Below are 576,716 nucleotides of genomic sequence, written 5' to 3'. Positions count from 1 at the left end.
TGTTTTTATGCCAAGTGATCTTACCCAGTTGGCTATCTGTCCGTGATAATATAGTCTCATATTGCAATCAGATAGTAGATGGTTTTAATAAATGATTGAAAGAAGAATACTTTTATGAGACATGATGCCTGAAAATAACCCTTTTATTAGCATATTTCAAAATAGATGGTACCAAATATTTCAGGGATCTTTTTCATATATATGAGAAGATAATTTGGGCTAGTACAAGGACTGAATGGGGAACAGTACTTGCTATGAAAGCTTAGTGTCCTCAATCCAACCCTAGAACCAAGATAAAAGTAAAAGGAAAGAGCCAACTTCACAAAATTGACCTCTACACAGGCATCCCCATAGAAAGGAAAACTAGTAATACTTTTAAAATATGAAACATTTACATAATATTATTGTTCCTTAGATGAAATATACACCAATAGGTAAGGATCCGAATAAGGTAATTAATTCAATTGAGTCAGAAGAATTATACATTCAACAAAGAATGTCTCTTTTCAAGGAGCAATAGAACATTATTTGAATAGTTTTAGCACAAAATTGAAAAGGAGAAAAAAAAATCTACCCAGAGTGAGTAAGTAGAAAATAGATGCTACCCAGTGTCTATAACCTAATTGATGAGAAAACGTCCATGTTAGTATACTTCTTATTCTTAATTATTTCACTGAATTACGATGTGAATGCCTTAAAAAACAGGACAACTTACCTGGCCCTGTAGACTTCATGTCTGTAATTGTTTAAAGTGAAGCATTTAAACAGGATTTTTTCCATTCAAGGAGACTGAAAATACTTGTGTCCCTGTTTCAGATTCTGGGAAGCAGCATGGTATGTCAGAGACAGATGAGCTAGTTGTTCCCATAGAATTCCATTTTATGATAGCATCTCAGGAATGTTAACTGTGGTGGCAGTTTCTCCAGATCAAAAACCTGTTAATTCATTGAGGACATAAGTGCTGAGCAATGGGTTCTGGCTCTGTCGTTTTGATGCTATTTTTCCATTCACAGATCAATCCCTCATACACCACTGTCACATTTAAAAAAAAAAGTCATGTGGTCACACTGTACAATTTGTCGTGATTGCCTAAGAGGCTCAGATTGAACCGGCTTTAATTAGCTATGCCACGCTATTATTCATTCTGAGTGAATTTGCTTTTGCTTGCTTTCCAGCTAAGCAATGAATCCACCAGCAGAGCAGTGGGCAGAAACAATGTGCGATCAACTCGCTGATGTTTGGATGAGTGTTCCCTACACAGAAAAGTCAGTGCTGTAGAATTTAAAGCCTTCCAGTTTTTACTCCCATCCTTTTCAGAACAAATGAATCACACACTAAGAGACAGTCCTGGCTTAAAGCTGTAAGCGCATCTCAGTACTTTCTTTTCTCCAGAAGAGCCCTGCATTGTTCACTTTACACATTTCTTCCTTTAACTAGCATGCCCCTGTGTCTTTCATAGGACTGAATTATTAAATTTAAATGTCCGAGTTTGTCATCTTTCTATACATAATTTGTATACATATGTATACTTGTAATATAGACCAGGATTTCTAATTTATCTTGATTTGAGAGATCCTGTGGTGGAGCGTATTTAGTTCATGATTATGCCTTTACTTGAATATGTGAATCTAATTATATAGGAGGTCAAGGAATGATCATAGCTGGGATGTGGGTACTATCCCATGTAATATTGTTAATCACATTAAGGCATTGTGGGGCATCTGCTTCTTATCAGAAACAGAACCTTTATTCTATTTTTTAAACTTGTCTATGTACCAACAAGAACAAAGAATAGAGACTGTATAATTTTGTAGTAAAGAACCAAAGTAGGCCTACAGAACATATACATTATATGACTTGAAAGTGTCATTGAACAGCTCTGTTATAGGCTTATTCATTGAAATTCTGTGAAGCATAGTAGACAGGAGAAGAGAAACTGACACTGTGGTAGTTGTTCAACCCAAACTAATAAAGCTACAATAGAAGTCTTAAACCCAGGGTTCAAGGAACCTTTGCACATAACAGAACATAAGAGTGTAAGAGCCATTAGACCAGGAAATAGACAAAGAACAATGGATGTCCATGTAATGCTGAGAGTGGATGAGAAAGTTTTCCCTAGAGATGAGTTCCTAATTAATTCTAATACCAAGTTACAGTACTGAAATCAAAACCATACACATAACATTTTAGAGCCTGATCAAGTTTTGTTTATATGTAGGAGTGTGTGTGGGTGTATGTGTGTGTGTGTGTTGCAGTACATATGTAGCAATGATTATTATTAAAGAAATATAATTAATTTAAAAATTATTAATTAAATATTTAAATAATTTGACTATGACCAAAAAGATACATTGGAGGGACTGGAGCAAAGAAAATAAAGGGGAAATGATTTAATTATGTTTTCATTACAATTATCAAGAACTGAAGACAGATGATTTAATAGATATTTAATAAGATGTTTAATGAGATTTAGATTATCACTTGGAAAAGACCGATAAGATTCATGCAAATAATCATGGGCCAGACCCCCCCCCCCTAAAAGTCATTCCTATTATGAAAGTGCCATATTTCTCAGACTGGTGTGTATATTGATAGGAGGTGGCAAAGAGATTTAGAATAAAGACAACAAATCCATAGTATTTATGTGGATATGTTTCTCATGTTTTAATTTAGATGAGGACAAAGGAAGAGCCACGTCTCCACTCCATTGTTAGGGTCACAGTCCAGACAATACTGCTCCATTTTTATTCACTTGAGTCGTTGATGTCTATTCTCAGCCAACACCTACTATTCCAGGTCTTTGGAATTTATCAATAAATTCCAAGGAAGGATAGTGAAGATATCTCTTCTCAAGGAGCTTAAACAGGAAATGTTAAAAGAGAAAACAAAATTGAGGAGAAAATGTACAAATAAGACATACAAAATGATAAATATAATAAACAATAAGTAGTTTTTTAGAAACCTGTGATCCTAATGTGAAAACGGAGAAGAAAATGTTAGGAAAGGTGATGATGGGGCTTGAGAAAGTAAGTAGGAAGCAGTTTTCAATAGCTCAATTGCTATATATCCTATTGAAGAGAAGCTTGGGAAAAGACCTCTTGGTGTCTTTCTTCCAATAATTTAAAAATGTTCTGAATGAATAGGTCGAGTAATAATCATGGGCATTCTTATGTTAAAGACACTATTGTGAAATGAGAATTCTATTTCTACCCTAAATTCTTTGGGGGAATATGGACAAAATACGTTTACACAGCCATCAATCTCATATTTATCTGCGGTCTATTGTTGGGGGCCGACTTTTAGCAGAAAGCGGCTATCAGCTTTGCAGCCATCTACTCAGTTGTTGTAGGCTATTGTAATCCAAGTCTCATGTCAGGGTATATGGCTCAAGATGGCTGCAAAGTCTTTCTTCCAATAATTTAAAAATGGGCCTGGGAAGAAGAGGATTGTGGGATAATGAAGGATTGAAAAGGAAATATTTTACCAGCTCTGCCAATGGAGAGATTTTAATGATCAAATCTACTGATCAAAGGTATGAAAAAAATGCTTTATTCATCAAGATGTCATCTAAAATACACATTGATTTGTTTAATGTAAAATATAGAAAGTACTATCCTTAAGTATAACTACGATCAATGTCTATTTTTTTTTATTTCTTTTGATATCTCTGTTTATCTAGTCCCTTAGATACCTAATGCAATTGTCATCTAGGTCACAGTGGTCAGTTTTTCTTCATGTAATGCATTTGTATCACATTATTTTTATTTCCTTCAACTCCTTCCAGACTTTTCCTGCCATATTGCAATACAAATAAGCAAAGTATATAATAATGAGGACACACTAGTCAGTTTAAAAAGTAGCAAACACCTCAGTACAATATACAAAGGCAGTGCATATCTCTCATTCCTAGAACTCTGATTCTCAGAAACTGATTGAAGGGACAAAGAAGCTCAGATACACAAGAACATTTTGTAACACCATAATACTCATCTACTGAATTTAAATTATAAATGGTGTTGCTTTTAAACTAAAGTTATTAGTATATCTCATAGATATTTTTTAGAAATATGTGTGAAAGAAAGTGACATATATTTTATATAGATGGTGGAATTGGTGAGCATAAGCAAACATTTCAAACATGCCTCAATGTAAAAAATGAAATCTCCCAGCTACTCTGTCCTGAATAATAACGGCGGACTTACACAGAAGTCCTAGAGCAATGAAATTGACATCAAAAGTTAAAAGAGGAAGGAATACCCTCCAGATAACAGCATAGAATGAATGACGCTGAGAAGAAATTCTGGCTGCATGAGACAAACAGGAGAGGGTGAGGCAAGGGTAGAATATACGATCAATTTCTAACATGAACATGAGTATCTTTGCTCATGCATCAGCACAGCAACTTTTATTCTGCACAAAGAACAAATTCAACATACAAATGAAAGTTGGAAACAAGATCCAAACACAATGGCTTTCACCATTGAGGCAAACTCTGTTTGCTGTAAAGTAAAAGACACCAAAGTCCTGTTCTGACATCAAATTTAGCCAAGTCCTTAGTGTGTGTGTTAAACGCTATATAAAAAAATGAGATCACAAGCTTGACTCTTCCAGAATCCCAGTCTATTTGTAAAATACTATGGACCACTATTGCTGTTATTCACAGCAGTGTTAATATGTATTTGTCAAGTATTATTATTTCAGAAGGTTAGGAAGACTAGTGTACAAAAAAATAAAAAGCTTGGGTAACCCGAGAGTATGATAAGATAATTAGCTGCAGGTTTTTAAATTAAGAATGACTTTCTTATATATCTGCTCTTTGCCCTATAATTTCATCTTCCCTTTCTGAGCTCACTCCAAGCTAGTCGATGACTCCCTTTGTTAAATAAAATGATACAGGAGTCAGGACGTACACATACAAACCTAAATCCCAAAGGTAGTGCATGTTCTCTTAGTCTTTTTTCTCTGGATGTTGCTACCCATGCAAAAATAAACCTCAATGAACTACTAGAAGATTACCTTGAGTAATATAGTCCAGACCGTTCATTCAGGGTTGTTGGATCACTCTATAACAAGAAGGCCCCAAACATATCAAGCAGTCCATACTACAATGTGAATCTCTGCTTATTTTAACTGGTATTCTATATATAATTGGACATTGTTGAAACAAAAATAGTTTCCCAGCTCACACGTAGATTCAGGAATACTAAAAATAATTGTTATTTTAAGCTATTACATTTCAGAATGGTTTGTTGTACAACAATGGTCCCCTGGTATTGATGATTTCATTGAGTGCTTTTTATAATGCTTTGTGTTAAGAATCCAAACAAACAAACAGAAGCCTATACTACTCTAGCTTCTCAGGAACTGGTGGTTCTGAATGTATTGCTAGACCATATTCTTAATATAGATTCTGGCAAATCTATCAAGCAGATGAGAACATCACCAACAGAAAAGCTCTTTCATGCGGCTTAAAGGTCAGAAGACATCTGCTAAGGGAAGCTATCAGAAAAGAACTCAGCATATCCTATTGGAAATATTAGCAGACAGATTGACTTGCTAGGGTCCCTGACTCACCCTTTTGGACTACCCAGATGATAAAATTTTCTTTTAGTTGAACTTCTGGAAAATGAATCATGATAATTTGGAATTAAAAACAAATCTGATAAAATTTTGGATGTTTAAAAGTATAAATCCTTTGGCCTACCAGTTACAAAAGCAAAGCTCTCTTTCCATGCAATTAATCATGCCTGTCTTGGGTAGTTCAAATGAAGCCAGAAAATTTTGTCCAAAAGACATTTTGGAATCATTTTCCACCCATAAATCCATAATTTTAATCATGGGAGGAAATTGTTACCAAAGGATTTGCTTATTCTACACAGAACCCTCTTATTCCTTATTGATACTTAACAGTCTTGTGTAAGTTAACTTCAGTATTTTAGGAATCCTAGTAAATCTCCAAAGCAATTGGCATGCAATAAACCTTGAAGCCATCTTCAAAGAAAGAGAAGGTTTAAGTGGGAGGATCTAAAGGTTGGGAATTACAACAATCAAATTTTGTGGCTTGTAGACATTAGACATTGCTGTGAGGTCTTTGGAATATAAACATGGCTGAACCCACACAGAATGAGTAGCTGACATCAACAGATTTTGTACCATATCCTACACAAACACATTGGGTGGGAAGAGAGAGCTTCCAAAATTAAATTAGTTCATCATTTCCAGACATCTTCTTAGAGCTTCACCACCATCCCAACAAAGGAGGATGTGAAGAAGGAAATACTGAAACCCAGATAAATCATCTTCTAACCACTTAAATTTCAACCTCATTGGTTTTGAATTAAATAGACTTGGCTTACCCATCCAGGAATGTTTCTCTGGTAAACCTACAAGAATAAGCCATTGGCTAATGATTTAGTGAATTCGTTACTTGTCATTACCCTTTATAGAATTGTTTGAGAACAAGAATGATGCAGTTAGCTCATAAAAACTTTCTGTGACTTCCATGTATATTCAATCGGTAATACAATACAATCCCTCTACAACAAGCATTCCAATATTTACATTTTTTGTACAGAGAAAGCATACCAGAGTTCTAATTATTAAGTCATTTATTTCATTCATAAATAATTCAAAAAGATCAATTCATGTCACAAGGAACAGAAATCTCTCCCTTTCTCCAATCTTATTTTAATAAAAATATCATCTGAATAGATGAGAGAAACATGATGCAGTCTATGATTGGGAAGTGAGTCACTATGGGTATGGCCCAGAGTGCCTGATCTTAGGAAGCATATAAACACAAGTCACAGCCTTGTCGACGGCTAAGCTGGAAGTTGAGCCATGAACTTCATCCCACCCTCAAATGCACTTTTCACTATTCACAGTACAAAGTACTATTTAAAATCCCATTTTAAATATTTATATTAACTATGATTCTGTATGCTAACCAATCACAAATGGCTCTTATCTCTTCCTACTAATAATTCACACCCTTTAAAAATTACAAGTGAAAATAAAATAAACAAAAATCCACAATGCTTTTACTTATTTAACTTGTATTCATTAAATGACCCCCCCCAAAACACATGCACACACATACAGACACACACACATACACACATGTTATTTTACAAATCAGAAGACAGTGCTCATAATATATAAAACACATAAAGTACTAACAATTAAAATATAAAAGAAACTAACAAACAAACAGGCCCCAAATGAAAAGTTTTATAGATGAAGAACTCTGGGTTATGAACAGTCCTGGCAACATGAAATAAGAAGTTGATGTAAATATGACCACACTCACTTTTAATCAAATCTCTTACAGACTGCCAGGCAACACAATATACAACTTAGAGGCTTTAAACAGAAACAACTTATTCTATGCCTCACTGGTAACGGCAGCATGTGATTCATTTGGCTGCACTTACCTTGAACTTTTTCCAGATTGTCATAGCTGTCTGATCTCAGAAGTCTGAAATCTCAGTTATATTTGAATAGAGAACTACAAGCTGTGCACACATTTCTCTTTTTGTCCTATCTCCATCTACTTTTGTGACTTACTTTTGCAGATAGGGACATCAATGAACAAAAGCAGATGCTCCATTTGGCATAACCTCATTCCTCTCATAACTGATCGAGTAAATAAGTCACAAAACCATATTAGGGGAGAAGAAGTTTCAGTTTCTTGGTCTGAGGAAGGGTCAAGAACTTGCAATTATTTCACGGTAACATCAGCTAAAAACTAAAATAACAGAAGATATTTTATGCCTATCATAGGCAAAAATCTTCAATTCGTGAAGATTTGTGAAGATGTGAGATGGAAGAAATATGAAAGAAGATAGAAAGGTAAGTAGATAGACAGACATATATAAAAGTGATTTGGGGCATGAATTACTTTGATTTGATTATAACACACTATAGACATGTATGAAATTATCTATGCAAAAAATCTATGCAAAAATCTCAATCATCTAATTATCTTGATTTAAAAATAATATTTGAGTTTTAAAATCTTTTCTAAGAATTCTAAGTAAATGTCTTAATTGCATCAAATTAAAATTGTATTCATGAATAAATTGAACTTTTAAACAATACATTTTCAAATATGAAAATAAAAATAGCATTAACATCCAAAAAGTCCCTTATTTTCTTGACTGCATAGTTGTCTTTTAGGTTTTGAGTCATTCATGTGATGGTGATTAGGTCAAATTTTATTTGCTAAGTTTCATCTATTAAATATAATCTATAAATAAAAATAAATAAGTATAAATATTAAACGTGGTATTTATACATGTAAACCATTCACTTGAAAAACTTTTCGATGCAACTATTAATATTTCAAATGTTGTTTGTATCTTTAATGAATAAGTAATGCATGAGCCACAGTTTCTTGAGAATATAATGTAAAATAGTTCATATATATGAGCTATTTTATATTTATTTATATATAATGTATATTTATATATATATATTATATGTACAGGATATTTATATATGTTATATACACGTACACACACACATGCTTTCTTTACCTCAAAAGATAATTACGTTGAATTAGAACTAGGTTTTATTGGTCACATTACTAATTTCAGAACAACCACTTTGATAGAGTTCTATTTTGTTTTATTATGTTGTCTTCAGTATAACAACTCCTAGATCCAAATACAAATCATTAAACATTTAGTCAAAGTGGTTTCATAAAAATCAAGGAGGAGGCCACAAACATTTCTTAATGTTGAGAGTGATCTAAAACTAGCAGTGAGGCTGTGCTGACCCTGAAGATGCCTGCTGAGTCTCTTCAACCATCAGACAGTATTGCCATCTTTGAACCTGGTGTGTACAAAGGTGACTAATTTCATGTTATAGAATTTACTCTCAAACTTATTTCTAAGCCATCTAGTTATGAGGTTATAAGAGGAAACTGTTTTTAATTTTAAGTAGAAAATGGATTATGAACTAATCCATAAAAACCTTATTTTTTTTCTATGCTTCGCCTTAGCTATTCGATTACACATTTTGAGTGTAGGAATGGATCTTTCTGGCCATCCCAGCCATTTTTCTTACATTTTCCCTGAAGAATAGGACAACAGGCAAGATGGATGAGCTGTCACTTTTCCACATAAGGATGCCAGTGAGAGACACGCATTCCTGATGTAGATTTTGGCACTGGGTCCAGATTGGCATCACAGTCCTCAAAGTTTCCTTAAATAACAGTGATTAAAGTTTTCTACTCTGCAGTGATGCCAATCCGAACTCCCGAAGAGAGAACTTTTTTATATTGGTTCTGGATGAATTTTAAATTCAATTTTGACATTGTAGCTTTATTCAACTGAAGAACAAAGAGGAGTTTGTTGCTTGTTTATTTGTCCGTTCTTGTTTTCTTGCCATCACAAACATGTTTTGGGGGGTTTAAAAAAATTTTTTTTTGTATTTGTTCTTTTGTTGTTTTTGTTTTGTTTTGTTTTGTTTTGTTTTTGTTTGCAAGTTACCCCATCCTCAAACCTCAGGAGATGTGGCTAGCTTGGGTAGCAATCAAATCCCTAAAGCAAATCTCTTTAAAAACTAAAAATCAATTCTTCACAGTTATTCAAAAATGCATAATAATTGGGATCTTGTCTACCAGGAAGTATTACTTTCTTAGCCGTGAATTCCTTCCATCTTACTAAGTCTCCTTTTAAGGAAACAGTGTCTGTAAGCCTTAGGTGGACAAGGTGTTATCATGATTCCCTCTACAGAGATCACATAGTCTCTCTCTGGCCTGGAGCTGTTGCTCTATGTTCCTTTGGGAGGCTGCCTTTCTTTGTCCTTTCTTCTAAAATGCTTGAAAGCTTGATAATCTGATAGATCTTTTAATTGTAAGCTGCGCATCATCAAGTTCTTTTAGGTTTGGTGTTAACAATGTGAGCTCTGTTTCCAAAGAGCACACCAAAATGATTAGCTAGAGAATTCCCTGTTTAAAGGCTGGCCTATGGACTCTCTTTTTGTATCATCTTCTAGAAGTAGACAAATGATGTAGATGTTTGACTTTTCTTATATGAAGAGTAATGAGCTCAAAGTTTCCCATCTAGTTAGAAATGATGAAGGACTTTGTTTCTTTCCTTGACACTGAGGTTTTTCTTCAATTCTGAGTTGCCTCTCTAGATTGTCTTGTTTATATTTCTGAGCAAGTTCCCTCTTCATTTGTTTATAAGAGCAACCAAGACACCAGAAATACCCACCTCCCACCTTTGCCTTTATTGTTAAAATAAGATTCTAGGTTTGGTAATTGTAGAAGATTGAACCACTATACTATACATAAATTAAATAAAAAATTCAAACTAAGGATTCTGTAGAATCTACTCGATAATAACAATATATAAAAACATTTTTCAGCTGTTTGCATTATCAAAACAGGGCACAATAATTAGTCCAATTATTCCCGAAAGAGACCAAGAGGTATTAAATCTTCTTGGAGAATCTCAGAGAGCAGCACGAGTTATAACATGGGTAAAGAGAAAAGGTGTCTGAAGAATATAAGAGATATTATCATTTGATTTCTTAAAGGGCTTGATACTGTGGCATAGAAGCACCAAGTGTAAGTCAAAATGATTCAATTTTCAATAATTATTTTGAATATTAATTCTTCATATGAGTATAGACATTTATTCCAAGTGTCGTCACATTTCATCTAGTAACAAACACGTGCTATGATGAACTCAGATGGCTGGTGCTAAGTGTGGGAATAAAGGAAAAAAGGAGGAGAATATTTGAACAAAGTCAATGTGGACATAATGAATGCAAGAGTATGCATGTGAAAAATATGACATTTTGTATAGTTGGCTGATGGTGACATCTGTTTTTCTGGGGAACAGTGACCCAGAAGCAATGAGGAACATGAGAAGCCTCCCAAATGCAAAGACTTGCTCTCTAATCATTCAGACTCTTCTGTGACAACACAATTTTCCTCTCAAAATCATGATGTCCCCCTTCTCATTAACATTCAGACCCCTCTCAAGGCTTCCTAAATGAGTTACGATTTTACATTTATGTCCCAATGCAATGTGCTATTGCACAAGGTCCTCTGTACAGGAAGGAACTCATGTCTAATATAAATCTGGCCAAGAATCCATGGCTGGGGTGGGGGTGATAGGCCCTACTAATATTTTGTTAGCGGGACATAGTATAAAACTGTCTTCTAAAGACTTATCCTCAAACAGCATACCTTACCCTTCATCAGAGAAAGTTGTCTATGCATTGGTTCTTAGTTAACAGGGAGGCTGACACTAGCAACTCTTGAAATACAGAGAGCAAATGACTGAAGAGTGCTTAGCCTGTAATGGAACATCTAATATCCTTTTTTCAAAAGGCTCCAGCAACAGAATGGAAGAAGAAAGAAAATATATGTCAAATGATATATTCTGGACATGACAGGTCCAATGGATACATGAACTCATAGGCTGTTATTGCCAGATCATGGATGTACAAGATGACGCCAGTCAAAACTCAGTATGTTGATGGAATGATCTCAGGAGATCTTAAGACTAGCAGAGGAGATTTGCCCTATTGATGCCACTCAGGGAAAGGAGAGTATTTTCTTCAACAGTGTGGCACATGTTTGGTTTCCTGCACTCCTAGTGGACAGTATTCTGGACACAAACAAGACAAAAGAGACAAAAGATCACATAAAACTTCAGCAAAATGATGATCACTAAGGAACATTTCTCTAAAAATTCTAAATTTGAGGGCTATGAGGTTAACATTTTCTCTTCTCACAGAAGATCTAAGTTTGGTCTCAGTGGGCACACCCACATATTAGATGTATACATTTTCAGACACACAGACATTCACAGATACATATAGGAAAATAAGTCTAAAGTTAAAAAAAATATTCAGATAGGCCATATTTTGTATTGTGTCTTGAACTATTATTTTATAACTTAGGTATTTTTTGCCATCTTAGATATGATATGATAAGGTTTAATACTCAATTCTAATATTTTGTATTATCAGAAATTGTTGTAGCACTCTATTATTTTATAAATAACAATGTTTCTTTAAAAAAATCAGACATTAAACACCATTAGCTAAATGCCAAGTTGGTTTTCTCTCAAGGTAATTTAACCAATAAGTAAAATTAGTCTATTTTAATATAAGCTGTTTTAACCTTTATCATGGGCTAATAAATAAGTAGTAAATTTCAGACCTTGAAGTACTATTTAAAAGATGTAATCATATGTGAGTATAAAACAAATGCAATGAAGTCTGCACAGTACCACATTTAATAAGAAAGCAAGAAAATTAAACGTATGTCCTTGTTTGAACTAACGACCAATTGTCCTTGTGAAAGATCTTAGTTCTCTCCCAGTCCTCTCAATTCTCATACAATAGCTGATAAACAGGAGTTAACTGAGCTCTTTCTGTGAGAAGCTCTGCGACAAAATCCTGTCTGTATTCATTGTGCTGGAGTGCTATAATTAGAACTTGCTAGAAAGAAAATTGCAGTGATAAATAATTATATTTTCTCTACTAACAGCACATGTGGGAATACAATAGAGATAAACACAATGAGAGAGGGAGAAAGAGACAAAGAGTCCCTTCTGTCTAATGGTTCTGATAGAAACTGCATCAGAGACAGGCAAGAAACTTAGTATGCAACTAGGAACCCATTCCCAGGGACCCAGAACTGCCCAGTTTTACCAATGACCAGGAGGAAAGAGTCACTGGTATTGTTAGGAAACGGATGATCTTGCTGTGTTACATGCTCCTCCATGGGTTACTACAGGTCAGTCTCCAAATCCCTGTACCCTCATTTTTGCCCATCACTTTTCTATTTTCTTCACCAGTTTTTAGTTTCCTTTGTTGATACAGCATGGTTAAACAAATATCAGCACTGCCAAAAAAAAAAAAAAAAAAAAAAATACAGGTGGATTAGCTGTGCAAACATGAATAACACCCAAACCTACAAAATGTATGGAGAATGTGTTATAGAGGATATGTAACACAGACTGTTGGGGTCCACACTAGCCCCACGTTGGGCGGCCAAAATAATGTTGGGGTCCACACTAGCCCCACATTGGGGCGGCCAAAAACGTCGCAGCCCAGGCAAAATGTTGAGGCCCGGGCCGACCCACGTTTGGGCAGCCACTATATCCCGGCCCAAGCTGCCGCTCCGGTCTGCGGGTCGGGGTTCAGCAAGAGCGAGGGTGAGGGCAGACTCGAAGAATGGAGACCAGACAGGGTGTGATTCAATCCCGTTTATTCTTCAGTCTCTCTTCCTCTAAGTGTCTTCTTCTCTGTCTCCTCTGTCTGCTGTGTCTGATTCTGTCTGGAGCCAAGTGTCTTCTACCTAATGTTTGATGTGTCTGATTCTCTGATCTCAGTCTGATTCTCTCCGGCTGCCTCTGCCTTTTATATGTCTCACTTCTAAGCCACGCCTCTAAGTTACACCTTTAATCATGCCCTTAGGTCTTGTCTCTAACTCTGATCTCTATACTTCTAAGTCATACTCTTAAATCACACACCTTTAATCTCACACACCTTTAATCTCACGCACCTTTACTCTCAAGGTATCTAAACCAAGATTATCAGAGTGTGCTCAGCTGTTGTAGGCTATTGTAATCCAAATCTCATGTCAGGATATATGGCTCAAGATGGCTGCAAAGCTGATAGCCGCTTTCTGCTAAAAGTCGGCCCCCAACAATAGACCGCAGATAAATATGAGATTGATGGCTGTGTAAACGTATTTTGTCCATATTCCCCCAAAGAATTTAGGGTAGAAATGGAATTCTCATTTCACAATAGTGTCTTTAACATAAGAATGCCCATGATTATTACTCGACCTATTCATTCAGAACATTCTTTTCCTCTTCATTGTGTAATTGTATAAACTAAATACCCAGAAAGCCTATTTAACCTTGGATTCCCTGGATCAGACTTATACAGCCACATTGGTATAGTTGAAGTAATAGCCTCAGAGTAGATCTAACACCTTGAATACAGATCCTTGAACAGCAACAACAAAAACAAAAGTAAATGTTCTAATATATGTTTTGGTGGATATTAAATCCTGATGTCTCTAGGCTGATTGAGAAATATCCTCACAAAAATGTGAGTGCTCTCTCCTAAAATAAATGTCTATTTAGTAATGAATATTGGTAACTATGAATGATGAAAAATCAAGAAGTCTCATACTACAATTCTCATTTCTTTTCAAGAGAAGGAATGTATGAAGTATATTTGTGTTTGCTTGTTTGTGTTTATGTGTGTGTGAGTATGTGTGTGTATGTGTGTGTGTAAGGTAAGCAATACAGGGGTAGCAGATGTATGAGTAGACTATCCAATAATATAAGTTCAGTCACTAGAGTATTTTTCTATAAATCTAAAAGAAGCAGCATTATGTGATCAGTAACACAAAATCATTGTGCACATTCTCTAATCATCAGAGAAACTTGGTGAGTTTAATTGCTAATAGGTCAATACTCTCATAATCAGCAATAAGCCCCTGTAGAAATGACCTAGTACCTCTTCTCCTTCTATTACCTGGAGACAAGATGAGACGCAGCTTCTCTAATCAGACACAGAATCTCTTAGTGTCTTAATTTCATATCTCCCAATTGTATCAGTTACTTTTCTGTTGCCAGGATAAAACATCATGGTCAAAGACACATTATAGAAGAAAGGATTGATTGGGAATTATAGTTCTAGTCCACTGTGGTATGGAAACTTGGAAGCAAGCAGCAGATGTGGTGGTAGCTGAGGAAGATGCTGAAACTCATACTCTCAGCCACTACTATGAGGTAAAGAAGTGGAAAAAGGCATTAAGCTCACAAACCCCACCCCAATGATATGTGTCATGTGGAAAGGTTATATCACTACACATCCCCAAGTCTTGACCATGTATTAAAATATCTGTAGTTACAGAGGAACTCTCATTTAAACCATTATACCAGCCTATATAAATACAAGAAAAAAATTTCTGTTCCTTGAATATCACCCACTAATTTCTTTTCTTTTTTCTTTTCTTTTCCTTTCCTTTTCATTTTTTCCTTTCTTTTCTTGCAGCTGTATAGATGGATGGTTTCAGATAATCTAAATACTATGGATTTCACTACTTGAACAATTGCTTCTAACCACCCCCAGACTTTCCAGCTATTAAAGTGTTGTACTTTTCTATTATGAAAATTATAGTCTAAGTTATATAATTTTCTCAGTGATATAAGAAACAATGTTATCACTTGAGAGTTCTGATGAGAAAGAAGCTTGAGCAGTTAAGGAATTAGATAGAGAATCATCTTCCATCGCAATATGGGCATGCGGGCTAGGAACTGCCATTGCTTGGTGGAAGTGAGAGGTCTTCACAATCCCTGTTGCTGGTTTTACACTAATTTCCATATTTTATACTGCTTTTTAGACACATTCAGTTGCATGGATGTCAATGTGGCACTGAGAGAGTGGGATTTAAATATATGCCCCAGATGAACTATAATGCCTCCAAACCTTCCTTCTTTGTTTCTCTGTCTCTCTCTCCCCTTCTCTGTCTCTCAAAGGTATTATTTGATCTTACTCTCTTCTTCACCTTGATTCTCCCTCCCCTCCTTTATACATTGTCAAACAAAACATGTACTTTTGAAATAATCAGGGTGTTTTTGCTTTTGCTTTGTGTCTTAAATTGTATGTCTGAACATTAGGGCACATTCTGTCCCCACCCCATTCTCAGTGCCTAACACGGACTCTACAACATAGCAGATATTCAAAACCATGTATATGGGATGAGAGAGAAAATGAAGAAATGAATACTAGAAAATAGGCAAAGAAAAATGTTCTATCAAAATGTAATGTCTATGAAAATTCTCAGTGATATTATTACAGAATAAAAAACTAATATATATGTTTATATACATATATGTATATATATGTATACACACACACACACACACACACACACACACACATATATATATATATATATATATATATATACAAAAAAAAAAGCAACAAATGTAGCCAAAGCAATTCTATCCAGAAAATAAAACAGCCAGAGATAATTTATTACCTGAATTAAAACTAATCTGTTTCCACAGTGATAAATATACCATGATACTGGCACATAAACAGACAAGTGGACAAATGGAACAAATGAGAAAACACTAAAATGCACACTACTATAGATACCCAAGTTTTACAAAAGTATCAAAAACCTACACTAGAGGAATGGTAGCTTTCTAATAAATGGGTCTAGCAAAAGTGGGTATTAACATTCATAAGAATGAAGTTACAGTGCATATATCACTGTTCACAAAAAATCAATTTAAATCGGATTAAAGACCTTATTCAAAGCTAGCAAGAATAAAACTGCTAAGGGAATTGTGGGTAAGTATTCCAGGACGTACTTGTAAAGAAAAACCTCTAAGTAGAACCTACAACACAAGAAACAGCCCTAAGGATTGACAAACAATATTGCTTGAAATTAGAAGGCACTTGGATAGCAAAAGAAAGAGTCAGCAGACTGAACAGCCTACAGAAAGGAAGACATCTTTGCCAGATTTATGTCAGATAAGGGGTTAAAGTCAAAGCTAAATAAGTACCACAAAAAATAAACTCCAGGAAAAAAAAAGTGAAGTCAGTTAGTGGGCTGAAGATCTGAACAGAGAAACACAAGGGAAGAAACAGAAATGGCCAGGAAATACTTTTTAAACTGTTTGATATCTTTAACTAATGGAGAAATGCAAATTTAGATTACATCTCAACCCAGACAATGGCTACCATCAAGAACACAAATGATGACAAATGCTTGAGAGAATGTGAGGAGGAAAGAGAAATACTAATTCCCTGATGAAGAGAAAGCAAATTTGTACAGAAATGGTGGAAATAAATATACAAGTGACTCAAAGAGCTAAAACTATAACTACATGAAATAGATATATATACAATAAATTTCTACATACAGCCTACATACACACCATAAGAAACAACCCAATTGTAAGACTCCTAAGCTTCCACCCAAAAGCTTTTGCCCCCTATAGCTGATATATGACATTCATGGTCATCACTAATTTATTTACTATATATTCATTAGTAAAGAAAGATAAATCAGTTTATGTGCTCCTCAACATATAAAGAACTGATGAAAATTTGCTACATATACACAATGGAATTTCATTTAGCTGTGAGAAACAATGAAATTATGGAATTTGGGTGAAAGTTGATGAAAATAACAGCAATGAGTTCCTGAGCGTTATATTAAATGAGATAAACCCATGCTTAGGAAGATAAATTGAATATGATTTTTCTTATTTGCAAACAGTAGCTTCTAATTATTAAATATGGGTATTCAGGTGGATATAAATATGGACAAGGGCTAGAAAACTGGCAAAGTGGCCATGAAACTAAAAAAAAAAAGTAAATAAAATAAAAGAAGTTTTAAGGGAGGAAGGGAGGAGACAATAGAGCAACCACAGAATGTAGACCAAAGAATGTAGACTACTGGTGGCAAAAAAAGTATATTTATAAAGAAAGACTAGAAAGATGGAAGATAGAATCTCTCAAAATGAAGTAACTTTTAAAATCTCATATAGGAATTTTATACATTGTAAGCTACTATTAAAATAAAATAATATATTGTTGAGGAAATTTTGTCAGTATTAGCTACAAACTTGCTATTCCGTGCCTCTTGGTTTGGGCAGGAATTAGGAGCAGAGTCAGTTTTATCTGTTCTGTGTCAAGCTCTTTATTAACTGTTATCCAAATGTACAGAGAACCAATCATTGCTGTAATCTAAATCATCACCAATCACAGAGTACACACTCTTCCAGTACATGAACATGTCAGTTTACTTTCATTGGCATGGGGACTTGGGGTTTAACAGTTCTATCCTATTTCATCTCCACTCACAGTGGGTTAGGCAAACTTTCTCAACTGCTGTTTTTGGCAGGAATCCTGGGTTAAATCTAGGTGACGTTTCCAAATTGGCTATTTCTTTTGATGGCGAATACTCATAACCCAAGGAAACAGATTTTTACACATTCTCATGTTCAGAGACTACTAATTTTTATTTATTATCCTCAATCCTGCTCCTGTTACCTCGTTTCCTTTCTCCTCTATTTGCTAATCATACTGTTTAGTTGCTCACATAAGGGCCACCTTCTCTTAGTTCAAATTCCCTCTTTTCTCAGATGCTACAATCGTCAGTTCTTTTACCTAGGCTTGTTTATGATCACCCACAAAGTCATTATTTTAAAAATATATATTAAATGTATTCTGCGGAGTGTGAGGATGACAACTTGACAAGCATAATTGGAGCTTTTTTTTTTTTTGTCTGAAGAGTAAGATATCATCCATTTTTTTCTTTCAATTTCTGTTTAACCTAAATTCTAAACCATTTTTCATATAGATCTTGCCGTATCAGACAGATCCAGTTTACAGATTTGCATCAGTACATGAACTATACATCCAGTCTGCTTATGATTCTGGAGGTTCAAGTTCAAGAATTGGTGACCTCATTTGTATGAGTTTATGAAGAGAATAGGACAGCTCTGTGAGATCATGTTAGAGCCAAAGCTCTTTCTTACCAAGTGGTATCTTACCGGGCAGCATTTCTCCACACATTTTGAGAGCTATGTCTGCAGCCTTTCTGCTAGCCTTAAATGTTAGTTACATTCTCATCACAAACATCAACTTATCTGAAATATTGGATATTTATTTTAGGGACGGCTGTGCATCATATCTAGGAGTGTATTCTAGAGCAGAAAAATTCATAACATGACTGTTGGAAAGTAAGCTAAAAAGGGGGACAAGAAGATAACAGAGAAAACTGCAGGTCCGGTGACATGGTCCAGTAGTCCCTCCAATATAGATAGCAGCGTCTCCCATCTCTTACCAACAGCTATATCACATGAGTGGACCAAGGAATCAGTCTATTGACTACTCTATCTAAACTATGTCATAGTCTTCATGATCTAATAATCTTTAAAAATACAAACACACACACATCACATGAACACTCTAGTCATAACCTAGCTATTGTTCAATTTGTTCAAGCTGATAATTAATATAAGTATCATAAAAATCTAATAAAAGTAAAAAGTTAAAATATAACTATCACTTGATTGATACTTAACAGTTTTTAATATTGAATAATACAATTACTGTATGTATAAAACCCTCACATGTCAACCTTGAAGAATGCTTACATTATCCCAGATCCTATCAAATGATCAAATTCAAGTTTTATTGGTAACAAAACAGTTGGTGACATTGTTATGGACACTAGGACTAATAATTTCTCTGCATTTAAATTACATGATTAGGAAATAAAGCATATTAAATTTATCTAATTTTTCTACTAGATATCATCATGATATGAGTTTTATTTCTTCAGATTTCCACTTTCTTCTGTAGGTGAAAGCAAAACTGTTTTCAACAGTCTAGTCCGTAAGTCTTAGAACACATGACTCCTGAAGTCCATTTTGTCTAAGTTGTCCATAGTGAGTCAAGCAAGAGAAATTTTAAAAACCAAAAACATCAAGATAATTGCCCTAAATTTCTATTTCTCTTGAGTATGTGGACACAGCCTATAACTGTTTCAGAAGAGATTATTTATTTCATTTTAAGCATAAGATTCCCAGGATAAATTTAATAAGACTGCTTTGTCATCACCATTGATTCATGATAAGTGGCTGCTCTAAAAGTTGGCACTGATTGCTGGATTTCAAAATTCAGCAAAATGTAGAATTATTAACTCTTGGAAATTGATCATTGAACTATACAACAGGACAAGAAACTTCTGGACATCAGATGGAAGATTCAACAACAGAAATGGTTTATGCAACATATTTGGAGACTTTTGCCAGACATGGAGAAGAGTGTACCTGAATCATATCCTCATGAGAATATTCTATAGATTATGTCTATAATAAAAATATGTGTGAAGCCAACCATATTTGGTTATATAACGCAAACAGTTTAGAGTTATATTCTGATAAAGTACATGTAAGCTTGGCTAAATTTTGTCTTTAAATTTTAATTCTGGGAGAATTTTAATTAAATGTCCTGCATTTGATTGTGCTTAATCTCTATTTATTAAATAATTACACATAATAAATCACACATCAGAGCCTACTAGTAGAATTTTGTATAGACTTTCTACAGAACACAGGCTTAGAGATCATTGGAGGGTTTGAAGTATCTACAACGAAGAATCTCTAGAACAGTGAGAGTCCTGTAGCTTATCAGACATTAGTAAATTTCACAGGCTATAAAAAGAAAATTTTCTCTACTAGCTTTCTCCCCTCAGAAATAAGAATGGATAGATTATTCTGTACCCCATCTATTTCACAGATTTTATCAAGCATTGTAGCAAGAACAGCATGGCTGCCTCTATGTAAACACTGGGAGCTGCACTGTGGCAAAAGTATCTCCTGCAGGAGGACCTAATTGAATACTGCCTGAGAAACCAAGAATTGCTGGCACAGACAATGCCAGTCCATCTGGAACTGCTGTTTAGAAGAGACACTTTCTTGGGATCAATGGGGCGTGGGTGGAGGGTATTAAAGGAGTTTGCAGCAGCGTTCAGATGAAATTGCTGCGGGATTTCTCACCTGCTTCTGTAGTCTGTGTTGTTGACTCTCTGGCACTTCACTTCCAACCCCCAAGGGCAGGTCAGGGGACAAGTAGTCCAGGACACAAGCAGCAAATCATCTTCATTTTTTTTTCCTGAAAATCAAAAAGGAATTACTTCTTAACTCATTTTATGAAGACTCTGTTACCCTAATACCATAGCCAAAGAAGACACAACAAAGGAAACTAGCCCAATAGATTTTTCAATCCCATCCCTTTCCAGGCTTAGGTCCTCCTACATATCCTCTTCAAACCCTCCAGTGACCCCTGACTCTCATATTGACAGCCTCTTTTTCATTAATTATTACATGTTACATCTATGAATCAAGGATGATGTGGAAGAGGAGGTAGAGTGATTATAAGATACAAGGAAATCTGTTGTGAAACAGTCTCTTCTAGAAATGACTATATAAACAATATTGGAACAATGGCAATATCAACAGATATGATGATATACAAGGGGGAAATTTTCCTGTGCCAGCTCTAGACAAGAAACTTCGAGCAACTAATGACTACTGGGAAAAGGAGAATCAGGCTCTCCCAGGGATCAGCCACCCTGTTGGTACTCCACTACAAAGTGGTCAGTTCTGAAACTGGTTGTATTTAAACCTCAGCAAAACACTATTAAATGGAATACACTAGCATTTAATGAATTACATTAAGGCCTCAGCATATGAAAATTGATCACACATAATTCTGAAGTCATAAATTTCTTATCTAGACAAGAAAATTATATTAAAGTCATCTGAATTGAAAAGGAAAAAATTTGTCTCTTTGCATTTTATAAATTTTTTTTCTGTACAATTTCTAAAGATTCTAGGCAAAGCTAGTAAGACTCAATCCTTTGGCAGAATAAACATAACAACTTTGTGCACAAATCACTTGTATTTCTTTATAATAGTAATAATACTGATGATGATGATGATGATGATGATGATGATGATGATGATATACTCCATTTCTAGCAGCTACAAATGAATTAAATACTGAAACACTGTCCCATATGGGCAGGTAAAACTCATACAGAGTGAACACTATGAAAGATTGTTAAAGAAATGAAGGAAAACAAATATGCATAAGATACCCCACATCAATCATCTGAGAGACGTGACATCTACTGAGGTATTGATCCTACTCAATAGTCATCATATTTGTTATACCTTTCAAAGTTGCAATAAGAGTATGAAAATATATTAAAAACCACTAAACATAGAACAAAAATAACAATAAAGCAGCACTGTCATAAATTCATTGTAAAAGCTAATAGCTCTGTTTTCCCCAAAATAAATAGCGTGTGCTATGTAAAGTTGTGGAGAAATTGATATACCTTTGTAATGATGGGGATATAAGATGGTACAGTTAGCACTTTATGGCTGCTCTTTGAAAAGTGTAAGTAGGGTGGCCACATTATCTCCCAATCTTTCTGTGGATATATGCCTAAAGTGTTAAGGTCAGAATTTGAGGAAGATATTTGAATTTACATGTTCACAATATTTTTCAAAATGTAAAGATATCCCAAATCTTGATAATCAGATGAATGAATAGTAAAAATATGGTATGTAATTCAGACAGAGATTTCACAAAAAAGGTACACAAATAGGCCAAGGAATATAAGATAAAATGTAAGATGAAACATGTTTGAAATAACTAATCTCTAAAGAATACAAATTTTAAAATAGAAATGATATGTCATCTCACTATATTTGAAAGAAAAATTGTGATTTTGGTGAAGATGTTGTGAAGGTTTCTACAACCCTGGGAAAAGCTGTGTAGAAATTTCTCAAAATATTAAAAATAAAACTACTGCAGGTTCCAGTTCTCTTAGTATTAAGCCTATATGAAAATTAAGTAAAGTCAGCTTGTCGAGCAATCCATGCACTCTCATATTCTATATTCACATTCATATTCATATTAGTCACAATATCTAAAGGTGGAACTAACTAAGTTTTTCATTGGTAAATAGGCAATATTGTATTTTTCATTCTTTAGAGAAATACGTAGGAGAAATAATTTGAAATCAGAGATAAACCAAAAAAACACAATAGTTGATAGAAGAATATTTTGGAGTAAAACTTTTTACATCATGGTTTGGTTTTTTGGATACAATATGTGTGCGTGTTTTTGTGTGTGTGTATTTGTATATATACATACATAAATGTATGCTTATAAATGCATAAAATTATAAAATGATTCCCTATAAATTGCTTCAACTAAATTAAAACAGAAGCAAAATGAAGGTCCTCGGAGACTAGAGAAGGGGAGGCCCCTGATGACAGCTTTTGGTATGAGATGGTAGCAACAGAAGCAGAATTAGATATATGTACTTAACAGCAATAATGTATACATACAAATAATATTAGTTACAAATTTAGGATTTTTTTCTTTTCCTTTTTTCTTTCTTTTTTTTTTTTTTTTTTTTTTTTTTGTTTTTCGAGACAGGGTTTCTCTGTGTAGCCCTGGCTGTCCTGGAACTCACTCTGTAGACCAGGCTGGCCTCAAACTCAGAAATCCGCCTGCCTCTGCCTCCCAAGTGCTGGGATTAAAGGCGTGCGCCACCACTGCCCGGTGATTTTTTTCTTCTAATGAATAGTCTTGGTTTGTTACTGTTTTATTTTGTATGAGAAGCCTTGGGTGGCTTGGAGATCACTATGTAGATTAGTCCCACCTCAAACTCATATAGACCCACTTGACTACACAATGTTGGCATTAATGGCATGTGCCTCCATGCCTAGTCTCAGTTGCACGTTAAAGAAAAGTGTTCCCTTAGACCATATACTTTTATGACAAAAATACTATTAGACGTTTATATCTGCCACTGTATTGCACATGTGATTGGCTCACCTTTCTGTTTCTTGTATGATTTTCTTTCATATATTCTTGAACATTCTAGTGTCCAATTATCTGAAAGATATTGACATCAATATGATTTTTTCAAGTATTTTCATCAGTACTCTTTAGAATATACACTTCTACAAAATTTATTACTGATACTATATTGGATTCAAGATTTTGAAGTGAAATCATATACTTATCATGACTAAAACTGACTTATACTAGGTTGAATGATAGAGACTATAAAGAAGTCCAGGATCAATGTTTCCACTGACTGCAAAGAGCAAGGAATGTGCTTCCATGGTGGTATTATGACTGCAGATGGTGGTATTATGACTGTGCAGACTCAGTTGAGAAAGAGGGTCAGAAAATTTTTCTATGACACCCTTACCTGCACCTCACTCTACCTCAACAAATGTAGCAGCCTAGACAGAAAGCCCTGGAAGAAAACTCTTAAAAATTCTAATAAAGATGCTGAAGTATAGCTCTCTACAATTCACGGTTTCTAGCAGGTTGCATGTGGCATGTGGAAAAGAACTAAGTTTTCATTAAGAGGCTGGTCACTGAGGGTTTGATTATGCTCCTGTGTGTATAACTTGGATCCAAGTCGTTGTCTTTGTTGCCTTCTTCTTCTTCTTCTTCTTCTTCTTCTTCTTCTTCTTCTTCTTCTTCTTCTTCTTCTTCTTCTTCTTCTTCTTCTTCTTCCTCTTCCTCTTCCTCTTCCTCTTCCTCTCCCTCTCCTTCTTCTTCTCCTTCTTCTCCTCCTCCTCCTCCTTCATCCTCCTCTTTCTATTTCCTCATCTGTTTTTCTTCTCCTCCTCCTCCTTTGTCCTCCTCTTTCTATTTCCTCATCTGTTTTTCTTCTTCTCCTCCTCCTTCCCTTCTTCCTGCTCTTCTATCTTCCTTCTCCTCCTTCTTCTCCTCCCTGCATCCTCCTACTCCTTTTTCTTCTTCTGTTTTGTGGAAGGGAGATTACAAAGTTTAGGAGTGTGCTTAGGAGAACTAGAAGGTCAATATGATTGGGGTGTATGATGTGAAATTCACAAATCCCAATAAGAAATATGCAATTTTAAAACATCAGAAAAGTCTGACATATTGTTTTAGATACCAGTAACATATATTGCCACAGTGAATACTGTAAACACATCTCAAGTTACAGGTATATTAAACCCATTTTACAGATTATAGCATCTGTCAGTTAAATAGACATGCTATTCCAAAATGTATCCTAAATATTCTAAATCTTTTTTCTAAAATGCTAAAGTTTTATTCTGTCTTCATATTCACCCCATTTTACCACACTAGTTGTTGAAAGCTTCTAAAATATAATTTAAAGAAAATTTGTTTGGTCTCATTTCATAATTATTAATGTTACATCTTCCTCACAGTGTCCTTTAGATATGAACAGGATCAGCTCTTCTCTTTACTCACATCTGGCTGCATGGTATCTCTGGGAACTCTTGAAAAAAAAGTTCTCTTCTACAAGGCCATGCACCTCTCCTGTAATTTTCTTCTTTTATTTCTTCTTATTAGATAAAATTCATGGGCATCAAAGTATATTGTCATCATTTATTTTCTGTCTTCTAATTAAAGCTGAAACATCAAGAGTGGGAACTGTGCTCTGTGTACTTTCTGTCTTATACCAAAAGATCTAGAGCTCAAAAGCATTTTATTGGCTAAAATGATTGCATATAGGGTATTCTGACAAGACCGGATGCCGTCTCTATTGGCTATCAAAATTTAAGGGAAAAAGAATACGTCCATTTTATGTGTTATTTTGTTCTTAAAAAATAACACAAACATTGATTAAAGTTTAAAATCTTAAACCAATCTTAAGATGAAATAGTGGCATTTATAGCCCAGTAATTACTAACAGTTGTCTAATATTTGACTTGCTCAAAAACAGTTAAACATCTGGTACTGGGACCCAATTACTTAAAAGGTTAGAGAGGTTATAGATCTTAGAGACAAACCTATTACTTTCACTTTATTAAATTAATATAGTTCCTATCTATCTATCTATCTATCTATCTATCTATCTATCTATCCTAAGTACCTATCCTTATACCACAACAAAACTTCTCATTGCATATAGAGACCATTACAGAATGCCAAAACTTGTCAAAATACATTATATGAATCATGGGTTACCCATCCCCAATTGATACATCAACAATACAACCTGAGGCACAGCTAAAATCAAGAAAGAGGAGGCAGAGAAATTGTAAGAGCCAGAAAACTAGGGAATCCCCCAGAATTTTGTCTCCTAGAAGTGGCAAAGAGGAATATCCAGAATGTCTCAACAATACGGCTGCCTAAACAAGACTTAAACCACAATGGTGCCAATAAACCTGATAATGTGAATAGGAAAATCTTATGGGTTCCCATCTCTGAATAAGGAGCTATAGGAAATTAATGACCACTGAAGGAAAAAGTAGTCTCCCCAGGGATGAGAACCCTAATTGTGTATCCAATACCATTGCTTGGTCTTAAAAATATACAAATCTAATCAACATTAAATGGGCTCAACAGGTTGTATTTATATATTTATTCATATACACTACATATATGGTATATATCTGTATAAAAGTGTGTGTAAACGTTATATTTAATGACAAAGAAACCATGAATTTGAGAGAGGCATGAGTGAAGCCAGGGGAATTGGTGGGAAGACAGGGGAAGCAATGAATCATAAGAACACACTAGGTATGTACTCTCTGATAAGTGGAAATTAGCCACAAAAAAAAAGGCTCCTAATATTCACAATACAACCCAGAGACCATATGAAACCCAAGAAAGGAGACCAAAGTCTGGATGCTTTAGTCTTACTCAGAAGGGGGAAGAAAATAATCAAGGGAGGTAGATGGAGGGAGGGATCTGAGAGGGAGAGAAGAGGGGGAGGCTAAAACTGGGACAGGATCGGTTGTGGGAAGAGACACAGGAGAAGTACAGAGGGTCAGAAATTGAATGGAGGTGTGGAGCAGGGGTGGCAGCCACTAGAAAGTCCCAGATGCCAGGAACCCAAAAGGTTCCTAAGACCCAACAAAGATGGCATTAGCTGAAATACCCAATAAAGGGGAGAGAGAACCTGTAGAGATTATATTCATTGGAAAAGCATGGTCCCTGGTTGAGGGATGGGACCACTCACCCATCTCAAAAATATTAATCCAGAATTGCTACTGTCAAAAGGAAATGCAGGAACAAAGAGTGGTGCAGAGACTGAAGGAAAGGCCATCCAGAGACTGCCCAACCTAGGGATACATACCATCTGCTGATACCAACCCCAGACAATATTGTTGATACCAAGAAGCTCTTGATGACAGGAGCCTGGTATAACTGTCACCTGAGAGGTTGTGCCAGAGTCTGACCAATACAAATGTATACACATGTAGTCAACCATTGGACTAAGCATGGGGACCCCAATGGAGGAGTTAGGGGAAGGACTGAAAAAACTGAGGGGACTGCAACTCTATAGGAAGAAAAGCAATATCAACCAACCAGACCCCCAAAGCTCCCAGGGACTAAACCACCAAAGGGTACATATGGAGGGATCCATCACTCTAGCTGCATTTGTAGCAGAGGATTACCTTATTTGGCATCAGTAGGAGGGGAGCCCCTTAGTCCTGTGGAGGCTTGATGTCCCAGCTTAGGGGACTGCTAGGGCGCTGAAGCAGGAGGAGAAAGGTGGGTGAGTGGGTAAGTATCCTCATAGAAGCAGAGGGGGAGGAGATAGGAGGTTTATCTGGGAAAGGGGGATAACATTTGAGATAGAAATAAATAAAATTAACCAATAAATAAAATTAAAATGATATTATAAATAATTAACTTTAAAAATTCCACGATATGTGAGATATGAGAGTCTGCATTATCAGGTAGTTTTAAGAAGAATTGGAAATCACAATGCTTACACATAAACCCTGCTAAGATCAATCAGAGATCATCAAAGTTCTTACTATTCAAATTCTTTATTTCTAGCTGGTGTACTGGGATTGATTCGGATGTACATATTCACGTAGTATTGTCTTATATCAATCTTCCTGAATAGAAAAGAAAAAAGAGAAATTGAATTTTTTAAAAAAGATGTCTAAGCCTCTGGCCAGTTTTACATAAGCTCTTAATTCCTGGTTTGTTTTTACATAGATGGTAAAAATAGTATATCTCATAAAAAATGGTCCAAAAAATCTAGCAGAATCCTGACATGGATCCTATCTTTCTAGTGCATCATTCCCGGCCGGTGGATTCTTTAGCCAGGAGATTGGCCACATATACAACCAGGATACTTGTTTTCCAATGTGATGCGAACATCCCACAAAAATGTTAGTAAATCCACCGAATTAGTTAAAATGAAAAGTCACAAAAGGCTACTCCAGGCTTATTAAATACATCTTAAAGCATGCAACTCTACAGTCATTTGATACCGTGATACAGGTTCAAGGCATCCTATTAAGCACCATTGTGCTGATTGGACTGCCGTTCTTTCTTTCAGAAGTAAAACGTTGTCCATTCTGTGTTTTCTATAGCTTCCAGTATCAACTTCTTTACAATGATAATTGTAAGACTCCAATTGACAGTCTGAATTGGGAATTTAAATATAGATGGAAAAATATTATCAGGAGAGAGTTTTCCTGTTGGGGGCCGACTTTTAGCAGAAAGCGGCTATCAGCTTTGCAGCCATCTTGAGCCATATACCCTGACATGAGACTTGGATTACAATAGCCTACAACAGCTGAGCACACTCCAATAATCTTGGTTTAGATACCTTGGGTGCGTGTGATTAAAGGTGTGTGAGATTAAAGGTGTGTGACTTAAGAGTATGACTTAGAAGTATAGAGATCAGAGTTAGAGACAAGACCTAAGGGCATGATTAAAGGTGTAACTTAGAGGCGTGGCTTAGAAGTGAGATATATAAAAGGCAGAGACAGAACAGATCAGAATTCAGACTATAGAAGACAGAACCAGAAATCAGATTATAGAGGGAGAATCAGATAGGAGACACTTAGAGGAAGAGAGACTGAAGAATAAATGGGATTGAATCACACCCTGTCTGGTCTCCATTCTTTGAGTCTGCCCTCACCCTCGATCTTGCTGATCCCCGACCTGCAGACCGGAGCAGCAGCTTGGGCTGGGATACAGTGGCCGCCCAAACGTGGGTTGGCCCAGGCCTCAACATTTTGCCTGGGTTGCAACATTTATTTTGGCCGCCCCAACGTGGGGCTAGTGTGGACCCCAACATTATTTTGGCCGCCCCAACGTGGGGCTAGTGTGGACCCCAACATTATTTTGGCTGCCCCATCGTGGGGCTAGTGTGGACCCCAATATTTTCCTGTATTTCTATAGCTTTTGTCATGGCTCTGTAAAAAACCACCTCACATCTCACCTGACTTCCCTCTGTTAAATCTTTTTGAAATAGTAAATTCCTTTCTATATTTGTAAGAGGGAAAAAAAAAGTGAGCTCAAATGGAAGGAAGCTCCTTCTGGACTACGTGTGGTATCTTTTAGAGCTCAACCAGGGCGTTACAATTTTAATGACTGACAGTATTCCAGATGAAGCCTTTGCATGAGACAGTGAAGGAAACAGAATCAACTGAAATAAGCTAGCTCATTTGCAGTTGCTTGTTTTCATAAAACATACCCATCAATCACCCGATACCAGCTGCTCAATTTTCACAAGCTATGGGTGAAATTCTTTACTGAAAAAGATAATAAACCCAAGACAAAAATACATATGAGTCTGTAATTCAGAATTGCCCTGCTAGGTTTTTATTAAATGTACACAGAATAAAAATTATTTTGGTATTTTACTTTTTTTTGATACAGGGTTTTAATAACCTACAAGGCTCAGAGGAAAAAAAAAATTGGTTTCATGCAGATTTCATATTCTGTTCCTGCCATATGAGTGCATTTGAGGTAATGCTGAAGGGAATATTTTTATCAATTCAAAAACAAAATTTAAATCATAGGAACACATGTCAATTACTACTCTCCAGTTTCATTGAGCATGGTGGGGAGTTACTGAAAGCTGTAACGTTTACAGCCCACACAACTCCAACGCATTTATATTCTCTCAGTGACTGCCAGCTACGTGAGTAGTCTTTCCCTATAACTTATCATCACTCCCTCTATTTCTCAGACATAGAGCAGTTTTAATGCATATTTTTGCATGAATGATTATTCTACGCAATACAGCCAAGTTTTGTTTTATGTTACTTAGAGAATTCAGGTCAAATTTGTATTTTTTTGATCATGATTTTGACTCTAAGGCATATCCATATCTCTGTACTTATCCACAGGAGCTGTGAAGTGAAATTACCATGTCAGCTCTGTGCCTCCCTTATTATTTATAAGCTATATTTTGTGCATATGCAAATGTATTCAGAAAATAAGATTATTTCTTTCTCTCTCTTCATTTTCTTGTTTGCTAGTTTCATAATTTAGGTAATGAATTTCAGTAATTTTCACCCTTTTCTTCCTCTCCGTCCTGCTCCTCTCTCTCTCACACGTTGTAACTCTTTTCTCAACAGTCCTTCTCCCAGTTTGATGCCCTCTTTTTTGTGAGTGGCTCTCAGAGTTAACATGATCTGGATGTGGGTGGGAGGAGATCTGATGCAAGAATGACAACATATCCATGGCTATGCCACAGAAGAAAAGGATGCCTTTCGGCTAAGTAACCAGCAATTGCCAATAATTCTTCATGTGGGTGAAGCCTTTGGCTCCTTATGAAATATTGGCATGGCCAATCTTGTCCCAGTCTTCTGTAGATAACCATAGCTGTTATAAATTAAAGATTGCCTAGGCTATGCCATAGCCAGACGACTTTTTGTTTTTCATTTTATATCTACTCAACCTTGGTGTTTGTTGTGGCCCGAGATGCCCCACATTTGGGGCCCCAAGTGTCTCGGACCATTCTGTCAGTGTTAGAACCCGCACTGCCAAAAGCCTTGGGGGCTAAATTGTTAGAGCCTGCACTGCCCCAAGCTGCTCTGGTCCACTGGTTGGGGTTCAGCAAGAGAGAGAGTGAGGACATACGTAAGACAGAATGGAGACCAGACAGAGTGTGATTTAATCCCGTTTATTCTTCAGTCTCTCTTCCTAGTCCAAGTCCCAAGTCTTGAGTTCCTAGTCCCTAGTTCCTAGTCCATAGTATCTCCAAGTTCCAAGCTTCTTTCCAAGCTCCCTTCCAAGTGCCCCTTCCAAGTTGTACTCTAAGTTGTATTCTCTAACCTAATTCCTAGTTCCAAGTTGTACTCTCCTAATGCCTAATTCCTACTCCAAGTTGTATTCATAGTTGTACTCTTCTGAGTGCCTAATAATCTGTTACTCCAAATTGTTCTGCTGAAACTCCAAATTGTTCTGAACTCTCCTGTCTGCCTCTCCCCTTTTATATGTCTCACTTCTAAGCCACACCTTTAAGTCACGCCTTTAATCATGCCCTTAAGTCTTGTCTCTAAATCTGATCTCTAAGTCACACCCTTAAGTCACACACCTTTAAGTCTCACACACCCAAGGGAAACTCCTGGGTATCTAAAGCAAGATGTTATCAGAGTGTGCTTAGCTGTTGTAGGATAATGCAATCAAGTCTCTTATTAGGGTATAAGGCTCAAGATGGCTGCAAGGATGATAGCCGCCTTCTGTCGGCTCCCCACAGGTGTTTACACTCTCAGATGGAGGGCTAAAGCTATTCATTAACAACCCAGCACTCTACTATTACTTGTTCTCTGCACTTGGACCAGTTTTGGGTTTCTTCATTTATCCCCATCATGTACCCTAAGAAGTTTCTCTGTTGAAAAAAACCTACACTATTAATATACGACTATGAACATTAGGAGTTAGAAGGCAGTGTGATTATGTGACTATTTAGTCGAGTATGAGAACAGGTCAATTTCTTGTGCCTATACTTGAATTCCATATTCATTAGCCACCTTTTCTTGTTTCACACCAATCTCGACAATCTGAAGACAAGTTAGTAACATCTAGCCTTCTAGATTTGCATTTTCCTTAAACAAATTTACTGTGCAATGCTAATGGCTCTTGATCTAAAACTGGACACAGTATGTTCGTTTCAAGGCAAAAGCTACAGATGCCCTGTCTATCTAAATTATTTTAGGAAAGATTCAATTTTGCAAGAAAATGACTCTACTAAATTTAGATTAGAATTTCTTCAGCAAGATTTTTTTGTATGCAAAGCTATTTTGCATTAAAGATTTGAACTGCATTGTATTTCTCTATTAGCTTAAAATCTCCAACAGGACAAAATAAGATATAAAATGCAATGCCTTTCTGTCATTCAAGGGAAAACTCTGGAATGATATATATATATATATATATATATATATATATATATATATATATTAAATAAAATATACAGAGACATAAAGATAAATAAATAGGTATCATAGGGGAAATATGATTATCACAAGCTGTAACTTGTAGCTCATGTAATAGTAATGTAACATTAAATAGTTTGTGCAAGAGAGAAGAGAAAAGAAAGATGAGAATACACAGAAGTGCATAGATTAGTTTTTAAGAATGGATGGCCTTGTGGGAAATCATTGGGAGGAGAGACCCTTGGTTCTGTTATGGCTCAATGCCCCAGTGTAGGTGAATGCCAGAGCAGGGAGGTGGGAGTGAGTGGGTAGGTGGGGAATCACCCTCATAGAAACAGGGGGAAAATGGATGGGATTTGGGGGGCTCTGGAGGGGAAACAGGGAAAAGGGACAACATTTGAAATGTAAATAAATAAAGTATCCAATAAAAAAATTTAAAAAATTAAAAAAGAAATTAAACAAATTAAAAAAGAATAGAAGATGGTTCCTTCTGCTCTATTTATTATCCAGGGACACTAAGATATCTTAAGTAGAACTGCCTGGATACCAGTTAAAAACCACTCTCATAGGGCAGAGATCTTACTGGTCCTGTCTACTTTTCTCAAACATCATTGCACCTAAGAGTAGCAATAGAGTCTGTCAAAGGTTTATTTGGAGATTAATAAACAGAAGTTCTGGATCACTAGGTCTACAGTAAAGTAAGAATTATACATATTTGGCTCAGAAATAGTGTGTTTTCCTAGATGCCTAAAGTTGTAAACAAGATATCCTTGAGATTGGTTTTTTTTTTTTTTTTTTTAAAACCCTGTCATGGAACTCAAAGGGTTTCATGGTGACCCATCCCTCTCTAGGATTTATATACAGATGAAAGTTAATCTGTTGGTAACATACACTTTCTTTAGCGATAAAGCTACTGATAGAATTGTTCCTTGACCTCCAAGCAAAGGTCCAATTAACCATCACAATGAAACTCCTTGAGTCAAAGAAGATGTCAAATAGAGAGGTGTTAATTGGGAAGGGGAAGGATACTAAGAGGAATGGAAAGGGGGCAAGAAACGATTAAGGTAATGAATATTATCAAAAATATATTATGTACATATGTGAAAACACCATAATGAAATTATTTTTGTGTATAATTAACAGATGTCAATTAAAGTTCTTGAAAAGAATGTACAATCATGATGAAATATAGAAGAGTGAGTAATTCTGCTTGAATTTTTCTTTAAATTAACCCATGAGAGTTTTGAATAAGCATATATTCATTTATCCATCCATTCAATATTTGTGACAACAAATATGAGAATAAGTGACAATGAGTTGTCATAAAGCCTTTGAAATAAGTATTATTTGAAAGTCTATGTATACAGAGTGACTTTAATTTCAAATACAATGAATATAGTAAGGTGTTTTAATCCCTAGGCTTCTACATTGTGTGTTGTGACTACATAAAATACTGCCACTAGCTTGCATTGGCATCTCATTTATATATATATATATATATATATATATATATATATATATATATATCATTTGGATATATATATATATATATATAAATGATATATATATATATATCATTTGTATATATATATATGTAATGTGTATGATGTTCTGGTTGAGACATATTCAAAACAAAGACAGTTTACATAGAAATCTGTCTTTAAACTTCAGTTTTTAGTTAACCCTTCATGATAAGAACAGAGACTCAGTGGTCAGTAGCATTCTCAATGGTCTCAGGATTATCAATGAAATATTTGTCACAGAGAGAAAAATCTTTGCTGTTTTATTCCATTATACTTCAAAGAATAACACAGAACACTCCAATCATTAACAAAAACTAGGTATGAACTTATGTAAAAATAGTTCCTTAGACCTCTAAAGATAGTTAATCTGTTCACCTTAGAACACTGCTGCACACTTTGAGACACTGCAGTTTAGAGCAGTGACTTAATGATTATACTCTATTGAGTGTCTCTTTACATCTGGTAGGGAAATTCTCCTTTAATTATGAGTTTTATTACTCTCTTTAAATCACAGATTGACATTCTCCCAAATAAGATAAAAAATTCAAAGGGCAACCATAAACCATAAAAAGACTAAAAACTCACTTCTAAAGATATGATTTTCCATCGGTATTTTTTAATATTTTATATTAAACACATATTAGGTACCTATAATACAAAATAGGCAAATATCAGATATTCATAATTAAAAACTGCTATCATATTTTATGATGTATCTATAATAAATCATATAAAATCACACTATGCATATTTCATGTAGACTCAGAAATTCCATGAGCAAGCTTCTCAATGGTTGTAACATTAAACCAGAGGGAATGCTCAATAGTCAAGAAGTTACATAGTCCTGCAGAGGGCTTAGGTTCAGTTCTAGCACCCAGGTTGGGTTCCTCATGACTGCTTGTAACTACAGTGTCTGGGAATCATGTGACCTCTGAAGACACTACACCCACAAGTACATATACATACTCAGACACATGTCACAAAAAAATGTTTTTTTAAGAGGTATGATTGTGACAAAAAATATCTAATGCCCTAATAAATTCTAGGACAGTGGAGAAATGCATATACATGAAATTGCATACTGTCTTTAATACACAATAGTCTAGTCTCTACAATATATTTTTTCAAATTTCAATCTATAAAACATCCACTACTAAATGTATTGTAATATTAAAAGAGAAACTGAACACAAATCATCAATTATCAAAAGTATACACAGTTATATAAGAATGAATTCTTAGTATGTATATATTATAAATAATGCATTAATTTTATCATATAACATATAGATTATATTTATAGCGGGAAATAGTTTATTATTTGAAATACATATTCTGATACGTTGTAAGATTTCAGAGTATTAATTAAAAATTTTTTCTCTTAACCATAAATGAAGCCTACTGTGTCCTCTGACTATTGAGCAGAAGTTTTTCTAGTAGTACTAAATGCGGGGCTGAGCTGATCCTTTGTTTTTCTCGTTTTTTTAAGTGTAGAATTTCAGTTTGTTCTGTTTTAACCGAAAGTTCTTCTTTTTCTTCTTTCTTTCTTCTCTTTTTTTTTAAAGTTATATAGCCTCTGTGAAAAGTGGAAGACTCCGTAACTACATAATGGCTTCATCAACAAATAAGAGTCTGCTTCCTGAAGTGAAGCCACAAGTATGTTGAAAGGCCCTGGCTTTCGGCAGGATGTACAAAGATCTCCATTCCAGTCTCTTTTGGACCATTTCCCCTTCTTTGTGGTGGCAGTGGTTGTCTGGCTGTGTGGGTGTACATTTAAAACATATCTTACAGATTTTTTAATAATGCATTCTTTGGGAAAAAGAGAAACCATTTTTTTCTATGCTGTGAGCACTCCAAACACTTCTCTTATGATTTATCGGGGTTTTTTCCCCTTCAATAGTACATGATTGATTAACTGGTGGTAAATAGAGATTTTTAAAGTAGAAAAAAATACCTTAAGTGTATTATTGGTAGGCACTAAACTATTTTGTATTCATTTATTGTGACTGTCATAAAATACTTGATGGACGAACTAATATCTCAAGTGGAATTATTCAAGGCAGGTTAAAAGAATCCAATCTCATTTACTGTATAGGTGTTTCTTCTGGTTATATTAGGTACTTAATATTAACGTGTTCATTCACTCTCAACCTCCATTTGATATACTCAGCAGTGGGGGGCTCTGGCTCTGAAACCATTACCATCCCCAGCACACACACAAAAGGATTCTTCTAGGTCAGATATTACAGAGGGCAAGTATCCTGAGGACTGTTGTGACCTACTTATACTGCTGATATGATTAGATGATGAGTGGGGACGTTTCCCTGGGGAGTCTGCTCTCATCTGTGTCTTTCACAGCAATCGGGTCTTCAGCAGAACCAGCCTCCACTCTTCCTGATTTTTTTGTTTATTTTTTTCAAAAGGCAGTTTTGTAATCTTTTGTAAAAAAAATTTTTTAAGGCTAATATTGACATATTAAGAGATGTTTTCTGTGGCTGCTTCATTCTATGTCTAAGAGGTAGATTTAAATAAATCATTGTTATTTTCAATTTTCATACATCTACCATGAATTATTATGTCCTTATCTTGTAAATATGATCTTTCTCTCTCTGTTTTTACGTCTCTCGGTCTCCTCCCTCTCTTTGTGTGAGTGTGTATGCATTTGTGTTTGTGTGTGCCCTGTATGTAGGTAGTTTGCTGAAGAAGCCAAAAGAACACATCAGATCCCTTGAGCTAGATTCATAGGGAGTTATAAGCCACATGATTTGGGTGCTGAAACTGTGGGAGTATAGGAAGTACCCTCACTAATGGAGACATTTCTCCAGTTCAGCTTCTTCTTATATGTATTCTGTGGTTTTAGGCAGCCTAGCAGGTCAAGGTTTTTTTTGTTTGTTTGTTTGTTTTGTTTTTTTTTTTTTTTTTTTTAATCAAAATTCAATTCTCACCACTCACACGGTAGAACGTGAGAATCAACTCCGGCAAATTTCTACCCCCTCTCTCTGTCTATCTCTCTGTCTCTGTCTGTCTTTCTTTCTTTCTGTCTGTCTGTCTGTCTGTATCTCTCTCTCTCTCTCTCTCTCTAACACACACACACACACACACACACACACACACACACACACACACACCAAAAATACAAATATCAAAGCCTTTAAGTGAAGTGCCCTTATCACTCTCATTGGTGTTTCTCAATGAAAAATCTCTACAGTTAGGGGAGTTACTCCTTGTTCATTTAAATTACTCCACTTCGTGTATAGCACTGTTTTGTTCCATTTTACCAAATATGAAAAAAATAAACTTTACTTTTTCTAAGATTATAGAAATAATCTAAATAATTATAATCTATCAGTTTCCCAGCATTTAGATTGCTAGCAGAGTGTTCTTACACATGCCAGTTTTGTTTTTTCTTTTATTTCATTTTTATTTGTAAACTTCAGTTCTTCATGAATGTCAGCCTCCTGTTTTCATTACTAAAATTCCCATCATTCCAATTTAGGTGTGGCAAACACTTCCATACAATCTTTGGCTCACTTGGTTTTTTTTTTTTTTTAATTGGATATTTTATTTGTATTTCAGATGTAATCCCCTTTCCCCTCTACCCAGGAACCCCCTATCCCATCCCTCCTCCTCCTGCTTTTATGAGGATATGCCCCCACCCACTCTCCCACTCCCACCTCCCCACCCATGATTTTCCCCACACTGGGGCATCCAGCCTTCACTGAACCAAAGACTTCCTCACCCACCTTTGCCTGACACTGTCATCCTCCCCTACATATACAGCTGGAGCTACTAGTTTTAAGATGTCACATTCATTATCCTAAAACTTCTTGCTAAAGAAACAGGCAAAGCATTCCCATTCGCCTAAGGAGCTTTTAAAACTTTACAGAGAAATGATATCATAAATATGATCCTTTACAGTTTTCCAGATAAACTCTTATAAGGACTTCACACTTATTGCTAAGTGTGTATATTCATTGCTAACATAAGGGACTTAAAGGTCCTGGAGGTGGTCTTTGATTCTGGAGCTGGCTATAATGCACACATCCTGCCAACAGAGGTATTCTTCTCTGTCGGACTTCAGTCACAGCTATGGTAACATTGTAGAAAGTAGACACCATGATGATCCAACTGCTGGATACTGTTGTTTTAAACTTCAGCCTATATTTGCAGAGCTCTGTCATATGTGAATCATGTATATACATTAGTTCAGGAAACATTCCTCTCATCTTTGAAATTTGTGCCCTGTCATGATCTCCATAGATCCACACATCACAGGGGACATTGAAAGGAGCTGTAGCTGGACATCCACAGAAGCAGGAGATGGAGTTGGAACTCAAGCCCTGGCAGGTTTAATGGACATGACAGTATCTTCCCTATGTTTTCTGCCCTTGTCTTACACTGTTAGTCTGTCATGTCATGTTTGTCCCTTTCATAGTACGTTTCAACCATTAGCCAATGTGACAGTTCCAAAAAACATACAATTCAGTTTTTCCCTTTCTTCTGAACATAATATAGCTTATTTAAGAATAAACTAAAAAAATACAATTACAACAGCATTTTAAGTAACTTCAATGGTTTAAAATGTGCAGGAATTTGCATCTGGAATAGAATTGTGCTGACATACATTACTAACACACACAGACACACACAGACACACACACACACACACACACACACATACATACACACACACCTCTGTTAAAACAAAAAAAAAATGAGTGAGTGCCAATTTCTGGGTACAGTGCATTCCAACTTCTAGGTAGGTCTTCCTTACCTGGGAAGTGTAAGTTGGGCTTCAACACTGTTAGTGAAATTAAGCATTTTCTTTTATAGATACATGCTTTAAATTGGTGCTTTCACAGACAGAGCTGTTAATATTTCAAAGATCGTGTCTTGATATCATAAACCAGATTTAGGGCTTCTGTATACTGCAAAAAATTACCCAAAAACTTAAATCTACCTAGACATCATAACAGTGTCATAAGGCTCTATCTTCTCCATTCCATGCTATTTAAAATTAAGAATCAAAAATTAATCAATTATCTCACCATAAAAGATACATTGTGCATTCCTCTAAAAAGCATCTTCATTTCCAAAAATGTATGGCTTTAAAAACCTTCTCAGTTTTCTTGATGAATTTCACCAATTGACCAGTAATCCAAAGAGTAAAACTAGCTCAAGTAACTTTGCAATGCTGCTCACTCAGGGGAATTACAAAATATTTCCCCTTGGATGCCAGCTTGTCTTTGTTTTAGGAGTGTTACCCAGCTCCCAGTTAAAGAATTCTGCTTTTTCTTTGAAAAGTACTTATTTGCCTCCTGACTGCGATCATGTGCTTTCAATTTCTTTTGCGTTTCCCCACTTACTTTCTACAGCATTCTTTTATGGCTGAGCGACTGCCTGGCAAAGTAGGAACTGAACCACAGTATGTAATTAAGTTCTTTGCACAATAGAAGTTAGTCACCATCGACAGAATTACACCACTGAGTCTAGATGCTGCAAGGGTGGGGAGTGTGGGGGAAGAACAGTACAGAGAGCTCTCCTATAGCCAGTGTTCTGAAGCATAACAGTGGGTCCTCCGTTCTGTCCTAACACCATGACAGGAATTCTCCAATAAATTGTTCTTCTGATTGAAAACAAATCCATGTGATTGAGCATCTTATTCTTTTTCCATTTTTATAGGTATTTTACCTGGTAACAAGTCTGAGTAGCTACTAAAAAGTATCAGGAGTAGAGCTTGTGTTATTGTTCATAACTTAGAAAAATCATCATAAAACATAAAAGTAGTTTTAAAGACAATGAAACAAATGCATTTTCCCTTAATGTAAAATAAACCTAGCAGTAAATGTAACAGAATATAGTATGGTGTAGCTTAATATCTTTAAATATAGTTCAGTTTTTAAAAATATGATGTGTGTGTTTTGTAGTGATTTTAAGACTGTTCTAAAGAGGCTTGTGAGATGGTTCAGCAGGTAAAGACACCCTTCATCCAGTCTGAGAAACTAAGTACAGTCCTCAGTTTCTAAAAGGTTGAAGGATGAAATTCAATTTTAAGTTGTTTTCTGCACTAGCACCTCAACATGTGTACACCTCCTCTCAACCCCACCCTCACAACCCAAATGCAAACAAAATAAAAGAAAATGTAATAGACAAACAATACAGTCGATCTGTTTTAATGTATGGTACAAAATTCAATTTCAACTTCCTGGTCAGATATGTCTCTAGAATGAAAAAATAAAATGAAAAACCATTGTGTTCTTGAAAAAATAATAAAAGGATGGGCTGGGACAATAATGCAGTCAAATGCTTGCTATGAAAGTAAGGATATTTATATTTCATCATCAGTACACCCACACAAAGGCCATGAGGTACCCTCAATGCTGGAGAGGTAGAGATAGAAAGATCCCTGAAATTATGTTACTGAGCAGCCCATGACCCCAGGTAACGCTGAGCAATCCCATCTCAAAACAAACAAGCAAACAAACAAATAAACAAACTAAACTAAATATAAAAACCAACCAACCATCTAACCAACTAACTAACCAACCAACCAATCAAAAACCAAAAACCAACCAACCATTCAAACAAACAAAAACAAAACAATAAAAAAAATAGATGGATGGATCTTGAGCTTAACCTCTGACTTATACACACATGCACCCACTCATGCACACTCATACATACATGCAACCCCACACATGCAAAAATAATGAAATAAGAAAACATGTAAAGTCTGGCTTACTTAACATTTTTTTTCAAGAAGAAATGCAGTTAATATTTTTGAAAGAAAAAAAATCATTAGTATTGTCAAAATGCTACAAAGTGCTTCTGAGAATGATTAAAATAATGATAAGAGTCTCTAGATGAGGGACAGGTAATGACAAATAATAACCCACAATGTAGGGTCTCACAAGAAAACAAACTTGAAAGTCATAATGAAATTCAGTGTTTTGGTGTCTGAGGTTGTTTGTGATAAAGTGAGAATGAGACTTGTAAAAAGCTCTCTGCTCTGCAACTCCTATTCAGACCTAGACCAGAAAGCACCCCACCTATGCTTCGCTCTAGTGATGTTAAAATTCTAGTTCTTAGATTGGGTGCTGCCATGCATTCTCACCTGAGTTTTGTATAGTTACAGACACGGTTCTTCTATCAATGCCCTGTGTGTGGCTCCCAGCTTTCCAGACAGCATTTGTTAGCACTGTATTTTAGTATCGTGCCCTTTTGACCTCTTGGTTTAGAATCAGATGACTGTGGCTGTATGAGATTATTTCTGGAACTTTTATTCTATTTTACTGGTCTATATGTTTGCTTTGGTACCAGCAAAATGTTGTTTTTATTACTACAGTTCTGTGATATAATTTATTGTCCTTTCTTCACAACAAAAGATATGATTGTTGTATTGGAGACATCCTAAAATGTTTGGTGTTTATTTATCCAACAGTGGATCCAGAATACATTAGTAATTCAAAACACTTAACACCAAAATGAGACATGATTTCATCAGTAAATGGGCAAGTGAAATGAGCAAACACTTCTAAAAATTAAGGGAATATAGCCAACAAATACATAAAACATGTTTAATATTTTTAGCCATGAACAAAAATTATAAATCAAAACTAGAGTGAGATTCCATCAAAACCCAGCCATAACTGTTATTTTTATCAATAAAAAAAAGAACAACAAAATCAATCAAACTAACCAACGAACCAAATGAAAACTAGCAAAGGGCCAGAGAAAAGAAATTGTATACACTATTATTAGGAAGATAAATTAGCACAATTAGAATGAAAATAGTCTTAAAATAATCAAAAATAGAAGTACCAAATAATCTAGCTCTACCACTCTTCAGTGCATACCCCTAATAATCAAAGTGAGAATACATTATAAACCTTTTCATACATTTTATCATGACATATTCACATTAGACAAAATATGGAATCATTATAGCTGCATATAAATGTGAGGTTAGCATATATTATATATGTGTGTGTGTTTTAATATGTATGAATTTTTGTAGTAGTAACAGTAATGTAATTTTTCAGGAATGTGTATATAAGCAGAGATCATCATGTTTAAAAATGATGTAAAATTAAAGGGCCCTGATAGAGAAGAGGAACAGATCAGAGAAACTATGTCAGGGAAATTGAAGATCGTTGGAAATGAAGGTGATCAATTCAGATTTTATTAATGTATAAAAATGTTATAGTGAAGCCATTATTCTATACACTTAATATACACTAACAAAAATAACAGGTAATATATGATCTTATAATTTTTAAATTGCCAGGAAAACTTCATCCTTGTTATTTTTGCTGTAAAATTTTTATTAAAACCACAGTCATGTAAGAATCCTGATCACAGGGAACCCAGCAGAAGATGGACATGCACTGTTATCAGTATTTGCACTGTAGAAATCAAACATGGTGAGAAAGCATGGAGACCATGGATACACAGAACCTTCAGGGTAACATGCTCATGAATCCGGTCATATTTGGAACTTGGTGGAAAAGTGAGGCTGGGGTAGCCCTCATGGGAACCTGTAGGCTTTTGAGATGGATGTACAGAGCAAGTATTATTGTCATGCCCAGAGAGATGCTGGAAATCCTCAAAATGCCATGGGCCAGGCCAAGCTCTAAGAACCTTAATCATCTGTCTGATGTTCATGATCCAAGATGTCTTGAGAGGGCACAAAGCTTGTCCTTCATGACTAATGCAACTCACCTGCTTACCAGCTTCACCGGCATAGCCTGCTCCTGAGCCTCTTCTCCCTAAGTTGTCTTCACAATCAGTCACAAAGACCTTGAACTACGGCTATTAGTAGACTGAGATCTGTGATCTTTGTTGTCTTTGCTATCCATCTGGGTAGTAACTAATGCTCCTGAACTTGGCTGTGTACAAGTTTGTGTCTGTAATTATGAGAGCAGGGACATGTTGACCATACTGTAATCACCATAATGGGGAAGAGTCTTCATCAGTCTCAACAATGGGAAAAGTCATGGGCATAGCCATGATGACAACAGCTAGCAACAGGACAATCTCAGTGAATGAGATGCCCTCATACTTGTGGTTGGAGACCTTGTGCAGAATGTGGGCATCACAGTCAAAGCCTGTATCCTATATCTCAATCCTGTGTACAAGTATGTGGATCTCATCTATACCTTTATCCTTTATATCCTTATCTTGAAAGACATGTTAATTGTCCTGAGAGATGCGATCTTGGTGCTTATTTAAGGAAAAGACACTTGAACTCTTCTCCTCCAACAGATGAAGAATCTGCTGCTGTCTGTGAATGTCATGCTCTTGACAGTGGCACGGGCAATCTGTCCACATAATCATTACTCAGAATGCCAAAGTGCAGGCTGCACTGAAGATAGCTAGGGACCTTCCCTAAAAGAAATTCTATTTCCACACCATGACCATCTAAATTGAGAGCACTCTGAGGACAGGGAGGACTGTTGGGAGTGCCAAGAGTTGCTCTCTGAGCAACTCTTCAGGCAGGTGTGATAAAGCACATTGCCTGGATCTGTGGGTTGCATAACTAAGTGTCTATTCAGTACTCTGAATGTTCTCCAGGGTCAAAGCATAACCTGGTCTAAAGGATAGTGGCTCTTTTCTCCTTTTCCTTTCAAGAGACCACATCAAGCCAGGGGATGGGCATGAGGCAAATATAAAATCAGAATGGTCCTATTTCTCTTCTTGTCAGCTCCTGTCAAGGCTATGCTTGAGCTGGATACTCAGCTGATGTCATCTTAACACCACAGCTGAGAAGGCGCTGAAGTTTCCAGTGAAGATCAGACATTTCCAGAAGGGGAATCCAGGCTTTCTTGTACCACCCGGAGTCATTGTGTCTTGAACAAAGAATTGAGCAAGGTACATGCTCCTGGGAAATTGAAACTCTTTTCCAAGTAATTAGTCTCATTGATAACATAATTTTCAACCAAGTGTGTAAAATTATAGATATTCAAAGATAGGCTGTAACTAGTATTTCTAAAACTACTTTTTGGAACATAAATTCATATTTTCCTACACAAAGACTTGGAGGCAATCACAGATGCTACATGGAACATAGAGCAAGAGGCTTTTGGGTTTTCAGGAAGAGAAGGCTGCTCTTCAGCAATGGTAGCCAGTGGAGAATTGGTTAAGCAAGGTCAACATGTATCAGTTAGGGGACAAGCAAGGAGGATGGAGAGGAGTCTGTACTGTAGTGTTTTTATTTATACACAATGCTCATAAAAAACAGCTAACAGAAACCTAGGTGGTGTTTACTGTAACACACATGAAATATTACTTCAATTTTAAGCATTAGTGAACCATTCAAGTGTAAACAGAGAAAGAGAAAAGTTTAAGTTATCTTTGAAAGAAATCATTCTGGACACAGTAAATACAATTACTTGGAAGACAGCCAGAGTAAAGGCAGGAAAAAGTTAAGCAATTATGAGAATTATCAGGGGAATCTCCGGGATGTGTTTCTTTTAGAGGAGTGATCGTGACAAGCAAGCTTGCCCAAATCCCTCCCATTTATTTAAATATCACTGTAATACATCCCAGGATCGTTTGTTCTCTTTTAATGCTAAGAAATTTTGATTTATCCTTTTTCTTTCTTTCAAATGGCCTCTCAATGTCTGGATCATGTCAGAGATAAATAAACATTATTGAACAGATGTTATCTGTAACATCAAGGTCTCTATGCTATTTAAATAGGCATTCAGAAATGAAGTAGTAGATGTTAAGAATTCCGTACAGTGGTACAGTGAGCTTACAAATGAGACGTTGTAGGAAAATTTCCCTCTAAGTAGGGGATCACCAAGCATGTGAATGACACCTAGGCAGCATTCCACAGTTATAAGCATGTTATTATATGAGCTAAAATATCAGTTTTCCCCATCATACGTTTATTTGTGATGAATAGGTGTGTGTGCATGTGCGTGTGCGTGTGCGTGTGTTTGTGGGAGGAGGTGATCATGCCATAGCACATGTGTACAGATAACAGGGCAAATTTCAGTGTCGCTCCTTGCCTTTTTATCTTATTTATGTCAGGATCTCCTTGCCACTGTGTAGGCCAATTTTGTTGGCCTACACTTTTGAGAGCAGTGGTTTTCAACCTTCCTCTCAGGGTAGACCTTTAATGCAGTGCCTTATGTCGTGGTGACACTCAAGCATAAAATTATATCATGGCTACTTCATAACCATAATTTTGCTACTGCTATGAACCATAATGTAAATATCTCATATGTTACCCTTAATGGGGGGAGGGGGGTTGAGATCCATAGTTAGAGAAACACTGTTCTAGAGATTCACCGGTTTTGACTCATATTTCAAATTTGTGTAATGAAATAACAAACACATATGCTACTGTGCGCATTTTTTTCATTTTTATTGGTTATTTTATTTATTTACATTTCAAACGTTACCCCTTCCCAGTTTCCCCGCCACAAACCCCTATCTTTCCTACCCTTGCCTCTATGAGAGTGCCCCACAACCCACTCACTCCTGCCTCAGTGCCCTAGCATTCCCCTAAGTTGGGTCATCAAGCCTCCACAGGCCCAAAGGTCTCCCCTGCCATTGATACCTGGTAAGACAATCCTCTGCTACATTTGTAGCTGAAGCCATGGGTCCCTCTATGTGTATACAGAGCTAAACAAAGAATTCTCAACCAAGGAATATCAAATAGCTGAGAAACACTTAAAGAAATGTTCAACATCCTTGGTCATCAGTGAAATGCAAATCAAAACCACCCTGAGATTTCACCTCACACCAGACAGAATGGTTAAGATAAAAAACTCAGGTGACAGCAGATGCTGGCAAGGATGTAGAGAAAAAGGAACACTACTCAATTGCTGGTGGGATTGCAAGCTGGTACAACCACCCTAGAAAACAGTCTGGCAGTTCTTCAGAAAATGGAAATAGTTCTACCTGAGGACCCAGATATACCACAACTGGACATATACCCAAAAGATGCTCCAACATATTGCAAAGACACATGCTCCACTATGTTCATAGCAGCCTTATTTATAATAGCCAGAAGCTGGAAACAACCCAGATGTCCCTGTGTACATTTTTTTTATTGGGTCTGGAGATCTGAATTCAGATCATTAAGCTTTGTGCTTTATTCACTAAGGCATCTTTTCAATCTTTAGTAGACTTTTCCCTCATAAAAGTTGATAAAATTAAACCATTTATAAAAGAAGAAAAATGGCATTGATGCAAATACTTATAAAATGATTACAGTAACAAAATCTGCCAGTGTTTTAATACAAAATCAACTGTTGCTCCTAGTGGCTACTTGGAATTCTATCTTCAGTTAAATTATTTAATACTAAAACAAATAACTATAAATTTTTATATTACACACTGGCTATATATGCTGACTAATAGACCTTTTCATGAAATTAAAACACATGGGTTTGAGTTTTAGTTTCCTGTGCTGATTGATTGTATGTTATCATTTGCTCTATTTGGGAATGTAAGATAGAATAAGCTGTATATGCAATGTTTTTTTCATTGTAGATAACTGTCAGGGAATCCTAGTCATGTATAAATTTATATATGTACATGTATATGTATATACATATTAAATATATGCATACATATTTGTAAGCATGCAGTAAGAAATGAAAAATCCAAAATTGATATATTATCAATGGTCAGTTTTATTTTTAGACACAACGTTCTAAAGTTTTCTAGTGTTTTCTTTTATACAATGCAAATTTAGTTCTTTCTTGTATATGCCTAATCATCATGTATAGTCATCTTTACTTAATTGTACATAAAATATAGGATACATATGCTAATAGATCTAAAAGCTTAATTTGAAATTATAATGAAATAAAACAGAACTATGTCTTCAAATTCTTGGAGGAATGATTTGGGCAAACAACTGAAGTAATTATCTCAAATATATACATGAAGTCTGAGAACATCAGGTTGAGATAAAGTTCAGAGCATGGAAAAGACCTTTAAACACTTTTATAAACAGGAGCTAGCACAATTCCTAAAAGTCCTTAAACCTGAGAGGCACAAATTGTTTACTGGCATTCAAACTTCAGTTTCTAAATGTTATTTCAAGTGTGAGTAGTCTGCTATCCAAGGAAATGTTCTATCATAATGTGATAACACGATGCCTATTGAATTTAACATTATTCTCAAATCTATAAGTTTTCTTAAGTTACTTTGATATAAGTACACCAAAAATATAAGTTATTTTTCATATTTCAAATTTTTATGTGTGTGAGGGCAACATAAATTTTGATGACTTTGTTTAGAATCACAATTTGAAGGTGCAGATACCTTTTAGATATCAAGTTTTTTTTTCAAGATGCTCACTGTGTATCTTAAGCTTTTTATAAGTGTTATGGATGCATGGAGATATTCTGTCCATTACCTCAAGATGTCCCCAGTAGCAGAGCAATTTGCATGTTTCAGTAACACTACAATAAAGCCTTTGAGAGTCTGTGACAGCTAGGATCACAGTCAAGATAAATTAAGCTTTTCTTGTGATCCTTTGAGCCAAAGATTGATGGGCATTTGAAAACTATAAATGCATGTTGGCAAGGTCATATTTTATTTTATGAAAATAGGATCATTTTGATACTCTATACTATATTAAACACTTCATCTGTACTTTCTTTGACTTCCCCACTTCAGTAAAAGAATGGTTTCCATTTTTGCTTCTACTAAATATTATGATTACTATTTTCCTCAAGTTTAGACAATACAGTATAGTTGATAGTGATACATGAAGTACAGATATGAAAGTTAAGATGTACATTTTTTAAAAATTAATTTTCTTAATGTATATATTGAAATATTTCAGCATTGACTAAAGTACCTAAATTTTTGACATAGTAGGGTTCCATTTTACCTAAGTTGGTCTCTCTCTCTCTGTCACTCTTCATCTGTGTTTATGTGTGTATGTATGTGTGTGTGTTTCTCTCTCTCTCTTTCTCTCTCTCTCTCTCTCTCTCTCTCTCTCTCTCTCTCTCTCTCTGTGTATGTGTGTGTGATGTGTCATTATCAGTAGTGGGAATACAGATTCCAATCACAGATGTTTATATTTTTTAATAAAAAATTATTTTTATTTATTTTTAAGTAATAAATTTTTATTCTTATTTAGACAGTGTTAAGGGCCTGATATTTTTGTACACTTGAAAAATCAAGAATGAGATGTTGACAGGGAATGTCTTTGGTTTACTAGTTATTGATACTCAATTGTGATTTATGAATATTTGAGTTTGAATAAGAATCTTTCTGCATTAGAAAAGGTATTAAAGATAAGTGATGACGTTGGATATATTCAAGTGAAAAAAAGCAAAAAGTTTTAATTTCAGTGGTTTCTGTATACATTCCTGACATTTCTTGCTTGCTATCAGAGACAGTTTCTAAAATCAGATATTCTTTATGAATTCATCAGTGTAAAGACTATATTTTCCTATTAAAAACCTAAAAAATCAAAATATACCCTCTGAACTACAGGTATCTCAATTATTTTCTCAATTATACAAAGTTTATCATAGTATTCATTATTTAAGAAAGATACTTTCAGTAATTTTTGCATATAATGAAGCTATTAAGGGAGTTAAATACCTCTGTGCACTTAAAGTATATCTTTGTTATAACAATAAAAATATCACAGAAAAGGAAAATGGAGCAATGAAGAAAGTCTTTGGGGACATCATACTGAGCCATGCCAACAATTCTTTACAGGTAAGTTCAATGTTATCACAAGAAAAGAATCTGACAATAGATTTCTAAGTAACCATTTGGGACACAAGAGTTTTAGAGTAGTCAATAATCATTCTGGGAATTTGAACTTGAAGGAAAACACAAACTGAACCACTCAAAATCTTTCAACAACCATCTGAACTACCCTCATGTGCTGATGTAAATCCTGGTAAGTGAACATCATGTTTTTGTTGTACCCATCTAACCATAGGAAAGGTTTTGGAATTAAATTATTCATTTATGTTTCATAGATAGGAAATACAAGGTAATAAGAGATTAAAGTATTAATACATGCCTATAAGCATTAAAAGCAATAACTTACCTTCATCCTTCCACTTTTCTCTTTTTTTTATATCATCCTCTCTCAGGCTCTCCGTCTCTCCCTTCTTTACTTTTTCTCCCAACTCTTTTTCTCTCTCTTCCTTCCCTTAATTCCTTTAGTGTACATAATATGCATAAACATATATTGTATAAATACCATTTTAAGACTACAAAGAAATAGAAAATACATAATATATTTGTAACACAAATATGAAATCATATTTGTTTGTTTCTCTGAAGTTTGCATTTAAGAATAATAGGGATTAAACACTCACACACATGTTTAATATAGACAGTATTTCATTGTCAGCTTTAACATAATAATAGGAAACATATTTTTTGTGAGTCAGAGTCTGCTTGACTTTAATCCTTTTAGACATTGCAACCATCTGATTAAGTGCTTTATGAGCTCTCTCTCCCAACACTCTTAAAGTGTCATCTGTCATACCCTTTCTGTCACAGCTATAATATATGACTGTCTAATGATATTAGAACCAAGAAATATGATGCTGGGTTTGTCATTTCAGATCGCAATGTTTCTTTACTGTAAACCACGTACAATGGTCCCTGTGCATACAATTTTAAAAAATGATATCAACTGATTTGTGATAAACACTGTAGATTTGTGGGAAAATAGACTAAATTGGTGATGTTATTTGGTTTTCTTCAATATGAAGTGCAGAATATCCAGGAAATAGATTGTCTCATAATCTTGACTTAAAAAATTCTATAATTATATGCTGAATTGTGAGAAGTGATGTTTTTAAGTTAAATGGCCTGATCACCATTTTAGAATGGCTAGGGTTGTCTGAATTAATACAGTAAGACTTTCTGGAGTCTACATGAATTCTTACATGTTGTTGTTGCTTAAATTGTTTTACCAAATATGGCACACATTCTTATAGGCTTTGGGATAAAACAAAGCGTTAACTTTTTTTCCTATTTTCCTCTTTTTATATAAAACTACATCTATTAGATGACTGCTAGATCAAACTAGGTGAAAGGAAATCAAATATGAAGAACTTAGCAAGAGGCTTAAGATGTAGTTAATAAGACATAGTAAGATGGAAATAACACTGAATGTGTTTGGATAGTAAATCTTACAATTCTCTCATAGGTTTACATCTATTATTTGAAAGTTTAGGTCACTGTCATTAATAAATAAATGAAAATAAGTAAATATATGAGATTTCTAAACAATCCAAGCAAATATGCTATAATTCATTGAGAATTATTTTTAAAAATTTTTGTTCTTGTATATGTAGGATTATATAAATAGGGGAAAAAACATGGAAAGAAGAAACAGCCCACAGCACAGGAAAGATGGCATAAAGGGAAAGTGTAATTTGTAAAATGGGAGAGACTTAGCTAAAATGCTAAATATGGAGAACATAGTGTATATATAATTTTTTAAACAAATAACCCTTTTAAAAAGTATACAAAACTCAGAGCCATTAGAGCTGCCTTCCAAAAACATGCATGCAAGTAGACAACCTGGAAAATACATGAAGGCTCTATGAGAAACATGCCAAACTGAACAAAATGTACAGAGGGCAAGAAACACTCGTGGAATCATGGTGGGACCATTTCCTTGGACCTTTTTTACAAAATAAAACAACCGTGACTTCCAGCAAAACAACCATAACTTATGAAAATTATAAAAAGCAACTTCTTAAGTCTCTGGAAAATGTCCTAAAGGCATGCATCTAATGTAGAAACATGCATTCAAGAATGTCTGCAGTCTCATTCTCTATAAGTTCATCCATGACTGGCTCCTGTTCTCCAGCACATCAGTGTGACAAGGGTACGACACAGTCAGGTGTAGTCACAAAGAGAATGGCTGTTCATTTTGCTGCTTCCAGTTTAATGTGATGAATTCCCACAGAAAAAGGAAGACTTTTTTAACATTGCTTATCCTTTCTCCCTAAGCTCTCTTGTTGCAAAATCTATTTTTTTCCAGGAACGAATGACAAAAGGTCTTAGGTTTATTTTTTTTTCCTTCTGTCTACCATGGATAGAATGGAAACTCAAACACAAGTATGGAGGGGCAAATCATAGTGGAGCTCAGTTGTCCTATACATATCTTTCTTATATACTAGGATCTCTCAGCTAGTAAAAGCAGATGATATCGCCATGCAAAACACCACCATTCTTATTCTAGGATATGGGTATGATTCCAAGAAAAATGTGCCATTTATTTTGTATGTCTTCCATCTTAAATTAGCAGCAAAATGACTAAACAGTGGGCAATGTTGGCTAAAAAAAGAGTTGTTAAGGTTGTTATGATTTTCTTTAAAGGCATTGACTTTATGAAGCATAAAAGAAGCATCATGCCCTACAGCAGTGTTTGAATCAATGGAGATCTTGTCGAGCAGTTAGGAGATAGCTCCACAGTATGAACAAGTTGTTCATACTTAAGTTTAACAAAAAAGATTTAGGAAAAGAAAAAGAAGAACCAAACCTCAAAGGATGTTACAAAACAAGTTATTTGTTCTTCCCCTATGAATGGGGCTATGCTTATTTTGGAAAAGACTGTGGAAAAACTCAAACCCCAGAGCATTGTTGTAACAATAAACCAATCAGTTACCAATTAGTGAGCAGTAACTGGATGTGATGCCACCAGAGGCAGACCCCCCAAAGCTTAGAAGGGATATATAGACAGAGCTGAAAAACCTGAACATTCATTCTGAAGGTTGTATCCTCTAAAAAACAATAGCAGAAGCTTTGTCTTACGAGAATGTAGACTTCACTAACACAGTCCGGAACACTCACAAAACATAGACACAAGCAAACAATGAAACCAGTAGAGGCAGATTTCTGTAGAACCAGACTGACTACAAGCTGGTACGTAAAAGTTACACTTTTCAAAAAAGAAAGTATTAGTTTCGATAAGGAAGCAAAAAGTACGAAACAAGCTCACATCAAGATGTCACTGAATAGTCTCAGTCATTTGGGAGGTAAAGGCAGAAGCATAACTTAAGCCAATGATTTCAAGTCTAACATGATGAGTGAAATCAAGTTCACAAAAAGCAAAGAACAGAAAGAAAGGCGAGTATAGAAAAAAAGAAAGGAAGATGGATGAACAATGTAAAACAATATTTACAAAGGGCAAAACAAATGTCAGTTGAAGATGCACAGATGAATCAGAGCAGATAGTCTCTCCATTTGCTTCCATAAAGATTCAAACACCACTAAACCTGCATAATGAAGGATGATTCAGAATCACATCATTAACTAGTGTCAATAACAACATTGGAATAATAAAAAAAAGAAATTTCTAGAATTATCCGCTATTACATTGGAGTGAAGAATTTAATGGAAGGTACTCAAAAATAGATTTGACCAGTCATTTAGAAAGTCATGGATTCGATTATAGTGAAAATGGCAATCTTACCAAAAGTAATCTGGTGATAAGGTCATAAAAATGCTGAAACATGAGCCAATCAAAAGGGAACCTGGGTAACAATTGAATTGATATATAAATAAAACACTGAGCTTTGGTCTTCTAGAGAGATCTACCAGGAAAGGACTGCTTGGAGAACTAACATAGTTTTCTTAGAATTTTGCTAGCAGGATTTCTAACCAAAGTCAGAAAACCCAAGAGTTCTTACAGCTGTCGTAGAATTTGACTAGCATATTTTCTGACTTTGGTCAGAAAACTCAGGAGTAAGTCACAGAGTTTTATATATATATATATATATATATACATATGTATATATATATATATGTGTGTGTGTGTGTAATTATTATTATTACTACAAACAGCTACATAAGAAGATATAAACAAATACTGCATATTAAAAACAACATTAGCTACTAATTTAGGCCCACACAAACAAAAATAAAGAGCACTAGCAACATAAAATTATTTGTGCTCTTTCCCAACTGATTATCTGAGGGCAGTGTTATGTTTAGATCCTAACAAAGCAAAGGCATAGGAAAATAAAAAAATAAAGCCTAAAAAAACCCTACAGATCAAAATCTTCCAGTTTTAGAGCTGTAAACACTTTAGCAAAACATTATTTAAAATTCTAGCAGCATATGAAAACTACTGTACTCTATGGAAAGTGAAGTATGTGTCAAGAATAACTAAGTAAGCTGATTAAGAGTATTCATGGTACAAAGGTCATTAGCAATATGTCTTAGTTTTCTTTCCTGATGTGATTAAAAATACTCTATAAAACCAACTTATAGAATAAATGGATTTGAGCTCTAAGATACATTTCATAATAGTGGGAATATTAAGGTGTCAAGAGCATAAAACAGGTGATCACATAATGTCCACCATTCACAAATAGGCCAATTTATATATGCATACTAAAACTCATCTCTTTTTCTCCCTCTTTTTAATCTAAGACCCCAAGTATAAGAAATCGCCTTGTCCCTGTATGCTAATGCAAACAAGAAAATACAACCGGCATGTTCAGGGACACATCACTCAGGTAATTTTAGATTACATCAAGTTGACAAGCCAGGCAATAATTACATCACACGATTATTTTCATGAACACAATAATTATATTTAAAACTTCTAACAGAAATTAAAAATATAAGCATAATAAGGCAATCAATATTCAGAAAATAGAGATCAGAGAATTCTTCAGGAAACCATATTTGGACATTATTGGCAAGCATATTTCTGAAATTTTCTTTACTTCAGATGCTTCCTGTGAGGAGAATAATAGTTTATATCTGTTTGTTAGTAGTTTGTTTCACCTTATATGACATTTCAGCATTTGCTTATTTATTTATTTAGAATGTACAATTTCTTTCTTTTTGAATACTGGTTAATATCACAAAATAAGTATAGTCTATGCTTTCTTTTTTTTGCAATTTATTCATCAACATATCTATGGATTTCTTCTACCTCATGATTATTTCAAATAATATTTCCATAAGAAAAAATGTGTACATTTCTCCGTAAATGTCTTCTTTGAATACCCAGAACGAGTATTCACAGATTGTGCATTATTCCTGTTTTTAACTATGTGGAGAACATCCACGGTATTTTTATTTTATAGCAGCAGCATTTCAGTTTACCACTAATGGTACATGCCAGTTTTGTCAGGATTTGCTGTCTGCTTCTTTAGTAGGGTCATAACTATCTTAATTGGGTAGGTGATATTTCATTATTGCCTTTATCTCCATTTCTCTAATGATTAATTGTATTTAAAACCCTTCAGTGTATTTTCTAGCTACCTCTGCATCATCTTTGGAGAACTTTCTATTCATATCTTTTGCACATGTTATAACAGGCAGATTTTATGCCGAGTTGTAGGAATTCCTTACATAGTCTAATATTTTTAACTTGTATGTGATTTTATAATGGTCTCTTCTGCTATGTAGGTTTTATTTGTTATGTTCCTGTTTTCATTGACAAGGAAAAATGTTAAATGTGTTGAAAGATTAATATTTATTTATATAAGTGCATTACATACAAAAGAACATTACCTTTAAAAAAAACAGCAAATCAATTAAAATTCAGGAATGTTTCCCCCTGATGCTGTCTCTAGGAACAGACATCACAACACATTCTGTCATCTCCACCTCTGATTGCTGGACTCTGAATATCAATGTTATTATCAATGACACAGATGAGTCTAGAAGCTTGATGTAGATGCTGCTCTCAACACAAGTCTCAGTAAAATACAGCTTACTGGCTTCAAAATGACCACAAACTTCATGCTCTTGAGCAAGCTCTGAGCATAAAAAATTATGTACACAAGAACATAAAAGACTGAGCATGTGACATTTTCAGGATATTACATGAGAGATAGTCTATGAAACAGAGGTAAAAGTTCTAAGGTAGTAAAAAAATAAAGTACTGTGGGAGATGAGAATTAATTAATTTAATGAAGGGTGTATAAGAAATCCAGAAGTGAATATACTATTTTGTATCCATTCAAACTCTATTGGCAAAAAATGAAATAGAAGGAAGAATACCTGCTTAACAAACAAAAATATCGATACTTTTTGTGTGGCATGCCTGTATGAGTTGTAATTTAAGGAGGCCACAGATACACACATAATAAAGCACTGGTTCCCTGTCAGAACTAGATGATAAGGTTCTATTATGGAAGACACCATATACCTTCATCACAAGATGAAGAGAAAACAAACTGAAACATAGCTGGAAGCTTCTTTTCTGAGACACAAATTTGATAGTTAGAGATGTTACTGACATTAAAAAAGAAAAAAAAAAAAAAGAGAACAATAGTCTTACCCAGCTGTGAACCCTATGGACTTCAACACCAACTTACCAGTTAATATACGCTCATTTGTACATAGTGACATAGCTATAATTGTGGTGATCCACTCTCCTCTGTTTTGAACTCAGTTTCACATAAAAGACCCCATGTATCATCCCAGAGAAACATATACAGCTGGAGAAATCATTGGTTCTAGAATCAAACATATTACTGTTGCTTAGTTAAATTAACACAGCATCAAACTGTCATCTAAATATCCATGTTTGCATCCATAGAAAAATGGTACTCTCACCCAAAATTAGACAAGTATCTTTTTGATTTATATTAAAGAGACACATGGCTGTTCAAGAGGCTGACAATAATCTATGGATGAGTACTCAACAGTAAACAAGACTATTCACCTTAAAGGTGCAGGGAATATCCTAGAGAAGGGTAAAGAAATGGTGTTAGAACTGGAAAAGAAGAAATGCTATGAAATGCCATGACACAACATTTATAATATTGAGCTCAGGGCAACTGCAGTTCCCTCTACAGGGAACGCGTATAGGACCAGCCTGTCAACAATCAGTTATGGAAGAGCTCATAGGTTTTTTTCCCTGTCTGCTTAACTCTTGATGACTGAATGATTTGGTGAGAGAACTTTTAAGTTGTCTATTCACTGGAGATGCCCAATTTCTAATAGATAATTACAAACTCATGTTCATAGCATTTGCCCCGATCAAACTGAGTAAGCCATAGAGTACATGAATGTGGGGGAAAGTATTGTAAACATTGGTCTTAGTATGTGTGTAGTATAGATGAAAGCAAGAGTAAGAGAAAACAAACAAGAGCATAGCTGGAATACTGCAGAAAAGGGGGTTGACAGTGATAGACGGAGAGCAGAATCACAATGCTCATTTCATATCCTTACACATGTGTCAAAATACTGAAGATCAAATTTAATTAATTAAAAATAAACACATAAAAAGTCATTCTCAATACATGATTAGAACAGAAAGTTACTTTGCTGTGAGTGGTGAGTTGACACGATTATTCCGTGTAGCCACACTCTAAATGAGCCATGACAAAGCTATTTGCTTATATGCAGTCGTAAAATGAGGTAACCTTTAAGCCCCAAGGTGCATTTATTTAGTTGATATTATTGAGTATATACCCTGTTCTCAAGATAATATTTTTAAATAAATAAATATGACATACTATATTTAAATAGAATATGCATGGTATCTGTCTGTCATAGTTAGAGTTTCATTGCTGTGAAGGGATAAACATGACCAAGACAACTCTTATAAAAGACAATGTTGTTTGCTGCTATTGAAGGGTTGATGCCCCAGTGTGGGAGAATTTGTGGGTGGGGATGTGAGAGTGGGTGAGTGGGTGGGGGCACAACCTCATAGAAACAGGAGGAGGGGGGATGGGATAGGGGGTTTCTGGGTGGGGGGGAATGAGGAAAGGGGATATGTCTTTACATCTGGAATGTAAATAAAATATCCAATAAAAATTAATATCAAAAAATAAAAATAAAATAAAAAATAAATAAATTTTTAAAAGCACAAAATTTGCTTTTGAGGATGGCTTGGCTTACACATTCAGAGGGTCAGTTCATTATCATCATAGTGGAAAGCATGGCATCTTGCAGGCCAATTTGGTGCTGGAAGAGCTGAGAGCTCTTTATGTTGATCTGAAGGCAGCCAGGAATTGACTTTCTTCCACCCTGGGCAGAATTTAAACATAGGACCTCAAAGCCCACTCCCACAGTGATGAACTTCTTCCAATAAGTCCATACCTACTCCAAAAAAGACCACACCTTCTAATTAGTGGTACTTCCCAAGTGGGTCAAGCATATTCAAACCACCACACTACCAAAACAAGGGTGGGACAATATACAGTAAGGTCATCTACATCTATGTCTGATGTATATGATCTTAGAAATTACAATAAATTCCATCAAGTCCTAGGGTACAGACAAAAAACAGCCAGCAGATGTTGGCTGAGACAGTATTTTCTCATCAAAGGTTAAAGAAACAGATTCCTTCTATGACATTTCTATTAGGAATAGAGATGGTATAACTATACATTTTTATGAGATAAATATGTACAGTATTCTTCACTTATGATACTGTTTCTTGTCTCAAAATTTTATTGAATGAAACTTCATTGAACTCTATGAGACAGGTTTTATTATGATAATGAAAGGGTTTTAATTTACAAATCTCTTACCATAGCTTATTTTCATAATCTCATCAAGTTTCTACTATGGTCTCAAGCTTTTTTTTTTTTCCATCTGAAAATGCATGTGGCATGTGTTCTTGCCCTAAACATCTGTAATACCCAAAAATACAGCTCTTAGGCTTAATTATTACAGTTACTACAGAATTTTCACTTATAATGTCAGGCACATAGATGAAATGACAAAACTAGTCAAATCTATTATCTTTTTTTTTTTTTTTAAAGCAAACAATAAGAAACCATGTCATTGAATTCAGTAATGCCTTTGTTCTAATCTCATGAGGCTAAGGCTGTAATTTTCAAAGGAATGTTATCCAACAAGTAAGGGGGATATTCAACTGAAAAGATGCTTTAATTTTAGGATAAACTGCTGCTTTTCCAGTGATGTCCACACACATGAAACAAACCAGATCCCCACTGAGCACCTCCTGTCTCCAGTGTATTCCTATCTATTCCTGGGCTAACTGAGGATAAACTTCCCAGATTAAAAAATGATGCATTATTGGGGTTTAGCAATGGGCGTATTAGTTTTGCAGGCTCTTTACCCTGAGCCAGTGACAAGGGCAGATTTATGTTAATCCCCAAATTGGCTGAAGAACCACAGTTTAACATGGGAAGGCAAATGAAATGTGAGTCACAACCAAGGAACGTCTCCTTTCATGTGAACCTGGTGAGAGGGAGAACTTCAAATGGTACTGACAAGAGTGGGGATTTTCTTTTTTGAGAGCTCCACCTGCCTAAAAGTGGAAGCTGCCCATGCTTCTGTCAGGCTGTCCTCGCTTGAGGGATAAACCGAAGCCTCTCCAAAAGCCTGTCAATCCAGCATTTTGCTCAGGCACCGAATTCATTTGAAAGTGAAAAAAGAAAAGCGCTAAATGAATACATTGTCAAACCAAAAATAATTTTATTTTTTTTGAAAAGAAATGTGGCATACCAATTATCCTGAATAATTATCTTTACAGTGTGTAGCTTTGTGTTACCTGTTCCTGTGATAGTGAGAAGTACAATGTCACACCTGTGACTCTAGTCAGTGGTTTCTATTCACAGCACAGCTAGCACAAAATGCTGCCAAACTGACTTATACAAATACGAAAAGAGGTGACGCTAATATCTTTCAGTATCCATTACTGGGAAAAGTGTGGATCACATTTACGATGATTAGCTTTTATTCTCTAACATTATTTACAAGCTGTATTAAGAAGACTCTGGTATTTGAAGCCAAATCATTATTTTATTGTTTCTTGATAGCTTGACACAAATTTGATTCACATAAAAACTTTATTAAAGTGTCCACTTGCTTTTGGGGATTTTCATTTTTCACTTTTTTTCTTTCTTTCTTTCACTTATTTCTTTCGTGTATGTGTGTGTGTGTGTGTGTGTGTGTGTGTGTAAAAAATTATTGTCAAGAGATTTTATTATGATTCTTCAGGTTCTTCCTCTATTATTCCAGGTTAGAGATTATTGTATTTCATTCATTCTTCTTTGGGCAATAATGGGAATATGTATAATGCCTTTGATTCTAATGCATCTCTGTCTTTCACTTTCCAATAATCAAATTCCAAGTGTTCCTTTCAAGTCCTGCTCTTTAATTTCAATTCATCAGTGGGCACACAGGGCCTGATCAAAGGTGAGATCTAGTTAATACCCCTGTTTCATTGTGCTCACAACAGCTTCCTCTGTGCTACTGTGATCTTGGGCAGGGAACAATAGGACGCATTATTGTCCTTATTGCACATAATTATTAAGGTGTGACAGAAGCATGGGGGAATTGCAGAGGCGATCAGTTCATCTATCTGGGCAGTCTGAGGACTCTTCAGAGCAGCAGAGTGTTAATTTCCTGAGCATCCTGTGATAAGTGTAAGGCTTCTCTGACAAGAAGGTTTCCATCAAACATGCCTGCGTGCTCAGTTTACTCTCCCTTGTGATAAAAACCTCCGTAAGTAAGAGGGTTCATTCTCATAAGTAAAGATCTAGTTTCTTTAAGCAGTTCACACACTCCAGGCAAGGAAAAATCAAAAAGGCACAGTTTTGAAAGCTATTGATTCCCCCAACTCACAACAATCACTATGGCAATGAGAGAAAATATAACTTTATATTACTTTTAATAATATGAAAGTTCACTTCTCTCTGAACAGATTATAAAACACTCTTACTTTGCAGAAATATAGTTTACAGGCTTATATTTTAAATTTATTTATACATTTTGGTTCAGATAACAATGAAACTCATTAAATAAGCTTTAATTGCTAAATTATATATTACACAATAGAATTATCAACATGAAAGATTTTATATAAAATGGTTTTGTTTGAATATGATAAATTAGAAAATAAATTCTAGGCACTTTGCAGGGGCAGACTAACTTTTTTGAAGTAAATCCTCTCTTCTGAAAAAGCATATGAACTAGTAATTTCCCATTTAACTTATTTGAGAAAGAGAAATATAATAATAATAATAATAATAATAATTCAAAATACAAGCATTCATAAGTAAAAACTCATCTTTTTTCAACTACCTGCTAGGTTTTACACAAAAATAACCTAGAAAATATTATTTTATGCCTCCTTGAGAGAGTCAGAAATTATCCTGAAAGCTAAAATCAATAGTCTTCTGTGTCAGCCTTTTGAAATTTGGGAGGGATGGAGGGGGAAGCAAGAGAGGGGAGAGAAGAGGAGAGAAGGAAGGGAGGAAAAGAAGGAGGGAGAGAGGGATACAGGGAGGATGAAATAAAGAGCCTATTTGATGTTGGCTTTCTCTTAATCCACTTGGGTTTGACTGCTTTATTATAGCCTAGAGCCAAGAGTGTGCATCTTAGCTTTGGGTGAGTGATTTTTTTTTCTGTCTTGTCTAGTCACTTAAAGCTAGTTGCCAATGTATTTTGTCTACTAGATGAGTAAAAAGTCAAGTGGGTTCAGATCAGAAGTAAATCAGTCAAAGGGGTAGTAGAAAACTAAAACAGAGATGCATCACATAAGAGAGGGAGTTGGGTGAGAATAGGGTAAGGAGAGGAGCAGAGCAGGGAGGGATTAGGTATTGAGAGAGAAGGGGGAGAGAATGGAAATCAGTGGTGGGTAGGGAGGGGGACATCTCAAGGACATGCTAGAGATCTGGAACAATGGGAGGTCCCAGGGTATCTATGGGGGCTACTCTACCTTAGACTCCCAGGAGTATGAGATATGGATCCTGAAGTGGCCTCTTCCTGTAGCCCCACAGAACTTCCAGTGGAAGATTAAGTACAGCAACCCATCCACAAAATATTTAACCCAAAATGTGTCCTGCCAACATGATGTGCAGGGACAAAGATAGAGTAAAGCCTGAGAGAATGGCCAACCAATGAGTGGGCTAAATTGAGAACCATTCCATGGTCAAAAACTAATCTCTGATGCTATTTGTGGTACTCTGTTATGCTTGCAGTCATGAGCCTAGTATAATGGTCCTCTGAGTAGCATGACCCCACAGTCATTGGAAACAAATGCAGAGACCCACAGCCAAACATTAGATGGAGCATGGGAAGTCTTGTGGAAGAGTTGGAAGAAGGATTGAGAGACCAGAAGAGTACAGGGACTCCACAGGAAGACCAACAGAGTCAACTAACCTAGATCTTTGAGGGCTTTTAGAGGCTAAACCACAAACCAAAGAATGAGCATAGGTTGGACCTAGGGCCCTCACCCACAAGTGGGAGAAGTGAATCATACATTTTCTCCAACAACTGGAATAGAGGCTGTCCCTGGATCTGTTGCATGTCTATAGATCCTAATCTTCTAACTGGGCTCCTTGTCTGGCCTCAGTGGAAGAGGATGAACCTGGTCCTGCAGTGCATGGGTTAAAAAGATATCTGTATGTGGGGATACTGGAGAAAAAGGGGTATCTGAAATTGAATATAAATAGAATAAATAAATATATAGAAAAAACAAATAAAATTTTTTATCTGAATCGTCATGTTATAACTACAAATTAAAATAAAATATTGGTTGCAAAGCCCTTGGGTTTTCATGTCCCCCTTCTTCACACTGATTCCTAATGCCAACCTCATTCTTCTTAAGTTCATACCAGCGCTCCCATCAAACCCTCCCTGACTTTTCTTGGGCATGCTTTCCCTCATTGACTCATCCAATCTTATTCCATTCATATATAAAATTCTTAGGCTCCTGATTAAAGAGACAAATTAGCTTACAATTTTATAGTTATAATGAATCTGTTTCAAATGATAAGCATTCTATTGCTTTACTATGAGCAATCTATTACTTTTCCCTCAACAAATAACTTTTGGATATCTTTTATTAGAAAGATATCCCTTAAGGAAAGATAGCTTATGTTTTATCTGAGATCATTAATAGTAAGTTAATAATCTTTAAAGGGTTATGTGTAAGTAGTATTATATAAACTGAATAAGTTTTATTTAGGAGTATATATGTATATTCACACATAATTATGTATGCAGTAACAATTAGTGAAAAAAGAGGTCATGAATCAGAAGGGGAAAAGGGGGGTACTAGGGTGTTTAGACAGAGTAAAGGAAATGAATGATGTTGTAATTGTATTGTAATGTCAAAGAAGTGATTAAAGAGATATTAAAGAATCTGAGCACAAATCTGCACAATAGATTGTGTGGGATATATAAAAATAAGTGTTTAATAAAATCTTGTTCACCAACAGAGTTCATTGGTGTGACCCCAAAAGCAGTGAAATGTGACAAATGAAAACCTGAAAGTTTTCAGTTAAAAGAATGCAATTCCATAGACTATTTGTAAAAAGCTCATGTTCCACTCTCCATCCACAATCTCAAATGTGTATATGTATGTTTTGAAAAAGGTATCAGTACACAAATAGATACAAAGATGCTCATATTAAACATCATACTAAAAGGCAGAGGCTTTTAGTGAACAAGATCCATTCTCTACCTGTCAAAAGAATTTGACACTGTGTTCATTACAAGTTTATAGATAATGTTCTAAATAAGTGTGTGTGTGTTTGTGTGCATTGGTGTATCAGAGAGAGAGAGAGAGAGAGAGAGAGAGAGAGAGAGAGAGAGAGAGAGAGAGAGAGAGTTCAGTCCATAATGCTTCTTCAGTAGAAGCATTTGTAGGTATAGAACTTCTTTCAGTTTTTTTTTTCAACCAAAAGTTTCGTTTGAGTTTTTGAAACTCTTTTCTGACAAGTAACTAGAGCTCCCTTTCCACAGAGTTCACTACAAAGGATATTATCCATGGGATCATGTGAGGACATACATATCTGAGATCACTACTGCAAGAGACTTTCACAATGAAAATACTACCATATAGGAGGCTTATCACCAGAGTACCCTTGGCCAAAAAGTGATGGATTTATCTCTAATTTGAGATTTTAAAATGTAAAACCATCTAAGAATAATTTTCGTGAAGTACATAATAAATAAAATCAAGAATGGTATTTTGAGAAAATATATCTTTAAAGATTTTTTTCAAAGTGAAAATAATATAGAGCTGATTACAGTCCACATTACTGCTTTCACTGTCAGACATTTCTTTTCTCTTTTTCACGGGGCTTAGCTTAGAAATCTGTATATATATATATATATATATATATATATATATATATATATATATATATATATTGCCTTGAGAAATTTTAGTTCAAATTTTGCAGTTCAGATATGGTGTTAGTTTTGTTTTCTGTTGACAAAATGCTCCAGCAAAAGCAACTTTGCAAAGTAAGTGCTTGTTTTAGCTCACAATTCAAGACTCAGTTGATATGGCAAGGCTGCCAGGTAGTAGTGAAGCACTTACATGGTCTTCACAATAAAAAGAAAAACAAAACAAAATAAAACAAATAAAAAAAAAAACCAGAGATGGGAGACTGCAGTGTTAATACTCAGTTTTCTTTCTTAATTAATACAGTCTAGTATTTTAGTCATGGAACATTCCCACACATGGTGGGAGGGTCCTCCAACCTCAGTTAATACAGCCAAGGTAGTAGCTTATAGACATGCCTAATTGATTATCTCACAGATGCTTCTATATTCTGAAATGTGACACCACTAGGTGCCACAAATACTCTATGCAGTGTGATAAACTTTTAAAAATAATCGTACAGTGGTTTAATAATAGGATTTTGTCAGTGCTAAATTTTGACAATCATTATTTTGTGTATTTCCAATGTCAGAGTAACTAAGATTTACTTAGTCACCCCAGTAAAGGTGGTAGGGTCTTCCTTCTCTTAAATTAATACTAGGTTTGGTGATGGTGTTACGAACTCACCAAGAGGTTATAAAAAGGTTTATTGCTTCCATTCTCACAGCATCTAAAGAAAAAGAAAAGCAATTTCATAGCAGGTTTATGGATGACATAAAAAACAGAGGAGAAAGGATGTATAGGGTCTGTATAGTTGAGAGACAGTTGGAATAGGGTTGGTTAGCTTCTGTAGCTCAAATTCTTACCAGCACTAGTGAGGCAATCACCAGGCTCTTAACTGTCTCATTGATATGTAGAGCAGAAAGGAAAATGGAGATGTTGGGACTCTAATCTGATCATAGAAATTGTGAATCAAATCCATTCTTCAAAGTAGTAAAGCTCTGATTTTGACTAGAGGCAGAAGTGAGGATTATCTCATTGAACTTAATTTGAACTTGCCTTAAAAAGACAGAAGTGTGCTTCATAAGAACTTTTGTTGGAGGCTGCAAAAAAGTTATTCTTCACCTAACTCTATTTTTCAGGACTTCAATGTTGTGTAGCTGTGGAGGTGAAATGGATATTTTGAGATACTATCAATAGAACCTAAAATTATGAATGTAGCGTTCTGTGTTTAATATCACCTGGAATTGTCACTTTAGCATGTTTAGAATTTGCTGAGTTTTTGAGTCATGTCTTTATACATCATATGCTGAAGGAGGCAAGCTTAGATATGTAATTCCTCATTATTGACAGTCATCTGGGCAAATCATTGGCCATGGCTAAGAATATGTTAAATGGGCAGATGAGGCCAGTATTCACCTCTATAATCCACACTAAGATGCTGTCACGAAGCCCAGCCTATTGTTAGAGTCCTTAACCCTCATTATTGATGAAGGGTTTTCTGATAAAAATGAACAAAAGCAATACTACTCCAGTAGAGAGCCTTCACATGTGATGATGGACCAGATGTTCCTGAAGTATATAAACTTTACTTTTCTGGTTTTTTACTTTCATTTCTCAAATTGAGAGCAAGGGATTTAGGGAAGAGTCCTTGTGCTATAATGTTGGAAAGTAACACTCACTATGTGGGGATAGAAAGGACATTCTTCTAAAAGATGACCTATACCAGAGCAATCATTTTAGATTCTATGTTCTAAAATAACATTCTGAACCTGTGGACTGCACTCTCTATGATCCAAGACATCTTTTGTATATGGAGAGCAATGTGCTTTGGGCTTGCAAGATTTTATATTTCAAGAAGAGGCAAGAATATAGCCCACACTCTAGGTAAGACTACGTTCTTTGGGCTCACAAAGGGAACATACTCAAACAAGAGGTTCATGGGATACTTACGGCCATTTTTTTTCACATCTCAGAAGCCAGGACAGAAGGATGATAGACCTTGAACATCTGAGTTTCTGGAGTCCACTTAAAAGAAATATCTTTTAAAAAATCTTGATCCTGCATTCTAATATATCTAGAATGATCCAGTCATAGTGAGTTGACATGTAACAGAATAAAATTCTTTGGTAGCACTTTAACCAATGGGTCCATTGCCTCTATAATTAATACAAAACATAATAGTTACTGTTGATAATTTGGGGTATTTAAAATGACAATAGCTATGTTCTGACAATGTTGAGAATACAGCTGTTCTATGTTTGCTAAATAATTTTCAGGAATTTAGCTAAGGTTTTATGTCTTATAACCTTTTGAGGAACTAGTCATCCTATTCTCTGCTTGTGAGCATTATTGTATCTGTATGTCCTGAGTGAGGATACCCAGTGTATCACTTTGGAAGAAGTCATTAGCATCAATTTACACTTGCATATTTGGAGAAAGTTGGATTGGTTGATGAAGTTAAAATTTCTGCTTTCTTGCAGACTCAGTTGTGTCATGTAATGTTTTTCTGAAAGCTGTTTTATGTGCTTTGTTGAGCAGGCACATGACAGGATGTTTTACTGAGGTAGACACTTGAGGCAATGCATGATTTTTTGAATGAGTATAAATAAAATACAACAGAAAGTGGATGAAAATGAACTTGCATTGGTTCACCTTGTAACACTTTGCTGGTCCTTGTTGATCTTCACTTTTCATGACTTGGTAGAAAGAAATGCACATGTTATTCCAGTTGCTTCTTGCAGTTTCTGTGGACTTGGTGGAACCTCAATTTCTTTTAGACTCCACTGCTACTGATTCACGTTTTGTGTTTGCTGATTGGACTGGACTGATGATATTCTGGCAACAAAGATTGGTATTCCCCTGAAGAACTACTTCTAAAAAGGTCTACATCCCTCTTGTCCTAGAAACCATCTTTCTCCCCTACCTTTGGCCATGAGCTAGAAGGGAGGTTGAAGTGTTTAAGAATGATTATTAAAGTAGGTTTTGAAAAATCAAAGCCTATAGGTTGAGAAGTTGCCTTCATGCACTATGTGAAGGCCAGGCTCACTGTTACTTGTGTAATCAGATAAAAAGTGTAGTGGGATCTGCCAAGGTGAAAGTAAACTGGCTTAGAGTGTTGAAAGAGAAACAAATGAACTGGCCAAATCTGGAATTACAAGCAATAAAAGAGTGGCTGGCTGACTGGAATCAGCAATAATAATACTGGTGGGTATCCAGGCTTTGATCGATATGATGGTATGAAGTACGGATTCATGCATCATAATTTTCATGTGTCCTTTTAAAATAAGAGGACAGATTACTCTGCTAAATGTAGAAGCACTGGAGATAACCATATGTTTTCTTAATAGTTATTCCATAATATTTTTCCATTCTTGAAGGCTTTAATTTACTTAATGTTATGATACATCAACCATTGTAACTAATTTTTAAAAGGTATACAGAATGATATTTGTTCTGCCTATTTTTAAGTGGAAAAAAATTAATTTTAATTTTTTGATTGTTTATTAAGATTATGACTATGGTGGAGTATTTTAGGACAATGAGCATTCTGACAATGTGAAAAAGTCAATGTCCCTATGGTAGAAGCATAATATTCTGTTTTTATACTCAGGAAAATATAGGAGGTGCCTTGGCTAAATATAGTGTAATTCCAGAATTAGATATAATTTTATTCCAGTAACACTGTAATCCTGATCTCTTGTATTCTAGTTGGTGAAGTTTAGCAGCGGTTAAAGTTGATTCATAACCTATGCTATTCAGGAACAAAAGTCAGTCAGTAACTTTTACAGAATGTATTTCTTTCATAAAATTTAGAATTTCAATAGAATTATAGAGATACGCATTATTTTCTATTTAGTTTTTCTCTTGATATACATTCTCTCTCTTAGTCTGCTACTTGTTTATGAAATTGTTTATGAACACACACCAGAGAAGTCTCTCTATGCTGAAAATCGATGTTTTGTATTGTTTAAAGTGTGAGGACTTAAGTTGGGTTTGACTTTATCACCTCAGTGCACTAACAACAATCATCTATTATCTTAAAATCCAGAATCTTTGTTGGAGGATAAGACAGTGCTTCTCAGCTTATGGTCCAGGACCCCTTTGTGGGTTGCATATCAGATATCTTGCATATGAGGTATATACATTGCAATTCAAAACAGCAGCAAAATTAAAGTTATGAAAAAGCAATACAATAATTTTATGGTACAGTCACCACAACATGAGGATCTGTATTAAAGGGTGGCATCATTAAGAAGGGAGAGAACTACTGGCTAAGGCACTAATAGCCCAAAGGTAACTTCTTGGATCCTAATAAAACTAGCTGCACCATGTAGCACTTAGTATGTCTATAGAAGCTACTACTCCATGGGCCTTTTTCCTCTACAAGAAGGGATTACTATCAATGTCTGGCTGGTCAGAAAAGTAGGGCAGAGATTGTTCTTCTGAGCCTGTGTCTGAATATCTTTCCCCACAATATGTGTGACTCAGTCTGAAATGCACAGAGATCTGGACGGAACTACAAGGAGTGTTTATAAATGAGCCTCAATGATTCAATGCACTTGTCTGTATCGATGGTTGAAACATGGTGCTTTTGTTACTTGAATCTGTAAAAAGTTCAGTCTGATTCTATAATAGCCACAAAGCAGCACACCTAAAATCACAATTGTAACAGCCAGTCCAGTGAGCAAGTCAAGGTAAATGAGGAAAGTATCCCCAGAGCACAGTCACATTCATTGGTAGAAATATGGTAGGGAGCCCCATCCAGAGATGAATAAACCCCAGATTTACTTCTGGTATCAGACAGTATTTTATCAGGGAGAATAGAGGTTTGAAAAGGTTTTTATACAATGGTGTTTTCTGGACACAGCAAGATGGATTAGCAATGCTGAATGTTAAGTTAGAATGTTAAAAATGGCCTTTGAGAGTAAACAGAGATTAGCTTGGAAGACTGGCAGTAGTTAGGGAGTAGAGTTGGAATGAAAAGTTCTCCACTCTCTAACTCCTTGATTGGGAACCCCTTGATCAGATAAATGGTTAGCTGTGAGTTAGAGAGAAGACTAAAGGAGCTGAAAGGGTTTGTGGCCCCATGAGGAGAGCAACAATACCAACCAACCAGAGCTTTCCAGGGTCTAAACCACCACCCTGGGAGCACATAGGGAGGGACCCATGACTCCATCTGTACATGAAGGGGAGGATGGCCTTGTCGGGCATAGGTTGGAGAGGAGATCCTTGGTCCCATGAAGGCTGAACATCTCCATTATACTATTACTGATTTGTGACTCTCAGTGAATGCATTTACACTTACCACTTCTTAGGGACCACGAGAGAAAGGGGGCAAATGTAAGAGCAGATGAGTCCTGAGCCATCATTGCTAGCATGAGGACAGTATCAATGCTAGTTTGTTCCCTTTCCTGTCTTTCATTCAGTAACTTCTATTCAGTTATGAATGAAGACACAGACTCAGTCTGCAGTGGTAGGATTTTCCTGGGCAGCCAATTCCTGGTTGTTCACAAGTGAACTGCACTCTGTGTGGAAGACAAGACGCCATGCTGTGAGCGTTTCTTGGCTGGCATTTGGTCTGGCCCTGTGCTCTTTATCCTGGGGTAAAGGCTGAGTCACACCAGTTAATTTAGTCATGTACTAAATTGGATTATACAAGGTTGTTTTCTCTATTGTGTGCCTTTAAACCATAAAAAGGCATATTTGAACCTTCATATTTAATCCTTATGAATCAATTATCTTTCCAACTTTGAATTTCAGAATGCTTATTATAAACAATTTTATCATTATATTCTTACTTTCAACAAAGATGTATTATATACACTGTGGTACACATTATGGCTATATGTATGGGGATACAGAAAGAAAAAAAACAAGTTAAAGTATATGTTTGCAGCAATGCAAAATAGTGCTTGTTAGTAGACATATTTGGTACTCTCTTAATCTATACCTTTACCCTAGTCAGCATCACATAAAAGCAGCTCCACAACTGTGAACACTTTTACATTGCTGATATCATTTGATAACAGCCAGAGTTGTCTCTGTAATTCGTGACTCAGATATATTGATTTGATTTTATACTGAGTGCATAGGCTCATCCTGCTTCCACTAGTATGTGTAGTAGATTTATCCAAAGTTAATGATCATTCCTCCCATATACCAGGCAGCCTGCAAAAGGAATACTCAATATCCATTAGGAATAATTCCCAAACAGTGATTGACAGAAGCTGATAGCTAAGTTCTCGGACATCTTTATTTCTTAGACAAAATAACAATGGATCAAGTGCTTTGCTTAGACTTCCAGAAAACTTGACAATTGCCTTAAACTCTATTCATTCATAGGAGATACTAGTATTAACCTCTTACCCATAACTGAGTCCATATTTGTTCATTTATCTGCTCAGCTAATGCTCTTTCTTGCTAATTTCAATGCTTTTAATTACTCACTTTCAGTACATTCATTTAGAATTGGTGCATACAAAAATCTCCATTAAAATATACAGATCCTCCTGTATCTGTTTATACCTGTGAAAATCTTCAGTTTTCTTTTGTATATGTGAGATTAGAAATTAGTCTATTTCATCTTTCATGGTTACTAAAAGAATATAGAGGCTTTGTGGAATAAAGACAAAGGCATACACTATGCAGAACAAACAGACATTTCTGATCTTAGCATTTATCACCAAACAAAAGTCTAAGAACAATCATATACATGGGTCCAGGTGAATGCTGGCTACTCTTGTGTTTGGGTCAAAATCAAGGAATTTCCCCACTTTTATATTGGTGGGTATGCAAGTCCATCATACCAAGTAATCACCCACTTGACATCCAGAGCCTATAGTAAAATACCTCTCTCATACATGTCCACATCTGGTTTATATTAATTTTTCTGTATTTTCCTATAAATAAAAAAAAAATGAAGGAGAAACAACCTAAATAAATCAGAGTCATCATTTCCAGTCATTCTAATGCAGAATGCATCTTTGAGTCTTGGCCTCATTCACACCTACCATAAGACACTTTGTTGCAATATTTTCCTGAAGCCAAAGGTACCAATGTCAACTATAGAAAATAAAATAAAGCAAGGACTAGAAAAGAGGTGCAGACAGAATGATGGAATTCTATACCTGCCAAGAGTCAGATTGTGGAGGGCTTCTCAATTTTCCTCATGGCATTTACACTGCCATGACAAATGAGGGGCTCTGCAAAGACCGAAAGGATGAAGCGAAAACACAGAGAAATAGAGACAGGAGTCATTAAGAGGCAGAGCATGGTGTATTTGGGGGAAGGTCAGGAGGCAGCAAAAAAAGCATAAGGGATGGGAGAGGTGAGTAAAGCGGGCTTGATAAGAACAATAGTCACTAGATACTAAGAGAGTCTGGAGTCAGTTAATTCTTTCTTAACAAATATGAAGTACACTTTTAATTTAATGTGGTTATCAAGTTAAATGGGGTCTTTATGTGATATTCTTCTCTTTGCCAACATTCCTAAGGGGGTAGAGTCATAGCTTGGGGCACATTAGGGAGTGATCAAACCAGTCACTTATTACTTCTTTACCCAGAAGAAGGTACCCCAAGCACTATGTAAAGTTCTCCATTGGAATAACCCCAGTCTTCATCATAGACAACAATGCATTGTCTCAAGGACTTCTCTATTTCACTAGCAGAGTTGAGAAAACATATGAATATTATAGGAATGTACGGTGCACGCACTAATATACTGACCTCAGGATTTAAACTCTCAACTCTCCATGCCCATGGGCAAATTCACTGCCTACAAGATTCTTCACACTTGTGTTACCTCCCCAGGTCATGGTCTCTACCTCTGTAAGCTAGGGCTGAAGAGTTTGTATTCATTATGCCTCATGTTTTTATGGCTTAAGGAGAACATATTTATGTAAAGAACATGGTGAGGAACCTGGGACACATTCATGGCCAAATGCAAACTCATATAGAGTTGGAAAGGGCTGATATTTGGCAGAACAGTGCATGTAAAATCAACTCACTGAATGCTTATTTGGCAACTATTAAAATATTTAAGTAGTTTTCAAACAGGATGTAGTCATCATGTTTATTAGAATATTCTTGGCCACCTGTGGCCAAGGCAGAACATGGCAAGTCATATCTTGGGGGTATTGGCAGGGAAGTAGACAAGAAAGCTAAAAGGGTTGATATCTGTCCAGCTCTAGTGCTATTTAAGGATTATTAAATGTATAAATGGTTTGTGCTTTTATCTGGAAACTAAATGATCCAAAGCAGGGTAGAAACCCCCAATTAATGTTAATTGTTAATTACAACAGCTATCTTTGAGCATTTGTATTTTTTTATGAGCTTTTAAATTACCTGATCTATTAAATATATACTAAACTAGATGTTGTTTGAGGTAACATTTATTTCATATATCAGTAGGATGATAACTATTATTGAATCATTATAGAATATTTACATGTACTGTTACCTTGTTTAGGTTTTCGAATTCACAAATATATTGTTTTCTCTAGTGAGCTCTATGTGTTCTTATTAGGCAATATTCACACAAATACAAAATGTATGTGTTTTCATAATTATCTTACAAACATGAAAGAAATAAAATTAATTTTAAGATATTTGATTCATATCCAGAAAGCCTGAGACCCTATTGACACTGATATTTCTCTGATGCTTTTACATATTCTACTGGTATAAAATTATGTCAATAGCAAATAATGATCCCTTTACTGCTTATTCAAAAATACTGACTAATTCTTTTTTTGTCTTGTCTTTTTTCACATGTACAATATTTCATTTCTAGCACAATGAATAATAGCTATAAATATTAACAACTTACAGATCTTTATGGTATCAAATAAGAAGGGTTTTAGCATATTTTTCATTTTGTCTTGTTTTGTTTATTTTGAGACAGGGTCTCATGTACTTCATGTAGCCAAGGCTAGCCTTGACATTACTATGTAGCTGAGGATGACATTGAATTCCAAATTCTGTCTCCCCCTCATTATGGGATAACAGGTGTTCACTATCATGTGTGTCTCTACTGAAATGTTTCATATTTTACAATGGAAACTTAAGGGTTCTTTGGAAAGTCAGTTAGATAATGTTTTGCTGGGACAAACATATGAAGGAATGTTTAGCTGAAGTAGACACAGGTGAAAGGATGTTCTGCTAAAGCAAGCACATGAACAGACCCGTGATAAAAGATTATTTGCTAACAACATGCATGTATTGGTCCACCTTACATTGTATAGTTAAGCTGCATTTACTGGGACACCATAGAGAGAAATGCACCAAAAAACTTCTGGTGTTGTGCCTCAGCCTTTTTGCCTTTTCTATGGACTTGAGCTGATTGGCAGAGTGATGTCAGCTGAGACAGATTCACAAGCTGAAGCAAGACACAAGGAAGACACATGATGTTTGGAGGGTATAAATAGGACTTGACTGACAATGATGGAGGCTGAACTTTTCTTCTCTGAGAAAGGCACAGTGGAGAACTTTTACTGGCTTTCCTCCTGGTCTTTCCTGCTGACTTGAGCCGAGACCTGGCTGAGGCCTCGGCCTGGCTGTCTCTGCTAGGCAGTGCCACCACTGCTAATTTGTGTTTGCTATCTTGACACTAAAAAACTGGACTTCTGGTCTATCTGTGAAGTGTCTGAGAGTGGATCAAGCTGCCACTGCTAACCTGTGAACTCAACTGCTGATTTCTAGACAACACAGATGTAAGTTGTTGCTCCAAAGAACCTTTCTAAACACGTCCACCCCCCAGTATCCTTTCTTTTCCACTACCTCTGGTGGGTTGTGGGCTAAAGGGAGGTTAAATCATTTAAGAACCTTCAGTAAAAATAGGTGTTGAAAAGGAAAAAAAAGACTATTCTTGTTCATCCCCAAATCTGCTCAATATAACACATCAAAATCTGGCTCTTACCTGGTAAACTCGGCCAAACAATTTCGGAGGTAAAATCTTTTACTTTCATGAGTTATGAAAAAATGCAAAGCTCATTGTTCTTCTTGTTTATCTTTGCTTTGCTTCTGTATTAGTACTGAATATATGCATACATTTTTAATTGATAGTGAAAGTGTAAAGTCTAAAGTGGAGTTGCACAGCTTTAGGATGGCTACTCTAATTACATAAACCTGGAGATAGATAGATAGATGGATAGATGGATAGATGGAGAGAGAGAGAGAAAGAGAGAGAGAGAGAGAGAAACAGACAGATAGATAAATTTGTGGTTTAAAATTTCTTTATAGTAAAGTTTTAATATTAAAAAAATCTCAGATAGTGTTAAGAGATCAATATGTGGTTCACTTAAAAGAAATTCTCATGTATTTATGAATAAGGACTGATGCACTGACTTTATACATATTACTTCCACATGCCATAATTCGCTCAGAGTTAACATACTACCCAAGCAATGCTGAGGGTGGATAAACAAATTTTCAACTGGAACTAGACAATGTAATAGCTAAGAAATAGGCAACATGGAATACTCAGTTTAATACCTAAGGTTTCCCCCTCCCCCAATATTCTTTGCTTTAATTGGAAATGAAAAAGGGTGAGTATGAGTCACCCAATATTATAGATATCTGTACCCTGATATCCCCTGGCCATATCACAAGCCAGAAGTCACCAATTGTGATAAATGTAGGGCTTCCTGACTTGTACACATGCTGACCCAAGTCACAAACAAGGCTTGTGCCAGCTATTGCACACCGTGCTTTGTAGCCTTATCAGTGCTGCCTCTTTCTCCCTGAGGCACATTTATCCATCGTTCACTTATCTTGTTTCCTTTTGCTGTTTTATTTTACTGGGTCCTGTAAGCACTGCCACCCAAGTTCTGTAGCACAGAGTTCACTCCATGCAAATTCAACCCAAAACTCTAAACAGGGCAAGAGATTTTTTTTTCACCAAAACCCTCTCTTGTCCCTTTGCCATTCCTAACTGCTAGAAGCTTTTCTATGTCTCCCTGTTGCTCATCTTTGGGATAGGAACTACATAATTTCTCGGAATGATATAAGTGATTATGTATTCCAACCCCTTACATTACAGAGGATAAACCAATCTCATTGCATTTCCTTCTAGATTACATTTCTCATGGGAATTTTATAAAAATTGTTATAAATCACTGCAATTGAGAGGCTAATTTTTGGAAGGTTTCCACCATTGACTAATCTGTTCTTCTGACTTATATAGAGTTCTAATAGTTTCATTCATCAGATACAATTACTATTATTTCCCCTGAGAAGAGACTTTACTGATAGTCAGTGAGTATGAGTTGAGTATTGATTACAGTTACTGATTGTACCTGCATCTGAAATAATTATATAAAAGATCAATTAAACTCATTCTGGAATTTATTTCCCTCTTTCTTTATTTTTATGAAATTTACACCTCTATATTTTTAATGCTTTGAAGTATTTTATTATGTTCTATCTTATTCTACTATTACTAACAAGAAAAATGGTGTTGGATGAAGAAATAAATGCCTTAAAATGAGCAAAGCATGTGTTATTTTATAACTGATCAGATTATACTATTGAGGAAAAGTAAGTTATGAAAATATCTGACAAACTGATAAGAATAGAATGTTGATATACTTAAGATGACCAAATTTATTAATTTATCCACCCCAACAGTCAAGAGTTTCAAGTACTCACAGATGGTGAAAATATTCAAAGTTCTGTCTCATTGTATGCCATTTTTAGGATGTGCCAAGGAGCAAGCCTGTAGACATTTAGGAGCTAAGCCATTATGTTGGGGTCATTTTAAAGTAAATCTTCATTGCTCAATTAACATTGTTCTAAAGTCAAAGTGCTCATATTTGCCTCTGAAATTAATGTGTGTGGCAGCCAAGTAGCTTTGAATTTTAAATATTTTTATATAAATAGATAAACCAACATATCAAATGTATGATAACATGGTGGGATGCCTGTCAAAATATATCACAACCCATGAGAAATACATCTTTCAATGTTCTCTGAAAGGAGATTTGAAAAGAGCTAGAAGCTAATGCCGTGTCTCAATTTCCGCTCTGTCCAATTGGTACATCCTTATTTGAAAACTTGAGTACTTCAACGACGAATGGTCATCTTAAACAATGAAAACGTTTCCATTAAAATTCACTTTTCTGCAGTAGAGGACTACACTTTAATCTTTCTTCATCTAGACGATAGGCGTTTCCTCAGAAATTCTCAAAGAACAACACCCAAACTAATCCATCAACACTTCCCTTGCCCCCTCAACATTACTGCTTTCACCTTATTTCAAGAAATTCTATAAAAGAATCCCTTCCCCTTTAAAATGTCAAGTTTTACTGCTTAAAATATATGTGTCGCTATACTTCTCTTAGTGTCAAAGAATGAATTGGATCCTGCTTAAGAAAGCAGCCTCAGTCACTCAGCTTTATTGGCATCCTATTAACACCAGGTCTCTAATTCTTCACTTTGCATAACTATCTGTTTGGAAATAAATCAAAATTTATTTAATATCACCAGAAGTCAGTTGACATTTGTGATTACATTTCTGATCTAATCTTTCCACTAATGCTATCAGCAAATCTTGCATAATAAGGCAAAAAAGCATGCATTGTTAGGGTGTGGCTGTGAAGAATTTATCAATAACTATTTATTATTTAAGTAACAGAACTAGCAAAAAAATTACTTAAGAGTTTTTTCCGTTACAGTTGTTATTCACCAAAATAGTCTAATTTAAATACCTTAAGCATGTCTTAATACCCAACTCTGAGTAAATACTGACTCATGAGTAAAAGAAATACACAAGACAAGAGGGTCTTAGGTATCATCTGCCCTTTTCCACAGTAATTAGATGAATTAGTGGCTGGCTAAATATAAAAAGATAATAGATAGATAGATAGATAGATAGATAGATAGATAGATAGATAGACAGATAGATAGATAGATATAGATAGATAGATTGACAAATATGTCATATGTACTTACAGACCAATAGACATGTAAGTAAAGATGTGTATGTGTGTTGTGTGTGTTGATAATATATACATAAGCATATGGTGATGATGGACAAGCACAGAGCCTTTATAACTAAACTTATGAAAAGTGTCTGATTTCTGTAGGTATTTGATTGCCTGTCCTTTGTTATAGTGGCAGAGGATTCTGCTTTACCACAAGAGGTCTTTTCATGGTTGGAATGAGGCAAAGATGATACATATGTGCAGATATTACTGAAGCATAGAGTTAACAGAGCATAGAAACATTTGGCACATAAGTAAGCCTTTGTGTCTTTCCAAAAAGGCCATTAGGAAAAGTGTCTGATTACAATTTACAAATGGAAACATATATGTTGATCTTTAGTTTCCAAGATTCACTAGCAATGTGTTTCAACTGATTTAAACTTCAAATTTATTTGCCAATTTAAATAAAAGGAAATTGATATATTGATAAGAAAAACTTCGTTTCTTGACAAATCCAAGGACTCAAACCTTATTTAATGTCACTAAACACAAAGAAATTTGTGCACATCCCATACACATACACACAGTTCATACTCATTTATTTTATTTATTCATTGCATCAAGTTAATTTCTTAGAAGTGATTTTTATTAAATTTACCACAGTGCTACATGCATCCAACTTTTTAACTCTCATCCATTATTCCCCAGATGTGGCTTTTTTAAACAGATGTCCACCTCACCTGAGAGTGATGAAGATCAAAGTGAGTTTAAATTATGTCATTGAGTGAAGAAGAGTACAAACTCAGATTAATGTCTTCAGTGCTGGAAAAACCAATTGATTTCCCTAAACAACAAATGTAGAAATAACACATGCTTTGTACACATGTGCGCGCGCACACACACACACACACACCCCACACACACATACACACTTACACACAAATGCAATAGCTTCCCATATATGACAGTCTGCTCAGGATACAATAGATATTTGAAATACATTTAATGAAGTGGTGTTTTGCACCATCAATTTTAGATGTGTCCATGTTAACATAAATTCGTGTCACATTTTTTTGTATTCTACATGGCTTTGGCTCACTAGTAGGTAGGCATAAGTTCTCCAAAATGTTTCCAAACATTATGTGAAATGCAAGAAAAAACAATAACAGAAAAAAATCAAACAGTATTTTGATAAGAAAAATCTAAAGTATCTCCCAACAAACAAAAACAGATAGGTCAGACATCTTTGAAGGCATTGTATCACAATTGTCCTCCGACTTCTTCATCACTGGTGCTCATGAATCATGCTAGAGATCATCATAGTTGTATTGAGTTGTTATTTGATATCAACTGTACTTTTTGTCTCACATTGAAAGAGGTTGGTAGTCACCTAGGATCACCAAGAATAGCATTAAATACATAATATATAGACACCTGAGGCTGAATCCAAGTTGGAATTATACAATCATGTATTTTTTAAAATTATTTAAAATATTTTATATTAAGACGAATGTTAGTGTCCAGCTAATTTATTTGTATTCTTAGAAAAAATAAAGATTTGTTTGATAAAGACAAATTATTTGGAGGGATATATATTTTCAAAATGTATTTATTGAATATCTAATATGTGCCTTTATTAGTCACTGAACATAGAAAAATAAACAGATCACAAGACTCCACATATTAGATCTCCTATGTTGATAGAAGTAGACTGAAAAATCCCCAAATCTTACATTGGAGTCTGAAATATAAATACTCTCAAGAGTTGTTTGCCTTCTTTCAGATCAGTTTACCTTTGGTTAATTATAAATATTAATTTCACAATATTGCTGTGAATCACAAACATAATCTGAGTGCTCTATAGTATTTTACAATATTAATGGAAGTATTTGCAAAACAAGACAATGCTATTATATTATAATTTTGCATTATCAAGGAGTATAAATGACAACACAGAAGCCTAAATGTATAAAACATCCCTGGGACTTACAACAGGATAGTGATGCACCTCTGTATGTGATGTGTATCATTTTATGATGAAGACCTTGACCTCTCTGGACATGTTCTTACTTAACATTTTCCAAACACATCTACCCTCAGAATGTGGTTTATTGGAGCCCTAGGTAGCACAATGTTGTAGCATGTACCCTATATGAAATATGATAATTCAATAAGGATTCTAGAAAAAGCCACTGAGAAAATAAATACAGAGCGTTCTTATAGCCCTTTCTAAAAATCAATAATAATTTCCTAACAGAGAAGGAGAAATGGATCTGCTTCTTAAGATTTCTGATTAATTTTTATTTTAGATTTAAATGTTAAATTGAATAAATAATTTTAATTTTTATCACATTCACTTTCACAAGGTTGTCTCTAGGTCTAGACTTAGAATTAGCATTAAGGAAAATGCATTTTTCTTGAGATCTAGAGCAGCTACAGATGTGATATTGTCACAAGAACCAAAGACAATGGTCCAATGTACAAAACATTGTCCTTCCCAGACACCAAAATGAATATTGTGGGCAATATGTTAGTTCTGCATGTTAAATGACAACTACTTATCTTTCCATTGAATTGAGTCTACGTTGGAGAAAGAAAAAACAGAAAGAAGACCAAGCATAATGGTCAATTATAGAAACAATCTTATTCTAAAAATCTGTGTTTGGTTCTCACAAGCAAATGCTGACTTTAGAGATTTTTGTCAATTTCATAAATAGTAAGTTGGAAAGAAAAATGAGATAAAAACATGTTAGAACAATTCTCAATTTGCCTAGCTGTCACTTTGAGAATGTGTTTTTACTCCTAATTAACTTGCCTTCCTTCATTTATTGTTCAACATGAACAAAAATTAGACAAAATTTCTCTTTTACCTAAAATATTAGATATTTTTACAATTGTCTAAAGAAATATTGATATAAAATGAATAGAATGAAATCAAAGAAAAGGGAAAAGTAGAAATAAATATTAATGTGAGAAAGAGCTGAGGGAAATATATTTGATAATAAAGCACAGGTTCTTGGAGGTCTCAGTAATGAATCTTTGGATTTAAGAATCTCTCAGATGCACCTAGCCATGAAAAGACATGATGGGGAAGGGTGGAGGTATAACCAGGGGGAGGACGCACTCTCTCAGAGGAGAAGGGTAGGAAGTATAGGGGCAGGGATTGTGGGAGGGGATGACCAGGAGGGGGGCAGTGAACAGGAAGTAAATTGAATAAGTAAAAGTAAATAAATAAATAAATAAATAATAAATAAATGATATTTTAAAAGAGAAAGAACTTTGTCTCTGTCTCTATATATTTGTCTCTGTTTCTCTCTTCTCTCTCTCTCTCTCTCTCTCTCTCTCTCTCTCTCTCTCTGTGTGTGTGTGTGTGTGTGTGTGCACTCAGAATACACATGCACATTCAATTCCATGGGATAATAATTTGGTTTTGTGATTTTATTTCTCGACATGTTGATGCAGAAACAACATACAATTGAAGGACAGCATATGGAGGTATATTTTGCTTTTGTAATAATGAATTTAAAGGAAGAGAGAATAGCAGAAGGGAATAATGGTTTTGATTAAGGATTTCAGTTGCCTTATACATGTCAGGAGCTTTTTGTTCTCTTCCTAAGTTTTAAAATGTTCAAGAGCAGTTTGTGTGTTTTTATTTTCAGGTGGGGGATTCCCTAGATGCTCTCTTGGGTTCATAGAGTCTTTACTCGGTAAGATGGGGTTTGGGGGGCTGCTCTAAATTTGAAAACCAATAGAAAACTTGAATTAAGGATACAGAAACTGGATCTATGTAGAGTGGTAACAGAACACAGAAGATTTTGCTTTTGGAATACATAAATAAAAGATACAATGACTCTGTCAGCAGCATTAAGTGCAGTTGCACTCAGCACTTGTTTGGGTGTTCCCCATCTTCCTGGAGGAAGAGAAAGGAACCTTCTGAGCAACTCCATGCTCAGTTTTTTAAGCTTGATGATATTTGTGTGCATTTTGTTGTAAGAATTTCAAATTAGACTCTGGTATCAATTCAGATACAGTCTTACATGAGTAGAAAAAAAAAAAGTCTAAGAAGCCTGTAGAATACTGTCTTTAAATTTTATTCTGTAAACTGACGTTTACATGGATGTTTTTCTTCACTTAGTTTAAACTATCTTATGAGATGCTTTTGGGGAGTTTCCCCAAACTAAAATTTCTTCTCCATTAACCCCCCCCCCACATTCATTCCCAATCATTTATTTTATGATACTAGCTGTTGAAGTGCACAGGGCACTCAGAGTAATCTGGATGCTCTTTTTTCTGCATGAGATGAAAAACAGCATTTGGAAAAGCTTATGCTTAGATTTCTAAGATCCTAAAATAGAAACCTCATTGAGAATAGATTTACAAATGGAAAGCACACACAGTGCACACACACACACACACACACACACACACACACACACACACTAATAAATACAATAAAGACACCAGTGTATTCAAAGTACCACTTTAATTATAATTGAGAATTGTACATTCTTTATTTCACAATAGCAAGCAAACTTGATTAATTTCAAGCATGGCAAGCTGTGTTTTGAAATTGTGTTCTCCAGAAGCACAGAATAAATGAACAGAACAAAGAAAAAGATGGTATAAAAACCTGATGACCTCTCAAAATATGTCTTAGAAATATTTATTTCCTAAAAGAAAGTCTATCTTGTTTTCAAAGGTTAGTAACCAATTTCAATTGAACTTGTAAAATGTGATGCTCTTTTTCTTTGCCTCCTCAAAGTAAGTTTTAATTATCCCCTTTCCACTCTTGTTAAAGATGCTACATCTTTTGTTTTAATGTAGGGTCTAACTATATAGCCTAGGACAGCTTTGAATTCACAATATTCCTGTCTGGACCTCTTGAGAATCTCTGGGAGATCAATGACAAAGGAACAGAGATATTATCTCAAACAAGATAGAAGATGAAGACTGGTATCCAGGTGTTTCTCCACAAAAGCATCAAGAAGGTTAGAAGTAGATACCACACTATATCTGGAAGAAGACTATTACTGATGAACAAAAATTTGATTTAAAAACTATATCTGTGTATCTTATGTTTTAGCATATGATTCCTGGCAGCAACGATTGTCTCCACTTCCTGTTTTTTTTTTCTTGCTATGTCTTTTACATTTGTGGATGTGTAGGTGGAGGTATGGTTGCATTCATATGCTAATGCTTCTGTGTGAATGAATGAGGGTGTGCACTTGATGCCTTTGTGGAGGCTAGAGAAACACCTGGTGTACCAGTCCTCATCTTCTATCTTGTTTGAGATAATACCTCTGTCCCTTTGTCACTGATCTCCCAGAGATTCTCCTGTCTCTGCCTGTCAATAATTCCATAAAGGCACACCTGTAACAAATGTGTGCTAATTCTTTTCAGCTTTTATGTGGGATCTCGAGATTCACCCTCAGGAACTGACATGTTCATAGCAAGTACATTCTCAGCTGCACTGTGCCTCCTCTCTATCTATCTTCTTTATATAGATTGTTTTTAGTGGAAAGCAATGTAGCAGATGCTCCTGTTTCTCAGCTTTCTTTCAGTCAGAAATATCCATGTGTAGCACCTCTGGCCTGTGAGTTATGGGAAGATAATGTAGAGAGTTCATCAAAAAGCTTTCTGTGGTTCCTTCCTTCAGCTGCCAAATTAGATGTGGTAGTTAGGGTTGAAACAACCATATTGTCTCAATATTTATTTTTCTTGTGTATAACTGTGTGGAGAAGGTCTGTCAAATATGCTCATGCCCACAGGGGCTGAGAGACAATGTTCAGATCCCACAAAATAGGAATTACAGGCAATATGGCTGTCAGGAACCGAATTCAGGCCTTCTCCAAAAGTTGCAATTGCTTTTCACTACTGATCCATCTCTCCACTGTGAAGCAACCATCCCTTGATAACGTGGCAGAAATATCTAAAAACAATATTTCTGAAGAGCAGTCAATACTGGAAATAAGAACTCTGATGATATTAGGGAACTATGAATTATCCATTTGACTGTTTCTAAGTACCGTGAGAATCATGTTATATATATTTAAAATATTTCAATATTAGTGCTTCAGTGATTCAGGATTTGTGCAAATAGATCAAAAGGTCTATGCTGCTACTGCTAATTTTCTTCATAGGCCACTATTTTCTTTTTTAAAAAATCTGTTATGTTAACATATTAAAAGAGGAATTGAAACCAGACTGTACGTTGTTCAATAAAAATTGAGGCAAATGGTTTTATACTTTAAGTACTATATACTCAGTTGAATTAATAAGCAATCTTATTATGAAGAATTTTAAAATGTTACAAAATATTTAAGAATGTGTAAGACAGACTTAACAGTGTAAAAATCAGAGGAGGTTATAGAAAAAGTGGTTTTTAAAATTTGAGCGCACGGTTTTGATTTTTCTCTGATATTTACAGAAAGTCCAAAATATAATTTGAGTTACTTCCATATTATTTAAATTTTATTGCACTTCATGGTCAGTAGCTATAGTTGTCTTTGATAACACTATAACACCTTTAGATACATGGACACAGTGAAAAATTCTGAACACTGTACAGGCAATGTCTTAAGTCGGAGAACACTGATTGACAGACATTCGCGTTCTCATGGATCATCTCTGAATCTCCTCTCTTCCATCTTACTGTGTTTGAACAATGAGCTTGTTCATTAATGGTTTCTTTACTTTTAGTTTCAAACTTAGAAAAGAGTGAATTCTTCTCTTGTCCTCACTCTGTAAAATGCTCGGTGATGGGAGATGGATTCAAAGCAGTCTCCGTTAATCAAACCCATTCTTTTTGAAACAATCACAAATTTAACCAGATGGAAATGAGTTTTGAGTAAAAAATTGATAAGAATGAGTAAGCAGCTAAAACAAGTTCCCAATCATTCTCATTATGTAGCACAAAATCCCTCCAACTCTATTCTCTAATGAACAGAGGAAAAGCAGGCCTTCGACATAGGGAGTCGGCTCCCATGATCCTTAGATGTCTTTTCTTACAAATAAACAAAGACACCAGTTCTTTCCTCGTCTCTCCCCCTTGTGCTCACTGTCTTTATAATGTACATCTGACATGCTAACAATCAAGTGCGTGTTCTGTCACTGTTGTCTGATCTCAGCTGTCGGATAACGGCTTAAGACGAACGATGAGTGGAATTGCACACCCAGGGTCCCTTTTGCTGACAGTCTAACCAGGGTGCATTTCCAATTTGCAGTTTGGTGCTGTGGATTTGGAAGTGCCAGGTTTATTTGAAATCTGCTTGATGCTGTGCCATTAATCTACCAAACTAAGGGGTCAACTGGCCTGACAACGTGTGAATGGGAAATCAAAGATAAGGGCTTTGTGGAAGTTTGTGAAAAAAAAATCAAAGAAATAGTTTGTTTTCCAGGTTTCTGGAATCTGTAGATATAAAACAATAAGTAAAACATGCCTCTGAAAAAAACTGGAAATATGATATGTACATGCATTCTACACTATCTATAGATTTGCCCTAAAAAAATGTTTGGGTTTTTTTTTTTTTTTTTTTTTTTTTTTTCCATAATGAATAAAGAGTCAATCTGTTCTGTGTTTTACCATTTGGAGTTAGTCCAAGGCCAATTACATTCCAGATTAACTTCACAAATTTACTGCATCATCTTCTTTAGGGGAAAATACAGTTTTCCAATGTTTTAAACATTTTGCTCTGTTCCTGTATGTTACTTGGGCAATAATAAGAATTATAAGAGTTATAAAAATTAAAACTGTGTGACCTAGTTGCACCTTCAAAAAGAGCTTTATTACAAATATATATATATATATATATATATATATATTACAAATATATAATATATATTACAAATATATATATAATACATATATTACAAATATATATAATACATATATATTACAAATATATATATATATGTTTGACAACAACTTGCAGTTGTCAGTTCTCTCTTCTCAGGGTCTCAGCAATGGAGCTCAGGTTGTATGATATGGGGACAATCACCTTTCCACACATTGACCTGATTAGCTGAAAGACATTGCATTACAAATACACTCTTAGCCTTGTGCACATTAATGCTGATCAATTCTTTTCTGAGATTGAAACTGTATTTACAATGAAGAGACATCATTTATCATAAAATATTTTTGAGAACACATACATATATATTTATATTTGTAAACGTACATAAATATTTGTTATCTCCTCTTAGGCTTTTTACTATGAATAAGTTAAAAAAAAGCTTACAGTCCTTTTGCACAGAAATTTTATCTTTGCAGTATTGATAGTCTTCTCTGCAGACACTGGCAAACAGATGCATACTCCAACTGCCTCCCTGTAATTCTATGGATGTATAGGATAATATATGCTGTGTGCCTGGATTAAAATATGCATAGGTTATGGTAAAATTATTTTGTTCATAACAACTCATTATTTGTCTCTTGTGACCTTCTGTGTATAAAATAAGGAACAAAATTACTCTGCATAAATTTAGTATATGATATTTAAATCCTCACCCTCTTTCATGAGAACTAGCTTTCTTGGTACCAGAAGGTGCTATGCAAGCTTGCATAGTAGGGAGGCAACAAATAATCCTACACACTCATGACATATATGAAGCGTATCAATGACCAGCACCCCACAAAGACCCTAAGGGTTCAATAGTGACACCCATACTTTGGTAATAACCTTTATAATTGGACTCTATAATTGGACGTAAGACCTGTTCAAAAGAGGAGGACCATGTCTAGTACTGGAAACATAGTTAACTACTTCTTGTAGTGATTGGATCATAATCTACAACCACTAATTTACTAAACTAGCATAATCCCTAACAACAGTCTATAAATGTTTGTCCTTATACCCACAGATAAGTGTAGTTTAACACCTCACTCGGGGACAGGAGACCACTACATAAAACCATTTGAATTAATACTGCACTTTATGGTCACTAGCTATGCTTGTCTTTGATACTACCATGAAAATATTCTACATATATCATTGAAAAATTGTCAGTAGGTAATGTCTCAAGACTGAGAACAAGATTAAATAGACTTCCAGAAACTGAACAAGGACCTGTTAACTAAGTATGTCACAATATTATGTGCTAATAAACTTCTGTACTATGAATTGATCTCGGCTGACTTGATGAAGTTGCTTCTTTAATGAACATTTGCTTACAAAACAAACATATTACTTGAATACTATTATTTTATACAACCTCTAAGTGCCTGAAAAGTCTTTAAGTATTCAGTTCAATGGCACTTTTTATTAATCTAAGATTTTTCTATCCAATGAAAATTACATTTTAACCCTTAGCTTTTCAATGAACAACTTAAAGAAAAGAACTCTTTAAAACATAATAGCCGGGTGGTGGCGGCGCACACCTTTAATCCCAGCACTTGAGAGGCAGAGGCAGGTGGATTTCTGAATTTGAGGCTAGCCTGCTCTACAGAGTGAGTTCCAGGACAGCCAGGGCTACACAGAGAAACCCTGTCTCGAAAAAAGCAAAAAAACAAAAAAAACCAAAAAAAAAAAAAAACAAAAAAAAAAAAAAAAAAAGAAAGAAAGAAAGAAAGAAAGCCAAAGCTTTATGAAAAAAATTAATAGAAATTAATACTGTATCATTTTTATTTAACTCTCTTTGGACACCAAAATATAAAAGATTTTTTGGCCAGAAATCTAATCTTTCACAGTTTTCTTTTCCTGAACTATACTTTCAAGGAAGAGTCTAGTTGCAGAAAATGTTTATCAGTGGGCATTTAAAATTGTCTTTGGAAAAAAATGGATATCTATTTTCTCATAGAAACAATGAGGGTTAGGAATGATACAGGATCACTGTGAATAGAAACTATGGGGAAGAATTGAAATAATTCTAATACATTCATTAAAATGTGAGCATTAAAAAAGTTGCTAATTTATTCTCAATTATCAGAAAACAGAATCTGCTAAAAATGAGAAACAAATTTCTTATCTAAAAATATTTGAGTATAAACTGAGTAACATGGTACATACCTGAAATTACAATTCCAAATGCTGGGACAGAGAAACCAGGAACTTCTAGCCAGCTGAGCAACATAAGAAAATTTTAACTCATTTATAAATCACATATTATATATCACATGTAGGTTTATATGTCATATATATCATCTATAAGCACATTTTTGTTTAAGATTATGTTTCATTAAATTTTTTAATTTATTCAAATTTCCTTTGCTGTGGTGATTTTATTAACTCATTCCCTAAAGGTAAATGCTCTTTCTGATTTTTCTTCATCACATTGTATCTTCCAGATATGTATTTTCGAATGATAAAGAGGGACTGTAAAGCAATAAAGTAGTCTTTGCATATGGAATCCTGTTATCTTTCCATGGCATGGGTTTTATTTGCAGGTATCTATAGAAATATAATTTAATTTAATGGAAAGACATTAAGTTTGAGTGCGAGAATATAACTCTATTGGTAGAGTTTTTGCCTAGCTTGTAAAAAACTCTATATTTGCATAAACTAGATACTATGTCTTATTTTTGTAAATCTAAGACTCAGGAGGCAGAACAGGAAGATCAGAAGTTCAAATCTATTTAGTTGCATGAGACCCTGCCTTTCAAAATAAATAAATAAATAAATAAATAAATAAATAAATAAATAAATAAATGATAGATGATAGATGAATGGATAGATAGAAGATAGATAGATAGATAGATAGATAGATAGATAGATAGATAGATAGATAGATAGATAGATAGATAAGAAAAAACTCAGTTTGGCTCCTCTGGCTTTCTACTTACAACATCAAAAAAGTTAAGTAAAAATTCTTGTCCTTTCAAAAACTTTGATTTTGTAAACATATTTTTGAATGCAATAACAGAAATATGAATCATTGTTTTTATTCCATTTGCAGCAAACTTAGTCTTTTTTATTAAATTTCTCCCTGTGAGATTAATGAAAAAACATTGGTATTGATTAAATTACAGAAAGAGAACAAAAAATAATCTGTTTTCAATCTTTAACATATTTAAAAATTGACTGTTAAAAAGTAAGGGTAATTTCATTGTAAAAATAACTTTAAACAAAATAAAATCTTAACAATGGTCTCATAAGTAAACTATTTATTTTATGATTTTGTTGCTAAAAATACTTTTATTGAATCTTCATGAAGTCTAATTACTGTTCTATGCATTGGAAATGTATAATCAAAAATGAAAAAAATATTCTGCCTCATAAACAGTATTTTCTAAAAGACAACACAGCTATTGCTACAGTTATTTTTTCCATATCTTTAAGTAACACAAATACACACACACACACCTGTACACACTCATAATAAGTTAGGATCTACTTCATAAATGAGTATTTACAGAATATTTATGCGTAGTTATGAGGGTATTTTTACTAATCATAGATAGCAAAAGAGTATAAAATAGAGAGATGAGGCAAAGAAGTAACTGCCAAATTTCTCTCTTAGACTAGAGCATCAAAGAACAGAAACAATCATTCATGTCTTGTAGAGATAAGTTAGATACGTTTAAACTCTGAAATGACTGGCAGATTCATAGATGGTATTCTGCAAGTTCTGGTAGATACCATGTAATATACAGCAAAGAGGAATAAACGGGGAAATACTCTGAGTCTCAATCATTTTATCTTGCTGTCTTCACTAGTGCCTTCCATTGGTTAAAAACCATAAAACTTGGCCAGTATTGCCTTCCCACTGGTGATGCATAGCAGAAAAGGGAAACATGAGTAGATCTAAGAACACCAGGGACAGCTTGGCACATTCTTCAAACTCCTGTGTCCTATCACTTTCCTCCTGAACTTCAAAAATTTATTTAAGTACTTATGTGACATTTCATGAATGTGAAACTGCACATTATATCAGCTATGTGAAACATCAAACCTGATTGCTGTCATGCATTTGTATACATTAACAAAAACTAAAAGACAAAAGAGTAAATGTCTCTATATTTTTTGAAACAGTAACAATGATCAACCAATTATTTTAGTTGCTCAAGCACTAAACTTAGGGATTTGTCTTTCATTTTTCTTTTCCTTGACCTTCTCACATTTCCAGCCCAGTGCATGCAAGAGTTTTTGTTTAAGTTTGTTGTATTTTTCTTATTATTTTGGATTTTTTATTTGTTTTCTTTGGAGATCTTATTACATTGACCTGGCTGATTTTAACTCTTGGACTCAAGTCTGTTCCTAGCTAAACCTCTGGATAAGGTTAGATTTTACCACCTATTATATCACTTATATATGAAAGTCTTATTTTTAAAACTACCTACATTTCCATTGTTCCAACAAGGAGAACCCTACTCTGATGTCACAGCATATATATACCATGTGCATTTGTATGTGCATTTGTGTGTGTGTGTGTGTGTGTGTGTGTGTGTGTTGTTTTGCTTTGTTTCAGAGCATAACTCATGGTGATTCTTCTGCTTCACCTTCCTAAGTGCTGAGAATAAAGGTATGAACTACTATACAGGCTTATTTATTTTGAGATTTACTCCTTTATTTTTTTAGATGTCTTATAGTCACAGAAGAAAAATGAATCAACTCTACAAAGTTTTCACATTTATCTGTTGAAGATACCAATGGAGCGGTCTTCTCCTTTATCAATGTCTCCACTGGAAGACATGTATGTGCCTCCTTTGGACAAAGTAGACCAGTGTTATTTAGGCTTACTCTTGGTATATTGTATAATTTAAAGGTCCAGATAAATCCATCATGCCACATACTCACTCTTAATGGTTTATGACACTATATTTAACTCCCTAGAATCTCTGTGTGTTCTACTACTCAGTTTTCCTTCTAACTTCTTTCTATCATTAAATCTTTTCACTGAATATGTTTTTAAAACACCATATATATTAAACATAACATGTATAGGCTTTTCAGATTGGTGAAAGAAAACATGGTATATATCTCTCTTTCCCATTGCTTTATAGCTCCATTTTTGTCAATACCAAACAAAATCCACGTGTCATGAAAAATAAGAATAAACATCTTACCAGGAGAAATTATTTAGCCCATGGTTTTAAGGGCTTTAGTTCATGGTCACTTGGACACATTTTTCTCATATGTCATCACATAGAGAATTATAGCAAAACGATATTTACGGACATGACAAACATAAGGCAAATGGATGGACAGGAGAAAGTTATCCTTCAAAATTGTATTTCCTCAAAAACCTACTCCTACTAGCTAGGCCCTTCCACCTAAAATTTCCACTACATTCCAATAATACCATGTACTTATGAATCCATCAGCAAATAGATTGTTTCTTTATCCGATTATTTCCAAAGCTTCTCCTCTGAATAATACAGTAAGTGAATGAAGACTTCAACACAGTAGCCTGTCAGTACACATTCCATTTGTGAACCACAATGTCTTCTGAATTTCCCACTTTGATTGTATTGTTCAAAGATGGCCAAAGCAGACAGAATGAGGATATAAAACATAGATCGGAATTTCCTATAAGATTGTGTGTGTGTGTGTGTGTGTGTGTGTGTACTCCCATGTATATGCATATTTGGGGGAAATGAGTGGGAAAAATAAGAAGGCACTAAATAACCAAAGGTCCCTCTTTGTGGATGATGCCAATTCTCTAAAATTAGATCAAAGCAATGCTTTAATGAACTGGTTAATATACTAAAACTATTGATAAGTATATTATAAAATGGATGAGTATATGCAGATTTTATACTGAAGTAACTGATAAAGAGATCAGTATCAATTTATCAGTCCTGACTTAAAGGAAGAAATTAGTAGTTCTCACTAAAAACGCTTCTCTGACTTCACATTCTACTAGGATAGAGTCCAGACTTTTTTTAACTAGGCTTTTAATCCTAAAACTAAACTATGAAGTTACAACCTGTACCTCTGCCAGGCAGAGCAGATCTTTTTCAGCTTCCTCCAAGAACCCTTTTTCAACACTTTGAAGCTCTTATTGTTTCATATTGTCTGAGTTTGATATCTGTGTGATATCAGCATCAGACCCAAATCTGTATCCAAAGAAACTTCCTACATGTCTTTCCATATTTCCATAATCCTCACCCTTCAGGAATCAGCTTAGAAACTCATATTTGAGCAAAGATCACTCAATTATATTGACCCCTTATCACTGATTTATCCAACACCTTATTTTGACTTTACCATATTTCCAATACTTAAAATCATCCCTTGAAGTTTTTTTTTATTTATTTTCTTGTGATATCATTTTTCTCCATTAGGATTTAAGCTTGACAAGAATCCATATCTAATCATTTGATCACTATTTTTCAACACTTGAAGTGTGCACAGAATACATGCTTAGTAAATATTTATTCAATGAAGAGTTATTTACTGAATTAGCTTCTTACATATATCCCAGAACAAATAATAGGCTTTTAAACATATCTCCCAAACCTCCTTCTCACTCTCCTCTGCTCAATGTTGAATAAACTCCATGCTGTATTTATTAGAGACTAGACTTAAACAGAGTAGAAACATCATCTGGTTCCTACCAGACTGCTTTGCAATCGATTTCCCTGACATTCTTATGACTATAGAAATTTTGAATATAATTTACAAACTTTTTTCGAAGTAGTTACCATTTGTGTGTTGTATATGATGATTAAATAGACATACAGTAGAAAATCTGAACACTGTATATCTTGCCTTGTTTTCTAAATGGTATAAAATCAGTCAACTAAGTTAGAATAAATACCCAACCTTATTGTCTAGGCAACTCCCTCCTGTGCTGTAGGCTTTCAAGAGGCTCTAAAAAGTTCTTGGTATAGATCTCAGTGGTGTATTTCAGTGCTGAGGCTGTACCTCAGGACTCCCTGAGTACCTCCATAATTTGGATGGAATTGATGTAGGAGAGAGCATTTTGTTAATGTCACATCATGTACTCCTTACCTTCTTCAAGGAATAACTCATCATTGCCATGGGGAACACTTCAGTATTGACTTAACAGATCTGACAAGAGACACTATGCAATGTATGTGGAGAACAGAATGCTCCAACCTTATCACCCTTGCATAACTTTATATTAGTTAACAATTAGTGGTTTACCCCTTGGCCTCTCTTTAAGAACATGAGCATATCCCACTTTATGTCATTGCATTTTAATCTCAATCTGGAATAAGTGCAGAGAATATGTAAATGTGATGAATACCACACTCTATGCTATCCTCCTCCCCAATAGCTCCATGAAGTATGTGCTATTTTTTTCTCCATACTACACATGAGAAAACAAAGATCTAGAAAGAATAAATCATTCACACATAGAGTTCACAGGGGATAGGCATTTATATACATACTAACTCCATAATTATTAAAGTGCAAATTTGATTGTAATTTCAGAATGAATTAATACATATATTCACTAGTACTTAATTCGAAGAACTCAGAGAATCTTTGACTGCTAACATCAATAATAGATAAACATATCATGTATGTTATCTTACTTTCTGCAATGGTTTTTATCTTTCTTGTTTGCTTATAGATAAGTAACTCAACATCTACTATTAGAATTAATGAGTTGAATTACATAAGTATATCACATTTTAAGGGCAAATACCCTATTATTAACATCCATTTAAAGATGTGTGATCAAAAGCTATGCTCTACTTTACAAATTAGTTTATTCAATGTTAAAAACAAACACATCAATTGCTTAAAATAAGAATTTTTATTTCATATTCAATATACAAGTTCATCACTGTGTTGGATTTAATGTAATTAAAGCTGATACAATTTCTTACTAAATATGTTATTATTATGCATCATCAAGGGAAGAGAAATAATAAAGAATTATAGAATACATTTTAAATATCAGTATTTCAAAAGTTACATATTATTTCTCTACACATATCTGAATCAGTGAATTGAACATAACTGTTCAATCAAGGAGTTGGTCATGATTCTACCATGCATTTTGTCCATGAAAGCATAAGTTATTATTAATAGTTATAGTATTTTCATAGACTTGAAATTTTGTTTTGTTGTGACTATTGTTTTGTTGTTGTTTCTTTCTTTTTTGTTTTCTAACAGGCTTTTATTTTTTTTAAATTTCAATTTCTGAAATTGATTTTAGAAAATCAATTTTTAAATTGTTTAAAAAACTACAATTACAAAATAAGATGAAAGTTTACATATTCATGTAAGGCAGCTATCAATATTTTAATTAATTAATTAATTTCCATCTCAAGTGCTACCCCACTCCCTGGCTACCCCTCACTGAGAATAGCCATTAGTCCATCCCTCCTCCCCTTCTCCTCTGAGAGGGTGAACACTCCCTATAAGTATTCCTCCACCCTGGAATATCAAGTCTCTCTCAGATTAGGTGCATTCTTTCACTGAAGCCAGATCAGGCAGACCTATTGGTGAACAGATACCACAGTCAGGTTATAGCTTTAGGGAAAACCTCTGCTCAAGTTGTTGGGTGATCAACTTGGAGACCGCACTACACATCTGCAGTACATGTGCTAGGGACCTCTAGCTTGTGTGTGTTCTTTGTTTGGTTCCTCAGTTTCTAAGAGCTACCAGAGGTCCAGGTTAGTTGACCCTGTTGATTGTCCTGTGGGGTTTCCATCACTTTCAGGGTTTTTATTACTTCCCCTAACTCTTCAGCGTGAGGCTGAGACCTTCCTCCAATATTTGGCTGTGGGTATTTGCATGACTATCCTATTTAAACTCTAGTTAAGAGTATACGCTGGCTGGGTGCTAGTCATACATTCCCTTCGTACCAGCAGTCAAGAGGCAAATGCGGGCAGATGACTTTGAATTTGAGATCCTCCTGGACTATAGAGCTAGTTACAGGACAGACAGGTGTACATGAAAAGAAACCTTGTCTAGAAAAGACAACAACAGTAATAGTAACCACCCAAACAACAAACAAAAAGAAATATGTACTCTGTTGAGTTAAAGTTTGAATGAAGTTTTTAGTCACTCTGTGTATGAGGAAAAATGATTAGTGAAAACAAGAGTTGCAATGCTTCTAATTTTATTATGGAATGATGAAGACTTATAGTTATAAATTTCATACTGGTTACATAAAAGATCCTTTTTAGAAACAAAATAAGGTAAAGTCATAGAAAATACTGCAATAAACTCTATCTGAATAACTAAAAACATACCTTCACAAAACATATCTTATAAAAGCAGATCAAGCAGTGAATGTGTACTGGAGAAAGATAGAAAAAATATGAAAGTATCAATCTGCCAGAAGTGGGGTTTCTGATAGAAGCAGGGCTTGAGAGTAGTGAAAAAAAAGACTTGAAGTAAAATTCTGGGGTACAAGCTGATGGGCTGTGTTCTGATATCCAGAGAGCCCTTGGCTTAGTGTAGCTCTTTCTCATTTTTTTCTGAGAACCCACTAAAAGTTTGTTCTCCCCACTAAGGCATTATTCTTAAGATGAAAATTCATTATTATCTCTTCTAAGATGATACCTTGTTTGTGCCATGCTCTTCTTTTTCCCCTCAATCTGCTTTTATACCATTTTAATTACATGCAAGTATTAAGGTCAGTTCTAGGTTGAGGAACTAGCAACACAATAGATGCAAATAGTAAAGAAAGAAGCAAAACAATAAATATAAACAGTCAAAGAACAAGTAAGTCAATAAACAAAATCTCATGATCACTTCATTGATCACTAAGAGTGACCAAAATATCTGAGCTTACTTCCCTGTCCTAGCCCAAAGTCATTTCATGCCTGAAGCCTATTTCTTTGTTCTAACCTAAGAGTTAGATTCCTGCTGAAAATTATTTCTTTTTTCTAGCTTAAGATTTAGATCTTGCCTGAAATTACTTCTTTGTTCTAGTCTAAGATTTAGATTCCTGCCTGAAATTACTTTATGTTCTAGTCTAATGTCAGATTCTTGCCTGAATCCCATTTTCTTGTCCTTGGCCAATGTCAGATTCCTGCCAAGCAGACCCAAAAGCTTTCCACATCTCCCACTTTTTATTTCATAAACAAGACTGAGCCTGTCTTAGGTTATCCCTACAAGGATGCCTTCCTTACCCATCTTGGAATATGCATTATCAAAAGCAATGCAGTTTTGTCTTAAGTTTATAAGGCTCTTTGAAGAATCTTACCTGCCTTTGGCTTGCCAGCCTGTTAAATTAATAACTTTGTCTGGGCGTTCCATTTTTAGTTTTAATCCATGTACTTTGGCTACCAACATGTTGCTGTTGTTAAAGACAAGCTCTTACAAGTTGGGCAGGAATAAAAGTATTTTCAGGACAAAATGGGCTAACATGATCCTGCTATATATGCCATTCTTGAAGCTTGATCAAAATGGAAGTATTGAACTCAGGCCATGGATAATTTTGTGAGCACTATCTATAGCATCAAAGCTCAGCAGAGCAGCATTCTTTAAATTCATAATCTCACTATGCAAAGTTAAAACATCAAGAGAGGTGTTAGAATTATGCCAAATACCTTGCAAGGGTCTTTAAACTTTTTCCTAATCATAATGACTATCATTTTTGTTTGCAGCTGTTTAACAGTTTTTGAATTGTTGGGGTCTGAGAATCACAGCACAAATCACTCAGATGGGTATCACAGTCAAAGGGTCTTGTTTGTTGAATGCATACCCCAAGACTGATCAATCATGGACATAATCCAAACTCTGGAACTGAACTGATACTACCAGCCAGAATCTTATGAATCTTTTAAGCCTGAAATCTACAAACATCTGTACCAAGGTATTCTACCAATCAGGATTTAGGAACAGAGGATTTCCTTAGGAATATGTCTTTGTTGTACATTTATCCTGTTCTCATTGGTTTGGGTAGTTAACTGTGGTGGAAGACTTGCCTTGCCTAACATCCATGGCTTAAATTCCCAACCAGGATATAACTGTCTTTTTCTATCAAGTAAGATGTAAATTTTCATAGAGGGTTTGGGAACTTAAAACTTTACATGACCCCTACTCAAAATGAAAGTCTTATTTCCAATGGCTTCTTATGCTAAGGTCCATCTCAGGGGAAATTATCATACACATGTGCAGAAAGTGCTGCTGGGCAGTTGGTTCACGTTCAAGGTTCAAGGTTATTATGGCTAACTATACAAAGCAGTTCTAACTGACTTCTATTGTGATTGGTTTCCAAGAACACCAAAACACAGAACATAACAAAATATGCAATCAACTCAGGTATAAGAAAGTTTCCTAGTAACAGTAGTTACAGCATATCATAAAGTTTCCTTTTAACATTAGTAAAAATTAAAAATGGCTGTCTATACAGGCAGTAATTACCTAGACCTTAATATGTATGTATGCCACATTTTCTTTTTTTTAATTTAAATTTGACTGAAAATGAATGGATTTAGAAGGCACAATATTAAGCAATGTCATCCAAACTCAGATAATAATTGCATGTCAATCATACACACACACACACACACACACACAATTGCACATGCATAAACAAACACATGTGAATGCACACACACATGGGCTTGTACACACACACATATGCAGCTATAAGTGCGGATATAATATAATATAATATAATATAATATAATATAATATAAAATTTAGAAAAGAGCCCAAGAGAGAGAATAGTATTAGGTAACAATAAAGGATAGGATGCAGGCAAAAAAACACATGGGTTGTGGAGGAGGACATAGGTAATTGTTTTTCTAGCTTCTACTCTGTCTCAGGTTTTCTTTTGTTGTGGTGGATAAGTGATCAAGCATGTAGCTACTGATAGTGAATCAAGTGTAAAACCCTCATTGAATCTCGTGCTGCAGAATTGCTATTCTAACACTACAGAAGTCCACTGAGATGTATAGTTTGGGACATAGCAAATGTTTGAGTGGTTTCCTTAACCTAGCATTGTGATGTTATTATTTTTGAATTCATTATAATAAAGTGATTAAAAATAAAAAATGCCTATCATTGTAAATTTTAGGAGTAACATAAATCCATTTGTTTTTGACATGACACTCGAGAGGCTTCTTACTCTTAAACTCTGAACCTCCTTCCAATAATTTGAATAAAAAAAGAAAATCTAAAATCTCTCTGGGTGGCTCATCTTTTGTGGATGAAAATTCTAGTCTTTTAATTACATATCAATTCAGTCATTTACTCCAGGTTTCCTTTTAATTATCCTATAAATCAGTATTCCATGACCCCAGCCCCTTGATTTTAAAAGCCAGCAAGAACATTTTTTAACATTACATATGAATTGAGAGATCTATCTGTCTTTGTAAACCCAGACATTAAGCTAGCTGAGTGGGAGGTCAAACTAGTGCCAACCCAGCTGACCTTGAACTCAGGAATCTGCCTACCTTTGTATCTATATGCCTGCCTTTGCATCTTTCTGGGAAACTAGCTCATAGTGCAGCTGCCTCTACTCTTTTAGGTTGTGAAGTCCCTCATATAATTTATATTGCATCCTTATATTTTGCATAGTTGAGAAACTATGTTTTTTAATTCATGTTTTCATAGTTCTTTCCCACAGCCTTAAGGGCTGTCCTGATGATCATAGTTTTACCATTTTTGCTAAGGACAGAGACATACCCTCACCTCCCAGACTTGCACTGTCTCTGATTATCAGGAGGTCATTAACCTTAGCAGGGGGACTATTCCCTGAAGGAGGAACATGATATATGTACATTATTACAGAAACGAACCTTATGCCCACAGCAACCCTCAAAACAAATAGAAGTCTTTGACTTGCTGGCTCTGTTCCAGGGGCAGAGACCATGTCATGCCATTCCTTGCATGGTTAAGCTGTATTTGGCATCAATCGAATGAAGATGCAAAGAGAAAAACACCAAACAGCACAGAAGGGCATCAATCCCTGAGTTCACTTCACCCTGTGATATAGAATCTTTGGAAGATCAGACTTGACCATTTCAAACAGTCAATCACAGAGTAAGGATAAGATTTAATGCTATCTGAACTGAAGAAACAATTTTTATCAGAGGCACAGGTGATAACATTTCTTTTAAAAATATTTTAGATATGAATATCTGATTGTGATTTTTTTCCTCAAAGGAGCACAGAACTGATTTTTATCAAAAAACATGACTTAGCAAGTTGTAATTAAAAAGGAGAGATCACAGAGGTAAATTTAAAATATAGCTTAATGATAAACCATATAAGGATGCTATTTAGTAGAGTTTAATTATTAATAGGACTGAAACACAGTAAATAGGATATAAGATATAACAGTTAGTAATATCAATTGAGGGCCATACAACAACAGCACAAACAACAAAATGTTCAGTAAAAAAAAAAAAAAGGCTTGAATTTCCAAATTTGACTTGGAGAAGAATATGAAAGTTTCACATGGATGTGTTTGATAATGAGATAGATACTGGCATATAGATATTACTGTGAAGAGAATGATGAAACACAAAGTCAGACATTGTTTGCATACAGACTTGGATGGGTAATTGAGCAAATATCTGAGCCACAAGGCAATTAGAAAACCTGTGTGGATTTTCTCACTGTTTGCTTATAACTTTTAGTTAAACAAAATGGACGGAAACTATCTAATGGTACAAATAAAATTAGATAAGTAAATTGAGGATCCTGAAATAGATTATAGATTCAAAAAATGAAAGAAAGGAGATATAATACTTTCTTGCCCTGTAGTGTCTATTCACATCTCATCTCCTGTGAATAAAATACGGAGTTTAGATCACAGGCTGGGAGCATCAGTTTCACTGTGGTATCTCTGGTCTAGTCCAGCAAACTCGTTCACAACTCTCCACTCCCCATTGTTAACACTGCTATACCATAAGAGTATCCTTGTCACATTGGACAAAATATACATGGTTTTCCATTTGCAAGTTCTGAAACATCACCAATGTAGTCACTTGGCACTCTGGTACTTCTTCATAGCCACTTGATTTAAATAGTGTGGTGGTTTGAATGAGAATGGCCCCAACATATGTTTACATACTTTGTCTCCAGTTGCTGGAACTCTTTGAGAAGAATTAGGAGATGCAGCCTTGTTGGAGGAGATGTGTAACTGGAGGAAGGATTTGATCATTCGAAAGACTCTTGTCATTTCCAATGTGCTCTTTCTGTCCTCTGTTTCCCAATTAAGATGTGAGCTTTCAACTTTTCCAGCCACCATGACTTTTCTAACCCATCATTAACTCTAATCTTTTGAAACTTAAATTCCAAACAACAAAACCAAAAAACTTGGTTTTATGATTTTTCTTGTACATGTTGTTTGTCACTGCAATAAAAAAGTAACTAATAAAAATAACCTGCCCCTATCATGTACATATTGTGAAATTTTAACACTTATTACAACATGATAAAAAGGCAAAATTTTCCATAGCATTTACCTCAGAATGTGTGATCCAGTAGAGGATGGATTTCCTGCATTGTTATCTGTGCTGTGTACAAAGTCTTGGGAATAATACTAAGAGTAGAAGCTATGTAATAAGGATTGATTAAGTATATTAATAATAGAGTGTTTCTATGGTGCTATATTGGCAATAAAGAAGCAGTTATAGAAAAAAATATTTTAGTTTAAGACCCTCAGGAGGCTGTGATGCCCCCCTTGGGAAGAGTAAAAGGACAAACACAGATGGGAGAACCTTTCTGGATATGGGAAAGCATTGGGTCAAGTCAGCATTTCTGGGATAAATCTCAAAAAAGACTAGAACTTCTGCATCTCAAAGTTAAGAGGAAATAGTGACAGATTGAAATTAAATCTGTGATGGAATTCAGAATCACCATTTTTAAAAAAAGATATCAGCTTGAATTCAAGAATATCAGGGCAGAATAGAATGAAAAGTAAGTCAAGTGCTTGGGAAGAGATAAGGGAAGGAACTTTGGCTATGCTTTGTCCTTTGGGGGTCGGGGGGGGGACCTTCTGTTTTCTGAAAATCAGTTTACGGCAGGAACATCACACTTCACTGTGACTGCTGTGCATTTATGAATATCCTCACTCAAAATATGATTGTGTGTGTGTGTGTGTGTGTGTGTGTGTGTATTCCAGAGAATTATCAGTCCATCATAGCAGACATAGTAGGACACAGTAGTTCCATCAGTGGTGATTAGAAGGCACACGATGTCTTATTTAAATGGATGCTGCCAGATAAGAGTCAGAGACAGGTGTAGCCTTCAAAGGCCTATTCCTTGTAATCATCTTCTGCCAGATTTCTTCTCCTAATGGCTCCATGGCAACTGAAACAGTTGCCACAAGCTACAGATTAAGCATTTGAAACATGCGGTATTACAGATACCTACAGCTGTAACAGACCCGTATTGTACCAACATATGGATGCTGCACCCCTTCGATTAAATCCTGCAGTATCTGCATATGACCAACACGCACAGTATTATATACTTTAAACCACCTCTAGTTATAATAAATAGCAAAATGTAAATGCAATGTAAGTAGTTATTCTACCGTCATTTAAAAAAATAATAACATAAAAGTTTGCTTTCTTGTCATTTATTTTCAGTTTTGATACAATTACATTTTGAAGTGATTTCCATGTATTTTTGGTTTGTGTCTGGATACAAAAACTTCAAGTATACACAAATACATTTTGACTGTATATTTATAATTCACATACATATGTAAATTTATACATATTTAAATACATCAAATGAAATTACTTGGGTTTGGTATTCTTATAATTGTCTCATGGACTTACAAATATCTAGAAGTTTTCTCTCTTGAGACTGTTATTTTTGGTTGATTCCTGGCAAAAATCATCATCATTTGCTGAGAATAATCACTGATATTTAAGTTTTAATGGGAAAGACCGCAGAATATTTAACCTTCGATGATGATCCATCTGCTTTACTGTATATTGCTATTTTTCTTAAGGATTCTGCCATTAGAAACCAAATGATGACTTTTTAAAAATCTGTAATGTATTAGAATATAAAAATATCAGAATTAAAAGTGAAGGATATGCGACAATGATCATTAAAATTCCTCCTGATTTCCTTGCTCATCATAATCATCTGTTATTTATTGTGCTTGTTTCTTTCTAGTTTATTTCTCTGCATGTACTTAATTATAACATCTAATAAGGTGTTTAATTCCACAATTTGCTTTTTCACACTTTCTTTCGATAAAAAAAAACAATACATTAAAGTTTCCCCCACAGATTTTGTATTTCCTAGTATCCTTTGAAGCACTTTCTTTATTTCTATTTAAAACTATCTCTTAAAACTATTTCTAAAGCTTTCTTTTTAAGCTAATATTGCAGGGAGAAAATATTAGCAATTCTGTGCTCATACACTGATGTCAACACCCAAGTGGTTTGGTTTCTTTTACTTGGGAAATGCGGGACCTCATGTTCTAAGACAAATGCTGCTGTGTGCTTGCTAAACTTAGTTGCACTGTGGGAATTTAGTACACTACATGTAATATTAACCATACTAAATTAGACAAAATACTAATAGAGGCCAGAAAGATGGTCCTGTGGGCAAATGAATTGGACAAGCAGAAAAGCCTCAGTTTGGATCCCCAGGGCCTATAAAAATACAGACTGAGTGGTAAGTGCCAGTAAGTTTGAGTAATAGCTAAAAATATAAAATGGATAAAGCTTAGGGAAAGACAGGCAACTTTGACTTCAGGCCTCGAAATGCATGTCCATAGACATACAATCTGATATATACACGTGCACATAAACATGAGCACAGATTCCACAGAAAAATATACATAAGAAAAAGCACTATTTGTATCACATTTTATGACTTTCACAGAAAACGGTGCAATTGTAGGCTCTTTGCAAAGGTCAATATGAATATTTGAATATTGAGAGCCACTTTGGAAATTGTTTTATTTAGGCATAAGTAGGATTTTCTTCCAAACTATTCTCTGGTAGCATTAAAGACAACATTATAAGTCCACCAGCATACACCTTATAAATGACACACAGCTATGCGATGGTTTTCTTTTTCCCTGAGCAGAAATATTCTTCCCTGATGCATTTCAAGTGCTCTCTCTTCTTTTTGTGTTTGTTCCAGGAACATAAGTGCCCCTGAGTGAATGGATAATGTTGGCTGAGAAAAGAGCGTAAAGGAGGATAAATCTCACATGTTCCTATTTGGGATTCATCAATGGCATCCGCTGATGTTCGAGGCAGACAAAGTTGCTTAAAATGCAGACTTTTTGCTGTTCCCACCACAATCGATACAACACATCTTTCATACTTTAAAAGCTGATTTTACTGTAACTCTTCCTACATTCCTTAGGTGATAAATGGCCAGCTTTTAGGGACTGGACCATTTCAACGAACATGGCAACTGTATTTCTAAGATTACGATCTGTGTAAAACAAACTGGACTTTGTTTCTAATATAGCAGCCAGAAATAAAAGGGATGTGCAGATCCCTCTTACCAGCTCAGCTGCAGAGTCACAGGAGATGCCACAGGCAGAGTTGCCTTCTACTGCTTTGTATGTTTCTTATAGGAACGTAAAATGCTTTCTTTTTCTTTATTTTTTTAAAGTGTCCTGGGGAATGCCAAGAAGTCTTTAAAAATATATATGGCCCTTTGATCATATATATACTTGCTGAAGGCCCATGAAGAAAGTTTACTAAGTCCTATCATTTTCTTCCAAGGACATCATTCCTGAAAACCTAACATCTCCCAAAGGCAAAATATTATCTCCGTGATAAAATATGGAAACAGTTGGTGAAGTTTGAAGATGGCCTGGAATAAACTCCCCCCTCACAGCTGAGCCCAAGTCTTGGAGACAGTGTGAGGGTAACGAAAAAGCAGCATGCAGTGTGAATCAGGAAAACTACAATTTGGTGTATGTGTACTGAGGGCAACAAATTCCAGATGTTCCAGACACTATCAGTTTAAGAAAGAAAGAGAGAAAGAAAGAGAGAGAGAGAGAGAAAGAGAGAGAGAGGAAGGAAGGAAGGAAGGAAGGAAGGAAGGAAGGAAGGAAGGAAGGAAGGAAAGACAGAAAAGAAAATATTTATCTTGAAAGCTGTTTACATATTTTTTTACTTTCTCAGTTTCTTTAAAAATATATTAAAATCCTACTTTTACATAAGTGAATAGATCATTTTTGGATTATAGTTGAGAGAATATAATGCCAGCCAATGTCTTAACTGATTTGATCAAATAAATACAACAAAGAAGCAAAGAAGCAAATGTCCATAATTTAGGAAAAGGTGTCAAGACAAGAAAATGAGGAAAGGCTGTCCTTTTCAGAAAAGACTGCTACAGTAGACACTTACAAGGGAATTAAGACAGATGCTTAATATTTATGTTCTCTTAGGTATGGAATATCATATTAAATTTAAAAGCTGTAAAACAAAATGAATGGTAATTTGGAATTAATATTTTAGTTGATTTACTACTAATGACATAATAAAAAATGAAAAAAAAAAACCCTGTGGTAATGATCAGTGTTCATAATATGTAGCACTTAATAGTACTTAAAAACAAAAATGTTAGCAATTCACCTAAAAGTGAACAGCAGCTTTTAATATCTCTGTCACAGAATATATTCGAGGGAATTACAAGCACGTGGAAAGATGTTCTACCCCATTAACTCTTGGTTTTATAGCAATTGCCTGCAAGTTGAAATATTCCATCTTGGAGAGAAGCTCATAACACTCAGAAAATATACCAACTTACAAACTAGAACGAGTTAGAACATGACTCATGCCTGCCCCCACTCCTCTATACTCCAAGTTATAGAAGCATCGAACAGCTTTCTGCAGGGAGAGAAGACTCCAAATAGTCAAGCAGCCCATATGCATTGCTTTGATTGGCTAAGTTTCAAGTCATTCCATCAGAGAGTATCAGGGTTTTAGTTTTTAGGAGTTGTCACCTGTGGGATGAACTTTTGGTGATGCAGTTGCCTCTTCATCACTCGTGCACCTGTAAGTAACCACTCTTATGTACTTAGACCTGGAACCCAATGTACTCATCCATTCACCAAATTTTATTTCAATTGTATCAGTATTTGGTCCTTCAGTCTGTCTTGATTTTTCATATGAGGTGAGTACAAGTTTTTTCTTGTCTACCCGGGAATAACATCATACAACATTATTTAAAAAAATCATTACTCAAACTCACAATGAAATATTTTCTCACATGCACTGTGATAGCTAGAATAAAAATATGAACAATATTAGGCCCCAAGAAAAATGTGAGAAAGTCAAATGGTACTGCTAGTGAGGGGCAGAATAGAATAAGCTCTTAATAAATGTGCTTCAATTCCTTTATAAAGTCAACCATAGAGTTTCTGTAGGGCCTTGTAATTTTATTTCTATTTTAGTATTCAAGAAAAGGAAAAGACATATACATGCAAACGCTGGATGCAAATGCATGCAAAGTTTTGTTTCTGTACTGTCCATACTTGCCATAATTATAAGCAAGTAAAGAAAAATGGTACACACCTATGATATTAGCATTCAGGAAGGGCTGGATGGGCAAAGAGAATATAGACAGCCTATGATACACAGAAAGATTTTGTCCAAAGGGAAGATGGGGAAAGAAGAATGGATAGGAGAGAGAAAACAGCAATATATTAAATAAATCCAATAGATTATAGCCATGCAATGAATATTATTTGCCAATTGAAAAAGAAGTATCTGTGTTTTATAATATGGATGAGTAACAAAATTGTTACATTGAATGAAAGAAGCTTCCCACAAAAGGCCATTCATTGTGTGATTTTATTTTATGTGATTTTTCAGAATATGAAAATATACAGAGAAAACATACCAGTGGTTGGATGGAACTGAATTGAGTCAGTGCAGAAAGTATAACTCAGTATTGACTGGGTAAAACATGGGTTTTGAGGTTGTTAAAGTGTTCTATAATTAAGATTATAGTGACAGTTGTTCAACTCTGTGAATATGCTAAATAAACTGAATTTTGAGCTATGTTTAATATAAGTATTTAATTTCTCAATAATTTTGTTTATAAATTTGAATTTATTAATTGTAAAATAAGGTGTCTAAGAGAAATAGCCTGAACTTCCTAAATACAGCTCAAGCCCAATTGAGCATGAAGTTCTACTTTCAATTCCAAGTGACCTTGTAGCCTCAATATGGAATTGTTTGCCATTTTGATTAGGTTGGCAGTGAAAGCCTTCAGAGCTTGAGGATCCAATCCCATGCCTATTATACAAAGGCTGGATTCTTTGAGGATTTCAGTAAAATGATAGTCATTGTCCAGGCATTTTCTTAGGAAAAATATATAAAGAAAGAATACACCCTCTTCCTCCCAGGAAGCATGATCACATGCATGTCCCGATAGAGAGAAAAGATACAGCTTATTAGGGCTTATTTTCTTGTGTTCATAAGTAAATTAGAAAGTATCTGAAGCCAAAACCCAGCCGTACACATTCAAATATCATGATAATAACATGCATATTTATGTGAGCCTATGAACAGCAAAGCATTTTCTGAGTAACTTGTTGAATTTTTTTTTAATACTGTAGTCTAAGAAGGTTGTGGTTCGTCAGATGAAAATGGCTCCCGTAGGTCCACAAGGACTGACATTACTAGGAAATACGGCCTTGTTAGAGGCTATGCATCACTTGGGGTAAGCTTGAGGTTTCAAATGCTCAAGCCATGACAATATGGACTAAACCTCAAAAACTGTAAGCCAGCCACAATTAAATGCTCTCCATATTAAGAGTTGTAAGCATATTATTATTGTTCACTGTGTAAAGATTATCCTTGTATTTTTCAAATGCTGATTTCTCTGCCCCCACATCTGGTTGCAATCTGGACAAGGAATTGTCATGCTTATCCAAAGAATCTCCTGACTCAATGTTGTTATAAACATCACTCCTCATTTATTCTCTTATTTGTCAATAAAGATGACCAGCCAGTGACTGACCAGAGGAGAGAATAGAGCTAAACCTGTAGTCTTAGCCAGGGGAAGGGGAGAGAGAGAGAGACAAAGGAAGAGAGGTTTCAGCATGAGGAGAGGGTCCAGGAGCCACCAAGAGAACAGTCCTGAAGCAGAGAAAGCCAGGTAAGTACTAAAATGCAAATATCTCAAGGGATTGTTACAGGGAGGGATCCAGGTTAGTTTAGAGGATTAAAATAGATTAATACTGCTCAGATATTGTAGCATAAAGCTTAATTAAATAAATCTTATGGTCTCTGTCTCATTTATTGGGAGCTAGTCAGAATAAATAATTTAAAAAATATATCACTATAAATTTCACTAATAAGAGATGCCTTAGTCATAGTGTCTCTTCAGAGCCATAGGAACCCTAAGATGTATTTGGAGTTGGCTTCAAATGCAACGTGTACACGTAATTGATGTCTTTCCCAATGTTTATCACCATCCATGTATAAAGAAAGCTCTATGTGCATGTTAGTGTTTCACTGAGAAAACTTGGTACCTCATAGTGACTATGAATGTTCCCTCTGGATTCTCATTAAGTTTGTCCTTGTAACAATGAAGAGTGATCCAACTGTTCAGGTCATGAGAGCTCTTCTCTTGGATGGGGATTAATCTCACTCTCAGGGTGGTACACTACTGACAAACTGGTTTTGAGTTCCTCTTTCTCTGTCTCAGATACTCTAATGAGTTTCCCAAAAGCAAGGCTAACGAAAAGCTTTCTCTGGAAGCTGATGCTAGATTCATGGACGTGCCACCTTCTAATACCACAAGCCATAAATAAAAGTTTGATATTTTAATAAAACTTTAGAAAAGTTTATGTAAAAAAAACTTGCAAATCTCCTTTTTTGGTTACTAAATATTTTGTGATTATATTTGTGATCTACTAACTTATAGAATGATAGAAATGATAATAAAACTGTCGTAAAATATTGCTATTCACATTGGGTAAATTTTGAAAATGTTCATAAAAGTCATACAAGGAAAGTGGCTTTTAGGGATTTTTTAAACCTGATAAAGCCATTAGAAATTTCTCAGTGGAGCATGCTATAAAATGTTAACAGCTCTAATAAGTTTGAAAAGAAATACTTCAGAAAAATTATTGCTGCTCGAAGACTAACAATGTGTACAATAAATTCTAATATGTGTGTGTGTGTGTGTGTGTGTGTGTGTGTGTGGTGTCAGTGGATATGTCAAGAATTTATGTGAAATAGACATATTTTAAATTTGTTTTAGAATGTGAACAAAATAATGGTTAAAGTATAAATAGAAAATTTGAAGTGACACTTTGTAATTAACACAAAAACAAGAGATAATTGAAATAAGAATTTAAAAATACTGCTGAGAGGGATCAACTAAATACTAAAGAAATGTCAGGCATGATGGATGGAGCTCGCCTTTAATCCAGCACTTGGGAGTCAGAGGCAGGCAGATCTTTATGGGGCTAGTGGAGTCAATATAGAAAGTTTCAGGTCAGCTGGGGATACAGACTAAAATCCTCTTTCAAAACTAACTAAATAAAATACAACATAATGGGAATAAAATAAAATGAAAAGTAGGCAATTCTATAAACATGATTTCTTCTTCAAAATTTACCCAGAAAGAAGTTTTGGAGGCAAATATTTACTTGATCAAACCTGCTAAACCTTCATCATATTATATATTAGCATTATTAAAAGAGAAAGAGTTCATTTGATTGTCTTAACATCTATTGAATAACCTTAAACAGAAATTATAAAAACAGTGTCGGTATGATTCAGACTGTATAAATAGGAGTCAATATAAAACATTAGCAAGTGGAATCCAAAGCTGTATTAAAAATAATAGACCATGACCATGCTGAGATTTTAACATTAAAAATCAATTAGGCTAATTCATATTGGAATAAGGGATGGAAATCATGTAATTGTTTCAAGAGAAGAAAAAGCATATGACAACTTTCAACATTCATTCACAGTAAAACCATTTCCCTTTCAGGAGTAAAAAAAGTAATTTGATCTGAAGAAAGGTAACCACAAAGGTGTCCAGTTAACATCATTATTAGTAGTTTAGAAAATAATTTTATTTATTAAATCAGTTAGGCAAGAAGGTATTCAGCTGTGTTACAGCTCTGTGGTATTTAGGAAGAGATTAACATTTAAATTGGTAGATATTGAGTAAAGCTAATTCCTTTCCACATGGATTATCTAGTAGAAGGACTGAATAAAAAACAAATACCAGCCCTTTCCCATCAAGCAGAAAAGGATTCAGCAGAAAAATCTTGAGACTCCATCTTCAGTATCATCTCTCTCTTGCTCCACTACAGACTGCCTTTGAAGTCCAGCAAATAAGTTTTCCTGGATCTGCAGAAGTCCAGCTTCAAGCAGGAACTTCTTACTACTTTACCACATATCTGTAAGAGGGCTCCAGGTGAGTAGTAGAGTCTCACAGTTTCAGTCAGACAGCCTTCATTATCTTTTCAGGGTCTCTTTAGTCAATGTATTATATGTCTGCATAGTCACTTCATTAATATTATTATGCAAATTATACATTTTATAAATTATATAATCATATAGGGAAGATTTATATTTTGTTCATTACCACCTGTGTGTGTGCATGTGTGTACACATGAACATGAAAGCACACATGTATGTTATTTATTTCTTCTATTTCTTTGGAAAACTCTCTTTATTAAGTCTTTTCCTTGAAACATAAATAACTAAGAACAAATTGAACACTTTCATTAATTCTGTTCCACATTATTCTAGAGTTTGTAGTCATAGCATCAAGAAGATTAAGAATAAACACAGCACAACTGAAAAGGAAAGCAAAACAACTCTCTTGACAGATAATAGTCTGTGTACACAGAAAATCATAAGAAGCATACAAAACTACTTGAACCAGTTAATAAATTTTTCAAGGCTGAAAGATACAAAGTGAATAGAAACAAATAGTTAAGTCTTTATATAAGTTGAAAAGAAGATGTATATATTAGCACTAGAAACCAAAATTACCAAAAGAAACTTGGCAAAAGATGGGAAAGTTATTTACATGGATGTTGATAAGAACAGCATTGGTGGACATTACAGAGGACACCAGTCAGGAATTCCACGTTCATAGATTAGAAGAGGGAACATCACAAAGAAGCAACTCTTCTGTCACTATAATTGCAATAAAATTCCATGAATGTAGTTTTCTGAAAATATTAATATAATATAAATAATTTATATAACCACAAGTGATTTAGAGTCACCAACTTTTAAATGGAAGTTAAAAGTTTGAAAATAACCTGATATGAAGATTTTTATTAAGATGGAGTAGTATTGGTGAAACTATAGATCTGAAGATCCTGCCTTCCAAAAAAAACAAAAATTGAAAAATTATGTTGTAGAGATTTTGTTACAACAATTACACGATAATTAAGTGAATACAGAAATGCAGTTTAACAATTGTCGTGAAATTGGATATCAATCAGAAAGTATAATCTAAATGCTTTCTCATACCATATACATATACATGTAGCTAGTAGCTATCAATCAATGAAGTACCTGCCAATCAGACTTTCACCAAAACCAAAATGTTCCAGTTATATTCTTCCCATTCTATGCTGAAATGTTTCATATTTATTGTAAAATGTAGTTAATTTGTTGAATATCTGTGCTTCTTTGATGAGTATAACCTGTGGTAATATAAAACTGCAAGCTAGACCTTGTAGGCATTAAAATAATTTTATGAAGTCATTTCTAGAACTAGTTGAGGCTCACAGCAAGACTAAGAAGAATGCACAGAGATTTCTCACCCATTTCTTGCTTTCACACATTCCTAGCCCATCTCCCATCCACGTCTGTAAAAGAAGGGTACACTGGTCACCATTGGTGGATCCCACTGTCTGATGTGATCACTCAGTGTCAACAGTTTGTAGTCCTTTATTGGTGTCGTATGCTATTTCCCCTGACACACATGTGTCCTTTAACTACCATATCCTACAGAGGAGTTTCTGACTCACAGAAACCTTGTACTGTTCTTAGTCTTTTTTCCCCCATTCCTATTAAATTTTTAAAGAAAGTCAAAAGTTGAAATTAGATGATGTAATGATTATGCCTGCATATATTTAGCATATACATACATAATAGTTAGCCTCTTATTATTTACATGTGGCCTAGAATTCTCTGTCTGAGGTCGGACTTGGTTGATAGAAGCTTAACTATACAAGATGCTCTTCATTCTGTTTGGGAAGAGATTATAAATTATTGCTTTCAAAGATTTAAAAAAAAAGTCCTAGAACAATAGCAAGTGGAAAATATTTGCATACTTTTGTTAAATGGCAATTTTGCTTCCTACATATGAAAAATCAATGTGTCATAAATGATAACACATTAGCATAAAGAATGTTGAGTAAATTAAATGCATATACAGAAACATTATCTGTGTTTTTAAAGGAGAGATATAAATTTACTGACTTAAAGTTTTCATAGTTGAAGTAATTTGTTCATTTACTCAAATACTATGGAATAAGATTAAATTTCTTATGGCTATACTATTGTCTTCTTTTGCCTACATTTCTGGACTATGTTAAAGCATTTAAAAAAGAAAACTAAAAGCTAAGCAAATAAGTGCAGGACTGAAGTCAAGCATTAAATGAATTCTCAAAGTAACAAAACCCAGGGCTGGAGAGATGGCTCAGTGAATAAGAATGTTTGCTGTTCCTGCCTGGGTCCAGAGTTTGCGTCTCAGAACTCACATCACATGGCTCACAACCATCTATAGCTCCAGGTCCAGGGAATCCAACACCTTCTTCTAGCTTCTGCAGATATTGTGCTCATATACACAAAACCAAAAGCAGACACTTGCATAGATACCTAATTTAAAAATAAAATACTCTGGGAAGCGACAAAACAGTACAAATATACTTTAAATATATTATCATGAATTTGAATTATACATTCACTTGCTCTTGAAAACTGGATTGTCGATTGACTATGTGTCAGACACTGCTGTGGAGGCTGTGAGGAAAATGGTAAACATAACCAGACTGAACTTTTTTTTTGTTTTTTTGGCACATGTGCTTCACTTCCTTAATTGTATGGTGTCCTAGATGAAGTATTTTTTTTTTTTTTGGCAGAAATTTTGGTCACAGGTGATCAGGGAATTTCCTTTTTACTCCTGTGAGGCTCTTATATTTCTAACAGTAAAGAACTCTGGACTTCACTAGGTTTATCTTAACACAATACGATATATGTGAAGTTTGGCATAGTACTTCATATGTAAAGAATAACACCCCATCAAACAAAATCTTGGGTTAGAATACTGCTAAACAAAAACTCTTAAATATCATGGACCATGTGCTAACATGTTATTTGAAGGTCTAAAGGATAGATAAAGGCAGAATTCTATAATAAATTGAAATAGTTTCACATGTTTTATCAATTAATTGATTTAAATTAGTCACTAATATTCTTAGCTGGCTTGTTTCTCTTTAAAATCATTCTTAAAAGGACTTTTCTAGATCTACCCAATCTATGCTCCATGTCGTGGTTGAAAAGCATGCCAGAATAATTTTTTTTTTTAATTGATGGAACCAAGTCACAAGAATGGCAAGCATGCTTCTACTTGGGTTTTTTGTTTGTTTGTTTGTTTTGTTTTGTTTTGTTTTGTTTCTTCCTTCTGAAAGATGTCTGTACCACTGTAACATAAAGGACTACAGTAAGATTCTGTAACATCTTGACCGCTGTTGCTTCCGAGGAGAAGGTCTCTGTGAGTGCCACAGTCCTCCTGTTGTCTCTCCATGGAAAGAACTTAAGCAATGACTCCTTTGGGTTTGTACTTATTTCGTCCTTAGCTTTATCGAATTTTCTCCCCTTTTACCAAAAACCACATTTTTATTTTGATGCTAATTTTAGTAGACTGCAAATTTACATTCATGTCATTCTGATTAAATGTTTTAGTGGAAAAACATTATCTCTCAAGGAAATTGAGAACAGAGACAATGTACCACCCGTTTAGGCGCTTTTTAGTGCAGAAAGCATTAGATTTCCCTGGACCAAGACTCAAATGTGACTTTGACTTTCTTAATTCTGTAACCAAGATGATATCAAACTAGTATCTAGGCCAGAGAAGAACAAGATTAGATGATTAGACAGAACTCATAGATTTGCATTGATATTTGGAAACTTTTAAAATTTTTACGTAACTCAAAATTAGTAAAACTGAACCAACAAATAAATCTTTGCTGTTTTCTCCAATAGCCTCTCAGTGATCTCTGATTTTGTATGGGTCCGAACACCTGAGGCTTCAGTGGCAGTGGATACTGCCTCTCCGTCGCCCTCTAGTGGAGGCCGTGCTTCCCCTCAGTTTCCCAAGTTAAGGCTTTAACAATAAAAATCTTGGAGGAAGTGGTTGAGTATGGTACTGCTCTTTCATTTGGTTAACTGGAACCTTTAATGGACAGACTGCCTGGGTGAGTGTTTAGTTTGTAGAGGTAGTCTAGTTTCTGAACACTAGAATGATAAATTTAAAGTCGAAGCAGAACTTAAAGGTCATCTTCTTGGGGCTTTACTCAAGCATGTACTTGAAAATGACAGACTATCTGAAATGTATAAATTAAATAAATAATATAAACATCAAGTCCTATGCAGCTGAAATGCTAAAAGTATAACATCCACATTTCCAATTCTTTCACTACTATCATTAAAATGTGAAAGGCATACTAATATTTTTCTAAAAACAAATACTTTCAGTTATTTGTACATCAACAGGTTTTTCAATTTCAGGTTCTTTAAATTACAATAATCTCTGAAAAATATATATTTTTTATTAAGGGTGTATAAAATGTTAGAGGTATAAACACCTCTATCTGAAGCAAAAGTAACTCTTCCTTCAGTTGGGGAAATAGTGCCTGGGATGATTGACATTCAGATGTGGATTTCCTGTCACATATTCAATTATTTATCATCATTTAGCCACTGTATTGACATGACATAATAGGGATCAGTGACCCAGAGTATAGTCCAGGAGACAAATTGGAAAAGCAGGTGAGGTTGCATGGACACTTGTGGAAACCGGAGCATCCGTGAAAAATCACATACGTTTAATGCAGTTGAAATGAGAGCTTTTTAGCTAGCTATGGATTGCTTCTCTGGTTCCCAGATGAATTAATGGCTGTGGTTAGACAAGCACATAATCGGTTAATTATTCTGTATTGAGTAATACTATTTTATGTTCAGGCTTACCAGGTACTTAGAAGACAAAATTGAAGGAATGTATTTTTCACATGTAGAGCAATTTCTCTGTACCACTATGGAGCATTTCACAAGTCTGCCTTCCCATATTTGATGAGAGAAAATTCTTTGAATGCACCTTGATTTTTACCTGGGTCATTAATGTATCCCCTTTTGTAGCACTCAGAAACAAATTACTATTATTTCTTTACTGAATAGGAATACAGTATGGAGAAAATGGAAATGCCATTGTGTACCTAAAATAAATTGATAAGACATACTGGTTGGTTTGCTTGTATGTCTGTTTGTTTGGGATTTTTTGTTTTTTGGGTTTTTTTTTTTTCTTTTTAGCTTTACAAAAACATTCTGTTACTTGAAAATTCAATGTCATTTTGTCTTGGCTCTCAGCTTCTTTTAATAATGGTGTTCTCACGTTTACTAACCCTGAAAACCTCCTTGTATCATTGAAATTTGACCACTTAATACATGTGTAGGTGTTTTAAAAGAAATTGTCAAACATTTATGAGCACATGTTAATTATATCTGCAATAAAATAAAATAGATTTTCATGTGTAACTATGCAAGGTAGTGTTTTTTTCTCTTATAAAAGGTAGGTATTTATGTTCTCCTTAAAGGACATGTGATACTCAAAAGATGATTCATACATTAAAAATCAGAAACAATCATGATAATTCAGTTTAGTAAGTGAGAAAGTATATAGAATGATTTTGTCAATAATAATACCAGCTCACAATAAAGATGGTGTGGTCCTAGTTACATACCTTCAAAACAAGAGGATTATGGGAGAGCATTGTTTTTTTTTTTTTTTTTTTTACTGCAACAACAGGTTGATCTCCAGGCTTATGTGGAGATAGGTTTTTAATTTATCAAGCCATATTTTATCTTTTCCCCCATTTTTTGTCATGTCGGTGTTACTTGCCTGTAAATATAACAAGAAATAAGCTAGAACTTTGTCAACGTTGTCATGGTTGTTGCAGACACCACAAGGAGCTTGTGAGCAAAGCAGGATTACAAATCCTGCTGTATCTGGTACAGCCAATCCTGCCCTTGCACAGATGTTCCCTGGAGAGGCCTAATGGATAGCATCCCATCCAATACATGTAAGATCTCTGTGAATGACAAGTGACTGTATATGGATGCATATGTCTGTTTTCATGGATCACTTCCCACATACAGGCCTGCATGGAGACTGTACATAAGCTCCACGCCAACCCCTTTTCCTCTCTCACCACATGCTAGCTCATAGTTTCCTTTGAGGCTTTATATTTTCTTGGGTTTTTACAATGAACTACTGTTTGTTTGTTTGTTTGATTGTTTGTTTGTTTGGTTGGTTTTGGTGGTATTTTGGCCAGAGAAACTGAAGACCAAGCAGTAACTGAAAATAAAGCTTGTTAGCTTGCTTCAAACGGTGAAAGCGTATTTCAGAGGTAATTTAAAAAGCAAATGAATGTAAGAATACGTGTGACTCCTACCAAGAAAATCATAGTTATATTTTTTTTACACTCCTGTTTTGAGAGTTTTACAATTGTGTGAAACAGTTTTAATTTATATTTGCATTTGTTCTTTCAATTAATCCAGACAGATTAATTTTTTTGACTAATAACTTTAATGTTTACATTCAAGATACACTAATCTGATGGATATTAAGGTTACAATAAAGTGAATTAATTTGTACCACATATGCTGACATCCTAAAAACCAAACCGAACCCCACATCTTTCTGAAAGAAAAAGATCCACAAAACATTGTCTCTCAGGAAGCATTCTCCCATCAAGCCTTTCTTCCAAAGCTTCTTGTAAAGGTTGCAGCAAGTATCATTTTCTATATTTTACTTGCAAAACGGCACATTCTTTGAGATCCTTTCTCTACATTTGCTTTTCACCCTTTAAGCATAATGGAGACCCCACAACATAATGGAGTCCCTGGTGTCTTATCCTTCTTTAAGAAAACATAGTCTGTGAGGTGTTTTGCATCTCAAAACCTAGTCTAGGAAGAGATTCTTGGTCTTCTGTCCATTAACTACAAAAGCGATTTTCCTTTCAGCCTAGAGGAACCTTCCCCTTACTTTTGGTTGGTTGCTCCCTTCCTGGAGTTTGCATCTCTCTTGACTCCTCTGACTCACTCTCCTTACCATTCCTTTATGATATATATTCCAGTTTACCCTAATAAATTCAGCCTCCTTTAGCATTTTGAGTAATTTTATTTTATCAGAATTCCATTCAGAGGCCTCATTTCCCCTCACTGTATGTGATCTGCTGGGGAAATTAAATTTCTTTCTCGAAATTAAGCTATTCATAATTACCACTCACCTTCTAAGTTTCAGTTCATGCTCTTGCTTCCCTCAAAACTTCTGACTCAATCTTAACATGCCCTAAATCGAACCCATGGTTCCCAATGCTTTAGTCCACTGTACTGTCCATCAGTTTGTTGCAGTCCTGGTCGGGTAAGCTCATAACACTGCTTCTCCTGCCTCACCTTCTAGTCACTGCCTTATTGAGATCCAACATGCAAAGTTTGCACTTAACAACATCTCTACTGCCACCATCAGCAACCTTGGTGCCACTCAACCATCCTATTACTAGGTATGCATTGGAAGGAAATGAATCTCTATGTCAAAGGCTATCTGCACGTGCATGCTTAGTACAGAACTATTCGTAGTAGCCAAGACGTAGACTAAATTGAGATGTTATATAATGAATGAGTGCATTTTTTTAAAAAATGTGTGAAATATGCACAATAGGATAATATTCAGATCCAAAAAGGCTTAAACCGTGTTATTTGTGATGATGTGGATAGAAAAAGAAAACATCGTGCTAAGTGAAATGAGACAGAAATGCACCACTGCAGGTTGTTAACGTTTTGTGGCAACAATAAGTTTGTTACATAGGAGCTGAAAGTCAGGAGGCTGGCATAGGAAGGCAGTAATAAGAAAGAGTGAGAAGAAATATAAGGGAAACTGGAAGATCAAAGGTTAAAGGAATTTCAATATACAATGTTGTAAGTACAGCACATCCCACTAATTGTCTCTTTCAAAGTGACCAGAAAGAGGATGAATATTTCCAACCCAGAACTGAAGATATATGACAAGAGAGAAATTATAAATGGCATATATTGATTATGTACATATGTTGAATATAATATTGTAGTCCCCAATATGTGTGTGCATGTGTGTTTGTGTGTATGTGCACTTGTGTGTGTCTGTGTGTCATCTGTGCATGTGTGTGAATGTGTGTGCCTGTGTGCACGCACGTGTACGTGCATGTGTGTGTCTCTCTGTGTGTGAACACTAAGAGCAAATGAAATATTTAAGATCATTAAAAAGTGAGAAAAGACGCGATGTGTGTCTGGACAATGTCACAAATATCAAGATGAGTAAAAAGCAGTACAAGCCCTGGAATCAGAACATGCCCAGTGCAGAGTTTCTCAACTGTCCATCTGTTAGGTTAGGTGTCTTCAGCCAATATGAGTCACCATACTCGGGATTGTTTTGCATATATCTAGAAAAGAGAAGGCCAATAGTCAAAGGAGGACGGTGACTTTGGCCACAGTAGCAAAGTACAGGACAGAAGCAAGGGTTTATCATAAAATTTGTCACAGCCAGTAGTCACTCATTTCTCAGAATCGCGCACGTCTGTGAAACCTTTCAATCGTCTAGTCTTCTAATGAGTTTATCTCTTCTAGCTCCGTGTTCCCATTTCTGCTTTGAGATCTTGAAGATTGGTCTTTGCTACAGCTTATCTTCAGCCGACTGATCCCCCTGACTAACCTTCCCTTACACATATATACCTGAATATCTTTAGATACCCATAATTGCTAAGAGAATAATCCAGGTAAGGTCTCTATCCCCTGATAGTTCACTTCCCTTGACTTGCTCTCAGGTTATTCCAATTAAGCTTAGCATTAACGGTCTCCACCATTTTCTCTCCTCAAATCTTTTTTTTTTTATATTCACATAAGAATTTAAAAGGCTGCATAGACACCAGTATCTCTCATTTCTTAAAATAAAACTATTGTGAAGTTTTGCCAGATTTTTTTTTTCACTTATGTTTGTGTGGCTTAAAGTTCTGTTACTGCTCAGGATCATACAGTTTAAACTGCACTTTGGCTAGTGATTTGATCGTTTTTATAAAGTGTACTAAATGTTTTAATATGTCAGCCAAAAGGGTAACCCTTTCTTTCGAACATCCTAACTACCATGTAACACTTACACTATCCCTAAATGATAGCCTGTATTAGTGTCAAAATCTCACCCAAAGACTGCAGAACCAAGCCAATGCTTGTAGACCGGCTTGAATGAGAAGCTCTTCATGTGACTTGCAGTGTCAATCAACTATGTCATCCACAAGGAGTGCTGGTGTATCACCGCCTCTTGCTGTGCCTATTTCTGTTACAATCTTCCAGTTTTTAAAGTGCAGACAAAGACTTTTCTAGCACAAATCACCCCACAGTCCAAGCTACCTAGCATTCTTAGAATCGATGACAGGATTTTTCCAAGCTGTCCCCTCTCTTCTCTCCCAGATCTCTGACATCAGTTCATCTGTTCTAATAACAGAAGTCTGTTTCCTCTAGGAAGCTTGTTTTTCATGGTAACTCCATGTCTGAAGCACATTTTATTGTTAACCCACTGATAATTCCATTCTGAGATATAGCTCAATTGCTGTCTCCTTCAGGAATGTTCCTCCAACTGCTAAATTGGGTGGCTAACTCTGTTTTTCTTGGGAAAAAAAAAAGTAGTTTCTTCCCCAACTAGGATAGGTCTTCATTCTTCTGATAGATCCTAGTCCCATCCTGTCCTCAGCTTTATATGTTACTTCTGATGTAAGTTCCTGTCTTGGGGTTTTCTGGCTTCTCACCCAGCAGTGGGTTCAAGTCACAAATTTCTGGGTTACAATGTCCCTGATTCAGATTCACTATCTGTGATGGAAAGAAGAGGTGGCTTTCAGTGGGGATTCTCAGCCCTTCCACACCACGTGACACAGCCCTGGCTTATCCTGAGACTGTAATAACTTCCTAAACCACAGACATGATCAGTTTATTTCTCTGATTTTTGTTTTACTTTTTCTCTTTAGCCTAGAATAGGTTGCAAACACGTTGACTTGTGGCATGGAAACTTCTGTACCATTTTAAGTCTGCCTTATGGATAATATTTCAGCCACTGTCCACTCTGGCTTTCCTTGTGTCCTCTGATGCTATCACTCTTCCTGACTAAAATACGCTGTGCTCCATGCATGTCAGGATTTTAACAGTATTTCCTCCTCAACTGGACATCATTCTGATTTTGCTTATGCTCCTTCGGCCTACTCACAGTGTCTTCTGAACTCTCCTTAAGTATTAAACTTTTACACTCACCACCTTTCAACACCCCTAGAGCAAGAATCCACTGTCATGACTGTGTTAAGCCAGGGATGTGTCATGTGGTGTGGGAGAGCTAAGCATTCTCATTCACCACAGATGGTAAATTTGAACCATGGACATCATCACAACCCTGAAATGTGCAACTGAGCCCACTGCTAGTGAGAAGCCAGAGAAGCCCAAGAGAGGACACTCCCATCTTACTTATTCTTCTATTCTTCTGTCTGTTGACCTGCATTTTTTTCCACATCTATCTAAAATAGTCCTGAAATTATAGATCTATCTTTCTTTCTTTCTTTCTTTCTTTCTTTCTTTCTTTCTTTCTTTCTGTCTTGCTTCCTTCCTTCCTTCCTTCCTTTCTTGCTTCCTTTCTTTCATCTATTCATTCCTTTTTTGTTTTAGAGGCAGGGTTTCATGCAGCCCAGGATGCCATCTAATTCATTGTGTAATGAGAAGTTAAACTGTTTTTTCTTCCTCCATCCACCAAGTGCTGTGCTATGCACCCTGCTTCTGTAATGATGGGGATAGAACCCAGGTCCTCATGCAAGCACTCCACCAACTGTGCTACAGTCTCAGTTCTAGAACTTCTCTTTTTCTGATGTCTTTTGGATTAGAGTCTACAACTGAGAAATCCTAGGTAGCTTACATCATGTGCCTGGCCCAGGTGTTGCTTTAAATTCCGTTTTTACCCACTTGTAACATTGTTCAAACATGGATGCCCTTTTTGCCATCAGAAGAGGTTGTTAGACTTTAGATGTGAAAGAGAAATAATGGGATAGCGAGAGGAAAGGAAGTTCCTGTTCATAAAGACCCACGCATCATCATGACCTTTCCCAATGCTTTTACATTGCAATCTGAAATAAATGCCATTTCTTTCAAATGCCCGGGAAACAAACATCATATCCAGTTGTGAAGCAATGTAACTATTTTGGTGGAACTGCAAACATTGTGAGCAGATTCCAGCTATCCCTGTTTTCTTGTCAGTAACCCTTATTTTCAGTGGAGACAGGTTTAGCACAGGTGGGTTCAACAGCCTCTGGTGGCCTAATGTGAGAAGGAGTTAGAGAGACAAATAAGTAAGTCTCTCATGGAAGAGTAAGCAGGATCAGTCTCTTCCATCGGGCTTCTTCAACCCAAACTTTCTTCACCAGTCAACAAACAGTATCAGAAGCCATTAGCCTAAATTCAAGTGTCATTGAAAGTGTAGTGCTTGTGGAATAAATATCTTATTATCAGGACCCTTAAAACCTTAGTCTCCCTTCTCAGAGCTCTAACATTGATCACTGGCTTTAATGTTGTCGATCTAGTTTACTCTTTTGAAGCTCTGTAAGGAAATCATCTTGTTTCTTTTTAGCATAGGCTGACATGGATGGGCGGAGAGAGCGTTGATGAGGAATCACTTTCTGGGACCTATTTCAAAGATAATTCAAAAGAGATCTTAAAGTATAAACTGCAAAAACTGCATAGCTGAAGTAGAATGCAGTTAGGTTGTTCAGCGTGAGACTGTTTCTAAGCATAGCACAAAGTAAATTTAGAGAAGTCCAAGAACATTATTCTCTAGCAGCCACTGGATTTTCAACGTTAAAAGAGCAGTCTCCACATATTCCCAGATTAGTGGCAGCCGGAAGGCTGAACAGGGAGCTGTGACTTACGCTTTGAGTCTCAAAGAACAGAAAAGTCCGATTGCTAGCTGGTTGTAGGCAGGGACATTGATTGTTCAGCACTCAAACTTGGATTTATATTACTAACCCAGCACCCGATGGAATGGGTGGTGCTCTCAAGCTACTGCTTTGGCTAGGATGCTACTGTCCTGGGAGGGTAATGGTTATTTGCCACTGTTGGGAACCTGACTGTGCACTCTCTGTTTGAGCTGAAATTGCTGTCTCAAATGCCTTTAACAGCCCGATACCATGTGGTGGACTAAACAGACTTTCTGATCTAGGATGGCTACTTTTGTCTTGCTGAATCATTAAGAGAATTGTGATCACATTCAACACAGTAAAGCGATAATTGTAATTAATGGCCCTTGTAATTCTACAATAATTAAACGAATGTCTCCCACTTACTTTTTTTTTTTGAACGTTAGTTTCTTTTCAACTCACAGTACCTCTAATAGGGAATCTTTCAGAAGTAGACAACTGATCAAGAATAGCAAACAAATAGCCGCCTTTCAGTGAAAACGGGATGGTTCCCAAGACTCTTCGTCACTGTCCCAGCACAACTTCTGGCTTTCCTACCCCACTGGCAACACCTTCGACCTCCACCCCACTGCGTTCTTCCTCAGCTCCCTGGAACGGAGCTGGCTGCCAGCCACCGGCTGCCCTGCTCCTCTTCAGCGCCCGCTGGCGACGGCACTAGGACCCAGCGAAGTCCCCGAGCGGGGTTCGCAGAAAGGCAGCCAGACTCCTCCTTATCTCCAGTGTCAAACTTGACATCAGACTGCGAGCGGAGCATGGTAACTTCTCCAGCAATCAGAGCGCTCCCCCTCACATCAGTGGCATGCTTCGTAGAGATATGCTCCTCTCACTGCCGGGTGCACCAGCAACATGGATTGTCACCTCTCCATCCTCGTCCTGCTCGGCTGCTGCGTCCTCAGCTGCTCCGGGGAACTGAGCCCACAGCCTTCCAACGAAGGTAAGCCAGGTACCGCGCCGCTCCGGAGCGGAGCCCGCAGCCCCAGGACCCGCGCGGTTCTCCCGGAGATGCCCAGAAAGGAGTGGCAGGGAAAAGATTGTCTTTGCCCAGTAGCAATCCCAAAACACTTTTGAGAGATGATTTGGGATTGTAGAAACCTTCAAAAAAAATCTGTTTTTAATCTGATAGCGATTCCAGTGATTACCACATTTGCCAATTTGAAGCAGAAAGAAAGAAAACCCTCCGGTTTTTTACAACCCAGACTGTTAATTGCCAAATAGCCAAGGCAGTATTTTATTTTCTAATTATGACCATGTGGTTCTTTGAGAAGTTTCAAAGAAAAGGCTAGCCTCTCTTGAGATCCCGCGGTGTGTTTTAAAGATAATGACAGGTTGTTCTTGCTTAGACCCTTTGGCATTTATGAATGGACTAGAGGGAGCGGGGCTCGTTGCATCCGATGTGTTTGAGTGAGCGCGTGTGTGCTTATGTTTATGTTACAACCGCCTTATTGAAGTGCTCTGGATCCCGCCGGGCGATGCTGTGCTCAGCGATACTGGTTCTCATGGGCAGCATATGCATGCCACATTAACAGCAGTGATGTTTGAAGGGATATACAGTGAGCTTAAGTTGGGTTCTGTTTTAAAAAGGCCTTTCATACAAATAGGAGAATGCATTTAATGATTGATTGATGAATAGCTCCTGGGTAGTAAATAATACAGTAAATAACAGAATAGCAAATTAGAAAGAACACTCATGAGTAGCTAACAGCATTTCCTTGACGCTGGATTAATTATTGTCCGTGCAACGGGCATCCCTGGATTCTCAATGGATCAAAGTGTAAACCTAATTTTAAGAATATTTGTTTTCATGTGTACTGAGCAGACTCATCATCCTTTTTTTTTTTTTTTTTTTTTTGCAGACTTTTCATTGTCTAGTTCTAATGATTTGTGAATACAAACTCTTAAGGCAACTTCTCTGAATAATTGATTGCCTTGCAGCAACACTTACAACTTTTATTTCCTCTTAATGATTTTGAACATTTAGAATTGGATCGGGCAAGTCAACAATAGAGAGCAGCTGATGCACAGGGAAGACAGTAACTGTGCAACTCCCAATTAAAAATATTTTGTAGAGCCAGTGTTGTATACATTATGCTTATGCCCTTGTGAAAAAAAATGTATGTAAACCCATTAGTACAAAGACTGCTTCACATGTTTGGTGACCCACTTTCATGCTAATGGGACAGTTTAATTTTCTTTCCTTAGTGCCTTGGCTGCCTTTATCAGTCTGCAGTCTGGCTGGATTTATTAATTTTTGTTTGTTTTCCAATAGAGAAATAGATTTTTGTTTTCATCGTGGAGATGGGAAAACTCATCTTTTCCACAAATCACTTCGTAGTAATACAAATTAAAATGTTCACTTTAAAATGATCGTCAGTCATTCTCCTTGAAAGAACGGTCATCTTGAATGGTCAGCTGTGCAAGAATAACACAGCAGTATGATAAATTGTTTGAAAATATTTTCTCAATATATTAAAATACTAACAATAACTAGAATATAATATAATATAACTGGCACTTTTTTTTTGCTGAGTTGTCTTTTTCCAAATAGAATGTGTATGGACTATCCAGACAGTGATCTCACTGAATTAGTGGTGTGCAGGATAGAGATGAAATTACATTTGTGCTCAACTTACTCACACTTTAAATTATAATTATAATTATAATACCCTTAATCTTATTCATACTCTTATAAAAGCAATGCATATTAATTTAATGCAATAAGTATAATTAAATCTTAATTGCTATTAAACCACTTTATATGTGTGTTATTGAATATTGTATGTAAATAGTCATGTATAAATTAACCTCATAGAGCTATAATGGTAAAAATACTTATAAAACTAATATAGTATTTAATTTGCTTAGATGAAAGATTTACGTATCTATTGTTCATAGGAGTAGTCTTTCCAGACATTATCATATGGCTAACTGTCTCACTATCTTTACCAGGCTAAAACAAAAGTTAAAATGATTAGTTTAAGTTAGATAATACTTTAATGATACTTTAAACATTTATCAAACATCATGGCACTAAGCAGTTGAGTTGAGTCATATGGGAAGTGAAAATTCCTGATCTGTGCCACAATTTCCATGCATTTCCTCTAATTAAGTAAGCTGGACTCATAGATAGAGTTAGGATAAAGCAGACCAGTTAACATAGCTTTCCTATAGAGGTAAGATAACGTGAACCAGTTAATGCAGCTTTCTTTTTTTTATCAGTATTTTGAAAACTGAAGCTATATAAGAAGCTATATAGAAAACTATATAAGCAACTCTCTCTATATAAGAAAATAAATTATACTTAAAATATTATGCCTAACATGTTTTAAAACAACAGAAAACCTGCAACAACGTATTTACTAAAGCGCATTATCCTATCTATCATAGGATAGACAGTGACAAAATTGGAAGAACAAAACCAGGCCATTGAGCTGATTGTTAAGAAACTTGTCTTTATGAGAGTTTTAACAAAAATTGAGTTGAATAAGTGAAACTATTGAAATTTCATGAGTCCAATAAGGAAAAATAACTTAAGAGTTTGATGTAAATTTTCCAGTTCATCAATTAATTATGTGACTTTCTAATGTGATTTTGATAAAGTGATTCCAACTGCTACATTGTCTCCATGGTTTGGATAATATAGAGATGCATCATTCTGAGGATCACTGAAAACCTTGCCTGAAGACCCACACAGAAGGCAGGAAAGACTTTGTTAACAATAATCAGTTCTTTCCACTCACATGGCACAAGAAGAAAATTCCATTGGGAAATCAGTTACTCCTCAAAGTAAAATTAGTGCTGCACAGTTCTATCAGGAACAGCCTTATGCTCATTCTGCTTCTTTCTTTCAGGGACTCAGATAATGGCAAACAGTAAGTTTTGAAAGAGGTTAAAGCTTGATACAGAGTGAAGTGATCAACCTTCATTAGTTCAGCCAACTTTAGAACTGCATGAAGTACTCTCTATACATACTAAATACTCGTGGCTGTCTGGACTGCGTATTCAGTATTATATGCAATTTATTCCCTCGAATAGACTTCACAAATTCGATTAACATTTACCCTTCGCATTATTTACACTAAAAATGAGAGTTTTGAAAATAGAGTTTAGTAAAACTCAGTCTACCGACTTACATACTTCTTACTGAGACACTCTTTTCCTGTAGTGTCTGAGACACTGTCTCTGAAATGGTCTCCCTTTAACATAAATCTCTGCTAAGTACAAGAAAGATTACATGATTTCTTTTTGATGGTTAAAAGTAAAACTTGCATATGTGTGCTATATACTTCTCGTGGAGCAGTAGGCAAATTTTGACACGATAAATATTTAAATCACAAATTTACTCTTTGAAAATTTGTTCTGAATTGACATCACCTTCAATGTATATACACTCTCACTCTCAAATAAAATCTCCCTGTGATTGAAACATTAACAGAGAGCTAAGCTATCATGTCATCTTTATAGGCTTTTTTAAAAAAAAGAGCTTACATTTGCTTTTAATAGCATTTCTTCATGCTAGACTAAATAATTGAATGCATTATACATTTCTGTAATTTAATAGTTCTCCTAATAGCTTGCCCCTCCACCCACCCCCAACGGTTATAACTGTGCTGTTTGCCTGAAGGTAGAAGAAACCTTAATTTCACTGCTTTATAACCCACAACAGTTAACACTTGACCTAGGTCATTAACAGGATTATCAGCAAATTTGTTTAAGCTTTTACTGACAATCTGAATTGCTATGATAACATTTTGATTGTGCCAAAAAAGAAACTTCTTGTAACTTCTCAAAATTGATCATGAAATTAATTCATTTTGAATTTATATCTTCCTAAAGAATAATATTGATATCATTAAATTCAAGTGAGGAAATATTCACTTTAAGACTCCACTCACCTCATTTTTTACATCAGTTCTTGTCAGAAGTAAAAAAAAAAAAAAAAAAAAAAAGGTAATCCCTTTAAAATATAAGTATTCTAGCAAGTACAGTGAATTTGGACAGACTAAGCAGCCCTGCTATAGCTATGAACATTTTTAGCTGTATGCTTTTGTATACTGAGTCTGTGATGGATACAATGTTTTTTTTTTTCTCCCCTTAAAGTAAAAAGTTATGTGTGTAAGTCAGGAGTGACTGTACCTATAAAATGAAGACTACACAAAACACCACAGCCAGATGTTAAGTCACGTTATACTGTACAGAAATTTATCTTCTCCATATATTAATAAAAACTGAAAGTTTCCATGAAAATTAAAACTAATATATGCTCAAAGTATTAGGTAATCATATTTTTAAAGTACTTGTCAGTGTTTACTAACTTACCAGTGTTTACTAACTTGAGAAAGTTTCACATAAAGTTTTCTGTTACTTGAATCTAATCAAGCAGCTTGCTAATCTAATCAAGTTCCTTGCTCGTATAAAATGTGGTAGTTTAAACGTGATCTTTATATAAATTTAAAGAAATTATTCCGTGAAATTCTTTATCTTGAATGTGTATTACCCCAATTTGAACATTCAAATTCCTGTATTTTCTTTAATGGTCAAAATACTTTTAATACTATTTCAAAATACTTCTTCCTTAAAAAATATCTCTAAATGTTCAATTTTTTAGGGGAACTTTTTAGATTTTTTTTCCTAAACTAAAATATACAAAATGTTTAAATATCAAATAATTAGTTACATATGCAAAGGATTTTAAGGCAAAGCATATTTTTACAATATATTTGATTTAGTGACTTCAATAGAAATGGAAGCAGCAAGAAATGTTCTCGAAAGTTACATTTTCCAAGCCATAAAATCTTCAAGCAAGTATTAATAAAACTTTCCACAAATCACCAGAACTCGATAAGTTCTTACAGACAGTACTTACTTAGAATTCTGTGATGTGGGCTACCTTTGATTTGAGTCATTTTCCACTGGTTTTGTTTGGCATAAATACTAGATGTACAGACAAATGTACATTTCTTGGAAGAGTACTAACTTTTAAGAGTTTCTTTTTTTTTTTTTTTGTCAAGTTATCCAACGTTAGTTTTAACGTGCACATTTTTCTGTAAATTAGTCAATAACTACTAAACCTTGCTGTTTAGTTCTTGCTTCAGAGAGCTTGAGAGCAGATTTGGGTGTCTCTCTTTGGTTGTTTTAAGAGATCTGGATTTTATCACCACTGAGGGTCAGTAAGGGGCTTTTACCAAGTGTGCAAGTAGTTTTTCACACATTTTTCAAATAAAGGGTTGATTGGTGTGAAAGGTTTGTTATATTATTCTTCTAGGTATATAGAAAGCTGGGATTAAATATTTACTCTTCCAAAAAAAAAAAAAAAAAAAAAAAAAAAAAAAAAAAGAAGGAAAGAATTCTGCTGTAATGATTTCAAGAATAAAAAACAGTATTGTGATATTAATAAAACACAACAGTTTCCAAACCATTAATCTATCACTCTTGGAAGCCATTGCTCATGTGTTCAAAGGACTGGATAGTTGTGTGCCTTTGATTTCAAACTCTGCAGGTCTGTTTGTGGCTGTCTACTGTCAGGTAGTTGTTTGAACACACACACACACACACACACACACACACACACACACGAACACCAGGAAGTTTTATTTTCTCTTACGAGTTTTCTTTGGAAAGCATTTTAAAACGTAGTTCACCATGAAGGATGCTCATGCAAGCAAATAAAATGAGTTGATTACAAAAATGGAGAGGAACACAGAGATTCTAAAGCCAATGATAATGTAACAATATAGAATATATTTATCACTTAAATCACCTGGGTAAATTTTTATTAAATCCTTAAAAGCTACAGTTTAAAAAATGGTGTGTACCTTTGTTTATTTCTCCTCTTAAGTTTACAGACTTTTTTTTTTTTTTTTTTTTTTTGTCTAGTAGGGAAAGCCTTGCCCAGGAAAGTTTTAAGAGTGTGAGCCAAAGCTTACTTTTCCCCCTTTGAAAGCCTGGGCTCATGCACGTGGAGGGTGGATGGAATCAAAACCAGTTCAGCAAATAAAGCTTCAAACTTGAAGTGACGTTATTAAACTGGAAGCCCTGAATGCGCACAGCGCCCCCCTCCCCTCTCTTCATTTTCTAAACCACGTCCTGCTGTTCTAGTCAAAGCAGAGGGTGAAAATCCACATAATCCAAACCAACATGGCGAACTGAGAATAATAGGTGAGGAAGGAGTCGGGAAACAAATCGCAGCACTGTACAAACAAACTGCTGTGCGCAGTGTTCCTCCGGGACAGGGACAGGGGTGGCCAAGGGAGGAGGTGAGTGCGCCTCTTCTTCGCGTCCTACTGCCCGCATTTGAAAAGACACTGCCGATTAAGTTGTAAAAGTGTGTGCCCTAGTAAAATTTTAGCATGATGGCTCTTTACAGGGAGTATCTGTAAGGTGGCCACAAAGGAATCAGGCACCCTTGCTGCCATCACACGCACGCCAGGGTGTCTTAACCCCAATCTACTTGAAGAGGGACTAGTAGAGCCAAGAAAGCATGGCGCTTCGCTCCCCAGCCTCATTCACTGTTTTCTCATTAAAACCCAGCCGGTGAGGGAAGCGGCCAGCCGTAAACCCTCCAGGGCCAGGGAGCTCTTCCAGCAGTTTTCCCTCAATCGGGTACTGAAGTCAGTGCCTGGAGCGCGGCTCGGAGCCCCGAAAGCCATGACACGATGGAGGGATTCTGGCTGCTCTAGGAACCTGGCATCTCGTGACTTGCACGGTGCCCGCTCCTTTGGAGGACTGCGCCCACAGCGGCTGAAGAACTCCTGGAAGCTGAACTCTTTTCCTAGGAAGTAAGCTTGCATCATGCAACGAACGCGCGCCCTCTGCCTGCAGCCTCTGAGCTACCGCCGCCGCGCCGCGCCACCCCACCTGGCCGCCACCTGCACCGGATGATGCCCAGAGAGAACTCGACTCACCCCCCACCTCCTCACTCCCTGCACCCCAACAAGTCCTGATCTTCGCAGGAGACCACAGATCTCAGATTTCCTCTCGGATTTCTCCGGTGGTTGTCAACCGGACCTTTCAATCTGGCGTCTGGAGGTGGCGCGCAGTAGTGTCTTTCCATCTAACTTCCTCTACCCACCAGGTGACCTAGGGGAGCTGGAGGGTAAGGGTCCAGCAGAGTTTCCTGCAATGTTGGAAAAGCATTTCCTCATTTCATGAAAGCAAAGACCTATGATTAGCCGGCTGTCCTGTTGGCTGCTGTCTGTCCCTCCTTGCTATTTCTTGCTCTCTCCACAATGTGTTCTTCCCCCCTCCCATTCCTAAATAAAGGAATTGGTTTTCTTTTCCAGTGTTCTTTAAAGTTACTTGCAGATGACACCCACCTGTTACTCCCTTCCTCATCACTAAAGAAGTGTTTCATAAGCCTTCTTCCTCCTAAACAGAGTGTCTTGGTGGCCCCTCCCCCAAACCACCCCACTCTCAGATTGGTACCATTTCCCCCCACCTTCGGAGTTTGAAAATAAATTTGAAATGGGCCACAGAGGGTTTCTTTAAAGTGGGGTAATCTGAGTGGATTCATGGTTTACTGCTGCTTATATCTTTGTGACTATGTATGTGCCCTCAGTGTTCCTGTTAAATAATGGCTGAATCCAGTAGTTACATGTGTTTTAAATGTCCTGTCCTCCACTGGGGTTGCAACCTCACTGCCCCGATGAACTTTTTCTTTCTCATTCATCTCTTACTGAAGCCTTACATCAACCACACCTAACATAAGTATTAGGGCATTTCTTAGGTACAACTGAGGAAACCTTCCAGCAACATACCACTGGATCCGGGTTCCATCTTGTCTCTAGGTCTTCACGTTGACTAATAATTTCTCCTCTCCACAAATCCTGGGTATCTGTGAAGTGTCCTTTCATTCCAGAACAGTACTAGATCGGCAGCCTTGCTCTCTGTGACTGAACTGATTTGTTTTGTGACTTGGCAAAATTAACTTCAAAATGCTGAGAATTTTTTTTGGCAGGAGAAATTAAGTTAAATCAGTAAGAGGACTTTGAACTTCCAAAGAGGGGACACACACAGATCATGATTATCTGTTATTAGTTATGCTTATGAATATCTGTAAGTTAAGAGAAGTTGATGCAGACAGTAGTCCATAAGACCTATAGAGCCTTTTCTTCCCTTATCTTGGTCTCTGCTTTCTTTACATTCAAATACCACACGACTCACCCCAAAATCAAGATTTCCCTAGACTCCACAGACAAAAACAAAACATAAAAGAAAGGAAAAATGTGAGAAAATTGTCACCATAACCAGTGTGTGTTTATTGAAGATTTTTAGTTTTTGTCATAAGAGTGAAGTGTGGCTTGACTCCGGGAATTGCCACAGAAAATCAAGAAGAGGGAAAATGAGCATGTAGGAAATGTAGGTGCTGCTCCCTGTGGAAAAACCCTCTCATTTCAGAGATTGTGTTTTAAAAAAAAAATAATACTTACGATGAAAAAAATAAAATTAAAGTGATGGATCTTTGTTTACATTAAAAATACTTGTAGCTTGTTTAAGGGAGTTAAAATGGTAGCTCTAAGAACACTTTGTAAAGCAGCAAATCAAGTACCGAGCAATTCTTCTTTTCATGGGGAATTTCAACACACATGTTTAGTATTAATTGTCGCAATAAATTCCCTTTACCTGCCAAAGAGCAAAACTAGCACACTGATGACATCAGGCTTCCAAGTAAGAGAGCGAGCTGCCCTGAAGTGTCTTTCATCTGTTGCTGAATGTCAATGTTTAACTTTTAAAAATGTTATTTATTGATGTTTTTTTGAAACATGGTCTCATGTAGCCCAGGCTGGCTTTGAACTCTTGACCTTTTTTTTTTTTTTTTTTTTTTTCATGTGCTGGAATTGTAGAAGTGGGTCACTACCTCTGGCTTTAACTTAAAATTTCTAATGTGTTGTCTGTTATACACTGTGTTCTTGCAGAGGGTCCAGTCACTCAGCCACTGGCAAATGAGGAAGCCTTAGCAGATAGCTCTCTTCTCCACCCTTACATCAGGGAAATAAGGCAGCATTTTTTTTTTTCCTCAAATGTGGTTTTTAAAATTTATGTATGGATTTGGATAACATCTCCAAATCAAAGGAAATGTAAACTTGACTTAAAAACACAGTCCTGAATGTGAGTTTATCAGACCCTTGCATTTTGTTATTAAGTATTTAATAACACGTGAAATCAATACCTGTGGAAATCTGGCCTTTATAATACCGCTGCAGTGTATGTGTTTTTAAAGGTCTAAAACCTCAGAATAAATTATTAAACAAGATGAAGTACATGAAAATTCCCAAGCTGAGTTTTGTCATTTTATTTGCTCTCAAAACAACAATCTTGACCAATTATGTAGTCGAACCTTAAAAAGTACCTGAGGTAACTTGGAAAAAGTTAAGAATGATAGACAAATAAGCCCCACTAGGCCTTAGTGACAATGAAACTTCCCGTTTCTTAAATACATAAAGTTCCCAATTTGTACTTTTTTGCTGACAAAGTTGGTTGATTTCTAGTCCCTAGAAAACTTAACATTTCAAGTCTCCCTCAGAATACATACCGGTTAGTAGTGAATGCACTTTCTGATTTGCAAAGCTGGTTTAGCTCTTGGCACTATCTTTTGAGTAGTAAAGTTATGACATATTCTTTTATAAAGATAGATCTGAATGCAAAAGTTAGTGGGCAGTGTTCACACTGAGAAGTTAGGCTGGGAAACTAATTTGCAATGGCTTCCATGTGGTTCATTTTACTAATCCTTAGGATTAGGACAACACTGCTCTGAGGAAAAGTCTGTTTGCAGCATAAGTTCTGTGTGTGTGTGTGTGTATGATGTGTGTGTAGTGTATGTGTGTATGTGTGGTGTGTGTGCGTTGTGTGTGTGTGGTGTGTATGTGGTGTGTGTTTGTGTGTATGATGTGTGTGGTGTGTATGTGTGTGTGTGATTTGTGTATGTGTGTGGTATGTGTGTGGTGTATGTGTGTATGTGTGGTGTGTGTATGATGTATGTGTGTGTGGTGTATGTATGTGTGGTGTGTAGTGTATGTGTGTATGTGTGGTATGTATGTGTTGTGTGTGTGTTCTGTGTGTTGTGTGTGTGGTGTGTGTGTGTGTGTGGTGTGTGTGTGGTGTGTGTGTGGTGTGTGGTATATGTGTATGTGTGTGGTATGTGTGTGTGTGGTGTATGTGTGTATGTGTGTATGTGTGTGTGTGTGTGTGGTGTGTGTATGGTGTATGTGTGTGTGGTGTATGTGTGTATGTGTGTATGATGTGTGTGTGTGGTGTATGTGTGTATGTGTCGTGTGTGTGGTGTGTGTGTATGTGTGTGGTGTGTATGTGGTGTATGTGTGTGTGGTGTATGTGTGTATGTGTGTGTGTGGTGTGTGTGTAGTGTATGTGTGGTGTGTGGTGTGTGTGTGTGGTGTATGTGTGTATGTGTGGTGTGTGTGGTGTGTGTGTGGTGTGTGTATGTGTGTGGTGTGTGTTTGTGTGTATGATGTGTGTGTATGTGTTGCCAATCATAGGGTTCTCTTACCAAACTTAGCTGTCCCCACAGCATGACTAAAATGTTATAGATGAGTATGTTCGTTATGGACACAAGATGCTGTAAATTTTACCCTGAAAAACAAATTGCCAGTAAGATTAAAAATTAAAAGAATTGTTATTTATCATAGTCTAATCTTGATCTTTCCCCTTTACTGTCTGTAATAATGACATTTTCCCCACAAATATGCCAAAGCAATTTAAGCTAGGTTTTGTTTTTTAAGACTGAAAAGAACTAAATTTATTACCCAAAGTATAACAACAAACTAAAATTCTGCCCCTTTACTAAGTATAAAAATCCTATTAAATTTAACTACTGTGAAATACTAGAAATACTTTTTAAAGCCTACTATTTTTCTCTGTTTACTTTCTCTGTCTGTGTTACCATAGATAAGACTCATTTACATTTGGTAACTCACAGAAAAAGCTCAGAGCTTTAACTCTGTGTTATCAACATTTCTGGCCTAGACTAGAACCTTCTAATGTCCTTGTTTTACGAACAACAATTCTTCCATAGGTAATGATGTGTATTCAGGTGACTGAGCTGGTCAGTTTAATCTATAATGACGATAATAGTTTCCCTATATTCTGAGGTACCATTGCCCTTCTTAAACATTTGTACATTGTAAACAATAGCATTTTCTCACCTTTGAAAAGTGATATTTAAAATCATTTCAAGTGTAAAAACACTTTTACAACACACAAAAAGAAGCAAAAAGGTATAAAATTTCTAGTATTTAAATTTTTTCTCTGCAAACAATCAGCTTTGGAAGTTATGAATAGTTTGTTACATGACCAGGCTTGTATTTATTGTAGATTTTTTATACTTAATGTTAATCATGAAAAGTTCGGAGTCCTTGGACTGGAGAGATACCTCAGTGGTTGAGAAAGATTGACTTTCTTGCAGAGGACCAAAGTTCTGTTCTCAACACACTCAGGGTGGCTCACAATCACACTGTATGTGACTCTAGTTCCAAGGAATCTGATCTTCTCTTCCAGAATACTTCAGCCCCTGCATACATGCAGTACACATATGATCACACAGACACACAAAAACATAAGTAAAAATAAATAAGTAAGTTAATAAAAGTATTGAATCATAAACTCAATTTCAAACTTGTAGTTTTGGAAGCTGTTGAGAGAGGGGAGTGAAGAAAAGTGAGATACACTGAATTTCTTATTATACAAGAACTCATCTTTCATAGTTACAATGCCTTGTTTAGGTCTATTTACCAGGAGTACGCAGATGGTGGTTGGTTTCAGGCTAGATTTTGGAAAATATTATAAGCTTTACCATCATCCATGCGTGTGGAAATATCAGTTCTGGTGGGAAAGATGAGCCTGGAATGATTTTCTTAGATAAAAATTATGCAGTGACATATGGAATACAAAACAGTGACAATCGTGACACAGATACTCAGAGGGTGTATTACTGTTGCAAATTCAGCCTCTAGAAAAGATGAATTATTTGCTGCATGTCACTTGACAGAGATGAGTATAACTAAGACATTTTAGATTCTATTACACGTTTCTAGACTTTAATAATTTAAACAAATTCGAAGTCCATTGGAAAAGCTGAACATTGAGACGAATTCCCAGCAAGCACAGATGTAAGGTGAACGTAAGTTCTGTGTTGGATATGCATGCATGCATGTGTTCATGTGAGAATATTGGAAACACATGGGACCGACACAAAAGGACCATCCCAAACTAGAAGCTTCTGCAGGCCCTCTTCACAATGTAATTACACTACCAAGAAAAACCACACTCAAATCCGTTTGAACTCTACCTTCTCTTTCATCAGTAAATTAAATGTTTTCTGACTGTCCCCAGCAGTCAGTTTGATATATTCCATTGACACCGTAATCCCCAAATTTGAAGAAAATGGCTGGAGTTTTGAAATAGATGGATCTTCTGTAGACTATTACAAATATCCAAACGTATTCTATATCAACAACAACAAAAAAATAAAACTCCTGATTATTTCTGTGTCTATAGCTATCACTCAAATTTGTATCGTCTTTAGCTAAAATCCATAACACATGACTTTTAAATACTTTCCCGAATATCAAGAAGTCAAAGCTGTACTTGCTTCTAGTTTTTCCAGATATTTAAAACACTTTATTCATAATGAAATTAACTTCTTTTGCTAAAAAAATTTGTATGGAAATATTACAATGTTCAGAAGTTATTCCTAAGTTGAAATGTAATTTCTTACTTCACTGCAGTTTCATTTCTGTTGCTAAAGTTTAGATTCCTTACGTCCAAGCAATTTCTGTGAACTTTTTATTATTTCTAAAAAGTGTTCTATTAGAAGTAGTTCTATCCTAGTCTCACAGCCAGCTGTCAGACTCTGATTCAACAGAACTTTGATTTCGCATCCAAAGGTGAAAAATTGAGATTTTGATACTTTGATTAAAACATACCAAGGTAGCCTGATTTTATAAGATAAAGATAATATATTCATTTAGGTATTTAAAAATGCTACTTGCCTTAATTACTGTTTTTATAGCATGATTGAATCACGTTTCTATTTTTTTTTTATATTCTAATCTTTCAAATTCCTTTTCTGACTTCAGAGTAAATAAGTTGTTTTGTTTCTAGAACATTTCAAAAGAAAGTGTGAACTGAAAATATGCCATTTCTACTTAAGGATTGAAATTGGATTGTTAGAAGTATTTTAGAAAATAGGTCTAAACTTCAAAATGTATCGAAATTACTCATACTTACTTACAGAACAGTTGCCAGTGTGCAGAAAGAGAGACCTAATATTTTGTGAAGGTTTCAACAGTTGGGGTTGTTCATTTATTGCAACTTCATGGACAAAAGGTTCCAATTGTTTATAGGAAAATATGATTTGCTAGAACGGATTGCACCAAATGAGTTCTTTATAGCTTCATGGTCATACATTAGCATTGTCAGTGTGAATTGTCCTTTGCAACTTTTTCTTTTTGATTAGGAGAGGGAAATAGGAGAAAGTCCTTTATGCATAAAAATAGTATAGTTTACACCTGTGTAAGTATCTGTTGCAAGTGCATTGTGGGCTGTTATCTCCTAGGACTCTGTAATCAGGTAAACAGGAAGTCTTGTGGTGAGACTGTGTGTTTTCATTTACAGGCATCGTCTCTGCTCTTTGTAAAGTTTTAGACGAGGCACATAATTGCAGTTCCTTTAACAATTAAACTCTGTATAGAGGTAAACCCAGAATTTTTCCTTAAGAGGAAAATTCCCTAAGAACAATAAATTTCTACTATACTGCCTTGTCTAGAATTCTGTGTTACAGACAAAAATGCACAAAGATAACATGTAATGAAAGTTAATTTAAGAAAACACAAAAGAAAGAAAAACCAGAAATGTTAAGAATTGTTAAATTTTTGAATAAATATTTTATCTAGAAATCTGAGAATTAGTCTTAGCTAAATCTTTGTATGACAATATATACATTAAGTTTAACATAAGTTTCTGAGAAGTTTTCATGCAAAATATTTGATATACAATAATTAAATTTTTTATAGTGTTACTAACATATTAGCAGTTGTTAGTTGAAGCACAGGGTCTCTATTAAAATAGTCTGTTATGTTTAGAAAGATATAAAATTACTACCAAGTATCTCAAGAAAGCATTTAAATTAAGTAGATGTAAAAATAATAGATGAATTCAGGCTGAGGTATATCAAAACAGACTTTTCTAAATTTTTTCTAAATGGACTGTTGCAAAATTTACTAGACAAAAACACTGAACTATAGTTAACTTTTGCTCAAAATATAAATCATGAATTCTTAATTCCATAGCATTTATGAGAGAGAGCTACATAGAGATTTACAACACCAAGAATTAAATGTGTCCCTTTCTGTGTCTTTTTCTTCTGTTTGGGCTGCTTAACTATCATTTAGAAGCAGATTATAGGGTCCTTCTGGTCTCTGTAACCTAAACCAAACGTATGTTCTTTATCATAAAAGAAAGTGATGAAAACGATAAAGATAAGTGTGTAAGAAATGTGGCTTGTGTAACCGATGTGTTGATGTGAACAGAGAGAAAGTCATTATTCTTTAATCAAAGCAAAAGGGAATGAAAGGATGGTCTTGTCTTTGGTTGTCGTGATTTTGTAGGTATTTGTATTGGCTATAAAGGCTGCTTATAAAGTGAAGGCTTTATAAGAAAATGCCTATTATTATAAGGATCCGAAATCCTTTAGCTATTATAGCTGGATGTCCACTTTGAAATAATTATTTGATAATTATAAATAACTCAATATTTTCATGCAATGAATCCCTTATGTCACCACAAAGTGTATTGATGCACTTAATAGACAATTGGAAAGATCTGCCTCAGGAAGAGAGTGTGTTATTAATTTTTACAATTTTTAACAGTGTTTGCACATAGCAGCACTCATTGTGCCCAGTTGTGAATATTAGGTTAACTCTCGATCTTTGAAAGTGGGCAAGAAGCCATTCTGAATCAGACGTTAGATTGTCCTTGAAAAAAAGTTAATGTATTCATGGATTCTTAAGAGTAGAAACTCCAGAGATTTATGTCAAAAGATTTTAATCTTCCACATATCTGACATTTTCTGTTTTAACTTTTGACTCTAGTACCTGCATTTTTGAGCCCAGAAATGCTTCCTTAGCTTGTATGAGGAAGCAAAAAGTCTACAAAACAAAAAGAAAAAAGCCAATAAACTGAAGTCTTCCATTTCTATTAAGAGAAGAAAGGGCCAAGTCTTTGTGATGTCATAAATGAACTTATCTATGATGCTAAGGATCAAATCTTGTGTCTCATGGAACCACCATGGAGAAGAAACATCTCTGGCCAGGAAGAAAATTTGGATTGACACTTTTCTTTGTGACAGAGAATAGGAAAAGGAAAAGAATGGTGGCCACCAGGAGTTCCAAGTCGACTGTGCAGTGCAGTGGACATGTGACAGTAAGATTAGAAGCAGGAGTGACAGGTGGTTCCTCCCCTTTCCAGAATTTCTTACAATGAACTTGAGTTCATTAACTCTGGATTAATTCCTTACTAATTTAGTCAATTCTAACATGAAAATTTCCATTAAATACTACACTTTCCTGGCTCTACCTGGTCTCACATTAGTGCCAAACAGTTATGTCCAAGTGAAGATGGCCTCCACATCTTAGGAATGTAACCCCTTGCCTATCCATGCACCTGTATTTAAAAGTGGTAAAACTACAGTCAGCAAATATGTTAAAATACAAAAGCATGAACTGCTAAACTTAGAAGAGAGACTTCCAAATAAAACTTTATTGCTAAACCCCACTAAAAATAGAATCTTAATATCAAGACATGTTTCCAACTTAAAAATAGCTTAAAAAGTTAATATGGACCACATAGTTCCTTGAGTAGAAAATATTTTAATGCTACTAATAATGCATTTCCATATTACACACCAATATTATTTAGAAATCCATTCATTAGAATTTGAAATATGCCAAAGAGTAACTTACATCTCTTGTGAGTAACTGGCATGAGGCAGATATTAGAGTTAAGCAATTCACAGGAGCCTAACAACTTTCAGGAACAATTCCCTAATTTTTCATTAGAATTCAATTTGGGATTTGACTTTTCTAGAAATGAAAAAATATCCCTTCCAATTAACAACTTGGGTTCAAAGCTCAGACCACAGTATTTAGATATTTAGACAATTTAGATAGTTAACTCCTCCCCCCTTGGCATTTGAACAGTGGTTACACTGGAGAAGAAATTATAGAATCTTCATATATTTTGAGAGGAAAAAAGCACAAATACCTAACATTCTTACCTAAAGCAATATGAGAATTCAAACAATGTGTTTCGTTTCATCTACAATTTAGTCAAGATGTGCTAGAGAACTCACACTCAGGTTCACTCTCAAATCTACCCAACTTTATTTACTTATCTCAGGAAGACTGTGTTCTGCACACAGAGAATATTCACTATAAAAAAGACCACTAGCATGTAACTAGAGATTTGTTATGAAATTAAAAACTGCAATTAACTTTAAAGTGTTTACGATTCTTAGACTGTGTTGTTCTCATTTGGATACAAACAAAGGGCACCTTATAAACTTAAATTAAGAACTTTAAAAAAGATTTTTGATGTCAGCTGTTTTCCACCATTAGATCATGTGTTGACAGTTGATTATAAATACAATTCAGTGGAACTGTTGTTCCATGGAGTAGTTTTACAAGAACACTGGTTCCATAGCTTGATACAAGCTCGAGGAGGTTCAAAGTATATTTATATGATTGGATTAGTACGATAATACTATATGATCATCATGCTTGGCAAAATTAAATGTCTGATAAATGACAGCATCAAAATAGTGAATAATAGTGTTATTTCCTTTACTGACCATAACTTAAGCAGACTAAAAAATGTGACTTATGTGTTATTATTATGTATTCTGGATTAGTTGTTCATGGAGCAGAATCCAAATTCAAATGTGATTAGTCTGGTCTTTTTTCTTCCTCATTAACACCAGAAACTATCCTTGAGCCTTCAGTGCAAGGGTTGTTTTGCGGATTTATAAGCTGAGGTTGGACTTCATGACTCTGTATTTTGAGTGGCTGCGGTTTTGGTAACTGTATCTGTGTTTTGCTGAGTTGTTTCCCTGATGAGGAGTGAAGACTACACTTATCTGTGGTTAGGAGGACAGATATTTAGAATGTTGTTATAAATCGTACTGGTTTAATAAATGGCAGTAGATTCTTCTCCAAAACCCATGAGTTCACTAGCCCTGGATAGTTGGCTAGGTTCCCTGTACCAGATACATTTTTTTTTCTGTTTGTTGAGTGAAATTCAATTGGAGAGCTGGTGGTTACCACCAAGGTATGCATGCTGCTACCACACCCTTAGGGGTATTGTGCTGTGCTTCATCAATGGTTTTCATCGGGTCGCAGCTGGGTAGGATTGTTGGTTGTTTCCCTCTTTTAGAATCTTGCATGTCTCCATTTGCTACTAAAAGACAGTCCTGAAGAGGAGGCTTTCATGTCAGGTCTAACTCAGGGCATCTGGACACTGTTTCTTAAGTATGGCATTTTAGAGTTTCATTGCTGTGAAGAGACACTGTGACCAAAGCAACTCTTATAAAGATAAATATTTAATTGGGGCTGGCTTACAGTTTTAGAGGTTCAGTCCATTATCATAATGGTGGGAAACATGGCAGTGCAGAAAGACATGCTGATAGAGAGGCCAAGAGTTCTACATCTTGATATAAAGGCAGCCTGGAGGAGGCTCTCCTTTCACACACAGGAGGAAACCTCAAAGCCTGCCCCCCACGGTGAAACACTATTCCAATAAGACCATACATTTTAATAGTGCCACACCCTGTGATCCAAGCATCCAAACACATGAGTCTTTGGAGGCCAAACCTATTTAAGCATGGAATCTTCAGCAATAGGGATTACTATTCACCTTTGAGGGGCAACAAACAGCAATACCCATAGCCTATAATATTTTAGGAGTTTCTTGGGCAACTCTGACCAACAACTCCAAAGATGGCTTCTCATGCCTGTTGTTGGAGGTTTTCTTTGGTGGTCTATGTTTTCTGAGGGGGTACATTGACATCTCAGAGGGAAAAATTCAATTTAAACTTTATTTGTACTATTTCACACCAACTTGCATAATATTCAAGACATTGAATATTAGTAATAGTATGTAATAGACATGAATAGTAATTAATAGTAATAGTATAGTAATAGACATGAATAGTAGACAGTAATAAATTATGACTTATTCAGACACTCATATTTTTAACTATTACAATTTTCAAAGCAAAATAGATTGAATTTATATTTTTCCTCAAAGCAAAGGAGATAATTCAATTTCAAGTTCTATAATTTTAGTTCAAATTTAGGTCAACTGGTTTAGACCCATTTAATATACTTATTGTTCAACAAGCCAAGCAAAAAAATTTTGATATTTAAGAATTTATCACATGTTTTATTTCTAAGCATATTATACTATTTTAGATTCCTTGAAAAAAGTTAATTTGAATTGCTGTATTTAAATATAAATATTTATATAGAGTACAGTAATTTTCTCAGATCTGCAGCCACAAGTAAGTGTGGTATACAGTCTGAGTATTACCATTCTCTTTTGACATGGGAATATTTAGGTTTTTTTTTAATGAAATTCTCATTGTATTGATTGCTTACTCTGGTTCACATGAATAATAGATGCTTAGTTTATGTAATCTTCCTTTACACCTTCCATTAGTCAACCATAAGGTTGTTTTCTAATGTAGAAGAATGAGGTAAAACCATACTCTCCATTATTTAACAGGTCAGACTGACAACAGTAATATATCATATCCACAAAGTGAGCTTTTCTTGGTGATTATATTCAAAACACTCTTCAACACTTTAATTTTTAATTTGTAACAAAGTAAAAGAAATTGGTGTTGACAAAAATGATTTTCATTTATACTTAATGCAGCTGCATGTATATTACCTCTTACTTTATAAATATGTTTTAGAAGTCACAGTAGTGTGTAACAAATGATATGAGAAAAATTACTTGTGCTTTATAATAATCAATATTTTATAAGTGGTGGTCTAAAACACTGCCTTCTTTGCTTTGATTTCCCCTCAGATGCATAGCTAACCACTTTGTTTATTTTATATGCTAATAATTTAAACATTATGAACATAATTGTATAGTATGTTTGATAGTCTCACGTGCCAATAAGAAGATGAGCTATAGAACAAGGAATATTAATTATATAACATATATTTGAGACAACTCCTAGGGGAATCATATGATAATTCAATTTAGTTGTCTTTATAGTTATTTTATGTTAGAATTAATATCATACCTATTTTGCATTTTTATTATTTCCATTGTAAGAGTATCACTCTGTCTGAATGTATAATTATGTGATAGTTAATGTGTCCTTCACAAATATAAAATAACACTAATATAAAAGACCATAACAACTTATGATCCACTAACGTTCTCTCCAGCTATTTGTGGCTTTCTTGTTGTACTTAGCATGTATTTATAATAAAAAAGAACAGCACTGTTTATTAAACAGCAATATCCAAAGCAGACATTGTTAAAAGAAGCAAATAGAAATAGCTCATTGTACTTACTGTTCTTTGTATACTTTTGTTTTCTTGCAGTTAATCTACTAGATTCTAAAACGATTCAAGGAGAGCTGGGCTGGATCTCCTACCCATCCCACGGGGTGAGTTCAATAGAACCCTGAAATGAATGTGACAATGTATATTGCCTCTCTCAGTAAAGAATGGTCAATATATTTTCTGGGAAAAGCTCTGTAATTATGATGAAAGGTTATATTGATGACTGTGTCAGTCCATGTACAAGGACAATTCAGTGTTGATGTCCTGTGCAGCCTCGGAACATTTCAGAATTCTTTACTCCTGAAGCCTTAATTGCTGCACTGGGATGCTTAAATATTTTAATTGTCATTGACATTTTATAGGTAATCTAAATTTGATAGGATCAACATAAATATCTTGATATGACTTCACAATTGCACATTATATTCAAAGTATATTTTTGGTAAAGTTTTTTTTCCAAGTTATAGCCTTAAAATCAACCCTTATGAAAAGCTCAGGTAAACAGAATTTAATATTCAAATATGGAAGCATATGTTACCTTCATTTATTTTGAATATCTTTCACTTCTCTAGATTATTTTAAAACTGGATTTTATTTAGATGCTAAAACTAATACTGCTTTAACTTTTGAACTTTTTATATAAACTTTAGATGTTGCCAATTCAGGCACAGTCAAATAAGCTACATGGCACTTTGGTGCTTTGCATTTTTAAATGAATTTTTTATTTATAAAATTGTATTTATTTATTTATTTCCTTATTTATTTGAAAAAAAAGGATCATTTGGAAAAAGTCTCATATGTCTTAAAATTGTAATAATTATTTAACCATAGTTTATTTGTGAGCATAGCATGAATGAAATTTGAAAAGTATGAAATATTTCTCATAGGAACACCTTTATGTACTCTTTTTCTTTCTGTGGTTGTATGCTTTTCAAAGTGATTTTAATTACTATAATTTTCTGTTGGTATCCATTTTTAGATTTGGATGCTGAAACATCCTGACTTACTCACACAGAACTATCAACTATTCCTTCACAGAGGGATGTTTTCTGTCAAGGGTACTTCATCTATCTGTCATCCTTGTCTCTGCTTTTCTTTCTGGCACACCTTGACGTTGACAAAATGCCAAAAACCATCATCGGGGCCTCCATGTTGCTTTGGAACAGAGAATAAAATAAGCCAGGATTTGGCTTCCCCATAGGTGTAAAAGAATTAAACAATTGGGATAAAATGCAGCTTGTATTGTCAGAAAAATATATCCAAACTCAGGCTTGAACTGAAAAACTCACATACTCCTACTTAGCCAAAAGACAGGCCTATATTTGCTTTTATATCTTTGAGCTTTTGTATCTTTTTATCTTTTTCATTTATATCTTTTTCATTATTTCACTGATAATGTATTATGGGAACCTATTATTTAAGTATATGAGAAATGTGAATTCCATGCTGACAACTTAGCTGACACATGTATGCACATATGTGGTTATTTTTTAACCACAGAAAATTAATTTGTATACCAAAATAACAGTTTATCATATGTTTTTCTTCTATAAAGACATAAAGAAAAGAATTTCTCACATATTAAGATATAGGGTAAACAGATTTTTTTTCATTCTTTGCACAATTTAAGAATTTCTCATTGTTATCTCAACGACTTTATCATAACATAAGTTAACTGTGTCTATATTCAGACATAAGTTAGGCATTGAGGGTAGAGTGAATACAATCTTCTGATAAAAAGTGTGGCATATATGTCAATCAACAGTATCAGCAAATAAGAATAATTGAAAATAGAAATTGTCAGTGTTGCCTCAGACTTCCTGAGCCAGAAACTGCATCTCAGCATGCTTTCTCCTCATTTGATTGTTAAGTACAAACATGGGCAAAAGTCTCTGTGCCAGGTGTGCTTCCGTTTGGCCTACCTGTCTTCCTGTTTTCCTCAATGTACAGTTTTCAGTTATTTCTTTATCTTAGTGTGGGAGATGACAGCTTCCCTCAGTGATTTTTTTTTCTTCCCTTTGCTTCCCTCTGTTGATCTTGTAAACATAATTTCACATTTTCAGATGTTTAATTGACTTGAAATTTATCATATAATTTTCAGGCAAAAGGAAAAAAATTGTTGTGTTCTTGTTGCTGTTTGTGTTTTTATGGTGTGTGTGTGTGTGTATGCCAGAGTTCAGTGTTAAGTGTCTAACTTTATTCTGCTCAATGTTATATTTGAGACAGAGTCTCACTGAATCTGAAGCTCAGTTTTAGCCCATTTTTTGTTCTACTATTGTTTTAAGAGAAGGTCCCACTATGAATCTGGCACCAGTCTGCTACTCACTGTCTAGCCCAGTTTGATCCTGAACTCAAAATCTTCTTGTTCCATCTTCCAGAGTAGATATGACTGTTATTTGGCACTATGCCTGGATCCATTTATTTGTGTTCCTTAATCTTTTCCATTCTTCTCCAATACCATAAAGATAGGATCATTTTGTGTTTATAATTTTGTATTCAGAAAATAGTTTTCAAAAACTATTGAAAACCTTTGTATAAAATACAGCATTGAGTAACTGAACTTAAAACAACTTATAATGTCTTATTTTAACTGAGTAACTCTTCTAAAAAGGGGTGAGTGTCATCGTAATGTTTAGATTAACTAAAATGTGAGTTTAACCTTTAAAGAAAAATAAAAAATCATTGCAAACCATTCTTTATTAATTTAAAGCAATGGGTGAAGAGATGAGGAGGTGGTAAATTTGGTTTTCACTCATAGGATCGTTTGGCAATATTTGCAGATACTGCCATTTTGGAAGTAAGGAACAGCAGTACTGGCGCATGTGGAAGAAGCCAGGAGTCCTGTGGTACATCTTACAATGAACATGGTAGCCCTCACATCATACAGTGAACATGGTAGCCCTCATAACAAAAAACGACAGCTCCAAAACTGGGAAGTCCATGTTTAGGGGATTAGTGGTTACATTCTCTCTACAGCTTTATGTGGTTACTAAAAAGATGAGAGAGAGGAAACCAGCTGTTCCTTACATTCAACTGCATGACAAACACAGACTCCAAATATTCTGAAATGTAAAATTTAAAAAGCAAATAATTCATTTTAAACTTGAAATTACTTTTATTTATTTATTAAATTTTTGTGGTATATGTCTATCACTAGAGCTCTCTAAAGTCTGTTTAAAATTTTCTGGGAGAGCATCCATATTCAGTTCATGACTTTATGAATTTTATTTTGGTTTCTGGCCTTTCATTTTACCAAAGATGTCATCGTGCTAAAACTTTGACATCAACTTCTATCATCATTTTTAGAAATGTTATTTACAACAGAGAAGATTGGGGCTTGATAAAAGGCTCAAGTGGTTAAGAATGCATGTTATTCTTCTGGGGGATCCAAGTTGGAGTTCCAGTACCTAAGCCAGGAAGCACACAATTGTCTGAGATGCCAGCTATAGGGGATCTAATGCCTCTTGCCTCTACCTATAGCCACACATGTATCATACATTCATACACACACAGAGACTTACACACACACACACACACACACACACACACACACACACCCCTCATTAAAAACAAAATAAATATTTAAAAACACAAAAATAAATGGTATCTATATTATTAGGTTTTGGAATAATTTTTCAAAGACCAATATGGGACCATACTAAAGCATACTCTACATAAAATTCATGAAATTAGTTATGAAGTAGATTTTTGTAATTATTTGCAAGGTTATAAATTATAATTGACTTTTCAATGAAATGTTTTGCTTGACATAGTGCTTGACACTATATCTGTTTAGTTTTATAAACTAGATACAAGCAATTACCTTTCTTAGATCTTTAGTCCATGAACTATAATATTTGAATCCTGAGTTTTAATCATAGGTAGAACCTTCAAAAACTAGTTCTATAGTTTTATAAGTCTGTGCATTAGAGAGATCTTAACACACATCAACACACATATATGAGTATACATTAACATATGTATATATGTATGTATATGTATTTTACAAGATCTAAAGCTTTCCCTATACCTGCGAATCCATAGACTAAAGCAAAAGGCAGTCTACTCAGCAAACATGCTTAGTTTCTATATCAAAATAGGGCGAAATTCTCAGGCAAGTGAATCTCCATTGTTTTCTCTTAGTATTGACTCTATGCACTGATAATCAGGAAGAAACCATGACCTGTGCCTGAAAGCAACGCACATGAGTAGATAATGGACACTGTCAGGGTCTAGGCAGATAGCAAGGGCATAATCTGGAAACAAGTGAGGTGTGGTTTGCAGTAATGAAGAACTATCAATGGTGGTAATTACAGAATGAAGATTTTCTTAGATTTTTATCAGTGATTTCGTGACAGTGTCATACCACTTAAATAAATGAATCTTTGGCAAATAGACCTGTCTGTTGACCACCTGGTACCTATTCCTTGATTTCTTCTGGTCTGGAGAACATAGCTGTCATAGAGCTTCCATACTCTCATATGCTACTAGAAACTGGCCATGCCATAGTTTCATGACATCCTATCTGAGAGCTTTTCATGGCAATTATAATCATCTTGATAGGCTGATTTAAAGAGGAAGAATTAAGGTCAATGGTACTGGAGCATCCTCTGTTTAGGCTCCCTATAAATCTAGGGAGGAGATTTAGAGTCAAAAGAGATTCACATAACCAGCCTGGAAACCAATATCCTAGACCTACTGAATTTCAAAGAGATATCTTTGTGTAAGCTGTTTTCTTAGTACTTCTCTTCCTTTCAAATCAAAGGCATTCTAAATGCAGAGATACCTTTATCTCTCATCAAACATCCTGCTCTCCATAATGTTTGTATCATCTCAGTTTATTATATCTGCCTTAGTTACAATAACTTCTTTACTGGAAGATATATTTAATTAAGCAATGCAAGCCTATGTATTGCAAGACAATTGGAAACAAAACTAGATAAAGTTGGCCTTATATTGCTGTTCATAATGATTATTCTCTAGTGATAAAAAATTAGAATGCTGCAAGTAAATTACTTTTGGCAAAAGAAATGGACATGTTTAAATAAAAAAGAGACTGTGAAGAATAGAAAACAAGTATGAGTAAGACAAACAATTGTTCTCCTGCCTTCCCCCTGCCCCCTGCACTGGGGAAATAAGTTTTATTTGGGGTATTATGGTATCTGTGAATTTGTGAACTCAGAATAACTAAAAGTCTTCTATATTTCTTACTTTCACATTGTGTATGAGGTTTGAATTGCAGAAAAAATATTTTGACAATGGAGTGTCAGTAGCAACCACCTGGGAGTTGCCTTCATGAATCACAGTTCAAGAGTTGATCCAGGAAAATCATATTTGTGACATATATGATACAGGATTGTTGGTCATTGGAAGACTTCTGTGCTGCCTCCTCTTCAGATCTATCATTTTCACCTTATGCTCTGATCAAATTAAAACCACGACAGAGTTCCCTAGCTTGAAAAGCTTTCTGTGAAACAAAAGGCATGTTGAAATAAGGGAGACTATAGACAATGTTAGTAATGATCAAAGCTGCACTCTAGAGACATTTAATCTTGAAAATTAAAATATCCTATTTATAGTACTTACAGGATAAAATGACTTCTTCCACCTTTTGCTAAAACTGTACATTTCAACATGAATCTTCCTCCCTGTATCAAAGCCATTTACATCTGGGGAGACTAGATTAGAATTTTTAAGACATAACTTGTTTTAACATGTAACAGTTTGGTGAGTGTTTTTCTATGTTGATATACAGAATTAGGGTTTCACATAAAGAAAACCTGTAACTAATTTGCATGGTATTTATTTAATCTTACTTAAAATATAATTTGTGTTGCAAGATTCTGGCCTATATTCATTAATAATAATGTTCAAATCCCAAATGAATTTGAATATTTCTCAATCTATTTTTAATATTTAAATGTTTTATGAACTCATTGTAATCATTCCATAGAGTTTTAAGTGGCCTAAAAATTTATGTAAGGGACAGATTTTTGCTTTTCTAGTTCCTCCGATTGATAACTTTTGTCTTTAACAGCAGTAACTATTTTGACTTCAAGCTTTGTCACCATGTAAAAAATCAAGTATATGTTATGTTCACAGAGATAAGAACTTCATTATGAACACACGCACACAGTCACACCACAGTCTCTCTCTCTCTCTCTCTCTCTCTCTCTCTCTCTCTCTCTCTCTCTCTCTCTGTCTCTGTCTGTCTGTCTCTCTTTGTCCTAAAATTAGTTTAAAAACCATGTGTGTGTGGCTCTGAAATGTTTGGCAGGTAATGCCCTGGTTTCCAAGCCTGGCAACCCAAGTTCAATCTCTGAAACTCAAATGATGTAGGTGGAAACCTGCTTTTTATTCATGCTGTCTTCTGGCCTTTACTCAAGTACTTTGGCACACATAATTCACACACACACACACACACACACACACACACACACACACACACCATAAAACAAATATAATTAAATAAAATTAAAATATTCATATTTGATTTTTAAAAATTTAATTTCTTAAAAACCCTCCAATTTCGATTTGTTGAAATACAGGTAAGAGCATTGTATTCTAGTAAATGTGTTGCCTTACTATTTAATAATGATATTTTCCTTTGCTATTTTATAGATCATATATATATATATATATATATATATATATATATATATATAAAGTAATTAGTGTTTTCAAGTTTTCAGTATTCATCTACATAGGTGACAAAAATATCATACAGATACATTATACACACAGAAAAAATAGAGGCTTCAATTCAATTGTCACACTGAATTTTAAAAGAGAATTTTGAATATTTATAAAAATTAATTCATCCTAAAATATTATGCATTGAAATTTTTTAATTTTTATGATTTTTACCATTAGGTTTAATAATCCCATTTGTTAATTTATTTTGAAATATATTAAAAGTAATTAAAATTTTCTTGTAGAAAATAATGTGAAACAGTTTTAATATAAATTTATGTCTCAAATGATGGTCTCTGAAACTGAAAAAATTTAGGGCCATTATGCCTACAGAGCATCTCATGTGTTTGTATAGCCCATTAACATCCATTGTTTTTCTATGACTGTTCATGTTTCAGCCATGATATAGGTACATGATCCATATAAGAGCTGAGTAATTGCAGCAGTATTTCCATTGCATGATATGTAAGAGAAGAGTCAACAAGACATAGTATAAAAGGCTTTATGAAAAATACCACATATTTCATAGTAATTGTTTTGTGCTATACCGTAATTTGTTTTTTATTTATTTTGTCTCATTATTTTATGGGTGCTTTGTCTGTGTATGTCTGTGCACTGGGTATATGCAGTGCCTACAGATGCCAGAAGAAAACATTGGATCCTGTGTACCTGGAGGCAAACGTGGTTCTGAGCTTTCATGTGGGTGCTGGGAATAGAACTCAGGAGTTCTGCAAGAGCAGTCAGTGCCTTTATCTGCTGAACTATTTCTCTACCCTCTACATTTCCTCATAATCTTTGTTGTATTGAAAATGGATGTTTATACAATATATTCTGATAATTATTTCTCCTTCCACAACCCCTTCTAGATCCTGTAAACCTGCCCATATCCTTACCTTTCCTTTGCTCTCTATCATAAGAATACAAACAGATATCTTCAAATATAATAATACAATAAAATGAGATAACCTTACATTTATTTGTAGTCAGTAATTGCTAGAACTGCACAAGTGGCCCAGCCAAACTTACTGCCTTAAAAAGTTAGGGGTTGTAGTGCAGCAGTTGGATTTGGATTTTGCTTTTACTGTGATTCTGCTGTTGCCGACATTTTGGAATTCCAGTGCTGGGATATCATTATCCAGCATGGTGTGGTCCACCCGCACTCTACTAAGTCTTCCATCAGGTTTTTCATTTGAGCTCTAGTTGACCAATAATTTAATTTCTAAATGAAATTTAGCACAATACACAATTAATCATTCACTTACATATTAATCTCTCTCTTTATATGTATATACTATATATAATTATAAACAATACATTAGGTAGTATGTGCTATATTGATATATATTATATAAAATGTTATATAATATGTAATATATTTATGAATATATGATCATATGCTGGGTGAGGTTGGTGTACAACTTAATTTCCAGTACTTGGAATGCAGAAGCAGACTGACCTCTGATTTCTAGGCCAGACTGCTCTACAGAGTGAGTTACAGAAGTGCCAGAGTTACACAGAAAATCCTGACTCAAAAAATAAAAAACACAAACAAACTAAAAACTAAAAAACAAACTATATATGTGTGTGTAATAATAATGCATATATATACTACACATACTATATATATACATATATATATATATATATATATATATATATATAGAGAGAGAGAGAGAGAGAGAGAGAGAGAGAGAGAGATACATAGGTAACTTTATAACAAACACTCCACAAGAGGAAGAAGTGTTTCATGAGTAACTTGTGGAGTATATTTGCAATTTAAGACAGAGTTTGCTTTTAGAATCATAAATAGTCTTAGGTAATCATGGAATTCAGTTTAAGCAGTATGAGCAGTGCGAACTGTAGTATCTTCAGTACTTATGAATATTTATAAGGTGTACATCTTGCATTCATTGTTCATGACAATATAAGTGGAATTAAAAATCAAAATTAAAAGTTAAAAATATGTTTCTGGGTTCCCTGAGGGAAAAGCCTTACTGCATAGGGGTTGATGCCAAAAGTATCTCCTCTCCAGGAAAAAGACATCGGAATGGGTATGGCCCTCATGCCTCACTGGATAACGACAAGAAGACCAGAGTCATTACAAGGTCCCCTTTAATTACTGGAGGTCAGGCCTCTATCCCCGCCTTGGCAAGATTAGAATTGCCATGGCCCTTCTATACTTGGAGAAGGGAGGAGATGTTAGGGACAACCCTGCTTATACACTGAAGGCCTAAAATCAGCCATAAGCCTAAAATCAGCAATAGGTATGTCATATATACCTGCTAACACAAAGTCTTAGGTCTCTGTGGGAAAACACTGAAGCAGATGGCTATAAGCTATTGTAAACGGGAAACTTTTGTGGAAATTTACCAGCCTGAGTAGTCATAGACCTTGTAAATACGCAGCCTTAGTGGATAGTACCAACTTAGATAAGGACAAGTGAATCATAGGCAGAGTCATAGTGAACTGTCCCCTGAACCTTCACCCAGCTGATACCCTGTTCTGAAAGATATCTGTACTCTCCCTGAACACCTATGCTCCTGTGTCATCCCCTTCCCCACATCCTGCATTTTTGTGTTTATAACCCCTGTGTTAAAAAGTAAAAATTATGATTTGATAATTTAAAAAAACCAATTTAAAAAAAGAAGGAAAAAAATCAAAAGGCAAGAAATGCCACAAACCAATGACAGGGAATCGGAATAGAAAACAACTATGGGATCCTCCATTAGTGACTAAAGTACCAGCTTGCCTGGGGACGGCTTATGAGATATTCCTAGATAAGATTAGAGTGGACTTTACTTGGTGTGTAACACATTAGCCAAAGATGCTCTAAATAGGTGATTATAGAGTAGTTGAAGAAGGGTTATGAATCATTCTAATGCTGTGAAATGTACTCAGGTGTGTTTCCTAATTAAATAGAACATGTCCTGCATTTGAGCCATCATAGATCTCAGTGAATTTGGTATAAAATGAAATTCTATATATGGTTTTGAGGAATATCCTTAAATTTCCAAACTTTTTTTTATTCTTCCAGTTGCTCATTTCCTCTCTCCCCCTCTTTTTTTCAACCAAGTTGATTTTATAATAAAGATGTAAAACAACGAGAATTCAGATTTGAAAACTAAAGAAGAAAGACCTTTACTAGGGTCAGTAGAAACAAATATCATCTAATAAACGAAGACAGGTAAACTGTAAGTTGCTGTAAGAATAACTTTCCCTTCCTTATAAGAATATTACAATGTTATTTTCATCCTAATTTAAGAATAAACTTGATTTCAAATGAATGTCACTGTCGCTTTCATCACAGCATTAATGGCAATATCATGAAGCTACTACTAGGAGACAAGAAAATGCATGTGGCATGGAAATACAATAGATGGCATAAAAGCAGTATTTCCTCTTGTTCCTCCTCCTCTTCTTTCTCTTGTTCTTCTTCTCCTCCCTCCTCCTCCCCTTTCTTTACCCTCTCCACCATCCATCACCACTTCCCCTCCCGCTCCTCATCCTTCTTCTTCTTCCTCTTCTCATTCTACTCTTGCTATTCCTCTTCCTCCTCTTCTTTTTAAATAGAAATATGTCACTTTATTACAACAAGTCTCACTGAAAAAAAATCTCAGAAAATAAACTAGACTAACAACCTTCTCATTGAGAATTAGTGGAAGACAAGAAAATGTAAGTCTTTTGGTTTCCCTTAGTCCACTGAGAAGGTATAAACAATATTGTTAAAATGACTGGTGTTACTTAAGCACAAAAAGAGTATGGGGAGACAAAAAATTCCCAGTCACAGTTTCTGGAAAGTTTAAGACAGGTGTTTACTGTGCCCTGGACAGCTCTCCTTCTAACCCTACCTGCTCTTGGCAGTTGGAGGTGAGTTGGCACAGAGTCAAAGACACAGACTCCAGGAGCAGGTGAGAAACACTGCAGCAAGCTCTCTGAACACTGCTGCAAGCTCCTTTAATACCCTCAACCCACTCCCCCTCCCATTGGTCCCAAGAAAGCATCTTTTCTAAACAGCAGTTCCTGATTGGCTAGCACTGTTTACATCAGCAATCTTTGTTCTCTCAAGCAGTCCTCAATTAGGTCCCTTTGCAGGAGATGCTTTGGTAGCTGCACTACCCCCAATGTTTACATAGAGGTGGCCCCTCCATTCCTGCTACAGATAGGCATTCTAAAGTTCTCCCCAAGTCTTCAAGACTCTCATCACTTTTCTCCTAATTGCACATTTAATTTTTTCTGCCCCTCTGTGTATTTACATAAAAAATATATTAAGTACAATATTCTAAGAGAGTTGAGAGGAGCCAGAAACCAGAGCCCAAGACAGTGGTACTAGAAGACTCTTCCCAAAGTAACCATGCTCATACTTCTGAAGGACTTAATTTAAGACCAATTTTCTCCCAAATTTCTATTTGTTATCTCAATAAAACCGACAGTGACAAACAACACGGACTTACTCAGAGTCAAATGTATTAACATTTGACATCTTGTAGGTATTGTGAATTGCCTTGGTAAATATTCCTCATTCATAGATTCCTGCATTGTGTTATTACAAGATCCCTGGTGTATTGGTTGGTGACTTGTTACAGCAGAACGGGCATTAAACTGATAAAGAATACCCCAGTCTCCTGAGTGTTGTAAAGTCAGGAAAGCTATACAGTGAAAAGTATAGAAACCCTATCTTAGTAACTTGTGATAAAGTTCATTGACAAAGATGCTGCATGTTATTAAATCCAGCATAATTTTACTATATTTCAAAGGAGAATATGTTTGAGTGAGGAATCCATTCCAAAGGCAACAGAAGCAGAAGACTAAAGCATGTGTATCTATTCTCTAGTTACATTATCATAGAACAGTGGAGCTGTGGGTGGCAGAGTGACTTTCCTTGTGTCATATACTGCTTTCTTAGTCAAGTTCTATACTCCTCATTTTCCTGTGCTTCCTACTGTGAACAGTTTTTTAAAGGAAGAATTTAAGACTGTGAGACTTAAGTTCAGGAAGATTACACTTCTTAGAATCCCTAAGTTCCATGTCTTTTTTGTTGTTGTTGTTGTTGTTTTTTGTTTGTTTGTTTTCGAGACAGGGATTCTCTGTGTAGCCCTGGCTGTCCTGGAACTCACTCTATAGACCAGGCTGGCCTCGAACTCAGAAATCCTCCTGCCTCTGCCTCCCAAATGCTGGGATTAAAGGCGTGTGCCACCACCTCCCGGCAGTTCCATGTCTTATATCACCCAAAATAGTAGCCACTCTTAGGGATACAGCAGTCATCAGGAGCCATTTACTCTAGGTATTAAAAATGCTGATATTTCATTAGCCAAGCCTATGAGGAAGAATCCTGCACAGAGCTCTGTATTCTTCTGCTTATATTTCTTATCCTTACAACTGAATTTATATAGCATAGATGAAGTTTTCAATTGGTAGCAAAGATGCTTAACTTGTTCTCTGAGAATTAGAAATTGATTTTAGCTTAGATCGAGTAGAACTATCTATCAATCAATGTAAATATGTTCGCTCAATTGCCAAAAGAAATTTTATGTATTTTTGATTCTTATGAACATCAATAAATAATTTTAGATATATAGTCTTTAAAAATTGCATGTCCATTTATTGTGACTGTAATTAAAATAAGATTAGTACAAACTGTAACAACTTATGCATCTGCTGCTGCTCATGCTATAGGGCAGGTACTATCAGAGGCATTAGATGCCAGTAACAGCAAGATTTCTACCGTGTGTCATATACTGTTCCTAGTATTTTCAATGTATCTACTGTTTAATTTCATAAAAATACCTTACAATTTTGCTCTCAATCTGAAGAAGAAAAAAAGGGAAGCATCCCGAATTTAATGACTCAAATATTATATGTATATAGTAGGTAAAATGGCCAAAAATAGCAAATAGGCAATCTGATCTTTCCATCAAACCAATCACTATTGCACCACAGTAATTTTAGGAAGATACATAACCTATTTCTTGGAAAATTTAGGTTTGGTGGAAGAAACCACTAGGTATGGCAGTAACTGCAGTGTAAAATAGCAATTCACTCAGCTCTGGTATAGGTACAGTACTATTACATTGATGGGGTTGTCAATTCTGCTTGATTGGAGCCAAGGAAAATTGTATTAGCAGTTATGAAACTTTGAAGAAGCATGAGGATTTATCAGGGTCACATAAAATGCATACGATAAAATAACACTGTACATTGACAGAAGAAACAGCCCAGGTCATTCAAATATAGGGAAAGAGATAAGTGGTAACAATTCTGATGGAAAAAGGTAGAAAGGGAGAGACAGACATGGGAGGACTGAAAGGAGGGGAAAGGAAGGGGGAGAGAGAGAGGGTGGGACGGAGGGAGGGTCGGAGTGAGAGGGAAAGGGAGGGAGGGAGGGAGAGGGAAAGAGAGGGAAGAGAGAGAGAGACAGACAGAGACAGAGAGAGAGAGAGACTTCCTCAGAATCAGTCAGAGCCTTGGATATCAAAGGTGGGTTTTAAGTGTTCAGTTCTCTGGACTCTGAGATAAGAGTCCAACTGCAGTGCATGAGAACCATGGCGTGTCAGCCTTATGTATGGCATGCATTGGCAGTGGTACTTGTCTTTGAAACATATTTGGAATGAAAACACAAGACCAATATTTAGAGAACTGATCTTGAAAATCTATTTGAAAACTTTGATTTTAAGAAACATAAAGGGTACAAATTAAATGACCCTAAACAAATGATAAACTGCTGAATCACAGATAGTCAAGAAAGTTAGAGAATAGTGTATGAAACACACACACACACACACACACACACCACACATATACACATACACACACATACACATCTATCTGCCAATATACACATATCTGCATCTGTAACTCATAACACAAACACATAACTAGTTAAATGCTATTTCAATATTTGTTAATATGTTGTTAATATTTTATAGATAATTTTTTATGTTTTATTGATTTTGAATTTCCCATCAGACACTTTAATTCTATTCATCTCCCTCTCCCTACCTGCCCTCTTCTCTTGCAACCTCCATTCCCAAAGAAAAAAAATAATTTAATTGTGGAAACTGTAGTATGTGACAGTGTGTCTCATAGAAACACACTATCCTTTTGTCCACACTTCTTTTTCTGCAAATGTTCATTGCAATGAGTCATTGGTCTGGTTCAAGGCCTTTGGCTTCTGCTACACTATCAGTACTGGATTGTCACCGGGACTCTCCTTGGATATCCTGGTGTCTGGAGTTTCTGCAGCTTTTGTGTTTGTAGGACCTGTACCTTTATGCACTCCAGGAGGGTAGAGGTTGAGGTGGGCTAACTCAAAGCCCGGAGCCTGGGTGGTAGTTGAGCTAGTTAGCTCACCAGCTCTTCCATGTCTCCAGAGTGAGCTCTCTAGCCCTGCCCTGGCTAGCTCACTCAATGTCACCCACAAGCATGGGGCCAAGCCAGCTCTTGCTCATTGGCTCACCCACAAGACCTGCAATCAGGGCCATCACTATTCTGCTACCCAGGCAAGGTGCAGGGCCTGCTCTCAAGAATGCTGCAGCTGGTGAGGAGCAGGACCTCCTGCTCTTATGCCTCCAGAGCCAACTCTTTTGTTCTCATTCCTCCAGAGCTAGCTCTCCTACTTGCCACAGGTGGCAAAGGGAAAGGGGTGGGAAAGCATCTTTCCCTGGCTTTCAAAAGCAAGTACAGCAGACAAAAAAGTGATAGGGTCATCTCTCCTGGGCTTACATCTTCACTGTAGGCTCACCTGCAAGCTCCCTGAAACCAGGGCCAGCATTATTGTGCTTCCTGAATGAGGTACGGGCCATTCACCCTACACTGCAGCTGTAGAGGGGTGAGGCCAATTGTCCCATGATACCCAGGCAAAAGGTGGCGTAGCTTTACATAGTTTTCAGATACCACCACGGCCCCAGGCAGTAGCCCAGACCAGGAAAGACTGGACTTTGGTGGTAACAGACTCTTGTTCCTGCAGATCAGGAACCCAGTCTTGACCCTCAGTGGTAGCAAGGACTAGTACCTCACCATAGCTGTAGTTGGCATTGTGACTATTCACATCAGGCTGTTCCTCACTACCCTTGAGTCTCCAGTTCTACCACTCTTCATTGTGCACACATTCTCCTTTTTCTCTGTCATCTTTCTACCAATTACTTGCTAATCTTAGTGGTGCCTGAGGCATCTGGGTGTCTGGAGTGGTCTTAGCCAGCCGTGCTATCCTTCTCCAGTGTGTGGCCCCAAGCAGGGGTTATCTCAGGCATAGTCTGTCTACTCAGACCACATGGTTGTGGACTGGAGGTCATTTGTATCAGGCTTGCTCTGATAGCTAGAGTTCATCTCTCATCTACAATGTATAATACCTACACATGCCTGTGTGGCACCAGTCTGGGGGTCATCCTGGACATGGTCTGATCATTTGGGCTGCATGAGCCTGGGCTACAGATAATTCTTAAGATCCAGAGTAACATAGATACTCTTCAGACTATGGTTTTATACATATGGTTACAGGAATTTGAATATTGTCATGAAGTAAACAAACAAAGTCAGTAAATCAAACCATGAGTATTTTGGCAGCAGAGTATATATAGAAACTAAGAGTTAAACATTTTCTTCCAATGTTGATTTTATGTTGTAGTTACATTGTAGTTCCTTTAAAAGTATGCAAAAAACAGAGTCATGAATTGTAGACAAATCATCAATTAGAAAATGAGTGGTTAAATGTTGAGAACTGCCCTTGTGATATGTGTTCCTCCACTCCATGTTCACCATGTTGCTATTTCCAATGTCTTCCTCCCTTTGAAAGACACAGGAACGTTAGCTATAACATTTGGAGAAACTATGATCCATGATGGAAATATAAGTATATTTGTAACAGTATTTGCAGGAGATGAGCGATTGTTTATCTTAGTCATGTGCAGGGAGGATTCCATAGGTGGTGTGTCTGAACATAGAGAGCAGGGGCCTTATTAAAGCACTAATGACTAAGTGAATTAATTATTGTGATACTTGGCCTGTTTTCTTGTTTTTCCTTGTTTCTCTCCTGAGTTCTAATACTCATTTTATCTAAAAATTTTTTACAATGAAATAAAGGTGTGTTTGGATTTTATATTGAGCTTTTACTTAACACTGAAACTGATTTGTTACTTGTGTCATGTTCCTTAGACTGTACTTTTTAGGAACAACACATACATCTGCACTATCATCCTGGAAGAGCAGCATGAGCATCTCTCAATAAATTTAATGAAAAGGAAAACTGACTCACTAAAATGTCCATAAATTATTTTTATTCTCTTAATTACTTGTGATGATCACTGATCCAAAAAGTTATCGTGTGACCCTCCCACCCACCCCATCCAAAATTCCATTTAAGTATTTTTTTAATAGAGGGTAGACCTAGGATAATGATCAATAAATGTTGCATTCAGAAATTATAGCAATAAAGAGTTAATCATCTATAAATTGTCTAAGTATAAAATGTGTGTTTTTTATACAAGCTTTAATTAATCAGCAAGTGTTTAAATATATAAGTGTTACTTGCAAAATTTTAAGACAATGTAATTAAAAATGAAAAACCTAATTATACAGAATCAGGAGTGCTAGATTAAGTAGTGGGTGATGAAGAATGTGTCTTGCATACAGGGGGTTCCCTAAATTTGATCTCTATACTGGTAAAACATAAACAAACAAACAAAAGTAGAAAAGAAACATTGACATTACCTGGCATTTTGTTTAAAAAATATTCATTAATTCCATGGGATTTCTACATAATTTGAAAAGAAAAATATTTCTGTTTTATGTTGCATAATTGGTGTGTTCTTTTTTTACTTTGTTTTTAGAAGTAGTAGGTTTAGAATTTTGCATCACTCCATCCAGCTCAATTATTGTTTACATTTTTTTCCTACTGGTTATCACCCAGATTTAACTCTTTCCAAGTCTCCCTGACCCTCTCTCAAATTTATTAATTTTTTACTATTCTTACACCCACACAAACACACAAAGTATGTTTTATTGTTGACCATCTTCTCTTGAACATAAGGTCTGCCCTTGATTTTGATTAATATGCATAGTGTGACTCTACTGAAGAAAAATGATTTTTCTTCTCTGAGCTGGTGTCAATTGCAAATAGCTTCTTGGATCGGGGTGGAAATTCATGCCCACTTCCTCTTTTCTGTGTTGAGATTTTTTTCTTTTTGAACTTATGAAGGTTTTGTGCATACTGTCAGAATCTCTGTGAGTTCATATGTACACCAACTATGTTGCATCTGGTCTTTGGAGCTACCTACTGCCACTGATTCTTATAATCCATCTGCTTCCTCTTCTGTGTAGACCCTTGAATCTTGAGAGTAGAAGGTATGATAAAGGTGATGCAGCACTCCATGGATATAGTAATGTGTCATTAGCAATCATTTTATTCATTTTGTAGAATAATTGTAGTAGAGTCTATGTTCTATATAGTCTCAGCTTTTTGTCCTCATTAACAGAATCAGGAGTGGGTTCCATTTCATGGAGCTAAACTTGAAGCCAATTTTAAAAAGTGGCTGGTTACTCCTATAACCCTTGTTCTACTATTGTACCTGTGGGTATATCTTGTAGGCTGGTCACTATTGTAGCTTTTGGGATTTCTAATTGGGTGGGATTAACTATTACTTTTTTTTCTTGTATGTTTCTAGCACTCTGGGTACTGGCAAATACAGGTGTATCTTATAGTTAATTACCAGCTTGAATTTTCAATATTCAGAGATATAATATATAGTTTATTTAACAATAGGGTCTTATAGTTGGATTGTCGAAATGTAATGAATAGTGTTTGCAACAGCCTGTAATTAGGGGGCGTCTGTGAAACATTTTTGGCCAATAATTCATAAAGATGTAACTTTTTCTTAGTACCAGAGGTTTTATTTGGTAGAATATGATGTCAAATGTGAACAAGTGTCTCCGTCACTCTATGATAAGCCCATGTAAATTTCTTTTACATATGAAAGTATTTTAGAAACTTATATGTTAGTAGGCTTTGGTATAAATTTTCAGAAACAAAAACCCCTTTAATGTTATTTATTCCTTTCCATCTTCCCCCCTTTTCTGTGCCCTCTCATTCATTGCCCTCATTTTATCTTTCTATTCGAATTTCTCCTTTATCCCCTTTTTTCTTTTTCTTAATTTTTCTTTCTTTATTGGATATTTTATTTATTTACATTTCAGATGTCATTCCCTTTCTCCATTTCTCCTCCCTAGAATGCCCCTATCCTATACTTCCTCATCCTTTTTGTCTTCATAAAATTTTAATTACATGCAGGTATTAAGGTCAATTCTAGGTTGAGGAACTAGTGATACAATAGATGCAAATAGTCAAGGAAAAAGCAAGACAATAAACACAAATAGTCAGAGAACAAGCAAGGCAATAAACAAAATTCTGTGAACACTCCCATGATCACTGTTCCTAAGGGCTTCTCAGGATGACCAAAATATCTGAGCCAACTTCCCTGTCCTAGCTCAAAGTCATTTTCATGTCTGAAGCCTACTTTCTTGTTCTAGCCTAAAATTTATATTCCTGTCTGAAATTACTTCTTTGTTCTAGCCTAATGTCAGATTTCTGCCTGAAGCCTACTTCCTTGTCCTTGGCCAATGTCATACTATTGTCAAACAGCCCTTTTCCTTGTCCTTGGCCCACGTCAAATTCTTGCCAAACAGCCCCAAAAGCTTTCTGCCTCTCCTCCTTTTTGTTTCATTAACAATACTGAGCCAGTCTTAGGTTGTTCTGACAGGAATGCCTTCCTTACCTGTGATGGAATATGCATTATCAAAAGCAATATACTTATGTCTTAGGTTGGTAAGGCTCTGTGCAGAATCTTATCCATCCTTGTCTTGCCAGCCTATTAATTTAATAACTCTGTCTGGGGGTCCATTTTCATGTTCAAGCCATGTACTTTGTCAACATGTTGATATTGTTAAAGAAAGCCTTAACATAATTGGCAGGAGTATAGGTAAGCAATGATGGGTCAAGAAAATATCCTCTTATAACACTATTTTCGTTTGTTTGTTTTTTGTTTTTTGTTTGTTTGTTTGTTTGTTTTTTGAGACGGGTTTCTCTGTGTAGCTCTGGCTGTCCTGGAACTCACTCTGTAGACGAGGCTGGCCTCGAACTCAGAAATTTGCCTGCCTCTGCCTCCCAAGTGTTGGGATTAAAGGCATGTGCCACCACTGCCTATCATAACACTATTTTCTATTTTCCTTTTCTTGAAGGATTACCATCCCATCACTCTCTACTCAACCTCTGAATATTTTGGATGAAATATACATATCTAAAGTGAAGTGTAAGAACTAACATGCATATGTAAAAGCAAATGTTAGTTCTTAAAAGAGAGTATTTGCTACCATTTAGCTTGACCATATGAACAATTACCACTATGCTATGGACACTGTGATCTAGAGAGAGAGAGAAGAAAACAGGTTCATCCAAAGATGTAAATAAAAAAATTCATTAGCATGAAAATGTATTATAAAGAAACTGTCATAAAGGAATCAATATCAAGAGCTGAAGGTACTGAGTTAGAGTGGTAGCAGATTATAATATTAATTGTGAATTTAGTAGACAGCAATCAAAGATCATGGTCCTTTGAAAGATACACACACATTTGGTGGCAAGGCAAATGCTATTTCAAGAGTCTATTGAAACATCTAGGAATTTCATGGAATATTGATTTTGTTTGAAACTGAGAATGTCTGGTGTGATTTGGAACATTCAAATGAAAAGGCTATGCGGTTCTGTTTTCAAAGCTCTTAGTTCATTTTATAAACATTTACTTAAAGTCTCTGTATACTGAAGGAGAGCTAGGCATTGAGATCTACTGCCTGAGCATAGAACAATCAATCCCTTTGAACATGACTCATTTTATGGAGTTTCTTCTCTGAAATATAAAACATTTACAAACTCACTTTTAAATCAGACACAAAGAAGTGGTATGTAATTGATCAGAATCTAGGTACTAATTTTGCATGCTTGACATGCATTTATTTATAAACTGCCTACATTAATTGCATAGAAAACTATGAAAATGAACTACATAATGCCCTGAAAAAAACATATAGATCTTCATAAATCTATAATTACCTTAGTAGGAATATAAATTCATATTAAGAAATACTTTAAGGTACTTTATATGTAAAGCAGATTTACCTGTGTGAAACATACATTAAGCAAAAATGTTTGTTATATTAAGTAGCCGCAAACATTAGGTATTTTTATTTATTATTAATTTTTATGTCTGTGTATATCCTTGTATATATTGTCCCACATGTAGAGTCTGAAAAAGGGCATCACATTCACTCAATCAATCTCTCCTTAGTGTTTGTAAGTCCTGACATGGGTGCTAACCTAATACTCTGTAAGAGCAGCAAGTGTTCTTAACCTCTGAATCTTTTTTCCAAACCTAGATTTCTTTCTATCATTTTTCTCTTACAGTAAAATAATTAACATTGTAGAGGATTTTGTGAGAACAAACTTGACCTGAGGCATTACTGCTACCTGTCATTTACCAGAAATAGTCTCAGAAGTCCTGTGGTTGCTGGCTACATATCCATTTTATTATAAATGTTTGGGTGTTTTCAGTGATACAATTGACATGGTGAAGGTGATTTTTAAGACATTATTGGCATGCTAATGTTTCAGTGATCAATTATTTAAGTTTCCACTTTGTCAAATTATAGTCAGTCACACAACAGATGCTACAGATGTGTATGTCAAAGCAAGAACAAACAGTTGGAGGCTTCTGCAGAGTATATGTTTGTAACTAATGCTTTGAACTTTAAACTAGATATAAAAGAATTAGTGTTTTTCAGCAAAATGTGATTGAAATTCTAGGATATATACTATATTTATGTATAATATATGAAGCAAAGCATACTGAGTATTGAAAAAAATAGAAATTAAAGAGTCTAAACTAGGTATTTAGCTAGTTTAATATAAATTAAAGAGATAAGATAGAAAAGTTCTATGTACTTCATTTTGTAAATATATACCATATATATACCATATATATATATATATATATATATATATATATACCATATATATGTGTGTGTATATATATATATACATATATATATGAATGAAAGTTTTACTGCAAATGATCAGTCTCAGAATTTGAACTTCATTTGTAATTGAGAGAAAAAGATCTCCTTTATACCAATTATATTCATAATTTTATGTTACTGATACATAGTAAATATGAATTTGAATTTAATTTTTTTTTCCTCTTAGAGGTACTCACTTCATATGACACTCAAATGATAGAGTAATACAAAGAAACCAGAACATTATTTGTGTCTGAACCAATATAAATTTGGCATTTTTGGTTTTTAATTACATTTTCAAGAATTTGGATGAGTTCTGACACTTTTCCTTGTGTTATTCAGGAGCAGACCCTGTCTACATGTGCCTGGTGCTTTAGATTTTGTCAATGTGAGATGGACTGTCAGTAATCCAAATGCACTAAGAGTATTTAATGATTCCTGAGAGCAGAAGAGATGAGAACTAGTTTTCTGTTGCTTTCTACATTATGGAAGCAATCATCAGGGCTATGGTATTTTAGGGAATCTTATCGTATGTGTTCTCCATTTATCTATTCCCAACACCACCTTCATGTACAACCCACAAGTTATGGGAGGCCAAATGATGATGAGAGTTCCAGCATGTGGAATTCTCACCTAGACATCCGAATAATGGAAATGCTTTCAGCTGTCTACTCTGGCAAACCTCAGACACCCTCCTTCTGCTGTTGCTGGTTATGATGAAAGGCTCCCAACTGTACAAGCCTTCCTCCTCTGTCCTCAGTCCCTTCCCCACATGGATGTTTTAACTTGGGGTCACGACCATTAGGGGTGTCAAGGTGATTGTAATCATCTGTTTTTATTAATAACTCTCAGGCTTGGCATGCTCTCAGTTTGAAATGTCAGGAAAGACTAATAAAATGCACACCATTGTATAGTCCTAAAAATTCTGCAACTTACCCCACTCTCCTCTGATGGATCTTCAACTCTCAGAGCCACATTTGTATTTGAAGGATCATATGCGTACATTTACTATTCAGTATTTTTTCCCATAATGAAAGGTAATGTGTTATGAAAATTTAAAAATTTTCATAGTTATAGAAATATACCAATATGAGACTCACATGTTTGTTATATTTTAATACATATGATATATTTATGGGTTCTAGTAACTAGACAGTGATTAAACCTTAGTATACATGGTATGAGAAAGTGCATTCAAGTAAGCAGAGCTTTAGTAAAACACCGTGCTACATGTTAACTACTACATGACTAATAATTGGTGTGTACAAGAGAAGATACCTACATTAGAACATAAACAAACTTATGAAACTGAATGATTAAATCATAAAGGACTTGAGGGGTGTATATGGGTGTGAGAGGTGAGACTGTAGCCTAGCTACTCCTCATGTTCTTATGACACTACAATCTCATATTATTGCACTGGCTTCTTTCCTAGGGACTGTGTTGTCTCTTAGCTCTATGTTTGTAGATGCAACCAGAAGACAGACAAAATCCTCACAATCTCATATTCTCAAGTTTGTGCCATGAAATATACTTTTCTTATAGCCTTCCTCTTATACGTGCCCACCTCTCTCCAAGAGGTTTGGGCAAAAATCTCTAATGCTTCATTTAACTTTTAATACTCTCCCATTTTACCTTCATAGTAGAAACCTCTTGCTGTTTTGATTTTCTAGATATATATCTAAAAGTTAATAATTTTTTATCATCCTATTTTCCCCTAAATATTTGCAAAAAAAAAATCCAGCCTCACCCCTCTGCACTGGTCTCGGTATAGTGAAAATCTGTATTCAATAAAAACTGATCTCCCGGTAAACTACTAAGTCAGGGAGAGATGAAGAGGATTCAGTAGGTAAAGTGTTTAAGACTGAGTTCTGGTCCCCAGATTCCACAACAAGCTTGGCGCAGTCACGAACATCTACACACATAGTTCTCCTATGGTAAAATAAGAGGGACAAAGAGGAGAATGCCCAGAGACTTGGGGACCAGAAGTAAAGATGGCCTGTCACAAATGATGTGGCAAGGTAGATGGCAAGAAACAACACATGAGAGAGTCCTCAGACCTCTGTACCAGTGCCTTGTCACATGAACATACCCAGCCACAAAAAATACACACAGAGACATATACAGGCACACAGACTTTTTTATTATTATTATTATTAATTAAGTCGACTTCTGCTCCTCCTTCAGATATGATTTTTAGTGATCTTCTACAGTTTCTCTGGGTAAAAACCAAAGTTTTCAGAATCACCAATAGGGCCCAGCCTCTTCTCTTTGCGGAACTGTGATATTGTCTTATCTCAATCCTTACACAGTTCAATCCTAGCTACCCTCCATCTTGACCTTGAAGGAACCAGTTCTTTTATGTCTGAGCTTTAGTGTTATTTGTGTCTCTCCCTGCAAATGCATCCCCCACTGTCTTTCAGCCTTGAGACACCTCCCCACCCCCAACCTTCATTTCAGTGCCTCTTGAACACCAGCCTCTGAGTGGGCATGTGCTGATCACTGTGATCCAGGCTGCATTTAGTTCCTCAGCATTGCCTGCACCACTGACTGCTGTTGTCTCATTAACACTTATCATTTCATAATATTCCCTGTAGTGTATTTAATTTATTATTGCATAGCCCTTTCCACACTTTTCTGTTTTATGTCCTGACTTATCCCAAAGGCACAGAAGAAAGAGAGTGCTCAATAGATATTTGTTAAATACACGAATAATTAAATAATCCAATATGTCCGCATATGTAAAAAGTTTCAATGACTGTGTATTACTTACATCTAGTGAGCATGAGACAACACAGCACAGAAAAACACATTAGAACATTACTTTTGAAAGCACTGATTGGGACTGGGCTCCTCCAATTCTTTGTTTAATATTGATTAAAAATATTTTAAATTATCTGATCCACCTGAGTCAATTCTATAAATTATGTGAATTTTTTTCAAGGCAAAGTTTTCAGAATCAGATAGAACATAAGTCGGAGAACTGGTATTATGAAATGAAGGCAGCACTTTATTTGATATACTTACCAATTTTCCATTTATTTGCCCCTATATAGGTTACAGACTCAGCCAACTTCTTTAAATCATATCTCATATCCAAGGGCTCACACATACAATGATTGTGATAGGGGAGTCATGGAAATTGTAAGATGGGCCTTTATTTATCTACACCCCATTTGTGTAAGCTTGAAGCCCTCTAGAGCTTCAGAAGAGCTCGATTACACACTTAGGTTCTGTTTATTGCTAAGAAGAAAAGTTATTTCTTAAAATCTTGTATCATAAATCATCTTACACTTTTATTTCAGTTCTTAAGATATTTTTGATTTGAAATTTAATCAAAATAAGTAAAATTACATCTTGAAAATTAAAGCAAACTCACTAACAGAGCAAAACAAAGAATAAGTGTGTCTCTGATCACTCCCTTATACAAAGAGCTAAGTATAATTTTCATCAGTTTATGGTTGTTCTTAGATCTATCTAGCATGAGACAGGGAATTTTCCAATAGGAAAAATTGTATTAAATTGCATAAAATGTGTGTTAAATCATGTTTAAATGTTGGGAAGGTATTTGTGGTTTCAAAAATATATTAACTATAATCAAAGTCAGTTTAAAATAGCATACATTAATCACTTACTGTATATATGACTCATTGTGGTGTATGTTAAACAATGAAAAGTTAGTACATGCCTTGAGCATCAAACTGGAGGCCATTCAGAGACTATAAAGTTAAAGTATGTGTACTGTTCGAAGGTATGGTTTGTCATCTTGTGCCTCTTTTAACTGTAATATTTTAGGAATATTTCTTAAGTGTGACTGTTATTTTTAAAGCAAATATAATGTGTTATTTAAAGCAAAATCTTTGAAGTTTAGGAAACATCTAAATTATTATTTCCTAATTGTGAATGGTTATTATGTAGCATTTAGTGAATGTTTACTGTGTGTCATGTACCAGCTAATATATGGATTTATTTAATTTTCCCAGAGTTAAATTAATATTATTTTTTTTTTGCATAACAGTTGTAAAAGTAACTTATATTCCCCTGATGGAATTGGTGACTCTGAGACTTACTGCTGAATAAGCTTACTCTTTCCAGTTCTTTGTGAACTCTTACTGGCTGGTTCAGCTCAGCTGCTCTGGCCTAAAGTTCTCTCCAAACTGACTGGTTCAATCTGACTTCTCTCAGCTTCTCACTGAATCACCATGCTTGACATGAAACAATTTGTTCTAATCTTCTGGCTCCCTGGCTCCTTCTCATTTTCTAGCTCTATCTTGCAACTTGTATTTGTAAAACTGTCTTAGTAAAACCTCTCTCTCTCTCTCTCTCTCTCTCTCTCTCTCTCTCTCTCTCTCTCTCTCTCTCTCTGTGTGTGTGTGTGTGTGTGTTTCTCTCTCTCTCTCTCTCTCTCTCTCTCTCTCTCTCTCTCTCTCTCTCTCACTCCTCTTAAGTAGCCCCTCCTTTCTGTGTTATTCTCATGAGTGTTGGGACATCCTACCTCTGACTAATTCTGTCAAATCTTTCTTTCATTTGCCACTCTGTCTACCCTTCCATTAGACTTCACTTACAAAAATGGCTGCCTTCTTCTACAAACTACCAAACTAATTTTACTTTCATCATTTCAGATTAAAAGTGTGTAGTAAGGGTGCTTCCGTATTCTAGCCAGATCATACTGTAACATAGTACCTGTCTGCATTCCACCTGGATCATATAGATCTAGAAGGTCTTTGGATGTGACCCTTGCCAGAGCAGCCATGTTGCTGGATTAAAATTCCTCTACAGGAAATATATGTATGCTGTTATAAAAGAGAGAGGAAAAACACTTAAAATGAATATTTTATATTACACTATTACTGCAATCTGCTTTGGTATTACTCAGGGTTTAAACTGGAGGGGAAAAGATAGAATGACTAGAGAGATGGCTCAGACATTAAAGATTTTGTAGAAGATCTGAGTTTAGTTCTCAGCACACACAGTGGTGCCTCAAAACCATCTATAAATCTAACTTTCAGAAGACCCAAGGCCTTTTACAAGCACATGTACCCATATCTACATATACGACAAATAATTAAAAATAATACAAAATTTAAATACATTAAATGTCCAATTCAAAAGGCTTTACAGATATTATAAAACCTAAAGTAATAACAATAATAAATAAAGCCAAACAAACTTAGCTCTGTTTTCTAGTTTATATTTCTGCACTGTTGATAGGTTTAAAGAAATCTCACATACTTGTGAGCTAAGTACTGCATTTTCTTGAAACAGTAAAATATGGTTTCCATGGTCTCTTTTATGAGATTGCCCTTCTCATCTTTGAAAACATTGAGCAGATTCATGCCCTCCGTAGTGTGCATGTTGGGAATGAGTCTACAGCAGTGGTAGGAGTAATTACAGCTGTCAGTTCTTTCAACATGACAAAACAACCTCGTTTCCATGTTACAAGAAACAGATTGTAAGAATCCAAAGGCAAAGAAATAACAGTCCACAGGCTGAACAGCATGGTGATTGTTAACTGGTAAACTTGGCCTTTTAGAGCATGATGTTTACACTCCGAGGGAAGACGACAGAGTTTATATGCGAGTGTTCAGAGTGTTTTATGAATGCAAAGCATAAATATGAAGAAGAATCTTATCAAGAAGAAGCCAGTGGCTAGAGAGCTTTCCAGGCAAGAGAGAAGCTCCATATATATATATAAACTTGGAGCAAATTCTTTCATGTGGGTTTATTTCTTTGAAAGCACTTACTTCCTGGGTAAGTGGGTGTTCCTCACATCTGGTTTATTTGGATGTTAAAGATCCAGGACTTCCTCATACTAAACAAGAAGAAAATAGATGAAACTGGAAAAGGTTGAAAACACATTACAAAATGAGGAGCACGTAACCAGTCTCCAGTAAGTTGTTTATTTTTTTTTAAAAGTAATTTGTTTAGTGTATCATGATGCTTCTCACATTACGTGTGTGGAGGGAGATTTGGTATGCTTTGGGCAAAATGAGGCCTAAGTGCCAGGTTCAGATATCTGGAAAACAGGCAGAAAACATCCAGCATTTTTGGGTTTTGTTCAACTGTGATATAAGGCTTTAAGATCTGGATTGCCAGTATCTGCACTTTTCCTATTTTTCTTAGTGGAAAAAAAAATGCAATTGTTTTTCTTATGAGAGTAAAGGGGGGAGCAATAATAGTTGGTAAATGAATCACAAATTATTGAAGCAAGTCATTCAGTAAATCTAAAATTAGCTCATGGTGATGGGTGGTAAAGGGCATCTTCTTTTCAGAGCTCAGCAGAGCTGCATTCATCTGCATATGTTCCTCTGTTTATAAACATTCCTGTCCTTTTCTCTCCGTACTGACTCACGTCTACTACATAGTCTTTTTTCCTGAACAAATTGTAACCAAGGCAGCCAGATGGTCCAGGACAGAAAGCAGAACACCTCTTGTTGCTTGGATGCATTTCAAAATTGACACCACACCGATTCCCACATAACAGGGGTAGTATGGCAGAAGCAGTGTCAAACTCTGAAGGTGTAGAGGCTGAAGCTGAGGGAGGAGCATAAACTTTCATGGACAGCTCTAGTTTGCAGAAACAAGAGTGAAATAATGGTGAAGTGAAAGATTTAATAAATAAATAAATAAATTTAAAAACAGGACATAAGTAAACCAATATTCTACTAGTTTAGTCTAAATACCTATCTTTTCTGTGGGAGATTTTGTTCAGAAATGTTAAAACTAAAATATATGCTTTCAAAATATTTGTCAGATAATCTATAATAGCTTTTATGTAATTGTCTAAGAGTTATGAATGAAAACAAATTTCATTCAACCTGTATTACCAGGTTGCCTTAGTTGCTGTCTGCAACACCTGTGGCAAGTTCTATTAGTGTTCTGTCACAAAACCAGATCTTCTGAAAAAAAAAAATGTCGAGAAAAGGAGAAGAACAAGAGGCTGTCACACTTCTTGCGGGTGATTTTCCTGATTTCCTTTGTGTTCTGGAAAATGTGTTTAAATGTATAGTTATCTCAGCAACCAGGCTATTCCTCACAGATGACTGTCGTAAAGAATAATCTTGGGGGGATAAAAAACAGGGCCAGGAACCAAGCCATAGCGATGAAACCCTCTGGGGCTCATAATGTACTTATATTGATTTCACAAGTATCCTGCAGGTATTAATTCCAGGACTTTGTCTTTACATGTCTCTCGAGATATGGTGATGAATAAAAAAACAAATTATCCTTTAGGCTGAATGAGATAGACAATACACAATATTAATAATATATATTATGTTATTTTGTTGGTTATGTACATGGCCCTTTTTGCTCCTTTCTCAATTAGGCTATAACTATATATTGATACATTGATACTGTTTCCTTTTTGTTAGCAAACAAAGGTGGATAAGAAAACCTGCCAATTGCTTATAGTTAAACATTTCAAGAAATCTACAACTTCTCCAACATGAGGCTCTGTGTATATTACTCTTAAAACTGTTAATGTTAATTTTTCAAACAAGGCAAAATGAATTCATGAGATCCTATTTACTATGTCCCTTCTTTTACATCAACGATAAATGATAAATGATTTTAGTATTTTATAGCACTTTAGAACTGTTGCTTAAATTCCAGCAAATATATCCTATCCTGAGCAATTAACATCCCAGATAGCTCCGTCTGATTATCAGCTAAGAAATTGAAATAAAGTGCTCTGTTTGAAACAGTTTTATTTGAAAGGAGTGAAAATCTAGGGGGCATTGCAAATGGAAAAACGTGAATGCATTTGTTCTTGTTAATTTTTAACATAAAAAACTTCCAGGCATGTAATATGGAATGAAAGAAGAAAATAACATTTTTTTGTGATTGAACTAAATAATTTATTCTAATAACTATACCATGAATAATCTTACCCATGTCTCAACAGAAGTACATGCATTATTTATTTATTTTTTGATGTATTAATTCATTTTGTACGATTGCGACTTGTATGTGTTCAAGTATTCCTAATGTGCCTTGTGAGCTTAAGAAGCAACATTTATCCAATTTTTATCAGATATTGTGAGGATGTAAATTTTAGTGTCACTTTTATTGCTCTGGCTATGCCATATCATGTTATATACCAAAATCAATATATGACTTTAAGAATTAGAATAATTAGTGTCATGCATTGGAAACCCATTGACTTCTGGTTTAATCAGGAAAGGAATTTCACTAAATGAACATAAATAATATGTAGGAAAATGAAAGAAGTAAAATTGAGAAGGACCAGATTATATGCCAGCAGTCTCTATTGCTCAAATCCTTATGACTCCTATCCCTGCCTGTGATCACCTGACAAAGCTGTTGTCAAACCTAACTGGCAAAGATGAATCTTGTACATCCATGGAAACTACCCACTGATTATTTTTTCCCATGAAAAAACTAGAGGCAGGAGTATTTAACAAGCAGTAGTCCTAAATGCCTAAAGCAATCATAAAGGCCAGTAGAGAAACATGTCATGATTGGGGTGTGCAAAACAGAAAAGTAGTGATTAAGTACCTCGATTATGATTAAGTAGGCATAGTCTTTAAATCTATTAATTACTTACTGTCAATGTTTTTGTCATGGTTGCACTGGAGTATACAGAAATGAACCATCACCGTCACGTGGTGATTTGTGGAATTCAGTGCTTATGTATTGAAGGAAGAGTGTGACTACCTAGGAAAGAAGAGAACTGCAAGGACTATACAGGCTTTGAAGTCCCCTCGTACTCCTTCCTATTGTCTTTTTGTCTTTCTTCCCTTTTTCCTCTCTCTCCTTCTTCTTTCCCCATCTATTCCTTCTTCCTTCTTGCCTTCCTCCTTTCTCTCTCCTTTCAGTCTCCCTTCCTTTTTCTCTTCCTTCCTACCTTCCCTTTCCCTTCCTTTTTTCTTCTCTCTTTCTATCAGTCCTTCCCTTCCTCCCTCCCTTCCTCCCTTGATTCCTTCTTTTCTTCCTCCCTCCCTTCCTTTCTCTTTCTTTCCATCCCTTGCTTGCTTCCTCTCTTTCCACCCCCTCCCTTCTGACTAGTTATATCATTTCTTCCACTTCCTTGTATTTCTTTCTTCTCTCTCTACTTTTATATTTTGCTTCTTCCTAAAAAGCAAAAAGAAAAGACCTTAAACCAAATGTAAATATATTGGTAAATAGCAAAGTCACTCTTATATCATAAGCTAAGACTGCAGATTAGTTGGAATAGGGCCTATGTAGCAGCCAAGAAGCCCTGGCTTCAGTCCCTAGCCCTATATTAACTGGGTTTGATGATACAGGCCTACATTTTCCATAATAAGGAAATAAATAGGAGAATGAGAAGATCAAAGACATATTCAGCTCCATCTGTACTATAAGCAGAACTTGTCTCAAAACATTCTTATCTAAGAATTGTATACTACAGAATTTTGAACCGAAAAAAAATATTCACAATCAACTTTGTAATCTATCAGATAAAGATGGTACATTACAAACTGACAATTTTATGGAGCCACAATTGTGGAAATTAAAATTTTAGGGGTTTCTACTCTTATACAACTATGAGATCTTAACTTTCAACATTATTATATAAATAATTAAATTTTGTAGTATGTTAAAGTTTAATAAGTTGTATAAAAAAATAGGAAAAGGAAAGGCCAGTTAGTTATATCATGGAGTAACTCCCCAAGTCATTAAGAGTATGAAGAAGTCAGTAAAGGTTTTTAAAAATTATCAATGTCTATAAATAAATAATTCTAAAATGTTCATTAATAAATAATAACTCTGTGTATTACCAGTCATACAAAAGCAACATTAATTCTGGATCCATATTTTTTCCTTTCCTTACATTCATCATAACATAGTTGGAATCATGTTATACAGGCAAAATTTCATGAATCTATGTTGAATAAAACCTTTCTTTAGTCTGAATACAAATTTAGTTCCCCTTGCTCAACTGTTTAACTGGGGGACTTTGTGTGTGTGTGAAAAGAGTAAAGAGCTTTTTTTTTTTTTTTTTGCTGTTGCCTCACAAGATTTTAGTATAGTTTTCACTTCAATCCAATAGCTGTTTCTACATTTAAAATGTTATAAAAAGAAAAAAATTCCTTTTACTTGGTTTTCTAAAGTCTTGGTCTGAGGGTTATGTTCTTAGACAGTGTTTTTACTGCTGGGTACATCCATGAACTATATCTATGGGAGTGCTTTTTAAATCCATCAAACACTTTCCATTCTCTGAGCTGCCCTATCCAGACACCCTTTTCGTTTGCCCACTGCATGCAATCAAAGCATCTCTGGTCTTCTGCTTCCTCTTCAGTATTCACAGGTTGGAGTGTAGACATAGATTTCAATGTCACACTTAGGGTTAATCTTCCACTTCTGTTTTAATGCTATTACTACTCAAAAAAGGCAATATTAATATCCCAATATTCTCCCTAGAATCTCTTCTTGAAATTTTATCTACAAATTGTTCAAAGGAAGACACCAACTTTTGCACCCCAGTGAAAATTTGTATTCCATTCTAATGCTTCATAAGCCTCGAATAATAAAGCTCTCATATTTTCACCTCATATCTGCCCTATTGGGTTATTGCTATACTTGACAATTATAATTTTGTTGAATGTTTTCAGTGTTTCTATTTCTTATAAATAGTAAATATTTTTTTGCTCTAGGAAGAACATTTATCATAGACGTAACAAGAGGAGGGGCAAACAGAGAAAAGATAAGACACAGCCAGGTATGAATGTAGGCTTCGACAGAGTCACTTTAGTGTCTTCACAATAGGCCTATACATGGTTTCAGTGAATTCTGAACTTCCATTTCACAAGTTGCTAAGGAATGTAAATGGAATCACAGGGGATTTCCTGAGGTGTGTAGGTGGGACTTCAGATGACAATGAAAAATGCTAGGGTCCCAGGATAGCAGAGAAGTTAATTGTTATAGTAAACAGACATTTATAGTCTTCTTCATGAGAAATTTTTGTAAATTCCAAATTTATTTCTACCAAAGGAATAAGGCAAAATTTAAAGATCAGATATGCATATGCCAGAAGAACCCCTCATGATTATATTAACATTTTTATTTGAAAAAAAATGATCTCTATGAAAGAAATAGTACCTTTATCTCAGTAGTATTCACAGTCAGTATGGCTCATGAGTCAGTTCTAGCAAAAGAAGACCTCAAGACACTGGAATAAAAGACACATTTTCCTTTCTATCTCTATTTGACTCATGCTTTTCTCTCAATTTCTTGTCTTCTGGAATCACCATATCACAATTCTCTTTTTTTATGCAAAAATATCTCTTCTACATATATGTACACACCCCTGTGTATGTGGGTATACATAAAAAAGAAAACTTTATTTATTTATTTATTTATTTATTTTTATTTTAGATGATGTCTCACAATTGTCTGAAGCTCACAAATCAGACCAGACTAACAAAGGCCAAGTATCTTTCTAATCCCTGTTTTCTCAAGTGTGTAACAATGAGACCAGATAGATGTTCTTTTCTTGTTGTTTTTAACATGGGATCTGAGGAGTGAACTCAGGACTTCAGCCCTTCAAGGCAAGCACTTTACCAACCATGCCATCTTCCTCTAGCCTTTGTCTTGCTGTCTAAGTCTCTGACTCATTCTTTATTCATATACTTTTTTTTCTGACCATCTCCCTTTAACTAGCTCCCTAAGTGAACTTTCATCAGAAATTTCACACTTTGAAAACTTTTTGTGGTGGTATTGATGGAGGACTGACACAGCAAAACCTTTAGGTGAATCTAGAGGACAGGATTGCCCAGATGTTTGGCATGAAAGAGTCTCCAAGGCCATCAGTTAAGAAACAGCCTTAAAGAATGTGCTCAAAAACACAGCAAGTATAACATTTAAATGGAGAAGAGTAAAAGCATTCATATGACATGCCATAGCCAGAAAAAACATTCTTATTTATTGGTCCATTTCTCTTTGAAATGTGTCTGCTGTGCAATGGGGCATCCTGTGCTTCATACAAAGAAAATAACTCAAGAGAATGACAGCTTTCTGTTATATCTTCATGATTCAAAAGCTGAGCACCTGAATAAAGGTGAAAAATATATGTTAACTTGGAAACTTGAAGGCAAGATAATTTTAAGTAACATGTTTGTATAGATTTTGATCACACAGTATATCCTAATTATAGTTTTCCCTCCCATAACTCTTCCAAGATCCTCTCCCTTCCCTTTTGAATCGCCACTCTTTCTCTCCCTCCTTTGAAAACAAACAGACATCTAAATAAAAGCATAAGGTACAATAAAACTTATCTTGAACAAACTTGAATAGGACAAAACAAAAAACAGCATGTTTATATTACCTTTAACGGTGTTTTCCTCTTGTAAAATGAGATGAGATATGGCAACATGCAGCGTGACTAAGGGTGGATGACGGAATGGATGATAACGGAGGGCAGCTTTAACATTCCCAGATGTGAATAAAAAAATATTATGAAGAATGACTAGAAATTAAAATCTACCATTTTTAATTGACAGTTGAATTTAGTGCCTGATTTGAAATTGGTAGCTCTTTGAGATTTTGATGCCAGTGGTAAACTTCACGAGTTTTCTCACCAGTTGTCTTAAATGAAGGACAGAGAAGAATTCCCGAGCTTCACAATGAATAGCAGAATGTGGGGAAAGTCTTCCTTTAGAAGGTGTAGGGACTACCTAAGAACTAATTTCATGCAGAATACAAACATTTGCAGATTGCTTAAGCCTATATTTTATACAACTGGAACACAAGATAATTCCCAGTTACATTATCACTGTATCTTGAATGCTAATATCACATATGTTATAACCAAGTTATAAACTTGGTTAACAATCACAAAGGTATTAAGTAACTCCACTAACTGCTATCCCCTCATTCAATGTATGGATGCATATGCCGCATATTATTTATGTACAAAAAAAAATTAACAGGTATTTTATTAAAGAAAGTTCAACCTAAATGAAAATCACTAAAGAGAGTCCTGTGGTTGGCACTGGCAGAAAAGACAGCCTTGAACTAATTTTAAAGTTTGCAATTAGCACAGATCACAGAGTGGCAACTAAAAGTTTTAATGATAGACTGGCCCAGGCCTTGAGCTAAATTATGCATAATTATTCATAACTGCTATTTTTGGCTTGCCTGATTTGTCCTAGACCTCTGGCTGAGGAAACGATTTGACATAATTAGTGTATGAGTTCATTGACAATGATGAATGAAGTGAGCGCTTCTTGTGGCAAACATAGGTCTTGATGGGAAGCAGATAACTTTGGCGATGGTAGTATTTTGTGATTGGACCTCTGAAAGTGTAAAGGTCTTGTTGGTTTTTTTTGTGTTTGTTTGTTTGTTTGTTTGTTTGTGAAAGGTTGTTTCTTAATTAATTTTCTAAAACCATAAAAAGTAGTATAATTTTAAACAACTGAAAAAAGTATTTGTTGGCTTAAATCTTTTAAATTCCTTATCTCCTTGGACTTAAGTTTTCTACAATTTAATATTGACTTGGAGCTCCGGTGTACCAAATATAACTTCATAGTAATGAAAAAAAAAATCCCCTTATACTTCAGTTTCACAGAAAGTTTTTCATAGCATAATCAATCAGATCAAAATTGTATTTAAAATATTATAATAAACTAAATTCAATTTTTAAAGATTTTAGGTAATATATGCATTGTACATTACACATAAGTAATATAGTAACACTTATTTGAGAATATTAAATACATTTATGAGCATTTGTCTCCTAAATAATGAACACAAGACATCTATATATAGAGAGAGATGTTGAATTCTTAGTTCTAACACCTTACATTTAAATCTATTATTCTATGAAATAATTGTTAACACATTTTATGAAGAATTGAAAAATAATAATGATAAAATTCTAACACACCATCCATGATCAAACTAAAAAGAAAAAAAAAACTTGTGAAAACACTCCTAGAGATGTCTTTATAATTCAATGTCAACAAGTTGTATGAAGTTCATTTCTTAATTACATAAGTAGTCAGAGACACAATGTATTCTCATTTCTCAGCTGAATAAACACCAACAATGGTGTCTGTCTACATTCAGTTGTGTCTTGGCTGGAGTTTAGGACAACCCGTCTTTGTTTTGTGAATTCCAGCCCTCCTTTTAGGTCACCTGACTAGAAATTAAACTTTCTTTTATTAAAAAAATCAATTAATATGAAGACGTAAGTTTGGACATTTCAGACAAGCTTTGAAATATACACTAGGAAAATATTATCATATTATTAATTCTATTTTTAATCGCTTGTTAAGGTATCCGGATTCTCTTAGGAATAAATAATATAAATTATGTAACATAGATAATATATAGCTTATATGACACAAATATCATATAATATATAATATAAATAGATATGTCACTTAATATAATTTAACATAATTATCTTATACTTGTGGACAATATTTGGGTTTAGTTTTGTTTTTGAAATATGGTACCTAACCTGATTTTAAATAACTTTCTTCAATAATTTCAACCATAATTATTTTTTAAATGATGTTTGTTTTTCAGTTTTATGCTAACATATAATTTTAAGCTGGCTTTGGAAATGTAACATTAATAAAGTTAATCTTAGAGATCCTTGGCTACACTTGAAATAGCTTCTCAGTTCATTTCACAGCGACTTGTCATATCAGATTATAATTAGACTCAGCCCATCAAGAACACTTCTTCCCATCCTCTGTCCACACTAAAATGGAATAAAACTTCTGGAGGTTTTACTGGTCTCTAACATGAACACAGTTTTGATGTAAAGGGGATTCAAAGAGTTGACATATGAACTGATGTTTTCTATGATTTTCTTCTGTGAAAAATTGAAAACAGAACAAGAAATATGTACCCCCAATAAGTAATACTGAATTCTAAATAAAAATTATAATAAAAGATGACTTTCTACCTAGTGTCATAGTAATAAACACTTGGCAGTATTGACACCTTTATATAAGAAATCAAAAAAAATTTACCTAAATATTGTAAATTATAAAAGTATTTATGAAGAACATTATGTGTATTCATTATTGCCTAAGGTTAAGTTCTATGGTTGGCTTCTTGTCTTCAGAGTCATTTAAATTAAGCACATTTTTGGGATTTCATGATGTTGGCATTTTGAAAAGCAAGTTTTTTACTTTTTATAATATTTTTTCAACCAGTATGTTCTAATTTTTACTCAGCCTTTATATGAGAATGATATTTTGGAGACATTTAAAATGAAAGAAATGTATCATGCCAAGAGCATGCATCTGCATATTGGTCCATATTTGCCTTGATAATACTCGGAATCTTTGAAGTGCTAATGCTATGAAATTTGCTTCAAAAGCATTGCGAAGCAAGAGAATGAAGCAAACTTAATTCTGGAAAGTTTACCTACTTCAGTGGTAAACCCTCTTTTCCTTTTAGTAACATATAAAATTTGTACATGTTTTGTAAATTTCTCTTTCCATTGGAAGTCAATCTTTGCAGTTCTGGAGCAAGAGTCCAGTATTGATAGCCACAGTACAAATTAGTCCTCAAATGGTCTAAGTATCACTAGACAGCACTGAAGTCTGAGCTGTTCTCAGCAGCGAAGTGTTCTGATGAACAGTGAGAGAGGCAGTGAGTGAGACAGGTTTCTTCCTATGATGACATAAATCAATGCTTAATTTTGATCTTCATGTTAGTGAATACGGTGGGAGATAATATGGCACACTCAGTTTTCAATTGGCATAATTTTTAAGGAATTAATGAATAAGATATGAATGAAGAGGTAAGACTTTCGACAGCTCAGTGGGGTTTGTTTATTCCCGTACAAATTACTTCAGAATATATCCCTGGATCATGTTTTCTAAATGCTTTATTTATTTATTTATTTATTTATTTATTTATTTATTTATTTTTATTTTTTAGAACGTGCATTTTTTCCCCAACTACCATTCTTTAGAATGTCTGTTATTAGGGCTGGGTTCCTAGGGTCTGTCTGGGCTTCAAGGGGAATCCTTTTGTAGGAGAAGAATGAATGAAAACCACCAAATAACCACAAAAACAAAGGTTTTTCTGACTTTAGAATCCACCTTAGGATAGTAGGCTCCGGTTTAAATGCACACCTCGTAGGAAGAGGGTTGTTATTGATAAGTTTTTCCATGGGTATCATGTACATCTGACAATATAATCTTGCTATGTCTGAGTGGAATGTTTGAAAAAGTAGTATTCTCCCAGATAAACTTCAGTTTTGTCCGCTTGCTATTTGTGTCTTCCTCCTTCTAATCAAATGCCCCCTCCTTTCTCCTCTCTCCCCACCTCCTTCAAGTCTAAAGCCATCAATCCATGTATTTAAATATCCTTGGAAACTGAAAGTAATCTAGAAGGTTATTAGCATATTGTTATAAATGTTAATGGCCTGACACCAAGGATGGGCCTTTTCTTTTATGGGTGTTGTTGTGAACATTATGAGTTTAAATGGGGAAAATCTTCCCCATTCAGCACGCAGCCCCAGCCCTTCATTCAAGTGTCAGGAGCCCATTGTGTGTCCAAACCTTGTCAGAGGCTGGGAGCTGTTTAGTGGCAGCAGCTTGCCATTGAGCTCTGGGAAGAAAGCTGTTGGGATGAGGGAAAGACTGGATCAGGCAGCCAGGTGGTGGCCAACTGGCCAGTAACTGACAGACAATTTAACCTAACTAGCCTGTACAGTCAGGCTTGTGTTACAAAAGACCCACATGTGTCCTTAGCAAGCTTCATTAATTCTTTTGGCTGGAGCTGTACTCCTCTGACATATTAATTAGTTGCAATGCTTTCTCTTGCTCCAACTTCACCTTTCCATTGGTCACTCAATTCAAGTGGATCCATTGAGAATTATTAGAATAATATGTATGCAAAATTCTGGAAAAAAATATGGTTACGAAGAGGAAGAAAATGATCCCTCACTGAAATGATTTCATATGAAACTAATGATAAAAAGGAAGTAAGTGGTTTCTCATCATTGACACAATGGTAATTTTTCCTATATTGCTAATAAAAGTAGAACATTCCAAGTGGGTGGATAGCCAGGAGAAGCGGCTCTCTCTCCTTATGCTACATTGACAATACAGAAAAATACTTCAGGACATACTTTTAAACTTTTCAGATTCTCTCCATGGAACAGAACGGCCTAATATTGGAATTCGAAATTGATTCATCATTTTGAGTAAATTTTAGAAGTTAAAATATGCTAAAGATGGGATATTATCCATACTTTTAAAAGCAAAGGAAGTGCAAAATATTAAGAATGTATGTTTCTTAAATGCAGAATTTGTATTAAAGTTTTAAATTTGTATTTAAGATTTTTATGTTTGTGCACTGACTAAAGTTATGATAAGATTTTTAAAACTCTTTATTATTTCATATTTAATAATGAAGAGTTGTATCATGTAGACTATGACTCTAGATATAGCAAGTACTGAGTTTAATGATGGATAAACCCAGCTTAGATCTTTTGCTTATAAAATATTCCTTGGCAGAAGTTGTCCTGAGAAGACAGTAGTTTAGAAAACGCTAAAGGGCAAAAACAAAGCATTGTATGTGTCCTCTGTCAGTAGTTAAATAGATTCAGAGATATTACTTTCCTACTTTCCACCTTTCTCCAGACCACTCAGATGCCATGTCCATTATGACAGTTGCTTCAGTCTTAATTTATTATCTTATATCTAGTGATATGTGTACTAAAACAGTTTTATTTTCTAGCCATATTGGCTCAGTGTTGTAAAAGACAAAGTTTGTAAGATGAGCATCTTAGTTGTGTAGTTGTAAAACATGAATTATACTCACCTTAAAATAAATAGTTTTTAAATTAAATTCTTAATCTTTTATAAATTCATTGCAAGAGAGAAAAATATCTTTGCAGATCTTGCGACTGGGCTCTGTTTCTATTTCTCTTTATTTTTAAAATTAGCATACAAGGTAGTATATATCGTTATTCCAGGTTGGGACCTGGTGTGTTTTACTAGATTCCTCTGTGTCCTCCCTCCCCATCACTTTGCTTTCCCTTTGTAGAAAATTTAATCACTGTGTAGTTATTATTGGCACTGCAATCATTTTATATCAAATTATGTTTTATTTGCTTAAGTATTCAAGAATTATATGAATATTTCATTGAAGAAACTATACAATAAATTTCAGTGGATCTCAGGCTCTGATAAACTAGATGTTCTCAGATATGGCTGTTTTCAAATGTGCACAGCATTTCAAGAAATATAGCAATATTTGTCCAGAGGTATATGGGTCTTTCTCCTGATTGATAAGCAGCCAGAGTAATGCTGGTCGAGGAAAAATATGTGGGCAAGTGTGTTGTAAGTATCACATTATGATATTTAATAATAAAGTGAGATCATTCAGAGCTCCATGGTAGGAGCTTGTGATCTGTTGTCAGGCTGAGTATAAGTCCAGTTTTTTAAAACAATGTTTAAAGAAAATATGCATCTAAATAACTTGAATACCATCTTAGATAGTAAAATTGCATTAAGATTGAGTGATTCCAGTCCATCATTCTTCAACAACAAAAAAAATTCCTGCCTTGAATGTGAATCAGAATTATTACCTTCAATTATATGTTTATAAGTAAAAGATACTCATGTGTTTATGGAATGCTTTTTGCTCTACTTTTATTACATATCAAGTTAAATTATAAACATCAAATGAGATGTCAGCAGTGGTAAATCATGATGAAAACAAGGTATTTGGAAAATCAGACTAGTTAATTTTATTAAGTACCTATAATTATAGAAATTTATGGATTTTGATATATTTATTTGTTTATTTTGACCTCTCTCTCTCTCTCTCTCTCTCTCTCTCTCTCTCTCTCTCTCTGTGTGTGTGTGTGTGTGTGTGTGTGTGTGTGTGTGTGTGGTATATTTGTGCAATGATGCCTCGATACACAGGAAGATGTCAGAGGACAATTGTAGGACTCCAACCTCTCCTCAATCATGTGGATGTTTCAGACAGACTTATGTTATTAGTCTTGGCCTCCTAACATGAAGGATTTCATTATCATGTACAGTTTCAATATGTATCTTAATTAGGACTCATTGTTGTAGATGCAACCCAATGACTAAAAGAACCTTGGAGATGAAAGGACTTCTTTCACTTCCACTTCCATATCGCTCTCTATATTTGAAGGAAATCAAGGCAGGGATCTGGAGACAGGAGCTGATACAGAAGCCATGGAGGGATGCTGCTTAGTGGCTTGCTCTCAACATTCTTATTTTCAAGTTTCCAAAGAACATCCCGTTATTAAGCCCTGAGTACTCTCAATGGCTTTTCCAGACCAAAGTTTAAATGTCACCACAATTCTTTCCAAAACCTATGGCTGTTATAACAAGAAGGCCACTGGAGCAAAAGTCATGGATAAACCTCTTTCTGAAATAGACCCTTTTATCTGGGCTCTCATCCAAATGTGCCGCCCACATTTTGATGTGTTAGGGACCTCCCACAACTATCAGGACAATTCTTTAGGGATGCTCCCAAATCAGGAGCTACTAATGTTTAAACCAACACTAATATTATATCAATTAGATTAGAGGTGTGTATAAATAACATTACCTGCTCATGCATTATCAAAAAAGTTTTATGCTTAAATGGAATGTGGTGTGTAGATATGTGTATATTTGTATATTTACTTTTACTTGTGTATATTTACTTTTTACATGAGTAAAAAGTCAAAGGAAGATAACAGTTATCTTCTGTTGCTCTTCCAAGTTATTCCCTGAACCAGGGTTTCACCGAACCTGAAGCTTGGTGTTTAAGACAGCACATCACCCACAGTGCAGGGGTTTGCAAGTCAGGTCCCATGATTGTCCAGCAGGTGTTTTTCCTTATGAAAACTTTTCCACATCTCCCTCAAATAGTTTTAAATTAAGTCAAGCTCCAAAAATTTGATGGCATAAGGTTTTATAAGGAAGAAACCATGGTTTTTCCCCCAGTTTGGCCCTGAACCTTTCACCTGAGGAAATAAACATGTGTTGGTTATGTTTGGCAGTAGAATGTTGTCTTTGAAAATATACTCCTTTTCTTGATGGGATATAGAATAATACTTGAACAAATTGGGTTTCACGTGCCAATGCTGTGTAATTTAAAGTGTAAAAATAATTGGTGTTTACAAGTATAATTTGCTCCAGGAAAATTTGGAAGTACTTGAAGTTGGAAAAATGTCAGTGTTTAGGTATGTATTTTATATCAGCCATCTAGGTTGCAAGGTCCTTTCTGTGCTAGTCCATTTTGCTCTTCGAGTATAGTTTCAGTATGAATGTGTAATATAAAAGCATTCTCTTATTTATAAGAACTGATAAACATTTTAGTGTGTGAGTCACTTTGAACTTTGTTGATAGGTTAGAATATTTAGATTTTTTAACTGAATTAATAAAACTCTGTTTTCATTGTGTAAGCTTTTTAGACAAGTATTCCTAAATAGTAGTTAACAAAGCTATTCAATTTTCAATACTTGATTTATATAAGTAAATAAATATAATTCTAGGGAATATCTTTCATGTAACATTTCTCTTGGTTTCTGAAGGTTTTCTAGTATTCATATTGTCTTATAGTCTTAATCTAAAGAAGAAAAAAAGGAAGGAAGGAAAGAAGAAAGGAAGAAAAGGAAAAGAGATATAAGGGAGAGATTAAAGGAAAAATGTCCTTTTAATTCTAGAATTTTATTTCCCTCTTCTGATTAGAATGATTTTGCTTAGTTGGAAGCTGCTTTAATAACACAAATTTCAATTCTATCCTGATTAGCTACATCAATGGCAGAGCAGAAGTGAAACATACTGAAATACAGTCCTTGACTTGAGCACATCACTTTTCTATTTGCTGTTATTCATATGTGTTTAACATAACATCTCTAACACTGTGAGCCCATCTGAAGATTGAGTGTAGTGATATAACTTTAGCAGAATTGTTTACAACTATACCTTACAGTATGTTATGAATATTAGCTGTCTTAAATCAAGCCTATCCACTGTACATATTTAATGAATATCTGATAAAATACCCATCGCTCTCAGCAAGTGTTGGGTAAAGTACTTGCGATGCATATGGAACATACTCTAGGAAAGTCAGTCCAGGGAGATGAACAAACATTTCCAATTAACTTTTAGAGAATTAAGTATATTAAGATAATTTCCTATAGGTTTCAGACAGTTATGCGGCAAGAAATACATAAACCAACATGTACAACTTGCAGAACACATAGGCACTCATAATGTTCTTCTCTATATGGAAGAATGACCAATTTGAAAAATTAGACTATTGGATGACAAATATCATAGACTAACGGAATATGTGTGTGGTGCATGTGTGTGTGTATGTGTGTGTGTGTGTGTGTGTGTGTGTGTGTGTGTGAGAGAGAGAGAGAGAGAGAGAGAGAGAGAGAGAGAGAGAGAGACTACTCAAAGCATTCATTTTTTCTCTAAATACTTTTATTTATTTATATTTATTTTTTATCTTCAAGCATGTGCACAATTCTGGCCAGCTACCTGCCAGAAGCTCTATGCAGCAAGTCTGCAAAAGACACTTGTCAGGGTGTTGCTCATTCCTTGGAGTGCACTGACAACTGAGTGTTGAAACCTCTAGGGGCTTCTAGCAGCAACCTCGGCCGGATGCCCTGGCTTGCCTGTCCACATTTGGATCTCTAGCAATAAAAAAAGATTTATCTTCCCTACATCTGCCTTCTCTCTTCTGATTTGACGCTCTCCCACCCCCATGGTAAGGCTGCAGTAAACAACCTCAAAGACTGACACAATCTGACAGCAATCGGAGATGTGAAGGGTTGGTTTTCTCCTCTCTTATAGATTTTTTTTTTATCTTTTATCAGACACTTTGTTTCAAATGATCAATTATGCCTAATATTCAGTTTGCTGTAAATGAATTTTGAAAACCTATTCAGGCTGACAGTACTAGAAAGTAAAACAACAAATATTTCTGAGCAATTGCTAATTAAATGGGCTGTTTTATCAGCTGGCATCACCACAGGCATCGGACAATCCTATGTGCTGGTTCTTGCTCTCTTCCTCTTCTCCCACCTCCCACTCCCGGACTTAAAGACATCTTTTATGTAGATTACATTCTACTTAAATGGTTGTAAAATTTACCACACCTAGAATTTTCCACAAAACAAAGATGTAAAGCCATAGAGACTGAAAATAATACTTCTAAGGAACCAAAATTAAATACCTAAGGAGATCATATATATATATATTTCAGGTTTTTAAACTTTCCACCAAAATTTCATGTCTCCTTTGTGAGCTTTCTCAAAATACTGAGTGTCATCATTATCCTAAATCACTGCAGGTACAGTCCATCTACCACTATGAGTCATAAACTATTACAAATAATAAGAAACTATATTTTAAGGATTATAATTAAGATAGACAAAGTTTATATAACATATTAGCATGTATACAATGATATGGTATTTGTGAATATATATACACACTATATGTTCATATTTGGCTGCATTAAAATTAAATTCATATTAGTATGGCTCTAAATTTTTAACAGACAGTTGACTGATGTAGATGAATAATATTGGAGAACCTATAATAACACATACACTATAGAAATCAAGGAATTAGAAATGGATGTCTGGCCATGGAGTCATACATCATTGTAAAGAGGTACCAAATTTTTTTTTAAAAGAAATTCTTGTTCTGAACTTTCAACCCTGGGAATAGTTGCTCCTCAGAGCCACTATTTATTACTAGAGATGTAACATTATCTGTGAGGTATCAGGTGATAGAACATTATTCTGTGAAGACACAGCTTCCTTTTGGTTTCTTTGGGAAATATAAGCTCTTATCTGACAGCATGAATGCTAGTACATATTGTTGTTATTTAGAGTCATATATTTTCAAAGCATACCGATGACTTGCTGGCTTGTCTTCAATCTTTTGATATAGATAACAGTTAGTATTTTAATAGATAAATAAAAAATAAATCATTTAATATTGATGGCTGTCTTTATATATAGCCACTCATTTTTTTACTGTTTAGTTAATGTCATAGCCTTGTGCTTTAACCCATGATAGATTATATCCAACAAGATAATCAAATTCTGCAAATTTTTACAGCACAAAGCCTAGACAACACAATATCTTACTAATCGTGAAGTCTATCTCACAGCAATGAATGGCACCATATATTTTGTTATAAACATTGTTTTTTTTTAAAAAAAAAATAATGAGATGACTGTTTTTATTGCACCTAGCCATTTTAGAAATGATACTTATAAATCCATGCAGTGTTGGATTTTCCTAGGAGCACTGTGGTACTTTAAGAAAGACCCATACAATATAATATTGGAAATGGAACTGCTTTGGAAGTTTAATTAACACACTTCCTCTGAGTGTCTTTTTTACTGTAACAGTGACCTCCAAGCGTTCTGATCTGTCCCAGTTATCACACAATAAATAGACTGATGAGAAACAGCATAGAAAGGGTTTTAAATATGTCTAATACACATACACACAAACATGTACACACATCACACACACACACACACACACACACACACACACACACACGAGCTTAAGGAACAAAGTACCACAATCTGACTTTATTTCAAATATCAGAGAATAGATCCCTATCCCCAACCCTAACACTCTCTGTCATATAAGCTGAAATGCTAAATGAGCCACACTGTAGTTCCATACTAGTCCCAAATAAAACTTGAATCTTCTCTCCGTTTTGCTAAGACAGAGATAAATGGCAGGCACAGTAGAGAGCTATATTGAAAATGTCCATGAAGACAGCCCTTGAGCCTATGCTAAATATTATGCTCAGATGTAACCTGTATTTTTAAGCTCTACCTATAAAATGTTAAAAGTTCTTGAAAAATGTGGACAATGAAATCTTTGTCCAGCTCCTTGGACACTTGTTCCCATTATTGCAGAGGCACAGATGCATGAGATCAAGCCAAACACACACATGTAGCCACATGTTCCCAGCAGGGTTCATTTGTGCTTAGTGCTCTGGTTTGCTGCGAATCTCTCTCATGTGTGTAGTTGGTTTCATTTTTGAGCTTGTCACAGCATGAAATCGGTGTCTCACTGAGATGTAGAAGCTAAGTAATTTAAATGTCTGCTTATGCAGAAAGAAATATAGTTCGAGTGGTATGTTCTGATCAATTCAGGTTATCAAAGAATTGAAAACTAGAAAAGTTACAGTAAAATGATGTCTGTGGTCTTCTCTGAGGGGTATTTGTAAAACCTGTTTGTTTTCATACTCTACTATTACATAAAAAATTATTCCTTTATTAAAAAAACATAGACACATATTTGACCAATAATTATTGTAAGGAAACCCACTGTATTTAAGAAAAGATATACATTATGATGTATATATAACTAAGCTATTTTAGATAGGATTGGAGTGAATGTGAAAATGTTTATACTTTCTTGTTTTTACATTTTATGATTCCAATATATATATATATACATATATACACATACATATATACATAATACATACATATATATATATATGTATATTCCTTCTACACAGTACTCACTATACTATAAACAGAGGCAGAAGTCACTTTTTCTTTAGTTTTTAATCTGTGTTCATGCTATCAATTCTCCCAAGCAAAGGAAAGATGAGACCACCGTCTTAGATTTATGGTGTGCACGTTTACTGACTGGCATGTGATGGAAGCATTGGTCAGAAAGCCACAGCTTTGTGATGCTTTGGGTCAAGTGTTGTTTTGACTTGAAGCTTATTCTACAGTCATCAGCATATTAAACTAAGCAGTGGTTTTCATATATGCACAACACAGTTTGAATGCCGCAGCTTAGTTGGGTTTTAGGGCCAAGTGAGGTGAAGCTCTGCTTGCCTTGCACTGCAGCTGATCAAACAATTGAACAGTTTCCAAGATTCCTCAGCTCCAGCTTTGTCATTTATTTTTTTTGTCATTTTTTTCCCAGTGAGAGAAAAACTATTTTCATAAAATTGTAATGTGGGAAGCCTGTACTTTGCATGAAAATAAAAAATTTGTAACTGAATTGCATGTGAAAATAACTCTAACAAGTAGTAGGAATAAAATGTAAGGCACATTTAGATTATAGAAGTTAAAATAATTTCCAGAGAATTGAGAAAAATAAGATAAAAGAGACATTTCTCATAGGCTTTGACCAGGAGGTTAAAAACTACATAAAGGAGTAAATACTTTCAAAAAATATTTTCTATATTTCATTAAAATTTGTTAAAATGCTTTAGAAAGGCCTTTTTTTTTTATAACTCTTTCTACATTGCATATAGGCGATTAATGTGTGGCAGATTTATAATAAACACTGGCTCTTATTATTTAAATAAATTTTCATTTTTCTTTCCAAAGATTTTAGTGAATGTTCAAGCATTAGCTATTTATGTTGTTCTCAAAAAATTTAGTAGATGTTTTAACAACTGTGAAAAAATGCCTGAGTTTGCCATTGTCTTGAATAATTATAACACACACATAGCAGGTAGCTATGTAATAACAAACATTTTGAATCTCAATATCTGAATTAAATAAAATATTTGATAGAAAAGACATCCAAGCTTCTATATTTGGTAGGTAACCAATTGTGACTTCAGAAAATGTCATATCCATGTAAACACAGCAAATAAATGAATGTCAGTATAGAAGATGTGTTATTGGAGAGAATGGCAAAATTGTTAGTGCTTTTATATTTAAAGCCTGTGTGCTTCTCAGTTTTTAGAAACATAATGCCTGAGTCATTCCCCTAGTATGATATGTTGCCAACATCAGCTGTACATAATGTGTTGGCACATGGATAAAATAGAAATTGATCTTGTTCAAATTTAGAAATTTCAAAATGGAAAGTACAAAATAGTATACAAATTTAGTCCTTTTCAAGAAGATATTTCTGTGGAACAAAGACCCCTGTGGGACAGCCTCAACATTCAAGACCCTATGTGAGCTGTTTGTGGAGAAAAACCCTTCAAAGTAGAAGTCGTTTTCAGTTGTTTCAATTATTATTGCATGTCAAATTGGAGGACATTGTCTAAGAGATGCTGTGAAAATCAGCATATCCATGCGTGTAGATTGTTCAGGCAGTGGTGTGTCCTTTAAAGTCCACGGACACATGGTAATTATGTCCAACCTCACCTGTCCACTGGAATTCTAAAGTGAGGTTCTTCTCACATTTACTGTATTATGTATTATGTATCACAGTATTATGATTTTCTTGTCTTTTTCCTTTTCCAGTCTTTTCCCTTCCACTGAAGAGCAAACATGGATCTCTTCCCCCCTCCTCTCTATTTCTTTAACCAGAACATGCCAAACTCTGTGGTGACTATTTGCTGTCCCAAACATATCTCCGCAATCCTGAACACTTTTTTTTCCATCAGCTCTTCTTGACATCTGCGAATGATCAACCTGGGAATGTTTAATTCTTAGAGATGCACACTATGTTTTGCAAAAGATGTGGCTGTTCACTGTGAAGAATGGCCAGGTCACTGCAGCTTAAAGTGCACGACTGTCATTTTAAATGAAAACCAAGAACCCATGTACTGTTTGGTGCAGCAAGTTTTAGAGTTTGAATAGGTGTTCCACTGACTCCATACACTCCACAGGCACGACTACTTGCGGAAAGAGTTCTAGTTTGCATTATATCATCAGGAAGAAATTAAAGCTCCTTGAATAGAATCTATACATACAAGACCTTTGTACACAGAATGAACAGCTTAAGCAAAAGCATGTTTTTTCCTTAATTGTTAAATTTCTTTGTAAATTATAATGAGCTTATGAGCCTTTTGTTTTATCTCACAAAGAATATGTGTGCTAAGATTGAGATAGTATGAACACAAATTAATGCAAATCCAGGCTTGAAAATGACAGAGAACTAGTACTTTCACTACTCTAAGAAATGTAAGAAAACCATAACTTTTTTATGTAATATGTGAAGTCATGTATTACTGATTTATAGGATACACACACATATGATAGTATACTTAAATACATAAATTATACTGTATACATATATAAAAATAGAAATATAGTTCAAAAATGAGATACAAATAAATGGCTGAACATTCAATGAAATCTTTAAAAAGAAAAATAGAATAGGAATTTGTTTAGATAAGAGTAAGTATTGATTATAAGTCTGTCACACATAATTTAATATATACTGTTATATATAATAGCATACATTATATATAACATAATAATATATAAGATTTCTAATGTTGATATAAATAATAATTTCATGTCAGTAGTACATTTTATTTATATTATAATACATGAAGACAGAAATTAACCTTGTAGAAATATCATAAATTTTGAGTCCTGAAGAGCAAAGTTATTACAAATGTAATTTCAATTTAAGGAATCTTAAAGTCAGAATCCTAACTTGGTGGTTTCAAACCATCTAAAATCATCCCCACTTGTTGATGACATACAATGATAATTGAATAATTAAAGGTAATTATTATTTTATTTTTCTGTGTCTACTGATAAATTTAATCATTAAATACGTTCTTGTGCATTTTTATTTATAGAACACAAAATTGAAACTTAACATAAATTTAAAATACGATCATATAAACATTTTTAAAATTTCTAATATAGACTGCCTCCCTAAAGTCTACTGAAATCTAAAAATGTCTTGACCCCATTTTAAACATCCCTAAGTATAGATCTGGATGAACTAGGAAAGATTTGGTCAATTCTTTTTTTGAAACTATTTTTTTATGGCCATTTATCAAATATTGTTGTTATTAACTGATAAGCATGGTAAGCTGAAAATGTTAAGACTTCAATATTTTCATTTTTTTTAGCCTTTCTGCTTGCATCTTAGGTCATTAGTAAACTGGTAACTGTCTAAAGTTCTTAAATACTTGCTACACACACACACACACACACACACACACACACACACCATATTTTTTCACCCTTTGGTCAATTAATGTACTTTTTCCTAATTCATAATTGTTTTTCCTGAAACGTGTTAAATTCAGGCCTTTTCTATTAAATTGATTATTTTTTTACAAGATATTTGTTCTTTCTAGTTTATGAAAAGAAACTTAAATTTGTATTTTTAACAATTGAAGAAATAGGAATGTGGAAATAGGTTCATTTTTTCCCGGTGTTTGGTCAGAAATTCCCTTGCCAACCTCTAGGTTTTGTATAATTACCATACAGTCTTTTTCGATTATTTACAGGATAAATACATTTGATAGGATTTAAGTGAGAAACTAAAAGTTCTCTTGGTTTACAATGTACCAAGTTTACTATTTTCATAAATTTTTTGCTTTCCTTTCCAGTAGTTAAAGGTCATACCTTTCTATGAACATATGCAGTTCCTTCACAGTAGTATTTTAAACTGTGTATGTTGGTATTTTACAAGTGTTTCAGGGGCCCAGTAGTTATTGACATCACTGACAACAGGTAATAGTAATTTCTGCTTAACTTAGCATTTGTCAGAAACTGAAAAGAAACATTCCCCTATGGGAAAATAATGTTTTCCCTTGTACTAGTGAAGGGAACATGAGGTCACGCTTGGAGAAGTAGGTGAGTGCCTGGTTGATTTGTGTGGGTGACTTCATCAAGCTGGAGGTATGCAATGGCATCTTATAGGAAGTTCCAGGCAGCAAAGATTTTTTTTTTTTTTTTTTTTTTTTTTTTTTTTTTTTTTTTTTTTTGGCATCAAAACCACTGCATTGTGTTTGTGCTTAAAAGACCTCCATTCATGGAGTTGGTAGTTTACATTGGCATTAATCTAATTACACCCCGGTTGTTTTGAATTTAGTTTAGATACGCCATAAGTGATTCTATTTTCAATAATCACAGGCAGAGATCGCAAAGCAGCAGTCAACGGAGGACTTTTCAAATAAACAAGCTCAGGAACAACCAAACCCTTGTATTTTTCAGGAGTATAATCCAGAATATAAACACATGCTGAAATGCTTTTTTAAAAATCAGTGTAAGATACAGTACAAATGTTTTCATGCCAGCATTCCCAGTAGCCTTTGTGAGTGCTAAGACCAAATGAAACAAAACTATTAAAAGGCAGCAGTCTTACTAATTTTTTCTGCTTCTAGTCATGATGCATGTGTTTCAGGGAAATGGTGATGATTCAGAATTTGGCATATGGATAGAGGTCTAAGGGAAAGGAACCACTGCGGAGACACAAAAATGTCAATCTCAAAACTGTCCCAGTGGCACCCGCTCACCTATGAACTCTCAAGCCTTTGTCTATTCCCAAGAAACAGATGAACAAGCATAGCTTGGAAAGTGTGTCCTTAGTTTCTCTAAGTCTGAAATAGCAAAGTTAATCGTACTGGGTTTCTCTCCTCTTCTCTAGATTGTTCCTCTGATATGTCTCATGCTTTCTCTGCCTATATATTCATAAAGACAGCATGTAACTGTTTATTTAAAATAGAATTGTGATTGGAAAGCAAACTTGATGTTGGCCTTGGTGGCCAACATCGTCATCCTTTAGATGTGTACCAAGGTACCTGACAGGGAAAGGAGGATTCAGAACGTGAAGAATGAGTTTTGCCCATAATTTTTCATTCCACATGGGTCTCCCAATCTCTTCTCCACCCTCCCCTTCCTTCATGCCAACTGTCAGAGCATTCTTAGTTCCTGTATCAACACTTACGCAAATGATGGTTCAGATTTCTTCTAAGATTACATTCAGGAATGGGATCCCAGTGTTGAAAAAAAAGCACAATTTAGAAAAAATGGTGTCTCAGTTGCAGAATGTCCATTGTCTCGTAAAAAGGAGCCACATTGAGGAAGGCCATCATTTTGCCTATTGTTGAAGTATTAAGATTATTTTAACAACTCTTCCTTCACTCACTCTTTCCCCCTTCCTTCTCCTTTCTTCCTTCCCTCCTTTCCTATTCAGTAACAAGTACTATGTGTCTACACTTAATATTTAGAAGTGAAAACTAGATCCCAATATTGCATCACAGTGGTCAGTGTACCTCACTACTGATTAGGTCTTACTTCTTCCAGAAACCTATGTTGGTAAATTCTGCCACATTTTCACAAATGAGTAAACTTGCCTGACACAAGATTATGACTTTGTCAAGGTTCTTACCTCTTCCCCTTGTCTAAACTTACTACATGCCTCTGTTCTACATATGCTGTAAGGGTTACCTGTCAATACCTACTTCTGGCTCAACAAAAAGAAGACCAAATGGTAAATGTACAATTCACCTACAGCTTAGTGCACCTCTCCTTCTCTAAAAAAAACTGGTTTTTTTTATTTCAAAAGCAAAACTGTTCAAATCATTTTTTCCACTGTCACAAATTCAATTATGAGAAATGAGAATAAGTCGAACTTCACAAAGCACTGCATTTTCTGATATTTGTGAGTTGTGCATATCTAGTACTGCCAATTACATTTATTGGCCTTGAGTATTAAACAGCTGGCAGGATTCCACTGTATATAAATAAGACATTTGAGACCTGGACAAGTGCCATTTTGAATACGGCCAGCTGGTGCTTTTTACAGTTTCATTCAACCTAGCATCGTGATTCCACAGAGCAGTCAGTGTTTAGGTACATGGCAAGAGAAAAACATGGTGTTGGTTGGGAATCATACAGGCAATTCCATTGTGTAGAATAGAACATTTCAAGGGCTTGTTAAAGCAAGGCACCAGCAGGCTGTGCACCTGTCTAAGGAGATGACTTGGTGAAATTTATTGTTACCTGAGATACGTTTTTAATTGCTAAATATTTGTACACTTGTGTTTAGGAGTATTGCTTACATTGTGTGAAGCAAATTTCTGCTTTGTTTAGTTTCTGACCTATAATAAAACATTTATATAATGTAATAATAATAATAAATATATAATAAAACATTTATTCTATAATAAAACATTTATTCTTTTTCTCATTTGCATGTTGTTCCTAACAATGCATTTAGTCTGATGTGATGTTTATTTTCTCACTTTATATGAGAATTTACTATGGAGACAGTTTAGAACTTCTGTTCTCTTCTATATAATTCTATATAATTGTATGCTATTTCTTTTGTAAGTTAATACTCACAAGCACTTGTCATTGTGTCAAATTTTTTCCCGAAGGTCAAGTATTTATATTATACTTAATTTCCTTATAATAAGTATACTTATGTTTCATTTAATTGATAAGATAGAAAACTAAATGCATATGAATTTAAGTCTACATTTGCTAATACAATAAATGATGACTTATTAATTTAAATTAAATGATGTATCTACTCAGATAAATATCACTCTAAACCTAAAAGTATTTCTCATTGTTACATTTTTGTGTGTGTACATGTGTGTTTTCAAAAGAACCAGTGTTTGGATGTTAGTGGTTACACCCAAGTTAGGGAAATTATGTTCAACTCACAGCATCCTTGTCTGCTGAGAAATCTCACTGTCCTGAGTATTCGTTTATTTTAATTCACTGAGTACTATTCTAAAATTAATTGCTAGCTGGAATGCAAAATACTTCTTGATATTTCTAGTATGTGTGTATGTGTATGGTGATGCATATGTCTTTCCCATCATTTGTGTATGTGTGTGTATGTGTGTGTGTGCATTCTGTTTGTGTATAGCAGCCTAAAGTAAGCAGTATCCAGATAAGTGCCTGCAGTAATAACACACTGTCATTCTTTTGCCTTCCTTGTGGTTTTCTTTGTAAACTTTTTTAGCATGTTCCCTACTTGTTTTAGCAAGTAGGGGTAGGTTTTACTTGCCTTCTGGTGGATGAACATTATCCCTCCCACTTCTTTGATCTCTCTCTACAGTTGGGTTCTAGCCAACATCACCCATGTTGACACTTCTTACATTAAAAATCTTGACTTGTTGTTTCTTATTCTAAGACTCTGGGTAACACGTGTTTATCATAGAAGTAGATTCTATAAAGCTGAGGAATTCCTTCTTTGTTTCTCACTGGTTTTCTCTCCAATTTAACTAATGTTAATTCATAGGATATGTTCAGTAAGTTCTTCTGATTTAGTTATGTACAAAGTTAGTGTTTTCCTTTGTTTCCTACTCAGATCATATTATCATACCAACAGTGTTTTTTTCACAAGGATTCTTGTGTTCTTTAAAAGTGTTAATAACAATTCGAGCATTAGGAAGAGAAGCAACAGAGCATGCTAGAGCTAAATCATAGGAAGAAGTGCTATGAAGTACCACCTTCTTAAGACAAAGCCAGTGCATTTGTGAACTCACATAGTCTATAGAGCCCTATAGTGGGTACAAAAGAGTAGGGCCCACAGTAGTAGAGCACAGATCGAAGAGGGAGCTCACAGGCCCTAGTCACCGTTGAACTTCTTAGTACTGTCAGTTTCACGAAAAGTGAAAACTCTTGTCTTAGGTTATGCATGAGTCGATAACCTTGTAACTGATGACTACAATAGATGCTATGGCTGCAGGGACTGTACTAGTTACCTAAACAGTTTATAAAGCAAAAGGCATGAGTTTTGGATAAATATCAATAGGGAAAGGAGATAAGAGTTGAATGTAAATAAGTAAAATAGCCAATTTTTTTTTTTTAAAGATTGCTAGGGAATAAGTAGGGGTAGGTTATCATTAGAGTTAGGAACTGACATAAAGTGAAAATGTTTCATTTATTTCTAACTTTTAAGCAATATTATAAATGCTCATTTCTTAGACAATATAGTCTTGAAAAATAAAGGACGTGATAGTGACAGGAGCATATGCCTGACATCCCAGCGCAGGCAGAGGCAGGAAGAGCCCTTGGTATTCAAGGCTATTCTGGTCTAAATAGTGGGTTCCAGGTCAGACAGGCTTCATAGTAAGAGCCTGTTAGAAAGGCCACCTGCCCCTCCACCAATATAACAAAGGAACAAAGAGTGTCCTCCAGCTGAGCTAAGCTTCTTTTTTAGAAAAGAGTTGTTCAACATGTTTCATCAAGATTTTCATTTCTTAATGGCTATTTCACTTTGCCTGAAACATTCCTTTCACTCCTAAAAGCAATCCTGGATTTCTTTTGCAATATTTTTTCTCTCAACATTCTTTTTTAAAAAAATCACTGTGAGTGTTCTGGTTTTATTTATTTTTAAATGGAATGGTAAAAAGGCAAAAAGATCTCTGCAGTATACTTTATAATTTATTATTAATGTGTCTTCTTTTGTGATTAGTCATTTTCCACTCAGATTTAATAATAGGAAACAAATTTTAAACTTAGTTATTCATATTCAAAAGCATAACTTCAATCATATATTTGAGCAGAAAACAGCTATCTCATCGTCTAGAAACTTGGACCCTCAGTCAGGTCCCATCCAGCAATAGTCATGGTCTACACCTGTAGCCATTTCAGGTTCTACTGCTTAATTTTCATCATTTTGTGAGACAAAACCTGAAAGCTCATTGCATTTCTCAACTTAAAATTTTCATTGGAAAAAAAAAACTGTCATAATGTAGTTATCTTCCTACTCTTATCAGAAGTTACCCATCAATAAAAATTGTTATGTTTCTCTGGACATATATGATCATGATGAATTAAGTTTCTTTTTTCCCCTGTTCTCTTAAAAACTATCCTCTGCCCTTTCACACACTGATCACACAGTGCCTGATTTTGTTCTGCCATGTACTCCTACTGAAATATATATGGGGCCTCTCTGTGGACCAAAATAATAGAGCTGCCCAAACATGTAATAGATGCTCCAAAACTGTGAGCCAAATAAAATCTTCTTCTTTATCAGTTGATTATTTTGAGTATTCTGTGACAATGCCAAGAATCGAACTCATTTATCAAAACAGTTCTAAACACTGTATACAATGGTAGCATTGTTTAGAATGCAGTGACATCACATGACTGGGGAGCAATTGATGGCCATCTGTGGAGGGAGGAAAACCTTAGAAAAGCAATTTGAATGGCATTCGCTTACTGAGTAGGCATCAGGAAGAGGCAGAGCTCAGAAAAGAGAAATTTAGGTGCTATATGAGCAGAATAAAGAAAAATATATGTAAGAACTTCAAAAAATGAATAAGCTAATGAGAAATAAAAGAAAAAAATGAAATGTCAAGCCAACATTATCGGAAAGCACAAGTTTAGTCTGCAAACAAACTTTGCTCAGTCCTTAGTATGACAGCAGATACTCTTCAATCTTTTGGCAACTCATGTTGCACTTTTGTTAGTTATACATTAGGGATATTTTTATTATTAACTTAAGAATACCATTTGGTCTTTCATATTGACAAAACATTATACTGATATTAAGCAAAATGAGGCCTTTTCTCATAACTTTTCTTTCTTATTCTGTTGTTTCCAAACATAAAACTTCCCTCATCTGTCGAATTAGTTAATAATAGTGGTAACCACTGAGCATTTTTCAAAGATAAAGTATTTAGTACTGGCAAAGCCTATTTTCTAGAACTACAGTGGTATTCTCAAATATTAGCTTATATCCCAAGGGTTATTGTTAGGCTTTCAGTGTTTTCAAATTAGATATCAACTTCCAAGTCTTAGTCACACTTCTGAAATGTTTTCACTCAAGAGTTAAACCATTTTGCATTTGGATTGTTGGTGGTTTTATGTAGTTGTCTCCATCTGTTCCCAATAGGCATTTCCCAATGCACCAAATTGTTGTACAGTGCCACTCAGATCAAGCCTGAAGGCATGCATACTGGTAGCATTATACAAAACAAGCAGGATATAGTTAGGAATATATATGTCTGTGCACATACAGGGATGCAATTACAACTAGTGAACAAAGAGGTCATGGATTTGAAGAAGAGCAAGGATGGGTTTATGGGAAAGTTTGGAGGGAGAAAGGGAAGGAAGAAATGTTGCAATTAAATTATATTAAAAATAAAACAAATACATTTTTAAAAGTTAGTTAAATTATCTTGTCTGAGATAGTTGAGGAGACATTGCTTTTGCTTTTGGGTTCCTGTAAGGGTTAAAATGACAATGTTCTGATTATTTCTCCATAAGATGAAGACAATAACTCCATCTTCATTGTTCTTTTGGTCCTCTCTAACAGTTTCAGCATAATGTCCCAAGTTCTGTATTTGCTCTCCATCTCTTGCATGAGGAGAAAATCCTCATGTTCTAAACCATCCACACAAACACTTCTCAGTTCTCCATCTTTTCACTGCTTTTTAACTAGCATCTGTAATGACCATATAGAAAAGGGAGCCATTGTCAGTCATCTGCTCAGAAATCAGCATTGGACACAAATCTTCTGTTGCCTTTCTCCTTCTTTCTAGTGACACTCACATGCTGCTTAGCTCAGGATTTCTTCTCTTCTGTCCTTTTTCTTATACCCATGACCCTTTATCAAAATACTTTGCAAGTACTTGTCCATTGCCTTGAGTTGTCTTTTCAGTTCTGTACTCATATAACATCTTTTGACTAAATCTTTCTCTACAACTAAAACACCAAACCAAACAAACACAAAGCTTCCCACCTCTCAAAAACCATATTATGATCCCTACCAACTTCATCACTTCCTGGCCTGTTCTAGGAAAGTGCTGTGTTCTGCATGTTGCTTCAACATCTCTCCATATAGCAGTCAGCCTATGAGTTACATATGCCATGGACTTAGGACATACTATTCCTCTGTCCCAAACCTTTACTCAATTCCAGGGTGAAAAATATTTCAAAAATTCTTGTATATAGGTTAAAAGGATTTCCACATTTGTATTAATATCTATTTCTCCTCTAGTTCACCATTGCTACATGTGCTTGCCCCCTCACCCAGACTGAGTACCTGACCTAACAGTCTCCTGTTTATACTCCCCAGGATCTCTGTTACTTCAATCCAGGATGCTTTATTCACAAACATACATTTAGCCCAGGTTCAAATTTCATTCAAGTATCTGCAGAAGTAAATAGGTATAATGTATTTAAATGTATGTATGTAAATTTCTATTCAACTTTGTTTGCTTATTTTTATCTTTGTTTTACTTTTTCATACAAATATCCTTATCTCGTATAAGGTAGGTATGCAGTGTGTGTGTGTGTGTGTGTGTGTGTGTGTGTCTGGGTGTGTGTTGTAAATAATCAATCAAATGCCTCATATTGAACATTAACTCCATGAAAATTGTACTGAGGTGGGATTTTTCAGAGTATAGCAGACATTCTGGCCTACAGTAAATTTTTTTTGAATAGATAAACAACTAACATCTACTTTCTATTCTTCTAAGTTTAAAAATTCAGAAGTTAAGGGTTTTTTTTTTTTTTTTTTTTTGCATCTTTACCATAATTATATTGTCAGAATATTTGGGAGAATTCAGGTTGAGTGTGGGGTACCTAAAAAGGTACCTTTCCTTAGGTAACCAATGATCCTTATGTACTTTTCGTTTGGTAAAACCAAAGTTCTAAATAAGCATGTGCTTAGTCAGCGTATGATAATAATCTAAGTATTTACTCTTAGGTTAGTAAAATACAAATACTTAATAATTATTTCTTTAGCTAGCAGATGATTACATCTAAGAACTCACTCTCAATTGTTAATTAATTAATTAATTAATTAATTGGTTTTTTTGGGACAAGATTTCTCTGTATAGGCCTGGCTGTCCTGTAACTCACTCTGTAGACCAGAATGGCCTTGAACTCAGAAATCTGCCTGCCTCTGCCTCCCAAGTACTGGGATTAAAGGTGTGTACCACCACTGCCTGGCTCAATTTCCTATTTTAACATAAAATATTCCTACAAAATATTTACTATTATTATCTCTGTTTTAGACACAAGACTACTAGTCAGTACAAAATAACTGAAAAATAAAATTTACTTTTTAATTTCACTAAACTACAGAATAAATTCATCATCATTCTATATTGACTATATCATCTCATTTTTTTAAAGTGATTTGTTGTTATGGTGAAATAATTGTCTAATGATACTGTAATATCTTGGAGCGTGGTACAATGTGGAATAGTGCTAGCACTGGTTTTGCTATACTTAGAAGTAGAGCAAATTCTTATAAAAGAAATGATGACAGACTCATTTATAATAAAATGCAAAGTAACCAAAGATGCCCTTACCTTTTAGTATGAATTATGCTCATTGAGTCTCAAGACAATAGGATAGGCTTACGTTTGTCATGAAATTTACTGGCCTTAAGTTAAATTAAAGCAACTCTAGATAAGTTTTAAAAAGGAACTGTAGAAGGCTTAAATTAAAAGTACATTCATCTTATAAGAAAATTGATGAGTGTGTTGTTTTTATTATAAAGAATGTTATGGGGACTAAGTCAGCTTTAGCAGAATAACAATGTAGCCTGCTTACTCTGTATGACACAGCTACAGTCATGTTAAAGATACATATTTACTTTGTGCCAGGATATATCTAAAAGTTTTACTATAGTCTTTTTCATGTTTCTGATGCAAAAATCAAATCATTGCTTTTCAAATATCCTAATTATTAAACAGCAAAACTCAATTTCAACAATATTATCTTTATCTACAGAGCTTAAAGCCTGTAAGTCTGGAGTCCACAGGGTATTCAAGAATAGGAGCCTGTGAGCTTTTCCATGCAGCAAGACTGCTCCAGTCTTCCAAAAGTATGTCTCAGGAAAGTGTCTGCAGTTTCAGCCTTGCCCTGTAAAGCAGCTTTCGATGGCAGAAACATGTTCTCAATAGTAACACATACTCAGTTAAACCCTAAACTTCCTATCAGAAGGTCCATAAAACCTAGTGCAGGGTCCATGTCACACAAGTTAATTTCATTTCCGTCACTGTGAGTGCTGTACAGGTATATTGCAAATTGCTAAGAATTGTGGCGGCTGTGACCTATTATCAGAGCAGGAAATTACATGGGTCTCACAGCTCATGTGCAGGGTGCTGCTGTCACTGCTCTGCATTAATTTCTAAGTCGTTGGCCATTTGGAATAATTCTGTAAATGCTCATCTTAGCAGTTTTCAGTCTAGACACGTTAAGCCCATATGCACAGAATTTTCTTCCCATCATTTCAAGCAGTTACACTCAATTCTAAAATTACCTTCTTTTATTGGACAATTTCACCTTGAACATTCTTCTAAGGGTTGGAAATATGATAGCCTCATTGTCCTGTTCCCTAATATTAAGGGGAAATTTATTCTCCAGAAATTACAGCTGCTTAGCAATATATGAAAAGAAAGGTAGAGAAAATCTCTGATAAATGGCTACATTGGGTTATTTTTCTCTTTTCAGTTCTGATAGGTTACATGATGATTCATTACCCAACATATTTGATCTTTTTCCAGGTGTGATTATTGAATAATAGAAACCTTTATATTGTTGACTGTGGTGGCACACGCCTCCAATTCCAGCAATACGAGTCAAAGGCAGATTGCTATCTGTGAGTTTGAGGCCAGCCTGATCTACAAAGCAAGTCCAAGAAGCTAGGGCTACACAAACGGGGAAAAAGAGAAAATTTTTTATTTATAGTTTTAAAGTAAATATAGAAACATTGCATTGTGTATATGAAGCCTCTATACTGAAAAAATTCTTATCCTTCCTTTCATATCGACATTTAAAAGAAAACTAAATTCAAATTGAAGATGGAGTTGAAAATATTTAATGTTGTTCCATCTTAGCATGATACCTTAAGTTATATCTTATAATTCACTGAATATTTCATTTTTATGTATGTAGGTATTTTGCCTGCATGTATGATTTTCCTTCATGTATGTGTATGCATCATGTGCATGCAGTCTACAGAGGACATAAAGGGCATTGGATCCTCTGAATTTGTAGAGGATGTTCTTAGCCACAAAGTTGATCCTGGGAACTCAACCTAGGTCCTCTATAAGAACAAATGCTCTCTAACCCTTGTGTCCTATTTCTTGAATATCAATTCCTCTGGCTAGGAGTTCTGTTATATTAGCCTGTATTCAAAGTGCTTTTCTCATAGTTTAAAATGTAGCCTTCTTTTCTCTAATACTGCATCCCTCATTTTTAAGTGCATTTTCTTGGAAAATTCACATCCATCATCAATTGTAAAAATCCTTACTATAAATTTGTTGACACTCAGTTTCTAAAGATTTCTTTCTCACTGTGTCCCTTCTGAAATAAACTTGTCATAGGTCTGGTATTCAGTCAGTTAAGGACAATATCTGATATAACTAAAGCACTGATTGCTTTTAATCCAATGCCTTATGGAACCAAGTCTCCACTTTTGTACTTTGTTAATTGCAATATGTTTGGCACTTGACACATCATATGCCATTTAATTTTAGTTATTCTCTATGGGGTAGTAACTTTGTTTTTGGCACAAATGCTTCAGAATGGAAATTTATCCAAGTAAGAGACCCTCCATAAATCAGCACTGTGGGGATGGAAATAGAAAAAAAATCATTGTTGTGATAACCTCTTTCTATATTGGTGAGGAATATCCCTCTCAAAGGAAAAAGCCCAAAGGTGATAGATTAGGGCATCCAACATCCTCCTTCTCTGACCTCCACATGTGGGGATGCACATGTTTCCAAATACCATAGAGACACCACAGTTGCACACACACACACACACACACGTGTGTGTGTGTGTGTGTGTGTGATTTATATATAATAGTAAGGAATACAATTGGAAGGCACTGCTTCTTTAATGATAGGTAGTCTGTCTCCTCTATTGCTAAATGTTGTTGTAGTGTATGGCGCATTATGGTTAGTCAATATTAGCTGCTAGTGAAAGGACACAGTTTTGAACAAGAATTCCTTTCCACTTCCAGCTCTTCTTTTCTTCTGATACTGCAACTCTCAAGATGAAGTGTCTTCCTGAAATTTGTTTTAATATGAGGTTTACTCTCGGCATTTAGAGCAGGTATTAAAAGAGCTCTTCATATTATTTTAGGAGCAATGAGCAAGCACTAACTCAGCAGAGGCACCACTGAAACTGTTATCTAGACCTTTGCAGTCCTCCCTCTAAACATCTCCTCTTGCCTTGCCTCAGAAGTCCCTGCCTCTCTTCCAGATCTCCCCATGTGCCCCTCTTTAGATGTTTTGCACCAAAGCAAATGAAGTATACAGGCCAATTCAGGTTCACTGGTGACACCAGGCCCTCCTGCTCTGTTGGCTACTGTCTCCGATCACTGCCCTCCACCACTGCAACTCAGCTGAGTAAACAGATTCTGCTCTTGACTATTGCCTGGCTGCATCTCCTTTCTCCTGTTTGTACCCCACACCAGCACTATGAACAGGTTAGCCACCACCTCTTTAATGCTTTCTTTTCATTAGTTATCCTACTTTCCCAAAATGCCTTTGCATCCCTCAAACAAGTGTAACTTCATTTATTTGCCAGCTCTGCATCATCCATTATCAACTTCCAGTTAACAGCAACAACAAAATTATCACAAATCGTTTCTCTTCATAATCCCCAAAGGTTTCTGGGCCAGGCTTTACTTCTAGAAATATTTCATTCATGTGTTTAAAGTTGATTAAAATGTCTACTAAGAAGGTATTTTAGAAATCACCACCAAATATCATCTTATGAGCATACTATAAAATATCATATCTAAAATCAATTGTATTTCATTCATAGCAGAGCAAAAATATATTGGGGAACATAGCCTATCTTCTTCTTGTTTGCTACTGAAGTTTATGATGCTGCATGGTTCACATTTATACCACGTAGAAACACAACCCTGTGATTAGATTTACTCAGTTTTCTGTAATAGGATCTTATGACTCCTTGTGGGAGGAGAAAACGCTATCCAAGTGGGCTTCTGTATAAGACATGCATATGTCTTGGTACATTTGGGGTACAAAATGAATTTGGTGTACATGTTTAGCTGAATACTAAACAAGCCTGTTAGATAGTTTCACTGTGACCCAGAAGTTATAAAAGCTGGTATTGGAGCATGCTGTCAAGCCATGCTAAGATGCTGAACTTGTTAAGACCAAGGAACAAACAGAATGCTTCTTTTCTCAAACAAATATATGTTACATTCAGCTAAGTCCTTGAGCATCAGAACAAAAGAAGAACAAATGGGAGAGGGAGCTACCAAGCAATATGTTTTAGAAGTTGTCTGGTTAACAGCTGGCTAGGATCAAGAATCACTGAAACAAGAGAGTTATACACATCAGAGTTAGAGACAAGGCTCAGAGTATGGTAACAGTTCTAAGATCTCCACATAGTTCTGCTTATTCCCAGCTGGTAGGAGAGATCTGAAATGGCAGACAGAGGTATGGTAGAACTGAGCCATCTGTGGTTCTAGTGTGAGTTTTGGGATTTTATAAAACTAAAGGACTGAGAAGGAAAATGGACCTGTGAATCTAGCTCAGATGTGCCGTAAAACGTAAAGACAGAGCCCAAGACAGGTGCTCACGGTGTACCCAAGGATCCCATCCACTCCAGCCTTCTGGGAACCTGGTGTCTTTAACAACGTCCAGTTATAAGTGCAAACATAACCATGACCTACACAATATCCTGCGAATCCTAGATAGAGACATTATGTCACTCATTCCTGACTGCTGTGCTCACTTGGGAAGTTTTGCTGCCTTTTCTCAACAGCAATCCCTAGTCTTCTCACCTTCTTACTGGCTTTTCATCTCTATATCTTACCTAAAAGAGGCTGCTGTGTTTACTAAATTCAGTTAGATTGTTCTCATATCATTATCAAATGTCTAGAGGTTAAAGTGGGTTAAGAGTTGTATATATAAAACTTGTCACCTGGATTCCCAGCTGTAACTCCAGAGCCATGGCCCTGTTGACATTTCTCTCCTTGACATTGGTCCAAGTCTTGTCTTCAGTGTTGATTTCCTCTCTTCTCCCCTCCTAATCCATTGAACCCAAGCACAATACTATATACACTCACGTGCTCAAAAAAGTATCTTTTATAATTCTATGCATTTGCTTCAACTCTTACATTAAACTCTTAGAAATATATCCCTGACTGTATGGCCAAACACGTGTACATGTTTTTGTGATGAGAGGGAGCTAAACAAAAGAATGTATAAATAGAAATGCAATGATTCTGTTGACGTAGCTCTGTTGTCAGCTTAGCAGTGGCATCTTTAAAGTAGAAGGTGCCTGCCCATTCGCATATCAAGTGCTGCTTCAGGGAGAGTGCTCAAATATCTCTAGGACAAATATTGAGGATTTTGCACTGGGTATAGCTGTACAAATGAAAAAAAATATATGGCTAAGAGGCATGGATGGAGAAAAGAAAAACTCAAAACCACCTAATATCACAATTAACCATTAGCATATTAAGAAAACCATAGGACTATGGCTTCCTGTGCACCATTGGAACCGACAAGCAATTTTAAGCAGAATAATACTTTTAGTGACATTTTAATTTTAGTCACATGAAAATTCTTCAGAAACCAGTATTGTACTTTTAGATGTAAAGTTACTTTTCTTATTAATTTCCACCAACATAGTTGTTTCTTGTATGTGCTAAATAATTGAATATTTCCCTCCTTAGAAAAAAAGTATTCCTACTTTTATTGTTCTTACTCCCTTTTCACAACTCCTGAAAAAGTTTCTCCATGAGAGGAATTAATATAAACCTAAATAAATCTTTAATTAATATAATTGAGGTATATATGAAAGGCAGTTATTTGGTTAAATGTCAATTAATTATTAAAGGTATTTGTTTTTCTGAAAAGTACATTGACCTCAGTAGAATTTCAGGAACTTTACTTTCTAGAGAATATTAATGAAATCTCCTGGGAAGAAGCTGCAGAATGATTTCTCAAGCACATAGAATGTGAAGAGTGTTGTAGTTACAGTAATCTCGACCATGAAAAATAAAGAATTCAATCTGAGCTTTTTGACTAAATAATACAGATTTTGAATATGGTTCTGGAAAGCAGGTTAAACATCTCAATAGATAATTTAGAAAATGTAAGAAAATATTATAATTTTTCATGCTTTCTTCTGAATAAGGCAAGGTGATTTACTCCCTTCTTTAGATTTTTTTAAAGATAATGAAGAGATGAAAAATATGCCCACTACTGCAAATTCTAGGTATCACTTCAGTGTTTTACTTGTTTACTTCCTTCATGTTTGCCTTAGGACAATTACTATATGGTATAGTATTTTAACTATTTCTGGGTAAGCACATTAGTTCTGAGGGCAGAGGGATGTGGTAAAGCTGGACATTGTTTACATTGATAAAGTACATACTTCCAAAAAGAGCTCTAGCTGATGATGCTAGCATTGCAGACTTTAAGAAAGAAATATTACTTTAGAGGTTATATTCCTACCATTGCTTTTCCTCAATTGCCTGAGAGACTCTGGCTTTGTATATGGAGATGGCAGCCCACCATCACTTACAAGCAATTAGGTCTTCATTACAAATTAATGAAGTGGTAATTGCTCCCTGCAACCTTCCCAGTGAAAAGCATGCTGGTGTTGTTTGCATTATCTTCAGGCAATTCATAATTCTGTATTCAAGAACTTGTGATGGCTTGCCAAATTAAACTACAATAAGATTTTCATAATTAAAGTCATATTTTACATCAAATTATGAAAATCTCTACAGAATATGCTGTTTGAAGTTTAGCCACATATGGCTTATCATAAAAGAAAATTGCAAAAAACTCATTGATCAAAGTAAACATTCCTTTATTGTTATGAGGAACATTAGATTTAAAAATGTGTCAATTGATTTTTCTAATTCACAATGGCATAATCTAACTGTCTATAAAGCACAGGATGCATTCAGAGTGACATTACTGTTCAGTGTAGAACACTTCCATAAAAAAATTGATATCTGACACCGGAAAATTTTGAAACACCTACTGCAGGCATTTTCCATTCTAAAATTGATGTGATGCTTTAAGTTTCTTTTAACTGTGACTTTATAGCTATAGATACTTTGGCATGAAATCCTTTAACCAAGAATTCTCTTGTATGAATAGGTTCCTATACAATCAATAATACAATGAATGTTTGAAAATGCTCTTGGAGATTACTTGTAGTTACAGTAAGGGTTTGAGGCTGATTTGGCATTTATGTTTCCTCTCTGGCATCATGCAGATAATTTTTCTGTACCAAACAATAGGAGGTAGGGGTAAATGCTCTATGTGGGTACCACCTCAACTCCTTTTTCCATGAGTTGTGTAGGTGTTATCATCAGCAATGCAGCTTTGCCATCAGTATTTGGAAATCAGCCTGTAGTCTTGACAATAAAGCGTTTTTTTTTTTTTTTTTTTTTTTTTTTTTTTTTTTTTTTTTTTTTTTTTTTTTTTTTTTCAGGTGTTTTATAGGGGGCCCCTTTAAACAACAACTCAATTAGATGAAATCAGGACCCTGTATTGGAAGCTTTCTTTGGTGACCAACTGGGGCTCTAATCTCCCCTATTTGGTGACTTCATTTAGATTGCTCTCATTTATGTCTATGTATTAGGAATTTTCTACTGTTCTAGGTTTGATACTACCCCTCAAACAACCCTTAATTGGAGCTGTTCTCCCATGTTCATTACTTGATCCCCTTTTCCCTTCCCTTCTCCATTATATCTTTTTATTTCAGACTTCCTTCAGGCCATCCACAAATATATGGTCAATTTTCCTTTCCTGGGAGATTTGCCTACCTCCAGACATTTATACCTAACTTCTGTGGTGCTACAGACTGTGGCTTGATTATTATTGACTTACCAGCTAATATCCACAAGTAAGCAAATACATACCATATTTGTCTTCCTAGGTCCAGGTTACCTCACCCAGGATGATTTTTCTCTAGTTTTATCCATTTACCTTCAAATTTCAAGATTTTAAATTTTTAAATGCCTGAGTGCAAATTACCCAGTTTTCTTCATTCATTTTTTTTTTCTTTTGAGGGAAAACTAGGGTGTTTCCAATTCTAGGTTCTTATGAATAGAGCAGTAGGGATCATACTTGAGCAAGAGTCCTTGTAGTAGTATATATATATATTCTTCTACATGTAGCCATTCAGTCTGAGCAAAACCATTTGTTGTAGATGCTATCTTCTTTATGGTGTGTGTTTCAGGCTTCCATCAGTCAATATATGTCTGAGTCTTCAGTTTGATTCCATTGATCAAAATGTCTTTGGGCAAATACTATGTTTTCACATTTTTACTTAGAGTTATCCAAAGATATTTTATAATATTTGAGGTCATTATGAATTATGAATGGTGCTGTTTCCCTGATTTAGTTCTCACTTTATTTGTCATTTTTATATAAGAGAACTAGTGAATGTTGTGAGTTAATTTTGTATCCAGCTACGTTGTTGAAAGTGTTTTTCAGCTGTAGGAGTTGAATTTTTTGGGTCACCTATTAATACAATCTTATACTTTTACTTCTTCCTTTGTATCCTCTTTTCAGGTTTTATGTGTTTGTTTGTTTGTTTGTTGTATTGTGTATGTGTGTGTGTGTCTTTGAAAGAGAAATTTAAGAACACGTTATAATGAACACCATTAGAATTCATCTCCAAAATTTACAAAGTCTTTAATTTTTTTTTTGTTCTGAGACTCAAATAAGGGACTTTGCACATTATCAACAAGACTCTGTCACAGAGCCACATGACTAGCACTAATAAGAATTTCTATGGTTTCATTCTCATAAGTGATATCTTTATATATTACATGAAAATTAATGTTTAATTCATTTTTCAGTAGTTTTTAATATAGTATTGCAAATATGAATAGCTCAAAATTTAGTAATTCTATTTTAGAACAAAAATCTAGTTTTCCTTTCATCAGGAACAATTCATCAATTATACTTACAAATAAATTGTGACAAAACTATGATTAAATCACTGGTCATCCTTCTTTCCAAGTTTTAATGTTGAAATGTTCTACTTTACATAATGACTTGTCTCATGGCCCTTTTCTAAAATTCTAAAACCTTTCAGTACAATGCAAATGTATTTACTAAACTATGAACTATTTTGTGTCACTAATTTTACCAAATCTCAACAATAATAAACACACCTTAGAAGGTTAGAAGTGGTGCTATAGATCCCTACATGCATAGTATAGAAATCCCTTCTTGTTTATGCTGTATCTCTTGTGATTTCTTGACTCTCATCCTGTGTTGGGTATCATGCCACTTACATCACTAATTTTGTCTCTCTCTTTTTGCTTTGACACTTCAGTGGGAAGAGATCAGTGGCGTTGATGAACATTACACACCAATCAGGACTTACCAGGTGTGCAATGTCATGGATCACAGCCAAAATAATTGGCTGAGGACAAACTGGGTACCCAGAAACTCAGCTCAGAAGATCTATGTGGAGCTAAAGTTCACACTGCGGGATTGTAACAGCATTCCATTGGTTTTGGGGACTTGCAAGGAGACCTTTAACCTGTACTACATGGAGTCTGATGATGATCATGGTGTCAAATTCCGAGAGCATCAGTTCACGAAGATTGACACCATTGCCGCTGATGAAAGTTTCACTCAGATGGATCTTGGAGACCGCATTCTAAAACTCAACACTGAGATTAGAGAAGTGGGACCAGTCAATAAAAAGGGATTTTATTTGGCCTTTCAAGATGTTGGTGCTTGTGTTGCCTTGGTGTCTGTGAGAGTATACTTCAAAAAGTGCCCATTTACAGTGAAGAATCTGGCTATGTTTCCAGACACAGTGCCCATGGACTCCCAGTCTTTGGTGGAGGTTAGGGGCTCTTGTGTCAATAATTCCAAGGAGGAGGATCCTCCCAGGATGTACTGCAGCACAGAGGGTGAATGGCTGGTCCCCATTGGCAAATGCACTTGCAATGCTGGGTATGAAGAACGAGGGTTTATATGCCAAGGTAAGAGTGTTCTCCTTTCTTTATAGTTGAATTTGTCTCCTGTGAGCCTATTAATTGTAAAGTAACTGAAATAAATTAACCTGATCTGATCTCATTTGACAGCACAACATGTCTTTGAATGAGTAGTCAATTCATATGCTAAATTATTCCACTGATGTGTTGATTCATGATCAGTTGTGAAATATTAATGGTATCACTCTAGAGTTCTAGGCTACACCCTGTAGAAGTGTCATATGAGGTTTTTTTTCATTGTATTTTAATATATTTATTTAGTTTGGAGGATGGACACATACCATGGTACATTAATGTTAAATGTATTAAGACAGTTTAAGGAAGTCAGATCTCCTGTTAAAATTTGGATCCTGGGTGTCAATCTCAGGTTACCAGGCTTTAACAACAGTCAACTTTATAGGCTGAGCCATTTTTCTACCATGAGGTGTTATTTTTGAGGTTTGCCTGTAAGCTAATGATTGATGGTGCTCTAACTGCAGCAATTGAAGTAGAATACACCTGCCTTTCCTTTTTTTTTTAATATAGAGGGTGGAAGCATATTTGCACTCAGCTAATCAAATTTAACAGAATTAAATATTATGATGACTATAACTGGTTTCATTTATCTCAATAATATTTTCTAAATATTTATAAAGTATGATCTGTTCTTCAATAAAAGTTGGCTACTAAGAGAATGCTAAACACTTTAAAAAAACCATTTTATTTAAAATTCCAGGGCTAATGTATTTGTATTTGCTTTTTTGTTGTTATTGCTTGCTGTTGTTTGGTGTGGAGAAAATATGAAGTTCTATATGTAGGAAGGCAGGAAGAATCTGGGGAGTAGCTGAGGGAAGGAAAACATAATCAGTAAATATTTTATGAAAAATATTAAGGAAAGACTTTTTAAAAAATTTTACACTGTAAAAATCTTATCTGTTCCCAATAATTTACTTTTCTATTACCTAAGACATTACACCTATTTCCCCTGACATTATATAATACGTATTTTATGCTTTAAATAATATTAGAAAACCTGAATTTTGTCATCAGTTTGAATTTTTAAAAAAATGTGTATTTGATATAAAAATAACTAATATAACTAAATAACTAAAATATTTTATATAAATTTTTATATAAAATTAATATTTTATATAAAATTATATATATTAGAAATGTAAGATTATAATCTTGTTACATTCAAAATTTCAATGTGAAAATAGGTAAGGTTTTAAATACCTGAATATGCTGAAAGGATTAATTATATTGATTGCAACAAATATATAGGAAAATATTAGTGAACAATCACATGGTATTTGATCATTTTCACACTTTCATTGCTAGTAGGCTGTGTATATAGAAAAGTCTAGGTATTTAGCAATCACTGTTCAGAAGTCTATGTACCGAAATGATGCACCCAGGTCTCAGGAAGACTAACCGGTGTTAGAACTATCCTTCTAGCCCCTGTTTTCATTTTGAAATTCACATCTTATTTTTAAACCTAATGTACCCTTCTAACCTATATTTTTGTTTTGAAATTCATAGCTTCTCTTTAAATGTTAGTGCAGTTGTTTTAAAATTAAGATAGGTGTTCAAAGTGATTGGACCCAAAGACTAAGTTCTCAATTTTAGCCACACTGCTTTCCTTTTTGACTAATGATGACAAAAGAAGAAATAAAAGTGCATGTATTTTATGGGTGTAATTGAAGAAAAAAAGGTCCAAAGCGTTTGCACAAAGCAATAAGGAATCTCAACAAGCCTAATATGCATTGTTTATTTCTGATGTCATTTTCTGTTCTCAGAATTTTAAGAAAGAATTGTTACTTAAAAGATTATTTCTGAGTTCACTAAGTTATGTCTGGGTGGCAACTAATAAAATCTGGGTTTATATATTGTCAAGAACCTTACACTTGTGAAATTGTGAAATGAAATTCATTAAGTGTTCCTCACTTTAATTTATCTTATATTTTAGTTATTAGTGCAAAGTATTAATATGCCAGACAAAGTAGAAATGTAGATAAATAAGTCATCAGATCTACATTCCAGGAGCTCAGAGTCTACTCAGATTTACAGATGCAAAAGTTAATGATATTACTAGAAGACAGACAAGTAAGTCTGTCCTGAATACAATGAGTCTTGACAAGAGAGTAGAGGAAGAAAATCATATTAAAGATTTTAGAACTAAACATAAAAATTGCTAATTGTGGCTTTGTGTTGTTTTTAGACTCATTTGTATCTGCTTACAAATTTGTGAATCTTACATATTCCAGATGCACGAGTTCCCATTGGCTACCGTGTCATTGTACTGCAATCCCCAAAATGTACAGAAGATACACGAGAATGGTTTTATGTTAGGGACGATCACAGAATGCTTTCACAAAGATTCAAATTTCAATTCTAGGCCATTTCCTAACGTAACTAATGTAGTATGCCCATTATTTATTCTGATCTAGACAGTTAATTAGGATACTTAATGTTAAGTGATCTGAATGACAAGAGTGCAGCAGGGCAATTGCACCAATATAAAGGCTTTGTTTTCAACAATCACATCCATTAATTTTGAATAGAAACAAAATAGCAATCTCTAGAGGCAAATTCTGAGTATGGGATTTTTAGCATACATAGATTTTTTTTATGACAATACAATACAGTTTTATGTACTATTAAACATTATTAGACAGTATCATTTTGACCATGGATTTAAATCAACCTTTATTGAGTCATTAAGACGTGCCAACTTGCAGGTTGAACATTAGAAATCAAATGACAAATATCATCATTGATAAAATAATCTATTTTGTACCTCAAAAGTGTATATGTTGGAGCTGGAGTGATGGCTCAATACCTTAGAGTGCTTGCTGCTCTTGCACAGTTTGGTTTCTAGTACACATGATGAGTTTCTTAGAACCACTTGTCTGCAATACCAGGGTGTTCGTTCCTCATCTAGTCTCTGCATGCACATGTGTGGCAAAGACACACACACACACACACACACACACACACACACACACACGCACAAAGAGAGAGACAAACTCTCAAAATTAAAAGAAAATATATATGCATTTGTCTTGTCTTTAAAAATGTTCATCACTGCCTATGAGAGACAATAGAGTATAAACACATTGTAATGTTTTTAAACATATATATAGTTCAATACAGTGCTCTGGAGCTTCGGGTAGGTTAGTTGTTATGAGGTATGTATGTATGTATGTATGTATGTATGTATGTATGTATGCGGTTAAAGTATGAGGTCAGCCAGAGTAAATCTGTGAGTTTCAGGTTATGCTGGGCTGTGGGATGAGATCCTGTCTCAAACTTTAAAAAAGACAATAAAAAAATAAAAAATAAAAAACTCTGGAAAGTTCTCTATTGGTGCTACTCTAGAAAGAGGTGTTGTTGAAGGAGAAAAGTTACAACATATTAAAACTCTCTGCAATAAGATGCAATGTTATGTTGCTGATCCTCCTTTATTCCCATTTTTTTTGAAAATTTGAAAAAAAAATTCTTCTCTCATACAATATATCCTGATTATAATTATCCCTCTCTCTACTTTTCCCACTCCCCCCCCATTCCATCTCCTCTTTGAATCAGATTTCTTTTTTCTCTCACTAGAAAATAACTTTCTTGCTTCATATCTTGTGCTTGTTCCTTTGCGAGGGTCCAAAAGGCTAAGTCCTGGAAAGCTGAGGAAATCATGCACCTTTATACTTGATCACTCAGAGGCAGAATAAGATAGGAAGAAAATATTGGCAGTAAAAGAAAATTGTCAATAGTCACTTGCCAGTCAAAGTATGAAAACGGGAAATTTGTACTCCAGAGAATAACAGACACCTAATGCATTTAATGAGGAGAAGAAAATACTGTACGAAGGACCAGCCTCAGCATAAACCGATGAGGAGTGAGAGAGGATGACTAATAATTCATGCATCAACCAGCTGCCCAGAAACTCTTGTAGAGAATCTGCTCTGTTTAAATAGGCCAGGGCTCACATTTAACAGAAGAAATTGTTACATTTTTTTTCATTTGAATTGTTGCATCTCTTTTCATTTGCAATGGATGAACTTTAAGTCTTGTATGGTCTACATTCTAGTATGTAAAATAAATTACTACCTCAATACTAGAATGTTATCCTACTTTGTACAAGGCTTGGCTTTAACGCCAGCACTACAAACTAATAAAAAATAAATGAATAAATAAAAATTGAAATTAATGAATTTAAATACCCTAAATATAAAATAATTTTGTAAGGGAATATCTTTTTCTTGCAGCATTTACTTACCCATTACAATTATATATCAGCATATATCTTCACCAGGTTTTGGGCAATTTTGCAATTTTGTATTGAATCCAAGGAAACACTACTGTCCCTTCACCTGTCTACTTTTTAAATCTCTGCTAGTGAATTGTATTATCTGCTTCTGCTTTATTTTGAAAAAAGAAAACAGAATGCTGATGGATTTTTATACGGTCAATAATTGCATTTGAGGCAGATACCAGGAGGTTACTATAAATACTCCTGCTCATACAAAACTTGTTTAGACTTGGTGTACCAAATACCTTGCTAATGTCACTGAAGCATCTATTACTCTGTGCTTTATCTGCAAGCTCATTGTAGAATGCTAGCCCTGTTCCAGGATCTGTTACAATAGATGCTTAGTAGAAAAGTGTGTTTGATATAATATTCCAAGGCAGCTAGTCTTTTTTTTTTTTTTTTGGACTGTTCAAAATTATTTTCTTTACTGATGACCTAAGATACAAATTTTCACTCTCAACTCTTTCCTATGCCAGCTTAGGAACTCTTAGAGCAGCTGTCAGGCTTCAAGTCACTGGGTGATTTAAGGATTCATTTTGCTGATTAGAGGAAACAAGAAAGTAAAGACTTTACTGGAATATTTTTAGTGATTTTTGAGTCTATGCACACAGCCATAGGCACCATCTAGAACTTAAAAATGCTTTGATACTTAAAAAATTATGAAAAAAATGCCTTTCTATAATTTCCAGAGAGGAATATCCTTGAGGAGAAAGGCTATAAATATCTTTTTTGACACTGTGTTCTCAGAATCTAGCAGAAACTGAGTAGATTCTCGACTGCAAACTGATAGGATTAAAATATCTGTGTTTTCTGACAACTAAACAGTGTTACCATGCAAGTCCTCAAGAGAACTTAGTTCATATCAATTATCTTGAATCTTCTAGGATATTCCTAAACTTATACAAATAAAACCATGGATTTTATGTAGTTTGAAGTTAGCACTTTCTCTATTAGACCAGATAGATGGACAATTAGTAAAATGTAGAGTCATCTAAGCCTCAAAAAATAACAGATAGATGGTATGAAGGAATAATGGTATTTGAATATTTTTCTCTTTTGTATATGTTGATGAGTGTTTTATTCTCTACAAAATTAATCACTGCTAAATTTATGTTTATAAACTAGCTCTTCAATGAAGAACTAGTATCTTTTGAAAACTCTTAATATTTGAAACTTGTATTCATTTCGAACAGATCCCACTTACAACACTAATTCTTCTTCTATTTAATTCTTAACATGGAAATTACCTTATTTAGAACTAAAGGTTTTAATTTAGATTATTTAGATTATTCCTTTGTTTAAGATGATGAGTCCCTACTTTTACTTTGTCTTTAATATTTACATAATCATAATTTTTTAAGTCAGCGAATTTATTTTTGCTATTAGTATATAATAATATAAATAAGTTTTCAATAAATAATGAATTAAACAAATGTGTTATAACAGCTCAGTAATAGCTATAGCTTGATTTTATTTAGGATCATATGTCTTCTTAAATAAGTTATCAGAACATTACCTTGAAGCTTAAACTTCAGTGAGCCACTCCTTAGGTTCGGCTTGTATTTAAGTGTTCCAGTTACTAAGAGGTTCTTGTCACCAGCACATGTGTGAGAAATGTGACTTGTGAATTTTGTTACAAAACAGTTTGATAATATGATTCTTCATCCACAAATGGAAAGACCATGATATGACTAATAAAGATCTTGATTTTCTCACTATATAACATCCAGCAGTATGTTGAAACTACACGTCATTACTATCTCCTATCAGCATCTCTGAAATACAGTAGCCTTCCCCTCTTCCTTCCTTGTTTCATGACTTGAACAAGATGACCCCCCACTTGCTATTTTTTTGTTAGCACTTAGTGGTTTTGGCAAGATAAATATTATCAACGGCTTCATTTATTTAGGCATTCATTATCATCCCATAATTATCTAGTTTCTATCAAAGGGCCTGATTTTCCTTTCTGAAGAGATTTCATTTATGCCTGGGGATGAAGCTTAATAGTATAATTCATGAGTAGCATAGGATACTGCTGGAATCAAAGGGTCTTGAGTTCATCCTAGAGAAAAGGAGAAGAAAGAGAGAGAGAGAGAGAGAGAGAGAGAGAGAGAGAGAGAGAGAGAGAGAGAGAGAGAAAAGAAATGAGAGCTTATTTTTAGTCTTATAAAGATGAGTCTACTTAATCCAGGATAATTTTTTTCTGCTTTAATTTTTAAAGGTATTTTTGAATTTATTCCCTAAAATTTCATATATACATACAATGTATCTAAATCATCTCCACTTTCCTAACTCTTCCATCCCACTCCTCATATGTCTTTACCATCTTCATATTGGTTTTGTTAGTTTTCCTCCTTTTTGTAAACATCAATCACTTTGAAATTTACCCATGTATTATTTGACCCACTGGCATTTTCACGTAGCATGAGCCTTTTCAAGGAATTATTTAAAATATTCCATAAATTTATAGGTGGACATTTTTATTGTCCATTCAGAAACAGAGCCTTGAAATGATATAAGACAATACAATTTTAAAAAATAAGCCAGTAAATATAAAAAAGTTATTGAGATTATGTTATAATGAGTAAGATAGTTAATGTCCACAAACACTAATTCTATTTTTAAAGCATGCTTCTCTTATAACTTGTGCTTTTAAAAGGGTTGGTTGGACATAATATCCTTGGTTTGAAGGAGTCATACAACTCGGAAATCAAGAAAGAAAGGACATATACGTTGAAGAAATTGACTTGATTGCGGGAGAAAGCCTTGCCTTGTTTTGTATACTCTCCATGCATAGTCAGAATCTCTCAAATACTGTAAAAATAATGGAGAAACTGAAAGTTATGGGAAGTATGTGTCTGATGATCTCACATGAATAACCTCTGTGATATTACAGGAAATATTTAATCAAATTATGTCACAATGCTACCTAGAAAGTAATTAAGGTAAAAACTTATCCAATAGAGAATATTAGCAGAAAGGAGTTTATTTGATTTATGATTTCTTATGGTATCATGATTTATTTTTTGAGTCTGGCTAAAGACAAACAATATAAATTTCACCCATATAGGTGTATGCTTAAGATATTAGAAAGATCTGTGCGTTCTTTCTTCTTTATAGGCTACAAATCATAGTTTTAAAGTAGTCAGAGATAATTTAATTGCAAACATATGTAGGAGGTATACAACCATGATTATACTTGGGTAAGTGAATCTTGATCTAGCTATTCAAATATTCCAAAGATTATTATTCAAATAATCAGGGATTAGTAATGTACACTAAAAATAATCTTAAAATTTGCTAGGAGTTCTAAAAATGTTAGGAACATTAAATATTGCTTTTAAAACATTTTCATTTAGTTCTGTAATCTGTCTCATTCTCTCTGTTTGTCTCTCTGTATCTGTGTCTGTTTCTGTGTCTGTCTGTCTGTCTCTCTATTTCTCTCTGTCTCTGTCTCTGTCTCTGTCTCTGTCTCTCTCTCTCTCTCTCTCTCTCTCTCTCTGTGTGTGTGTGTGTGTGTGCTTGTGTGTGAGTGTGCAAGTTATAGCCATGGACGTCAGAGAAAAATTGCCCAAGTTTCTTCTCTCTGATCACTATGTGTGTTGCAGCAACAGTGCTTGGTTCATGAGGGTTGGCAGCAATTACTTTCTCTCTGAGCTGTCTCTTAAGGGCTGCTATCAAACACATTCTAACTCACAATAAAAACTAAATATTTTAGGCAAATATGGATTTTTGACTGTGTATGAATTAGCTTTAACTTTACAATGTTATAAACTCAAAGATAAAAGTGATAATGTAACTCTTCTTTATTCTAGCCTGAAAATGATTTTAAAGGTCTCTAAATAAGTATTTTGCTGATATCTAACATAAAACACACATATCTCTTATGAAATAAGTGTAGGGCAATATCTCTTTGAAGAAACCAAGTTTCCATTTTTTTTTGTCATCATTGTCTTCTTATCTTTTATTATTTTAAATCACTGCTACTAAGGTTACTATTACTAATATGCAAAATTCTCAGTGCTTTCAGATGCTTTTTCTGTTCCAGGATTCAAAGGAACAAATAGTATGGAAGTCTCCAATGCTTTCTTTCTTCCTTGTCCTCTGTGGTTTTCCTTCACAATTTTGCATGCATTTAGAGTTTTGACAATCCCTCATTAGTTACAGGGTACAACCTATAAGAGCTAATGAGGGTTAACCTTACAGCTGTGGCAGCTGGCTCTGAACATTAATAAAGAACAATTGTCACTAGAAGGATAACTGTTGATAACAGTTGGTAAGGATGTTTTTCAAGTCAGAGCCACTTGGAAGGAATGAGGACCTAATAGTTAGTGTGCATCCTCCTCTGTTGTAATGATTCATCTTCCAGGAAGTAGACAAAACATCTTGTTTGCAGGCACCACTGTATTCAATGATGGATGCATGACTTAGGGACATATTTGAAAATAAAATTTGATCATACTTTTATTGCCAGCAGTGCAGTGTGGAGCTGTTGATCTTCCAGCAGAAACACAATCAAGTATTCTGTTTCTAATCAGACATATCTGTGAGAGAGGACCGGGGCATCTCAATAAAGAGTAACCATGGAACTCAGAACCGCTGCAACATCAGATACAGACTTTTGTATCATAAAAGTAGTCAAGGAATATGAAGATGGTTTAGTGTGTAAGAGTGCTTGTTATGAATATATGGGGTCCTGGCTGTAAATGCCAACACCCACTTGTAAATCCTGACCTAGTCAAATGCACCTGTAACCTTAGTGTTATGGGAATGAAGGGAGATCAGAGCTCAAGAGACTGTCCCAAAGGGATAAGAAGGAGATGGGAAAAAACAACTTTCTTAATCAGTATTCTCTTGCTGTAAAAAGTCACCATGACCATGGCAACTCTTATAAAAAGAAAGCATTTAATTCTGGCTTGCTTACAGTTTTAGAGGTGTAGTTCATAATCCTCAAGGCAGGGAGCTTAGTGGGGAGCGTGACGGCACACAGTCAGACCTGATTACTAAGAGTTCAGCATCAGTATGTGAAGGTAGCAGGAAGAGAGAGACCCTGTCCTAGAATGAGCTTTTGAAACCTCAAAGACCAGCTTCCAGTGACATACTTCCTCCAAGGCTGGAAATACCAGTCTCTTCCAGTGGTGCCATTCAGTGATGACTAACAGTGTATGCTCCTATGGGGGCCATTCTTATTCAAACTACCAAAATAACAAATGTTTTCCTTTGTCTTCCAAATTTGCATGTCCAGACACTTGTGTTACACATGTCCCATACACTACATATTCTTTATAAACTACATATGCTCATATACATATACTCATACATATACTCAATGTAAATATATATAAGTATAATATATATATATATATATATATATATATATATATATATATATAGTGAAAGAAAGTAGTGAGCTCAGCAGTACATCAGACTACCACCTAATTTTTTACTTCAAATATTCCATTTACTCTTCAACTTTTAAAATATATTTTATAGTAATATATCCCATCCTGTACTGTGGGAAGCGTGTCTTATAAATGAAAAGTATAACAACATAAAAATGTCCATTTGGATGTACCTATCACTAATACAAATGCCATTGATCCTCAACAAAAAAGCCTTATAAGGTAAACATCATTGAACATAATTTGTCAGAGTAAGACTTAGAGGATGTGTTAATTTGTCTTGTGTCACAGTGGATATTTATATATGGCTCTGAAATCCGACACTTTCATTTCATAAGTATTTTTTTTATTTAATGAAGTTTAATCAAGTCACCATAGTGTGAAAAAGTCCAAGTTTTTGCTATCTAAAAGCTTAGTAGCTAATTTGACTGCCAAGAATTGAGAAAGAAAAATACATTGCTAATGGTTTGTTAAGGAGGCCAGAGCTTCACAGTCATTAACACTAACCCCTTTCTTTAATATGTAATTAGGTAAGACAACAACACAGAAAGATTTCACAGGGTATAGTCTGGCTTTCGGTTTCTGGGCATGTGGAACTGAGTCACGCCTCTAATTACCTCTGCTTCTGTTTCCATTGCCCCTGCTGTTGCCGAGGACATGATTGATGGAAGATGATGCTGAATGGGGAACCAGCCTTCAGTAAGACACTTGCTATGTGCCCAGTGTTTATGCCTGCACAATATGCCTCATTATGAGCTTGACAGATCTCCAAGTGGCAGATTGGGAATGGGTTCTGGAGATGGCTGACATATCTGTTACAGTCTCTGTTTGTATTGTTGGTGTTTGTTAAGCTCATAAAAACCATTTTATGGAAGATATCTATATGCACGTAGGTATATGCACATGTGCACATGGGTATATATTTAAATACACATTTAATATGTATATTAACAAAGTATATGTATGGTTTTATGTCTTATGCTTACATATTAAATATGTTCCATACATATAAACACTTATCACAGTATGGTTAGTACATATTCATATTAGGTCATTAAATGTGTTCTTATTAACATACTTTACATTCTTTGACAAATTGCTGAAATCTATACTAAAGTATCAAAGTGAACTTCATATGAGATTATGCTAAATCTTCCATATTTACATTGTTTTGTATTGGTTTTTGGTGTGGCATCATACAAACCCTAGTTAAATTAATGCATATAGCTTCCAAAATTTATTGGGATAGCATGTGCTAATAATTATCCCAGGTTTTAGGTATTGAAAAAGCACTGCTATTCAACACACACGTACTTCTCAAGTTACTAGTGGGGATGTTCACCAGAAGCATCATGTGTAGGTACATTTCTTTGAAAATAGGATGGATCACCATCTTCTAAGTTGCTATGAAAACTGTCCTCAACTTTTCAGCTCACCAGAAGTTGAAGGCAGATTCATCGACAATCTTTTTGTGATACTTGTGAAATTCCTTTAAATGTTGGTATTCAAGAAAGCATGTTATTGTCAGGAATTTCACTCTATACGGCTATTGTTTGCTGATGAGGTGCATACTGCTTCAAATGCAACTCTGGGTAAGGATGGCAGGTGGCTTAAGGTGTTTGTGCTTCAGTGGAGACCTGTTTAGAAAATGAAACTGGAAAGAAAAGCTGACTCTGCTGCTGTTCATAAGCTTGACAGTTATTAGTGATGAAAGGGAAATGAAAACATTCGTTGACTTGCTCTTTATTAAGCACAGTAGGTAAAGCAGATGAACACTTGAAAGCACATTGAGACGCCATCACGAAATTTAAACATCCTTCTTACTGGCTAGTGGCCAAGGTGGTGCTACAAACTCTATGTGAGGGTCACAATTTCACAGGAATTGTCAGAACTGGTGGGGAAAGGCACCTGTTTTGCCTTCTCCAGTAAAAGACTTAAAACTTACCCAGCAGGGTCCATGGTATTACAGTTGTTTGTGGCACTAAGCATATATTTGAATGAAACACAGGGCAATCTAAAGATTCCTTAGCACAGAATAATGGTATCCTTAATTTAAATCTTGCTATACAGTTTATAATAAATAATTAAAATACTTTATACCTACAGATATATTTGTTGTGCTGGTTATTGCATTTCTTTACATAGACTATATTATAACAGTAAGAGTCCAAGGGAAACTATTAAATACGATAACATATGGTTATTAAATATGGTTCTAAATATGAATGCATTTAGAGATAAAAACACAATCTGTTATTGTTACAGATGTCAGTGTTTCTAAGATAAGAGCCTGCTATATCTATTACATGCTACATTTTTAAAAACCTAACTAAAACTATATATATAATCGGAGAATATCTCATGTGAATATTTATAGATCTTTTTATTATATATATGTTATTATGTAATTTATATACTATATGAATTATGAGTATCATTTCTATGGAAGCATGCTCTTGCGATAGACAGTCCTATTACTGGTTACAGCCTCACCTTTAGAAATTTCAGAAACATAGCATTGTTCCTTCCCGTAGAAATCATTTCCCCTCAAATTTAGTAAAAATCTAACTTCAGAAAATAAACAAATAATCTGCTACAAGATTCATTCATCTTTTACAGAAATTTAAACTCTTGAGACCTTCAAACCAGATATTTTGAAGTAACAAAAAAAGACTAAGTAATTTCTACAAAATTATTGAAAGCTTTGTGTCACAGGAGGAGTTCGTCTTTTTAAAATAAAAAGTCTATACAGAGAAATTAATGGAATGATGAGATGAGGGATTACCTTTGTATTCATTTCTGAAAACAATGAGAGTGGTGGTACTATTCATTGGTACCAACACCATCATTAAACAAGGTATGTTATTGCTGTTTTATTGTTGAGACAATGTTTCATATGGGCTTCTATGTCTGAGTGAACCAAAAGTATCCCACAATTGCAAAGTAGACAAAGTAAAGTAAGATAAATTAGTGTGATCTTGATTTATTATTGCATGCTTAAGAATATCTGGCTTGCTTAACAAAATTTTATTATATGCTTAATATGCTTAACATTATATGCTTAAGGTTGATATACTTAACATATTATTATATGCTGTACTCTACAATATTTTCGTCACAGAAAACAAAGATGAATTATTTCAGTGTTGTAATCCAATCAGTTTGGTAAATCCAAGAAACACCATTTTGTTATGAGTCTAAACTTTTTCTAACAGCTTACAAATTAAATATCCTTCTGAGTTAAATTTCTCACACATAAATTGGAGAACACTAAAAATTCTGTCTGCTGCATGCCCACCCCCCCAAGGGGGATGTCAAAAACAAGATGCATACAAGGTGTACAACACATCCTGGCACATTGGCAGTGCTTAATAAGGATTGACTTGCAACAAGAATAAATTCTCTGATAGGGAAAAGTCAGCTGTCTGAAAACATCCTTTTTCCTAGATTTTCCAGAAATAAACAGTCAAGGATTTAGACCCTCCAATATTAAACTAAATTACATTTAACTAAACTGTACACAATTTGTCTTATACACTATTTCTGTAAGTATAAATTGAGAGATTTTCAGTTTAAACGTATTTAAAGCTTCTACTGACCCACGGTTGAAGTTTTTTTGCAAAATCAAATCACTCTACTTGGTATGGTCATTGCTTTTGATGGTCTGTCTACCATGGTTCGGTGTTGTTTGTTTTAAACGTTGCAAATCATACCATTCTGAATTCTTCATACATTCAGAACTACTTTTCTGTGCTCTGACTTTTAAGTAACATAGAAAAATATCAGTTTATATTCATTACCAGATAACTCATATTTTACAAATATCAATAAACTTGAAACTTATGCATAATAGCCGAGAGGCAGTCACATTTAAATTCTCCTCCCCATGCATTCTATTGTATAAGACTGTAAGTATATTGGGAAGTGTGTGGGGTGTGTGTGTGTGTGTGTGTGTGCTTGTGTGTGTGTTTGTATGTATTTGAAAATGTGCACATGTGTAGGTCAAGAAGCAATTAGTAAGGCAAGTAATCACAGAAGATTATAACTATATATATATATAATAATTATATGTTATATAATTATAATTATATATGTAATATGACATAATAGCTTGGTTCAAAATAGTTTAAAAATCTACTACTATACTCAGGAATCTATGATATTTTTATGTCAGTCTTCTGTCTGTTCTATAATGTAATTTTTGCATATCAAGTTATTCATACTTGCAGCACTTTAAACATTATTTCTAAGTATTCTTATTTGCATTGAAAAATATCAGTTCTCACATTAGGAAACACAGGGTGGCTACTAATGTTAAATTCGTTTTAAATAAATTGTTTCAAATTGTTCTTGATAAAATAGTCATAGCCTCTTCCAGTAATTCTTAAAATGACCTTAGCTTTAGAGGTAGGCTGGCCTCGAGAGTAATGATATAAACTTCAGGGATCAATTCCAGGTCTCTGATTCCTCATTTATCAGTCATAATTTCTTTCATATGTGTTTCTTAAGTAAATATTAAGTTGTAGTTAGGAACTTATACATCACTAAATACTGACTGTTAAGTCACTGTTCAGTATGAAAAGTTATCACACTGATTTAAACCTGGAATTCAGAACAAAAGTTTTTCTCAGGTCTAGAGACCATTCATGAGTAAGTCGTGAATCTTATTTGTGTAGGAAAAATTGATTCATTCCTTTCCCTGTGATTTCAAGAAGCCTAATGTTATTCTTATTTATTTTAACTCTTCAGGAAAATTTACTATAGGAATTCATAGTGGTGATATCCCAGAACATGACGGCTATTATTTGGGGCAGTTTATTTTTAATGTCCCATGTCCAAGAATGACTAACTCTTGTTTAAGCTAAAAAGGTCAAATGACTTAAGCTTCCAACAATTTATTTAGCAACTTTCACATTTGCTTTCAGTACTATGGTTCCTTTCACAAAGTATGAATATGTTCGGTCTGGAAGCAAAGTGGATTTACAAGGTTAATCATAGTGTATTCTGCATAGCACAGTCATTTTGCTCAAAGTTCAATATTATGTTTGGCGTATGTGATAGCATTGCAAAGTGGATTTTCTGTGACTTTGACTTTGCTATTCTTAGTTAGAAATGACTGTTCTTTTACACATATTCCCCAGATAAAATCTCCATTGAGAGTTACTTAAATAATAAAAACAAAGAAATTACTGCTGAGAATAGTTTCAGTGGTTGGTTGACATGCAGGGACAGAGCGTGTATATATGTACATGTGTATTTAGTGGTATACTGTATTAGAAAAGAAAGCAGAGCATTGAAGGTGCAAACTTGCCTGGAATGTTTTGAAAACAAATTCAGAATACAGGAATTTAAAAGCCTGCCAATACAATTAGCATGTACAATGCACGTGCCACTCATCATGTTAAGGAAGAAGTGGTTAAAAGCAAAACAATGTTACGTTGATTTAAGTGTAAAATTGTATGCAAAATAATGACACATTACACTGACAAGTTAAATACTTTCTGTGATCATAAAGATTAGCAATCTTGTTTTTTATATAGTATTTAATATCTACTAAGTTTAATTCACTAAATAGAGTATTGTTTATAATGCAATGCTTGTGGACAGTGGTTTGGATTCTCAAGATACTTAAAATCTAGTGGAAGATTAGTTTATAATGGTCTGTGCTAGAGACACTGACCAGTTATTCATGACCATGATGGCACTACTAATCAGACTAGATGAGTCACTCACGAAAAGAAAATATGAACGTAGGGCAGTGATAAATTTGGAAGATGGTGGGTTTGGATGGAAGAGAGAGGTAGCTACTCAAAATAATGGGGGAAGAAGTCTAAAATTCATCATTCTCAGACTAGCTGTCATTTGAGACTCTTCACAGGAAAGGAGAAGACTTTCATATCACCATCAGAAAGAGGCAAATAAGTTAGAAAGGCCCTTCTATCCATACCAAAATGATGTATTTCAGTTGATAGTTCAAGTACCATCAGCCACTTGCTTTAATAGGATTTTAGAGAATAAAGTGATACATTTTCATATGTTTCTTTAAGAATTATATGTTAAAAATGAAAATAAAGTACTTGGAAGTTGGACAAAGAAGATCTATTTTTAGCCTAATTTAAAAATTGGCAAACTTTTGTACTTGGAGAGGAGGAGTCCAGGCATGCCCTACGTACCTAAGAATTTGGGTATCAGGTATATGTTAAATAGGATATGCAAGAGTATTTATATTAAAAATAAAAGTAAGATAACAAGTGCTTCAAATAAATTTAATGGAAAGAATAGAATGTTTAGTTTGGTAATTTTCATATGAGAGAGAGAGAGAGAGAGAGAGAGAGAGAGAGAGAGAGAGAGAGAGAGAGATTGATTGTTTGGTGATTGCTGTTCTTCAAGTATGAAGTCTTACCACCAGAAGAGTCAAGTGCTGGGCTCTGTTCTCAGGTGAAAGCTTTAATAGTCATCTGACTGTAGGTTGAGCATGAGAACTGTGAGAGAGTCAGTGCATGAATCCACTGATGGGTTCAGAATATGAGACCATCTTTAGAATGCGAGAGAACAAGGAAGAAGGAGCCTGGTTGAAGGAACTGCATCCACATGTACAAGCTGATGAAAGATGTGTCTTGTCCCTTTCTATCCCTTTCTCTTTGCTTCCTGTCCATATGAGGTGAGCTGATTTTCTTTAGTGTATATTCCCAATCCTGCTGCTCAGTCTTTCTCACATCCACAGCGGTCAAACAAGATGAAGTTGAACAGAGCATTGGAACCCCGAGGCGGAACAAACTTTCCTTCCCCTTAAGGAAGGGGAAGGTATCACTCATGTCAGGTGTTTTGTCCAATGCTAAGCAACAGCATTATTTTCATAAGCCTAAAGAGAATATTACAAATATTATCTTTTTCCACTACCACTTGCTTAATTCGCCATTTCCTAAATTGATGCCAGATCAATAATGGAAGGTACCAAACATCAGAATGTTATTACAATCTGCCCTCCCCAACTTGAGAGTAGGAAAAGAAAAGAAAAGAAAAGAAAAGAAAAGAAAAGAAAAGAAAAGAAAAGACCCAAGAAATTGTTTAAGTAATTTATAAAGAAATGATATATATGTTAAATATTCAAACTCTAGTACCCAAAAGATTTAGCTGTATGCAAATGTTGCCATGTATTAAGTCCCCCTGTTATCAGAATTAGATACAATGTAATGCACCAGCTCTTTCCAGTATATGCAGTATCTGAATCTACTATGTATAAGGCACCCTGTCTTTAAAGGTGTGAAAGAATTATGTATACTTTATATCTACATGTGATCAAGTTGTGACGCTAATTCTGCAACTTGTATAATATGAAAGATCATGGGCTTTCCACGTGTAAATGCTGACCTTTGGCTCTAGATACGGCTCAGGATGAGCATATCCCCCAAGATGGCAAAGGAAAGAAGAAAAAAAATATTTATCATACATCAATATAGTCATACCTAATATTACAAAAAAAATACTGGAATTTTGGAGCAGAATAAACTCTGACCAGTAGTATTTATCCTCTATTTTTCTTTGAGTCTAATATATGAAATGAACTATTTATAAAACAAAATTGAGAATGGAGAAAGCAGAAAGCCTTTCTTACTGGCAGCATTTTCAGGACATAAATACAGTGATCATGCTGTCTAATTAAGTGTATCTTTCCAGAGGTCTGCAGTGTCCCTCCACTTTTCTGCCTTTGGCATTGAAGTATCATGTATAAATGAGGTTGTCTGCTCTGTTTGCCCCCGCTGTTAGGGTAGGGACAGCAGGCCCCGCCTTTAGCACTAACACTATTCACAAGATCAAAGCATTCTAAAATAATTCCATTGTTATTGCATTTGACAGGACTCTTTGCTTCTGTCTCCCTGCTGAGCCAGACCCTAAGAACTCCACACCAGGATTGTTTTATTCTCATGTCTTGAATTGCTGCCTGCTTGCAGACTGAAGTAGGAGAGGAAAAAAAAGGCACAGATTCCCAGTTACAGTTGGCAAAAGAAGACTAACAGTTACAGACTAGAATGTAGTCCTCCTTCCCTCTCTGGGGAAAACAGGATTTGGCATGGCTATTGATAAGTGCATTTAGAACTTTATTTGCTCTAGGAAGTAAAAGGTAAATTCAAAGCATTTTTTTCATTGACCTTGAGTTACCTTTTTGCTCATGCAAAGGTGATACTAGGATTGCTTGAGATTGCTGAGGATTGAAATAATAATAATACTTCCTGCTTTGTTTGTTTGATTTGTTTATGTATCTTTAGCTGATTAGATCATCAATACTTTGAAGCATGCATGCACAGTGACTTATTCCTACATCCAATACATGCTGCAATGTAAGAGAAACTAAAACAGTATTGCTGGTATGTCTATAACATTGCCTTTGAACTGTGAGTCCATTTCTAACTCTGGAGTAACTTGGGTCAGAGACCACAGGTTTTAGGAGTTCAATATTCATGTGTCCAGATTAATGCAAGATAATGATACATATATGTCTTACATCATACAAACATTAAAAAATAATGGTTGGGCCAGGTTCTCAATCTCCTGTTAGTCTTTGGAAGTTTAATAAAGACATCTGTGTTTTTACAGATGCATTCCTATAGGAAGCCTTGTGGTATAGAACACTTGAAAATTTTGATGACTTACAATTTTTAAAGGGAGGGCACCTATAGAAAGTGAAACCATTTTTTTAGTTCAAATTAATTGCTATAATCAAGAGATTAAGACCTTTTTGTATTTTATAAAAGTAAAAAAATAAATACAGGAATATTTTGGTCCTCAGTTAAAGTACAGAACGCTGGCAGGGCAATTATAGAAAGAAAGATTTTAACTGACAGCAGGAGTCTAAATGGAAAATTTCCATAGTTATAACACTGAATTCCCCTGCTCAGATAAACTAAAGGCACTCGATGTTAGATAGGTATTCAACAAGTAATTTCTTGAAGAACAAAAGAAAGTAATAACACTTTCAAATGGCAATAAAGATCAAGATAGTATAATTTTGTAGAGTAATAATGATGTTCTATAAATAGAAAACAAAGAAGAATTTCATTAGTACCATAATTATATAAAATCTCAATATAGATAAAAAAAAGTGAAAATCTTTATACTGGAGTTTATATTAAATTTAGTGTTAATATGTTCCATATGACAGCTGTTTTAATAATTATAATCAATGAAATTGTACAATGTTCTGTAAAGCCGAATTGAAAAGTAAGTGTTTAAGTATGATAAATGCCAATTCAACCTAGATAAAAAATGTACTTGTTTGTTTTCTGTTAATTCTGACTGGGTAAAATACTTTGGTGTGTTATGATTTAGATCAGGAAGAACCAATAAAACTTGCATTTCCTTCACTGGTAATAAACTTGAGTTACTAATCAGTGAGACTTCAATGTGGGTATTCATCCCTGAAGATGAATATTAAAGAGAAAAACTGTTTTTCATTATATATGGATAGTTAAGAATAATTGCAAATATATTCACTTTCTCAGAGGCGAAGGGGATAGGGTGACGAAGTCTCTGAGGGGATAGGGAGGGAGAAACAACATTTGGAATTTAAATAAAGACATAATTAATTAATAATTGAAAACAAAAATGATAGAAAAGTTAAAAATATAACATTTACTTCCTATTTTGTCAATATTTCACACTAAAATTTATATGTCATTTATATTTAAGTGACAAGACTCTACTTTTTGCTCTTAAAATTTCTGAAAATTTTTGCTTTCATCATTCACCTACATTTAAGAATCATGTTATGAATTCTGAGAACACTGAAAATTTTTATTGGAAGTTTTCAATGTGAAGGTAAAGGTGGTAAAGGAATATGTTTTCAAAATGTTGTCCTTGTCTGTGGACATAGTATATATCTGTTAAAATTACTTCTGTTACTTTTTGAAGTCATATTTTCTTTCCTTTTGAGAGCCTGATTAAATTTTAATGGTAAAAATCATAACACATTTTTACATAATATGTAATATATACAGTTTACATAATACATTTTTAATGATTGAAAATCAAATATTTCTTATCAAGTATAATAAAAATGTATGCAATAGTAACATAAATAATGTGTACATAATAATACATAATGAAAAATGACCAAAAAACACAAATTGACATTTTTCAAATAGTAAACAAATATACTGTCAATAAATTTCCAAAAATAAATTCAATATCATTAATGAGTAGTGAAATACAGCTAAGAAGACAATTAGGAACTAATTTTAACTACTTACTTGGAGATTTATGTGTTCTTGTTTATAAATCAAATATGTGGATATTTAGAAAAGTTTGAATCTTCTAATATAAATTTAATATAATAATTTTGAAAATTTAAATGTTTTAATTTACTTGGGAACAAAAGTGTCAATAAAACCTGGATTAAAAGTTACTCTATTACCAGGTATGTGTGTACATGTGTGTGTGTGTGTATGTATGTATGTGTGCATGTGTGACTTGGAAAGAGAGGGTGTGTTCTGGTTAAAAGAATATAATTATGATGGTGAATTTACAGATACATATTTCAGTTCTGACTCCTTGAACTATCCTGGTTTTGGGGACTGATGCTAGGCCGTTGAGCTGGTGAGACCAAAACTTCTCTAGCATTCACATCTCCAATGCTGTTCTTATTTCAGATGATGGTTGGATAGATGCTTATTGAACTATTATCAGAGAATCATAGAAATAAGTAGACAAATAGATGATCAAGTTAAAGAAAAATTAAAATAAAGGCACAGATGCACAAACACTGAAAATATCTGCTCTAATTAGTTAAAATTTTGACATAAAAAATTCAGTCACCCTTATTTGTAAACTAAGTTCCAAAACCAATAAAATAATTACTATAATGTAATAACATTTCATATTTTTCATATCTTTTTTGAAAGCATTATTATCTGTGATTATAGTTGACTTCTATGAGAAATTCACAGCAATGAAAAGTTAGTTATTGAGAAGATATTTATAAAATAGAAAGACTTGAATCTATGAGACTAAATCATAACCAACATTCTAGTGTTCTGTATGATAATATAACAAAGATGAAATGATTGTATTAAACTCTATGAGAAGAAAAGCTTAATTAATTTACTTATATCCCAAAATATATGGACAGTACATATTTTGCTTGATTAAAAACAGAGAGAAAACAAAGTTTTCATTATCCTAATCATTTAAATTTCTGGCAATAGATTTGTAATTTTGGACTTCAAGAGTATGTTTCTCTAAAGATTTATGTCCTATGCCCTCAGCCAGTGGGGTAGTTAAGTACATCACAGAATCAAGAATATACACTGTTTTTTAAAAATATATGTAGCCAAAAAAATCTCTATAAATTAAACAGTTCTTGCATAGGGAAGCATTCCACGCTATTGCTTGTTAATATACAGATGGTTCTCACCTAAGGCAATAGCATTACAAGCAATCTACCATTGTAGAAATAGTAACCTCCAGCAAATGTCATAACATAGTGGATAACACGAAATTGATCTTCCTTTCTTTACCACATTGTAAGCATGCTGTAAACAAATAAACCAACAAATCTCTTACTTTTATTTTACATCTTTAACTACACACACTTCTAAAGTCATTGCAAAAAATTAAAGAACCAATTTATGAAGATTTATATAATAAGTTACACCAGAAGAAGATTATGTTGTTTTAGGGGAAAAAAAAACTTTCTTGAGAGGTTTTTTTGTTTTTTTTTGTTGTTGTTGTTGTTGTTTTGTTTTTTGACATGAATCTATTCTTTATTTTATTTATATTTATTTTACATTTTTAATTTATTTTAAATTATTTTATTTACTATATTTATTTTACATTTAAAAAATTCATACCTAGCACGCAATATATATGATATATATATATGTCTATGTCTATGTTTATATCTATATCTCTGTCTGTCTCTGTCTCTGTCTCTATCTCTATATATAAAATCTTAAATGTGACCACATTTCTTTCTTCAAGAATATGATGTAAAAAGTTATACAGTATCCAGAATGATTAAATATCTTTAATCTTTGAGCTTTCCAGACATTGTAGGGAAAAATGAATTAGGAATTCTATCTACCATGTCTATAACTGTGCGCGTTAAAGTACTGACAATGAAAGTCATTGTACTCACTCACGAAGCTTTGTTGTGATCAGTAACCTTGCTGTCATCTGAGTTCAGTCCTGATACTATCCCAGGTATGGACATCAAAGAATGATATTTTTCAAATGATTTTGTTGTGTTTCATATTTCATAACTTCAGTTGTCTAAATTCATGACTCTACATTGCAATCATACATACATACATACATACATATATACATCCACAAATACACACAAACATACATACACACATACATACATACACATACATACATACATACATGCATGCATGCATACACACACACACACACACACATATATATATTAATGTCTTCTAACAATGCTGCTACAAAGAAAGTGCAGCCGAGCAAGCAAAATTATGATTTCAATAGTAATACTAACAGTAATGGTTGTGATTTCACAATGTCAGAATATGATGAAGTTACTGCTCGTCCTGACAATCTTAAACTGCAGTTATTTGTATAGTCTGTAATTAACAGCAAAATAACCCATTAGTCTCATGTAAGATAGGCAAAAATTCAAAGGAGCATTTTAAAAAATAACTTTATTTTTTCTGAATGTATTACTTTTGTTCATAGACCTAAACCCAGTGAAGACATTTATCACCAGTCCTCATTTTAGTAGCCTTTTGAAAGGATCATCATTCATCAAACATGCATTTTTCAATAATTTTTGTACAGAACAGTTTGCCTTTTTCTGATCTTCAAGATGACAGATTGCAGAGGTGGAGCCTTTGTGACTTAAACCACAGACAGGCTCGGGTTTCAGGTGCTTTCCTGTCTTCTGGCTGACTTGATTTATAATACTGGAGGTAGTGCAAAATTAAAAATTAATTAATTTGAATGACCTAGTAATAAAAGAAACTGAGGGGCTGTATTGAGATGCTAATAAGTCTGTTCCAGACCTATTCTGGCCATCTGATCCTCTGGAATATCCAACAGCTGTGTGTGGTGGGCAAAACTGACAACTGAGCACATTCAGAAGAAAGAGTCAAGGTCAAGGGTTTGTCTTCTGCATCCAGTGCCGCCAAAGCAGGGGCTACTTTCCCCAGCTTCTTGTTGGGGATGAAAAGAGGGAGAGCTAGTTGAAATACCTTGTTTGTATGACTGTATGAGATACTCTCTGTACATAAATAGTGAGGTGGTCTTACAGTGTAATTTAGTAAAAAAATTTACATTTTTTTCATTTTGTATAAAAAGATGTCCAAAGCAAATCTTGAAAAGCTTTCAAAAACTATAATGCTCAACTCACTGTTTTATTTGTAAAATGTGTGATTAAAGCAATTAATATTTGTGGATAAGCAAAATATAACAATTGCTATTTTGAAACATATGTACAGAATAAGTGGCATTCTGCAATTCACATGTAACTGAAGCAAAATATGTTCAAATCTTTTAGGAAGTAGCATTACTGCTGCATAAGTAATTATATTTATGACACATAAAATAATGCTTCTTGATCATAGTAGTTGAATATATAAGCTATTCAATTTGCAATGTAATGGTAAAGGATGTGTTTATATCTATTAAAAATACATGCATCTAACTATATATTCTCTAATTATATAGATTCATCAAGTGTTGCTTATTTAATATTTTATTAATTTAAATTAAAAATTTCATGTGATGTATTTTGAACTTTTTCACTCCTATACTTCCTCTGGCCTCTCCCCCATCCACACCCTAACACAATAGAGTTGTGTACTGTGAGGTGTTTTCTTCTGCATTTTAGAATAATATAAAATATAAAATGTATTATATTTTATTTAGTTAGTATTCTCATCTCAATCATTGTCTGTACAAGCATCTAATCAAATGATAAATAGTGCTAAGGTAATAAATACGGGTAACTTATAGATAGAGGCAACCTAATGTCACACTTGTCTATTAGAGAGAGTGAAATGCTGATTTAATAAAATTACATCAGTGATATAAAATAAGTTCAGACAAATAAAACATGAAATTTAGAAATGCCTAATCATAAAGCTTCGTAAAAATTAAGCATGTAAATAAGAAATCTTTTTAAAGTCAATTTTTCTACAAAAAAATCAATTCTCCTTTAAAAATAATTGCTTAGTTTTTGAAGTAAATTTTATAAATCTTTTAGCTTTCTATACATACTATAGTCAGGCTGTTACTAAAGAAGTCTAATCTAATATAAACATCAAAACCAAAAATAAATTAAAACATTCCCCAGATAGCATCCCTTACTTGGCTTTCTTCTCACTTTCCTATGGGATTGGAAGAAAAGGGTGATTAGCTTTTCCACTGGAAACCAATTGACTCAATGTCTCTAGTGGGACTGTTTACACCATATGCTAATCACCAAATCAGACAGTCACTGCTGACATCCTGTAGCTAAATGTCAGCTAATTGAAAATCAATGGGAATTTTCCCCTAATTCATGCATTGAATAAAATTTATTCTGTGGGGATCATTTTCACATATTTAACAATCCTGAAATACCTGGTATTGTTATGTATTTCCACAACAATAATAAGCATATGATCACTCTCAGTTAGAATTTTATTGAAATCCTGATTAATAACAGCTTGCACTTGTTTTCTTCCTTATGATAGACATTATTTTACTACAACCACATAACATAAATACATATGTATATGCATATATACAAGCCATATTCATTTATTCATTATTAAAAGTCTGAGGAACCACGAAACTTGAGATTTAAAGGTCACCTCTTTTTCAGTTTTTCCCTATGTATTCCTGACTAAGTACTTTGCACATTGTTTTTCTTTTTCATTTTAAATGGGTATGTCACCCCTATATTAGAATACAACAAGAAAAAATATAATAATGTATTTCATTATTGGTTGTATTCAATAGACATGTGCAAGAGCAAATTTATTCCAACGAACTAGCTAAATATTTTCTACAATCCTTGAATATTTCATTTTATTTCTTCCCCAGAGATAAACTAAGGAGATCAGTAAGCAGATTTATGAGCCTGAAGCCTTGGTCACTTATTGATATGTCAGTAAATAAAATAACACTTGTCCACTGCAGAAAACAAGATGAAGCTGTCCTTCAGTGCTATAGAAGGCTGATTTTCAACATGGGTTCATTTTCTGAAGGTGCTCTCCAATCAATGAGGATGTGAAAGAAAATGCACAGTTGGCAGAGCTGGTAACCTAACTCAAAGACTTAAAAGGACTGCCTTTGTCTAATTGCTACAAATGCTGTAACCTGAGCTGATGGTCGTCAAAGCAATTGCAAGCCAAGGATTGTAATTCTACTGAGACTGACATTCCCGCTACAGGGCAAAATCTATACAGGATTCCTGTTAAATGCAATAGTAGTACCATAGCAATGGCAATGCTTCTAAGAATGTATGAGTTGCTAAATAGGCTTGAAATTTCAATGTGAAGTTGTGCACTGTAAGATGTTTTGATGTTTCTATTACAACTTCTATTTTGTGCATAATTGATCTGAGTGTAGTTTTCAAATCATTTTATTTGAATATACTAAGGTACAGATAGTAGGGGAACCACTTGTTTTCTTTCTTGTTTTCTTTATTCTATGGTCTTTACACATTTCTACCTGTTTCATTTAGTAAGCATAAAATATTTCCAGACAAGGCAAAATAAAAATAGAGAGGTTCCGTCTTTAATTTTTCTCATTATGTAATTCAACAGTTTTGTGGGGAAGCTTGCCTCTTAAGAATGCTGTAGTTTTGAATTTGAAAACATGAAAATATTATTACCTCATGATATTTTTCATTTTCAATAGTAAGTTTAGGTTTTATTTTGGACTAATGAGCTTTAATTCAGAAAACAAAACAAAACAAAACAAACCCATACTGTGAGAAAGTTGGAGCTTAACAAAATATTCTAAGTGGTATATAGCAGGACTATATGTCAATAAAGCTACACTTTCATGTGTGTCCATTTTTTTAAAAAAAATCCCAAAATATATGAGCTTTATTGCATTTTATATTTTTATTGATGTATCTACATTTTATTCATATAGACTGGAATATATCTTCATGTCTTCAATCATATAATACACTATAAGTCAATATTCCTACATGGATCACAAATTTTTATAAATTTCATGTATTTAAAAGAAAAGATTTTTAAAATATTTTTATATAAACCAATAATTCTTTAAACAATTATGGTTTTTATTTCATTTAACAAAGGTGCTTCTTTACTAATGACAATGTTACAATGTTTCCACAGGACCTATAAAATAGAAAAAGTACAGAAAATATTTTAAATTGTCTTCATCTTGTATATTTATTATAAACAGTAATGGCATATGATAGCAATGTTTCTTTATCTGAATAATGAACACTTAGTAATGACATTAGAAGTCATGACTTAAACTTGTCCAAACACTGTCTTTTGTGTTAAACATTCTTTTGGTAGATCATGGCACTTTTTGTAGCTCAGCAGATTACTTGTAGGCACAGCTCAACTGCAGGTAGCCCTCTTGCTAAACACTTCTGCTCCTCTCTCCATGTCCTTTGGACCAGTCTGAATTATAAACAAGGAATGCAGAAAGGATGGGCATGGTTGCCATTCTTAAACATGAAATATGATGAGTAATTAAGCAAAAATACCCACCTACACAACAGTTGTTATTCACATCTGGATCACTTCTTTAAAATATATATATATATATATATATATATATATATATATATATATATATATATATATCATGATGTATATTATATGTCTCATGGAGCATGCACACTGTGTGCCACGGAGTGTGTATTTGAACCTCGTAGACAAGTTTATACACACCAGTGCACACCTCTCTTGTGTCTTCCTTCTTAAACAATGCAACTTAATGCTTTAGTGATAATAAAATTTTGAGTAATAGGTACAATTATTTGAAGAACATTGGGGAAGAAAGTTCAAACAGAAGGAATAAATGCAATGCTTTGTAATTTTGATGTGGATATGTGTAACTTGTAATTGGCTGCTATCATAAATTTGGAAAAAAATTAGTCTTTATTCCCATAGGGGTTATTTTTACCTTCCTTTTATGAAAGAGAAAGTAGGCTTTATATTGACCGCTCCGATTAAATGATTAAATGGAACAAATATAAAAACATCACTCACATAATTGTGAGGAATCCTACTGCAAGAGGCAAGATTAGTCATTCACACCTTCTCTGAAGTGTGAATTAAACTTGATGTCTTCAAATCATCCGGACCAGAAGTAGAAGCTTTGAACATCACAGGCCTGGCCACCCTGCTGAGAGCTGTTGTTTTCAGTGTGCTAGCTCAAGTTAGTCAAATAGATTTCGCTTCACCTTAAAAAGGCCTTTAGGGAAGTTGCTCAAATTGTATAAGTACAGCTTTTCTAATTCCGTGAATAATACATAAAAGAAGCAGTGTAATAAGGTTGCTTAAAATCTTGAAATAGTGAAGATCATTTGGCAACACTGCCATAGAGAGTCTCAGGAGAATCAATCATATCCACAGTTGTGCACTGGCAAGCCTTTCCCTGAATATTGGTATCTCCCTTTTTCTCATATTGTACCACACTGATAAGCTCACCCTATCCACAGACTCGCTGACTGTTCAAAGACAAATCCATGGAGACAATGGCATGCATTTCTCATAAGATGTGAGGTTCTCTTGCTGCTGCCTTCTGGATTTAAACCCTGCACATCTAACTATTGTCGCACGAATGAAAATCATCCCTACCTCCGATGCTCTAATATGTTTATATTTATTTTTAATGGATATATATGTAGTATTAAGTAACTCTAAAATAATAATTTCAGTCAAGTACAAAGCTTTCTACACATCATTGAATTATATTAGAAATTGCTTATTTGGTATACTTTAATTTTTAGAGAAATAAGTGAAAAAATTTACTTTCAAATGAAACAAAGTTTATATAGCTGTCTTTTGGAAAGTCAGCATGACATTTGATGCCTCTAACAACACTTTAATGTGACATTGGACATATTTGTCCAGACCCTATAAAACACATCTGGTCTCCTGTTGGTTTAGTTCTTTGACTCTCTGAAAAAGCTGTATCAAAGAGCACACAAAAAACACAATGAGGTTGCCATCAAGTCCTTAGGCAATGGCAGTTCAATTATTTTATGTATGAATCTGCAGGGTGACAGGTACCTCTTTGAGCTGTGTTTGATACACTAGACATGCTTTCAATCACTGCTCTTGACAGAATTTTGTATGGCAGTTAAGAAAGTGAGTAAGAAAAGCTGGTATGAAAAGTCCAGGCTTATTTAGAAATTAATTCAAAATATCTGTCACTTAAATCTAATGCTCCCTCTACTTTATATTACATTTGAAGCAATCGGAATTGATGTTTTAATGTTCTTTGGATTTTTAATTTCTTCCTCCACAATGTCAATCTAAATTCTAATCCCAGTAGATCATATTGATTTCTGCAGATACTTGGTATAAGAGTTTGTGTGTGTGTGTGTGTGTGTGTGTGTGTGTGTGTGCATGTACACATGTGTGTGCTGTGCATGTATATGTATCATGTACAAATCCATAGTACATCAACAATAATGCAATAATGTAGGTCAGTATATATTCCGTTGGACTGGTAAGCACTGACAAAGCCTCTCCATAGAAATCATTAAGTATCAAATCATTTAAAACACACAGAGTTCTAACTCTATGACAATACTTATTCAGCTAATCAGAAGTATTGCAAATGTTCATGAGAACAAAGATGTCCAGGCTAAGTTCAAGAACAGAGAGCAAACATGTAATGGAAAGAATTTCATCATCAACATCATTGTCTGAGACTGCAGAAAACACAATCTATTCAGGGTACATAAAAGATAAGTTTGGAAGTTGATGGACCTGTTCATCCGGGAGAGTTATCCAGTAAAATTTATAAGACATCCCAGTATTCAGTTGTGGCATACTTTTAGGTAGCTACTTTATCCCAGGTTTACAGTGAGGACTGGGAGCAAAAAGCACATCAGAAGAATCTTATGTTTAGTTAGAAAGGATGGTGTATATAGGGATAAAAGAAGTAATAATTAACAGTAATATGAAACCAAACATTTTGCATTAGGCAATACAAAAAAAACCTTTGTAGGCTGTGCTGGAACTAGCTAGACACCCATCAGTTGCAAGGGAAAGGAAGGGTAAAATAATCTGGAACACGTTTATCTCTGTAGTACTCTGTTCTCATAGGGACACCTCGGGAGTTGTTTCCATGATACTTGTTTATACAAAGGCTGCTCCCAGCATAGACATGCCAATTGTTATAGAGTCAGAAAAGCTTCCAAACATTTTTCAAGAAAAGCTAGATGATCAAGCAGTGTGCTATACAGGCATATCAGTCAGTCTATGTCCACACCCTCTAAGAAGATGGCGTATAAAATCATGCTGCAGTCAAATCCCCAGGGTGTTGAAGATGTCACAAACATCGAATTTCTTCCATCTCTTCAGAAAAGCAGTCAATACAGGCAGCCCTAAACAGAGACACTATAGATTTTAATGTTTAAAGTTGTAGGGTAAGGCTTCAGAAATCCTCAAGAGTAACAGATCAAGTCATCTTTTGCTTTGAATTTGAGACATGGTGCTAAAGTAGTCAATGTTTTCCCTGTGCTCATTCTATGCCTTATTTCTTTTTTCTTTTTCTAATTTAAATAGTTATTTATTTGTGTTATGTAAGTACAATGTCACTTGTCCTTAGACACACCAGAATAGGGCACCAGATTTTATTACAGATGGTTGCAAGCCACCATATTGTTGCTAGGAATTGAACTCAGGACTTCTGGAAGAACAGTCAGTGCTCTTAACCACTGAGTCATCTCCCCAGCCCTCTATGCCTTATTTCAACACCACCCTTCCTTGTATAGAATGAGAACACTTCATCTTTGCCCTTACATATTAGAATTATATAAATTGCTTTTTAAATTTTGACAGGGGCTCACAGATAAGTATGTGTCTTCTGTTTCAGAAGAGACTTTTGCTTGGATTTTTACAACACTATTGGAAATTTTTAAGGGGTAGTCTTAGAAATGGCAATTTTGACTGCCCACTTTACTAGGTTGATGGATCCCTAGGATATTGGTAACACATACTCTTCGGTGTCTGTGAGCATATTTTCAGAGAGGATTAACTTGGACTGAAAGACCTCTGAGTATGCATGGTTCCATTGCACAGTCCGGGTCTCTGGATGTCAAGGAGAAAAGAATGCAGAATAGAACCATTGATTATCTTTCTTTCTGTTTCCTGGCCACTGTGATGCGATCTACTTTTTTTCCATCACATACCCCATACAACGATGGAATAATACCTCTGAAACCGCAGACTAAATATTTCTTCACTTTCTTAAGTTTTTATCTCAAGTATTTGGCCAGAATAATGAAAATGGATTCAAGCAGTCATTTTTCTGCTTTAAGTACTGAACTATGGTATTCCGTTTTGTGCTATGCACAAGATTATTTTATTAGTTTAAATACCTCTAAAATGACAAAAATTGGGCAATCTTTTGATGCAGGCTTCATTTTATATTATGATGATATATCATAACTCTCATAGATTATCTATGGTTCAAACATCTTTGAAAATATGATGAAGCCTGGTAATATAGTTCACTGCTAAGAGTCCTGTTCTGACATCTGCAATGCAATGGGTTTAACATGCTAATTAATTAATTAATTAATTAAGTTCATGTACAAAATATTGTCACTGCTGTCTCAGAAACTGGGGGATTTAGGCAACACTCATTATATCTGAGACTACATTTCTGTTAGATATGCATTTAGTATCCATAGAATATGAGTCAAATTAATTATCAGCATGATAGTCAGGAATACCTGAGTCTTTGTAATCTATGCTGAAGCCATGCACCAAGGCAGTTTTCAGTGATTTAAACTGAAATTCCACTTTCTTAAACACATTCTTGGGAAAAGAATGGGCAACTTGGTTTTAAAAAATGTAAGTACGAGCAGAAATTCACTAAAACCAAAGTTAGCAACCTTCCAATTCATTAGCTTTGACAGGCAATGTTTCCAACTTTTAAGTACTGGACTATGGGATTCTGTTTTGTGCTATGCACAAGATTATTTTATTAGTTTAAAAACCTCTAAAATGACAAAATGGATAATCTTTTGATGCAGGCTTCATTTTATATTATGATGATATATCCTAACTCTCATAGGCAATCTATGGTTTAAAAGTGTTTGAAAATATGATTAGCAGAAGCTCATTTCTTCTTAACCAGAATTACTGGAGCTTTATAATCACTACATCCTCAAGTTCGGCTAATTGCTCCCTGCTATCATAATGTTGTCACCACTCTCATGTATCATCAAATGCTCCAGAATAAGTTGTCATGCTTTAGTAGGACCTCTTGCATGTAATACCAAAGTATTACTATCTAAAATGTTTTTGTCTCTTGTATTTCACTGTCTCTATTCAGGAAAACTACAAAAGTCATATATCTTAAATAAACAACAATGATAGATTTATGTTTTTTCCTAAAACAAGTTGTCCTAGCTGAAACAGTTTTGTATTTAGTTCTTTTATATTTCCTGTTACAGACAGACACACACACACTCACACACATACTCACACACACACACACACACACACACACACACACACACATTAATCGTTACATAGAATTTGAGGATCTGTACTCAGTCACCTTCTTCTTTTATCCCCAAAGTAATTCTCTCCTATCCTAAATTTGCATGATGTTTGTTTTAGGTTTCATCTATACACCAAAATATGTTGGTGCTCAAGTTCCTTAAATATAATGGTCCAGTATTCACATAAAGTTTATGCTCATCCCCCCATATACTTTGAATCATTTATAGGTTATATATAAAACCCAGAACACTGCAACTATTTACTATGTAAATAAGTGTTCTGCTGTATGGCCTAGGGAATGTAAAAAAAACTGTATTTGCACACTGAAGATGTAACATGCTTATTGATTGTTTTCAATCCCAGGAAACAAAACCTATAGATATAGATTCAACAGATACAGAGTACTGCTGAGTATAAACTGAACTACAGGCATTTCTGCATTTGTCAAACTAGATACTTCAGTTAGATTAGACTTTACATCACCACTGTTCATCAGTTTACCCTGTACCATCTTTGGGATGGCTTCATGTTAAGTTCCTGACATATAATTTCAATACCTTAATGCCACTGTTACATGAAGACCCCACTGACTTCACACTCTTGTAGCTAAGCAAAACTTTCTTTCAGTAGTTGGTTGGTAATGTCATTTGCTCCAGTTCTGCTTGTGTGAGGCTCACAGAGGACGTAATTCATGGAGATCTTTCTCAGAGATGCTAAGAACATGAGATGGAGAATTGATTGTGTGGTGTCATGACACTGAGTGTTTACCCTCGAACCTAAGCATCTACACAGAGAGAAACATGATTTTGTACCTTGAAAATCCTTTGTGATATCAAGAAGCAAATTCTTGGTTATCTTCCTGTCAAATTGTTTTTCACTTGATTTAGAACCTTCCAAAGTAAAAATATAGGAAAACAAGACAAAATTATTCAAGTCTTCTTGATTAAAATCGATGAGAATTACTTTTGAAAAGTTACAAAAAACAAAGTTTTCCAATTCAATATGGTTTTTTTTTTTTGTTTAGAGAAGGTGATTTATATAACAGGTCATAGATAGTGATAAATGTTTTCAATCAACAGCAAACAAATTAATGTATCATACATAAACACTGAGATGATATATGAGGAAGTCTCTGAAAATGTATGAAGGCATATTATGTATTAGATGCATGGCATATAATATCTCAGCAATAAAAGGAGGCAGGATGAATCCCATTAATAAGGATAAAAAGCATAATTCAGAGATGTTAATATGTCTACGTCAGCAAAATCAGGATGATGCACAACTTTGATTTAAACAGTATCAGTCTAATTACTGAGCCTATTCTCATTCTGGCATCACATGCCTGTGGTGATAAAGTAGCTACTGTAATCAAGTGAGACTGACAACAAAACCCAAAAGCTCTTTTTATTTTTAAGCAATTGAATTTGTGCTAATTTGGGAGCACCCTCATAAGTACTAGGGGTAGGTATGATGGGATAGGAGGTTTCTGGAAGCGAAACCAGGAAAAGGGATAAAATTTGAAATGTAAATAAAATATCCAATAAAAAAATCCTGAATCTCTTTATCATCGATTATCACTTACAATAGCACCCCAATGAGTAGTGGAATGTGTGCCCTCCTTCATCCCTTCACAGTAACAACAAAAAAGAGGTACAGATAAAAAGTACAAATTAAATAATGTTACAGACATATATTCTATTTAAAAACAATAATGAGGCATTTTATCATTTCTAATATCTCCGGGTATAGAACTCTTCCTTGTGTGGATGATATATTTAGTTTTTGGGTTGACATTTAATGGAACATATATGAGTAAAATTAATTATGGTGTATATATAGCCTAAGAATAAGAAAATCATAAATTATATTGCAGTCACAGGTTATATAGATCTCCTTTTCAGGAATAATAAATTCTGGAGGAAAAACATGTCATAGTTATAGGAACATTTCTTTTCAAAAGGAATAGGAAATATTTGAGGAGTAAATGTGTTTCCATATATTTCTCATACTGTAAGCCATTTCCAAATTTCCACATATGCTTGCCAAGAACAATGATAATTAATGTTTCATTGAATTCTTTGAGAAATGCTGAATTCCAGAACTGGTTAGTACCATATTTAAACATACATTACGCTAGAGTAAATTTTTAAAAAAGACAGAATATTTTATATTTTTGACTATTTATTTTAGAAAAATACTTAAATGGAGTACAGATGCAAAATACATTTGGTTAAAAAATAACATATGGCACTTACAAGTTACTTTTTCAGGAACACACACACACACAGATGTGCCAGTTTCGATACTTTTTAAAAAATATCCAGTTTGTTTCTATTTTTTATTAATTATTTTATTTGTTTACATTTCAAATGATATATCCCTTCCCAGTTTCCCCTCCATTAACCCCATCCTTTTTCCCCCCTCACTCCTCCCTTTTCCCCTATGAGGGTGCTCTTCCACCCACCCACTCCCACCTCACTTCCCTGGCATTCAACTACACTGGGGCATTGAGCCCCCACAGGACCAAGGGCCTCCCCTTCCATTGATGCCAGATAAGGCCATCCTCTGCTACATATTAACTGGAGCCATGGATCCCTCCATGTATACTCTTTGGTTGATGGTTTAGTCCCTGGGAGCTCTGCATAGTCTGGATAGTTGACTTCACAACTGGAAAACACTGAATTGTTTATTCAATCATATTTTTATTAATATTGTTCACTTTTGCCACCTTATCTTTTTTTGAAATGACATATTTATATAATCAATTGTGAGAGAGAAAGATAGAGTACAAAATTTATATAGGCATAAAATATTTCTAATATGACTTTGGTATGACCAAGGAACATTGATGGGATAATGAGTGTATAATTGCATAACAGTGAACATTAAACATTTATAAATCAGTTTTTCTCAAATTATGTAAAGCCTATACTTCTTCACGATAGTATGCTCAAGCATTTATTTGTTTTGCTTATTTCTTTTTATATTTTATTTCTTAAATGGTCTTAAATGCACATGTTTATGAGGTAGTGTGATGTTCTGACATGTCAACTCTACTGTACAATAGGACACTAGAACTTTTCCTCCTGTCCTACCGTAACACAGTTTGTGACCAACATAATGAAAAGTATATAATGGGACTAAGGAGGGCATTCTCAATTGATCATTAACTTTGTGTACATAAGAGAGAGAGTGGGGAGAGAAAAAGGAGAAGAGAGAAAGAGGAGAGAGAAGGGAGGAGAAAATGAGAACATAGAAAAAAGGAGTAAGTATTTGGGTAAGGAGGTAGGTAGGACATGGGAAGTATTATAGGAGGGAAAATTGTGATCGAACCATACAATATGAAAACCTTTAAATAAATGTTTTTAAAACATGTAAATAAAAGGTTTTAATAACTTAAAATTTTTTAGATGTATGTGTATATGCAACAATTTATTTACACATTTACGTGAATACACGAAAGAACTTTTGTTTAATATAATGCTGTACACAATCAGTTAAAAAAAATCTTGATTGAATTTAGCTCTTCTAAAGAAACCTAACTCTACTTTCTTCTGCCCCCAACTTAGTCATTCCTCATTGCCAGATGTCAGTTAGTTATTCCAAGCAATGGAAAAAGATTTATGCATTGACAAGTGGAGAGGTGAAGCACTGGTTAAAAGAACCGTGCAGACGATACTTTTGATCCCAGCAGGAGTTATAGACTTACATTAAAAAACGGGAGAGCAGAGTTTTCCCTGTTAATAACTGTAAATTATATGCCATAGCATTTGATCCCTTTACTCTTTTCCCTACAAGTATTGATACATTACTTCAAGGGTAAGATCAGTCCCTTGAGTGCACAGAAAAGATGGATACATGTAAGGCATTTGGATGTGGTGAGCTCTTGAGATTTTCTTTGAAGGAATCTGAAGTATCATATTAAAATATACACAAAATCCACAACCTGATCATGCCTTTCTTTCCACCTCAATGTGACAATTCTGTAAAAGACAAATTTTTAAAGTTCTGAAAATATTGCTTGGTTTAGAGCATCTACCATTCTTTTGGCTCCTGTGAACATGTATATTCTGTAACTTTTATATATTTGTATATGTATACTAGAAAGAAATACCTGCATAAGAGGTAGAAATGTTCATTTCTCAATCACAAAAGAACACACATGGTATGCACTCACTGATAAGTGGATATTAACCCAAAATCTTGTAATACCAAAGATACAATTCACAGACTACATGAAGCTCAAAAAGACCAAAGTATAAATACTTTGGTCCTTCTTAGAAGGGGGAGCAAAATACTCATGGGAGCAAATACGGAGACAAACTGTGGAGCAGGGACTGAAGAAAAGGCCATCCAGAGCCTGCCTCACCTGGAGATCCATCCTATATACAGTCACCAAATGCAAACACTGTTGCAGATGCCAAGAAGTGCATGCTGACAGGAGCCTGATATAGCTGTTTCCTGAGAGGCTTTTCCAGAGCTTGACCAATACAGATGCTGATGCTAACAGCAAGCATTGGACTGAGAACAGAGTCCTCAGAAAGGAGTCAGGGGAAGGACTGAAGGAGCTGAAGGCGATTGCAACCCCATAAGAAGAACAATATCAACCAACCAGATCCACCAAAGCTCTCAGGGACTAAACCACCAACCAAACAGTACACATATAGGGACCAATGGCTCCAGCTGCATACATAGCAGAGGATGGCCTTGTCTGGCATCAATGGGAGGAGAGACCCTTGGTCTTGTGATGTTCCAGTGTAGGGGAATGAGAGGGTGGGAGGTGAGAGTGGGTAGGTAGGTGGGGGAGCACCCTCATAGAAGCAGTGGAAGAGGGAATAAAATTTGAAATGTAAATAAAGAAAATTAATAGAGAAATTTGTAGTTAAAGAAGAATTCAAACCTTAAGAATTAAACATGTTTTGCAGTTGTAATAAGTTGTTAGTTTATCTAAAATAGAAAGCACAAGAGAATATTCATGACACCAGAAGAATAGACATTGTGATGCTATATCATCTCATTTTAATGACCATTGAGGCCAAAGCACTTGCTTCCTTTCTGTATTTCAAATATACTATGAATCTTCTGGGCCAAACCATGGAAATAAAAAGATGTTTGATGTTTTAAATTTTGAGCTCTCACAAATAATAACAAATATTGCCCCTTTCTTGGACATTACTGACTATGATTTAATAAAAACATTCTTTAAAAGGATTAAATTTTCACTTTTTTTATATTTGAATTTATATGCTTTTCCCTTTTAAAACTTTCTGACTAATTAATATTTAGGCCACCATACTGGAGAAAAAAAAATGCACAAGGCCCTATCAACACTTATTGAACTGTTTTGGAAGTGAATTTTGGAATTCTACTGCTATCCTAGCCTGTAATACTGTGTGCCTCATTTTCCTTTTCAGCATTCTTGCCAAACACAGAACATCTTTATTATTTAATTTTATGATTAAATACTTAATTTTGCCAATAGTATCACTTCAACATCACTGTTTTTTGCATTTACTCTTAGCAAGATGAGGAGTTATGAAATGATTATTTTATATTTCCAGTGAATCATTGGCTTCTTATCCATGAATTAAAAGTTTTATTTTTTTATTCCTCATTTCTATAAATGCAAAGTAAGTCATTTCTAAGATCTGCATACTGATGCTATTTAATCTGCTAAGGGACAAAGGTATTCAGCCCATTTATTCTTGCCCCTTAATTACTCATGGCCTGAACACTGGAGGTTTTGATCCCTAACATTTTCAGAAAGGTTAACTTCAGCACTGATAAAGGGCATCTTGTAGAGATGCATATCTTAAATATCAATCATAATATCAGTGAACTAGTTTCCCTAGGGTGAAAAATATGGCCTGTGATGGGGGGGGGGTTAAGGGAAGGAGGCAACTTCCTTATCTCATTTTATACATTATATTCATATATTCGTAAGATTTATTCCACAAAAATTTGATTCAGTTCTTCAAGCTGACTAAAGATGCACAGTGTTCATACATATGTTGGAGCAACGCAAGTGTTGAACATAGATTTGTCTATATGGAAAGAGTAGCCCCGGTATAGCAATTTTTTTGTACAAAAGAGTTTGAAAATTTCATATATAGTAGATATTTTAGAAATTAATTTTGACAATTCTTTCCCTTAAGAGACTGATGGTATATATAGGTTTATATGTTTTGCTATATAAAAGAAGCTAACAAATATATGTAAAAGAACATTTTGATATTCTTGCCACAACTGTGCTCTCATATACCAGGGCCTTATGAAGGACAAAGCAGCATATGGAGGCCATTCTTACTCAAACCAGCACAAACCTGCAACACAGCTTGACCATCCTTACCTTTTCCCCTGTAAATTCTATCATCCTAAATGCTTATCTCTAAAACTAGAGGCATCTTTGCTTTTCTCTATCTCTTAGACTCCACATGCAATTTATTATGAGCCTATCTTTGTGGTATAATGAGCTGTTCTCCATTTGCACCATATGGATTTATCCTGTTCTTAAGCTGAGGGTTTGTGCTTCTGCTATATGAAATTATGAATAAGACGTCTCCCAACTCCTCCCAACGGCTTTCTCCTGTGCACCACTTCTTCAAATGACTTCTTAAACAGTGATCAAGTGTTCTTACAGCTCCCTACCTAAAACAACTAGGAGCTCCCTGAGAACTGGTTGATTCCCTATTTGAACCATGGAATATCTAAAATGATCATTAAGTACTCCATTATTCTAAAGCCAGAAAGCATTCAATGACTAGTGAATATAAAGCCAGGGTACATAGGTTTGAATGAGTTCATGTTGGCCAAATTTCAATTAACATGATAAACTTACGTAATTATTAACAATATTGATTGATAAAACTGAGAAACACAGTAGGGAATAGTAAAATTAACATCAACATGAAAATACATTTAAAATTCATAATGAGTCTAATCACATGCCAATGAAGGTAACATGAGAGAATGCACACCTCTATCAAGTATTAATTGAAAATGGACTTGTTACGTCTTACCAATCTTCTCAATATTTAATATGATAAGAACCATGCAAAAAACTAGGTCCCATGCAGTCATGCAAAAACTAGGTTGAGATAAAATATTCACATGTGCAGATTACTGTGCAGATTAGGAATGAGCAACAAAGGGAAGAATTATGTAAAACAAAGATCTGATTAACAATAATCTATTTGTCAACGGTAATGGCAATCCTGCGACAAACCTCTACCAGTGTCTGGTGATATAATACTAGCAAGTGCACTGCACTGCTTGGGTTTTCTTGTCAACTTAGAAAGAGGGAACAGTTAAGGAGCTATGAAAACAAAACTGGCCTGTGGCCATGCCCATGATAGATTGTTCTGATTGCTCACAGAAAGTAAAAAAAAATAATAATAATTAATGAATGAAAAAAGACAAACATTAAAAACTACTCAATATGTAGAAAAAGAACTTCATAAAGATAGGATCTGCCAAAAGGAGAAGGAGGGGGAAGGAGGAGGTAAAGAAGGAAGAACAAGAAGAAAAAGGAGAAGAAGAAAAAGAAGAAGAAAAGGAAGGGGAAGCATGGGGAGAATTTTAAAGGGAAACGGAAAAAGGAAGAGAAGAGAAAAGGGAAAGGGGAAGAGGAAAAAGAAAAAGAAGGGGAAGAAGAAAGTAGCTGGTGAGAGGACCCAGCCCACTGTGGTTGGTACTATATCTAGGAAGGTGGGCCTCTTGATTTAGAAATCTTTCCAGAGTATTCTAAGAGAAAAACAACTAGTGCTGCATGTAATGGATAAGATAACGTCTATATTGAATTATTTATGTTTGGTCATGTATTCACAAGAAGTATGACTTAGTCCGTGAATTAAAGATGCATTAGTTGATACTGTCACTATATATGCAAATTATCTTCAAACAATTTGTGCAAAAATCCCCAGCACATTTATAGAATCTAAATATAAAACTACAAAATAAACACAATAAAGACACACACACATGTATGTATGTATATATGTATGTGTATATGTATGTATATAAATACATGCTCAGTTTGTTATTTCAACTTCCTATAAATTTGAAATTAATTTTGTAATGCTGTAAGTTGAACTCAGATCCTTATGAATGGAAAATAAGTGTGCTGTTGCTGGAAAACACTCCCATGTTAACTTTCAATGTTTGAAAATATTTACATATATACCTAATTCAATAAAATTAAGTGTTATTTTTGTAATACATGTTAAATTCATGTAAGTAGAGATATTGAACATCAATACACTAATATAGTCTCACCTTGCATATTACATACAATAATATATTCATAAAACAAAAGTTATGCCATTTTCATTTGTTAAAAATTCTCCCAAGAAGCTCCACCTCAAAATTAAGGGCTGTTAGCCTTTGTGTTGGGTGCTCAACATAGGTTAGAGATACTGATGAGACAATAAAGGGAGAGACTTCTTGGAGAACTACAGGAGAATTCTGGACTGATGATGGCCACTTTTATTTATATATCAGCAGACTTACATCTCAAACAATTTTGTATGCCAAGTAATAATAAAAAGCAAACATATGTGAAGTCTCCTAAAATTTTAATGTCTCTTAATCTTGCAATCTGGTGTACTGCATTATGATGATAACAAGTACTTTGGTCTTGTTAATGACTGTGGTTACATAATATAAAAGCCAAAGGATGTGTACAGGCACATTTTATTCCTACATTCTGTCAGGAATTTGTTCTTTATCTCTGGTCCCCACAAAGGTGAGATAAAGTAATATTTTCTTATGTGATTATTCTCTATAATTCAGTCTCGAGATTCATCTATAATATTACAATAGTTAGGATTTTTCTATAATTGAGGTAGAATAATATTCTATTATTATACTCAGGTGTATTTAATAACAGGGTTTTTTTTTGTTGTTGTTATTTAGACTTTCCATATTGTCTTCAACAATGGCTATACTTACATCTAAATTCTTACCAAAGGTATATTTCTGGACCTTCACTGAAATTGTTCTTTTGTCTTTTTATAGTAGCCATCATAACAGTTGTGAAGTAAAAGCACTATGTGATTTGTATTTATAGAGAGTTTCATACCTGCTGGATATTTTTATGTTTCATTGGTTGATATTATTCATATGCTTTGCCCTTTTAAATTGGGCTTATGTCTTTAAAATTGTATTTTAGACATTGTTCTTCAGTGACATGAAATTTGCCTATGTGATTTTTTTTCTAGTACAAAATGAGGGTTCTTTTTTTAATTTGTTGATCATTTTTTCCTTGCTGTATGAAAGTTTTTTAGTGAATTTGATTGAGTTCGAACTCTGAAAAGAACAGATAAATACGTAGACATTTTTCTTCAGCTTATTGCTCTAGAAACTACTGACAGCACATAATATTTCTTCTTCTTTTGCCCTTTTTCATCACACACAGTGGAAACCTCCATGTGCTCTGTTGCCAATGCAGGGCCCTTCATGAAAGGCAGGTGCTTCTTACTGTTTCTGGTCTGAGCCTTCGCCCAGCCACAGCATCGCACTGTCTTTGAGGCTTTCTTACTATTTCCAATGCCTGCAGTTGCTAAGGTGTCCTGCCAGCCTTCATTCTCTTTGTGCTTACTTCCCCATAGTTATAGTCCAATAAAGGATATTGGTGTGCTGGGGAGCTTCCTGTTATCATGGCATTTAATTGTCAAGTTTACTACTGGAAAGTGTGATGGTGAGGCAAGCTGGGTACAGTGTTAGCCACCAGATACAGTCCAAACGCAAGTACAGGGTAATTCTTTATGAAGGTTGAAGCAGTTTGAAAGATCGTTTCACTTAGTACACTTTTAGACTTATTTTAACACTAGTATACCATCTGTCCTTGGAATATTTAAAAATGTGATTCATGGCTCAACTGTCTTTCTACCTATAAAATATTTTCTTTTATTCAAATACTAATCTCCTGCCTTGTTCTTGCCTTAGGATAATTCATCTTTCAGTTAAAAACAATCCGTAGAGTGTGTTGATCTCTATATTCTAAACTGAAAATACACTCTTCCCTAGTCTTCCCCATAACTTCCCTTTGTATATAGGGTATTATTTTAAGCTTTCCTTAAACTGTGGAGATTGTTTAGTTGATTAACCTTTTATCTAGTTCTGAAGTGCATCCTGGCAACTGCCATTAAGTGTGTATATGGTATATACTCAAATAATTGCTTTGCACATAAATAGATATTTTAAAACAGTTATTCCCTCATGTTAAAATAGTGTAGTCTGTGTAAACGTAATGATACAAATAAAAAGTAATGACATCTATCAGCTAATGGCTCATTCATAACTCTAGAGTAATGTATTTTATAATTTTTGAAAGTTGTCAGTAATTTTACATTTTCATTGTAATATCATGAATACATATTGATAGTATGTGATTTGTTTACTCTATTAAATATATGCTAAGTGATAATACTTTGAGTACATGCCATGCAAAATATACAGTTTTAATTTTGAATTGAATCAAAGTAACTAACCTGAAAAATCAACTTGTCAGTTTACCACATATGGCTCATATAATTAAGGAAGAGAACAAACACTAAGTGGCTACAATACCTGTAATAGTGTCTGCACTAATTGCACCCAGATTACTTTAATTACTTGTCCTAAGACAGTATTAGTTTCCCAGGAATGCTGAGGAATAACTACACAGTTCACCAGTGTTTTGAGTCTAAATGTTTAAAATCAAAGTCCAAGAGTCCAGGGATCCTCAGAAGTTATTAAAAATCTTTGACTGCCTCTTCCTACCCGTACCTGTGGTTACTGACACTCCTTAGAGTTTTTTAACTTCTAGTACAAAAATCATAGTTTTATTTGTTGGTCTGTCTCCCTAGTATGTAGCAATGGACATTACCATGCTACGAGAATATCTATCATTAGATTAAATGCCTATCTAACCTGACATGAACCTAACCTATCCTAACCTAACCTAACCTAACCTAACTAACTTAACATTGTGGCACTGGGACAGCAACAGGGTAAGGCAATCCCGCTCTCCTGGAAAGAAAATAGAAGGCATAAAGCATTTATTTTCCCCAAGCAATCTGAACTCCAGCAGAGGAATCTTATAGTGGTGCAAAGTCTGAGCGTAATACTCAGCGAGTCCTTGTTTAAGCCCATGAGCCTTTGCGAGTCAGGTCAAGCCATCCAGTTTAAACCTATCGGTACACAGGGACCTAGCCAGCCATGCTACAGCTGCTTCGTCACCACATTTGCCCTCACATGACTCCTTAGTGAAATCCTTTTCATTTCAGTGCAAGTGTGACAGTTATCACTTATGTATTATGAGGCAGGTAAGTTCCCATGGACATAAGCTCTCTCACACACACGATCTTTGTGCTTTGCGTTTTAAGAGTATACTTGTTAAATTGAGAATCAACAGTCAACTCTAGTGCAGTATATGAATCAGTGAACTTTAGTCGGTGGGTTTTAACTGAAAGAATTCATGTGTTTGCTTACAAATGTTTTGAAAAAATATCTTGGTATTATTACAATAACAGTGCGATATTTCTTAAATATCACATTGATCATTGTGGATGAATTGAATTCTTTCTCTATATTTAAAAATCTCCTGGCTGGACAGTGGTGGTGCATGCCTTTAATCCCAGCACTTGGGAGACAGAGGCAGATGGATTTCTGAGTTTGAGGCCAGCCTGGTCTACAGAGTGAGTTCCAGGACAGCCAGGGCTATATAGAGAAACACTATCTCCAAACCCCCCTCCCCACCAAAAAAAAAATAAACTCCATGACTCTTGTTTTATGACTGTTCTGGCTACAAATAAACTGTTATATTAAAAAAACAATCATTTAAGATAAATTAATTCATTAAACAAGAAGGGATAACTAAAGTTATATGAACAATGAAGAAAGGATTATTCAAGTACAAACTACTCTTCTTGAAATTGACTTCATGCTCTTTAACACATCTTTCTTTAGAACTGGAGATTTACCCATTTCACAGTCATGTATCTGAGATTGTTGGAAGTAAAAGATGTATAAGAATGTATGAAAAGAGCATCTCTTTTGAAAATGAAAATATCTAATGCTTCCTACAATCTGTTGTATCTCTGTGGGTCTATTTGATTCTTAGAGGCCATGTAGAGCATAGAATCAAAGTGCTTTGTAAAGCAAAAGTGATTCTTCAATAGGACAAAAAATAATGGAAGGTGAGTGAAAATAAATTCAGCAAGCAAAATAATTGTTTTGCCAAAGGCTATATTTAAAAAGTATAGTAAATCAGGATAGAAACTTCAAGGTTGGTAAGCATCCTTATGACTTTTGCATATTTGACTTTAAAATGAATGAATGTTGTCTCAAAGCATACAATTAATTATCCCTGGTTATGTTACACTGTGGCTAATTTAGATGTTACTCTCTCAGGAAGACAAGAAGAAACTTGATTTATTTAGTCTGGTGTCCTATTCTCATTAGGGAAGAATTGGTCTGACACCTCCTGACTGACACTTAACAAGTCACAGCTTGTCTCTAGAACATAGGGAAGCTGAATAGTAAAGCAGGAAATCCCAACATGTTGGGGGAGATTTATTAAAGAGAGTTCTGAGAGGGAAACATAACGGATTGGCAGATCAGCGTTATTAGCATAGTATTAAAAAGCATGCCTCATGTCTCCATCATTGTTTTTAGTGCAAATTTTCTGGTTTTGTTATCCCTTTGTTTTGAGACAGGGTTTCCCTGTGTAGAAGATGCTCCTTATCTGAATGTGGCTGTAATACATAAATTAAATAAACAAACACTGGAAATATAAATGTTTGTGAATAAATAGGGACAAAGCATGACTTAAAATTCTACTAGGATCCATAGATCCTAGTTTCTCAGATATTTATCACTTGAAGTTCAAAAACAGAATACTGAAAATACCTAGGATAAGTATTTAGTATAAGTATAGCCATAGTGCTGGAAAGATCAGTGTGATCCCCAATGTCGGGATGTGATTACAGGGGTGGGTTAGAATGGATTGCGAAGTTAATTGGTTGTGTTGGCTAACGTGTCAATACTTAGATTTGCCGATGCATTCATTTAGATGCCAGAAGAAATAATTCACTTGTCTCCCGCACACAAGTCTCTAACATGTGTTGGTGTTAGAGAAAGATTTTTAAAAAATTCACAACTATGACTCCTATAATTCAAAACCAAATCAGTTCAAAGGGTCCCTTGTTGATAACTATTTCCATTTTGAAAATGTGTGCTTCCTATCACTGTTTCTGAGATAAAATGATTCTGGTCTTGGGGATAGTGTTTATTGTGCTAAATGAAAGAATAAGAAAGGGTTGGGGGTCAATGAACCTTAAGGAGTTCAGAGATTCCCTAAATTTAAAGAAAAACCTTGTTTTTATAAATTCCCATTTTCTTTTCATTTTTCTTTGCCTTTTCTTATTACTTCATGTGTGTGATCTATCTGGATTTTCTGTGCTGTTTTTTTTTTTTTTTTAATTTTTAAAACTTTTTAAAATTGTTAAAATTGAGTGTGTTTTCTACATTGTAGATGATTAGACTATTATAAGCTATTTTTTATGACACATTAAAAGAGAAAACCTAAGGGCTGATTTTTCATAAAAAGAAATCTCTCAATACTTTTAGCACTTTAGCTATAGCAATAAATCATCCAGTGTATTAGAAGTTTACAATGTTCCTTGAGAAAGGGGAAATTTATTATTAGCTTTTATAAACTCCATTATTTTCACAAAGTGCTATTAAATAATTTTACAAGATTTTTTTCACCTTCCCGTGTTGTGGCAAACGATGTCATTCTTCCTATATTTAAGTTAGAAAAAAAGAAAGCCATGGTGAGGTCAAAGTAAGAATGCTTTGCTTACACAGTGTTACAGGAGAAACCCATGAGCACTAGAATGTTTTATAAATAACAAGGGCTTGTAGGATGAGGATCTAGTTTTCTACTGTTGTAATCATCATACTATAATTAAAAGAGGGCTTTTGTGAGTCTACCAGATCCAATACTAAAAGTCTCTTAGGTGTTTAAACCATCATGTGGTAGATGCAGTGTTAAATGCCTTTCACAGGTTTACCTATTCCACAAAACAATACTATAAGAAGATTTATTTTATTCCTTTGACAAAGAAAATTGGAGGCACAGAGAATGCATGTGATATAATCATAGAAAATACTAGAGAGAGGTAATTTGGAGCCTTTGTTTCACTGGTGTCATATGGGAATACATCAGAGATGCATATGCTTGGCTGTCACCTTCTACTATCTGAGACATTTAAAACATATGGCCAGGCAGTATGTGTTTTAACACATGATCTTTGTGTGCTTCGATCTAAGAACTACTTAGCAACAGGGAATAGGAGATCCTGGGAGACACAAGGAGTGCGATGACTTCTAGTCACTGGCTCAGCATCTTCTCAACATCAGAGCATGATTTCTGAGGGTCTAAATAAGGACCTAAAGAAAAAATTTTGTTACACAGAGAAGGTAGGAGTTCTACTTCTCCTCAAAGTGAGTTCGGCTTCTAGCTTTTTTGGGAACTATATTTTATGGTCATGGCAATGAAGGAGAGGTTGAAAAATGAAGCGAATGAGGGTAGCATCTATCCCCTTTTCTGTCCTGCCAAGATTTTATATACATAATGTATTAAACCATTATGTGAATATAGAATGTTTTGCTGCTAATGATATACTGATGGCATTACAATAAAGCAGAGGATGATTAGAGATCACCTTTGTGGGGTATGTTGCTTCTGGGTAGTTTGGGGTCATCTCAATTATCACCAAATGTTCAAACTACTGTCATGATGTCTTGAAACTGCTGTGACAGCACATTTCAGTTACTACGTGGGTTTGTTGTTCCCTGTAATCCTGTCTGCCTCTGTGCTGTGGATTTAGAACATCCATACTAAACATACACTTACCAGGTTAAAGTCATAGGACTCTTGTCTATCAAGTGGATGATTAAAGTCATCGACATTTCCCAAAGTGTATGCTGGATTCTGGGGTGTGGCTGCCAATTAATAGAAAGTGTTTGATAGCGCTGTCAGGAGGAACCTCATTAATTGGTTGAATTCAAGCACCCGCTTGCTGCCTATCAGTAAGAGGCCGATAATTGAAATGTTATAAATATTGTTGCTAATGAGATTGTTATTCATCATTTTCAGTACCCGTCATGATTTGACTTGTGCAAGATTAGATTATAAGTTTACCTAAAATCTTATCCTTAGAAATCCCTTGCCAATCTCCTGATACCTGCTCATCTGTGTCAGTGTGGTTCAGGTTGTTGGTCTACCTGTTCTTAGAATAGTATTAACCACAGATAAAACTTCTCTGGCATTATAGTCGGCGTGATAATCATGTCTTTTTGAGTTCCTCAAGAAGACATATTATAATGTGTTAAATTATTTACTTCGAGAAGGAATTCAGCATGATATAAGCATATAACCCTTCTTGTTAGAAGTCTTTTAGGTTAAGTGAATAAAACAAAGAATATTGATATGACCAAAATAAATTTGTTTAACATTGTTTTAATAGTTTTATCAATTCTCCACTATTTCTGAAAAAGATTTTTTGAATGTCATTGTTTTGGTTATTTTTCAAAAAACTTATGTGTTAATTGAAAGTTAGAAATAATGTCTCAGACACTGGCATGATTCAGTATATTAATATTTCCCTTGTTGAACGAGTATAAAAAGTAATGGAAAAAGTTAGGTTCTTCCTCTATATTTTCTAGTTGTTTTGCACATAAAATATTCATTATATTTATTTAATACTTCTTATTTGTTGACATCTATTCATGTTTGGGGCTACTGAGTAAAAAACAAAACACAAACAGACAAAATAAAAAAAAAACAAACAAACACTAGCACTATCCCACAAACAGTAACCAAATCTGTGTATTTCCTTTATTTTTTTAAGGATAAATTTAAGTCTTATAACAGTGAGAAAGTTTTATTGTTAACTCATTCTGACACCTTTGGTGTCTCCAAGTGAGCATACGGTAAGTTTAAAAAAGATGCATAGTTAGAAGTAGTAAACCCCATACAGTGTTCTACAGACGTCTAGAGAAAGAGTATTCATGTCAGGCAACAAAAAGAGCTTTGTTCTTGTATGATTTTTGTAGAAAATTCCTTTTTAAATTTTTTTATTGTGAAAAGCTACAAAACATGACTTTTCTTGTAGGAGCCCAGATCCATGTGCAAGCTTAGCAACACCTTGTCTTCAGTGTTAATTAATGTGATTATTTAAAAAAATGCTTCAGATCTCTGAATTTATGATTTAATCTTTTAGTCAGCTGGTAACATAGTAAAACCAAACTGTATTCTGTTTTATCTTCTCCCATGTTTCTTCATTTATCTTGATAGATGATAGTTGACTGCACCATGTTGAAATAAAAGAAAAATAAAAGAAAAACAGAAAGAGAAGGAGATAGGGAGAAAGGAAGAAAGAAAAATGAGAGAGCAGCCAAAATAAATACCCAGAAAAATCATAAACTGCCAGAAATAATATAAGGAAAGAAAGGCCATTGAGTTAGTTTTGTTGTACTTAGTATTAAGAATTTCATGTACTATCTTTCAAAATAAATTTCTATGGTTTTAGTGAAAATGAAAATAAAATATTTAATCACTCATACGGCTTAACTAATATACCTCACATCTGTGGTTCTATTGATAGATCATACAAAATATCATGACCTTTAACCTAAGACTCATTGTTACAAATTAAAAAAAAAATCTATGAATTTTCCTGGTTGGAAGTATCAAGTAATATCTGTTAACATCTGCTATAATAAATGTAAAATATGTAGAAGAGTGCTTGCCTAACATGCAGTAAAGCCTGGAATCTGTACCTAGGAACATAGAATAAATACATTAAGTTTTAAAAATGACAGGAAGCCACACACTGTGCCAGGCTAGCCATTGTATAGAATGTAATGTTAAGAAAATGACTCTCTATCATTTGTCTAGTTGTCTGTGGGACTCACACATCAAACACCTTAAAGTCTAATGGGTCTTGGATTCCATATCTGATTGATATTTGTATTTGCTGCGTTTCCCTTTGTTCAAGCTCTGATTATTCAGACTGCTTTATGTTTAAGGTAACCATTGGATCCTTGGAAGTTGGAACACGCTTACAGGAATGAAAGAACTTACCTTTTATATCTCAGAGGCACAAAGAGGTTTTTAAGTAAACATGCAAATCTGGGAGGTATTTTATAGAATTAATGTTCTCTGATGGTCACTATAAAAGTTCTAACTTCCAAAGTATCTCCATCTCTGTCCTGAAATACAGTCTGACTTTATTACTCCTTATAAAACCATACTCTCTATGATCGTGGTTATGCTTTCATTAAAAGAAGTGGGTGTTTTATTTATCCAGCTAGTCATTTATAGATCAAAAATGGCATGGTTTCATGGTTGGATAAATTTCCAAGTAATTTGTAAATGTTTGTAAATACTGGAAGCCAAAAGATTTGGTTCTTCATTCCAACTCCTCTAGCTCTACCCAAGTTCTTTTAAAGATATTATTTTATCTTTGGAAGCTTCTCTCTCTCTCTCTCTCTCTCTCTCTCTCTCTCTCTCTCTCTCTCTCTCTCTGTTGTTGTTGTTAATTGAAGATACCAATCATATAAATACCAAAGAAAGGTTCAAATGAGTTAAAACAAGACAGAGGCCTAGGACTGACACAAAACTCCTGGTACTTTCCTCTAACCTAGACGTTTCTGTGGCCCACATAGCGCCACTCATATTAAATAAGACTTACTATTACCAATGCCATAGGCATCTTCTTCTTGTTTTTCTCATCAAAAAAATTATCACTAGCACTCTAATTTAGAACAAAGCTTCTGTCAGTGCAACAGATACAAATGTGTACTTCATGAATAAAGGTAGAATATCAACCAAATTATGGAGAGTTTGAAATGATTGTTGATTGCCAACAGACAGCTGATTGCCATTATTTCTTGAAATAACTTAATCTAAAACAATTTACATAAGTAATAAGATGAAGTTCATGAAGACACATTTTTTATTAAATTAAATTCATTGTTTCTCCCCCATCTATGTATTCTCTCTCTCTCTCTCTCTGTCTCTCCATCTCTCTCTCTCTGTCTCTCTGTCTCTCTTTGTATATATGTATGCTATATCACTACACACTACCTGTAAACCATGGCATGATTACCACTCTCAAATACTTGTCCTTCTTTCTGTAGACATTATTGATATAGACGTACATACACACATATAACACATACATACATACTTACTTACTTATATACACAATAAATATATAAATGTAACAATGTAACATACTGATGCTGTTTAGTGTTGTTTGGATATGATTTTTTTAGGGCTCAAAGCTTAGCATTAAGTTACCAATTAGGATTATTTTTCCTGGAGTAAACAAATTCTCCCTCTCTCACCAGCCATTAATTACCTGTAGCTCTTCATTTACGGTTGGGGGCCCTGTGAAATTTCTGCCATTCTCATTGACATCTTAATTAGCATCATCATTGTACACATCTTGTTTAATTAGTCATATTGTTGAGATTTTTTTATCCCATTCAGTATATAACTTGGATTATTGTATGTTTCTGTCCAAACAGTTTTTATAATAAATAATTGATTCCTTAATATTAAACTATATTATAATTCATATATTAAAAAAATCACTCCCAAAGAAAACTTGTCTCAAAATGAAATTTAAACTATTTTTAAACTTTTTAAATTTAAAAAATTACTTTAAAATTTTATCTTTACATTAAACACAAATACTTGGTGCAATTTATGTTTTGTGTACTTATTCCACGTTTGTCTGTATTGCTTAAATCAGATTACATGTAACTGTTCTTCATTCTGAAGGCATCCAAGAGTCTCCTTTTTCTTTGGAGTTGTACAGTACATTCCTGTTAGCTGTAGCCCCATGCTGTTCACTAGCTCACCAGATCCTCTCTGCCCACTAAATGTAAGTTAACCTTGTTCCACCCTCCCTTTAACATCCAAAAGTGTGATGTTTCTGATACACATGTTTCCCCATAAGCTTTCTTTTTGTTGTTGCATTCAAGACCACTACTTTACACTTCAGCTGTAAATATTGGGGCCATTTGTACAAGGAAACCACTAAAAATAGCATGAAATTTAAATACTGTGGCATTAAATAGGCAGCTACTTAGAAACTTGAAAGAAAGGAAGTTGCCCTTGCTTAATGTCAGCTGCCAATGTGTATGACACATGTCACCAAGTGGAAGCAATATGGCATATGGAATTTGGGGTCATAAACCAATGTTAGGGAGAAGATGAGTTTCTAAATACAGAATCTACAAGATAACTGCATCTTGTTTATCATGTCCTATTTATTTGCTTTCATCTATGCCTCAAGTAACAACATTTCTTCTTCCTCTGAATCTTTTCAGATGCATTTCAAGTCAGACAAGTTTCATTATTAGGTCCAGACTGGCTGAGATTATAGGATTTTGTATCCCATTGAGAGTTAATGATGTGTTTTAAAATATGTTTTTCTTTAAAACCCTTGAGAAGAACCATCTTTATCAGGCAGAGGTTCTATTATCTTGTTTTGTTTGAATGTTATGTAGTAGCATGTGAATACCGCAGGTACTTAAGCATTGACTTTTCAGTTATTTCTGGTTCATACTTAGGTAAATATAGGAGAAAGAAAAGTAAGGTTAACTATTTCAGTAGAATCATCAAGCGTTTTGTCTAAGATTTTACACCAAATTCTATGAGTTTTTATTGAATAAAGAATATAAGATAATACAGAATATACTAGTCAGAAAACTATACTTTCTATGAATTAATAGAGAAGAGATTTCTGTATTTTAACTCGAAAATGCTTATGCACTGGTCAAAGTCATTATATGTGTAAAAGCTATCCTTTTGCATAGCTATTTAAATATCTTTCTGGTATTTCCATATAACAATATTTTCTGCAAGTTTTAAGACTGAATAATGACTTACAGTGATGACCAGGGAAAGGTAGACTAGATTATTTTAAAATAATAGAGGCTGATAAAAACACAATATTTTTCAAGACATTTATACCCCAAAAGAATAATAAATGAATCATAATATAATCATCCCTCTTCCCACGTGTCAACCAGATTTAATGCTATGTGTTCTAACTTCATGTATGTCTAGGAAATTTAAATTTACATTATTTTTCTAGTTCTCTTGACTTCTTGTCCTAAGACAGTTAGTACCTATAGAGTCTAACTATGGGTAAACCAAATGTAAGAGAAATTACACCTTATTAGGTCAAATAGCAAATAAGGGATTCAATTAAAATTGGATGACTCCAGTTTATTTATTTTCCCTTATGTCAGCTTTATGTGAATAAAAATAAAGTTTTTACTGTTGAGTCTCCTACCAGGAAGTTTCCAAGGAGCAAGATCAATTCTATGGACTCCTGGAGATATATATCATCCAAAAGTCACTAGTAGGCTGTGTTCAAGATACCAGCAGATAAACTGCCTTGTCTGGTCTCAGTGGGAGAGGAAGCACCTAGCCTCACAAAGACTTGAAGTCCCAAGGTGGGGAGAATACCTAGGGGGACTCCATGTGTTCAGAGGAGAAGAGGAGAGGAGATGAGGGTAGGATTGTTGGAGGGGTTGGCCGAGAGGGGGCCAGTGAGAAGAATGTAAGGTAAAGAAGTAAAAAAAAAAAAAAAAAAATTAAATTAAAAACAATACCAGCCGAAAAAAAGGGAGATATTACCTGTGCTGTGCTCTTCCCTTATGGGGAGACGAAAGAAGGCTGCTATCATCCTTGCAGCCATATTGAGCCATATACCCTGAAAACAGATTTGATTACATTAGCCTACAACAGCTGAGCACACTCTGATAACATCTTGCTTTAGATACCCAGGATTTTCCCTTGGGTGTGTGAGACTTAAAGGTATGTGACTTAAGGGTGTGACTTAGAGATCAGATTTAGAGACAAGACCTAAGGGCATGATTAAAGGCATGACTTAGAGGCGTGGCTTAGAAATGAGACATATAAAAGGCCAGAGGCAAACAGGAGAGTTCAGAACAATTTGGAGATCAGAGAATCAGACACTTCAGAGAGACACTAGGAACAGAGGAATTGGACACCTTCGAACAGTACAACTTAGATGAAGAACAGATTATAAGGCATTTGGGAGTACAACTTGGAACTAGGAATTACGTTAGAGAGTACAACTTAGAGTACAACTTGGAGTAGGAATTAGGCATTGAGGAAGAAGACACTTGGACTAGAGAACTCAGAAGAATAATTATTAGACATTAGGCACTTAGCACTTGGAAGAAGTAACTTGGAACTTGGAGGCACTAGGGACTAGGAACTAGGGACTAGGAACTCAAGACTTGGGACTTGGACTAGAAAGAGAGACTGAAGAATAAATGGGATTGAATCACACTCTGTCTGGTCTCCATTCCTCGTGTCCGTCCTCACTCTCTCTCTTGCTGAATCCGGACCTGCAGACCGGAGCTGCTTGGGGCAGTTCGGACTAACAAGTTAGTCCCCAAGGCTTTTGGCAGTGCAGGTCCAAGACATTTTGACCCCCAAACATGGGGTAGTGCAATTCTCAACATTTCTGGCCCCCAAGTGTGGGGCAGCTCAGGCCACAACATACCCTAACAGTAAACATTCTCATGCTAGGAAAGAACAGCTTTTCTCCTGTGAGATGACACTTTGTCTTCAGTGTTTGTGCAATGGGAAAGGGAGGACTAGTAGTCACCATAAAGCATTTTTTTCACTTGTGAGAACATCAGACTTTCATGTATAAAATATAAGTTGAGGGTTCTTCTTCTCTCTGTTAGATGCACGGAGCTCAAATGAGACAAAATAAGTGAAAATGACTTCTAAATATAAGTTCTCAACCTGGTTACAAACATGGTCACTTTTACCAAGGTTTTCTCAGTTGTCAATTTTTCTCATGAACATGTTAAAGTCTTCACGGTTTTTTTGTCCCCAAATTGGTAGCGGGCGTGATAAAATATTCCATTTGTGTACTCAACATTTATATATTTATAAGTATGTGGAAACTGTATTATTGAATAATATGTTATGAGGTATATACGGAGTCATGAATTTTGCTGAAAAATGGCTTTGTGATGATGAGTTGGGCAAGTCTCTTCTTTCCATTAAAATGAACGTGTGACCCAGTGCAATGGAAGCCAAGAGTTATTTCTATTCATAGACCAGAAAAAACACTCCTGTGCATGTTATAAGGAATCTGAACTTGAACTCTTAGGGTGACTAACCACCAGTGGGCCCTAGAACAGGGTACAAAATAAAGGTAGCATGGACCAAATTCAGGATACCCATAAACTGGCAGCCTCAGAAACTCTGAAATGGTTGCATTTTCATTATAAAACAGGTATCCAAATGTTCATGAACCTTCTACCTGTCCTCTCAAACTACAGCTAGGAAATCTCTATTTCAGAGACTGCTGTTACTGATTTATCAGTGGGATAGATATTTTTGAGGACTATGTAAAAAATAAAAAGGCTCCCAACACCCTTTCCTGTTGTCCTTCCCCCAGTAGAGCACTGTTAGTGCCTTCAGTGTCTCTGCCTGGGTGCTTAAATTACTGAGCAACCTGTCTGTACCAAATACCTAAACTGGGTGTGTTCTGACTGAGTATGAGGAAATGTTCAAATGGATGAGTGAATCAGAGGAGAAATTTTCTACTGTGTTCCTATAGAAAATTCTGATACTACAAGATTATTTGCTCTCTTTTGTGTTTAATACTTTGATTTTAAAATGTGCATGAAAATTAGGACCTCAGGAGTCAAAAGTACACAGCATTCCTGATAGTCTTTTCCTTCTCCTTAGATGCTATCTGAAGGAAAACATGTATTGGGTTTGACTGAATGAGACAGTAATTCTTTAGCAGGCTTTCCTTACTCAGGAGAAAGATTTATGATTCTAATCGAACTGGGCCTCTCAGGAAGCCCAGGTTCCCACAGAATACAGGAAATGATACATTTTTCCTACAGCTCTAACGGACACATTATGTATTAAAGAGGATAACTAAAAGTCAGTCCAGTTTGAAGCTACCCAGCTGCACTTTTAGCCTAAAAAGATCATAGCAACTTTTATGCTTTCAAGGTTTTATATATCAATTTAACACTTTTGAGCAAGTACATGCTTTTTCAGGATCTCATCATATGAAGCTTAGGATTCCTCCTACACATATGAAATGCAAGCACCTGTCAGATTAGACACCTCCTCAAGCAAAAAAGGGAAATGCGTGAAGAGTCACCAAACTTCGCAGGAGAAACTTTCCCTGTTTGATACTCTACTGCCAACTTTGCATGTAGCGAGGGGTCCTGTTGGAAGATAATCTCAAAATGCAGTTTCTGTAACAATTACTGGAGATGACTTTTAAAATAATAGATGCCTCTCTCTCAAGTAATACTATATTAAACACATTTTACTTTTGAATTTTTAAGCGAAATAATCGCTCGTACATTTAAAGGAGTAGCAATATCCAACATCTAACTATAGAATGTAATAAACTGAATGGAATGAGACTTCAAGTGTTTAAGCACATGTGTGGTCAACACCATAATGTGCCTATCACTTATCCAAATATTATTATATCTGCATAGTTGACTAATTGATTAGATATGTTAAATTTTTAAATTCCAAACGAGCAAGGCAATCAGGAAGTCAACACCCATAAATTTCCACCATGAAAGTTAGTTGAGAACCACATGGTAAAACTTTCCTGAATCACCAAATTCAACTTGTACTTTTAATAAAGCATGCATTTTTATTTCTGCATTCCAAGACATGTTACTAGGGATGTGGATATGGCACACCACAGAATGCATCCATTTTTATAGTTTCACAAACTTGAAACCACCCATTTCTAAGGGGAAGAATGATTTCAGTTGTAGCCTTCTTTGTTGTCAAAATACGATGGCCAGTGTCCTGTGGCTTTTACTCTAAAATTTCCTAAGTCTTTATTGTACAGACCATTCATTTTCACTTTTATAAAAATTCCCAGCACATTAGCTAATATAGTTTAAAGCATGTTTTTTTTTTCCTTCCCTTTTAAAAGAATCTTTAACACAATGATTCTCTATTGGATCCTCCCTGGATGCTGAATATAGTTTCAATGGGGTGTTTAACTCTTACACCTCGTACCACGGCCAGGACGCTGGCTACAGCTGCTTTTTTGAAAAGGTTCATAAGGTTTGTCTCAAATATATTTTAGTTTTGACAACGAGCTTTGCTTTTACAAGCTTTATGATGGGTTTATACTTTTTACAAGATGCCGTTCTAAAAACATGTATAATTCCCCAGCAGTCCTTTTAAAATGGAGTCAAAATGCTTTCCCTTTGGATGGACTTTACCCCAATGGCTAGTATGTTATATATATTTCCTGCTTTCCTTTTCATTTTAAAAGATTTATTCTTAATCCCACGCATATTGGAACATTATTCAGACAGAGTATCGGATTTGCTGGGCCTCAGTTGCATAGTGGCAGCCAGCATTTTGCCACAAGAGTCTAGAGAGGCAGGTCTCTGCCCTGTAGGTGGTTGAAGCTGGAGAAGCTTGGCTCTTCCAGGTGGGGAAATCAAGCTGTCAGGAAGACTCCTGGAGTATGATTAGTTTACTAACTTCATTAAATGAGAACGTTCGCAGTGCAGAGACCCCCTGTTCTCACTGTCTGCTGCTGTTAAACAAGCCAGTGTTTCATAGGCTGGGTGGAATGCCATGTGCAGGCCCAGCAGGAGGACATTCCAGAAAGCCTCTGGGCTTCCTTACCTTGTCATCTGTGGGGTTTGCTAGCAAAGTCCTATGGGGGGGGGGTGCTCGAAATCCCTCTCCCCATTACTCAATATCCCAAACCTCAGGCATAAAAGCTTCAAACAAAGTGAAGTAGAGGTTTTGCTACTATTTTCGGATCTTGATAAATCTGATTTCAGATTCACTCTATAAGCTGTTAGCTTTGGGGCTAGACTAGAGCGTGTCTGATGACTAGGCCCATTGCCTGAGAGAATTGCCTTAATTTCCCAGGAGAAATGGTCAGAAATGAGTGTGAATTAACGTTTTAAGAAAGGATAGAATTCATTGCTTTTTGTGCCTCGGGCTGGGGAGGAGCACTGCCGCGTTCATAGTTAAGTGTCTTTAGAACCACGTCCATACAACTTGTGGATTCTTATATATGTAGCCAACTTGCTTTGTGGTAGTTTAAACTGTGGAAAATCTGAACCAAATGTGTATATAGTTGGGTTTTTTTTCTTCATTTTTTAAAAAAATGTATTTAAAATAGCAGACTTTGGAATATTTAACCTCTCAGAGAAGGCTTTCATTTTAAAAGTGAATTGCTATGTTAAATGAACAAAAATTGTTTCAAAATTAGCTGATTGTTATTGTTTTGATATTCTTTAAATATTTGTTGCTGTTTTGTTTATTATTATTATTATTATTATTATTATTATTATTACAACAGGTACAAAATCTTATTTTATGAAAAATGAAATATGTTTTCTGGTCCTAAGAATTAATTTTAAAGAAAATATCCTTTATTTATTAACGGCATTGCTATGTGCTGTTGGTCTTCTCAAATGAAGGAACTAGTCTGTAAGAAACACTTGGACTTTAAAATTTACACCTGTTTAATCATATTCATAAGTATTAGCTATATATTGGATTACTGGTTGAGACATGTATTTAAATATTGAAAGTGATATTAAAGTTTCTATGACATTATTCAGTATCTTTCAATGCAATAGACCTGCATAGCATTCAGTGAAGTGATCTAGATCGTGAACCTACTTTAATGGAGGATTTGGGATAAGGGATTTTCTTTTCCCTTCACAAGTAAGTGTTCATTAAGGAGGTCATCTGTTTGAAGACTGGGTGCTTCAGGGCTTATTTGATATCATTGTAAACTAGCTGTAGGGAAGCTGTGTTATATACGTCTACCAGCTTGTCTTATTGCTAGCTTTTTTTTACTAAGGATCAATAAAGGAAAATATCCATAAGCAATGCAATCGCTAAGATCTCCATATTGATAATGTCACAAAGAAATACTGCTCTAAACACCTAATGAGAACACACCTAATTCAATAATAAGATATGAACTTTATTAAACACATTAATAGTGTCTAACAATATATCACGCTCAGTCTAAAAGGTGATATTTATTTACTTCCTTCTTTCTTATTTCAAGAAAAACGTATGTAATTCTTTACCGCTACGTTTAAATAATTCCTGTTTTTCAAGGAATATATGTGTACATGTCATGCAAAATGATACAATATTACATAAAAAATGTAATTCTAAATGATTAATCCTAGACATAGGATCAATATAATGGCATAAATGACTAAAATGTTTTATTATTTATTCATAATGAACTTGTTTCAAACTGATTTTTAAGAACTATTTTATAAAAACTGCCACAATTTCAGGTAGAAAACTAAGAAAGCTTTTAAAATAAGAGTTAAGAAGTTAGTGAAAATAGATTAGCGTGTCATTCAGGTTCTGAGGACAAGTCAGGTGATAGTAACCAATGTACAGCCTCCAGTACCTTAAAACAAGTGAACCTGAGTTGGGCAAAGGCGGCTTCATTACTGTGCTTCTGTCTGTTGAACAGCCATTAAAAATGGAAATATGGCGGGAGAGTCAACCAACATTCCTATTCTTTTTGTTTAGATTAGAGTGATCATTTCTGGAGAAAATTGTCTGTCTTGAGAGTTGAGCATGCTAGATGCGTGCGTCAGTTATGTTGAACAGTAATGTGTCCACATGGTGTCTGCCCTGAATTTGTGTTTTACCTTCTCTGCATAGCTTCACAATAGAGTAAATGTGTATCTCCAGTTATTAAGTATGACATAATCATTTCTATTATGGAATATTAATAATAGTGTCTTGGATAGAGCTTTAATTTGCTATATAAATTTATTTAGATTTTGAATGATTTTCTCAAAGTAGTGATAGTACTGTATTAAAATGTCTGTTTTATAACATAATCAAGGTGCGTGCCATTGACATGCAAATTTTCTTTACAGGAGAAGCTCATAATTATAATAGACAAAAATGGACTTTTAAACTAAACATCTGTCATGATATTTATATGATGTATAACCAAATGAAGAAAGCCTGTATTGATTTTCTTTATTAGGAGTATCTTATTAAAGAAGCACATTCTACTTCAGAAATTTAAACCATGGCAGGAATGCAATTTTCAATGGCATATGAACCAGTCCCACTTCTGTTAGGCTTAAAAATATGTATTTTAATATTTTACTTAAAAAACTCACCTAAATGTTTGACTCACTCACAGGACTAATTGAGTTAATCACTAATATATCCATTACTTCTTTCAACAAATATTTATTCTTAAATAATTATGTAAGTATTAGTACATGAAATGAAATTATTTAAATATTTAAATTTATTTATAAAGTAATTTACTTAAGTAGCTTCACTGAAGATACAGCTATAGTGTATAAACTATGAGAATAAAAGATAATATTTAGAACATATTTATGTAGTATATGCTCTTCACCCTAATTATTATAAATGGAGTGTCTCCTGAAATTCTCCAGTAAAACGTTAAATATTACTGTGCTCAATACTTTAAATTTTGTACCTACTCAGAGAAATGCCCATTTTATAACGTTTCCTGCAGCAAACAAATTAATTTTCAATACCTAACCTTGATGCTTCAGATGAGTTGTAAGTTTCAATTAAGCTGATGAAATTTAAATGATATTAGAAGAACAGATACTGTGTGTTACACATTAGACTTTACATTATTCATTGACTTACCTGTGAGGGCTGTTGTTCAGTCTTTTATTCTACAATTTATCAAGCATTTTCTGATGGGTTGCATTTTATGGCGAATACACTTGGGAATTGTCTTGGCTTTTCTGTTAGTTTTAGTATTCAAGAAAAAAAAAAAAAACGCATTAACAATGTTTCACCCATGGCCATGATGATTGCTACTATAAACTGTTCTCAGAAACGGCAGAAAGCGACATCTAAATTGGCATTCTGCAAGTCTTCAGAGAATCATTTCCCAGCAGACACTGTTTTGGGTGTTGGGAAAGTACAGTAATACTAGATCTTTGTTCTCTAATACAGAAGATACATTTGTGTTCTTTCTTGTGACACATGTGCTACAAACCCTGCTCTAGAGACTTTATTTTGCTATCAGTTTTCTCTCTCCAACCTGTGTTCTTTTTTATCACAAAGGGTAAGCAATTCTCTATTACCAATTCCATGGAAAAATTATAGTGCTTTGCCTTTAATGGCAGGTCATCATTATTTTGCATTACATGTTATGGGTCTACCATAATTTCTATTGACTCTATTGGTATTTTAAGTGTTCCCTAATCAATTGTATGTGCCAATAGTGAACTTAAACATACCACGATAGTCGACCTAGAAAATGAAGAGAGTTAGTAAAAAAAACACACAAGAGGTGGCCAGAAATGTCTTCACTTTGTGGAAAGAACAATCATTTACATCAAAACTGAAAAGTATTTCTAAGTATATCAATACCATTCTTGTGAAGCAGGGTGATTCCTGAGGTCATCAACTGACACATGGATGACAGGAGCCATTGAAAATCTACGGGTTCCTTTCATAAAATGTAAGTTGTACGAATGTCTATGTAACTATCAGTTTAACAATTGGATGTGTGTGTGCTTTCTGTGATACAGAAGTAGCCAGGCAAAACAACTTTGTAGATGCAATAAATAGAAATCACTATGCCTAGTAGGAAGTATTAGGAATTTCAAAGGAAAAAACAGGGTAGTAACATGTTTTAACTAGTCTTTCTCGGTAACAGAAAGCATGGGTTAGAGACACAGTAGATTTGACACCATTACAGAAGTAAATAATGTTTAAATTTGAAAGCTGTATTAGGTCATTAGGCCAGCCAAAGAATTGAACCATTATGTCTGAATGGCTGTGGTGTCTCATTTCAACACATGATGACCCACAAAATATTAAATGTTATATTAAATATTAAAATTATGTAAATATATTCTTACTTAGTATCTATGATACATTCAAAAATTCTTTTCTTTTCATGTAGATGTATGGTTAAATTGGAAAAAAATTATCATAGTTAAAGACATGGAATGTTTAAGGTTCTTAATTCCCTGTCTCTGTCTCTCTGTCATGGTCTCGCCCTCTTTCTCTCTCTCCTGTATTTGTCAGTTAGCAGTGGTGTCATATATGTGTGCATGTTCATGGAGACCAGAAGAACAACTTGGGTACAGTTTCTTAAGCTTCATTCACTTTGCTTACTGATACAAGTTCTCTCACAAGCCTGGAACTGACCAGTAGGTTAGATTGCCTGCCTGGTGAGCCTTTATTTTTACAGTGTGGGGATTACCATTGTTTATTACTCTGCCTTGCTTCAACACACATCCATTAGTGGTTTATCACTGTTATTGTTATTATTGTTCACTTTTTTGTTTGGGGCAGTGTTTCTCCTTTAATCTACAGCCTAGCAAGCCCAAGTCAACCAGTCTCTGCTTTGTTTTCAGATTTTATTCTTATTAGCCATCTCTTGCTTCTTTAATATACTTCAACATGCTTTTTTCTGCTAACCTAAACATTCATGAAATAATTTAACAATATAAATTACTGATGCCATTTCATTCTCTCTGTTTAATAACAGTATCACTCCAGCTACTAAAAGCACTCTCTTCTACATTGCCTGATTCTTTCCTCCCTTTTTTCCTTCCCCAGTCTCTGTCTCTGTCTCACTGTATCTCTGTCTTTCTGCTTCCTTTCTCAAAGCTTTCTTGTTCTATATTCGTGTATTATTTCATGTATGCAATAAAACCTTCAGTAGCATTTGCTTGATAGGCCATTATGTAGTTAAAATTCAGCATAGGGTGACAATAGGAAACTGTGGTAATTTGGAATGTTTATACCATCCCAAATATAGTTGTAAGAAAGAAATCAATGAATCAATGATCAGGTAGTAATAACTTTGGAGAGACAGAGAGAGAGAGAGAGAGAGAGAGAGAGAGAGAGAGAGAGAGAGAGAGAGAGAGAGAGAGAGAAAAATATAAGGATTGTGAATAATGAAATTTAAGAGAAAATATTAACATTGACCATACTAAAAAGATAATATTTGAACAAAACACTCATAAAATTTGGCTGATAAATCATTCTGATAAAAGAAGAACATCCAGACATTTGTAGAGGCCAAATGGCCCTCAGCCTGGCACATTACTGTTGTGTTCTTTTTAAGTTTTAGGGAGGATAGTGTGCTGGGTGCAAAGTAAAGTGGATACAGAAGAGTGGCATGTAGCATATGTTAACAATATGGGGTAGTTCACAGTAGTTATGATGAATCTCCTTTTTTTAATCTGATGAAACAAGAACCGTGGAAACATTGAACATGTTTACATGGGTTGTTAATCCAGATCAATCGATATGTAGAAAAATAAAACAGAAGGACCAATTAGAATAGTTGCTTCAGGAAACATTCAAGAGGTGCCAGAGCACTGCAGCATTGGTATGTGACTAGGAGATACTAAGTATGGATATATTTTGAATGCCGAGTTCATTGTTTTTATAAAACTGGGATGTAAGATGAAAGAGGAATCAGGTTTTTGCTTTTAGAGATGGAAATAACCCAATCGAACCAAACAAGAAAATGCCGCTTTTATTACAAAAGCAGAAACAGCATAACAAGTTTGAGGAACAAAATTAATTATCCATTGAAGTTAATTATAGTCCTGAGTCTAGATGAGGTTAGGAAAATAGTTACACATACAGAGCATAAAAATGTGCAAAAACTGGGCCTGGAATTAGTGTGTTAGGCTGGAGGGAATGATCACTGGTAAAGAGTGTGTACCTGTGTTCAGTTCCCAGGACCTATATCAGACATACGAGAACAGACACAGAACATAGAGAGAGGGGGCGAGGGAAGGAGGGGGAGAGAAAGAGATGGAGGGAGGGAGAGAGGGAGAGAGAGAGGGAGGAATGAAGAGAGGGAGGGAAAGGAAGAGAGTGAGAGGGAGGGAGATGGAGGGAGGGAGGGAAGGAAAGAGGAAGGGAGAGAGGAAAAGGAGGGAGACAGGGAGACAGGGAGAGAGGGAGGGAGATGGAGGGACAGAGAAATTAAAATATGGCTTTTAAAAATTAGTTAATGTATATGAGAAAAAATTAAAAATCTGTCTTTATTTAATAGCAGGCTCATTTATAAGTAAATATAATTATAAGAAGATGATAAAAATTATAACATTTATTCTGTCACATGTAGCTTCCTGTCTTTTAAAATAATAGAGCCATTGAAAATATAAAATAACCTGGAGTGCAAGCTGTGTTATTGTCCTCAATTTATATACAGGGAACCTGAGACTGGGAAATATTAAATATCTTCTAATTTTAAGTGGAGAATAACTTTTTTAAAATACATCAACTTGGTGGCAATTTTTGCAGTTGTGTTGAGACTATTCTATATTAATATTTAACAGAAGAAAGAAATGAGAAAAATGAAGTCAACGGAAGTGTCACGTCTTCAAGGTTTAGAGGAGATTAGAAACCACTGGAATGATGTGCTGTCAAATAAGAAACAATGAAAACAGATTCCACCTTAATTAACTGTATAACGAATCTATTAAACTGTCTTCCAAAACAACCAAGAATAAAGCAGTGTTTAAGTCCAATGGATAGAGTGTTACAGCCTTTTCTGAAGTAGAAAATTGTGTGTGTGTTGTTTGTGTGTGTGTGTGTGTTTCCTCTTCTATAAGCTGAGAAACTGAAGAAATTAAGTCATTCCTGTTTAGACACAAATGGATCTCAAACCCTGTCCTGTTCATTTCCTTTTGTTCTCAAAATGTATCCAGGGTACAATCCTGACCTTGAGTTTTCCATAATAGATGAAAGCACAATAGACTATACTTCTTCCTTCTGACAGTGAATGTCTGAATATGGTAATATAACTTCAGTTGCTATTACAGCTGCACAGAGTTATGTCTACTTGACAGGAAAACATACCAGAGCTGATATTTGGGGAAGAAAATAATATAAAATGGCCAAAGATGTGTCTTTTTTCAAGAAAGGGAATACGGCCAACAGTAACACAAAGGGATAGAAATTAACAACAGCACATTCATGCAATATTTATGTAAAATGTTTGCCACTATACAAAATAATTTTTCCAGACAAAGTAGGTGTTGCATATTCAGGTTAGATGCCCTATGCACTCATTTTTATAATATATTGTTCTATGCGAGAAAAGCATCTCTGTAAATGGATGTGTCGTGCGTGCTATTACTTCATAGGACATGACTGATTACAGCCTTAAATGGGTAAAATTCCCTTCTGACACAAACTTAAGACTATGATGATGTATAATGTTGACATTTATAGCCAATTTTATAGACTTTATCTTCAATCCTTGAAGGGCTACACAGTGTACTATATATCTATTCTAAAGTGCCTGTGTGTGGACAAGAACATGAGATGAAAAGCATTACAAACTTCAATATTCTGTGATGGCAGAATTTTCTTAGAAAATGAAAATACAGACTTGGCCAATGCTTCTGTTTCAGCCACAAATGGGCACTCTGCATAGCTGGGTCTCAGATGACAAACACAACTAAGTATCCCTGTGATTAGTTTTGTAATAAATACTGTTTATGGAAGCCTTTGGACATTATGATTCATATTAAACTTAAGGAAATCACATAGGTTCTACAAAAAATACTCTTTTAAGCATTATGGTAAATTAATACACTATAGTTTACAATATCATCAGCATTAAATAAGAAAACAACTTTTTATTGATATTCACAGAAATGCAGTTTTAAAAGTTTTTAACCATTTATGTGTTCTGTGATCACACACACACACACACACACACACACACACACACACAGTTAGGCCCTCATACATTCTAAATAATGACTCTACCATTGATCTATAAACTTCTCCATGAGGATAAATAGGTATCTCTTACAGATATCTTAATTATTACCTTAAAATTGTACTATTCATCGCTCATGTTACAATAAAAATAACTATGCTATAAACAAGAATCCAAGTGTTTATTTTTATTGCTCAACATAGATCTATTGGGCTCCAGTGCTCATGCTGCTTTTAGTTTCCCAAATAGCTAGTTGGAACCACCGGTGCAAGTCATTACACCTCACCACATTTCTGTGTCTGTATATATGCTCTTTCCATTGGAGCCTATTCATTTTACATAAGAATGTTTTCTTGTGCGCGCGCGCACGTGTGTGTGTGTGTGTGTGTGTGTGTGTGTGTGTGTGTGTGTGTGTGTGATGTAATGGAATTTGACCCCATTTCCCCATCATACCCACTTACACTTTTCCCCCTCTATCCACCTATTCTTCTTAATCCTCTTTGTTTACCTAGAGTTTAATTTCTATGCTTACCTCATATACTACCTTGATTTTTGTGCCTCTAAAATCAGGTATATACAGGAAGGGTAACACACAGTAGTTTTAATTATGAGTCTGACTCAATTTACTCAATATAATCATATCCAATTGCATCCATTTTATTCAAATGTTAGAATTTCATTCTGCCTTATGGCTGAATAAAACTCTGTTGGTTTTATGTAGCATATTTTATTTATTCATTCAATGTTGACAGTCATCCAGGTTGATTTTATAAATTAACCTTTATGCATAGCATCATATACATATACTATATCTTCTTTATATTAAATTCTTTGAATAAATACTGGAAGTGATATTCTTCAGTTATATTACAAATATAGTTTTAGTTTGTATAGGAATGTTCACGCTGATTTTCAGAGTGGCTTAGCTAATTAATATACCTACAAGCTGTGTCTAAGCCTTTCTTTTTCTTTGCATTCTTTAACATAATTTATTGTTTTATAAATTGTGACAATTTTGACTATAGTGAGATATAATCCCATAGCAGTTTTGAGTTCATATCTTTCCCAATGGTTGGTGATTTTGACCAATCTTTTTCTTGTTTATTGGCCATTTTTACTTGTTTTGTGAACTGTCTAAGTATATTTTATCCTGTGTATTGATTTTGTTGCTTGCTTTCTTTATATTTTGTTTTTAAATATTTTCCCTGTATATTTAAATTTTTAAAATGTTTAATCTTATGGAAGATCTGCAGTTAGCACAATTTTCTTCCATTGTGTAAATTTTGTATTTACTGAATAAATGATTTTCTTTCCTCTGAATTAGCATTTTAGTTTCATCTAAGCTTAATTGTCATTTCTGACCATTAATGCCTGAGGGGCTGGAGTCAGTTCTTTCAAAAACAACTCCTTTATTCTCATCTTGAAGTATTATTTTTCCTCTAGCAGTGTCAGAGTTAAGGTCTTTTAATCAAATTGGGATTGTGTTTTCATATTAGTGTGTTTTGCATTTGTATAGTATTGTGAATTATGTGTTTTCCCATGAGACAGTATACATAGATATGTGGATATGTGTACCAATGAGAATACATGGATGTTGGAGGTTGATGTCCAGTATGTCTTTCACAATCCCCGTCTACTTTATTTACCAAGAAATGGTATCTCAACTGAACTCAGAGCTAAAGAATTGGGTTAGTTAGTCTAGATGGATTATTTAGGAAAACCCCTTGGAGCCAATTTATTAAATAAGTTTTCAAATACAGGAATTCATGGTAATTTTAAAAATATAATTTCATAGCATCTCTTAATGACAGAGAATCTCTCTAAAGGTTAAATAGGTGTAAGTGTATACCTTCTCTACAAGGAGAAAATGGAGAGCGGCTTCCCTCACACAAGAATGTGTGGAAAGAACACAAAGCTATGCATCCACCCCTGATTTTCTGCTATTGTTCCTTTCTTTCCACTTATGTTTGACAAACAGAAGCCATCACATTTTAGTGAATGGCATTTCTGGTGACTATTGTGGATAAAATGTGGATTTCTAGGATGGAGACATCAAAGGAAATTCAGCCTGAGGTTACCTGAGGTAGCTCACTTTGATATTATTCTTCCATCCAGCTGACGGCCTATGTGATGATGTCAAATGATACAAATTACCTAGGAAATTAATAGCCTTCAGTCCCTTGTGAGACAATTATGTTTTGTTCTAGAATGTTCTTTGTTTAGGGTAAAAGTACCATTTCTCTCATACTAACTTAACACTTTACCTCTGAAGTTGATTACAGAAATATAACTCAGCAAAGTGTATCTTCATCCACAACCGCACCAAGTAAAGAACATTTAAGTATTTTAACCACTTCTGTCATGAAGTTTCTGATAAATGTGCTTGAATATAATCTTTACTCCTTTTCATGGGTGGCTTGCTGAAAATGTTAAAAATGTGATCTTTGAAGAGCATCATGCTCTGGAAAACATGTTTTTACATATGTAGCATACATGGTATATAACAATAGCCACCCCATGAACCCAAATGCAATAGTACAGCAGTATATTATTGAAAAGGGTATCAGTTATAACTTGTTACCAATGATACCCCACTTGAAACAATTTAAAGAAAACAAAATCATATGCTTGAATCAGAGTAAAACTGTACTACAAAGATTTAAAAAACATAACTTCATTTGAAAACTCAATGTCCAAAGCTTTGGAGTTAAAGAATGAGTTTGTTTTTCTCTGTTAATGTGTGATGAATATGTTATGTAAAACAACTGGACACAATTCATTTAGTGTGAGATTTTTCTTCCTTTCTATATAAATTAGGTGCATTTTATAATTGAAACAAGTAAAATAAAACTCATGGCTTTATACTGTTAAATGTAATGAGTACTTTGTTCATGTACTTTTAAGGGCAGATTAGCTTGAGGGGATAAAAATGGAAACCAAGGGGAGTCGATTGAATTATATGTGGCTTGGTGACTTTCTCTAACAGACTTAGGTCTCTCATGGCTTGACATGTGTTCTTTTGTGTATGTATCCCTTGAAGCTGATATGTGTCTAGATAGTATACTTATTCTTAATAAAATTGCAACTATAGCATTTAATGACTTGATTTAGATAATTTTCTGTGCTTCTCCATCAAATTCTCATGTGCTTTGATTATAAAATTTCTTCTAATAAATCTAATTAATCATAGAGGATAATTCACTTTACATATTTTTTTTTCCTTTCTTCTCCGTTATTGATTTTCATTCAGTCAGGATTCATGTATCCCAGACTGACCTTGAACTTACCATATAATTCAAGATTACTTGATTTTCTGATCTCTCTGCCTCATTGTACCAGTGTTGAATCTGTTACCACCATGTCCAGTCTATTCTATGCTAGGATTTGTACTCTGAACTTGATGCATTCCAGAGGAGTCCTTCACCAAGTTAAACCCCACCCTTTTCTGTGCATGTTTTCATTTTCAGTGTATAATACAAGAAAGACTATACTAGGTTATTCATTACATAAAACTTGTGGGAATTTTTGGATATAAAAGTGTTCTCTAGATTTAGCACAGATGAGATAAAGAACGTTTGTAACTGTTTAATAAATTAATACTTGATTTTTGACCAGCCTTCCATAAAAAAATGTCAACAGATAAAAGTTATTTACAGGAGTCTTGAGTAGTAAAATCAGTAGCTGAGGGCAGATAGAAGAGAACTTATGGTCAATTGAGGGTACTTAAAGTGAAGAGCTATTACTGCATTGCCATCTGCAGACCTTGAAGTGTGATGTTGCATGGGATTATGTGTAAGGATCATTTGCTCCACTTTATGATATTGACACTTAAAAGACTGGGACTTTCCATCCAGTGAGGCTAATGCTGGATCTAGTTTATGGGACATGTGCCAGCCAAGCAGGCTAAATGAAAATATCTGCCTCCTCAACTTGTTATAATCTATGATCCTTAGTCTACAGTTGGAGAAAGATTATTCTGCACAGTACCATTAATAACTAGATCTTTAAACTGCTTACCAATCAAATTAGCATGTAATTAATAAATTACTGTGCTGTGGTACACAGGAGTTCTTGGTTCTCTGAGATTATTATGACTATTTATTTCTACAGCCATTAAAGATTTCAAAAGCAATAATTCTTTCCCGAAATACCTGTAATAGTGTCAAATAAAACAAAAATATCATGTTAGTGAAAAATAAAATAAAGCAATTCTAAGAATTAATTTACACAAGTTTTAATAAAGAAATCAGGAAACATGTCTTTATGTATTATGTGAAATATACTGCATGCTGAAATTATCTATTAACCCAACATCCTGTATCACAATACGTTAAAAATGCCTACAAATACTTGAGTTACATATACTTGGGTGTCTAAGACCATAACTCATAGTGACTCCATCTATACTCTTCAAGGTGCCCAGCTTCTATTATTCTCTTTATTACACACACACACACACACATACACACACACTGCACGTAAAAAATGATTTCTAAAGTTCATTATGAATTTGATAAATATTGAATTTAGTACCCAATTTTAATAGGACTTTCTAAATATTCACCTTTTTTTGCTTTTAAATAGATGCTGGGCAGAATATTTACTGCAACATCATTTCTTTATATCTTTAGATAGTTTAAGCATATTTTCTACCACATTTGGTACATTTTATATTCTACCAGAAATAAGTGTGAGTTCTACTTAGTCTATAGTTTTTATTTTAGGTTTCCACTTTTATATAACATACCCAATCATTCACTAAAGTTTGTTTTTCTGAAATGGCATCTATTCTATATTTAATGTGAATTTCTGTAAACTAAACATATTCAACATTTTTATGTACATACATCTATTTTTTCCCTTTTGGTGAAATTACAACATCTATTGTGTATAATTTTTCAATCATTGCTATTTAAGGATCATTAAATTTTCCATATAAATTCTTTATCAGATTTTGATTTGCAGTTATCCCTCATTTTTTAATGGCCTTTCATTCTCTAAATGACATCTATTTAAGAAAAGAATGTAAGGGACTATCCCAAAACTGTTGCCTATCTGTGGGATATGTTCTTCTAGCTATGATGCCTTGCCCAGCATCAGTGAGAGGAGATGTGCCTAGCTCTACAGAGACTTGATGTGTCAAGGTGGGAGGATGCCTGTGGGGCTCACCCTCTCAGAAGGGGAGAGGGAAGGATTGTGGGAGAGAGTGACCAGGAGGAGGGCAGTGAGCAGGATATAAATTAATAATAATAGTTAATAATAATAATGATAATAATAATAAAAACATTTGAGATGTGGTTGAAACCCATTTCTATCATATTTTTAAAAGTTGATTTTGCCATCATATATTTGCCTACCAAAAATGTTAAGTTTTAAGGGATAGATTATAAATAACTGAAACTTTGAGCCTCACATAAACCTCTCAATGACTTATCCCTGAAGTTGTGGTAGGAAAGCAATTATGAAAAAAATATAAAGGAATGGGCAAATGGGCAATCTGAGAATTATTTATTTGAATTTTAATGTTCATTTTGTTTTCATATTTTTCAAAAATAATTTTTAGTATTTCATATTTTTAGTCATTTAAATATATAAAAATAGTCTTCAATTTAACCCATAGAATCACAGGTGGATGGTCAGATATAGGTTGTGGGACATGGATACCAACGCTTTCCCAACTAAAATAGATACTAGTTTTTTACTATGATATTTTACATAGTTTTAGCATTGTTAAAAAGACTATTGAGCCTTGTGTCCTTGAATTGAAGAATACAATAAAGAAATATCATTTGAGTTAAGCATATATGTTGCAAACAAAGCAGAACAGAGGTAAGAGGGGGTTTCAGGTCATTGCTTAAAGGAATTTAAGAGCCCTTTTATGAATAAGTATGCAGTGAGCAGCTTATTGGTGGGGCAGGATGAGTTCATTTACTTCCCAAACCAAGGCTCCAAGGCATTTGCACTGTATTGAAGCTGAGCTCTTTTAGAATTGAGAGACCACTTCATAGTGTGCATGTGTGAGAAAGACCTCTGGCACACAACACCTTTTAAACCTGCTTTTTAAATTGTCTTACAAAATAGTGAATTACCATAGTACTGCCTCATATATCTTTAATTTGCTCTCCCTTAGGCCTATTACCCACATCTCTTCTTTAACACTAAACCTGAATACTTTCCACAGAACATATACATATATACAGTGTTCTATAATGTCACCTGTGTTCTATTATCTCATCTAATTTCATTTTTAAAATGTTAATTATTTCAAGTTTGCACCGTTTATTTTGAACACACTAATTTCCCCAGATCTTTCCAGATAAAAACCCCTCTCTCCTACCCACCCAGATTTGTGTCTTTTTAAAAACAAATCAAGACCAATTTAGGCTGCCCAAATATCATGTGTGGTCTCACCATGGAGAGTGGTAGACCTACCAGAACCTAAACTCATAGAGAAAATTGTCTCTCTTCCCAACAGTTACAGTTACCAAAACTCATTGGCTATGGGAAGAGTTTCATGCCCAACTACCCCATCCTATGCTACAATATGGTTTGGCTTGGGCTTACACTATAATTATATTTTTTTAAACTTGGGTTGCAAGATCATATGTTTTTATATAGCTACTTACACACCCTTCAATTGAGTTAAGCCTTCCCCATTTCTTAGTTTTCCCATCCATCACCCCTCTCCATGTTTGAGCCTACAACCCTAGGCTCTCTCTCTCATGGTTTTCTTCTGTCTTATTTCAGCTCTCTTATTGGATCCTCCACTAAGAGACTATTTTTAATTATCTGGCTTTTATATGTACTCCAAATTAAACATATTTTTAAAAAAGGAATTAATGGTAGGAAACACAAATAAGAAATAAGATGAAATATCTGAGCGACTTCACTCCATATATTTTTCCCCATCCATTAACCAGTTTATTTAATTTTTCATTAATTTTGTTGCTGCTTGCAACTGTAGTGTTGCCACTGTTATGAATCTTGGTATAAATATCCATGTTTTCTGATCATTTTAGACACTCCCTGTGAAAGTGTCTTTCCACTCCCAAAGAGGTCACGACCGAGAGGGTGAAAAGCACTGTAATACCCTGTAGGCTGTCTTTCAGAGTTCCATTTTCATTGTTTATGTGCATTCTCTACCTAACAACATAATATGACTCACTGTATAAATTTTTATTATGTATTAAGAACTATAACTCTTTTGCAAATGCATATTTATTTTAGAAACTTTTTCAGTTGATTGTCCTTTCCTCACTAAATTATCTTTTTTCTTTTGTGGAAACATATTTGGTCATATACTGCCTCACTGAGTTGAAAACTACAATGAGTATGTTATAGTGATGTAATATATTGACACTTGTGAATTTTCTTTACATTTCATAATTTTTTTTAATTTCAGAAAGCTTTTATTGTTGTGTGTTATAGTTAATGATTAGTTTTCATCATTGTGTTAACTCACTAACAATTTAATTTATTTTCAAACTGCTTATAGTAACTTTTAATCAATTTCACAATACTGGTTCTGTTTTTGTATCTTCTCCATTTATAGTGAAGGAGAGCATTTGGGTCATTGATAAATTAATCGTTCTAAGTGTGTAATCTTTAAACCTCTGCATTTGCAAATTTTCTGTTGATATGATAAAACACTTTGTGTCAACTTAAATAACTAAGGGAAAGTAAATTAATTTTGAATTACAGTTCCAAAGAGAAGTCCATAATGATATCAAGCAGGAAGCTCAGGGTCCTGCTCTTTACCCCAAACACAAGCAGGGAAAACACTAGATGTGGGATGAGCCTGCAACCAGTGATTTACTTCCCTCTTCAAGGTGTACCTCCCAAACAATGTCCAAAGAGTGCTACCACCTGAGTACCAATTACTCACATACCTGCACATATGGGGAACATTTTTCATTCAATCTGCTACCCCTAATATTTACCAAAACTCTGAGCTGACTTCACTTGATCATCCTTTTCTGTCAGAAGTATATTGTGCTGTAGGATGTTATTTTTCATTAGACATTTACCATTTTTAATTTTAGTTTTCAAGTGTTGGACAGTTCTGTATTCCAAGTATTTAGCTTTTCAGTGAGACATCACCAGTTTATTAAGAAACAGTTTTTTCTTGGGAGCTTTTGTTTCTTTAGATTGACTTCATTGGATAAGTGTCATACTTTTCAAGGTCTGATCATTGCTTACTACTTAGGAGACAAATCTCTGTGTACCCAGTACATCATGACTCTTGAGGTTTTCTAATTTAGTTAATGAAACCGTTTTTTGTTGTTGTTTTAAACTATATCCTTCTCACATATAATACATCCTAGTCATTGTTGTCCCTTCCTCCACTCCTCCCAGCCCCCATATCCAAGTTTCCCTCTTCCCTGGAACCATTCTCCTTCTGTCTCCCTTCAGAAATGATGAGGCCTCCAAGAGACAACAACTAAATAGGACAAAACAAAATACAACAAAGACAAGGTAAAAACCCTACACTGAAGCGGGACAAGGCAACACAGTAGGAAGACACGAGTCCAAAGAGCAGGCAAAATTGCAACCTTTTATTTTAATACTAATAATTAAGAAACCTCCTCCAACCCTGATGCTTCTAATAGTTAAGATATTTTCCCTATGATTTTCTTGTGCATGAGTTGACTAATATTCTGATGATATCCAAATAAACAGTTTTTGCAGATATTATGGGTTTTTTTTCTATTTATAGTCTTCTCTTTTTGCTTCTAGTACATGGTCTCTGTCAATTTTCTAAGCTCTAATTTGGTTTCTTGCCCCTGTGGTCCAGACAGAATATTATCTGAGCCATAAAATGTTGTGTGCAAGGTTTTTCCATTGGCATTTACCTTGTTTTAAATTACATTGTTGTTTTCTGATATCCAGTTAGTGAAAAATTGTGTTTAATGTATTTTTGTGTGCCATTTCTGAGTTTCATTTTGTTTTCAACATGATGTTTAATCCAGTTTCTGTTACTTCATCTTAGATGGATTAAGTTTTGATATGAACTAGTAGCTCTTAAAATTAATTGTAATTTGTGATGAAAATCTAATGACTTATAAATTTAAGAAAGTGTGCTATATATAATCTTTAAGGGTGTTAAACTATGCGGGGTTTATCAGTGATTTAGACACAAACCATGTGTGGTAGTAGCACATGTCTTTAATTCAAGTATTCAGGAGGCTGAGACAATAGTATAAAATTGAGGTTCATGTAAGCTATATAATCCATCCTGTTTGGAAAGGAACATATACACACCACAAAACTTAACAAATTGTCAAAAACTTCCAAGTAAATTCTGACTATAAGGGTTTAATAGAATTTACTGAGTGTTCTGCACACTGAAGCTGGTACTGTTGATAAATAACTTTGGCGCTTGGAATGGGATATTTAGTTGCAGTCTTTTTAATGACAAACTATATGTTATAAAGAAATGTTTTGTAAAATGATAAATTGTTCTGGTAAGAAAGCAACACAGGATAATATGTTCAAGAAGTATTTAAATCACCCACTTCAGAAATTTTAAGTTTATATTTTCATACGCAGGTAACGATAAACGTTAACGTTTTGGAATGCTGTCATGTGATGATGTAAGTCATTTTCAAATAAATACCATGAGAGTTCATGACAAGAAATAAGTATGAGGCTAGTATATTACATAAAGACTACTTAACCATGTAAAGCTAAGAGTCGGTACAGGAGATACAAAAAACTGATGGAAGAGTCATGGCATAGTGTAAATTAGCAATAGTTAGGGTTGATGGTGTGCATCAATGAGAAAAAGACACCTCCAACAGTATTAAATTTTTGATGAAAACAATGTTGATACTGACAATTGAAAATGAAACACCCAGAGATCTCAGTTTAAAAGAAAATAAATGAACAAAAGAGAACTGCAATACAGAAACAGTAATTGAAAAGATAATAAGTTTACAATAAATAAAATGAAGGCTTTTCATTTATTGCATCAAACAAGAACTGTTATGAGATTTTCCTCTTGCTTTGTGTTCACACATAAGGACGCTGGTAAGATTCTTCTACTCAGTGACAGAAAGTGCTAAGCGTGACATTTATATATTGTATATGTAACGCTAGAGCCTGGTTTCTCATTACAAATTATTACACTCTTATGAGAAGGGGACATTACTAACAAAAATTGTTGAAAAAAGATTCTAATGTTGTATAAGAAATGGAAAAATAAAATGAATATCTGTTATATAACCTTAAGGAACATATTATAATGGTTTCAAGCAGCCGCTTCTCCCATAGTCGGTCATTTCCCATCTAAACTGCCATTTACCAGGCGAATTGCTATTTCTGTGTCTATTACACCAGTTTCTCTGTTGGGTTTAAGCAAAAGGTTTTTATCCAACCCTATGTATCATGGTTGTATTCCTAGTTCAAATTCAAACAAGTATTTTAAACTATTAATATTAAATATGATCCAGATAAAATTATGTCATCACCTACTGTGGGTTGCTTCGCCTTTGTTCATAATACAGCCACACGGTAAATCTTTTACGTTCAAGCCTAAATCTTATAAAGTCTTTCCCCCTAACTATCATATTTTTCTATCAGAAAAAATAATATGTTACACAAATGAGTTTCTTTCATAACAAGTTATAGTTAACATGAATGTAATTTATTTTTAAGAATCTCTACAGCATTGTCGTTAATTTCAAAGTTCCATATATTGAAAATACAACCCAGAGCAGGGTGGGGAGACAGAGAACAGAAACAGAAAAAGAGAAGTGTGTGTTACGTGGTGGTAAATTACTATGTTCCTGGCACCACAAGAAGCATTTCTATTTATAGATGACACACTTAATACTTTCAACAGTTATGTTCATTGTCTGACAGCTGCCCAATATAAATCAGATAATACGTTGCCAACCAGTTTTCACCCATCAGTGTCTCACTTCAAGGTTCAAGTTCTTGACCACAATGTTTAACTCCTTTGTACTAAGATATACTGAGTCAATTTGATCAGCCATTTATTTTAATTAAGGAAATCCTATGCAGTGCAGCCAGTTTCTTAAGAAGGAAATATACCCAGTAATGTATGCAATCCACGTCTCCACATACACAGCGATTCCATCACATTTCTCTCTGTCACGACTCTCCATTAGGAGTTTGGTTATTTACCTGAGACTCATGTGTCCATGATGGTACTGCAGTATGTCTCAGGACCTATAGACAAGTGCAAATAAATAAAATACAAACATTTTCTTCCCAAAGGAAATTTTAATTTTTATGATAATTAAGTATTTTCTTTACTCAACCGTGAAAAAATTCCAGTGAGTCACCAAATGAAGTATCACATACAGTTTTGGTTTTAAATGAGCCACAAATGTAAAGCCTCACGGGAAATGTTTTCGTGTGATTTATAAAATGTTTCTCACGGTATGTGAAAATATTTTAAAATATGTTCTTATAGTTGCAATTTATATAATAAAGGTAGAGACTCCTCTTGCTTCAACTTCCTCTGTTAATGTGCCCCAGTAATTTAGAATTATATGACAAAAGGATTTTGATATAAAAATCTGATTATGAAATGTTGCTGTAATTTTATATTTGTTGATAAAAGGGAGATTTATTGTGCTCACATGAACAGTGACTCATACAATCCTACATCGATGGCTGAGAAATGAACCTTTTAACAATAAAATTGACTCATATTACCTAAGCCACGTGATTGATTCTTCAGTATACATACTGATAGATGTAAAATAGCTCCAGTAAACATAATCACAGGATAATTTGAGTTGTCTGGATCCTAATATAAACAGTTAAATGAGTGGAAGGCTGTAAATTCAGTGAACTAAAAAATGTATCACATACTTCATCCTAGAAACATGGTTCAGCAGTTAAGAGTACATACTTCACTTGGAGATGTTACAAGGTTGGTATTCCAACATACACGTTGAATAAACTACTACTGCCTGTAACTGCAGCTCCAGAGGATCTTACACCTTTGGACAACACAGTAGAAGCATAGCAAAATGAAACAACAGTTGCACCACACATATAAAATTGGAATCATTTCTTGACTCCATATATAGTCAAATAAGTTATACTGTAACTAAATCCCTCTATGTGTCAATGAGGGTTTTTACACACATTTCTTTACCTGCATTGATAACCTTTTATCTTTTGATAGCTGTCTCGTTTTATGTTTATGCTTTATAGTCAATCCAGAGAACCAAAAGTGGGCTTAACATGTAGCTTTTTCAAGAGCATTGCAAAAATTAATTTAATGTTGTTCGAGGAGTTTGACATGATCCCAACTCACGAAAAGCTGCGAAGGAAAAACTGAATAGGTGGAAATGATTAGAGAATTACAGTCGGGGCAAAGTGGTGAAAGATACTGCATGTGGGTGCCGAGCAGCATCTGGTATTCATTGCACATGTAGACCGTGACTGCTTATTTTTTCTAATGGCCTTCTCTCCACATGTTTTTAGATATTGGGAAAAATATTCACTAAGTTATGTTTCAGAACCTGGAGATGTAGATAGAACCAAAGAATGTGTCTTTGTCGCTAAAGCTCTTCTCAGCCCATTTTTTCTCCAGTTTACTTAGCTCTTTTGTTTTGTGTGCCCTTCATATTTCATAACTACGCTCATGCATGCTCTAATCATAATAGCCGTTTAGTAAGAGTTGGGTATGGCATCAGCTGAACTGATGTTCTTTTCTTCTTTTCATTGAAACTGCTTTCTGAATGGTCACATACTTTATTACAGGCGTTTGCTCTCCAGCTCCTTCTCTGTATCACCATTGCTGGAACTGTTCTTTCTGTCCGGTGTTCATGCTTCTCCTCAAAACACTATCAGGAGACAGTTTCTGGATATATTTTTTTCTCTGTGACTGAAAAGTGTGATTTTGAGAACTATGCCGTGGTACCTGGCAAAAATAGAGGAGAGAAAGAGAAGGCTGAGAGGGGAAGAAAGAAAAGAGGATCAATGAATAATGAAAGAAAAGAGATAGTATGTTACATTATAATAAGTTTTCACAATTCGTATATCTCAGCCGATAGCTATTAGTTCTTTATTCCAAAACATTTCAGGAACAACTGAGCCCACATTTAAAGGATATTTTGGAAAATATTTGAATTCCTCAGGAACATTTTCGCAAATAAGTACAAAATATTGCTCTTACTATTTTAATTGTAAGGAAAAAAGTAATATTCATTACATATACAAACACACACACATAATTATCATCTCTTCCTATCATGTCTAGCTTTTCATCTTTTAGTAAATATTTGTGTCATATTATTTTGTACTGTGATATAATGTGTTTAGCACAGCACTTAAAAATTATTCTCATTTCATGAAAAATCATGTAACCAAGAAACATATTATTTTATACCTTGAACTATGCCATAAGAGAGTCTGCATAAGCTTTAACTCTTGTTGTACTCTATTAATACATTTTACTTTGAAGTATAAAAGAACAGGTATTACTATTTTTCTGCATCTATGACGTACAGGAAATACAGGAAAGACAAATAGATTGCTATTTAAGAAACCATAGATAAATACACCCAGTGTTACCGTTACCACTTTTGTATCCTATAAAATGAATGGCTTACCTCAGATCTCTGAAAGATATCCCCAATATTCTTTCTTCTTAAAATAAAGCCCTTCTACTCTATATTTGGGTTTCTTGTATGTTAAAAGAAAACCACCACTATACCTACTGTGATTTTGCTTCCATTCATGTCAACCTCTTTCCTTGGCTGTTACTCAAGACTCCTCACTGGTATGTTTATTCAAATCAGGTGACATTATCTTCCACCACAAAGAAGAATATTGGAGAAAAAGAACCTACTTGGCTATTTCCTAAAAAAATCAGCAACAATATATTAGGCAACATATTATATAGGCCAAAAGTGAATTTTTAGGGAAAGGTTCATTTTCTAAGACAGAGTTGTGTAGAAAAGAAAAAGTCAACTATGATTCAATGTATACAATAGTGAAGGGTTGAACAAGTTTATCTTGTAGACCAAACTCTGACAAAAATTTTTCTATTGTCGTCAGCGTTGTGGCCAGGGATTGGTTTCTCACCGTATTCTAGAACTCTATGTTTAATAATGATTACTATCTACAGTCAGGTTATGAGGGTATTAGCATGTTAATCCTATTTCACAGATAAGAAATTTGAGAGATATCATAATTTTTCTGTAGGTGCAGACTGTATAACTAATGATCCACAAGTCCAACTTTAGTGCCCAGATTTGTCATTCATTTTGTTAATGACTACTCAGTTTTGGGTTGCTCTTAGTCACTAAATTATATAAATACAATGGACATCATAATAAGACAGGATCACTAACTCTTAAAGTTTCCTGTGAGAGCCAAGAAGAGGGCGTTCAGTGACTCCATAAATATTTCTTTGTGGTCAGAATGGGCTTCATGTTAACAATGGCTTTCAGAAAATTAAATTTTACCATATTACCCACCTTAAGAAAGTATCCCCCAAAGTACTTAGTGAACATATTAAAGCTTGGAATGACAAATTATTGTTGAATTTTGGGTCAGACCTTTGGGAAACAAAGATACAAGCTATATAATGGTAGTAAAATTAATGATATAAAATTTGGGTTTGATATATCATCAGACACCCTGGCTTTTCCTGGCTGACTTGCCTAAGCTCAGTCTAGCCATGCATTCACAGCAGAATTGTAAATAATACTCAGAAAAGCCTTGTGGGTTTGGATCTATTTGATCAGAACACTACTGTGGTTTTGGCTAGCCTGAAGACTGTGTCTTCCACTATTTGTCAAATGGACTCTTGCCAACTGTGAAGTTAGACTTTCAGAATTGGACATAATCCCTCTGTAGATGAAGGAATGTTCAGGGTTTCTCTTGGTGATAATGGAGAAGGAAGGCTAAGACTGAGGATTCATGTTGCAATGATGATCTTTGTTTTAAAACATATTTCAAACTGCTTTTTAAATCAAACCTTAATGAAGAGCAATTTGGCATCAAAACATGCTAATAAAAGGTAAAAAAATTTTAACCTGAAAATAGGCATGCCTAAATTCATGAAAATTGAGGGAAGGAAAGGTTTTTATTAAGGGTTTTAGTTACTTTCATTAGGATGTTCATATATTTATATTATTGTCCTGATCATAGTTACCTATCCTTTATTCTTCTTATCCCTCCTCTCACAGTCTGATTTACTCTGTCTGTCTGTCTGTCTGTCTGTCTGTCTGTCTGTCGGTCTGTCTTTCTCTCTCTCTCTCTCACTCACTCTATCACACACACACACACACACACACACAAAACTTAAATTTAGATTCTGAATAACATAGAAACCATACGCTGTTTTTCTTTGTCATTACCTTTTTTGTTCCCTCTTCTCTCCCTTCATTCCTCTTTCTTGTCTCTATTGATCTACTTATATTCCACATGCTTTGCCCTGTAGATGAACACTGGCATCACCAAAAAAGCAGAAGAGTCTATCTATCCTTTTATATAGCTTAGCTCAGTCCAAATGTATGCATACTAAAACTGCTATATAATTTTGCCTTTGGGTCTTCTATATATGCGAGACACAAATATTGTATAGGTACATAGGTCAAGTTTACTCATAATTTACATACATTTAAAATATATAAACAACATGAAAATCACACACTGAATATTGGGCAATGAATTTGTGTATATTTGCTTCAAGTGACTTCTTAATTTGAAGAAGCTTGATAAACTCAAATTTCCATAGCGTACTGAAGATGGTTGACATACCTTTCAAAGTTTGTTTTTGATATTTTATATTACATTTGAAAGTTTTATTAGCTAAAATGACATTATATTTATAATAATATAATACCACTATGGATCAAAAATGTCCAAGTTAGCAAGATATTTTCAATTGGGAAAACAATTTTTAGTTGTTAAGTATCTATGTCAGTCTTGAAAAAGCCTCAAAATTTTTGAGTAGACAAGGTCTTGACTGAAGAATGGGAAGTTCATAATCTTAATACAGGGTAAAGAAAGAAAAATCAGGGGCTGGAGGGATAGCTTAGTGGGTAACAGTACTGGCTGTTCTTCCAGAGGACCAGCGTTCATTTCCTAGCACCCACTTGTCAGCTCCAAACTATTTGAAACTTTCATTCTGTGAATCTGATACTCTCATACCAATGCACAGAAACTAAAATTAAATACATTATAAAAATTGTCAACTTATAAAAGAAAGCAAGATGGACAAGAGAATAATGATATATTTTAAGAAGGAGAATATTTAGCTCTTTAAACATTTATTATATGTATGTAATTCTGTTCCTTCTCCAACTAGTTAGGTCTTACAGTTTTTAGGGTCTATAATTGGGTAAATCATCAATGATATTTTTCTCTCCCAGAAAATTGGATAGCATCTTTCATCACTATGAAAGCTAGAGAAAAGTTTTTCATATATTTTATATATAATTTACATATATATGTATATATAATTATATATCTATATTTTTACTTCCTTGTAATAGTGTTAAAAGGAAAGCTTGAAAGAGGCATTGATGTCAACTAGGAAGATGAGACTTAGGAACTGAGCATCAGGTTGGGAAATCAAGGTGATGATGTTTAAGGCAGGGTCCAGGGAAACATACAAGAACACTAGAGATCCTGTCTAGGGAGCATCTGAATACACAGAATAATGCTTTGGCTAAGAATTCTATCGGGATAGTAGAAGGAGTAAGACAAAAGATTTATGAAAAATGATAAAAGGAATAATTTTATTTTCCAATTTGTCACTTAGAATTTTGAGGAGAGCAAATATACAAATATACCAAGCCCTAGCCCACATTACAGTTGTTTGTCTTTGGTGATAAGGCCTTGAGATTTGTGGAGTACCGAAAGTGTCTTTCAAAGGCAACTGAAAATAATAGCTTAAGTGAAGCTCAGCAACCGTGTATGTAAAGTTCTGGAAGATCATTAATACTTCCCCAGACTATCTGTAAATGTATTCAAGCATTACTTCCTAATGGTAGGATCTCAGGGTGACATTTCCCAGAGGGAGATACTGAGAAGCATCCCAGAACCTGGATGATAAAATGAGAGGAGTGAGTCAGTAGGCAGAATTCTGAGGGCTATGAAGATGAATAGAGAAAGATTAAATGTTGTGTAGCATCAGGTAGACTGATGAAAGACAGGGCTTTGGATTTGACAACTCAAAGACTACTCTTATGTTTGTGCAGAGGGGTTTTTGTGAATGAACAACAACTGGAGAATGAATAGGAATAATAAAGCAAGAATAAAGTGGAATATTTTTCTTATTGATTTAGGGAGTTGAGAAATAAAACTATTAATCAGTGTTTTGGTATGGAAAGAGCAGGAAGAAAGGTTTTCTATGCGCTATTGCAGTGAGGTTAACAAACAGAAGAGATGTCATCATGATAGTGTCTAAAATCATAGGTGGGTTGACCAAGAGTGTGAGTGAAGGAGAATTCAAGTTCCAAGAAAATGTTTAATCTTATTTTCTGCAAGCATGGAATTTTCTGTCCTTCTTCTTGGTAGCAGCCTTGTTCACTGCACACACTCAAACACACACAGCTCTCTTTCTCTCTCTCTCTCTCTCTCTCTCTCTCTCTCTCTCTCTCTCTCTCTCTCTCTCTCTCTCTCACACACACACACACACACACACACACACACACACACACACACACACATCTCCACATCTCAATATTTCTTAGGCTCTCTCTTTCACATTTCTTAGGCTCTCTCCTTCACTACAGACAACTCCAACTTGATTCATCTGCTTTAACATTGTTTTTGTTACAGTCAATTTTTCATAGTCCTCAAATAAAATGATTTTGAGTTTCACAGCAAAACCTATGTTCCTTAAGTCAATAATAATATAAGTCAAAATTTTAAGTTTTTGAGAAAAACATGTTTTTAGTAAACAATGCTCAGAAATTTAAAGGAGCTCACCAGGTCTGTTTCTTCTTTCTTTTCTGCACACAATAAAACACTGAGAGAAAGGGCAGGAGGGAAAGGGAGGGAGAGGGAGATCTTGATTCTATCTCAGAATGCATTGCTCTTCTCCTGTGGGTTTCGCACAACGTACAGAATACATTATTCCTCTCTTGTAGTACAACTTACAAATTGCTTAAAGCTTAAAGCTCAGCAGAAAATTCAATTTATCAACTCACAAGCTGATACCTTACTCTATGTGAAATCTATAATGGAAAGCTGCTCTGTGAAAGTCACATACCTTTAAACTCTGTTGCTGGTAAAAACTGACAGGACTTCTCAACTCGCAATTTCCCTCAGAGTACTTCTCATGAGCTTACACCCAGGAACGAAAAGATAAAAGCCAAGTGAGACAGTGTTCAGTGGACCTCCTGAGCATTGATTTCCAGAAAGAGGAAAGAGATATGGTCATTTTGTAAGAAAGGAAGAGGTTGAAAGCATGATCACCACTATCCTAAAAGAAAATGCTCAAAATGGCCATTTTAGAAATCTCATGACAAGGATTTCTTAAAATATTACTAATTATAGTGTTACTATAGTTCAAATATGAATCTTCCACTCTCACTTGCAGGCAGACATACTAAAGTCATTTTCTAAGCTTAAAGTGCTCTAATGCCTCCCTTTCTTAATAAAAGGCTACTGCTTTGATTTCCCTCCTATAGCCAGCTTTTTACATTCTCCAGACCAGCTACATCTTTCATTCTTTAAAGGGCAGAGGTACAGTCATTTACATACATCTAAGTATATCTGTGAAATAAATGTCAAATTAGCAGATAAAAAGTAGATGTGAACTCTTGGAGGTCAAAAAAAAAAGTGAGAGTCTCTCAATAATTTGTTGTCCTTTATGTCTAGTCAGCTAACTGAACATAACACATGGATAACTTCTTTATAATGCTTCTGTGTTTTACAGCACATATATGAAGTACAAACTTCAGCAAAAAGCCAAGGTGGTATAAGTAAACATGGTTTTAGTCTTTAGGTGATAACAACATACAATATGCTTGAACCTTACAATTTGTTGAACAATCCCATCAAGAATGACTAGATTTTATCCTGATTTTTCATGTCCTATTTTGTCACTTCTGCAGAGTCATGTTTTCTTACATAATTATGTACAGTAGCACTGTCACTAAAGACACATAGAATATTAAATTAAACAGTAAATGGATGATTGGTTTAGTCTAAGCCTTCCATAAAGGGTTGCTATAAATTATGTTGGTGATTGCAATATAGCAATAATGATCCCTCCTTAAGTTATAAATCAGAAAATTGCATTTCAGATTATGAATTTCAAAAGTAATAAATATAAAGCTAAAAATCACTAGCTTCAACACATATTTTTTCTCCTAACTGACACACTGGTGTTGACATTTCAGAGAAATGCACTTCTTCCTTTCTTTTTCCTTATATTTGAAAAGTGTTTTTCCATTAGTGATCAACTAAAAGGATGTCAAGTTTGGTGACTAGAGTATTAGCACAAGTTGATGCTGCAGTTGGATTAACAAAGGCAGATTGAAAGAGTCTGTGTTTTGTTTCAATGTTTCTAATTTCCTTAGAGTGGAAAGAAACAAATTATAATCATAACCAAGCCAATGCATTTTTGGAATTTTCGGTTGTGCTTAAGTTCAGCATTCTTTTCCAGGGGACCCCATGGATTTAAGGGGTTCAGAGTCTGAGTCATCAACTGTCTCTTAAAATTAGTGTTTATTATTCTGCTTTACTGATTGTAGGTTGTCTTTCTTCAGCAAATGCCAACTCTGGAGTTGTTTATTAAGTGTCGGTTTCATTAATTCTTCCAAAGGGCCATTTGACCTCTGTGTATGCTTCCTTGACATGTGAATCTATATTTGTAACACTTCATAACTGATGATGTAAGTTGGAATGTTTTCCATCTGACGTCTAAGAAATGTTTTGATGCACCTTAGCCAAGAAGATTGATAACTGGGGGTGGCATAAATAGACATGGTTTTGTGGGAATAGAGAGAAAACAAGAGAAATTCTTAGAATAAAGAATCATTTGAAATCAACAAGAAGTGTGTTTGGAAACAAAATAACTTGTCACTGCCTAACTCATCAGCATTCTGGGATTAGCTCATTAATACAAATGTGGTTTGTGGTTCTCATTCTTTCAAACTTCTTAGGTTCATGTGATGGTGACTATTACAATAAAAATCAGTATGTAGAATACATTATTGATAAAGGAACATATGAATTATAATTATTCCTAATGATTCCTGTCTTTTATTAATTTTCATTCATCAATAAACTTCACAAATTATGAATGAAATTAAACTTGTGTAGCAAGGAAGTGAGAGATAATGTAAATCACCAGAGTTCATTCAAAGTCACACAGCATTGAGCTATGTTCTGTTTCGGACTCAGCATTCATTCTTTAGACAACAAAAAGGTCTGAATAAAATCAATCAAATATTCCTTTCTAATTTTATTCTCCTTTAAATTTGAGCACTTTGACTCTTTCTTTCTCTATACAGTTTGGTTCAGATATATTTCTAAGTGTTTTTTCTTCCTATCATATGAATTGTTTATTATACCTTTCATCTCTAATAATTTCTGTGGTTCATTTTATATTATATTTTTGTTCTTTTTAAATGTATTATTTACATATTCGATTTATATCCCATGCACTGCCCCCATCCCAGTCACCCCCTCCCACAATTCTTCCACCCTTCTCCTCCCCTTCTTCTCCAAGAGGGTGCCCAAACCTTGGGTATTCCCCCACCCTGGCACTACAAGTCTCTGTTAAGCTGGTTGCTTCCTCTCACACTGAGACCAGACAAGGCAGCCGAGCTAGAAGAACATATCCCAAATACAGTCAACAGCTTTTGGGATACCCCTATTCCAGTGTCTGGGATCCATATGAAGACCAAGCTGCACATCTGATACATATGTGTGGTGTGGCCTAGGTCCACACTGTGTTTATTCATTGGTTGGTGGGTCAGTCTCTGAGAGCCCCAAGGGTTCACCTTAGTTGATTCTGTTGGTCTTCCCATGTAGTTCCTATTTCTTCACAGGCTGCAATCCTTCATCAGATCATTCCGTAAGAGTCCCCAAGTTCAATCCAATGTTTGGTTATGTGTGTATGCCTCTGAGTCAATTGCTGGGTCAGGCATCCCAGAGGACAGTCATTCTAGACTCCTGTCAGAAAGAATAACAGTATCATTAATAGTGTCAGGGATTGGTATTTGCTTGTGGGATGGGTCTCAAGTTGGGCTGGTTACTGATTGGCTGTTCTCTCAGCGTCTGCCTCATCCCCATTCCCTATATTTCTTGTAGACAGGATAAGTTTTGTGTCCAATGTTTGTGGGTGGGTTGGTGTACCTACAATTTGAAAATATGTTCTTCCATCTTCTTAGTTTTAACTACTTTAGGGAAAAATAAATTTTTGAGATTTAATTTAACTTAATATTTTTATAGATAGCATATATTTATATAGTTAGACCTTAATTTTTTTTAATTTACTGGATCAGATTTACTAAGTGTTTGAGTTGATTAGCTTATTCACATTTGAGGTATCCTAACTGAGTTAGGATTAGGTTTGAGGTCTTATTTTTCACTCCCATGAATGATCCCCTGGAGACAGTGTTCTACTTCAATATCCTCTGGTGTGTGTGTGTGTGTGTATTTAGGATGTTTTCCTGGTATGTATTCCTTTGCTCATGACATGAGTTCAGCGCCTGTTAAGGCCAGTGAAGGGTTACCAATTTCTTGAAGCTAGAGTTGCAAAGGGTTGTGAGTCACCAGTGAGTGCTAGGACCCCAACCTAGCCTTCTAGAAAAGCAGTTACTGCTTTTAACTACTGAGCCTTCTCTCTAGCTTCTTTCTGCTTCTTCTTTTACTCACAATTTAATTTAGATATAACATGGTATAGCATACTGATCCTTCTACTTACTTGCAAATTATGCTTTGTGGGTGTTATAGTAGATTTTGCATGGCCCTTAATGAACATCAGTAATGCACTGCAGTCTATATAAAACTGCTCAAGTTTTATTCTTTCAAAATGGTACAGAACTATCTATGATAAAATGTGCGAATTTTTCAAGTGCATAGCTTCCCTTTAGCCTGATGCTAACATGCTATAACATTATGCATCGCGATAAAACCAAATGCATTATTTCAAATTTATTTTAATCACTCATGACTGAAATAATTTGAGGAGGAAAAGAACTATTAATAAGTTTATAGAAAAAAGAATAAATTTTTACAAGACTTTTTACTTCAACGCTGCCATTTTGGTTTCCAAATACCATTTGTTGCTGTTAAAAGTATTTATAGGTAAAATAAAAGAAAATATCATATTAATAATGGGAGATATGTATATTTTTGCAAAGTAAGTTACACTTGTAAAAAGTTTAAATGTAGTCTCTTGTTAACAGTTTGTAACTGAGCCCATTATAACATTAATTTGATGTTATCTTTTCACAAAGACATATACTATTACTCTCCACTGTAGAAAACATTTTCAATGCATCTTTATTCATGAACTTATTGGAGAAATCTGTTCTAACAGAGCTTTTTGTGTGACTTAAACATACTCTCTTCCCCAAAGTCTACAGTAACTTTTTAAAATTTTCATTATCTTAATGATTAAATTACCAGCACACATGAAATTAATATTTGAACTCATATACAAGGTTACTTTTCTAGTTTTAAACTCCTTTATATGTTCTTTAGATGTCTCATGAGGCAAATTAAAGGTCCTGCTACAAACCTGAAAACCAGAATTTTGTCTTTAGAGTTCACACAGTAGAAGAAAACAGACTCTTTATGTTACCCTTTCACATTTCCATGCATAGTTTGACATACACATCACCCCCAATATGCACAACACCCAGAAATAAGAGTACATAAATTCTATTTCATTATGCTTTCTATTGTGATGACACTTATGTACATAAGTAATTTTATACATTTTATGGTCATGCAGACATAAATAAAATAATTTAATCAAACAAGTTAATGTAAAAGACATCAGTGATATAGAATGTTTTCCTCCAAAATCCAGAGCACACTGATTGCAGAATAAAAGCTTCTGGAGATTAATATGAAAGAACACAAATGAAGACACACACTAGAAACCTGCCTCCTTTCCCAAGCCTGGGGTCAGTCCTGCTGTTCCCAGCATGCTACTCAATGATTACCTCATCAGTAACATAAGAAGCATTCAGCTATCTGGCACCTTGAAGGCAGCTTACAAAATATAAACAGAGTGCTTTTAAATGGACCATAAAGCCTGACTGAAATCTTATAAATTAGTAAGAAAAATACCTGTTGCTTCATTACATCATCTGGGAACACCCAGCCAATTATTCCTGGATGGCTGGTGTGTGTGTGTGTGTGTGTGTGTGTGTGTGTTTGTGTATGTGTGTGTGTGTGTGTCTGTGTCTGTGTGTCTATTTGTCTATGTCCATCCATCATCTGTTTGTCTTTCTCTGTGAGCTTGTGTATAGATGTGTTTATTAAATTTCTCATTCTTATTTTACTAACACTTTTTAATGACTAAATTGTATATGAAAGTAATTAAGGAACATGCTTTGTCTATGAATCAACTGTATTATATACTGCTGCTGAGACATTTGGAATGAGGCCTGAAGTTCAGATCTCAGTTCTGACTGAACACCCCAAGGCCTATTCAGCAATTAATAAAGATCTTTTTGTCATTTGGATAATATTAGCTAATAGAAACCTATTCAAATTTATCTGCTTTAGCAATGACCATTTAATCTTGATTTAGGAAAATTTGCCCGAGATCATACGAGGTCACTGTCTCTTGAAACCCGTGAAGAGAAATAAAAATTGCTGTTTTCTTATATCTCAGCCTAGCCACTATTCTGGTTAGCAAATTTAGATTTCTTCAGACCTGTACTGAATTGCCCTCACAGTCAGCTTTACGGAGAAATGCCGACACTGATATGGGGTGCCAAAACTTCAATTGTTATATAGAGAGCATAGTTTGAAATAAAATGCTTATTCTCATTTTGCAACTTCATTTTCCAGCTGACACATATCCCAGCTATAGATCCCGAGAATCTCTAAAAATAGATGTGTCCTCTGACGTGTCTGCCAGGCAACGATCTGAGCATGGTGTCTGGATGCCAAGCATGTATGAGTCATCTTCTGTGCTCATTTGAAATGTCATTTTTTAAAAGTATGTAATATGAAATAGGAGGCATTTCTAGAATGGCATCATACCAATGGTTAAATTTGCCTTGGGCAATATAGGTGATCTTCAGAACTGTTCCAAAAGTAAGTATAGGAAGGGAAAAATATCTCTGAATTATGAATTGTGTGTGCCATTTTCATGGCACCAGGTGGGGGTGTTCACACTTAATCAGTCTCTCTGGCACTATTTCACATCCATGTTGCCAACTTTATCACCGTGAAAGATGCTTTGATCCTGTAGTGTGGTGTCAGGAGCAACAGGCCACCAAATCAATGACATCTTCTCAGTAAGGCATCAGTTCACATTAGTTTTTGTCAGATGTGATATTTCACTAACACATTCTGACAACATCTGCATATGATACCCCCCTCTAATATTTTTAGGTATCTTTTCATCTTTTCCTAAAATAGAGATCAACCACAAAGTATTCCCCTTCTGCTTTTCTAAAGTTTAAAGAGAGAAACATATTTTAAAAATCTGTTTCAGTTTTCTCTTTAATGATGCTTCATTTCCTTAAAGGGGACCGGGAATTCTTAGATTTCTAACATACTTAAAAACTACTCTGCGTTAAAGCAATGACATTGAAAATGTAAAGATTGCCCAGAATATTGACTGTTTAAGATAATAGTGTTACAAGATTTTTTTTAAGTAATCAGTTCCACTGTTCCACTGTGCTAGACACATTGTGCACAAACATTTCAGGATTCACAAAGATCCCTTAAGATTCTTAAGATTCCCGTTTTTCCTCCTTGCCCTTTTACTTTATTTCTTATGTCACATTCTTCTTTCCTTATTTCTGACAGAAATTTTATATATTGCCAAAGTGGACCCACAATTAATCTTCCTGCCTCAGTCTCTTTGTAACTGAGATTATAGATGTGTGCCAATCTTTCTCATTGAGACAGACATTATACCCATGAAATTAAGCTCAGTGGATTGAGTGTTATAAGATCATAAAGAAATTGAAAAATACTGAAAGCCTATGTCAACACATTTACATACTATCTATAGACAATCTACTTTACCATATCCTTTCCTCCCTTTTTAAAATGAATGTTAACTGACCATTTATAGAAAACTAGAAAAATACATATTTTTGTTATGATTACTAAGAAAATGTCTTAGTGGAATAAGAAACGTGATCACAAGAAAATCTGGCCGAAATTTTAAGACAATTCTATAAATAGACCTTTCCTTTGAGTTGCCATGTCTTTTGTTAGTGATAAGAAAATCAGCAGGTGTAGCTCACAAGCATCACCAGCGAATTGGAAGGGAATGACTGGTAAACACCAAGGTGGAGCATATCCTAAGCAGATTTAGAACACAAGAGGGGTTTAGATTTGGTTGTGTTGAAATGTGCCCTATCATGCCAAAGGACAAGTACTTTATTGGCAAATGAGTGTGGGGAAGGGGATATGCAAAGAAAGGGAGAGATAAAGAGAAGCAGTAATATGCAATAAAAGCAATTTACAACCTTCCTCCTGATCGCATGGAGGCCAATCCTAATAAGGATACACAAAGTGATAAATGTAACTTGATACGTATGAGCCTGAAAAGTCAGAAGTCTAAGGTGTCATAGACGTAAAACAATCATTTTTGCAGTAGCAGATCAAAGATGGTAAAGTTTCTCCATTCCTGGCTCCAACTGTGTGTGTGTGTGTGTGTGTGTGTGTGTGTGTGTGTGTGTGAAGAAGGGTAGTGTGTTGGTATGAAGCTAGGTAGTTCCTAAGATTATTTGTTCAATTAAAAATGTTAGAAAACATTTTTACGTTACACCAAGAGTCACTCAAGCAGATGAGGTAATGCCTCCTTCTACCTCTCTCCTTCATAAGCAATATTCTTTGAGGTTTCTAAGTGGCTTAAATGGCAATTTTTATGGGTTGAAATATTGTCTTTTCTAGTTTTATGGCCAGAGCAAAACAGGGCTTGTCTGGAATGCATATAATATTGCACACGGGGTTAATTAGGTTAGAATGAATTAATTTGTAACAATTTCCGTTATTTGACATGCATCAATAATATAGTATATTACTTGCATTCCAGACATCAGCCTACTGCCATGACCTAGTCAGGTTTAATTTGGAAGAACCTTGGATCATATGAATATTTTTATTATTGATTTTGTGTAACATATTTTACAATCAGACTGGTCATAAAAGACTATAGTAACAGAAGAGGTACTCTATAAAGCTTTCCTGTTGGTGATGGGAGATCCTGGTTTCCATAGTAAAAAGAAAATTTACTACTCTCTTCCTGAGATGGAAGCTTGAAAAATTATTTTGATCATTATTAACAGTTTATATACAATGGTTTGAATATTTTAATTGTCTTACTGTCTTTAAGACTCTGTGTCAAACAACTTTTACCTGGTACACTTGGCCTTTAATGGAAATTTTTCACGTACCAAGCCTCCATTTTTTTTTTTATACAATGAGCTTATAGTGTACAAGATTCTCGACAAAAATCATCAGACCTCAAGCCATTTCTCATCAGAGAGGTTATCCTCAAAGTCCCTAAATAACTAGATAGTGGCAGCATTCTGATTTTGTATAAGCCAAGGAAAATTAACTACAATGTATCAAAGTAATAATAACCCAAAACAAAACAAACAACAAAAATCTGCCATATGTACACTGTGGCTAAAGAGATAAATCACAAGATAATATTAATTACAGGCATTTTATTCTATCTCTATTTTATTGGCTTTCATGCTATATACAAATAATTGTATTGTGTAAATTTTATGTGCCAATTTAGCAAAATCAGGTTTGCATGTTGTTTATTACCAGGGCAATGGCAAATAATATTTCACTGAATATGAATAACTATTGACCTCTAACACCTATAGATCTCATTACCTCTTGTTTGTCTCCGTCAGGATCATTGGTTCTTACTCTAGTTTCTAAAATATAGGAGATTTTCAGAATTTTTGTTAGTAAATATCCTTTCTCTTTTTTCTTTTTTGTTGTATCATAAAAAGGTAATAACTTCTGAAAAGAATGAGGACAGAGGAAGGCAGAGGTTGAGAAGAAGGCTAGTGTCATGCCATGTACAGTAGGGAATTAAACACACATGTATCTGTATGGATGGGTGAAAAGGAATTCGTCTGTTTTACTCACCATCACTAATACTTTTGTGTTAGTTAGTATCTTTAATACAGAGACATGTATAGAACCTGATTCATGTTCTCAATGCATGAACAGTATCACAACATGAGCCACAGTAGGAGGAGGTGACAATATAACACACATGGCAAGAAGGTTAGATTTCAACATGGAAGCATCATGATGGATGCCATAGCAAGGAAAGGATGAAGAAAAAAGAAAGCTTGAAAAGGTAGACAGCACCAATTAAAATCCCATTCAGAGGATGACTGGTTCCCAGGACAAAACATCCATGGGAAGAGACTTACATTTTATGTAATAACCATGGCCTCAAATTGATACAAGCAGTTTAGTAAAGAGATAAATTGGCTTCTTGGCATTCAGGAGTCCAATTTCCCAGCCACCTTCCTTAGAAGTGAAGGCTTGAGCAGCATTCCCCTTAAGTCTAAATATTAATGTCTTAATTTCAATCTGCAGTCTGTAAATACTTAGACAAGTTTAAAATACTTTGATCATTGTCTTGAGACAATAATATTACATATTATAGAAAAGCTATATAACATATATTTATATATGTATTTGCAAGCCAGTTTTTTCTAGGATCATGGTAAACATATGTAAGCAACTGATATGTTCCAAATAGTGAGAGGTCTGAACATGGGAAGATTTCAAATATTAAAATAAATGTACAATCCTAATCATTCTCTCTTATTAAGTATTATACTGCTAGGCTCATTAGTAATAGCTAGAAGAAAGGAGTACATTTCTACATGTAAGTAAAAAATGATCAGACAGTGAGTAAAACAGATGAAAGCACCAACTCCCTGCCATTATCTTTTTGTGACACCCATGCCATTCACTTAAGCTGTTGCAGCAGCATCCTGCTGGACTCCAGCTGTGGTCAGAATGGTGTTCATCTCATGCTATTCCCTGGTGTCCCCAAAGGTGTTTAATTTTCGAGTTAGAGTTGACACAAAGGAATAGAATTTGCACTAATAAAAGAGGAACTTGAAATAAGAATGTAAGGTGACTATGGAGACATTATTTTTGCTTGAGGGAAAACATATCCTCCTCTTTAATCACTGAATCCTCTTCAGCTGTCTTCTAATCCTGGGAGACAAATGCTAAGTAGAGGTGAATGTCTGTTCATTCTGTGATGTGGGATTTTAAAATAAAACAACACTGTAAGGTGCTATATTGTTTTAAAAACTTGGGGTCACATAGCAAGAGTTTTCCTTCTTTCATAAACTTCATTATGTACCTACATAGTATTGAGAATAGAAAAAAATAAAACAAAAAGCAAAAAAAACCTGTAATACTTAGTATTCAAGCAATGGGTACAGATACTTAACACCATACAACTTCTTGAAAAATGTTCAATATCCTAAAAAATCACTTTTGGAATATGGATAAAATAATATTTCTTTTAGATGAGTAACTTCTCTATGATTGGTTGCTGTAACTGCCTATAGTTTAACATGAAAAGGGAACCTCTAAAGTAATACCACTATCACTGTAGATGCTGAAGGCATAATCTCATAACTATGACCTACGAAGAACTGAGAGATCCTCTGATTTAAAAGATAGATATCTGATTGTTTACATTTCACTGGCTTGTCAAATGACACTCTTCCCAGATTTCTTTGCATCCACAGTGTGTGTGGATTTAAATATTGTCAGAAGCACATTCTTAGCATATGAATTGACCTAAGAACAATATGTTAGCTTCCCTTGAAGTTCAATGTTTTGAGAGCAAATAAGTCATGTGTAGGAAGAGGGAGAAGGTCTGTCATTTTGTCTATTTGCCTCATCCTCTGGATCTGTGATGCGAGGGATTTCTTCACAGTGAAACAGTACTCAGCTAGCCATGTGTATTAGGGAGAGCTGGAAGGAGCGTCTTTTTCCTATTGGAAAACACACAACTGAGTAAAGAAGCCGTGGCTACAGTTCAAAACAATTTGAACAGTCTCTGAGCTAAGAAACATCTCGTCATGACATCAGTCCTGGAACATGAGGATGCAGCACTTTCTTGTAATGTGAGCTATTCTTTTAGCAGCAAAATAGTATCCTTGTTTCCTGTTTGTTCACAGTCTAGGGAACATTAAATTAAATAGCAAGAGAGAGCAAAGAGAATCAGACTGTAAGGAAGCAGAAGGAAGAATAACAGCCCCAGAACCTGGCATGGACCAGGGAGCAGGTTTAGAAGTATAAATACATGCACACAGAGAAAAGTGAACCCTTACATAGTCAATATATGACTGACCAAGTGAGGTGGAATGCTATACTACTTTTCACAAATGAACAGGAAGTGCTGTTAAATTAAAGTCCTTCTGTGAATGTCTTAAGTTTCTTGATGTTAAGTTATTTATGGAGCTGCCCTGCTGCTTCTAGGTTTATGAGACTGAGATAGGCAAATGTATTGTCTTCCGCTCACTTAAATCCCAAGGACATCCTGCAGAGCGAGTCTGACTACTATACTTCTAGAGGTTAAAACTACTTTAAATACAAGCTTAGAATCTTGCTAGAATTCTGTAAATTTTAACTCATAATACTCAGATGAATCTGTTTCATCAGGGAAGTACATTGCAGGGAGAGAAAAGCAATTAGGCATTAAAATGTAATACTTACCCTACACAAAAGAGTTTCCTATTTTGCACCAAGGGATTATGCAAGTATCTATTGGACTTTGGGCTCGATGCTATGATCACCTAGAAGAGCCTGCCAATTATTGCCATATGTGAATGTGGTTTCCATACTCTAGATACTTATCCCCTAGGACTTAGACTAATAGCTACAGCATTTTCCTTCTCATTAACTGTCAAAAAAAAATTATCAGAGGAGACTTTGGTCAGTGCCAACATGATGCAGACTGGAGCAAGTGTCAGAAAGCTGAGAGGATTACTGTCACCTAAACCATAGCTCTGTACCTATTAAGAAATGAGACTTAGAAAACTAAAAGATCGCAAAGTCATATGTGTTTTGAAATTCGATAAAGGAAAGCGCCTTTCCCAAAGTGAGGGTAAGATGTAGAGGGAAGGCAGCCAAGTCTCAATGTGCTTGCTGGTGGATATGGCAGCCTCCAAAATAAAACGTGCCTTATTAAGGGTGGACAGGGTGAATCTCCACAAAGATGCAGAGGCTTTGAGCTACAAAATCAGCAGTTCTCATTTCAGTCAGTTTTGAGCAGACTCAGTTTGCTTTTCTGCTTCTACAAGTACACACAAGGACTTCAGAAGACAGAAAAGGCATTAGCGAGTTATGTGTGACCATTTCATCAAAGAGCAAAATTTACCCTGCTATGTATATAGATTTAGAGACAAATTATGTAGAAATGATATTATCTATGAAAATCTCAATAGTTGTGAGTATCGGGTATAGCAAAAAACTTGCCACCTGTTTATCAATAATGAGCTTTGGAGTGGGAAAGACACTTTGTGTTGTATTTTTGTAAGTTGTTTAAGGGTATAAGTTTAATAGTGAAGAATAGTAGCATGAAATTCTAACGAGCAAACTTTTCAAAAGGAGGAAGATAAGAAAAGGTAAATGTGGTTTAATCTTGTTCAAATATGTTAATAAACTCACTTGTTTCATACACTTGCAGTCATTTGTGCATATTACTAAATTATTTAGTTACCCAGGTAAAATATTACAACACTACATTCTAATATGCATAAATTTTAAGACATTCATTTAAGACTCACAAATTAACATCTTTCAACCACTGCCATTTTCTGGACAAAGAACCTAAAACATGAGGATGCCTTGCTGGAACTGGCAGAGTCAGGATTAAAAATGTAGTAGCTCGAATCTGCATTATTAATGTTAATATGTACCCACCAAATTCAAATATCCTCACAGTTTTTTCAACAGAATATCGCTGTAGGTTATAATAGTGTAGTACGTAGTGTGGGTCTGTTCATAATTTCTCTTCTGCTTTACCATATAGGTTAGCATTAGCAAACAACAGTGAAGCCTTAATAGAATCCATGTGGCATTTTTTCCTGTTTCAGAGCCAAATGTCTGTGCACATGAAAATAGAATTCAAATGTTTTGAGGTAAATCAGACAATACATCAAAATACATAATTTTTCTAACATATTAGTAATGTAAACTACTTTTAAAAATAAGACTATATGGAGTGTGATCTAATTGCTTCTTCAAATATATATTACATATTTTGCACATGTGTGTGTTTGTGTGTGTGATATGTAACAATCTCTGCAACCAGGAGAATTAACATAACCATCAAAAGTGTAAGATATCTTTCATTATCCTGTGTCCCTTATATATCTCATACACTCATCAATATTACTACAAAATAACTCAGCACATTATGGTTCTGTATCTATAACAATTTGTCTACTTATATCCTCTCAGCTCTTGCTATGATTCCTTCAGCAGACTTTTCTCTGTTGCCTCCTGACTCTGGTCGATACATTCTCCTCACATTGCAAGAATGAACTTTGAAACATAAATCTGATTACTGTGTACCTCATGCGTGAAGTTTCAATGACTTCTGACAACACTCAATATGTATTAAAAGCATTCCCTTAGCATGCAACTTCCCAAGTATTTCATGGCGTCATTGATCTACATGACACCCAAGATTACTTTGACACACACACACTGGTCCAGTGATATTTGGAGTTGTTTTTGTTCTATTTTCCTATTCTTGACAATTCTTTCCTGCTGCTCACTTTTTCCGACAAATATTGGGCTTTCTGTTTACTATTTGTACAAAGCATACAAATCCTTAAATTAAGTTTATACAAACTATTGAAAATCACAGTATTTATTTTAATATTAGATAATAAACATAATCATAGCTATTTTGTTCGGTTAAAAAAAATTGTTTCTTTCATTTTAATCTAACTGAGAATATTCTTTTTCTAAAATGAAATTTTGATAAATAGAATTCATATTTTCTTACCCAGAAGACATTGCTTTGACATCAAGATTGTCTTAAAAAAATGAATCAAGAAACTGGCAATCTCGCTTTAAAATTTATGACTATTCATGACTTTAAAACTTATGACTATTCGTTTGTATAAATTACTGAATTTTGTATATGTGCTACTAATATTTTATATTTTGACAGTTATCAGTAAACTAGACACATAAATACTTTTAAATATTTGTTCATCTTCCCAATATTTTATTTCAAAAACTTAATATTGATCCTTACCATGAAATGCTTCAATGAGGTATTTTTTTCTCTTTAGATGTCTGTGGCTATTTTAACATAGTAATTGGGCATACAGAACATGATGGCTATTGAAAAATGAAAAGGATTCTGTTCCTCAATTAAATTTTGTTGGTTTGTTTCAGAAGCTAATTATTGTAATATATGTCTAGGGGTTTGGATCCCATAGCATGTCTACCTATCTGTGTTCATGTCTTGTTAAGGCAGCCACAGTTTTGAGTATCACTTGTGAATCTTTGTAGTCATTTCTAGAAGACAAAATTTCACCTCAGATTTTCTGCTTCCTCAGGCTGTTAGAACTTTTCTGCCTTTCTTTCATAATATTCTCTGAGTCTAAGTGCAGAAGTTGTGTTATAAATGTTTCCATTGGGGATATATACCCCATAATCACTTGTGGGTTTTTTTTTTTTTTTTTTTGACAACTTTTTTGAAGTGTCATTTCACTATGGCTTGACTTTTGCATTTTCTTATGTTTGCTCTAAAGGTCTGGATCACAATCATGTGCCACCCTTCCCAGAATCACAACCCATGCCCACCATCACACCCAGCTATATGTGTCTTTTATTGACACATAACTGCATTATTGTTTTATTTACATATATGATTATATTAATGATTATCGTATCTTTCAAAACAAGGTGGAATAGAGTTATTTTACACTTGAAATAGAGTTACCCACTTTATGACATCAAGTAAGTGAAAAGGGAAATTTTTTTGATAATAAACATTTCAAGCTCTTCAAAGGAGATGAATTTATGAATAGTTGCGAGTGCTAGTATCAAAGCTTATTCAATCCTAGCAAGTGCTTTGATTATCTCTCTAACCAATTTTACTACTTTTTAAAAAGTTTTGGTTTGGAAATAATTTATTATTTTCCCTATTGTACAATAAAAGCTCCTTGTTTTATCATAGATAATGTAGGTAATTCAATCCATGGTAACCAAATAGATAGTTTTGTAAAGTAATCCATTTTCAAAATTCCTTTAATGAGGAATAAAACAAGTATAAACATGACTGATTTTTCCTATTAGAGCCATTTACCTGCCTAGATGCTTAAGATATTGATGAAAAAATAAAATCTATTTTAAATGCAGGAGTTCTGAGAAACAATCAGATAATTCAATCCTCAGGTGCCTTGGAAGTTTTAATATCGTTATTCTCACTTCTCATTAACGTTGTTACACTGTATTGTCTGTGTGTGTATGCGCATGTGTGAATCTCCACATGACACTAGAGGTTGACATTGAATGTCTTCCTCAATCATCTTTTTTTTTTTTAAAGAGCATGTTCTTTTACTGAACCTGTAGCTCATTGATATAGTTGAGCTGACTGTTCAGTGAACTCCAGAGATCATGCCTTTGCTTACCTTTTACCAAAATTACAAACATTTTCCACTTTACTTGGCTTTGACATTGGTCCCATGGATTCAAATTAAAATCCTCATGCTTATTCAGTAAACATTTTAGTGACAGAATCATTTCCCCATCTCTTTTGCACTACTTTTTTATTCTGGAGTCTTTCATTCTGCGTGAGTTACTAATTTGAAACTTAACAACTATAAGAATAGACTGGACTTTTAAATTTTGGAAACTTACAGTCACAATGTGGCTTTTAGTGTCACTTCACAAACTTCAATAACAGGAAAGGCATAGTTAATTCTATAACTTTAGTGATTTTCTTGAGAAATTAGATTGTATGAGGTCTCCCATGAATGTTGAAAATATGGAGGTATGACAAATACTGAACTAGGCCAGGAATAGAGCTTTAGCAAGTAGTACTTGTTACACTGCACGAGATGATAACTTCATTAGAAGATCTGGTGAGGGTTGTGCCAACAGTATAAAGCAATCTACATAGATTTCCAGACAAGACAAACTGTGATGCTGGAATCAGATATAACAGTCTCAGAACTCCCTTTTCACTTACCTTTTGCTCCTCTGCCTTACTCTCTTCATAGTCAAGTCAAACTCCTAAATCAACTAGATGCAAAACAAGATCAGTGATGAACCTTAAGGAATTAATGAAGCTAATCAAGTATATTTGTTTTACATTTTTATTTATTTGTGTGTGTGTGTATGTGTGTGTGTGTGTGGTTGTTTTGTTTTCGTCTTTTCTTTTGAAGAGATAGTGATAACGAACATGACTATTGTGGACATAGAGTCAGGGAGGATCTGTGGGAGAATTGTGGGAGGCAAAATGATCAACAAAATGTCTAAAACATTTTAAGCAAAAAAAATGTTAAATAAAGTCCATAACAGACAAAAAACTGAGACCTGAGAATTAAGTGTATCCAGTACCATTTTCCTCCTGAAGTACAGTGGTATCTAAATCAGGAAAATGTAAAAACTTTATACATATTTATATATAATCATAGATGTGCCTACTTCGGAACAAAAAGGAGGCAAACCCATTATGTCACTCTCCATGTCTGCCATCACGTTGAGTATAGCAATACTGAATCTGGATGGCCACATCTTAGTTTCTTTGAAAGGACAGAGAGAACACATAGGCTCCTATTGTAGGTTTTCTACTGTGGGACTTCTTACTGTCAGTTCCATGCATCTGTCCCTTAGACCTCAAGACTGAAATGGTTTGCTGAGTACAAGCAATGAATTTTAAGATTTCTGTATCAATTTCTCTTGCTTCTTCTATTTATTCACTTCTTTTATTTCTCTCCATCTTAAACATATAGACCCCATCCTTTTAATTCCAATGGTTCATAGAAGTTAAAAGTGGTCTCAGTCATACCACGAGGAAAGTATGTTTGTATATACAGTTAGACATGTACTACCTTAAGGAATCTTGGTTATACTAGTTTCATATTATCACAGTGAAATACTTCATTGTACTGTTTGTTATAGAGCCTACTTGTGAGGTACTACTTCATTATTAAGATTAGAAAAAAGGAGACAGATTTTAGTTCGGGTATATAAATTTAAGTTTTGTGTGAGAAGATTCTCATTGACAAAAGACCATTTTATATAAATAAAAAAAATTTTCCTTGAGAATGATAAAACTTTTTTTTACATGAAATTGAAATGTATATAAGCATGCTATCTGTCACATTAATGAGCCATCATTGTTCTCTTAACAGTTTCAACATGGTAGGATTCATGTTATTTTTCTTTAACATGTAATTGTTTGAGACTGTTGGCTCCTTGCCTGCATGTGCAGGCAAGAGGAGAGTGGTCTCGTCCCATTGAGTCTCTCAGGGGCTGAGTAGGATGGTGAGTGCCGACTCCCCAAAAGAAACACGCACCTAGCCTGGAGTCTTGTTGAAGCAGGAACTCAACTTTAATGTATCAGCCTCTTTTATACAAACTCGGAGCACAGGGAGGAGGAGTTTTGGTGGGATGAGATGACATAGGTGGCTGGGAAGGGTGATAGAGGGTATGGGGTGACTGACAGGGTCAATGGCAAAGCTTTACATCAGTAACAGCAAGGCAGAGACAGGGCCAAACTGTTCTTGTTGAGTCACCCTGGTATGGGAGTGACTGAGCTAGGTCTCAAAACTCAAGTCAGGCTTAGGCTCTCCCTCCCACAAAGCTGAGGAAATTCAGGCCAGGCTCCATTTTGTCCACAAGGCCCAAACCAGGGCTGAAATGGGGCCCAACAGGAGAGCAATGAGGTCTTTTCCTTAATGTAAACCCTTAGATTAGCAAATATTCCAGGGCACCTTTAAAATCTCAAATATTGCTCTCCCTCAATAATCTCCCATTGTATTTCAGTTGTTCTCTGTTGAAGTAACTATTTTAAAATAGCCACTGGTTAAGCCGACTATCTAAGCTGCGGCAGCTCTGGCTAGCTCAGCCGCCCTGCTCAATGGCAGGAGGCCACGTGGGCACCACAGCTAGAAATGGCCAGCCAGAAGCATCAGCCCTGCCACCCAGGAGATGACAGTGTGGGAGTTGGCTCTGCCAATCTTCCATGCTGTTTCCACAAGGCTGGGCAGTACCTGAACCATCCTGCCAACCACATGGGCTCGGTACAGATGAGACTTTAATGCTTAGATTATCCAACGGCTTATATGTCTAGTAATGATCAATAACAAGATACCCATACAATCAGAAGTGTAACCCAATACCCAACCTAGATATACCAACTACCTTTGACTGCTACAGACAAGCTAACATCAGCCTCCATTCTCTCTCTCTCTCTCTCTCTCTCTCTCTCTCTCTCTCTCTCTCTCTCTCCTCTCTTCTCTCCTTGTCTCTCTCTTAGCTCCTCCTCTTCCTTCTCCTCCTCCTCTCTTTCCTCCTTCTTTTCGTCTCTTTACTCCTCCCACCTTAGCTCTGCCTACAGTTCTCCTTTCCATAGGCTTACCCATGGGAACCCTCTTGCATCCAGCAAAAGGTGTTTGGAAAGGCAGATTGAGCCTAGTTATTAGGATGATATCCTGGACACTTATTTATATTTGAAATTGTTGTCCTAATAAAATCAGTTCTTATCTATTTATAGAATAAATTTCAGAATATCTAAAATAAAAATCCACTTTATCTCTTGGACCAGGTACTTATTATAAGCATAAAAGTCCATTAAGAAACACTCCCCAGTGGTATTAAATTGTAACAGTAAAACAATTACTGTTACCTTAAAATGGCATAGCCATAAAACTTTTAAGCACATATTTAATGCATTTTAATGGCAATCCTCCTCTAGTGAACAATACTATACTACAATAAGGTAAATAATGTATAAATTAAATATGATAGGCTTATTTTTAAATCTATTGGTTTTCAAATCATAATATCATTTTAGACATTTTATTAAAGCCAAAAATATAAATTTCAATAGAAATCTTACAATGTTGTATGAATGGCTGCAGTGTAAATTTGAAAGCTGAAGGCATTTCCTCAAAATATAAATAAACAACTTTAACGTTTGTTAAGGAATAAAGGCATATGCTGCAGTTTCTGATAGAAATACCATGATGATATTCTTTCTCAGATCTCAGGGCTTCATCCACCTCAAATGGTGGATGATTAGCACAGTAAATATAACACAAACATTCCAGCTTTGAATATCTTGCAGCATTCAACATTTTGGATGTTTTTCCTCCACGTTTGACATCTTTATATGTTTCATTTAAATTTCTAATTTTAAAAATAATAAGCTATTTTTTAAAAATTTTTCTCAAGAGGAGAGTTAACTGTTTGAGATTAAAAGTATGAAATTCATATTAAAAGGTTATCAGAACTTGTAGTCAACCATCATGCTCAGTCATGTTGCTCTTTTTAAAAAGTATGTGTGTAAATAAATAGGCTAAGAAAGAGTATAATATAATTGAAGCAAGTGCTAATAAAACTGCGATGAGTGAATGTTTGTGCATCAGACTGTTGATGTAAACAGACTGGAAAAGGGAGATGGATGTTGAGGCATGAGCCGCACATGCAGTGCATCCTTACATACCTTGCAGTTACACAACTTGAACTTAATGATCAAATCACAATACACACATATACACATACATACACACACATACACATACATACAAATATACACTTGTAGCACACATATACACACATAGCATAAACACACTCACACATCCACACATACCCCTATACACTTACACATACATATACACATATACAAAAGAGATATACAGATAGACACACATAAAACATATATACACAACACACACACATTCAGTGGTTATGTGGCTTTATCTTATGTGTCTATTTATTTTACATTTAAGATCTCGATGTTTGTTACATAAGAGACAACATTCATCCTTTTTCATGAATTATTAAGAACTGATAAAAACATAAGAAAGCATGATACATGCATTATTCTGACCAGATTTTAATGTAACAATTATACAAATGTAATTCTATATATAACATAAATGTTATAAAAATGCAAGAAATTGCCACTATGTGCCCATAAAAATGTATTAATAAAATATTATATATTTAACTACATTTCAAGTTTAAAGAGTCACATTAATTTTTATGTTATCAATGTTATCATGTCTTCCTGTAAAAAAAAACATACTTTAGACCACAAGGTCCTTTCGCCATTCAAATACAATAGCTCTTTTGGAAATTATTCATCTAGAAATTTAGCCCCATACACTGAACTACTGATTTTAGACACTTTACATGTGGTATATTTCAAATGTATTAATTACCTTAACTCTATTTTCAAAATCTATAAAGAAAATAGTGGGATTAGTGGCAGATTCTCATAGTCTGCTTATAGTGGATCATATTGCTCCTTTGAATCTAGAGAAGGTAGTATTTAGGTATGAACACAATTTAGCTCCTCCCAGTCCCTCTTAGGAACAGTCTATAGATACTTTAATCCTACTATAGTTTTAGGACAAACTGTAATACTTTGCCTAAAGCTTCGGAAGGATACTGCTTGGCTCTTGGGTCTTACATATTTCCACATTCGATGTACTTCGATATCATAAAAATCATCTCTCTCTCTCTCTCTCTCTCTCTCTCTCTCTCTCTCTCTCTCTCTCTCTCTCTCTCCTCTCCATATCCATTCCTATTAATGGACTTTAATCCATCTTAAGACAGACAGGTCTTTCTAGAAAGTAAATCAGAGAAAAGATAGCAAAACATATGCCGAGAGCCAGGCTCATTTAGCGTTATCCAAGGCGAAAGCACACTGAACATATTTTAATGTTACTGGCACCTCTCTGGCTTAATCTGATAGGACAACAGCAAACACACTAAAGCCACAAAAATGCTAAGCCGTCTTTCAGCCATAGCATACTATTATGGACTCTGTGTGGCAGCATTTGCTTTAGCCATTTTTTTTTTTTTTTTTTTTTGAAGACAGGAAACAGTCTGAGAAGGGAACACTTGATCATTTTGTCAGTGCTATGGCTTGAAGGCAGTTTAACAACTGAACAGAGCCACTTTTAATGCATGGAAATGTCCCAGTCTTGCCACCAAGTATCTTACCTCCATTCAAATGATGAAGAATAGAGTTTCTGTGAGACTGGGGAGTCCAGATCATTGGAGAATAAACAGTTGCTTTGACCTTGTACTGGCCAATAGCCCCTGTCAGCCTTGGATTTGTAAGGGTAGGAAATCATGTGTTTATTCAATGGTTTGGGCCATTAGATTTTGTTTACGATTGGAAACTGGTGGTATAGCCTGGTGTGTAGCAGCTCAAGTCTGAATACTGAAAGAGCACTATTTACCAACAGCTTTGTTTTATAATTTAAGGTTAATTCAAATTGAAATGAGCCTTTTAACCCTTAATTAGGACCATGCTTCTTCTAAAAGTCAGCCACATTTGTCAACCGGAGACAAAGTTCACTTTGTAGCTAGGACTGTCTCCTTTCTTTCAACAGTAGCCACCATGGTTTTCTAAGTGCATTTGTTTTTCTTTCACTATGGTAACCTGACCCTCTCTGTGTATCAGTGGAGCTCAGAACCATCAATTATAACCTAGAGGAAAAGTGTGCTGTGTGCTTTGGGAAGGAGGCCAAAGTTGCATCTCAAATCGCTTTTGTCCTGATGGCTCACGCTAACCGTTGTGCCTGCAGTACTTCGTGTCTTCATTATTTGTTGGAGCTGGCAAGGTGTGATTTTAAGACCCCATGGGCTCATAATATTTAATTCCTATAAGTAGTTTATTCTTTTACCTATAGAATTAGACATTCTGAATATACTTTTAATTCATCGACTACAGACTAAAATGATTTTTTAACTTCCTTCTGTTATTTTATTCGTATTTGCTGTGTCCCCTGATTAATCTTAGGCTGAGGCCTTGTTCTTGTTTGCTTTTGTTGCTATGATAAACAACATGACCAAAAACAACTTTGGGAAGAAAATGGTACATTTGTCACACATGCCCTGAGCATCGACTGTCACTTATGAAAGCTAGGGCAGAAACATAAGCAGAATCAGAGGAGACGCATAAGACATGGAGAAAATCCGCTTACTAGCTGGCTTTCATGGTTTGGGTTTAGCCTGATTTTTTTCATATATAGCTTATGCACATCTGTCAGGAATGACACCATTTATAGTGGGGCTGGGGTGTACCACATTAATCAGCAATCAAGATGATATAAACAAGTCTGATTCCTAGAAAATCCACAATGATATGCAGTAGTCTTCAGGGGATGCCTCTCTCATATTTGATCAATGATTATTAATTTAAACCAGTACTTCATCCTATTCATTTGTCTGTTTAAAAATAAAAGATGAGAGTTTCTATTCACAACTAGTTTTAAAATACCTTGTTTAACAAATAGAGAAAATATACCTGGGACCACATAACAAATAAAATCAACAGGACTGAGCACAGGGTCCCCAATGGAGGAGTTAGAGAAAGGACTGAAGGAGCTGAAGGGGTTTGCAGGCCCATAAGAGGAACAACAATGTCAACCTACCAGACACCCCAGAATTCCCAAGGGACTAAACTACCAATCAAAGAGTACACATGGAGGGACCCATAGCTCCAGCTGCATATGTAGCAGAGAATGGCATTGTCAGACATCAATGGGAGGAGAGGCCTTCGGTCCTGGGAAGTCCAATGCCCCAGTGTAGGGGGATGCCAGGATGAAGAAGTGAGAGTGGGTGGGTGTGTGGGTTAGCATCCTCATTGAAGAAGGAGGAGGGGATGAGATAGAGGGTTTTTTTGGAGGAGAAACCAGGAAAGGGGATAACTTTGAAATGTAAATAAAAAAATCTAATAACAAAATTCAAAAAGAAAGAAAGTAAATAAGAAAAAAAAGAAAGGAAGAATTTTGATCACCATTTGACCAAGAACATTTTACTACCAGATTATCTAAGGGAAATTATAAATGAGAGGTCTGCAATTGGGCAGCAGGTTTTAAATAAGGCTGTATCGTTCCTGCATACTGATTTCGTAGCTAGACTGTTTCACAGTAACAGTTGACTTTAGAGCTGAGATTTTTATTTTAAAACTGTGCACTGAGCTGAAGAGATAGCTCAGTGATTAAGAAGACTTGCAATTCTTACAAGGATCATGCGATCTGCTCTGGTATCCACATTGCTAGGCTCACAATTGCCTCCAGGTCCTGGAGTCTGTGACCCACACATACGTGGCATAAATACACAGAAACATATATAGACACACAAAAATTTAAAGACCATTTCAGGAAAAAAAAAACGTGTTACAATGTATATAATCTTTTGAAGAGCTTTTGTTATTGTTGGGTTTTTTTGTTTTTTGTTTTTTTTGGGGGGGGTTTTATGTATTTTGTATTTGCTATGTCATATTGGCTTACAGGAATACAAGAAGGTTATCGGACACTTGTCAACTTTAAAAACAGAAACAGTAGATCAAACTAATAATTCTATCAACCAGGAATGTTTGTCAGGAGAACAGCCATGAACATACACATGTACACGTACAATTTCTACTATCTCTCCTGCTCTCTCTCTCTCTCTTTTTTTTTTAACTTTTACTTTTTACAGTCCACTCATTGTCCCCCTCCTGGTCCACCCTCCCAGTTCCTCATCCCATTCCTCCTTCCCCCTTTCTTCAAGAGGATGCCCCATCTCCCCACCAGACCTCCTCGCTCCGTAGGACCTCAAGTCTCTCTCACTGCGGCCAGGACAGGCAGCCCTCTGGTGTATATGTGTCAAGAGGGAAGTGGGAATAGTTGGACCAGCTAGTGTGTCCTGCCTGGTTGGTGGCTCAGTATCTGAAAGATCTCTCTCTCTCTCTTTTTATTTATTCTTTCATGGTTGTTTTACAGTCCAGATGTCCAGACTTTATCTCCATCCTCCAACTGTTCCACATCCCACACACACCCTCACCCCACCCCCCCCACATCCCTTTCGCTTACTCTGGCAAATGTGATGTTTCAGGATATTACACCTCCGCCAAGGCTCCAGTTCTTTTGCATTAAAGAGAGGCAGGGTATTTCTAAGTTGAATAAATTCTAAGAAGGGTGACTGAGTTTGCAAGGAACTTTTACCTATTAGCAAATCATATCTAACACAGTACAAATGAGAAAAGTGTTCTGTGTTCCATACATAATGAAATGCACTTAGATCTTGTTGGTATGCCATTGTCCTAGAAATTAAGAGATATTATCAAGACAACAATAATAATAACAATAACAATAATTTCTCATGTGATCCTCTTAAAATATACAGCACAATATCAATTTTTCCTCTTTAGTTGCTTACAGTATTCAAGACAAAGTTATATCCTGCTAGAAAATTAAGCTCAAGTCAGAAGTGCAATTCAGTGGTAACTACAGTGCAGCTAGTATATATGCTGTGTCATGTTTTAAAATGACTACATAATGACATAGTTTTTTGCCTTATGCTCACCACAAATTCTCCAATGCCAAATAAAGCTGTGAGTACACAAGTTGGAAAATTCACCATACTTTAATGCCAAAATAATCTAAATCTTGTGGCTTCTTGCAGCCCCATCCCCGTTTATTTCCCTTGACATTTGGTGTAAATCAAATTCAAATGAATAAAAAGGGAAATCACATGGCCAAATGACTTCTGTAAACCATGGGAGCAATCTGTTCTACACATTTCAAGATACAAGACAATTGCTAAGATTTTAAAAAGAGCCAATTTTGTTTGCAGCTTGTCTACCAGGCTTCTACAAGGCTTCAGATGGTGTTACCAAGTGTGCTAAGTGCCCACCACACAGCTCGACTCAAGAAGATGGTTCAGTGAACTGCAGGTGTGAGAATAATTATTTCCGGGCAGAAAAAGACCCTCCATCCATGGCTTGTACCCGTGAGTAGTTCTGCTGCAATCCATGCCTCCATGATTGGTTTTGTTCTTGTGGCTGTGATGTTTGTTTTTTGAAGTGTGTGTGTGTGTGTGTGTGTGTGTGTGTACACATGCACTCGTGCACACGCACACATGTGCATATATGTGTATGTGCACTGTGTGCAAGCGTGCCTGTGTGTGTGAAGCATTTGCCCATATCTTTCTGTTTTCCATATGCAATCTGAAAACGCTCCGCTTCCTTCTCCATGCTTGGCTCATCACAAATGCGACATTTATCACACAGAATGAATTGGTTTTTAAAGCACTTCCTGCAATGCAACCCCTATTAAAAGAAAAAAAAATCTGTATCTAACTTCAGAATCTCACAATATATTTGCCAGGGCAAGAGAGGTCACAGACAGTAGATTTATGTTTGGAGATTTTATTATTTTTGCTATCTCTAGGTCATAGGTCATGGTAAATCAAAGGGTGAGGAGACTGAGATTTATAAACATAATACTGAAGTTTTCATAAGAATTCACCTGGGTTTTGAATTTATAGTAAATTTCTTCTTGGACGTTGTGAATGGATCCTTAATCATGAATAGAAACTCCCAGGTCATAGCATGGAGAGTTTGCTCCTTTTGAATCCATGTGCCTATAATCTTATGGATCCTCTGAGGATGAATTAGAGTAGATAATAAAGACAGGATGATTATTTACCTCTCCGCTTCTTTTATAAATTTTCCACTTCCCTTGTAGTAGAAACCAGAAGTGATGCTCATTAATCTTTGTGGAACTACTTTGCAGGACCTCCATCCGCACCAAGAAATGTTATCTCTAACATAAACGAGACCTCGGTTATCCTGGACTGGAGCTGGCCCCTGGACACAGGAGGCCGGAAGGATATTACCTTCAACATCATATGTAAAAAATGTGGATGGAATGTCACACAGTGCGAGCCGTGCAGCCCCAACGTCCGCTTCCTCCCTCGGCAGCTTGGACTGACCAACACCACGGTGACAGTGACAGACCTCCTGGCACACACCAACTACACCTTTGAGATCGATGCCATTAATGGAGTGTCAGAGCTGAGCTCGCCACCGAGACAGTTTGCTGCAGTCAGCATCACAACTAATCAGGCTGGTGAGTACACATTGGCTGCTTCAGACGTCAGCTGTCATGACCAACCAAGCCTTGTGTGGACAGAAAAAAAAGGGGGGGGGGGAGGGTGAGGAAAATATGATTGCATGGAGAGATGGAAAAGAGACACTAAATTCTAATCTCTAGTTCAGATAATTGTGGTACTTTACTAATAGTTTAATTCTCTGGATCAGAATAAACCAGAGTTGAAAGGTGATTTCAAAACTACTTTAAACCTGCTAGCTAGTTGTAATTCTGTGCCAGTAAGGGGCTCCTTGGAACATGTTTAAACTTGAAGAATCTAGCAGGTATTCGATGCTTGCAAAGGTTACATAGACAGTTTAAAGCTATGTGTATTTTTATATTGGTCATAGATTTTCTCTTCTCTTCTCTTCTCTTCTCTTCTCTTCTCTTCTCTTCTCTTCTCTTCTCTTCTCTTCTCTTCTCTTCTCCCCTCCCCTCCCCTCCCCTCCCCTCCCCTCCCCTCCCCTCCCCTCCCCTCCCCTCCTCTTCTCTTCTCTTCTTTTCTCCCTTCACCTCTCCTCCCCTCCCTTCCCCTTCCCTTTTCTTCTCATCTTTAGAGTAGGGAAATTTAACTGAATACAAGCAAGCTACCAAGTAGGCAAGCATGTATCTGTGTCTTTCTGCTTTTGACCCTGAGTGCCACATAACTAGCTTTTAAAAATTCTTGTCACATGTGACCTTCCCCAAATAATGTAATATTATGTGGAGTTGTAAGCAAAGAGAAAACTGTTTCTCTTAACTTTATTTTATGGAGTATTTTAACAAAGCAATAAGACAAAACTCTAACATTTTCCTTCCTGTCTATAGTTAAAGGTTTCTAATTCTCAGTCCCAGTTTTTTTTCCCTAACTTTGTTTTTAATCTCTCATTTCGATGAAAATTTATTTATTGTTAATATTTTTTTCATACTGATGAATGTCCATCACCTGTGGAAAATGTGTGACTTTTCAATGGCTTTCTCAGCCATTACTTTAATCTTTCTTAGCAAACTTACTTTGTCCCTCATTATGCTACATCCTAGTCCCACTAATGCTGGCTTTTACTTTACTGCAATTAATGGTATCTAATATTCATATCTAATCATATTTTTAAAATGTGTAACCTGGGTTTATTTAACTGTATATGAAAAGATGAGTAATATTCATGTTATATATTACATAAATCTGGTTTCTCCTATCCAGTGATCATGGGAAGTCTATAGTTTTAATTATGTGGAAAATGATTTACTTAAATCATCTATTTCAAGCCGATTTACTTCCTTTAAGCAGGAACATCAATCTGTTCTCTAATAATCTCCTAAGTCAAACAAAAATATTTGAAAACAAGCAAAAGCTCCTTATGTCCTATCTTATCATTCCCCTCTGGCTTTCTGGTTATACATTAATCAGAAAATTAATAGTTCTAAATACACACAGTGAGTGAGGAGAGGGAACGGGGCATCCAGGAGAAGGTCAAGACCTTACAAAATAGATGAGTTTGTGCTTGCTTCCCCCACTGCCAGTTACAAATCATAGCATAAGGCAGAGATCCAACAGGCTTTAGCGGTGACTCTTCCTAAGTCCCCTCTCGTTTCTTTAAAGAGCAAACATAGATTTGCAGTGCATAACAGAAATGATAGATTCATTTCATGATGTTTCCATCATTTTGTATGCCATGGGGACAGAGGTTGTTGCTCTATTTTCAATCCCCAGGGTAAAGTATATAAGCATGGTTATATGTAAGCAATACCGTCCCTATTGAGAACGCCTCTTTGTTTCACTTATTCTTAATCCTGTGAAGGTTAATGGACTGGTAGCCTTATAAAAATAATCCCCCTGCCTGCGTTTGGAAAGATGCGGTGTGCTTTAGCTCCTGTTCTCTCTATGTTGGCCATAAAGGACAAAAGTGAATGTGTCCCTTTTCATTTAGTTTAAGATTGAGTTTATGGATCCTTCTCTTGATTACATTGTAAAAGCTTCCCGATAACCTCTTGATAAGGCACGGTCTCATCATAGAGAATAATGTGGTAAATTCTGATATTACCTCTCAGCTCTCAATACTTTCACAAAGTCAGTAAGATAAAAACAAACAAAGAAACAAACAAAAAAAATGGAGCCTTGAATCCATTAAAGCCCAAGTCAAACATGCAGAGGAAGAAATAAAAATTGCAAGACAAACATCTTAAATTTACAGCCCTAAGTGAGTTTCCACCTTTTGCTTTACCCTTTCAAGTAAACTATTTGCTTATCAGTTCTAGGAATGCACATTCAACTGCTGGAGTATCCATCTATTTAGTCTTGGTCTCCAAAACTAGATCCATGGCTGTAAACATCTTATAGGAGGTAACCAATGTAGTTTGGAAGAAGTGGCTCAGTCAAGAGAATTTACAAAATTTTGAGTTCTATGTCTGTTCATATGCTACTGCTGGAAAAGATCCAGACACATTCCCAACATGTCATTGTGACTTCAATCTCTTTTTTCCCCACCCAACTCTACTTCCACATTACACTCATACTTCCATTCAGTGTCATTTGCCATGAACTAGGACAGTGAGCTTGATGGAGATTTCTCTCATGACCAGCTGCAGTAAACCTGGTCAGTGCTGCGTATTTCCAAAGGATTCTAAAACTATTTGGCACAAAAATGTCCTCATCATCTCCAACATTCCAAGACTGGATCTCATCCTTCATCATCCTCGGATGACTTTCACCCCCTTCTTTTTCTTTGTTTGTTTATTAATACTTAAAATTAAGTATTAATAATTAATACTTAAAATTAAGACATTTTAAGGTTATTCCTTTAATGAGATTTTAATACAACTACTTTTCTCCTTTCCTTTTTCTCATTCGAAACTCTTCCCCATACTCCTTCATTTTTAAATTAGATGCCTCCTTCTTCATTATTTGTTATATATAACCATGTCTTTTTCCCTATTCTCTTTCCTCCCTGGGACCCCTCCAGTGGCACCCTTCCCCAGCTCTCTTTAAACTCATGGTCTCCTTTTCTTTGTTATGCTACATAAGCCTATATAAATGCATAAAATATTAATACAATTTTTCCAATACACTTACTGTTACTTATATGGATATGAATTCAGGGATGACTAATTGTTATTGGATAACCAATTAGGAGGTTCATCCTGCATGTGCGCATGTGCCTGTGTACACATACATGCTACCTAATTTGGGTCAATAAAATGCGATTCATTTAAACCTTTTAAAACAAATTTAATGCTATTTCCCCACCTCCCTTCTTCTTTTTCTGTAGTTGTTCTTCCTCCCCATCCCCACTTCCCCCTACCCTCCTTTATGTAACCTGTATCCTGCTATTCATTCTCTTTCTAGCTCCCTCCCTCCTGTGGAAACTGTTTATTTCCTCTTCTTTCTACTTTCTGACATGACTCCACGTTATCTACTCACATCTGGAGATGTGGAGCTAGAAACCACAGATGAGAGAAAACATGAGGTCGTTCTAATCTAAATGTAGTACCACCTCGACTCACCAACTTCTATTTATTCTGAATTAATATTGTGTTAAATATTAAATCTCCGTTTTAGAAATCCTTTTAACCTTTCTGTGTTCTTCTGTGTTTTCTTGATTGGTTTTTGTTTTGGTCTGCTAGTCTCAAGTTTTTGTTTTTCTTAGATAAATAACTCAAGGACAACATGAGTCATGATAATGTGCAAACTGAATTACACCTGCTTGCTGTAGCTTTTATGAATTGTTCATTATAGTTTCATTCCACATTTGATTTAACTTTTAAATTCCAAGTTTTTGGTTAATGGCAAATCCCATACAATCCCTCTTCTCAACACTGGGACCCCATCTGACTTCCACGTGTGCAGGCCCTGTGAATGGTGCCACGCTGTGGGTTCATAAGAGTGTCAGTCCTGCGGTGTCTGGAACATACTATTTTCCAAGTGAGATCCAGCACCCTTCCCCCAGTCTTTCTACTTCATTGCCTAATTTTTAAGTGTCTTTATATACATATATATATAGAGAGAGTCATATACATATGTACATAGAAACATATTTCTAAATGCATAAATTCAATGTGTTAAGGCTACATACCGCTACTTGTATATTTATTTTCAGGAATTACTATTTGGTATTGGATAACCAATTGGAACCTCTCAGCATTTCTTAATTAGCAGTAGACCTTTGTGTAAAGTTGAGGTTCTTGAGCTTTACCCTGTCTTCTTTGGCATTCCTATTGTTATCTTGTTTGGCTCATGTTTGAGCAGGCAGAGTGAATCTTGATAGGTGCAACTCCTGATATTACAAGGAGATACAATCTCAAAGCAAACTCCCCAATCCCTTGGTTCCTACAATTTTTCTACCACCTCTTCTGCAATAATATTTGATTCTTGGGTACTGAAGCTATTTTGTAGATTTATCTGTTTTGATGTTCCTTGAAAGTACATTTTACTATTTTTTTCTGATTTTACTTTAACTCTTCTTCACCTATAGATACAGATTCAAGCATATCATTTTCCTGGAATAAATTGACCTTTAAATTTTTCTTTTATTAAACAATTACTAATGTACACATAGAATTTGTGTAAACATAATCTTTGCCCATATGTATCAAATGTTAAAAATAAGATAAGAGTATATATTATCCCCATAAACATTTCACTAGATTTTTCTAAATTGGTTTTTAACACAGGATTTATCTGTCTTTTCCTGTTTTTCATTCCTTAGGAAAGTAAATCGTACATACATATATTATTTTACTCTTAATTTTTTAAGACAAATTTTTGAAGAATGGTACACTTGGGATTCAATAAAATCAAAGCATTAACTATATTCTCACCCATGGTCATCAAATTTTGCCAACTGTACTACTAACATTCCTGTGGCATTAAAAATGGTTGATTCTATATTTTCATAGTTTATCTATAATAGAGTTTTATCCATGATAGGCCTAGTATATGGCTCAGTGGGTTGCTGTTTATAGTGAGTTCAAATTTTTGAACCAAAGCAACAACCAAACCAAAGGAAAAATACTGATGAATAAGTAAATTTATCTGTAAGTTTAAATCAAATAAATATAAAAGAGGTTAATTTTTACTTATGATTTCTAAATGATTGGTGTAACTACAGACATTTCATAGCATATATATATATATATATATATATATATATATATATATATATAAACTTTGTATATAATGTACATGTAAAGCAGAGAGACAATAACCTAGGTTTATTTATGTTTTCTACTGATGGACCACTAAGTTATCAACAAAGGGATAACACCTGAAATACTGCTTAATGTATTGAAAGCATTTCCACTATCAGCTTTCATAAAATGACTTCTTCCATTTATTTAATTTAATAATAAAAGCAAAAGCCTTCTTTGGAATAACACAAAATATTCTTTTCCCTCCTAGTCAGAACTCACTACCAAATAAAAGAATAAAACTAAAAACCAAACACAATTTCTTCTTATTTGTTTAATTTTGTCATTCCAGGACTATCAGAACTTTGTTATTAATGAATTTTAATATCTTAACAGGTTTTGTGCCAAAAGTTTTGAAAATTATTTTACTTGAATTTATTTTAACTTATACTAAAGTTTTATCAGTTATGGAACATCGTGTGATGTTTCATGTCTTGTAAGTGACTTGGGGACTTTCTCTCGCAGTGAAACCTGCCTTTCCACTGATGAAGGTAGCATAATCCATTAGTACACAAAGAATCAAAGAGTAACTAAATCTTAATAAACAATTTATAACTTTAAAATATATTTACTAGAAAATGGTGTCTAAATGTAATGCTCTATTGTTTTATTCACTTGTTTTTATTCTATCTATCTAACTTTCTTTCTCTTGGGATATGGCCTCAGACATATTCATGACAGGAAAACCTTTCCTGTCAGAAACAACTAGGCAGGCTTTCTTATTTCAAGCAAAGCAAAATTCCAAAATGAATACAGTAAAAGTTCTCTGATTAATCTACTGTGACCTGAGAGCTCCAAGTTGTTGCAATTGTGTTTGACTGTTCAGTTGCACATGTGGGAGTTTTGTTAGTTAATAGAACACTCTATAGAAAAGATCATTTTATAATAGCCATAAAGTGAATCAGAAAGTTGACATGTAATGAACTTATCTTACCAACATATTCGTGCTCTACTGTACCACATGGCATGCTATTCTGTTTTTCTTTGTAAGACTCAAATGAAGAAAGAAAGAAAAGAAAACCTAACAACTAAAACCTTATCTTTAATTCTCTCAACATATAAGGTCTTCATCTCACACAGAGATTGCATTGTCTGTCAATGTATGCTACAGATTTCACAGTGCATTTGACGTGTATGGCACATAAGTTTCTCCTCTTCTGTTTTAATTCAGTTAGATAACTAAGCTAGTTGAGACTTTCTTCCTGCAGTAATATGTCTCAATATATTAGAAATATTCATATCAATTATTACATGAATGATGAGTTTAAGCTAACATCCCATGGAATGCAATAAAAACTTACATAGGTACAGGAAAGATAAGCTAAACAAAAACAAATTCACATATATTTAGTTGTGACAATTATTAAAACATTTATTTAAACTTACAGACATGACAATGTAGAATATGAACAAATGGGTATCATATGGCAATTTGCCAAATTAAATACTATTTTTTCATGAATTTATCTCTAATGCTTAGTACTATAATTATGGACTCTACAGGTGCCTGGTGATATGTGGTCATTCTAAATTAAGGCTTCTCCTGAAGTATATTTCCAGGGCCGAAAATACCAAAAATCATCCTAGAAGAGGAAATTATGGCCTTTGGGTGCTAATTACTTTTATCATAATTAAATTCTGCCAAGATTGCAAAAATTATTATTGCACAGAAATGTTTTTTATATTTTTATCTCAAAACATACCAAAGATGGTATGTTTAAATATGCCAAGCTTCAGTAATGCCATTGTACATATAATTGTAAACACTAATGTCATTCTGTTAAAAATCGAGACATGTGTATTTTAGAGAACAAAGTTAACATATCCTATGTCCTACATTTGTGAGGCAACAATATACAATCTCACTTAAGAAAATATTATTAGAAGAAAACAGAAAAAAAAAAGAAAATTAAGTCTAAAGCCTACCTATAAATCCTGGCATTTCAAGTAACTGGTAAATATATTTTGCATATTCAAATTAAATCTGTTTAATACATTCCAAATTTTGTTTTAAAATAAGTGTAAGGGAGCTTTTGAGTTAATCTAGAATGTTTTCTTTTGCAAATAGATGTCAGTGACAATTTGTTGCAAATAGACTGTTAATAGACTATTACGACAGAGAGCACATATTGTGAAAAAAAATGATGTTTGATATTGTGCACTAAGTCCAACATAATGAAAATATTATTGCTGAATTAGGGGTAATGGGCCTTTATTTTTCAAAATCACAAAATTATAGATATTAAATAAATAAATATTAAAATATTGTAGTGTAAATGTTCAACTTTAGAGTTTGGTGTCAACATTTTCAAATTCATAGGTCATATGTATAATAAGAGACAATACCCAATAGACTAGCTCATTTAGCTTGTCCTTGAACTCCCCCAACATGATGCATGTTTATATATCAACTTTTTTGCCCAGCAAGTGTCTTTTACTTTACATAATAGAAAAAATTTATAGGAAGATGAATAGATTGGTTCTAGGTTTCTGAGACTGCCCCCAACGTAATATCAGAGGACTAAAAATGGTAGTATTATATTAAACATTGGACCATAAAGCAACACACATCTTTAGAGATTGAAGAAGGGGAAAAAAGATACTGGAAGAAAACTTAGAAGACAAAAGAATGTCAAACTGTTTACAATGACTCATAACTTTGAAAAATCTTTCGCTGCAGAACCCACTAATTCAAGAAAGATTCTGCACTTACTTACAGAAGGGCCATCCTTTACTTAAAATCATCATTAGTTGTTCTTATTATTTTTAAAGTTTCCTTTAAGAAGTTTAGTGTGAAGTTAAAATAAACAATTTAAATTTTCTCAAACATGTTAGCCTAAATAAGACAATGTGAGAAAAAAATATGGTATATCATCAGTTTTGTTTGGTTGACTCATGTTGTTTGTATGTGTACTGGGTCAGGTACTTTTCATCTTTTATCTTTGTAAAGTAACACTGTGTGGATCCTCTAGAAATATAACATTCTTTGACTATTTTCAGATGACAACTCTATTTTTGTTTCATCTAATTAGCTTTGTTTTATTTCCATTCTATTAAAATGATTTTTAGAAAAATGTTCACAGTTGACCAATGGGATAGTTTGCCAATGTTAAGGACTATGTGCTAGAGCAGAGTACATTTCTTGGTGTGGACTTATACAGTAGAATAAAACTTTTGTGCGTGACTCCCATCAATTTCATCAACTCTGACTACTGTATATACATGATATTTTAAGTAAAATCTTAATATAAATTGAGAACATAGAACTATAGAAGGTATAAAGTTCTCCCAAAAGTTAATGAAGTCTAAGAGATCTGAGAAAATGAAGCTTCTCTCCTGACAAATTTAAACTAGGTTAGTTATGTGTTTGTGTGTATATGTGTGTGTATGTGTATATGTATATGCCCACATGTGTGCACAAATATATGTTGAGGTGTGCTCTATGTATATAAGGTTGATTTTGTATATCTTTTTTTGATAGTTTGCCACCTCAATCTGAAGTTCACCTCTTTGTCTAGTTCAGTGACTATCCTGTCCACCAGGATCTATGTATCTCTGTTTCCCCTAGTGCTGTAGTGACAGGTGCATGGCAACTCACATGGATTTAAAATGGTTGTTGAAGAACTGAACTCAGATCTTTATGAGACATATTAACCACTTACTGAACAATCTAGTTTTACTATTAAATATCTTACATGTTCTATTCTGGTTATGTGCATGGTAAGATTTTGAGATAGGAAGGACAAATGCATAAAATTATATTTTATACAGTGCTGGTTACATGTTGAGTGATCAATGCTCAGTAGTTTTACTTTTAATTACCACGAGGAATGTTTAACAACAGATTGACTCTCAAAGAATACAACAATTTTTAGATAATTCCTGGTTTTATTTGGCAACTTGATTAGTTTCTATTTTATGTGTTTCCTGAGCATTGACAGAGCACTTATTATGAGACAACCACTATATCTCATGCACTATAGACAAAATCATGATTAAGATGTGGTGACTACCTTCAAGGACCATCAAGGGGATTTGAAAAGTTCTAAAAACCCTGCATGAAATTGATTGCTTTGGCGATGAAAATGCAGACAAGCCAGCTGCCTAGAATCTCCAAGAGTCACCTGCAGCTGAATGAAGACAACTAGTAATTTATCTTGAGTTCACAAATAGTACCTAAATATCCAATAGCATCATCCTTTTTTTCTGTTACTTAAGCATTATAGTTAAAGCCTCCTCATTATACATGATTCTAATACAACACCAACCCTCCCCCACACAAAGACAGACATAGAAAAGAGAGAGAAAGAGCACTTATATCTTGAATTAGAAACACTACTCCAAACCCTAATCCATAGCACTGAAACTACCTGACACAGAAGGTTCAAGATTTCAAGTCCCATCTAAGGTGTATGATAAGACCATGTCCCCTCAAAGTGGAAGATTATAAACAGGTCAACAGAGAGAGAGAGAGAGAGAGAGAGAGAGAGAGAGAGAGAGAGAGAGAGAGAGAGAAAGAGAGGGGGAGGGGGAGGGGGAGGGGGAGAGGGAGGGGAGGGGGAGGGGGAGGGGGAGAGGGAGAGAGAGAGAGGATAAATGGATGGAAGCATGGGTACATACATTAATGATAGATGGAAATATATACATGTATAGATATATGAGAGTTAAAAATATATGATAGAGAGATAGATGATAGATAGATAGATAGATAGATAGATAGATAGATAGATAGATAGATAGAGGGATGGTTAGTAAATAGGCTACATAGGTATACAGATGGTGGATAGACTCCAAGGACCTTCATAGAAAGGAAAAAAATACACGTTCAATTGGTGTATTAGTTTCTTTTGCCATCATCAAATATTCCGGATTGTAGGGGGACTTGTAACTATCAGTAAAGATGAGCTGCTTTCCCCCTGAGCCTCTATATGTTTGTAGCTGTTCACATTTCCTGCTATCAGTCAGTTTTCAATATTATTAATTAATTTTTCTCTTTTTATACTTGCTTGTGGAACAAGTTTTTTTTTTTTTTTTTTTTTTTTTTTTTTTGAGTGGAATGTAATCTTCTCGATAGTAAAATACATTTTATTTCTTTCTACTACTTACTTCTCCTGTCAGTAATCTCATTTAATGAGATTGGCATTATTTGTCATATGGTCACTGAAAATAAGAGAAAGTACATTTTTATACAACCAGGAAGATAATAAAGAAAAGAGGCAGCACGAGAACTGATGATAAATATGGGGGTTAAGTGCAGTCTCTCAATCAGAAAATTCACTATAGCAATAGCTTGAGACCTTGGCATTTTTATTTTCTGATTAACATCTCACATGAAAAAAAATTGCATTCAGAATCTTACATAGAGAGCAGATAGGCTAGAAACTTATGAGACGACACTGAAACACAAACAAAAATCATACTACTTCTGAAGCCCAAGACAGAGCCCAGACTCTTCTCCAATCTTTGGAAATAAAAGTCTTTAGAGTTCCTATCCTTCTCATTAAGAACTATGTTTCTGAGTCCTATATGTAGCCTTGGTTACAGCTTGAAAACTGATATGAGTAGTCCTTGGTAAAAGAACCACAGATGTTCAGTGTGTGATATATTTCCATTTTACCCTAGTGGCCTTTATAAAAAGGGCTTGAAGATCAGCTTATAACAAGTCAACTAATGACATGATATAGAGAGGCCCCTGGTTCAGTGGCTGTTATTACAGCTGTGTCTCATTACATATTAGATGCTCAGAACATACTTGCATTGCGAATGGCATTTATCTTTTGAATTTCAAACATTCCTACCATAAATAAAGATTTTATGCTTTTCAAAAATGTTTCACAGTTTAGTCTAGGGAATACTGAAAGGTCACTTTGACTTAATGACACTCTCCATTCAAGGGCTCCTGGAGCTAAGATGTGCACTTTCTGAGCACTCACCCCCACAGACCTGTGTTACTCTTTCCTCTGCCTATTTCCTACTATTCCCTTAGCCTGGGGAAGAGATAATAACTTGAATTTCACAAAAACATCAACGTGAGAACCAGCCTGTGAACATAGCTTAATAATGTCCTCTTTTTGACAACTTTCTAATAGGAGTGATCTAAATCTAACATAAATGATAACGGCACAGCTGTGGGAAGATTAACTTGTGATATGTATTTTTGTTTCAAAACTTAAAAACGGAACTGTTTTTTTAAAACTATTTTAAGTGAGAGTCTGACAATACCTCCTCCAAATTTCTAGCTTTCAGGAAGAGAACCTAGCATTTCATCATTTAACAAATGAAACTTTAGGGGAGCTGAGTGAGGTGTTTTCACCGTTAGCTGGTGAGCACAGTCTGCCATTTGAAAATGAAAAGCAAGAGTGTGATCCCCCTTTTGTTTTTCAATTAGAAGTGCCTGCTAGCTATCTGGCATATGCTTATATATCTTCCAAGATGAAACTATCTCCTATCTTACAGAATGAAACATTGAAGGAAGAAAATTCATTTCATATGTCTTTGATTCTGGAAGAAACCCTGCCATGTTCCCTTTGTTCTCCAAATATTTGTTGACTTAGATAGAAGATTAGCCTGGGAGTTATTTCTGCATTAACAACTGCTTCTCTGGGAATGAGCTCTGCCCCACCTTTATGCTGAGGAAGCAGCTGCCCTGGCCAGCTCCTGCAGTTGGTGCCAGGCAGCTGTGTTTCTTGTCTGTATTTCTTTATGGACCCTCTTATACTGACTGTAGTCACCTGCACCACCTGATTTGATTTGATTTTTTTCCCATTACAAACACTACAGGCAGAACCTCTTGTATGACTGCCACAATGAGCAACACAGAGAGGAGATGGAACACAAATGCCCTCAAATGCATGCCTGTGAATGTGTGTGAGGGAAAGTGTTGGGAGGTGAGACAAGGAAGAAGGTGCTTACCACATGTGATGGAGTGTTTGTGAAAAATCCCAGATCATGTCTCACCTGGGAAGAGAGGCCAGAAATGCTGGACTCCTGAGTCCTTGTCCTGCAAAGAAGAGAAACCAGCCCCATCAACAGAACCAAACATAGATCTAAAGGTCAAAGATTCACATTCCTATACATTTAAGAGGGAATGAGCTCATAGATCAGAGTTATATTTACTCAAACTAAGATATTTAGTCTGGACTATATTTTATTCATTAGTTTTATCCTAAATTATACTAATGGCATTCACACTAACACAAAAATGATAATATTTGAAAGGTAGATGGCAATGGCATTCAAGAAAAGATCCCTTGAAAACACAACTCACACTTTGTAAAATGACAGAGATATCTTTATTTCACATATAGCTTTAGTTTTGTGAGTTGTTTTGCAAAGCACTTTTTGAGTTACATTAGTATGTATTAAACCCTCTAGAGACACAGTGTGTGTTAGAATGTGCGTCTAAGAAAGCAGACATATAGATACAGTGCATTAGAGAAAAGACAGGATAGAGAGAAAATTTAATAAATTGGCACATGTTTTGGTTCTGAAAAACTCGAAGTCCACTGTGTGGGCTGGAAAGCTGGAAACCTGTTTGACTGAACACTGCCATATTAAAGTTGGCAGGTTAAATTTAGAATTTTGATTTCTGATGTACCTAATATTTTTCTTCCCTCGGATTCCAGCCAACTAGACAAGGCCCAACAATGCTATTATGTATGCTATGCTTTGCCTCAAATCTCTTATTTTAGATTCTTACTTCATTTGGAAAACACATTTACCTTGACAGTAGTACTAGTATGTGAGCAATTATCAAGGCTCCCTGGTTAACAAACTTGCTATATGACATTATTTTTGTTCCCCATGTCAGTGATCTCATATTTTATCTCTTTGTTATATGAATTGCTACTCCAGATGTTTAAGAATGTTAGAAAAGGGGAAAACAGACAGTAGTCTTTGAATTGTAGACACCAGTCATATAGACATGCTGGAATTCCCTTCTTGTGGCTCTTGGTGTTTCTTTAGGACACTTTCCCTGAATTTTTCTTGGGAGGTATTAGCTGGCCAACCTTAAAAAATTTTCTTATAATTTCTTATCCAAAACTATGAGGAATTTACAGAGCTCATCTGGATGATCTCTTTCACATACCAATCTCTTTTAAATTAAATCCATATCTATAGTAGTGAGAAACTCTATCAAATGGTGAGAACACTACACTATAGCATGTATCCTGAGAAACATCACTGTATGAACAAGGTCAGTTATTAGAGGTCCCCTTCTTTTCACACAGGTCTGCTGATAATATCACAGGAGCAATGCCAGACATGCTAGGTTATCCTTCTGAACACAATATTTTCCTGTGGTCCAGAGACGTGCTTATGCCCAGTAAATCACTATGCCACTAGGATGCAAGTGCTTGTCAATCATCAGCGAGTAGCAATAATGATGGAGGCCCTCAGCTTAGAAAATTTTAGATTTGAAGTTCCTAAAATAACTCTTAAGAGTCTCTCAGCATTCCAGTATGTACTGATTTTTCAACCAATAATACAAATTAAGAGAGAGTTTTTGAAACTATTTGGGAGAGCCCCTAAAACACCACAGATCAATCTGGTCAGAAAGCTTTTGGGATGTTCTCAGGAAAAAGATTTCTTTTCCTATCATAAGATGTAGACAGTAATGATGTTTATATGCCACACTCATTCCACATTGAACTTCAGTCCACTGCTTGGCCAGAGTTCATGTACATTGAGTTTCTGGAATAGAAAAATGGTTAAAATACAGATTTATGTAAACTAATATTATCTTCGTATCAAGGATACAACAATTATTTTTCTGTGATTTATACAAACTAAAATATTTTCTTTTATTACCAATATTTTCTGGATCTATTTATTTCTATATGGATTTTAGGATTCATTTATGTATGGCTTCTTCCCAAAGTCATCATAAAGTAAAAAGAAGGTTGTAAATTATTAGAATATAGAGTTTACACAACTAACTGATACTCAGATATGTTTCCTTCTACATTTTGATTAATCTTTGTGGCTTCTTAAACATTTCTGTGAAATTCTGTTCATGCTGTGTTGAGGGTGGGAGAGGTCATATACTTGCCTATACAGATACTTGGCATTGAAAAAGAATTGAAAAACATACTCAGAAGTGAGGTGACATGGCTCATGCCTATAATTCCAGCATTTTGTAAGTCAGTTAAGAAGGCTTAGAACTCAGGATGTCTAAGACAAGAAAGAACAGTAACTTATTGCATTTCCCATTACTATTTTAAATCAAGTTTTGTTGCCTTTGAGCTAGAAAGAGATAATTATCAGGGTCTATTTCTGTGAGTTTAACCATTAGTCTTGTTAGACTTGAGCTGTTTGAAGGTCTCATTATTGGTTCCACTTTAACTTTACAATTGCTTAAAAAACAGCTGGTATGACATTCTCACTGACTGAGAGGCCAGCTCTGGTTTAGTGATAATCCAGCCATGGAGGCCAGCACTTGAAAATGAGTTCCAATCAGCCAGGGGATTTTCCATTATACTGTTTGAAAGCTGTTGCCTTGAGAAACCTTCCACCTCCCTATCCATCAGGTTATTACCCACCACTGGCTGCTCAATTTCTCCCAGAGGAAGCTGACACACTGTCACTGAAGTCCAGAAGGTACCTTGGGAGATCACTACTTAGGTGTTTTTTTTAATCCTCCTTCCTTCTACAGGGCATCCTTATCATCACTATTATAACTGTCTATCTTAGTCCCTGTAAACACTGAGCGCTCTTATATGCCACACACTGTGTTATGTAGGTTGGGTGAATATGGTAATAATTAGTACACAGCTGTTAGCCTAGAGAACTTTATGAAGCAAAATATATTAACTAAATTTAGTTCATGCAAAGAAAATGAAGCACAATGATGAAATGTGAGGCTGGAGATGTGGCTCGTTTGGGAGAATGCTGGCTGATTGTATATGAATCTACGTTACTCCATTCCACATGTAAAAATACAAAATAGATGAACACATTGGTGTATGCATTTATTCCTTAAAAGAGTAAGAGATCAGTCATCCTAAACTCTAATTTATACAGTGAGTTTGAGATGTAAGAAACTTGGTGATGATGATGATGAGAAGGAGAAGAAGGAGAGGGAAGAGGAGGAGAAGGAGGAAGAGGAGAAGGAAGAAGTGGAGGAAGAGGAGGAAGAGGAGAAGGAGAAAGAGGAAATGGAGGAAGTGGAGGAAGAGGAGGAAGAGGAGGAGGAGGAAGAGGAGGAGGAGGAAGAGGAGGAGGAAGAGGAGGAAGAGAAGGAGGAAGAGAAGGAGGAAGAGGAGGAAGAGGAGGAGGAGGAAGAGAAGGAGGAAGAGGAAATGGAGGAAGTGGAGGAAGAGGAGGAGGAAGAGGAGGAAGAGGAGGAAGAGAAGGAGGAAGAGGAGGAGGAAGATGAGGAAGAGGAGGAGGAAGAAGAGAAGGAGGAAGAGGAGGAGAAGGAAGAGGAGGAGGAGGAAAAGAAAAAGGAAGAGGTGAAGGAGGAGAAGGAGGAGGACGAGAAGGAGGAGGAGGAGGAGGAGGAGGAGGAGGAGGAGGAGGAGGAGGAGGAAGAGACAATAGTGGTAGTGATTTCTAGTCTATAAAGACTTTTTAGAGTCCTCGACATGGGCAATGAAAATTGGCTCATGAATATAATTGTCACAAAGCAGAACAGAAATATTAAAGACTAGAAAAATAAACAAAAATATTGAAAATATTATTTTTCTTTCAGCAATTTAGCTCCCAGCCATTTAGTTCAGTAATACCATCAAAAGTACAGAGTGGGTAATGTCCACTGGAAAATAAATAAAGGTCTTCAGGATTTCGGGGATATGAAGAGTTATGCTTGCAAATAAATATTCACTTCTATTTGTACATATAAATATATTAATTTTAAATTTTATTCATTTATATATTCTCATACATGTTATATCCTGACTACAATTTTTCTTCCCTTCTCTTCTCCTAATTAGTTGCATTTCTTAACAACTCTCTCTTAAATTTATATATACTCTATTTATCATATATATTCTCTTTGTCTAATATTTATATACAACAATATATATGCATATGATGTATATGTATATATATTGGTGTGGTGGCATTTCCTGATTAAAACCACAGACTGATTGTGCTATTCCATTGCTCTTTAGTGTTTAGTTCTCTGCCACATTATCTTTCATAGGCACTTATTTAATTGGGCTTATTGAGTTTTGGGTGACTATAATACAGAATTGCTTTTGTTACTAATCCAACTCTGTATCCTCAATACTAACAAACATAAAGGAATGAGAAATGAGCTAAAGCCAGTGTCGTCTGCTGCTTTCCTCTTCACAGGGGTCTGTTACCTGCAGAGTCAGTCATGCAGTTTATTTATCTAGTCAGAGAGGCGCAAAGATTTTTCTGTGGTTTGTAGCTATAATGCTGGGTTTGTTATGAATGGTTAGGACAAAGGAGACAAGGGGGAATGTTGATGCTTGATGCAGTAGAGAGAAAGATGATCTGGCTTGTGATTTAGAAAAATAAATGAATCTGAAAGAAAGATAGGCTTGTTGACAAACTGATAGTAACCCATTTGAGAGCTAGTAGTCTGAACCACACCAGGGAGAGGAGATAGCTGAACTACCAGACATTAACAGAAGGCAGTGTGGCATAAATTAGCCAGGTTTGAATTAAAAGCCAAGGAAGAGTAGCCGCCCATTCAGATATAAAAGTTTTTGGTTGTAAGCCTAGCCTTTAAAGGTGGAGTCATCTCTCCAGCCCAGAAGCCAGGGTTGGAGGAAGAGCTTTAGATATCATTGGTAATGCCTTCGCCATTATACCTAATATTTGAGAACAACAAACCCTACTTGACCACTCACTTCAGCCTGTGTGTTCCTGCTGTTTTGAATAATTCAATGCTTTGCATGGTCTCTACCTGAGTTACAACCTGTTACAGACTTGAACTTCTGTTAAGTTGAAAGCAAGAGTCTTTGACTACAAAAGTACATTAATAAATAAGTCAAAACAAGAATGGAAAAGGTCTAAATACTCATTGGTATTGTTTTAAGAGAAAGTCTTACTTTCAGCTTCCAGGGGTTAATTTTGTTTTAATTAGATAATCAGATATGGTTGATTTATATTAGGTTTAAACTGTGGAGCACTCATGTTTAATGTAATTTAGTTTTAAGGTATTTTTTACTTAGTAACCAGTACTTTTGATAATGTGGTGGCAACAAACCAGCAACTATTTAGAAGTGTCACAAGACTTCATTCTTGAGTACTAGGGAACTCATTCAGATCCCACTCAAAGCATCTGCACATATTAAAAGATAAACCAAGGAACTGTAGAGGAATGGTCTGCAGTTATTTAACTCAGTCTGATTTGCAGTGATCTTTAGCTCTGCAAAATCTGGCAAAACTATGTAAAGTCATTGCTTTTGGCAAATGGTCTTACCCAGTTATTAATGAATGATTATAGATTTAAAATTTTTTAAACTAAATAATTTGTGCTGCACAAAAATGGCTTAGTTGCTCCTGTTCACTGGGTATAATTTCCCAATGCATTGATGAGAAGGGACAGAAATCTAAACTAAGTTTTCAGATGGAAGTTGTATTTACTGTGATAAAGAGGATACAGATGCCATCAGAGCTTTGCGAATCAGCTGCAGTGTTTTCACTGATAAACAACATATAGCAGGTGTGCTTCATTACAAATATATGTATCTGCCAAGGTGGAGCCACTTTAAAGAGTGAGTTTTGTCTTGTATCTAAAATGAATACAATCATATGTTTAAACTGCAAGATTTTTACTTGCTAGAGAATCTGTTTTAATATAGTGGTTTGCCCTCTGATTATTTATAGGTTTTATAAATTTTAGAATCAATTTCTCTTTAAGGTGGCTCAGATTTTTCAACTCTTGTGCACATAAAATTGAGTTGAAGTTCATTGTGCCTTTTTTCTTTACCCAAATTTTGAGTTAAAGCTTCATATGGTAACTGCATCCTATTCAAACACTTGTATACATTTTAAAACTGTGTAGTGTTCACCAAAAGTAGGAGTAACAAAGTCAGAATGAATTAAGGTCACAAACTTTGGTGAAACCCTTAAAGTCAAAATCTTCTTGATATTGTGAATTGTTACCTTCCAGTCTACTTTCTTCTGGACTCTCCCTACTTAACTGACAGTTACCTTTTACAATTTGCACACATTGAGATTAAAATTGGGCCTCTACAAAACAACAACAACAACAAAAACAAAAAAGAAAACAAAACAAAAAAAGATATAGAAGTTTCTTAAAGAGTGGAACTTAGGGAGCGATGGTGTCAGCGCTCAAGATCATAGATAGGGGACATTTTAAATGTGATGCAGATCAGATATAGAACAGTTATTCCTCTAGAGAATTGTACAAAATTATCAAGTGATGAAAAATGTCTGATTATGAATGGAATGGGGATCCTTAAATATTTATTTTATATTTGCAAGTCATAAGATTTAAAGAGAAAGGGAGTGATCAGAGTCAAAGATAGATATTTGATTTTAAGTTTTTAGTGAAAAAAAATATTTTCATATTCTTTCTGGTCCCATACTCTGCCTAACTCCTCCCTCCCCAATTAAGCAGCAAACTTTATGTTTTTTTCTGGTGAAGAATGAAACATTCCTAGGAGACAGACTCACAGCAACTCCTTGTTCTTCTCCCTCCTCCTCCGTCCTATCCCACAATGATTCCTGAGCCTCAGTAAGCTTTAGTAAGTCCAGAAGCCTTCAACCCTACACAAAGAACTACAAGCAACTCAAGAATGTTGAAAGTAAAATAGTTTCCCCCAGGGAAGAGCACACCAGTTGGTTATCCAATACCAAATGGTCAGACCTAAAAATGTCCATACAAGTAATATTATACAGACTGACCAAGTTGAACAGTATGTGTGTGTGCATGTATGTGAGTGTGTGTGTGTGTGTGTGTGTGTGTGTGTGTGTGTGTGTAACTACAATTAACAAAGAAAGAAGCCATAATTTTGAAAAGGAGAAAGGAGAGGTATACAATTACTTTTGGAGGACATTTTTTCCTTTTTTTAAGGGAGGGGAAATGGTATAGTTATATGATAATCTCAAAATATAAAAGACACAATTTAAAAATCAAATAATAAAAACGAAACCAACAAAAATCCAGTAAGACAAAAATTACTAGAACAAAATAAACAAACAAACCAACAAAACCACAGAAACAAACAAAAAGAGGACTCATTTTTGAGTTGGCCAATTATTCTGGGCATTGGGCTTCCCTAGAGTGTGGTTAGAATACTCAGTGAAAGACACTCCGTTGGAGAAAACTCATTTTCCATTTGCCTGAAAGTACTGATTGAAAATATCTTCCTTGTTAGGGATCAAACTTTATGTCTACTTCAATTTCTTTTTTGCTGGGAATTTTTTTTTTCAGGTTTGAAGTTGTGCTGGCCATGTGTATGCTGTCAGCGTCTCTCTGAGGTTATATGTGTATCATCAGTTCTGCTGGATGTGGGTAACAAACTTCCCTTAAAGTCATCTGCCATCTCTGGCTCCTACAATCTTTCCACTTCATCTTCCACATATCCAGAACCCTGAGAAGATGAGTGTGAGAAGGTCACTGAATTTATGATGGATTGCTCCAAAGTCTCTCACTCTCTACACATTGTCCAGTATGGGTTTCTGTGTTAATTATCAGCAACTGGAAGAAGATGCTTCTCATCTGATGGTTGAATGTAGTGTTTTATGGGTTAAGCAAGATGTTGTTTGGAGTCATTCTATTCTTAGGTCTTTTTAGATATAGCAGTACATCTTTATTTAGGACATACAACATATCTGGCAGAGATAAATTTTTTTAAAAAATGACATAAATAAATATGTTGAAGACAGTCATATACCTGCTGAGCCTAAAAGAAGATGCCTGACTTCAAGCAGGAAATGGTCACATTTGGAAAAGTCTTGAGAAAATGTTATCTTTAAAATAAATTTGTTACTTTATTTATTTTTATGTGTGAGTATAGACTGTTAAAGTGCATGTGAGTGTGTATGTAGATGTATGTATGTGAGGGGGCATGTGATTGGTGCTCAGTGTCTTTCTCAATCACCATTCAACCTGACAGGCTGAACAATGAGCTCCATTGATTTTCCTGCCTCCTTACCCCCCTCCATGTGCCGGTTCCAGACATGTGACACAGCAGCCTTCATAAGGATGCTGAAGATGCAAACTCAACTATTCATGCTTATTTAAGAAGGACTTTACTGACTGAACTGTATTCTGGGCCACATAATTTATTCTGTTTGATGAATATCTAGGTTTATACTGTCCTGGACACTAAATAAATGCTTACCAATGGATAATGACTTATCAAGTCTACAATATCAGCCCTAAAATAATATCTCTTCTGTCTTCGCTGATGTTACTAATTTCAAGTGCTCATCATCTCTAATCTGGACTATTTTATTATATTAACCTCTAGTTGGTTTTGGACTTTTATGTCATCTGTGAAAATCATGCAATCCAAATGCTTTGATATGCTTCTAGAATCCCCTAAGATCCCTCCCACACCTATCTGCTATTTAATGTTATTGCTGGATATACAGGGTCCATGGTCCTGAACAAATACCAAAGTTTTGGTTCTTTTAATCTTTATCTAACCTGTAGCCACATAGGAAACTGTATTTCCTTAAACCGATTTACTTAACTTCTCTCAAAACTCAATTTCTGTTTCATTCTCTAAAAGAATTTTCCCATTTCCCATCTAAAGAAATCAAGCTCCCTTTGACTCCTGTGTGTATCGGTCTGTAGTTTGGCCACTGTATTTGCCAAGTTGTGTGGTCCCTCTAGAGCACCCACCTGTTTTTATAAATTAATGAATTGATTTATTTGTTCACTTTATATCCTGCTCACTGCCACCACTTGCCCCACCCCACCCCCACATAGTCTCTCCTCTCACTCCCCTTTTCCTTCTCCTCTGAGAGGGTGGAGGGCCCCTCCCTGGGTATTCCCCCTTCCTGGCATATCAAGTCTCTGCATGGCTAGGCACATTCTCTCTTGCTGAGGCTGTACAAGGCAGCCTAGGTTGGAGAGTGTATTCCACAAACAGTAACTGCTATGAGGGCAGTTCCCGCTCCAGTTGTTGGGAGATCCATATGAAGTCAGAGTTGCACATCTGCTACATATGTGCACGGGGTCTAGGTCCCGTCTGTGTATGCTGTTTGGTTGATGGTTCAGTGTTTGAGATCACTCAAGGGTTTAGGTTAGTTAACTCTGTTGGCATTCCTATGGAGTTTCTATCCCCTTCAGGGCCTTTATTCTTCCCTCAACTCTTCTGTAAGTGCGAGCTCAGCCCAAGGTTTGCTGCCGGGTCTCTGCATCTGTTCCGTCAGTTGCTGGGTGACACCTCTCAGAGGACAGTTATGCTAGGCTCCTGTCTGCAAACATAACAGAATATCATTAATAGTGTCAGGGATTGCGGCTTGCCCATGGAATGGACAGAGACCTGTTCTTAACTCTGTGCTGAGCTCTGTGCAAATCAATACTAGGTGAGATGAAGTGACACATGTTTTTGATCCTGTTACTTACTTTTCAAAGTATTGGCTCTGTACAGTAAGCAGTAAAAACACCAAACTTCTTAACTTAGACATTGAAGCCTTTCACCATCGTTTTTAACTTACCTCCATAGAAAATCTCCTCAAATCCTGATTAAAACAATCAATGTAACTCTTTCCCATTCATCGTGGACATTTTGCAAATTTCGTTACATTAATCCAAGATGTAGTTATTCTGCATTTATACACTAAATATCTCCATTCCTCAATCCCCAGACTGAATGCCAGAATCTCCATTTTTAAAGATATTTTTCTATGTTGGATATAACTGTGCCTACTCATTTGAGCTTCTAAAACATATGTGTCTGAATTTTAATTCATTTTATAATAAAATTTACATGCATTTAATCTAAACTACAATACTCTAAGTACCTTGCATGCTACAGGCATGACTCAGAGTTTTTCTTTCATAGTGGCTGATTGGAATATTATTTAATATGGAAGTTTTAGATATTTCTTCAATTGAGAGACCAGTTAAGAAAAGATTATGAGACAAATTTCTGTACCTGAGATTTTTACAGAATCTCAAGGTCTAATTGCTTTAAAAAGAAAAAACCAACCAACCAACCAAACAAAAAAAACCAAAAACAAAACCAGAAAACCTCCATAAACTGGGTGGGAAGTAATATTTAACTGCTACCTGAGTATCACTTAGCCAAGCCAAATTGACAAAAAGTAAATATTCTGAAAGAAAACATTTTTTTCCTAGTGTTTCTAATTTTACAAAGCTGGTTCCTTGGTCATTTCTAGGCTGCTCTTAGCCAGGTACTGATGGTTTTGATATTGAGCTTATAAAGAGAAGGGACATCACAAAGAAAATTGGTAAGTGAGGATAGCTTCAAAGTTTATTCAACAAATGTGTTTTAAATCAAATGAATCATTTTTTGGCATGAGCTACTCACTCTATCGTCATTTATTTCAAAGGCTTTGTCTCTGTCTCCTGAAGGCTGTGGCTAGCATTATTCTTGATGAATGAGACAGTCTCTGCAAGTCATAAATAAAACAAATAGAATAACTTAACATTTGACTCTCAAAAGAAGGTATGTTACCTTATGTCATGCAAGCAATATATTTGAAAGGAAAGTATTCAGAAAAATAGTTTCAGACACAAAATCATCAGACAAGCATCTGCAAGGAACTGCTGCCGACAAAGAAAATTTGATCAAGTGCATAATTCTTGATTAAACATATAAAGAGATATGAGGTATTTCCCTATAATATATCACTTTACTTTGTTAATATTTCCCTTCAAAAATGCCTTTTATTCTCATTTGCTTAACTTTCTACTTTAAAATTTCTGAAAGAGAATAAGCATCCTACTGCGTTCTATTCATCTAGAGTGATATATTTTTTTTTTATTTTTTCAATTCTACATTGCTCTCTGCAATAAATAAATGTACAGAGTTCTTTAAAAAAAATAATCGGTATATGTAAGTGAAGGGAACAGGTGATGAGCTTTTATTCTTAGATTCTGACACAGAAAAATATTTTTCATAGAAATTATAAATATAAATGTGTGCAATATTTGTATGCATAATACTGTAAATTACATATTGTAAAATCACAACAAATTCCACAGTTTTTAATACAACAATTTTAATTAAAATTTTAATGTAATGTTAGAATACATACAATTTTCAACTCCTGCCTACGCATGGACTTAGATACCTAGTTATCTTTGAAATATTAAACTAGTTATTTTCTGTTGCTTGGAATTTGGCAATAGATTCTCTCTCTCTCTCTCTCTCTCTCTCTCTCTCTCTCTCTCTCTCTCTCAAATATGGCTTTTCCTGGTTGTAGCAAATCATATATATCTGGGAATGTAAGCTCTTAAAACTATACTTACTTTTTAGTAAATACTATTGCTCCTTTATAACTAACTTATGTCTGTTTATAAAACAGTGTCCTTAGTAAAGATAACTATTTCATGAAGACACAAAACATTATTCTCCACATTGTTCCTTACCAAAAATAAGCTTGCATAGGTCTCCACGTACTTCTCACATCTCTTTTACCTGGTGAGTAAAAAAACTCTGGAATTAGTAATTGTGAAATGGATCTGTTATTCCAGAGCAGTCAGTCTTACTACAGTTGAATGGGGCCAGAGGAAGTTAGAAACAGAAGATTGCAGCACATTCCAATTGCCCTGACTCCTAAGTGGCAGGTGTCTCCTCTGGTGAAAGGTGTTAGACAGGTGAATACCAGTATATCATCACCCTATCTGTGAATGAGTCTTTTCCAGGGGTACCCGCTCCTCTGTCTTTTTGTCTGATTCTGCCTAGATAGTAATTTTCACTCACTGTGTGAACTGACAGGAAAGATTTATTGTTAACCTCACAGTCAGTGCTAGTCTAGGTTTCTATAGGTGAGTTTCTTCAGCATATTATGCTAGCATCCACTAGTGTAATATGCTTTTTATTGATAAGACTTTGAGAACTGCATAATGGAGAATATGCCATTAAATGGTCTTAATCACTTTTAATGTTGAAATTTCATTTTAATTCAAACAGGATCTATTTTATCTAGTTATTATGATACACTCTACTTGTACATAAAATATTATGAAATTATGTATTAAAATCTCATACATAACACATCCACTAAGACACCAATTTTAAATGGCTTTTAAAAATAAAAGATAAATATATACAATTTTAATTTCATGCTTAGATATGAACTTAGGTCCCTAGTCATCTATACAAAGCTAAGCTAGTTATTTTCTGTTGCTTGGGATTCTATCTGTCTGTCTGTCTGTCTGTCTGTCTATCTCTGTCTCTCTCCCTTTTATTTCTCTCTTTCTCTCTCTTTCACACACACACACACACACACACACACACACACACACACACACACACACACACAGCAGTGTCCTACATATGCTACCCACAAAAGAGAACAACAAAAATTTTAAGACAAACACTTGTTAATAGTTTTTAATTGGGGGAGCCTGGTCTATGCAGTGAGTAGTCTATAGAGTCCTCTGAAACAGTGTCCTCTCAATGAGGTAGCAGAGACCTAAGTGGCTGTTATAATCATTAAGTCAGTGGGACAGAACCACATGGTATGATTGTCACACAGGTGAGTGTAATTTTCCTCGTGATCTATATGAAGTGCCACTCTATTGTAAGCAAAGGAAACAGTTAACAAACTGTTTTCTTAGCTCCACACACAGGAAATTTCTTTTTCATACAGATATACATTGAGCATCTTTTAACAGAATGTGACCAGAATCCTGTGAAAGAGCCCAGCAATTTCATCAAAGCAGAGAGCAGTGAAGCTGAAGATCTGTTCTCTGTATTCAACAATCACAAATGGTTCCAGCTGTCTGGTTTGCTAGCAGTGTCTGCTTCTTGTTTGAGAGCGAGCGAGGCCTGTTGTTCTGTTGTGTCTCAGCCTTTCTTGGGGAATCCCAATAATGGCTGAGTATTGAAACAGCCCTGTATCTCTCACCAAGCATGCTGCATTTTGAGCACAAGACAGATGAGAAATTAATAAATACATTCAGAAATATTACCTTAATTTAGAGCAAATAGAAAAACTGACACCCCAATGATCAAAAGTGCCATCATTAAATTTCATAGAAAGTTATAAACTATGCTTCATTCTACATTACTCTCAATAATCAAATGATTTTCAATATTATATATATTGAAACTCAAGATTGTAACCCAGGTATGAGTGTGAGGCATTTGTAATACCTTATCTGTGAACACCCTTTTTCTCTCTCATTAGAATACCAACAGATACCTAATAATAATAATAATAAAGAATGAAATAAGATAAAAGAAACGAGCGAGAAAATGGGAAAACCAACCAACCAACAAGCACACAAACAAATTACAAAAGAAACTTGTAAACGTACACATTCACATACATAAAACCTATGAGAACAAAATCAGAAACCAAAATATGTAAGCAAATATCTATAAGCTTTAAAAAAAAAGTCCAAACTAATATTATGAGGCAAAAAACCAAGGTTTTTCCTTTCATTGACTTTCTTCATTTAGTGTCAATCATAAGCATATTATTTTCTTGTATAGATATTATGATGATGCATGTGCTTTGTGCTTTAGCTTTATAAAAATTATGTGCCCACCTAATTGTTATAACTATGTATTTATATTTCAACTCTGCAAAACTATTTATACTATTTATTTGGGGGACTTACTCTTTAAAATAACATTTTTTGCAAGCATATGTACATCTCATAGAATCCATCCATTTCATGGGTAGAACATAGCGACTCTAATAACTTTACTGATGAAGCCATCAACTTCATAAATTGTATTATAGTACATTCACCTCTAATTGAGCAATGACAATGAGTCCATTACTACACATATACTTGCATTCTTAATTATAACTATCAATTAAAGTATCTATATGGAATGTACATTTTCATCAATAAAACAATTTAAGCTTACTTCCCAAGCTTAAAAATGAAGGTCTAGAGGTTTCCCAAACATTAACTAAAATGGAGTGTTTTCCTTGGAAATATGAAGACCACACAGGACCATCTTAAAATATTTTTTGTGTGTTAACTATTGACAATTTTTGTGTTAATTATTGGGGTAGGAATCCAAAATATCTTCACTGAAATAAAAGCCAAAATCGAAAAGAAACAAAAATAACTATATTTATATCCACATAATTTTCCTTTTAGTTTTGTGCAGGCAATCCAAAAATGGATCAACTTTCAGCCATTTTCTCTAATGTGCTAAAATTTTTATGGTGCATAGAAAAGTTAATCTGCTCCAGTTCTCAAAATCCTTAGGTCAGTTTGTATAGTATTCATAATTGCAAAAATATGCACTAATGCATTTTGATGATTTGGATGGACTTGAGAACAAGAATTTTTGAGAATTCCTAGCTGGCTGAAAGATATTTGACAATTTTATTCTTCAGAAACAAATAAGTGATCCTCCGTCTGGAACTAAAGAGGTCAAGTCATAGGCATCTTAGGTATTAACAGCAGATAGTTTGCCTGTGCAATCTCTGCAGTCCTGTTTTCTTCTTTGGGTTCTCAAAACTCTACAAGTGAGAAATAGAGTTATTCATGCCAACTAAACGGTTACATTCCTTGACTGAGCATCAGGGTCAGGGAAGGAAGAAATTTATTTGGGGCAAAATAATGTTTGGAAATATTACTTCATGCGAACACAAAACAAGCTTAGCAAGCCAGAAAAGATATTTTTGCAGGCACAATAGCTTTTGAAAACAGCAAGTCTGCTGGAGTTCATCTCAGTTATATAACCTTGCAAACACATCCAAATCAGCTAAGTTCCCACTTGCTCCTTTCAGACAAATAGACTAGACAACTTAATAAACACAATGTCTTTTAAACATTTTATTTGTTTTATTTGGATTGGAATTTGATAAAAGGCTTGGAAAGAATCCTTGGAAATTATGTGGACAGGCTTTATCAGGTTCTCATTGTTAGATGCATTTAATATTGTTCTATTATATTTAAAGTATTAAGTCATCTATTGTGAGTTAACAAATAAAAACCCTGTTGTTTAAGGACATAATCATTTTTTAAATAAGCTTCTGGCACCACCGTGACATGGAATTAAGGTTTGTCAAAAAGACAATTTTATGATAATCAAAATATTTAATGTACTCTATAGTTAGAAGCCTACCAACTTCTCTAATTCCATGTTTAAGTGTAGTTAGCACTTCTATATGTGAGTAAGCTGGATACATCTTAGCTGATTTTCAAAATCTGATTTCCAAATGTTCAGGCAGACTGCATAGATTTCCTGTTATGGAAGGTTTGGGTTTTTACCTCCCTAAAGGAAGGATCAACTATGGCATTCTCAAGAGGCCTTTACTCTCTGCTGCAGTTAGAGTCTGATATGCTCAGAGTATGGCTGCTTGGCTTACATACAAGCCATATGTGCCAGACATCCACAAACCGTGTGCTAAGAGAATAGTTCCAATTATTTTTAATTTGTGTCTTCTTTTGTATATATGATAAATAATACTTAAATGAAATGCATACTTTTATGGTTTTTACCATATTTAAAAATGAAAAAAAAAAGATGATGTAAAATAACAATTCATGATTCATAGAACAATGAAGAATTAAACGACAGCTCACTCATGTGTGCAAGGTTTATAAGGACAGTTATCAAACGTTCAGCATTGACTATCTTTCTCAATTTCAAGGATATATTTAAGTGTGAATGAGGCTATGGCAGGCCCACTTCGGAACTTATGTAAATGATGTGTGTGTGTGTGTGTGTGTGTGTGTGTGTGTGTGTGTTCCAGACATTGACATTTCAATTACAGTGGACAGTTTGTTAGTTGTGATAAAAAAAAACCACTTCTGAATCATATTGTCTACAACACCATGGATTCATTTTACCTTTTAAAAAATGTTCTCACTTTGAAAATGAAAAAAAAATATTTATCATCTAAGATTGGAAACAAAATTTCTTATCTGGGGCCTCAAGTGTGCTAAACAGGGTTGGGTTGCTCAAGACACATGTGTTAGGTTGTGATTTAGTGTCTCCCTATTATCAGCAATATAATCCAACTAAAATCCAGGAGCCAAACCATCAGAGACACAGGAGCCTCAAAGGTAGTAAGCTTGTAAGTGTAGACGTACCTATGCTTTAAATAGTGTTTGTGGTTGAAACCTTATATTACTAGTTTTTACAGGCTTCTTAAGAAGTTGGCTATAAATTAAACATCAAAGACACTGTACCACAACGTCTCTTATGGTCTGATTGTTTGTAGTCCCTTAAATTCTTAGATTGAAACCTAATCACCAATGTGATGGTGTTAGGAGTTGGGGCCTTGAAAGGTGACTACGCTCTGAGCATGGTGCTTACATGAATGGCATTAGTGCCTCGCAAAACCAGCTTAGAAAGCTTTGCTGTCCTCATGCCATGTGAGGACACAGACTATGAGTCATCAAGAAACCAGAAAGTGTGCTCTGCCTAGAATCTAAATCAACTCACACCTTCATCTTAAGCTTTCCAGTCTCCAGAACTGTAAGAAGTAAGTTTCTTTTAATTAAGTAAATTAAAAGTTGATAATATATAGCAGCAGTCCAGATGATATCAAACTCTCTAATCATGAAGAAAAAGGAAGAAATTATGAAAGAAAAAGTCTATCAGTTACCTTCTCAAATATCTTTGGAGCTCTCTCTAGCAGAGTTCTTTAGGTGTTTAGAAGAATTGACCAGTTGATATTAAGTCATAAATAGATGTAAGAAGTTTTAGTTTGTTGTTGTACAGAAAGCTCAATATAGACTGATAATATACATTATATTGTATACATTGTATATTGTATACAATATATATTATATTATATACAGTATATTGTAAACAGTTAAAAGACTTTCACCTTAAAGAAGTGATAAATATTTGAATGATCTCATATGCTTAACATATTTTGTTAGTAGTGTGAGTCAGTTGATTGTACCCACAGACCTCTCGGCCTATATTTTCAGCATTATACAATACTTTCATGTAACATAGCATCATATTATCCAATAAGCATGTACATTTTTGCTTGTATATGTAAGTGAAAAAATATGATAGTATTTAAAATTTGAAAATCAAAAAATCAGTCTGTTACTCAAATTTCTAAAAAGATGTGGCATGACAAATGACAGTGTGTCACAAAAGATGCATCAAGGATGATCACTTAATTGTGAGAGGAGCACAGACAGGAGTTATTGTGTAGTTTCCATGGAGAAGTTAAAGCAGAGTAGGCAGGTGTTTGATTGGCTGGTTTAGTTTCTATATACTTTGAGGAATCAGGATTGGCTTTCTTTTATCTGACTCAGAGACTAGGACAGAAAGAGATTACTTGCTTGAGTTCAAGAGTAGATAAGAAGGCACTTCTCTCTATTAGCTAGTCCCTTGCTTACTGTAATTGACTAATTCCAGAAAAAGCAGTGTTGATGTTTTTTTCTCAATAGGAAAGGTCAGAAAGCTAAAGCATGAAGAATATATACAGTAATATTTTCAATTCATAAAATGATATACATATGATTATATAGTCTATAAATTACTCTTATGTCTAGATTGAGGAACTATTTGCACACAAAAGACTTGACTGATCATGGAAAATTTCTATGGCAAACACACACACACACATCTTTAAATGTAAAGAGACAGATTACTTCTTTCATTATAGAATGCTCCTTGGTTCTACTGTCTAATCTATAGTTACATTTTTAATCAAAGCTTAATTTGTCAAAGACCAGTATATATTTTTCCTAGCTTCTAACTGTAATACAGCCTAATAAATGTAAATTGTTCTATTCTTCTGACCTGATGTTTGAGGCTAGGAACCAAACAATACAAGAAGATAAATCGTCACTCAATAATGTTTTCTATCAATAATCTTTAAAGCGGAAATTATCTGAAAGTCTTTCTTCTACTAAACGTGTGCTTTAATTATACCTCTCAATTCCTCAGCTAATTGAGACATCAGGTTCTTTTTTAGAAGCCTCATGCAGTGTCCCAGCTGCATCCAGAGTTGAACCATCTGTGCTAGAATGTGGTAGCTCCACCTCAGTCATCGTGATTCAAACCAGAATAGTGATCTTCATCAGCCTTTAAAACAAAATAAGCAGAGAAACAAATCTCAATGTGATTAGCCTGCTTCTAATCAGAATTGTGTTCTCAGTTTATGTGGACTCAATTTCTGATAATTTTGTTCATTCTATCCCCTCATTTCCCTATATCATTAGCATCTAGCAACTCTACTCCCTGATCTCTGGGAACCCACTAGTTTAAGAATAATTGTCTGCATTGAAAAGTTCTATCAGATGTTTTCTAATTGTTCCTAAGATTTTATTAATTAATTATTAATTAAGATTACTGCCTTAATTTTTGTATTATTACTTCATACTTGTAGATGTCAGTTAATTAAACAAATTTCTTCATTAAAATAAACAAGACAGGGAATTGTCTAGAGCAGCCCAGTATTGGTTATAGACTTGGTCTCTTCCAGTTCCAACAGAAAATGTTTTCTAAATATTATCAGTAGTAAATTATAACCAAACAAAATGTTGCCTGTTTTAGAATTAAACATTTGGTTATCCTCAAAGCTAAGTAATATGTTCTGGACATCCACAAGTATTTAGAAACTTAATGGAGTAAGGAGTTTCTCAAACTATTTTTGGCATTATACAAGGAATGATTCTATTTTCTGCATGTGTATTATTTTTAGCTCCTCTGGTATGCATTTTGCTAACTTTAGGATCGGACAAATACTTAGGACATAAAGCACATATTTTCATATATAAACTAGTAAATATTGCATTCTATACTTGAACTCAGAGCTAATTATCTATTTAGGAAATTGAGCATGTTATGTTTCAAGTGCAATAGATTTAAAATATATATATATATATATATATATATATATATATCCTACAAATTAATTTATATTATGTTTAAAACAAAATATAGTCAAATGTTCCAGCAACAGTGTGCCTCCTATGGGAAGCAAACGCACAGACTGAAAACTCATCAGACATACACCTCAAAATCATTCTCACAGCCTGGAGTAACAAACCATGATCTCTTAGAGGAGGCTTTCTGGATCTGAAGTGGCAGTCACAGCAAGCTCTCATGGACCTGAAGTAGACCTAAAATAAGAAGAAAATATCAGAAATTCTTGTCCTAAACTATGCTAATATTATACGCATGTACAAGTATGTATAAGACACTGGTACAACACTTTACAAAAGAGAAGAGCTACTCTTTATCTGTACACAGATTTATCTGTTCTGTTTTGCATCATATCTTAAATTGGCAATTTCTAATCTAGAGCTTAATCAACTTCAAAGGCTCTTTATGTTTTAGATGCAGCCTTTTTCAAACACCAAACTTTCATATGAAGAGTTTTACTTAGAAACCTTACATTTACCTCATCAATTTCCCAAGCCCATGGTTCATAGTAAGATGCTTAAGATTCCATTCAGACATAAGAAAGTTTTCAATAATGAATACATTTATATTTATGTATGAATTTGAAAACACTGAGAAAATGACAAACAATTATTTCCACTTCATGAATCTATGCAATGAACATTTCTGAACCAATGGTTCTCAACCCTTCTAATCTAGCAACCCTTTAATGTAGTTCTTCATATTTTGATGATTCTCAACCATACAAGTATTTCATTGATAATCATAATTATTATTATGATACTGTTATAAATTGCTATGTAAATATCTGATATGCAGCTATCTGATATGTGATTGATCCCCCAAAGGGGTCATGACCTGAAGGTTAAGAACCACTACCTTGCCCTTCTGTTTTCTCTTTTTCTAGTCTGACTTTAAGATAAGATTATAAATTATGACTGTATTTCCAGATTTTGTAACTGTTTTGAAATCTTTAATTCAATCGTTAACATTCCGGATAACAAGAAATTTAAGACACAGACACCCTAGTTTTGATTTCACTCTGATGGGCACCATTTATGTTCAATGTACTATATTTTAGCATGTTTTTTCTTAATTCTACTGATTTAGTTGAGAAAATGACATCTTTTTACTAGAGACTTCAAATGACATATTTTTTTCTCTTCTAAATATGTTTTAATTATACATTTGGTTTGAGTTTTGTTATTTTTAACATAGAGTGCTGAAGGAAATTTATCCTTGAAAAGAACTGCACATATAGTATGTTCTGTATCCTATCAAAAGGTAACTAAGCAGAATGACTAGAGCAAGGTGGTAATATGCCTGCATTGTGGATGGAATGATTACAACCTAGACAAGAGCCATAATGATAAGAAAATTGAATGATACATCAGTCAGATGTATTGTCACTTGATTGTACTCAAGCACTAGGAAGCTGGGGGAATAAAGACAGTAAGTTTGAGAATACCTGGGGATAAATGCTGTAGATTAACTTTGTTCATGATTTCACTTCTCATGGTTTTAGTAGCCTGACATTAACTGTGGTTTGAAATATTAATGGAAAATTCCAGGAATAAACAATTCATAAGTGTTAAATCATTCATGATTCTGAGTAGTATGATGAAATGCCATGATATTCCCCTCTGACCCACCTGGGATTTGAATCATTTCTTTGTACATCATCTTTACACCCTACTTTGCCACTTTGTTAGTTACATAGCCAAGTGGGCTGAGTGCTCATTATATCCAATGTATTATTTTGCCTGCTCTATAAATTAAACCTCTTCATATTCTTACATGTAAAGCAAAAAGTGTTGTGTGTAGTTCAGATGTCAACTGAGGAGGTCAGTCAAGACAGCTGGCATGAATGCCAACTAAGAAACAGATTTGTCAGATTTGTCATTAAAGCTTTATAGTTGAATAAGGAGCAATGAGTAAGACAGCAGTAGTTGTATTGTAGCCTTAAAGGAAGGGTTAAATTATAATGGAATAAATTATCTCACTATGGATTACATTTGTTGAAATGGTTTTGAACAGAAGAGTGTTTCAATATCATCTATTTAAAAATGCAATTGCCTAAGCTTTTTGCTTGGAATTTATTATTCAATAACAATTAAGAATTACTTTACAGCTGAAATTCTGAGAGTTGAAGAATCAGATAGTGGTTATTCCACTTGCTTTGTAAAAAGACAGATCATTAGAATGCTCAGAAGTAGAAGTTCTAGAAAACATTGAGAGGAATCAAATATGGGGAAAATGATAAGCTTTGACCCAAAGCTAGAGTTGAATTAAAAGAAAATATGTCAGCCTTCAGAGCATAGTGATGATGGCATACCAGAAAACGATAAAATAAAGTATAACCCTAACACTATAAATGGGGTACACTAAAAAATAGTAATATGTGTGACCAATGCAAAAATTCCATAAAATGACAAATTTCTGGAATGCTGAGTTGGGGTGGAATGATGGAGACCATACATCAATGAAATATTATGTTAAAGTAGTTTATGGGTTTAATAGAAATGTTCATGTCTGAAAAATACTGCAAAGGAAAGGTTCTTAAGTGGGCATTGTAATGAATGGTAATGAAAGCTAAAAAAGTAAAGATTTAAAAGGAACTTCTGGCTCACAAAAAAAATCTTTCAACCATTTATTGAAAAATATTTTTCCATAGAGATAATTTTTTTTAAAGTCTTGGCTCACATGGACTAGAAATACTGAGCTCTTTTTGTTACTACTTTAACTTACACAAACTCCTGACCACATAGATACTTCAGAGGTTCATTAGAAATTCCCAAACTCAGAAAGAGGAAGGTCCCAATCAAAGCAAACACACCAAACCAGATCCTTCGGGAGTTTTATTTTGAAGTTCTGACTTCCTGATTCTAAGCAAGGGCTGTATTTTAGTTACAGAATAACAGCACATGCAGTTTGAGAAGCATCATGGTTCAAATAATGGACCTTCTCCCTATATGTCTTCAGACTTGCCATGCACCAACATTCACCTTAAGTCTCATACAAGTCACAAGCAAAGCATGCCCAATCTCTTACACAATCATTTCACACAGGAAGATTTTCCCTCAGGCAAATTCGTTGGAACAACCAAGTTATAACTCATTTTTATGTTATTTCAGCACAGGGAGCCAATGACATAGGTTATATTAACCATGAATCAGTTGTCTGTCTTCTACAAATTAAAAAAAATAGTATCTTTTAGAAAGAGTTCTTTTCAACCTTTAGGCTAGGGTTCAGTTATAAACTATTATGAGTTTTATCTGCTTGAATTCAACATTGCATGTTGCTGATTCAAAAGCATCTTTTTGCTTTGACTGGACCTGGAGGAAAACCATCCAGAGAATCAGTCAACCTGAAATATCCTTAAAGTTGTGTCTCCTCAGAACACAGATTGAACAACACTGATATAGGATTTCATAACACACATTGTATCAGAAAATAAAGGTAGAAAATATCTATTCAGGTGCCTGTCATACACTGTAGGTTGTTGGCTGGGTTCCCAATGGCACAAGAAAGTCCATGGGTTTTTACAAGCTTTAATGACATGGTGGATGGTGGTTGGATCTGGATGTGCAATCCCCTGAAACTCAGGGTGGACCTGAGTTAAATAGGAAGGAAGAGAGTGGGGAGGGGCTGGGGAAGAATGCTTAATTGGCTCCACCCTCTGGCCTTCAGGTACCTCATTAGTATGTAAATCTCTCTAGGGCCTGAGGCCTGTTCCTCATGACTGATGGCCATAGACCTCTCTGTGGGAGGGGAGCTGTGGAGTGCTGAAGCTAAGGGGTTCCAGACTTATGCTTGACCAAGCACTCAACTACTTCTCACAGCCCACTGCCCTACACACTGCCTATTATTTTCATGGCTGATGAACTAAAAGAACCATGCACAAATCCACTGTAGCACAAGTTACAAATTTATCACTACTCACTAACATATAAATCTAGGATGGCTTAATGGAAGACAGTTGTGTGATGAATGAAGCTGGCCCTCTGTATCAACCTTACTACATTTTGCTTGTGTTTTTATTCTTTAAAAAAAAAAAAAAGGTGGATATAACCAATATCAATTAGTCAAGTTTATTATTGTTATAATGTCTTCTACTGTTTTGTTTTATAAAGGACTCACATTCTAGTAGTAGTAAAATAATTAAATAAATCCCAGTGGCAGCATGTTCCATGCTACCCGCCATAATGTTCCACATTCTGAATGAAAGACACACACAGCCTTTATATTTTAATATGTCTGAATCAGCTCAATGGCTGGGCCCTTTCCTAACCTCCACATGGCTAATCCATCACCCTTTGATAATCCTAAATTATCACTGACTACATTCTGCATTTTACCTTGGCTGCCCTGGACCCAGTTGGGCAGTCCTCTTGGGCTGCAGTCTCCCTGCTCATGGCAATTAGGCCACCCTGCCTTGTACCTTCTCAGGCTTGTCCTTTTCCTTATCCTGGCAGCATGGTTTGGTGGATCTCTTTCTCCTTCCCTTTTGGTCCCTAGCTCAGGAATCCTAAATGTCCTATTTCTGTTTGCCCTGCCCAGTCATTGGCTGCTGGCAAATTTTTTACCAATCAGAAGCAACTGGGGGGGGGGGGGGAGAGGTGAAGGTTTCCTCACTGTCTTACATGCAGATGTGTGAACTCTCATGCAATCAATTTTGAGGACCCAAATTAACATAAGCATAAAGCAGCATTAGGCCACACCAACTATAGTTGTTTTCTAAAGCTAGAATCACATATTATCTTCTTTACAAATACCAGTGAAATGGTTTCATATATCAAGACATATTGTGTGATAATGAAAACTTGATTTTTTTCAAAATTTTCTGAACTTCTTTGTATCTCTTTTCCTCAGTACACTACTTTCTAATTTCTCCATAAAAACTTATTAGAGTTCTCAGTATCCAATCTGTCCTCTTAATAAAAGAATAATTTTAATTATCTTTTTTAATGCATGTTAAAAACACACTTAAAATCCTGTGCAAAATTATGAATGCATTCTCTGGTAATTGCTACATTGCCAGTCAACATTTTTATAAGAACTAGAGATATAATCTTGGGTTTTGTACCTGTGAAGTAAGTACTCTACCACTGACTTTATCCCCAATTTCCAATATTCTGTCATTTTTTAGTTTTTTAATATGAAATTCAACAATTACCTTCATTCTTTTAAATGACAATTTGAAAACAGAGGAATCAGAAGAAAATTAGTCAAACTAATTCTATAATATAGATTACAGCACTATAATATTTACACAGAATGAATGACTTTCAGAATTTATAAATTAGTAATTAAAACCACTCACCATTCTTACCTGAAAACAAATGCCATATAATTTAAACCACTTTGCCATTGATATTATAAATTGTTTTATAGCACATGAAGTATGGATGAATTATAGTTTAATATATGAACTAAAAGTGTTCTAAGAAAATTTAAAAAATACATTGTCATAAAATATACTGTCCATAACATTTCTCTTCCTGCATAATTTTGTAATATCTAACTATTATTTACAAGGAGAATAAAACAATATTTGTTAATTATTTATTAATAGTAAAATATTGATGAGCATTGCCTGAGAGTAACAGGCTTTTAGCTGGTGAACTGGGCTGTGCTGAACTGCAGAGCAGCCACCAGAAGGGGTGAGTATTTGGAGAACTGAAGAATGACTTAACCGGGGTCTAAAAGCAGCAATCAGAAAAGCTTCATTTAACATAGAGATGGCACAAGCTTCAAGCAATTGCCTCAACTTAAGTAAGTGTGGGATTACAAAAGGCTATTTATTACAGTCCAAAGAGGCTCTGCAGCTTGTTCAAAAACCTTTGAAGAAATCCAACAGTTACAAAGCCTTGCTCACTTCAGAAGCAGTAAAACTTGGACAGACCCACAAAACTACCTACAAATGCTTTCATTACAAAAAGTTAATGCAATTCTCATCACAACTTTTCCTGGACCTGAATTATTTTCTCTCTCTATTATTTACAAGGAGAAATACTAAACCTGGTTATTTTCCAAAACTACCTTGACACTTATTTTAATCATTATGAAATATTATGTAGTTTCATGATGATATGGGATCAATGTAAAGCTTCTTGTGCTTAAATTGAAAGAGTTTCAATACCAACCTTCTCTGGATTGCTCTGTAAAAAGGTATTAAAAGTTATCCTGTTAAAAAATTTGCCTCAACATAGAAACTAGAGAAATTCCTCCATTATTTGTATGAGAATTAACTGTGGTTCCAAGGACATCAAAGGTTATATTTTTATTAGTGGATGGATTACAAATTCATTTTTTGTATAATAGTAAGTAAAGAGAAAATAATTCTCAAATATTCAACATAGCTGTTACTAACTTCTGCCATAAATATTGAATTTGTTAGTCAATTATAATGACTATAACATGTTTTGCTTGAAATCAACTTCAAAGCAACAAAAGTAGGAGAGGAGGCAAATTTGCCAACTAAAGCAGAGTAGATGAAGAGTAACCTGAAAGATAAATGACTTTAATTGATATAAAAAGAAAAAGATAACTATTTTTTGCTGAGAATAAAGAAGAAAAATCAAATACTTTCATCTTGAAAATAAAACCTTTATTTTTCCTAAGCAAAATAATAGTAATAATAATATCATATATATATGTGTGTGTGTGTGTGTGTGTGTGTGTGTGTGTGTGTGTGTGTCTTCATTCCCAGCTCAGTTGGGTAAACAGTCTTCTTTATTAGACCAAAAGTTATTATCGAAATTTATTAGAGCAAAAGTTAATATTGTCACTTTTACACACAAAAGAGAGAGGGGGTGGAAACGGATTCCAATGGTTGCTAACTGAAATGGAAAAATGATGACCACGGAAGGAAAGCTTTAATTGTGGGAAAGAAATACACATGGGAGGTACTTATAGATAAGAAAAGCATGAGTGGGAAATTACCTATGAGAATGTTATGTGATGGCCACAGAGACATCTAATTACAATATGGAAATCTAACAATATGGAACCTAGTGACTTCACTTTTGTGGAAAGACAAAAATATTCTCTTCAAATACTTTTTGATTCTGTAAGGCTTGCTAAGAATTTGTTACTTCTTTTTATCATTTGTCAGTATAATTGCAATGGTTCGAAGCATCTGATACAGGTAGACCAACCCGGTTATAATGACAACAAAAGCCTCACAAGGCTCACTCTTGGATAGTGTTAGAAAACATTATTTTTGAGAAGTCAGAAGCAAATAAAATCAGTCTAGAATTTCTTTAAGTTTGATTCAAATGATACACAGAGATAATAGAAACAATGGGTGAGGGCTACTTTCCTTTTTGGAATTAAGTGAACTAATTAATAAATAAGAAAGAAAAGAAAATGTTATCATTTTTGTTGTCCTGGAAAAGGCTGATATCATAAAAAGTTAAACACTGCTAAAAAGAATTAAAAATCTCTTCTTTCTCTCATAATTAGAAGACTTCAGTGACTTGTGTGTTTAAAATGCCCTGTGCTTTTGTTCGGTGTTTATGATGCAGAGTGTTATAGTCTAGTAGGGCAGATTGCCATTGCTCTCAGGAAGGCATTTCGGTTGTCTATTGAACTAAGACTTGAAATAAGAAGCTGGATGGATAGAACATACTTTTCTTTAAGAAAGGATTCTAAGTAGGAAATCACTTCAAATATATCTCATCTCTAGTTAGAAATGAAGATGCCTACATAGATGGATTTCTATTTCTGTATCATGATTTGAATAACATATGTAGAATCATTATTAAATAAGATATCCCAAAACATCCTTCATGTGTAACACAGCAATCTTTGTGTTCATTATTAAATCATTCTTAAAATAATAAAAATTTAAACATAGAAGATTGTTTTCTGGATATATGTTTTTATTCATGAGATTTCTGTTAGTCAAGATCTACTGTAATATGTTATGTATCCTATTTAATGTATACTATACTAAATATTACCATTACCTATGGATATCATGGGCCTCCTTGCACATAATAGGTTCCAGTCCGCTTCCAGAGTTGCACATGAAAATGTTATCAATGAGCTGAAGAATCTGGCATTAATAACTTTGCAACATTATAACAAATAGGTAGTTCTGATGTTTAGTTCCATGTTTTAATACATCAAACGTATTTCACTGCTTACATTATAGTAGCGGATTGAAAACATCTGCTCACTTGCCACTAGTCCACCAGCAGCAGAAAATTTCAGCTCATTTTCCATAGGCTTTTCATGCATCAGGGCTGCAATCCAGCTGCTGGAGCAGCACAAGAGGCCAGATTAATACTCAAGAGCCCTGGAAGTGGAAAGAAAAAGACTTCTTGCCAAAGATTAGAGCAAAGGTAGACTCCCCGAGCTCGTTGCCTTCTCTCTGTGTTCTTACTTCCCACCCACTCACTGTCTCCCCCCTTTATCTATTTACAGCTCCATCACCAGTTATGACAATTAAGAAAGATCGGACTTCCAGAAACAGTATCTCTTTATCTTGGCAAGAACCGGAACATCCAAATGGAATTATACTGGACTACGAGGTCAAATACTATGAAAAGGTGGGGGAAAGACGTAATAGGGTTGGGTTGGGTTGGGTAAGGAGAGAACCGTATTATTTCATGAGCTACGCACTTGCAGATAACTTGCTTTGCTTTAAGTGGTAGAGCTCTGTTTAGAAGCTGGTCATCAGACCTTTCTGATTTCTCAGTAGAAGATATTTTTCCATCATCTTGTCTATTTTACAGCAGATAGTAACCTCAAAGATGTCACTTCCAAATGTAAGCCAGTCAGTAATGGCAATAAATACAGCATTTACGTCTGTTCCCATCAGAACTCCTGCTATGGTAGCACTTTTGTGGTGGTTCCTCATTCAGCTGATGATTATCAACTTTTAAAATATTAGGTCAAACAGGATAAAAATTCTAGGCATTTAAAAACTTTTGTATGCATATATTTAATATTCATATATGTGTACACACATATATACATATACATACATATAATGCGCTTATTTTAACATGCAGATATCAACATAAAATTACTTACAAATAAATATTATGAATGTTTTAGTAAAACATTTTTTCAAAAGGTATATCTTTTTTATACTCATTTTGCTAAGGGGACCTGTTTCTGAGTATGAGAACAATGATTCTGACTCTTTAATGAGTAGGTGGATGGTATAAAAATAAGTCCAACTCTGCTCATTAATGTAGTAGCTCAAATACAATCTAATCAGTACCTTTAGTTAATGAGTATCTGTAATTGGGGGCTATGGTGATGGCTCCTTTAGTAAACAGTTTGTTGTATAAGCAGGAGGGTCATAGTTCAGATCCCTAATAAACATAAACATCTCAGTATAGGAGGGCGCCAGTTATCCATACAGAACAGGGGAGGTGGATACACCAGGATACCTAAGCTTCCTTGGCTATCTCATCTAGCCAATCAGCTAGCTTAGTGTTCAGTGAGAGAAACTGTTTCAACTTATGGCAAGAAACAGAGGAAAACAGTGCCAGTCTTTGGCCTCTGCATGCACGAAAGCATGTAAACACTCAAGGAAAAGGGAGGCAAAAGAAGTATCACTACATGAACATAGTTGAGAAGAAAAATAAACTTCTACATATTTTCATTTTTTAAAACAACACTTCATGCAAGGAATTTTAATGTGCCATGCAAAGCCTCCTAGAGAAGCTGTCTTTGGTAAATACTTCTAGAATTTGATGTGAAGATATTCAAGATACTTGTGTATAATCAATTAATGTGTGCATTAATTATAATGCACATCCAATGTATATTCAATGCAATGTAACTATTGGTATATTGGGATAAACAATTTCCACTATTAGAATACGATATTATTAATTATTATTAATATTTTTAAAACAAGTAAAATATTTCCTATTGAATATTCATATAATATCGCTCTTCACTTTAACCCAAAAGAGATATTTTTTTGGAAGTTTAATCTTAGAATTATAAGAAGTTTTTGTCAGCATTAATTTTGAAAAGAAGGTATGTTCCTAAGATATTAAGTAATTTGAAAGAAAGAAATCTATTTTTTTTCTGCTTTCTGTGCAGGAGGTAATTCATTTCATATGAATTAGACAGTTTGATAACTTGTATGCAAAGAATAAAATCATGAATGTGACTTCAGTAAGCATCTTATACTTTAAGACAGAAAGTTAGAGAATTGACTGTGATAGTATTATAAGGCTTTGATTTTAACATGATTTTTTTTTTATTTACTTCAAAGCAGGAGCAAGAGACGAGTTATACCATTTTGAGGGCAAGAGGCACAAATGTTACTATCAGTAGCCTCAAGCCAGACACTACTTATGTGTTTCAAATTCGAGCTCGAACAGCAGCGGGATATGGAACCAACAGCCGCAAATTTGAATTTGAAACTAGTCCAGACTGTATGTATTACTTCAGTTTACTATAAAATGTGGGGCATTGCAAAAATTAAAAATGCCTGATCAGTTCTTTTTGGCATTAATCAAAGATCATGAACTGATGGTGTGTTGGGAAGACCTTTAATAAGTTGCATGATTTGTATATGTCATTTCCTATTGGTGTGGACATATATCCGTGGCCTTTGGTACCTTACAAATTAATTTTATTCTAATTTATGAAATGATTCTTATTTTCTATTAGCCAGAAACTGTAACTGAAGAACATTGTTTAATGTGATACCATGCTGCTAACACCTGCCAGCCCAGATATTATAAGTTCATTGCATGATTTAATAAACTCCATAAAAGAAACTTATTGATCCATGAGGTTCTTAATTTTGTTCAATTTCCTAGTACATCCAATATATAATTTTAATTAATAGCAAATAACAATTTTAACATTAGTTTTGTTTTAACCCTTAATACATTCAATACATATAAAGAATAGTAGCTTAAATTTTTTAATATATGTATATAGCTTCATTTATATTCATAAGCCATTTGAATATTCTGTCCATCTCACTCAAAGGTAGATAAAATTGGTATAAAATTGGCAAACATTTTCTCAATAACTTTCCTTTTCTTGAAATGTAGGTTTCCTATTTTAAAAGTCTACTGCAAAATTAGACTTGATCAAAGGGTAATGATACTTACTATGGTTCTAATATAAAATAAATATAAGTTAAATTTATTTAACAGAGTAACAAATGAGACTACAGTTGAGAGGGAAATTTGAACATATGTATGCATTTGTTTATATACATGTATGTGTGCATTTGTGTGTTAATACACTGAAGAATACTTAAAATTTTTCATAGAAGAAAAGTAGTTAGTGCATTTTGTGGGTAATACGCCATGAAACAATGAAACTTAATGATATGAACAACTTTTATAAGAGGAGATAATTTAGGTTTCTTATTGAATACATGTCATTTTAATTAAAATAGAAAAAAAACCACATAGCCACAAACAGTTTCATACAGCCAAATCCATAGTTATGAAAAATAATCCTTCAAGATGATCCAAGGTCCACACCAGTGAGACCAAGATTATCCTAGAAACAGCTCCAACGCCCAGTACTCTACTGAAGAGGAACCTTATAATCTGTTCTGACCATTCTAATTTGCCATTTTCTCTGGCACTTGCATTTTCTATTTTTCAAATATTTTTGTCCAACTGTGAAATCACATTATTATGGATATGGTGATATATTTATGCCTCGTAAGAAGGCACAGGACTAATAAAAGTGTTGAAGTCAAAATGATAAATACTTTATAAAACACTTTTTGCCAAGTGGCAGTACTGCTTAACATGAGGGACTCCAGCTTCTTTGAGGTGCTGGACTTTACTGCTCTTTAATGCCATTGGTTCCAACAACAGTTGTCCTTTGACAATTCTACTTGAGCCATCATTAACAAACACGAAAATCTACCTTTAGGGAATGCCCCTGAGCACTTTGTGAGGAAATGGGCATGAAGAAACTCTTCTCTGAAGACATGAGCAATATAATGTACAATGTCATGGAGTCCACATAAACAAAGCTTAGATGAGTTGAAAAATGTTAAATGAGGATAATGAATGTAATTGCAAAATGACATTAGCAGTTCCTCATCTTTTGTGCATTTTGTATATGAATCATATTTCAGAGTATCAAAATTTCTTTTTTTGAAAATAACAAATGATGTTTTCAAGCTTATAAATGTGTACAAGAACAAAATAGCAAATGCACTATCTTGTGGTATGCATTGAGGAATAGTAAGGTCATATCAGCATTACAGAAGAACCTCATTCTCTTATGGGTGTTACAGGAAAGTCAGTTCTACAAGGTAATAAAATGATACTGTTTTAGGAAGCTTTGAGTCACGGTGACACATACCCAAGGAAGAGTATAAGAAAGAACAGTTTGTATGCACAGTTTCATAAGGTTCAGTGCAGAGTTGGTTGTCTCACTAATGTAAGCTTAGGGGGGTAGAACATGATATCAGAGGATAGAGATGGAACACTACTCACCTCACAACTGAGAGGAAGCAGAGAGGAGAAGGCTCTCCTCACAGAGTGGAGAAGGCTCTCTTCACAGAGAGGAGAAGGCTCTCCTCACAGAGAGGAGAAGGCTCTCCTCACAGAGAGGAGAAGGCTCTCCTCACAGAGAGGAGAAGGCTCTCCTCACAGAGAGGAGAAGGCTAGAGGCCAACTATCCTTTCATGGCAAAATATCAGTAACCCACTTCATTCACAAGTCCTTACCTCCTAGAACAGGACAGACCCAATAATACCATCAATCTTTGAATCTGTCAGTGCATTAAGCCATTAAGGCAGAGTACCTCCATCTGAGGACCACTTTTTCAAGATAAGAACCCTTTGAACCAAATTTTAACAAGTATATCTCAAAGGCAAACATCCTAGGAAATTTTAGTGGGCAGAAGCTGAATCAGGGGTTTGTTTTATGCTCAAGAAAAATAGAAATAATAGCGTTACCAGCGAGGACTCTGAAGTGTATTGTCATGTATTGTGGTATGCATTGAGGAATAGTAAGGTCATATCAGCATTACAGAAGAACCTCATTTGAATGACCATACAAAAAATATCCATGATCTATGGTTCAGTTTGAGAAGTAGATAAGAATGCAAAATTTATGATTTTTTGATTTTATGATTATTAAATTAGTTGTATGCAGTCATACATACATTGTCAAGAACATAGTGTGTGTGTGTTTGTGTGTGTGTGTGTATGTGTGTGTGTGTTGCTACCACTGAATATTGGAATGTAGGAGGGAGAAATTATTTCTCAAAATTCCTAGAACTGAGAAACTCTAGAAGAACTGAAACTTGCTGTCCTATAAGGATCTTCTGTATCCTCATACGGTAGAAAGCAACATGTTAAATAGAATGACTGCTTTTTATAACATAGCAAAAGTCAGAGCATGCATATAGACCTATTTATCAAACACTTTAGAATCCATGGTGGGAGCACTAGCACTGTTAAAATTAAGACACCCGGATGACTCAGGTCATTTTGCTATTGTTGTCTTTCACTGAAAAGACTTGATGTGGTAAATTAAAATTTTGGAAGGTATTGATAGAGACTATAATGCAGAATGACAACTGCAGAGTGGGATCATTATATGGAAAACATTGTATGTTAAGGTTATCTCAGAGACTGTGGGGTTCTTTTGTAACTTCTTCAATAGATAACTGACATAATGAATTAAGAACTTACAAACTGACTGGCACTGTATAAATGTTTTACTTTTATTAATTTATTAAACATACAACTAAATTATATAATCAAGAATGATGCTAGTCATGATAGCTCACAAGAACGAGCAAGTACCTAATTTTCTTTCATGTAGAAAAAGGTACTAACATGAACAACTTGGGTTAAAATTTTAGAAACACAAACTGGTCATTCAATACCAAATGGCCAGTGCTTAATGAATACATACAGGTAATATTATATGGACTGAGCAGGTTATGTCTAGTAATACATGTATATATGCATATGTGCAACTAATAACAAAAAATGAAAAAGAAGCTATGAATATGAAAGAGAACAAGGGGATGTGTATGTGGGAGTACTTAGAAGAAACAAGGGAAATGGAAAATGATGTTAAGAAATTATCATCTCAAAAATAAAGGAAAAATGAGATATAATAAAAAGTAGAGAATCTAGTTTGTGGGAAAGTATTTTCAAATTGAATTACGAGAAGTATAATAGTTATCTATGACAACCATGTACAATTTTAAATAGTTGGGCATTTATATGCTACATAGATATTAGTCATTTATGTTATTTTTATAATTTCAACAGCAAGCATGGTATGATCTGATTAAACATTTTAGATGACATCAAATAATAATGAATATTAGGGGCAGGATTTTATTGTAGAAATGTCATAGATCCTTCCCATGACTGACAGCAAGAGAGGACCATTCTGTCTCCTTATCATTCCCTCTCCTGCTCTCATTGAGCTATCCGAAATAAACTTGCTAATTACAAAACATCCATTGAATTTTAAAGTTATTGCACATTAAAAATTACAACATACAGAATGAAGTGAAGAGTGTTATCGTGTTTTAATCAGTATTTTGAAACCCAGGCTAAGCTGTTTTACAAAATGATTACATATCTCTAGCCAGTGGATAGGAACATTAATGTCAAGTGGTTATGAAGATGGAGTTTCAGGAGTAGGAGCTTTATGCGGAGGTCCCTGATACATTAGAGGTGGGATGTTCTAGATGTCTGTGGATAGTCTCAGGCTAAGGTGTGTATCTGGCATGCTGAAAAGAGGATGAATAGAAAGGATTGGTGTAGTGGGGTACCTCCAGCTGCATACAGATTTGGCATTATTGACCACTATGAAGAGGCAAAGACTAGAAATGACCCATTCTACAAGGCTTTTCTTGGTCCAGAATACCCAGACACCATGTCTTCTGTTTTTGCTCTGTCTAGTCGCCATGGAGATGGCTTATGCCTAAAACTGCTGTGGACGCTAAAGGGGCAAAAGCTGGAGGCTACCTGTTCACTGTACTCTGAGCAGTAAAAGTAGCTGAACCTGAACCCAGACTCCACTCCATGACTAACACAATGGTATAAGCAATAGGAGAATATTTGCACTAAAAAAGTGCTTAAAGCAGTGGATTGACCAATTACACTTTAGGCTCTTCTGTCAGATGCATAGGGAACTGAACACTGCTGCTCAGTGCTGGTACTTTGTATTGCATCTTTTAACTGCTCCTAAGATACACCTGAGTTTTGTTTCTGTGCTTGTTTGGTTTTAATATATCTTTAATCGAGAATAAAGTTATTTTGTGCATTGTATTATGATCATAGTTTTTCATTCCTCACCTCCACCCAGCACCTTGCCACCTTTCCACTTTTCCAACTCTGTCCTCTTTCTCTCTTTCTCTCTCAAGAAAACAGACAAATAGAAAAATAAATACACAATGATAAAATGAAATGAATGAACAAAAAGAAAAAAGAAACAAGCAATGCCAGTCTTAACCCTGGCTTCAAAACAAACAAGCAGAACTTATTTCCCTATGGAAATTCCCGTGTTATTTACATCACAGTCAGAGCAATATTGATCTTACTCAAGACTCCATAAACTTACTCTGTAATTAGGCAGATAAATATGTGAATCTGTGCACATAAAGTATCTGCATTGATGGTACTCAATGTAACTCGAAATAAGTCATTTCCGATTGTGTTTGTGTTCCAATGGATGCTTATTAATGGACATAGAAATTTGAATTTCATGGAATTGACAGATGTATTAAATATTGAGTTTTTATACATATACCATAAAGCAAAACCTGTTTTAGATGTGAACTATTAAAAAAATCTGGAAATTGAGTAGATTCAGCATTAGGGTAATTTCTTTCTTAACCAATTAATTAAATATGGGTCTATTTATGAAGTCAGGAACCCCAGGAGAATTTGTTGGTGAGATGATGTACACAAACCATCATTTCATGACTTTTCTATTCTTCAAATCGTCTCAAAACTGACAAAATAATAACTGTATACACTTAGCAAGTACTCTATCATGTTTTTATTTATATTAATATTAATCTTCTAACTGCATGAGTCTTTTATTAGTTTCATCGTGTGTGTGAGGACATGAAATGTATGTTCCTTGTCTGGCTTGTTTCACTTCGTACAATACCCTCGACCTTTATCTATACTGCTATAAACAAAAATTCTCTTAGCCAATAAATAGACACATCAAGTTCAAAATCAGATAGATTCTTTCAAAGTTCACCTGGTTTCTTACCAGGAATTCTGATTTACCCAGTGATTTTCATGCTAATGTGGACAGATGAAAACAGGCCACCAAATTTCACAATCTGGCACTCAAGTAATTTATTATTAAACTTTAATTTCATTAATGAATAATGTCATAAAAATTATGAGAAGTGTATCTTTTATTTTGTTTTGCTTTAAACTCTGTGAATTCCTTCAGTGTTGTATTAAACTACAAACCATCAGAATGCGGGGTGAGTTTATAAGCACTGCCATGTACCTGTCAGTCACTCTGGTAATGTTTATTCTCTTATTTCTTTCCTTCAACCTTGCAGCTTTCTCCATCTCTGGTGAAAACAGTCATGTGGTAATGATTGCTATTTCTGCAGCCGTGGCCATCATTGTCCTCACTGTGGTCACCTACGTTTTGGTTGGGAGGTGAGTCTGCTTGGCTGAACGATTGTCCATTACTGTGGCTTTTCTCAGTGTGCTGGGCTGCATTAGAATCTGAAGACTGAGCACTCAAAGAAGTCCCTTAACAGATTAGGATTTTATGTTTGTGACCCTTCTGCTTTTATTTTCTTTCATCCTTCCTTTCATTGTTATTTATCCATTTTTTTTTAATTTTTGAGATTGTAATATGTTTACAACATTTTTTCCTTCTTTTTTTCTCCCTCCAAAGCCTCTCATTTACATCCCATTTTGTTTCCTGTCAAATTCATGGCCTTTTTTTTTCAACTGTTATGGCACATATATGTGTATATAATATATGAAATAGGTAATATGTACCATAGACACTTTATAATACATAATGTATAATGTGTAATTTCATATACAATATGTAGTATATAATATGTATGCATATATGCATACATATTTACAACTATAACCTGTCTAGTATATACAGTGTTACTCACATGTTTATTTTCCAGGCTAACAGATTGGTACTAGATAATGAATTGGGGTGTTCTTGCCTAGAAAGATTATTTTTCTACCTCTCAGTATTCCTTGGCTGCCTCTAGATTTTCCTGTGAGGTTGAGGCCTCATGGACTTTCAATGGCCTGCTTTAACATATCTATAGTTGCTGTCCTTGTCCTGCTCATGTTTAGGCAGTAATGTTGGTAGGACTTTATGGGTGTAGTTTCTGACCTTACAAGGAAACACAGTCTCCCAATAAGCTCCCAGATCTCCATTAATTCTTACCCGCATACTCTAACTCAGATGGCTTCTCTTTTGACCCCACTCTTAGTTTCCACTTTCTTTTTCCAATTATCCCCTCATTCTTCAAATGACCCCAGATTCCTTGACACTTTCTCACCCCAAACACTGGGCACAGGGCATAACACTCATTACCAATGGAGACTTTACTCTTTATTCATTCCAACAGTAGTTGTTAAAAAATACTATAAACACATTCTAAGGCCATTATAAAAACTGAACTGGAGGTGTCTGCTCAGTGGGGAGGCAATTCTACATATCTCCTCATTAGGCAACCTTCCAGGGTACCTAGAAAAAAAAGTAATATAGTGTCAGTAAACTCTAAGTAAAGCATTTGATTGTTTTAGGGGAAAGCCTTATTTGTGGTGTTTTATATTTTCTGCGCATAGGTAGTGCATTCATATTTTGTTGCTTTGCCTCTAGGTTTTGTGGCTATCACAAGTCAAAGCACAGTTCAGACGAGAAGCGCCTTCAATTTGGGAATGGCCACTGTGAGTTTTGAAACTTTGTTTTAATGGTTCAGCTTTAGCAGTTGCTGATATATGATTGGGTAACTTTTCTTTGACAAAAGGAATTTGAAAGTAGCCTTATGAGGAAAAAAAATGAAGAGATTTAAATTGATTTTAGAAAGATGAGTAAATCTAAGGTTCTGTATGAAGCATTTTCTCCATGGCTCTGTTTCAGAATACTTAGAGTGATGGGTAACCTGTGGTTTTATGTTCAGATAATGCCTGTGATGAGTTCTAGAAACTGTAGACATCTCTAAGTGACTGAAATGTCAAGTATAGCCTCATATCCAAATAAAGGCATCTTCTCTCTCAGGACTGACAAGTAAATATAAACGACCACTATTTATATGAAATCCGTGACTTCATTTGGTCCATCAACCAGGAAAGGGTTTTTAAAATAAACTGCTTATTTTAAAGTTACATGTCATGTAATTGTTAGGAAAAAACAGTATTTTCCCTCCTCGCATCAACAACCAACTAAACCTCTATTAGTAGTTTTTCAAAGAAATACACCTTTAGGTAATATTTTTGCATTGAACAGAGATGCCTACTCTTATCTTATCTAGTAGATGTATCACCTATGTGTCTTCTTTTCCAAACCCTTTCTTCATTCAGGGTAGATAGTATAAACCTGCAGAGGGGGAGCAAGATCTCACGTAAGATACCAAAAAGGCCAAAATGATGCTTACCTGCTCTGAAAGACCTCCGTAGGACTAATAATGAAAACTTGCAAGCACTAACTACCTCAGTCTTAACCAGTGTCTTTTAAAACTTTCTTTAGATTGATAGGATGCTTCCTATCAAATACTATTTGAGCATCTAAAAGAAATCATTGTGGCTGAAATTCATGTAAAATTTCCATTCCTAGTTTACATGTTAAGAAAAAGCAAACAATAGGTTGAAAAAAAGAAAAATGGATGCTTATGAAAATGTAAGTTGTTGTATGGAAGCAGTGTAGAAGCTTGGGGAGGCAGTAGGTGTTATTCCTTTCATCACAGAGCTGTATTAAAATAATCCATTTAATAATAAAATACCAATGCTTTACCTTAATTTAATCCCATACCTATGCAAGTTATTCCAATCCAGGTGAAGTTAATGTATCAAATAAACTTAGTGAACTATCAAATTAGAGAAGAACAGCCTTCCATTTGTTCATAGTCTGACTAAATTGGGCAATTCTGTCCTTCTGAACATCTTAGAGGTGGATGGTTGGTGTGAATACTTTCTATAATGCACCATGCTGACTTAGCTATTTTATGGGAATCATAACCCTTATGAACATGGGCATTAATAAGTGTCTGTCACCAATTCTATGCAGATTCCAATATTTCCCCCTCCCCTTTTTAATGGCCTAATTTTTTAAGCTTTATTTCAATGCACCATATCCTTACAATAAACAAATGTATTTTAGAAAATGTATATTATCTTTGTTTTAGAACCATAAAGCAAGTTACATGCTTGTCATGGACTTTCTGCCTCTGATTACTACAGCTGGTTTATTTCAGACCATTTATTTGGTATTACTTTAAAAAGCTCTAGCTATGAACTATTCCCTCAAGCCTTGGTACAAATCCTATAGCGTTGCTTCAAAAGAAAAGAAATGTGTTTTGCCTCTTAAGACCCTGTCTCCTTGCCCTCTCTGCCTGGACGTTTTTTGCTGTCCTTAGGGCAACTCATGCTGGTAAAATGGAAATGTAAACTATTGTGTTTGCACAGAATGAGCTGTAAAGTAGCACAGCTTAACACGTGTGCATGTGTTTATTATCTGGTTTTTTGTGGCAGAGCCCAGTTACGCTGTATGGTGCCCTTAATTATTGGTGTGAAGGGATTACTTGCCTTGCAGCCCAAACCTCCTGGTTCCCAGAACATCAGGAGTGAGCAGTTAAAAATCAGCAGCTAAAGTCCCTAGTGTAAAGACCATTTTACTCATGACAGTGTGTTTATGTTTATAATTTTTCGCAAATGTCATGTGGATAGAAAAATCAATTTACTTTATGCTAACTAATAGAAGGAAATGTAGTTGATTTTTGAGGGGAGAATGGCAATCCAAGCTTTGTATTATTTAGTTCAACACATTTTTCTCTAGATCTGACTTATAATTTTTTTAAATTTTTTTTTGTTAAATTTTAGACATTGCATGTCACAATTATCTCACATTTTTATAAATTTTAGTGCCAGCAACTTTCTCTAACATATTCTTTATTCTTCAAATTTAACAAAGTCACAGATTTGCAATTCTTTAATGAAAATATTCAACTTTAAGTTCAAAATGTTGTTTTCTTTCTTAAGAAGAAATACTAGATTCCTTTACTATTCAAAATTAAAGGCAGATCAAAATACACCATAAAATCAGTAATTGAAGTGACAATATAAATGTAACCAAACTGACTAACACTAGAAGTTTCTAACACATATTTATTTTCTAAGATATTTTAGTAACTTAGTGGCTCCCAAATCAAGAAATGTATAACAGCTCTTCATAGGCAGAGAGTCTTAGTATTGATACTATTGATAGTACCTTACCATTAAAAATAATAAATCCTTGTTTTAAAAGATGAGTCCACATTTGCTTCAACAGAAAAAAAATGTTTCATGGAATACATCAGACTTAAAATACACACACACTGAAATACTGAACTCATTGACTGATATTCCACTGTGCTGAAAACTTACCATGAGAACAGCTACTGGCAATTATTTATTTCCCTTTCAAACCAACTCTAATTGGGCCAATGCATTGTTTAGTTATCTTTTTCTAAATGAGATGCTGCAATTATAAAGTAATTTTTGGAAATTACAGTGTCTGTTTTTTTTTTTATAAAAGAAAATGTTCTTTAACCTTTAAATGTAACTAAGTAAAAAATATACTTTAAGCATACTTAGTTCATATTAAAACAATGTGATCCATATTACCAAAATTGAAATGATCTATAATGTCAACAAAAGTTTTGATCAAATCAATTTTCAATCTTTAATGTTAGAGTGTGTTCATAGATATACTGTAGGTTCTTATTTAAAACATTTTCTTTTGTAGATAATTTGTTTGAACATTCCAAATTCTCTTTAATGTGATAGTTTTTCCAGATGATGAAAGATATTTCATAATATTAAATGATAAATAAATGATTTACCTTTTTGCTATTTTGTTTTCAGAAAGCCAGGAGAATTTCAAATTCATAATAACTGAATAAATAAATATAGCATGAAGTTACATATATGACTTATGCTTAAAAATGCCTTTTCAGCATAACTATTAAGCTTTTAAACAATGTTTATGTTGTTTTTAGTTCTATTCAGAGTCACACACAATTTAAGCCCTCTGATAGTATGCTGGTATATACATAAAATATGAAGCCTAAACTTCATTTTTCAATTCAGATGGTGAACTTATTTGTGAATAAATAAAACATATGTACACACAGTAGTATCATAGATGTTTTGGTTTTTTTTGTAAGGTGATAATCACTTTATACTTAAGCCTCAATTTTGGCTCCTGTGCATATTAATGTATTTTAATTTGCAGTCAGATGGTGCACTATCAAAATACTTGGCTGTTCTAGTGCCTCTGAATCAGAAGTGTTTAGTAGCACACTGGTATGATGGTTTGTGGTAGTAACTATAATGCCCACTCACACGCTTCAAGTCTTCCTCCTGACATTCACATTTCAATGTCCTCTTTTAGTGTCGTAGCAGAAAAAAATACTTTATTGTGCTTCTTCCTTGTGCTCTATTGCAAACAACGTTTTTCATACAATTAGTACAACGTCTCTATCAGATATTTTAATATTACAGAGTAGCCTAAAGATCGATACCAACAAGTGTGATAGAGGATTTTTTTCAGTGTCTAACGTTTTGAAATTTGCTTAGTAAAATCGTGATTTTCTTCTTTCATTAGTGAAACTTCCAGGTCTCAGGACATATGTTGATCCACATACATATGAAGACCCTACACAAGCAGTTCATGAGTTTGCGAAGGAGTTGGATGCCACCAACATTTCCATCGACAAAGTTGTCGGAGCAGGTAACTAGCACGTTCTCCTACCAACGACAAGTTGCTAATCATGAGTTTCAAACTAGCCGCAAGAATGCTACACGAGGAACTTGAGCTTGCTCATTTTTTGAGTCCTAAGTGTACTACTATAGAGATAGGCATTTTCTGATTTCACGATCAAAGAAAGGCAATAAATAAATATAGCATTTAATGGAATGTAATTATTTCAAAGGTGCCAGACTTACAGACTTCTCAGACCATGGCTGCCTTTTATTTATTGAATTCCAGGGACTGCAAGAGCAGTGGCTAATAGCTGATCATGTGTCACAAAGCTATTGACTAAATGGGGAGAGCAAGATAAAAGTCGGTCTCACTATAAACAAAAGTAGTCACTGTAAATCTTGATTTTTAGTTTAAACGTGTCTTTCAGAGGACCAATAATCAAAAATAAAAGGCTGACACATTTGACATAGATGTCATGTGACTATTTTGAGTATGTGTTTTAAGTAATGTAAAATGCCAATTTAATACTCACCCCATAGGTTTTGACACAAATGGCACTAAAGCTCCCTGGAAATGTTCCGATAACCTCATGAAAGGAAATTAAATCTTTTTTGTGTTTTACATTCTAAGCTATGGTGCAATTTCTCTTTTTCCTTATTTCCCCCATGTCTGTAGTGACATATTCTATCTTGAGTTTAGGAAATCAGTTGATTTCTCAAATTTTGTGCTATTGTTCCTCCAGCACAACAGAACCTATAGTTCCACAGAAACAAGGATTATTATTCCTTGTTCACTCTGAGGTCTGTTGGTATTTCACGAAATCTGCATCACTCCTATTACTTGAGAAATATGTTTAGAAAAGATAGTTACATCTTTTATTTTGGACTGCAAGTGGTTTTGTCAAGGTATAGTAGCATAAGTCATTGCTTTGCAAACAATGGAGAGTGGATTTACATAATAAGGTAAAGTCAGTGGAGGTTAAAACTTCCTAAAGAGAAGGCAAACTATTTGTTGTGATGCATCAGGGAATAAATAGGATATTCTGCTATTTGGAGGTCAAAACATTTACTTTACAAAAATTAAATATGTAAATAAATAAATAAGCAGATTGTCTCACACCTCTCTAACTGATACATATTTAGAAAACACTCAGCAATACTTTGTTCATTAAAAATAGTTAATTGAAAAACTTTGCAAATAACCCCTCTCTGGTTACTACATGATTAATGTTTAAATGTTGTACAACACAGATCCAATAGTCTGTACAATAATGAGGTAAGACATTCCATGGGTGGCATGGAATTATAGCTAAAATAGAGTCAGAGAATGACATGTAAAGAGCTTCTGTTGTCTGAGGGCCAGCATTTATTGGAATAGCTATAGGTAAATCTTATCAGTAACCTGGCGGGATCCTAATTGTTCATGGAAATTTTATATCATCTATTTATATCAACTAAATTGTAAGCTTCAAAATTCAGCATTATTTCATGTTCAATGATTTTCAGATCATTTGCACATTAAAGTAGCTTTGTTGAGGGCATTAAGTCTAAGAAAAATATTTCTACAGTGAGTTTTAGGTAAAACTGGCTATGCTTCATTTGATGTTGTTGTGTCATTGCTCTCCTCCCAGAAGCCTAGAGAACTTTATAGCTGGTGTGTCAATAATACAACAAACCAATACTCCAGTAAAATGAATTGATAGCAGATGCCTACCTTCTCATTTTCAGTGGGTCTAAGTCTATAGCCAATTTGGCCTTCCTAGTAAAAACAGAAGAGTTTCAAACATCTGACATTAATCCAGGGTTCAATTTTAATATCTGTGCTCACCCATTGATAACCTTGAAACAATGTTATCTATTAGAACAAGGAATTCAACCTCTACTAGATGCTTCTCGCAATTCCCCACTTGCAGTTTTACTTTGTGCTGATTTAAACCATGGAGAGCTTCTGTCAAGGTCCACAAATATTCTAAGGATTTCTTGGGCAATTTATATTGTCATCTTCCAAATTTTTTGAGCTTATAGAATATACTTTCAAAGTCCAAACATATATCTTTTCATAGAGTTATTTAAAAGAAGCAGTTGCTCTGCTTTGAATGATTTTGGTGTGTGTGTGTGTGTGTGTGTGTGTGTGTGTGTGTACATTTTTGTGTGGTATATGCTTCAATCACATACGCCTGTACACATTAAAAGCAGACGTGGACCTTGAATGTTTTTCTCTATTGATCTATATTTGATTTGTGTGGTTGTTGATATATAATTACTCCCTGAACCTAATCCCTGAACGTTGCTACTGTGGCTATACTGGATGACCTACAAGTCCAGGGCATCTGCCTGTCTTACTTACCCAGGGCTGAGTTTGCAGACATGCACCACTATAACTGGCCTGAGTGCTGGGCTTCCTAACTGTGGACTGCATACTTTACCCAGGGAGCAATCTACTCACCCTCATAAATTTTTAATATTTCATTATATTGTATTGTTCTTTTTATATCCTAACAGGTGAATTTGGAGAAGTTTGCAGTGGCCGCTTAAAACTTCCTTCAAAAAAAGAGATTTCGGTGGCCATCAAGACCCTGAAAGTGGGCTACACAGAGAAACAAAGAAGAGACTTCCTGGGAGAAGCGAGCATCATGGGACAGTTTGACCACCCCAACATCATCCGACTGGAAGGAGTTGTCACTAAAAGTAAGTAAAATCACAAGGCCAGCTTTTGCTTATGCTGAGCAGATATCGCATACATTCAAAGTCATTGAAGCATTTTGAAACCTCAAGTAGTTTGGTTCTAACTGGTTCAGGATGATCGTAATTATTTTCTGCCAATAGGTTAAATGCCAGTGCTGTTCTATTACACACAAACCTGTGAATTCTGACACTAGTCAGTTGATTAAAAAACTGTCTTGATGAGAATTGTGAAGAATAGTCTTGTTCTCAGAGTATCTTGTTCTCAGAGTAGTAACGACTGGATTTTTCCAGGAACTCCCAGCTAGCTGCCTTTTCTTGTATTACTCACCAGCTTCATTTTAACCCTCAGATCTTTGACCCCCTTGCTCTCTTCCTGCCTTTAGGAAAATTATAGGAATCTTGGGTATGCGTCTAAGATGTTAAGATTGTGACTCTCAGGAGACCCTCGTCTTCTCGTTGCTCTCCAGTGAATTTCAGGTAGTTCTGACCTAGGCTCCCAGTGTCTTCCTGGCTTCACTGGGGAGCTTCTGGCTCAGGGTCATTGCAGAGCTCTGGATTTATATCCATGATGGTTTCTTCAGCCAGCATAAAAAGATCCTGTGAGGCAGTTCTGCGATTCTTGGCTCTGGTCCCAATGTAAACCTCTCGAGGATGCATTGAGGATTTTTTTTTCTCAAGATTTGGATCACAGGCTGAAGAATAAATGAAATTGGCAACAGACTCCATCCAGTGAATGACAACATATGGCAGAAAATTTGGCATCTTTCAAGAGATAATTCATTGGCACCACATTTCTATACTCTATGGTTACCAACAGCTATTACTCGTTATATTTTGCCCAATGATATTTTTCTGCAACATTATGTGCAGCCCTTTCCAGGTGGCTTTGATACCTTCTCCCACTTTAGTGTAGCTAAAAATGTATTTCCTTCTACACAAGAGTGTGGCATACTGAAGAAATACTTTGATTATCCTTTGAATTTTGATGTGAAATAAATAGAATGAAGAACTTAACAATTCAACATAATAACAAAAAGAACTTTATAATTGCACCATCCACAATATAACCATGTGAAATCCTGTAGTTATTTCTTGCCTCTGTATTCATAACTTTTAGGGATACTAGCAATTATACTGAAATACTTGCTGATGAAACTTTTTTGTTTTAATTATTAATTAAAACATTGATAGTAAGGTGGAGATTATGAAAGTAAGTGCTTCTACTGTCCCTTTAGGGGAAAAACATAGTGTTTTAGATGGACAGGATCACATTTCATTGGCTTCTCTGTGTTATTTAGACATTTAATATCCGTGGTGACATCTTGATCAAGTGGTTGCTCTATGGATCTGGAACCCAACTGGGGAGGTCAATCCGTTTGCACATATGCCTCTCTTCATCTTATTCTCAGATTTTACATTTACCATGTCTCATTTTACGTCATGATGGGTCTGCTGGTTTTGACTTTTACTGTGGTATTTTTACATTGTCATTACCTCCTGATACATTAGAATTGCTCATTTCTCTTTTACATTGTCACCTGCAAGTCATACAGCATAAGGTTCTTGTCTGGAAGTCACTGCAAATATTGTGAAATACAGCTTAACCCTTTTCCATTTAAACTCTATTGCCTAATATGAACAAAAAACAGATTTTCACATTTGAATTCTCTTCTTGTAGCACAGTTTTAGTGTTTGTGTGTGTGTGTGTGTGTGTTTGTGTGTACTAGGACATTTGTGTATCATATCGCATAGCATGCATAAAGGTCATATTCATCCAGAGCAGCAGCTCACCAGCCCAGCACAGTGCCATTTACCATTTATTCAAATCCTAAATACATAAGTTAAAAAATGAAATGAAATAAAATACCCCAAACAAGATAATATTTCTCAAAGATGTGAGAGATATAGGTAAGTGTAGCCCCTGGTCAAAATAAATATTTAATTTTCCACTGTGTCAGGAATCAAAGTGGAAATTTTCAACATGAATCGGGTAAAGTGATTTACATGTATATATATGCATATGTTCATATATTATATATTTAAATATATTTATGTATTATGTGCGTATATTTATATATATGCACATATATATGTTCAATGAAAAAGGAGGCAATGTATTTGAAGGAGAGTGAGGAGTGGTATGCAAGAGTGATTCCAGGGAGGACAACGTTGTAACCCAGGAGACAGGGACAGTGAGCAGGATGTAAAGTGGATACATATAAACAAACAAACAAACAACACGTAGCATAAAAGCACAAAGCAAAGAGAAGAACGAAGAGGTGGAAAGTAAAGCAAAGGAAGTAACAGAGGAGGAGAGAGACATTAATTGCCGCTAAAGGCTTTCGGTGACATTGAATCCAGTGCGTTTTCCACAGAAGTTTCCTTACCTAAACGATTGTTTCCATCAGAGAAAGATGGAGAAAACGATGACATTTTAGCCTGGATAGAATCGTCACTCATTTTTCCAGCATAAACGTTTAAGAAACAGTGGGTATAAAGTGAACATCAAGCGTAATTCTAGGTTTGGACTGACCCTCAGCAACTGGTTCTAGGACTTCATCCACTAGGTGCTGTTTGCTCTCATTCCAGTCAGTTAGCAAACGCAGCCTGTTTGCTGTGCCGTAGAACGTATTTATTGCATTCACGTCAATGAAAAACAGTAAATATTGTGGGAAATTTTCCTTGCATCTGAATTGCAATAAGCAAAGATAAAGAAGAATAATAAAATATCCAAATGCAGAAAAACTATTAAGGCCTAAAGCTGATAATAAACTGCAGATAGTAAGTAGCAGATAGGATGTGTTGAGCATCTGATTCCTGATTCCGGAACATCCTACTGTCAATTACAGCCACCCCCTTGGAGTAAAAATTTTAAACATGCTATATCTCCCTGGTAAAATATGAACATGAGCAGCTGCCAAGCCCACGCTATAAACACAGCCAAACTCACTGTAAATATAAAAGAGTACTCTGCATTGAACTTGATTCTGAGCATCTCAGTGGCATGTTTGAAAGCTCTAAGTCTGGCACCCAGCAGAGGCAATTTAGTATCATCCTAATATGTTTCATTTAATACAAAATAAAGCTAATATGCCAACTAAAAGTTAGCTATTTTCCAGAGGATATTGTTGTCTAAACCTCTTCAGCTTATAAATCAATCTATATATAAAGTCCAGAGAACACACCAGCAGCATGAAGTCGGACTTGATTTTCATGCACAAGATGGTATTTACAAAGGAAGATCGAGCCTGTTCTTGTTTTAATTAGGAATTCTGTGGATCTGAAGTCAAATTCCAAGTCAGCCTTACTCAGTGTGCGACCTCTTCCACGTTAACCTGTTACAGGTGCTTCTTCATGTGAAACAGAATTACCAGAATTGTGATATTTTCAAATATTTTAAATATCACATACTATATACACGACTAGTGTATGTATAAAACTAGTATGTCCTACGTCTGATTAGGCATGAGACAATGTGTCACCAAAGAAAAAAATTGGAAAATAACTTCTAGGTTTTTTTTCTTTTGCCTAAAAGCCATTTTTTATTGTTGCTATTAATGGTGTGTGGGAGCCACACAACCTATGTAATATTCTATTTTCAGATCTTTTTTGGGGGGTGGGGCAGAAAGATCATTATATAGTCATTACTTTTTCATTTATTTGAGTTGAGCCATAAACAATGTTAATGGCATGGTACTTGCTGCGCCCGATGGCCTTGAACAGGAGAAGGTGATAGAGCCTCTGATCTTCAAAGTAGCAGAAAGCTGTGGCACACTCTGAGCAGAGCTAGGTACTAACATGTGTTATCAATTTTCCTGGAGTTCAAAAGGATGGAACTTAGTTGCAGCAAATGTTTGATATTTCTGCCATCACACCATTAGTTAACTGATGCTCAGGCCCCAACAGTAATTACCGTTGGCAAAATTTTACCTAGTAGCATTTTTTTTTTATTTAAAAATAAATGTGTACTGGTACATTTTACCCTTGAATTATTTTCTAGAAATGGAAAGAAAATTGGAGCATCAAAAAGATTTACTGCATATTTAATATGTAATCTTGCATGGTGAGCCATACTGTGGATTGTGCCTTATGGGATTTCTTATGTGTCCCTTTGAATGTCTACATTGCACAAAAAACTTAGATATTTCTATTCACTTTACATAAGATGAGAGAGCATAGTTAGAAGGTGTCATACTTAAGTGAAAATACAGGTCTTCATTACCTCATTTGCTTCTTCTCTCTAAAAGTCTCATCTGTGCTTCTTCTAGTACTCTATTTCCTATGAGTTTCTGTGTAGGGAATACGTACATGATGTTTATTTCACCAGTTATGACACGGGAAAATGTTGATGATGCAAGCAAAATATATGACATGGTCACAATTACAAATTGGCAATTGAGTTCAGACTTACATATCAGCATGCCATGTAACATAACCAAGAAGGTCTTCATCAGTATATTTAAGAGAAACCATGAAGGGAATGAGGTTTTACATGTTTAAAGGATTTGGGTTATTTCATTTTTTTTTTTTTACTGTTCACTAATGTCTCTTGCATGGCTAAATTGGAATTACCATGGAATTGGTGTTGCACATTTTTTCTCATTTACATAAGTAGCATGGTATCCTGACATTTTGAAAGATTAAATATTGAAAGACTGAATTCAATTTGTGTAGATGATCATGAACCCAGTGAAATAGAATTGGTCATTTGTAAAGACAGAGACTGCAGAAAGCTCAGCCATGAGTGGGTCACCTGGGTCACACCCTTCCTCAGAGGTCTTTGTGAAATAGCAGAAAAACTATAAGAGCCAGAGAGGTTGATGGCTACATGGAGACCATGCTTTCAGGACACTACAGGGCAATAGCACATATGAGCTCACAGCAGTTATGGCACCAAGTACATGATCTGCAGAAGGTCAAGCCAGGCAAAATTCTATAGTGAAGATAGGAAATGACATGAAGTCTCACCCATAACTAGGAACTATTCAGAAATGATAGCTTCTTGGAGAGGGGAAATCATTCTTGTTGGTATAGACTCTTGTAGGTCAACCATGTTCTAGTGGAAGACCACACATCCAACCACATGTGACTTAAAACTCACATGTTGATGACTTAAATATAATAACAAAAAGAAAACACAAAGTTAGTGGAGTATGGACTAGGGAAAGGGTTAATGTGACAAAAATATTTTGCATGGAATTCTCAAATATTAAAAACATGAAAATATTTGAACGTGTAAAATTTGTTGGAACATGATTGCCTAGCACCTGTGATCTGCATTTCAAAGAGCATCAATTCACATCAAAAATGAATTTAATCGTTTGTTTGGGTGGTTGGGTGATTTTTTTTTTTTTTTTGAGACCGAGCTTTTTACTGTAGGACTGGGGGTCCTAGAACTCACTTTGTATACCAGACTGGCCTCAAATTCAGAGATTCACCTGCCTCTGCCTCCCAAGTGATGGGATTAAAGGTGTGGACCACCAAAGTAACTTTATACTTGAAAGAACTTTATACACAAAATATGTGTGTACATGCATCTATGCATACATGGAGACACTAATTTAGTATATAGTAGTAATTCTGTCCTCACACTAATATTTGAAGGAAGGAAGGAAGGAAAAGTGCCATTTTGAACTATGAGGATAGACATTATGCTAACCTGGTATAGGGTAAGCAATTATTATCAGAGAGTAAGATAGCTAGTCATAATAATGCAGAATAAAATGTAGTAATAGCAATTATAAAACCGTGTCTACCAATGTACAAAAAAGAGGAGTGAATAGGAAAGACGCAATTATAATATAAATACTAATGTAACATACCATTCCCAAGTTTAGTTTATTCTACAAATTCAAAGTGGCTTGTTCAATAATTAATGATTTGAAATATTTACAACATTGTTAAAAAGAATAAAGGTACAAATATCTTCAGAAATAAGCTACTTTAAATTTAAAGATTATTTAACATATCAGACAATAGAAGATATACTTAGACATATAGAAAATGTATAAATTTAATGGACTAGCGACATGGCTTAGTGGGTAAACTGCTTGTGCACAAAGATGGTGACATGAATTTGGATCCTGAGTACCAGTGTAAAAACTGGATAGTACAGTGTGCACAACTGTTAACTCAGACCTTGTGGTAAAGGGAAGGTTAGGTAGAGACAGGTGGATCCCCAAAGGTTACTAATATTTCATTCTAGTGTAATTAGTGAGGTTTGGGGCCAGCGGAAAGATTCTGTCTCAAAAAACTTAGACAGAGAACAATAAAAGAACAAACCGAATTTGCACAGATGTGCACACATATGAAAATGTACACATTTATTACACATATTATTTTTAAAGGAGAAGCTGTCTGCTACACTAGCAGCAGGACTGAAAGATTTAGCAATGAGGGGGCAACTGTGGTTTGTGAGGAATCCTAGGAACTAGACTTTCAGAGCCAATATATAAATAACAGGGACCAACCTTAGCCCAACCCCAGTCACACACATGTCTTCCACAATTGTCACTGGCTCACTGCTTGACTGTGGAGTTACAAAGATAACTCAATTGAACTTAACCTCTGCCTATGCCATGCCACCCAGCGACACTTAGCAAGTCTCTGTCTCAAAACAGACAGGAAACCAGTGTATCCAAGACTAGAAATAGCAATTTACTGTATTAGAAATAATTGGTACTGTTTAGGGGCAGCTAGTATTTTTTAATATTTTAATATAAATAAATATTTTTAAAATTTGAATGTAAATATTTTAACCCCAAAACTAAGATTAGAAAAATTTAAAGGCAAGATGATTATACTACCTATATTACACCATCCAACTCTAGATTTTATGAAAATCATGCCTAAGATAATTGTAGCCATCAATATCCAGTCCTTATTCTGGATTTCTTAGATGATGTCATTTAGCAGTGATTAAGTGACTTCTAGTATCTCTGAACTACTACAGATAATTGTGGAAAGAAACTTCTTATAACATACTAGCTTGGTTCTTTACTGTATTACTATGAGAGGCTATTTCTTCTGTTTTCTTTTTAAACTTAATAAATTTAGGAATCGAAGTTAAACTGCACTGTGAAATTTGCCTCAATGATTTGGGGTGACTATTCTTCAGCCAGTCATAGGCTAGAATTTTCGGAAGGTGGCTTATTACATATCCTGAGATGTGTGTTGGGATCTCTAGTGACAATAAATGATACAGGCTCCACTTTGAGAAAGCAGATTGTGTCATGTGTTAATCAAAGCACACAGGATGGGTCATGCAAACTTTCGTACCAGCACACTGCATATTGTGCAGATGAGCTGATAGTTTTGGGATCATTTCCCACTACATTTAGTGCACGCTTCAGCAGAGTCTCACTACTATTCCAGAATCTTTGGTTTTTAGCCATATTTATCAAGATCACAAAGGGAACTGTAAGTTAGGATATTGCTCCCCAAGTGATTCTGTTTGCTCTTTGTCTGTACATTTTGGTTGCTGGATCTTTGAACTTAATGCAAAGCACATTTCCAGACTTGCCTATCTTAACTGAAGTGTTTACAAATACCTAAATTAGAAGAGCTAAAGGCAGCCTGATCTCATTTCTGGATGGTCATGGGGCTATGGCTTAATTGACTAGTTTGACTTCTTAGCTACTTTTATTTCCCTTGCCAAACATTTTACGAGACATGCTAATGAGAAATGAAATGGCCATAAGGCTGAGAGCCAGAGGAAATCCATGATAAGCAGAGAGCTGAATGGTATACAAAAGCAACAACCAGCCAAATGAAGCAGAGTTTCTTCAACTACTTCTGAAGCATGCACTGAACTTTGGTACTATATTATTCCCCCAGAATTGTATTAGGAAGGAGCACAGACCCCGATAATGATCTGTAGAGACTTAGAATAAGCAAGCTTATTTTTCATTCATTCATTCCTTAAATCATTCATGTACTTTACTAAAAGACATGGCTGAAAGTAAACTATCTTAGGATACAATGTTTCTATGCCACAAGTAAAGCTTGAATTTCTTCTTGAAACTTGTCAAACTAAGGTTTAGCTAAGATTTAGAAAAAGCAGATATGTTGATGTGGCACTAAGGAATGTAAACAAATTGATGCCTTAATGAAAATAGGCCAGTGTATCAGTTGATAATAATATATGTAAAACTTATCTGAGAGTTTTCATGTAATTTATATATGTGGATATTTTATTTAATTTAATTATTTAGATATATCAAAGTGATGTATCAAATAGCATGCACCATACCGATTCATTATACAGTGATGATTTACACCTATAAAAGGAAAGTTTAAAGAAATTATGTAAAGAGGATAATTTATAGTCTCATAAGGGGAAACTAAGTGAGAGTGTACCTTAATATGTAGAATGCTTCCCAGCATGCATGAGATCCAGAGTCGGATCCTTAGTCCCAGACAGACAAGGTATTGCAGATGCGTATATGAGGAACATTCACCAGATGGAAGGAAGGCTAGGATCAGAAGTTCCTTGGCAGGCTATACTGTGTAATGAGTTCAAGATACATCTAGACTACAAGACAGCCTGTCTTTTTAAAAAATTAATTAATTTGTTTATTTAAGTTTATTTTTATTGGATATTTTTTATTTACAATACAGATGTCATCTCCGTTCCCCATTTCACCTCTCTAGAAACCCCTATGCATTACCCCCTCCTTCTTTATGCTTTTATACCATTTTGATTACATGCATGTATTAAGGTCAGTTCTAGGTTGCGGAACTAGCAATACAATAGATGCAAATAGTCAAGGAACAAGCAAGACAATAAACACAAAATGGACAGTCTGTCTTAAAAACAAAAGTATTATAATACTTATAAAGCCTATGATTAACATTTTTTAAAAAAAATGTATAAATGCAAAAAGGAAAAGGGGGCATGGTATAGGGGTTTCCTAAGGGGGGTGGGGGGGAATGGGGATAGGGGATGCCATCTGAAGTGTAAATAAAATATCTAATAAAAAAAGTATTATAATACCATAAGGAAGGAAGAAATAAAACAGTTCTCATACAATTAAAATAATTGAAATTAATATATATGAGGGGAAATAATATATATGAGACTAGGGAGAAAAAAAGAATTAAGAACACAAAACCAAAACAACTCAGTGAACTGATTTCCACTCAGAGAACATGCTTAGAAGGGAACTTGTTACTGTGTTGTGCAATTTGTTGGACATGATTGTTTAACCAGAGACTGTCCTATGCTCAAGAACTCTCTCAGTTCTGACTTAACCTGGGTCCACTAGACTTGGAAAACAATCATCAAATAGATGAAATATTTTGCTATTTGAAAATGTAACTATTGGCAGATTGTCATTAAAAACTGAAGGCAGGGAAACTAGGGAGAATTTTAAGAGTCTGATCCACAATCTACTGCTCCATAAATGCTACAGAGAAGATAACTGAATGCTAATTCCCTAAGCATGCTCAGTATGGTGATTGGTTTTAATTGTCAATCTGCCACAGCCAAAAGTCCCCTGTGAAGAGTGTTTCAAGACTAATTGTCTTGTTGGTCTGAACTAAGGTCCTGTCTATGGGAGACTGTCTTAATTGTGCTTCTAGATGAAAGCAGACTCAGCCTAAAGTACTTGTAATCATTCCCTAGGTTCATGTCCTGCACTTTATGAAAACAGAAACAGTGAACTGAGTCCTGATAAACATGCATTCACTATCTCCAGCTTTTAACTGTGAAATAACTCACTGCTTCAATTCTTGCTGCCTTTAATTCCCCAAAATAATGGGGTATGATGTGAAATTGTAAGCAAACCATACATTTTTAACATGATTTGCTTTTTGTCAAGGTATTTTTCACAGTAAGAGAAATGAAACTGAAACAATAAGGGTGAAGATAAATGTTCGATTCTAATAATACCTTAGAAGCAAAAGAATAAAGAGGTACATTTGGATATCTTACGGCAGACAAACACTGTGCTAAATAATTCAGTTTAGATAAAGTATGTTATGGAACCTCTGTTCTGAAGCCTAGATTTCTCTATTTTTTTTTTTTTTGCATTTTACTTTGAAAATGGATCTTTTTATTACAACATAGTAGTGTTTGGAGGACACTCAAGTTTCCTATGTTTATTAGATATGTCAAATTTTATAATATAGGTATGTTCTTTAGTTGATACTAGTTGAGTGCTGATAAACATATATCTATCATTTATTATATGTTCAGGTAAGCCAGTGATGATTGTCACAGAATACATGGAGAATGGTTCCTTGGACAGTTTCTTACGTGTGAGTAAATTATCATATTTACAGTATTTATGTGTATATATGATATATTGTATATAAACATACAGATTGACAAATGAGTCATAGAAATAATTCTATATGTTCTAATACTGTACTAAGTATTTTGGTGTCAAATTTAAAGTAAAAGTGAAATAGACTAGGATTACTTAGTAAATAGAAATTGTAAAATTTTATCTTCATGTTTTACCCCCAAATGTGAATGGTTTGTATTTAAACATTTTTAAAAAATGCTAAGGCTTTTGTATTACCCCAAATCACATCTTTAAAATGAATTTAAAGACTAAAATATGTCCCTAGAGCTAGATATAAATGAAATTGATATAAGGCAGAAATATACCTTTGCCCTTCTTGTTAATTAACTCAGATGGATCTCAGATAATCCTGTCTACTCAGATATCAGGAATTTGATGAAATTATAAAGTGTACCTATTCTCAATTGAAAGATCTAATTTTTGTAATAATGTTTTTAATTTTAATGTTTATATTTTGAATATATTTTATATTTTATAGTTTAATTTACTTCAAGAATTTTAAAGAAATTTAAAATCTTCAAAATATTCAAATAATCTTTAACAATTTCAAGAGATAGCAAAAGATATTTACCCTGTCTCAAAGGTCATTTTAATATCTTACAAATTGATGTAGATGGCTGAAGGACCAATGGACAAACATATAAAATGCATAGACTAATTGAAATTGTAACCAAGAGACAAGAGTAAAATTTAAATCAGATAACTATCATCTTGAAATACCCATGCTATTTAATTTTTTCCTAATATTAATTTTTGAGAAGGAGCTTGAGTATCATATAAAGATCAAGATAGTCCTACTTTTGAACCAAATTCTGATTTTATGATAGAGTACTGGGTAATGCAACCACTATCAATTTTGTATTAGCTATGCATTCATTTGTTTGCAGATAGTGATAGTCTTAGATGCTTTTAGTTAAAATGTATAGAGTCAATAATGAAAAATGTTGGCATACGAAATCATAAAATAAAAGAAACATAACTTAGTCTGTATTACAAATGCATTTCAGAAACATGATGCCCAGTTCACAGTCATACAGCTTGTGGGAATGCTCCGTGGTATAGCATCAGGTATGAAGTACCTCTCAGACATGGGCTATGTCCACCGGGACCTTGCTGCTCGGAACATCTTGATCAACAGTAACTTGGTGTGTAAAGTTTCTGACTTTGGGCTCTCTCGGGTGCTAGAAGATGATCCCGAAGCTGCTTACACAACCAGGGTGAGTAATGGGTATTTCCATTATTATTACAATTTCCATATTATAAATGTGTGAGTGTATAAATAAGAAGAAACGATAACATAAAATCGTGTGTCAGTTACGTTTTCCATACATAGAGACTTCTCTCGATAAGTAGTATGTTTTGGTGAAAAATCAATAGGTTGCATTTAAAAGCCAAATAAATATTATAATTGTGAAATAACATTCCTCATCTAAAAAAAACCTTCTACTCAACTACAGCAAGGTTTCCACATATTTAAACTATCGACATTTTACTCACTATTTTTGACTAAGCTATCTTTAACAGGAAGGTTTGATAAATCTCTGGGATTTTTTTTTACTAGTGTGTTATTTTTAAATATTTAAAGTTAATATTCTCCACAGTCTCTCTTGATGCTTCTGTGCTCGTTACCCATATCACCCAATACAGATTCTACAAACACAGCATCATATTTTGTACCACACTCTTGCTCCAGGAGAAAACATATGTAGCAAAGGATAACATTTACTTATCATCACAAGACATGACTTTATTCTCCTTGCTACTGCTTATTCCTCTGAAGATGTCTGTTATAAGAAGTTCCCACAACTCTATAAACTTCTAACAGTCTAGAAAAGGATCACTGCTTGTATCGTTCCTGTAACAACTGTCGTATTCAAAAGAATATTTCCAGGTTTAATAAAGCACATCTAATTGGAGATGTATATTTGAACTTATTTATCATTTAAGCTAACTCTTGAGTCAAGCTCTAATTTTTCTGTCACATATAATGTCACATATATTAAATGTGAGCATCCTTGATCCTAATTTTATTCTTGATCCTAGAATACTCTACAGAATGGCTGCTATCATGGCAAGCTGCCAGGACCAGGCAAATATGACAATCTGCTCTCCTTCATTATACTGGTTATGACTTTGTTAGGACTGGAGACACTTGAGGGCCATTATCTTTTTTTTTTCAAAAAGGAAGAAAGTAGTAAAGAAAGGAGTAAAGAATGAAGAAATTTCTATGTCAGTATTCTTATATTTATTTCTGAATAAAAATGCAAGGGGATTTGTTTTGAAATTTCAGTGTCAGACGATTCTTGCTAGCCACACCAGCCAAGTGGATCCATCTCCATCCCCCACACAGTTACTCAAAGCAGTTCAGTGTTCACCCTCTGTTCCTGTGTGTGAGTCTATTTTAATAAGGATTCTAAGGGAGAATCAGCTATTTCAATACCCACATCCAGTTATTTCTCTATTTTTTCAAACCTGAGTGATGCCAAAAATCCAAATGTTGACATTGCACATTGTACAACATTATTATGCATCCTGCACCCTCTGTAAAACCCTACTTCAAACTCTTGGGATGTTGCAAAGTGAAAAGGCTATAAGGTTTTAGTGTTATTATGGAAATAGTTTCAAGCTCACAGACTCCCTGAAATGCTCTTGGGAATCCTACAGATGCCTGAATGACACTTTGAAGACAATTGCTACAGGTGCTTTACCAAGAAAAGTACCTTGAAAACTGAATAAATATTTCAGTAGTCATTCAATGATATAAATCTAAATTATGATGTTGTTTTATGTGATGTGATAGGTTTTAAAGAGTTGGTTTTTTTAGCATAACTGCAGCTGTACTCTCTCCTCACAAATCATACTGAAACCCCCTGGATTTCCGTTGGCTGATATGACTGCAGCATGCAGGCCCACAAGTGTAAATCCCAAAGAAATTCTGTTGTTGAGCAACAAACAAAAGAATTTCTTCTGTTTTTCAACATGCTGCTTTCAAAGTATAATTGTGACACATTCCCCATCTCTTTTGATTTGAACTGTACTATCATAAAATTTATTTTAAATTAACCATGTTGGGTGGCAAGTATCTAATTGTATAAGTTGCTTTGACATCCATGCTCATGTGAGGTTCATGGAACAGGTTCTTTAACACACACACACACACGAATGTACACTTACACACATGCCTACTATACGTAAATATATTTATACACAGAGAACTATGCATACATGAAAACACAAAATTAAAAAATAATAAAAGAGCCATGTTGGTTAGAATTTTGAGGCAGTATTTTGTTTCGTATGACTCTTTGAGTTTAGCATTTTGTATATATTTGCATGTTTATATTCATCTGTGCAAATTAGTATTCATACTATTATACTGAAACAGAACTCATAATTTCAATATGCCAGTTGTGGATCCGCTGTTTCATATACATTTTCCCAACTTGACAAGGATAGACTTTTACGTTTATGTCATGTTTTATGTTATGTCTATGTCAGGCAGTCAGGCAACCTATTGCCTTTTACAATCTCAATAATTGGGCATGCAGATGTTTCACGGACTATGTTAGAAAACTTAAGAAAACCAGTTGACTTTCTCTTGTGTCTATCTTCCAATGTTACATCATTTTCCCTTTGCTTCATTCTGATGATTTGTAACTGAGCAAAACCAAAAAAAATCCAAGCTTGGTTGAGAGGATCAGATCTTTGGTCATAAAGGAAATTTTATGTTGTGTAGATTTTATATCTGTGATTCTACTGAATTGTTGTTTCCACAAATATGGTGAATAGCATTGTATTATCTAACTTCATATCTTAAATGAGTAAAAGTGAAGGCTAATGGTAATGAACTTAATGATCTTGTTTGTTCATAGTACCTCCAACGAAAATTATGAAAAACTAAGTCTTTGTTCTTGAAGGGTTGTCAACTGAAAACTGTTAACATCAAAAGTGCCATGATGCTATATAGATGAATAATATTAGCCATATTCCATTAGGACATGATGAATAAAAAAATGTAAGAACAAAGGATTTAAACAATGTTCTTTGTATGCTAACAATAACCATTATAAGTAAATAAATAAAACCAATATCAAATGCCTCCCTACTCTCTAATTAGGCATGACAAGTCTTGCATGCAACTTCACAAAACAAAGTCACTTACTTCTACAAAATCTAAATTATATGTTGACTTCAGTTATCACTGTGGAATCAAAAGTTGATAAGTCACTCTGGATGTTCTCAATATGTACTTTAGACAGATTGCTAACACGACCATTTCAGCCTGGGAAAAATAAATCTATCTATATTTACGTGATGGAAAATCAAACCCGTAGTTTTGAAGTGGAACATTGAGTATGGAAGTTTTATGGTAATGTGTTTAAATATTTTATCTACAGTCTCCTGAAGGGACTGCTATTCATTGAAATGTATGATTCACTAAATCCCAGATTTGTGCAGTAAATTAGTAGCTACTATGTGCCAGACACAGTTCTTGAGACTGAGAGTCTATAAGTAAGCAGAGCCAAGACCTCATCTCATGAGTTTGCACTCACTGTAACTCAAATGAGGTGAAAAATCAACTGTAGGAAGAGCAGTTCCATGAATGAGATAGCTCATTGTTTTTATTTCTTTTTCCCCCTTTTTCTAACAGAAGGACCATGTGTTACTCTGAAGCCCCATCTGTAAAATGTCCTAAGTATATCTATCTATATTTCACTTTCTCGATGAGTTCTATCTGTTACCTCTAGTCCCTTACTCTATACTTTCCGTCTGTGGTTCTATGCATGGATGCTTGGATATCATTGACTGAACTTAACTCTCACATAAGAGAATCCATACCATATTTGTCTTTCTGGATCTGTTATCACTCTCAAAGTGATTTTTTTCTAGTACTATCCATTTTTCTGTACCCTTCCTGATGTCAGTTTTTAACAGCTGAGTAATAATCCATTGTGTAAATTGTCACATTTAGTTATCCTTTCTTCTGTTGAAGAACATCTAGCTTGTTTCTAGTCTCTGGCTGTTTGAAGAGGGCAGTGATGAACACTGTTGAGCAAATGTCTTTGTGGTAGGAAGAAGCATCCTTTGTATATATCCTCAAGAGCAATATAGCCAGATCTTTAGTAAGATTAATCTTTAGTAAGATTTATTTTACTGAAGCACCACTACATTGATTGCCACAGTGGCTGTATGAATTTGTGCTCCTACCAGCAATATGTAGTGTTCCTCTTAGTCCACATCCTTGTGAGCTTGAAGTATCACTTCTTATGTTGATCTTAGACATTCTAACATTTTTTTTAACTTTTTAAATGTTTTATTTTGTATTGGTCTTTTGTTGTGTACATTTTTAATTTTTTTACAATTTCATACAGTATGATGATATTCACTCTCCTCTCCTTTGCTTTCTCTTATCTCTGTCTATTCTTGCTAACTCCCTTCTTCCACACTGATTTACCTCCTATCCTCATATATTTGCTGATGTTGTTGTTGTTGCTGCTGCTGTTGCTGCTTCTGATGATGATGATGATGGTGGTGATGCAGGACTTTAAACTACCATAGAAAACTTGGGTTTCAGTATAACATTTTCTTTTTTGTTTAATTTATTTTGTATTGAATATTTTATTTACATGTCAGGTGCCATCCCCTTTCCCCATTTCCCCTCCCTAGAAAACCCTTATTCCATGCCCCTTTTTCCTTTTTGCTTTTATACATTTTTTTTTTAATTTTAATCAAAGGCTTTATAAGTTCCTTAATGCTCAATCAAGTGTAACCCACATTCTAACATTTCTAAGATGAAATTTCAAAGTAGGTTGGATTTTCATTTCCTGTTGGCTAAGTCTGTTAAGCATTTCTTTAAGTGTATCTCAATTATCTAAGCTTCCTTCTTAAGGATTCTCTGTTTAAATTTGTACCCCATTTTTAAATTGGGTTATTTGTTCTCTTGGTATCTCATGTTTTGGGTCCATTGTATATTTTCCCATTCTGTAGGCTACCACTTTCTCTGAATAATGGTGTACTTTGCCATGCAGAACTTTTTAGTTTTATAATGTACTGCTTATTAAATGCTAATCTTAGTACCTGTATTTTCAGTAAAGACTGGAAAGTCTTTTCCAGTGCCAATGAGTTAAAGTTTATATTCTAATTTTCTTTCTATCACTTCCAGTGTATTTGGTGTTACATTGAGGTCTTTGATCTATTTGGATTTTAGGTTTATGCAGTTGAACTCTTTTACATGATTTTCCAATTCAATATACCTGTTTATATCTATACTCAAAAATTTTAATTTGATTATGAGGTTTTTTGATGTCTAGTTTCTTGAGTTCTTCATGTATTTATTTATAATATTTGCCTTCTAACAGAGGGATAGTTAGGTTAACAACTGAACTGTCACCTATATATCCTGGGAGAGAGAAATATAAAGTTTTCTTCAAGAGAGTTAAACTGAAGATATAAACCAATCCAGGACATGCCTCATGGTCAGGAGGCCAAAATATAATTATTTTGTGTGGTTTTATTTGGTTATAGTTTGGTGGGTTTTTTTAAATATGTGGCTTTATTTTGTTTTCTTAGCTTTGGAAAAGTTTGATGTTATATTGGATTTGTGTTTGTTTGTTTGTTTGTTTTGTCTTTCTGTTGATCACAAAATCATTAGAAGTGTCTCAGTGAGGATTTGGAGGCTAATGTTACTGGTTCATCTTTGTTATTTCACAATTGCTAACATTACTTTGTGAGTCTGCAAGCTACATTCTATTTTTAATTATTAGAATGATTTCATGTTAATAATATTATCTTACTATGAGTATTCACTATTTCTGCAATATTGGATATGCCTCTGACTTATAATGTTGCTTCTTTGGCATACTACTGTATTGCAAAAAAAAATACTAAGAATTTTAAATTAGTGTTTTGTAACTTTTTAAATGAATTATAGATGATACATTAAAAACATTAAAAATATTCATTTCAATGGGATACTTGTGAAGCTTCAACACATGCATATGTATGTAATATTTGAACCAAATATTTAATAATATCTGCTTCCTCAAAGATTTATTATTTCCTTAAGGTGAAAGCATTTAAAATTATCTATCCTAGTTTTTTTAAAATGTGCCATACATAGTTTTTTATTGCAAGTATCTGTACTGTGCAAAAGCATGCCAGAACTTCTTTCTTTAATCTAACAATAATTTGGTATCTGGTTATTGAACTCTCCTGAACTTTCTTACCTCCTTCCCCTTTTTCCCAAGTCTTTGACAGTCCCTAATCTACTGACTTATATAAGAACATTATTTTGCAATTCCACATATGAATGTGATCACACATGCCTGTCTTCTTGCATCTTGCTTAGTTCAGTTAATCCATTTATTTCCAGTTCCATCCATTTTGACACAGAGAAAAAGATCTCTCTTGTTTTTATCAGTGCACAGTATTGCAGTGCCACATGCCCTGTTTCTACCTTTGCTCTGTTGCTGGATACATAGATTTCTTCCATCTTGTGGCCATTGTAAATGGTGTTGCCATTAACACAGGAATGCAATGTCTCTTTGACATAAATAGTTTGTTTCCTTTGTACAAAAAAAAAATCAATAGTAGGATAAGTGGGTCTTACAGTTATGACTTTAAAAATTTTTAAGGATCCAATATTTTATTTTCAACAAAGACTCCATTTTATAATTGTCCTACCAACAGTAGGATTTTTCTCTTTTTCTAGGATTCCTACCAACTATTATTATTTTTAACATATTACACTTAAAAATTTTTTGAGATTGTAACTACAGTATTTCCCTCTTTCCCCTTTTCTATCCAAGCCCTCTCACATGCCCCTTCTGACTCTTGTTTAGTATCTGTAAAGTATATGTGTTTATAGTGAGGGTCATAACTAATCACAAATTCTCTTTATCAGATGATTAATGATGTTTAACACTTTTCTATATATATTTGCTATTCAGAAATTATTTACTATTTAAACCTATTTCCCTTTTAAAATCTGGTTAAATCTTATTGTTCCTAGATGTCTATAATTAATATTCTGGTATTGAAATATCTTGTCAGATACATACCTGAAAAGTACTTTCTACCATCTTGTGAGTTTTTTTCTCTACTCTATTGTCAGCTCCTTTTATTTATTTATATTTTTATGCTGACAACTTTTGGTTTATTATAACCCTGCTCATCTAGCTTTGTTTTTATCTTCTTGTTTTTACGGTTTGTCCAAAATTTTCATGTTGGTTCTAAAGTTCTGAAGAACCTTCCCATATTTTCTTCTAGTTAGATCAGAGTTCCATGTCTTGCACTGAATCTTCACAGTACATTGAATTTATAAATGATGACGAATAAGGATAATAATCATTCTTTCTTCTGTAGAGATCCAAGTTTCCCACCATAAATCATTGAGAAGATAGATCTTCCTGTAACGCCTAGGCTTACCATAGTTATCAGAAATTAGTTGGCTGTAGGTGTAAAGATTTGCTTCTGGGCTTTCTGATTTGGTTCATTAGTCCTTGTGTGTCCTTTTAGGACACTATAGCATTAAAAGGTAAAGAATAAACATTTGGGGGCTAGGGAGAGGGCTCAGCAGTTAATTATTTTTATATGAATATTCCCTAGCCCAAGTTCACATAATTTAAAAAAAATTAAAAGATATTTTAAAAACAACTTAGTAATTTGGATTTTATATAGTATATAATCTGACATTTAAAAATTTACTGAATTTTGGAAAGAACTTGAGCCGCAGTAGGTGATATTTAGCCTTATTCTTCAGGATATATGCTGTAGTACAGGTATGCATTTCCTATCATATGACCCAACTTTTATATTATTTTGTGAACATCTGGAAGGTCCATAAACACTACTTATTTGTGTTGTGGTTTTTGCATTCTTAGAATTATTTTAATGTGAGTGTTCTCATGCCTATTAATAAATTCTTAATTGTTTTACATAAAGTTGAAAAATAAATCTCAAGAGTTCAAGGGTGGGCTTCTGCTTCTTACAGAGCCATCTGTCTCTTATCCTTCATGGCAAACAACTTCTGTTAAAACTATCCTGCAGTAACCCTTAAGAAGGAGTTCCTTAGGATCAGGATAGATGTATCTTCTGCTAGGTGCTTCCTCTTGGAGTATGCCTTGTTGTCCACTACAGTGAGTGAAGCAGATAGATGCTAAAACCTTTGACAATATGATTTATCAGTGTAGTTCTGCTTCCAACCTGAGAGGCTAATATTTGTCTTCACGGTCAATGTTCAATCACTCTGGCTTTACTCAGATTAACCCTCCTAAATCCTTTGCCACTTGAAGTACAATCTGACAGAGCTCACAGGCAAGAGAGAGGAAATGAGAATCCTTGTAACAGTGTTTAAATCAAAAGGAAATTATTTTCACAGAAGCTAAAAAAAAAAAAAATCAATATAGAATAGTATGTTTTAACACCCAGGCATTTCAGCTATTGTTCTTCCATTTAGAAGCTAAAGCCGAGGTCACCACCATTCAGCAAATAAATGGCATTAAATAAGCTCCTAAAGAAAAAAAATCATCATCATTTGGCTAAGTGTCTTATGCAGAAGTTATCAACCTGTGGGTCACTACCCCTTTCAGGAATCAACTCATACTTTCACAAAAGGTCACATATCAAATATTCTACAAAGTAGATATTTACATTAAGCTTCATATAAATAGCAAAATTTCAATGATGAACTAGGAATGAAATAATTTTGGGGGGGGGAGGGGCTACCACAACATGAGGAACTGTTCTTATATATAGGAAGATAGAGACCACTGGTATGGGAACTATCAAATTTAAATTTTGAATTCTCAAATTTCTGACTTTTAGAACTTTAAAAGAACAGTTCACTATATGGTATTTTAGAGACTTGAGGAAAGTTTAAACTCCTGTGACCAATACTGGAAAATGGCAGGTATGCACTGTTCTATAGACCCCTTAAGACGTGTGTTTAAAACTCTTTATTCATTTCTTTAAATTCTTCTATAAGTTGTAGAGGAGGAAGACAAAAATACATGCTCAAGTAGATGCAGGGCTTAGTACAAAGTTAATCTCTCTTAAAGACATCAATATAATTATTACTGTGAATATCAGCATCCTTGCTGCGCACGTAGATTTAGTACAGAAATTTGAAAGCTGAAGAGCTAAGTTTTATATGATATTCAAGCTGTTAGTTTGTTATAGAAGATAAACAGAAGAATATAGTTAAGTTTTATGTCCCCCCATGGCTCTATGTTTTTTATATGGTAAAATTGCTACAGAAATGTCAAGAAACTTGGCAAAAAATTAAACAGGAGGATCAAAACTGCTCCCAGAAAGCAACACTTATTGTTTAAACTAAAATAAAGTATTCAAGTGGGAAAAATAATTGAGTAGTCCCTGGAACTCCCAACTTGTAAAGCTGCACGTAGACAGATGCGGTTAGATATGACTGTAGGTTTGATGCTTCAAATATTGAGAGCAAGCATTACCTTTAGATTCTGCTGACTTTGAACTGGGGTTCCATCTGAGACTGATATTTTAGATATAGTCCATATGCTGTGATTCAGGGATTGCTCCACACAAGTGGGTACTTACCTCAAATGTATAAATATTCTAGAAGTTAAAATATAAATACAGAAAACATTTAAATAGTGATTAATTTTAAAACCCTATTATAATATTATAGAAAATGTACCATCATAAATTATTTGTATAACTAATTGTTTTTTCTAAACCCTGCTGAACACTCAGTGGTATTTTACCCAGAAAACGTAAATTCTGTAAAGAGTTCCAAGTTTAGGTTCATCAAAAAAGCTGCAATAAAATTATTTTGTTGTACGGAATCACATGGGCCAAATAAAAAGAGAACATGGTCTCATTAGATCCAATTTTTTGCATACTTCATTGAAATCTTTTATCTTCAAAAGCTGTTTGGCAGTTATTATAAAACAACCAGTTAAATAAAATTTTCACATATATAAACTCAAAAGGAAATAAAATATAGAAACCTTAAAATCCTAGAACTGTTCAGGTGGGCGGTGCGTAAGAGGTTTTATGTTCCCCTTCATGAGCAGGATGATGTAAAAGCTTGGGAATTAATTATTTATAAAAAAAAAACAAAAACAAACAACACGTAATGAGTCTGTCTTCTGTATGTTCAATTCAACACAACAATTACTCAGCCAAAAGACAGAACGCTCTTGTACATTGTAGTTTAGTGAAAGCTTCTTAATTCCCCGCTTCTTCTCCCATGTGTCTTCAGTATGTCTCTATGCCCTTGTCATGTGGACTACAGATAACAAAACTGCTCTCCAGCCTCAGGGCCTCTTGATGAAAACTAACCCACCAGTAAGCTCCACCTGAGAAGAAAAACGATACTCAAGTTATTATATTTTTTTTAAAAAAAGAAGAGAACAATTGAAATAAAAACTTCCAGAAAAGATATGCTATCAAAATCTATGCATCAAATTACTCTTGTGAGGCTCAGAAGATAAGAGCATTGGCTGCTCTTCCACAGGGCCTGGATTCAATTCCCAGGACCCACATGGCAGTTCACAGCTGTCTGTAATTTTAGTTACAGGGCATCTGACACCCTCACAGGCATACATGGAGGCAGAACACCAATATAAATAAAATTTTAAAAATTAATTAATTTTTTTTTTAAAAAAGAGCAACAAGTGCAAAAAGTAAACAAATAAATTAGCTCTTGCGAATTGAACTCTTCATTTTCATAATGAGTTAAATCCTACAGCAAGAGCAAAAGTATCTCCAAAAACAGTGAGCATGAGGAACAGGGAATGCAACCAGTTCATATAAAATCCCTAGTCCTATGAGTCTGGATCAAGAATTGTCATGTGTCATTTGAAACAGCAGCTCTCTCACAGGGACAAGTCCTCTCCCACTGGACTTTTGATACTGTCTATAGCTTCTTTGGGGTGTCTTACTTAGGGGTCACTGATATCATTTACACACAGAGTGAATAAAGTCAGCTCAGAATGCAGAGTCCCTGTGACTGGAAATATCTGGTCAGAAATGTTGACAGGAACCTTTCTGAGAACCTGGCTCTCATGTTATCCCACATGCCTAAAGAATAAGAGTGAGAGACAGCCGTATTCTCCAGCCTCACCAAATGTAGGTATGTACAAAAATGTAGGAGGAAAGAAGGCAGCATGGTTATACAAGAGAATATTCTACTCTAAAAAGAATAGAATCCTTTTCTTTGAGTCAGTAATGATGCACCTGGGGAATACTATGCTAAGTGGTTTGTGAGTATTCTACTAAAGCTGCTTTCATAGAAATTAAGGTGGAGTGATGGTTACCAAGAAGGGATTGAGGTTGTGGGGTGGAGGAATGAAGGGAAATGGTTGACCAATAGGTGTTGGGCTGCAGATAGATGAAAATAGAAGATGTACTGCATGGGTTAGTGCAGAGGATTGTAATATGCTTTGTGCTTTATAATGCTGGGAAGACAAGGCAGTCACAGAAAGTGGTTAAGACTTGTCTTCCAAGTCAGGGCAGTCACAAAAAGTGGTAAGAATGTCTACCCCCCAAAAAAGACAACAGTGTGAAGTTAAGGCAGCATTAACTTAGGAGAATAGGAGTCAATGAAGATAAACAAGCTTTTCTCGGATGCCTGATCTCTTGCCAAGGCAAAGAATCTAAATATAAGCAACAATTCTGTGTGGTCGGCACAGACCTACGTGTGCTATGCTCATAACCTTCGCTTTTATTACATATCCAGCTTTCACGGGCTTGTGATTTCAAATTATAGTTTGGGAACACTCCATTTTGTTTTATTTATGACGGTGGACATTTTACTAGCTCATTATACCAGCACTACATCTTTGTACTGGTAGTGAACAAGAAGAGTTTGAGTCTACACGGCTGGAATTGAACAATTTGTGATGAAATACTCATTTTTTTTCTCCCTCTTAATTCCAAAGTTGTTTTTATTGGATTTAATCCTCTTCTGCAGTTTATGTTTTCAATTAGATATATTCAATGCCAGTTTCTTCTGTGTTCATTTAAAGCCACAGTGACTTGATACTGACTCACACGGAGAAGGGGGAAATTAAAAACTTTGTAAGTCTGGTTTAGTTGGCAATGACAGCAAAATTGCCAAATTTGAGTGGGGCTTTATAGTCATTAATGAGCTTGACATTATTCCCTCATCTAAAGCATTTATGTGATGTTAATGGTGTGCTCACTAGTCTCCTACATGGAACGAGTTGAATGAGATGAAAGGACTGAGGGCTCACACATCACTCTGTTAGGATCATCTTTTAGGATACAAACCACTGCCTGATGGCTGAAATTTTCAGTAATAACAAGCCTCCATCATATTATTTTTTCTGAACTAAAATTTCTTGGTCAATCTTTTGAAAATCTTTTAATGCCAAGGGGTTGCCCCCAAGTTGTAGATACCATGGCACTATGACTATATAATATGCCATAGCTGATTTTTTTAAATAAGTTATCATTTGAGCAATTTATAATTTTGCATTTTAATGATTTCAGTGTTCTGATATTTTAGGGATAAATTTTGTCCTAAAGATATGTTTTCTAACAATGGATTAGAAAATACCCACTGAACCCTACTACCACTCTCTGTTGAAGTATTTGCTGCTGATAACTTCTAGGAGAAGAGCAGTTACTATCTTTAGCTGTGTATAAAATAAGTTGCCCACCAGGCTTCTGTGCATAGTTACAAACCCATGTTCACAAACATCACCTTTGCTAAACTCTAAGAATCTCAAAAAAAAAAAGGGGGGGGGGAGGATATGGATGTTTGAGAAGGTACAGGGTGAAGGAAGATCAGTAGAATTGGGAAGATATGAGAAAGTAGGAGATTCCACAGCTCACTTTATCCATATATGAAATTGTCAAAAAAGGATTCAATTAAGTAAATAATAAATTAATTACAAATTAAATGTGAAAAATTGAACATTAAGGTAGTTTTAGCATAAGCCTATATTCTCCTTCAGAGCAGGTACCCTGAAAAATTGTCTGATTTCAGAGTGTATTATGTACTTATTCATTGTACATGATTTTTATATCCAAAGGGAGGAAAGATACCAATAAGGTGGACATCACCAGAAGCAATTGCCTACCGCAAGTTCACATCAGCCAGCGATGTATGGAGTTATGGGATTGTTCTCTGGGAAGTGATGTCTTACGGAGAAAGGCCATATTGGGAGATGTCCAATCAGGATGTAAGTGTATGTTTTTAGTTTATGAGTTATGAGTTGAGATTAAAACTTCAAGCTGTGCAAGGAAGTGGAGCATAATGAAGCCAGGTGGCGCCTACTTGGTGACATCGGAGCTGAATACTTAGCTATTCCCACATCTTGCAAGGGTAGTAATTGAGTTGTTTTTACAGCTTTACTTATTTCTCTCAAGCAGGAATTTAAAAATGTAACAAAAGGAATATTTTCAAACAAGAATGCAATAAAATAATGTGTGTGTGTGTCTGTGTGTCTGTGTGTGTCTGTGTGTGCATGTATGCCTCATAGAATATTTAAGTATTTCTTCCAAAAATTGGTTTCTACTTAACATTAATAAGAGGATGTCTGGCATCCTTTCTTGACTATGATTTTACAACTGTTCCAGTATTTTTCTTAATTAATTTTAGTATTTCACAAAGACAATATGTAATAATCTGTATCATGTTGTTTCTTATAATGTATGAGGCTTCCCACATAATTTTAATCACAAAAAAATGAAGAGTCGGGCTTGAGGAAACAATCGTTAACATTTTGTTATAACTACAGTATGAAATTTAAATAATTGTGTTTGCATTTGTTACATGTTGCTACTAATAGTAAAAAAAAGATATTATTAGCACATGGGATTACCATATTTCTTTATGCTTACCAGAGATTTTAAGCAAGAACCCAATATAAAAGAAGGCAATATGATATGTTACTGGTCAATTCCAAGTCATAATTTATGAGACTGCATTTACTATATTTTGATATATAGATATTTTTATACTTCCACAAATTAACTTAATGTCTTTAGATAGAATAAATGTAGAAAGATGACACTAAGTTTTCTACATACTTTCTCCAAACTCATGTTTTAGCAAAGTATCTACAAGCGTAGTGCCTGGGCCATCATCATTAGCATGGCCTAGGAACTTGTTAGGGATAAAAATTCTCAGGATTTTTTTTTTCCCATATGGATGATTCAGAAACTCAGTAAATAAGAGGAAAGAGCTTTATACATTAAGAACTCTTCCAGATGTTTCTGACTTACAGTAAACTTTTAAAATTAGTGGTCCATGCATTTTAAAACAATGATGCACTGCCCATAGGAGTTTACCAAAGACAGTTCGAAAAGTTCTCTATTATGGTATGGCTGAAATTTGCATTCCGTTCTCTTTTACATGAATCAATACATGATTTTTTATAACAATCTGTATACTCTTTCTCTCTCTCTCTCTCTCTCTCTCTCTCTCTCTCTCTCTCTCTCTCTCTCTCTCTCTCTCTCTGGTCTTTTGCAACAGGGATCCTCTGTGTAGCTCAGGAGGCCAAGCTGGCCTCAAATTCACAGAGATTCATCTGCCTCTGCCTCCAAAATGCTGAAATTAAAGGTCTATGCCACCACTGCCCTGATCAAAATAATCATATTTTAATAGCAATAATTTTTCCTCTCCTGTAGAACTTTTATTTTTACTTTGATTTGCAAAAGATAAACACACACTACATTCTCTCACTTAACCTTTATATAATATTTTCAGGCATTTATAATTTGTTATGAATATACATGCAGCTATTATCTTCTTGGGTAATTTAAAACATTATTTAAAATATTCCTATCAGCGTGAATGGGAAAGTCCATTGAGTCTCATGTCTTTCTTTCCCGGAAACGCTGCTTCTCTCATAGGTAATTAAAGCCGTGGATGAGGGCTATCGCCTGCCACCTCCCATGGACTGCCCAGCTGCCTTATATCAGTTGATGCTGGACTGCTGGCAGAAAGACAGGAACAACAGACCCAAGTTCGAGCAGATCGTCAGCATTCTGGACAAGCTCATCCGGAATCCAGGCAGTCTGAAGATCATCACCAGCGCGGCTGCAAGGTGACACGTTGCATTTGCATACTTGCACTCCCTTCACAATGCATGCTTCCTGCTGCCTCTTGATCCATGTTCTCAGAAATTGTAGTTCTCAGAATTGGAGAAACTACTTTGCCTGCCTTTCCTTAACTTGGGGAAGAATTCTCACGTCACAGTAGAATAATAATGAATATATTAATATGATTCTTGGCTAGAAGTGTCTTTATCTTCCGAGCTTATGTCTGGAAAATAGGAAAGCTAGACACATAGCTTATTTTACTCCCCATTGTTTAAGGAAAGGGAGTGGGTGATTTATTTGCTTAAAACTATCTTCCAATAGTTGAGCCCAGTCTGATGGTGTGTGCCTGTAAATTCAGCATTCCTGAGGTGGAGGAATCCAAGGACATTCTCAGACAGATAGTGAGATCAAGACATCCTGAGTTATAGGAGGCCCTTAAAACACACACACATGCACATACACAAGCACACACGCGCACAAATACATGTGCATGCACTCACAAGCACACATGAACACACAAAAACATACAAAAAAGATCAGGCAGCTGGTGAGGGTGTTCCTAGTGCGTGTGTGTGAGATGTGTGTATCTCTATGTGTGTGTGTGTGTGTGTGTGTGTGTGTGTGTGTGTATGTGTGTGTGTGTATTTATAGATCATAAGAGGCTTGATTAATTATGAGGTGTGACCAAATGTTTATGTGAATATTTGATGTAATACTTTAAGAAATATAAAATAATGTTCTTAAACCTAAAATAAAGAAAATATTAAGGTTTAAGATACAAGCACAAATTACAGCATTAAAAAAAATAAGGCCAAGGGGGATATGGATATATATATATATATATATATGCTAATCGTTATATATATATATATATATCCATCGTGATATATATATATATCCATCATGAGATTATATATATATATATATATATATATATATATATATATAACGATTAGCATGACTAAACTAAATAAGGCTTCTCTATGTTAGATATTTAACATTCAGATCAGTAATTAACTTTACAATGAAGTATCCTAAGATCTTTCTAGGCCTATATTCTTATTATATAATTTATTTTCTGCAGTCATCATAATGTGCATTGTCTACACTGCTTTTTTTAATCTTACAATGCAAGCGTTTGTTTATTTTTTTTGAAGACTCTCTTTCTGAACACTGATTCAGAGTAAATTCTATTTTTTCTTTTTGTGTTAGAAATGTTTTGTATTTCACTTGTGAGTTCACAAACAGATCTTTATTTACTGTGAATTATTTTACTTAAAATAACACCCTCTATATTAATCCACATTGTCATATATATATATATATATATATATATATATATATAATAAGAACATGCATGAAATATACTTTTAATCATTTAATGCTGTCATTTTGGGTATTTTACATAATTTGGCTATTCATTCAAAATTTGTAGTAGTTGGCAACATTTTAACTTCACTTTAAAGAAATTTTAACTTATATGAATCTACATACATACCAACAATATTTTTTATCCACCTCATAAACAACCCTTAATGTCTATCACATTTTTAATTATACCCATCCTTCCAGAAGTAAGACAATCTTATATCAGTTTTGACTTGCATGTTTCAATGATAAGTGAATGTTTTCACATGTCAACCATGACTTCTTTCAGATCTCTCTGCATAAGACACCTGTACAAGTCTCTTATCTGTGCTTTATTATTTGTGGGGTGTTTGTTGTATCCTTTTGAGTTGTATGACTTTCTTTTAAGCTGTGGACAGTAATCTACTGTTGTATGCATGGTCTTTATGAATGTATTATCTATAACATTCTGTGGTTTCTTTTTCATATCAATGAATGATTTCTCTGCTGTATAGAAAGTTTTAGTTTGCTGTAGTAATACTTGCATTCTTTTTACTTGTTTCCTTTGCTTTGATGACCATATTCAAAAGTTATTTCCAAGACTGATGTAGTAATTTTTTTAAATTTTATTTAATCTCTCTTGACATTCCAGATTTTATCCCCCTCCCAGTCAACACTCTGACTGTTCCAAATCCCATACCTTCTTCCCCCATCTCCATGTATTTAATCTATATTTTAAGAAAATATGATATGTATTTCTGAGTTCAGGTCTTATAGTACAGTTCTTAATCCTTTTAAGTATACAAAACATACATGATAAAGATTTGTATAATTTTTCTTTTAACAAAAGGTAAATCTATATTAAGCTTTTAATGTCATTACATGAGAATAATGGTTTATTAGTTTCACATAACATTTAGGAGTCACTACAGTAGAATTTATTGACTACCTTTAGATAAAATTTACCATAACTTATTCTATAAAGATCCGTCTCTGTCCCAAACTTCACAGGGAGAGAGATAATGCAGACTCTGGAAATGCACCTGACAGTTTAACAACTGGCTGGATTACAGACCTGTCCTAGGCAGGGCATATGGTCCTCATTTTACACCTTGAAACCATTTCTTTTGATCTTTGCTCAGTAGTAACTCTAGCAGGGAAAACAACTTTTCAACTCTCTCTTCTCATACGAAGGCATTTAAACCTTCCACTGTATGATCTTATCAATATGAAACTAAATGATGCTATAGGATCTATGGTATTTAACCTCAATTTTGTGGATGAAAATAGTCTTACATCAGATCACAGAAGGTCAGGATACACACAAGTAGCCAACATTTTACATACGTTCTAAACTGATTATTTCTACATGTGACATTTTTCTACTATAAGATTAACTACCTGAATAATTTCTAAAGATTTAGTCATAAAACATTTAATTCTTGGAAAATGTGGATTTTTTTATAAAGTGCCATTGGCTTTCATTTATTAAATATAAAGTCAGGGGAATTATATGCTTATTTATTTTTATAATGACATTTATCTTAGGAGACCAGATCATACAAGTCATTATCTACCATCTTACTGCCACAAAAAGATTTCAATATTTTTTTCCTTAGATAAAATTTTGTTTGACAGTCATTATGGTATTATTTCAAAACAAATTGACTCATTTCTTCCATTAATTTTCAAACAGTGTCCTTAATGTATTGTTGATTGAATATTCTTAGGTGTTTATGTACTTGAGATATTTTGGGCAGCACAATGAAATTTATTGACACCTGCTCTTACCTTTCATTGGTTCTAGTCATTTCTAGAGGAAGTGTCCCCCTGACCATCATGAGCAAATGCTTCTCCCTTTTTTCTACCTCATGCCTGTGTCTCTTCTGTATATATCTATTCTTTTCATTTACATGTAACCTTTTCCATTAATATATACCATGACATCATTTCTCACCTTTCATTGTGAGAAGCATCTCCATTGGAATTGACAAAATGTAATGTATCTGATTCTGAGTCTTTATGCAAGAATGCTAGAATCTGGATATTTGATAAAAAGTTTGGTGACCTTTTTTCTCAACAGGTGAACATTAGATGCTGCATTCAGTATTGCCTAGATTGGCAGATATTTTGCATTACTGCATCTCTACTTTTCCATCATTCCTCAAACCACAACTTTCCCAGCACTTGCTTCAAGATATCATCATGGTTTTTCCTGAAACACACATCTTTCTCTCTTCCCATTAGCCAGATTTCTTCTACTGCTATACTAGTTGAGTTGAGGTAAATAGACTCATCAGTACCCTCTCATCTGCCCAGTGGTGTTTAGGACTAACCTCCAGCATGCCTTCTTTACCTCATATGCTCCTTCAAACTAACACACTGTACTGACTGTCCAACTAAGCTTCTCTTTTCTGTTTTTTTTCCCTTTACAGGCACCTAGACACATCATACTCATAATTACCTTATACAAACAAATATAATGTTTAACAAGTTGTTTATAACCAATTCGGTGTTCTCTTCATAACTCAGAATTGCCAGACTCTTTTGAGGGATTCAAAAGGCCTTACTTTCCCCAGTGACCCTTTTCATTCATTCACTAATGTTTTGTGGGCAAATAGAAGCCCTACCTTCTGTGCAATAGAAATGATGAGGCTTCTGAAAACTGAGGAAGACAGATATTACTGATCCTATTGACAATTATGCTACATATTATGTACAATATGCTGTATATAGTACAGACAGTAGGATGAAATAAATATATAGCTATGTGGAAAATAAAGTTGTTGAAAATTAATCATCTGAAGAGATTGTATTTGAGTAACTAGCACTTATAGTCAAGTCTTTCTCTCCAGAACACACAGTCAGTCTCTCTCTCTCTCTCTCTCTCTCTCTCTCTCTCTCTCTCTCTCTCTCTCCCTCTCTCCTATATGCACATGATCAGTAAGCTGAAGATGTCTTAAGATGTGAAAAAATATAGAGGTGTGAGCAGGTGAATGGGAGAGAAGGAAATTTGATGTTCTGTCATAGCCTCAAGATGCAAACAGAAGCCAGAGCACTTAAGGCTATGAGGCCATCATGAAGCCTTTGGCATTCATTTTCAAGTGCATAAGGAATCCATTAAAGCATCTGAAGTAAAGAAGTTACATGATTTGATTTACATAGCTGTTTTCTGAAGGGAAAGCAAATGTGAGGCGGAAGAGGCCATTTTTACCTTGATGGTTGAGCACTTTCACTTTAAAAACTTCCCAGCCTCAGAGATTCTTCCAGTTCCTTCAGCACACTAAGAAGAAGCCTGCTGTCCTCTGTTACAGGTTTTTTTTTTTTTTTTTTTTTTTTTTTTTTTTTTTTTTTTATCTTTCTGTCCTTAAGGAATTAGCTAATGTATCCTGAATTTATTGCAAGAGTTTTCGGGTTACATGATTAAAATCCAATACCATTTTTTATTTTTTTGCAAAATGCAGTATGATATTTTTAGTATTGTCTTCATTCTGGAGTTTTTGGTAAATTCTTTAAAACTATTACTTCATTTGAATTGACTCTAAACAGAATCTTTCTATTATGTGTGTGTTTGTTCTTGCTCAGGGTCCATAACTAAAGTAGACTATAAAGCAGATGGTCAGGATTCTCCAGAACCAAGCTCTCTTTAGACATCACAAGGAGTAGTCAAATGAGATGTTGTATTAAGTTTTATAGTATACTTCATTTCAAGTAACCGATTTATTTCCTTAAAAATATAGCAAGTGAGAAAAGACATATATGATCTTAATGTGCTATATAATCTTAGTTAAAAAGCAATTTCATGTAACATTATGATAAATCCCATGGTAATTATATAGATAGCATATGCAACCTCAAATCCCAGTTTACATTTGAGTATGAAAAAAAAAAGATGTTCAGAAGCTCTACATGACTCACAGAACATGTACATACTGAAGGAGAATGCAGGAGTATTCAGGAGTCATGAAGGGATGTCACTTTAATTTTAATTTTGCTATTCTCTAAAAGTTGGACATAAGAAATTAATTTATATTGTATATAAAATTTTATAAACAAATGACAGCATTAAACTTTATAGACTGAGTAACTCTGTAGAGATAAACAAAACATATAAAACCACAGTGGATGAATTCAATTTCGTGACATATAACAGTTCTACTGTAATATAGGATTTTTAAAAGTAGTATAAAATTACAAGTAAAGACCTTAAGAAATTATTCTGAGTCATAATAAATATTAAATATTATGCATAGAAAGATGAATTATCATCTCTGTGAAAAAGGCATGCAATAGTGTAGTGGCAGCCATACCTTAGAAAGACTAGAAGCAAATAAAGCCAAAATAAGGATGTAGAAAAAAATTTTAATGTCTACCAAACAAGGCTTAAGGTAGGATACAGAAATGGAATAGTATAGCAACCAGTAACAAATGAAATGTGCAGAGTGATGGAACATATTAACTAGTACTTTGGGTTTTACATTTAGAGGGCTGTGAGCCCTGTACTCTCCTTGACAGAGAGGAAGAGGGAAGAGTGAGATGGATAGGTAAGGCACAGGCAAATGAGCATTCATCACACAGTGAAACTGAGTGTCCTAAGAAGCTGAAAGTCCCTAACAGCACAGAAGGGAACATGAAAGCTAAGCCTTATTTAGAGTACTGTTTATATAGTTACAGAGTAGCATCCATTGTATATTTAGTAGAAAAATCTCAAACTTATTGACTGTGGTATTTATCACCAATATATCCTTTTTTCAGTTTTCTAATAAAATTTAATTTCTAGCAAAGTGCTCATGCTATGAATTACCATGAGATCCTACAGAGGGGATATGTGGTTTTAATAGATTGACAGTAAGCTACGCTATTTCCAACATGCAAGTCTAATTTTCAGAGACTTCTATGTTACTATGCTGTCCAAATATCATGGGGAAGTCTCTAAATGCTGCAGTTAGAATCTGCAAGTAACCAGGTTAAATTCTACAAGTGCCAACATATTCACTAAAATGGTCAAAGGCTTCTGTTGAATATTCCTTCATTTGGTGGCACCTGGGAAATTTTTAGGCTGCTTATATGAGGGTTATGTAGTCACTTAATAACTCAAGACTACAAACAAAAGAGACATATACATCCACGAATATCAAAGCTCATAACTGCTTGTAGTCACTCCCACCCAAAAAGAAAAGTCCCTGGAGACCTTTGGGACATATTACAGTAAAATAAAGAACAAAGGAATGAAGGATTGTTAAATAGTGGGCAAAACGTTGTAATAAGAGTCATAAAACTGAGGAAGCAAAATGAATTGGACTTCAGAAATGGATGACTGCTGGGTTTATTTTCCTGGAACTACTTTGGTTCATTTTTTAGAGCATTGTTTTTTCAATCTGTCTGTCTAGACCCCTTTGGGAATTACATATCAAATATCCTGCAAATCAGATAGTTACATTATAATTTATAATAGTAGCAAACTTACAGTTATGAAGTAGCAACAAAATAATTTAATGTTGAGGGTCACTACAACACGAGGACCTGTTTTGTATTAAAGGGTTGTAGCATTAGGAAGGTTGTAACAGAACTGTTTTAGATTGACGAATCTGAAATCATAGCAGGCCTACAAATATCTACATGGTGAGTACAGAAATTGTGAAGAGATACCATTGAGAAATTTAGAAGAAAAACACAATTACAATGTATATCTATGGTAGGGAAGCATGAAGCCCTTCTCTTAAAGATTCAGACATATTTTAAGCCCTTCTAGAAACCTGCCTGAAATGAGACCTACTTGAGATTAACATGCATTTAAAACAAAAACAAAACAAAAATGAAGTTTAAAAATAAGATTTAGCAATATCTTTGTTAAAAGGTTTTTGATGGAAAGGCTGTGAAGGATCATTGCAAAAGACCAGGGACAGGGATTCGAGATTGGTCATCATACCCATCTGTGGTTTTGTATACAGGCTCTCAGTGGTTCTCACCTGCCTAATCCTTTAAGACAGTTCCTTATGTTGTACTGACTCTCAACTATAACATTATTTTTATTTCTATTTCATAACTGTAGTTTTACTATTGTTATGAATTATAATGTAAATATCTGATATGCAACCCTTGTGAAAGGGTCATTTGACCCGAAACATGTCACAACCCACAGAGACTGAGAACCACTGTGAGTAGTTTATCTACTGAATCATCTTCCTAGCCCTAAAAGCTACATTTTTGATAATATTATAATTGATTCATGGAATCCAAATCATTGACATAAAGAATTTTAAGATGCATTAAAATAACTAGGCTGAAGTTGCAAAGTCAATGTAAATAATTTTGTGGCAAAAAATACTGAAAAATTCTAATTAATATATGTTTAATGAGGTACTGAAGACCAACTAATGTAGAGTTAATTGAAATCATTGTATTGATTGCTTTCCAATGCATTTATCACTGTGGAAGGATCATGTTAATAAATTTACAGAAGAAATGCGATCAAAAGCAAACCACTCCTCATTTCCCTGTTAATGGCTATAAACCAGTGCTATTTTAAAATACTTATGTCTGAGTACATAAAACAGTATGTTTTCAGGGTTGCTGATTTTTTGACAAATACTTTGTATTTCAAGATAAAGTTGACAACCAAAAACCAATTCTGCCTGTATTCCACTAAATGACTTTGACCTCGAATTCTGAACTGACAGGATGATTTTGCTCTCTGACAAATATTATAAAGAACACTTTACAGGGAAACAGATATGCTACATACCCAGGTGATTTCTTCCCCATATTAAGAATCTTAAAGGCAAGGTAACTAATTTTACTATAGGGAGGGATCAAAGTAGACAAAAGCTACAATTGCTGAAGTCTCTCTTAAGAACTAACCTTAAAGAGCTTTAAGGAACACAGTGGCTTTCTTCTCCTCGATGTTTCATTTGATTAGCAGTTCTCATTGGGAAACAAAGTAATACTTATTTTACATACAATTTTGAATGAATATAAATAGTGTTTTTTTCATTGCCAATGGAAAGTTAATAGATTTAATAGTAGATAGACTTTGAATTTTAGAGATAAAAAAGATCAAAGCTAATACTGGTCTACACACCAATAAATTGACAAATATAACTTTCCTTCTTGAATATAGTGAACAGGCATCAAACTGAAAGTTAAAAACCAAACTATAAAAATAACTGGAAACTATAAAGGAAAATGATATTAATCTTTTGGCTTTAAGGAATGGCATAACTATTCCCAATAAATAAAATAAAAAATATATATATATATTTTACAGCACACATCTTTAATATCAGTGATCTCTCATAGATGCCATGACACTCATTGCTTCAAGAAATATATATTATTTATAAAGTTGAGGTATGAAAATAATGCCATTTGTAAAGCAGAGTCCAGAAAAGAATAAAGTATTACTCAATCCTACTGAATCCAGGACAGTATTGACATGAGCTGACTATTAGGAGACATTCTTGGGCTTGGCAGTTGTTAGCTAACAGTTGTTCCCTACTACCTGGTGCTAATTGGTCTGTAAGCACTGGCAGCTAAAATAGGAGTTGATGGGAAGAAAAATATGTGTACCTCTTTAACACAAGGGTATGAAAGCCCATAAAAGAATAATTCACAAACCCAAATACAAGGAGGGAGCAAGCAGGGGAGGAAAGTTATTTTTTGCTTCCCCTGAGCAAACATGTAATTTCCATGATTTCTTTTTAATGACTGCGGTCTGTGGCCAGTAGGCACTGATTTATGAAAAGCTGTAAAAGATCAGGTGGAACTCCGTAGGACATCGTTTTCAGCTGCATGGATTGAAACCTATCTAATTTGTCTAGTAAAAGTGTGAGCTCACGGTGCACATCACCCCGCCTATAAATTTCCCCTTCAGACCCTGTGTCTGGGGCTAAGTCTAAAAAAAACCCTCCTGCCTGCAGCTGCTCAGAAAACCGGATTCCCTTGGTGCACATGAAGAGACATCACAGGCTCTTCACAGTGAGAGACAAATTCCTATCCATTGATAAACTCTCCAGATGTCCTCTCTGAGGAGGAAAGGAACCAATTTTTATTTGAAATCCCTAGAGAAATCCTGGAAGTGGAAAAATGATACTTTGCAGGACTGGTTATTCTGAGGTCACAGGCATCAAAATAGGTTCCGTTTTCTCTATCTCTCTCTCTCTCTCTCTCTCTCTCTCTCTCTCTCTCTCTCTCTCTCTCTCTCTCTCTCTCTCTCCTTTTTTTCTTCCTTTTCTCGTCCTAGTCCTCCTCCTTTTTTGATCTTGGTTGTACTTTGATGCAAATCATAAACAGAAAAACTCAGCTGGGGTCACTCTAATCCCTAATCCACAAGTCCTGTGTCCTGTCCTGTTCTATTTCAATTTGTTTACACTCATTTTCTCCAGCTTCTTCTTGATTCTGTCCAAAGTGCTGAGTTTAAAAATACAAACCTTCCTCAGCTGAAAAAAAAAAATGTTTCCCATTTTGCTATTAGACACAGTTCATAAATATCCTGAATAAATGGCCTGGGGTTTGATTCTTCATACCCACAAACCCATAAATAAAAAACTATTACTATTCATGAAACTAAGAGCCAACATGAGTTCTGTGCAATGGCTACTGGAGACATGAAAACTGTCTGGTCTGTGTATGTTCATAACTGCTGGTGCTTTTCTATCCCTCACATCCAAGCATACTTTTCTATCTCATTGTCGTGTATCTCAGCCTCACTTCATTTTTCTTATAAAGCTTTCTCATACTTGATTTAATGCTTTACTTTGCAGTTTATATGTGAGAAAGATTACTTGTCCAAAAAATTCCATTGTTCAGCTATGCTGTCTAAAGGCAAAAATAAAGGCTGAATGAAATGTATTATTATCATATTTTCTTTAAATTAGTTTTATATTTGAAAGTTTTAGTCGGATTATTTGAATATATCCACATAAATAATATTAAAATTTTACATCCATTTATAGGTTTCTCATGTGTTCTACCTAATAGCTAGGTCTGAAATTTTTTCCTGAAATCTCTGTCTCTGGAAAACTGAGACGGTTCAACAGGTAAAGGAGCTTGATGACAGGACTGGAAAACTGAGTTTGATCATCACTACCCACATAAAGATAGATGCAGTCAACTTATACTACACTGCTGTCCTCTGATGGCCACATGTGCATTGTGGCTGTGGCACAAGCATCTTCAACATGTTTACACACACACACACACACACACACAGACACACAGACACACACACACACACACACACACACACACACACACGGGGCGGGGGGAAGAGAAAGAGAGAGAGAGAAACAAAGAGACAGAGAAACGGAGAGACAGAAAGACAGAGGATGAATGAAAATTTTAAAACCTTAACTTGACACTTTGCATATTTTTTTGTTTGTTAAGGAATGTTCTTGTAGGTTTATATGTCAAGGGGACTGCCAACAGTGGTAAATAAAACTTTCCAGTTAAAAGTGCATTTGAGATGTAGAGTTTACACATTTATGAATTTTCCTCAAAGTTATTTTCTTATTCACAGCAAGAGTGTTTCTCATATGGCCTACATGATAGCTTTCCTTCATGAGACAGTGTAGAGCTCCATAGCATCTGAGTGTGTGAGTGCTTTCAGTTACTCAATATGATTTCACTATGATCAATGATAGCTAAACTTACTTCAAAAATTAAGAAGGAAGCATGCTAAATATTCTTAAGTTATCTTGGAGTCCCCTCGATCCACAAGTTGAGTTCCCATATTTCTAAATGTTTAGCTTTAACACTCAAAATTATATATTAATTATATATTAGAAGAATGTTTTTAAAAGTACAAAATATTTAAAAGTTTAAAACTGACATTAATGGATATTTCATGCTGCAGCATAAATCTAGGAGGCTAGGAACTTGCTCTACAGTGAACACCTTTTACCTTAGGGCTCTTTAAAATACACTTAACAGTCTTAAGGGATAAAGATTAAATCCAATGCCAACCTCAAAAAAATATGAAAGATTTTGAACAATAACTCTTATGAGGTTAAAAATTCAAAATGCATAGTCACAATTATAAAAATTATATGGTAGATGCGGGTTTAATGCAAACAACACTTTGCTCAGTAATGAGATCAGCAATGACATGAGGCAGAATAGCACATCCATTTACAAGGGTTGTGTGGGACCTTATAATGAGCTTGCAAAAGTTAGTGAGTATTCTAATAACACTTGTAGTAACAGTCATTTTATAGGGCTCTTGCACCATCATATACATAATACTAACTGTGCCTAAAGTTATAGCGTCTCAACATGGTAATTCATAGTATCATACCAATCCAATCATTTCACAAAACTTGAAATTAATGAACCATTTGATTTTTCAAATTTTAAACATGTAAACAAGATCTACAAAGTATGCAACCTATGTCAAGCTAATAGCAAACCTCTACAATTCTGAGGCAACATTGTTCTGACTATACCTATGCATGTATCTATCAGCTATGGAAAAGCTATCTTACTTCCATCACATAAATCCCATTTTACAGATAAGGAAAAGAGAAAACACTCCAGAAAACATAGGTAGCATATGTTAGACACTGGATTCCTTCCTTTCCCTGCACAACTTGTATAGATCAGAGGTCATGCAACACCCTATGATCACAAATCCATTAAGCAAACCAAAGACAAAAACAAATTTGATTGAAACAATTCTTTGACCAAATGGAGTAGCATAGCAGGGAAGACCATTAGGTCTCCTGTAGGTTGTATCGAAATCTCTTCTCTGTCTCTTTTGCCTCAGAGAAAGAAGATTGTAACTTAATTTCTTTTAGTGTTGGCTTCTTTGTCTATTATAAAGCATACACCATCTGTGCCTAACTGATGTTGTAAAGGTTACGTCTTGTTGCCTGTGTAATGAGCTTAACATAGGGCCTGGAACAATATAATTGTTCGTAAGTTTTACATTTAATCCACAAATAAGGCCTTTGTAACCTCTTTGATTTTAAGTTCCCTCGTGAAAAAGGAAAAAGAATATAAGTGTGAAATAAAACATTCTTGCGAGTCAAAGGACAGTTAAAGAAAAGGGACCCTAAAAGCTGAAGGGAGAGGGGAGAAAAACACCAAACAAATAAAATTACCCCCACTCTAAGACAGTTTACTCTTATCTTTGATTCTTTGGGTATTGAAATAGAGTTTCTTCATTTTCTTCATTTCAGCTTTGGAAGTTTCCTTCAACAAATCTGGCTTACATTCCTACATGTATAAATAGACTCCATAAACCAACCCTAAATGTTTTTTCTAATTAATTCTGATGAATGCTGGCAATATAACTCACAGTCTACTTCTATGTCTGTATGTCTCGGATGATATGTATATACACATACACACAACTGTGTGTGTAATAGCTGTTTGGTATTTTTCAATAGAGAATAGTTTCATATATTATTATCCATCTGCTATTTTTCATACTTTTTAAATTTTTACTTTTTAAATGACATTGGTAGTGTTATAAAAATTTGTGTTGATTTCAACTCTGGCTGTGAGTGTGTCATATATTTCAAATTATTCATTACCCAGCAAATTGATGCAATTTCTACAAACAACCGTTCGTTTGGAAAGGATTTAATGTAGAAATAAATTTCATGGCTAAATATTTACTATGTCATGCCTGCTATAACGGTATCTAGATCATACTACTTTGCTAATAAATTAAATGTTAAAAAGATAACTGGTATTTTTATATATTTTGATGACAACGTTTTGACGATTTAAAAAGCAGGGAAGAGCAAAAAAAAAAAGAGATCACTTAAGCAAGATGATTACCATCTCCTTCCAAGGAGCCAGCTTGAACAGATGAAGACTTCATGGCAGATCAATTCCTCAAATAAACAGGAACACCACATGCAGTCTGGAGGTTCCTGCTGATGGTGGTGTCAAATTTTGACACTTGGCCACACCAAAAACTCCTAATTTCTACCCTTTAGTTGTTTTCTTTTCTTACAGGCCATCAAACCTTCTTCTGGACCAAAGCAATGTCGATATCGCTACCTTCCACACAACCGGTGATTGGCTTAATGGCATGAGGACAGCACACTGTAAGGAAATCTTCACAGGCGTGGAGTACAGCTCCTGTGACACCATCGCCAAGATCTCCACAGAGTAAGAAGCATACTGGGGAGAAAACAGAGGGCTGTCGATGTCCTTCTGATTATATTCATCTTTTATTAATAGGTTATAGATACCTGATTATACCTGTTTAAGATTCATGAGTTATAATATCTGCTTTTATTCTCCAAGTAATGTCCAGTGTAACAACAGAGCAGAGCGTGGGAGTCCTTTGCTCCACACACACATTGACATTTATTGAGCTATCTTCTCATGGAAGGAAATGCCTGCAGGATAGGGACTTCCTAGATAGCAGGATGTCCTGGTTAGATGCTTAAATACAAGCCTCTAGTAGAAAACATTAACAAGTATAATGTATATTCTTATGTATGTGGTTTCCTGTTTTTTTTATAACAAAAGTTTTGCATCTATCAATTGAAAATTGAGCAGTGGATGAATGATCTACTAGCGAGAGTAAAATGTCAAAATTCAAAAGCAGTTTCACAACTGCTGAATATCTATCATCTATCTAAAATATCATCATATATTATTAGAGTGTTTACTCACTGAATAAAAGCATGCAGAAGAGTGAAGTTACCAATAAGTGTTAAACAATACTTTTCTGTTTTCTTTAAAAGGCTCATAGTTTAGGAAGATATAATATGCACTGTGTTGTTAGTCTTAACTAAATGTACCATGCCATGGTTCATAGGGATCACTCCCAGAAGAATTTTATTTGAGAAAATCTTTGATAATAGGAAAGAAATTTTATTGAGAGCCAAGTGAGAACTAGAGATATAGTTCAGTTGGTAGGGTATATTTAGTCTCCAGAACCATATAAAATGGGTGTGGCGGTACATACATTTAATACTAGCACTTAGAAAGGAGACAGGGGATTAGAAGTTCAAGATCATCCTTATCTATCTACACAGACATTGTGAGACAAGCATAGCCTACACGAAACCCTGTTCCTAAAAGTGAAACAAAATAAGAAACAGATCATAAGATATATGGTCCCGGTGAAAATGATAATTTTTTCTTACCCTCAAAGTATGGTGACTAGAAACTGGAAAGCAAAGAGCAGGTGGTAATGTTCTTCATCTCTCTGTAAATGAGGCTCAATTTATTTCGCTTGGTACTATGACTGTGTCCTTTTCTCATGTTCTTAACAATATCCATATCTATCTATATCTGTATCTATATCTATATCTATCTATATCATCTATATATTTCTCTGAGAACACAAACACACTCTTAACCCTGTCTCAAAAAACAAAAGCAAAAAAAAAAAAATCCACACAGACACACACATACAGATGAATGCACACACAACTCTTCAACTCTGCTGTTCTATCCCACAACTAATCATGGAGCATAGCTTTCTTAACTATTAGAGATACAAGAAATAATTTACTTCCATTTGGACATTAGACCCTCAATAGCCACATGCCTGCCCTTTCTTATCAATTCTGTTCAAAGGAAATAGGGCAAGAGATCACCCACTGGATTCTAGAGGCCTTCATCCAAATGTAAGATTTGAGACTGTCTTAAAGAAAGATGTTTGTGTTGGGCAGCTATACCTCAAGCTGAACAAATTACTTGTCAGTTTTTCTGTCCTTGATCTTTGCTATGTTGAATGTAACTGTTTGTCATTTCCATGTTCATTTAAGTCTTACCCTCTGTAACTGAGGTATTTAAAAGTTACTGCATTTAGAAAGGCTTTGAATGTTACCCTGACAGTCGTTTCAACAATTTCACTGTGGGGAGCTGCATGTTAGATCTCCAAATGAGGAGTCCATTGTGTAATTAATGAATGCATAAGTGTACAACAAATAATTTGTATAATTTGGCTAATAGTGTTGTGATAAGAAACATCTAAGATCACAAAAGGACTTGTGAATGTCTTTATTGCCATTTGAGAGGATATCTTGTTCTCAGAAAGTAAACTTACTTTAGTCCATCTAAAACATACAGACAGTCCTGTTTAAAGTGGAAGACTATGTTTACTGAATGGATTTCTTATCCAATCAACAGTACATTGAGTTTCTGTGCTGGTAGTTTTGATCAGACTCAGTTACAGGATATAGTTGAACACTCAATTCTTTTCCTTTGAACATTTTTATACATTCTTATTTTAGTAACATAAACATTTACTGTTATGATATACAAGACACCTGCTTTAGAGCATAGAAGCATTACAGAGAATAACCACAGCATTGAATGTTTCCACTGTATTGTCATATTTTAAAGGCAAAATTATGCAGATGTTTTTTTCATAATGCATAATGACATACTAAATTGAAATATGAGACATAACACTTTTAATACGATTAACTGCTATGTTGTAATATAAATAAGTCACCCATTAGTAGCTGTGAATGGATTAACAAAAGTATTTGTTCAAAATAGGTAAGCCAAAAGTGCCTTCTAATTAAAAATTAGTAGTTATTTTTGTCAACATTAATGCAGTGAACAATATATGCATTGGCTGGTAGAACATAGGAGTTTTAGGCATTACTAAATAGATTTCTCTAGGAATATGTTTGAGAACAGCATCGAAACAAATGTAACAAGGCATGTCCCAAGATATTTTTCAGACTTTTGGGAGTCCTCCTCCTCCTTCCTCCTCCCTCCTCCTTCCTCTTCCTCCTCCTCATTCCTCTTCCTCCTCCTCCTCCTCCTCTTCCCCTCCTCCTCTTCTCCCTCCTCCTTCCCCTCCTCCTCCTCTCGCTCCCCCTTCCCCTCCTCCTCTCCCTCCCCCTTCCCCTCCTCCTCCTCTCCTCCTGTTCCTTCTTCTCTTCCTCTTCCTTCTCCTCCTTCTCTTACTTCTTCTTTTCCTCTTGCTCTTCCTCCTTCTCTTCTTTTCTCCTCTTCCTCCTTTCCTTCCTCCTATTTCTTCTTTAATACAAGGTCTCTATATATAACCCTGACTGTCCTGGAACCCACTATGTACTTGCTTGAAGTCAATGAGGTCCATCTGCCTCTTCTTCCTTGGTGCTGGGGATAAAGACATGCATATGTTTCTTTCTGTAGTAAATATAGAGCCTCTGGTAAAAAGTACCCACTGCTAAGGGTACTGTCTGTTCACAAGGGTCAGATTAAACTAGAATCCCTGTCCATATCAAATTTACCTGGTTGAAAGTCAAGGAGAGACAAGACTATGAAGAAAATAAATCAGAAAGAAAAGCAGGCATAATTGATAATAATAAAAAATGAGGTAAGAAATGAAAAAGAAGCAGGAAGTTCTCAATAGAAGGGAATATTTGAGTGGGGACTAGGACCATATACATATCAGTACATTATTTTAAAAAGAAATTCATGAAATATACATACTTAGCTATTTTTATTTAAAATAAAGTTATTTTCTTGAAACACTTATTTTCACTACAAATTTCTAAGCTTAAACTACTTTACACTTAATAAAGATATATCTTCTTTCACTTATGAATGACTATTCAAAAATAAATGCTAATACAACAGCAACCAGTGCTGTGTGTCATGAAATTGGGAAGAACAGAGGAAGGTCAAGATGTGTTGCTCTTGTCCTGGTATTGACTGAAACATTCAGATGATAAAGAAAGTACATTAGTTTTATCAAAGGAGTCAGCAGTGTTTTCCCTTCAATGTCTGCCTTCTAATAGAAAGGAGTATACAGTAGACAAATATACTCACACATGGTCTCAGCATAGTCAGATTTAGTATAGTTATTCTATGACCCCAGGAAAGGTGTCCCAAGAGAAACTAAGTAGAAGACTTCTATGTCAAAACATCTGAGTACAAGAAAACAAGTAATTATAACCATAGACTTTTAACTACCTGAAGTCAAAATAACCCCTGAGGTCAATCTGATTCAAGGTAATATCAAAAGATTTTTTAAAAACTGTGTTAAAAATCTGTAAACAGTTAGGTTAATAAAAAAAATGTTTAGTTGATCTGTTATGACAGATTTCCACACAGTTGTCACCTTCAATAGCAGAGTATATTTTGAAGGCAAGAATGAGAAATCAAGGCATTTGTAAACTTGCTCAGGAATCTTTTTTAAAAAGAAGTCCTGCTTCTTGTAGTTTCTGGTACATCATAGGATTTTGAATAACAGTATAATTCAATCCTTGAATTCCTTTGTATATTTTCTTTTTTCCCATGTCACTCTGTATTCTTTTTTGTCTATTGTAAAGAATTGCACACTATATTTACCATCCATCATTAATGCTTCTCTATTTCTTTAATCCCTGCCCCAGTTATATTTCTCAAAAGCCCTAATTTTAAATAAAGACATAATGTTAAGTTTTGGGTTGACAAAACTCTGAGAAGCATATTTATCCCACTGTAACATTTATATTCTTATACAATACAGGAATCAAATACCCCAAGTATAACAACAGATCATTATCAGAAAATTGGAAATCAGATATCAAGCATAAGATATATAATTGTATAGTTGAGTTTATTTGAAAACTTAAAATTTCCTCTTCTTACACTACTCAGAACACCATGATTCTTTTTTTTTTTTTTTTTGCTGCAGACAGCAGTAGTTTATTGTTTTAGTCCAAACACATTCAAAATGGAAACTCATAAAGAATACTTTCCACCTGAAACAATTAAACTAGATTCTACCAGCATATAATGCTTAACACATTACAAAATAAAGGTGGTAATCCACTTCCTTCTATACCTACTAAAACCAAGATGGTAAAGCCAATTTGGTTGCGATAGTGTCATAAGGATAGAATATTACCATCAAAATAAAATAAAAATCAGCAAATAACAGTAATGGTAGATGAGTAATTTTTTGTATTTCACTGAAAAGGGGACAAAATGTTAAAAAGTCCACAGTACTGCAGGTGAACAGTCACCATGTAAACTTCTCCATGTCATGTTTTAATGTTGTGATATATAAAGGCTGAAGCTGAATGGCTCTTAGCTCCAATTATCTGATACACTTAACATCTGTCTTTTGTTGCCAGAACAGTATATATGGGTTACAGGGCAATTATCTTGGATTGGAAATATATATGCTTGGAACACCGTGATTCTTACCAGTTATTTTTCTCTTGTGTTTTACAGTGACATGAAAAAGGTTGGTGTTACTGTGGTTGGGCCACAGAAGAAGATTGTCAGCACGATTAAAGCCCTAGAAACACAATCTAAGAATGGTCCAGTTCCAGTGTAAATTACTGGAAGGAAGTGAGAAATGGGAAGATGCAGCAGCATCCTGCAGACAGACAGAAATGATAGATGCTGCTGAAAGCTCCAAGTCTGATAAGACACTCAGTTATAAGTCCAAATGCCTTAAAATGGAATTGAAAATCTCTTTATTTTTTTCCCCTATCATTTTACAGATGGGTGGGTGGGCACGTTTTGTTTTGTATTTGTTTTTTAAATGTTAATTGATGGGGTTAATTAAAATTCTTCAGTAAAAAGTGGAAGAACTAGTGTAGAGCCATTGATCATTAACTATCATGGAAGTAAACTAGAAAAATGGACCTGAAGGCTTTGTTGTGAATGGCCACAGGGGAAAAGACTTGTGATATTTTTATACACAGAAAAAAATCTGTAACAGGTATTTTGTTTCTTTAAAAGCAAGCAAAATAGAGGCATTTATACCTCAAACTATCTCGTCATATTTACTACCTTATCACTTTAGTGTTCTCTTTATCTGTTTGAAGCATATAGAGATGAAGTTGGTAGTTGTTTTAAATACTATACATTTTAATTGTTACCTTTCTGAAGTATACCATGTAAAAACATGTCTTAATTTGGGGGGAAGTGCATATTTATTTTCTTTTGGATTTTTTTTATTGTTTTATATTTATGCCTTGATGATTTAATTTGGTTTTTGTTACAGCCAAGTGCCAAATGCTATTGCAAATTGTCAGCAGTAGGAAACATGTTTAACTAGACCCAGAGAAAGATACGTTCTTTTCTAAAATTGTTGAACAATCTACTTATCTGTACCAACAAAATGAAATGATTTCCCTGTCACCGAATCACTCGCAGTCTGAATATACCATTCATTTTTGTCTCTTCATTTTTCAATAACTGTATGCTCCTAATTACTGGCTTGTATGTAATAGATTTTTACCCCGATGGCATACCTTTCCTATTCTGGTGCTTCGAGGACATCAACTCCTTTCATTCATGAAAGAAGCTTGTTAGAACTCCTTAGATTTGCAAACTGGAAAGATCCAAATGGGGTTAAATGGGTATGGTGATTGACAGCAGCCTGTAGGTAAATGCATGAGCCAAAAAAAAAGAGAAAAACTTCTAGTTTTGAAAAGCCTTTTAATATTATTGCTTAAATGTGTAGAGAATGATGATAACTAAGCTACTCATCTGCATCACTGGGGTGTAGGTCAATTAATTACATAGTTTCATCATCACTATCAGGTATAACTATCATTAAGTCTTCCACTTCAATGTACCTATTGTGATTTAGGTGCATGATTAGAAGCCCTGAACTTCTAAACATATTATTGAGCATAACATTTTTGAAGTAGCAACTAATCTAACCAAAATTTCATGTCAGCAGACAATGGAAAAATGAGATGTCTCAATATGGGGATGTAGACTTGTTGTTCCTGAAAGGTCAATTGTAAGCATGTTCTTTAATATTAAGTAGGATGTCCCTAATGGGCATCCAGATGACCATACATGCTGAAGCAATATTTTTGGTTCTGGATTTTCTTGCTGATAGTATCATTCCATAGGATCAAGGAATGCATGTGTCAGAGAATAAGATGGTTTCAACAGTGCTACACGAAATATGTCTTTATGCAAAATGGGACACTAAAGAAATCCAGCTTCCAATCATAGATGGAAGTTTCCAAATATAATCTGTTGTAGGTTTATTTAGTATCCTAGAGCTTAGGTGAGGTCTTTCAGATGTGAAATTGTTTCTCAAATTTTGGCAATCCTCCTTATAAGCCAATCATGCTACTAGAATTTGTATTGAACTTCTAAGAGGGTGAATATTTTAGAAATGAACTAATGAAACTAATATTAAATTTTGTATCTCCTGAAAGCAGCTAGAAAAGACTCTAATCAAGTAATTTACAATTTGTAACGTTAAAATATCAAAATTCAAATGTGGCATCTGAACCAATTCGCCTATAACAGCATTCCCTCTCTTGGGCAATATTCTGAACACCCTCAACAAAAATGAATTTTAAAATAACTAGATATTGAAAATCATTGAATCTGTTACATTTATTTTGGCTGAGAATTTTTTTTTCGTTTGAAAGTAGAGGATGATGAAACAGTATATTGCTTCTCATTTGTCAGTATTTTTCTATCTTACATTTATAAATTTCCTTTGCATAACCCCTTCCCTGTACATATGTAAACATAACAGTGTACAATTCTGGACTGGGGAGTAGAGGTACTAGAATGCTTATGGCCATCTCTTTGTACAGGAACTACATTGCCTTCCCATATCAATGAGGCTACCACTCCCTTGCCACGTTATGTACCATATTATCTGATTTGTATCTTAAGTTTGATTTATAGATATTATTTATTTCTCGCAACACACCCAGTCTATGCTGTACTAAGTATCTATCAAGCCATGTATAAATATGATGTGATTGGCAGTATGTGTTTACTTTAAACTTGCATTTTTGAAACATGGTTCATTTAGTTTATGTTGCACAATGTAGATGGCCTCTTACTAATGTAAAATGATTTCTAGTGGCAACATTTATATTTTTATAATAAACATAATGAAAATATTTTTACAGATCGGAATACAGAAGTGGTCTTTGATGTTTTATTTATATGTGAAATGTATGTAAATTTATACAGGGAATTCAGGAAACATTATCTATGTCATTAAGAATGTGCTGTTGGTTTCATTGTCCTTTTTATAATGGACCAAAACCCATTTAATGTTCCAATCTTAGTAGTAGAAAGTTGGGGAAATTCATCAGTAATTCCAGTCTTCATAGAAAACAAATATAATAATATTAGTTCTCTTGATTATGAATCTAATTCACACACACACACACACACACACACACACTCACACATGCACACTTAAAGAGAAGCGTGAAATTCGTATGCTCTCACATCATTCAACAGATTTGGCAGAGGTGGAACAAAAGATAACAAAAGATCAAGTCACATGATCAGCTGTAACTCTTTCATTATGTCTTCTTCCCTTCAACACATTTCTACTGTTAAGTTCATTTGACGCTATATGTTCGTACAAGTAGAAAATACTACTCTAGTTAGTTTTAATATAAGGCAATAGCATGATTTTCATGAAATTATCATTGTTCCTTAATTATCTGAACAGACATGCTAAAGCTTTGCCTTAGATCTCAATGGAATATATTACTCAGATTGGAAAATACTCAGACTTGTGCTTATCCTGGGCATAGTGATGTGGTTATAAAGAAACTATACTCTTTAGAGAAGTTAGACATTTCAGGACGGTTCCTGTCCCAAGGAAAGTGTATGGCTGCCATGAAGGAAGCCAGGCTAGTATAGCTGGGTAGGATAAAAATAAAAGCCAATTAACTAAACTACAAGCTACATGCTAGGACATGCATGACATTTGAGCAAAAATAAACTCTTTGCCATTGTAGTCCACTTAATGAAACTAATTTACATGAAAATGAAAAGTTTTTAAGTCAAAGAAAAACAAATTAAACCGAGAAACCTATAGAGGCAGAAGTAATTAGGAAGAGATCAGAAAACAAATTAGAAGTGATTTTTGCATTGAATGAGAAATGGCATGTCAGCATGTGGAGTGGAGTAGAGAATTAGTGTAACAGATAAGGTGACTAAATTGTAGGCAGGGAGAAAAAAGAGAAAATGTCCATTTGTTTTGTAAATGTTATTCAATATTATTATGGGAAGTGTTTTGTCTGTGAGCTTGCTATATGGACTAGTTTGGCCTGAAATTTACAATACTCCCGCTTCACCTTCTCAAGTACAGAGATGACACATGTGTGCTACTGATGTGTATCACTGAACTGCTAGGCAATTTATTCTCAGAAGTTACAAGTCATTCATTATATATTATATACTTAACAGCTGCTGACATGGGGCTAGGAACTGTCAATGAAAGAAAAGATAATAATGGTTGACTCTCTGGGTCTAGAATATCTCCTACAGTGTGACCTTTTCTAGTTCCATTCATTTATCTGAAACTTTCATAGTACCATTTTTCTTCATATCTAAATAGTATTATATCTGTAAATGTCTGACTTTCATTATTTATACATAGTTGAGGGACATTTGGATTGTTTCCATTTCCTAGCTACTAGGAATAAAGAAGCAATGAGCATGCCTAAGCAAGTATCTGTGGAGTAAGTTGTCAAGGGTTTTGGGCATATCCATAAGACTAGTAGAGCTGAATTATATGGTAGTCTCATTTTTAGATTTTTGAGCATTCTCCACGAGATTTTGGAGAAATCCCACCAACAGTGAATGTGGGTTCCTCTCTAGCATTTGTTGTGTATTACGCTGTTGCTCTTTGCCATTCGGACTTTGGTAGGATGAAATCTCAAAATTGTTTTGCCTTGTATTTCTTTAATTGATAGAGATGAAAAACACATTTTAAAAAATTTTTGGACATTTTTATTTTTTGAGGACTCTTGTTGGATCTCAAGACCATTGTTTGAATGGATCATTTATTTTTATGATTTTATGATTATATATATATATATATATATATTTCTGGATATTAACATTCTGTCAGATGTTGAAGATTCTCTCCCATTCTGTGTGCTTTCTCTTCACATGGTTCTTTCCTTTCTTATTATTATTGTATGCTTTTTGGTTGGTGGCTTAGTCTCTGGGAGCTTCTAGATAGCCAGATTAGTTGGCACTGATAGACTTCCTATAGGATTGCCATTCCTTCAGTAATTATTGCTTAATTGTGTAAAATCCTTCCTATTTAAGGAGTTCCCATTGTTTAATAGTTGGCCTCAACTCCTGGGCAAATGGAGTTTTACTCGGAAACTTCTTTCTTATACCTATATCCTATAGGGTACTGCCTGTGTTATCTTCTAGAATTTTCAGTGTTTCAGGTTTCATTTACATCTCTATTTCAGGTTTTTGTGCAAGGTGACAGATGCAGGTCTAATTTTGTTCTTCTGTGTGTGGTCATCCAGCTACTCAAGGTCTCTCCTCATTTGAGTAACAACCCCATTCCTGATATCCCCAACACATTCTCCAGTAAGCAGACAGACTAACATACACTAGAAAGTATAAGTTTTTAGTTCTTCCTCAGGAGGCTCACAAACTTAAATACCTCAGGAGCCTGCAAGGTTATATAATCTTATATATAAACACATGCAGCAACTGTGTCTGTGGCAACCCATAAAAGGCACATTTACTTCCTCCAAAATCAACCCAGGTTTAAGACACCACTAATCTAATGTGAGTTTCTAATGTTCTTGAGAATCCTTAATATTAATTTGTAAGAATTATTCATACACATACTCGCACACATACACACACATAAAATAATTAAAAACACACTCATGGGTAGCAATTGTGCTTTTTACTTCTAGCATACAAAGTACTTTTGATTATTGGTAAATGAGCATGAGAATTTTTTTGAACAAAATACTACTTTTCTCTTAATTTTCCATAGACCTACTCTATCTAATATATCTAATGCTATCCATTTTAGCAAATTATACATAGTATTCAGAGAATGACATTTTTTAATTCCATAAGATAATGGTCCTTTCTGTTCCATTTTTTAGAATCGATATATATATATATATATGTATATATATATATATATATATTTCACTATATATATAGTCTGTATGTATATGTATATATTTCACTATATATATATATATATATATATATATATATATATAGTGTGTGTATGTATATGTATGAATATATATATATTTTTTCAGGCCTCAACGTTCCAATACTGAATAAAGGGACATTCTCTTATACTGCCACAAAACATTTTTAAATGCTGTGCTTGATATAGTCACCACATTTACCCTCTTTAACTGAAATGCCTTATCTTGGCTTCCCATCACCATTCTACACCAATGGCATATTGAGAAGACTTCTTGCCTTGAGGGCCAGCATGGTCACATTGCTCATTGTAGTTTGTATGATGTTTAATAAGCACACATACAATTTTGACTTGAATGACTTCAGTAAAATAATGCTTGATAATATAATATTGGGTAACATTTCTGACTTTTTCCCTATAGGGAAAACTGTCAATTTCCTCTATGTTAATAAAACTAGTTAATGTTTAAGTTGTATGTCTTGGATCATTGACTATGCTGATCTCTGCTAGAATGGTTCATTTTCATAGAATTTTGCGGACTTATTTCATTGGTCTCCATGCTCCCATTTTTTCTTCATGCAGCTAAGACATTTAAGTAGATCCTTGAACCAGAGCTTAGCTATAAAATTTTAACAAGGAAAATGCCAAGGCTTTTCTGATCCTCTCTACTCTCATACTGTGTGCAAATAACATCAATATGCCTGCTAAAACAAGCCTTCTTATGGGGCATCTGGGATGCACATTCTATTGACCCAGAGGATCTAGATACAACTTGGGAAAATAAGTGGTAGAGTTAAACACACCATAAAATGAAGATTTAGGAAGTTTATAGACATTTTCTCTTTGAAATTCTCTGGGAAATCTTGCTTATAAGTTGACAAAGAAGAGTCTTAATTAGATTGTTTTTTTTTTTTTAAATCAAGGTAGGTGGGCTATCATCTTTCATCTTTGAAAAAAATATTGTCTATTCAAATTAGAAACAATAAAAACAGTAATAGTAGATAAGAATAATACAAGCTGCCTAATAACATATAACTTATCTGATACAAACATAGATACCTTCTATTTATCCTAAGTAATTTCAGCTAATTCCAATGGAAACTTTTCCATATACAAGACCATTTTTAAACTATTTGAATTTCATCATAACTTTTTGAGAGAGACCCTCTGAGTTGAGGTTAATTGTGGTTGAACATATTAGCTCAGCTAACAGCTGACCAAGTTAGCACAGCAGGTAGAATGTAAGTAAAAATAGAACCCAGAATATTTATTCCAAATTACTAGTCTATTATGTGTCTGTGTAATAATGAAGCCTATAGTGAAATCTGAAAGAAATAATGCGATGCTCCTATGGAATTTATGTGTTGGCTCATCACCACTTTGCCCCTTATCAATGCGTATAATGTTACTAGGTAGCTCAAGTAATAAAAAATTCCTGCATAATCCTTAGATTGCTGTTGCCATGTTAGAGGAACAGGCAGTTACCCCTAACTTCATTTCAGTGAACTTTATTTCAATAGAATGAGATCTGTCTGACATATGGTGAACACTTCAAGCAAGCATGCTCTCTGGAACATGCAAAAATTATCTAATTTGGAAACACTGAATACCACAGAGAAACGTAGGGCTTTGGAGCTGGGCTTTTTTTTTTTTTTTTTTTTTTTTGACAGATTTCCACACCAGTGATTTATGGAAGTGTGTTAAGTTTGGGATTCTTATCTGAAGCCAAAGAAAAACGCTGACGTTTTTGAAGTCCATCACCGTCGATGATGGAAGACAAAACCTCGGAATGTTTGCTGAAATCAAGCATGAGAGAACACAGAGCATCATGTACTATCAAGAACTTACTGACTTTCATATGGTTCCCATTTATTCTCATACAAAGCAAATCTAAAGCTTTGGGAAAAAGCCAATACAAATTGTTATAGATAACACTATCTGAACTTAACTGCCATAGGTATGCTACATATCATAAATATATATTTCATATCAGCAACTCAACAGTACAAAAATCTAAAAAGACTAGTCAAAATTCATTTGTATATGTTCCATCCAACAATGCTTAATTTGCCAATATCATTTTTAATCTTGGCACAATTTCCTTTAATATGCATTTTGTTTCATGTTCCTGAGTACATTCTCTTTGGTAGGTATATTATTTAAATAAAATTAGAGTAATATCTTAAATTAGCAAACACATGTTATATACATGTATGCACACTCAGAGAGACTCAGAGAGAGAGGGCATGTGAGCATGTATACATGTATGTGTGTGTGTGTGTGTGTGACAGAGTGAGAGAGAGAGAGAAAGAGAGAGAGAGAGAGAGAGAGAGAGAGAGAGAGAGAGAGAGAGAGAGATCAAGTCCCTAGGATTGGTAGCTTGGTGATATGATCCTTAACCTATCTCACCAGCCCCAAATTTGAAATTTAATACATGAAATGTTGTGCATACAGAATTGAAGAGATTGTCTTAATACTTTCAAGTTATTAAAAAGTCCTTAAAGGCAAGTTATTTTCTTTTATTGTATTAGTTCAGTTTAAGGCATTATTTGAATATGGGAGTCTAATTTGTTACTTTTATTAATGCATTTTTCATTTAATGATGGTGCTACTTCAGTTAAATGACTACAAGAAGAGATCACAAGATAAACTTGTATTATTGAAATACTAATGAGTAAAACCACTAATGTCAACTAATGTGTTGTAGGTCTCCTGCATAACATTTACACTCCACTAAGCTCCCCTTTCTCTTGAACATTTAGAAACAACTTGTCAAGAGCAAATCTATTGTGTCATATAAACTTATCCAGGGTATAGCCCCTAGGATATGGTCATAGTTCGTTAAATGACACACATTTTAAAGCACTGTTATGATAAATGTCAGCAAATCAAATTATATAATTTCTTTCAATGAAGAGATAAAAATAAGTATATGATCAATGACTTACTAATACATAATGAATTATTAAATAGTAATCCATGAATAGGATTTAAAACTTTTAATAAATATTCCCTTCTCAGACTGGGTGTGTATGAATGGAATCAAAAAAATATAAAAGAAGTGGTTCATTTGATTTTGTTAGTCACTGATCCAATTACCTTGCTTTCAGAGTAAATATCACTTCATGATTTTGAAAGGTAAATGCTATTGAACAGTCATATTTTTTGTGGGTCAAGATTTCCCTCAGAGAAAATCTTGTCTCTATTCCATGAAGCTTGGCTCTCCGCAGGAAAACTCATCTTGGCGTTGAAGCCATCTTAAATTTCATTCATCCACATATCTGTTTATCTTACTTGGCTGTCACCTAAGTACATAACTGGGCTACTATCTGGGATACTCAGACATGATTTTGCTTTATGGTCTGGGCTTCCTCACAAAATAGTGTTTGGTTTCAAGTAAAGGCCTTGCATGAGATGGGAGAGAAAATACCAAGAACCATCAGGAGTCAGACTTTACTCAATTTCCAAGCCATCAAGTTAGCTTGCCACACTTCCAGGGATGCTGGCAGAAGATCTGAGGTTTTGGGTCAGAGACAAAAGGCTTGGATTTCTCTGCAGAAGCAGTATCCAGAGTACCATCAGTTTCATGCTCTGTTTCCCCAGTTTACACAGTTACGAATGAGCCAAGACATGCCTACATATGCAACAGGCCATGTTAAAAGAAAGAAAGCCCACATTTAAAGGGCCTAAATATTTTATGAAGAATTGAAAGCAATCTTGCCTATGATTGCCACAGCCAGTAAATAAACCTACCAACTGCTACAGCAGAAAGAATTTTATATTCCAAATCTAGTCACTATGAGAACATTCTTGAACATGCAATCAGGAAGAAGTCAGTTAGTAAGACACATTCAAATGCCAGACAGGTAATTGCCTTTGCTGCAAAAACTAGCCAACTAACCAACCAGCCAATCTGCTTTTTGTCCTAGTGACAAGAACAACAACAAAATTTAGTATAAATTCACTAAAACATTCATCCCCCATGCTAGCTTCGGATTCTTCACTCTACAAGGGAGAATTTTCAGGAAATAAGAATCAATTTCCTTGTATTTCCCAAGTCGTGAATGCTCATACAGTCACAGTTAGACTCTTGTGTGTAAAAATTTTGTTTATTAAGTAAATAATATAATCCATATGAATATTTGAAAGAATAGAATTTGGTCATATATTATTAACAACAACAGATCAATTGGATAGAATTGATTACAATACTAGATTTCAAGTCTGTGTATAGTATGAAGGCATATTTCTCTTTCTTTTTATGATTTTTTTATTTTTTTACTTTTTTCTCATTTATTTTTTATTGCATATTGTATTTATTTATATTTCAGATGCCATCCCCTTTACCCATCCGCCCTCCTCCTTTTTGCTTTTATCTTATTTTAATTACATGCAAGTATTAAGGTCAGCTCTAGATTGAGGAACTAGCAATACAATAGATGCAAATAGTCAAGGAACAAGAGAGACAATAAACACAAATAGTCAAAGAACAAGCATGGCTATAAAAAAAATTCAGTGGATACTCCTGTGATCACTATTTCTAAGAACTTATCAGGATGACCAAAACATTTGAGCCTACTTCCCTGTCCTAGCCCAAAGTCATTTTCATGTCTGAAGTATACTTCTTTGTTCTAGCCTAACATTTAGATTTTTCCCTGAAATTACTTCTTTGTTCTAGCCTAAGATTTAGATTCCTGCCTAAAATTACTTCTTTGTTCCTGCCTGAAGCCCATTTCCTTGTCCTTAGCCAATGTCAGATTCTTGCCAAGCAGCCCTAAAAGCTCTCTGCCTCTCCCCCTTTTTTATTTCATAAACAAGACTGAGCCTATCTTAGGTCATTCTGACAAGAATGGCTTCCTTACCCATCGTGGAATATGCATTATCAAAAGCAGTGCACTTCTGACTTAGGTTGGTAAGGCTCTGTGCAGAATCTTTTCTGTCCTTAGCTTGCCAGCCTGTTAAATTAATAACTCTGTCCAGGGACCCATAAGCAGTTTCAAATGATGTACTTTGGCTGCCAACATGTTGATATTGTTAAAGACAATCTTTAACAGGATGGGCAGGAATTAAAATATTCCCAGGACAAAAAGGGCTATCATGATCAAGCTACATATGCCATTCTTGAAGCTTGACCCAAATGGAAATAATGACCTCAGGCCATGAGTAATTTTATCAGCAGCAGCTGAAAGCGTATTTTTCAATCAGAATACTCTGATATTTTCATCAGTGTCCATATTTTAGAATAATATTATATATGAGTTTTGTTTCTGTCTAGGTACTTTATTGTCTTTGACAAAACAATAATAAATATGATGATCTTAACCTTAGTTTCCCATTGTACAATTGTTTGTTCATAGATTATTTTTGTTTGGATATTATATCCTGTTATTTTTTGAATTAACATATCACTTTTTACTGTTATTATATTTTCTTCTCTCATTTGTTTTGTTTCTTTAAGAAATTCCTACAGTGTGTTTTCATTACACATACCCTGATCTCCCAACTCCTTCCAAATCTCTGCACCCTTCCCTACCTATCCAACTTTATGTGGACATTTACTTTTAATTCCACCAACTTGTTCTCTATTTATATTTTTGGTTGTGCCATCTTCCACCAGAGCATGCTTTACTTAGAAGGAGCCATTGCCTTGAAGAACATTGACTTTTTTCTTTTCTTTCCAAGCATCAGTTAGCAAGTATTCCTCGTGTTATTGCTGGACATGTGCCCTTCTCCCATCTCAATGCCTTAATTTGGTATGGCTAGCGAGGGTTAACTACTATAAATTAATGTGTAAAGCTGTTCCCTTGCTATCTCCAGAAGATATCGTTTTCTTGTATCCATCCATTGCCTCTGGTTCATACTCTTTCTGGCCCCTTCTCTGCAATGTTCCATGAACCCTGGGAGAAAATGACATGATATAGATGTCCAAACAGAAGCTACTTCAATGACAATTAAAAGTTGCATTGTCCTATGGGTATAACAGTAAATCTTAGGAATTCAGCTTTATTATACCAGAATACTTCATAAAATAATAGGAGTAGGATCTCCTCTAATGTCTATGAGCTATTGATACACATGTTCATGATCCTGTAATTATGACAGGCATAGGCTTCATCTTGTGGAGAGAAGCTGAAATCCAATGAGAAAGTGGTTGGTTAATGACATGATGTTCATTCCACTATTGCATCAGTGAGTATGTCTTACAAAGCCAATCATTGTTCTAACTCATTAGGTTCAGAGCTAAGTAGAATTGATGTTTGTTTTTCTCTCCCTTTAGCATGTGTAACATCTTCTAATACAATAAAATCTAGCCAATAGAAATAAAGAATTCTTATTAGTGCTACTTTAAATCTTCTTCATGTTCTATAACTTATGTATGGTGTCTTCACTGATGGGATCTTACAGTCATATGTTAGCCAATAACATTGACAATTTCTTATAATATGTGAGTCTACAGTAACTAAATGGCCAACATCCTTAAGAGGTATCTCATGACTAGCACTGCTTCCTTTTTAATTTTTATGTTTGCATGTGATCTATCATAGGAGTATTACTACCCTATTATAGAACAACTTCATCTCGTTGCTTCTAATGTCATGGATTTTCATACAAGTTTTTGAAAAAGTCTTTAGAATCATTTATTACTCACTGTATTCCATCTTCTATTCTATCTTTCTAACCAGCACCCAAATTCCACCCTCTGTGTTTGATTATTCTTTTTATCACTTCATTTAATTTCATTCTACCTCCCCTCCCTTGAAAGCCCCTTTCCCATAGCCACTTCCCTGACCTCTACGTGTATTCCAAACACATATATCAGAAGATTCACAGATAACATCCACAAATAGAGAAAACATGTGATGTTTGTCCTTACGGGCCTGAGTTACCTCACTCAGAATGAAATGTTTTCAGTTTCATCTATTTACTTGCCAAGTTTATAATCTTCAAACAGCTGAGTAATGCAACTTTATTATTCGTTCATCAGTTTGATGCACATCTAGATTGTCTCCATTTTCTGGAAATTTTAATAGAGTAGCACTGAATATGAATGAGAAATTTCTCTCTAGTATGTACTGAAAGCAGTGTTGTTGGATCATGTGAAAATCTATTTTTAACATTTTTTATGAACCCCCACCCTGACTTCCATAATGGCAGCAGCAATGTGCTCCCACAAGAAATGATTAAGTGTTCACTTTTTCTCTCATTTACTCTAACATTTTTCTTACCTGTTGTGGTTAGGGTAGTATGAAATCCCAAAGTAAATTTAGTTTTCATTTCTGAGGGTAAAGAATAACTAACATTGCCTTTAAATATTTTCCCAGTTTGTATTTCATAATTTGAGAATTCTGCTTAGTTCCATTCTTTATATATATTTGGGTTGGTTTTGTTTTGTGTGTTTGATTTGGTTTGGTTTGGCTTGGTTTAAGTTTTGTTTTGTTTTTTGTTTGTTTTGTTGTTGTTGTTTCTTCCCGGTCTGCTTTTGTACCAGTTTAGTTACATGCAAATATTAAGCTCAGTTCTAAATTGAGGCTTCAGCCATGAATGAAAATGACTTTGGTTTTTGTTTTTTGGTGTTTTGTTTAGTTTTATTTTATTTTGTCTTTTTATGGAGTCTAGATACTATCCCTTTGTCACAGATATATATATATAACTGGTAAAGTTTTTTTCCATTGTAGAGGCCATCCCTTTACTTAAATGATAGTCTTTTGATATACAAAATGTTTTGAGCTTCATGAAGTCCCATTTATTAATTGTAGATCTTAAACCCTGTGCAACCAGGTTCCTTTTCAGAAAGCACATTTCTATGTTAAAATATTCAGGCATAATTCCCAATTTCTCTTCATCAGGGTACCAGGCATTATTCTAAGGTCTTTGGTTCATTTCGAATTTGAGTTTTGTGCAGTTTAAGGTGTGAATATTGAATTTCATTCTTCTACATATAGCTGTCCTACTTTGTTTGACCAGCAATATTTGTTGAAGACTCTGTCTTTTATCTAATGTGTTTTGCTGGCCTCTTTGACAAGAATCAGTTAGCAGATTTCTAGAAAAGTTGATTTTTAGAGTTGTTGGTCCTTAATACACAACAAGGCAATATACAGAAAACATGAGATTTTGTAGTATTTATCTCTAAATGTAACAGCTATGTCACAACCTCCACAGAACTCATAAAACATATCCAAAGAGGGTAAAAAAGATTACAAGAGCCAGAGTTGATTGAAGTCTACAGTGAAATAGTATTTTCTGAACATTACAACGTCATTTTACACATGAATTTACAATAAATGTGACTGCATCCACAAAGTTAAGCCACGCCAAATCCTGGTGTGGATAACTATAAGGCTGCAGAAGTTTCCCCTGTATTCATATAGGTATTGGTAATTGATAGCTGCTTTGGAAGTAAAAGTCAGTTTTCTCAGTGATGACTGTAAGTTATATATAATGATGTTTCTGTAGTCATCTAAGCATGTACATACAGGTATCACTAAGTGAAGTCAGTAGATTTTTTTTTTAAACGCATATGAAGTTGTCAGATAAATATACTGCCAAGATAGAAGAGAATTTGGAGGAGAGCTCAAAGGGTAGACTTGAACAGAATACATTATATCCATATCTGTGTGTGTGTGTGTGTGTGTGTGTGTGTGTGTGTGTGTGTGCAAGTTTCATTATCTACATTCAGATATTTTTTGTAGTCTTTCTGTCACTGGCTTGTCTTATTATTTTACTTCATTGAAATTGGCTTTTACCCATTTTTCCAACCACCGTCTTTTCATGAATATAATTGAACCATTTAATTTTAAAATAAATATATTATGATCAATATGTGAATCTATAATGTGTTTTCTAATTTTTTGATGTTAAAATGTTATCATGTTTCTTTGAACTTTGGTTTTAGAAGTGCTTTTAGATTTATTCAGAATGTTTTCTCAAGATTTTTTGTTTGAATTTTCCAAGTATTAAATTAAACATTTAAAAACTTTGTAAATAGATTTCCACTTATATTAACTCATATTATTGATGTAACATCATTTTATTTGTATCTGTGCCAAATGAAAATGCCATACATACTTTCTATAAGTCCCTCCTATTTTAAGATGTACCTTAAATGATGCTCACTATGATAAAAAATAAATCTGTATTTGAAAGGTGAAGAGGACTACATGGATAAATTAAAGCCTCAAATCATACCACAGTGATACAACAGAATCTTCTGAATAGGCCTGCACGAGTGTAAGGTTTTAATGGATACATTTTAGGACACATTATTTTTATATAATAGTTGGAGGTCAGTTGAGAAATTTGAGGAGCTTCAATCATTTTTTTTCTAATCATATTCCTTGAACCTCTAAAGGGATTTTATGTGTATTTTTGTGTGTTTACTTTTAGTTGTTCCTAAAAGCATTAATAACCATAAATAGTGTTTTGTGGAAAACACTGTTTTCATAATTCAACAGTCTTAACCTATTTGCTCTAGGAAATGAAGGAAATAGAAACAAAGTATGAAGTTAGCTGTGTTGTCACTTATGCCTAAAGCCAACTAAAGCCAATAATCCATGCAATTGTTTAGCAGCAATAATTTTGCGCTCTCTCTCTCTCTCTCTCTCTCTCTCTCTCTCTCTGTCTCTGTCTCTCTGTGTGTGTGTGTGTTGATATGTTTGGATCCTCAGTCGTGTCACTTTTGCTCTTGGATGTGGTTATGTTGGTGAAATATCATTGAATATATATTTGTAGGAGGAGCTAAGGTGGGAGGAGTAAGGAGAGGAAGAGGAAAAGGAAGAGGAGGAGCTAGATAAAGCAGAACTGTAGGAGCAATAGAGGACCACACAGGTATGGAGAGCAGTCGTGGGTAATAACTTTTATTTAGGTTAGCTAATTGGAAAACAACTGTCTTTCTATGGGCACCTTGTTATTGAGCAATACTAAATATATAAGGCCTTTGATTAATATTTAAGCAATAGAGTCTCATTTTCTTACTGGGCCTGCATGGTTGGCAGGCTGGTCTGGGCAATGCCCAGCCTTGTGGAAACAGCATGGAAGATTGGCAGAGCCAACTCCCACTCTGGTGTCTCATGGGTGGCAGGGCTGGTGTTTCTGGCTGGCCATTTCTAGCTGTGGTGCACACATGGCCTCTGGCCACAGAACATGGCAGTTGAGCTAGGCAGAGCCACCACAGCTTAGATAGTCAACTTTACTGGCCGCCGTTTTAAATATTTACCTCAACATATATTGATGATTCTGGAGTATGTTGTCTACATAAACTTCATTATTTGGCTGTCTTCATTGGCATGCCTTTATTATTTTTGTTGACATTAATTTATTATTCTAGGAAACTCTTGTTAGAAAGAGACAATATGTAAACTTTATTTGATTCTAGTATGAGCTGCCCCCCCAAATTCATTTAAATAAATGGTAACATATTAGATGGTCTAATAACATTCAACAACTCTTTAGAGTCTAAAATCGCTGAACATGATATTTCAGGTCACATTTTGATACTGAAATTATTTGCTATTCCCAGAATGTAACTAATTAGTAAGGAGCCTTGTAGAAGAGTCTGAAGGCTGGCGTGGGTGGTCAAACGAGTGACTCTCTTTTCCAGGTTAGGCTAGAAGTATCTTAATTTGAATCCAAAAATGCTTTAAAGATGATTAGTTTAATAGAAAATGAATGAATATTTATGTTTTAGACATTGTACGATGTGTCAATTCTTGACATCGATGTTTCTAAAATCTAAAGTTAGAGAAGACAATAATTTTCCTTGAGAGAATCAGAATATCTTCACTTTCTATAGAAACTATTATGTTTGGTTCCAGGTTAAGTAATAATTAGTTTAGTTTCCATTTTCTGCTTTTAAATTATAAGCTATATATTTCTAGTTTATGGGCTATAAATGCATTTAGAGTATAGAAGTGTTTCAAAAGAAAAGATATTATGTGCAACAAATATCTGTTCTGTAAGTATAGTTTCCTGCTCTATGTAACATGTAATCTACTAGATTTAGTTTGAAAAGAGTGAAAATGTTTTTTATAACACTTAACAATTACCAAAAATGTGAGGCTCTGAAAAGATGTGTTTATCTTCATAATTATGTATCCTAATGAAAGACCTAATTCATCTTATACAGTTAGAGTAGCAAGAAACAGCTGGATATCTATTTGAATCACTGTGATGACTACAGAAGAAAATATATTTGTCATGTGAGGTTTGAGTCTCCCACAGCTTTGTGATTGCTTTTGTTTACTCATGGTGGAAGTCTTCTTATTACACTGTGGGCAAGAGGCACTTTTATTGGCTTCCTAACAGTAATTTCTTATTTCAGGAAGCACCAGATTAAAATTCGACTGGCAGATCTCTGTAACTGATCTTATAACTTGAGCACATTGACTTGGTGTTTAGACATGTGCAGGAGACAGTCAATTTCCTACAGGGCTGGATACAATTTGGGTTTTTAGCTCTAAAATAAATTTTAACAATTTTTCTACTCTCACTAAACATAGTGGCATATGCATCTAATGGTGAAGTTACATAAAGCATATTCCTCACAGTAGCCTCTTAAATGTGGGGCAGCGGAAACTTTTGTCTGAAATAAAATGTAACTACCAAATACAAAGTTCTGCCTGCATGTAGGATGGGCAAAGTTGTGTTGCTAACCTTTTGCTTGATGTTTTACTAAGGATGCACTTATCAACACAGTGCTGAGCTCATAGTTTCCCCTTTGCACGGCTAGCTGTGTGTTCCTCTTGTTCGTGGGCCAGCTAATCCATGCATCTTATGTCCTAAACCATATGGAACATGTTTTTGTATGAACTTTCATGATTGAGGACATCTGTCTCAGCCCCATGTTTGCCTTCAGGGGATCATTACACCATTTAATGGTACAGTTAACAGCATGTTTTGCATCATGTAGTGGGCTATAGATAGTTTTGGGGGGATTCCAATGTTTTTATTCAAACAAAAAAAGAACAAAAAGAGAAAGGAAGAAAGAACAAAAAAGAAAGAAAAAGAAAGGAGGGAAGGAAGGAAAGAATGAAGGAAGGAAGGGAAAAAAGAAGGAAGGAAGGGAGAGAGGAAGGGAAGAAGAAAGGGAGAAAGGGAGGGAGGGACAAAAAAAAGTAACAAAGAAACAAAGCATCAAAGAAGCCAAAAACATATAGAGAAGTTTGGAAAAGAACATATATTCTCTTTTCTTCATGTTTGTTTTTCTTCTGATTTCCCCTGATTTTTCTACTAATTTTTATTGAGTGTATTACATGTTATAGGCAGGGCCTAAGATGTACCAAACTGCATAATTCTATTATAACTGAAATATTTAATCATGAGTTACCTTGCTTTATTTGCATATCATATGAATGCCTAAGACATTTCTTTTACTCTTCTATAGAATTTTAAGCATCAAGTATGATTCAAACTTTCCCAAATTAGATCTAAAATTTAATCTTAAATCATTTTATTCAAACTGTCAACATCACTCCAAATTACATGACATAATTTGCTGTCGAGTTTACACTTTAATTTTTAAATTCTTCTTATTTTATAGTTGCTTACCTTATTGGCTTATAAGTATATATCATAACATATTGAATAAAATGATTTCAGTAATTAGGATACACAAAGTTGAGCCACTGTTAGATGCTTAGTTATTGTGCATTGCTCTGCATCAGCATTCTTACCAACGACCAGCTGAGCTCACACTGTCCCACTTCCATGCGTGTTGTGTTTTCCTCTCATTCTTCAAACACTTCAGCTTGCATTCCAAACCATACAGGGCTCCCCTGTAATTCGCAAACAATGAAATAGATATAAAAAATTGTTATAACTTAAATCAATAGTATTATGATAAATTTCACTTTTTTGTTTTTTAATTATGGTTGAACTTAGTATAAGATTTGCTTCTTTAATAAATGTTAAGTGTAAAGTACATTTTTTTGGTTAACTATAGCTACAATATTTTCAGCAAATCTCTTGGAACTTAGCACTTGTACATAACTAAATCTTCACTCTATCCACTTCCCCCAGCCCATGGTAACTGTCATTCTACACTCTGTGCCTCAGTTTGACCAGTATAGCCCCCACATGTAATTGAAATTAGACAAATATATATAAATATATACATATATATCACATGCATAAATATACTAAATTTGTTTATTTCATTTATAACTTTTAATTTTCATTCATGTCATTACATGTAGCAGCACAGACTTGTGTTTTTTGGGCTGAAAAATAGTCATTCCATATATATGAAGCACTTCTTATCAATTTGTATTTTTATGGACATTTTGGTTTTTTCCTTGCCTATTGCAATTGTGTAGGTATTGTGCCTGAAAAGAAATTCTTATTTTGTTTATTTTTGATGGAAAAGGAAATAAAGATTTTGTTTTTTTTATTTTAGAGCCCCAAATCAGTGACAACGTGTTTTTTTATTGGATATTTTATTTACATTTCAGATGCCATCCCCTTTCCCCATTTCCCCCCACCCAGAAAACCCCTATCCCATGCCCCCTTTTCTTTTTTGCATTTATACACTTTTTAAAAATGTTAATCAAAGGCTTTATAAGTTTGTTAATGCTCAATCAGATGTGTAACCCAATACCCAACCTAGATATATCAACTATCTTTGACTGGTAGAGACACATGAACATCTGCCTCCCTGTCTCCCCCCTCTTTCTCTCACTCTCTCTCATCACCTAGCTTCTCCTCCCCATTCTTCTCCTCCTCTCCTTACTCCTTCTCATCCTCTCAGTACTCCTCCCACCTTAGCTCCTCCTACATATCATCTTTCCTGTTAAAATAAAATTTTTCTCTCAAAATAAAATTAAAGCATAATTATGCCAATTTGTACCAGTGAGGTACAAGGTAGTCCTAATACCCAGTCCATCATTTTGTTGACTAACCAGAACCTCTGTCATCTCTCCTAAATAAAACACTTAGTTCTGAACCTGGCTTTTTCCTTGGCTTTAGAATGAATGTCAGCTGAAAACCATCCACTCAAATATTTTCTCTCAAGGTAAATAGCCAGGATTGGCTATGAGACTATACGTTTTCAACCCTGTCAGAAATCCAGAATGACTGAGTTAACTAAAATTGTGGGGAGCACAAAGCATAGCTTTTAAAACTTAGCCTATTTATAGGTACCTCTGAACACCTGGACACTCCCTGTACTACAAAATGTTGGAGCATCTGTTCTTCTGCCTTCTGGCCCAGGATCATCTGACAGACCTTAGTGTTGCAGAATTATTAAGGGCTGATTACTCTGTCTCGGCAGATATAATCAGTCGACTATTCTGCAAGTGTGTTCTTTTCTGGACAGTAATTTGTCTGTACATGGAAAGAGGCAATTCTTGCCTACTGGCTGTTTCACTACACCTGGAGTAACTCCAAAGATGCTCAATGTCTTCTTAGAATTCAATACGGGAAGCTGTCAGGAGCAGACAGGTCTCTAATCAAAATGAACATTACTACAGAAATGTTTGTAACGTCAATTCTGTGGACTTCTGACGTTTTGAAAACCAACTGTCCATGTAAGGTAACCTGGACTGTTGTCTGTTAACTCCACTCAGCCATTTCTAAATAAAACATAGAAAACACCCTTACAATAAACTCCAAGCCATGAATTTGCTATAGTCCCTTAACTCACAGGTTAACCATCTCAAATCTGTTAAAAAAAAAGTTAAAGAAGGACTGGGTCTAAGCCTTGTATTCCTAAATGTGTTATACAGGTACAATACCTATGAGAGTATCAATATTCATCTCACTTTTATATCAATAAGAAGCTCATGCCAATGAAAACCTTAAATTTGTAATCAAAGTAAATTTGTGCCATTTAAGAAGTTAAACTTCATCTTGATAATAATTGTACAGATTTCTACCAATAGGTTATGGCATCTTCTTAGACCTAAGTTTTATTAATATTTTATAATTGTATCAGATGCACCACTGTCTATTGTTGAACACTTTTCTTATCCTAGAATACAGCCTCATGCCTGGCTATAATTTCTCAAATCTTTGCTCATAACATCAATTGTTCCTTTTCCTGCTATAGATTATTCTACTCCAGAGATATTGAACTGTGTGAATGAAGAGCATACATCATTGAAGTTTCACAGTGTGTTTAGCTACATTCCATGCTCTATTATATTCCTGAACATCCTTCATACTGCATACTTCATATTTCATTTCAGATTTTAATCCTTGAAGTTAAAAGCTGTCTTTTGATTAAGAAATTATAGACCAACTCTAACTCACTCTTTCTTCATTTTGTAGACTGAAAAATGACTTCATAAAAGGTTAAACATTTGCATGATGCCGCTGTAAGAAAGTCACAGGCTGGATTAAAATCAAGCTAGTCTAACACTACACTCCATCGTTTTCATTCTCAGAAAGACAACATTTAAAAACTGTGAAGTCCTTGATGGTTTTGTAGGGTCTCCATATTACTTTAAGTTCTAAAACAATACCCAGCACTCTGTGAAGTTTCAAGTGCTCATATTCAGTTGTTGAATATATTTATTATTATTGTTATTATTGTTATTATTATTTTATCTATTTTACAGTCCAGTTGTTATTTTCCTCCCAGTCTGCTTTCCAAAAATTCCTCATCCCATTCCTCTTTCCATCTCCAAAATGATGTCCCCACTGTCCCCACTCTTGGACCAGACCTACCCCTCTCTGGGACCTTAAATCTCTCTAGAGTTAGGTGCTTCTTCTCTCACTGAGGTCAGACCAGACAGTCCTCTGCTGTATATGTGTCAGGGGCAGGAGGTTCCTATCAGCTAGTGTATCCTGTCTGGTTGGTGGCTCAGTGTCTGAGAGATCTTGAGGGTCTAGGTTAATTGATTCTACTGGTCTTCTTATGGGGTCATTCTCTTCCTCAGCTTATTTCAGCTTTCCCTAATTCAAACTCAAGGGTCTCCTGCTTCAATCCATTTGTTGGATATAATTATCTGCAACTGCTTCTTAAAGCTGATTGGCCTCTCAGAGGGCTGCCATGCTAGGCTCCTATCTGTAAGCACACCATAACATCAGTAATAGTAGCCTCCTATTTTGCTGTATTTAACAATTTGTTTCTTGCACACTATGCTTGAAAATTACAAGGAAGAAAAGAATCAAGTATGCAATAGTATCTTCTATATTATGTATTTATTTAAAATCTCAGGATACATCCCCAAACTATGAATTCATGTTGCATCTGGAAAAGGAGTCATTTTTGTTTAACCCTCATTGAACTCTCCCCAAGGTGAGGTTCATGCCATTTTCCCCTGATGTTGTTTTAACTTCTCTTTGAAATGCAGATTATGGTGATGTTTTTCTTTCTTACAAAATAGAAAAGACTATCAAGCAAGCTGGTGTAACTGAATTACAGCTATCAATATATGATTATTCAAATGTTTTAAAAAGCAAATACAATTATAATATATCCAAATACAATCTGAAGAAGCATTGTTGGGAAGTAATGCTTTTAGAAAAATAAAAATCTAGCTGGCTTACTGGAAGTTTTAGCAACATGGAAATTTTTTATTTGTTTCCATATGTAAAGCCTTCACACAGTTTTGTGAAGTACTAGGAAAACAATGAATGTTAATGCCATCAAAATTTGCCTGATTATAGCTCTACCAGTTTCTGTCTGGAGATTCTATCTGCTTAAAACCATTAGAAATAATGTTTCACAAGGTATGATCATGACAAAGACAAAATGAAGGGAGATTTAAAAAAAGTATAATAAGTATTATGGCTAAGGCAAAATGTTTGCTATCAGTGACTGCAGAAACAGATACATGGTTAACAGCATCTATTGCTCAGCTTGCAGCACTCACATGGTAGTCCACAATTATCTTTAACTTCAGTTCCAGGGCATCCAGTACCATCCTGGGATTTCAGAATGGACCAGGCATACATGTATTACACACCATTACACATTGGAAATCACTCATTTGCATTAAATAAATAAATATATATTTTTAAATGCATGCTGTCAAAAAAAACCTGTCTGTTAGCAATAGCAATTAATTTAAAAAATGCAACATCTGTATCTGAATTCTTTTTTTAGAGAATTCTCTTATTTTATTTCTTTCGTTTTGTTTTCTTTTATTTTGACTTTCAATTATAGTTTGGAATTGAGGCACGTGACCATATGGTTAAACCTATCATTCAACCCTCCTCAGAAAATTGGAAATTGAGAAATGACTTAAGTGTGGATATGATGCCAAAAGTACGGAACAGTACTAGGGAACGTTACTAAATACCTTCCAATAATAATGGCAAAGGGGAGTTATTTGGGATCTTAGAAGATGATTAAGGAAAAAAAAATGAAATTTGAAACTGAGGAAACAAAAGTTTAGACAAGATAATCCCAACATCAGAGAGAACATTTGTCATTGTCAGACTCCAAAGAGCAATAAAGCTTTAATCCACTTCATGGACCTAAGGACTCATGGTCTAGTAATTCTTATGTCACCAAACTGTCTTGTGTCTGTATGAAATTACGGTGTGTCACCACTCTCCATCTGCAGCCTTAATGTTTCCGTCCTTTGATTGCATGACAAGGAAACTCTTGAACCGCAGCACCGTACTTCACAGGAGTCAGATGGGAGCAGCTGCTCGTGATTTGGAGTTTGAGTGGGTATTTTTCCTCCCAGAATCCTGAGCTGAACTGTGTTAATGTTAGAATTATTTAGAAACAAGTTTTAGTGTCTGAAAGATTTTTAAAAATAGGAAACATTACAAAGTTGTTCATACGCTCCTTTTCTTCCTAGACTCTTTTCTCCATTTGTGTAATTTGTAATTTAAATACCATTTTAAATTATATTTCTTTGATTTAGAAACAAATAGTTTATGATCTTCTTTACTGTTCCCTAAAAACAAATATTATTTTCTAAGGTTAACCTGTATAAAAACAAATTTAATATTAGATTATAGTTTTAGATATAAAAAGTGTTTGAAATGCATCAAACTGGATATTGACTACTTCTGTATAAAAAAATGAAAGTTTAGAAATATAATAGAAGGAAAATGAAGCACTAAATTATTGATAACAATTCAAAACTCCCAATTTTTATTTTTCTATATTAGGAGAATAGAAATATGTTAACTTTACTACAACAATACAATATATATTTGGCAATAATGTTTTGTCTCTAAAAACTACCACCTGAAGAGCTGGATATTGTATCTTACATTGCTTGTGTATTTTTCTTTTTGATGATATTTAGAATATTTCATGACCTAAGTATGGCAGAAATTAATCAAGGTCATAAAGAATATCTCTAAGCAAAAAACAGAAACAAAATAACAACTACAAAGCAAAACAATATAAAAACAAAGAAAATTACACCTCTTTGTTGAGGTATTTGGGTCACCTGTAATACTTTTACATGCCAATTTGTGAGACATCTTGCTAAGATATAGATTTGAGTTCATTGTTTTCAGTTTAGGAATGGCCATATGCTCTGTTAGTCCATTGGTAAATCTCTTCATTGTTCTTGGTTAAAGCCCCTAAGAAGATCGGTTCTGAAAACATCTGTTTAACTGAGTTCATTTGACATCATTCAAATTTATTTGACCAGAGAATGCTTTTCACTAGGTATCTGTTTTGCAGAACGGAGCACATGCTGAGAAATGGTCTCGTTCATGGCTCTGAATCACAGGACAGTGTTTTATACTGACATCATGGTCAAAGGTGGATGTGTTTCCTTTGCTTGTTTTGCTTTTAACCATTAGATACATTATGGCAAAATATGTAAGGCAACCTGATTGTCAAGAGATCTGTGATATTCTATGTACTTTACTGGCTTCTTTTTCTAATATGCGGCATATGTCTCCTCTACTAATTCAACAGATAATTTTATCACTGTTTATTTTCTTAATCTATATCCACATAGAAAAGAATTTAAGACTCGAAGAAAAGACTGGATTAATGAAGCCAGAATTAAAATCTATATTTTTCATGGTGTAGCTAATCAGAATCAAATTTCTATTTCAGCACACCTAAATCAACATCAGGTTTTAGATATTCTTATTTTGTTCTTTATATAACACAAAATAACATATTTTAGAATATATTAATCATCTGAAACTTAGTTGCTTTTATGAGATATTTTATGGTTTTTTTATATCAGCAAAATATTAGGCTATGATATGAACAATAATGATGACAATTATCAGAATTTCACCTTAGTTTACCTTGAACAATACTTTTTAAATAAAAAGGTACCCAGGCTTTTAGTATGAGTCATTTTATTCTGAAATAGAGACTAAATACACCAGAAGCACATGGAATTCCAAAAAGATATAATTTCAAAATTACTGAGTTAGAAATAATCTCAGGGTTCAAGTGACACAGAGACCATGTATTGCATATAGTTTGTTAGATAATTTAAAGTTTTCCAATCCTTTTCATGAGTATAGAATTGGACACTCCTTGCAGTTGAATGAAATTCTTATTTTTCTACTTTACATCACTTTAGTGTTGGTTCAGTGTCTTCTTGAAAACTTAATTTGATATTAAATACTGGAACTAAGTGGAAATGATATGAAAGCATGGTAAGTTATGGGAAGAAAAATACAAGTAGAAAACAATTATTTTGTGGTTATATTTACTGAGAGTCACCTCAGTATTTCACCTCTAGAAGACAGACAGAGAAGTACTAATAGCATCCTTCTGCAGCAATCTGCCTTGGTAACAGAACTCTCTCATGCTTACCAAATAGAACTTGAGCTATTGCTGTCACCTGAATCTCCTGGTGTGTGAATCACACAATGAGTACTACCAGAACGTTTGAGAGAATTCTTTAAGTAAAGCTACTTGGTACAAGAAACTGTCTGTGTACCAACCTATTCTAGCAAAAATAGTCAAGCCATATTGTCAACAGAAAATAGAATTGCGAAACAACACACACACACACACACACACACACACACACACACACAAATGATAGTTGGGATCTGTATCAGAATTGTTTGGGGAGGGGAAATTTTTAATATGCGCAAGTATCTTAATTCTCTAAAAACTCTAAGGGCATTCATCCAATAGTTTTGACCTTGATACTACTTCTCTTAAATTTCTGTTGGTGCAACCAACTGAAGTAACCAAGTCTCCTCAACTTGTCTTTGTTTCCTGTTAGTAATCCAAATCTTTAAAGAGCTCTGAATATCTTGTCAGCTTGTTTTAGTCACATCAGCCAGCTACCCAGAGATATACTATATAGACATTATATTAAGACTTTTTGTGGTTAGAAGATATGACACCCTAAAGTGTGTTGGATTTTGTGCCAGCAACTGGTAAACTGAACACTGAACATCCTCAAAGAGATTTTAGAGATTACAGACAGAGCCTCAAGCAGAGACCATGTCCAGTGATAGAAGTAAATTGTGTGAGTAAAGGAACAATTAAGGAATGCTATTTTATACTGACATTACCACAGGTGTTTGTGTCGTTGTTTACAAACCAACTATTTTCTTGAAACCAGAACCCTGCATAAAGTGAATACCAATGTTGTTTTTTCAATGAAGCTACTTCTGCCCCAGTTTCATTATATCTTCAAGCAAGAGTAAGGTGCAGCTTGCTCATGATCTGTGAGAGAAACCCCGAACAGACAGTTTTTCATCTGTCTAATAAAAATACTGACTTATACTGGAAAAGAAAATTGTATCATTGGAACCAAAAAAGTTAAGGAATGAATGAATGAATAAATAAAATTATATTTAGACACTTTGAAAATATTTAGTGTTTTCTGATCAATGGAACAGCTATCTTAGTTTTATCTAGAATCACAGTTATTAGTGTCTGATGTCTGAGATCACCAATATAAACTCAAGGACCCCCTGAACTTTTGCTAAGGGTGAGGTAAAAACCTGATTGATGGTTCTAACACGGCAAAGATATGGATAGGTAGGAGCCAAGCCTTTATTTTCAAGTAGCATGAAGCCAGACACAAATCAGTCAAATCTGAAGTTTGTGCTCTCCAGACCTGTAGTTACTCATGAATAATGGCAACCTTCCACGAATCACTTTTATCTCACACAGCAAGACATTAAATTATGCCAGTCAACCTTTTTAAAAATTATCAAACACTCCAATATAAAACTTTCTAAATTTAAGCATGTATATAGAAGGAAGAGAAAATGTCAGGTCTGGATGTTGAGAAGCAATGAGACCTGTATTATTCCTTACACATCTCATAGGATATCACTTTCACATACTCCCCCTGGAAATAAATGTCTCCCGGGCTTCCAGTGTGAAAGCTTCATGTCCAAAAAGTATTTGAAGAAGTTATTCAGACTGTCTCCAGGGAGCTTTAAATGTCCAACTTCAGCTTGAAACTCAGATGACATCCTGATTGTCCAGGGAAATATATGTCATAGAGGAAGCTCACAGTAGCAGAGTTTTGTTTCCCAGAGTGTAAGATGAAGAATGGATACCAGGAACAATACATAACATTGACATGTGTGTTCAGGGTTGAATCTAGACTGAAGTGGAATGCTTCAGGTTTAGAAATAAGCTTTGATATCTTCACAAGGTTTTATAAGTTGGAAGTAGTGTGAGTTCATAGACATATATCAATGAAATCCACTTTTTTCTATAGGCATATTAACTGTGTTAAATGATAACAATATGGTTTTTGAGCATGCCTCCTCCTACTACGCTTTAGCTGTTCCAGACACAAAGCTGTCTCTAACATGGAAATGTGAGTGCCTTGTAAAACTGTATAAGTGTTTCAAAGGGTGTAGGGGAAGAGGGTTCTCCCACCCTAAAGCTGACTCTCTCATCCTATCTGCCTTCCTGTAGTAAGGTTTTCTACTGTATACTTCATGTACGTGTGTTTGTATACAGGTGTTTCATGGGGAAGGTAAAAATTCCCAAGTGTGTGCATACATGGAAATGCCAGAGGACAGCAGGTACCATCCATGACTTACTCATTTGTTTGTTTATTTGTTTGTTTGTTTGTTTTTATAGACAGCAGTTCTTATGGCTGATATTCTAAATGTTTAACACCACATCTAGTTATTTTGCATGTGGGTTCTAAGAATTGAATTCGGTCCTGCAAGATAAATGCCCTACTGAGCTGTCTACTCAGCTACTTTTACTGTAGTTTCGCAGTTTCAGAAGAGTTTGTTGCTTGCCCAATATGATACAATGCATTATGATGAAGCAGAGAGGCCTGCAGGGAGACAAGACGGAAACAGCAAAGTTCAGGCCACCATTTAATAACTGAGTGATACCACATGTACGATCCCGATTGTTTATACAACCATGTGTGTGGGTTCGTGGAATCAGAGGTTATCCTGAACTTTTTGTCCTGTTTACAGCTGTCCTCAAGTAAAAAGGGAACACTCAGTCATCTTGTTCAGTATATGTCTGGGAAAATGATGACCAACTTGTACAGTTTGGGGTTTATTATGGAAAAACAGTATAAAAATCAAGCTTGTTTTTCCTTTATCTTCATGAGAATGCTGATTTAATTATCGTGTTGCTGTTTGGCATTTGGCTTTAGCTTTGTTCCCCTTGGGGACTAAATATGCCTTTTATTATATTTTAACATGGTAAGGGGTTTATGTTGCATTTAAAAAATGGTGGAAGAATTGGCCCTATACAGATTTTTGTAAGGTTATTTATCATTGTAAAGCACAAAATGGGCATGTCAATAAAATGCCATAAGAAGTGATGGATATACTTAATTGTATTTTTTCTTAGTCTATAAGAAAAATCCTTTCTTGCCTAAGAAGAGAGTTGTCAATGTGCTTCATCCCCTTTGCCTTTGATACATGGGATATTCAAAACATTTACACTTTCCACTGGGGACTTACCAGGTAAGTTGTTAACATCTAGAAAATTAGTAAATAATTGGCCAGGAATGTGTCTGAGTTTGTCATGTACTATACTTTGCTCCAGAATATTTGTCATATTTACTATTAATAAAATGATTTTAATGAATTTCCTGGAAGAAGGATTCCTAGTCCTGAAATATCATTCTTAATATGTATTCTTTAGATACAATTTGACTAAAAATAGAGTATAAGAACTTATCCAAATTTTTGTAAGTCTTAATAGAATTAGAAATCATTGTATGGTGAGAGACAAAACTCAGAGGGTACAAGTGCTGCATGCAAAGTCACAGGCACCCATACAGCAAGCCAGCCTGAAGTGGAAATTTCTGGTTGTGTCACGTGGTACAGAGTCACGTGATATTTTGCTGCAGCAGACTCATGTGATGTTTTGCTGAAGCAAGAAAAATGAGAGGAGATGTGATGTTTGGAGAAGGTATAAATAGGACTCAAAGGACAGTGATGCTGTCCTTTGCATGGCTAGTCCTGCAACTCTTTGTTGGCCTAGCATCTGAACTGATCTTCCCTTCATTGAGAGAGGCACTGAAGAGAACTCCTGGCATTCCTGCATTCCTGCATTCCTGCTGGTCCTGGTAAATCCTGCTGACTCCTGCTGTTTCTGTAGAGACCTGGTAGTTTCTGCTGGATCATGCCAGCATTTGGTGGCACTTTTGAACTGAACTTTTGACACTGAACTGACACTACTGAACTGGACTGATGGTATCCTCACATATGGAGAGAAGAACCCCCCCACCCGACCCCCAAAGAACTACTTTTAAACAGGTCCATGTCTCCTTGTCTTATTTAACATTTCTCCTCTACCTTTAGACAGTAGGCTAGAAGGGAGGTTAAAAGGTTTGAGAACCCTTATTAAAGTAGGGTTTGAAAAATATAAGTATACACCAGCCCTCAGGCAAACACCTGCAAATCCAGTTCTAAGGGAACAAGTTTTTGTTCTGGGTTCTGTGCATGCACAGACATGCATGCCTGTGCATATCTTTACATGGATGCATATACACACAAAAATTTATTCAAAACAAATTTAAGAATTATTACAGTCTCTTTTTATCTTCCCTTAGGAAAAATGTATGTATTACATATAGCACACATGAGACTGATAATGGGGTTTTACTAGTTTTCTACTAAATTATGTAATCTTCAGATGGAGACATGTAGAGGGTCATTGCCACTTTTCTGTGGTGAATGTGAACAAATCTCCACTGATCACACAAGCTCCATTTACTCTGAAGAGACCAGCAAGAACAGGTTGACTCTCCAAGAACTACTATTATTTGGAACTGGCAACTAGTAATGCATACAGTGTTCGGTTATTGCTTTTTACTAAAATGTGGCCATTCAGGTAAATATCTAAAGGCCCCTTTGCACAAAGGCTGAAAAACTAAAAGCATCTATTGTTTCTGTGTAGGAGAGACCATTTTCAAAATCCCTCAAGCTTATCCATACAAGATGTTCTGCATTAAAACTGATAACAACTTTTTAACTATGATAGCTTAAATTTCTCCTCATACCCACTAACTAATATTTTTACTTTTTATTGTAGCTCTTCTATTGGGTATGAAGTAGTCTTCTGGTTTTGATTTGGATCCCTAATTATTAATTTTATTAACCAGCTTTTTATGTGCTCTGTATATAATCCCTGGAGAAGATTATTTATTCAAAGTTTGTTTATTAAACCAAAGTTTATCTTTTGACACTATGGTTTTTTATCATGTATAATTCTTTATTTAGTATATTTGATTTGCAAATATTTTTCATGATACTGTGTTGGCTTAATATTAATAATATGTCCTTTGAAACATTAAAATTTTTCTTTTGCTGAAATCCTATTTTTACATTTTAAATATTTTTTGCTTGTGCTCTTTAGGACATATAATATAAGTAAGAATCCAATCCTATTTCATGAAGATTTTGAACTCTGTTTTCTCATGAGTGTTTCCTACGTTTATCTCCTGCATTCAGAGTATGATGTCTTTGGAACTAATTCTCTATATGGTGCAAATTAGAAGCACAGATTCATTTCAATGCATATAAAAGTGCAATTATCTCAGTGCTGATAACTTTATTAAAACCCAATTGTCCATAGCTATGCACTTTTTCAGATGGTGGAAATATTTTACATTAAACTATACATAAGTTGTTATGTGCATAACACTTTTGCTATTCATTATATTGTGAAATTAAGAATTGAAAATGTAACCTCTTTTTCAATAATTCCCTTACAGACTCTGTGAGTTTTAGAAGAAGCTTAGTAATTTTTTCAAAAAGTCTGACAAAATTCATACAAAATTTGTATTGACTTAATAAGATTGTATCTTATTGACATCTTGACAATATTAAAATTTTTATTTGCTTATTAGTCTACTTATAAATTACCAGCATAAGTTCTGGTTTCTGAGTTTCCTTCAATGTGTCTTCAGTATATGAATTTCTCTATCATATTTATCAAAATACCAAGTACTTTTGTTCTATTTGACACCACTATATATAACTGAAGCTGCCTTTTAATTTCAGCTTCAGGTGTCCCATTGTCTGTCTGTCTGTCTGTCTGTCTCTCCCTCTCTTTCTCTCTCTCTCTCTCTCTCTCTCTCTCTCTATATATATATATATATATATATATATATATATATATATATATATACAATTTATTTTTTCTGATCAATTTTATTCTGAATTTTTCTGTGTAGCTCTGGCTGTCCTGGAACTCACTCTGTAGACCAAGCTATCCTCAAACTCAGAAATTTGCCTGCCTCTGCCTCCCAAGTGCTGGAATTAAAGGCATGTGCCACCACTGCTTTATTCTGAATTTTTGATAAAGACATTTTACTGTTTCTTTTCTCATGGCTCTTCAAGATTTTTCAACAGAACAGTTCTTTGACTAGACTATATCATCTCTGAATGGAGACAGTTTGACTTCCTGCTGGAATACACTCTTTTTCTTGCCTGATCAGAATCGAGGCAAGAAAGTTTACTCTTACCAACTCTTTGCAGTACCTTGCTGCACCTTTAAGCCAAAGCTATATAAGACTCCCATTAAGTTCCAGGGGATTATTTTTTCAAACTTCTTTTTCCAATCTGTAGTTTCTATATTACATTTCTCTTCCATAGAAGCTTGACTTAGTGTGTCAGCTCTATTAAATTTTCTCATTTGCTTTGAGATACTTTGAATAATAGATGTCTGTGGAGGGATTGAGTCTATGTACAATATTAAAAGTGTATGAGTATTATAGATTTCAGCACATACATGTAATAGTTTGTAAATTTGTTGTGAATTTCTAGTTCATGTTAGATTTAGGCCAACATGATCAGCATGTGTGAGGTGATATTTTTAATTTGATATTTAATTAACCATTGATATTGATTTTTGTTGGTGTCTAGTATATAAATTGGAGGTTGATCTTTAGACATCTACTCCAAGGGTTCTACTTTATGTGCTGGTATGCTCATGTTAGTTGTTTTGGATTTAAATAAATCATTGTGATTAATTACTTTCAATCATGCCTTTTTCTTTAAAGTCTTAATGCCTTTAGTATAATTCTTGAATTTAAATCTAAATAAAGCTAATAATGCACCCTTTTCTTTATTTCAAGCAATTGTTATTGGAATTTTTATAAATAATTTATATCAGGTTAAAGAACTGTTTCTATATTAGATCTTTAATGAATAAAGGCTACGTTTAGCTTTTCGGTGCCTACAAGGATACTTCTATTTTGTAATACAAAGTATATCAACATGCAATTGTAATGGGTAAAATTTTTTCACTAACATTCTGGTTTTTAAACCATGAAATCCAGAAAATATTTTGTTCTATGTATTATTAAATACATCATTAGCTATAATGTGCTACTATTTTAGCAATATCTGTTCAGAGTTAATGTGCTTACACAGCATCATGGATAGTCTTTATATCGATATGACACATGCTAGAGTCATTCGGAAAAAGAGTAAAATTGAGAAAAGGGTCCCATCAAATTGTCCTGTAAGGATTTTCTTGATGGTTGGTTGATGTTGTAGGGCGCAGGCCATTGTGGGTGCTATTGCTGCCATGGGGTATGTGGCCCTTATCTGCATAAGAAAGCAGACTGAGAAAGCATGAGGAACAAGCCATGAAGCTGTACTCCTCAATGGCCCCTGTTCCATGGCCTGTTCATGCCTCCGTGGAGGTTCACGCCTCCAGGTACCTGCCCTGCTTGCATTCCTTCCCTGATGTTCTGAGTGATGAACTGTCACCTGAATGTGTAGGATGAATTAGCACAATTTCTCCAAGTTTCTTACGGTCATGGTATTTTATCACAAAAATAGACACTCTAATTGTGACAGATACAATGTCATTTTGTTCATTTTGTCATTTTTGGTGTGCTACTTACATCCTATCATAGTCATAGTTTTCCAAAGAATCCAAGTAAGTTTCTACATTCAGTTAGTATAAGCTCAAGATTTCTAAAGTGTCACAAAGTATATGTCTTAGGAAACAAAGAAAGAAAGTGATCTAAATTCTGCTTTTAAAATTCATTCATCTTGAGGTAACAGGGTATGGGTCAGCAGCAAAGAGAACCTACTCTTCTTGCAGAAGACTGCAGTTTGGTTCCCAATGCCAACAAGCAGTTAGCTCACAAACCACCTAGCTCAATGGGCTCTACATGGCTTTCTCTTTGGCCTCACTGAGGGATCTATCTATCTATCTATCTATCTATCTATCTATCTATCTATCATCTATTTATCTATCATCTATCTACCTATTTATCTATCTCTATCTCTCTGTTTCTCTCTCCTAGGTTTTTCTCTTTCGCACACACAATTAAAAACTAGTCATTTGAAAAATTTATTTGTCTTTATTCACAAATTCAGCTTAACTTGTTGTTCAATATAACTTGGTTTAAATTACACATGTATGTCTTTTCAAACTAAAGTCAATTATTGAAATTGTATTATTTTATAACATCTTCATTATTCAAAATGAACTATTTCACATTAACTCAAATATTTTCTTTGTGTGACAAACTGAATAATTTTATCTCAGTTTCTGTAATACTATTTGGTATATGAATTAAGAGGTGACTTTTCCCATTTTCTCTTCTTTTCATTTTAATTTTGATATACATTATGTTTTATATATTTAATTTCCATAACAATGATAAACTTATACTTGATATGTAGTCAGAAAGCTAGCTTCTATGATGTGCCCACCTTAAAAGAAAAGACAAGAGGATAAGCAGTTTGAAGACAGTGACATTTTAACCATACAGCACAGAATCACTTTCTTCAATAAAAACTAAAACACAAGCATCTCCATATAAATACCATCATAGAAAAAAACTTACAAACTTAAAATACTTGTTTCAGATCTTTTGTGTCTAACATAGTGGTTTATGTACCTATCTGCAACTGACATGTCTGTCGTCAGTTCAAGTACAGTATTAAGAGCTCATGATGCATTCCATGTTACTCCAGTAGCCTGGAAATGATGCTTACTCTCTATGATACAACAACCTATGATAGAAAAAGAACTATACTGGCAGCCAAGACACCCTATAAACTTACTGTCTTTATCACTAAATGGTATGATGCTTAGGCAATGGTATGATACTTTTATTTTTATCTCTTTGTAAAGAGAGTTTGAAAAACATACCTACTTTTTCCATACCATATCTAGAATCCTGCGATACTGTGTTGATTAGAGACATAGTATTTAAGTGTTAGTTGATAGCTTAAAACTGGATGTCTAACCTTCATTTGAAAAACACATTTGATGTTGAAATTAGCTGATTTATTTTTGGAAGAGTTCTGCTTTGATCTGGTGCATAAATCGAAACCATCATGATGTGCTTTAAAAAGAGTTTAAACATTAAGTGACAGGTTGAAGGGAAGGAAAACTTTCAGGTCTACATTTTAAGAAAGACATTATATTGCAATTCTGCCCTTAATTAGTTTGAAACTCCAAGTTCTTACAAAATTTTGACTATCATCTGTTTGTTTTATTCCACACAGAGATGCAATTAACATTTATAAGAAAATATAGTTCAATCTTTATCACAAATACAAATGTTTTAAGAATTATTAAAGCAAGCTGACAAATATCAAATATTTAAAACAGTATACAAAGTTGTACTTTCTTGTGTTATTATTGCATAAAAACATATGAACGAATGTCTATTTATAGTTATGATGAAAATCAATGTAAACATAAATATGAGGATTCATTTTCCCCTCAATGTTTTATGTATCTACTAACCTATTAAGATCCTCATAGGTACATATTTTTCCATAATTCACTTTTATTTCATGATTTAATAGACATTGTAGATAACTATTTATAATGTTATCATTAACTTCTATTAAATTAAGGAAAATGTTACTATGAGTTAAAACAACTTAAATTTTATATTAGAATAATAACAAACTATAGGAAACTATTGAATTCTGGGAAAAGAATTAGTCTCATTGCGGAATCAGCACCCTTATTGACTGCCCACATACGAATGGTCAGCCTTGGCACCATACACACACAACAAAAATAGACTCATCAGACTATATGTATACATATTTTTTAATATTCATATATATTATATATATATTGGTACATATCATTTACATATGCATATGTGATAAATATGAATACACAAAAATATAATCAAAGAAAAATGCTATTAACTTGAGAGTGCAGGAAGTGGGGGACACTGAAAAGTTTGGGGAAGGAAAGGGAGAAGGAAATAATATAATTTTATCTTCAATTGAAAGCATTTTTTAACATTGAATAATGAGTATTAAAGTGCTAGTCCCACATATGAGATGTGATTTTTATTACCGATCTGCATAGGGCCTGTACAAAGGTAAAAATTCATAAAACTCTTAAGCCACTAGTGATTAATTTTTTAGGTAAATATCAAGTATCAAAAATTACTAGCTTTAACTTGTCCTTTGGCCTAATTTAAGACTAGCTTGAGAAAATTTCTGGAATTATTTAATTAAATTGTGAGGGAACTTTATCTTCCCTCTCATTCTTCATTTTTGCTTTTTATCTTTTCTTCTTAAGTAATGAACACCATTTTAAGTTCATTTAACTAAAGAGTTTGGCTCATCTATTGTGTCCAAAAAAGAGCTGAGTACCCCACAAGTCAGGGTGCAACATGATTAAAATGAAGCCTTTTGTCAATACTAAACATTTTAAATAGCAAGATGAAAGGATGCTTTTCCCCACTCAAACTTTGCTCAGTGTATAATCTTTAAGTTTTGTTCTTAGACAGTGCCAGTGGTTTTAATCTAAATTCACTTATGTGTGATTATTTTCAAATAAACTTTTGAATGATGTATTGTTTAAAGAAACAATAATTTAAAGAAACTCTGATCTCTCATTATTCAGGAAAATGTATATATTTATATTTTTGTCTCATTGAACAGTATCAGGTTTCACCTTCTCCAGCCAGAAGTTTCACCAGACTTGTAAAGAAGGACACAGAGGCTCCAGAATGACAAAGTAGGGTACGTTGAACATTACCAATAGTTAAGACCCTGTGTATCAGTGACTGATTGACCTATGTTCTTATGACTCATTTTTATATTCTAGGATCTAAATTGAAATTAAATCACTCAGGTTTAAATGCTTTTAAAAAGAAAATAAGATGTATATTGCCAAATAAGGTTAAGTATTAACCAAAAGTTATTAATTTAATATAAGGTTTAGTATAAAATACACTATCAAGAACTACTTAAGAAAACAATTTTGAATATACTAGTTTTACTTTTTTAAAGTAATTGGTTTTTTGTTTGTTTTAAAGTTACTGATACAGTTGGTGTGGTTCAAATGTCGTATCATAGATGGATGTAAAAGTTGTAAGTTAATCAAGAAGTTGAAAAGTAAATTCAGTGGCATTGAACATTCATTTTAGCATTATATTAGATAGCTGCTGGAAAATACCAAATACAGACTTGTATTTGAAAACAAATAGACACCACATTCAAAAAGATCATGTGGACGAAGAGTTAAGTTACTGCATAGGCATAGTAATCATAGGTAAATCATAGGTAATCATAGGTATCATGATAATGATACCCACCTCGATCTGCAGTTCTTCCTAGATGAGAGTTTTAACATCTTGGTATCAGTTGTGTAGATTTTAAGTTAAAATTCTATTTAAATTGCTTTTTTAAAACTGGATAATTTATTTATTTACATTTCGAATCTTATCCTCTTTACCTGAATCCCCCTATCCCATCCTCCCTCCTTCTGCTTCTATGAGAGTGCTTTCCCACCCGCTCACCCATTCCCAACTCCCTGCCCTGGTATTCCCCTACACTGGAGCATCTAGCCTTCACAAGATCAGAGCTTTTCCACCGGGCGGTGGTGGCACACGCCTTTAATCCCAGCACTTGGGAGGCAGAGGCAGGCGGATTTCTGAGTTCGAGGCCAGCCTGGTCTACAGAGTGAGTTCCAGGACAGCCAGGGCTACACAGAGAAACCCTGTCTCGGAAAACCAAAAAAAAAAAAAAAAAAAAAAAAAAAAATCAGAGCTTTTCCTCCCATCAATGCCTTAATGCCCGACAAGGCCATACCTACATTTGTGGCATGAAGCCATGGGTTCCTCCATGTGTACTCTTGGGTTGGTGGTTTAGTTCCTCCATGTGTACTCTTGGGTTGGTGGTTTAGTTCCTGGGAGCTCTGGGGTGGTCTGGTTGATCAGAGACTGAAGGAAAGGCCATCCAGAGACGGTGCCACTTGGGAATCCATCCCATATATAGACACCAAACCCAGACACTATTGTGGATGCCAAGAAATGCTTGCTGACAGGAGCCTAATATAGTTGTCTCCTGAGAGGCTCTGCCAGAGCCTGACAAATATAGAGGCAGATGCTCATAGCTAACCATTAGACTGATCACTGATACCCCAATAGAAAACTTAGAGAAAGGACTGAAGGAGCTGAAGTGGTTTACAACCCATAGGAAGAACAACAATATTAACCAACCATACCTCCCCAGTGCTCCCAGGAACTAAATTGTTTTTATTTTTTTTTAAGTCAAAATAATCAGAATGGGTCTATCTTTAACCCTTTGCAATTTTAATACTTTCCTTATACCTACACTATTCTGTACATTTTTGCTAATATATATATATTATATTATATATATATTATATATATATATATTTCTCAGTTGATTTCTATGTTAGACATTAATTATGACTCTTGAGACACATCAAAGTGAAAGATATAACTGTAAAAACAGAGAGATATGAGGTTTGATTATTTGAAAACCTTAGCATTTTCAGACTTAGGTCTGACTGACTACATACCCACAAAGAAAGAATGCGGTGTCTGCAGGTCTTAATGCTGAAGTAATTTTAAAGAAATGGGTGAGGGAGGAAAAGAAAGAAGCCTTGCAAATGAATGACCATAGCAATAAAATGAAATAGGAATGAAGAATTATTCTACATGTGGCATTCATGTATGCCAAAATAACACGAATTCTGAAAGGCTATTGTCATTGTAGTGCAATGTGAAGGCTGATGCTAATTAGACAAGCTTTGCTCACACATATGTCTGTCTCTCCTACTTCTTGCTAGTCATAAACAGAAGGAGTTAGTGATTTAATGACAGGCAGAATTTCCTGCTTCACAAGAGAGAAGGTATGGTTTAGACATTAAAAGTTAAAGTTTTAGCCAAGAGACATATTCAAAGCAGCTAGTACTGAATTTGTTTGTTTGTTTGTTTGTTTGTTTGCTTACTTGCTTGCTTGTTTGGAGGAAGCCTGAATGTATATTGGTTTAAAGATATTATAAATCAAAAGTGGCATTTATCAAGCCATTTCATTATGCACAAAATGAGAGAGACAGGTTTTTCCTGGTGTAATGACTTTATCTCTTCCTTCTCTTTTGTTAGCATAAGCATTCCTGAAAGAAACAATTAAAAAGACACTCTCAGGATATTCCATCATAGGCTCTGTAAATTAACTCAGATAAAGAGGAACCAATAGGTAAATATTTGTTTAAAAGAAACATTAGAAATGAACATACTGCACGAAAATGGGAAACTCTTCATCTTTTCAGCACTCTGAAAACAAATGGATGGAGACGGCATCAGGTATCACTCTTCTGAGCAGCCCCAAGCCCCCACCCTTGCAATCTTGACTTTCTCCTTTGAGATAGCATAAAAGACACATTTGATGACAAGTTTACACGATGTGAGGTCCTGTGGGGTATTACACATTGTTTTGTCTATGCATGTATTTTCAAGACAACTTTTAAAGCTGAGAACACACATTTCTGTGTTGTTTTCTTTGCAATTAAAACTTAACCTCTCAGAAAAACAGACACACACACCCCAAAAAAGCAAGTGGTTTCTTTTACACCTGCTTAGCATTGTGGTCTGTAAATTTATCTAATTCAAACATGTTCTAGTCATGGAATATTGAGCACATTCACCTGGAAGCTATAAGACCTAGTAGACTACAGATATCCCCTGTCTATACAGCTAAGGTTTTGCCTCAAGAGTTTAATTCCCCCTAAGTGAGCCTTTCTTTTAAGTTAAAGTTGTGGTTATCTTCAGGAAAATTATACACGGTATCACAGGAAACTGAAGTTCAGAGAAACGCAGCTAATTTATTTTGGAACACAGTGTTAATTACTATGAGAGATGCTGCCAAGCTGTCAGGTCTCTGCTTTGTTCTTTTTGGTTTTCATTATATCGTTTATGGTACACTGATTCTACAAAGGAAAGGAACAAAGGCAGAGGTGGAGAAAGGTAAAAAGACAATACAATGTCATTTGTACTTGTTTTCTGCAAGAATAGGCAAGGATGACTTTTTTTCATAATTGCATTGAACTTGACATTAAATTATATAACTCTCCTCATACCCTCTTGACACTATTTTACACTTAATTCTCTGCTATCTATTTATTGCATCCCCTGGCGGCTTGAAAGAACTCCTGGTGCACAAGACTCAGTAAATATTTACATGATATGCAAGCTGTATTTGTATCAGCAAAACTTATATTTTTAACCCATTTCCATTAGAACAGTAAATACAAAATAAAAATGTAGGCTTTCGTTCTACTGTAGATATTTTATTGGAACCTTAAATTAAAATACAGAGTATTTTCTCCTTTTAATGATGAAAAATTTAAATATACATAAAAGAATGAATTACTGCATGACACTAATTTTCTTTTAACTTATTCTTCCCCATCTACCTTATCTAGACATCCATTCTGCCTCAGTATTTGGGAGAATAAGGTCCACTTGAATACATGTGTGTGCCTACAGTTTTATTTTCATGGTAGAGTCCTTCTTCAAATCATACATTTTGTTTTATGTAAAATGCATGTTGTGGATGAAAAAAAATGGTCCCTTCAAAAGTTGCACAGCAGTTAAAAGTTTATGATCAGATGTATGATGAGTTGGCACCCAACTGAATCATTACTGAAGAGAGATACAAATTTCCAACAGAACTCACAAGTGAGATTTTGACCTATGCAACAAGATGTTTGACAGTGGAGTGGTTAGAAGGGCAAACTGTGTTTTCTCTTTGACCAGGCATTTTTCCCCCTTTACACTCACAGATTCTTTTTCCCTACAGATTTGTGTTCATTAATCTTACCACCTCCAACCCAGCTGAGCCAGCACTTTCACATTCAGCACTTTCCCCAACAAATAGCTCTTCAGTTGTTAGATCTCACCCCAGAGGCATACCCAGCACAGCAGGGAATGCACAATTCTTCTGTACTTACAATTCCAATGAAGTGATGAGCAACAGTTGTGGTCCAAGGGAATATGCCTCATTAGGCTATTGTATTATCTTCTAGGTGACCTTGAATATAATATTGATGTGATGATTTCTAATGGCATAAAAAATAATTTATTCCAGAAGAGACATAGATTCATAATGATGCCCACCTGCTATCTTGTAAAACATATGTCCAACCATTCTATAAGCTGCTTCAGGCTTCCATTTTCATTCATTTACTTCATGAATTTGGAGAAATACATATTCTATTTTAGTCTATTAATTTTGTATCTATTGGTGTTTGCCATATCCAATATAGAGAAACTTTAATAATAATTTGTTTGATCTTAGATTTAATTTAAAAAAATAAAAAATTATGATAAATCACCTCTTGCCTTGAAGAAACACAAATAATTTCGAACAGGCATACATTTCTGGATATGCCAAGTTGTAGATATTTCAGTTATTTCTATATATTTAGAATCAAGGAAATTCGTTAAATTCGTACTTGCCCTTGGTTGCTAGAAAAATATTTTATTAATTGGTCTCAGAGTTAAGATTCTATCTTTCAAATACATATTGTGCAGTTTGATGGTAAATGACTATTCAATATGAAATGTACACAATCCTCAGATTCCACAGACCCCTCTACAGGTGCTTTCAGATGTAATACTATCTTGCATAATGAAAAGTGATACTTTTTACAGAACTGAGAGCTTGGAAAACATACTTATTCCCATCACAAATGAAGGCATCCTATCTTTGGGCCAGTTATTTCCAAACCTCAGTGTAAGAAAATGAGAAAGGATGTCTGTACAAATGCAGACTCAGAAACCTTCTGGGTATACAGGCAGCCTTCAGAATTAGCCCGAGTATGGCTCTCAAATCTGGACATGCAACACAACAAGTCATAATAATATGCCAAATGCCAAAATGCTTCCTAGACAATATTTGGAAAATACTAGTTTTGTAGAATAACACCATACTTCTCCACAAGCATTATTGTATTCCATGAGAAATTGGTGACTATATCAATGTCCTTACTACTAACCCCTGCTCCTGGGATGATTCATTTGTACAATGTCTTTGTATAGAATAATGCAAGATTTTGGTGCTTTTTATTCTTTGAGCTTTTTATACAGATATACAGTAAAATATGGTATTCACTCTCATTGTTCTCCTCCCAACTCTCCCCATAATCTCTACAACACATCTCTTTCCCAACTACAATCTTGTGTGTATGTTTATAAGTGATAACTCTCTTGAGCCAATTGACAACTGGAAAACCTAGAAGGTTAGCATTAATTATATCTCATATTCATGCAAAACTTTGAAAGATGGAAATTAAAGTGTCTGTAGCATTTTCTGCCAACAAATTATCTGGCTGACCAGAGGACATCATTGCTTATCAGGATTCATAAGGATTCAAATATCATAAGCTGATATTTGCTCAATTAAAGAAAAGAGAGATACTGCCTAAAAGAGTTGCCTTCTTGAGTAGAATTACTTAAGTGACAATATGCAAATCAGTGGCTACTGACAGAGTTATTCTGTTACTCTAGAAGAAGGCTGGTGATTCAAAGGGCTGATCCTGATGATGACCACAGTCTCTCTTCTTCTGCTTATTTTCCTTGTTGGTCACTAATTAATTATAAGACCACGTGAATGGTTCAGAAAAACAAATGGTATGTAGTTACGAACAAAACCCACATTATTTCTCTCATGTGTTTAAGAGATATTTATAAGATGTGTCACCATTCTGACATAGAATAGTCTTCGGTAGAGTTGAAGACCCAACAGCAACAAAAACAGAATCATGGAAGAAGACCTTGTTAGAGATACAGGTTAGGAAGATCTTAAAAAGAAAGCGCCAGGAGTCCTTTGTTCCTGAGGTGGAAGCCCTGTAGCACCTGAGGCTTGTGTCCATGTCCCCACAGTTTTGCCAAAATCCTCATTTGAAACTGTTCTAAGCCAGGGTCTCCTCTTCTCCGTTGCTCCTGTTTCTCATGTTGGCTACACCCCTCCCCCATTAAAAAACACACAAGCACGGGCTTCTATAAGCTCTTTGTCACCTCCAAATAGTAGTTTGGAGCCCCCTCTTGGAGATGGAGTGCCTGGAGTACTTATTACAAGACAACTGAAGGCCAGGGCTGGTAAGCAGAGGCCTTTTCATCTGGTTTATATAGCTAGGAGTTCACTACCACCATCTGCACTGATCACTGAAGAGCTCTGTAGCTCTGGTCTGTGTTAACCCCTTCAGACCCCGATGGCCTCTGAGAGACCTGACCCCTACTTTGAGACACACTGAACTGGAAATAATAACTCCCATATGGGAGAAGAATACTCCAGCTTCGAGAGCTGATCGGGCTTTGTTTTTTCTGTGACCACTAAGAAAGAAGTGTGCATTGGAAGCAATTCTCTCAGCTTATGGCTATTTTCATAGGGGTTCTATATTTAATAAAGGTTAAATCCATTGAAACAGTGAGTCAAAGGCACTTTTCATGACCAACAATTTCACGTACTTCAGAAGCCTGCCTCTTCCCACTCGCCTCATGCCTGCTCAAAGCAGGAACTCGGCAGCATCGGCTTTGTCTCCTAGGTCCTTTCCTCGAAGAATATAAATAAGAATTTTCAATCTGAACTTGTACATCACTCTTAGATGTCTAGCTCCTCCTCACAAAAGAAAAGCCTTTTGAGTAATTGCAAGACTTAATTAGCCTGTGTTCGCACAAAGTCTTCCTTTGTTCACCTATCAAGAGGCTGCTTTCATCAGTGGTCCTCTGACTCTCTGAGGACCATTCTTTTCCCATGTTTTATACTGATTTCTATTTTCGGCTTTGAAGACCTATGATGTAAGGCCCTACATTTGAGTACCCAGTTTCTCTTTCCTGATTCATTCCCACCACAAATAACTCCTTCCAAGCTTGTTGGTGATCTGATCACCTCCAGAGTCTGCAAATGCCTGCCCTTCAGTGACACAGAAAGGACATTTGGAACATCAATGAGGCTATGGTAACAATGGGCTGTGTAAGCTGCTTTCTTTCCAGCCCATTTTCTCATCTTTATGTCAGAGCCATAACAGAACCAGGAAGTAAGGGGAGTGATGAATACGTACAAAGTACCAGAATGATATGCCTAGGAGGAGACTATATACATGTAACCCATATTTCCTTTATCGGTGACAAGAAAGCATATTGTATGATATCCTATGCATTACAGAAAGTTCTGGTCACCTATGATAATTGATGGCAACCACATTCTAAGTATCATCTGATGCCTGTCAGCTGAACATCTATGCTGCCTATCAGTCCAGACCTCCATATCAGACAGAACAACTGAAATGATGAACCCTTTTTATGATTCCTCCTGAAAAATCTGTTAAATATAATTAATTTACAATAGTATGACACCTGAAGATAAAAGATGACAAGCAACATTTTCAAAAAAAGATGTCTCCATTGAGGTGGAGACTAAAGTCATGGTGGCACATACCTTTAGTCTCAGAACTCAGGAGGCAGAGGCAGGCATATATCTGAGTTTGGGTCCAGCCTTGTTTACAAAGCAAATTCTAGGACAGTCAGGGCTACACAGAGAAACCTGATCTCAGGAAAACAACAACAATAAGAAACAAGCAAACAGCAAGGTTTTGCAGATAATAAACACTTTCATACGTTAACTCTCAATGATACTGGGTTGTCATCAAGTAGTACTAAAACTAATCAAGATACTCCCTGTTTTAGGAAGGAAGGGGTAGTACTTGGAACGTTCTCTGATGGAATACATACCATTTCTGACACCTTCACAGATAGTTTCAGTCACTCTTCTCAAATTATTATCTTTTAAACAAGGTGAGCTACGTAGCCCAGGCTGGCCTATAGAATTCACAGAGACCTGCTTTGCCCTGCTTCTGCAGCACTGGGTTTAAAAGCATGCACCACCACACCCAGCAATTCTTGAATTTGGATATGCCAAAGTATTAATCTCTCCAAATGAGCAAACATACAGATTCTCTTTAATCAACTATTCAAAGTTTGTCTTTCAGGGAGGATACCATGAAATTAGATGCATCTTCCTACTACTTCCTGCTGGAATTCCAAGTCTTTAACATAGTCATTACAATTTGGGCCAAATATTCAAAGCTAAACCAAACTCACAAATCATTTGTTTTTGGAGTATTTCAGTTGTAGTAGCATGTACTACAGCTTACTGTGGGCAAGGAGCTCTTCTCTGTACTCTCGTCAGCTCTTCTTCAAGAATGGTTTGAAATTTACTCTTGTTCTACAAAATTTCTGTCTGAGAAGTTTATTTTCTTTTAGATCTGGAAGTGTTTGCAAACACATTTTAAGTCTGAGAAAATTTTCACTATATTTTATGTATCAACAACATTCAAAAGAGGTTTAAAAGGCTCCTTCTTGAAGTTGTCAGTTTGCTGTTCTATAATGTGGTGATTTGACATGGTGAAAATACATTCATATTATATTGAGACTGAAACAAAATAAACACATATGATTTTAACCTTATTAAGTTAATTTATAAAATATTAGATTTGGGGGTTATTGTTAAAGGAGAACTATTCAAATACATAAAAATACAGATTAGTTCTTTTTACAGTTGAAAATAAACCTTGACCCATGAGTAGAGTTTTAATTGAGGATGTATAGGTTAACTTGTTTGTCCTTTCTTTCAGATTTTTAGTATTGTTTCATGAAAATCATTGAGATTTTTACTTAAATCTGCCTGTGTTGAGTGGTGGTTAAATTTGAAAACCATTTTTATGGATTTTGGAGGGATTTCATTTCTTCTCTCTTGTTTACATCAGTTGATCCTTCTAGAGAGGCTCCAATATCACTCCCTAACTACTTGGGACCCTGGATATTTCTCATTTTTCCCATTTCTTATTATAGATCTTCATTCTGTAGTAACAAAAGAATAAGGGCTATAGACGCAATAATTCATTTTAAGACCCAAATATACAGACTTTTACTTATGATTTATTATCTATAAGTGACTCTTGAGAAATTACTGTTTTATTGGAAGAATTGAGAGTATAATTTTAAGATAAAATTCTAAATAAGAAGTACTATTTATGCAACCATGTTTTCTTAACTATAAAGGATATTCAAAACTTTATCTAAATGCTTAAAGATTATTGATTTTCTAAAAAAAAAAAAGAAAAAAGAAAAAAGAAAAAAACAGAGATCTGATAAAAGATAAAAAAAATTCCCTGGCTGCATATTTGGTTAATGGAGGGAGAAAAAAATGTTAATAAAAATCAATAGGTAATTCATAATATCTACAATTACTCAACAATGTTTTATGTATATGCTTTATGAAAGATGTTTCAGTTTTTCAAGATCTTCGTTTTAGTTAGAGTGTAAATTCCACCCTGCCTATACTGAGTAAGTTTAGAGACACTTGAAGTATTAGCTAGATGTTACAAGAGAAGCACTGTGCAGTTGGATGAATTTAGCGTTAATCACAGAAATTTAGCATGCCTTTCCAATTTGGAAAAAAACAGAGAATGACCTAATCCAAGACCTTGCATGTTATCTGTGCTTGACTGTGCACAGAGGGCTGTTGATTCTCACAATTGTCTTTCCATAAAACTTGTGTGGTCCTTGTTAGGAAGCCGAACAGTGAGACAAAGACAATAGCACTTACTATAAAATGGTTTTGATCACTACATTTGCTCCCTCAATTTGTGGTTCAAGTTACCCTTTATTAAGAAAAGCTGGCTGATGTAAAATCACTTACTAGACAGTACAAACACAGCTCTCATCCTCTCCAATTATCCATGAAACCACTGGCCACACACACATTGCTGTCACAAGGCTCTGCTCCTTGTCAGCTGCACAGTGGGCAGAAGGACTAGGCACTGGTCATGTGCTGACTCTAAGGGTGGGCTTTAGATGTTCAGTCCATTACAGAGACCTATGAACTCCAATTAATACATCATTCAAAACTGACTTAAGGAGATAGACTTATGTGATGGGATTAAGAACCTCTTTAAGCAGGATATGAACCTGGACTTGAACATGGTACTATTTGAATAGAATTCCAGCCTGAAACAAGAAAGGGCTAACCTGTGGGCATCTTTAGAATTGGAGGTTCTGGGGAAAAAAAAAAACCCAAAACTATAAAATGCTTGGTTCAGACTTGACTGGATAGCTGGTTTACTGAAATAATTATTCACTAAAAGGGTGCTACATTTATAGGAAAGACATTAATCTACTTTGACAGAAATAACAAACAGTGTAAACTTGAAGAATCTTGGTGGTTACCCCAGCAAATGTTTCTGTCGATATTGCAAATCACATAGAAAGCGCCATAATGTTGTTTTCTCCATTTGAAAAGAAATTGACAAAAAAATAATGAAAAACAGAAAAGAAATTGACTTATGTTAATCATAGTGCTGTATAAAGTATACATACATATATATATACATATATATAGTTAGCTTAAAACACCTTATTTAGTACAATAAAGGGGTTTTCAAATTAAAATTTGAAACTGTGAATAAAAAAATTACACAAAAATGAACATGTGCTAAACTCTTCATAATATGTAAATATATGCAAATGAAAAAGAAAGGTTATTCATAAAACATTATAGTCATCCCTCAACAATGAAAACTAATGTCTGCTTTTCCTGTACCTTTCATGAATGATATAGAAAACAAAAAAGTATAATTTTCATTCTTTGTGTTTAAATATTATATGTTAGTTAATACACTGAGCAATTTGTGTATAGAAATTGAAATTAATAATATACACAGTCATAAGAACCAGCCTTTATGATTTCACATTAGAGTAGAAGATTTAAATGCTAGAAATTAAATGTGGACTTAACAAGCAAAAAGAAAGTACACTTTTCCAATAATGATGTAAATTCTTTGATATGATATAATATGGAAAAGTTTTCTAATGACTCGAAATATTTTATTTTATTTTATTTGAATTTTTAATTTGATATTTTATTTATTTACATTTCAAGTGTTATTCCATTTTCTGGTTTCCCCTCTGCAAACCCTTATCCCATCGCCCCTTAGCCTGCTTTTATGAGGATGTTCCCCCACCCACCTATCCACTCCTGCCTCACTGCCCTAGCATTCCCCTACACTGGAGCATCAAACCTCCACAGGACCAAGGGACTCACCTCCCATTGATACCATATAAGGCCCCTTCAGTTCCTTTAGTCCTTCCCTTAATTTCTCCATTGGGGTTTCTGTGCTCAGTCCAATGGTTGACTGCAAGCATTCACATCTATATTGGTCGGATCTGGCAGAACCTGTCAGGAGATATCTGTATCAGGCTCTTGTCAGCAAGCCCTTCTAGGCATCCTCAATTTAACTGAGAATTGCTCCTGTCTAAAGTAAATACAAGGATAAAGAGTGGAACAAAAACTGAAGGACAGGACATTCAGAGACTGTCCCACCTGAGAATTCATCCCACATGCAGACACCAAACCCAGAATCAAAACATTTTAAATGTTGCTAGTATTATAAGAAAATTTAGCACAAGACAAATCTAAACTTGACTGTAAAGATATTTGCAACAACTAGCAAATTAGAAAACACAATGAAGCAAAACTAACAACTTTTTGGAAAACATTAAATGATAATTTTACAGAAAATGCACTGGGATTCTCATACTGCCCTACCTTGTAGATTTTATAGTGTGCTTTGTTACCAAGCTCACTGTGCCTTAACTTTCTGTCTTCATGTGTCTATAGAATCCTGTTATCTACTATTGGAGTATTATAAAAATTAGATTAATAGTTACCATCTACAACAAACAAACAAACAAACAAACAAACAACCCAAAGCATCTAGGCAGATTGCACCACTTAGCTGAAGCTGATTGCAATTGACCCTGATAATCTCCACACTCTCTTATTTTCTTCAGCTGTGATGCATGGCAGGGAACACTGTCTGAGGACTGCATGATTCCCAACGATGCTGTGTGTACTATATCTGTACATCAAGGAAAGACTAATGGAATGATAAAAAGATCTTTAAAGTTTTGTCGGTCATGTTTGTGTTTTGTTTATAACATTTAGCTGCTTTACCTTTAATTCATCTGTGTGTTTTTTTTAGAAAATTGCTGTTTTACAAACATTTGAAAAGTTTGCAGACTTCTCAGTTAATTTCTAATTGAATGCACTTTGGTCAGGTAATTGCCTTTACAAAATTATATTGTTTTGTTGATTTAGAGTTTATATGGGGGATGGTCCAGGATATAATGTAACACCTGAGTGTTTAATAATGGAAATGAATTTTTTTAAAAGCATATGGAAGAGGAACCATGCTAACTCATGCTCAGGACTTCATTTTCTAAGTTGTTAGCCCAAGAGTTAAGTTATTCTTATCGAATACTCATTTTAAATTTCATTTTGTTATTTTAAATTGTGTGTAATAGTACAAGTCTACTATGGACACATGCTTATGAGTGCCTAAACCTGAAGAGGCCAAAAAATGGTGGATACCTACAGAGCTAGAGATACTGAGCCATCTCTCCAGCCCATTCCTGTTTGGACTTGGGTTTTCTCTTCATTCTTTTCAGGCTGGTGTTTAGTGGAGGAACTTTCTTCTGTTTCAGGATTGTCTTCCAGTTCCATGATTCTGTGAAGTTTCTTATATTTACATGTTCATGCTGGGCGTAAAGGTTTTCTTCCTGTACAGATTTAGTTCTACCTTTTGTGTGGCTGTGGGGATGGCAACACGTCTGTAGATACTAGGGGTCAACACTGGTATCACTGGAATCTTCTCCAACCATTTACTTTTCTTTCCCACCCTATTCCTACCTCGCTGCCCTAGCATTCCTCTACACTAAGGCATCAAGCTTTCACAGGACCAAGGGCCTCTCCTCCCATTGATGCCAAATAATGGCTCTTCAGCATTTATTTTTGAAGACAGGATCTCTTAGTGAACCACATTTCCACAAGTCTGGCTGTCAAGTGCCATCCTGTGTTCTCTGCAGTTCTCTTTCCAGTTTAACACGTGCACACCACCATGGCCAAATGCTACACTGGGTGCTGGAGATATGAACCTAGGTGATATCAGAAAGATACCCCTTTCTGAAAGTGGTACCTAGTGTGTAAAAGATTGAGTTGTTTCCCTATCCCCATTATATGTGTTCCCTGAAAGCTCTTGACCTTTCTTTGTGTCTTTGCCTGAGGAATACTGAAAAATTGCTTGATCCGTGTTGCTTGACATTCTCTGACAGGAGCCCAGGGTTTTTCACTGTCCATGTTCATACTCAGTATGAGATAATCTACGGGTCTCAGGGCTTGAAAAAGACATTTCTTCAGGTTACTAGTGTCATTTCTAAATCATATAATTTTTACCCAAGTGTGAGGAAGTCTTTAACATAACTGCTTTAAAATGTCATCAAAATAATATATTCATTATTACTTTATTGCTTTTATTATTACTTTATTACTATTCTGATGAATTTGTTCTAGATTTGTCTTTCTACTTCTAAGCAGAAACCAGACTCCAATGCTTTCTTTAAATTGGAACTATTAGTTCTACATATTTTCTTTTGAGTATGATAAACGACATTGTATCATTACTTTTTATAAAATATAACTGACAATATTTTAAAATTGCTATGGTTTAGTGGTTTAAAAACTTTATATTTGTTGTTTGAAACAACTACTTGCCTTGTTTTAATTTCTAAGAATAGATAGATAGAACTATTAACTCTGTGTGTGTGTATGTGTGTGTGTGTGTGTGTGTGTGTGTGTGTGTATGTGTGTGTGTACTGTATGTTTATGTGTGCGATCTATGTCTTTTCTAGTGTGAATAAATGTGCACACCATGTGGAGGCAAGAGAGAGTTATAGGGTGTCACTCTTGAATCATTATCTAACTTTATTTCTGAGACACTGTCTTTCACTACACTTGAAACTCATTGATTTTGTCAGGAAGATGGCACCGAGTCCCAGAAATCCCCCAAGCTGTCCCTGCATCTCCTGCTCAGTGCTGGAGTTGGGTGTTTATGCCACTTCATCTGACTTTTGCATGAGTTCATGAAATATAAAGTTAGTACCTCATGCTTAAAACACAGTCACAATGTTTATGTAGGTTATCCTATAACCAGAGGCTTTAACAACACATGCAGCCTCTGCTACTTGACACGGACGATTACCTATTTGTAATTCACTCCTCCTGATTGGTGACAATTTGCTTACACAGGAAACTGAACTTCAAATAGCACTGGGGAATTAACTGAGAATCAAGTAACAAGATCACACTATACACATCACTATTTCTTATAATAATTTAATATAGAGAGTTTCCATAAATGAACACAGAGTGCAAAAATGCATTAACATAGAATCTTCTCCCTCTTGTAGAATGTGACCTATACTTACCAGTGTAATTAGGTTCTCCATTGCAATACTTACCCAACTAAACCTGCCAATAGCCAGATATTTGGGATTGTTTTCCAATGCTGAAATTCAAACTCAGAACCTCATTCATACTAGGCAAATATTCTACTATTAAGCTCTGTCATTTAGGATTTTTAATTTATTCTTGTGTTTTATGTACATCTATATTGACAAAGTTGATCCGTTTGGTTTCATGATTTTTCAATCTGGCTGAGAGCGTTTTCTTTAAAATAATCATACTATCACCCAAAATACTATCTGTTCCCTCCAGCTTCATGTCAACATTTATTTGAGTAATCATGTTTTCATACAAGTCATTGATAAATGGTGCTAAATATTAAACTGAACAGAGCCGAGAAAAAAAGCCTTATGTGCTGCCACCAGAACTGTCTCTTTAAATTGACACTCTTTTATAAATAAGCATGTTTGAATATGTCCACTTAACATATCACAAGACTGCCTAATTACTAACTTAACCCAAGATGTCAGTGTTCTGACATCCTTTCCACACATATTATAGAAATAATCTGTTTTAATGACATTTTGAAATTCAGATATGTCTCATCTGTTTTAAGAACCACTTAATTTATTCTAAAATATGTTTGAGTTATATGTGTATATGTGTAGAAAAATACTGTGGCAGATTGATTGTGAAGATGACTTAATTCACTGTTCCTCGCTGTACAAAGTCCTTTTGCAGTATAACTTTACAACCCCGTCAGTCAAATAATGGAAACTGTTCTTCATAGTTCTGAATCTAGGATGGCCCTGTGTCTTAGTAAGGCAAACAGATGTAGTTGACAGGTGTAATTAAGAGTAAGGCAGCCATCTTTCTGTCTGTAGCTAGAGTTACAGGCCTAAGGAAAACGAAGATCTCTGTATGTCCTGCTTCAGAACAAAAAACACCAAGTCTTTGCAGTGGATTCCACACCTGTGGAAGCTACAGAACTTTACCCTTAAAGGCCCTAACTTAGAAATATCTACAATCAGAAACCTTTAAAACAGACTTTCTGGTCCTCTCACCACAACACATTTTGGAACATTTTGCTACTCCTTTACCTGACCTGTCAACCGGTCAGAATTTCCAACATACCTTAAAATGAATCAACCAAGATCTTCAGAGAGTGCTCACAGGTTAAGAGCCTTTATTTCTCTCTTATTGTTATTCTTCTTATTAAATTATTTTATTCATTCACATTCCAAATGTCCCTCTCCCTGAGTTCTTTACCACATCTCCCCTTCCCTTTGCTTCTGAGAAGGTGTTTCTCCACCCACTCCCCACACTTCCCCCCTGCCAGCATCCTCCTTCCCTGGGGCATTAAGTTTTTACAAGATTAGGTGCATCCTCTCCCATGGAGGCCAGAAAATGTAGAACTCTTCTACATATGTGCCAAAGGTGTCCATCCAGGCTGTATATGCTCTTTGGTTAGTGGCTTAGAATCTGGAACCTCTGAAGGGTCCAGGACAGTTGATATTGTTGTCCTTCTTGCAGGATCGCAATCCCCTTCAGCTCCTTCAAATCCTTCCCCTAACTCTTCCATAGGGGTCCCGACCTCAGTCCAATGGTTGTCTGTATCTGCATCTGTCTCAGTCAGCTGTTGGTATAGTCTCTCAGACGACAGCCATGCTAGGCTCCTGTCTGCAAGCACAACATAGCATCAGGAATACTGATAGAGTTTGGTCCATGTGAATGGGATGGATCCCAAGTTGGGTCCATCACTAGACCACCTTTTCTTTAGTCGCTCTTCCATTTTTGTCCCTGCATTTCATTTAGAGAGGAACAATTCTAGGACGAAATTTTTGAAGATGGGTCGGTGGTCTCTTCAGGTTCCATCTCTTCACTGTTAGGTATTTCTGATAAGGTCATCCCCATTATGTCCTGGGTGCCTCCCACATCCCATGTCTCTGGGACTTTCTAGATGTTCCCTGCCTGGCCTTCCCCTGACCCCACAGCTGCATATTTCCATTCGTTTTCCTGGCCCTCTGGGTTTTCCTCCTGTTTTTGCCCCTGATACCTGATCCTGCCCACCCTTTCCCCTCCTCCTCCCCTCTCTGACTCAGGTTCCTCCTTACCTCTGCATCCTGTGATTATTTTGTTCCCCCTTCTAAGTGGGATTGAAGCACACTCACTTGGGTGTTCCTTCTTGTTAATCTTCTTGCGGTCTGCATCATGGGTATTCTTTCCTTTTAGGCTAATATCCTCTTGTCAATGAGTACATACTATACACGTCCTTTTGGGTCTGTGTTACCTTACTCAGAATGATATTTTCTAGTCCCATCCACTTGCCTGAAAAAATTCATGATGTCCTCACTTTTAATAGCTTAATAGTATTCCACTGTGTGAATGAACCACATTTTCAGTATTCCTTCAGCTGAGGGACATTACTCATCTTTGAGACCCCTCTTTGCTACAGGAAAATATTACTTATAACGTCTCACTAAACTTTCTTTCTTTCACATTTTTACTGTCTAATTTGTCATTCATTGTAATCATGTCATTATCACATTGATATGTCAGTATCTCTGTTAAGTCTCCTGAAGAATTGAAGTGCATTCCATTGCTCTTGGAATGCTGAGCCATTATAAGAAAACTGAAAATGGTTCATTGGTCAATAGAGCCAACTGGAAGGTGCCCTCAGAACCAGATATGGGCTAGAAAGTGATCATAGAAAGTAAGGGACCATTTATGAACTCATGAAAATAAGTGTTTATTATTTAAAGTCACTAGTTCTGAGCACATTTTATTGTTCAAAAATGACAAAATAGACCCACTGTCAATCTTTACCTCAGTAAAACTGGGACAATGATTCATGTAAACACTTGGTGACATGTGTTAAATTCTATTATTCAAAAATCATCTGTTCATTTCATTTTTAGAGTGTCCAAAAACCCCAGATAACCAAAAATCTATCTGATTTCACAGAACTAATGTTTAGTTGTAATACCATATTAAAGAAAATAAAAGATCTCTGAGATAAAATAATTTCTTATAAACTTTGACAGAAATGAAATAGGGTGTTTGGTAAAAATCCCATTGTCATGTAATGGCTATTCTTAGTTTAAAGTCTTATGTGTTTTTCACAAGGTGATTTTCCACAGCTATAAGAACTTCTGAGTTAATAATTCAAAGGTATTTGGATATTGTTTCCATAATTAGTATTGAGTTTATCCTTCTTAGAAAAATGTTTCTCTGCCACTTATTCATGAACATGAACTGATGTTCCAGATTAGGCCATTTTTATTTTAAAGTGAATATATATTGTGTCATAACATGTGTGCCTCAATAGAAGAAAAGTAGATTATCCTGGGACATAAAAGACACAAAGAGAAGCTTTATGAGGAACAAACTCACACCACTAATTAGTCTTCTTTGCCCAAGCTATCATTGCATCAAGGTGATTGCCACAGTGGACAAGTATAGGCCAATAAGAATGAGCCACAGAAATTATCATTGTTTTTATTATGCCTGCAGGTACTGCATGGAGTCGTAATTTGAAAGGCAGAAAAACTATTGAATCTTGGAGATGTTTTTTCAGTTTATAGTAGAAAACTAGAAATATATAATAATTGATTTGTGTTTAGGTCCTTCGATTGTGCTTTATAAAATCTTTACACAGTGAGTCAAATAACTATTATGATGTTTCTGTAAACATGTTACCATCTGATATAAGTCAGAAAACTAAAATTACCAAACGAAAATTTAAAAAAATCAAACTAACACATTGAAAAACATTAAGTTAATTAAATTCTTCAAAATATTTTAATACTAAAAAACTTGCACTAAACTTTCTTTCTAAACTAGATATAATGTAAAAAAAAGTGCATGAATACAAAATGACTAAAAGTAATATATCTACTTAAACTATACTGAGAAACTTTGGGGAAGTTAATGAACACAGATTTGTTTTACATACCTTCTAAAAGACAAGTGATGACAATATGTGTACATCACTACCCTGAGGTATGCTGCTTCACCAGTAGAGCATTTGTTTTTCACTCATGTTTTTCTCAGTCAAGCTCTAAAAAGTACTCTAGGTTTATAAAAAATTTGCTGGGTGAATACAACCTTAAACTATCAACACGACCCTCTAAGATTAGGCTTTCAAACCTACCAGAATATTTGTTTGATTTCTGAGCTGAAATGGACATTTAATGGATGGAATAATACATGCTCTGATATATAACATATAGCTATAACCTACCATTTATGAGTTATCAATTATCAATTATAATTATAAAATTATAGTTATCAACTTATTGAAGTTATAAATGTTTCTTTCCTTCCAGTCTTCTAGAAGGAAAAATTGTCAATGATGTATTCATCAAGTATTTGCCCACAGTTCTCCCACTTTTATTTATATAAAGTGCAAAGCTGTAATCGTCATTGAAAGGAAAGTTTCAGGAAAATATATTTTGCCCTCTGTTTCTTTGAGTACAGTATTTTAAAATTTCATGGTTCTGTAAAGTGCAGAATCTACTGGTTAAATGCACATTAGGTAAAAAGCATGCTTAATGCTTTATTATTTTTAAGCAAGGCTGCATTTTAAAAAATATCTAGAAGGAGGTATCCAAGTAGTAAATTTAAGATGTTGATGTGAAATGAGACAAATAACATTTCTAACTTCTGATCAAATGTATCCCTAAGCACCAAATAGGTTCCAGATAAATAATTCAAAGTCATTGTCAAACTGCACTGCCTAGGTACACTGCATATGTAGATGAAAATCAGATAGATAAATGTAGTTGAAGATTAAGAAATGCATACCCTATTTTAAGACTTCTCACTTCATTCTAAGACTGCAAAAATATTTACTTGAAGTTGAGGTTTAATTCTAAGTTCATTCCTGTCTTAAACATGTAAAGTCACCCTACAAAATGGCTACCCTGAATCCTATACTAATACATCTTTAAAAGAAATATCTGCTTCTAAGTCAACAAAACTAGCCATATTCAAATGACACTAAAATCCCAAATTATGACAAAATTAAAAATGTTTGTGGATATTATATATGTAAAGGTATATCAATACAACCTACTATCTATCTAGACATGTATCCAGAAAATATTTGACTCTGCTCACAATATGAATATGTAAATATAATCTTTATACATATATGCATACACATATACATACATGTACAGCTATACAGACATTAAGTTTAAAGTATAGATATACACTTGAATATATTTGTATATTTTTTTGAAAAAACTTTCTTTGAACTACAATGATTATAGATTTTTAAAATTAACATTGGTTTAACTCATGATTAAGTCAGTTATTACCTGTATTCATGGACATCTTGGACTACAGCCTATGTCCCAAGTCAAGTCCAGCTACATATACGCAAAAGCCAATTAAAAGAGAAAAATAAGCCAATAAGGAGCCAATAAGTAGGATTAAGAAAAAAGGATATTTGTTCAATGTAGCCACAGTAGGAAGAAAGAACTAGCAAGGACCTGAAATCCATCTTCTATATTTTCTTCCTGTGACACTCATCACTTTCATGTGATACCCCAATAGTTTTGACTTCTTCTGAAGCAGTTTTCAGAATAAAGAACAAGCCACAAGAACATGAACCTAAATTCAAAACAAGTCTTTGTCAACTATTCAGAATAACTTCTCTTTCTTGACCTGAAAATTGACCCATAACTGACAAAAAATATTGGCAGGTTCATTCACTGTGTCAGTTAGAAGATAGGACAGACAGTATGTTTCCAGACCTCACACTGTGTATGATGAAAATTCATCTATGGACCAACTCTGTCAATGGCTTGCTGATGAGACAATTTATGGCACACAGTGGAGAGTATTAATATTTACTACTTGGTAGGAGCTAGGAGAATTTCTCAACCTCTCCCTCCCTCTCTCTCTTCCTCTTTTCACTCCCCTCTCCCTTTTGTGTGTGTCCCTATCAATTCTCTCCCCTACCAGCTGTCAAGAACTCAATATGAAACCTACTTTTACAACACACTTTAGGTATATTGAGAGATTTTCCTATTGAGAACGGGTAGTCTTTTATTGAGAAATCGGCACTTTGTGTGTGTGTGTGTGTGTGTGTGTGTGTGTGTGTTACATCTACTCCAAGGTCTTTCTTGTAATGTAATCATTTTAATGTGTTAAGTATTTGTAACCACCTAAAGTACAGATCTAGAGACAGATACTATTGTCTTAAGTTCAGGCTGCTCTTTGAACATTTGCTGTTCCTTATGTGGAAAATAAATACCATAGTTCATGTCTTACAGAACCTGAGTCTAGGTCACACAGAATATGTATATAAATATGATTTTAAGGACCTGGATTATGATAGATTATAGAGAAGACTGGTTGGCAGCTACATTAGAAAGTATTGTCCCTCCAGAAATCACAACGAGGAAGGTAATTTCACTAGGTAATTTTCCCAGGTTCTTACATGGTTTAATAAAAGAATTTTTAAAATTAGTCAAAAGAAAGCCAAAGGACCAAATTGTTAGACTATAAATGAGGATCAACAATGCAGGGATGAAAGTCCTGGTATCTTTCTTGGTGAGGGAGGTGGAAAGACTAGAGAAAGCTATGCCTTTTGAGTTAGTGTCTGAAAAGTAGAACTCAGATTTGATTCTTTTAATGAGAAGCAAGTATCTTTCCTTTAATGAGCCTCAACAAAGCCCTGGGAATTTGACATTTTATAAGGGATTTTTAAGTCATATGTAGAAACAGTCGTTTGTTTGTTATTGTTACTTTTTTATGCTACCAGGGACAAGAAGAGGACTTCAAAGTAGATCATGAGGAAAGGGGTCCATTCTCAATGACCTCCTAGCCTGCTAGTATGTGAAGTATTCTCCTATCAGGAGCTGTGACATAACAATAAATTTAGATATTTGGCTAAAATGGGACATCGGAAGATTTAGGGTGTCTCCTTTTGTTGACTTTCGAAGTTTCAAAGGTGATAGAAAAGGCAAAGAGAATTAAATTACAGCAAGAACACCAGAGGGCAGATCCACTGTTAATGAGAGAACATAAATTTAAGACAGCAGCTGAGAACATAAAGTTTAAAGATACAGAGCATCACTATTAATATTATAATAAATATAAGCCACTCCTACAATTAAAATTCATATGCCAATTCCAAAACTCTCTCCTAAGAGAGAGTGATATCTGAACTAGAGTGGTGGGCATACTCTCAGGTATAACTTCTAACTATTTGTGTTCAAGGAAAAAAGAAAAAAAACTGTTCATCCAATAACTAGAGAACCAAACACTGCTATCATTTTTTTGCCTCTGACAAGGACAATTCCAAAATTATTCACAGCTCTGAATAAAGACAAGAATGGAAGAGTTCGTTTTCAAAGCCTTTACCTGAAGCAGTGGATTTCAACATGTGGATCCCCACCACCCATCTCATATAAAATATCCCGTATATCAGATATTTATGTTAGGATTCATAACAGTAGCAAAATTACTGTTATGAAGCAGCACTAAAATGATTTTATGGTTGGAGTCACTACAACATGAGGGACTGTATTAAAGGGTTGAAGAATTAGGAAATCTGAGAACCACTGCTGTAAAGCTCCTGACCAGTTTCTATCCCCTGGTCTCATTAATAGTCCCTGTGTTCAGTATTTGACATCTATAATCACATATTCTTCATGAGGACCTTTGAGTTATCACAGCTCAGAAATGAGGTCACATCTGTGGAACAAGCAGTGAGCCTGAGCAGAAAGTAAAGTCAAGAGAAATTAACTGGAGAATTCTGTAAGTTATCATGGGTATCCTTCTCTCACTTAGCCTGGCTTACAGACATTGCTACATGTGACCCTTAGATTTCTATTTCTGTCAGAATATGATAGAAGAGTGTACTTATTCAAGTACTCCAGGAAGTACATGCTTCTTCACTCTTGAGAAAGTAAATAAAATGCACTGTCTTTTATAGTAAAAGGTTAAATGACACAAAGGAACTTTCATATTTAAAGACATTTGTAAAGATGCCATCTTTCAACATTTTCCTTCTCCACTGAACATATTTCTAAGATCAAACTGTGTGCCTCAAAGGTTCATTCTGTACCCATGATTGCACCCTAGTCTCAAAAGTTGTTCTGAGCTTGTCAATATCACTGCTTTATGTTAATCACTGTCTTAATGAGGTTAAAATTATTGTTATGAAATATAAAGACATTAAACAACTAAGGAAAAAATAGGTTTATTTTGCTTCGACCACCACATTTGTCTATCACTGAAGAAAGTCAGGGCAGGAATTCAAGCAAGAACCTCAGGAGCTGATGCAGAAGCCTTGGAGGGTGATGCTTACTGTCTTGCTCCACATGACTTACTCAACCTGCTTGCTTATAGAACATAGGACCACTAGCTGTAAGGCTAGTGCCATCCATAATAACTAGGTAAGGAGATTACCTATCAGCTTGCCTACAGCAAGATTTTGTGGAGACATTTTTATAATTGAGGCTGCCTCCTCTTTGATGACACTAAAGTGTGTGATGTTGACATGAAATTAGCCAGCACAATCACATTAAAAAGATGATAGACCTCCGATGAGTCAGAATGAGCTGAAGACAACTTTGCTATTGAAATAATAGTCCAACAAGACCCCCATTGGCTTTGCTTACCAATCTGAGTTGGCACTGCTATATACACTTGAATAAAAGTAAAACCTTTAGCCTTACTAAAGTAGTTTGGATTCCGTGGTCATTTTCTTGAGACTGTGGACTCATTTCTAGGATACACAAAAGCAACATTCCAAGTAGCATACTCTGCTCTGATTGCTAGTTGGAATTGCTGTTTTTGATTGTCTAAATGTCTGACAGTAGAGTTTGAGTGAAACCACTGAACCAGTTTCTAAAGGGCACTTCCTGAAATTATTTAACCAGCATCTCAAGTACTTGTCCTCATGATTAAGTTTGACTGTTATGCAGACAAAGTCCTTTCAAAGAGAATGTTTACTAGTTCCCTAACTCTAACATACTCATAGACTTTGCCTCTACTGTCAAGACATCATGAAAATCATTTTAAGCTGTTTCCATCTAAAATTAAAACATAATTAGGCTTGAAATGCAAATATCTGGTAGAGTTATCTTTCAGGTAAAGGTCAGCTTTGGTTTTCTTACACTCTGCAGTTTTGAATCCTGCCTCCATTTTATTTTCTACTACAACCACTTCAAAGGTTGGAGCAGTTTTTCTGTAACTGTGTGACACTCTTCAGGATTCTTTGTTTTATAATTCTTCATGTTGAAGTTCGGGTCTGATGCAGTTTCTTCAAATAAGACTAAGACAAGAAGTCTTGATGAGTTCCTAACACCACCCTTATATGTAGAATGATCCATTGATTCACTCACTTGGTTAGCTCCCACTACCTTTCTATATAGAATGATTCTTTGATTCATTTGCTTGGTTAGTTCCCACTCGCCTTCCACTTTCCTTTCAAAGAACACCATCTGTGAAGAATATAGCCTGCTCTATCAGCCCAGTTTTTTAACTGCTTGTATGTACTCTCCAGGAGTTTCAGGTGTCACAAGTCATGAGGCCTGCCATAACAACCCATACTTGTAATTTACCATGAAAGAACCAATGACAATTTGCAACACTGTTTTCTAATAAACATGTATTTATCTTTTAAAAAAACAGACACTGAAAGATTTACTCTATGAGTCACTGTTTGCTGAGCCCTGCACTCAATACAGTGAACAAACTCAGCCATTCTTATATACTATTTTAGCCACAGTCCCTTGACCTAAGCGAGTACTCCATCCTATTTGTAATTTAATCCAAATTATATAAAGAGTTTGCATCATCTACTAATAGCCAAACAACATGATTTAAATAAGGTAGCATATTTCTCCAGTATACAAGTGAATTTGAAATATAGATGATGCCAAACAGGAGGGTAGGTAGCTTCTTCACTCTAGTGATTTTAATTCCTGGCTCCCAATTTTGTATCTGTATATTTGTCCACTTCAACATGTGGATTTCATTTTCAGGATGATTCTGTGCATTCATGAGAGATGGAAGGAGGGAGGTCCATTTAATCTACTTCCTGAAGCCTGATACCAGTCTACTTAGAGGCAACCGTCCTAAATTTAATTGTAAAGCCATAGTTACAGCTATGAGAGGATGGGAAACATAGTTCTTCAGCAAAGAGTAAGCCACAAATCAAAGCCCAACTACAAAGGAAAAATAGATGAGGGCCATTCAACAGACAATGCCTGTTATTGGGTGTTACTTGGTATTTAGTTTCAGTATTGTGTCTACATGTCAGCCAAGGAGTCCCCCATTGTGTTTACCTGGAAAAAGAGGAGATAGAACAAAAGAAAGAGAAATGCCTTTTTCAGCACCCTCTTCCTAACCTTCTGAATGTATCAATTCATAGACACAAGGGTAAAACCCAACAGCTTGAAAACTTTCATATTTGAATAGAACCAGAAGTTCACCAGTGAGTGGCCTCCTTATAAATTTCATCTCATGATTAATGTGCTTGCATTCACTCTCATCTCCTGTTCTGCAAATTGAAAAGCAAATGGTGTTTGTGTTAGGCTAGCCCTACCCACAATTTCTAAAGCAACTGGTTTTTGTGCATGGAAGGCAACCTGAAACACTCGTAATTAGAAATGTTTACATCTGTTTCCAATCTCTAAACTTGCACACAAAATCCATCTTGTACTGGGGATAACACAGTGGGATCTTTTGTTTATTTGTGTCTTGGTTCTTGAATTATATGTAAACATACACACACACAATGGGAACCGTGTTACAATACCTAATATCTGTCACAGGGTGAGATTAACAAGCAGGAAGAAATTTGGATCTTGGTGAACAGTGTACATTTGATCTCCTACAGAAGTATAGTATACTTAAGGTTAGAAATTTGCTAAAACCGAATTGTTTTGCATTAATGAATCACAGTTTTTACTAAAAATGTTCACAAACTGTGTATAGAAAAAAAAGTTAAGCAATTATTTTATTCCTACTTATAGTTTGCATCTACCTACCAACTTGTGTAGAACTATAAACTTAGACTTTATTATAACTCTGATCTATTTTAGACATTACTTAAACAGTCCACTTCTTTTTTTACTTTTTTGACATATGGGATTGAACCCAGTCACTTGCATTGCAAGGAAAGCACTCCAGCAATGAAATATAGCTCCACCCCCGAAAACAATTATATTTTAGATGAAGTTATTATACTTTTATTTACAAATAGCCCTTCTAATTCTTAGCAGAAAATATGCCATTGTAAATGTGTATAATTTTATGTGCTGAATACCTTAAAATGTCATGCCTAATTAAGTATTCATTTTAAAAAATATCTTAAGAGATACATCAAGATGTATTTTTTTTCTTTGTATTTCACCAACCTTAGATATGGAAGGTGCTTCAGACTCAGCAGTGATCTTTGAACTTGTGGAAGTGAGAGTAATGATGTTTGGAACTTTATAAAGATTCCAGGTCTTTTTGTCTAAATATAGTGATTAAGAAAATAATTCTGCATCACTAGGTCTGTCAGATGATCCTGGGTCAGAAGGCTGAAGATCAGATGCTCCAACGTTTTGTAGTATAGGGAGTGTCCAGGTGTTCAGCGGTCTCTATAAATTGGCTAAGGTTTAGAAGCTATGCTTTGTGCTTCCCATAATTTTAGTTAACTCGGTCACTCTGGATTTCTGATGGGGTTGAAAACTTACAGTCTCATAGCCAATCCTGGCTATTTACTTTGAAAGAAAAGATTTGAGTGGATGATTTTCAGCTGACATTCATCCTAAAACCAAGAAAAAAGCCAGGTCCAGAACTAAGTGTTTTAGTTAGGAGAGATGACAGAGGTGCTGGTTAGTCAACAAAATGATGGACTGGGTATTAGGACTATCTTGTACCTCATGGGTACAATTTGGCATAATTATGCTATAATTGTATTTTGAGAGAAAAGTTTTATTTTAACAGGAAGGGTGATATGTAGGAGGAGCTAAGGTGAGAGGGGTACCGAGAGGAAGAGAAGGAGCAAGGAGAGGAGAAGAAGGAGAGGAGAAGCTAGGTGATGAGAGAGAGAAAGAGAGAGAAATAGGGGGGCATGGAGGCAGATGTCCACATATCTTCACCAGTCAAAGATAGTTGATATATCTAGGCTGGGTATTAGGTTACACTTCTGATTGAGCATTACCAAACTTATAAAGCCTTTGATTAACATTTTTAAAAAGTGTAGAAAAGCAAGATGAGGGAGGGGGCATGGGATAGGGGTTTTCTGGGGGGGGGGGAGATGGGGAAAGGGGATGGCATCTGAAATGTAAATAAAATATACAATAAAAAATATGAAAAAAAGAAAATTCTCAAGATTTCTTTTGTTAAGAAATGTGCCTTTTTTTTTTTTTTTTTTTTTTTTTTTTTTTTTTTTTTTTTTTTTTTGGATAAGCAATGTTCTGTTGTTTATTGTTTTAGAATACTGTGTCTCTACCTCTGTTCAGATTAGGTGCCTTCTTCCTGGAGTGTGTGCATGCATGTGAGCATGTGTGCCTGACTGTGTGCATGTGCGTGTGTGTGTGTGTGTGTGTGTGTGTGTGTGTGTGGTGTGTGTGTGTGTGTGTGTGTGTGTGTGTGTGTGTGTGTGTGTGTTTCTGCGCTATGGATTTTGCAACCTTTACTTCTTCCTTTCTGGAGAATCTTTGAATTCCTGGGCTACTGTTCCAAACTTTCCTCTCCCCAGTCTCTCTTCTGCCTATTCTTTGTCGACTTCAATTATGCCTTAAGTGTTCTGTGCTAATGATCTTCACAGAGCTGGTGGGCATTTCTGCAGAATATCACCCCAGCTGCCTTACTTTTATTTGGCTAAAGCTCTCATTCTTGTTTTCCATTTGTACTACTGTATTCCTCTTTCTGCTTAACATGTGTGCATGTGTTTTTAACCAAACAACATTCATTCCTTGTGCAAGAATAAATTTTTATATGACAATAGTTTTTGAAACAGTTTATTGCGTGATCAAGCCCTAAGGTGTCTCTTATTTGAGAACTATTTGTTTTTCTTTCCTTGAAAATTACATGGTCTTTTTAACTATGACATTTGATGAATTATCCTTTTTGAGAACTAGCTGGGTTTGGCGTTTCTTAAGTATTGACATTTTATAGAGGTTCAGAAGAAGGCTTAGTTAGTAAGATTCTTGCTGGATCTCACAGACCCATAAAAAGAAAGCTTTCTGAGGTGTAAAGAGGTAGAGAAATGAGAATTGGTAGAGTTTAGTGTATAGAGATCCTAGCCTAATTGGTTGGTTTCAGGTTCAGAATGAGACCTCACAAAACAAGGTGAAAGGCAACTGGAGCCTCTACAAACATGCAAATGTACCTGCACACACAAAAATGTGCACACACACAACATATTCACAAATATACTCATGATGAAATTATTGCAATTTAGAGGGTACTTCAGGTTGTCCTTATGTATGCTGATTGTTAAACAAATGCTAGAATATGCATCCAATTGGTACTATGTCTTTTTTCATGCAAAAATGCAAAGAAATCTTTTCTGCAATACTCTTTTCCAAATAAACATCTTTCGTGGTAGGTTGGATAAAAATATTAAAACCAGCTGCCATATTTTCTCATGGAATTATTAGATATATAAATAGGCTGTGATCCCATTTTTGTAGAAAAAAAAAATAGATAAAAAGGCATCCAGAAATACTTGACCAACAACTTAGAGAAAAAGAAAAGCAGTTATCTTCTGTTGAGACATTTGTACCAGCTTCTAGAACAACTGTTTTTAAGATAGGGATATTAAGTAGATTTCTAGATCATGTCAACAAAAATAGGAGAAACAAAACAAAACAAGGAACATGTTTCGGTATTTGCTTGTAGAAGAAGCTATCAGCCCAAGCACAAAGTAATGGAAAGAGCAAGTATGAATCAAGGTAGATGATATTAATGTATAAAATGTCATCAGGAGACTTTATTCCAAATAGTAACTAAAAAATTAATTAAAAATATAAGGAGTTTATTGATGATTAGCCACCAGTTTGCATAATATTTAAATTACCCTTCATATATTTTCTATTTTCAGCAAGGTAAAAGTCAATTTGAAGTATAAATATTAGTTTCTATGTTTCTAAATTCCTGTTAGTCTCTCCTGTTTGTCAATTTATGTATCTGCTTTTCTGTTAGTATTTTTATAAAAGTGTGCATTTGGACAAAAGCAAATAGAAACAAAATAACCTTTCATTCAATAATTTGGCAAAACGTGTCAACTTATCAAGAGATGCCCTTGCCTGAGAGAAATGGTGTGTTGTCTGAGCTGTTATAGTCATTGTAGACTAAATTCAAGGGGATTATGTTTCTAGAAGTCTGAATTCTAGCACTGAGCTTCCACTTAGAAAGGCTTGATTAGCCTAATCAAGCCACTTTGAAGGCATTTGTAGTTTTACAGAAACAAACATTGTCTGCCTTATAACTAAACTATGGGCCCTGTGTCCAAACCAAACAGAAGGCTTTGGAAGGTAATGCTGGTGAGATCAGAGCAGAAGACTTAAAGGACAAGAAATAATCAGGCACCACACACGTCATCATGGTTCTTCTCCCATGAAAAAACAAAATTAAAAAAAATCATGATACCCTACCATTCTTTTCTTCTTGCCTGTTCTTCCCTGATCACTAGACTTTTTCTCTGGTTCTTTATACTTTCATCTACATCAGATCTTCATTAGTCAGAGACAAAAGCTGAAATTCACTCAAATAAATTTATTTTGTGTAGATGCCATTTGTCATTTCCTAAGAGCTATTTTATAACTAGGTGTCTATGAATTATATTCCTTGAAATGAGTACTGTATGATTTGGGGCTTTGTTGTGTTGTTGCACTAATTATTGTGTGAACTTCAATAATTTACCAAAATTCATCTTTTTGCTTAAACAAAAATAAACAAAGCAGAATAAACAAAGAAAACCAACCAAACAACAACAACCAAATAAAACAAAACAAAAAACAAAACAAAACAAAACAAACCTGTGGCACATACATTTTAAATGCAGTCACCTTCCCTGAGTAACTCCTGTCCTAACATTTTTGTCAGCCAGGCATTTATGAGCCTCTGTTTACTATAGAAACTTGAGTTCTCTAGTGTCATGGTGCTCAGTCTTCCCCAAGCCTTTTCTCTATTGGACTTGTTGGGGTCATACATCTGTATTCTCTTGTCTAACATGATTGATCTCTATTTCACATTACTATTATTATCAGGACCTTTCAGATTTTTGTTTATTTGTTTTTTAAGCTAAGCATCAAGCAATCTTAGCAAAAGATGACCTTATACTCATGACCCTACCACACAGGTGTACATCAGCTTGACTCCTATGTATTGGGATTCCAGGTGTTTTTATTATATCCAGCTATCTTTTAGTGTTCTTGACTCTAATTGATATTCTTTATTGTTTAATCCACAAATTATATTTGTAGTTCTATCCAAAATGTGTATCATCTCTCAGAGCCTATGCCTAAGCTGTCAAGAGAATCTGGAGTGTTCCATACACGTTTCTTATTAAGTGATTACCTATAGAACTATAATATAGGTTCAAACATCCTGTAACCCAAACCAGTCAATTTCCCAACTTAGAGTATCCCTGCATACATGAGTATAATGTGTATTATATTTGACTTTCTTTCTTTTCCTTTCTTTTCTTTTCTTTTTTAACAAAACACATCTTATCAGGATTAAGGCTTTACTGATTTCTGTGTTGGAATGTAATTCTAACAATCTGTTATGTTTATTATTCTGTCATTTATTATTATTATATTCATCATATTTACATGTTATTTCCCTTACCAAATTGAAAACTCATGCAGAATAACCCTATTTCTCTTTCTTCTAATTCACCCTATTTACCATATTTACAGTATGAATTTATCATCTTATCTTAACTTGCTGGATATTTGGGTAGTAAATAAATGGTCCTTTTAACAGAATTCAATACATGCATGCTTGAAATTTAAATGTAAACCACTTACCACCCATTTTCTCTCTCTCTCTCTCTCTCTCTCTCTCTCTCTCTCTCTGTCTGTCTGAAACTTAAAACAAAAAGGTCTTCAAGGTTGTAGACTTCATTATGATAGCTGTAACTTTCTGTAACGAGAATATTAGCTGGAAAGAATCTGAGGCTATCCTTATACCTGATGGGATCACTGGAGCCTCTACAAGACTGCCAAAGAACTGGAGAAAACAGCATATAGAAACTACCATTTTATTCTATTATGAGCTTGTCTCTTTCTATTTCAGAAAAATCTATATTTCCAACATACTGGAATGAAAGAAAACAGGCTTGATCTATATCTTACTATAGTAAGCTAGTGCAGCGGAGTGCAGCTTTTGTCAGTGTGTGTCTCCTTAGCTGACCCTCTATCCTAGATTATGAGAGGAAGATAGTGTCTATGCTCGAGATTTTTGTTTGTTTGGTTGGTTGTTTGCCTCTTTTGGTTTGTTTTTTATAGGGTGGGGTGAAACAGGATTTCTTTGTGTAGCTGTGACTGTTCTAGAACTCTGGAACTGACTAAGCAAACCATTCTAACGTCAAACTCTGAGATCTGTCTGCCTTTGCCTCTCAGTTTCAGGAATAATGGTGAACTGGGTATTGCTGAGAACAAATGACTAATTCAGGAAACAACCACATGCTATATATGCAGGAATAAAGAAATATAAATAGAAAAAGAAAATGGAAGATGAAAGGAAATAAAATTAGAAATTATAAATATACCCATATGAAGGTCCATTATAAAACTTTAGCTCGGGATTGGTTTACTTTATTTTGAAAACTTTAATTATTCCCTACACTGTTACAATCTAAGAATTAACACAGACTACAGACTATGATCCAAAACACGTTTGATTGACAGTTATAAAATCCGAAAGCACCTGTACTTTAGATCAGTACCTAATCATCATTGATACAACTAATACTAAGACTAATCATGACAGCCAGCAACTTAACAGTTTCTCTGGCTGTCTAGAGACTCTCATCAACAGCTTTTCACCATAAGACCTGTCATTATTTATGTTCTTCAGATAACTTGGCTTCAAGCAGCTTCCCTTATGGTAAAACTTGAGAACATTTTGTTGGCCTAGTTAGAACTGTTTTTCTATAATGTAAATATGTATTTCCCAGAAAACACCCACTACTTTTTATATAACATCATCCCTATTAAGATAGAATTGCTTCCTCTATTTTTCCTAACCCCACAACTCCTTTACCAATACTCACATACTAGGATGGGGACTAGGTACCTTAACAGCTAAGCCTTATGTCTTGTTTCTCTAGAATGGATTTCGGTATTTTTAGAAAACAAATTTTGGGGTAGATATCTTAAACACAAATTGTACATATCCCTGTGGTTACCTAAATATGGAAAAATAATAGTAAGTCAAGCTACCTGCTGACCATGCTCCACGTGTTGTAACTTTAACAAATCAAGGGTTTAGAATACAGATGTGATGTAGGGTATTTGTGAAGAACCTGTAATGTGCTAAGTTTAGTATAAACTATAGATAGATAGATAGATAGATAGATAGATAGATAGATAGATAGATAGATACATAGATAGATACATAGATAGATACTTAGATAGGTATAATACATGTAGGCATTCTGGCTCAATGGCAGTTCTATTTTAAATCTTTTGAGAAACTGCCTCTTGTTTTGCACAGTGCTTGTACTGATTGACATTTCAGGAAACACTGTATGAATATTTGCTTTGTTTTATAGTCTCACAGTCACTTTGATCAGAATCATTTTTAAGAGGATGGGTTGATAACACCATTTTCGTTTTGATTAGCCTTTTCCTGATGTTGTATTTATTTATCTGTTTGCTAATTATCACATTTTCTTTGAAAAATATTTATGTAGTTATATTGGTTAATTTTAAGTATTTGATTCTATATTGTACTTTAAGTTCCGTTTATGTTCTCAACACCAACCCTTGTCAAATGTATAAGCTAGAGTTTCTCAAATTTCTAAATTTCTATAAACTACTTGAAGGATAATAGTATAACAAGAATGTTCTAAACCAGCACTTACTATTTACAATTTGGGATTATAGATATAGATATAAACATAGATATAGAAGATAGAGATACATTTGGATATAGATATAGACATATTACATTAAGAATTATAGTTTATAGTTTGTTTACTATACATAGGTAGTCCACAAACCTTAGCTGCAAACTCACACAAATCCTCATCAGTTTTAAAAGTTTCCAAAAATAAATATTTAAAAATCACTTAAGATAGGGAATTTTTAATAAGACTAAATAATTCTAATTTTGAATACTTTTAACCCTTCACTCCCTAAGGGAGCATAAACAGCTACTTAATTCATGAAATTCTCACCTTTTACTGTGTCCAAACAAAGTCATAGGTGTTCATATGCTCCTTCTCAACAAACACATGATCTGTTACTTCTCAGTTAGCACCAAAAGAGAAGGTGCTAGACTATCAAAAACTACACAAGAAATTAAGGTGCTACCGGACTACTGAAAAGGGCAAACGTGGCCCAAAGAAGAGTTTTAAGTGAAGGTAAAGCCAGCCTAGTGCTGGGAAGGAATATAAAGACCAGAGGAGTTCAACTGCAATAGGGAAAATTCCCAGCTCAGTTGTGTTACAGTACTGATCATATTGGCTAACACATAGACTCAACCTCGAGATTCTGCAATGAATTAATGGAATAAAGAAATATGATGCATGTGTAAGCTTCCTTTGCTTATGCAATGCTGTGACAAAATAACTGTCAGTGACTTAAGGGAGAAAAAAATGCATTTTGGTCTATGGTTTCATAGAGTCTTAGTCTCAGGTCAGAAAGACATGGAGGCATAGCTTAGCCCATCGAACCGGTAAGGCATGAGGGAATAGCTTAGTCCACCTAGCAAGAGAAACAGGAAAAAGTGGCTCAACCCATCAAGCAAACGACTGAGTAGGTGAATGAGTCTACCCATCAGCCAAGAAGACATAAAGGAGTAGCTTAGCCCATCTAATGGGACAAAAGAGTGGCTCAATGTGTCAACCCAGAAAGAGTGGGGAATGGCTGAGACTATGGTGCTAGAAGCATGTGATTTGAGATAGTTTATGTGGTGGTGGACCAGGAAGAGAACAGGGGTCAAAACAACGCTCCTGCTCTAATCATCATGAGTCAATCATACCTAATGAGATACTTCTGGCAGCTAGCCTCAGCTCTTTTTTCCATATATTTGCTTTATATTGAATGTTGATATTACAGAGTTCTTTCTTGAGATCCTAAAGAAAGAAACGATTTAATGGCTGTCCATCCATCAGACAATACTGTAAATTTTAAGTCATATATTTTGATAAATTCATAATCATAATAAATTATGACAAAACTTGGAATTTACATCTGATATGGACCTTGAGCCTTCAGGTACTGTATGCTATTAAACAAACATCTGTGTCAGTTCACTTGTTAAAGCATAAAGCCAACCAAATGTTATTCTATTCTATTCTATTCTATTCTATTCTATTCTATTCTATTCTATTCTATTCTATTCTATTCTATTCTATTTTGTTTTATTTTATTTTGGTGAGAGAAACCTTATTTTAAGGAATTATAATGTTCAAGGTCAGAAGTTGCATGTTAAGGTTTATGGTATGCAAATAGGTCTCCAAATTAACCAAGAACCTCAAATTTCTGCCTAATCACCCAATCTCCTGCTACTTTGGATCATGGTATAACATGATTCTCCACAAGGTACTTGCACTCTGTTCAGGAAATATTAGCCTGGTGCTTTTCCCACATGGTTGCACTCATTCACTGAACTGCAGGAATTGCTCTCAGGGTTGGGGTTCTTCCTTCACCACCTATCCCCTTCCTGTCAGGAGTGATTAATTGTGACCTGTACTTGTAAGGCCCAACACCTCAGCACCCCCACAGTGCCACTAAACTAGGGAACAAGAAATCAAAATAGGACCTATTGGGATAACATTTGGGGTTCCAACCATAATAATACACAATAGAGTATTATTCATCCTTAGAAATAATGAAATCTTAAAACCCACAGCCATGTGATGGAAAGTGGAAGAAATATCTTCAGTTCTCCTGTACTATAGTAGAGCTGACACTGTTTAAAACAATCTAGGATATGGTTCAACATCACAAGAAGTATAAACAATTCTATATATATTAAAAACAGTATTTGAAGGGATGGAAATTTTAGTATTCTCTTATAACTATTACAATGGCACATGGATATAACCAAATGTAATAACTGAGCAAGTAGAAGCATATTAAAGAAATCGAGTCCTAGAGGCTTCTTGTAAGTATTTTTGTAAACATCTTCAAAATAAAGTCTAAAGTTGCTTACAATTATGCCATAAAAAATACCTAAAGAGTATTGCCCTTCACCCAAACTGCTACCCAGCATCTCAAAAAAATCAGTCTTCTCTTGAAACTTGAAGGAAGTTGAAGAGCCCAACCTCCAGAGAGAAATGAATTCTGTCTGTTTCTGACAGGCTGCTAGGAATACATTAACTTAGAACTCTCGCTTGGAGCATGCTAGGACTTGCTGGGAAGAGGTGCCAGGAGGTCTGTAGAACCACTAACATTCAGGCTTTGTGTTCGTCTATGATTGCCTTGAGAACACACACACACACACACACCAGAATTATGCTTCAGATATACCTGCTGTCTTTATATTATGTTTCCAGGCTACATTTGGAAAGACGAGCTCTGGTCAAACTCCTCTATAAAATCATGTCTGTCAAGCCTCACAATGAAGAAAGCTGCCCCTGCCTGCCACACACTAGACCTCTGTCTGGGCCATGTGGGCAGATTTCTTCTGGGTCTGCTATAGTGGATTAATATTTCCCTTCCTCCTTTGCTCTAGGCCAACCCTGCTCAACTGCACAGCCTGCATTTTTGGCCAGCTGTCTCCATTCCCAGGCTTCCTTATCAGGGAGGGTGGATTAACACTCATTTTTTTTCACTCAGTACATTTCCACTCTTACTGGTTTCCTCTCTACCTTCCTTTACAATCCTGGATCTATAACATAGCAAAACCTTTGTTTGCAGAGATCCTGAAGAGATTCCCCAGTTTTGAAGGTTCATTAACTATTGGCCTAGTGCTATCCTGAGGGCTGGGGTTGAAACAGTGCTAAGGAGCCAGTGCCTGTTTTTCTTCTTGTTTACATGATCTCAGGAAATGAGTAATATCTTGACTGTTACCTTCAGTCTAAGCTGTCATCTAATTAACTATATAGAAACCAGTCAGGTTCGTAGTGAAGCACACAGATCTATTTCCCACACACCACTGGGAAGCAACAACATAGCTTAAGGAAATGCATCGGAAGACGATTCACCCTTTAACCTAACTAGTGACTAATATATCCAAAACAGATTTTATTTGTTCTGAAGTTGGCCAACTATCAGCAGTATAATTATTTTATCGTGAGCTACTCCAGGAGGAAAAAACATATAAGTAGCATCTATCTATGAGAATGAATATCAGCTGTATATTTATAGATACTTATTTTGCTGTCACACACATGTTCTCTGCTTTCCCTCCCACTGAATGCTTCTGATGAAACTAAGCCAGGTCTTAATGCTGTGGCTTAGAAGATGCAAGTAGCTGGAGGGAGAGAATTCGCAAAGCATCCTCTAACTGGCATGAGCAAGATAGAGTGATTTTTCTTTTGCTGCTGGGGCTGACATGCTTAATCTGAGCCTGACAGATGGAACCCAGAAGAAAGTATTGGGGAAGAAGGGGGGCAGAGGAATTACAGAATAAGGGAAATTCTTGGGGCTTCTGCATATTGGCTACAGATGCACATACTTGGCTGTTCCACAGCTCCAACTCAATTCAGTAAGAAGTCTTGCTCATCCATGAAAGACCATTTATCAAGCTGCTTTATTACAGGCAGAAGCATACTGCTAGACAAATCATGAATCTCGTAAGTAGAAAGCCAATAGTTAACATGTACTTCCCTAATATAGATAGCACACACATATGCATTACCTAGGACTGTGCCAAGATGCACATTCTGAATTAGAAAATTGGGTTTGAAATCCTTTATTTGTTTTTGTTGAAACAGAGTATCTTATAGCGAAGTCTGGCCTTTAAGTTACTATGTAGTAGAAGGTGCCCTTGAACATCTGACACCTGCCATTACCTTCCAAGTGATGGTGTTACAGGCATGCACCACTACATACAATATACAATAGTTGAGAGAGGAAATGGAGCCTAGTGCACATTAGGTGAGCATTTTGCAAAACAAACTGTATCTCTAAACTGCAATTCTGTATTCTGAACAGCGCTTGGAAGTGATGCGTCATATGTGAAGCTTTGGATTGTGTTTGAATATGAAGCTTGCTGAAGATGATAGAAAACTGTCATCTGGATGTGGGCTATGCAGCCTGCACGAAGGGGTATGATGGATAAGCAATAGTGACAGGAAAAGCCATGTCAGCTTTTAGATTTCTCAGATTTGTTCATCAAGAAATGACAGTTCACTTTCTTCCCTACCATTCTATCACCTTTTGGTAAACAGCTCCGTGCAAACCTAGTTTATTCATATTAAAGGGGGGGAGGTCTTAATTCTATGCAAATTGAAACTGCTTTCTCTTCCCTATAGTATAGTCTTACATTACCTTAGCTAATGTTTAATCCTGAAAGACTATGAGAGTTGTCATCACATTTATTCAAAACAAATCATAATAGTAAGTGGAAGAGAGAAAATAATACAAGTTCTTGAGAAGAAAATTGGACTAAAATGTGACTGACCTTTATTTTGAAAAGTATTTTATAAATGAGAAACAAAAATTATGGCCAACAAATAAAATCTTGATGAATTAACTCCTTCATAAAAGTCTAATGGTTTTGCTCTTTAAAATACACATGGACTTATAAGAGAAAGCCAAAAAAAGAGATTCGTTTTCAAAGTATCACTTGTCAATAGGATTCCAAGTAGACTATATAAATCTTTCCAACTCAGTGATAAGGTGGCAATCCCAATAAAAATCAAAACATTATTAATATTAATGGTATTATTAATATTAACATATTAATATTAATAATTAATATTAATTGTAATGTTAATAATTAATATTGCTATTAATAATAGGATTAGCAATCCTATTATTGTGGAAAATATATGGGAAAATAAGAGAGAACTTTCTAAGTCGATATTTCTTTAGAATAGTCATGAAGGCAAATTCAGAAAATAACAGCCATAGTAGCTTAAGTCATGACAGTCATGTCACCACCAGGAACATGTTTAATAACATGTCTCTAGTATTATGGAGAAAAGTCTTCTCTAATTTATTATTACTGGTTTTGACTTTATCGAATTTCTTATTTTTTATATGTCCAAACTTCTCTCTGAATTTCTGATGGTACTTTACTCTTAAATTATTTTCATCAAAATTTTTGATTTTTATAAATAAAACAAGTGTGCTCCATTAACATAGCACACATTTTATTCATAATGATAAATTTATCTTCTGACTCCTTCTCTTCATACCAGCAGATAAATTTTTATGTAAATAATCTCTAGGTCATTCTGAATAAAAATAATGTTATGTACATTCTGAACTGTCATCAACACTGAAAGGCTAAGTGGAAATTACAATAAAATAAGAATGACTTCTCATAGATAGAGAGAAGACTGAAGGAACAGAAAGGGTTTGTGACCCCATGAGGAGAGCAACAATACCAACCAACCAGAGCTCCCCAAGGTCTAAACCACCAGCCTGGGAGCACATAGGAAGGGACCCATGACTCCATATGCACATGAAGGGGAGGATGGCCTTGTCTGGCATAGGTGGGAGAGGAGATCCTTGGTCCCATAAAGGCTGAACACTGAGTGGGGGGGGGGAATTTGAGGGTGGGGAGGTGGGAGTCGGGGGGGTTGGTGGGGGCACATCCTCATAGAAGCATGAGAAGGAGGGATGGGATAGGAGGTTCCTGGGTGGTGGGGGGAAGGAGGGTTAGGGGATAAAATCTGAAATGTAAATATAATATCCAATAAAAGAAGAAGAAGAATGACTTCTCATAAAGAATCCTATAAGTTTCTTAGTGGCCTTCATAGAAAATTTATTAAAAATAAAACTAAAGAAAAAATGAAGAGTAAAAAACAAAAAAAAGGAGGAGAAGAGGAAAAAATGAAAAAAGAAGAAGGAGGAAAAGGAAAAAGAAGGGGGAGGAGGAGGGAAGAGAAGAAAAAAGGAGAAGGAGGAAAAAAGACATATGATTCCTTATGAGTCACACATTAGTCATCTTCTGTAGTTAATCTATAGAAAAACACTCTAGTATTACTATTATCAAATTTAGTCAATATAAGGGCATTTAAACATTCCAAACTTTTGTGAACATTATGTGTGTATGCCTATGTGTATGTGTATGTATGTGTGTAAGTGTGCACACACATGTGCACATATGTGTACTTGCAAAAGCTAGAGGAAAATCTTTAGGGTACTGATTCTCTCCTTTCACCATTTAGATGCAGGGAATGGAACTCAGGTACTTGGGCTGAGTTGACAAGTATCCTCACCTGCCGAGCCATCTCATTGGTCCAAGATCTTTAGTTTTAGACTGTAAAAATAACAATGTTCTATGACATTTTCTCCAATGTATACAATACTATATAAAACTCAAAGTTAGAAGTAACCTATGAAGCAGAAATTTCACTTTTTACTTAATAAAGATAAACTCTATTTCATATTCTTTATTTCATATTCTTTTTCAAAACCCACCCATCCCACACACACTCTCCATTATACTTATGTCATTCCGTCCTGCGAGTTTAGCAGGGTCTGTATTCCTTTTTGTACACTTTCTTATCCAATATTTCATGCCTACTCTAGCCTTCATGTAATAAAACCTCCATATATAAATTTTTCATAAAACAAGAAAATTTTGGCCTATATTCTTTTTGTTCCAGTTGGAAATATTTGTGTCAAAAGAATGGGTTGTTATTTCCAAATATTTTAGCATGAACTAAGGAAGGAGGCATTTTCTTCAGTACTAAATGATTCTGTGGCTGTGCGTTGGGTAGCACGACGTGAAGTAAGAGGGTGGGCTTTGGTAGATGTACGGCTGAATTTGGATACTCCCCCTGAAATGGAGCTTCAAAGGCTTTGCCTTTCCAGGTAGTTATTGAAAAACAAATTTCCACACCCAAACCTAGAAATTGAATCCTTTTTTTAAAAAAACCTATAAATTGAGGTAAAATATAATCCACCAGTAAGGAAGTTCTAAGAATTCCTTCCTGATGTTTCCTCAGGCTTGGTATAACTGGGTGTGGAAGGGACTATGTCAGAAGACTTTGTGGTCTTGAACTAGTGTAAGCTGGTTCTGATTTCTAAGACATGGGCCATGGCCAGTGTTCCAATCCCTTCAGACAAGTTCCAGGATTGCATTTGTATTTTTAAGTTAGCACCCATGGTGGTTTTATAAAAATAAGTCAAAAAGGAAAACACAAATAGCAAAACTAAAATCAAATTCCCATTACAGTAGGACCTGTTTTAAAAGTTCTTTTTTAACTATGTGGTACACCCTAATGTGGAATCTGGACAGCATTTAAGATGGGTTTTCCTGTGGGAAAGAAGAATAGCAGTTTCATTTTCCACTTGTATTTGCATATTTTCTTCCAATTTACATTTTGCTATGCCTTCTGCGTCCATTATTCACTTTCTAGCCCTGTGTGTGGAGGCAGAGCAGTAAATGAATTCAACAGGACACTGTTATAATGGCTTGAAAAAGAATAAAGAAAACAAACCAATTCTCGTAGAACCCACATCCTACACTTGTATAGGTCATTCTGTGATTATATTTAACCCGAGATCCAGCACTTACTACTTTTATATGTTTTACGTGAACATAATCAGAAGTTACCAAATGGCTTGTTTTTTCTTGTTTATTGATAATAAAATACAATCTTCAGACACATTAAATTCTTCTTATACTGAAATTAAAAAAAAATTGCCAAAGGTTTTACATAAACCTCTAATTATAAAGGAATGTTGTAAGATCTCAAAACACACTCACATAGAAATTACAGAGGCCAATATTCAGTACAAGATTATTTTCACTGCTGATAGCATAAACTATATGCATTGCTATGTAATGCTCTTCCGGAAAATATGCACGTTATTGAAGTTCATCCATGTTAACTCCTGTCCTCACATACACAATCAGATGAATCCACAGGGGACATCATGCAATTATTGACATTCTCTGCAAAGGATGCCCTGTTATCTCCACAACATATCTAATGACTTATATCAGTTTTCCTAATTAACAACATGAAAAACTATCCTAGTCTGTCATAATTTTGCTAGAAATCATCAAAGCATTTCACTTAGCAGTTTTTAAATTAAATATAATCTAAGTTAAAGGAAAAATAAATCAATTTACCTTTGATTTACCTCAAAGGTTTGAGAAGTACTGACTTTACATTGAGATTAGCTTGTAAATATAGTGTCTCAAAAATAATGTTACCATGATTTGATTTTTAAATAAATATTGAACATTTGTGTTAATAACCATTCATTTGAATTAGAATAATAATAATTAGTTTTGGGCAAATGAGAGAAAACATTACTCACTTAACTTTAATTACTACAAAGGTCAGTATAATTTATCTTCTGGCAACCATAACTGCTTTTCTCTTTTCTTTTTCTCAGTGATTTTTGTCCCCCCCCTTTTTTTTTTTGTTTACAGAACAGTAATTAAAGGATAATAGGTAATTCCTATTTCTCAGTTTCCCATTTCTAACTTCTTAAAGGAAGAACTAAGTGATTCAAATACTTGTCATATTTTGAAATTTATGTTTACTATTTGAAATAATACAAGGCAAACTATAAAATCACAATCTCTTCCTCCCGTGGTGGCTGATTGCAGTTATTAGTTCTTGGACAAATATTGTAAATTCTATGTCAACCTCCAACTCAAAAAAACCTCAAACTTTGGGGATTCTATTAAACTTATTTTAACCCCACTTTAAACATGAGCTGCCCCAAAGTCTTATACAAATTCATGACCTACTAGTGTTTGTTTATATTTCTACCTCCTCGTGACTACATCAGGATGGAGAGGTGAGTGTTCACCCAAACATTACTGCACACTCACGGGACATAATAACGGAGATCTACCAGTCTGTACCTCTACATCAAGCTCCTGAAGAAACTCCCCTTCCCTAGTCCCCAGGACAAAATGGAGTCAATTCAACTTATCCCCTAATACAACATATTTGGAATATTTCACAGGCAATTAAACCCACAGAAAAATTTATAGCTCTTCTTTCATCCTATTTGACATGTGCCTTGCCAGAATTCTGCACTGGCACCTCTGTACCAGAAACCTCTGGGCTTCTCTGCTCTGGAGTCCACGGTACTTTGCATTTTCAGTTACGGATCCTGGGTACCAAACCAAGCTGGCAAACGAAAAACTAACTCAGCTGGGGCCATTTCACCCACCAGTGAGCTCTGTCTGTAGCTAATTCCTCCCTGAGGATTCTTTCTCTCCACAAGTAAGTTCTTAAAGACCTAACGCTGGGCTACAGTCTGGTGCCACTTGTCTGAGGTTTCAATTAAGACATGGAAATATCAAAGAAGAAACAGTCAGGCTTGTCCAGCAATGCCTCACATTTCGCTCACAGTTCAAATGCAGAGATGGCAAGACACTAGGGAGGGGAAAAAAAGTGATTCATTAATCCTCATACCAGACCCAGGAGGTTTAGAGGACAGAAATGAAGCCAGCAACAAGATCACTTTGAATGGTTCCTCTGTTGGTTGTATACATTGGGAGCTGACTGTGAAATCTGTATGGACAGACTGAACCCTATGGCTAACCTCACGGTGCAAATGTGTTGATCAAAGGCCCTCTGTCAGTATCTGATTAAGAGCCATGTAAGAGCACTGAAGACATTTCCTTCTGCTTAACAACTTTGATTACAGGGGTTCCTGGAGAGACTGTTCCTGTAAGCAGTCAGCCAGGTCCCTGGGCTCCAGCTGGAGCGATAGGGTTTCCCAATGGCAGAGCTTCCTGTTGCTGAAGGCTTCAATTCATTCACAGCTTGTAAATCAGTAGCCTGTAAATCAACGGATTGAGCTACTACTGTTTAAAACACAGTTTCCTCAACACGCTTCCTTCTGGTTTTGTTTTCATATATCAAGGGCATGAAAAAAAGAAAAAAAAAAGTGTCCAAATTTTAACACCTGGTCCACCGGGGCTCTCAGCAGGAGAGGCATGTTACACTGTGCTTCAAGGTTTTGTTTTTGTTTCAGTGGAGCAAGGACTTAGTGGCTAAAGTCAAGATAGCATTTACTTAGAGAAGTGATAGGAGCCAATTTCAGAGAAATATAAATTATGGATGCTGTATGTGTTTCAGAAACTTCGAATATCTAATGGGAAATGCATAAAACTAAAACGAACTTGAGTCTAGACCTTTGTATTTGTTTTGCTTTCCAAAGGGAAATATGTATAAATAAAATTAGAAATTAATATGACATGTTTTATTCAACTATTTTGAACACTTTGCAAGGCTATGTCTGTCAAAAACGGATGGAAACATGATTGGTTAATTATGAGAAATATCTGTTGGGAATGATGAATTATACACAATAAAGCATTAAAAATTTCACAACTGAAAAATGTGTCAAATGCAGGTTTTACCCTTTCATCTATCAACATGGGGCATTTTGGATGACAATAACAGATTTTACATAGTCTGTAAAATAATGTAATTAGTTTCGATCATTATTGTTATATCTGCTTTAGAACGCATAACCTTGTGAGATTATCTTTTGTAAATATGAAGGTTGTGTCCAAAATCAAGATTAAGTGTTGACACTTAATATCAAAGAAAATCGTTATTTACATTTTACACTGCCCCCAAAGCTAAATATAGTAATATAGTAATATATATGTATATATATATACATATATATATGATATATATATATATATATATATATATATATATATATATCAGAAACTTAATCTTTCAGAAACTGTGTATGATGGAGATATCAATTCTCTGTGCATGGTTGTGCGTAGGTCATCAGAAAAAAAGGAAGGAAATAATTTTGGAAACAATTCCTAAAGCTCATTCCTACCTTTAAACAGATATCCATCACAAGACCAATGGAACTCTCAGAAATCGTAAGCTAGAAATTCCCCCTTTGAAATAAAAAGATTAAGAACCTTGGCTCTATATTTGGCTAAGAATGCTGACAACTACTCAGGTGGACATACACAAATACAGCACAGCATTGCCCTAAAGGGGCTTGGTTTAGTTACCTGGTATAGTTCTCTAGAGAATTATCCAAGGAGCAGAGAAAGCGACAATGTCCCTGAGATGGTATGTTTTACTTACAGGTAAACTATGTTAGTGTGAACAGTTTGAAACTCAAAAGACTTGAATGAGCCTAGTGGCTGTAATGAAATAAATAATGAAACTCTCCCAAGGATATGGAGGAAGGAAAGCACACATATGGGAAATGTCCTTCCCTTAGGAGAGAGGAACAAGACTGTAGATAGAATGTTTGCATTCCCACAAAGAGCAGAAGTGGAATCAAATCTCAGGAAGGAGTTTCAGTGGGGCTAACTTTGGGTAGGGAGCATGGAATTTGAGCATAGCCCTCACTATGTCTGCAGCTGATGGTAGGTGACAAACAGCCATACACTTCTATGTAAGTCAACAAATGAAAACACTAATTGTTTTCTCCCATTTGTCTTCAATGTTAACTTTTCAGCTGTCTCCCTGTGTTCCCAAGTCCTCTTTACCACCTTTCCTTCCAACCACTTACTGGTTTCTTTCTTTGTTTAACACACCTACTCCTTCAAAAATAATTTAAATTTTCATAATTATCATTTTTATTCATTATTCAATCCATAGACAGGTCTTAAAATAAATATACATTTCTTCTTAATTGAAGAAAAGTTTTACTGATGAAAACAAATTTACTGCTACTTCTTTATTGCAACTTTTCTTGCTCATACCTCAAATACAGAACGTGCAGACCAAATCCTCATCTATTCTTGCTCACTCCAGGTGACTCAAAACTCTTTTCTTACTGTTAGTTTAAAAACGTGCTTTATAATTTTTGTATCTGTTCATAACTGTGGTTTCTCTGACTGACTATACCAATCATCTCAACAATACTGTTAATAAATTAGCTGTCTTTTAGTCTTCATTGTCATAATGTATGTTTTATCCCATATTCAGCTAAATATTGTAGCTGAAGATAAACAATCAAAAATATAGGATAGCTTAGGTTTCTCATAATGTCTTACCTGAGCGTTCTGTCTGTGCTTGAATGTTCTGGGTAGATCACATCAGTAACTTTTTCATTCCAGCTCTTCACTAATTTCTAGCAGATAAACTATCAAACAAAAATAAATTAAATGAGTAAATACAGTACACTATTCTAAGAAGTGTACTATCAGTAACCCAGCCCAGCTCTATTTTGCAGTAGACACAGTTCAGTAATTTAATCAAAGCTATAACATAGGTGCTAATATTCATTTCTCTCAATAACAAAACCCTAATAGGGGACAATGAAAGAACCATTGGAAACCTTTTCAGACTTTAAAATCTCATGTCATACCAATCATTGACATGGTGTTTCCTAATGATGCCAAGCTAAATTTCAAAAATAAAATAAATCTTACTTTCCTGTGACCTTGTTGGAAGTCTATGTATCCTGAAAAAGAAGTCTGGGTCTAAGAGTATCATGCTAAAGTCAAAGACATTGTTCGAATTCAGAGAAGTATAAGAGTGATAAAAAATGGTACTTTTTTTTTGAAGAGATATAATTATTTTAAGTATATAATGATTTGATAAGAGAGCTATATACTTACAAGGCAGGGCTCAACATGTTATAAACTCACCAGAAAGGAAAGAGTGGATAGTAGGCACATTTACCTTGTGAAGATCCCCTCCTTTCTAGATAATATAAGAGAGTGGCCAATTTAGCTAACAAACTTTACTTAGTCCTTGCTAAGATGACTTTCTTAGGCTTACTTTTTTTTATGCAATGCTCATATCTGTGTGGTCACTTAGAATGACATTATTGGTGTTGGTTGGTGATGTGAAGAGTCGTGCAAGGTGATCTTCCAGTGAACTATGTAGAACATGTGAGCAAAATCCAGAGAGGTGTTGTGGACCACACCTCAGTAGACTTCCCTACAGAGTGATCTTGACTTATAGGTAATGGAAAAGAAATACAGGATTATTTGGCTCAGACTGTTTGTTGGTCAATTCAGAGTGTAAGAGCTTAACCAAAGGAAGCTAAATATAAGATCATTGGTACACCTGAATTTCATTCTATGACCAAATTTTTCACTTCAACTTCCAGGTTTTTTTTTTTATTTCCATCACTAATGAAATAATTGCAACTAAAATTTTTTTGAAAACAGTAAATCCTTTATCCTTTAATCTCAAAAATGTAGCCCAATTGGCTATACACAAAGTATCAGTATGATTTAATAGTCTGTAAATTTCCTTTCTTCTGCTTCATTTACATAAAACATCACAATTTAGCCACTTATAATTCTCAATGTAGGAAAGAAAACTTCACAATCAAAGAAACCAGCCTTGGGTGCACCATTGTTTTTAGGAAATTTCTAATTAATTAATTAAAAATTAATAAATAAAATAAAATAATTGCACATCTCTAATGATGCCCCTCCTTCCAGTTCCCCTTTCATATAGTCCCTCCCCCCATTTTTTGTTCTCTTTCCCTCTAAGAGGATGTAGCCCCCTTTGGGTATTTCCCTACCCTGGTACATCAAGTCTCTGCAGGATTAGGCACATCCTCTCCCACTGAGGCAGCCCTCTGTTACATATTTGCCAGGGACCTCAGTTCAACCCTTTAATGCTCTTTGGTTGGTGGTGCAGTCACTGAGAGCTCCCAGAGGTCCAGGTTAGTTGACACTTTTGCTCTTCTTATAGGGCTTCTATCCCCTTCAGGGCCTTCAATCCTTCCCCTAACTCATAAGGGTCTCTAACGACTGTCCAATGTTTGGCTGTTGGTATCTGCATCGTTTCAGTCAGTTGCTGGGTAGAGTTCTCAGAGGACAGTTATGCTAGGCTCCTGTCTATAAGCATAACAGAGAATCATTGATAATGTCAGGGATTTGTGCTATCCCGTGGGCAAGCATCGTGCATCTTAAGCCTTGTAATTTGGTTTAGATGGTGCTTGTGTTTATCTATATTGGTGGATGTGTATTTGTGCAAGCATGTATGCATATGCATAAGTGTGTAAACATTGGAGACCAGAAATTGACTTCAGGTACATTTCCAATCATTTGCCTTCTTGTTTTGAGACAGGGTCTCTTACTGAACCTGGGTTGGTTGATTCAGCTAGAGTGGCCAGCAGTAAGCCCCAGGGAGCTTCCTGGGTTTGTCTCTCAGGCTCTGGAGTTATAGTCATACAGTCACAATGAGCTATTTTGTCAGTGCTGAAGATTGAACTTGGGGCCTCATATTTGTGCAGGAAGCACTTTAACTGCTCAGCTGTTACCTCAGACCCCTCAGTATTATACAATCTTTGAAAAAATATTTATGTCTTTCTTTCCATACTGAGAAAATACAGTCAAACTTTACCTGAAATAAAGTTCTCTATGTCACTAAATTAAAACTGTAAACAAATACATTTTCTTCAGTCTTATTATAATCTGTATAATAGAAACATTATTACACAGAGGAGTTTAGTGTCACCAAAATCTCAGCTATTGTAGAAAACGTTCAAGTGTCACAATTCAACATTATTAAAACCTTCGTTAATTTTCCCCAGAACCTATAAAAATTGTGCTATCATTTCCTTGTACTATATGCACACATATCCAGGTAATAAAATTCTTCAGCATAACACTACTGCTCATAATAAAGTGTAATACTGTTTTATTTTGTCTAAGGTCTTAGAAACCTCAATAGGCTACACAGGTAATGATATAATAAACAATGACAACAACACACAATGAATTTTAATTCTTTGTAAGCCAAACAGAATTCAGGATCTCTGGATGATCAACAAGCACTAAGCCATCTCTCTGACACAGTGCTCTCATTTATTTTCATATAACACCACTTTTAGTAATCTATACCATTTTGTAATTAAATGATCTGTTTTGATTTAATTTGTAGGAGTATTTAGTAAAAATCAAATACTCACAGTGCAAATATATTTCCTAAATTTTGCTTTTTTTTCCTTCTGTTCATAACATTTATATAGAAGTCAAGTTTAATTTAATGAAATTCATGTTTTACATGATTTAAGGATTTAGTACCATAATATTTTAAAGTATTTTAATTGTTTGCGATTAATGTAAACTAATAAGCAGTCAATTTTATTGTGTCAGGCCACTGAAACACATTACTATTTATAGACTAAGTAATATTTAAAGGAGATTACCTCATTTCCCCATTTTTGTTTCTCCTTCTAAATCCTTTCATCTACCACCTTAACTACTTCATATAACAACTTTGTTTTTTATTCCAGTTATGTTCGTGTGTGTTTCTAAATATACAAATACCACCTAGTCAGTTAACACAATATAACATGTATGTATATTAGACAATCAGTTGATGTGCTCTTCCAATGGAGAGACTATTTGCCTCTCCTCAGCGTTCTCTACTTCTTTGTAGCTCTTTGTCTTGGGTTGGGCTCTTGAGAGCACTTCCACCGTCCACATTAGCATGCTTATTGGTATCAGTCTTGTCCATCATGATCTGAAGTCTGTCACACATTCTAATTATATGACACACCATTCTGTGATCTTTTTTTTTTTTCACTACAATTGGGTTCAATTAAAAAGTAGTGCTTCAACATTTCTGTGAGAATTTTTGGATATGAGAATGCAAATGCCAATGTAAATATTTCACACATTTCATTGTGTCAATGTCATTAATGAATTCAACTTTCCTGGTTGACATACACATAACTGCACCATGTAACACATTCTCATTCATTCATATACCAGATGATTCTTTCAGGTATATATATATATATATATATATATATATATATATATATATGTATACACACACACACACATATATACATATATATATGTATATATGTGTGTGTGTGTGTATACATATACAGATACATACGTATATATGTATAGATATGTATAGATATACAATATTTCAAATATATATAATATTTCAAATATATTTCATTATTTGCGCTAATTTTGTACATTTGCTATTGTTCTTCACACTATACAATTGTTTTATAGTCAAACTGTTCTTGATTATAAAAATGAATATGACCTGTGGAATTGCCTTTGATTGAAAATAAACTTAATTACGTGTTTGTTAGAATCAGAGTTGTAGATTATATGTCATTAAATTCTAGCTGCCCCTTAAGATTTCTTTATTAATAGAATTTATTAATATATAGCAATTCTCATGTAGTCACCGTCATTGGGTGTGCTTTATGTGTTACAATAGAAATACTTAGCAGTTGTTGTCAATATTATAAAAACCAAAACACCTGGGGATCTATGGAATAAAGATTATTTTGTCTCCTTTGAATATTAGTTTGTAAATCTTAATAAGTTTCATTATTTCATATTTTATTTATTATTATTATTTCAGTATTTTCATAGGCCTAACACAGTAAAAATTGTCTGCTAATCACTCACTAACTCATTTACTTTCTAATTTATATTTATCAGAAATAATTTTGTTTAATATACTAATAACTTCAAGATATCTAAGGCAGAGGATGCCATTTTAAAGAAACTCATTTTGTATAAGCATCAATTGCACCTGAGTATGTAAAATTTAAATCTCATACAGAAGGTAAAAAATAATAATAAAAGTTGGAAAAACTGGGTCTAATAGGTGTGTTTCATTACTGATGTTAACAATGAACCTGACAGTAAATTCATCAATGTTTCAAAGTCATTTAGTGTGATTTAAAAATGTTATTCAAATATTATGGAACATGATAATTTTTATATTATAATATTCATGCCATATTTCAAAGTACATATTTATTAGCTCTTTGAAAATGACTAATTTCATAATATCAACAGTGGTGTCACATGCCTTCTAAATTCCTTATCTCAGTACCTGCAATCATTGAACCCATGGTGTATTTTCAGTTCATTGTGACTAAACTTGTTAATAGATAAGTTTGAACTTGCTTTGGGTTTAAAATATCTGTAAGACAAAAGAAAGCTTATTGATAGCTTAAAAACTCATAAAGAAATGTATACATTCTGAATAAATTTTCAGTAATTTATATCACAATTGTAAACTTTGGTGATTGTATTGTCTTTTTACTGTCACATCCAGTTTATTAAATCATTTATTTATGTTATTGGTTCTATGATTGAAGTACACGCTTTGGGAGAATCCAAGGGCATTTAGAAATATTTACTTTTGCCAGGACCAGTTTTGACATATTTTTTTCACTTGTGAGGAAATGGCATTTGGCAGTTACAAGGGGCCTCACAATTCTCCTGCCTCTGCAACAGAGGCCTGAGGGTAACTTGACAATTCATTTTTCATTCTCTGCAGAATCTAGTTCAGTTGAGAAGAAAACAATCATCATATATCACATATGATGTCTGGAGACTTAACATTTTTCATGTAACTTCAAGACTTCTCCCATCATGGCACATGAATGACATGAAATAATAAGGAACTGAGGGTCTAAATTATTGGACCAAGAGGTCTCAAATGATGATGCTGGAGTCAATAAGACACAAAAATCATCTTATCCCCTATTCATTATATTAGGCTGAAACAATGTGACAGAATTTTCTAAGTTTTATAAACTAATTGATACAGTTAAAGTCAATTTTGTACCATTCCTTTGATCTATAGTCTTTGTTAAGTAAAACATTATTATTGAAAGACAAATAATGTAAAGGACCTTGTAGTAAATCCAAACATAGTAGTTTAAATCAACACACATTTTCTTTACTCATTTAAATCTCAGTAAAAAAATATTATCTTTAACTCATATTATAAGCTATTAAATCTACACACATGTGTACATTCCAGTGAAGAATAATTCTTAGATGTCAGTTAAATTCATACAATTAGAATTTGATGAAAGATTTCACATTGCTCTTTGTTTACATTAAAATCAACAGTGAAGTCACTTGATAAAATAATATTTGTGGCCATTACTTATAATACTTGAAGGGCATGATTCTCCTTGTTCATTTTTACTATAGTTTTCTATTGTTGTTTTACAAAACTAAATTTATTTATATTATTTTTCCACATGTTTTATACATTCTTATATTTCTCTCCAGCAATTTGTACAGGAAAGCTCATGGACAATGATAGTTATCACTTATAATCTTGTTTAAATATCTTCAAGAAGGGATAGATGAAGGTCTTTTGATGGAGGAAGGGGAAGGGAGATATGCTGTAATTATAATCACAAAAAATTAAAAATTAGTTTTTCAAAAGAGGATTTATTTCTTTCATTTTAGATGTGTGTGTAGCTGTCTGTCTGTCTGTGGGTATGTGCATGTGAGTACAGGTGTCTGGGGAGACCAAAGCTATTGGATCTCCTGGAGTTGGATTGATGGGATATTGTGAGCTGTCTCATAAGAGTGTTTGGAGCTGAACCATTTTCCTCCAGAAATGTGGCAAGTGCTCTAAATTTCAAAGCCAACTCTAACTTCTAACTGAACCTTAACTCAATAAACAAGACTTCTTGGTTCTTTTGTTTTTAGCCAACATCCCTGGCATCTAATGCTGCATCACATTTAAGTCTTGATTTCCTATTCAAGTTTTAAAATAAGAAATCAATACTGTCATTTACTTGAAAGGAACTATAACTGGCTTAGCTACTAAATGACTTTGATGTATGGATTATAGTTTATTACACAAAATTATATTGTATCAACTGACGATGATAATTAAGTTATTTTAAATCAGATTCTACGTTGGTCATTGACAAGACAAGATTTTTGAAAATATTTTTCTTTGGAAGGTATGAAATATACTTGTTAAAAGAAACATTTCTAAAGTCTATCATTTCCCTCTACATAATTTCTACAATTTTTTCTGTACAGCATTTTTTTAAACTGGTGACATCCTTATAAAAGACAAATTAGTGTTTATTTTATTAATATTCTATTGAAAATAATGTCAAGAATGGTGTATGCTTATAAAAACAAAACAACATAGAATTCTAAAACTAATCATTTTGTCTAAGGCTTACATGGTCAGATATATTGTAATTTATGCTACTCTATTTTATTTTATAATTTAAATTTTCTCCACGAAACACTTTGTTAATGAGTATTCACTGCCAGCAATCCTGCTGAAGCACAGTGATGTAAATGCTTTGATCTTTTGTGGCCCTTGATTTCTTCCTTTATATTCATTTTGAGTTTTGTTGGTCATGATCTCTAAGCATCATACTTTTATATTTAAATATAATTAAATAACTGATACTCTAAGGCTTATTGAACATTTTAGTTTGCATTTACTATGAATAATCAAATAACAGTAAGACATTTACAAGGTTTTTATAAAAGCAAGCAACAGTGATGATAACAGAGGTAATGCAGACATTCCCAACTTTGTTGTTCACTCCCCAAATGTACTAAAGATGACATTAACTTTTCTACATATATTTCAAATCACAGGTGTTGGTGAAGAGTTATAAATTAAAGTAAAATGCCAAGAACAATCATTAGAAAATATTCTTGTCTCAAAACAAACAAAGAAATCTGAGGTTTGCATAGCTAATCCTTAACTTAGAAATGTGTTGCTTTAGATTATTTCACAGGAATAGTTTCTTTATTTTATACTGATGAGCACACACCCATTTACTGTAAAACTTAATTCATTTTCCATAAGCCACAATATAAAAATGAACTGCAAATTACACAAATATTAGTCAAGGTCATCTTAATAATCTTATTAAAGAAACAAACTTCAGATGATCCCTGAGTTATTACAGCCTTGTGATATTTTGACTGCATCTTGGTAGGAAAACAAAATTCTTTCAGTAGAGGCCGTACTTTGAGTTTTGAGTAAGATCTATCCCCAGGCTATGCCAAGGCAGTATAGTTCCCTCTCACAGTGCTGGGCAGCTACAGTAAGTATCTGTCCCCAGTCATCCCAGGATTGCCAAGAAGGGACACGCTACAGTGAAGTGAGCTGATGAGCTATGGGTTCACTCAATTATGTGTACTAAGTTCCTATGAATTTTTAGTTGTAGTATCAACTATTAATAACTGAGTCCTTAGTGGGCATCTTACCTCTCCTATTGATCTGGTGATGTTTAATTTCTCTTTCATTTCTCACTTTCAAACATTGGGTTCTGTCCTCTCACTAGAAAACCAATCTTATATCGAATAAGGAAGAAACTTCTGGGGATTGTATGTCCAAGCAATGCAATGAAGCCTAAGTTGTGGTGATGTCTGGTTAAAACTGATAACCCAGCAGTGAATCTTTGGGATAGATCTTTTTGTCTATCAGTTTTGAATATACATTATACTAATCTAACTCTACTCATCCCATACTTACTCTGTATGGAAGAGGAGACATACTGTCTGATATGATATGTATGTATTTCAGTGTAAATTTTATTTGTCCTCTGGGTCCATTTACACACAAATACCTCTCTGCTTATCTGGATATATAGATATCCATAACTAAAACAATGAATAAGGTACTAAATCATGTTAATGCATTTATATTCAGTATAAGAAAATGGAGAACAATGAAAATGCCTTATATAAATGCAAATGCATAAATATCAAATCATATGAGTAAATATATAATGCAATCACACTAATGAAACTGAAAACACAGTTATGAATAGTACTTAAAACATCTTCTGTTCAGTAATGTTTTTATAATCACCTTGACTTTAGCCAAGATCTAAGCTAATAAGGATCCTTATTTAGCATAGTGGTCAAACACTTTATTTCTGAAAAGTCCATATATTAACGGTTCTGCCTAGGCTATGTTCTGTAATTTGTATTGAACACAAGAAATGCTTCATTGGTACCTACCCGCTTTGCATCCATGCTTTCACTAATCCTTACAAAAAATGCCGAATCAATTTTCACTTTATGGAAGCCCTTCCTAAAATCCCTTTCACAAAACTTATTGTTAATGTTACTTCTTACAAGTATCTGACAAAATGTGAGATTCTTTTTTCTTTCCATGAAATTACATAAATCTGGGTTTGGGATCATTCTTTCATTCAGTAAAAGTGAACAATCAAATATAATGCTGTATATTTTGCTGCCTGTAGAGACTGAAAATGAGAATGGCATGCTATTATTAGAGGCAGCCATGTCAACCCTCATGCCAATAAGCAGCCATTCACTAAAATGATCCTGTGGATAAAATTATTGTCACCACTAGCTCATTTTTGCTGCATATCTGCCTTCTAGAGCTGAGGTACTGTTTTTCGTTGTTGTTTGTTCTGCTTTTTATTTGTTTTATTTTGTCTTTCATATGTATTTGACCAGCTAGTGAATTAAGAATAATACTTCAAATAATTATATTTAGGAGTCAGATTTTAATGTGGTAATCATCTATCATAATTTCTGGACTGTGATAAACATTCTAGAGAGAAGATTGTAGCCAGAGCCAGAGAAGACAGACTGCTTCTGCAAGGTAGGGAGGTACTGGCCTTGTTGAATGGTATTTGTATTCATTTTCTTAGGCTACTGGAGAAAACATTTCATGCACTGAGTCTTGGCATAAAAGAAATCATTGTCTCACAGTTGCAGGGCTGGAATTCTGAAACTGTGCAGTGGCAACCAAAGCTCCTTTTGAATGTTGGGAATGGAAATCTGTTCCATGTGTGCATTCAAGTTTCTGACAACTTTTGGCATCTCTTGGCTTACATGTACGGTATCATAATCTCTGCTTTCATGTTTCGAATTGCCTTCTTTGTCTCTGCATCCAAACTTTTCTTCCTATGCAGACATCAGTCATTACATTAGAGCCTCGCTGATTAAGTTTACTAACATACTAAATAAATAAAATCATTTTCTCCAAATAATTTCATGTTCTCAGGTACTAGGGCATAGATTTCCAATATATGAATTTGAGGAAACAACCCATATGGGCAGTGAGGATTTAGGCTCATCTGAATGTCACCTTCTTATTTTCTGAGTTCTATTTACTACAAACCAGTTAACATAGCAAATAACAGGCAAGACTATAAATTGAGTTCCTTTTTAAAATTAAAGGACTGCTTTTCAAATAGTTGATAGATCATTCTATTATTCTGGTTTTGATACTCTCATTGTTTTATTTTGAGAATTAAACATTATCCTATACTATGTTGCAATAGCTACAATTTTAATGAGGTGGGTGCATCATAATTAACTTATATTCCATTTCTGGACACAATCCCCTTTTCTTTCTATTTTTCAATAATTCAGTAATTTTGTGATTATAATAAAATTACATCATTTCTGCCTTCCATTCCATCCCTTTAAACCATTCCGTGTACCCCATTTTGCTCTCTTTCACATTCATGGTCTCTTTTTCTTTAATTGCTGTTACATATAAGCACACACACACATGTATGTATCCTGTGTACATAAATACAATATGCTCAATCTAGATAAATTTAGTCATATGTGCATATTTCCAAGACTGACCAATTGGTGTGCTCTTCTCTAGAATACCTTCTCTCATTCTAAGCACTGCATAGTTGTAGTTCTTTGTCTTTGGTTGAGATGTCATGAGCTTCATCTCCCTAGATTAGCATGTTGATTGGTGTTGCCCTTATTCAACTCATTTTTAGGCAGCCATTTTGGGGAGATTTGATGGGTGTAGCCTCAGATATTTCAAGGAGATATAATATCAAAGCAAATTTCCTGCTTCTCCGGCTCTTACTAGTCTCCCCTGACTCTCCCAAAATGATCCTAAAGCTTTAGGAGTAGGAGCATTTTGTAGATGTATCACTTGGGACCAATCTCCATATCTCTGTATCTTGCATGGTTGTGGCTTTCTGTAATAGTCTCTGTCTGTTGCAAATAGAAGTTTCCTGGATAAGGGGAGTTGACTTCTGTAGTTATAAGGACAAATATTTAGAATGTAGTTAGGCATTATGCTGGTATGAAAAGTGGTGGTTGCAGATTATCCTCCAAGGTTCCTGACTTTACTAACCCTGGGTAGTTGACTAGGTTTCTGGTACCAAGAATTATTTGCCTCTTGTTGAGCAGGTCTTAAGTCCAATAATAGAGTAGTTAGTTACTACCAAGGAATGCATGCCACTGCTATGCCCTTAGGGTTAGCATCCTATGTTGACAACCTTTATTAAATATCTTTGTAAACTATTGTATTTTCCCCAAGAAACAGAATGCAGAACTGATGTAAATTAAGTAGAGAACCCTCAACCTTGCAAATACAATTTGCAAGATTTCTTAAGTGATTTAAAGCCTATTGGAGAATTTACAATATTTTTGTGTAGTTAAGCAAATTCATATTTGATTAAAGTTTTTCTCACACTTATACTTGAAATTTCTTAATGTAGCCTGGTTTACATTCCCCTAGTAAACTCCCACAGATATCAAGTTAATTTCAATGTTTTCCTCTGGAATCAGCCTTCATTTGTACACATTCTACTCTACATATTAGAATGTTAGCAAAATTTCTAAAAAACTTATTTGAAGTATATGAATATATATTAATTATTACACAAACAGATAAATGTAGATACATACATGTGTGTCATCTTATTTTTATCTTAGTGGTAGAAATTTAACACATTAGTGTGAAACATAAATGGTTTCAGATACATGCCCACAAAACTGAAACACTCCAAATTCAAAAATGGTATTACCTTATAGATAAAATTATGAGAAATTATATTGAATATAATAATATTAAAAGCTGCCTTCTGTAGAGAATTAATGAATTCCAAGAGACAATGAACTGATATATTTAATGTATTAAATGGAGAGACAAGAAAACAAGCAAGGTAAGGATTCAATAATCAAAACAAATATCTTTCAAAATTGATGGTAAAACACATTCCCATAAAAGCAAAGAGAAAAAAATGTATTGCTAATAGTTATTATTTTAAATATATAGACAAGTTGTTCATTATTAGAAGACATGGATACAGGCATTAATAATTATTCAGACAATAAAGAGAAAATGTCATCAAAGATAGTTATATAGGTAAATGCAAAAAACATGCAAATACATATCATGCTTTTATTTGCCTAATTTAAAAGTAAACTGAATACAATATTAAGTATAAAACTGTATACATAGAGTTATTAATGTAAACTATTAATCTTATGTAGTAATACAGGTATATATTCAAATTTATTTAATATAAATTTGTATTATTATATATATTAGATTATATGTCTATATATGATAAAATTATCTAAAGGAGGATATTGAAAGTATCTTATAACAAAGTTAATACATTTGTAAATAATTATTTTACATTAATCAAAAATATGTTATATTAATTCAAGTAGAACACATTAGTTTTAAAAAGATAAGTTATCTATTATGATTTCTGGTACAATCACTAAAAATAATGTATTTAATTTATAATTACATATTTAGTAAGATAAACACAGAAACGGCAGTTAGTAGAAAAAAGCAGACATGAGAAAAATAGAAACAAGTAGATTTAAAGCCAATCATAACAGTCAATATCAAGATAGACTCAATAAAATGAAACAAAACCAAACAAGACCAAATACTTTTTTTTCTAGTGGCAGATTTTTATATTTTTATTGGATATTTCATTTATTTACATTTTAAATGTATTCCCCTTTCCGGGTTTCCCCTCTGGAAACCCCCTATTCCATCCTCCCTCCCTCTGCATCTATAAGGTTTCTGACCCACCCACCTATCTACTCCCACCTTTCTGCTATGACATTATCCTACACTGGAGCATAGAACATTCCCAGCACTAAAAGCTTCTCCTTCCACTGATGTCCAACTAGGCCATCCTCTGCAACATATGCAGCTGGAGCCATGGGTCCCTCCATGTGTATTCTTTGGTTGGTGGTTTAGTTCTTGGGATCTCTGGGGCGGGTGGAAGGGGCTCTGTTTGGTTGATATTGTTGTTTTTCCTCTGGGGTTGCAAACCCCATCATCTCCTTCAGTTCTTTCTCTGACTCCTCCAGTCACTGAGCTCAGTCCAGTGGTTGACTATGAGCATCCACCTCTGTGTTTGTCAGGCTGTAGCTCCTCCATTGGGGAAACTGAGCTCAGTCTCCCACTACAATCTCTGCCCGACTGCGGACAGGGTATGAGCAGAGAGAGTCTGCTGCTGCCTCCACTGCTGCCTCAGCCTGTGTCTCCACTGTCAATGCCTGGTTGCTCCCAGGTGCTGCACTCGTCTCTCCAGATAAGCTGGTCCAGGCTATGCCGGTGAGGCAAGGGGAGGATCCCGAAGGCATTTCGGGAGAGCAGACCTCTTCCCAAGTGTTATAGCTCTAGTGTTACAGCTCTTGTGACAGAAACTCTTGGACAACAGGATGACTCTTGCACACATTTACTTCTTCTGAGTAGGGTCAATATATACATTATTGGGGTGGGTTAGGGTCTGACAGCAGATAATCTTTATTGGCTTGTTCTGGGAGCTTGGGGATGCCTCATCTGCATGTGGGAGAGAGCCTGAGGCACTGTTCCTACATGACCAGTGGCCATAGACCTCTCTGTGGGAGGAGCTGAGACTGAGAGTGAAAAGAGCCAAGAGCCAGCCAGGCAATGAATCCGTTCCATCACATGAGTGTCCGGGGTTCAAGGCCTGTGCTCGAACAGGCACCCAGCTGCTTCTCAAAGCCCACTGCCCCACAGTTGACTGTGATCATCCACCTCTGTGTTTGTCAGGCTCTAGCAGAGCCTCTCAGAAGATAGCTATAGCAGGCTCCTGTAGCAAGCACTTCTTGGCATCAGACACAATAGTGTTTGAGTTTGATGTCTCTATATGGGAAGGATCCCAAGGTAGGGCAGTTTTTCCTTCAGTCTCTGCTCCATACTTTGTCTCTGTATTTCCTTCCTTGAATGTTTTGTTCCCCCTTCTAAAAATGACAGAAGCATATACACTTTAGTCTTCCTTCTTCTTGAGCTTCATGTCGTCTGTGAATTGTATCTTGGGTATTCTAAGCTTTTGGACTAAGACCAAATACTTGTAGAACACAATGATGTACATTTTACAACATTAAATTCTGAGTTTTATATTAAGATATGGTAATCTACAGCATATATGTGTGTACAGTAGAACCCTAAAATAAATGGGTTCAACTAAAAATAAAAATTTACTGAACTGAAATGTAAATGGCATAAACTAGACAATATTATAGGATACATTTTTAAAATAACTATATTTTGAAATCTTCTATCAATTGTGAAACAAAACAAAAGAAAAATATTCTATTCTCTATTGCATAGCAGGATGCATGCTATGAGACCTTATATTTAATTAAGTAGATGAATTTCTAACAAATGTACAGACTTTCTAGAGAAATGTTTTATTGAAAATATTTACTTTTTTCTCAATTTGAATTTCTGTTAGTAAGTGAAGATAAAAATACTAGCATGAAAAACTAGATTTAAAGGTAGGACACTATTGTTGATGACACCACATATTGGAGTCATAGAACATAGAAAACTCAAACTCTCACTCACCTGGAAGCTTCATCTTCAATGTCTAGTTTTTGCAGTGCTGGGAGGTGCTATACACACTACCAGAGGAATAAAGTGGTTGGCAATCAAACAAACTTATGGATTCTACAAACTATGAAAGACAGCCCTAGCAAAGGCATGCCACTTGGCAAGATGTGCCCACTGGCATAAACATCATGGGAATAACTAAACATTTTTTTTGGATTTAAATCCACTCTACGGTATAAAATCCATAACTGTCTTCATTATTAGGTCAAGAACTAATGGCTACATAGGGCCTAAGAGGGAATCTACTATTGTTTTAGTCAGGCTTTGTAATTCTGCACAAAACATCATGACCAAGAAGCAAGTTGAGGAGGAAAGGGTTTATTCAGCTTACACTTCCACATTCTGGTTCATCACCAAAGGAAGTCTGGACAGAAATTCACACAGGGCAGGAACATGGAGTCGGGAGCTGATGCAGAGGCCATGGAAGAGTGCTGCTTACTGGATTGCTTCCCCTGGCTTTCTTATAGAACCCAGGACTACCACAAGCCCAGGGATGGCACCATTCACAATGGCCTATGGCCTCCCATGCTTGACTGCTAATTGAGAAAAGGTCTTACAGCTGGATATCATAGAGGCATTTCCTCAAGGGAGTCTCCTTTCTCTGTAATAACTCCAGCCTGTGTCAAGTTAACACACAAAAACAGCCAATACAATTACTATAATTCAGAAACAAAGAAGGAGGGAGCAAACCCCAATTATTTATAGTTATTTCCCTAGATCAATATCTCAACTCTCATCTGAAACATATCTGCAATATATGGTGATTAATATAGAAATCTACCACTAGGCAAGATTCAAAGAATATCATAGTAGAGAATACTCAGCTCTAAATAGAGTATATACACTGAACCCATCCCTTCAAACCTCAGGGGTTGAAAAGAATGCAAGATCTAGAAGCAGAGGATTGTTGTAAGACAACGGTGGTTTTGGACATAGCAGAGCAATTGCACGTATGAATTCACAGTAGTTTTTACAGATTGCACAAAATGTGCAAAACTATACCTAATCCCAACATGGAAATGGGAGTGGCCAAAAACTCCTTTTTGTTAGTCATGGAGCTAAAGGCAAGTGTCCCCTGTTGGGAAAGGAGAATTGGTTTTCTATAAGTGTGTAGCACCTTGGTCAGTTGACTATGCTCCACAAGAAGACAACACAATAAAAAATATTTAAGCAGCACAAATTAGTCTTGACGGATTAAATATCGTGATAATTTTAAAAGCACAAGAAGTTCTGTGGCTAAAGATTTGTAAATCTGGAAAGATTTGGTAGAGCGGGAGTGAATATTATCAAAACACACTATACAAAACTCCTAAAACATTAATGAAATTTGAATGACATAAAATAACACAATCAGGTTTATGAGTAATGTATAACATGCATAACATCTAAATATTTGGAAATTACTTAGTCTTATCAGTTTTATTTTAACTAGAAACCATTATCATTTTAAAAACATGACTATATAAGACATGGTTTCATTGAGAATAAAACTTCGCATTATTCTACCTTTGACATATATATGCTGTGCATGGAGAGCACATTTATATTTGTTTACTTTTAAAACATATGTATGGACAGAAAATAATTGCAAACTGATAACTGTCTATAAGTGACACAAAATGTAGAATGCACACATATCATTTTAACTTCCATAATTTGTTATATAAACATTAAGAGTTGGCACCCTTGATAAGGTGGGTAGGTTGGTTCCTGATGCATCATGTCACCTATTTCAAACATTGTCCTGCTATTAATATGCTCCTCACAGGCTTAGAGTTTTCTAAAAGATTTTACAATGTTAAAAGGCAGAGAGAAGGGGAACTGCCAATTAGAGATCCAGCTGAGACCCACACAACTGCACTCATCAGTAAGCATGAAGGTGAACCATTTAAGAAATCCCTTATATTAATTCCAGAGGAAATGTACCAAGTCTTTCACAGGATACTGCAACACATCATGCATGTCCTTTGGCTTACAAGCACCATGCTAAGAATGTGGAGACCTGTTCTCTCTTCTGTTCAGATTAAGAAACAGCCTTAAATTTTATCTTTCCCTTACAACACTTGATTTTCTGATTTTTTTGTTCTTCAAATAAAATGTCTCTTTTCCTGGTTTAAAAGAAAATAAAGGCATATATTCCCCAAGCACTCAAACTCAAGCTAAAACCTGCTAAGGCTGAATTCAGAAAAAGAGAAATAATATTGTAAAGAGAGCCAGATATAAAATTTAGCATGAAGAGGTGAGAGAATAAGGAAGCATTAAATCAAGCAGTATGCTTGATAAGTTTATTATTACTATTACTGAGGAAATTCAAGCTGTGATTTATACTCTATTATAGATTTATGCTCTCGATATAATAGCATATAATTATAAAAATAATGTAACTTAGAAAGTAGTATTTTTGGAGAAATAATTAAATACCATTTGTCAAATCAATGGCATATAATAGTCAAATTTGCTAACACACACACCTACTCCATGATTTTCACCAATTTAAAACTCTATAGCACCGCTGTGAGTTGAAATAGAATTCTTATTAATTTTTAGTGTGAAACAAAACAATACAAATGTCCTAATAGATTCTACCACAAGAAAGAAGACACACATATGTTTATCCAGTGACAAATGTTGAGAACAAGATGCTTCCTGTGTCCCGCTTTCCTGTGACTGTGCTATGTGTTCAGTATATTCTTGTAGAAAGCCTGGAGGAGCTGGACCCTTTTCTCTTGGGAAAATAGATTCTCTGCAGTGGATAAGCTTAAGTTATATAAAATAATATATTTGCATACATATATATTCAACATATATCAAATGAAATGAGAGTTTCTTGAACTTGATCAGATTGTTCATATACATAAAAGTGCTAAATTTTGTATGCTGTATATTAACAGTGGTTGGAAATATCAAATACATTTATGTGTTGAAATTTATCACTACATAGTGAAAAAAATGATTGTGATTAGGGAATTAAAGTGTTTGGGTGTCAATCAAGCAAGGCCAGGATGACTTACATAATTTGAAATAATTTGCCTCTGTGTGGTTCAAGTTTCTTATCCACAATATAAGAGAGACTTTCCCTTATAGGTTTGTTTTTCTTTAGAGCTTAAATATATAGTTCATATAATGAATTTATAACTGGTTCATCACATTCAATAAGACAGAATCAGCTACTGTCACAGTAATTGACATTCTGAAGAGTAAAACTTGAGAACCAGATTTTCAGTTGCATAATTTTCTTGATTTTATTTTGTCTGTGTATGTGTGTTTGTGTGTATGTGTACATGTATATGATGTGTGTGAAAATCCAAAATCTTGTATATTCTAGGCTATCATATCAAACAATTTTAGTTGTATCTTGCTAGAATTATTTCTCATTCTACCAATCTTATCTGTTGCTGCATTTGTTAGATATTGCATAAATTCCAATCTTTCAAAATATTTTGAATGGGTATCTTAGGGTTTCCATTGCTGTGGAGAAAAATAATGACCATGTAACTCATATAAAGATAAATATTTAATTGGGCTTGACTTACAGTTCAGAGATTTAGTCCATTATTGTCATGGTAGGACGCATGATAGCATGCAGACAGACATGGTGCTGGACAGGTAGCTGAGAGTTCTATAACCTGATCAGCAGATACCAGGAAGAGAGTGCCACACTGGGCCTTGTTTGAACATCTAAGACCCCAAAAGCCTGCCCCTAGTAACACACTTCCTACAACAATGCCATACCTACTCCAACAAGGCCACACCCCTTAATTTTAGACCTTCTTACAAGCCTATGGAGGCCTTTTATTCCAAACCACTACAATAAATATATTTCCTAATTCAAGAAATGCTTATTACATACCTACTGCATTTAATCATTGCTACTGATCAATGAAATAATCAGAGAATGTTTGATTCTTGAAGCCTCATCATATATTAAAGTAGAATTTAGGTCAACACAAGGTAGACTGCCTACTTCTTATAGAAAGAAAATCACCGACTCCTATTTTAGTTGAAACACACACACACACTGACATATATCATTTGTTACCATATGTAGAAAACATCTACTAACTTAGTTCCAAATTTATCTTCAGACTAATTGACTACTATAGTACTAAATCTGGATTTGGTACACATTGGCATTTTCTGCCCAACACCTGTATGCTGGTATTCATGTAAGCACTATGTTTATTCTAGCAGCCAATCTAGTAAATTAAAGAGTTGTTAAATCCTTCTATGTGCCAGGCTCTAAGAGAAACCCTGACACATGTGCTGATAAAAATTTCAATCCTTGCCTCCTGAAAGTGGTAGAGAAATAGATACATCAACAGAACATAAGCTCATTTATACTGAAGGTGTGAGCTGAGTTCTTTGGAGGTTGTGTAGGAAAGGTAAATAAAGACTAGTAAAAGTTTAGAGTCTCGAAAAGAGCTGAAAGTGTAAATGTAGGAAAAGAAAATGTATAAAATTTTGAGTCTATGAGAAAGTCTTGCATCATTATCTTTTATGGTTATTAATGAAAAATAAAAACAGAAGATATATTTTGAAAGTAGAATTAGAATTATAAAGATGCTAGGAGAAACTACCAAGCAACAACAAATGAAACAAAGCAAAAAAAGACAAACAAAAGAAAACAACTAAAAGTGTCAGGAGAAAACAGTGAATAATAATATTCTCTTAACATATTGCAGAGTGAGGCAAATTCTTCTGGTCTTCAGATTGAAAAGAAATCCCTTATAGCCCAGAATGGAACTTACAAAGTGTTCAGGGAATGGTTTTAGATATTTAGCACTTATAAAGATTCTGATTATGGAAAAATAAAAATGCTTTATGTATAAAATAGATCAATTGATCATCTGAAAACTTTTCTAAGGATGAACAATAACAACGAATTGTATTCGTATGCATGGCCCCTGTACATTTTATAAGCTTAAAAAAATGTACGTATGTCTGGCATTTGATATTGTTATAGATAAATTATCAAGGCCACTCAGATGTCTGACTTAAGACTGTTATGTGATCAAAGCAAAGATCGTGATGAATATTTAAGAGAAAGAGATAGAAGTTGCATGAGATAGAAGTTGTATGGAAGTCAAGGGCCTGTACTATTAACAAGTGTCAACCACTTTCTGTTTTTGATAGTTATTCTCACAAACCCAGGCAGCAATAACAGCATCTGAGACTTGGAACCAGCAGTTTCCTAATTAATTGCCCTAATCTTTTCTTCATTAGTTTAGTGGGAGACTTACATAGTTAGACTGAACTTGGTCATTTGAGTGTGCCTTTATGTTGTTACAAACATCATTTACTTACAATTCTTACATCATTTGACTAGGAATAATGAGTTCTATATTATCCCCCATGATTGAGAGTTTTGGTTGGAACCTGAATTTACAAGGACTTGAAAAAATACTAGTAAAGGAAATACTAAATGGGACCCTGAGTGCATAGGTAGCAACCAATGGGAATTTGGTTTTGGTTGAATTAAATTTATCCACCTGCTTAAAAGTAATAAATCATACATGTTGTTTGGGGTTGCTACCTTGTTTCCTGACAACATATGCTGAATGGAATTCAAACTACATTGGGAAGGAAGGAGCAAGTCTTATATCTCTATTGAGACCTAATCCTTTGTGGTCTGCCAAGTATTAGGAATTAGAGCTTTTAAATTGCATCTAAGGGAAGCAGCATTCAGTACAACTCGTTAGCACTTGTCACCCCATGGGTAATGTTTCAGCTCAGATGCATCCCTACATTTCCACTGCTCTGTGTCTCATTGAACACAAGTCATACATCCAAAACTGCATCCTCCAGACTCCTATGTCATGTAACTTCAGGTTGATATGGCAAAACAAACAAACAAACAAACAAATTATAAGCAGGACCCTGTAGTACTTCTATTATCAACTGCTTCAACAATTCTGATATCCCATGGTTCCAAATTCCTGGAGAGAATATAGGTTTCTGAGCTCTGGAAACACTATTCGATTTTGTCCCTCTAGTAGAGAACTGGCTAAAGATGACTGTTGGTACACACCTGTGGTTGTCTTTTAAAACTTTCTGTATGTTTGTTTCTATTATTTATGCAACTGGTTTCCTTGGGTAAATTAGGCTTGTTTTCAATCTTTAGAGCAGTGTTTGCGATTTTGAATTAAAGCAAATGGCACCATTTCTTGTACCAGGGTTAGTCCAAGGATGAACATTTCAAGCTGAGCATCAGTGATGAGATACACATTTTGAGTGAAGCATTGTTGGTCAATGATTTACAGTAGTGCTAGGATTATATAAATGATTACCTGTAGTTGCTGAGAATAAAGTGTCAGTCTAATGAAAGACTGTAGAAGAGGTATGAGCAGTTTCCCAAGACTATTTACTGTGACAGTTGCAATGTTTACTCAAATTGCAGTGGAAAACCCACTTTCCCTGGCACATGAACAGACCTGCACAGAAAAGGTGATAGAAAATGTAGGCTCAGGTCATTGCTGATATTTGAGCCACCCAGCAAGATGGCTCAGGAGGTAAAAGCATGTGCTGTCAAAGTATGACGACCTGAGTTTCAACCACCAGGCTAAAAACTAAAGGGAAAAGAACAGAATTAACTCTACAGAATTAACTCTGATCTCCACATGTGCACCATGGCATGCTCACAGAAGTGCACAAGCAGATGTACACATGTTTACACTCACAAAATAATAATAGAGATTTTAACAATCTTTCGGTTCTCGAAGTTGCAGAGAAAACATGCCGCTCATCCGGATAGACTCACTAAGACTCTTCACTCTGGAAGAATCACACATGAGGATGAAAATTAATCGTGCTGTCCACTGCAGCAAGTGAAAGCATTGACAAAGATGGAATAGGGCTACAAGCTTTAGCGTGAATATTTCACATATACTCAATTGAGTCTAACAACCATTATCAATCCTCTTTTGTAAGAAGAATCTCTGCATCTTTCCTTCTTTGGGGAAACTGAGTTAATGCATTCTTATACAAAAGTTGAAGCATGTGCCCATTGTTTAGAAAAAGATTTTTCTTGAGTACTGAGTCTCGAACATGTGGTAATCTTCTACCAACCACAAAACAAGAGGAACAAGAGAAGGCCTGGTCAGCTTTAAATCAAATCAGTAGTAGCTTTGCAACCTGTAGAATATAGCCAATGTTAGAATTACAAACAAGCTTTTTTTTTTTTTTTCTACAAATTATCAGGCGACAGTACTTCTTAGTAACAACATTTACAAAACAGTGAGAGCTGAAGGTTAGAGTGGCGTGGTTGATTCATAAAGGCAAGGCTTTAACACAGAAGGTAGGTAGGACGGTATGGGAAACCTCCTGAGCTCAGAGCAAAGCAATGGAATTTATCAAGTATATTCCACTTTTTGCCCATCTTCACCCACACCATGTTCAAATCCTTAGAAGCCATAGCCTATGTCGGAATGTAAACACCTGCCCCACTGTTTTTGTTTCTGTTTATCTTGTCTCCTTTCTTTTCCCTTATTCTTTTTGGAATAGGGAATCTTTACATATATCTCAAAAGGAGGAAATTTGGGTGTTTGTCTTGTTTTGTTTTGTTTTGTTTTGTTCTGTTCTGTTCTGCTCTTTTTACAGGTTCTCTCAGCTGAGTTTCCCCTAGGTCTCATAATAGGTTGTGGGTTTGTACTATGAAGCAGTTCTGGAATGATTGAGGTTTGGTAACTCTGAGGAAGGGACTGAATAGCATTTTCATGATGAGGTTAGCATAAGCCTTTGGGGATGAAGAACAGACAGAATGTAACAGATTGGACCTGGATCTTTCCCAAAGATTTGTGCAGTAAAGAATTTGGGTTTCAGCCCATAGCTTTACCAGAGGAAGCAATGTCTTTAGGAAATGAGGCTTAATGTATAGCTGTCTGGTCACTGATGACAAGCCTATACAGGGATAGTGGGATTCCCAGCCATTTCTTTTCTTCTTAGAGTGTTTGGCCACAAAGTGAACAGTGTCTCTCTGTCGTGTGGTCATTCCATGATGCATTGTGTTACAGCAGGCCATAAGGAACTTGGCTTATTATTGATGAAATAAAATGTGCAAAGTAATAAGATAAAATAAAACACTAAAAGTTATAATTTTTTATAACTTTCTTATCCTAAGTATATTGTGACAGTAATAGAATGCTGACCCACACAGGGCATTATTAAATAGATCAATTAAAGGTGCTTGCTTATCTTGGATTTATTTCCCAAAGTATACCTATCACTTGCTAATAAGAAATTAGAACCATAAATGAGGCTACAATGGAACTCTCAGATGTAAATAAACCTGTAGCATACCATAATACTCTTCTAGGAAAAGCTCTTTGTCTGAGGGCAGAGTTGATGGCAAACTAATGACTCTATTGCACATGAGCTCACTCTTACTTTTCCGTGATTGTGAAATGAGTTCACTGTTTGGAAACAATCATATGCAGAAGAAACGGATATAAATAAGGCATTTTGCAAATCTACTAATGGATGTTCTGGCATGAGTACTTCAAACAAGGAAGGCAAGTTCATATGTTCATAATCCCAGGAAGACGAACTGCTGCCTCACACCTGTGGAAAAAAGGTCAAATCTAATCTATCTGCAACAGCTACTAGCAGGTTGGCAGCTGGTGTCCAGATCAGCACTAATGAGGTCAAGCCTATGTTTTTTGATCCCATATCTATGCCATTTCTCTCTTTACATGTACATGGGCTCCTTGAGGAGGCCATGGGATAGTTGGAAACAAGGTTGAATTACATACGCAGGATGGTCCACCTCATCTATTCATGTAATTATTTAAACCATCCGTTAGTCAATAGCCTTTTACACTCATTCTAGATCTGGAGATATACTTCTTAAAGTCCATCTCATTGCAAATACTTCAGTTGTATTATTCACTAATTACTTTTCCCAGTAAGTTAAAATATAATCACTAGTAATCAAATGTACAATCAACATGTTAATACATATTAATGATTGACATATACATATGTATGTGTGTGCATGTGAGCATATGCACGAACACACACACACACTAGCTATACAGTTTGCATTATGTTCAAAAGCTTTCTCTTTCAACCTTCTACATCAGGCTATTGTGTAACATTTCTGCTGGGCCAGATACTACTATACAAATCCATTTGTAAACCAGAACCACGCTTTTGCTTCAGTTCATTGATCTTTAAGAACACACTATGAGGCAATATGGAGAGGGTTAAGTGAAAAGCAAAGGGATTGTTAATGCCATGTTTTGTGAGTTTGAGCCATCTGCTTATACTAAGTGCCTGTGCCTTCTGTATCAGCCAGAAACCTGGTCTTGTACACAGTATTGCTACTTTACAATGAAATCTTGTATCTAATATCAAATATAGTGATTCTGTAGCTAATATAGACTCAAGATGAAAAGGTAGAATGATGCATGAGTTTTATATTTCATCATTCATTTGGAACCTGCCAAAGAGCCTCCCAGCAAGCCAATCTGCCCTAAGTACTCTCCTCACTACTAGTTGTGCCTTGTCATTAGGTACAGGTGTCGGAGCAGACGGCAGCCCAGGCTCAGTCTGCTGCACAACACTCTAACACTGCAAGTTTTCCTCCAAAATGACAGCTTTATGGACTTCCTAATAAATGCAACAGAGAGCATGGCCTAGGACTCAATAAAAATTTAGAATATTGTAGCTTAGCTTCCTTCTAACAGCAGCATAATGAGTATTAAGTTGCCCTTAATTTTAGAGAACGAGCCCCCAATCTACAATATGAATTTAATGAATCCAGCCTTTCTTTACCCAACTTACACACTGCCTTTTAAATCTCCGTTCTCTATTATAATTTTTGATTGACATTTTTTATTTCTTTTTTGTTATTTTTTATTGGTAATTTTATTTATTTACAGTGCAAATGTTATCTTTCTTTCTGGTTTCTCCTTCACAAACCCCTTATACCATCACCCTGCTTTTTTGAGGGTGATCCCCCATCCACTGACCTACTCCTGCCTCATTGCCCTACCATTCCCCTACACTGGGGCACAGGAGCAAGGGCCTCCTCTCTCACTGATGCTAGACAAGGCTATCTTCTGCTGCATATGTAATATGCAACTGGAGCCATGGGTCCCACCATGTGTACTCTCTTGTTTGTGGTTTAGACCCTGGGAGTTCTGAAGGTCTAGTTGGTTGATATTGTTGTTCTTCCTATGGGGTTTTACATCCCTTTAGCTCCTTTAGTCCTTCAAGTAACTCTTCCCTTGGGGTTCCTGTGCTCAGTTCAATGGTTGGTGGTGAGCATCTGTATTGTTCATGCTCTGGCAGAACCTCTCAGGGGACAACTATGCCAGGCTTCTGTCAACAAGCACTTCTTGGCTTCAGCAATAGTGTGGGGGTTTAGCGTCTACAAATGGGATGGATCCCTAGATGGGGCAGTCTCTGGATGGCCTTTCCTTCAGTCTCTGCTCCACTCTTTGTCACTGTATTTTCTTTAGACAGGAACAATTTTTGGTTAATATTTTTGAGATGGGTTGGTAGCCCTAGCTCACAATTATGAAGAAATAGCAAAATAACTTTCTGTCTGACATATTTTATTTAGCATAATAGCATGTAAATCTATCAACCTTGGTGCAAAGTTTAGGATTCCATTCTTCTTTCTGGATGAATAATTTTCCACTCTGCATTTAGAACACATTTTTTTGATTCTTTAATCTGCTGAATGGCACCAAGACTGATTGTATATCATAGCTGTGCTTAATAGATTGTCCATAAACACAAATAAATAAAAGCATCAACATCAACAACAAAATCTCTCCATATGACAAAAAATACAAAAACAAAAGGCACACAGCAAACATGGAGTCTACTATTTATTTGCTATCTATTCCTGATCATGGAGCCTACAGTGAAGTGTACTTAGATATACCCAGTGAACCTCCAGGTGACATCCCATCAGTTACCATTGCAAATACCTTCTTGGTTTGGAGTGTAACTTTGTGTTCAGCACCCCTTTTCTATGCAGGGATTGTACCTGGCTTGAACCTGTGTAGGTGCTGTGCATACTATCACAGTCTCCGTAAGTCTGTATATGTGTATCAACTCTGTTGTGTCTGGAAAACGCTCTCATCCACCACCTCTGGCTCTGGAATGGCAGACACTCCATTTAGCATGACTGGTCTGGTATCACTGCATTATCATCCAATAATAAATAGGAGATTTGAAGAATTAAGCATTTAGTATTTGAAGAATTAAGCATTTAGTAAATAGTTTTTATTTACCCCAAATGCTAAAATCCCCATGAGGTAAATTGAAATGAAAAATTATAAGAGTAGTAAAACATGGTGGCCTATGAAGGCCTATAATATATCAGTATGGAGCAAAGTACTATTAATTTCACTTACCACTTGCTACCAAGGAAAGCACAAGCCATTTCTAAACAGATAATTAAAATATTATTGTTGTTTATTTATGTAGAATCAATAGCCACAAAATCTTATAAGGCCATTTTCTACATACTTGCTGTTTTAGGAAAGAATAATATATGCAAATAATTATAAATAATATATACAAATAATATATACAAATAAGGCTCACAGATAAACATACATTTATAAGTTCAGACTGTTAGATATAGTTTTAATGTATTTCCACTAGCTTTCTATTTGTTTGTTTGTACAAGAAAAAATACTGTATATTGATTTACTGGATGTGAAGCAGTATACTGGGTTACATTTTCTGATGTATTTTCAGATAACATGTAAAATAATTCCAGATAATTACAAATAGTACCTTTAAAAATAAATGAATTAACAAATAGCTGATAGATTTTGGATTTAATTTGATGAGTAAGTACTTTGAATTCAGATAACTTTAGAAACCTGCTTTTGTTCCATATTACTAGCAAACAAAGTAAGAGTTAAAAATTTGACCAAACTGATTCCACAAATCTATGTTTCTCAGTGTGGTTCTCTCAATCAATAGCATCAATAATCTCTAAAAAGATCATTAAAAATGCAAACACACATGCTGAACTCAAACCCACTTGATTACAATCTTGTGTGAATCAAAATGTATGTTTTTTTCTTCTAGATGATTATAAACCCATGTGATCAGAAACAGCCTCAGAATCAGTTTCATTCTGGGTGCCACGTAGCATCTGAGATTTAAACAGATCCCCATCACAACAGATTCAGTTTGCAGCTCTTTCATTTGCTCCTCTAGATCCATGCCTATGTTTCTGAATCTGAGTGTGTTAGTTGGGGTTTCCATTGCTATGAAGAGACATCATGACCAAGGCAACTCTTTTTTTGTTTTGTTTTTTGTCTTTAATTTGTTGATGAAATTTACCTAGAATTTCATAGAAAATACTAAAATACTGCACAGTAGGTGATCTCACCCATTTGAAATATTTTAACTCCCCAATTATCAATTTTGCAATTTCCCAAATATCAGATACCTGTACTATAGAGCAAAAATGTCACAAAAATATCACTAATCTTTTCATTATTTTAAGCTGAATTTTTAATTTTTTATTACTAATCATTCCATTCATGTACCTCTCAAATGATATCCCCCTTTCAGGTTGCCCTTCCACAAACCCACCATCCCACATCTGCCCTCTCTCCCCCTTCCCCTTTGCCTCTGTGAGGGTGCTCTTCTCCCTACCCACTGCTCCAGAATTCCACTACACTGGGGCATCAAGCCTCCACAGGACCAAGGCCCTCCCCTCCCATTGAGGTCAGACAAGACCATTCTTTGCTACATATGTATCTGGAGCCATGGGTTCCTCCCTGTATACTCCTTGGTTTGTGATCTAGTCCTTGGGTGCACTGGGTGGTCTTGCCAGCCTCCAGAAGACATTGTTCTTCCTATGGGGCTACAATCCCCATCCGCTTCTCCAGTGCTTCCACCAATTCCCCCAACGGGATCCCTGATGTCAATCCGATGATTGGCTCCAAGCATCCACACCTACATTCATCAGTTGCTGGCAGAACCTCCTAAGAAATAGCCACACCAGGTTCCTGTCAGCAAGCACCTCTTGGCAACAGCAACGGTGTCAGGGTTTGGTGTTCGAAGACAGGATGGATTCACCACATGGGTCTTTCTCCCTTTAAAATGAACATAATAGATATTATTGTTCACCCATTTCCAGTACAAAACACTCCTACAAAGACAAAAATTGAATTTGGGCTGGCTTATAGTTTTAGAGGTTTAGTCTACTATCCTCATAACAGGAAGCATGGCAGCATGCAGCATGCTGTTGGAGAAGGGTTGAGAGTTCTGCCTCTTGATTTCAAAGCAACTAGGAGAGATTAGCATCCTCAGCAACTACGAGGAAGCTCTCTTCCACAATGGGTGGAGCCAAACATAAAAGGAGACCTCCAAAGTCCATACCCACAGAGACACTTTCTCCAACAAGGCCACACCCCCTAACAGTAGCACTCCCTATGGGCCAAGTATATTCAAACCACCACAGATTCTATACAGAGAGAATGATTCACTCAGACCACCGTGTTCTCTTTGAACATGGATTTTATTCAATATTTAGTGGTAAAATTGATAGGTGTCCTTTCCGGGGAAGTGGAGAAAAAAAAAAAAAGAGGATTTAAATGTGCTTATTCTCCTAGATCTTGCTTGGGGTGTGGTCTTGGCTGAGTTTATCCTTTAATTTTAACATCATCATCTGAGCAACAACATCAACTGTTTCTAGAGAATGGACACTGTATCATTGTGTATACCTTCATTTGTTTTAAAAACGGTTAAATTTCTAAATATAATTATACCATTTTTTTCTTATCCTCTCCTTCCTATAACTCTGTGTACTCCACCTCTTACTCTCTTTCAAGTTCATTAATATATGTAAAACTATGTATAATATATATACTGTGTATATATACATATATACATAATCCCATATATATGTAAACATAGATATGCATACATATCTATACATGTATATATGTGAATATTGTATATATGATATATATTGTACACATATAATATGTACATATGTATATTTCACATAATGTTACTAGTAGTTTTCCTTTGTCTATAGTTGAGACCTCATGTGCTTTCCCTTGTCCATATTAAGGTATCCATTGCTGTCAACCTTGTTCAGTTTTGTTTAGGCAGCCATGCTAGTGAGACTTCATGGGTGTAGTTTCTGACATTTCTTGGAGACAGAGTCTCACAGAAAATTTCATCTTCTTCTGTATTTTTCAATCATTTCTCCCTCTCTTTGGCAATAATCCCTGAACCTTAGTACAGGAATTGTAGATAAATCTGTTAGTACTAGGATTCACAATTCTCCATTTTTATTGCTTACAATTTTCAGTAATGATCTCTGTTGCTAAGAAGTTTCTTTAATGAGGGTTGCTAACTACCTGTATCTCTGGGTAGAAGGCCAGGTATTTAGAATTTAATTTGGAATTGTTCTGCAAACTAAGCTTTACTTATAGTTCTCTAGGCTTTTCTATTATGCCTTCCTATCATACATTCTCAGGTCTCTCCTTATGAATGTTTTGAATATTATTATGATGGCTACTGATTAACTTACTTCCATCATTATAACTTAAATTAAGAAACTTTTTATTGCTATTGACAAAACAGTTTTAAGGAAGGAAGGGGTTATTTGGGCTCACAGTTTGAGAGTGGAGCCCATCATGACAGGCGGGATGGTGAGAGCAGCTTTTGCCCATGACTCCTTAGCTCTACATATCTCCGTGATATGACTTTCCATAGGAATTAAAGAGGAGGGAGAGCGTATCAGTTAGGTTCCTACATTTTCAGTTTCAGATTCCAGTTCATGGCTGCTGCTGCTGCGTATAGTGAGTGTGTTTTCCCTCCTCCTTTTATTATCTCTGGAAACTCCCTGGGAGATGTACCAGGTGACTCCATACATAGCAACTTTGTCAGCTTGCTATTTGACAGTGATTGCTATCATTATCCAAAACATCACTGTAACACAACTATAGTATATACTTCATTTAAACATATTTAAACATTGTTCTAAAAAACTTACATATAAATAAAAGTTTTCCTTGGGCTTGTCATTAGTATGGCAGTGGCTTTAAGAAGTCAGGTTAGGATTATGTATCCTACAGTAAAAAACAGTTTCAAATATTTCAGTGGCTTAATACAATATAACATGTTTGAGAGCTCATATAAAACTAAATATATTATAATCATCTCAGGGGTGTGAAGAGGTATCTTATAGTTATTTTTATTTGCATGTCACTCAACACCAATACTGAAAAGAATGTTGCTCGGTTTTGTTTTCTTTTTTTTTTTTTTTTTTGTCATCTATATAAGTTTTTTCAAGAAATATATATTCATATCTTTGCCTTGTTTTATTGGTATTTTAGTGGTTTTAAATATTAAGTCCTAGACTTACCAACTATGCTATCAGCTTTACTTCACATATTTGATCTCTAGAACAGAAGGAAATAAATTTATTCCTTTGAGCCCAGAATCTATATTGTTTTGATATGTCAGGACAAGCTAACTAGACATTAGCATTTTGCTATTTGTCCTTAGAATATAGTGAAGATAAAGGACATCATTTCAGGTGCTCTAATAAACTCTGTCAATTAAAGGAGCTCTGTCTTTGCTATTCAAGGTCATTATACCAATCCCAGGATTAGTTCCAATGGTATCTTTCTATATATTCATACTCAAATGCTACCTGTGATGATTTGCACATGCTTGGCCCAGGGAGTGGCACTATTTGGAGGTGTGGGGTCTTGTTGGAGCAAATGTGACCTTGTTGGAGTAGGTATGCCACTGTGAGTGTGGGCTTTAAGACCCTATTCCTAACTGTCTGCAACTGAGCCTTCCACTAGCAGCCTTCAGAGGAAGATGTAGAACTCTCAGCTCTGCCTGGATCATGCCTACCTATGTGCTGCTGCCATGCTTCTACCTTGATGATAATGGACTAAACCTCTGAATGTGTAAGCCAGCACCAATAAAATGTCCTTTATAAGTCTTGCCTTGGTTATGATGTCTGTTGTCAGCGTGAATAAAACCCTTAGGGTTTTAGCAATAAAACCCTAACTATAACACCACCTCATATTCTCATCAAACTAAAATTAATTTCAGAAAATAAAATGACAGCTTTAACTATAGATTGCCTGTGACAAGATTTTCCCTTAAAATATTCATCTCTGGTTACAAAAGAAAAGTTTCTTATTTCATTAGTTCAGATAATATAATTTTTAGATAATCATAATAAATTTCTTTCCAGTAAATGTCAATGACCTAGTTTGTTTTCCATTGCTGTGGTAAAACATTAATCAAAGCCAACTTGGGGAAGGAAAAGGGTTAATTTCACCTAACATCTTTCAGTTCACCATCTATCACAAAAAAAAAAATTCATGAGGGGAACTGAATTCTCCAACTGAAAGGCAGAAACAGAAGCAAAAATATAATCAGCACAGTCATTGGGCTTCATTGGAGAAGTAATAATTATATTGTACCCATTCAGGTTAATCATTATTAGAATCACCATGGAAATACACCTCTGGGTATCTCATGGAAGGTGTTTCCAGAAATGTTTAAATGAGAAGAAGATTCATGAATATGGACAACCCCATTCCAATGCCTGGAGCCTTGGACCAAGTGAAAGGGCTAAGGCAATCTGTGTGCCCTCATTCATCTCTCTCTGCTTCCTGACTGCATACAGTCTGTCCAGACACGTCACCATTACACACTGCTATTGTGTTTTCCACATCATGATACACTGTGCCTTGAATTCTGAGTGCAAATATGCCCTTTCTTCCTTCAGTGATTTAGTTGGGTATTTTGCCACAGCAGCAATAAAAGTCATCAATGCATTGAAATAAAACGGTTTATGTCTTACTCCCTTTCTTTCCAGGGACTTTGTTTTCCCCATTAGAATGTGTCTCCTCCCTTACCTACTGAAGAGCTGTGTCTTCTGGGAGTGTTAGATTGAAATTCAAGGGCACATTTTTTATATTATACAACTCTCCAGGTATAACAATTTCCTGTGGGCTTTTTAACCTTTGTAATACACTTTAGTGAACAAATTCCCTATTTTGATTTTAATTTAAACTCCTGCTTTTGAAAACTTTATATATGAGTACAATATGTACATTGTCCATTCTTTTTCTCCCTATCAATATTCTCATGTTTAGGGCTGACCACTCAGTTGGTAGTAGATAACCATTCAGGGCACTTGTTTCAGGAGACTGAGTCTCCTTTTCTCAAGAACCATTATTAACCTGTAGCTCTTTATTTTGTGGTGGGACTTTGTACCATTTCCCTGTTTGAGTTGGCTTGTCAACCAGTATTGTCACAATGCATATCTTGCCCAAGAAACTATGTTTTTGACATCTTATGAGTGCAGCACCCTGGTCATATCTAGAAGATACTATTTTTCAGCCTATCTTTTGGTTCTGACCCATCTTTTGAGAGGGTCTTGAGATTTAAACAAATTTTATTTGAAGGTGAATTGCTCTGTCCTCCAGTTAAAAGAATCCAATGGCAGCATTTTATAGAAAGTTAAAGTTTTATCCATTTATCTTTCTTCTTTTGATGATATATTCCATTACATATTTAAGAACATTTTAATTAAATATTTGCAAACCCAAAAACTGTCACACATTTAATTTTATTCAAAACAATGATGGAGTTACAATGAGGGTACATTTTATTTGTTATTGCTATCTATTATGAACATTGACTTTCAACTCTGGTCCTCAAATGTGCACTCATAGTTTATAAAAATGTTGGTAATTCATTTTGTTTACAAATCACAAGAAATAATTTATATACAGAGCTGGAGTTTTTAGACATCTCTTACCAGAGGGCATTCATATTTGATAAATTGCTGATAGAAATGTAAGGCAATTAAGTTGTGATGACCTTGGCAACCAGGAGAAGTGTTTTTAATCAGCATATCACTGCTTTATTATATACTATATACAAGATATCATGGCAAACCATTATCACATGTCATTTCTTATGCTTCAAATGCATGTTAAGATTTTATTGCATATTGATTGAATTCTTGTGACAGCATGCTGTTTATTAGGCCAAACTGAATGTTTTCTTAAAATGTCTACTTTTTCACTAAAATAAAATCCTAACAGTTGCCAAAAGTCAAACCAAACATGCATGTATGCACTGATTTTATCTCACTTTTTTCTATTTTTGATACCATAAATCAAAGATTCTATTATATTCTACATTCTTATCTTACTAGATTAGAAATTATTTTGTTCATTACTCTATCCACCACGATATCAATAGAACACTTTCAACCTGCATGCATACTCTCTCTTGTTTCTCAGAGGTAACCTTTCCCAGGAGTTACTGTGTTTGTCTGCAAGCATTTCTTTCCATTTCTGTATACAACTCACAGGGTTGCCCTTATTGCTCTGCCCTCCTCCCCCACCACCAGGTTAATTCCTTCAAGAAACATAGTGTATAGTGTTTATTCTCACACACTTAGTGATTTGGAAATGTTGTAACCTACCTACTATTATTCAGGATATTATTTTTTCTGCTCAAGCATCTGGAGCTTACTTAGTTACTTTCATAAATGATGCTGGATGTTTCTTCATTCTTGATTATTTTCCTTCAGATGATGTCCGTGGATAATAACTTCCATAAACTGGCATCTATTGTTAGTTACTTTGTAGTTATTGCATCTGATGCAATGTTGGATGTTCAATAACCTCTCAGAGCTCCCAGTGTCTACATGAGTCACCTCCTCTGATTACAGAAATATTATGAGTCAGGAAAAAAAGGACAAGTGGAATGCAATTATTGAAAGAGCAATTCACCTAACAATTATTGTAGCAAATTACTATCATTTTATTTTATCTATTGCAGGTAACCACTTACTGAGCTTAATTTATAAAATGAAATTTATCTTAGGTTCATATGCATAAAATCAAAATATATGCATAGTTTGCTATTATTTGAGGATCCAGGAGTCCATCAGAGGCCTTGAAATATATATCCTATGGGAGAGGGGAGAAGACTGTAATCACATTTTAGTCTATTAATTGTGTTAATGTTTCTGTTATGCTCACTTTAAATCTTAAGGCAAATTTTCTTCCAAATGAGTTGAAGAGCTTCAGGATGGACTGACATCTTGAATAACTAAGCTGATTGCCTCTTATTGTCTACCATTTGGCAGTTTAACCTTTTCAGGCAGGAGTAAAATATCCTATTCCTCTGATGCAGCCAGTATCAGAAATCAGAGTGACCTTACAAGTTTCTGTCTGCTGTGCCTGAGCTTCATTACATCGGAACCCCTCCTACAAATAGACCTGAGAGGTAAGACAAAAGAATAATGGTATGTTATATGTAAATATTTCAAGGCAGGAGAAACTAAAGTTTATATTTTGATAATTATTGTTGCCATTGGATAAAACAATAGTCTCATTCCAGAAAGGTGTCCTTCACAGTGTACTGTCTTGCTCAAATAGTATGTTCTAATTTAAGTTTTAGATATCACACAAAGATGATTTGCAGACTAGATATGTTGCCTTTAGACAGTATGGTGTTAAGTGCTAATTTTAGTAGGGTATTGATAAATCACATGTAACTATACAACACTAAAAATCACAGGATAATGCCAGAGTAAGAATTATGTTTTTACATTAGTTAAGAAACGTATGCTCTTCATACTCTGTGAATAGAAGAAATTTTAAGGTTTCCATATGGCATTGTTTATGAGAGGTAGGAGATTTTTACTCCATCCTGAACAGGTTAAACTGCCAAATGGCAGAAATTGAGAGGCAATCAACTTAGTTATTTAAGATGTCAGTCTATCTTGAAGCTCTTGAATTTATTTGGAAGAAAATTTGTCCTAAGTTTTAAGGGGAATACAACAGAAACATCAACACAACTAATAGACTAAGATATCACTACAGTCTTTTCCCCTCTCCCATTGGGGTGGTATAAAAATATAAGTAGGTATATAAACTATTTATTAACAGCTAATTCCCAGACACTCATTTTTTTCTTGGATACACCCACAGTGCAGCCCCAGAGGCCAGCAGTCTTTTTGTGCTAACCTCAGACAAGAACCCCAAAAGGGCTGCAGCCTCGCTATGGGCTATAATCTTTAGTCATCCCAGGTCCTCACTGAACTTGTTGTCTACACTATAAGCCAGAACCTGGCTCTATGTTCCATCCTTCACATCCTTCTGTCTGGGAGAGAGCCAGTCTTGGATCCTGTACTGTCTTGGATTCTGCATGATGGTCATTACAAGTTCTACCTCAGCCTCTCTGAGTTCTCCAGCCCTTTCAGTGAGGTCAAGGTCTACTCTCCTCAACAACACCTGAGCATAACTCCACCCAACACCCTTAATGGCAGTGATGTTGATGTTAAGTACTAACAAAACGTGTTGGAACAGCGCAGGGATCACTAGAGATGTGATGGTAGCAAAAGCAGCAACATGTAGGCCTCCTGTGGAAGAGATGAGAGGTAGAAAATTTAATATCACAATCAATAACCTTGTGGACTAGAGGGATATTTCAGTGGTCACTATCACTTGCCATGCTCTGAAGTGATCCTGGTTTGATTATCTAGGCACAAATAGTAACTCACAACTGTTTATAACTACAATACCAGAGGATCCAATGTCTTCTTCTTGGCTCTGTGGCACACAGATATACCTGCTGACAAAACACATTAAATACAGATTAAAATAAATTTTTAAACAAAAAATATTCACATTTCAACTTAGAATTTTAATTTCAAGTCTAGTAGGAGATCAAAAATTTAAAATTCTGTTTATCTTTAGACAGCTAGAATGCCATATTCTCGTTAGAGAACAAGTAAGAAGGCTTTTGTAATTTTTGGCCTCACATGATGACTCATTTTAAATTTTTAATCTGTAAATATTATTTAGTTGAACTTCATATATTCCATTTCCTTTCAGTTTGAGATCCTGAAGACAAATGAAGACAGAACTATGTGCCTCATCCCTGTTTTAGCAAGCAATATTGAGTGCCTATAAGGAATTTGGTTCCCTATTACTAGAAAAATATATATTTCTCCAAGGATCTAGTTCATTAATATCACATTTCAGAAATATATGGATTTTAATAATCTTACATTTAGACTGTATTAACCAATGGGGTGAAGACAAGTCCATCCTTAAGTACAATTATCTAGAGTTCCAATTTGCCAGATGGTGTAAACCAGATATGAATGAACACAAAAAAATGTCAAAAACTTCCCTTTGATATGTGTGTCCCTTGCCCACACCTGTGAGTACAAATTATATTTAAGTGTATCATGCTACAATTCTCAAAGCCCTATGCTTTCATTTGTATGAGTTAAAAATAAATGCAATATGTTTCTGATATTTCCTCCATCCATTATCCTGACATCTGTGCAAGGATACAGGTGTAGATAGGTAAACATTCTTGGTTACAATTGTGTGATGTTTTGTGATCTAATATCACGTACCATTTGACTTAATATTGCTCATTAATTAAATGAACATAGATTTAATATCTACCATAGTTGGTGAATGAATTTAAATACTTGTTATAATTAATACACAACAAGGATGACTGACTTCCTGGAGGCTGTTTTGGTATATTTGTCATTGATGTCATGGCTTTATTTGGGCTTCAATGATTTATTTTATTTTTAATTATGGGTATCTAAGTAGGTACGTATGTGGGTCTGTGAACATACATGCAGAGTGCCACAGAGGACAGAAAAGCATGTCAGATCTCATAGAGTTGAAGTTACGGACTGTTCTTAGCCACCCAACTGGCATATTAAGAACCAAACCTGCAACTTCCTCAAGAACAGTACTCAATTGTAACCAATGAATCAAATTGTAACCAATGAATCATTTTGACAAATATCTTCTGTCTTTTGTTCTGTTTGTTTTTCATTTCTTTATTTCATTTTATTTGCTCTCACTACTGCCTAAATCAATTGAGTCTTTTATAGTGAGTGTTCTTCAGAGAAACAAAACCAATAGGAAATATATGTGAATATAGATATGTAGAAAGCTCCTAATGAGGAATTGGCTCATGTAATTATTTGAAAATATTATGTCATTAAACTTTATAATATTATTTTATTTCAGCTTGAGATTCTAAAGACAAAGGAAGAACAAAGGCTTTATTCTTGCTATACTAAGAATGCTGAGTGTTGATATATATCATATATATATATGATATATATCAACATGAATTCAATCTACTGATAGCTTATTCAAAAAATAGGTGGATTTCAATATTTATACTGAATTAGCCAATTAGACCTCTAGAAGATTTAAAAAGACAATGAAACAGTTTTTGTGCAAGCCTAACACCCAGAAAATAAAAAGATCCCACAATGTAAGTTCTTATCCAAGTCTGAACACCCAAGAAGCAACATACCACAGTCTAAAGAAAACAGAAAGATATCCCAGTACCTGGAGAGAGAAAAAAGAAATGAGTGTACCCTATGTGAACTTTTTGTTCTACTTTGTTCTTAAAGGGATTAGACATTCTGCCCATATTGGTAAGAACAATTTTCTTTATTTAGCCTCCTATCAAAGGACTAATATTTTCTAAACTCTCAGAGAAATATTAAGAAATAATGTTTCTTTTCCTTTACATACCTGTGCAACTTTCATGTTTCCCAATGTCTGTTTCACTCATGCTGTAGACATTTCTACATTTCTCACATAGATACTCCTATATACTCAAGTCAACAAGGACATATCTTATATGGCCATGGGTAACCTCCATCAGAAGTATTAAACAATGATTCTATATACACTATAATGCAGTTTAATTTATGAAGTGACTCCTAACTTTGGATATAGGCCAGAATCTGATTAAATGTGATTTAAATGATGCAGGGTCTCTAAATTCTTCTCATCTTTACTGAATGAGAGTAGCTTGTAGCAGAACACAACAGCTGGGTATCTTATGCAAGTCCTCAGAAGACTCTAAGACACTATAAGACATCATACTGCAGCTGGACCCATGAATCTCTTTAACCCTAATCTCACTCATTCTAGGAAAGAAGTCATGTGTTTGTCTGGGAATTATTTACTTTCTCATTTGTTTCCAGACCTCAATTTTCTTTTCCATTTCTCTGACCAGATGTGTGGATTTTCAGTGTATCAAGAGAGTGTGAACACATCCAAGATCAAACTGTGGAAAATTTTATTTTCACAGGAATGCATAAATCTTAAAGCTGAGGTTTATATTTTTGTCTTCAGGCAGAGATCACCATTTCTACATAGGTACAAGATTATTTCAATACTCACTAAATATATGAATATTATATTTAGAGAGGATCCAGAGCATTTCAGTATCTAAACTCAAGAAATTTCATATATGTCATTTTTGCTCAGCTAAATTGCAGTTACTCATAAAATTGCTTTGGAAAGAACATTCATTATTAGAGATAAAAATAAAAAATTAGAACAATAAGCTATGAAAAATATCTTGAGATTTGGCTATCTCCTCATTCTGAAAATATGAAGTTATCTAGATAGAAGAGGAAAGTCTTATGGTTGTAAAATTAGTGCTAATACAAAATAACTTGGAGTCAAGTCCTAGAAGGATACATTCTCACAGATTGGCTAAAATAAAATGTTCAAACTTAAAGTCCAAGTTTCCTTCAGTGGAACAAGATTGTTTACTGTGCCTACACTACAGAGTTATTCTGAATATTGGTTACGATAGTGTACACTAGGGATTTACTATACTCCTTAATGGATTCTGATTAATTTAAAAATAATTCAGTAATATAATCTTTAATGATACTGCTCTCATTATCATAAAAAACATAAGAAATTGAAAGTTTTAATAGTTCTATGTGGGTAAATTCAATACCCAAGGTGGTGGGTGGTGGTATGTACGAATAAACATTTTCTTAAAGTGATAATTATTCAAGGATTGTCATAAAACATCTTTGGTATCTTGGGAGAATTTGCCATGGTGCCTTAAAGATTCTGAAGATCGCTGATCCTTACTAAAAGAACACAGTGGCATATTAGTTTAAACATCACTCAGACTTATATTCAGATGAAATCTATGTTAAGATTACAGATGACAACCTATTTTTTTGACTCATATGGAATTTATCAAATATTTGCTAAAGTTTTAGAGTTTTCATATTCCAAAAACTGATTAAAAAGGTTCTTGAAATTTTTTATTATATGTTAATTTGTAAACTAATAAACATAAATCTACATATTATGATCTTAAATAAAAGAAATCTAAACTATTGTTATTAAAACAAAACAATTATTGTAAGTTACTTGTGAATGTTTTGAATTTTAATCAAGAATTATGTGAATGAAAAATTTTAAATGTACTAAAGAGACTAGCACCAAATTAGTGGCCTAAATAGCATCATAAAAGGACTGACACATATGTCTTCTGCCAATAATAAATAATTAATTCTGCCAAAGATAACAATAATTAATATCTTCTGAAAGGACAAACGGTTGTTGTTCAATGGCCAGTAAAAATGAGATCATACACATTGAGCTAAAATTGGTTTAGCAGAAGTTAATGGAATTAGCATTCATTTATTTATTTTTATTAGATATTTTCATCTCCTTTCCTCATTTCCCCTCCCTAGAAAACCCCTATCCCATACCCCTCCTCCTTTTTGCTTTTATACATTTTTTTTTAATGTTGATCAAAGGCTTTATAAGTTTGGTAATGCTCAATAACAAGATACCCATACAATCAGAAGTGTAACCCAATATCCAACCTAGATATACCAACTATCTTTGACTGGTGGAGACACACAAACATCTGCCTCCATGTCTCTCTCTCTCTCTCTCTCTCTCTCTCTCTCTCTCTCTCTCTCTCTCTCTTCTCCTAGCTCCTCTTCTTTTTCTCCTCCTCCTCTCCTTACTCCTCTTCTTCCTCTCCTTACTCCTCCCACTTTAGCTCCTCCTACATATCACCCTTCCTGTTAAAAATAAAACTTTTCTCTCAAAATACAATTAGAGCATAATTATACCAATTTGTGTCAGTAAGGTACAAGATAGACCTAATACCCAGTCCATCATTTCATTGACTAACCAGAACCTCTGTAATCTCTCCTAGCTGAAAGACTTAGTTCTGAACCTGGCTTTTTTTCTTGGCTTTAGAATGAATGTGAGGTGAAAACTATCCTCTCAAATCTTTTCTCTCAAAGTAAATAGCCAGGATTGGCTATGAGACTATAAATCTTCAACCCAGTCAGAAATCCAGAATGATTGAGTTAACTGAAATTATGGGAAGCACAAAGCATAGCTTCTAAAACTTAGCCAATTTATAGAGACCGCTGAACACCTGGACACTCCCTATACTACAAAATGTTGGAGCACCTGATCTTCAGCCTTCTGGCCTAGGATCATCTGACAGACCTAGTGATGCAGAATTATTAAGGGCTGATTACTCTGTCTTGGCAGATATAATCAGTAGACTGAAATTAGCATTTTTTAAACCTTAACTATTTTTATATAAGAAAAAGATTTTGAAAAAAATTGAGTCTTCCTATTTGTCCATTTTATAAAAGGGCAGCAGGTATATTGACTCTACAACAAAAAATGTTACCCTGCAGACACAAGCAATAAAATAAAAACTTACATATTCATTAATTATATGAATACACTTGCACTATTTTAGACTACATATAATTGTTTCAAAATAAATATCCATTTGTAAACTGTATATTAATTGTCTCAAAACTATTAGGTATAATTGAAAATATTCTTCTTTTAATGATAAATTCAAATTTTCTATATAGAATATGATGTCTGAAGAGGAGGAAAATATATCCTTCAATAATATACTAAGCCGATCATTGTAATACATTGCTTTTCCATTAATGATGGTTCACAATTATCTTGGTAAAGTTGGTCAACAATAGAATATATCCCCTTGTGTTACCTTGGTAACTTTTTTTATTGCCAACTATTATAATGATAACTTTCACTTGAATTACTTCAAATATAATAACAAAAATATAATTCAAAGGTTGTAGGGTTCTCATACTTTAAATGATAAGCTCTATGCCTTTATATAATTAAAATGAGCTATTAAATACAACTAATTGCAATTTAAGTGAATAATGAAAATAAGGTCCTTTGTAATTGATTCTGGGTTCTTTTCTACCTCGTGTTATAACCTACATTAGAATGATTGTAGATATGGTGAATATCTGTGAATTCCAAACAAATATTTGAGTATGGAAAATAGTACTTCTACCCTGAGAAACAAAAATGAACTGAAATAGAAGCTTTTCTGTTAATGAGCACCATAAAGACTCAGCATCAGAAGGCTGCTGATAATATATATATATATATATATATATATATATATATATATATATATATACTAAAAATGGAATTCTGTTCTGAAACTTGCAAGTCCCTTGAACATCAAAGTTCATTCTCTCCTTCTTGTACAAAGATACCATAGAAAGAATGAAAGGAATATGCTTATCCCTTTTCCGTATACTTTCCAGAAATTTTAGGAGTTAATTATATGTAATAACGTACCATATTTTGACAGAACATTTCAGGATGACTCCAAGACCTTTTCCTTGAGTATTTCTATATTGCTAACTTAATAAAGAAGACATTGGGCTGATAATATTGTCTAATGGGTAAAGAAAGTCACAGGCTACCAAGACTACTGATACAACTTCTTTCCCTGGTACTCACATAATAGAATTAGGGAATGGACTCTTAATAGTTGCTCTGTGCCCGCCATTCATGTGTCCACATACACGACATACATTTATGTACATACAGACAGGCAAGAAAAAAGACAAACAGGCCGATACACAAATTAAACGTATACATACATACATATATACATACACAGACGGGGGTTGCATTATTTGGAAGTGGAGAAAAGACATTTATTTCAAAACGAGATTCAAGGATAGCTTGAGGAAGATAGCAAGAACTTACTTTAAGTAATGAAAATAAGGAAAGGTTAAGAAAAATATAAGAGTTCCATTCCCTTGTTTTCTTAATTGAAAGGATAAAAGTTCTTTCTCATTCACAATAAATTTGAATTTTCTGTTTTAGAAAAACATATGGAAGAACAGTTTGATTTGCCTTATTCACACCAATCTATGTCATAAGTTTTTAGGGTATTTGTACAATTTATCACTCCTCATTACTTCCTTTTATGAAAAATACCTTCTATAGTTATGCAACAATCTGTAATGTCACAACAAGATTATTAGTTGGTACAATATGAACATCTATCTCTAAAAGATCTGAAAAAATGGTAGACTGCATCTATTGTCTCTTAAATCCATAAAAACTATATAAACATAAATTATGAAATAAAATTATTAGTAAAAGGAAAGCCACCATTACATTTTATCCCAATGGGACATGCAAAAGAAATATGAATTGTATCTCATTGGGCTTAAGTTGATACAGTGTGAACTTGACATATGCTAATGAAAAATGCATGTGCTTCTTCAAGGGAACAACCAGGCTTCCATGATATACTTGAATTATGCTTCTTTTGTTTGCTACATAACCATTCAATGTGGATGAATACAGAATGGTGGATTTCCAATTGTTGCCTGTTCATTCACTCCAAATATTCAGATGTTTGTGAATTTCTCTCTAGCAAATGACTGTAGTAAACACAAGTGACACTATTGTTCCAATTTGTCCCTGTGCCTGGAACGTTGAAGTACACACTAGCTCTGTTTACCTGTGATAACTCAACTTCCAAACAAAACCCACGTTTCGTAAACAGTTCCCAAACCTTTTTGACTCATTCTGCTCATGGCTCACTTTGTACTTTTGACATCACAGACTGAAGATGAAGAGATTGGTTCTAGTGCAGATCAGGTTCTCATTAGAGAAAATTGAGTTCTTTAATCAACAACATACCTTTTATAAGAAATTAAAACCAATGTTTGGAGATTTTTCTCGTTTTCCAGTGCTTTTCTTTTCTCTTTGTAAAGTACCCTAAAGCCAAAGCAAAGTGGAAAAGGCGGGGGAAATTATGCAATCCAGAAGTTTGTTGACAAAAGGTTTTTGATGTTTTCCAATTTATAATGGAAAGTGAACTTCGCAGAGTCCTACAAAAAAGCAAGGGACTCACATTACTCTTACTCAAAAAGTTAAATGCAAAACAGTTCAGAAACTACTCGCATTGAAGTTGTAGACTTGTATCAAGTGCTTACTTCACAGCAGTTTATTCTTTAGGAAAACAAATGATGATAACTGTAAATAAATACCAAATAAAACAAAAATGTGAACAATATTTACAGTGAAGGACATTCTAACCTGGTGGATTATCTTTTATGTACCCTTGCTTCTAAAGTTGAAGTCTAGTTCTGTAACCAGGAGTAGAGTTAAAATAATGGCTCTAAATGTTGTTGTTGGTAGTTTTTTTGTTTTTTTTTTTCTCAAAAATCTTATTTTCTGGAACTAGATGATTCAGAAATCTATACACCTGAGACGAGTTTGGGTTTCTAACCTCTAATCTTAGCAATTCCTAGCAATCACCCTGGGTCTTTTAAATCGCCTATTTTTTCTTTTTTTGTTTAATTTTTATTTTTAAGTTATGTATATTTGTATGTCTGTACATGACTTAGTGCTTGCTGATAGCAGAAGGAATGTATTGAGAATCCCTGGAGCTAGAGTCACAATCCGCTGTGAGTTCTGATGTGGGCTCTGGGAACCAAACTTGAGCCCTCTGTAAAAGCAGCATGCATGCTTAATCACTGAACCATTTCTTCAGCCTCCTTATTTATCTCTTTATTAATCTGTTCTTCCCTTTTAAGGCCAAACACTACTGCTTCTATTTTATTACAACACTGTTAGTTTTCATTATTTGAGTGAAAAGGGCAGAAGTCTAAATAATCTTATTTTCAAAAAGAATGGCTTAGCTAAGTTTCATCAAAATTCAACGCTGTTTATTTTTGTTTGCTTGCTTTTGCCAAAGACATGTGGAGACAGTAAAAAGCAAAATTCACAAATGGAAGAGGATCATGATACAAAATGTGCAATGACTCGTAAAAGTCTACCACAAGAAATAGGCCACTAACATAAAAACATTACTGAAAATTCTGAACATATACTTAGCCAAAGATATGTAAAGACAGCAGACATTTGTAGGATAATATATTCCTAAGGAAAAATAAATTAATGAGGTATGTTCATAACCTCGGCCACACCAAATATCTGTAAAATAAGAGTCTAAAACTCACCAACACCCTGAAAGTTACCTTAGAATTTACTCAGAGTTTAACCTTAAAAATTTTTTGTTAACTTTACATTCCCGATAAATGCCCAAAATAAACAATTTGTGATGGAAATGTTCATTTATTTGGGTCCAGGGTTTCAAAACTTTCAGTCTATTTTTAGTACAGCTTGTCACCCAAGACATAGCTGGAAATGTGTGGAAAGGGAGCAGAATAGAAGAAAGCTAGCTGATCATCAAGCTAGCTTTCCTGCTAGTGAAAACAGAAAAAGATGAGGACAAAGTGGAGTCCCTGAGGATATATCCCACTTCCATAATCTATTCCCTTCAATATGATGTCAAACAACTAAAGATTCGAGTCTTCTGGAAGAGTCTGTCAGCAGAAGGTTAAGCCTTAGATACAGAGCATTTAAGAAAGCATTTCATATTCATACCATGGCAAGCTTACTTTTGGTTTTTGGTTTACATTGGTTTTACCAAGTGTATTGTGGCAGGTAGTATTATAAATGCTATTGCTCCAAAATCCTCTGTGCTTTATCTATCCTGAACCCCTGTCCCCTAAGCCCCAGGAACCAGCAGTATTTTTAATACTGCCCAACAACGCTTCTAGCATTGTGTGGCACAAATAATCTTTCTCTTATGCTGGATTCAGTCTCATGGTCCCAGAATCTCTAACATTCTGTAATTTAGATTTTTACCTGCACAGCCTCACACATTTTAGGTCTCCTAAACTGCTTACTAGAACCTTTGTAGAAGACTCCATAATCTCTTTACTTGTAAAGTTTATTTAATTTTTTTGACATTTTATTGGTTCCTTCACATCATGCACCTCAATCCCACTCATCTTCCCTGCCTTCTATCTTTGCAACCTCCACCTAAAAGAGAAAACGAAAATCTCATTGTGGAAGCTGTAGTGTGTCACCGTGTCCCACAGTATACTCTTTTTTTTCACAGTTCGTTGCTGGCAAATTTTTATTGCAATGACTCCTTAGTCTGGTAAGAGGTCTTCAGCTTCTGCTACTCTATGGATACTGGAACCTTGCTGTAACTCCTCGCAGATATCCTGTAGTTGCCCTGTGTCATAGAGATACTGTAGTTTTGGATATAAAAGAGCAGTCCCTTCATACACTCCAACAGTTCATGGATACGGTTGGTACTGGGGTGAGCCAATTCAAAGCCTTGTGATTGGGTCTGAGCTAGTCACCCCATCGCCTGCTTTCATGCCCTTAGGGCTGACTCATGAGCAATCCCCAGTACCAAGGCCAGCTCTACGCCTCCCCCCACCGTGCCACACACCCCCACCCTGTTGAGGTACAGAACCTGCTCTCTCTCAACCTGTGAAAGACACTGCCATTTCCTTCAGTTTCATAACACTAGGGCCAGCTCTCCAGCCTGCCGTAGATGATCAGAGATGGAGGAAAGGAAGACAAGACGGTGTCCCTCCCAGAAGACAATAGGCAAGGCACACTCTCCCACATCCAGGGACTGCTCTACTGTGCTGCCCAGGCGAGGTGCGGGCTTAATTCCTGGAGTGCTACAGCTTCTGAGGGGCAGGGACAGTTCTTCTGATCTCACAAACCCAGGGCCAGGTATTCTGCCTGCCACAGGTAGTGAGAGGAAAGGGGGGGAGCAGGGTATCTACAAGGGTTAGGGCCAGGTCTCCCACACTAGTATTTTGGGGGATTGCTTCATGCACAACTCTCGAAATGTGCTCTCTATAATACTGCAACTACCTAGGAGCAGAGTTGTCTCTCCTCACATGCCACATGGGCTAGTTCTGTCAAGATGCTCAGGTGAGGATGGGTCCAGTTCTGCACAGCCCTCAGACATCAATATTCTATAAGTGGCAGCCCAGACCAGGGATATCTGCCTGCCCTTTGCTGCTGCAGGGTCATGGGCCAAAATATAGCCCGCAGTGGCAGCACAGACCAGAAACCCACTGTTCCGCGCGCCTCCCGTGTCCCCTTTCACCCGTGGAAGAGAGACACGTGAGGCAGTATTCGGGTGGTTACCACAGACGAGGCTTTACTTGTAACAGCAGAAGCGGAAAGGCAGAAAGACAGGAAGAGGCTCTGCTTAAATACACCCTAGAGTGACGTATTCACTTCTGATTGGCTGTTCACTCATTACCCATAATACGCCCCGGGATGGGCAGTGACTTTTGGTGCGCTTTTGCCTCTTGCACTTGCATAGTTAGTTATTTACTAGTGGGGAGGACACGATGTCTGTGCCATCTTGGAATGGCAGATGTTTCACCACTAACTGCGGCTTCCTACAACCCACCATGGTACCAGATGGCATCACTGGCTACACATATTAGGCTGTTCCTTACCCTTGAACCTCCAGTTCTGCCTCTCTTCATCCCATTTATATGTTTACACTTATACAGAATCTTAAGGCATAAATGAAAGTAGGTGAGAATTTGCAAGAAGATAACATGAATTAGGCTTTCTCTTGCCTGAATCTACAAATTATTTGAATTCTTCATGAGAAACAAATGCAAGGGTTACCGAATCCCACTATGACACACAAAGGATATTATATCCCTCAGTTTGTAATTACTAGGTGGCCATGATCATCACACTGAATAGCTAGTTCTAAATTTTTATGTGCCAGAAGCACAGTTATTATGACCTTTCCATAGTTATTTAAGTAATTATTTTGCCTATTTATTAATTAATTTATTTATTGGTTTTTTGAGACAGGATTTCTCTGTGTAGTCCAGACTGTCCTGGAACTCACTCTGTAGACCAGGCTGGCCTCGAACTCAGAATCCACCTGCCTCTGCCTCTGCCTCCCAAGTGCTGGGATTAAAGGCGTGCGCCACCACTGCCTGGCTATATTTTGTCTATTCTCAAGTTGACATGTCCTCTCAATTGTGTTTTTTATACTAAAAGTTAGTTTTCTCTTCCTTTTCCTAAACACCATTTTGTTTGAGGTAGATTTAGCCAAGCTTTGTACTTGGAAAAAAAGAGCTTAATCAGTAATTCCAGTAAAAACATAGAACACCGGAGTATTGATAACTTACCACTAATATTACATTTGTGTAACTTCAGATGGTAATTACATATTTGAGACTGGACCATTCATGTTTCCTTGAATTTTGTATTTGTATAATCTTAATGGTAACATCTTACAGGTCTGTTGTTTCTTTCCTTGAATGTCTCTAGCATTTTCAATTCAGACCATAATGTATATTACATTCTTGCTATTCTTAGTATTTCACTCCATCTCAGAACAATTTCATTTCACTGTAAGTATGTTCAGGATTCTTCTGATTCCTTTTGGCAGAGTAAAGAGTCACGTAAAACATTTCTGCTTTTGTTGTCTTTGTTTTATAAGTTTTCTAGAACATTCCAAAAATCTTCCTCAAATCAAAAGCATCTATGACATCAAGAAACTTACTTCCATGGCCTATGAATTGATTGTCTATTGACAGCGAGGTTTCCTATACCGTAGAATGACTCCATATGTTTCTCTGTGGTTTATACTGTAGTGCATATTTGAATCAATATGTTAAGTTAGTGGCTGCATAGAATTTGGATTGTGGAAGCTAACATTGTCTGTCTTTCTGGTCAACAGTGCTCTAGCACTCTGGCCTTACTCAGAATAGACCTGAATAAAGTCCATCTCTCTCTAGATTCGGTGACATTTTGTCCTAGTCCAGGTCAGGTGCTTTTGTGAACGTGTAGCAGCAAGTATTTATTCATGCCTCTAGATCAACTCAGCTACATCACTAGGCCATGGAGTCTCAGTCTCACAGATCTAGCTGTTCCTGGAGCAGTAAGTTTCAGAAAATCATTAGTGATACGCATGTTCCAGATTGAAACTGATAATAAGAATGTCAAGTCTATGCCCATGGAGGCCTGAATTGATGTCCGCTTGACTTAAATAAAGCAAGCATATGGGTTATTAATACCCTACGTTGAAAGATTTGGCCAAGAAAATAAAGAAGCTAGAAAGATTCAATGACTAATTCCTTCCTCTTTTCTGCATTACAAGTCTCCATGTGGCCTCTTAGGGTATTTTCCATGTAAACAGACTACACACAAAGTACATGTGAGCAGTTCTATGAGGTAGAACTTTTGCTTTCCTCCAACTTCTGTGTCCATTTCTTTTTCAGCCTTGATTCTGCTTCTCTGATGTTGTGCTACTCACGATAACCTTAATTTCATGGTTTATGAGTACGGCTCTGTTTCCAAAGTTTTTAGGATTAATTCTGTCCCTCCCTCTTTTCCTCACTCCTGAACTTTCTCTCTCTTCCTGCCTCCTTTGTCTCTTTGTCTCATTCTGACTCTCCCTGTCTCTCTGTTTCTCTACCTCTATAGACATAGTCTATAGTCTCTGTGTCTATGCATTAAAACTCTTCTTGCTCTGTTTTGTTTAAATATAGGACAATAAAATTCCTAGCTAGGTTTTCTTGTGTAGGTGATGGAGTATTTATGTACAATGAGTCTAGAAATATCATTTACTTTTATTATTATAAGTTGTCTATAAAGAATCAGTATGAAAATCTAGTTTATCATCACTTTAAACCACTTTATAAATGTTTTATTATTTCAATAATACACATATTGATAGTAGATCAAATAAAACTCTTCCTGATATAACATTAAATATTATGAAAGTCTAAAATATAATTCTGAATATTAGTCATATGAATATATTGAGGGGAGTAAAAGGAGAAACTTTGGATGCCTGTGTTTAAGATGCAGGCATCTTAAACTATATCCATACGTGAACCTGCCAAAGACTAAATAAAAGGAATCTGAATATATTTTACTGTTCCACTTATTTCATATCCTTATCACTCCCTGTCTAGCTCTCTGTCTGTCTCTCTTGCACATGCTTCCACACACACTTTGTGTGCATATTTTGTCAGCATTTATGTCTGTACATCATTTGCATGTCTAGTGCTGGAGAAAGCAAGAATGTTCAGAGACTTTAGATATGAATGGTTGTGAGCCATCAATGGGTGTTGGAACTTGAATACAGGTCCCTTAAAAGACCTGTGCATTCATTGATCTTAACCCCTGACCCATCTGTCCCTGGCTTTATCATTTCCTCTCATGAAGGCTGCAGTGCAGCAAACTGAACTCGCCACTGTTCATCCTTTTGACTTCGACTTCGCTCTTGCTCTTCACTAGAATTTTTCTTTCTTTTCCATATTTCGGTTAATATTCACTTTTTAAATTTTTCTTCTTTCTTTTTAAAAAATTTTTAAATTCTTTTTTCTCTTCTTTTTTTATTGGGTATTTTCTTTATTTACAGCCATGGGTTTCTCAGGTGGGGCAGACCTTGGGTGCCACCACCCCACCCAGTCACACAACATCCAAAAGTTCCACTCCCAGGCACTCTAACACACCTAGGATTGTAGGTGAGGTGGCCACAACATCTGCCCCAACACCCTAATATTCACCTTTGACCCTGACTTAACTTATGCATTTATGTATTTTGTTGAATAATATTTTTATAAACTTATAGAAAATATTCTGACCAATGTTTCTTCATCTTTGCCCTCTACTCTCTTCATGTTGGTTATTTTGGAAGAAATGTACGTTATAACTCTCTTTGCTATTGATGAATGTACTCAACCATTCACAAAGAATACTTACCAAATATTTTTTATAGTTTAAATGTCTCCTTTTATCACTAGATAAGTGTAAGTAATTTTTTAGATATCTTGTTTTCAGAAAAATATGATAAATGTTTATAATTTTGATACATATGGGTATTTTATTTAATAAAGTATAAAAGAAAATCAAATATATAACATATTAACAGGCTTAATGGGAAAAGAAAGCATACATCAAAATAAAGACTAAGGGGATGTATTAGCACTATATCACCAGAGATTTATATCCAGAATATATTCGTACTTCCAATTATTAGGGAGATGATGGTTTTGTGAAAGTCATAAAGAAAACCTACTCATCCAAATGGAAAAATGTCTATAGAAAAAAGTAAGAATAACGTCAACTATGTGGTACCAATGAAGCTTTGTTTGTTTGTTTGTTTTGTTTTGTTTTGTTTTGTTTTTACAAGAGAATGGGAGATGGATAGTTACAACAATAGAATGACTTAAGACACTTACAATTCTATAACCAATTTCAGCATGAGTGAAGACTCAAGAAAGCTGGAATCCTAGAGTTCAATAATTGGCTTACCAGCAACTCAGCAAGCTGAAGGATGTCTCCTTCAGGTTGCTTGCCTAGTCTGAGAGTGTCTCTTAATAGTACTTGCATATTTAACCTGGGAAAAAGGACCCCAATTCACCTAGTCAGCTTCTAGGACTTTCTGGAGCTTTGCAGTTGTTTATTTATTTCCTGAGTTTTAGAGAAGAATGGGATGTTTAACTTCCTTTAAGATCATCCTGAACCTTTTAGTATTTATCTTTTTTATTGGATATTTTATTTATTTACATTTCAGATGCCTTTCCCCTTTCCCAATTTGCCCTCCTTAGAAATCCCCTATCCCATCTCTCCTCCTCCTTTTGCTTTTATACCATTTTAATTACATGTAAGTATTAAGGTCAGTTCTAGGTTGAGGAACTTACAATACAATAGATGCAAATAGTCAAGGAATAAGCAAGACAATAAACACAAATAGTCAAAAAAAAAAAAAAGGAAGGCAATAAACAAAATTTCATGAACTTTCCCATGATCACTATTTCTAAGGGCTTATCAGGATGACCAAAATATTTGAGCTTACTTCTCTGTCCTAGCACAAAGTCATTTTCATGTCCAAAACCTCCTTCCCTGTTTTAGCCTAAAATTTAGATGCCTGCCTGAAATTACTTCTTTGTTCTAGCCAAATATTTAAATTCCTACCTGAAATTACTTTTTTGTTCTAGCCTAATGTAAGCTTCCTGCCTGAAGCCCAGTTCCTTGTCCTTGGCCAATGTCAGATTCTTGCCAAGCAGCCCCAAAAGCTCTCTGCTTCTTTCCCTTTTTTATGTTATAAACAAGACTGAGCCTGTCTTAGGTTGTTCTGACAGGAATGCCTTCCTTACTCATCACGGAATATGCATTGTCAAAAGCAATGCACTTCTATCTTATGTTGGTAAGGTTCTGTGCAGAATCTTACCCATCCTTGGCTTGCCAGGCTGTTAATTTAATAACTCTGTCTGGGGGTCCATCTTCAGGTTCAAGCCATGTACTTTGGCTGCCAACATGTTAATGTTGTTAAAGACAAGTTTTAACATGATGGGCAAAAATAAAAGTATTCCCAGGACAAAAAGGGCTAGAATGATCAAGCTAAGAGCTTTTTTTCCAAGATGAACAGTTTTAAGACAGAGAATTTCTGGACAATGTAAAATAAAAAGTTTAATGGAAAAAATAATAATAATTTTAGAGAAAATGATGCAATTGGTAAATGGAAGAAGTCTACTCTCACAAATCAACTGAAACAATGGAAATAAAATACAAAAAAGATACCCCTTTACTTAATGAATAGTGTGTATGGAAAACATTTTATTAAGGTATCTATACATATACTTTATCCATATGTATCATGTGCATATACATATACATGATTTGTTGGCATCTACATATAACAGATACCTGGAAAGTGATTTTAGTTATGTTCATCACTTTTTAATATAAAATAACAATATTCTAAGATCTGACAAGAGAAACACTTAGATGATCACATATTATATACCTACAATATGTTTGGTGATTGTATAGTAGAAATTTGGATCAATTAACATTTGTATCATATCAGTTCACATCATAATAATGATGAGTGAAACATAAATAAATGCTAATATAGAAAGAAAGCAAATATTAAAAAGCAGATAATAGCAAGAAAAGTAGCTAAATAATTTGTACAATCTCTTATGCAAATACCAAATTTTGGTTAGTATTGTCATGTAGTATGAAATATGTTTATATGCCTATTTCACTAAATTGATAATATATCAAATATACATGAAATGTATTGTGATTGAGTATATTTAGCTAATAAGCTTCATGGAGGCACAAGGTTAAGTTTCTGTCTAATAGCCCAGGGCTACTAAAGGATTACACTTGAGGTTACACTTATAAAAGCATCTTCTTATCATTAAGGGATAAAGCTAAGGTTCACCATCATAAGCAATTTTAATCTAATTAATTTTTGATATTTGTAGTGAGGATACTGGTGTGAGACATACAAAGTTAAAAATGTAAAAAATATATAATGTGTAAACGAAAGGTTCTGGTTGTCCTGTGGTGTATGTCATACAATCTCTGTATAGCAACATATTTTTCTAAAGATCACATAGCATAAAATGCATAAATGTAAAACATAATAGAAATTCTGCACTTTATTTTACAATTTTTATTTCCTTTAGGCAAGGCAATTTTCAACATTATCAGAACATGGTGAACTCTGTCAAGAAGAATATTAATAATCACTATGCTATTGGAAAATGCCTAGAGGCACAACTTATTTTCCTATACAATTATTTTTTTCCAGAGACGTATAAAGGAAAAGAAATCTTATGAGGAAACAAACTCTAAAACCAGTTAGTTCATTAGTTGGAATTAGGGACACGGGAAAATGGAAGAAGCAAGATCAAGTAACATGTGTCAGTGTCACTAGCAGAAAGAAAATGTCAAAATCATCATGTTTTGAAAAATGGCACAAAGATAACTTTGAAAGCAAAAGTTGATGGAAAGGTAAAACTTGTTGAATTAAAATTTTCAAGGGTATATTATTAGTTGTGAGGCAAAATGAAATCATTGAATTATTCTTAACTGACAAAGGATTACCCATATTATCTGGCTAGCTCTACCTAATCTTTGGTGGGTAAGCATTTATGTAAAAGTTGACATGTTATGTAGTTTTATCAAAGTTATGATTTGCAAAACAAGCATATTAAAACCTAATCTCCATGTTGTATTGTAACTGTTCAGAATTTTTGTATTCACTCCAGTTTCCCCAAAGTGACATGGCAACATATTTATTTATAAATTGATGCCTAGGCCATAAGCTGGACTTGTTCCTCAACCCATTTATTAACCTATTTATTCTATTCTATACCTGCTATGTGGGTAGTTAGCTCTCCTCAGTTTCATAGTCCTAACTTCCTCTATGTCTCTTTCCCAGAATTTCTACCTTTTCCTGGAAGTCCTGCCTATTCTCCCCTACTTTGTTATTGGGTTTTCAGCTCTTTTTTTTTTTTTTTTTTTTTTTTTTTTTTTTTTTTTTTTTTTGACAAGTAACACTGTGCAAAAGAGTCTATCCCTATTCTTTATTTATTAAGATTTCTTGCCATTGGTACTAGTCCTTGTGGCAGATAATTCTTCTCCATTTCCTTTAAGTACCATAAAGACAGCAAAATGGCATAATCTAGTATTATTATACCCAATGAACACTCACAATTTTCTAGAAGATGTAAGGTATTTACTTTGATGCAAAACACTAGCTTGATTCTTCCCAGTCATTACATTTACTCTATATGTTGTACCTCAGTGAAGAATCTGCCTGCATCCTTGTCTTGGACATGAAAAAAATGTGTATACCACATTTCACAAGCCTGCGCTCACAGCCAGGCATAACATATACATTACTCTACCACATTGTCTTGAAATATGTTAAATCCTCCTATACAGCTCCTAGTTCATTCTGTCTCAACCAGACTCCATTTACAACATATTGGAGAAAGCAGACAAGCCACTATTATGCATAATTAAATTTCATTTTATTTTAGAATGCACACACACACACACACACACACACAAATATGAACTAGTGAACCAAAATGTAGAATCTTAATGATGTCACAGTGTCCAATGCCATCAGTGCTGTCAAACCTAATGTCTAAGCCTAATGTATTTTTAACATCAATTAATATTTTTATCTGGTTTTGAACCTTCCACATGTGGAACCAGGTGATAGCTATTCTTATATATATATTCTTCTTAGATTTTTGACTTGACATTATACTTTTTGAAGAAACTTCACAACTACTATATTTCGCTCATTTATGTGTAATATTTCTGTTTTTATATCACATCTCATGCTTTTCATTGGTTTCAGTTTGGAGGTAGAATAAATGATTTGCACATTCTCAATATATTGCCATACTGTGCATTTATGGTGGACATATGTATGTTTAGGAATGTAATACTCAAACAGAGCATAAGTATTTAAAAAATCAATCCCCAATATATGAGTTACACAAGGTAGTTTTGCTGAGAGTTCCAATTTCCCTGTACAAAGCTGTAGCTTGTTTTTACACTGACATCTGCATCTTTTAATAGTCATTATCAAAGGCAATGCTAGACTGCAAGGTGGTTTTATCTGGAGTTTCACTGATGAATAATAATGTTGAAAATATTTTCTATAAATATTTTCTATGAACTATCAGCAAATTATTTTTCTATTAGTTTGTAATTTTCCCAATAATTTTTAAGCATATGTATTACATACACAATTTTAGCCATAATGTAATAAATAAAATGAATGCATAATTCTAGTAAGCTGGGAATTTTTATGTAATTATATATACTTTAATTTTGTTTAAGCATATTAAATTTATATATTCTTATTATGCTAAAACATAAGACATAAACAATATATATATCTAAGATACCTACAATATATTAACTAAATATATTATATATAGTTGTAAAACCTATATATACTTGTAGCAGGAGAAAATTAAAAATGTTGCACGGCTCTGCTAGTTCCTGAACCGCAGCCATGTTCGTGTTCTATGTCCCCACTCAGACACAGCATATTGTGGCTACTGTCTTTGCTGGCCAGCTCTCTGGACTCCATAGCTCTAAGCATGGCCCCTGGTTCAACTCTGCCACCCTCATAATGTTCGGCTAGTTCCCTACAATATCAACCATGCTCACAGTAACCAGTAGAATGAAGACTGATGAAGCCTAAAGATTATCCAATGAAAAAAAAATATATATATATGCAAATGCTCAATACACAAGATGCCCATACAATTAGAATCGTTACCCAATATCTAACCTTTTGACATGTTTAATTACTGAAGACTGCTCTAGACTCATACAACTTCCTCTATGTTGTTTTTCCAACTCCTCTTCCTTCTCTGGTTCCCTCTTCCAACTCTTTGCTCCACTCACCTCTTCTACTGCCCAATCACCAAGCTCCACTGCAACTATGCTAGGCAAGAAAAGTCTTGCAACATATACTAATCTATATATAAACTAATCTATATGTAAATATGTTCCTTATAAGTTGATGTATACCTATAAGCATTGAAGGAGGTATTAAGTCACATGCAATTATAAATATAATATTTACTCATTAACTTGGCTTTTACTAAAAAAAACCCATATACCTTTTATTTCTTGTACCGTTATTTCTGTTTGTTTTTTCATGTTTTCTTTTGTTCTTTTTCTTTAAAGTGGATTTCAATATATTGCCCTGATTCATCACAAGCTTAAGCAATTTTTTGTTAGCCTCACAGTTGACTAAGTTTTTAAACACATGCCTCAGTGTTCAATACCATTTGTTTTAATGGTGAACACTTCTTGGGTTTATTTCATGTGGCTTTTCTTCTCCTCATTTGGACAAAAAACATTCTCAAAGACTACCTTTAGATTGTTTTACGTTTTCCTTAGATTAACTTGTAAAATTGAGTTGAAACTGTTATTATGTATGACATAAAGTTGATCAGATATTAAGTGGACAAAACACCACTTACCTAAAAAAAGATTGTTCTTTTATTTGTGATGAGGTTTGCTTTGTAGCTGAGGCTGGTCTTGAAATCACATTTAGATTTAGAAAAGGCTCTCCTCAAACCAGTGATCCTCCTGCCTCAGTCTCATGGTATAACAATCATGTTTCACCATATATATTAATTCTTCTGAATGTTAGACCCTTAACTAATGTGTTTATAGATTAAATATATAATAAATCTTGCAAAATGATAAAAAATTTTAATAATTTATTCATTCACAATCCACTGTACTTTGATATAGACTTGTTAACAACATATACAGTATCACATCAATGTGAAAGAAATATTTATTGTAATTGTTAAGTGTACTATATTGAATCTATAGATCAAAATGATATGGTTAAAATAAGGATTGTTCTAATTAATGAATGTTATACATTTTCATGTTCTGTTCTTGACTATTTCTCCATCTTTTTGTTGGATATTTTATTTATTTACATTTTAAATGCCATTCCTTATCCCTGTTTCCCCTCTACAAACCTATGCCATCCCCCCCATCCTGCTGCTTCTGTGAGGGTGCTCTCTCCCCACCCACCCACTCCCACCTCATTGCCCTGGCATTTCTCTATATCAGGGCATTGATCCTTCAGAGGACCAAGGTCTTCTCCTCCCATTGATGCCAGATAAGGCCATGGGTTCCTCCATGTGTACACTTTGGTTGGTAGTTTAGTCCCTGGGAGCTCTGGAGGGTGTGGTTGGTTGATATTGTTGTTCTTCCTATAGGGTTGCAAACCTCTTCAGCTCCTTCAATCCTTTCCCTAACTATTCTATTGGGGTTCCCATGCTCCATCTTTTGTAAATGTCATTGTAGAATATTTTCAGAAACCTGTGCCAGGAACTAAGGAAAAGGACTGAATACTGATCTATACACTAGTTTCCCAGTACAAGCAGTACCACATGAATGTAGGAACATGATTCTCAGAGTGGGAAGAAAGAATCTACTGTAAGTTATTCACTTACTTCTATAAGCATGCTGAGGCAGGAATCACACACATTAATGAATAACAATAAGTCTTTTACATAGGTAGGTATTCCACATTCATATCCAAAGATTTTCAGATCACCCCTTTCTTCTTTAGTTAACCTCAACACATTGTTGATATAGTTAAACCAAATATTCAAGTTGTTAGTTAGTTGTTCAGCATAACTTGATGATCTCATTATTAAACTTGAGACATTACGGTGAATTATTCTGCACTGAATGCCAAGGGAAATTTCTTAACTAAGCCACCAGTTAAAAATTACATTTTAACCAGAGTTGCCTTGCCAAAGCCATTTTAAAAGCTTGCAGTGTTGCTGGGATGCCCCTTATTTTTTAACCCCCCCCCAAAAATGATGATTAATAACAAATAGAACATTCACAGAAAAATAATACATGAAACAAATATCTAGTCAGTATTTAGCTAAAGCTGATGCAAGAAGAACCATGAAATTAAGTGGTTTATTTTAGTTGTTGTTTTTGTCTTGTTTTTCTTCTATTTAGACAACATCAAATACTGGGAATGGACTGTAAGTCAGTAAATCCTCCATCATCAGGCAGTGGAAATTATGCTGTGTGCAATTATAGCATAATGTTTATTTGTGAAACAGTATAGTCTTAGTGTGCATCCATCTTATTATACAAACATGACTACAAGCCTTGCAAAGTTAATTGGCTCTGGATAGGAGACCAGTGGGAAAGAGAAGAAAAGCAGGACACACACACACACACACACACACATACACACACACACAAAAGGAGAGAAAAGAGAGAATTGCATGAGAAAATTGTTTCAGTAGTTAAATTTGTTTTTTCATATGTATTTGTTTCTTTCTTTATAACTTATTCACTTTATATCCCACTCATTGACCCCCTCCCAGTCACTTTCTCCAGCTATCCTTCCCCCAGTCCTCCCTCCCCTTCTCTTCTGAGTGGGTGCACCTAACTGGCATCACCTCTAAGAATGGCACACCAAGTCTTTGAGAGGCTAGCTCCATCCTCTCTCACTGAGGTCAGACAAGACCTGCCAGCTAGAGGAACATACCCCACAGACTGACAACAGCATTTGAAATATCCCCTACTCCAGTTGTACAGAGTACACATGAGTACCAAGATGCACATATGCTACTTATGTGTGGAGAGCCCTAGGTCTAGCCCCTGTATGCTCTTTTCCTGGTGGTTCAGTCTCTGAGAGCCTCAAGGGTCCAGGTTAATTGAGTCTGTTGGTCTTCCTGTGGAGTTCCTATCGCCTCCTTGGCCCTCAACTCTTCCTCCTAATCTTCCATAAGAGTTCCAAAGATCCACTGTGGGTGTCTTCATCTGTCTTAGTTAACAACTCTGTAAAGTCTCTCAGATGACAATAGGTTCCTGTCTGCAAGCATAAGAGTATCATTAATAATGTCAGGAATTGGTGCCTGCCTATGGAAGGATCTCAAATTGGGCCGGTTACTGGTTGGCCATTCCCCCAGTCTCACAGCAATTAAATTTTACTCTTCAATTTTAGAACTCTCCCTCAGCCAACAGATTGAAAAACCTAAGCCAAAATTAGCTGACTCTATTTTAAGAAGTGACTTTAATTGCTTGTGATTTCATAACTCATCTCCTTTAAACCTGCTATTCTATTCTCTTTTGAAATGAATAGTTAATTGATTTCTTATGGGTTTGAAAATATTTTCTACCCTTTTTTACTTTACATATATCTAATCCTTGAGACAAAATGATCTAGTTCTTCTTTCTTAACAGTAATGACAGTAAATCTCAGTTCAGAGAATACAATTTACAGAAAGAAAGTTACACGAAAACTGAATATACTTGTGACAATAAAATCCCTAACGCATTTGGAGCTACTTGATTCCTGATAAGCTGGGAACTCTTTTTATCATTATCTTAGTCTACATTGATCTGGTTACATTATTGTGGCAAAGCTCTACTCCATATATCCTGGTTCCTTATCTCTTTTATATTTAAAAGTCTTATAAAAATAAAGCCTTAAGCCTACTGCAAGACACCTTCTTAAAAGGGTAAAGTAACATACAGCATGTAGATGGTATTTATGCAACTTTGTTTGCATAATCTTGCAGTTTTAATCTTTGGCATTTGAAAGGAACCTTAGCTATAGTGAGTCTATTGTCAGGTACATCTAAGGACACACTCCACGTCTTGACAGGGCTTTTAATCCACCAGATGTTCATGAGACATATACAAAACACATAATCAAGCCAAGGAATGCATTACACATACAGATACTAATTAGAGTTCATATTTAGTCTTCCACTGGATTATACTGCTTACCAGCTGATTGACTGAGAAAAACCAACTTGATTAAGTCATAGCAGTAAGAAGCTCAGGCACTTTTAAAGAAAATGTATAGTATTATAAAAGCACATGGATAATATAACAACTTATTTCAAGATGAAGACATTGTAACAGCATACAACGAGATATTTTAATGTGACTATTGTAATACAACCTAAAAATTATGATTCATAACCTGCTTTTTTCTCCGTCGAGTAGTATATATGTCACCTTGGATTAACCTTTCTATCTCAACCCTTTGACACAAATCTTTATCAATTTCTCTATCAGTTTAGTAGTCAGTTTTGAAAGACTTTTCTAAATTTCTCTAATTCATAAGTTTAGGAATCCCTTCTACCTTTGATGACCCTTTATCAAATCTTAAGGGCCTTTTTATGTGTTTGTTGTCTCAGGAAGCATTTGTGATCCCCAAAAGACCACCAAGGAGCCATTTCTGATCTAATAGCATTAGGGTGTTTTTATTACAAGCTTTACAAGCTCAGACTTAGGCCATCCTCTAACCAACCCAACCCTGACACAGCAGGACAGGAAGGCAGAGCAGCCTCAAACCCTCAGCCAGACAAAGTTTTATAGTGAATGGGAGTAAGTAATGGGGTGTCTAGCCTGGTAAGTCTTTAATAAAATGACTAGTGTAAGCCAGCAGGTAGGTGTTCTGAAACAAGACAGTGAACAATCATAAAATTTCTGAAAGTACATCTGAAACAATCAAACTAATCTTTGATTAACTGTTGTTAAGAAGTAGCTTGGGAGTAACTCTGAGGTATGGGCCAAGAACAAGCCATAGGGTCCTTCCTGGTTCTTGGGTGCAGCTTGGGTTCAGCTGTAGGCCAAGTTCTCAGGCCTTTATTATTATTATTATTATTATTGTTGTTGTTGTTGTTGTTATTTAAATGGAGGCCAGTTGAAAGATGGAGTAGGTTTGGCCTCTCATGGTTATGAGTTATAAGTCCAGAGAGGACCTATAGTAGAACATCACACTATGATTGGTAATCAGTAACTGGCTGACTATGAACTGGTCTTGGGCACATATACAAATAGTTTAGGAGAGTCCAGTTTAAATTAAGTTATAAGCTTCACTTTGTAGTTTAATTTTGTTCTATGATATGTACATAAATCAAGGTTTTGAAGATCAACTTTATCATAGAAGTTCCAAGCTTATAATGGACATGGTCAACCTATATTGAGTAAATATACAAAAACAATAAGTGGTTCTATGATTAAATAAAGATTTACCACTTCATTTTATACATGATCATGGTAATATACTTGTTGAATATTAGAAACATTGATTATATATGATAGTTTATACCAGCTTTATTTAGTTCTTAACATTAATCCATCTTTACTTATTATTTTACTTATTATTAAAATTCTTATTGAGTTTGCTAAGAAGTGCAAACTCAGGAATTCTAAGTCACGAGAGATACAAGGCCAATCTGAACAGAGCCCCCTGACTGTGGGAACTTCCCTTTCATGTGAAGAGTTCAAACCAACAGTGTTTCTTGTGTTGACTCTTCTTATAGACCTTGCTATGTCTCACCTAGACAGGGAGTCTTTCCTTCCTCTTGAATTGCAGAGACCTGTGTAATTCAGTTTCTGAATAAATTGAAAAGAAATGTATACTGTTAATGATACCATTCTTTGTGTGTGAGTGTGTGTGCACATGCATGTAGATGTGAGATAGACTGAGGTAGAGAAAGAGGAAAGAGAGAGAAGAGAGATGGAGTAAGAGAAGCAGAGAGAGAAAGTGAGAGAAATAGAGAAAGAGGGAGGGAGGGAGGGAGGGAGGGAGGGAGGGAGGAGAGAGAAATAGGAAAGGAAAATATAGAAAGACTGATCTACTGTGTATTATTGGCAGCCCTGAACTTGTTATGTAGAGCAAGTTGACCTCAAACTTGTGATTCTCTAGCTTCTGCTTCACTGGGATTACAGAGGAAGAATATCACACAAGGAAGGGAGGCACAGTACAGAGAAATGTACTGGAGGAAGCCCAGTTCTTCACACCCTAGATATACAGTCTTTTTACCCAGATGTAGGATATTCATAAGCAAAATGAATTGTTCCTACTGTTTTGATCCGTTGTGTTTAAGTGTATATTCTGCAATAAATGTATGAAAAGAAAAGTATATAAAGAATATAAAGTATAACCCAATAAAAAATAAAGTAAAATAATCCAAGCAAGTTAGAACTGTTTGCATTCCTTCAAATTAAGGAAAAGACTATAATTTTAGCATGAAACAGTCTCACCCCCACCGACTTCAAGCTTTTTCAGCTTTCAACATTCCAGTTTGATTAATGAGAATAGCTCTATTTTGTTTGGCTGAAATTCATATCATGAAATATCTGCATGCTAATTACTTTTAAAAGACACAGAAAACACTGCCTCTGATGCTGCTTAAAACTATAGGAAAGAAAATCAATTATAAAATACAAATCTTAAGAGCACACACTGCAAAACATTCATCTTTTAGACTTAATGTCTTGCAAAGATGCCATAAACTTTATAGTCTTCTAGACGAGATAACGTTATGCCATTTTATATATTATGTGTGAGACTAACGTTATCTTGGAAAACATAGTGAAGGAAAAAGGAAAGAATTTTTATCTGTGACCCTAATCTTTTCACAGTGCCAGAAACTATGCTTTTGTCTGTCATTACTGAAGTAATATAAACTCACAAAAGCTGTGCTTAAGGGATTGTGTGAGATGACATGAAGCACTGATTGAACCTGGATTTAGATACAGCTGTCTCAGGGGCCTCAAGAAAATGTGGTGAGGTTATGGATATGGAAAAACACAGATAAACTAGATAAACTTTAATTCCCTTCCCCCCAATTGCCATACACCTGTTCTGAAAAGAAGGTACAGATGTTATTTGAGTGAGCCATGTTTAATAGAAGGAAAAAGTGAGAAAGTTATATATTCTAACCCTATAGGTAGTATTAAGAAATGGTTTACTGAAAGAAATTAAGAAGTAACTACATTTGACTGTTATTTAATATAATCATATCCAGTTTCCAAGTCAAGTCCAAGATATTTGATTTAAATGAATATTTCCTTTAGAGGTGTAAGGTCATGCCCTTGTGACAGGGTTGATTTTTATTTCCTCATAGGTCTTGGTGTCTTCCTTTTTTTTCATTTGTTTCTAGGATAATAATAGAACACTTTCCTTTGTGAATGCTCTTATAATTGACTGGCAGGCCAATGTATCTCTTGGTCAAAAAAAAAAACAAGGAAATATAAAGGAACATTTTGTAAAATTGAGTTTCTTGATTGTTTTTCTATCTGTTTCTGAGAAGCAGTGTACAGCTAATACAAATAACATAGACTTGAAGCACAAAGATCACAAGGCATTACTTCTCTACCTATCCATCACCGCTGCTGTGCTATGAAAGAACTTGAAAGTATTGTGTCCTAAATCTTAAAAAGTGATGACAACTGATAGCACTTTAGGAAATTCAAATCATGTAACATAATTACTAGCATACCCATTACCTCATTCAACAAAGAATTAGGGTTTTGTGCTTGTTTATTTGTTTATTTGTGTATTTGGTTTTGGTTGTATATAGCTTTATGGCCAGACATTGTGTAGATTTTTTTTTCAAAGAATTGATAGTGTGTACAAACTGTTGCTTTACTCCTTAACTATAGATGAAGAAGGCAAATTAGCCATGCCTTCAGTATCTAATATCAGTTTGTTAATTTGTATGTATAAAGACACACATACATGAATATGTACTATATATACAAAATGAGATCAATCATTCAGTGTGTGTAAGCATAAAATATTTATTCGCAATTCTAAACACATTTCTGAGTTGAAAAATAAGAATCAAGGGTAGGAACCATACCAAATTTAAATTGAAATGCTTTAGTGGCCTTTTGAGTCTAGGAATATGGGATGGACATACATTTTCCTATCCCTCCCATTGTGAGGCATAGCTCATTCAGAGAACATGTGGTCTCTTAAAGCCAATAACAAGGTTCTGGTTGCTGACCAGAAGACTACACAAGGGACGTGCCCAAACTGTATAGATACAAACCTTGCACTTTTTGAATGTTATACACAAAACTGTATCCTAGGGACACATTTCAATTAACAAAAACAGTTTCCAGTAAGTGGAGCTACAGAAGCCAAAAAGCAAAAATACTTACTCGGTATTACGGACCATGATGAATTAGGCCTTTGTTCTCATTTTGGCAAGTGTTTAGGTATATGTGCTGGGCTCTTAGGTTAGACTGGTGCCTTTGTGGCTCTAAAATGTAATCAGTTGTGCTATGTTCTAGGCCTATTACAGTGCCATTACACAGAATTAAAAGCTTGGACACTGCGTAAAAAAGAAACAAACAAACAAAAAAACAAAAAACAAAACATGAAAGCAGTTTGGTGGTTGGAGAGAAAATGGAATCTTAGAAACTTCATAGTGATTAGTTTCCTAGATATTAATTTTTGTATGTGTGTGTATGTGTGTGTGTGTGTGTGTGTGTGTGTGTGTATGTGTGTGTGTGTGTGTGTGTGTGTGTGTGTGCATCTTATGCTGTTTCATTGAAGCAGAAGGAATCAGAAACCCAAAATTCTAATAGGTACAAACACAATACAGAAAAATATACATATAGAAACAACAGCAAAGCAAGACATGAAAGTTTTAGATAGCTAGTATCCTAATATACAAAACACTGAAACAAATACTATGACATGGCTCTCAACAACAGCAACAAAGGGCAGTAACTAAGCTAGATATCAATATTCACCAGTGGTAGTCACATCAGCTTCCCCTAGAAGAGCTGTGAGAAAAGGTTGAATCAGGAATGGGGAGCAAGCTTAGAAAGGGGACCTACCAGACAAGGTGGTAACAAGGAGTTTTTTCCCATCTCTCACTAGCATCAACTGCCAACATGGTGTGAAAGATAATGCTTATACTTCCATGGTCGTCCACAAGAAAGCGAACTCTCAGCATCTCTACAGGAGTGTTTAGAGAGTGGAAGTTACCCATCGTTGTTCTTGAGATCAGAGTTTGGTGGCATCTCATGCTGTTTCTCCTTAAAGATGTCTGAGAAGCTGCTGGAACATGATCTTTGGGCATCTGTCACCCCAGGATAAATAGCTAGTTTGTAGCACTTGCAGAATCTTTCTACTCCAGATTTTGTCACAGTAATACTTTGTTGCTCTCATCACTTTTTTTCCTGGTGCACAATGAGTTCCTAGAAGTCAAAGGCATCATCTTGCACACAGTACTATCTCTAGCAATATAGTATTCAGCTGTTGGCAAGTCCTCAGACCAGATATTTCACAGAGCTAACCCAGGTCTGAAGACACTCAGAGAAGGATGTTTTACTACTTCCAGAACTCTGTCTTAAAAGCAAAGTTCTTTTTAATTATTAGGTCTCATTATATTTTGTAATGCCTATGACTTTGTGACTGACTAGGCCACCATTCTGGTGGTACATCGTTACCTAAATAGGTCCATAAAGAGTGAGGGGGATTAGATAGTCATTAGTTTTTACAAAGAAGGCGAGAGACAAGAAATACAAGTGATTAGCATGAATAATAATAGAACTACAAAGGAAAAATATTTATAAAGCTGGAAATATGGCTCAGTGGTTAGGAGTGCTCTTCCAGAGGACCAAGTTAGGGTTTTCAACAGTAGCATCAGGCAGCCTCACAAATGGCTCCTAGTCCTGGATATCTCATGCTTTATTCTTGCAGGTGTGTCTGTATGTGTGCACACGCACACACACACACACACACACACACATTCATAAATCTTTAAAAGATTCAAATTGTTCAAATGTCTTTAAAAGTATCAATATATTTTATTTTTTTCTTCGGGATTATACTCATCTCATTAATCTCTTCTCTAATAACTTCATGTAACAATGAGCTTAAGGTGAAGTCCTGATTTATCCAACTAAAGACAACACATTTCCTATCTAGAGATTTGACTGCTGAAATGTCTGTCTGTTACAAGATGCAATGAAAAAGGGAAGAGACAAAATGGGCAGAGATTATATACCAATAGGTGTTTACAAATAAGAAATGTGTGCATGGGCAACTCTTCCTTATGTGTCTTAGAAAGAACTATAAAACCTTCTCTAAAGATGTCTAACTCAGTACCAGTGAGAAACAAAAGGCTGTGAGTACAGTTCTAAAAGAAGATAGCTTCACTCTTCAAAATCTTCATTATTCTTTAGCTGAAATGAGAGTGTTTATATCTGTTCATAGTCATGATAGGTCATACTGGGAGACAGAAGAACCATAAACAGTTTGTTTGGATGAAGCTGATGGGATCCAAATGATCTGCTAGCTAGAAGAAACTTATAATAAAAACAATAGAACATTATACAAGTGTATGGAATGCATAAAGAGACAGACTATCGTTCAGCCTTAATAGGAAACACAAGAATAGATATGCAATAATATATCTGTACATGTGTTGAATACTTCCAAAGGCTAATCATCTCTATCTACTTATATCCTCTTAAATAGCAACCAACTGAACCAAGCTTTTATGAATCAGCCAGGTTATTAATTAGATTTCTCTAAGATCAAAATAAAAATATGGCTTCATCCTGTGGGGTTGCAAACCCCTTCAGCTCCTTCAGTCCTTTTTCTAACTCCTCCATTGGGGACCACATGCTCAGACCAATGGTTGGCTATAACCATCTGCCTCTGTATTTGTCAGGCTCTGGTATAGCCTCTCGGGAGACAGCTATATCAGGCTTCTGTCAGCATGCACTTCTTGGAATCCTCAATAGTGTCTGGGTTTGGTGACTGTATATGAAATGGATCCCCAGGTGGGGCAGTCTCTGGATGGCCTTTCCTTCAGTCTCTGCTAAATACTTTGTCTCCATATTTCCTCCTGTGAGTATTTTCTTCCCCTTCTAAGAAGGACTGAAGCATCCACACTTTGGTCTTCCTTCGTCTTGAGCTTTATGTGGTCTGTAAATTGTATCTTGGGTATTCTGAGCTTTTGGGCTAATATCCACTTATCAGTGAGTTCATACCATGTGTGTTCTTTTGGGATTAGGTTACCTTACTCAGGATGATATTTTCAAGTTCCATTCATTTGTCTAAGAATTTCACGAAGTTATTGTTTTTAATAGTTAAGTAATACTTCATTGTGTAAATGTACCACATTTTCTGTATCCATTCCTCTGTTGAAGGACATCTGGATTCTTTACGGGTTCTGGCTATTATACATAAGGCTGCTATGAACAGAGCTTCCAAGAACTAAATCACCAGCCATGGTGTACACATGGAGTGACCCATGACTCCAGCTGCATATGCAGCAGAGGATGGCTTGTAGGGAATCAACGGGAGGAGAGACCCTTGGTCCTGAGAAGGCTTGGTGCCCCAGTGTAGCGGAATGCCAGGGCAGGGAGGCACAAGTGAGTGGGTGGGGGAACACCCTCATAGAAGCAAGGGGAGGGTAATGGGATAAGGGGTTTCTGGAGGCAAAACTGAGAACGAGGATAATATTTGAAATGTAAATAAAGAAAATATCCAATTTTAAAAATAGAAAAAATACATGAGATGATCAAAGAATAAATTTTTAAATTATTTGAAAATATATATGGCTTCATACTCAAGGTTTTTCTACACTGAGGAAGGTTGTAACTTAATCTAAAATATGAAATTCCATGTTCATGTCAGTTATTTCACAACTTAAGCCTTGTTAGATCCCTAAAGCTAAGGCAACCCTTTGTGTACTTGTCACACTAGGCTGTGTCAGAAACAGTTAGAAACATTTGATGACAGAGAAACAGATAGTTGTGTTATATCCTGTCTGAGTTCAATGGCACCAGGAACACCAGGCTATGATAGGACAAATTATCTCTGACACGCCCGTGTTTTAAGCATTGAAACATATTGAAAGACTTTTATAGCTAACAGTTTGCTTTCATATATCCTGACAACCTCTGGCTTTTAAAGTGTTTACCAATATATCATGTCATCATAGTTGTTTAAATTTGAGACATAATTTAACCCATTTTCTCTCTTTTCTATTATTATTTCTGTCCAATTTCCACTTTCTTATTTTCTGTCTTTTTTCTAATTATATTAGTATTATCTAAATACTGGTATACATTCTTATTTATCAAGTGGCCTTTAGGTAGCTCTTTCTACATGCCATTTTTGTGCCTATTTTAAGACTGCAATGTCTTGGGGAACTCTTTCCATATACACCTGTGTCCTTTGTCTCTTATCCATAATGCATTCTTAATATGTCAGAATTTTCATATGTATTATGTCAAATATGTTAGTACCACCAAATGACAATGTTAATTAATTGGAGATAGATGATAAGATGATCAATGGGGAATCCAGCTAACAAGTTTAGTAAGTCAGCCAGTTCCAGGTTCAGTGAGAGTACCCGTCTCACAATACATGGTGAAGAAAAAATGGGGAAGACACCTGTATTTGAACTCTCACTTGCACATAAACACATGTTCACGCACTCATGAACACACACACACACACACCTATGCATCATTGCATAAATGTGCACAAAAACTTACACACTCATATATACATATCAAGCAAATCCTCAGAATAACAGAAAAACCTAGTTCAGTTTTTATTCCATTTATTCCATATGTATGGTCCACTTGGCATCAGCTTTTCCTTGTTCTCCACTGTTTCTGGTATTTTGTAAAGGGTCTATTATTGTCACATAAAACAAAGTTAATTGGGAATGTCTTCTTGTAGAGGTTGCTTGAGCTGGTCCTTAAAGAGAAATCATTTTTCTAGATGTATCACTCAACTGAAGATGAATCAGGAGGATTGTCATGGGTGTGAGGTCAGGCTAGACAATAAAGAATACTCAACTTACTCGAACAAACAAAGCACAGGCTAAATAATTCTAATATTAAAGTTATTAAAAATATAATACAAATGATTAACCAGCTTTCATACAAGTTAGACTTTAGAGTTGGTTAGCTACCGAAAGAGACTGCTGAACAATGTTCCAGCCAGATCAACTCTCTTTTTAAGCTGTACTGTTAACTGGCATTGTAGATGTGCTTTTTCTACAAATTATGGCACTATGTAGAAAACATTTTTTGGCTTGTCTTGAAATTTTATCACATCAGTTCTGAATAAAAACATCTGGGCCTCTAGAAATCAATGGAGTTATTTTTTAAGCATGTAATGGTAGAGAATAAAAGAGAATTTCCATCCCATTCTTAATGTCTCTTTCAGCTTCTCTTTATTCCATAGCACAATGTAATTCAATTGTAGGAAGATTTGGTTTTCATGAATAGAAGATCTCTTCTAAACAACTACTATGTCATAACATTTGAGACAATGATGATAATCACTTACATGTTTTCAATGTTAGATAATCAAAACTAGATATGTTGACAAATGTCTGTAATCACAGTATTTGGGAGGCTGAGACAGGAAGCTTTGAGCATTTGAGTCCTGTGTTACATACTGAAATAGCCTTTCAAAAATATTTTCAAATAAAAATAAAATTTAGAAGTTTATAGTGGTTGACTATCCTATATTCATGAGTCCTTTTTTTAAAGACATAAATTGTCTGCAGAATGTAGGGTATTTCTTAACCTAGTGGCTAGCTTGCCACAATTGAAGTGACTCCAACAGAAGATAATGATGCTGAATACTTTCTTTCAAGTGGGATGGGGCTACTTTTGGGAGCAGGCATGTCTTCTAGTCAAAAGATCTATTAATAACAAAATGAATTTAATGCCATATTCTGTAGATCTCTGATACTTTTGAATTCTATCTATAGTATATCTGAACTGTTAAACCTTGACTACGCTTAGCTATTTACTATTTGAATAATATTGAAAACACTTTATTATAGTGTATCTTACAGACATAACACAATGTTATAGAATAATAAAAAATGAATAATGTAATTGATTGAGACAAAATATCCTCAAACTCACATAACTACTATTCATTGTGATTTCATGAAAAGAATGGCTGAATTTTAATCTCTTCAAGGGAATTCTATACACTGTACAATTTGGTACCTAAAGTCTTCATGTGGAAACTTAGATCTCTGTTACCTGGTCATCCTCCACATGAGCTGCTCCATACTCTCTGACCCACTTCTGAAAATGTTTCCTCTTTTGGAGTATATATAAAAACCTATCAGGAAATGTCTGTCTTTGAAAATTTGCCTGTGACTTTAAGAGATGCTTCTGTCATCTGCCTTCGATACTCTGTTCAAGAGAACCTCATTTCTACCAGGGAAAGTCTTTATAGTGAGGAGATGAAAGAGAGAGTGGAACTTTCATTTGAGTTGCTTACTTGGAAAACAGAAAGTGAAGACAGCTTTTAATCAATCAAGGAATTTTGTGTGTTCTCACTCAGAATAAGTTACAGTTTTTATATCCCTTTGAGAAGAAAATGTTGGACACTGGATTAGCAAAAATAACAGAATGAAATTCAGTATTTTTTAAGAAACTCCTGCTGTGGCTTTTTACTTATGATGGGATTCTGACCGGAGGATTACAGCTGCTGTGTCAATCATTCACCCTTTGTTCTGTGGCTTCCATTGGAAGGGATGTCGTTTATTCTTTTTGGAATTATTTAGGTGATTCCATTGCCTTTGAGGTATCCTAAACTCAGGTTAAGTACTATGTCACAGAAGGAAATTGAAGTCAAAATTAAGACAATATTCCTTAATGCCATCCTTAGAGAACACAACATGGAGCAGACACTATGATTTTCCTGTTATTATAGTGACAGCTGTAAAGACTTTTAAAGCAATTTCTGTAACTTATGAAGTCATGTACATATTTGTCTACTTTTCTACTATTTTTTCAGTTTTGATGCAGTCTCAAATATTATTTAAGTTTAGTAATGAATGTATTTTTCTTAGAAATTGCAGAATTCTTTAGAAATCTAGCTGTATATTTCAATTATGAACACAACATCATTAAGCATTTTGATGATGATGGCCATAAAAATCTGAGGGAAAAAAAATCATCCTTCTTAAATTGAACAGCTTGAAAATGTGCAAAATTAAGTTTATTTTGTAAGGTATCATTGCCTTAATTTCATTTTTTGTGAGCTTATTATGGCTATCAATTAAAATATATTTGAAAGGTAAAGTAAAACCTTTGTTAAACTTGTGTAAAAATGCTAGAGCAGTTTCTCATTTATATGCCACCTTTGCTAACAGTGAGTTTTCCTCATATCTTCTTGCTATCTTATCACAACTATCGCAACTATTCGCACCTATTGTTGACAATTACATGTTAACATTTTAAAGTATGCTACTGTTAATTTAGCCTTACAATTGTGAACATTCACAATATAACAATATCTGCTAAACTTGTATGTCTTAAAAAAATAATTGGAATGATTTTTTACTTTGAGGCCTATTAAAAGAAAATTTATTCATTAGTAATTTTATTTCTTGCATTCACTTTTATTTTATTTTTTCTGAGCATAAGTGTTTTACCTGAATGTATGTCTGTGAAGCAACTTCATGCCTGGTTCTTGCAGAGGCTAGAAGTAGGTGTCAGATCCACTAAAACTGGAGTTAGTCACCATGTGGGTACTGTAAACTGAAGCTGGGTCCTCTGCCCAACCCATTCTGTTTTTCCTCCCACCCCTGTTAAATCCTTCTTGCTCTCCTTAAAACCCTTTGCCATATTCATATATTTTTGGTTTGAGTTTTTAATAAGAGTAATCTCTGAGAGCATGGGTTTGAGATTTTCTATCAGGACGGGCTGTACTCACTAGTGGGCACATGACTAAAGACAAAGACATCCCTTGTAGAGTAAGAAAGAGGAGGGCCCATGATTCCCTATACCCATCCGTGACTGATTATTGACAGGACCAGTCTTGAGCAAGGCCATTGCAGTTGCTGTGAGTTAAAAATGGCTGTCATGTCAAGTTGGCCTTTGCAACTCTTTTCCTATCTTCCAGTTCTACACTGGTCCCTTACAGGGAGTAGGTAGCATAAATGTCTGATTTAATGGTGGGCACTCACTCTTTATTTACTCTCAGCACCCTGAGCAACTGTGGGTCTGTGTAATCTTTGCTTTCACTAAAAATGAGATTACTCATTTCTTTGAAGTATGTGCAAAATTCATTGATTTTAGAACCTTTCTGTTTTGATCTGTTTATATTACTGTAAATCCCACTCAATGAACTACTTTAAGTGTATCAGACCAATATTTGTTATGACGTGAGTTTTTATTCAGTTTAACATGTTATTTTATTTTGATGTGTTCCACAAACCAAAGAGGATAGAAAATATCTGTATAATGTCCATATATCATTCATTCTTAATTTCCAGATTTTCACTGTTGTCTTCTTAGAACACACTTTGAGCATGATTGAATTATTTAAAGTATGGTAAAACTTGTTGCCCATAATATGAATTGTGGAAAATATTTATTAATGAATGTTTTCCATAATGGTGTGTTGAATTGTGTGTTATTTGGTTACTCTGAAATAGGTCTTGCATTTCAACAATGCTGTTTTTGGTTTCTATGCTATAATAAAACACCATGACCAAAGCAAGTTGGATAAGATATAACCAGTTTATTTAATCTGACAGGTTCAGGTAACAGTCCATCACTGAGGAAGACAGAGTAGAAACTCAAGTAGAGCAAGTACCTGGGGGCAGGGGTAAAGTAGAAACCACAGAGGAAAGAAGTTTACCAGCTTACTCTGCCTTATTTCTTATACAACCCAGGTCGATATGCCCCAAAATGGTGCAGCGGAGAGTGAGATAGGTCCTCCAAGATTGACTTAGTTACTTTTCTATTGATGTGGAAGAACACTATGACCAAGACAATACATAAAAGAAAGACTTTAATTTGGAGCTTACAGCTCCAACCGTTTAGAGTCCATCATTATTGTAGTGGAGAGAATGGCAACAGGCTGCCATGATGCTGGATCAGTAGGTGAGAGCTTACATGTCAATTCTCAACCACAGGTATGAGGTAGCAAGATCTAATAGGAATGGTAGAGTCTTTTGAAACCTCAAAGAACACTGGAAGTGGCATGCTTCTTCCAACAAGACTACACATGCTATTCTTCCCAAAAAGTTCCACCAACTGAAGAACAAGTTTTTAAATATATGAGCCTATGGAGGCATTCTCATTCAAACTACTCTACATCAAGTATTTAAAAATACCCCACAGATTTGCCTACATCACAATCTAATAGATGTATTGTCTCAAGCAAGATTCTGTCTTCCCAGATATGACTAGCTTTGTGTCAATGTGACAAAAACCAATTAGGACCTGTCTTTTGACAGTTATCTAAATCTCTTCTGGTTTGCTATAAGTAACTCCAAGAAAATCATCGAAAGGCTTTTTTATATTCTGAAAGGTGCTGGAATTTTGAACTGTTACTGAATAATTTTCTATTTCTATCAGGTTTTAGCTTCTATTAAACTATATTAATCACCATGTTTTGCTTTTAACATTTACTTTTCATCTGTGAATTTATATTCATAATCTACTTGACCTACTTATCTTATAGGTGACAAATACTGAGTGTTGTTTCTTGGTCCTATCTCTGAATTTAAGTCAAAGTATATAGAGACTTTGTTTCTGGTATGATCCCTGAAAGGGGTAGATCCACAGTACGCACACCATTGCTTTTCTTTGTTTAATTTTGTTCCATGTCTCCTTTGTCATACCTCCTTTTTTTTTTTGTTTTTTGCCATAAAGAATTTTCATAATCACTTAATCACTTTTTGTTACATTAGCTGCAACCTTCAATAATTTGCATTAAAGTATATAACTGCTTTATGTATTACTAGTTGCCTCAGGGCTTGTGGCTTTATTTGCTTTAGTAATTGAAACATGATTCTCTTGACATTTGGTTGGGAGACTAGGCTTTAATGGTTGAGCCATCTTGCCATCACCTACAGTAATCTACCACATTTCTTGTTCTGCTTGTTATTGTTTTTTCTCTGTGTGTCTGGATACAATACACCCAGATGTGTCCTATCTTATTTTAAGCGTATGAGTTCCCTGTATATAGTGGAATTTTTTTCAAGAGTTTCTGCTGTGCTGTTTCTTTGATTTTATTTTTTGATTAAGAGATACTTATATAGACCTTACTGGCTAGAACTTAATATGAAAACTGAGGATGATCTTGAACCCCTGGTCCTATTGTTTCTATTCCCCAGCTATCAAGATTACAAGCATGGGCCACCAATCTTTGTTTCTTCATGCTTTTGGTTCATTTAGTTAATGAAGTTTCTCTTTTTCACAGCGCCCCATTACACTGACAGTAAACTATTTTACACCATGTAATACCTTAACAGTTTATGCTTCCATGTTTGTTTTTGATACTTTTTTCTTTTCATAATTCAAAATTCAGTAATATTTTTCTGAAATGAGTGTGTGTGTGTTGAATTTTTTTATCTTAGATATTCTGGTTTCATTGTCCATAATTTTTATTTTGATTTTTTTATATATTCTGTTTTGTTTCAACCATGCTCAATTTTCATTTTAATTCTTGAATATATTTGTCGAATATTCTCTACAAATCGTTCTAAAATTCCCTTAAATCTTAGATTGATTTTAACTGCACCGTAGGTTATCTTTTTCTGTTTAATTACATTCATAATCATTTTGATTACTATTTTTACTGAGTGTTTATACACAGATTCACATATTTCTTGGGCTTTTTAAGGTATGTGACATTGTTGGTTAAATCCAAAGCAGACATTGCTCTAGGATGAGTTCTTAGTACGACAAAGCTGATCTTTCTGTGCCTGATATCTTGGGAACTATGAGACTTTTCTAAGCTGGTTAATACAAAGAAAATAATTCTCAGTCTGTGACTTTAGGGTAATACTCTTTCCAGTCCCTGTCTTCCATTATTTCCCTAGACTCAGGTATTTTCCATTCATTCCTGTACTTTCTGTGCTTGGCTGCAGTCTCTGTACATATGTCAAGTTCTATCTCTCCAGCTTGCTGTCTCTTCTGCTGCCCTTGTAACAACACTGCCTTGCTCTCCTTAGACGCTCAAATCTATGTTTCAGTGTCTGGAAAGTTGCCCTGAACTGCTTGGATCCTCTCTCTTTGTCCTGTGGCTTGGACAGTTCACCTACAAAACACTCTGGGACACTTGCAGAGTTCATGTCTTTTATTTTTCCTTCTGGAAGGAATTCCTGGGTGCCTGGTGTTGCTGTGATTGTTGTCTGAGATCCAGTGCTGAGAAATCATTCATGTCTCTGAGAATTTTTCTGGTATGAGTTGCATCTCAAGGGACAATAAGCCAGGACAATACGACACTTCCTATTAGACACTTAAAGAATTTATTTTCAGGGTTTAATATATGTTATGGAATGAGCCTTTGTTTAGTTGTACTGTAACTTCACTCTCATGTATCCACACTGAACTTTATAATAATTCCCTTTGAATATATATTAGATTCAGGATTTAGTAAATATTATTTTCTCATATTATTCTGGCACTTCCTATGGTTCTCAAAAGTTCCCTAGCAATGCAAACTCCTAAAGAAAATGTCTTTTCTTCTGAACAATATGTTAAGATTCTGACTTTTGTAATAAACTTCATTCCAGTTATGAAAAGAGTTGTGATTCCAAATTAGCACTAAATAGAAATTAATTCAATAATAAAAAATTCTGATAGTTCTTATTTTTAAGCATTTAGAACATTTTTTTTTATCTTTCCCTGAACCTAACTAGAAGGTTTTCTAGTTCTAACCATTTATTAAAATTATGATATTATTTCACTGATAATTTCATTTTTCATTCCATAGTTTGGGGTAATATGTTCATATGTATTTTTTAAAAACTAAATGCTGACTTTTTTATTTTAGAGGCTACAATGTGTTCTGTGGTGCATTATTAAGTAAACACTTTTGAAAAATCAAATTGTAAACTTAAATAACTATCAGGCAAAAATAATTTTATATGAATATGTAGGTGTGTAAAACGAGAAAATAGATAATTAATTTTGAGCAAATGATATGTTCAATAAAAAACAAACATTAATAATATTAACATGATTGATAAAAATGTATCCAAAACAAATTCTAGCTAAGTAAAATGGCCATCTTATATTTATTTGGTCTACAGAAATCTGAGTTTTTGTTTCTTGTAAACATATTTTCAGTGAATGTACCAATAGTTTCTGATAGAAGGATATCTGAGAGAAGAATAACAATGACTTTTATGTTCCAAGCTGCTTTTGATTATGTAGTTCTAATGTAACTTTATCATCATCAAAATAATAATGTAAATAGATAGCTTTTATTTCAAAAATCATAAAGTAGAAGAGCACAGTTTAGCTTTGCCTAGTGACACAAACCTGTAATTGTTCATGATGCTGAAGTAGGAGGATCATGTGTTCAAGGACAACCTGGACCATGGGGCTGGGACAAGGAAAATATGAGCAGCTTATTGAGATTCTGTGTCAAAATTAAAGGTAAAAAAAAAAAAGAGCTATGAAAAATCTCAGTGTTTGAGAATTCACCTAGTACATTGTAGTAGACAAGAATATAAATGTAACTTATATCCTCCTGTAGTAATTTTTTGTCTCTGAGGCTTACTGCCTTTGTGTGGTAAACTCGGCCTAGTTCTGGAAGCATCTAACCTCCATACAATCTAATCTAGGCCCCAAAGACTTACTACAGAAAAAGCTCTCTCTTTCTAATTCTTTCTGAACTGTGTTGGCTGGTTTAACTCAGCTGTTCTGGCTCAAACACATCTCCAGACTGATTCAATCTGACTTCTCTGCCCTTCTGAATGAATTGCTCTGCTTGGCCTCATACTAACTTTGGCTATATGTTTGATTTTTCTGGCTCCTTCTCATTTTGTGGCTTGCTCTGTCTTCACCTGTGTATGGCATGTTATCTCTCTCTGCAACCTGTCTTTGTACAACTTCCTTCTTCCCCTCTCCCTGTGAACTGTTCCCTCTTATGTTGTCTCTTTCTGTTCTCAGGAAAGTTGGGCATATCCTATTCTGTCAAATCTTTCTCTGATTTTTGTCTACCTCTCAACTAGATATTACTTTCAAACATGGGTGTTTCCTTCTAAAAACTAACATTACCTTCATTGTTTGGGACTAAAGGTATGCACTAAGGGCATGTCCATATTCCAGCTAGATCAAACAAACCTAGAATGTGATTGGATGTAATAGGAGCAGCCATGTTGCTGGGCTAAAATGTCTCTAGTGAAGTCCTAAATTAAGGCCCAATAGAGAAAATTAATAATAATAAAAACATGACATGGAAAAGAAAAAGGAGGAGGAAAGGGAGGAGGAGGAGAGAAGGAAAAAAAGAGTAGGGAATAAGGGAGAAGACAAGAAGTCAGAAGAAAAATAAGAGAAATGAGTAGCAGAAACAGAAAAAGCAAAAAAAAAAAAAAAAGGAATGCAGTTTCACATCACTGATTGACACAGAGAATGAAGGGGAACCATGTGAATAGATGGGTAGAATTACCAATAACATCCTTCTTGGTGTAAGTACAGATTTCATTCTATGTTTCATAAATGACTAGTCAGATGACTTTTGAAAGCATAAAGAAATTCTATAGCTTTGTGTTCAAAAGCAGTAGAGATGATTAATCAGTATTTTAAAAAATAGGTTTCCTCACAGCTCAATGAAATGTCCGGTTTATTCTGAAAGGATATGTGTGATGTATTAATAATTGTTTCATTCGTTTATTTGTCATTTAATCAGGTAGCCACCTGTTATCCTTGTTATCCTCTATTTTCTGCCACTTTGTCCCTGTGCTCCTGTATAAAAGACACAGTTCATCATTGCGTAGAGCCTGCCTTCAGGCAGCAAAGAAGGTCTCAGAGGACATTTCAATCACCCTTTGGCTACCAAGCTGTAAGGGCTGCATGAGGTGAACACGCAGGGCAGTGCTGTGTTTTCCAGTTTGAACTTTTTCCTACCTTCACTCAAGAAGCTCTCAGGGTTAATCCCATCATTCCTCACATTCTGCTCACATTCTGTGTCTCCACAACCATTTGAAGAGGCCCAAGATGAAGCTGCCATCCATCATCAAGTGAATGCACATTCCCACACTGCACTGCGGTGTCCATTAATCTCCTCTAATCTCTTAACTCCCAAACCCTTCAACTCTGCCCTTCACAAAGCACCTCTGTCAACAGGGACGCACTGATATGCCTAAGGTTGCTCCAAATGCTCCCTTGGTCCCTTCATTTAACTGAAACGGGCTAGTCCATAAAAAACAGCATTTCCTCTAAAGCTTTTAAGGACCACTTTGGCCACGCAAGAATTTCACTACCACAGCTTTCCCACCTCTTCTGTATACAGCTTCCCATCACATCTGCATGCTTTTCAAAACAAAAGGAAACATAAACAAGACATACAGCATCACCTCCACATCTTCCATTCTTACTCTCAAGGCTATCTTTTTTTTTTTCCTCTGTTGCTCCCACTGCAAAACTTACTAAGAAAACCTTATCATATTTTACTACTTATTCACTTATTTGTCACAAATAGGTTGCCAGAAATTCTTTTTGCCTTATCTAGGGAGAAATCACAGATAAACAAGGTTTGCTAAGTTGGAAGACTTGAGCTCTGGAAGTTTACAAGCTCAGCTTCCAAACCCAGAGGCATGTAACTCTCAGCTATGACAACCAGCTGTTATGCCTAAGCATTGATAGTTGGAAGTTTATTGCTCTAATTTGGAGTGGAGGATTAATGCCCTCAGCTTAGAGCACCTATGCCCAGTGACTGCGAGAGCTTTCATGTTGAGCGTTGGGGAACACAGGTCTTTAACCTTTGTCAGTTCGAAGCTCTGTTAGCAACAAGGATTTTCCATCATTGGTATGTTGGCACTGCCATTTAATTCTTCAGAGCACCTGGTCTTCCACAGTCTTAACATCATTTTCTTCATGCCCCTGTTGTCCTTCACAATTTTAACTCCTAAAGAGTCTTCTCATTCCCTCTCTGGGTCCCTTTCGCCATCTCTTAGGGTTATTACTCAGAGGTTTAAGTACAGGACACTCACCGCTCTGAATTCTTAGCCACATTTTGGTGTTACAGATTTGACCTTTTGGTTTTTAGGTCCTTAGCATCTAGTGACTTTTTTCGAACTGTTAAGCTGTTTTTTACACTAGCCATTGTCATGGCCACTGCCAGAGTTAGGAGCCCAGAGGTTGGTTGTGTTTTGTCAGTTCATCGTGAAAGTCTGCTTTATCCATAATAAAGAACCATTTGCAAAAAAAAAAAAAAAAAAAAAAAAAAATCTTTCATAACATTCCTTTTGGAGGGATTTATACAGTAACACCTGATACAGTATACAGAAATAAGACCTCAAGGAGTAACCAAAAAATAGTGTGAAATAATTTAAAAATAATCTCTCTGCTCATGTGGAAAGAAATAAGAGGCATGGTTATGAATGGGCTATAATTCTACCAATATTATTTCTGCTTTACAGGTTCAAGATCCACCCAATACACCAATTTAAACATAAACCAATCATGGGCCTTTCATAACAAAGAATCCATTGCCTTACCATGGTGACTCATGTCTATATTCTGAAGGTTGAGGAAAGAATATCTCAAGTTCAAGGACAGCCTGAGCAACAGTGAGATGCACTAAAGAAAAAAAGTTAAGGCTAATGACAGGTGTCACAATCTACCAATCACCGTGGATTGCTAGCTGTATTGTTGAGCAGAACATTCTTTCCATCCTGAAGAGTGTGAAAGAGTTCTCCAGATTTATGTTAGTTCATGACTGAAGTGTTCCTGTGTTAACACAAGTTGCCTGCACCAGTACATGATGAATACAAGGCCTCTTGAAGCAAGAGTGTTGGCCTGCATTGTAGCTGTGGTTATAAAGATCCTTTGCCGCTAGAGGGGAGTTTCTCTGGGTAGATCATAGAATGTTCAAGAAAAATGGATTTTCATGATGATAGCTCAATACGTTGTCAAAACAGGATCCGTTTTGTTGCTAAGAAGCCTACTGACATCAGATGCAGAAATGGTGCTCTTACAGATGCCAATGAAGAAAAATAATTTAACACAGCATGACCATAACTAAGTTTATTTGCAAGAAAAGTAAAAAGTAAAGACATACAATGATTATCTCTCATCAATCTTCACTCTCTTGACTTTACTTAGTGATATTCGATGCTTGGACAGATGTTCGTAGGAAGAGTTGAATCCTTGTAACTGCTTGATTTGTAGTCAATACTGTCAGTTACTATTGACATTCTATCTTCATGTCACTATAGTAAGAATCCAGGTTTGTCACCAGTGTGTCTATTCTTTGATCAAAGAATAACATGCTGTTAAAACCATAATAAAATGCCACCTGTAATTTCCGTTCTTCTGAATGTTTCTCCCATGCTACCTCTCAGTCATGGCTGCCTCTTCCCTGTCCCATCTCTAAATGACATTATAGAGTTTCCCCTGATCTTTTCGTGTTTTTCATCTACAAATCTCTCATCATTTCTATGTTACTTGACCTAAATCCTGAAACTTCATAAACAGTCTCCATGTAATCTGTCTTTCTAAAATCCTAAATTGGTTTTTCTATCTGCAATTTTAACACACACCTTGCACACTTTGGCCAAAAGATGCATTCTTCTTTCCAGTCAACTATACAGTCATTGAGTTGACTTTTGGAGTTTAATAAACAGCTATGGAGTTCAGCTCTACTTGTTGTGTTGTGTCTTGGGATAAAAATGTTAGTCTGTTTCACTGAAATGTTTATATGCTGTCTACTTGCAGGGAAGAGACATGCTAGCCATATTTTCCTTTTTGTATCATTAAAGTTCAAGTTTCTATCATCTTTCCCCCAACTTTATAATCCTCTGTTTTTTTTCTTTCCACTGATATAATTTATCCAATAAATTAGTTCAATACAATTTGGATTCAAAATGAAATTGTATTTTATGATATATTTGTGTCTGGCTTTTAAAATCCTTGGCAAATGCAAAATGCTCTACAGTGTTTATGCATGCTTATGCACTATCATCTCTTCATAGGAGAATTACTTTTTGTTCTTCCATTACTTAATTTTGTTTTCCCCTGAACATGCTCCCATCTGAGGCTTTCATTGTTAGTTCCTCTCGTCATTTAGGCCTCAGATTTCATTCCAAAGGTTTCTGTAAGGACAGAAGCCAACGTCCCTTCACAATAATTCTTACTCTAAACTGTAAGTTTCTTGTGTATCATGTTCAGTGTCATTCTTAGCATGTTGAATTGTGCATGTCACAGAGTTAAGCATTTGATAAATACTTGATTAATGACTGGCAGAACATTTTAACTGAGTGTCTAGAAAGTCACATAATAAACCACTGTGGGATATCATGGTGTATTTATTGTGAGGAAGGGAGCAAAGTTAAACAAAGCATTTTTGCTTAACACATACCTAAAGGGTTCCCACTGAAATCTTCTTAAGCTACACAAAGAAATCAGAGATTTATTAGGAAGAAGAAATTATTTTTTATAAAAAAAAATCATCAATTCCTATTTACCACTTTTTTTTTTAGAACCTGACATAGTCTAAGTACAAATTTTAGACTTTAATTTTTAAAATAAAAATAAATGAGAGTTGATAGTGTTTTCCATACTAGGGTTAAGAAACGTACAACGTATTGTACTGTTTCACTAAAGTACAACCATATGATGGGGTGATTAACATCCATTCGGACCTCTTAGCATTAAAAGAAGTCATATGCCAGCTCTGACTGTAGAATTCTGCTTAAGATTAAATTAGAAATTCTTCTTAATGTTAAATTTGCAAATAATCTATAATTTTAAAGAGAAATTTGTGGTATAGCTAAAGCTATTGAAGTGTGACCTAGTATCTCAGAACAATGTTACATATTGTAAGTAAGTTTCATATTGAAAGACATTATTATGCCCTCCTGTTAGATGAGTAAGGTAGTTTTCAAAATATGTGCCAGCAACCTAGACTCTATACCATTTCTTTATGATTATAGGCAACAATTACACAGAAAAAAATATGTATCATGTTAAAATCATGAGAA

General features: G+C 34.9%; 1 protein-coding gene across 3 annotated transcripts; it reads left to right on the top strand.

The window, feature by feature from the left end:
• The first annotated feature begins 118,951 nt into the window (after positions 1-118,951).
• Positions 118,952-416,810, top strand: Epha3 (EPH receptor A3). Of its 3 annotated transcripts, none has more exons than XM_076943064.1 (17): positions 118,963-119,232; positions 138,926-138,990; positions 205,575-206,235; positions 313,487-313,642; positions 314,428-314,763; positions 354,327-354,451; positions 356,146-356,305; positions 362,418-362,520; positions 363,725-363,792; positions 367,706-367,831; positions 370,306-370,491; positions 380,687-380,748; positions 381,806-382,015; positions 394,838-394,987; positions 396,663-396,856; positions 410,163-410,318; positions 415,329-416,810. In XM_076943064.1, the coding sequence occupies exons 1-17, from the start codon at positions 119,145-119,147 to the stop codon at positions 415,432-415,434; spliced, it is 2,952 nt and encodes a 983-aa protein (XP_076799179.1). In that variant the 5' UTR covers positions 118,963-119,144; the 3' UTR covers positions 415,435-416,810. The 3 variants fall into 3 exon arrangements, with proteins under 3 accessions (XP_076799180.1, XP_076799179.1, XP_034371135.1); XM_034515244.2 differs by having other exon boundaries at positions 118,964-119,232; positions 356,143-356,305; XM_076943065.1 differs by lacking the exons at positions 354,327-354,451; positions 356,146-356,305; positions 362,418-362,520; ... (7 more) ...; positions 410,163-410,318; positions 415,329-416,810 and adding an exon at positions 334,325-334,813 and having other exon boundaries at positions 118,952-119,232.
• The last annotated feature ends 159,906 nt before the right edge of the window (positions 416,811-576,716 follow it).

The sequence above is a fragment of the Arvicanthis niloticus genome, chromosome 12 (assembly GCF_011762505.2).
Source record: "Arvicanthis niloticus isolate mArvNil1 chromosome 12, mArvNil1.pat.X, whole genome shotgun sequence".
In the NCBI taxonomy this organism is placed as follows: domain Eukaryota; kingdom Metazoa; phylum Chordata; class Mammalia; order Rodentia; family Muridae; genus Arvicanthis; species Arvicanthis niloticus.
Note: the sequence above shows the minus strand (reverse complement) of the source record. Positions and strands in the feature narration are given on the sequence as shown.

What these genes read in the sequence shown, in the direction of transcription:
- Epha3 (XM_034515244.2), top strand. Translation starts at nt 119,145, where the DNA reads ATGGATTGTCACCTCTCCATCCTCGTCCTGCTCGGCTGCTGCGTCCTC. An exon ending in TCAATTTGGGAATGGCCACT is followed by an intron (nt 363,793 to 367,705) that starts GTGAGTTTTGAA and finishes TTCTTTCATTAG; the next exon opens with TGAAACTTCCAGGTCTCAGG. An exon ending in AAGCTGCTTACACAACCAGG is followed by an intron (nt 382,016 to 394,837) that starts GTGAGTAATGGG and finishes TTATATCCAAAG; the next exon opens with GGAGGAAAGATACCAATAAG.